This window comes from Platalea leucorodia, assembly GCF_965183815.1.
Source record: "Platalea leucorodia genome assembly, chromosome: 5".
Taxonomy (NCBI): Eukaryota; Metazoa; Chordata; class Aves; order Pelecaniformes; family Threskiornithidae; genus Platalea; species Platalea leucorodia.
This window is the reverse complement of record NC_138827.1, coordinates 16337767-16914482: the sequence shown is the minus strand read 5'-3', so window position 1 is coordinate 16914482 and position 576716 is coordinate 16337767. Positions and strand designations below refer to the sequence as shown.

At 45.6% G+C, this 576716-nt stretch overlaps 4 protein-coding genes across 4 annotated transcripts; 2 read left to right on the top strand and 2 right to left on the bottom strand.

Annotated features, from left to right (window-relative positions):
* Window positions 1-91948: 91948 nt before the first annotated feature.
* Window positions 91949-93061, top strand: SSTR5 (somatostatin receptor 5; the record flags this gene model as incomplete). Its single annotated transcript, XM_082311759.1, has 1 exon — window positions 91949-93061. The coding sequence occupies one exon, from the start codon at window positions 91949-91951 to the stop codon at window positions 93059-93061; it is 1113 nt and encodes a 370-aa protein (XP_082167885.1).
* Window positions 93062-123144: 30083 nt separating this feature from the next.
* On the bottom strand, window positions 123145-124685 carry C1QTNF8 (C1q and TNF related 8; the record flags this gene model as incomplete). The annotated part of the gene is made up of 2 exons (XM_082311912.1): window positions 123145-123692; window positions 124460-124685. The coding sequence occupies 2 exons, from the start codon at window positions 124683-124685 to the stop codon at window positions 123145-123147; spliced, it is 774 nt and encodes a 257-aa protein (XP_082168038.1).
* A 47604-nt stretch (window positions 124686-172289) lies between these two features.
* Window positions 172290-185580, bottom strand: TEKT4 (tektin 4; the record flags this gene model as incomplete). Its single annotated transcript, XM_082314171.1, has 6 exons — window positions 172290-172506; window positions 173976-174130; window positions 175125-175347; window positions 176227-176370; window positions 177875-177945; window positions 185047-185580. 6 exons carry the CDS (start codon window positions 185578-185580, stop codon window positions 172290-172292), a joined length of 1344 nt encoding a protein of 447 aa, XP_082170297.1.
* Window positions 185581-319044: 133464 nt separating this feature from the next.
* Window positions 319045-575806, top strand: CACNA1H (calcium voltage-gated channel subunit alpha1 H). The gene is made up of 36 exons (XM_082314504.1): window positions 319045-319168; window positions 319446-319732; window positions 447938-448049; window positions 451078-451211; window positions 455967-456064; window positions 461265-461424; window positions 470768-471083; window positions 483907-483999; window positions 485941-486730; window positions 490908-491320; window positions 518039-518190; window positions 519220-519405; window positions 520077-520194; window positions 521851-522006; window positions 526672-526762; window positions 530152-530360; window positions 531868-532302; window positions 533004-533104; window positions 533515-533638; window positions 533780-533848; window positions 533958-534142; window positions 536344-536470; window positions 537089-537214; window positions 537937-538026; window positions 538823-539036; window positions 546767-546918; window positions 548892-549001; window positions 550145-550278; window positions 550859-550929; window positions 559788-559866; window positions 562152-562273; window positions 562782-563120; window positions 564850-565002; window positions 568769-568952; window positions 572073-572251; window positions 572868-575806. Exons 2-36 carry the CDS (start codon window positions 319461-319463, stop codon window positions 574047-574049), a joined length of 7476 nt encoding a protein of 2491 aa, XP_082170630.1. The 5' UTR covers window positions 319045-319168; window positions 319446-319460; the 3' UTR covers window positions 574050-575806.
* Window positions 575807-576716: the final 910 nt, after the last annotated feature.

Sequence of the window (576716 nt, the reverse complement as noted above, 5' to 3'; positions counted from 1 at the left end):
CTGTCCTTAAGAGGCTGGTGCATCCCTTAGAGGGATTCCCAGAGGTCTTCCCAGCTGAAGTGAAGTCACAGGGAGATGCGCAGGTTTGGCAGACGGGGTCTGGGTGGATCAAGTTGAAAGTTGGCGACAAATTCAGCAGCCATTTTTGCCAGCATGACCAGAAGCAACTCCCTGAAGCTCAGTCGGTGCCTCAGCAACAGGTTTGGCCTCAAGTCCCTGAAACCCCTCTCCAACAAACCTTGATGTTGTCCTTTTTCTGCATACAGGATCGAACTCCAGCTAAAGCTTCCCACCTGTGCAGTGTTGTATTTGGAGTCCATCAGTCTTGCTCCCACTGACTCATCCCAGGACATGGAAGCAACTACAGGATTAAATTCAGCTCCCTGCAAAAGACTGGCATTAATGTATGATGCAGGCAACAGTAGCCTTTAGGGTCTGCATGGGTCAGACAAGACCATAGCCCTGGAGGGGCCAGAAATAGTGTTTGTAAGAGGTCTTTTCTCCTTCCTACGTGAGACACGGCTCTGACCTCATCCTGCCTGACCTCGGTACCATACCGGTTTGTTCAGCCAGCAGATAAACTGATGGTCTGCAGAGATTCCCTCTCCTAGAAAAACACACTCCTTATTTCTTCTGGGGTCCTGGGGAAGCTCTAGTCTTATTTCGTATTCTGATAAGTAAAAACAAAGAGCCAAAGTGAAGCAAAACCAGATGCATTAATTAAACAAACACAAACTCTACGGTCCCTGCACGTCCCCAATGCGAAGTTGGCTCTGATTTATCAAGACACATTTGGCTTGCAAAGAATGAGGCCAAATGTCTCAACATCTACAGCTCTCTTGCTCACAGGACCCCACAACACTTGACTTTTCTGTGCTGGCTCGTGGGCAGGCAGAAAGCTGCCCTGACATGCTACTGGCCCGCGGGAAGCCGGCTGCCCACGGAACAACCCCTCCTTGTCCTCACTGGTATGCGAGCCCACGGCCAGCGACCCGAGTGGGACACACACATGGCACCACCACCCAGCAGAAACCAGCTTCTTTGCAAAGAATAACGCCTCTGTAGCGTTTGTTTTCTGTAGCTCTAAAAATAAAGCAACAAACAAATGGGAAGGGACACGTGAACTGAGGACCGCAGTGTGAGGAGCAGGAGCTGGGAGGGTGAAGAGGAGGCAGTGCCTGGAGATCTGGCTCTGGGATTCACAGTCTGTTTCTTAAAATTTGAAAATATATCCCTGGGGGACACTTGAAGGGGATGAGTACTAAGGAAAGGATGAATCGCAGGCCAATGATAATAGTCATTATTAAGCCAATCTCCTGCTGAGGCCAAACAAGAGTTAACTCTTTTGTATTATTAAGTCTTCCAGTATATAAGAGATTGCTGCAATGGGGAACAACCCTCCTCTCCATGCCCACTGGGCAGAGGTCCAGAAGCGATGGGTTACACTGCAGCAAAGGAGTTTTAAGCTAGAAAAATCATTCTAACTGGAAGGAGTTAAGCACTGGGAGAAACTGCCTGGGGTCTAAGCGGAGTCATCGTCCTGGAAGCTTGCTCAGATCAAGTTTGACCCACAGCTGCCAGGCACCACTTGAGAGCTGCTGCTCCATCCCAGGGCAGGAGGATGGATGGGATGACCTCTACAGGTCCCTCCCAGCCTTGTTTTCCATCATTCAATGGCAATAGCATACAATTTGTCGAGTGATGCTGGTTGCAGAGCTTTTTCATCCAGCAGATGTATCTGTCTGTTGTTACCAGTACTGGAGTGCCATCAGTGGCCTCTGGCATGTGGTTTCCTCCCCCAGAGTTAACTCTTGTTTAAATTGTACGTCACAGCAGAGCAGACGTGCTCTGCTACAGTCCAGAAACCGCTCAGCCGCTGCAGCGCCTTCGTCTAGAGGCCTAAATTGTGCCTTATTTGTAAGCCAATAATGCAATGTTCAGGGGCTGCCATCTAAGTCTGGGATTTGTCACACAAGTACTAAAATGTGCAGTAGAGCATTTGGCTAAGACCAAAATACCACAACAAGCTGGAAGCCACTTTCTCCATTGGCAGTGCCCAAGGTGGCGGGGGTTTCTTTCTATGACTGATAGGGATAAATCCATGGGATAAATTAGGCTGTGGCTGTTTCTGGCTCAGATTGCCCCTGCCACTGCTGGCTGGAGAAACTTAGAGACTACTTGGGCAGTAGAAAGATTGACTACCACCTCCAAATCTTGCTGCATGAAATTGGTGGTTGTTTTTGCTCAGAACTGAGCTTCCTGCAGTGTTGGCTTTTTTCCTAACACAGCTGCTATCGAACCTATTGTTAAGGTGATGATAGTTCATATTTAAATACATACTGGTAATTGGGAAGGTTCAGATGATTGCATACATTTTGCATTTGAACTTCAGTGATTTCTGAGCCTACTTACTCTCTCAAGCATGCCATATTTGTGGTTTATTCACAGGCAGAGCTAATAATTGCAGTTTCATATGGAAGGGAAGGCATCAGAATTCAGTAATGAGTATTTGATGGAAGGAGAATACCAGTAAGACAGAGGTCATAAAAATACCATACACTAACCCAGCTGTTTATCCATTTCCTCCATTGCTCATCATTGCAAAGTCTGCTGGCTGAATTATTTCCTTTCTGTTTAAAGGAAGAGAAATGACCAGGCAACCAAAAAGAAACAAAGCGCTAAAATGAATGCGAAAGGTTCCCAACTGAAAGAGCATTTTTTCTTGCAAGTGCAGCCCTGAGTTGAGTTATGCTGGCAGACGGTGCAGAGAAGCCAGCATTTGAGACAGCGTAAAAATATAGGCCATGTCTAATTGCAACTATTTTGCCGGCTCGGGCTTACAGCAAATTGAGATGTTTTCAAGCAAAAGATTCTGTTACCCTGATAAGGTAAGTCGTAATTAGGTGGGGTCTTCTTCAATTAGCTCCAAACTGAACTTGACCTCTAGGTGGTTAATTAACCACCTGTTAATTAAGGGGCTGTCAGCCCAGTAAGGTTCCTGTAAAGTTGTTTTTAGCTGTACCTGAGATGGCTGTGAACCTCGAGCCCGGTCTGCTTGGTGCGGAGGCAGTTTGGGAACGTGCTGCTGCTCCCTGCAAATGGTGCTCGCGCTGGAGCTGCATTTCTCACGCCGCTGGCTGCAGTGGCCGCAGGGATGCTGCAGATGCAGCCCCGAGGCCCCGGCTGGGATATGGGCATGGTCCTGGGCTCAGGGTAAAGGAAGATGGCCCAGTCCCAAGGTGAGACGAGTATATGACCTTCCCTTCTGGCTCTATTCCGATAGTCTTTTTTACCTCTACCTAACGTGGAGGGCCCAGAGGAAGGACTGAACGTGCTGTCCATCCCTTCTTCCCCCTTGTCCTGCTCTGTGGCCAGGAATTTCCACGCTGCTCCTTAGGCAAGGGGTTATTTGGAGTCCCCTGAACAATCGTCAGGAAGGAAGACAATAACAATTTTAAATGAAAATAGTTACAAGCGGGGAGTCACCATGCTGAGACATAATTCATTTCAGACTGCCTGTCTTGCAGCTATTTGCCAATTCCTTCAGCATGTAATCTTCCCATTTCCTACAGGCAAACTCTTTTTTGCACACTTATAATTAGGTGTGTTTTTTTTCTCCTCTCTCTCACTAACCTCAGGCTCCAGGCTTGCAGCTTCCGAAAGTAGCTCACGTCCCATTAATTAATTTTTTTTTTTTTATTACCCTGTTCTGCAGGAGAGAGGGGGGTTGGGAAGGACATTATGCAGAGAGTTGGAGGGAAATGTTTTGGCCACAGCGTCCTGGAGCAGTTTGGGAAGGAGATGGGAGCCAAGAGAGTGGTTGCAAAGGGTCGGGGGCCAATTGGGCTGAGATGTGTCCAGTGGCACCGGGGAGGAGTGGGTGGCTGGAGGGTGGGAGAGAGCTTTGCCATGGGAACGGCGGTGTCTTGGGGAGGCTTTTCACTGCACAGCTGACTGCTTGACTTCACCGAGCAAAAACCTCGAGCAGAGGCGGTTTCCCCTTTATTGCTTTGGGAATTTGACATGATTACATACATTAACTTGTGGCTTTTCTCTTGTAATTGCTGGTTACTTCCTATAAATGTGTATGCGTGGATATACACACTCACATGCATATATATATATACACACATGCATATATGGATGTGTCTGTATAGAGGTATACATGATATTATCGGGCTTATCACACCTTAAAGCAGGTCCCATCGAACACCAGCTACAGAGACTCTGAAAATATGCCCTGGGTGGTCTGGGAAATGGAACTATATTTATCTGCCTATTTCTTATCTATTTGTTTTAGCATCTGAGCTGCACATTTGCAGGGCCCTGGGTAATGGATAAAGTCACGACCATTGCCTCGTGGGTGCCTGGGAGGAGAGAAGGGATGAAAGCTCAAACAATCCTCGTTTCCTGAGTGGAGGCAGCAGGATCTGGTGCCCAAGCTTCCCCTGGTTTGTATATGAGGTGGTGTGGGATGCATGCCAGGTTGCAAAGAATCAGGATTTTCAAGATTTGAAGGTAATTGCCTCTGGTTTGTATCCAGAGAGCATTTCTTTAGTTTCATAAAATACATATTGTAGGAGGTGTGACAGAAATTATGAGTTGGTCTGTTATGGAGGAAGAGGACCATGTTTAGGTGATGCTCGTTGTATATCTAACCTGAAAGGGGAAATCAAAACGTGTGTACGGCTGGGCTGGAGTCAGAAGATACCTGCTTGGCTTGGTGGAGGTAACAAGACACATGGCCCTATTTACTCATGAAGGAAAGCGAACAGTTAAGCTCTGTTCTCTTTGCCCTAAATGTTATGCAAATCAGAAGTTTATTTTGTATGAAGACAAAGTCTGAGAATATGGTTATCTTCTGATTTAATAAAATCCCGTTGTCTGATGTATCCTGAAGATGGAGAGGAGATGTGAAAGGAGAATTATCAGCTGCTTGTTCAAATTTTTTTGCACTGTTTTTGTATTATATTAATCCCATTTTTCAGGGGTTCTGCAGTTCATGCACAGGGGCAAGGAAGGATTTATTTCTGACCCTTTTAGAATGATTTAGCTTCTGGTTTTGAGATTTTTTTTCTTTTTTTTATTTCCTCTGAAACAGTGGAAATTGGCCACAGCGAGAAACAGGATGCAAAGCACTTATGCTCCTAGGGGTATTAAAATCTCTTGGATGCCTGGTGGATAGATCATGCCTCCATGCTCTGGGTTAAGCAAACTGTCTGATTTAGGGTTCAGAGATGCCTTCTCTCAGGTCAGAAGGATGAGGACTTTGGAGCATGCAGAGAATCACTGTGGATTTCCCCCAGCAAATTCCCTGCTATTGCAGGGAACTTGACATTAGTGATGCTCTTGCACATTACAATGGTGTTTTTGTGTGTTACAAGGTGCTGGGAGGTTTCTGTGATAGCAATGAATGGGAATGTGGGCAGTGGGTGCCCTGTGAACCTCCCTGGACTAAATGCATCTTGTTTTCCTGAAAAGTCAAGGAACTGGTGTGGACGTTGAGTGTGGTCCATTGGAGTCCTGTGCTCCCAGAGCCTTTCTTCCCAAGTGACCCTGTCGTCTTTACTCTAGCATGACAAAGAAGGGTTTTCTGAATGTCTCTTTCCTGATTTTCCCTAAATCCTGGACCTGATGGTGCCTCCTGCTCCACTGGTGCTCTGCCCAGCTCACCGTTCTGCACTGAGCTCCATTTCCCCCAGCAAACCTCAGTGATGTTACGCAGCAGACTGCAGTAAAACCTAAATTTGAACTGTTCAGGTCCATAGGGTGATTTAATTACTGCTAACTAAGAGTATTGTACCTGGCATTGGTGCAGAGATAACTCATCAGACAAAATATTAACCTGGCTGAAGCCAGAGCCTTTGCCATTTGACTTATGATAAAGAAACTTATCAGCTAATTACAGCTGGGCTTGGAGCCTTTCAAAGAACTTGCAGGGTTTTTCCCCCCCTACTCTTAAGAAAAAGTAGTAAAAAGGACAATTCAGGCTACAGTTGAATGAAAACCCACAGATCTCCTGATTTAATCTGTGTCACAGGATCTCTTGTTCCCTGTGCAGCAACAGACCCTTTGGGGACCAGCTGAGGCTCGTACCACGGCACAGCTTGGCTCCGGCGAGGTTTTGACAGGCTCCAAGGATTAGCCAGCAAAGTTTGCCTTGGGGAGCTATTGCCACAGAGCACAGTGCAGCAGCTCCTTCTGCTCATCGTCTTTTTGCAAGAAAAACAGCACTGGCTGATTGTGGCCCCCGTGCCATGGTATGGCTTGAAAGGGAACAGCTTCACAGCTGGAACGAGCCATGATCTGACGACCTGTAAAATGAAACCCCTTGCAATGCAAGGCAATGCATTTCTGGAGGGAGTTCTGCATGTGATTATGGTCACAGTGGCTTTGGTCACCCAGAAAAAATGCCTGGCTGCCACTACAGAGAGCCCAACGCTAATGGCTGCTCTGTGTCCTCCCAGAGCTAAGAGAAATATGAAATGCTGGGATATAGCAAGTAGTGAGGTAGAGGATTACAAAACTGCCAAAACTTTTTGGTATTCAAAAGCCATTAAAACTTACTAAAGTGAATGCAGATTTCACAGTTGTCTCTGCTAAATGACTTACAAGATGCAAGCTTTCATTTGGGTGGTCTTTTCCTCTGGTATCTCATCTTGCCCTGTCACTCTGCTTCACCCCATTGAGCTTCAACAGAAACCTGGGACTTTGCAGATTGCTTCTTTGATACAGAGTGTGGGGGCTGGTTTGGTATAGTTTGTTTTTTTTTTTTAAATTTATCTTATTGATACCAGTCTTGGAAGAGGGACAATCCCATCTTCCAGGAATCTCAGCTCAAAATCACAGCCTGTTTCCCAAGCAGTTTCTCCACCCTGGGAACTAAGGCTAATCACAGCCTTTGCAACCCACCCGCTTCTCACCACAGTCCTGCCCGATAATCTCTGTTCAGCTGCACAGGACCCCGCACAGGCAGCAGGACTGGCCGTTTCCTTCTCCTAAGACCAGTATTGACACCTGATAGCCCAACAATCTAACAACACCTAAAGAAAACATGACCAAAGGTATTTTAATGTCATTCCACAGAATGAACTATGCTTAAATAACTGCATTACATTTCAGTTGCAGTGTCTCTAGCAGGACAGAAGGCCTTTCAATACTTAAAGGGGGCTTATAAGAGAGAGGGGGACAGACTTTTTAGCAGGGCCTGTAGCGATAGAACAAGGGGTAATGGTTTCAAACTAAAAGAAGGTAGCTTCAGACTAGATATAAGGAAGAAATTTTTTACGATGAGGGTGGTAAACCACTGGAACAGGTTGCCCAGAGAGGTGGTAGATGCGCCATCCCTGGAAGCATTCAAGATCAGGTTGGATGGGGCTCTGAGCAACCTGGTCTAATTGAAGATGTCCCTGCTCATTGCAGGGGGTTTGGACTAGATGACCTTTAAAGGTCTCTTCCAACCCTAACCATTCTATGATTTTGGAAGGGGCCAGCAATGGGCAACGAAAAGGGTTGAAGATGTGAAAAAGCTTAAAATGAGGTTGTGTAGTTTGGAGAGGAGAAAAGTAAAAGGTGTTTTGAAGTGTGTGTACAAAGCATGGAAAGAAAAGGCTTCTTCCATGGTCTTGCAGACTTCCTATATTTGATGGGGAGCTGCATGCATGTAAGGAGCTCCAGTGCCAGAGAGCAAAATGCAGCCTGGTGGGCAGCTTCCCCCACAGCCCAGCATATGCTTAAACTCCTGAACCATGAGGAATTTTCATGGCGTGGTGTGATCTATCTACCCCAGTCTTGCTAGGATGACAAGGAGAGACAGAATAATTTTCTCCAGTTCAGGAAAACAGCAAAGTGCTGCTTACAGTAACACTTTCGTGCTTAAATCCCTTCATTCCTACAGAATGAAATGGATACTGATGATTATTAATGGACAATAAACTTGCAGACTGGAAAGACAAAATTCATCTGACCATGGACAGACTAGTATTTACAAGTATGTCAGCCCAGTGGAAAAAATCTGCTGAAATCATATTACTTACTGGTATTTTGTTGAGTAAATGTTCTTGAATATTGTTTTAAGGAATTTTGGTTTAGGGAAAAGCCTGATCTGCTTACGTCAGGGAAGTTAAATTGTTCTGGGTATCAAAGGGTCAACAGAAGTTGGTTTTGGTTGCTGCTTCTTTATGGCACTTGAAATATACTGACTGAAACAATGTTCTAAGAAGACTTGGGAATTCACTGAAATAGCAATTTTCAAGTAAAAATGGTGATTTTTCCAACTTTCCATATTTTTTTGGTAATAAATAAAACTTTTGATTTTTTTTTTTTTTACTTTAAAATCAGTAGGTTTTCTTGTAATGTTTCTAAACACATCCATTTAGAAGTTTCTGTATGATTTATTTAGTAGTTCCAACTTTGACCTTTTTTTAAATTTATTTTGGGGTTAAAAAACCCCACTTTGAAATACTGGAATTTCCAGTAAATTGAAATTCTATTTTTGAGTCACTTTGGCTGATAACTGCACATGTAACAAGCCTACGATGGGGCACAATTATCATACTCTGCTCATGGTCTTGTCCCTTTAGGTTTTGTGGGGTCTGGTCTGGAGTTTGGCCCCTAGGAGCTAATTCCCATGCTGTGCAAGCCACTCAGTCCAGTTGTTCCAGTAATGGATGGAAGAGTGTTCACAGCAGTGACAGATAGGTGGCCTTTGGGTAGGAATGTTTAGGGATTGTTCAAGCAAATTAGAGGCCATCAGCAAATGGCTTGGTCATTGTTTTCATGATTGCATGACTTTGTTCCAAGATTTCTGATCTCTACCACTGCAGATATTTCAAGGTCAGGTAATTGCTTGAGTTCTATTTAATTTCTGAACTGCTTTCTTTGCAGCTGACACATTTGAGGCCACCACGGTGCACCAGGGATGTGCCCTCACCAGCTGTTAGGGAATTGAGAAGGACATTTACCATGGCCTGGGCTTGCTGTCCTCCTAGAAAGGAAAAAGAATTTTTTGGATGGATGCCAGTGAGGTGGTCTCCTGCAGTTCTCTGCTCAAGGATGGCTGATGACCAAGCCTGACCCATTCTGCACTTAGCTGACAGGTAGTTATGGACAGCAAAAAAGGCAGATGGCTAAGAAGGGAAAACCTTTTACAGCATGGGATTAGTGTCCTCTGGCCAGCTGGCTATTTGTGCATACTTTATTCAGACAACTTTGAAACATAGGATAGTTTATGTGTTCAATGGACCAGAACCGACTCTGGGAGCCTTAAGGGTCTTCCATCACCCTAAGAATGAAATAGCTGTTGCAGACATTAGAATTGACTATTTGTCCAGAAACCTCTGCTGCCTTTTCACACTGCATCTGAAAATCTTGGATAAATTTAACACCACTTAGATCCTACCTTCTTCCCCATTCCTGACACATCTGTCAAAGCCCGCTGCACAGTTCTGCTTATCTGGACTTGGACCAGTTGAAAAAACTAGCTGTATCATTCCTAGGAGAGCTGTTCTTCTGTTTCTCTTGCTTGCTTCCAAAAGACAAACCAGCTCTGAATTTTCCTAAGAAAACCTACTCTTCTGAGATACCCAGCTGACTTCTTTAGGATCTGGATGGCTGAAAGGAGAGCCAGAGAGGTGGACAGACACTTGGGTGCTCCTGCAAATCAACCTCCATCCAAATGGTGAGCCAACCTGGTGAAAGTTTTCACTTCTGTAGTGTATTTTTTAAAAAAGATGTGATTTTCTTGCATTGCAGCAGTACCTCAGAGGAACCCCCCAAGCCCCAGGGAACTCTTACACTAAGCACTTAAAATTCAGCTCCAACATAAGGCTAGACATGAAGAGCTCAGCCCACGTAGGAGCCAGAGCAACCTCCTGGGGTGTGTGTTACAAGAGCCTTCCATCTTTGCCAATCCACAGAGGTCACGAGTTGTCACAGCCAGCAGCTGCAGAGCCTGTGCTCTTTGGTTCAAGCTGTTACAGCTTTTAACTGAGGAGTGGATTTACCAGGGATGAGAAAAATGAGCTTTAGCTCTCCCATTAACTATATCCTCTTGCTCCCTTGGCAGCTTGCACAGTCAGCTGCTGCCCACCGGCTCCACTGGTGAGAAGCCACAGTGCCAGGACTATGATTTTTCTGTAATTCTGTAGCACTTACGAGCCCCACCACACTGGATCCTGTGTCTGAAGGGGCTGGCTGTGTGCTGATATCACACTAAGAGCAACAGCTTTCTGCAGAGCTGAGCTTTTCCCACCAGCCTCAGCATCACACAGTCCTGGCAGTGAAGCGGGCTCCCCATGGGCAGAGTTTAGCTCATGAAGGTGGTACCTGCATCCTGCTGATCCCATCCTGCCCTCTGAGGAGCAGATATGTCAGGTACTCCTTGCATTCCTCCTAAATCTGCTTGCAAAGGAGCTATGTTATGATGAGAAGGTGGCTGCAGGTCTTCTGCAAGAAAAAGCTGGGTCCTGCTGGGCATCTCCCTCCTGGACAGGCAGGGTGCTGGTTGTTTTGGCACTAGATAGTGCCTCAGTCACAGCCTTATTTCTTCTTCATACCCTAGAGTTTCTGAAAATGGAGAAGAAATAGCGCATGTAAAAGGTGGGTCCATGGTCCTGGCTGCAGGGGTCTGAGACTGAGCTGACCTAAGGTAAGGACTGTGGGAAGACCCTTTTTACATGAATCAGCAGTAGCTTGTAATGCAAGCACTGGGACCAGTCCAGTTCCCATCACTCTCAATGGCAAAGGTTTGTTGGCTTCGGCAGGCTACAATCGTGCAGGCTTTGATGCATATGGCTTTTTTTTGATACCATGTGTTTTGAATCTCAGCTTTTGCATTCAAGCCTCTTCTCTCGGCTTCAACCTCCACCCCACAAACATTCAAGAAAGATAAAATAAAAATAGCAAGAACAGTCTAAGTCAATCCCTTTGGCTATGCAGTACTAGCATCTTAGCAAACAGTTGATGCCTGCGTACTTCTATCATTCCTTCATTAAGTCAGGTTATCGATCAGCTTCCTTTAGGAAAGCAGCCTGGAAGAGAGATACAAGCTGGTGCAGAGGGAAAACCAGGATAAGAGCAATGATGTGGGACTCCTAGGGCCTTTCCACAAGGCCAGAGCTAAATGCCTCTGGTCTTTGCGCATGAATAGATTCCCCTGCAGGAGCTTCCTGTCAGGCAGTTGTTATCGAGGTAAAGGGATGGGATGAAAACAAAATTCCATTTGTCCCTGTTGTGTTCTCCTCCTTCTGTGTCTTCCTCATATGGCTATAACCCGACCAACCCCCAAATAACTGGCCTGGAAACAGCATTTTCCAAGCAGATGGGTTATCTGCACCTGATCTGTCCACCTGCAGGCTGCTCTGCTATGGCCACTTTTGGTGATGGATGAATCCTGTCTCCCCAGCTGGCAGCTCTGTGCTGACTTTCCATGTCCTGGCTGCGGCTCAGCTCTTCCATTTGCATCCAGTTCCATTTCTCTGCAGTGCTGGAGCGGATGCTGCTGCAGGGATGCCCCCACTTTGGGGATTTACTTCCTTGCTTTGCAGAACCAGATGGTCTCTGGTCTTTGTTTTATGCCCTTGACTCCCTGACCCCACCAGCCTCCTCTGCTACAGCCTTTCTGGGTGCTCCTTGAGTCCCTTCTAGCCCCTGAAATTTTTCAGACTGCTCCTCTCTTTGGCTTGCTCTTGTGTCCTCTGAGCCCTCCTTAGCTCTTCCCTTGCAGTGGTTCCCACCACACTTCCCAATGCCCTGCTCCTTTGGATGTGCTCTGGGCAGAGGCATCTCCAGCCCTTCTGATTTCAGGATGAAGCAGAGGTAGCTGCCACCAGCTGGCATCTCAAGTGTTAATCCAGCCCAGAAAAAGGGGATGACTTTTTTTGAGGATCTTTTGGCCTTTTTTTTTTTCTTGTTTTGGTTTTTTTTTGAGCTGTTAGCTGACATCTGAATGGGAGATATGAATATAGAAATTATTCTTTGCTGAAAGCTGCAGAAAAGCCACAACCCTCAGATCAAACAAGTTTTTGTGCCACAGCAAAATTAAATCCTTGTGATTTCCATATTCTTCAGTCAACAGGCTGGCGCCCAAATCGTTGCCATAGCTACTTAAGTACAGGCTGTCAGGAGCAGGGGAGGGAGCGGGAGACATGCTGTCCGAGGGTTAAGTAGCTGTTTAATTATTCAACCCAATATCTGGCAAGCACTCCAGATTGACAAAGGGGGGTCTCCTGTGATCTCTGGCTGGATAGATCACTTTAACCCATTCTCCTCCCTCCCTGTGCACTGCCTGCCACGTTCCCTGATGAAAGGAAGAGAAAAATGGGTTTACTTTGCTTTGCTTTTCTTTCCCCCATCCCCTGTTACTTATTTTCCTCTGTCAAACTTGCTGGAGACTCCGTGTGAGGCAATGAGTGTGCTAGCTCAGTGATTTATGAAATGGGATAACACATTCCTTTCCACACCTGTGCCCATGCCCAGGCTATGCCTCAGTTTCCCCAGTTCCAAGAGCTGCAGGGGGTGGTGCATGGCAGGAGCCTTTTGCTGCAGAGACCCTGACACCGGGATGCATTGGCTTTTCCTAGGCTGCCCTGTTTGGAACATGCTGTGGTGTGGACATGACCTTGGGGCATTAATCCTCCTAAGGCACTTGGGGAGCTTGGCACAAGGGCTGCTAAAGAAGTGCAAAGTACAGCTGCAAAGTACAGTTGCACAATGCTGGCTGAGCAGGAGAGGATGATGTTAGTTGCCTCAAGAACCTCCCTGTGATGGTTTTTCTCAACTTTGCATGTACGGCGTATTGGGAAGATAGGCTGCTTTTTTCTAATGGAGCAAAACAATGAAAATACTTGGAAAAAAACCAACTATACTCGTCAAGACTCCCTCATTAAGGAGAGTTGTGTTTTCAAATGCCTTCCTCTCTTTTCAGCTCTCCCTTACTATTTAACTCTAGAGAAACCTGGGCTCTGTCTCATACAAACTCAAGAGCCTTTTCTTTCTGGAAATCATATTAAAAGCATTGCCTGGCCAAGCTCCTTGCCAAGCTGATTATTGTGTTGTCCTGTGATCTGAAAACATTGGGGGTAAGGTAAGGTAACAGTGCAAAATCCACCACTTAGTCATTGCTGGACATGAAAAACTGCTTTGGTTATCAAAGAAATATGTTGAAAGTGGACGCTGATAGCCCCTGGGGGTCCAGCTACCTGGCTGGTGCCAACAAAAAGAGACAGATTAATGAGGTCTATGGCCAGTTGCTTCTGTACTCTTTTCTTAACCTTTATTTTCCAGAGACTTCCAGACAGATAAAGGACAGCGCCTGGTTAATCATTTATCCATCTGCATATCCAGCCTCTCTTTTCATATTCTTCTCTGGCCTCAGAGGAAAAATTAACATATTTATTTTCTGGTTTCTCCCCCACAATCCTACGGAAGCAATTTTGGTCGCAATAGGAAGTCATGTCCAATCCAATTCAGTTTAAAAAAAAAAAAAAGAAAAAAGAAAAAGGAAGCACGCTAGAGTGATTGGAAAGGTCTGCCGGGGAGAAGGTGCTCCAGCCGGCCCTGGCCTGCCTTGAAATGTTTTCTACTCCAGCGTATTTTTAGCTACTGTCACAGAGTGATTTCCTTGCTGATCTGCTCAAGGTTCATGTTGCATTGCTGAAAAGCTCACTTGCTCCAGTGCAGACCTCCAAGCTAGAGAGCTTCTGACCACAGATTTTCATCTGGATGGTTTTCTATTGTCATGGGCCAAATAGTGAAGCCTTTTCTCAGCCTTTTTGCAGACCAAAGTCCCATTGGATCGGTGGCCTGACTCATCTCTAAGCACTTTCTCCCAAGTCCCTTGCTCTGTCAGACACTCACCACCATCCCTGCTTTGCCATGGGATGCTCTGACTTCCCAGCAATGGGCTGTCTCCAAACTTGCCTGCAGCCTCCAACTTTCACCCTTTGGTCACTTCTGTCACAGCCACATGTTGTGTAGGACCCATGTGGGGAGGACAGAGATGGACAGTCAGCTCTTTGGAGAAGAGTAGCTGCTTGGACCACAGTGTGGTATCTGCATCTCTCCTGCTCACCTACATGAGCCCATGCCTCAGTTTCCCCATCTTTACACTGCAGTGGTTTTTTATTTCCTTTCTTTTGTTTGTTCTTGAAATTATATTTTGTAAATAATATATGTCACAAAGCTGTGTGGCATTGCAACATTCCCTGTATAATATATCCTTCCTCTCTGTGTTTTCCTGAAAACCCATGTCCCAGAATGATCATGAAACGTTCCAAGAAGAAATGCCAAGAATTTCCTAGTAAATGTCTTGGCTCTTAATGTCTTGGTTTTTTGTTTTTCTATAAGTAATGAAAATGAAGCATCATTTAAAGTCTTTATTGAGTCTAGTAAGCTGGGTTGGATTTCACTGCCTTCTGGTTTCTTGGGAAGGCTGAGCAAGCTCTCTCTAATTTCAGTCCACAAGCCACCTTGGCCTTCTCTGTTGGGAAGGGAAAGATACTGGATATTCACGCAGTAAAATCTCATTGACTTGATGATCTCGGTGAACATCAGAAATACAGTATCCAGGGGAAGGAGCAGCAGACTGATCTCCTGGGCCATACTGGGATATTTGTGCAGTAACGGGGTACTTCTTCGATTACAGCATGGTTAAATGGCAGGGATGGTACAGCTGAGTGTGGATAACGCCTATGCGTCATCTCCAAGGGTTTTCTGATACCCACTTGTGCACTCTGTCACTTGTTTTTTTGTTGGTAGCTTCTCTTTGGTTGAAACCCAGAAGTTAGTAATAGTAGAAGTCTTTTTCAGGGTGATTTATTGCACTTCAGCTGAGCTACGGCAGCTCTGCATTTACCTGTTTCATTTGGCCTCATTTAAGGCTTAAATAAAATGACATTTTCATTCTGGATCTTAGTGGCAGGAGGGGTGATGGAGTTGTGGTGAATGTTCACAGCTGGCAGGTCCATGTTCTTCCTGTACATCAGCAAAGGCTTAGCTGCAGCGCTGGCACCAGGCAGTCACTTGATCCTGTGTTTTCCATTGACAAAAATTGCTTTGGCTTTTGGGTGCTTTGATTTACTGCAGCTTGTACTCGGAGCCATGAGAAGCCTCAGTTGCCGAGGTTGGGCAAAACTGCTAGCTGCCAGGAATTGGGCCCATTATGGTGTTTTCTTGAGCACTGAATTTGCTGATAGCATTGGTCCGTGCACTCGCTCCAATCCCAGCCCCAATGCCCACAGTTTTCTACACCAGAAGCCTGACCTGCTATTTGGCAGCATTTAAAGCCTTCCCAAGGTGAATGGGAGTTTCCTGGCTGCGTAACAACAGCCTGGAAGGTAACAAACACCACAACTACTTCTTCTGCTGCCCCTAGTCAGCCGATGGGACCTCTGAGAAGGACAAGATCTCACCTCTGCTTCGCTGTCATTGTGTCTTTTGTCAGCTCCTTGCCTAGAAGGGCAGGTTTTTCCTAGGGCAGATCAAGCTGTGAAGGCACTTCAACCAACTCTGCTCAAAACTTTTGGGTTGGAAAAACCAGAATCACTTAAATCAACAAGGGGGGGCAAAAAGCCCTTCTCTTTTCACATAGAAAGCCAGACTAGCAGGCCTGTGAGCACGACAGCATGTGGCTGTGTTGAGATTAATTTGCTTAATTGTTGCATGCTGTTAGCAACAGTTACCATGTTTACCGGTTGAGTCAGTAAAGCTTGTTAAAACTCTAATTCAAAGGACCTCAAGTAATAAAAAACAGCCTTGGAATGGTCTTCCACATTAGCTACTGTTGCTTTGCTACAGCAAACATAACACTGCCTTCTCCACCGAGCCCTCTCCTGTTTCGGGGCAATATCGAGCCTTTATGGACAAGGCCTGTGGCATTTGACATTTTAAAAAATGTGACTTTTTTCCCACTCAAACTGTTATTTCTGGATGTAGTGCACACAGGCAATAGGAAATTGTACCCCCGCCCATTGCCATGGCAATGCAGTCCCAGGGCTTCCATTGCCCACTCTGCCTGGTGGAAGGGCCCGACACACCTCTGGGTTATCTCTGCAGCAGTCTTTGCAAAACCAGTGGGGGGATTTCTCTGGCTCCAGAGGAATGTACGTTGTGCCTTAATATCTTCTTGGCTCTACCTTGCTCTCTGGATGGATCTCACTGTCATTTGATGAACATGTATGGGGAGAGCCCTTTCTTGTGTACATGTTCAAAATGCATGTAGAGAACCTAACTGCTTTGTGGCATCTATACATTTATCCCCGCCATCTCTCTTCCTGTGGATGGGGTCAATGAAGAGGGACCAATGCTGCTGGTCTGCCACAACACACCAGCAAGGATGCTGATGGCAGCTGAGGACGGGAGTGTGGGTGCTCTTTCTGTTCTGAATCTGATTTGGTGAGCTCTTCCCCCTTTGCCATCTTGGTATGTAGGTGGGAAAGAGGCACAAGTCATTAAGTAAGCAACAAGTAACCAATCCAGTTTGAGTCTAATCGCCTGATAGCCAATGGCTGTAAAATTCAAGCGAGGAATGGCTGTATCTATGTATAATGAGACCTCCAGTACACAGGGTTTGTGATGCCAGTATTTCTGCACAAATGCCTATTTCTTACTTGTTGGCACATGTCCCCTTAATTGCCTGTTATCACTGCATCTGTATCACTGACATACCGTCTTGCTCTTTCCTTGACATCACCTTGCTCTGTCTCACAGAGTTAAGACAGAAACTTGGTCTGATCTGGTATGGGAAGATGCATGGGCTATTACGACACTATCATCTGTGAGTCCAAGGCGGACATAGGCATGTATGTCAAAAAGTTACTCAAACCACTGTGTCTATAGAGCTGTGTGGCTCTGACTCCCTAAATAGCTATGGGAGACAGGGGCTGCAACCACCCTCCTCTTTTCTACATGTGCTAGTTTAGTTGTCACACCTACGTCTTTAACCTCCTTTAACCACAGAGGAAGCCAGAGTCTTTCAGCCTTAAACACCATGGCAGGTGCTTAAATCCATTATTCACAGCAGAATAGCCAGGGTTTATACAGCATAGAGGCAGGTATCCATCAAACAGGAATAAGAACGGTAGGGGAGGGTAAAGCAGAAGAGGAGAACTTGAAACAAGGAGATATGCTTAGGAATTTCCCTGATGAGTAATGGCTCAGAGGAAAGGCAATGCCCCTGGAAGCTGTAGCATACCTCCAGTGCTCAGGTGCACATATTTTTGTGTCTGAATGACACTTGTTTCTGTGGGGCCAGCTGGGATCTGAGGGTTGGTTTTCAGCTGGGAAAGCCACTTCTTGTACTGGATTGTCAGGGAGTCAGGAACTACATTAATAACCCCCCACAGACCTCATAAAACCAGAGGGATGCTGCCAAAGGAAAAGGACTGAATGAAGTTTACAGTCACAAGAAGAGCTGAGGAGAAATCAAAGCTTATGACGCAATTTCATGTGAATAAGGTCAGAACATTTTGTTTTGGCTGCATAAGTGGGACTTTCACAATGGGACACAATGTTGAAATATTTTGACTATTTTTTTGGTAAAGGAGGTAAATCCCAGAATCCAACTGCTCCATGATTCCCAGCTGAGCTAAGGTCTGAATGAAACGATATAGTCCCACGAGGTGTGGGTGCAGTCAAACCATCGTTCCCAGTTCCGCCTGGGTAGAAGAAATATTGATCCTGAATCTACTCTGCTCTCACAGCAGATTGGGTGTGCTGTCCTTGAAGGTCACTCCATTGTCCTTTTATTAGAAATGATGGAGGTGTATATTCATGTGCAGCCTCCTGATGCATCTGAAAGTCTTGCTCTGCCTTCAGCAAGGAATAGACTCCCACAACCCCACTGAGGAAGCTAAAGAAGTACCTGAAATGCAGGACAGACAAATCCCAAACACAGAGTTGCTCAGTGCTGAAGGGAACAGCTTCACTCACCCTTGTACCATGGCAGGGAACTAATGGAAGAAGTGAATCCACCTCCTTACTCAGCAGTATGACGTAATTTCAGGAGGGAAAAATGAGCTTATGAGGACTGCCAGTTTCCCTTTCACCTTCCCTCTCACTGCTCATGGACATGGGAATGGGTTAGACTCATGCTGAAAGTGTTGGCCAGCTGAGCCAGGGAGGAGAGGCAAGAAATCTGCAACAGACCTTGTCTAGCAGCTGCCAGCTTTCTCCTTGGCGGGCGGGTGAGCAAAGAAGGAGCTGCACGCCCATCCCCACAGCTCCTTCCCCCTGTGCCCAGCTTGGTCCAGCTCCATCCTACCCTTCATCTGAGGGGAGAGGAGAAGTGACACCCTGACACCTTGTTATTACTCCTCGCAGTGGTTATTTCTCATGTAGTGATTTAACATTGCACTTTCCACTAAGTGCTCTGTTGAACGTGCTCTAATTCCTGCAGTGCCTCTTGCAGCTTGAGTTTGAAGTGGTGGGATGACAGGGAGCTTGAGACTTCACAGGAGGAAATTTGGGTCAGAGCCTCAGCCAGTCCAAGTCCTCCTGGCTGCACGGATTTCAACATCCCATTTCACGACCAAAGTTGGCAAGGGTCTTTCGAAGTGCAGATGTCTCGGAAAAGCAATGATACACAGAATTCTGTTTAAATGATAGTAATAAAAGGAAAACAACTTTAGGAAATATAAGTAAACCATCCCTAATCACAACCAGGAAATCAACTTTGCTAGCGAGGGGCTAGGCATGTCTCTAATCTGGGCTTAGGGTAGGAACAGAAGAAACGTAGAAGGAATCAATTTTTACCATGTTATGCTGAGCCTCCCACTGACAGACATGAGCCAGCTGCCAGTGTCAACGCTCAAGGCATGACCTGACCAAACTGCTCTGCACTTTGGGGCCAAGATCCGTCAGTGGGACACCCGCAGCTCCAGGGAGCTCCATCCTCCTGGAGATGAGAAGCAAACGCAAGGGGCATTAGTGGCATGGTCCGTGTAGGCAAAGGATGTCCTGGATGTGATTGTGCTTGTGGATGGGGCCACTGAGAAATCTGCCAGAGGAACCTATTCGTTCCTCTCCCCTCATTTGGTGACAATGTCGAATTATGACTTCTGGCTCTGGACCTCCCAGCTTCCAGCTCCCCAGCCTGACAGCACTGCTGTTGTGCTTCTGCATCCTCTTATGCAAAAGGAACCCCAAGTGAATGCAGGCAGTTTGACTCATTGACTCTCTTCCCCTATTAATTCTTCCTCCTTATAGGCCTTTCCGATCTCCAGAAAGAGCAGAAGGCAAGGAGAGCCCATCCAAGGTGGCTACTTCAGCTAATCAAACCTCCAGAAAATGCCCAGAGGACTGCATTTCTGAGACACCGCTGTGATACTTTAAAGACATGCCAATAACATGGCAAAGTACCCAAAACAGGAAACCTGAAGCATTCAAGCAGATACCATGGTTCAAAAAAACAATCTGGTCAAAAAGTTTTCAAAATACTGTGCAGTGTCGGAGCAACAGCAACAGCAACAAGCTTGTTCTGAAAACAGGGATCTAGTTCAAATATATTCTATATGGCTATATGCACTCACGCATATATAAACGTTGAGATCAGCACCGGATGGTGTTTTTTATTTAGTTTCACGCTTTGTTAACTTCTCTAAATTACGTGGAACGCTCTTTTTTTTTTTAATACCCAAACTTCTGCCTGTTCCCAATTACCAAAATGAAAAAAAAAAAGGAAAAAGAAAGAAAGAGTCAAGTCTGTGGAGCAAGCTGGCACCACAACGAAGCAATCGTCAACTACACAATGCATCCTTCTTGCATGAAACCTCAGAGGCAAGTTGGAGGCTGGAGAGATGGAGGAGTTAAGGCATGTGGTTGTAGGCAGCAGAGGAAGACACTTGACAAAGATAGAAAGAGGTCTTGAGTATTTCAAAAACCCTGAAGGAAATGTCAGAGATATTTTGATGATAATCATCCCTGCCTTCTGGTTTGGGTACTTGGAGGATTTATGTTGCTTTGGAAAAACAAAAAAGCAAAATCTGGAGTGCTTTTTTTTTGAGTAGTTTGCTAAATCTTAATAGATACAAACCAAAGCTCAGGACTCTGTTGGAGACTTACCTTTAACAGGAAAACTGTAGCTAACCAGAACCTTGAATGGCTCAGGACATGTGGTTTGTTCTGCTTTTGTGTCTTTATCCAGCGTTCAAGGTTGCTTTTAAATACGACAATTGAAGATGGTTTTTATTCAATTATTGCATTAGTGGGAGTCTGAAGCAGGCTCATGATCGCCAGGGTTATTGCTGTATGAGTTAATGTTCACACCCCTTTTGGGTGTCCCAGAGGAGTGCTGCAGGCTTACGGCCAGATTTTATTTTGACTTGGATCCCAGTGTGCAAGCCAACTGTTTCTGCATTTCATTTCTGTCATATCCTGTACATTAAAATACCATTAATTCAAACCTTTTGTTTCTAAGAACAACTGCTGTAAAACAGCAATAAAAAGTTGCCAAAGTTCTCTTAAACCAGTGTAATATCATGTTCATTCACGCAAACTGGGACGTACAAATTAAAAAAAACAAATATATTTTTGTCAAAAAAACACTACAAATAATATTTCTTTCCTCCCCAGCTTTGCAAGGGGATGAGGGGGGAGGAGTCCAAGAGCAGGTTTCTACCCACAACCGTGGGATTACACAGCACCTTCCCCCCTCATTTTAACTATTAAATAAAGAACAATCTGCTAAAAGATTTTCATGTGCTGTTGTGAAATGCATTAACCTCAGACTTGTGATGTAAGTTGCTCTGTACTACTTGCATTGGCTTTTCACTGGTAACATGAGAGCCCACTTCAGCTTTATTCTTACCTAATTGTTCAGTGATTCAGTGAGGTCTCACAGCAGAGAGGAGGGCTGGACCAGCCATGCTCCCAGCATATGCTTGCCGCATGGCGAGCACCAAGGAGACACCTTCAGAGGCATGTTCCCTGGGCTGACCACAGCTAGGAGCCAGGAATCAGAAATACAGTCATGAGTCCAACAGCTTCCTCATCTCCACATGGATCCTGTTACTTTTATCTGATGCTGTGCTTGTTGCAGGGTTTAATTAGCTCGTGCCTGAGAGGCGGAAAAGGCAGCAAAGAGTGTTTTCTGAAAACCCGCGAGCTGAGCGGGGATTTGTACCAGACTTACTCCAAGCATCCCCTTTTTCCTAAAAATGCCCCAGGACCTGGCCTCACGCAGCACCTGCCTCTCCCCCCGGGCACGGGGCCGCATGTGCAGCCAGGTCCAGGAGGGAAACAAAGACTGCCCAGACCTGGGCGCTGGGTGGGCACAGCCATGTCCCTGTCCCAAACACGGTAGCTGAGAAGAGCAGTGCATGAAGCCAGCTGTGTCCCTTGTCACAGAGGTGGTGTTGCCAGCCTGGCACATGGCATTCATCCTTCTCCAAAACAGCATCCCCAGCCACCGTGCCCTGTGTCTTGCACCCTCTTCCCGACTTTGTCCTGCAGAGGTCTCAGCTTTTAATTTGTGGTCAAACTAGCAGGGAGTTTCAAACAGTATGATATGCCTTCCTACTTCACCCCAGTGGGATCTGCTTCCTTGGCTTCCTGAGCCTCTGAATGAGCTGAATTCATAACTGTTTTCCTCTCTTCACAGTGAATTTGGGATTATGATGATGATTATTATGGCCAAGTGTCAGGACACAGGCACCCTTAGGCATGCAGCAGGGTTCCTTGCTCCCACGTGCCGGGTTGGGCTCCTAAACCAGAGCGGCTGAGCAATGTGCTGTCTCACAGGAGTCCCCCATGCCTTGAGCAATATCCCATCACAGGTAAAACAGTCCTGGAGCTTTTCAGGTGCAGCGATGGCTGCCATCATCTTTGATATATGGGCAAGTGTTTCTTGCACGTCCCTTATTTCTCCAGAGCTGGGGCCTTTCGGCAGTCTGAATTGAACGTTTGTGAAACAAGGAGAAGTTAGAAACTGGAAGGAGGAATTAGGAAGCAAAGTCCTGCAACTGTGCTGGGAGGGTGTTTCTGGCGCCAGACACCCAGGAGCCGCGGAGGCCACAGAAAGACCCTCTCTCCAGGCTGGTTTTAGAGGTGCCTTCAAGTAAGTTTAGACCCTCTAACAAAAAAGTAGACATCAAAACATCAAGACTGCATGACTCAGTTCGTGCCCCTGGATCAACCTGCTGTTACCAAAGAGGAGCTGGAATGCCCTTGCAAACAGGTTGGGCTCCTTCATCACACACTCTCCGTCTTTCATTTCGGGGCCGATCAGGGAATATTTTCAGTGGAACTTAAAACACTGTAAATCCAAGCCCCATGTAGCTCAAAGTCAGGTCAGAAAGAAAGAAAGGAAAAAAAAATAAATCCAATACCACCAGGAGAGAGGGAAAGATCTTTTCCCAGGCCACAAATTCTAAAGATACCAGACGAATTTATGAACTGGTGGTTAAACCAATGTTCACAGAGTCCAAGATACACCATGAAACAAACTTAAATGTATAAATGAACTATATTTTGGGTAGGATATTTTGCCCCCATTTGCTGTAGCATTGTCTCTAAGATTTCCCAAATCACATCCTGATCATTCTCTCTCCGCTCCCTGGCTTAAAAGCCTTGTTTTGGCCCTTGCTGCAAGGAATAATATAACGGAGAAGGGGAGGGAAAAAGAATCTCCGTCAGCTGCTAAACATATAAACCTGCAGATTTATTTAGTAGTAATAATCCCTGAAGGAGAAACTTATTCAATATTTCATCATCTGAGAAACTGCCCACATCTGTTCGGAGACAGCAACAGGCGGCCGGGAGCATGTGCCAGCAGCAGCTCGGAGGCAACCTGTTGCTGCTGCCCTCCCTCCCACAGCCCCCATCCCGCTTCTGAACCCTCTCAACTCGCCTGTACCCTCAGAAATGTTTCTAGATATTTCCCTTCTTCGTGGAAAGGCCCTCTGCTTTAGTGCAAGCTCTCCTTGGCCACTAAAGTCCTGACAGGGAAGTATCATGGGACAGCCCAGAATGGCGAGGAGCTCTCGAAGAAACCCTTGGACTGCTGAGCATCCTCTCTGGGGACCTGCCGGCCAACGCCATGTGTTTCGGGCTCATTGCAGGGTTGATTGCAGCTCACTGGGCTGTTGGCCGTGTTTATTAAAAAAGTCATCTGTCACCGCTTGCACTTGGCCAGCGACGTGGGAGTGTCGGGGAGGCAGGAGCACTTGGCTCCTCTAGTTTAGGGGGGGAAGTGACCTTTTCTTGGGCATGAGCCACTTCTAAATTTCAAATAGGGATGTGAACACAGCCGGATGATCGCCTGCTGCACATGAAGGGGATGGGCTGTGGACAGGGCTGCTGGGAGCAGGATGGGGGCTAGTAGCCAGGGCAGTTCCTCTGGGGTCAGCATTAATGAGAGCCCAGGAGAAATTAAGGAGGGACCAGACAGTTAGCCAAGTGCATGGCTTGCAGAGTGGGAGGTTCATCTCTTGTCTCCATCTCTGGGAGCTGCAGAAGGAGTCATGGGTCCTGAAGACAGCATCCTGGGATGCACTGCCCTGCATGCTGCCCTCCTGGACTCTGCCCTTCCCGGTTCCCTGTCCCACGTCCATGAGCTGAAACAAACCATCTCTGGGGCTCAGGAGCTGCTGCTTCAACTCTGCTGCTTGTGTGGCCGAAGACAAGCAAGTGCTGCTTGTTGGCTCCTGAGCAGCTGGATCCGGAGCCATGGAAGCAGCTGGTTTCTACTTTGGTTTCCAAAACTTTAGTTGCCACATGCCCTTTATGCTCCTGCGACGTTATCAACAACTAGGGCCATGTTCAAATGATATGTGTTACCCTGCAGAGCTGAGTTAGACTATTTCCAATGAGTCATTCACGGTGATTTTGTTCCCTCTAAACTTTTAATTTCTTCATTAACACATGCACAGAAATAGTTTTAAATTGCTCACAGCCCAATTGCATTCAAGCTGAGCTCCTTTTGGCTTGCAAACTAATTTTGTTTTCATTGGAAAAAAGGTTCCTGTTTATTTAATTTTCCTCACACAAAACAAAATATGTGGGTGGCGGAAATGGGACAGATTGGAAAATACTTTGACTGATAAAAACCAATCATTTCAACATTATAAGCTTTTATATCTGCAACAGAAGCCATAAGAAAGTAATTACTAAATAGTTACTGCAGATATTTGCAACTCCAAGCATAGGTGGAAAGGCTGATACATCACTGATATTCTGTGCTACTTGATGGAAGATGGAGGCTATATATTATACGAACTGGATTTTAATAGACACCAGGAGATATTAAACAGGGAAACTTCAGGTTGATTAAACGAACATGTTGATATGCACTCTGCAGCTGGTAGGAATACATGCTTCACCCAACTGCAGAAAGCGTCACCAAAAACCCCTGATCCTGATATATTTCCTGAAAAATACACATCAGAAAAAAATGAATTTTCATCTTCAGATTTTTTAAAACAATACTTTTTTCAGTAAAAAAAAAAAGAATCAAGGGAATTTTTATTTTTATAAAAACATCCTGAGTTTTTAATGGAAGTGAAAAAGAGAAAAGTTAGGTTTAGTCATAAGCATTATTTTCTTCTAAAAAAATCTGCCTGGAAGAATGTCAATCTGCTCTTTCTATACAGACTCATGCAGTCATAAATGTTGTAAGTCGGACAATAATACTTTGAGGAGAGTATTGCTGGATAAAACATTGCCCTTTTTATGTAGAGAAGATGCTGGCATGTGCTGTGGGTGCTGCAGAACTTGCAGGAGCATTTGGGCCAGCATACGAGGGAGGACATACGAGAAGTTAGGAGCTCAGAGTCCCCAGGTTGCTGCTGGTGGGAGAGGAACTGTCAGCTCTAGGTGTCATCACATCATGTCCAGGCTGATGTCCTGCCACAGAGCACGAAGATGGCCTCAGATCTGATCCTTTGCTATGAGATGTGTTCCACAGGCTACATCTTACAGAGGGTCCCTGCTTTAAGCCCGGGGCTCCGCCACGGCATCTGAGAGCATCTCCCAGCCAGCAGAGCCTTGTGTGGGGTGGGATCTGCTCTGTGATGCCAGCATGAATCCACCGGTAAGGGCCTTGTTGGGAAAGGCTTTGTGAGCTTCAACTTGGGAAGAGATCCCGGCTCCTCACCTCCGAGCTGGGATGAGTTCATTCTTCCTAACGACTTACCCACATCTCAGGTTCAGGGAATTCTTGTGTGAGTCATAGTCTGCTGAAGCGTTTTTTCTCTCTCCCCAGATACTAATATTTTGAACAAGTCTCACTCTTTATTATCATGGAGATATAAGGGAAATATCCCACAAGGACAGGGGTAGGTCTGAACTGCATGTCAGAAAGTTTGCTGTTAAGATTACATGTGATGTGTGACCAGACTGTTTGGATCTGTGGTCGGGCCCCAGAAGATGTGTGTGGTGACTGACCACATCCTCTCCGGAAGAGGAATGTTTGAGTTCATTGTGTTGGTGAAGTGCCGTGGTTTGATCGTGGGGCGGCTTCACTGGAGGTGGGAGAGGGGAAAGGGGCTACCGGGGCCGAGCTCCACCCCACACACCCGGCCACGGAGAGCAGCTCATTTGTCCTGGACGCACCAGACTCGCCGTATGGTGGATGCATCATATTTCTGTCTGCGATTTCCTGCATGGAAAAATGAGAGCCAAGAGCAACTGCTCCCACATCCCCTGGGGTGGTCCTAGCTGGGGCCGAGGCTACAGATGTGCATGCGCCTCCCCATCACCGTCCTCTCCCAGATGGCAGAGCATGTTTGGACGCTGTTGAGCCATGTATCTGCTTTCTTTGGGCATGCATCACAAGCAGTTTCTGATTCATTTTTTATCATTAGTTCATCAGATATTTCTCTGGTGGCTCTTCACTCGGCTGCCAGGGTAGATGTTGGTAGCTGCAGAGAGTGCTCACACCATCCAAGTCAGGTTATGTCAGGAATGTGACTGAGGCTTCAGTCTCATCTCTCTGTCTGTTGGCTGGATGGGTCCTCTCATGCACTAAATTGCATCAAACTAGACATCTAAATAGTCTAAAGATAGCAAGAGGCACTGCATCTCCTGGCAGGAAGCCTATGGTGTGGTTCGTGGAAGATTTCTGGAAGACTTTGCAAACACTTGGTTTGGTGACCAGACACTGTTGTGGCAGTTCCTTGGAAAATTGCAAACTCTGGCAGCAATGCTGAAGCCTTTATCTGTGGTGTATATGTGGTAATGGCTTTTTGTTCATTTTCTACAGCCTTCTCTAGCTGCCTGACCTGAACATGCACCGTGGATGGTGTGAGCTGGTTGCAATTACAATGCACGCCCTATTCCACAATCTGAGCAACCTGCTCCAAGCTTTCACCACACTTTACAAACTAATTATGGTTTGATAGCGGGACACATCTAGCATTCTTCTGCAGAAATTTGCTTCTCCCTGCTTTATCCATCGGGTCTTTATACTGCATATTCTTGAGGCAGTATTGGCTTATGTTGCATAAGGTATGTTTGCACAGGAATTAGTGCGCTGCTGCTGTTAATGATAGTGGTAATAACTGTGTTTGCTCCAGCAGCAGCAGCTGTTCAGCTGTGATAGTAGGTAAGCAGAGTCAGGCAGATGCCAGAGTAACACAGCTGTCCTTATTTCTGTCCTCAGGTTAGCTGGGTTACAGCAAAACTGAGCGTTGCTGCATGCCACCGAAACCGTGCCACACAGACACGCTCTCAGACCTAACTTTGAAGGTACTGCCAAATATCCTCCTTGTCTAATTGTAATGCCATGTTTCAATTACTGCACACACTGCATTGTTTTGCATTCAGCCATGTAAAATCCTCCCAAGTTTCAGTTTTCTATAGATTTATGAGGTTGCTCACATTTTGCTGCTGGCTTGCTTTTTCTCCCCACTGGTGCAGTGGAAGCAACTTAAAACTTGAACCGAAACATCAAATACATGTGGAAGGTTAACTTCCGCAATATATATTGCTGTGTGTGGAGGTGAGGGTGTCTGATCTTAACAATAAATCATACGTTTTTAAGAAAAAATTGCGATACTTTGACTGTATTTTAATATTGCCGATATGACTGCCTGCCTAAGAGGCCACTTGGTAAAGCAAGGATGACTCTTCATGAAAACTTGAAATCTCGTAAGATTTGAGGGTTTTTTTCTGAAGATAACTGCCAAAGCCAGTCAGCAGATCTCCTACTGGTGGTTAAGCCTTGCATGGACTTAAACTATCTGGTGTCAGTGACCTAATTTCTCTCCTTTCCCCACTCTCTCTTCTTCTATGGTCACAGGTAATTAGCATTCTACTGGAAAGCTGTTATGCTGAGTGCTGCACAAACCTACAGAGAAAGACGGGGTTTTGAGCAATAAAAACCTCTCTGCTCCTCTCTGCTCCTTTCATCTGTCCAGGACTGGGTGAGAGCCTTTCCCTTTGAGTTATCGCTCTCTGCCTCACCCCTCCTCTTGCTTGTAAGTGCAGGTGCTCCTTCTCCCATTCCTCTTCCTTCCTCCTGCTCAGGAGTTTTTACTTCACCTTAGTCTTGCCAGTGGTACTGTACAACCTGAAGTTGTTGCAGGGCTGCAATTTATAAGGAAATAGTGAATGCCTAAAAACCTGAGCTGGTGCTGGGGAGCCGGTTGGTGACTCGAGGAGCCAGATCCCTTCCTGGCTGTGCCACTGACTTGCCAAAAGTCACTTGGGCAAAATCACTTTGATTTGCTTTAAATCCCCACAGTTTGTCCTTTTGTTTGAGATTAAGAGCTCTGTCCGAGGGATGCTGCTGTTGGGTGGGCAGGGTCTCATGCACCTCAGACTCAGTAGTACAAACACTGGGGTATGCTGGAAACTGCCAAGAAAGGCAATGTGCAGGTCACTTTAACCTGCAATTCTGTACAATAAGCACCAGTGAAAATAATTTCTCCTGTTACCTGGCTTCAGCTCTGGAGGTGATGGTGCACAGTGCCGTGCCACTTCACTTGGGAAGCACAGCCCACAGCACCCTAATTTTGGCATTTAAATAGGATTTCAGCTCTTTGGAAACCCTGAAATAATGAATAACCCAGCCCCTGGGTCTCCCGTGTTGTTACAGTACATGACCGTGATCCTCCCAGCTGCGTCATGAGCATTGCAGGACAAAATTCACCCTGCACACAGAGCACTTTCCAATTCTCAGACAGCAAAGAGGCATTGAAAAGCAAAGTAAAAACAGCCCAGAAGTGATTTTGGTGGCTGAGAGCCCTCAGTAGAGAAACGTATTGAGGAATGGATATAGCCAGGCACTGTTCAGCTCTCCGGGGGTTACAGGATTTCCAGGCTCTCCCCAGTTTGCCATCGGGGAAGGAAAGCTGGGGCTGTAACTGTGGTCCGGCTTTCAAAGGGCAATTGTACGGGGCTGAGGTCTGCCGCACTGCAGGGTGGAAAGGGGTTGCCCATGGAACAGCCTCCCTACGGTTCCCCTGCGAGAGCCACGCGGCTCCGTTGACTTTTCACACCTAATTAAAGAGGAAAATTCACCAGGCTCATGGCTGACTTTCATGGGATCGTGGTACCAATCAGCAAACAGCATTTTTGTGTTCAGGCTGTCGTTACTTTCGGGGCTCAGGGTCAGATGGAAAAAACTGCTTGATGAAACTGTCTGTCTCGAGAAATATCCTCCCTGAAGAATTTCATTGTCCAAGTTAATGGTCCAATAAAATCCCCAAGTCTGGGCCTTTGGCTTTCCAGTGGGTTGTTACAGTGCATTATGATCCTCCTCGGATTGATGTGAAAGTGCAGCGCGTGGGATGCAGTTTGGCACCGCGCGTGTTGGCGTGCGGTGAGTGAGCTTGCAATGCCCGCAGTACAGAGGGTGGCTGTGCTCTTCTGGGGACAGTCCCCTTTGCCGGACATGGGAGCGTGCATGCAAGTGTGTGTCGGATTTGGGGTTTCTGGGTCTCTGCCTGCATAAAGGGTGTCTCCTGTGGACCTATCTATCTGCAGCGTGTTGTCAACTGCAATGTGCCCAGATCAGAGCAAATATTGGGGTGGGCATGAACAAGTGGATGTACACGTGAGGGCACACGTGTGACCGTGCAAGATCAAGAGCTGGGCATGCCAGCCCATATCTTGAAGAAGCAATTAAAGCCCTCCCTGAAGACTCATTTAGGTGTCCAACTTTGCACTGACTTTGCTCTCTAGACCATTGCAGGATCTCTGCTCTCTGGATTATTCATAGTATGATTTTGAAAGGCTGAACTAAATAATAAAGGCACCACTGCAGAGTCTGACTCACTCTACTTTCCCGTTCAATTTGGCCTGTGACATGAACCAAATAAATGCCATAGAGGGTACCAAAAAAAAAAAAAAAAAGATCATTTGTGCGAATGTGTTCTAGCTGCATAGAATGGACAGTTTTTCATTTGGCTACTTACTACTTACTGAAGTGGGAGAACTGCAAAATGCAAAAGAAAACACACAGCGCTCACCCCAGGAAGCTTTGATTCTCGGTCAAAAGCCACAGTTTATGTCACAAAACCCTTGGGAATGATAGCTGACGCTCAGAGCGGAACAGATACCTTGGAAATCATGATAGAAAGGATTTCTACTTAGAGTTGAGGAAATCAATTTTTTAAATGGGAAGCAATTTTTTAAAAGGTTTGGATCCAATAGGAGAGACACAGATTCCTGGGGGAGAGGATGGAAACTACTTTTTTTTTTTGTGGGATCACATTACTGGCGGAAAAAATGACCTGCAGAGACTGATTTCCTTCTTTCTGTCACTGACCATCTGCCAAGACCTGATTCTTTCTGGATATTAAGACAAGGGCTGAAAACAGAAACACTGCAACCCTACCTTCAAAAACTGAGCATTCTGCACTGCCCCATCTCCTACATGCCCCAGGTCTGTGCATCCTAAAATATCAACCTCATCTGTGATAGAAGTGGCTACATTTTTGAGAACAACATTACCACATCCTTCAGACAATCATCTTTCAAGACAACACACTCCGCACCTTCACACCTTCTTTATCATCTTGTAAGGCACCAAGGCTCAAACCACTCTGTTCTCTTGACTACCCTAATAGCTTCTGCAGTCCAGGCAAATCTCAGCAGTGTTTCTTCTGTCTTGTCATATGATACTTGCAACATCATTTCACAGTGTCTCAAGCCATGTTAAAGGTCGTGAGATGCCTGGAGTTCTTGCTTTGCATTTAAATAGCTCTGGCTCGGAGCATGTTGGTAGTGCAGACACCAAGTCAGGTCTTGTCTGCTTTTCTCTGTTCTGCTTTCTGCCCCTCTCAGGATGGGATTTGCTCTTTCTGGGAGGAGGTGGATGTCAGCTGAGGTTTCTTCTTGTCACAGTTTGATTAAAATGAACTTGGAGGAGAATTCTTCTCAGCAACCGCCTGGAATGTGTGGAGGAGGCTGGATTTCAGGTTTGTTTTTTTACAAAGTCTTAGCTGGGTTTTGGTTTGGAAACCCCAAATTCAAATGAAAGATTGGTGACTGAGATAAAATAGATCTGAGATCCAAGTCAACCTGGTTTTGCTTTTGCAAACCCCAAAACATCTTGGTTTGCTCTTCATAGAAATGAGGGAGGAAACCCCCCAAACTTTTATCTGACCCCTCCTCGAAATTCTTTTGATGCCCAAGATAAAATGGAACCGAGATTCACATGAAGTCCTGGGGGAAGAAGGGGCCTTGAAATAAGAGGTTCTGGCCTTGTTAACCGCCCTGGATGGACGTGACCCAGCACAGCTTGGCAACCCAAATTCTTAAGTCATTGATCCTGTGAAAAGCAATAAATCACATTTGACAGCTTAAGAAAAAACGGTCTGACCTTGTGCCTGTTTTTGATCCCACTGATGCAGCTGGAGACCTCAACAAACATGAAAATGGCAGCTCTGAGCCAGTAGCCAACCAGAAAATATGTGGGAAAAAGTCCTTCATACACTACTGATATGTGGAATATTAAAATGTTTCTCCAGGACAGTGGCCACACCTTCGAGATGAATCGTTAACTGAAGTTATTAAAAAGGTCTAAGACCAAACACAGAGAAACAGGGGCAATGGGCACAGAGCAGATGAAACCATGAACCAGGACAAAGACATTTCATAAAGAAAACGGTGGCTATGGCCATTATTGCTTTGCAGTTGGGAAGAAAAGCATTCCTATATGCATGGGCTACAAAAACACAAGATACAGGTGTTGGTGTAGATTAATAGAGCCATGGCAGTGAATTCATGCTGTGAAATCAGCTGAGCATCCAACCAATGAATGAAATGTTTTCTAGCTGGGTCATCTCCCAGGCTGCAGTAAAGCCAAACCCTCAGATACAAAGTCTCTGCTTTCTGTGGGCAGGCAGAAGCTGGGAAAAGAGATTTATTTGTCCCCTGTCAGAAACCCACACAGTGTCCAACTGGTTCCACTGGGATGGAAAACGTAACATCTCCCAACAAGAAATGTTTACTTCTTACTCCCACTACCTTGTGCATTTAACATCATCAGCCAGTTCAGATTTTGGAAGTTCTCAGAAGCTCTGGAAGCTGCGCACAGTGTAGAAATGAACCTCGTCAGGCAAAAAGCTTGCAGCCCTCTAGGTCAAGCCCTTTTAAGAACTCTTTTATTGCGACTTTACCAAATCCATTAAAAAAAAAAAATCCTCCTGAAGATTACACCTTTGAAACGATAGCTACCTACAAAGTTTTAACACAGTAGTTCAAAGTGTTGGAAAAGACACTTTTACATTTTGCAGAGAACAGCAGGTTTTAATCTATTGTGATTTTTTTTTTCTCCTCAGCATGTTTTGAGTCTGTTACATGAGTGTTATCTGTCCAGTTTCCAGGTTTTTATAATCCACTGGGGCCTGTGTAAATCTCAGGATTTCCTCTGCAGACTCGGCTCATGTTCCACAGCTGTGCTTGAGCACATGTGTGAGGAAATTAGAAATGAAATCAGCTGATCCAGTGTGGATTAGGGCAAGAAGAGCAACCCAAGCCTTGCAGGCTAGCTGTCCTGTCCACCAACATCAATGCCACCCTCTGGAGCTTGTCCACAGTTAGTGCAAGGTCCCAACACAAGAAGAGTGACTTCTGCATCCCCCTCAATCCTGCCCCACAGTGAACACTTAAGATACTTTTCTCATCTCTTGCTCATCTGGCTGCATTAAATTTGCATTATCGCTTAGTCGAGCACAAGCACATATGGGAGAAGTGCCATGAGGTGTCAGCTCAGAGGAGGCCAAGTGCGGTTAAGTGAGGTCAGGGCTGCAGCTGGGTGACAGTGGCAGCCCCTTTTCCACCAGCTTTTCCTTAAACTCTTTTAACTGGATTCACTTTGTTCGGCTACCCCTGCTGCGCTTGGTTTCTGCAAATATCCTGTCAAATCATCCTGCTGGCAGCAGCACCCACTGCACCAGCAGCAGCGAGTGGACCTTGCAGGATGCTTGGCAAAGGCAGGGTGATGCTCTGTCCCAAAATTTGCCCATGGCTCTTGGAAAAACATTTGCCCAGCGAGGATGGAGGAGTGTGCTATGTGGGCTCCGGTGCCAGCAACACCGGCAGAGGTGGGCAGGGTTGAGCACTGCAGGCTTGAGGGCTTTCATTTGATGCCCTCGTGTGCTGTTTGAGGGGTGCGAGGCTGTATCAAAGCCAAGCAGCAGTGTGGGCACGGCACTCAGGGTGCCAGGCGGGGGTTAAGCGAGCCCCGAGGGCTCTGGCAGTTCGGGGCTGGCCCTCTGCCCAGCAGCAAATCCCACTTCAGAAAGATTCACCCCACACAGCAAACTTTTCGCCTGAGAGATGGGTTTGCCATGAAATCCCCATGCCACGTGATTTCTATCTGCTTGAAGTCTTGCTCCAAGTGCTCTGCTGCCAGGAGGGCGACTGGAGAGGGTCACTCCCTCGTCTCTGCAGGGGCTGGGAGCACCCACAGGCATATGCTGTTGTTTTTCTCAAGCCAAAGCATTTTTTTTTCATTTTTTAGGCTACCTGCTCCCCCTGACAAGGTCTGTGGCATCACAAGGAGCAGAGCCCAGATCCCCAGTCACTGGACCATTTTCTGCTCCTTTTAGTTATGGTTTACTCCTGTCAAAACTTTCCAGGTTTCCCAAAGATGGGAACATAGGGAAAGGGAGCAGTAACAATGTTTAATATAAATCAAGTTAATTGCAGTGTTGAGCACAGTAAAAGTGGCACTGTAAGAAAGTGTGGACAGACATGGGTGAACCCTGTAGTGCAATTACCCAGGGCAAACCGGTAAATTTAATAAGCTGCTTACCTGAATGGTGGTTCTTTCCTTCGCCAGCGCCTGGATGATTACAAACATCCATTTATCTTAAGATTGTCTCATGTGGAATTGGCAGCTGGGGTTGCTTAAAACGTCTGTGCAAAGTTTAAATTCTTTAAAGATTTTTCAAGGGGTAAGCGTTGCATACCACGGTCTGGCAACCGTCTGCTCTGTTCCTGGAACTGGAGACAAAAGGTAATGAGGCTTGGAGAGCAAGTTCCCCACGATGCTGCATTAACGAGATGCATGAATGTGACATGCATGTGGCTGGAAAACCCCACTCCTTTTCCTTTTAAAGTAGTTGAAGGAGTAAGAGAACGGGAATCTAGCCCAGGTTTCCTGCACATTCAAGCAGCGTTTCTCCCTCTAGGCCATAGGCTTATGCATAGGGAAGCAGAACAAAGGTAAAACACAACTGTTATGAACTGAGATGAACTTCCAGCCAAAATCGGGAGAAGGGACTCCAACTGTCAGGAGCTGCACGGTGCAGTGGCCACAAGTCTGGACACTTCGCATCGTGGGTACCTAGCCAGTGCAGCCTCTGCATGCACTTGTAGTTAATAAATACCTGCTCTAAGAGTGGGGTCTGATGCCAGTTTTGAAGAGGGTGGTGGATTTGCTGTTATGGTCCTGTGGCTGACTTAAGAAATACAGATATGTCTCTTGGGTCTGGAAACTGGCTGGCAAAAGGTTAGTCATCTGCACAGTGTCACCTGGGATTGAAGGCAAAAGATGCCTCAAAACAGGGAACATTTTGTTTCTTGCAGAGGAAACACAGCAACTCAATGCAAACCGTGTAACGGCTTTGCAGATAGTAAAATTTTGGAGGAAACAGAGCTGGACTTAATCCTGTAACCAGTGCTCTTCCTAGTGTGGAGAAGGACACCCCAAGGGTATTTTCTATGAACTCGGTAAGAAACAACCCTGAGCACCAGAACTAGTAAAACTTGGTTTCGTATGCTGATTTCTTGCTCTTCTGAGGCTTTGATGTCTAAGAAGGTGCAAGCTCTGACTTAATTTTACCTCCCTGATGAAGCAACTGCAGAGGCAGTTGCTAATTGCATTTTCTGGTGTCTGATGTTACAGGACATTTTTCACAAAAACTACATTGTGATACTGCTCTGGGAAGTCAGGCAGTAGCTCTGAAGTAGGGAAAGCTCAACAGAAATAGACTGTGAATCGGCTAAATGCGGCACTGCTTGGCATAGGTGTTCAATAAATGACTGTGATCGAGACACTAGACAGAGGGTCATGCTATCTTGTGTGGAGCTTCACCTTCACCTGCTGCTGAAAGCCAGAGATAGGGTCTGGAAAACTCCCAAAATTGGGGTCCTCAGGTGCTTTGCTGGAGGGTCCTATCACCTGCAAGGCTCTGGGCGTAGCTGTGGCTGGCAGTGGGATGCGGGCTCAGCAGACCCACCTCTGCATGGGAAAAAAAAACCCTCTTGGAGCTTCAGAAGCCTCCAGCAGCTTAGCCGAGCCAGAACTGCCAGCCTCAGGGAAGATTTGGAGAGATTTAATAGCTTTCCTCCACCTGTTACATTGCTGTTTGGCTCTTTGGCCCTGGTGCATTTGTAGGCTGTGGAGTCTCTGTGCGCACCTTTGGATTTATGGGATTTTGGTGGTTCACATGCAGCTCTGATCTGCCACAGACCCCGGACACCAGAGCAGGGTTCGGAGTGCATAACCCCCTAACGCGGTTATTCCTCCCACCTCTGCACCGTGGGAGGCCCAGTCCATCTCCGCAACCGCCCTGCAGCCCTGTGCCTGTAGCGAACACAGGGCGTCTCGTGTTCTGCATCCCGAAGACCCAGGTTCACTCTCTTTGGTGACTCAGTGGACATTGTTTCTTGCAAACCACCCAGCCTGCGTCCAGATGTCCTCCCTCAGATCCAGCTGTTTCGGGGGAGGTAATTGCAACTGCCAGCTGCTTGTCACTGCTCCCCTGCCAGCAGAGCCGCTGGGGTCAGTGCTCCCTCATCCATCTCTGTCCGGAGAAGCCCCGTTAGCAGAGACCTGCTGCTCACTCCCTTTCTGAGTTCAACTCATTTTTGTCTGAAGGAGGTTGGTCAGAAAGGAACCAATCAACCAACCTCTGCCTTGGCAAAACTCATTCCTTCCAGCCGAGCATCAGCATCAGCTCTGCCTGCGAGACAGGACATCTGAAACACCACTGAGTTCTCTGAGCCCATCCTTTTGGTGCAAAACATACCCCTGTGCTGCTCATCATGGTGCATATTTCCTGCACATCTTGCCCTCCCCTCCCTTTCTCTCCTCTTTCACTCACACACAAATGCATTTCCATCCCGGGGGATGCCCGGGCCAGTGGACGGAGCCCCAGTCCCGGGCTGTGAGCCAGCAGCTCCTTAGCACTAATCCCATCTCTGCCATTGACGTGTTGTGTGGCCTTGGGCAAGGCATATATCACCCCTGTTTTGGTTTTGCCCCAGTTTGTAAAATGAGGATAATGATGCTGACTTTTACCTACCTCACTGAGCTGCCTTGAGGATTATTAGATAATGCTCACGCAGTGCTTTGAAAACACTCAGGGTGTGAAAGTCCAATTAGTATAAAATCAAAACATTTTCAGCCCTCCTTGTGAGTGGGAACAGAGCAAATGTGTTTCCCAACAAAGCAGCAGCCACTAAAATGTTATAAAAGAGAGCAAATGCTGTGTGTGTGAGTGTGTGTGTGTACATATGTGTACAGAACAGCAGTCTGGACTCAGCTTGAATTGATTCATGTGGTTTTTGACTTAGATTATCCAAGCTTACAAGGAACAAGGCTCGTATTTCTGCTTCTGATTCCTAAGCCTGGATATTTTTTTTTCCCCTTCTCTTTCTCTCTCCCGCTTTTTCTTCCTCAAATGAACTCTTCTGGATCCCTCCTCATTAGGTTATTGGAAGGGCTGGGTGTGCTGGTTTTCATCCTCTGGCCCCAAAATGGTGGCCTACCTCACTTCATTTAAAACTGAAGGCCAAGTGGAGGGGAAAATTGCCCTTTTTTTTTTTTTTTTGACATGCACAATGCATTCCCCCTGCAGAAAAACAGCAACACATCTGGATAGTGTTTTGCTAGGGCTGCTCAAGGAATTATCAGAACAGTGTCCTTAGCTTCATATTATTATGTGCCGCACATTAAAAATGACGGAGGGGGGGAACCCGCAAGAACTATTAAAAAAAAAGAGTGAATTTAAAAAAAAAATCCAACCCTCTGCTACAAAGAAGAATTTCCATTTGGTCAGAATGCGAAACAGCTTTGCCAAAAGTGATACTGTTTAGGAGTTAGCAGTTGCAGAACCTGCTATTTATTTAATCCCGCTTTTCCCATCAGGAGGATACGAACAGCTCATGAGGATCCATGGCGGTGGGGTGTCCTTGGGGAGGGGGGGTCCCACGTTTGGGAACAAGGGGGACCCGTGTAACAGGGCAGGATCCTGGGGAAAAGTGGAGCAGGGACTTGCAGCGTTTGGATTTTTTTTTTAACCTGGTTGGTGAAAGGAGCCCTGTGTGGCTGCCGTGAATGCGCCCGTCTGTCTGCCTCTCCTGCAATAATTCAGTCAACTTCAGCCCCCTTTGACAGAGACGCCAAGGCTGGCAAGATACCGAGCTCTTACAGGTCTTCTGAGAATAGATCTTTGGAAGATCTTGGTGATTTCAGAGGCCATTAAACCTCTAAAATTTCTGGGAAATATGTATAAGGGCCTTTGACAGTCCCCAGTCTAGAACTGCAGTTTATTGAGCCCCGCTCTTGCAATCATCGTGGAAGGGACCGCAGGGCTCATTTTCTGGATGCACGTGGGCAGCGTGTACGGGGAGGCACCGGTATCCTTCATTTGGTGATGCTGGACTTGTCTATCCCTGTGTTGATCACTAGAAGCATAAAGGTGCTGTTTCATAAGGAAAAAAAGTTCTTGAAGAGACCAAGCAAGAAATAAACTCAAAATACAGGGTTAGTAAATAAGTTGTGACAAAAAATCTGTTGCTTCCTGCCTTTCCTTTCCATGCATCTCTTGATGAGCTGCATTTGGCAGGTTAAAAAGCACCTGAAATCCTTTATTGGCTTGTTCTAAGGGGATATAAACCATTTCTGGGAACCAATAGAAAGCAGGTTACTAAAAGCCATGGTGACAGCTGCATACCAAAAGCAGACTAATAGCAGAGAGACAAAGGAATGGTAGAATAATCTGTAGTGAAATAAAGATTTTAATAGCAAAACCAAGTCTTCAGAGAGTGAATATGATCCAAAGCAAACCATACCTTTATATATGGGGATCTGGGAGAGAGAGAAAAAAAATCATCTCATTTTTTCCCCCCTAAAACAAATTACTCCTCATGGAGCAGTTTCATATCTGCTGCTAAATTATTAAACTCCTTCTCTGGGGAAAAGAGATAAAATAAACATCCACCATTTCATTTTTTTCATAACTGAAAGAGGCTTGGGTGAGTGGAAAAGCAGGCTGGCCATGAATAACCAGGCAATCGAAATAAAATCATCAGATGTTTGGTGATGCTGGGAAGATGTGGAGCCTTAAATAAATCAACAGCTTAAAACTGCTTAAAACAACAACAAAAAATAATTTTATATGCAGTGGGCTCTTGGTGTCAAGTTTTCCCCAGTCAGTGTCTGGAGGAAGTGGGTCACAATGCATTTGATGTAGGAGGTGAAGAATTTGTGTCTGAACCAGGCTAGAAGGGACAAAACGAAGGAAATAAGCAGTAACTGATACAGGATTATGTCATGCAGCACAGGGTATGGATCAGAGCATGTTTGGTTGCACACGTGAGCAGTAATTGCCAAGAAGGTCTGAGGGGTGTCCAACATGAATGGGATCACCCAGACCAGCTGTGACAGAGACCCACGTCATGCAGAGGCAGGGGTGGCTGGTCTCCTTTTGCCTGGCAGCAAAACCTCAAGAGCTGGAGGAAAACCCTAAGGGCATGCGAGGAATGAGAGTTATTCCATGCAGTAAGGCCAGGGTCCTCTGACCTTTCCCAAGCTGACTCAGCTCTTCCATCTTTCTTCCATGCCTGGAGTTTGCCAACTAATCTTGAAGGTCAGGAAGGAGATCCAGAAGTGCTGCAGTAGGTGGCTAACTGGGAGGAGCAATCTACACAGATGAGCTTGCTGCTCCTGGCCAGATGGGAACTAGGAGAGGTGAGGGAGGCAACAGATGCTTCAGGGCTGTTTTGTCCCCTTGTCACCCAGAGCAGCCACCTCCTTCCACACCTTGACCTTGCCTTCAGCTGCAGGAGCCAGCCATGCAGCCTGGGGCTGTGCTATCCAGGACAGGGACGGGTAGCAGCTGTTTTTCCACCTCTTTCTGTATCCTAAGTCATCATTGACTTCACCTGGAGTTGGCTCTGGGTCTCCCCACACAATACCAGAGCAGGCACATGAGAGGTTTGAGATTTCAGGCCACAGCAGAGGGCTGTGATAAGCTCTTACTGTAGCTGGGAAGATGCCTGCACCTGCCCCGGTTCTGCAAAGCATCACTGTGCACCAGAGGTCAAACAGAAAAGGACGAGTCCTTCCCTTAAGCCATCACTTCTCTGCTGTATGCAGGTGTTGCAGCACCAAAGAGACCTCCGGAGTCCAAGCTTGTCCAGGTTGTACTCTGGATTTGGAAGGTTTGGAGCTATTGGGCACACCCTGGTTTTCCCAATGACTTTGGAGTGTGTGAGTGTGCAGAGCCATGCAGAATTATTGCTTCTGTGGTCAGAGTGTCTCAAAAAAAAAAAGGTCTTGGCAGTTTTTCTTTATCAGAAATCATCATGAAGCACTAAGATTCCCTGGGGAAGGCACCTGAATTCACCATCACGAGATTTCCTTCCTGATGGCTTAATCAGATTTGTGCAAGTCCGTATGAACATTTAGCTTTCTGGATGCTTATCTGCAGGAAAATGAAATCCCACATCATTTGAAATTCACTTTTTCAACAGAGGTTTTAATGTTCAGCTTCATTTCCATCAGCAACATGATCAACATGGTTTCCATGGGAAATTGTTAATGTGATCTTGATAGAATGTACCCCCAAAATAATGTAGTTCATTAAATGTGGCAAGGATGTGGTAATTTCAGGTAGTGAATTCAAACAGTCTCTAAAGAGGAAATCTCATCTCTACTACTGGTCCAGGGTATTCATCGAGCCACAGCTTCTTAGTATTTCAGCCTGCAAGAAGAGCCCTTTGCAAGCACTCCACATTTAAGGCTTTATCGTTTCCATCTTTTACTATTGGGTGATGCATTGTTAGCACCAGCACCTTGCAAATTTTGAATAAAGTTGCCACCAAATGCACTTTGTCATTTGTTTTCCACAACTGAAGCTGGGAATTCTCTTTTCATGAGTGTGCAAATGGTAGGACACAGAAAAAGGAAATACAAAGAGAAAATACATTGCACCAGAATGAATATTTGAGTTTGAGCAATATCTTTTGACTCCACAAGTATTGTACTAAAAAAAAGCCAAGGCAACTTGATGGAAAAGGAAATTTTACACAGCTCTTAGTCTGAGTTTAACAGATTGTGTGAAAGGTAAGTGGTACTGGGATAAAGCAACATTTTTCGATCTGGAATCAATACCGTCAGGAAGTAGAAACATTTGCCATGAAGTGAGAAACAACACATGGTTATTTCATTATATTTACCTAATAAAGTACCTTTCTTTCATGTAGTATTAAAAAAAGGTCTCATGTGGCATTTAATAAAAGAAGGATGCTTGAAAATGCCTTGGCAGTTAAAGAGATATAGAGGAGCAGTTTTTCCTTCAATTTTCTTGGTGTGATACAGTCTGTATTTTAGCATGTAGGAAATTATCCTTCCCATGATGCCTTTATTGAAAAGATAAACAAATATTCTTGATTTTGCCTTATGATACTTTGCTAGGGAGAAATATTTCTCCTGCATCCATGTTGCAGATTTGAAAACAGTATGTGGTAAGTGATACCACTCAATCTGCCATTCCCATCATAGGTGCAAGCCCCTGGACACCTCAGAGCAATGCAGAGGAGGGCATGGAGAGCTGTAAATCCCCTGGTGCTCTCCCCCTGCCATGTTCCCCCACGGGCGAGAAAGTGGTGAGAAATGCTCGGAAAGTCAGGCTGGCTTCCTAGCTTTGATTGCCACATGTGTGGGATCTCACAGGAGGAGCGTGGGCAGGAAAGCAATGGAAAGAGCATTTCCACCTCCACAAGGCATTTAACGAGAAATCAGGCCCTCCTTCGAAGGCAAAGGACCCGCTGTCAAGGCTTGGTGTTGTGTAACTGCGGTGGCACCCACGGGTGCCTGCACCGAGGGCAGGGCTGAGATTGCAATGCGGGGGGGCTGCGGGGATGCAGGATGCTCTCGACCCCTGCTCCCGCACAGGGCTATGGGTTGGGATCCTGACATCTCTGATGATGAGGGGTAATAGCATCCCGGCCAGCTAGATTATAAGATCTGGTTACATTACAGCAGTGCAAGCAGAAGGGTTGTCAGACTATGGCTGCTGTTGCTGTTATATTGTGCAGGTAGGGTTTCAGTACATACCTAAAGATTTATCTTCATTAACATGCCTTTAATAGCACACACATGTTGCTCAAGGTCTGACAAAGCCTTTCCTTCCCTTCAGCGAGTGCTGGCTCACGCGGGCAGGTGATGAGCTCGTACCTGTGCCAGTTGTCCTTTGTATTTCTCAGATTTGTCAATGGTTGAAAGCTCTGCGTGGTCCTACACACCCGGAGGGCATTTCCCAGGGATGGGGACAGGGGAATGAAGGGTGTGTGCGTGACCGATGGCATGGCCATGGGACTGTCAGGGTTACCACCATCTCTCTCACACACCAGTTGGATGGTTCAGTATCAGCAGGAAGAAAGGCAGGGGCTGTCCAGTGAAGTCCGCCTCTAATGGTTTTCCAGGGAAGCAATGCCTATTCCTTAATTCTTGCTGCTCAGAGCTGGTTTTGACAGAAATATTTCAAACACTGGACCTGGAGGACCTTCTTCCCCCAGTGCTCACTTCTCATCACACTCCTTCAGCATCTGATGTGAATTATTACAACCCACAGCAGCTCATACCTTCTCAGGGTCCCGAGCATTTCCCAACCAGGTAAATCAGGCTCATACAGAACCACCTTTGGGGATGCAGCACTCTGAAAATGGACAGGAGAAAATGCAAGACCTGACCCATATAAAGAAGACACTTGTGCATATTTTTTATGATTTCTAACCTTAGCCTATTACTAGAAAACCCCATCAGGGTGTGCTGGGAAGGATAAGACAACTGCTGAACAGGAAAAAACAACTTTCATTTTCTCTGTGAGGCTGCAGCTGTCAGCTGAACTGATGCATGCCCTCTCCATAACAACAGCTGGAGCAGCCAAAAATGGCATGCCGACAGCGGGCTGCTGGTAATGAACTGCGCAACTCCTGAACGTATCGGTTACAGCCAGCACCTCACAGATGCCACTTCCGTTAAAAAATACAAAATGGGGAGAAAAAAAACCACAGATGGAAAAATTATTTGCCTGACATTGGAAATTCTTTTTGTTACATGAACCCTGACATGTGTTACACTATAAAAGGCAGGCGGGTGAGACAGGGGGAAAAAGAAAAGGGAAACTGGAGGAAGAAAAAATTCTCCGTGAACTTGCTTTTCACCTGTTGTCTCAGGACAGGGCGTCTGGGGAAGGAGGTGGGATGTCTGCGCCGACGGTGACAAGACAGGGCCATCGGTTCAACTCCAACGACTCTTCTCCCCAAACATGTTTACAAGAAGGATGGAGGTTTCTCACAAGCAAGCGGCTTTTTGTTTGCTGGCTTATGCTGTAATGAAATTGTATGTTCTTCTCTAGAAAATCTAGTTTCAGCTCAACTTGGCATGAAAGAAAATTTGATAATGGGCTCTGATCTGTGTGCATTGCTCATGCTAACCCAGGGAAATTGTCTGCTGGCTGGAGAATGGGGTGGGAGGAAGGTGATGGAGCTGGAAGAGACATAGCAGAAATCGTGGCTCCAGCTGATGTCCGTGCCGATGTGCCTTGCAGCCATCCTGCCTGCACTCTGCCTGCAATCCCATGCAGGTTTGGGTGTGGTGGAGGCACACTGAGGGCTGAAGGCATGGCAGGTGCCCAAACCCTAATGGACACGGAGGCACAAAGCCATGGGCCAGGGAATGGGTGACATCCTGCAGCCCATGACAAGGACGTGGTGTGCCTACATGAAGAAAACATCATTAAAACATCCCTTCCACCAAAGGAGTCATCGGCCCCTTTCCCTGTTGTGAAGATATCAGTATGATTTGTCAACATCGTATAGGAAATGTTCACAGTGAACAGTTCTCAGCAGATGCTTTCCAGGTCCAAAGTGCTTGCAAACACTGATTAGTTACAGTACTGCAGCTTATTAATCACTGCCGTTTCTCATTGCTATAGCTCATGTCAACATTTCAGTGCTTTGTCTGGTGCTTATTTCCAGCCTAATCCACTTAATCAAAGCTGTTCCCTTCCAGCACACAGCTCATCCCTAGAGCCTCCGACGGTGGCTCATCTGGCATATTCACATTTGAACTAGAGCCACAGCCAGCGCCTTTCACAACCTCTGCTATTTCAGAGCAGAAGTAGCCAAGAAGAAGCGTGGGACAAATTGCCACTGTGCAGAGACGGTGCCTATGCTGGCAGAGGGGGGACTGCTGGTGGCCGAGAGCTGGTGGGGAGAGGGTTAGGGGGGGCTTCTAGGAGAGATGGAGCCGGACCCTTCCCAAGCAGGAGGCAATGGGCATAGCTTGCAGCTAGATATGAAGTAGATGCAAGAGAAAAATGGTCCCAGTGAGAAGGGTTAAGTCCCGGCACAGGGGCAGAGGAAAGCTGTGGAGCCTCCATCCTCGGAGCTATTCGACACTCATCCCGGCAAAGCAATGTCGTCTCATCCTGAGGTTATACTTGTTTTGAACGGGGGGCTGGATTAGAGACCTGTGGGATCTCTTCAAACCTCTATTATTGTGTACTTGTGTGACATTGGTCTTTTCTTCCATCTTCCACAATATTCCAAAAATCTTCTGAAAGCTAGTAAACATGTATCCAAGCTCATCAGCCTTCAGGATCGGGATGACAGCCCTATAACAAGGTAGACTTTGCTTATCTCCTCTTTGTCCTCTCCCTACATCATTAGCACCTCTACAGGAGCATGATATTAATTTCCCTCAAATTTAGCAGTCTGTGGATTTAAGCTTTTGCATTACAGACCCCAGCTTAGCCCTGAGCCTGCTTGCCAGAGTCTGATGCTGCCCATCCATCCCACCTCCCTCGACTCCACTCCTTTATTTGAGCGCGGGAAGCTGCACAGCCCCCTCGCTCCAAAGGGCCTCCCATCAGCTGCCAGACGCGGGTGGATAGCAGGAGCCTGCGGCTGCTTTCTGTTCAGCAGGGGTGCGAAAAGGCAGTAAGTGCGAAGGAGTAGGTGCAGAGGTAAGTTTTGCTTCGAACTACAGCCTCCCCATTAGAGCGAGCTGGAAACATTTGCTGGTGGGAGAATGTTACTGGTGACAGGTCCTAAAATAATTGTGGAGGTGACATGAGTGAGCGACACTGATAATGAACATGAGTTGGTGGAGCTGGCATAATTTCCTGCAGAGCTCTGTGGTCCCTAAGGATGCTTTTACGCCCCCGCTGGGCCTAATTTAAGAGAAAGTTTGGGAGTTTGACTTCACCCTGAATCTAGCCGGCTTGCTCGAACTTTTCCCATTACTCTGGTAAAGGATAAACATTAACTCTTGGCTGATTTATGATGAGATTTCGTGTCCAACTATTTTTCAGTCCTCTGGGGAAACATAATTCCACAGTGACTCACTTTTAGTGTCCCAAATAAACATGTCCAGCATGGTCGGGGAAGAGACGTGTCGTGCCCTCACCCGTCAGGGTGATCCCCAGGGAGGTCACCCCTTTTTGGCAGAAGGGCAGGGACCATTTTCAACAAGGTGGAAGGAACAAATGTCACTGCTGATGGGTCATTTTGCTCATTGCTTTTTGGCAATTGTGACACAAATGTTGGGGAGGGAATTCAGTCTCAAAAAAGTTAATCATGGCCAAAAAGTTAGTCAAAGCTCTCTGGCTTTGGGGATGAGGTAGACACTTTTTCTGAATAAATGGAGAAGGCTTTGGTGTGCAACTGTGCAATTTAGGGATGACAGCAGACATTGGACTGAGATGGACCGTACCTTATCTAGTCTAGGAATCTCCTAGTTTTTTGGGTTGTGAGCCATTAAAGATTTGGGATGTAGGTCCAAACTCCAACCTGGGCATGAGGGGCTGCCACACTGGAGCTGTTTGGGGAGCTCATGATTCAAAGTAGCAATCTGCTGCTTTATCACACACCAAATAGAGATAACTTCAGATTCAAGTTCCTCTTGTATAGTAGACATAAACCAAGTCCAGCAGTAGGCTGTACCTGTTCTTGCTTTTAGGTCTTTCAGTTAGCTTCCAGTCCTGCAGCTGTGCCACCAGGAACAGAGGTTTCCCATGACACAGAGCAGGAAAGAAGTTTACATTTTGCTAAAGAAATCAGCTAGACCATAAGTGAGTATCCCTTTGGGAGTTTGCATAACTTTTATGTCCAGACAGGCACGTAAACTTCCCTTTTGTGCTAATGCAGCAAGGACACACAGCCTCCTCCCTCCTGAACACAATGTTACATTTTGCAGTAAGCTAAAGTAAGCGAGAAATCCATGTTTCTTCTGAGACCAGTGCCTCAACCCAGCATGGAGACTGTATGTGTGCGAGAGAGGTTTTACACGTGCGCACGTGTCACCTTCACACCTTCCCTTTGTGCTGGCCGAAATAACCTTCCCTTTGCGCTGGCTGAAATAACAGAGGCATCACTGTCAAGCTCTGATAGCAGCTGGGGTGGAAGGTAGGAAAGCCCCTGGAGGAGGGATACCAGCCAAGTCCTGTTGCAGGACTCGGGGGAGAATACCTCTCCCGAGCTTTCCTCCACATGCAGCCGGGGCAGGAGAGGTCTCCTGACAGCCTCGAGGACCGAGTCTCTTCTGTCTGATGCGACACGCTCCTCTGCCGCATGGTCAACTTCTAATGGACCATAAGAGAAATCAATGGCAGTTGTCCCCTCTTCATGTCCAAAGTGTTTCCATCACACTAATCAAATCACTGCCAAATTCAAATTTCTACTGTGATTTTGCATATTACAAGCCCTCTTGGTGCATTAAAGCTTTCCAACATTATTTTTTCAGATAATTTACAGTTTTTCTCTAAACTAATTAAGTCACTAACTAATTTTCTGACCCTTTCCTTTTCATCTAGGAACTAATTTTATGGAGAGAATTACAAGCTACCCCTACTTTTCTTTTATCTATGTTTCCTCTAAAAGCATCATAATTAGAGATCTTCAGCTTTAACGCCTCCAGATTATTGCAAATGAATGATGCGTCCATAATGAATAACCTAATAATCACATTATCGACCTTTGTTATTTCTAGACAAACTGCAAAGAAATGACCGAGTACTTCATTTATGAAGCTCTCAATGTAAAGTATGAATGGTTTGGAACTAATTTCTTTAGTTTTTACACATGTACCTCCCATGTACATCACAAACACCCAATTTAGAGATAATGTTATCAGAAAAAGTATTGCCAAAAGCAATATTGTTTGCTTGATTTTTCACCTGGGGTAGCTGTCAGTGCTTAGTAAAATGCACAGATCCTCAGAAACAATTGCTTTTGCTCTTCTTTGCTTGTGATAAATGCAATTAATAAAATTGATTGGTTTTTTTCTTGTGGGAGACAAGGAGAAACATTTGCATGGTGCTGGCACAGAAGTATCTCCAGGCGGGTACCATAGCCCCCAGATTGCAGGAAGCTTTTCAGCTCATTGCAAATCTAGGAGATACTATAGATCTTTGTTCCCCTCTAGTGGCATATCTACAAAAGACATCTCAGAGTCCAAACTACTTCTTCCTTGGGGGTCAGACTTTTTTTGCTGCATGGGCAATGCTCATGCTTTGCTTCTGCAGGCTCTGAGTTCAAATATCGAGGTGACATACCTACACACTGCCTTGGGCATAGGAGGCATTTCCAGCTGCCAGTTCAGCCAGGATGAGTGTGGGCATCACAATACGCTCTCTTGGAGGAGGTTTACCTGTCACTCACTGTAGCATGAAATCAGAAGTCATTTGGAGTCAGTGAAGACCAGTGATTAATAGGGAAGAGAAGCAGCTTACCAGAATCAGCGCTACCTGCCTTAAAGCAGTGCTGGGAGAGCAACTGGGTATGACATGGTGAGACCCCTGCTCCCTTGCATGGGAAAATGGGCTTGAGGGGCTCCTGGAGAGCAATTTGCTGGAGGGAAACTATTCTGAGATTGACGTGACTTTTTATCCTGCAAGAGAAGGCAGCTGAGCCCACCTAATTCCTTATTGCCCCTTCACAGGCCTGGTGATGCATCACCCCCTCTCTCTGCTTTTGGGTGCGGGGCTGGAAACCCTCCTGTGACATCTGGCTCGGCCAACTCTGCTGGTTTTGCCCTCTAAAGCAACCAGAGCAAAAGAGGGAGGTGTTGAAATCCAGCAGGGATGGGAGACAGGGAATAATATTGGGGAAAAAAATCCTGACATCTATAAAATGTAAAATATTTCTCTTTTTTTAAGGTTTTGTGGCAATTCTGGTTAAGCTGACTCCAGAGTTCCCTAAATACCAGCTTTGGCTTTGACTCCACCAGCAAAACTAAAGCAGAGCAAAGCCCATGGCACCTTTTTTCCTGGACTTGCAGGCAGCCTTCACTCTCACCTGTGCTCCTGTGCGCGCCAGTGTCACCACGTGCCGGTGTCTCCAGCTGGCTTTTCATTGGGAAAATGTGAGCGCTCACACATGTGCAACTGTGGATGTGCCCTCTGCCACTTCCATTCGTCTCAGCCCTTGGTCCTTGGTGATAACCAGGAGCAACTCAACACTGGCTCTTCGGGACATTTGGATTTTTATTGAACATTCAAACCAACAAAATTCATTTAACCCTCCTTGCAAATCCTCCAGCTGATTATGCAGACTCTGTCTTTAGAGCTGAAGGGAAGAAACACAAACAAAGAAAATCCCTTTTCTTGGCTCCATGGTCTGCACCTACTGAACACTTCATTAACAACAAATTAATAAGCGATGACTAACAGCAGTATTTCGCTCTGAAGCGTTTTGCTAAATTACAACAGTGGCCTCTAGTGGTGTCGTCTGCTGAGTGGTCCTTCCCACGGGCCCTGCTGCAGTTAAACGGGAACCATTCCTAAAGCAAGCGCCCAGCCTTACCAGTGAGTAATAAAGCATAATTAGAAGACAATTTAAGAACTTGAAGAACTCTTCCGTGAATACAGCCCTCTCATACCTCTTTGCCCAACAGCTTTTCTGCTCCTTACCAGTCCTGAGCTTTCCAAGCTAACGTTACACTAAAAATCAGGGAAATTATAAGTAGGTATTGTTTGGAGTGTTTGATGCTGTTAATAGACACTTGCCAGCTATTATAACAATGGGAGATGAAGTTAATTCTAAATATCTTTTTTTTTTTTTTAACAAATTAAGCCTTGGAACAAAATTTTATTAAAAAAAATCTAGTTATGATTTCTCCTGCTACTCCATCATTTCTCATATTCCACCAGGCAATCAGACAGTCACCCCTGCTTTCTCCTGGTCCCACTGGAGACCCTTTCCTGCTACTAATGTGAAAGAAAAACTACACTCATGTGGCAAAGGGGAAAAAAGCCCTGATATGGATAAGAGTAGATCAGAGTATTTGGGAAAAACTTTACCCAAACCCTAGCTAGCAATTATCATCCTGTTTTGAGTTTATTGCACTTTATTTCTAGGAGCCTAGTTGGGAAGGGGAACAGATTAATCTGCCACGAAGCAGTAGTATGGGCAGAGCCGCCCAGGAAGCTGTGCACTCGTGCACTTTAAAAGCAACCCCTTTTCCCAGCTGTGAGCATCCGTTTCTAATATCTAAGCAGTGAAGGGTAGGTAGCAAATGCCACGTGCCTGGTTTGGTCCCGTCTCCAGGGGCCAGGTGAAGAGTTGTCATCTCAGCACTTTACAGAGGCCGCTGTAAAGTCAGTGTATTGCAGAATAAATCTTCACACCATACCGCTGCCTGTCACCTTTGCCTCACAAGAAGGAGGAACACTCTAAAACATCTGATCTGGACTCTCATTCATCCAAGAGCAGGATTTGATTTCCACCTGATAAGACAAACTCCAGCTGCCTGATTAAGTTGTCTTAAAGCATTGAGAAACAAGCTTTGGGGATGGTGATCGGTGCGAGCTCTCTCAAAAGCTGTGCTAATCACTCCAGGTGATTATTTTTGATTATTCCTGCTTTATTTCCCTTTCTTTGCTGCCAACTTTACCCCCCTGCTTTGTGCAATTGCCTGGTAATTCACTATGGTGCTCTCTTTCTCCAGTTCAGCAAGAATTGAAATGATGATAAATAATGATGCCAAAGAAGACAATGACAAGAGCTGCTCTGGAGATTTGAGCAATGCAGTAAATCACACATATTCTCTTTCAAAAATGAAAGAGAAAGGCTGTGCGATGCTGGGTGTTTCCTGGTGGGCTGGCAAGAGCTTATCAGAAATAGACATCTCACAAAAAGCAGCACTTATTTCTAGTGCGAGTCCTTCAATCAAAGGAAAAAAAAGTGGAAAGAGAAGTTGCATAGCAATCTTCCCCCAGGTTCCTGGATTTATAGAAATGTTTAGATCTGGCTTTGGTGGCTGAAAATTGGCACTTTTTACCCTGACAATGAATCTGTGTGAAGCGTGCCCCAGTGCCCATGTTGTGTCGCAAAACCAACCCAGCCCTCTCTGAGAGCATCCCATGAATGATGGCAAAAACCCTACGACCTTAACAGGTGGGGCTGTGGGAGGAACAGTGGGCTTTTATGTCCAAGCTCTTTTCTGGACCAGGCTAGAGGAGGAATTTTCCCTAAGAAAGCACAACAGGCCCATTTTAGGAGGTCTGGGGCTTGGGGAAGAAGAGTTGATGGCTGCAGGAGAAAGGTCACCTTCTCTCTCTGCAGACAGCAATGAACAGAAGTGTGGGAGGAAAGCACTAAAGCTCTGCCTGCTCTCCACCACTCACTCGTAGCAGGGAAAGCTGTCCCCAGACTTTGCTTCACCACACATGACCCACCTCCATTTTCCTCAGGTGCACAACGATCTTCCCCTGACCTTCTGGCACACAAGCTGTTCCCACAAAAGAGGAGCTCTAGCTATTCCACAAAGTCACTTTTGCACTGAGCATTGCAGGTGGTCTAGGAAACTTGCCCAGAAAAATCTTCTTCATGAACTCTGGAGTAACGCAGACTGAGTCCGCAGGGTCTTTCTCAGTCCTCTCAGGGAATTAAAAATATCAAAAAATAAAATACAGGACCTGAGGATCTTTTGGTTTGTCAATTAAAGTGAACACGATTTGTGCTGCAATAGCCTGTCCCATTTCACACCCTCATCTCTTTGTCAGAGATGGTGAGGTCATGTAAAATTCAATCACAATATATGACCGAAGATACAAGAGGCTGGAAGTGAATGTAGCTCACTGGGGAATAAAATACATCACGATGCATTTGTAGCTGTGTCTCATTTGGTCCTGCCCTCCAGTGTGTCTGTCTGGAGGCACATTAAAGGAGGGGACATGATGCAAATGGGGAGCTGTGAAACCTGCAGTTATTAGACCAGGGCACATCCTGTTCTGCTGTCTGGCACTGGGTTTCTAATTAAATAATTGCAAGCGTTGTTTCCCCATCTGAAATAGTGTTCTCTTAATAAATGCAGGAATTAATTCTGATTCAAGGCTCTCGCAAGGATAAATATAGTCAGCCTTCATTATTGCATGGTATTTTTCGGGGGGGGGTGGGGGGAGAAAGAGCTGGGCTTTACATATTAAGCATGTTGTGTTTTTTCTACCTGTATGGAGGTGGTAAGCACAAGGTAAGTACCAGTCAGGGAGAGCGAGAACACGAAAATGGTTTGTGCCACGTACCACTGCTGCCGTGGGGTGGTAGGAGGGGCATGGGGAGAGCGTCAATGCACTTTGTCTTCCACATTCAGGGATGTGGTTTGACTCAGAACACCACAAAGGCACAGACACCTGAGCACACTTCAGACTTTTCCAGACCCAGGTGTGTGCTTTCCCTGAAGTGTATGTGTAGCCAAGGACTTCGCTTTTTTCTCTCTGTCCTTGGTTATACCCAGTTTTCCATCACATCCTTGCCATTTTAGGCAGATTCCTGTAAGCTAGAAGCTTTCCTGTTTGGTGCAAATCTGAAGCACAATTGAATGTTCCCAAGACTCAGGATAAGGCTCAGATCAGATGATAACTGACGTGGACTGAATAAAACATTACAAGAAACAACAGCAAACCCTGTGCTACCCATCTGTCTGTTGTAGCCATCTGCTTCCTGTTGTTACAAACTTAGACTGCAACCTTTTTGGGAGAAGACCCTGTCTTGGTTATACCTAGGCTTTGTGTTTACCAGCTTGGACGCTACCTGCTACAAAGTACAGAAAATAATGAGAGAGGAGATGGGCAGGTTTCATAGCTTGGGCACGGAGCTGGAAGGCAGAAGATCAAAGTTCAGTTCCCTGTTGGATGTCAAGCAAATAATATAATCTGTCTCCAAAATAATGATAATTCTATTCCCGTAACTCACAGGATAAAGGATAAGTTCATTAATATACATGATACGTGCCAGAGATAATGAAGACACTTGGAAGACAAGGACGAAAACATCAGACAAGCTGAGTAAGGTCTCCTCAACCTGATCCGTACCTACAAAGTCCTTCCTGCCGAGGTCATTAGGGTGCAGGTCACCCACATCAGGACTGCTCCAAGGAAGTCAGAGCATCTCTACAGATGCACACAGCAATGTCCCTTGGTTAAGAGCTGAAAGAGCAGAGCAACTCCTTGCCATTTTTTCCAGTCCAACCCCTTATGCTTGTGCATGATACACTGCACCATCAATAATGTCCTTTAGACCTGTCCTCACTCCCTTTACAGGCCTGGCCTGCTGCACCACCTTTTACGTGCAGGCAGTGTGGGAAAGGAAAAATTCCAGGAAATATAGCATTTTAAACCTCAACCTGGCAAGAAAGTCAAAAGAGTGAATACCAGGGTCTCCATGCCTTGGTTTTACAAGCAACTGCTGCCACCAGTGGACAATTTACTACTAATTCTTTTTTGATTTCATGATGGGAAGAAAAATACAGGCAATCCTGGATGGTGAAGCAAAGGACCGACCAATTTAATAACAACTGCATTGACTGAATTGACTGAAACACAGAGCCGGTGTCAGCAGAGCTCATTCCATGTCAGGTGCATCCTGATTTTTAAATATGCAGTTGAACTTTTAGCATCAGAGCAGAGAAGCAAAGAGGGCTTTCAGATGAATAAAATGAAACTATCTGCGTCCTGCCACGTGCTCCTGCGAGTTGGGAAGAGAAAGATCACAGGCTCCTACACCCTTGGCCACTGACGATAACAAAAATCATGGTGAGGATTACGGAGCCTCCTTCTTGCTACAGCTGAGCCTTCTCCTTCCTGTCATCCCATGCTGTAGGTTGAGCCTATCTGTTCTGCGCAGAACTTTGCTGCCCTCCCCATAGCCAGTCTCCAGCATGATTAATACGGGCAAGCTGTGAGAGATCCTAATGTCAGTCAATGCAGGTCTCAGGGCTCCAGTAGCTCAGACCTAGTGGACACTAATAAGAGGGGAAGCCTCACCACATGCTATCCTGACACATAAAAATGGGAAAACTAATAGTGCGGAGCTGTATTTTGAGGATATTGGGCTAAAGATACTGCCAGAAACACCAAGCATTAGTAACGGAGATGGATGGAGCAGGTGCTGATCTTTGAAGCTGAGTTAGTTGTAATCAGTAATTGGGGGAAATGGGACATAAATTATAGTGCGTGACATTTTAACACCACTCCACTGAAATCAAATGCTGTCTTTAAAATGGGTTTTTAGCCACAAACCAAATGTTTAGTCTCACCATTTGAGGACGAGAGTGTTACTGTGGTGCTGCAGAAATCCTCTTTGTTCAGCGCAGAGCCCAGGGAGTTCCTTCTAAAGCACAAGAACAGCTGGGAAAAGGTAAATGATAGCATTTTAATAGCACTCACAGTGTGTATCACAGGCTAGACTGGCACGTAGGACACCTGGCTACAAAACATACATGCCAAAATGGTTTTTCTGATGCAGTATGCTGTTTGTCTTAGGTACTTAAACGGTCCTTTTTGCTATAAACACTTCACACCGTCAGTAAAACCCCTTTTGGCAGGGTAGGAGAGAATGATCCTCCCTGATACTCAAAGGGAAAAGGAAGCCACAGAAAGGCTATGAAAATTGGCTACACACAATGTCACCAAAGTGAGAGAAAAGCAATCTTGTGATGCACACAAGCATTTGCAGATGGAACATCAGTAACAGGCACAGCTGCAGTGCAAACACCTGGGTTGCCCATCCATTTTCACCTCTTGGGGAAAGACAAATGGCCCAGGTTTGCCAGTCTCTGTGTGCTTTTGAAGAGCTCTGTCCCATTACACTGATTACATGGAGCAGCCTGGGAATGCTGCCATTTGGACCACTCTAAAATAAGGTTGGCAAGCATTAGCAAATAACTGGATGAAGCCTTACTCCAACGGGAAAGTCCTAACAGGTCCACCACATCTACACTTTGCATGTACAAAAAAAAAAAAAAAAAAAAAATTCTTTTGTGATCTCCTGTTTCTATGGTGAATGAGTATAGCATAAATCTTTGGGTTTTTAAGTCTTGTTTATCCTCACATTGCCTCTGTGAAGTTGGGCAGCGCTGCCATGTACAGATGAAGTGAAGCACAGGGAGATGAAGGAGTTTCCCCAGGGTACACAAGAGTGTACCCGCAGACTGTGTGTTCCACAGGGCTACAAGTGGGAGCCCAATCCAGCACACCATCGCCCTCTTTTATAAACCAGAAAACAAGTGCATGACATGGGGAATCCTACCTGCACACAAGCCTCTGTGCAGCTGTATTAGTGCCTAGCTGACTGGAGAGCTGACCTCTACAGAAGCAATTTAATTGTTTATTTGGGGGATTTCCAAGCTTTAAAAGGCCACTAGAGATGTGGTTTTCCTCTTCTGTCTGTCTGCTGAGTCCTCCCATGCTGAACTAAACCAGAAGTGGGTGAAGTGAACTTATTCAACAGAAGTGCAGGAGAGGGAAACTCGGCACAGCGCGTTGCTCCACGGGAGTGACAGCATCCCAGTCACACGTGGGTATTAAGGATCTAATCTGTGGCATGTGCCAGCTTGCTAGAAACCTGTCATTTTGTAAACATAGCTGGCTCAGCTGATGCTCATTGCGACCTCTTCACATTTCTTGATGCAGACATCTTATTACCACCTACAGCCCTGTTTAACAAGAAAGTAAGTGCTCAGGTCCAGCAAACTGGGTGTCATTTACACATCTCTGTCTCAGAGCCAACTCCTTGCAGAAGCAAGATCCGTATATCTTTCCATCCTTTTACAGGACTGGCTGTTCTGCTTGGGCAGTGTGCTACGCTCTCTGCATCGCAAACAATTTGGCCTTAAGCACCAAGGGCAAGCGCCTCCCTGAGAGAGCAAGCGCTTCAGGCAGATTCCTGTTGACTCCTTGTTACTGTATGTCTGCCTTGTTCTCACTTAGAGGAGCAAAATGTCAAGACAAGTTTAAATGTCAGGCCTCACGTGAGGCTTGTCAGTCCTGGAGAGAGCATCCTCCATCAAGCAAGGATCAGCCGCTACAGGACCAGATGTTGGAGAAACATGTTGCCCTTTCCTGTGCACGCAGTATGCAAGAGCTTTGTGAGCCCCAGGGACCACTGTGCACCCTCCTCATCCTGACAGATCAGAGATGTCAGGATTTTACTGAACTGCCCAGTAAACTCCTACCCTGCTGCTTCTGGCTGTGATCTGCCAGGTTTCCAGGTGACAACAACATGGATTGAAGAATGCTCAGAAATCCTAGGTGAATAAAACTTGTCCTCAGCAGCACCTGCAAGATGGGGCTCAAATGCAGCTCTGATGCCATGGGCTGACTGCAGAGCCACAGCAGAAATGATCTGTACATGTGTGGGGGCTTCAAGGGGGGACAGTTTGGATGAGCTGCTTCTAAACCTGCCTGCTTTAGCTCATGTGGGAAATCAAAGAGGCTGTTTGGCTACTTTAAACCATGAGGAAGGGTGTCCAAATCTGGGCATCAATGATTAAAAAGGCTAGGTTTAATGTGTCGTTTTGAATCAGTTTGCTTCTAAGCAAGAATGAAGCTTGAACATCTTGGAAAAATTGTCCCTAGAGATGAAGCTTGTGTACTGCTCAGGAACAGTACAAACGTGACAAACCTGGCTTTATGTTCTTTCTTGCTAGCAAGCTGTCTCCCCTCACCTAATCCAAAGTGGCATCTCGGAGCAAAGCAAAATCAGCAGCCGAAATCAGAGATTAAGCGGTTTTATCAAAGTGATAAAGCGAGGCAGTGGCTGTGTTCTGTAATGGACAGTTAAATAGCAGGAGCAGTGGGATGGGGAGGTCTGCAAGGGAGGGAAGACAAGGCAGAGGAGGAGGGGAAAGGAGGAAGGAGAAGCAGGGCATGGCTCTACAAAGCTTCTTGGTGAACCTCTGGTTTGCTCCGGACTTGCAGACACACACACAATGCTCGAGGAGGGCTGCAAAATCCTTGGGGAAGGTGGTGCAGGTTTTACTCAGCTCCATGCTGCAGTGAGGGGTACCTTCCCAAGGGGAGGGAGATGGGCCAGAGGATGCAGCCATGATCCCCATGGGCCTTGCAATAACCAGGCCAGGAATGCAGCCATCGCACCAAGTCATTCATTCAGGATGTGTGGCTTCCTCGGAAGCAGTTAGATGCATAAACACACATGGTAGAGCTGGGGTGCAAGGGTGTTTAATCTCTTCCAGTTCAGTTTTTGTATCAAGTCTCAGCCACGTACAGTGCTGCTACCTTTCCTTTACCTCCTTCCTAGCTGAACAAAAAAAGCCCAGCTTCTTTCAGGCTTGCTTGCGTAAAGGTCTCTTACTACATGTCATACTACGTGAATACAAAAAGGGAAAGTTAAATAAGGTGAAACCTGAGCAAACTAAACCCAAGCTTTTCCTTTGAATGGTGACATGTGAGGTAGCAGATATCCTTGCTGCGGCTGTATTATCAGGTTTCAGTGAACATCTGCTGCTGAGAGGTAACGGGACGGTGATATTCCACATGTGGAAGAAGGAGAGAATTAAATAAACACAATTGGCTGGGAATAAATGAAACCTAATCTGGGATGATATGGGCTACATTTATCTAACACAGTATGAATAAAAATTTAATGGCAAAAATCTGCAAAGGTGGTAAACACATTGTTCCCTGTTATATCTCTTGTCTTTAGAAGACTTGGTAATTTTTGCTGAAGGGAAAAAAAAAGTAATGCTGTTAAATGCAAGGTACAAAGACGGTTGTTTGCACTGGAGCCTAAGGGATTCTGATCGCTTGATCCCTTAATTCCTGTGGAAATCCCAGCTAATGTAGCTAGCTTACCATGCTTCCTTATCTTGGAGATGGATTTTCTGAACCATCTGAAACATTTTCTGAAACAAACAGGCTCTGGCAGAGGAGCCCAGCGGCCGCAGTGAGGGACGGTTCCCAAACCTTCCAGTGGAGTTGTGGTGGGCCTTCCCTTGGCTTTGGAAGTGCCTCTGGCTCCTCTGTTGGGTGACTGGCACCCTGGGTGTTGCAGCTCAGCACAAGGCATGTTCTGCATGCTCTGCATGCTCTACATGTTCTGCAAGCTCCATGCGCTCTGCATGCTCACTCTGTGTGCTCTGCGTGCTCAGTATCTCCACCTGGGCTTCCCACAACCAAGCCTGGCTCCAGGTCCTGCCTTTGGGAAGGTCACAGAGCATTAAAGGCTGAAGACATAACTTCTCCAGAAGGAAATGATGAATTTAAAGCACAAAATAAATGCTGATACCTCAAGACAGAAGGAAACAAGCAGCAAAACCTGGCAAAGCAAAGGACTTGCTAACCAGTCAGTCAGGGAATGTTTTCTTGTCCTCACATCCTCTGGAATATAGACTCATTTTAACAAGGTATTCTTGACTGTATTTTACTGCAAGACTGATATACATATCTATAAATGGCTTTCCAAAGGAACACAGTTATTAAAGATATATGTGTTATGACCAAGACTCAACAAGTTATTCAAAGATGTCTCTGAATGTAATCAAGCCCCTAGATCTTATATTCATGCTTAAACTCAGGTTGTATAATCTAATTCTCATCCAAATTTACTTTTGTTTCGATGCTGTTCTCAGTCCAACCTGTGGTTAGCTGCATTTGACCTCTCTTCTGGGCACGTTCCTTTTCTTTTTGATAATTTAGTCCTGCTATGCAGATTTCTTGCAGTCCAATCACAGAAAATGTTTATTGCTTTCCCTTTGGCACATACTGAGTTTTGCAGAGACATAGAGGCTAATTATTCTGGTTTTTATTGCTTAGTCCTTAGAACTGACACACTGTTTATGGAATTGTTTCTTGGACTTCACTGGCATAGCTCTCCTTCATAGATCTGAGATTCATTCATAAATTACAGTGATTTTTTCCTGGTTTATTTCTTTCCTATGAACCAATTTCCTATTGAAACTATTCCCATGGCTCAGCTCTGGACTGCTTCCTCATGGCACTCTCTAAGCCACATTTGGTTAATCACTGATTTAAATGAAGGGTCAGTTTATAGAAACTGTTGCTTGGAATTAGATTTCAACTCTCAGTGATTCGATCCCAATGCCAACTCGATCAGGCCCTTAAATAGCCAACAGAAGTGCTGTGCAAGCAGAGTTCTTGTCTACTTCATCAAATAAATTTTGCCAAAAGGCTTTAATCCTGATTCCCAGCACGTGAGGGAGTCAGATCAGCAGGATGGAGAGTGGACAGGTCCACTTCTTGCTTGACTCTCCAAGTGGCATCAGATGCTACTTTTGCGAGTTAATCTCCATTAACAAGAGAAAGAATTGCAGATATGCCCTTTACTGTCCCCTTAATGAATTAATGGATTTTTATTTATGCCTCTCCTCCATGAATATTATTACAATGGGACAGTCATTTGCCAAGCAGTGGGGCTGTTGTGGAACAGTCCAATTACACTTTTCATTATAACGCTTGACTCAAATACCAGAACATCCCATTAGGTGACAAGCAGGTCTCCATTGTCTTTGATGAGGGACAGAAGTGGGAACCTCTGAAGCTCTGAGAAGGAGACAGCTCAGTGCATCCGTACAACACTCTACAAATAACTACCGCTCTCAGTACTTGGTGGCAGTGACGCTGATGCGTGTTATACTCCAGGAAATGATTTTTAATAAACCCGCGTGGTGCTTCCTTGAATGTTGCCTGACAGCTGAAGCAGAGAATGCTAATCCAAGGATTCACACATTCCTGTGAGGTAGCCAAGATCGCAGAGATTTACACGCTGGATGTTGGCGAGTTCCCTCTGCCTCCTCATGCCAATCAACTGCTGAGACTGCTTTTATCCCTTTTTGCTAAGGCTGATGTGTGCTGAGATTCTGGTTTAGACAAGGTGACCTGAATGAAATGCTGTTTGCATTTGTCCAGGACCATATTCTGGGTGTCAGTTTAATTGCAGTTTAATTACTCTGCTTTAAAGAGCAGAGTAATTAGCCTGCTATGAATGTTGTAGCATTGGCAAAGGGGAAAGCTACAAAGAATTTAAAATTCTGTTTCTTGACCAAGAAAAGAGGTAAATACTGACATTCTGAGCCAGCTGAGAACTCTTTAACCTGCCTGAAATCGGAGTTGAAGCCAGAGCTTTAAGACAGCCCCATGCTTCCTTCACAGTTTTACTGCCTATAAGGAGGAAAACAAATCCAGCATAAGTGGAGATCAAACTTCTAATGATGGCAATTAGACATTTGCAATGATGTATGCTGCATTACTAATGTACATAATAGCTCCTTGGACTACTGAAACAAGCCAGGATATTTTTTAAGGACATTAGAAAGATGCTTCCTAAACCACATTTTCCCTTTCTGAAGTGTCTGTTCAGCAATAAGGTGACCAAAAATTTGTGCAATAGCTCTTTAGGTGTAGAGTGGCACATATCAGTGCTGTCCTGCATGGGGGTGGCAAGTGGATCTGATTACAATAACTCTTGGACCTGTTGTTTAATTCGCATCACACCTAGCCAAAAGAGAGAGGACCCACATCAATTCAGTCCCTTATTTTCAAGAAACTTGCAGAGAACAGATGCAAGAAAGAATGGAAGAAGGGTTAGAAGGTTTAACTTTTGTTAGATATCAGAAAAAACACAGCGGGGGAAAGATGTCATAAAATGAGCTTAAATTTTCCTGCTCCTCACAGGCCAACTTGTCTAAATACATTTACATATATGCATACACAATTAGATATAATGATATGCATGTATACACACAAACATATATCCCTATACATTTTATGTATATGAGTTCTGTAAGGCTAAAACCACTCAGTGTAATAAATAGAGATAGCTTTAAAAACAGTAGATATGGAAAACTGGCATATAGCAATCCACTTCCAAAAACACAAGCACTTTCAAATTTAGGTCTCCAATCTGCTTAGGAGAATGACTGAACAGAGGCTACATCTGGTATTCAATTCAAGCATTGTGCTGCTGTCAAAGGAAACCATGCTGGCAAGCTGAATTTCAGCCTGCCAAGATCCTTTTGTAAAAACACAATTCATAGCTTAAGAGTAGGGAGGAGGGGAAAAAAATCCAGAAAATAAAGACATAATAGCACAATCTCTGTGGGCAGATAAAGCACAGAAATACAGAGTTCTCCTGGATTCAGTTATCTTCCTATTTCCCTCTGCTGTGATTGAGGGCCTGAGACACTTACACACCCCAGGCTGGGGTAAGGTGCAGATCTCTCCATTCACCTCCATTTCATGCTGTCTGAGAAGCCTTTGGTATCTAATAGCATTAATCCCTACCCGTGCTTACTCAGACTGGGGGTTATGACCGGCAAGTGGGTAAGTTTAAATAAATGTGTAAAACTATTACATGTAATCCTCAATGAGAGTATTACTGGAGTAAAATCTGAGCATAGGGACCTCATGATCTAACTCTAAATAGCTGGTTTCCTTCAGTGTGAAGAATGACTCAGTACTATGATTCAGGCTTAATATATTGCAGATCTGGTTCGCTCTGGCTAGACTTTATGTTCTTGCACTCTTGGGGCCCTCAAATTTTCTCTTCTGTCAGGGAGAATTTATTTTTCCATGAGCTCAAACTCTTTCAATGACATTTACTTTGCAAGGCTGGAATCCCCTCCAAGGAGGGCAGGGGGAATTTTAAAGCTCTTTTTAGGTCCTTAATTAATGAGATTTCATTAATTTTGGCAGTGATTCTCAGTTTTTAACCTGTTAAGGTTTTAAACGACTGTTCTGAATCAGCCACTAATTTTCCAATCAAACACAAGACTAGACAATGAGCTATTCCAATAAGACTAGACTGAATTTTATTGCAGAAGGGACCATGACATTTTCAAAGACTGGTATCAAGAAAAGAGTTGTTAAATAGATTTGTTTATTGCTCAGCTTTACTTTTCCAAACAGACCTTTAAATTTTTTTTGAATGGAATTGCATCATCACATCTTCTATTTTACTTTTCATATTCATATTAACTACAAAGCCTTCACATCTACCTGCACAAATTTTAATAAAATTAGAAAACCATTAGAGGATGATTTCATGTAGTTGAGGTCACCAGACCATCCCAGAATGAATTAGGGCTGAAAACAGGAGAAGAGGATTAAAATAACAATTTTATGAAGATCTATTTCAGATTATCTGTGTACAACAACAGCACATATGGACTAGCTTGGTGCTAAAATAGATTCCACCAAAATCTGAGATATTGTCAGCTTTGCTATTTTCATTGTAGATTAGCTTAGAACAACAATGATGGAGAAAGTTCAATTTGTTGGTTATGTTAATTCCTTCCTATAAATGTCAGAAGAAAATTCAGCCAAAACCTTACACTGAAGCCCTATTCTGAGCAATAAAGTATTGAATTGTGTTATGAAGCAACAAGAGGCATTAGTATGAATACCAGGGCCGTATTTCCTCAAAGTCTATGCACGCACATGCAGTCACTTTTGTTCTGTTTGAAATTCACCTTGTGTAGACAACTGGTAAGATGTAAAACACAGTGAATCTCTATGGATCAAAGTTATTTTTGTGCAAAGGTCTACAGGACAATCCACAGATCATTTAAATTCCTCAGTCCTGTTTTGACAGCATAATGGCCTTGAATGACTGTATTGGTAGAATAGTCCTTTTGCATGACACTAAATTTCACCCTATTATTCAGGTCAAACTCTTCTTGATTACGGTAAAGATGTTGCTAAGAAGGTCTTCATGTTTAGCATACAAGTGATGAGATGCATCTTGCCTTTTAGAGACAACGCAGAATGAATTCTCAAAGTAATTTTTTTCCTTTGAAAATAATGATGAGTAATAGCAGCAAATTTCAGACTAACTCATATTCAGAGAGACCTCTGTGCTATGCTGTCATGAAGAGGGACCATGTGCATAACTATTTATCTGATTTATCAGCCATAGTGTGACATTACTTCTTCCTTTAAAACCAAGGGTGAGGTCCATCCTGACTCCCAAGGTGTTGGGAAGTTTAACATGTTTTGATACAATACTTATGTCTGATTATTGACCTATCTGGATCTAGTCCCTATGTGTCCTTTCTTTTATTCAGAAGTTCTGCACCAAAAATATTTTTCCTTTTACCACCTGAATACACACCAATGAATATCAGGAATATCATGTTTTGACGAGGTTCCCAGGATATAAGAAAGAATGGGAGATTTGTATACATTGAAGCCTCTCATTTAAAACATCCCTAAGCCTATGACACCAAAAATAAACATTCCCACGGATTTGCATGTCTCACGTCCCCTCTGCACAGGCTAATATGTTTGACTGTGGCTTTGTGTCAACTCCCAGGGCAAGCACAGATACTCTCAGGAACTTGTATTCAGTATGTGACTCTCGTATTGCAAAATGCAAGTGGATGAGGCATCCTGATTAAACTCAGCTTGATGGAAGACACTAAGTATTTCCCAGTGTAAAAAGATCTTGCTTCAGAACAGGTTGATTTCCCCTGTGCTAGTCAATTGCTCATTTTGGATCATCCTTAATTTTATGTACATTTTTATGATTGTGAGTTAATATCAATGCCTCAGCACTGCCTGTATTCATCTCTGTTATCATCAGAGACAAAAAGAAAGAAAGCATCAAATGGAAGTCCCATAATAATACATCTGCTAAGTGACCACAATCTTGTTGCTCCACAGAGTAGTTAATTTACAACTGCCCCTTGGGCACTGCACAAATGGTAACAAACTTGAGACAAAAAGTGCTCCATCATTTGCTGTTCTTATCACAAGCCAGAAAATCTAAACTGCCTCAGGCCAACAAATTAATTAAAAATTCCAGTGAGGAAAAACATTTATCACAGAGTGTTTTCATAGACTCCTGTTGTTCTCTCTCAAAGATGCCCACACACTTGTTTTCAATAATCTGAGTGACTATACTAGCTCAAAATAGCACTAGGTTTTCTATCTGAGGCTGAGAGATTTGAATTTAGCAAACTTCTCAAGCAAGAACTTAAAATAGTTACCAATGCCTGGGTTTATTTCTTCCTTAGTGAAGCAAACACAGACCTGGGTGTTCAAGTGCTCTGAGAGCCTTTGTAAACCTCAATGTGACATGCACCTGGATTTTAAGCAGGGACAGATGCCATATTAGTACAGCTTGTAGGCATATTCAACTATAATTCCTGATGAAGTGAGTGATGCTGAAATGCGAAGTGCAAGCATTTCCCAGAACCTGAGAGGGTCACCCAGAAGACCTCTTAAACATATTTCAGAAGGTTTCTGCTGCTGTGATTTTAAGAAGTAGACTATTGAATCTCTAAGTGGGCTCCTGAAGAAACCCTCAGGACATCAGGTCTATCAACTTCCACTCTGGTAAATCTACTTAAATTATTTATTGCTTTTGATAATCAGGCCACAATTACACCCTACCACAGTATGCAATAAGTAGGTCCACATGACCAAATGGTCAGCATCTACATGTGCATAACCCCACCAAAGTCATAGTACAGTTCTTGTATGACTGAGTATATAATTGAATAGTGGCTTTATTTCAAAGATTTACTTAGTGATTTAAGGTCTTTAGTAAGAAAGGTTTAAAGCAGAACTATAGATTAAGGTGAAGAAAAAGACACTGCCCTGTTCTTCCCAAGCTGACTCAAGCAGTAGAAATGGTGGGTGGAAACAGGGTCTATCCACAGAATCATATGCAGAAAGAAGTGCCCAGACCCCAGCTTCCATACAGAAAGGAATTAATCTATTTCTTTTAAAGGAGGAGTTTTATCCATCACCAAATGAGTCACAAGTAGTAAGTTTGCCGATTTAAAATTGTAACTGTATGCAAAAAAAAACCTCCTTGTGAAAATTCACTGCAATGTTTTTAGCTGTTTTAGCTGTGAAACTTAATTGAATTATCTTGAATTTCATTGAAAAGTACTAATCCTCCAATTAAAGCTTCATTCCAAACTTGAAGCTGTTCAATAGTAGATAGTCTTATGAGGGTATGGTATTGCAGGTATTAAATGATTGGATTTGAATGCAAATAGTCATTATTTAAAATACACTGGTCAATGCAGAGGGAAAAAAAATGAACATTATATGTTAAGAGTATAAGTGCAATTGATTTTTTTTCAGTCTCTGACACAGTAACAGATATGTTTCCAAAAGTGTCACCATGTTTCTGAGGCACTGAAAAGAAGATACTCTGAAAATGATGGGTTTTTAAATGAGTCTCAGTTTTGCTGTGTTTGGAAGTACTATCTGTGAGACACTGAATATCAGCTATTTTCAGGTACAAATAGCTTTATTCAGATTCTGTGTGAACAAAAGTTCAATGTCGGTGGTAGGCACCTCAGCCACAAAACACATTTTTTAAAGAAAAATTCCATCTAGGAATTCACCTTTATTTGCTGGCAGCATATTTTAAGTTTAAAAGTAATATACGGTTTGATGAGCTTTAAAGCTGGTATGGTGTGCGAATAGAGCAGGAATAACGTACTGCTGTGCTTTAAGCTCATCTTGTCCTGCAAAGTGCTGGTAATAGGAAAACATGGATTTCAGACTGGATATAAAACTACCGCTGGTTGCTGGAGCTGGTGTGCAAATGAGGCCAGAAGAGGCCTCTTTGGGCAAAAGGCAGAGCCGCTGCAGCACCATGGAGAGCGGCCGAGCTGCCGCCGGGCCCGTGCTCCTCCTCTTTCCTACTTAAAACAAACCCCCACCCCCACCCCCCCCCCCAACCTCCCAATGAATTACCTGGGTCTTGAATCACCGCTAGGGTTAGTTGAGGAAAATATAGGAATCGATTTATGAACATTTAACCCATCAACTGGCAAACAGACAAGATTATGGCTTTAAAATTCCTATTATTAAGACACCCTGAGATCAACAAATACTCTTTATGAAAGTCATCTCACTGTGTCTGTGCTGGGAAACAACCCCGTGGGGTTTCACTCTGTCCTACCTTGCAGGGAAGGGAATAAATTCAGATGCTCACAATGACAATATTAGAGTTTTAAATGACTCATATGCTTTATGCTAGTTTTTCTTCATAGGGTCAGTTATAGTCTCTAATATCTAAATTAAACTAATACCATATTTTTAATGTTTATTATCCAGCAGACCGGTTGAATTATTACTAAATTACACTGGAGATGGAAGTGACAATAAATGATAAAAACAAGGCCTATGAAGGGATTGATCTTCAGTAGGCATAGCAGTAGGGGTTTTTTGTTTGCCTTTGGCAAAGAACAGCTTGTTATTTTGCTATTCAAATTTTGGCTTGAGCTTAGCTTCTTTTCAGTGAAAAATCATTTTTCTTCTGAAGTTTATTTGACCCTAAAGCATATATTTATAAAATACTTAGATCACCATGTTTCTAAAATCTGAAATAATATTGTTAGAAGAGTCAAAATTTTATTAATTTTCTCCTTCAAACTACAACACTTACATAGATAAAGGTAGTGACATTTAATTATGGTGTTGAATAAGATGTTAAAGCTCACGCCTTCCATGAACATTTGCTTTCATGTTCTACAATGTAATAATATTTTTAGCTTGGAGCATAAACACACCAAACACATCCTTGTAGGTGGAGACTGATGTGAAAAGAAATGCAACAAAAGTAATCCTGAAGCCAGTTCTGACAACTCAATGATTTGCCTTCCTGTAACTAGATGAGAACATAAGGAAAAATGACAAGTCCTGCTTCCAAGTACTCAAGAGAGTGTAGATGAGATGTGTGGTGGACAATAGATAGACCATAGCTTCACCTCCTTCCATGTTGGTCAAAAGGAAGTAGAATAGGTCATTCTTGATGCCTCCGGAGCAAGCTTTTGGACATGATTCCCTACGGACACATTTAGGTGACTGAGCTCCCTTTGTGCCTTTACATTAAAAATGATTTGCAGTGAGGTTTTCTGACATCTGTACATCACTGTTCATGATGACTGAACAGAGTGGCTCTATTTCCACAAGAAGTGGTCTGGAATGTCAGTACAAGCTTGCTGTCACCCTGCTAGAGAAGGGGTGGCCGTCACAGACTGAAGACTGTCTGGAGGGGAGGTCAGCCCAGATCAGTGGGGGATCATCTAAACAAGACTGTGACCCCCTCTCAATAGCCTTGTGGTCCTTAAATGGTGAAGTCACCAACTGGTTTAAGCTGGGTGGCTTCAGTCACCACGCACTGACCTGTTGCCCCTAATTCTCATGGCTGTCAGCATCAAGAATATCTTCACCTTTCAGCAGCTGCTGCAGGGGAAAGTTTGCTTGGTAATACCAGTTTGTGGGTTCCCATGCTTTATTCAGGGGAAAACTCCTCTTTGAATAATACTAAAGAAAGACTATTAACATTTGAAAGTGAAATGGTCTCGCAGAATGATTTCCCTTCCACAGAGCATGGCTGCAAATGACTTCTCTATTCTTGCTTTTATCTTCAGCAGTAGCAAATGCTGCTTGTTGGGGATATCTTAAATTTGCAGAGCCACTTGCAATGTATCTGTTAAATGTTTCTGCCTTGCAAAGAAAACAATACCCTGGCTCTTATCAATATCACTCGAGCACTCATTTATGCAAGCAAGAAAAGATGTATGTATATATCCAAGGGCATAAGAACCCAAAGCACTCAGATTTTGAATTATAAGGCTATCAGTATACACTGGCCTTTTCCTAACTAACCTCTGTGAGCTCCTGTGTGACTTTTCTCAGAACAACAAGATTACATCTCAAATGTACTTGGGAAAGACAGATGTGCTGGAAGAAATAAAAACAGAAGCAAAAAGGTCATCTGCTTCTTTAGGGAGAATGAGTCCCAAGAGCACAATAAAGAATATTGTTAATATTTTGAAAACACTGATAAGACTGTGACCACTTCTCCCATTCCTGTAAAAAGTGAATTTCTGGGAGGCATTCATTCAGCTATTCTTGAAGTCTGTTTTAGAGGAGAAGGTGGAAAATAAGTAAGGATGGAATTCTTCAACCAAATCTACACCTATATACTAAAAATAGTGCTTTGATGCTTTTTTTACCCCAGAAAGAGTTCTTCGCCCTACATTTTGTGGCTATTGGTGAGATCAAGATATAGAAATATAAAAATAGAACAAGTGTTGCAGCATTTTTCCTAACCAAGTGCAAAAGCACAGTTCAGTCTGTGGAATCTTGCTGAGTTTGCTATGCTTATCTGGTAGATCCAAGAATTTCCCCTTGTGTGAATGAGTTTTGGCTGAGTGTGAGAACTTTTTGCATAGCTTAGGAAAAAAAGTCTGTGCTCATGTCTGAATTTGATGGAGTACGTCTCATCCTTACTTCAGTTGTGGCAGCAGAATGAGACATATGGTTCTTGAGTCAGCTGCCATGCACTCAAGCAACATTACTCAATCACAATGTTTCTTGACATCACTAGCTCTTACCAAGAAACGTCCTGAACAGTCTGATGCAAGTGTATTAGAAGAAACAGATGGGATAGGTACAGTCCTTTCACTGCTTCTTTTTTAAAATAAAACTTTCAGAAACTTTCATATGACTCACTGGACAAACTATTGTCCTTACTCAAGGAGCTCAGATGGTCTGAAAACATGTAGCATGGAGAAAAAAAAAGAAAAATGATTATTTATTTTATACAGCACTGTTGAAGGACTTTCTGTATTTAGTTGGTCATCTTGCACTTATTTTGAGAAATGTTTTCCAAAAAAGGAATGGATTTGTGAAAGAGCTCTCTGCATTATCTAATGTAGCTCAATTTGTGTTAGTCAGGTGGAGTCATAGGATAACATTTCTTTAAGACATTCTCCAGATCTGCATTTGACCATATTGTTAAAATCAGTCCAAGGCTTCTTAATGATGTTGGAAAAAGTGCATACTGGGGGCCAAGGTAGGACTTTATCATCCTTGTGAGGTTTTGTTGGTGGGATTGATTTCTTTCTTCTCTTTCTTCCAAAAGACTACTTTTGACCAGCCACCTCATATACAATTCAGAGACTACTCTGATGCCTTCTCTCAGTCATTTATTTTTATACTAATTCTAGATATTCTTTGCTGGTCCTGTTTGTGCACCTCCCATCTGTCTTTCTCTTGGATTCTCACCAATCAGTTTGCATCTTTCTTGAAATGTAATACTCAAACCATGCTCACTATTCCAGATAAGGCTTTCCTTCCTATGCTTTACAGGCTGTATTCTCCCTTCATAATTTCATATGTAAACATTATATAATACTTGCACACTGAGATAGGGTTTCCTTTTTTCATAACAACTTAGCACTGCTGACTCGTATGTTGGGATTTTTTTTTTTCTGCAGGAAATCTCCCCAGTTAAATACTTTCAAAATCATAGTATTTTCTGGGAGAATATAACTCAGTTTTTGTCCATTTGCCAGTGAGGACTAAACTAAGTTGATTTCAAATTGAAGAGAGTGCCCACAAATAGCTCAGCTGACATGCAGCAATCTATCTGATTTATGCCTCTCTGATTCAAGGTTAGAGCCTAAGAAAGTCTTTTCTGAAAATACCTGAAGTGGATACTACCGAAAGTTTTGCGCCAGAGGAAATAGACTGCAGCTGAGGAACTGGGTCTGAAATTTTCTGAAGTCCTACTGAACTCAAAAGTAAAATCTATTGATTATTTTTTTTTCTATTTCTTATCCATTCTGAATTGCACAGTGTTTATCAAATATGCAGTACTACACTGTGGACATTTACTGCAGGGGCTGACTACAGAAGGTCAAGTGCATGACAGAGTCAGAGAGGCTTTTTGCTGGGAATGGACATCCTGTCATTTTCCAAATTGGGCACTGACAAACCCGACGACAGAGATATTTTCAGGCAGAGGCTTCCTGACAAGCTCATTCCATCACCATTATTATCATCTTCCTCTTTCCCCAGGTTTTGTGATGGACTTGAGACAAGGAAGCTTCTATTTGAATACAATTAGCATTTGCCATGGATCAGTTCATCTGTCCAGAATCACTCACTCATATTAGAACAAGATCGATGTTCAGAATGATGGACATCAAAGTCCTACAACCCTCCAAGCAGGGCTTACCCAGGGCTGCCTCCTGCCTGAACAATTAAGAGCAGCATTACAGCAAAGAACACAAGAGCAAGTCAAGCTTCTCCTGGGAGGATCACCACTCTCTTTTCCCCTAGAAGAAGGTTTTCTGTTGCTGTCTAATACCTGTTATATTCCTGAGGGTTGACAGAGAGGGTAGCACAGGTTGTTGCACACAAGCAGAAAAGATTAGGATATTTTGGGTTTGGAGCTTATTTTTTCAACATGCATAATTTATGGAAGACAAACTGGCTGGCAGTGTAGCAGTCCCAGAATGGGAGTTGTGCTGTTGACCACCATCAAAGGTCTGGTCCACTGGGTGTTGATCATCTGCATTTTGTTCCTTTTCCTATTTGGAGCTGGTGTATTTAGTTCATAACTTGTCTAAATTGCCTCCCAGACCAGCACTGGCAATGACAGGTGCAACCTTTAGTCACCTGGAGAGTGTCCTTCTTTTTATATCATCCCTCATTCAGCCAAAGGGAGGCAAAGCATGGAGGAAGAAGCGACATCTTTTATCAGACCAACTGACGTGGCTGGCAGGGGGAGCGGAAAAACGTTCAGACGTGGAGATCTCCTGCAGAGTAAAACTGCTCAGGGCTCTGCCCATGTTTCCTGACAAATCAGCTCCCCTCAGTGCAACTGAGCTTGTCCATATAATCTCCAATTTATTTAGGATGGAAAGTTTTGTCTGCCTGGTTTGGTATGCACACAGTAACTGTCTTGGTTGTGGGTCTGCAGCCTCTATTCCTTTTAAAACATATTTTATTATGACAGCTGCAGTGGCTGAAACTGGAGGAACATGCAATGTATTTCATCTTCCTTTTCAACACTATCAGCAAGACAGATAAAAGGAGCAGTGAGTGGTGCCTCATATTGGATATTCTTCCCTTACCCATTTGAAGCTTTGCATGTAGACACAGAGTAATTAGTAGTACTGTAACTGATTATATCATAGTGCTACCTGGTGTGACATTTTATTGGTAGAGCAGGAGGAGCACGTGGACCTTGCATAAACAGCCCACTTTCCATACCTTTACATTGCTTCTGAGCTGTAACATTCAGATAGTGTAATTCTTCTGTTAGCACAAGGCTGTCATCTGAGCAACTGTATTAATTACAAAGATCATGAAGAGGTGCAGATGACCATGTTTATGTGGACTCCAAAGTACATTGGTAGAAATATGCAAGGATCTAAGATGATGTGTATAAATACATGCATTGTCCACATGATTCTCATTTATATTGCACTGAAATTGTAGCTTTCCATCTTTAGTATGGGCTTTAAATTTACTATTGAATATTAGGAAATAGTCTCTAACCTGTGCTGTATATCTTTTCTGAACCCTTCGAGACTCTGGAAGCAGGGGAGTAAATGTGATGTTCCCTTCCAGTCTCACAGGACTTGTGTTCCTATCTAGATGCAAAGAGCTAATATGTATGGAGGTGTGATCCAGACTTCATTTATCTTCTGCCTCTGCCCCCTCAACACTAACCATGAAGCATCTCTGCACCCTGAATACAGTAGAGCTTTAAAAGCAGATGAGCCATGGTGCAGGACAGCTTTTTTAACTTTTGGCAGAGAAATACTGACAGTAAAACTCTTTGCATTCAAGCATAGTTTCCTATAGTTAACCAAGATTGTACAAATCTGGTTAAAATCTTTGTAGCCAAAATCCTTTCAAAAAGCAGAAGTCCTATCCCAAAAAGGAATTAAACACTTGGTGTTGGGTTTACATTTCCAGTGTGTCTCTGTGAGAATATACAGAAAAATTGAGTTGAATTTAGCTGGAGACAAGAGTTACAGAGTTAGAGAATTACAGTCAAGAGTTTGCCCCTTCTTCCCTCCCCACTGGTGCAGATGTTGTGCTTTTAAATAAGAACATCCATCCTGGGTTTAATGGGCTTTAACTAAAGTCTCTTAAATACCTACCTCGATGCTAAGTGTCCCTTGCAGACATACCCATATTAAGGCCTTCAAGCCAAAACTATAAATCACGTAATAAGGTATGTTGTGGTGCATTAGTCTCAGTATAAACTGATTTCACATCTAAGGTATTGAGAGCTGGCTGCTAGCCACAAAATTGAGACAGCATCCTTCATTAGTGCTTGATAAATCTTACAGATGTGTATGGGCAGTGTTTGAAAAAGCAGAGTTAAGGGCTCTTCATGTTCATAAGAGGGTGCTTTTGTTGGGCTTTGTTTTGGAAATGAGAGTGGTGTTTCACACTCAGAACACAGACATGACTTGGAGTTTCAAGAAATTCATTTAGGAAGAAAGCTTAACAGAGACAATTAAAGCACAGCTTGACTAAGCTTGATAAAAAGGAGCCTAATGGTCTACAAATTTCTTAAAGCTGAAATGCTTCAGCATTTACTCATACTGAGGAGCATTTACTCATACTTGTCAAGCTCTTGAAGTCTGTATTATTAATCATTGAGGTCAGCCTCCAAGAGAAAGATGTACGACTGAAATCTAGCACATTTGCAGGTAAATGCTTTTCATAGTGAATGAATGATGCAAAAAATGACCCAACTGAGAAAGAACTGAGATGAAATAATGTAATAGGATAACGCTAGGGGTAATGAGATGGAAGCATCGGAAAATATTGAGCACTTGGGATTTTTAAATTTAGATTGGACAAAATGCTTATAATAACGGCCAAAGGGATATTCTTATGCTACTGACTACATTGGATGAATTAAATATTAACCATCATAACCAGAATATCTATAGGATATCACAGTCTGCTTTTTGCAGTGTGGGGATAGCTTCTGATTGTCAAAGATTTCATTCATCCCAGTACAATGAAGATCATACTCAGATGTTTGTTGGATGCTGGAGAAGGTCACGTTCAGGCTAGGAACAAGGCACAGGTTTCTGTAATGGTGATCCCTGTCTGCTGAAACCACCTGCCAAAGGGTAGGGAGGGTTCTTCAGCACTAGACAGCTTTAAATTGAGACTGGATGACTGGACTTGCCTGGGGAAACTCCTTGCTTTGTGTTGCTGCAGTCCAGATAATCACACTGGCCTTTTGTACCTTGAAACATCTGATGCTCCCTAGATCAGAATCCTTTCGTTCAAACTTTCCTTCTGCTTCACTGTCGTCTCAGCTCTGAACTGTTACAGCTGTGAGAGCAGCAAAGGTCAGCAAGCTGGACAGGAACTCGGATGATCAAATGGATTTCTACTGGTGGCTCAGGCTTGGCTCCCTGCCCCTCTCCAAATCCAATCCAGCTTGTCAATACACTAAATAAAAGCTAGAAAGGAAAATGAGACAGATAATAATTGTGGCTGTCAAACATCTGTTGTTACTGGAGGTGGAGAGAGAGTGAACGCAGGCCTGTTTCTATCAGCTGGTATTTGCCTGCCAGTCCTCCAGTAAGCTGGAAATTTAGGATGAATTTCCGTCTGTTTATCTGCAACCTGACATGAAGCAAATTGAGTTAATGTTAGAATAGATTGTGTTGCCAGCTTAGTGGGTGCAATGCAGAAACTCTCCCAATGCAGACTACAATTAAAATGGTGAAGGAGGAAGATAAATCTGAGATGGAATAAGAGGAAGAAAGCCAATTAAGTGTCAAGTAAGAACTCCACTCACTGCCCCAACATAGTATGAAGGACTCCAGGTGGAACATCGACATCATTTGATCTTGGGTGTAGTCTTATTTTATCTGTGTAGAGGAAGAATTCCCAAATAGAAAGTGTGACCCCTAAAGCAAAGGACAGAGATGGAGCAGGTAAGACAAGTGGTAACTTGGAGACACTACAATTGTTCTTGAACTGGAAAGAGTTCAAAATGTTGAAAAATATTTTCAGAGCTCTTTTTCTTTCTATATTTGAAAAAAAAAAAAAAACTTAGGAAAAAATAATTGGTAAGGAGGGTTTTTTTGTTGTAAAACTTAACTTACCTTCAAACACACCAGCTCTGATGTGGCATCTGAGGATCATTTATATTCCCTCTTGATTTTTACTCCTTTTGGATTTTTTTCAGCCACTTTCCTATTCTTTCATTTTAGTGTGTCTTGAACCAGACAAAATGTTGGCTCTGAAGAGACCTGATGCTTGAGAGGGAGACCCCAGCACTGACAGCTCGTGATGTCAGTGGAAGGTGGTGGGATCACCAGCCGGTGGTTGCTACTGTGCAGCATGTGCCTGCATGGCCCTGGCTGGCAATTAGCTGTCCTGGGAAGAGCAGGTTGTGCCTCTCTGAGAATAAATCCCATCCTTTGGACAGCAGAGCCAAAATAGCAGAGGAGAAGCTCTGACATCCTCGGATAGTATAAAGTTCCTGCTGCTTGGTGAGCACAGAAGAGCAATACGAAGTTCTGGAGCACATCGATGTTGCCTGGCATGGGAACACTGACACCCTTCCTCCTCGTAGGAGGATCCTTAGAGCAACCTGCCATCAGGATCCCACCACTCCCTTGAAGGGTAGTGGGGGGTGTTTGCAAAGTGACAGATATGAGGTGCACTCAAGCCAAGTGAGCTAAAAACTGCTCTGAAGATCTTCCCCTGAAATGCTTTTCCCCTGCAACATGTTTTCTTTGGCAGCTTGAGATGTGAATTTTGATCTTGCAAGCATGCGTTAGTGGCTTCCCAAGCCTCCACCCCTTGCAGTTACCTCCTTCCACACATGTCTCTTGCCCACTCTCTGTCCAGTGCACTTTGCAGATAAGCTGCCCGGTAGTGTGGCCTCAGCATAAACAAAATAAATGCCTGTGCTGGACTACAATTTTAGCCAAAGATAAATACTCCCTTCCTTGAGGAGCAAGATGTGAAGTCAGTTTCTCCAAACCAGCCCCTGGAGAACTTCTGCATCTCCACTGGCTGAGGAGGAGACTGGGGAGGTTGGCCAGATAACCCACCTCCTTCTATTAGGCTGCACGGGTAGTCCTAGGATCCACTAAAGATCCCAAGGTACCAAAATAACTGCCAGGAGCAGCTGGCAGTACAATTGCTCCTACCCTTCCTCTTTGCTCAACGACACGACTTGATGCTGAAAGCAAGAAATGACGTTGGCAGCTTCCCTCCACCTCTGTGCCCCAAGAGGCTACATCCTTCCCTCCTGGCTCGTGGTGGAGGCTCCAAAGCCAAAGTACCTCTGTGGTGAAGTGCAAACCACTCCGGGATCTGACCTTCCCTTTCTCGCTGGCTGTGCTTCAGTTCCTATGAAAGCAGAGGTGTCTCTCCTGCTATTTGAAAACCAGATGAGCAAAAAATTGGAAGGGAAATGTCAAAAGAGTGGTAAAGTAGAAATTACTCCAAAATACCTTTATATTTAAAACATTTTGGTAAAAAAAAAAAACCAACAACTTTTTCCTATCTCAACATCTTACTTCCTGTAATATCTTTGGATTTAAAATAATTCCAGAATTCTCAGTTCTGTTTTACTTTGCATTTCATCTGCATATATGAACAGCAATAACAGGGAATTTTCTCCCTAATTTCTAATGAAGAAGGACACGAAAGCAGTGATAAGTCACAAAAATCTTGTGTGACTTTGGGGAGATCAATTAATTTACCCTGTGCTTTGTTTCCCCATCTGTCAAAGAGGAGAACACTTTGGCAAGCCCGAAGAGTTGCATGTAAATAACATCAGTGGCTGCAAGATGCTCAAATCCTGACATACTGAGAGCCATAAAAGCTTCTAGATAGTTCGTGTCTTCAACTTCAGAAAATAAAGAAGGGTAAGGACTGGCCAGGTGTAAACTCTGGGAAAAGAGATAGAAATTAATACCCTGCTCATTCACATCCTGACTTCCAAAAAGCGACAGAAAATGGTTGTTCACAGAAGTTGCAGCACTCAGTAAGTTTATTATGATTACATGTTCTTGAGAAACCACAGAGATTATCAACGCAAAGTAGGAATGTTGTCTAAAATGGGTAAGAAAAATTACTATAATAAATCCTCTGTCATCTGACGAAATGCTCTGCTGAAGGTTGCAAACACCGAAGTATTTAAAGAAAACACTATTTTACAAGAAATTGTTGCCTTGACTGCGTGTGAATCTCATTGGGAAATCTGTCATCTTGTTTCTGACATTTGTTCTGCAGAGAGAAGAAAAAAAATCTGTTAAAAACTGCACAAAGATAAGCAGTGGTAAAATTACCAGCCCAGGATTCTTCAATAAAACGCTATAACAAGAAGGAAACAAGGGCAGAGGAGAAGACAAACTTCTTATGTAAGTTATGAATCTCCATGCTCTTATGTAGGATGCTACAGCCACAAATTAAACATATTTGACAAGAAGTCCTACTTGTCAAGACCAATTTATTTTCTATTAAAGGGAAAAACTACTTTGCTTCTCAAGCATAGCAGCCAGGGGGAAGTTTAACTAGTATGAAGTTGAAGAAGAGAAAGAGTAAAATAAAGCTGACGAGCCTTAAAAAAGGTTGTAGGCAAGATACGCCCTTCTCCAGAGGCTCACATCGATCACAAAGTCAATTTAATGCTTGTTTAAGGCTCTACCTTGAGCACTAAAGCAGTGCTGCCCATCATATAAATGGATGAAATATCTACTGTATCATAGAGTGTTATATCTGCATCCAGACCGGAGTTAAGCTTCACCTGGACCTCAGCAAGGACACAGCACCTGATGGGAAGAGATTAGTGGTGGAGGAAGAAGCCTAGTTATTAAAATTTTTATTGCTGAGGCTCTGATGGAGACATCATCTCAGCTTCAAGTGTCTGCCCTGGTGCAGGATCATCTCCAGTGGAGATGGTCACCCCTATGGGCTATCCTGGTTTCTCCCAGCAGCAAGGAGCTGGAGAGGTGCACCCTCACTGCTGGCTGCCCAAGGGCAGTGCTGAATAATCCAGGTGAGCAAAAGCTCCTGTTGCCAGCAGCTGCAGTGCTCTCTGATGGAAAACTGAGAGCAAACCTTCTCAGGAGGGGAAAGTGCAAATGAAAGAGGTTTTAAGCATAAAACCTTCACGTTTCCATGTGTACCACAGGTTGCATCCCTCTCTTCCTTCCTTTCACCCCAGCCTAAGTCCTGAAGGGCAAGTGGCTCACTTTCAAAGGACTCCTTAGCGGGTGACTACATAAGTCAGCCTGAATTACACATGGCTTAAACTTCAAGCATATTCCTGAGACATCACAGTGAGCAAATACAGATTAAAAATCCATTTAATTACCCAGGGAAGAGCCAGGATGAGTCGCAGTCTCATAGCTGCTTGTTCATTCATTGTCAGGGACATAATAAGTGTTACATTCACATCCAGGCTCGGATGAAGGCTGAGAGATGTCTCTGCCTGAACTTCTTTATTACTGCACCCTGGATAATTTGGATTAAGGCCATGGCTCTTCATGTTTTCATTAAGACTGTCTCCTGTGTGAGTGACCTTAATAATCGTGATATTTGGCATGTATACAGCATTTCCACTATACAGAAATCAAAGCCTTGTAAGGCTTGTACGGCAAAGGAAGGCAGGCCAAGAAGCACATGTGGACTGTCTTAAAATGAAGGGATGTTAAGTTGTTCATGGCAAATATTGTCCGATGAATCTGTCATGATCAAATCCCAATTCCAACTATTCATTTCCATGAGCTGTGTTCCCAGCTCCCAACCTGTCCAGCTGCCAGATGGGCCCGGCGAGTTTAAGTGACAAACTCCAAGTTGTTTCCATTTTGGTACAGGAGAAATGACATAGTCATGTCCTTCTGCTTCTGATGAGACCAGGCACCTCAGCCAAAGCTCACTAACTAAACAATTTTTAGTAATCACTTCAATCTTGGTTAGTCAGTGGAGTGATTACTAAACACTGTCAGGGTGTATGCTTCACTCTGGGCACAATCCTGGCAAAATAAGTGTATTGCACCTCCCTGTCTGTTGCTTTTCAGGGGAAATTATGACCAGCCAGTTGAAGATCAGTCCTTCACCTACCATCAAACTTTTCGTTGTGTGTATGTCCTGTTTTCTATGTCTGAATTTGTTTTTTCTTTCCCTCAGTTGGTTTTCCAAATGCTGGAAACCACCTGCAAAGGCAAGCTATCAACATGGGAGGACAGAAAATGTGTTTTCAGGCTGCTGAAATATAAATCAGAAATATTTTGAAAAGCAGGATTAAGCCCTGCTCTCTTGTACATTAATAGCAGTTGTAATCTCAGCTAACGCATTGTCATGTGTTTTTAGAAGTAGGAGTTTTGGATACTTTAGGGGGTATATTGTTCCAAAGAAATTTCATTCAAAGTTGACTAGTCTGAGTCATGGTTTGAAATGTGGCATTAGAAACACAAATATATCCATCTCCACCAAGTTTTACCTCCCAGTCTCTCTGATGAGAGCATTTTCGATTCCCTGAAGCAGAAAATAAAAAGGTGAAACTAGAGCTGTGGGAATGAGGTTTTGTTTCAAGGATCAAAACAAAACCTCAGCAGAAATCAATATGACTTTCCAATTTAGGAAGCATTTTGACTGTAAAGAAGTAAATAAAAAGTAAATAAATGTTTTCTATATGTTGATCTCAAAAATCATGGTCTCATAAAAACTACAAAAATTGAAGTGAAACTTGTTGGTCACTGTAATAGGGCTTTTTTTGGTAAACAGCTGGATTTTGTTATGTAGTGTGAGGAAAGATATCAGTGCTTCTTTTTCAGCATTGTTATCAACTCACAGTTGAGGCTTCACAGAACACAGCGTGCCAGCAAAATGGGCATAATACTCCCCAGGGACAGAAATTAAATAAGTATTGATAGAGCGTTTCAAAAGAGTGAATTGAAATATTTTAAGTATAAGACATTATAGCTGATTAAAAAAAAAACCTGTGTAATGTTTGTTCTTCATACAGCAAGACATGTAAAGTGCTAGGAAGAATCCAAGAAAACATATTCTACCCATTAACCAAACACTTACTAGCAGTAGCAAGCCTGCTAATGAGACAGGCTCACTTCAGCACCAAAGCAAATTTGACTGTTGAATTTAATAATGAGGCTATTATGTTCCACGAATTGGCACATGCGCATAGAGATTGTTTTTAATATTTCATTTTTTTACATCTGCTTCTCATTAAAAGCAAAGCAATAAATTGAAGTGAATTTGTCTGCAGACTTAATTTCCTAACAGGACCAAAGGCTGCAAGTTATTTCCATTAAAAGATAGATAAAATGCTAGCAGAAAAAGAATACATGCAGAAAACACAACCTCAATCATATTATACCGCAGATATTACAGGCATGGGAAGGACTGCTTCCAGCTTGTCTGAGCAGGAGATACAAATGCAAGGGACATAGGCAGGCCTCTGTGGTCCGAGATCCCCAAGGACTATTCAAAATTGAGGTTCAAACTTGACATTAGGAAGCATTTCTTTACAGAGAGAGTGGTGAAACACTGGAACAGGCTTCCTAGAGAGGTGGCTGATGCCCCAAGCCTGTCAGTGTTAAAGAGGCATTTGGACAATGCCCTTAATAACTTTTGGTCAGCCCTAAAGCGGTCCGGCAGTGGCACTAGATGACTGTTGTGGGTCTCTTCTGAAATATTTTATTCTATTCTGTTCTTTCTATTCTAAAATGCTGCTTTAGGACAGGAATAAGATCTAAATGGGTGTCTACATGGTCCTCATGCTTTATGTCCCCTCTATGTGAACCTGCAGGTGGGTACAAGTACCTGCAAGCAGTACTGTAGGGAATGTACCAGCTCACACCATTAATGCCCCAGAGCTGATGTGGTCAAGGTTACATTCCTTCACCTCACCTCTCCTGGGAAGGATTGAACTTGTTTCAAAGATGAGAGAAAAGTTGAAAATACCAGCTGATCCTCACAGGCACTATTTGTCCCTAAGGCAGGAGACCAGTTCTGCCAGCGCACAGTCACCTCTTTATCGACACGCTGGACAAAGTGGATAGTGATCAGCATTGACAAACCTGGTTTGTTTTCCTCACTTGTTCTCTGTGAGATGACTCACATTAAGGTCTTCATGTGGTGGAAGTGCATACAGTGCATCACTGCAGATGTGAGTTATTTGACATACCTTTGATGTAACCCTAGCACAAAAGATGCAGGATTCTTCTCAGGTTTTGTAATACCTCCAACTTCTCTTACTTCCCAACTTATTTTCATTCTCTTGAAAAGCTTTTATTGTTGCTTCTATTTGGTAGTGACAACAGATTAAGCACTAAAAAAACCTCTTGACTTGGGTTTTGTTCTAAGCAGCTTATAGAAGCAGCTTATTCCCCTGAGAATGATGCCCTAAACAAGAGATTGCACCATAGGGCTGGTTGAAGCATGGATTTGTCTGTCACAGGTAGTACAGGGTGTGTGAAAACCTTCCTGGCCTGCACTGAACTTAACTCAAATCTTGCAAGCCTTTCTGACTCAACAATTTCTAAAATATTGTTTGGCTCACCAGAAATATTATCATTCAGCTTTGAGTGTTTCTAAGATAACATGAAGGAAACACTTGTTTACAGTTCTATCAGATGCCAGGGAATGCACTTGTACACTCCATGTCTTTTCGCTGGAGAGTAGTTGTAAGTCAAAGATCATTTTCCTACCCTTCTCCTTGGAGAGAGCAGCAAGTTCTGGATTTGAATCCTAAAAGATGCAGTATTTTACCAAATACTTTATTTTTACCAAGTTACTGCTATTATCCCTTCCAATCCTGCAACAAGTCCCCAGGCTTGTAAATATTTGTCATTAGAGCTCAGGAGCTTTCTATTTAATAAAGCTTCTCTCCTTATTTAATAAAGGCTGTTCTATTAAATGATTTGCCTGTGTTTACATGTGCATAATGAGGAAACTGGCAGAAAACCAAACAAGTTTGCAGGCTTGAGATGCTGGCTGCTGCTTACATTAATAACTACAAAATGAGTAATGAATCGTTAAGTAACTCACCTCATCACTTTGCTTCCCGGTCACAACAGTACAACAAAAAGCCACCCACAGAGGTCACAAGAGACCTGTTGACTTCACCAGCTCCAATCCTCAGCCCACAGAGCACATTTCTGAAAGTGCCAGCACCCGTGCAATATCCATTGCAGCTTTTGAGCACCTCAACAGCATCAACATGCTTACAGGACATTTATGTAGGACACGTATTTTGCACAGCTGAACTCTGAAGAATTATGGTGAACTTTTTTAGAGGATACCTGGAAAGGTTTACATGCTTCCTACTAACTAATAATGATAGTCTGCCCATTGCACTGGTAGAAGACAAGAAATTCTCATGGAAAAACAGTCTTTTCCTGCCAGATCTGGACTCCCTGTGTGTTGTGTGTGGTCCTATCACTTGTTTAGGATGGCCATGTAATGCAGAGTAATAGAACCTTTTACAGAAATGCTGCCTAAGGATCAGGTGCACAATGCAGAAAATTATGAGAATTCAGAGAAATATCTTCATCTGAGCTACAGGTCTGCAAATCACCTGGTTTTCAAAATGCAGCATCTCGTATTTCTCCTAACAGCTGTAGGCACAAGTTTAACAGATGAAAGTCACATTCTGAAGAAAATATGCTGCTTGGACATCATCTCATTGAAAACAAAGCACCTTAATTAAATGAAAATGCATCTAATTATGTTTTATTACAGCCTATCAGAAAAAATCTATGCAAACAATTCCAAGCACAATACAGAGAAGTACACTGCTTTAAAACAAGAAAAAATGTGCACATACAAATATCTTCCTACAAATATTCTGCAGTTAACCATTTGTCACCTCAAATGTTTTTCCTGTTTCATCCCTTTGATGAAACCCAGCAATTCTTTGGAAAGGTTTTGCTGTGCAGCTGGAACCCTGCCATTTCCCTCTTCATTTCAATACGATGGCAAAATTCTCTTCAAATGTTACTTGAGTCTGTCTGAGAGACTCTTACAGGATGCCAGTTAAAGACTATAGAGAAAAGCAGGATGTGGGCAAAATTATTTTAATAAATTATTCATCTTTAAAAACCATGGTCCCCAAAAATCTTATGGAATCAGTGCTCCAGGATCATTCCTGTCTGCTTAGTACCACTTTTGCTGCTGGAAAGTGATGCATTGAGGACAGGAGAAGGAGGAGGGACAGGGGTGTTGGGAAATGATGGCACGTGACATCGACATGTCTCTCCAACCAAGCGCTGAAACGTCACAGAACCCTTCATCATCAATGAACTGAGCGAAAGCAGTTCAATTACCTGCCACTGAGGCACGTCCCAATAGCAGGAAGGGGGTCACTGATCTTAATAGTTGGTTAAAAAAAAGAATCCTATCCAATGAAGTCCTCCTGATGGAAAATGAGCTTCTCATTGAAAAACTAAAATGCTAGAAAAATTGGCTGAAAACCACAAGATGCTGCTGGTACAAACAAAGTGGTGTATGTGAACTTTTGCCAGTTAAAGATGAAGACTAGTGACTCTTGTTCAGTGCTGGGAAAAACATACTTCAATGTCTGTAGAGAGTAGTAGACGGCTTTATTCAGAGGGGAGTAAGCTCTGTGTAAAGATACATATTTCTATCAAAAGGACTGGGCAAAAATCAAGGCTTTAATAACAGTATGTCTACCAAATCTAGGGCTAAAGGAACAATGAGTTTGCTCCATGGTTATTGAGAACAGCTGGTTTGAAAGTCATGGAAAGAAGAGTGGTTTTCTTTCCCAACCAAGTTGCATATAACTGAGCAATGTTCATTCAAGGTAGTGATGAGCAAACCCAGCCCCTTGGCCTGTGCTTTCTCCTCCAAGAGGGCTCCCAAGAGGCAGAGCAATCTGTTGGTGCATCACCATGTTGGGAGTAACCCAGGGTTGCTCAGTAATGACCAACTGGGAAGATCTTCACACATCTCTGCTGCAGGCAATTCAACAATTTGACAACAGATGGGCCTGTAATTACAGCCCATTTGAGAGATTATTAATGGACTGATTTGAAAGGCATTGATTTTTCTTCCTCGCAAGGAGAATAACAAAGAGAAGCGAAAACACCTCAACCTTGCTGTGATTCCCGCTGCCTGGCTTTTCACAGCATATTCTGCAGGCAAAGTGAAAACATTCAGCTTCAGCCAGCCAAACTGTGAATGTAATTGAATAGAGTAACTGTCTTCCAGTTAGAAGCTGAGCTGAAGCATGTTTTCTGTGAGCTTCAAAAATGTTTGAGCTGAATGCAAGCCAATACTTGAAAAAAAAAAAAAAAAAAAAAAAAAAAGAATAGTCCCTGCTGCATGTGGAGTTCCCTGGAGAAGCAAAGATTGGAAACCCAACCCCATGGCCATGGCCAGGGCTCTTGAGGTGGAGGGGTGATAGATATCTGTAGCCAGTGTAGTCTGAAGCTTTGAACAGTGAACAGCAGAAAATAGATCCATTTATTTCTACGGTAACATGAATAACTCAGGATTACACTATAGCCCAAATCTCAGCTGGATTTGAAAACTCCAAGTGATGAGCACCACTCTCATCCAGCAAGTCCGAAGATTTTCTTTCAAGGTAACATACTAGAGCTCTTACCCCACATGTTTCCTTTTTCTCAAAACTGGTAAAGTTAAAAAAAATGTGTTTAAAATCCTGAGAGGAGAACATACTGTAACCTTCAGGCAGAGGCTGGAATTGAGTCTTGGAAGCCCCAGCTTCACTTGCCATGACGCCCAGTGTTGTAGCTTGCTGGGGCGGGCATCTTCACAACATGACCATCCTGCACTTTGGGTAGTCTTGTGGGGATGAGGAATGTATGTGTCTCTCAGCCCCAACTGGTTATTTAACCAAGAACATACTTCCCTCTTTGCCAGGGCCTCTGACTCCCATTTGTTTTAAATAAAGATGCTCCTTCACCATTTGGGAAGATTTTGAAGCACCAAGGAGTCTACTTCCAGCCTGGCAAAGTAATGCAGATTTGCCTGCTTTTCAATACTGATTTCATTGCTTTTGACCTTAGTCCTCTTGTGGTTATGAAAAGTCTGGGTCTAATCCTTAGCACACAATCAATTTTTAGAGCAATGGCTCCAGAAACAAACTAGGAGCAAACCATACATCTTCTGCTCCTTCTCAGTTTCTCTGTTCATCTGAGTTTGAAAAGTAGCTCTGTTGCACTACTTCAGTCCTTCTAATCAGAGGCAATCCAACCCCAGGGTCTCAGTTTCAACACCTCCGTCTAGTTCAAGCCAGGCCTGGACCCAAGCCTATCACTGAGATGGTTTACACACTAATAATTCCTCCCTCGCCAGCAATCAGTCTCTGTTCCTTGCTGCCAGGTTCAACAGGAGAGGCTACTGACATAAGTTACCCAGGAGTTCTTCCTTCTAAAAATATTGATCACAACTCATCCTTTCTACTTCAGCTGAATTTTGACAAGGCAATTTCAAAAGCACAGGAGGAGTTTCCCATGCAACCTGTCTTTACAGCTCCCTTGGAGCTGTCACATCCCCCATGTTACACATATGCACCATTTTAAAATGTATTACTACCACGACATTTGTCAGCAGTTTCATCATCATTCAACATTACAGTAGGAAATGCACTGTTCAGGGATCATGTTATGACACTGAATTCCTCTATGTGACAAGGAATGGCAAAATAAATAGACTTGTATCCAAGTTATGGCTATTTGAGAGGTGTTTTTACACCAAGAGTACAACAAAATGAAATAATGCAGTTTGAGGTTTTTAGCTCAATATTAGATCTCTTTCCTCTCTAAAACCCCAACATAAAAATGTTAAAGATATATAGATTATACAGGTATAAAATATCACATGCAGCAAAAAGGACAGACCCAGTAGAATTAAAGAAAAGACTATGTCCCATCAACTTTGTGTGCTTTGTCCTCCACACATTTCATCTGCCTCACACATTGACCCTCACCACAACAAATCTGGGCCATCACCCTTCCCACGCACCTCTGAAGGTCTGTGTGCCCAGTCTGTGCCGCCAGGTATCTGCGCCCACATTTGTGTGGCAGGAGTTATTTTTCCTCCCATGTTTATTCTATGGTTGGTGCAACTGATCTTTGGTCTCTGACCAGGGGCATTAGCCATTAAAAGCATGATAACAAGGTAGCAGTCTCAGATAGCCTTTGTGTTCGGTTCATTCAACCCTGAAACAGAGTGTCGCTGTTGACTTGAATGGGTAAAGAATTCGACAAGCCTTGAGAGCTTTTGAAAATCCTGCCTCTGTCATAGCACAGATCCTGGTGAAAATACTTCTGGCAAGGTGTTTAATTAGAAGAAGTGTGGCATTTTCGTCAGGGAAACTTAGAGACTACCATGTTTTCTCAGCAACTTTTTTTATATCACAAATGATAATAAAATGCTAGTAAAATATATGAGGGAAGTTCATTAAATTAGCCCTATTTTGATTCAAGCTGATATTCACAGTGGGGCTATTGTATCACATTTTGCTTGGCATGTTTTCAAAGAAGGTAATCAAAATCTCCTCTTCTTTTCTGTTTATCATCCCAACTCTGTTTTTAACAGATGACTCTCCCCATTGTCATGGCAAGAGCAGACTGGAGTCTTGGTTCAATTTAGCAATACATGACCATAAATACATCAGCAGATTGAATTAGAAAGTGACATGCCAAAAGCAGCTTTTTCTTCTCTTTTTTGCTTTCACACATCTGACTCAATCACAGATCTCTAATTGAAAAGCCTCGGCAGTGGATTAAGATCATATACATTATTACGAAGCATGGTGCTTCATGCATGCTGATGAAAACAGGAGTGCCTGGCAGGGGCTGGGGAGCCCTGCGCTCGGCTAACCACACAGCCGCCACTCGGGTCACTCCCTACTATGTACACGGGGGCAAGCAGTGGAGCAAAGGGGCTTAGGTGACATTGGTATGGGTGTTTATATATGTATTAGCAGTAGAAGGGTGCAGGGCAGAGGGGGGAGCTATGTGTGGCTTTTATTCACTTCTTGCATTCAAAGGACAAAATACTTCAGCCCCTTCCTGCCCAGCAGAACCCCAGTGAGGTCAATGGGAGTTTAGGAGGGAGTAAACCAAACACCAATATCCAGCCTGACAGCCTGGGTATTAAGCCCTGTGTATTTCCACTAGCTAGTAATTTTAGGGCCTGATTCGTAGCCAGCTGGAGTAAAACATCCCCACATGAGATTTTAGCTCCCACTCCCACGGAGAGGCGGGATGCTGAGTGCAACCCTGTTACTCAGTCTTCCCTTATGCTCAGTGCCCAGGGACAGGAGCGTAAAATAAACGTGATGAAGATGAGAGTCCCTTCTCCTTGCCCCCGAAAGAGCCTGCACGCTCAGGTGCTGCGCTTTCGGAGGAGCAGCAGTGAGTCCCCTGCGCTCGGGGAGGGGGCTCGCTCCAAACGAGCCTGCGGGAGTCTTTAAAAGGACTTCTCGGAGCTGGAAGGGAGCTAGACCAGGGGAGGAAATGCAGGTCTCCTGTGATACCCCTTTCTCTTCTCCGCGGGCACGGAGTGGGCGCTCCCAGCCCCTCCCAGGAGCCGCCGCTCTCCTCGCAAGGCGCAGACCCCGCACCCGTGGCAGGGGGCTGCCGCCTCCTCGGGGTGCAGGGGGCCGGGGCAGAGCAGCGGGACCGGCAGCACAGCGGGGCGACAGAGCCAGGTAAGGGCGTCCCTGAGCTTGGGGAGGGGGGCACAGGCATGCCGGGGGCTGGGGCGGGGGGGTGCAGAGCATCCCGGCGGAAGGCACCGACGGCTCCCTACCTGCAGCCCAACTTTCTGCAGAGTGGGTGGCCCCAGGCTGTCCCCTCCCGGGCTGTGGCACCCTGCTCCGTCCCCCGTTCCACCCCCCCCCCGCGCCGGAGGCAGCCCCGGCTGGGAGCCCCGTCCCTCCTCCCCCGGGGAGCGGCCGCGGTCCCCGCCCGCCGCCGGAGGGAAGCGGCGGAGCGCGGGGTGCGCTCCCGGCTCGGGGAGCGGCCCGGGGGGGGGGCTGCAGCCGGAGCAGCGCGGCAGCCTGGGGGGCAGCGGGGCGGTTCAAGCCTCCACCCGGCGGAGAGGAGTCCCTGGAACTGCAGGTAATCATTGCCGGGGGAGAAGGGAAGAGCGAGCGGGGTTGGGGGAGTCTAAAGGGATGGGTGGAGAGGCAGGAGGGATGGAGACGGGGCAGGCTGGGGCTTTGCAAAGCGCACCCCGCTTTTGAGGGCTCTCTGGGATGAATGAGGCACCGGAGCGCTCGGTCCCGTTTGCGGCTCCCCCGAAGCAAGCGGTCACCCCGAGTTTGCCCTTCTTACGGGGCTTTTGCTGCTGGAGAGCGAAGTGACCCCATCCTGGCTGGAGGGATGGCGGGGAGAGGACCCGCTGGCCGAGCGGAGGATGCGGTGCTTAAAGCAGGACAAGCCTTAGCGTTGCTTCAAAGCGGCCGCTTGAAAGGGAGGAGAAAGGCACCTGCGGGAGGGATGCGCAGGCACAGCCACAGCCCGGCACGCCACCCGCTCGGCGCTGCTTGAGCCCCACCGTGACCCGAAAAGGTGGCAGAGCCCTGAATGCTGCCCAGCCTGGCGGGACGGGGGCACAGACAGCCACGGGGGGCTAGAGCTGAGCACACCATGCTCCTTTCTGATAAAACACGGGAGGGAAGTGCAGGGGGTCGGATGTGCTCCAGGGTGGTCAGCAAAAAGTGGATGGTCAAGGTCAAAGCGGAGTCCTGCGAGTCACCACTGGTCTGGGCTGGGAGTAGCATTGTGTGTCTGAGTGCCCCGCTGGCTTACAGCTCCCAGCACTCGCAGAACCGGGCACAACTTGTTCCCTCTGCTCAGACCTTTGCACTGAAGAGCAGGGAAAGAACAACCCGGCTCTGGTGTTTTGAACTTGCAGGCTTGCGTTGGGGTAAACTAGAGACTTTTTATAGTTCTGTGGAGGAGGAGACACGCAGGTTACACCAGGCAGCCAATACTTAGGGTGCTGGGATCAGTCTGTTAGTGCTTGTGTTGGGAATCCCAGCTCCTGGGGGACCCTGTCACCAGTGCTTACTGGCTGGAGTGGATCTACACTGCTGGTGTGGGGTGTGCCCAAGCCAGAGACCTCACACCTTGAGAGGTCCCCATCGAGGCTCCTGGAGCTGCTCCACTTTTTGCAGCAAGAGAAGCTGTTACTGAGCTCCTTCCAGCCTGGGGCTCTCTCCTGGAAGGGATCCCTGAGCCAAAGGGGTCTGTGGGTCTTTTAGCTCTCCCTCAGCCTGGCAGCAGGCACAGCCCATAGTTAATTGCTCCTCAATCGAACTGTCTTTGAATCTGTCATGTCCCTGAAATCAGTTGATGTCAACAGATTGCAGAGGAGAGAGGGGCAGAAGAGAAACATCTTGGTAAAAACCCCTGGTTACAGTGGTACGCCAGTGCAGTCGTTGGAGTTTAGTGCCAGCCACACCTGCCCGGGTGTGAGCACAGAGATGTCGGGCTCCACACTTTCCTCTGGCTGAAGCTGCTTAAATCAACTGATCTGGGAGCAAAACCAGAAGCATGTGATTTACACAACTGTTTATGTGACAGGACCAGCTCAGCAAAAGTGAGTAAGCTCTGAGCATAACAGAGCCTGAAATGTGTTTGGGGAAAAAAAGTATTTAGCAAATATTTGGCGAAAGCAAAAGTGTTTTATGGACTGTTTATTTGCAAACTAAAAATAGAACCAAGTTATCAGGTAAGATCTCTGCAGAGTGCTCTAGGAAACACTGGGCTGGTCTGAGCAGGGTGGTAACAAAGTGTTGCCAACTTGAAAATATAGTTCTTAAAGATATTGATAATGCTAAAAGTGGCAAGACATTATTCAACTTTGACTTCAGTTGATCAGTGTTTAGTACCAATACAGCTAGTCAAAACAGAAAACCAATTAGTGCAAGAAAGTTGTTTCATTATGTCTTCTGTAGAGAAAAATCAATCACTCCAGTTTTTTGGAGTGAGAAACACACCCTGAGAAATGTCAAATGGCAGATTTTAACAAGGAGAAAGTTCCCACCTGACCTGAATCCTTTTGCTTTTTTACCCCAGGTGGTAGACTAGGGTAGGGAGTGGGGAAAACCTAGAATTCTGTATATGAAATGATGAGATTTCTATGCTCTCAGGGAGCTACTGGTTTAGTACAAGAACATTATTATAACTGTAAGAAGTTGAAGCAGGTCTTGGCATAATGCTGCATTTCCCTCCTCCTCATGCAGAGCCCTGCCTGGGTGTTTGTGTTATTTCAGAGCTGCTCTGCCAGGTCACACCAACTTTCACACCACCACCTCCCTCCCTTCCCCTTCCACGAGCAGCTCACTCTCCCTCCTGCAGCAGCAACTCCTGGCTCTGCCTGCTTGATCCATGCAAATGCAAACCATGAGGCCCCACAGGTTGTATCTGAAGAAGCAGGTGATGAACATTCATCCCCAAAAGGGCAAATTTACTACAGGACCAGGAGAGTGTTTCTTCGCTTCATTGCAGCAAATTGCTCCGCTAACACATCGTGGCCAACTCCATAGGAGAGGCAGGAAAAACCATGAGGTTCTGCTGCTGTTAGATACTTCTTGGATACTTATCCAGGTGCTTTTCTTCCTATTACTACCAAGGCCATCTGTTTTAAAAGCATACCTGTCTGGATTACCATTTTGTCTGTTCCTGCTAGTTATTCTGCACCTGGAAGCAGTAATCTGCTGTTCTGTTGCCGTAATTCTCTTTGCAGCAATTACGTTCAATGCTGCACAAGAGAGAGTTGTGATTCCAGTGATAAACAGGCAGTGAGATCAAATCTTGACTCATAAAATTAGGTTTCTTTATGTAATTCCTTCTTGATCCCAGGTATACCCAGCTTTGACTCTGATGCAATGTACTTTATAGAGTTATTTTTGCTTTGCTATTGTAACCACAGCCAGGAAGAATTTCAACCTTGATCTGCCTGGACAGTTTTAAGGTTTGTTCTTCCTTATATTGTGGTGATGCTTCAGTCACTAATGGGCTGTTGTGTGCTGTTAGATAGGCTCTTGTGCCCAGCAAAAGCATGTTTGTTTAGGACACCTGCTAGAGAAGTTTTCACAAAGGCTAAATACCTTCTTCTGAGCAGAATGGTCTGTACCATAATATCTTTGCTATTTCTTCTCTCAGTTTTCTTGGGCAGGGACACAGGCAGTCAGATATGTTCAGCTGAAGTGGATGCCTATTTTTTTTGTCAGGGTACTGCTCTGTAAAAGGAGAACTTGGAATTATATTAGTGATTATTCTGGACCTATGTTCTTAGCTCCATTGTCCTTTTTGGTTCATGTGTTTTGAGCAGAAAGCACATATTATCAAGTATACCACTATGGTGTCTTGGAGATCAAACACCAAAGGGAAAAATATCTGGATGAGAGAAAGTCCCCTAGAGGTGTTTTTTTATTAATCCATTAATTAAGAACACCAAAACAAGTGTATAAGGTATCAGTCAGCATGCCTTAATTATATTTAGTCATCCTTTGTTGAGGTTCATGGTCATTAACTGCTGTAGCGGCAATATAAGTTCAGGCAAAATTGTGCTGGTGAGGGGCAAGCTATCAGCTAGACAGAGGGAAAAATCATCTATGCTCATCAGGCAGCCAGCAAAACATGCTTTTGCAGCTGTTCAGGTTTTTTTGTTATTGCCATGCCATAATGAATCCCAAAATACCAGTGCCTACAAGGCAAAGGCAATGAGGTTTCAGTGGCTTAGTGGATAAAGCACTGAATGGGGGCTCTGGAGATCCGGGCTCAGTTTTCAGATCTGGATGACTCTAAGCACATCACATCCCCAGCCAGTGTATGGGAAACGTCCAGATGACGGCAGCTCCTTGCTGATGCTGCCAACCTGCAGGCTGTCACCAAATGAAGAGATTAAAGACTTCATGAGCGCCTTAGCAAATGCATTTCCTTCTGAATCCACCCGCTATTGAAGCAAAAGGTGCAAAATTCATCAAATGGAACAAAAAACTGAGAGTAAAGATTAACGTTCACAGAAAACAAAGAGAAGAGCCCCAAAATACTAAAAGAACAGACTGACAAACTGCTGAGGTATCACTGACTCCTGGGAACAGCACAGCAGCAGGAGGAGACCATTACAGCTGCTGTTGAAGAAGGCTGGAAGAGCTGTCCCCCTCCATGGAAGACACGCAAAGGTCCCTCAAGAAAAACCTTTGGGTTCATCAGGAATGCCAGGAATGGATGGCTCAAAGAACCTGAGGCTCTTGGCAAGCAGGGATTTTGTGCAGTACGTTACCCACATAAAGGAACTCCTCTTCCTCAGTGCTTCTCCCAAGGCTTGAACTCTAAATGTGGTGGAAGGAGGAACAGGCTTGAAGAACTTACTGTGTTATTTCACAGTCAACAATTTCAAGGATATGTACTGTGGGGAAAAAGGAGGTAACTTTAGAAGAAAGATGTCCATCCTCGTTTTTTATAGCACTAGGGTGAGAGCCACACATGACTACTGTCCTCCTATTTTTGCAGTCCCAGAACAAAAATTTTGCTTTTTGGCCCAGACTGCATGTTGCTGAGCTAGTCTGGGGAGAAGTGCCTTCCCAGTGTCAGCACCATACTCGATCCCAAAGATGCAGTTCCATGAATATGAGTTTATATACACCAACTGCCCCATCCCACCACCCATTTCCTTTATATTCTTCCCTTCAAAGATACTGGCTAACCAAGTGGGTCACACAGCATCTGGATTGCAAGAAAATGCAATCTTCCAAAGATCAAAACTCTCACAGCCCAAGAGGAACATGGTGCTGCTTTGGCTTCTCCCTGATTTCCCCCCCCAAAATAATCTGAGTTTTAATACTTTATAATTTAAAATTAGTGTCAGAACAGAATTTAAAAGTCCATTCTTTGGCCAGAACTGGAGTTTGCCTTTTCTTATGTAAGCAGTAAGTTTAGTCCTATTTAATTCACAAAGAGCATGGTCTCAGCTGACCTCTCCCTGCAGCATGCTGTCAGGGACTGCAATGACACTTGCAGGGAGCCCATGGCTGCAATACCTAAGCCCCAAACACCACGATAGCATATTCAGAACCTTCAGATCTGCCTTGTACCTTTCTCATCTCCATCTTCAAGCCAGCATTTGTTTGAGCTTTGGCAGCTCTCTCAGCTTTACCATCCCAGCCACCCTGGATTTCTGATTTCTCTGGTACATCTCCTCCTAGCCACGGAGTTACATGTGAGACACCTACTTCCCATCTGTACATTTCCAAATCAGAACAGCATATTTATGATTACTGCTGGTAGCTGCAGGGACTTCTACTCTCACCCACTGCAGTTTTTCTCACCCAAAGAGAAAGCACAGTAACCAGCCCGTGGAGGTGTTTGCATTCCTCTTGGAGACAAGAAGTCTCTCCCATGCTTACATCATACTGAATTTTGCTTTTGCTTGAAAGGCATGGGTGCAATGTGGGCTGGGTGTTTTTGAATCCAAATTCATGCCCCCAGATTATTATGGAAACCCAGCCATCAGATGATGGGAACAAAAGTTGCTGGACACATCCTCCTTGAGCACCTTCACCACTGTCTGCTGGCCAGACTTTGGAGAGATCTTGGGACAGACTGGTGTTTTGAATCTCCACTCTTTTATAGCAGATGCTTTAACTTTTTTATAGTGGAAAGCCTTATAAACACCTACTTAGACCATGTTCAGACAAAGAATGAAAAAATATTCATGTAAATCAAGCATTCCACAGAAACAGAGCGTTGGAAATTTTCAGCCCTTTTCAGATTGTCTAATAAAACATATTCTGTCACCAAATCTGTTCAGGTGTCTGTCCTGAAGCTGCCCACTGCAGTTTGGATTTCTTGCAGAAGAAAGGTGTTAGACAAAAAGCACACTTCAGGGTGAGAGGAGAGGGATTCAGAAACACTAACAGAATAGTCTTGAGAGATATAAAAGAAACAGCTTGTTCCTTTCCATTGCAGTCCTCATATCTGCGTGCACATGGCCTGACCCAACTGAAAAGTGTTCTCAGGCATGGTCCTTTCCATCTCGGAGTTCATTGATTTTTTTTCTAGGGTTTTGTTGGTTGTTATGGAAGGTTTTGTTTCCCCACCTACACAGCTGCCGATGTTCCCTGGGGGTTCTCAATTGGTTCTGCCAGGCAGTAAGTGGCATTTGAATATATCAAACTGCGACTGTTTCTATGTAAACAGGGAGACCTGTGAAACATAGCAGTGGAGCTTCAGATAAGAAGAGCCGGGAACTATCTTTGGTTCTGGATTCTGAAAGCACCCAGAGCTTGTACGGGAGTGAGGTGGGGCTGAGTCAGTCCCTGAGCCTCTCCAGGCACCCTCCGCTAAGTGACAGCAGAATTGTCCTAAATTGGACTTTAAAGTTTTCGGCACTAATGCCAGGGCTCTGCTTTCAGTCTAATTTGGATGTGCTGTTCGGTCAGAGTCTTTCAAAATTATCTTCTAACATTTTCTATATCAGTTTTTAGACAGAAAACTAGGAGGAAAGGTGGGTTCTGGATTTGCGTATTTTTGTGCAAGTTGGAAAGTAAAGAGTATTATCCCCCTTGCTCCTTGGTTTCACAAAAGAGGAAAGATGCATGTACGACAGGTTATGTAGGGTGAGACAGTCAGACAGTAAAGTTTGCTTGCCAAGTGGCACAGAGGCATGCAAGAATTAACATTTCTCATCAGCAGAGGAAGGACTGGCCTTAGTTACCAGTAGGTTTTGGACCCGAACGGCCCACATGCCGGGGCATTCGGACTCCTTTGCTGCAGGAAAGCTTCTGCCTCTGACTGTGAAGTGTGATGGCCATCACCCTCTCTTCTCTCGCTTGCTGTCCCCGGCGGGATGCATGCTGTATTACTGCCATGCAGCCTCCCATCTTCACAGTTGCATCCAGCCCTGACCCCACTGCATGGAGGTTGTGAAAATAAAGCAGATACCACCATCTACTGGGATGAGCACTTGGGCTCTCTCATTATGCAGTTCCTTTGCCCAGGTATTGATCTCATCACATGTGCTAACTGCATAATTCAAACACAAATTCTGACTATAGATAGAAAATTAAATGCTGTGTAAAACTTAGTCTACTTTGGATTCACTCTTTCTTTCTCTCTTTTTCTTCCCTTTTTTTTTTTCTTTCTAGGAACAAGATGCCCATGAAGTTTAATCTCTCTTAGCCTTAAAAGAAAATCTGAGGAGTAAAAGCTATGGATCCTTTATACTTTCCCAACGTATTTAGCACAGAAGCTAGTTCCAGCGATGTGAATTCCTCACTGCTGACAAACGTGACAGAGAATGGGACGCTCTCAGAGCAGCCTGCATTCAAATATATCCACAAAGTCCTGATTCCCATCTGTTACCTCCTTGTATGTGCAGTTGGACTCAGTGGCAACACATTGGTCATTTACGTGGTTTTGCGCTATGCCAAGATGAAAACTGTCACCAACATATACATCTTGAATTTAGCTGTTGCTGATGTACTCTTCATGCTGGGCCTGCCCTTCCTGGCCACCCAGAACGCCATCTCCTATTGGCCTTTTGGCTCCTTTTTGTGCAGGCTGGTTATGACTGCAGATGGTATTAACCAATTCACTAGTATTTTTTGTTTGACTGTGATGAGCATGGACCGCTACCTGGCAGTAGTTCATCCCATTAAATCAACCAAGTGGAGACGTCCCAGGGTGGCCAAGCTCATCAGTGTGACTGTCTGGACATTCTCCTTCTTGGTGGTGCTTCCAGTCATCATCTTTTCGGATGTGCAGGAAGACTTTCACACCTGCAACATGAACTGGCCAGAGCCTGTCAACATCTGGTCAGCAGCATTCATCATTTACACATCTGTCCTTGGTTTTTTTGGTCCTTTGTTGGTGATCTGTCTCTGCTACTTACTGATCGTGATTAAAGTCAAATCTTCGGGGATCCGAGTTGGATCTACGAGGCGCAGGAGATCAGAGAGGAAGGTGACCAGGATGGTGGTGATCATTGTGGTGGTCTTTGTGTTTTGCTGGCTCCCATTTTACATGATGAACATTGTCAATTTGATACTTATACTGCCAGAAGACCCTGTGTTGGTAGGGGTGTACTTGTTTGTGGTGGTCCTGTCCTATGCAAACAGCTGTGCCAACCCCATTCTGTATGGATTTCTTTCTGACAACTTCAAGCAGAGTTTTCAGAAAGTCCTTCACCTCCGAAAGGGCAATGGTGTAGAGGATGGTGACCCCACTGAACACAGGCAAGAGAACAGCAGCCGCTTGCAGGAATCAATGTTAACCCAGAGAAATATTGAATTCAATGGACATATGCAGACTAGCAAGGTCTAAGGGCATGGTTTGGTACTGCAAAGCACTTGTAGAGCTGGAGAACTTGGGGACTTCTTAAAGGAGAGATGAATTCATAGCAAAGCTAAAATCAGGAGACCCACAAGCTCAAATAAATGTACATAGACTTCTCTTCACTCTCTCCCTTTCCCAGCTAAAAGTGCTATGGCCTATACTGGGCTGTGTGAAGCTGTTATGGTGTTTTAGCTAAGTCAGACATGTGTTATCATTTTCTGTACTCTATACAGAACTGATTTACTGGCACACACTGACGGCTTTGTACGGCTCTAGTGATGCAAAACAACGCTAAACCTGTTTTAACTAACTTGTTAAGCTGAGTTTATGGCTGCTTTGCACTGTTGGGATCAGCTCAAAGCAGAAAACAGTTCAGATGATAATATCTTTGGAAGTCTTCAAGGGGATCTCTTAAAAGAAAAACACTATTTCTTAAGAGGACGTTTCATACAAAAAAAGGCCACAGCACTGATCTTGAAATTGTGTATGAGCCATGGTTATAGACTGCTGTGTACTCCATTTACATTGTTTTACTGTCATTAATCCATATATGAGATTCATAGTATTTGGAAATCTTTCAAAGACCATATGAAAGAGTAAAAACAAGACTAGGAAAATGTTGTTGAAAGGATTCAATGTATTCATAATACTTTCACATTCTAAACCAAACTGCATACAAAATGTAATGATGTAACCACTTTATCATTATGTAAGTGACGATGATTGTGAAGTCCTGGAAAGCTGTTGTGTATATTTATTGGTTCTGAATGTAAGTATGGACATGAATATAAACTGTATTTTCAGAAATTAAAACAAGTTCAATCCCCTTCTGACTATCCATTTCATGGCTTTGCCAAGGACTGTCAGGCACTGCATAAAAAAGATACAGCTGAGTCTTTGATGCTTAAATCATTGTAGATGCAATATAGTTTAGCATGGTAGGACCAAGGATGGGGACCTGTGGGGCTCTGTCCTGCTCAGACACAAAAAGGAAAGTCACTGTGCCTCATGGTGCTTGGGAGCTCAGGAGACAAATAGAGATCAAATGACTAATGTGAGACCATATAGCAGGATGGGGGAAGCAAGGAACAGCATCCAAACCTGATTCCTGCCTCGTATCTGATCCAAGCTACTTGCATGGTAAAGTGAGGACTCTTCATACACAAAAAGGAAGAAAGCAAGTTAGATATTTGTCTTAATCCAAGCAGAAACTATTTATTCTCTTTAGAAATTGCTTTCCATCACCACTGCCACCCACACAGGTCAAACAGTCCTTCTGTAAGGAAATTTTTTTGTATATAATAGCAAGCAGGGCAGGGGATACAAAAGGAGAGGGCATCTCAGCCATCCTTCCAACCTTTGGTGACCTTCTATAGCATCTCTAAGGGACATGGCTGAGCCCCGGCACCAGCAGTAAATACCAGCCTGGCATTTGTACAAGCAAGGCAGATTTTTCAAATAACTCTAAACAGAGCATGATGCTGACATAGCTCCCCCCTTCGAGTGCAACCCAGAGAAGGGTGGACAAGAGTGATTAGAGTGAGAGGCCCCGTGTTGAAATTACTAAAGATTTTGGGGTTTGCAGCCTTCCAAAATGAGATCCAGGTTGCAGTCCTCTCCCTCTTATAGCTTTGCAAAGGCTCGGCAAGTTCAGCAGAGGAGCATGAAGATGTTGTTTCAAAGCCAAGTTACTGTTATCAGCTAGTCCACAGCAGCTTGTTTTCATGAGTCTTTTTGACCGAGGCCTTCAGGACTGCCTAGGAGCGGAGACCTGTTGCTTCTCTTAACTGTCCTTCTGAGGAGTTTGGAGTTCCCACATCCTGACATGCACCGTTCAAAATCTACTCACATGTTGGGTCACCTGTGCCATAAGGTGCTAAAAGCAGGTATAATTTGTTAAACCATGTGCCACTATGGTACACAAATACTTCTCCTTAAAATGCTCTGCAGGGGGAGAAGTTAAATCCCTGTCCAGAGACCTAGTCACTGGGCTTCTTAATAGGCTAAAACTGACTCTGCATGTACCAATATTACCATAAGCCCTAGCAGGCAAGTTCCTTTTTGGATTTGTCTTCATAGCTAAGATATTTCTGACGTCTGTCTTAGTTGGGAAAAGCACGTGTTTCTCTTCAGTGATATATATTCTGGCCTACCATGGGTCGGTCTCAGCCACTCCATACATCTATCTTCACTTCAACAACCACAGTGGAGGAATGAAAACAAGCTCCGAGGGGGGCGAAAACAGAGTAAAACCTGTCCATCCTCCCAGGCTGGTCCAGGAAAACATTGTGTATCTGCAAATACAATCAGCAAAATTGTGTTATGTCCAAAAAATCAGCCTGGGGTGAGAGGTAGGCGTTACTACAGGGAGGTCCCATGATGGGCCGTAGCGCTGCAATGGTCTGTGTATGAAGAATGGAGAAATAGCAGGACAATAGCCAGAGCAAAATGTGTTTTGTCCTGTAGGCTGACTCCAGCCAGGAGGACTGTAGCTCAGAGTGGACAGAGCCTTCGCTCCCACCCAAGGGTGTCCCCTTTCAGTGCAGGTGGAAAACAGACCTGCCTGCATGACCATCAGCCCTGAGGACCAAGCACACCAGGCAGGGCGATAGCCTGAGCTAAAACCCCTCAGGACTTAAAACTACTTACTCCTGATGCAACTATTTAGCGTGAACTCATAGGATGGACCGATTCCTAAGTTCTTGCTCCTGCCCACTGTTGTGTGTGTATGCACCATTTTCCTTCTTTATGCCATCATATATGGCCATACTCACATTCCCCAAGCACAAGAGCACAAGAATTCACCAGATGATAGATACAATAACAGACAATTGCAGGATGTATCGAGAGCCGGGTCCCTGGCTTGGGACATTAGTAGGTACATTTAGATTTCTTGCAGTAGCAGGCTGCAGCCCACCTTCCACACACCTGTGCTATACCACAGCCGTTAATTCAAAATCAGAGCACAATCAGGTTTACATTGATTAATTAAGCCATGCAATATCTATTATTTCCAGAATTATCAGGCTGTTCCAGGCATAAATCAACTCTCTTATTAGTTCTTGAGACACGTGGAATAATTAGTGCAGGCCTTTATGTCATCTCTGCCAACTCCATCTGCCTCCAGTTGATTAGCCAGAAGTTCTTCTCCAGTGACAGAATTAGAAAAAAACATTTTAGTTCACAGATCATTTTGCAAGCAGCAGTAATAATTAATGCTCTCACAGAGGGAGGGTGCCCTGTGTGTGCACCATTGGTAGCTTGCTTTGCAGCAGTGCAGGGATGCAGAATTCAAGTCAAAGTGTGTTGCTGCATCTATGCCATCACCAATCACCAGCCTGATCCTCTGGAGCAGCTGATCTCTTAAGCACAGGGAAAATTAGCAGAATGAAGAAACCAGAGGGGTTTTCACAATAGCAGCAAAGCTGAGCAAGGCTGGTTGCTCTCACCAGCTGTGTGCTATATTAGTATTTGCTATGGAAGTAGCAAGACATGGCTATGAACAGGGAATAGCTGAAATGCCAGGGAGAGATTTAGGAATTCTCCCCTGAGGCTGTGAGACTCCTCCTAAGTCACTTCACCCCTTGTACATCAGTTTATGTATCTGTAAAACTGGGAGGACCGGTACTGACCTCCGTCAATACAGCATTCAGGGCTGAAAGTCAGCACTGAAAAAAAACCCCTTGTAATTCACTGTCTCGTACCAATGTGCTTGGAGCTCCACAAAAATCAGAGCTGGCAGTCCTGGAGATAGGCAATGCATCGGGAACCAGGGGGAAAGGGTGTCATTGCTGCCTGTCCTCACTAGTATTTTCCTAAGGCTGCCTGAGAGAAGGGCTGCTTGGGTATCTCAGTCTTCATTTGTAAGAGAAATCATTTCACTTGGAGATTATGAAGGATTCATTATAAACTTGAAGCAAGTGCACCCAACAGCCTCAAAACCAGCAGTCCAACAGAAACCATTGATATGCTTGGGACTGGCAGCACCACCAACAGAATTAAAATGTGCAAGGAACAACAGTCTCATACTTAGCCTTTGATACCTTAAAATAAATTTATAGGTGGGGCAGAGACCCATGTATGATGTAGAGAGGTTGTGAGGTGGATACTGGTTTGCCAGAAGGCTGCTCAGAATAGAGACGGAGGAATTTGGAGTCAGACAAAACCGTCTGCAGACTCAGAGGGGTGGTTTGAGGACAGAGGGTAGATAGAAAGCCCAAAATGTCCCTCCAGACATTTCATCCCAGGACTGGACACCCCTTTTAGACATCTTTCAGGCTGAGGTGTTTCAGACCCACAGGGACTGTGTGAATGTTACTTTAACACAAAAATAAAACCACATTGCTAGAATAAATCACACACCTAGAGATTAAGCAATATAAGGAGAAGCAGATGGAAGAATAAACTCCAAAACCAAAGAAAATAAAAAACCTCCTCAGTGGATTAGGTAAGAACACAGAAGAACTGAAGAATACTCACAGGACCAACACTTGAGTAAAAATTGGCAGAGTTGAAATATCGATAGTTTCTGGGTAACTTCTTATTTTCTCTTCAGGGAAAAAGCTAATATTAATTTCAAACCTCTCTGAGCATGGGAGAGAGCTAAAGAGGTGTGATAAATGAAGATCCAGAGTTTTATTGCTCTGTCACGTTAATCTGGTGCAGTATCAGGAGACACCAGTGTAACAATAATCTGGTGCATTAGGGATACTCTGTTTTTCTTTACATGATGATTTTATAACACGCTGGAAAGAAAAGCCAACAGCATTTCATGCCAAGACGCTTTATAAACTTTAATATTGTGCTAACAAAAGCATCATCTTTTACCACAGAGGAAGAGTTTTAGTGCAAACTATAAGCTCTTTGAATACCGAGCAAAATTTCTCTGTTCTTTTCTCTGACTCAAAGTCAGGTCAGTATGTATTGTGTAGAGTTACCATGCACTAATCACCTACCATGGTCTTCAGGCTTACACTGCAGAGATTGTCTTCACTTTCCTCTGATAAAACATTCTGGACAAAGTATTGAATTTATGCATCAAATGAACCAAACCCAAAAATTGTTTGCATATTTTCTGGGTCTTAAAAAGTCTTTTTTTCAAGTAATCTGGCTGTTGCTATGATGGTAACTCTTAGGTCTCTCACCTGCTGGAAAAGCCTGCCCAAGGCCACCTCGCCGGGCTGTTATTTCAGGCCCCAGCTCATCTCTTGTGTGGAAGAACTGTCGCCTTGGGGACACAGAGCCTTTAGACCCTGGGGACATCGGGGCTGCTCCGCTGGCATGTCCAAGCTAGCCCTGGAGCTTACTCCTACATCAAGATTGAACAGAAGTGGTGCAAATCAGTGCCGATTTCAGTGTGAAATCAAATTTGCAGTCCATGATGAAGGGTTATACCTTGCTAATCACCCATTTTTTTCAATGGCCCATTTGATGCTTTGACCACAAGTGATGATCAGAAAGACAGAAAGGATGCTGAAAAGCATGATCTATCTGCTGATCAAGCCAGATATCCTCTTTCCCTTGATTTCATAGGAAACTGTTCTTCATAAAGCACTGAAGATATTAACTCCTTGCAAGAAAGAATGGCACCAGAATGCGGAGAAACTCAGAAGTGTCTGAATCTCTTTCTGATTCCTCTCTTGACTTACAGCAGGGGAGCAGGAGTTGGCTTCTATTAATTTGCCATAAAAAACCCAAAGAAAACATTTTAGAAATATGTGCAGCATGTACCCATGAGATTGAAAAATGCTTTCCATTAGGCTAATGACTGATTTGTTGTCTAATTTAAAAAGAATCAAAACTAATTTTATTTACTAAGCAGACAGTAATGGTCACGCTCCAGTGAATGAATAAATGTGCATTTCAGAAGGAATTCTTGTTTTGCAAACACATTTAATTTAATGCAATATATTCCCATAAAAACAGGGGAACTAATGAGGAAGAGATTACTCTGTCCTATCATGCACTCTCTGTGAAGAAATGATGGGCTTGTGCTTACGGCGTCAACTTAGGACTCCACAGATCTTGGTTCAGTTCCTAATTTTAACCTTACAACTTTGGTGTGAGGCAGGATGTGATTCCCAAAGTTTTCCACCTGTAAAACTAACCCAGTGCTTCCTTTCTCACACCTGTCCTACCTGGCAGAGACATTTGAAAGTCCCATCACAAAATTCATGTTTGGTGCCAGCACCATGGAGTTTACATCAGTTTCGTTTAAGTCTTGCAGGAATAGTCATTTTTTATGAAAAGGATAAGTTCTGATGCATTGATTTTGTGTCTCTCTGACATAAGTCCCCTTTCCCTTATTCAGGTGGGGGTTTTGCTGGTAAATGCTGTGCTAGATGGACAATCAGGTGGCTCTCGTCGACAATGCATCTCCAGAAAATTTGCAGCTTGCTCTGGGCGCTGCGTGCCTGCTTGTCCTTACCCTCTCCAAGAGGGACCACTTCGAAAGAAAATTGGGTTTCAGTGTGGCTCTCTTGGGGCAAAGAGGATTGAATAGATCACAGAAACCGGGCCATCCTACACATTAACACACCATCCATCAGTGGCACGGCCAGGATGATGATGCTAAACCATGCCAAGCAATACCCCCATGAAACCTGGGTAAGAGTACTCAGAGTCACAGATCCCAGCCATGTGCAATACTCGACAGCCACAATAGCGATTAGGCAAATGGTATATGAGTCAGATAACTTTTGCCAGCGCTTAGGGGTTATATATGTGTGTGTGGTATAGGCTAGAAATAATATTCCCACTTTATGGAGAAAATGCAGGTAATTTGTACACAGTGACAGAAGAGGAGGAATGAAATCTGGGTAAAGCCTTGGGAAATCACATCTCTGAAGCACATGAAGGAGCATTTCAACATATAGCATGAAGTAGGGTCTTTGATGGCCTGAGTGCTGAAATAGGAATGAAATCCAGGCTGCCGGAGCCTGTCTTAGTCCTTCTGTAGTCAGACTTGCCCTTGATATACGCTCCGTCTTATCTGTCGTGGTCCACGTTCGATCGCACTCAGCCTCGTCCGCAATTTCCCTCCCTATCTCTGAGCCACGGGCATATTTCCTGCCCTCCAAGCAGACCTACGTGAGCAGGGTGCTGCTGTGCTTCGCCTGTTGAGGCATTTCATTCAGACCTCCTCAAAACCTGTACACTTGTCTGAGTTAAAATTAAAAAGAAAAATGAATCTTTCCATTCCTCCTCCCTGCAAATCACCAGTATAGCCAGGCTCTTTTGGCTTTTATAAGAGGTTTGGCATCCAACATCAATGCAGGCTTTACGCTTCAGCAGCCTGTTTGGAGATTTGCTACCATCCTGTCTGTCGGAGCAAGATAACTCTCACCACCAGGGCCATAGTACCAGAGACCTTCAGTGGGTGAGTTATCAACCTGCATCTGCCAGGTTGTACTGATGACTAATTTCAAAGTACAGCCAGTGGAAGGATTCTGCCAGCGCTTTATAACCAACCATGCCTTATCTAAATAGTATTGACTGATTTTATTCTCTGCCGGTTGCTAATGACTGGCAAATAAATGACTGACTGTGCTGCAAAAATACAGAAAGGATTACAAAGCTGCAGCATGATCTATAAGAAATATGTCATTTCTGTTGCTAAAATAACATAAAAAAGGCAGGGAACTGTTTTTGCCAATTTCCCTTTATATAAATTAAAAAATTAGGCATGGTCCTAATTTGGATTAGAGCAGAGTCTCTGGTTAAATTGATTGAGCAGAGGACACAGCAGGTTTTCAGCCTGACTGACTCATCTCAACCCAGGCATGCCCGAAAAATATAGGGCTGCTCCTTATCACAGGAAGACAAAGCAACCGAGTCAAACTGTGCTTTCTCCTGCCCTTGAGACAATCCAGAGTCACTCTGCTCAAGACAGCAGTCCTTGGGGTGCCACGGAAGCAAAGTGTGATCAGCCTTAACAAACATCATCAGCTCTCCTGGTCTACAGCAAACATCATCCCTCCTGCTGTTAGTGTGGTTTGCTGTGGTACCGCAGCTGGAAAAGACGGTGTGTCATTTCTCTGGATGCAACCCAATCGTCTGCTTTGGACAAGTCCTCATGTGCAAGAAGAGTGTCCACACCATCTTGTTTGGTGTAACATGACTGTTGCTATTGGGCCAACTCGGGAATTGCCGGTGCTATAAGCCCAAATTTTTGTGGAGTGAGCTGGAGGAGATGCAATACTGGAAAACAAGATACATGATGGTTTGTACTCCTACATCCAGAGTTTTGCTGGCTGCCTGATGCACTTTCTTTTCTTAAGGATGTAAAACACAGGGAGGAAAGAAGAGTATAAGCTGAAAGAGTTGTGTCTTGCTCTGGCTAGACCTCAAGGCAGGGCTCATAGCAACTGCACTGGCAGCTGCAAACAGCAGGAGTTGCTGGCATGCGCTCACTGAGGAGCAAGGTCAGTCTTGCACTGCAGCCCAGACACAGGAAGATGATGTTTCCTCTATGTGGCACAGTCCCTCTTACCTTCAAGGGATCAGGAGTGTGCTGAGAAGGAAGAGAAGCAGGGATCAGCTTGGCCTCAGCCTTGCTTTGGTGTCTTTCAGTGAGTTACAACAGCTACAAATCGTCCCCAGTTGTGGCACTGGTGTGGCACTCAGGAAAATAGAAGCTGACAGCAGATAATGACTCTAGACGTCAAAAAGCTGCAAGTATCAAACAACTTACATGGCAAAGCTGAAGTCTTTTAACTAATGCCAGGGACTTCATAGGTATCTGGTTTCTGGGGCAGGCTGCTGGGGAGAAAGGGCTGCAATGCCTCCTCCGTGCAGAACTTTCCCTGCCACTGTGACCTCTTTGTCTTTCAGGTATTTTGGTGAAGGCGAAAGGTACCGGACATGATCAATGACTCTCTTTTCATTTGGCAGAGGGGTGACAGTGAATAAATGCTACCTGCAATTAGGCCATCCCTTTAATGGCTTAAAGCATTAAGGAAACAATTAAGACAGGGAAGCTTGGTTTGAGGGGTGCGAGACAACTGAGACCTGGAGGTCCATCTCTGGCTGGGTGACTTCTGCCAGCTCATGCTTCTAATCAAAGCAATTATGCGTAATTTGATGAGGAACAAAAGGGCTTGCAAAATTAAAGGGATGGCAGCAACAAGCAGGGCCATGTCTGCAATGATGGATTAAGGGGGAAGGGTGTTCTGGGATAAAGGGAGGGTTCTTGCAGATATTTTTAACTGTTGAAACCAAGGAAGAAGTGCTTTCAGATCCATCTGCAATCCAGTTCAATACTGGGAAGAGACTTGGCTTTACACCTTTCCCTTTTCCCCCATGATCTAGTTTCCAGCCAGATGAAAACTAAAGAGGACTTTGACCCAATCTAGCCATTTCCTGAAGTGGATGATGGGGGGGTCAGGACCCCTCCTATAAGCTCAGGCATGAGAGAGGACTGTAAAAGTTCAAGCCTGGGGCAGTCAGGCAAGCTAAGAGCTGGGCTTCAGGGCTACCTGCTAAAGCAGGCTTCCAAAGGCTGCCTAATTAGGAACAGAAATAGATTATTAATTTTTCTTCTCCCCTACAATGACAGAACAAAAGAGAACATATTTCTTTTCCTTGGCCACCATTAACTGTTCCAAGCTGAGCCACAGCACTGAAATGCCCCTGTCCGGCCCAAAAGCATTTATATGCAGCTGTTGTTCTCTTCAGCCTTTCACTCCACTGCAAGCAAGATTTATGCTCTGAAGGATGACGAGAAGGGGCATATTATTAATCATGAAATACATCATCTATCCCAAGAACCTGATGGAAGAGGTCCCACAGAGATGCTAACACTGTATTTGCCAACTCCTGAGATTGCTCCCAGGAGCCTGGCTGATTTGCCTTTGCCAGTTGGCAAAGCGTGGGCATATGAAGTGTCTGCCTTGTACTGAACACACCTGCAGAAGGACAGGGCTGTCCTGCTGGGACCGCAGCCCCACAGCCACTTGGGCCACCTACAGCTGCCAAGGACTTGGCCTCGGTCCCACCTCACCTGCCCACCTCTGGTTGGCAGCGGGGTGATGCAGCTCCCTGCTGCTGTAGTGGCTCAGGTGAGCCCTCCCTAACCCATTTCAGTTCAAATCAGACAAGTTAGCAAAGACTTGTTACTGAAACACTCACCTGAGCTAAAACAGGCTTGCGGGTTTTTGTGTTTTGGCTTGCACAGATTTTTTGTGTGTGTTACTCTCCATGTTTAGTAATTGATAAATCAGTGCTATCACAGCTCTTGCGTTACACAGTAATGGTGATGGATAGCCACTCTTTCCCCCACCCTTGTTTTGTTTTGTTTTGTTGGGTTTTTTTGTTTGTTTGGTTTTCTTTCAGCCCATTTCTGAATATTTTCTTGTTTTCTCTCCCTTTTGATCATGCACTAGAGTTTGGCTGAATGATCAAAGGTGGTGTAGTATGTGCATGGTGAATTAAGCTCTGTCCTCGGGTTATGGCCATGCAAATCAAGAGGAAAACTATCTTAGACTTTCAAGAAAGGAGAATTTGGCCCTGAGGTCAGTGAAGGGGAGGTGATCACAGGAATTTTAGCAAAGTTTTTTGGTTTTGCAACTTGGAAGACTCATGGTCTGACACTAACTTGGGTGCCAAATCCATCCAAACAGGTAGGGTAAACACAGATGGGGCCATCCCATAAGAGTTCAGCCCACAGAGACAACATGATTGCACATCATGTGTGGTGTAACAGGAGGACAGAGGTGTAACAGGAAAGGACAGAGGTGCAAACTGGTCTGGTATCATCGTACCACCCTATCTAAAGCCTAAATTAGCCCTCACACAAGTACAGCCATGTAAATCCAGCTTGGCTGCCCCATGACGACAGTCTTACATTTCTGGTTAATATTGGTATAACTACTGATTTACAGTACTATTTTTAACTAATATTAGTGAAAAGCCAGCTAGTACTGAGCATGCTCATTTCTGTAGAGCCTGTGCACCAAGAGTAGTTCTCCTTTGTGCTAGGAGCTGCACAAATGCAGAGTGGGGCCCCTAAGCAGCAGTTGATGGAAGAAGCAGGGCACCCCAGGAGAGCAGACCCAGTGCTGCTGTATTTGTGCACTTAGCCAACATAAAAAAGCATTTGGTCTTTACCTGAAAAAGATGTAAATGAGAGAGCATGGGATGAGGGATGGGGGATAGCAGTGAGACAGGCAGTTCTGAGGACCCCTGCGGCTTGTACGCATTTCAGGTTTTCATCTCTTTCTTCTCTGTCTCCACACAGCTTGTGATTAACATCAGTAACCTTCCGTCAGCTCATTCTGTATGTGCATAGTTTATGATGAGGCATGTCTTGAGATTCTAGGTAACAAAACAAAAATGACTGAAGCCCTCTGCCTCACAACTCAACAGCAAGGGGGCTATTTTCAATAGAGATTTGTGAGAGTTGGGGCGGTGGTGTGGGAGCCATTTTAACAATTCCCACCTCCTTATGAGGACATTCGCAGACTTCATGATTTGACCCATGGGGTGCAACTCAGTTGTCATTTTGGGATGTGTCCCCCCTTACTCCAGCATCCCCCTTGGTGTATGCCTGCCTTTGCCCATCCACTCCTCCCGCAGTGCTTCCCTGCACCCTGGCCCTTCTTTCTCCCTCCCATGCTCTGCCTCGTGAGCCTGGATTTTGCTGCTCTATAGGGAGAATAGGTGCCCATGTTGAAATTTTGTCCCAGTCCCTGCTGCTGTCTCCTGCCTTGTCCCAAGTTGTACCATCCTACACCTCATCTGCACTGGTCTTTACTAGGAATCCCCCAAACAGCCTGCCCCTACTGTTTTCACTGATGCCTTTCTCTGACCTCTGGAAAGACAGGGGATTTGCAGCATCTGGACACAGATTGGGGCAGGGAAGGCAATCCTTCCCCGCTGGTGTTGCCAGAGTGAGCACTTTGCTGTTGAAGGTGGTGTTAACATGGTTCTAGATGTTCACAAGTGGGAACTGAATCAGCAGACTCCTGAGTTTTGGTATAGTTTTTGGTGTATGTACCCAGCAGTGAAACCACAGACAGTTCAGCATCCATGGGAGTCATCTGGAGAGTGCAGTGTCTGGCTGGCCAGATGATGCCTGAAAACCCAGCTTGGAGAGAGCGACAGGCCTGTTTCACTGACATTGGTGTGTAACTGCTTGTGGATTTTACCACCCGCTTATCCTGGCTTGATTTATGGGTTCAGCCAGGAATACCTTCTGCCTCAGAAAGTAAAAGGACTTTAATAAATGAAGATGTATGGGAAACAATTAAAACCTAGCATTGCATTAGCAGAGCAAAGATTATTTCTCTCCTTCCTCCATAGGATTTGATCATATTTTGAATTAACCAAGAAAAGTTTTATCTGAAGGGAATAGTGAGACACCTGAAAATAGGCTGATAAAACTGAGATCAAAGCAGGGAATGCAGAAGTCATGTTGCCCTGTGCCCTTGTGTGTGCACACATGCTGGCTCGGTCTGTCCGACCCTTGTGTGGGGCTGCCCCCCTGTAAGCTGTTGTCTGAGGCAGGGGTGAGACCTGCCTGGCAAAACAGGCAGTAGTTGTGCTTGTGTGCCAGGGTTCCTAATTTTGCCATTCTTCCTACCGGCAATCACAGCCTTGGGGAAGCATCAGAAATCAATTGGCCAAAGAGCTGTCTCCCCGTCAAGCCAAAGTGTGAGCTTTATTCCAAACCTGCTATTGCCTGAGCTTTGAGTGTGCAAAGCTGTTGTGAAAACAGCTGCCTGTGCAAGGGCTGAAAGCATGTTTTGGGGAACAAGAGGAAGAAAGCCACTTTTTACCCCTTTTAATGTTTGCCTTCTAACAGAATAGGGAAACATAAGCAGAGTTCCCTCCGGCATAGCAATGCACCTGATACCATCCGCTATTGCAGGGAGGAAACTCATTCTTGCATTATCCTAATGGTGGAAACTGTCTGCCCCGCTTTGATTCACTTTCAGCCCTGTTTCCTCTGGTCCCAAGTCAACATTAATCTTAATTATGTCTCAGCTAACAAGCCTCTAAGAGTTTATTAAACAGGCTTTTGTGTTCCCTAATTGAAAATCTCAGTGCAAAGCGTTTCAGCGCTGCTTCTGACTCTCACACTGCTTTGACAAATTGCTACGAGAGGCTGGCAGAGGGGAGAGGGGACGGGGGCACCGTTCATAACACCGCCGTTTCGCTCACCAGCTGCTGCTGCGTCCAGGAGGGGAGCTGATGCAGAGAGCTGGGAAGCCAGTCTCAAACACAATGGTCCTCTTGGGAGGACAGTGGTATCTGAAATGCCAGTCGTGAAAATGCCTGATGTACACACACAGCTGCATGCAACTGCTAAATGACTCTAAAAAAGAAGGGCAGGACTGCCAGGGACCATGTGTGGGTTGGAGGGCTGTTCATATCATGAAACGTGCCCCAGTCCCCGTAGTTCCTGGCAGGAGCAGTAATGTCCTGCAGGGTGCTGAGGTCTTCCTTCTAGGGAAGGAGATTTCTTCCCGATTGCACTTGTGTTGCCTTTCCTTCAGGTCAGACCCAGTCCTAGAGACACCCACAGGCATTCCCACACCTTCCCCCAGCTCCATCATCTCTCCTGTGACTTTGACATTTTGTTCTTCTATTCTTCTCATCCTTGGATCTATGTACTACAAGAATTTGCAAAGAAGGTTGGTCTGAAAAGGTATCATTTTGGGTCCTAGTTTTGAAGAGGGGCCAGACCTACTCTGCCTCTGCTCCCACTACCCCTGGGTCAGGATTGCGACCATGGTTGCCAGAAAATAGATGTTCCAGCAAGAAGCCTGCCTGCCAACATTTTTGTTGATAATGTTGCAATGCATCATATTTAATGAGCAAATTTCGGAAAGCTTTCAATGCATCAATTTTCAGATAAGACAGCCAAATGACCTTTCCAACAAACAACTGTCTGGGGAATTTGGTTTCGTAACGAATGCCTGTCCCCAGCTGGGGTTAGAGGAGGAAGCACAGTGGAGCTGCAGCCAAGAGCACAAGTAGGGTCTGCTTCCCACCCCCAGGGAGAATCCAGTCCCTGGGTCAGCCCTGTTGGGTTCTGAGGCATCATCTCCCCAGCATGGCCCAGATAAAGCAGTTCAGTGTAAATTTGGCATTTCTTTTCCTGGCCCGGGGCTTTTTTTCTGGGAACGGCTGTGCTCCTCGCAGGTATCCTCCACACCTCCTGCAGACCATCTGCCCCGGTGCCATGCAGCCGTCACCCCACGGAATCCCCTCCTCATCCCAAGAAGACTTTTCTCAGGCTTGAGTTGTGCTTTCAAAAGCTCCACTCACTCTTTCTCCAAAGCCTGTACCCTGCTCTTGGGGAGACACGGGTTTCCCCAGTAGCTTGGCGGTGGATTTCTGAGGAGCCAGGCAAGCTGACAGCATCTCTGAACACATTTCATCAAAACATGTCATGCTTTGACAAAGACTGACAAATTCAGATGAAAATCTGTCCTCCCAGCCAGCCATTCCCAGAAAGCAAGAGACAGAAGTGACACTCCCCAATGCAGTTATTTTTTTTACACATTTCAAATCCAGTCACTAAGCCTGAGGGACTGACTGACATTTTTAATACCTCGACAGACAATTCTTCAAATTAAAACTTCCTGTTCAGCTTTAAATACTCTTTTCTTAGCCAACCCTTTGATTCATTAAAGTATTACAAATGTTAACTCTCCTGCTGCACTACTGAAAACAAACACACACCTGCACATGAAGGTCAAGGAAACCCTTGCCCTGTGCCCATCTGACCTTCACAAGGTTAAAAAATGTATTTGCTTATTGCCATTTCTGTTTAAGCCCCCAGTTACAAATATTCATTGAGATTCATGCGGACCTCTCAATAAACAGATTTTCAACTGCTGGATACCAAAGTGCTTTGCTGAAGTACGTGTGCAAATATAAAACAAGCAATAGCTGGGATAAAGGAGCACCTGTCTTAAGTGTACCACCTTTTATTCCAACAAAAATGGGTATAAGTGAGGGGAAAAGTCACATATTCAGTTTATACAAGTGGCATTTGCAGAACGCAGCAATTCCAAACGGCATCTTCCAGGTGGATATCTCAGAGGGGTCAGGAGTTACCTGGGATTAATGTGCTTCTCCAGTGACTTCTGGCCTCCTGGGCTTCAGTAGGGTCACCATTGACTCCACTGGCATCAGGAGCTCTCTCTGGTTGCTCTCTAAGGGAGTTGATACCCAGGCACGTATCCAATTGTGGCCTGAGGCAGGAGTATATTGAGAGACTGATGGATTTACATCGGAGTAGGAGCAGAGACTTATTTTTACTCCTTCCCTCTTCGAGTTGCAGCTAAACGTAGTCTAACTTCCAAAATCAATATTGCTTATGTGTGCCTTAATGCAAACCTCCCTGGGACTACCACAAGCCTAAGAGACCATGTGTTAAAACCAGATTTCCGTTCCCTGAGGCTTTGTGTGCTGGTGGCCCCAAGGACTGGGTTATCACTGGGATCTAAATGTTTCCTGCAATGCATGGAACAGCCTTGATACCTGCAGCAGCATCCTTAAAAATTGCAGGGCCATGTTGCTAGCATGTGTTAAATGGTGCCTTTCCCCTGGTCCTCCTAACTGCCCATTACCGTCTTCAACCAGAAGGCAAATGTTGCTCATTTTATACTACTGTGGTTTGTTCCCAGAACAGCTTATCCAGCTCCACCAACTTGATTACCTGAAATGTCTTAGTTGGTCACCTCAACATGCACTTTGTTTCCATGTCACATTTATTCCTGCACATTTTTGTATTGTTTGAATAACTCCATCTAAATCCAGCCTTGTTGCTATGAGATGGATGATGCTCTGGGGTTTCTGTGTTCTCTCGCTCTTTCCTGCTGTAATCTTATAACACTTAATCCTCTGTATCTCTTCATCTTCCCCTGAAAAGTCACTAAAGGTTAATGCTTTCTCTGTTTGCTCTCTTACCATCTATATCTTAAGCCTTTAAGCTCTCGATCCATGTTTCTGACCTCGAGCACTGAGTCGTCCCAAACATCAGATGTGTCCTGTTCCCTTAGCCTACTCTCCATTTCCTGGGATGAACCTTCAGACTTGCTGTAGTGTTTTGGTTTTTTCCAACATGGGTAATGGAAAGGCAATATCCCTTAAAAGAAGTGGGTGCTACAGGGGATGTACAGTCCTGTCCTCTGGTGATGTGAGGTTAGGTGATATGAGGTTAGGTGTTGTAAGGCCAACAGATAAGTTTGCATCTGAATTTGACTCGACAGCCCCCGTGCCGCAAATGTACACACAGCACAGCCCTGAACCTGCAGCACAGCAATGGTCTGGGAATTACCATCAGGGACAGGTGTTTCACTATACCTTTTCATATAGTTAGGCTGTCCCTCTGTCAGGCAGTCTAAGATGCAAAATGTGGATCTGGGTTTTATAGTCCTTGTGCAAGTGAAGAGTGTTTGGATGGGAGGTCCGGGTGTGCAACCATCACTGGTCCAGAGCATCTGCCATTGGCTTCCCCGCCTCAAAACTTCAGAGAAAGATTTTGGGCTTCCCCTCCCAGTGCTGCAGGGGCAAGTCCCACCATGTCTTTCTGTGGAGAGTCTGGAGAAAAATATTTTTTCCCTCCCAAGGTCTCAATTAACTTATGCCTCTCCTGGCTTTTCCCAATATAACATTCTCTTGCCTTCTTGAAATTTAAAATAAAAGTGTGTTGCGTTCCTGGCCTGGGAGTTAACTGCATGCCCAGAGAGCACAAACAAAACCAGGGTGAAGATGAAGGGCTCTTAGCAGCACCACGTAGAAGGTCCAAGGCTTCAGGAGTTCAGGTCCATCATCTGAGTTCACCATCCCTCCAGCAGACAGCACCTTTCAGTCTGGGTTTGGCTGTCATGGGTATCTAGCCCCTGAACCTATAGCCACCACAAAATAACAATGAGTGGATCAACAGAAACACATTTACTCCAGTTAATAACATGACACATTGCGCGGGCTCTTCCTACCAGTCTCAGATTGACGCATATGAGTCATGGCCATCACTAACACTTTGGGGCTGCAGCAGCTCCACACAACAGGAGAGATCGTGCATGTCGCACCCTGACTTCTCTGCAAAACTGCTGCTTCAAACAAGCAGAACAAAGACAGGCAGCACACGCCAGAGCAGTGTCATGTCACGAGAAGAAATGCCGTCTCTGAAGAGATGTGATGACAGTAGCTCCCATGGGCAGGGGGAGTTAATTGTGTGGCTTCCAGAATTAATGCGATCATTCTGCTTTCCTGTTTGCACTGCTATTAAGCCTCACACCACAGGCTGCGTTCGCTTTCTGTAGCCACATGTGTGAATCCAGTCCCATATGCCAGGTGATAGACAGAGGTCTGATGGGCCTCACATCTCAGCCTTGCAAATATTTTATTTTCTGGCATGCATGTGCCTGACTACTCCAGACAGGAATCAGTGCAGCAAAGTGTAATTTACATAGAATAAATTCATGTCACCAAATTGTATTTGGGTTTCTCCAACACCTGTAAAATCTTATGTAGGGAAAATGCAATTGCATCGCATATCTGACCTGATGTAGCCGTGACATAAATGAGGAGTTGAGCTGGAATTTACAGACCAAGCCAAGAAATGTGAACAGGGGGGTACTGCATCCCTGAAGAGGACAGGTTTATTGGCAGGGTAACATCAGCCCTGCCTCCTTGACCAGGTTCTGCAATGCCAGTGGCCAGCATGATAGATACCAGCTAAAACCAGCATGGATTTAGTCTCAAATCACTTCATGCAGTTCATTTAGGTGAAATTCACTGCTGTGCAAGAGGCCAGAGTGAAGTTTATTAACCACTTATGTCTCACAATGATGGACCTGGTGCTGGCTGGCTGCACGGGGGTGGATTTCATCCTTTGTGAATCCCTCAAGAAATTTTCCAATAGGATATTAAAACACCTCCGTATTGTTCAGTGAGCAGGAGCCAGCATTGTTAGAGATGCACTTAGCAAAAAGCATTTGCAATTTCCAGAAAGCACGAAAAAAAAGTGTGGAAAATGGAATTGTATGAAAAGCCAATACATGAAGGTGTTTCTCTTCCTTTTTTTCCCCCTTTTCCAACCATCCTCCTTCCCCAGCCCTTAAAAGGTGCAACTTGAAAGCTGAGGCTGATCCTAATATCTAATAAAAATGCTGAAAAATTTCAAAGCACAGCATATCCTGCACGTCAAGATGAAAAAAGTACAATATTCTCAAGATTTTTGATCATGCATCACCAACTCTCCGATTCACTCTGGGACTGGGGAGATCTTAGTTTGAGGAAAATCATGATAAATCATAAAAAGTAACTGAGATGTGTCTGACACATAGCTGAAATGTTTAAATTCAGTCTGGCTGAGACAGAACAGAAGGTGCAGTTGACTGTGGCCAGTGCCTTGGGGTACATATGTGTCACCCAGGCCATGCTGGGCACTGGATGCTGTGGCAGCTCAGCTGGCCCAGCCTGGAGGGTGCTGCTGGTCCAGGGATGGGCTTTAGGTGAGCAGAAAGCCCATATCTCATGGGACACCTCTTAACAGGTACAAGTTATTTTATTTTTAATGTGACAAAACCAGAAAGGAAAGATGCAGGTTCTGCAAAATTTAGTTAAGAATTGCTGTGAATTGATTTCCTGATGTCGCACCGGTTAACCAGGCTTGGGACAGCTCAGCACAGACGCGCACGGCTCACTTGGGCTTAAATCAGCATCAGGAAGAACCTGCTCTGTGGTCAACTGGGCTTAGCCAAATGTGGAGCAGGGGCATGAATTACACTGTGAATGTTCCAGTTTGAACACTATTTTTTGGTCTTTTTGCCAATAAATCAGTGTAGCCTCTTTTGTGTCAAATACATCATTTTAGCTGAGATATTTTGTCCTGTTTGGCTGCACCACAGGTCTGTGTCTTAATAGTGATAAAGAATAAAACTCACTGTTATTGCTAAGTTCTCGTGAGCGTAAGCATCAAGGTGAGGAGTACAGTAGGAGCTCGCAATATACACGCTTTCACTGATACATTTCCAGTCAAACTGAATTTCAGAGGGAAATGAAAGCACAAATTTGTGGCACTTGACAATTTAGCAAGTGTCATTTCCAGTGAGTAACAATCACAGCAAGCTCAAGCAACCTGAAAGAAACTCTTCCCACAGCCCAAGGCTGGGAAAGTACTGCTTTGCTCTGCAGCTTGTGACGTGCTATCACACCTGAAATTCTCTAAGGGCTTTTTTCAAGTAGTTCTTTGCATCAGGACTTACTGTGCACAAGCCACTTTGCACAAAAAGTGGTGCTATATTTAATTTGGTTACAGATGCGAACACAAACAAACTCCTTTTACTCAGCAACTGGCTGAGGCTGCAGCCCCGTAGCTGGGAATAAGAGATTACAGGACACTTCCTGAGGATCCAAAACAGATGCCAGGCAGGGAGAGATGAATTCTGCAATTAACTTCAATAATAGCAGGATTCTATTTAACTCATAAATCACTTTGGAACAATATTTTATCTAGTGCCACAGGGTATTGTTCAGTGTGAAACTAAAAGCATTTGGGGAATTCTATATTGAGTGCCATGGCTCTTTTTGCATTTTAAAGACCTAATACTTGACTTGCAAAGCCATTCTGCCTCTGACAAATGCCACCTAATAATAAAAGCTTTTGGTATTTTCCTTTTCACCAGTTTAGCAAAGAGACAGGCTATGAGTCAGTGCCGTAATTCAGAGGCTGTTGCACCACTGCAGGTTCAGCCTGCAGCACCGCCACAGCTTTTTCAACTTCACACGAGAGAGTCAGTCCCAAAGCACGGTGAGACAACGGCTCCTGCCGCAGGTGAACAAGCCACAGCAAAGCAGGAGGGATGCCTGTGCTGCTGCTGATTTTGGGGGCAGATCACCTAGTTATTATTTACCCTGCCCATCACAGGGTAGTCCTGAGATGCTGTGAATTGACTTTCAGCTATCCAGTTCTCAATGAAGGTAGGGCGTGCTGAGAGGCTAAATTGCTTTGCACAGGAAGAGCAGCGTTGCAGACCATATGAAGTGGGTGAACTGCTTTACCCAGAGCATCAGTAGGGAAGGAGCTTTTTGGATTGGCGGAGTATGTGGTATCTGTCAGCTCTGAACACCCACTGCTTTCTTCCTCAAAGCCCCTAACAAATGACATCGTCAGTAATTAAGCAAATGCAGTTAGCGGTTTTACGGCTGATAAATTGTAACTGCTATTCTTAATGATCAGAGAGACTCAATTAGATTAGGTTAATATACCAAATAAATGCTATTTGCTCCACTTCAGAATCATCCAAGGTGAAACACCCCAGCACGGGGAGTTACTGAGCACAAAATACAGAGACACTGGTAATCGAACATTTGCTAACATGCAAACCATTAGGAGACCTGTCACTAAAAACCTGAAATCCCCAGGACACAATAAATTGAATCATCTCCAATAACAGGCCAGGTCTGATCAGTACAGGCAGTGCTGGCTTTACAACCCAGGCTCCACGAACTTGCTAAATTCAGGCCAGATTCCTACTATCTGCTTGATTTTACTTCATTCTGGTTTCAGGGGTATAGCTAGGGGAACATCTGGGGATTATATTGGGTTGAGTTACAACTTCAAGTATCTTAGCTGTGTAACCTGCACCAGCCATTCCTTCAGCCTTCACAAATGGGAGCAGGTCTGGGGAGGAATCCTTGCCAAAATCCTGAGTGCACCAATACCCTTTCTTAGCCCTGATCTACTTTTCACTTTGGGTCTTCAGAGAACTAATCTTTTCTGTTTCTTAATGAGAGAATTTAATACATTAGCTGCTCAGGTCTATTTTAAGTGTCCCAGCATGGTAGAGAACTAAAGCCACGTCCACTGTTAGAGCTAAGGTTGTGCAAGGAACCTCTATGACTCAACATGGTTGTTGTAGCATCCCACATTAAATGTGCCTGGTAGGTTTTTTCACATTTCCTGCATTACATACTCCTCCCAGCCCTGTATTTCCATTCCCAGGAGAGCAGCAAGGCTCACTCTCTCTCTGCAATGAGAGTCAAGACATGCAGCACCACTGCCAAATGGGCACAGAAAGCATGGCAGGAGAGAGCAAGGAGCTGGCATCCACATGGCCTATTCCAGCAGTTCCTTTTGTATTTTGTTAGATCTTAAAAATAGCAGATGACAAGTCTCGCACACAGCAAGCACCACTGCAGCAGTGTTATGCTGCTGTCAGCTCATTTCTCCACCCTGGGGAGCAACTGCCATTACTGTGTGGTCTGAGGGAGCATTTCCTATGGAGAGGAGCAGATTTCAGGGCCAGAACCTGTGTTTGTTCACAGTTGTGTATTTTCAAAGCTTCTTAGTGAAGTTTGAAAGTCTTGGCATTTTCCTTCCGTCTAGAGCACTTTGAGCTTTTCCCTCCTTGATTTTACCCAGGACTGAAAGCAAAAATGATGGGGGCTCCTGCCCAAGCCACTTCAGAGAAATTCTTATCAATGGGATCCAGGCACCGCAAATAAGAGTGGCAGACCCCCCAAAAGCAGGCAGACACTTTTTAATTCCCTGGACACTAATGCTTGTCTGGACCTGCCATCCAAAATCTACGCAGCAGCATGTGATTTACACTTCTCTGTACAGGTGCCTTTTCAATCAACAGGAGAGTCAGAATTCTGCCTTAAAAGGGATGAAAAGCACAGACAGAAACAGAGGGAAGAATGACCTTGTCAAGTAATTGATTTGCATTCTTCCTTGCTTGGAAACAGGGCAATACGATTCCCTGGGTATGCACAGGCAGCCATGCAGTGCTGGCATTTTGCATTAGCGCAAAACCAAACCCCGTGGCAATTCCTGTTTCCTGCAACAGAAGTTTTGCTCCTTCAATGCTCTTTTGGTGGCAAAGACAGGAGGAGATCCACCACTTGCTCACATTGCAGCATTCAGGTCCCTGAGCCAGCAAAAACGTATGTTCCCTCCACAGCCAAGGGAGGAAGGAATTTCTTTGTAAATTGACTTTAATGCAATTTTCCCTGGAAGAAAGGAGTTGCAAATAGCATTAGGTTGTCATGCCTAATGTATGGCAGCAATTGTTGGGGTGCCCAGATCCTCTGCAGCAGCTTTTGGCTGGAACATGACATGCAGCTGCTGTCAAGAAAACTTCCCCTGATCTGGGAGAGGGAAAGCAAAGCCCCCATCACCACAGCACCCCAGGGGCTCCACCAGCTCATCCTGCCTGTTTGCCAGTCCCTGAGCTGCAGCCAGTGCTGGCAGAGGGGATAAAGCTCTGCCCACAATTTTTCTGTGGCCAAATCCAGCACTGCAAGGACACAAATAACCAGCTCTGAGCTTTCCCTACAAGAAGATAGGTCCTGCCCCATTATAGTCACACAGTGTGTGAACTGTTTTACCAGGCGACTTCTGACTGAAGACCTGGTTAGGCAGAAAGCATATAAAAATATCACAAAATTAGGCAAAGAAAAGGTGCTGAGGAGCCAGGTAGCATGAAACAGCAGATAGAGCACACAGGTTTGCAGTTTCCAGACGCTGTTGCTCGGAACCTTGCCATGAAAGCCAAAACTGCCATGGAACACGAGGGCGCAGGAGGAGAAAAAGGCATCACCAGGCTTTGGCAGGGACAGCCATCGTGCACACCATGGAGCAAGAACAGGGAACCCTGTCTGCCGTGCCCCTGAACTCATGGCGGGGAGGATGGGGGCACCCCGGCCTGTCCTGGGGCACCCTTGGCTGCTCTGTCTGCAGGCACAGCCCAATGGTTTGGGAAATATCGTTCCCAACCTCCTACCCAAGCAGACTAAAGGGCAAGGGCGGGGAAGCAGCCGATGTCTGCGTAGCATGTGCAGGCCAAAGTCTCCGGTCTTTTAGCTATGTATTGCTCCCTGGCTTGTAAGTGGTTTCTGTTTGTTTTAACACTTTCCTGTTCTATCTCCTGCATTTTATCTGCTACTTTAAATCTTTCTTAGTGAATAGGTTCTTAATAGAATCATTAAGTTCCATTCAACTCAGCCAAACGCAACCCATTAGCCCTATTTGTTGCCTGGTTTCCTTATCTGCATTGATGTTATCTGCCTGTTCCTGTTGTAAAATAAAAGTTTCCTTATTGAGAGGAAGAAAGTAGTTTGCCGAAGGCAGAGGTTCCTCTTGTTCTTACCCTGACCGACAGACAGGTGTCTTTCCAGAAAGCAAGGAAGGATGAAACCTCACCAGAAACAGCCTCCTTACCCAAAAAAAGGCTGCAAGATGGGAATGCAGTGTCTGTTGGATACCCCTGCTGCAACAGATTGTAGCATCCCCCTGATAGAGGGAGGTGAGCACCGTAAGCAGAGCAGGCAGGAGGCAGGCAGGCACTGCATGGCAATGCATGTTCGCAATATTAGCGAATCCACTGAGCAGCTGACATGTAAGCACCGAGTGTCAGAGGTGCTGCACACCCACACCGTAGATGTTCTCACACATCCCCAAACATGCTCAGGATGAATTTTACAGGTTTTAGTTTTGTGTGATCATTGCTTTTAAGACTTGGTTACCTGAAGAGAGGTTTCATAAAGGGATGAGGAGGGTAATTAGACTTCCAAAAGTGTCCAGCACATCCTCAAAGCAAACTGCTTAGCGCCTAAACAGGCTTATAGCACAGCCCACCTGAACACAGCATGCCCGACATGGGATCAAAGGAGCAACACTAAACTGCTGCTAGGGAGAAGCATGTTTGCTGTCAGGTCCCATTCTGAATATTTACAGGCAGAAAAAAACATGCAAAGAGCTAGATCTTAGAGGAACTGAACATTTTGAGTGAAAGTTGGCAGAATAGGGATTTTACTAGTCTCACTTGGCTGGGAAAAGCCTGATTCATGCTAACTCACAGCCCTTAAGCTTATGATCAGCCAGAAGAGAACTGTGATTACAGCAGTTACTAAGGGATGGCTTATTACTGTAGGCTGAAATCAAATCAAGGAATCAAGCTATCTTTGAAGAGCACAGTTGAAATACTGAATACAGAGGAAGATTGCAGGTTTAGCAACCCTAGACCTGGCTCAGAGAGCTGCTGTAAAACAGAGAGCAGCAGCAGGACAAGCACATCCTCATTTCAGGACAGCACAAGGACATGGTGAGCAGGAGAAAGCACAGGAGCCAGATTGCTTTAGTGGTTAGCTCAGGGGACAGTGTCAGTCCTCCCAGGTCCTCCTCTCACCTGGCTTTGACTCCTCATTACCACCATAGGGGTGCAAACAAGGCAATTAACTGTGCTTCAGCTTCACTGATAAACCTACAGCAAGATGAAGACCTAATCTTCACCTGCTGCTCTATTTATTGAGCATTAGAAAGTGCTATAAGGGCTCTCTTAAAGAAAATTACTTTTACTTTGAAGCTTACTAGAACAGTCTTAGAGAGTCAATGAACTAGTTGAGAAGTTTAATCAACTTAGATGAGGCTGACAGTACAGAGCAGCAGCATTTGATAAAGCAAGCATACAGGAACAGGATAATTAGAAGAGAAAACAGGGAGCACACAGAGGTTTTAGTTTCCTTGATGCCATTTGGCATCAAAAGCACTAAGCACCAGCCCAGTCACCAGCTCTGCCAGGTATAACAAGCTCTAATAGTACTGAAAGAGCTATTAACCTGAACACTGGTTGTTTGTCACAGCCAGGATTATAAACCCTTTAACAGCTCTTTCAAAAGAGTATTTCTGAGTAGTTATAGCATTATTTAAAGGCAGCAAAAAAAAGGTACTAAAATTCTTTAAGAGCAAAGCTATCTTCTAGGCCAGTGAAGAAATTGCAGGACCAGCAATAGGGTCAGCAAAGGTCCCTGCAACAACACCCTCACACTCTGCACTACTGCAGTTTATCACAGGTAACAGAAACAAAGAAAACACCAATATATTCAGAGTATTGTGAAAAACAAAAAGCTCTTATCTATAATGTTTTTCCCAGCACCTCACTTATTAAACCTATATGAAGCTCACCTCCCCCAGCAAATCCAAAATGGGCTAGTCTTTCCTGCTGCCTTATATAGCCCCTCGGCTTGTTAAGGCAGCCTCAGGTGGGCTCCATGTAATTTACTGTTTCTCCATATAAAGAGGAGTTCAAGCACCACCCCTAAATTCTACTTCAGGAAAGAGGAAGGGAAAGAAGAAGAAGAAGAAAAGTCTATACTGTTTTTAAGCTTCTGAAGAAAAGAGGGTTAGATCTTGTTAGGTATTTCTGTGTTTAAACTCAGAGAAGTGGTGTTTTTAGGCTAAGTCTGTAAGTGCAAGGATTTTTTCCTGTCTTACATATGCAAGGTAAGAACTGAGAAAATGAGCAAAAGTAAGTTATAAAGCAATTATGTAGCTAAGTAAGGACTCTGCAGAAATCCTACAAGTCATAATGTAATGCTTCATTTAGTGCAATCATGTGAGGAAGAGTAGTGAATGAGCACATTTGGAAGTCATAAGATAGATTTAAGCACAGGACTTAATGGGGCAGATAGATCCCCAGTAATTACTGAGCTGTGCTGCCGGATTTCTTATGTGTGGGATTGTGATATTGGAAATTGCAGCTGAAGCATATTTAAAGCAATGTGAAAGCAGGCCTGTCTTGGCTTCTTCATATGGGGATTTTTAGTGGGAACTATTTCTTGTGGCTTTTTCAGGCTTTTCTCAATTAAAAAAACCATGAAACTTGAATGTACAGGAAAAGAAGGTTAAAGGGGTGTTGTGCAGCTATGTGGTGCATTCCTCTGCTCTAAGCTAGAGCTGCCCTTATGGTCCCTGGCAGATCCTAGGATACCATTGAAGGCTTCCTGGGGTGGAGAGCTTGCCTTTCATGCTGCTGCCACTTGTGGAGTCTGATTCTCCTTCTACTGGAAGTGTTTTTTCCTTACATTGAATATAAATCTTGCCCCTCTCCCAGTGGATGTGGGCAGGTCACTTGCTTGCTCTCTTCCATTCATCATCTTTTTTTGGTACAAGGACAGATGCTGTCCCAGCACACTCTCTCATTGTGAGGTGCTTTTCTGGGGCTCTGATGCCAAGGAAATGAAGGAGAGGATGTTAGATGAATTTATCTCCTCCTTATTGCCAAACTTTAGTCTAGTAAATGTAAATCTCATATAGATTTGCAGTCAGAAAACAAAGGGTATGTTGTCTTAAAGTGTTTTAATCTTCCTATGCCAGCCAAAAGAGATTTTTGTGGGGTAGATGCTTCTCATCTGATGTTTTCCATAATCTTTCTGTTGTTATAGAAGGCCCCCGTTATCCATTTACAGCTCCTTGTATATGATCTCAACAGGTTCCTCTGCTTCCCCTATTTCTGGCCCTGCCCCAAGGACAGGGAAGGTTATTTTGGCAAATTGGTTTATTGGTGCCTGGTACCATGGGGGCTTCATCTCCCACAAGGACTCTGGGGTGAGAGGGACATACAGGAGAACTAATGTTCTTAATAAAATGCACCTGCGATTTATGGCAGTTGAGGCAGTTTTGTCATTTCTGTGTAATATTGTTCACTGAAGGATTTGGGAAAAAGATTCTGACAGATCCCTGATGATATTTCAAAGCATGAAATATTAAGTGCCAATTTAGAGAAATAATTGGAAAAATAAATACAAATTAAGTTTTTTTCTTTTTTATTTAGATTTCTGCACTTAAACCCCCCCCACTTTTTTCTCTTCAAAAGATAACTTTAAAAGTTTTATTCAAAGTTTGGTTTCCAAGCCACATGTTGCTGGGAAAAAAGGGATTTAAATTCTGTTCCTATAAGAGAGACCCTGGCAGGCTGCCTGTATGTTGATGAGCAGATCTCAAATATTTGTGCCTTGGATTTAGCTCATTAAACTTCTCTAAACAGGGATGCTTGTTCCAGCCCTTGAAGTTGGAAAAGAAAAAACTGATGGATACGTTCAAAAGGCTGCAGTAGGAATGTCAATTCAACTTGGCAGGTTGAGACTTCAAGTTCTTTGATGCAATAAATGACTAATTTGAATAATGTATGCAACCCAATAAGCTTTTTCATTATTTGAAAGGTTATTCTGCACCTGAAACCAATGTGGCTTTAATGATTTACCTGCTTATGCCACTGGCATATCAGTCATGAGCATTTTGAATGTGTCCTGTTGCTTCAATAACCAGAGTCTCTCTGTGTGTCTAGGTGTTAAGGAGATATGCATATATAGTGATATAGATGGATGGATTTTTGCTTGCTTCCTGGTGGAAAGTAACTTTTCCAAAGTCAGTGTGGATTGAATATGAACATGTTCTGGATGTGTTTTTTTCCAGTGCTGGATTAAGCACTGTCAATAACTCCAGCTAGGCATGACATTTTAAGAGGGCTGGATCATTTTTTTCTTTTTAATTATAGTCAATGCAGCAAACTGCAGATGGGGGTGAGCTGAAGTTGTGGTGATACTGCTCAATATGTGAGGAACGTTAGACAGCTCTGTGACCACATCAGCCCCAGCAAATAATTCCTGCTCTACCACAGGCATCTCATGAGGTCCTCTGCCAGCAGTATCCTGCACCCAGAGTATGACTTTCTGTAGCTACAAAATCTAGGTCTGGGTGGGGAATGATTCAGAAGTAGGGACAGAGGAGAGGGGGAGGGAAAGATTTTGAGCTCTCAAATGTGGTACATGGCTGGGAAAAACAGCCTGGAAATACCTTCACTGAGTCCAGTGCAGTGGAAAGGTTTCTGCTTGTGCATGTGTTTGCGCAGGGCTGGCATCTCCCCATTAGTGCTCTCAGCACTAAGTGGTGTGCTGCAAATAAGCAATGCAGCCATTAGGGCTTTTACCATCATCCTAATGGAAACAGCTGATTAGGAAACTTTTTTAGAAGGAGGGTGGGGAGGAAATGCTTTGCAATGGCCTGGCCTAAGCAGTTGGAATAGCTGACAGCAGATCAGTGGAGGATCTCTATAAAATGCCTTTGGGAGTGCTTTTTAAAGTTTTGCAAGTTTCCCACTTTTCAGGGTTGCAGGCTGTGATGGAAGCAAGAGCAGACAGGATGTTTCAAGGCTTGTAGACCCATTTTCATGGTGCGTTTACTTAGCTGATAGGCTACTTAAAAGTTCCTGTCTTCATGAAGATTGTGAGATCTGAGATGTAGTACTTACTTTACAGCAAGGGGTCATTAACTTTTCTGTCTCCCCATCCTGATACTTGATGATGGCTGTTTACTGGCCTGCAAGGAAAGGAGTTGGTGTCATAGAATCATAGAATGGTTTGAGTTGGAAAGTACTTTAAAGATCATCTGGTTCCAACACTCCTGCTATGGGCAGAGACACCTTTCACTAGACCAGGTTGCTCAAAGCCCCATCCAACCTGGCCATCCAACATTTCCAGGGAGGGGACATCCACAACTTCTGTGGGTGACCTGTTCCAGTGCCTCACCACCCTCATAGTAAAGAACTTCTTCCTTATATCTAATCTAAATCTACTCTCTTTCCATTTGTAGCCATTACCCCTTGTCCTATCACTATGCTCCCTTGTAAAAAGTCCATCTCCAGCTTTCTTGTAGGCCCCCTTCAGGTACTGGAAGACTGCTATAAGGTCTCCCCAGAGCCTTTTCTTCTCCAGGCTGAACAACCCCAACTCTCTCAGCCTGTCCTCGTAGGAGAGGTGTTCCAGCCCACTGATCATCTTTGTGGCCCTCCTCTGGACTTGCTCCAACAGGTCCATGTCCTTATGTTGGGGGCCCCAGAGCTGAACGCAGTACTCCAGGTGAGGCCTCACAAGAGTGAAGTAGAGGGGGAGAATCACCTCCCTCGACATGCTGGTCATGCTTCTTTTGATGGAGCCCAGGATATGGTCAGTCTAGTTTCTGGAGTCCTTTGGTGTTAAAGTAACCAAAATTGCCACCTGAGATGATTATGTGGGTCTGTATGTTCAGTCTAGTGCTTTTAGCCCTATACTGTGAAAAAGTGTATGGAGATAAGATAAACAAAACCAGGATACTCAAGCAAGTGTACTCAAAGCAATATCTTTATTTCAGCTGCTTTTCCAAACAGCTGTGGATAGGTGAGGTACAGCAGTGAAGCAGTTTGCCTAGCAAGAACTTTTCATATATCCTTCATACAAATGGCTTGGGATACAAACAAGAGACTGGGGGAATGGGCAAGGAGGAACTGGGAAAAAACAATGTTTCTTGCTGCTGCATGTACCATTCCGCTGTTATGTCAATGAAGTTTTAGGAAAAAAGAAACCAAATCCCCTAAAATATCCCTGCTTGCAGTAAAACACCTTTTTTTTTCTTCCCCAGTTTCTTCTCCACTTTCCCAAAATGAGGGTGCTACAGGATGGTAGTTTTCAGACATGAGCATGGCCTCAAATTCCGGCTTGGGAATGAACACTCTGAAAGTGGATCCTAAGGCAGGGCCCACCATTTTCCTTAAAATGGGAAATACACATGTTCCCAGCCATGCTGGATGTTCTTGTGTGAGAAGTATTGCTAGCAGTACAGAAGACTAGCAAAGTTATAGCATGTGGTTACAGCTATACTTAAAACTATGTGCCTCTGAAAGTTTTGCCAGATCAATATCCTGTTATTTATCGAATTCTAGCATTATGCTCTCAGAATGTAATATTACATGAAATGGAACAAAAACATATTTTAGGGTAAGTGTACTGTGCAAAATATTGTTCTTAACACTGGCATTTTTGCAGACCTGGTGTAGGTGGTGAGTGTGGGCTCTTATTAGCAATACTGCCCACTGCAAAGATACCCAAGTATTGTTGTAGGAGTAATGACATTCCTTAACTAGCACCGAGATAACCGGTATCTGAAGATGACCCTTGGATATAATTAAAATGTCTTCTCTAAAGCAGAGCAAAGAGGTTAAATTTTTGCTGACAACTTGGCAAACTCTTCGGGGATATTACTGGGGATCTATACAGGGCTGCAGAACTGGGGCCTTCTGTGTACTTCTCCGAGGCACATAAGGGCTGAAGCCTTCTCGGTACTTGTGTAGCTTGCATTGCCTTGAAGTACGGTCACCTCCATCCACACAGGTGTTCTTGGCATGGACATACAACCCTGTCAGCAGGCCAGGAGGCCTGTAATCCTTCCAAGTGGAACTAGACATATGCATTTCTAAGAGAGAAGACAAAGCTTTGAGCCTAAAGCTGATGCATGGCTACTCTACAGCTGGCTTGATTAAATGGCCATTGAAGATGATGTAAACATCAGACTCCTCACTATAGATGGCATTTTCTCGCTCCCGCTTGAACATCCTCACCCAGACCTCCTCTCCTTCCTGCAGGTCCAGCATCAGGCTCTGGCTCTGCATGATGCTCCGATCGCTGGGCTGGGCGTAGAGGATGGCCACCTCTTTCTCATTCTTCATCAAGTGCAGGTAGGTCTCCTTGAAGTTCCAGGTGTGGACATTGAGGCTGAAGTAGTAGATTCCTGCCACATAGCAGAAGAACTTCCCCGAGAACATGTTGAAGTGCTTATAGAGGTTCACAAACTCGGTGTCAAAAGTGACGTGCTGGAAGTAGTCTGAGCTATGAAGGGGTTTTCTCCGACCCACCGAGAAAGCAGCATAGAGCTGCTTGCAGGAATGGCCTTGTGGGCCAGGCTGGCCTTTCTGTCCCTTCCGTCCATTAAAGCCACGTAGCCCTCTTTCTCCTTCCTTCCCAACTGCTCCAGGGTAACCTTTCTCTCCCATTTCACCCTTCTCACCTGCAAGCATAAAGGAAAACCTTGTCAAACACAAGCGTGCAAAGCCCAAGCTGCAGACACATCCTGCTGGAGATGACCAGCAAAGCAGCTGTGCTAAAACACTGTTTTCCCAGCACAGATATCTAGAAGCATTGGTCAGACACCAGCACCCTCCTAATTCTCAGAAGGATGAAAATGCCAGGTGAAAGCTTGGCTCTGCTGAGCTTGTGGTGCCAATGTCCAATAGTGGAACTCCGTGGCCTGACTAGACTGGTTACATGAATCCAGTATTCATGAACCCAGCCCCTTTGTGCAGAGGTTTGGGCAAGAAAAGTTACTGATTTTGCTGAGGTCTGATTTGGGCCTGGGAGAGGTGGTTGGGTTTGTCTGGTCTCCATATCCCCACTCACAGGACTCCTTGGCATGTCTCCTGTATTACATGCTTAATTTTTTTTGCCTGCCTTACTGAGACAAAAAATGTGTAAATGAAAAAGTGAGTGTCTTTCCTAGTTTCTAACTCTACTGTTTAGTAATTCCGTGATAACATTTGCATCTGGTTTTTAGTGTGACCTGACTTGAGCTTCCAGTGATTCTGGTTTTTGATGGATTAGAGCCTTTGCCAACTCCTCTCACTTGCACATGTTTACAGCCTGTACCATGTCACCCCTTGACCTTCTTTTGGGTAAATAAAGTGGATGAGTTTCTTAGTGTAGGGAGGAGCACAGCTTGCAAAATGAGGGTGAGCAAGTAAGACGAAGGATGTTATCACAGTAGTCAGCTTTACCCACCTTTGAGGATGGTGATATCTATAGTGGGCTGGACTTTGGGTACAGAATAGGCAGGGTCACTGCTCATCCTTGTGTATCGCGAGGAGATGATGGAGACGGGCTGCTCTGAAGGCCCGCAGCATCGCACGCATGAGAGGCGCCGTGGTTCCCGTCTCGGCAGACCCTTTTCCAGCATGGCACCGATGTTTGCAGTGGACACTAAGAGCAGGAGAAACACAGCACTCATCTTCAGTGGAGCCAGCTGGACCAAGCAAAGGAACAGAAATGATTAACACGGTGATTCAAATCAGAGCTTCTGATGGGCCATCTGTTAATGTTACCACAAGGTGCATTTCTTCTATTAATTATTAGCTTATCTTGTAGTGGCACCAGGAGACTCCAGGTAGGAAGGGTGCCCCACTGCATACTGTTTACAAGCAATAGAAAAGGTAATCCCTGTCTCTCATTACCTACAGTTGAAATATCTGACAAGAGACACCAGCGAAACAAAAGAAGAAAGAAAGAAAAAAAGAAAAAAAAAAAACCACCCAAAAAACCCCCTTGCTGAGATCAGAAGCTAAGGCTGAGATGCTTAAAGCAGTCATAGCAAGCTCTGCTCAAGGCACACTTGCTGCCTGGATGCTGTTGGAACAGGCCTAGCAAAAGGTGCTGAGTAAAAGACTCAGTGTTGCTCTGTTGGTTACTGTTTATTGCATTGCCATTTTGAAAAAATCAAAATCAGATGCAGAAAATGAGACTTTATTTAAATATAGATCCTAAACCTGTTTTTTTTGTTTTATTTTTTTTTAGGAAAAACCTAAAGGAAAATGAAACTAAAAAAATCAAAAGCATTTCTCTTTAGATAGTCTCTCTTAGCCTCTTGCTGGTAACCTCTTTCCAAGGTGACCTAGCCAAGCAGTTTGTGGCTTTGACCACATCCATACGCTGTTCCTAGCAGAATTTCTGTGTACGCTTTCAATTTTTATTTTCCAGTGTGCAGAATGGAAAGCCAAATAGCTGCAACAAACAGACTGAACTGGGATTTGCTCTCCACAAACACTAGGGGGTTTTTTTTGAGATCATCTATTATGTTTTTACCTGCTACTGGCAAGCTCCAAAGGCCCTGAATACTGGGTGAAATGAACAGAGAGAAAATGTTTCAGGTGGTGCAAAGGAGGAGAGTTTTCTCTAGCTCCCCATTGGCTTCCTTCCTAGGGAGGGACTGGAGCTGGAGACAGGCAACTGCCTCCTCATACCATGTACAATTAGTGTCATTCTGCTGATTGCAGTGGTGTTTCATACAAGACAGATTTTGGACCAATGCCTTTTTGGACCTTATCCAAAGTCCAATTAGTTGGATGGACTCTTGTTGACCTCAGGCTGGGAACAGCTTTTACAGCTCTTCTACCAGCTTTAATTCCTGGAATAGTTGTGGAAGGTAGTAGCTAGATGCCCTGGCTTTCAGAAATAGTTCAATGAACACACAGATTCCAGCTGCAGAGTGAGGGAGGGGATCTTGCCTTGGAGCTCTACAAAGGCTTCACTGGGCACAAAATGGACCAGTTAAGAAAATATGAAAAAAAAAAAAGTGTCAGTCTGGGGCAAGGTACTTGGATTGTACCGACATTCTTGGGAGATGTTTTCTTCTAGTTCTTACCTGCCCCAAAACAACTGTCATTCACACCTTTTATTACTTGATGTAATCCAGCTTCCTGGAAACCTGATGAATACTTATTAGCAGCAACATAATAACTTTTCTTCTGACAGCAGTGAAAGTTCTTTCATCAAATCTGTCATAACTTGAAATGATCTTTCTATTCATAATTGCACCTCATTCTTGGTACAAGTCTGAGGGGGGATTAATACTCCTTTTATATCAGTGTTCAGAGCCTGAATTTCATTTTCATTAAGTCTTTTTTAATTTTCATTCACTTCTTAAGCCATCTTTGTGCTGCTGAACAGGAACAGAAATGCAATGCAAGTCTAAATGGGCAGCAGGTCATAAATAACCAGCCCATACATGACCAGAACAGAAAGTTTGCACTGCAGAGAGCATTTGGGGTCCATATAATATTTCTGGGGTCTCCTCTGCAGTGATTAAAGTTTGTGCATATACATAATGGTCTAAAGAAGACCCCATGTTCACTCAGAGTCCCAGGCAATCAGGGCCAGTATAGCCTCTTTGGGATTAAAAGCTATTTAGCCCTTCTCAGGAGTGTGGGTAGTCAATAACCTGGGGATAAAGTATAGGGCATTTGATTGCATTATCAGAACATTAAAACTGGAGGACATAATTGCTTATAATACCTTCATGAAGGAGAAAGAGCATTCATTAAGAGGGGTATTCATAATGGGTAGAAGGGAAAGGATTCATAAATATGAAGAAATTACTTTACATTTTTATAGGCCATTATTCTCCCTAAGATGAATGACTTTCCTGTATTTAGAAGTGACTTAAGGAGGAAAAAAAAAAAGTCTGGGTGAAAAATTAGTGTTCAGGTTGTGCACATTTTACATTACTGTAATCTGAGCATCCATTGAAGAAATTGTGGCCACTTGCATGATTCATGAAGACTGATTACTCAAGTTATTGGCTAGAAATTGCATTTGGGAAAAAAAAAAAATTGAAGCAAACGATGCAACAATCCAGCCAATTCAGGGCATCCTAGAGTTGACACCCCCACACCACATTTTCCTTCAAAAAGTTAGTGAAGTTAGTTCACTAAAGTGGCAGAAACATGTATTTGGTTGCAATATCTGTGGTTAGGTGAAACCTTAATGAAGTATGTGAATAAACAGAGTTTCAGATTTGTAGTTTGCTCATAACATACAAGAAAAGGACAGGAGAAGAAGTAAAATAAGAAAGAGATGGAGAGAAAGGAGTCTGAGATGACTGCAAAGAAAGGACAATGAATTCAGCAGTTTGGGATTATATTTGCAACATATCCAGCACAAAACCAGAGATCAGGTGAAGGAAAACTCCCAAACCAGAGAAATCAAATGTGCAACAGGGAACGAAACAAACCTGGTAAGGATTTTCTTATAATAAGATCATGTCAATCTGGAGAAAAGAATGATTTGAGCCAAATTTCAGAGGAGAAGCAAATACAACTCTTGTGGTGGTGGGGAAGTCAAATCTGACACCTTAACAAAAAAAAAAAAATACAAAAAGGATGAAGCTCAGTTTAAGACCTGTGAAGCAAAATGAGAGGTGGTTTTTACCCATTTGTTTTTTCCCTTAAAGATAATAATTATTGTGACCTTATTTTGTCAAATGTGGCGATGATGGATTTGACTTCAGCTGCACAGGTTTATCTTCTTGAGAAGACAGCAAACAACAAACTTGGCTTTGCTCTGCTATGGCCATGACTCACTAGAGCACAGGCTCCCTCTCCCACACATCATTCAGATCCCCGCACGGGAGGGACATACGTCCTCCTATCCACTGCGATCCAACATGCTCATTAGTGCCTGAAGTGATGCATTAGTACCACACCAAATCCCCCAAGGCTGCAAAACTGACTATGTTCCTCCTTGTCATCCTTCATGACACCACTCTAGAGATGGACAGAAGCACGCTGAAAGCAACAGATTAAAACTGGAAGACTAAATTATTGTCTTTGTCTTCTGTACAGGGAGCCTGCAAATCACAACCTGGTTCGATTCAGAAATCTTGTTTTTCCTGTCAGGTAGAAAAACCCACAGATGATGACAGACACACAGACGTCCTAATGGCTGGGAGGAAAACTGGTCTCATGTCTTTGGAAGCTTTGAAGTCCATAAATGTTTCACCTGAGGACAAGAAGATGATCTCAGTCCTCCCTCTCTCAAACCCATTTTTTTAGTTCAGCTTCTTTGGCTCTGCTTTTAGCTTGGGTTCATTTTGAAACAGTTGGTTGACAACTGATGAGTTTGAAACGTTTCAGTTGAAAAGCTTGTGGCGATGTGTAGAAAAATGTAAGTTGTTTTTGATGCTTCTGACTCTTCTTGCAAAATGCTCGCGAAGCAGAAAGCTCACCAGAAGGCTGAGCGCAAGACCTGTTTTGTTGCAATAGCTAATTTCAAAACAAATGACTTGTTCTTCCCACAAGACTTTCAAGCCTCCCCACTCCAAAGCCATGAAACACAGCATAGGCCCCAGCCTCTGCAAGTGGAACCGGGATGAAACCCAACAACCAAGTGTGAATTTAATCTGATGCTAAGGAAGAAATTCTGTTTGTGCTAAATGGACAGATCTATCTTTTGGGCAATATTTTGGCAAAAAAAGTGAAAATTTATGAATGATGAAATGAGACATCTGAACTTGATGAAAAGGCAGTTAATTTCAGTGAATTTTGGTGATGCGGATGGCTGGTGGTTGTTTGCGTTTGTTACATTAGAATATATGTTATTGTTGGAGAGCTGTTTAAATTTAATGAAAGGTTTCCTTGACTGAAACTACCCTTTAGCTAAGGTTTGAAAAGACTCTTTTTCTGTCCCTTTTCTTCCTCCCTGAACTTCTGAGTAGAAAGACAATATTTAAATATTACCAAAAGGGATTGTTTGTTCAGGTATTTCTGCCTGGCCCAAAACAAGAAGAAAAAACAAGTGAAAATGTCAGTCTCCTTGCATTAAATTCAAGCAGTCCCGTTGTTCAAATGCTTTTGAAAGGGTGTGTCTGTCTTTCTAACCAGATACGAACCCTTTAATGGGTGCTGCACTGGCAGAGCCCAGGCACAGTGCTGGTGAGGATGCTATGCCCAGACCAGGGACACTGTTGTCTACCATGCTCAATCCAAGGCAGAACAAATGATTAAATAATGTATTTTTGCTCTGCACTGACCTTGGAAGTACCCTGACTTAAAATATAATCCATCAAGCTTTTTATTTACACATTTTTTACCTGCTATGAACAGCCTGCATCAAAAGTGCTGGTTTTCCAGTGACACCTGGCATTCCCAGTGTCTGCCAGCAAAAAAAGCCAAATTTCTCCATGCAAGGCTTTAGAGATGCCACAGACTTTGCTGGGGAAGGGCAGAAACCATTAGTTCCAGTTCAGGGAGTTAAATGATGTGATTCTTTCTTCTTGTGTGCAACTTCTTATTTAAATATATTTTCTTGACACTATTACAGCTGGAGAGAGCACCTTGATTGATTTTTTTGGTTCATGATTGAGTTTAATCTTATAGCTCAAGGTAGACAGCTTATGTATGAGGCGCATTTGCTCATGCAAAGCTTTTTAATGATTCTGTGTACCTGAAGAATTTTAACACTTTGATGTAAAGTAACACATCTGGGTAATAGAAATGTTAAGAAATTCCCACAATATCTGCAAAAATAGCTTACTTGCTCTGCACACAGAGAAAATAAGGCAAGGATGCAAAGCAAGTCAGCCTGGAGGCTGGACCAAAAAGGTTTCCCTGTGGTTAGCAACATAAAGTTTGCAACCTGAACTGTAATCTTGGCCAAACCTTGTCTGGTCCATTGGCACTGCAAGTGGCCCCTGTGGGATGTATAGGTCATGTCAAAGGTACAGCTCTACATTAATCTACCCCAGCCCGTGTTTTTAGTAGGTACAGTGGAAGTATGTCCTTACCTTGCAGGGATGCTCAAAGAATAAATCCCACTAATAACTGTGTTGAGCTCACACGCTGCGATATTGAGAGTTCACAAGGCAGAAATTGCTCTTGGATCCTTGAGCTGTGATTTAAATTTCTGCTAACATTTTCCTTCCTGTTATTCCTAGGGCTTCACTCAGAAAAGTAATCTATGACTATCTTTGCTTTAAATTCACGGCGCACAGGACAACGCCAGCCACTGCCCATTTTAATTAGTGACAAATCTTGACTGAAAACCCAAGAGGGCAGTTAAGACTAAAACATTTCTTGCACCACAGAGATGGAAAACACATGGATGTGTCAGTCTCGAACCTCGGCATCGTTCCAGAGATGGAAAATATTCCGGTTCTGCTTTTTTACCTTTTGTCTTGTTTCAAGGGTCAACCTCCTCACTGCTCCAGACCTCCTTGCATTGCCAGCAGCAGGAAACGAAGCATCGTTAGGGCTGGGTTTGTCTGGACACTGGACTTCCTCTTGGAAATTATTTGTTTGGGATTTTTTTTATTTTCTTCCCCAGGAGGATCTAAAATTTCTTTATGAGTAACTTATTGTAGAAAAGCCCAAAACACTGAAGGATCTTGTGCGTTTTCCAAGGCAAAGCTGCGACAGCCCAGTGGTTCCTCTGGCCGCGATGCCAGAGCTGAGCATGGGGCAGCTCCTCTCTGACACGATGCTGCAGAGATGCTTCGCTCGACCTGAGCATCAGGAGCCCGTCTGCAGCCATGAAGTGACTTGAAGGCTCACAGACAAGAATATTTGGATCCCAAAAAGCAACATGGTTTAAAAATTTCCGCTGTCTGCAGTGTTTTGCAGATGACTGATGTTAACGCCCTCTTGTCCGCAGTGTTTATACAACGCCCTGGGGTGAAGCAGAAGAGGGGTTGGGAGAGCTGCTAGAGACAACCAGGTCAGCTTGAACCCTGTGAGTTGTGAGCAAGGTGGGAACAGAGGCAAAGCCAGGATCCAGCCATGGAGAGGTCCAGGGATGTTACCTGCATCCATATTTGTAATGGCCTGGGTGAACGTTTGGTCAGTGAGTTTGTAGCTCAGTTTTTAATTATCATCTGGCTTGTTTTTTATTTTCTGGTGCTTTTTTAGTGTGTGCCTATTTCCAATGTGGACAAATTGCCCTAATTCATCTGTCCCGGGAGGACCTGTGAAACACCTTCACCCCCACTAGTATGTGCCCCTGAGCAGCAGCAGCTTGTGCGGTCACCACGTGCTCTCTCCAGCTGTGATTTCACCTATCAGGCATGTGAAGAGATGAGGATCCCAAGCAAATATCCCTTCCTATTACCTGCACACACTTAGACCTGGGGGATTGTATGGATTTAACACAGTCCCCTGCAGGTACTATGGGAGGAGAGGCTGTGCCTGTAAGGAAATGGTCTCCTGCACCTGGGCACCTGCATCTTCGCATGGTACTCCCTTTCCTGGTCTGTGGCAGGGGCTGTTATCACACTTAGCGCAGACAGGGAGCAAAAGGATGTTTGCTGGTTCCTAAAGAAACAACTTTTCCCTTGCTCCTTCTCTTCTTCCCTGCCTGCACCTCCGACACCAGGAACATGCCTGCAATATCCTGCAAATGGCCCTGTTCCGGGCTAGGCGGCTCCTTGAAAGCGCTTCCATCTCCATAGCAAGCCCAGACAGTGATTCAGCCTGGTGCTGCCGAGGCACAGGGCAAGTTACAGTAAGTCATTCCCAGGGCAGCTTCTCCGATAGAGCAAATCACCCTGATGAGTGGACGGCACCCAACTCTCCTTCACCCTTCCCAGCAGAAAGGCAGCTTTGCTGTGGCTTGCCACCACTGAGTCAGCCTCTCCGGGAACTCAGCTTTCTGTGTGCCAAAATAAAGCGGGCAGACATGTCCCTGCAGCAGGTCCGATGTGGTGTGCTGGGTGGGTGGGAGCACCAGGGCACAGGTGCTGACAGCAGCAGGACTGTCCTGGCAGGGCACCGCTGCAAAGCCCTGCTTGTGGTTCAGGAGCAAGCAGCACATTTCAAACAGCTGCAGTTCCCCGGCGAGGCTGGAGAAGCAGAGTCACCTGAAAGTTTCTGCATCTGCGGAGGATGCCAGAAAACGGCTCTTTCCTGCCGTGGGCTCCCGTGGTGGTGGGGGAGCCTGCATCAGATTGGGCACCGTCCCCATCCCACAGCTCAGGCACAGCTAAAAGCAAAATCAGACTATAGGGAAGCGTCATTCTGGAGTGCTAAGGGTGGTTAATGAAACAAGGAGTGTTAGTAGAAACAAATTAAAGCCAGCTCAGCAATAACCTGGCCTTGCACTTATTTTGCTTGCTGTAGTGAAGCAGAAAAAGCGAGACGGAGCAGCGCAGGCAGAGACCACTTCTTTTTATGACTCGCCCAAGCAACCTGCTTCTGCAGGGTGGGAACACTTTGTTCCCTATAGCAATAGCATTTTTTTTCCCCAACTTATTCAGATCCATTTAACTTACCTGGTGACTCAGAACCCTCTGTCTTTTACTTTCCTTGCTGTTGCTTAGCAGGATGCATAATATGAAAACTGCTGTTCATTCAGGTTTTTCAGTTCTCGGTGGCTGCTGCAGCTTCCTAGCTGGAGTCCAAATGAAACACTGAAAGTTAGTCTGGTTCCTTATGAAACCCAGCAGCTAGGTTGTTTGCAAAAGCAGGGTGTTTTCTTGTTTCTTTGCTTGCATCAACTCGTGCTCGGTTCCTGTGCTTTTGTCCTGCTATAGTTTCCTTAGGACTCGCAGCCAGTCTGTCGAGTTGCACAGTGCCTCTCACAATGATGGAAATGAAGACCAAAAAATTTGTGAATATAAAAAAAAAAAAAATCAAAAAACCACAGACCCAAAACCACAACCAGTGTTCCAGCCAAGAGAGAAAGTGCTGGGATCACATGGAAATAATTTTTCTTTGGGAGATTTCAGCATCTTTTTAGGCAGGAGAAAGGAGGGGAAAAAAAAAAAAACAAACCCACAGTAAAATCTCTGGCTTTTGTGCATGAGCTGCACCAGTAGCAAAAGCCTCTTGAAGGGGTGCAGCAATGGAAACTGCCCCTGCAATGATGCTGAGGGAAGGTGCAGGTGTGTGTCCGGGTGCCTGGGGACAGGCCAGCACCAAGGGAAGATGTCACCCCCCACTGTCCCATGCACCTCCGTGCTGAAAAACAAACTGGTGGCTCTTTGCTTCTGTGTGAGCACATTTGGGGCCAGTCTCAGGAAGGTGATGTGCAGCAGCAGTATGCTGTTTTCCCTCCTTGCTTCAGAGGTTTAGGGGATAACACCTCATGCCAAACCATGACAGAATGTGGTGAGTGTTAGCATCCTATGAATGGGAAAGGAAGGGGAGGACAAACACAAGCACAGGGGTGAAACTTCCTCAGCGTGTGTTTGCAGTCTTGTCCCATCACTACCTATTTGCTGGTGTTGTGTTTTGCACTAACTTTTCCATGACACGTAGAAATGGCTGGACAGCAAACTGCCACTATTTCCCATAATTGGGACTGAATTACAGACTCCTCTGGCTGACTGCAGCAATTACAGCCAGGGTGCCACAAGGGCCTGTGTGGGACGGGAGGCATAGAGACTGTCTCTGAAGGAGGCTGAGCAGAGGGCATCTTCACAGAAGCCGTCGAGCCCTGTCCTGCCCAGGCTGGCCCATCTGCGGAGGAGTGCATGGTGGTCCTGGCCAAGTCTGAGTCCCTCGGGAAGGCTGGTGGCTGCCACAGTCCCTGTGCTCATGGCAGCAACAAGGCTGCAGAACTGAGCACAGCATGGCACACTGCTGCGTGCTGGCAGGTTCACCCCTTAGCCAGGAGACAATGTGGGATGTAGCACAGATTGCTCTTGTCCAAGGGACTGCTGAGACAAAGTCCCTCGGGACAGCAAGAGCGGACATGGGGGTTTCAGAGCGCGCTGAACATCGCACGCCTCCCTGGCTCCGCGGCAGAGCAGCACTCCACCAGTGCTGTTTGATTTTAGCGCCCACACTTTCTTAGCTGAAATTGCAAACTTGGTCATTTCCAGCCCTTGGAAAAAAGCACATTGGTAGTTTTATTTAAAACCAGGTTTGGGCTCTACATTTGTTTTTTTTGGTTTGTTTTTTTTTTTTCCTTTCTTTTTTCTTTTTGTGTTTTGCAACCGCCTCCCATTAATCATAAAAGAGGAAGTTAAAAGAGATGGGTATCCTATATAGTGCAAGCTCCAGCATCATTCCTGCACTAAGACTGAAAAAGAAAAGCAATGCTTTTGGTTGTTCTGAGAACATCAGGAGGGGAAAGGTGTTTTCTCCTCTCGCAGTGCCCTTCCCTACTTCAGTCTCTGCCTTATGTAAGGGAGGATGAGATGTGAGAGCACCTTGGGAACCTCTCTGCTTTTTCGAAACCCCTTCAAAGCCTCTCCATCCCTCCCTGACCCAGCCAGGCAGGGGACATCTCAGCCAAGGTCCTTAGAGATGTCCCCCATCTCTGCTCCAGGTGCTGATGTGCCCCAGCTCCTAAATGCTCTGCACTGCTGTACCCACCGCCTGTCCCCCATAGCTCAGAGCCCTGGATCAGAGGCAGGAGACAGCTGTCACGATGGAAAAGGGGTTTTGCACAACTTTGCAGAATTAAATAAGAAACAAAACAACCTTGAAAGCTGTAGGTGGACCTGGGTTATATAAAGGAGAACTCAGATTTGTAGATGACTTATGTTGGGAATGTTTTTATATTGGTGGTGTTAAATAAAACTAGCAGGTGATTAAAACAGACTGCAACCAGAGTGATGAGGAGAGGGAACAGGGGCTATTGGGGAGTGAGGGCAGGCCCCATATCAAGGGGGAGGGAAGATTTACACATGCTGCCAGTGCTGTACTGGAAGGCTCTGTTAGCAAGGACCAGTGAGGAGAAATGTAGAGGTTTACTGCTGTCCCGGCACGAACCCAAGCAGTGTCCAGCTCTCCATGAGTCACCCTCCGGTGCAGGGCTTCTCCAGCCCAGCCTTCCTGGACCCCTCCCGTCCCCAACCCCTCCCGTTGCAGCAGTGGTCCCCGTCCCGGCCCTGCATGGATGGGCAGGAGCAGACTGCACCAGCCAGAAGCCACCTGGAAACAGGCACATGGAGCCCCATGCAGCAAGGGGGGAAATGCGGCTGCAGCCTGTCCAAAGCTGCCAGGAAAAGAAAAACCTTACTCATGCTCTTTTTGGAAGGACCTCAAACAGTCTCTAAGAAAAGAAATGACTTTGCCTCAGAAATGCCAACCAAAAGCCTTTCCTGTCATCTTCTCTGTTCTGGATTAAACATCAAATTTGTGTAATCTTTTCTCATCCATCATGTTTGCCAGGTATCCTGCTCTCTCCTCTTGGTGCTGGTCAGCACCTTTCGTAGAAGGCAGAGGTTCCTCCATGTGTCCTGCACTGGTGCCTCCAAAGCCAACCCGCTAGAGTTGCTGCATTCATTTACTTGGTCCCACAAATCATCTGAACTCCAGAAGCAAATATTCTGCATTAATGCGTTTGTCACTGTCAGTAGAGGCACCATATAGGTGACATCAATGCCTTTTCAGGATTTGGGTCTATCTGCCTCCCAGAAGCAGATCAGCAGCGTGTCCTGAGCACCCTGTGCACGCTTCAGAGAGTTTCTTTCCTTCCTTTGTCATCTGTCAAATATTTATAATTAGAACACAATTAATAAATAACATCTATGAGCCCTGCTGAGACACGGGAGCTGCTTTGCATCAAGTACGTCCTTGCAACAAGAACCAATGCAAACAAAAGTGCGAAGGCAAATGCCAAAGCACTTAAAGCAGAGTGAACGGCGCCCTGGAGATTGGAGTTTCGTTCCTGGCTCTGCTGCCAACAGCGTGGGGTTTTGGGAAAGTTCCCCTCTGCCCTCCTGGAGATGGCATGTCTCTTCTCCCATTCTTTGTGGCCTATTTTTAGACTAAGTTCTTCAGGGCAAAAAAAAACATTATCGGAGTGCAACTGGGCAGAGCTCTGGTTTCACAGGGGGGTGTGAGGCTGCCACTGAGAGCTTACTTGCATGGATATAAAAATAATTTATAGATGTAACTCAATCAAAAGAGTGTTTGGGGCTCTGAAAATTATCTTAGCTGGTGAAAAACTGTCCAAAACCAGTCTATATGAGAGATTTTTGTTTTTACTCTGAAACTTAGGACAGAAGGAAAATGTTATGGTAACTGGCGCCTGGCATGAGAGCTGGCGTCTCCAGATTAAACAGGTTTTCTGCCTCTTAAAACGACAGCCTCCTTTTTTGAAATAATAATCACATTCAAGGAAGAAGGATATTTCTGTTTACACAGTTGATTTCTAAAGTTTGGCTTTTGTCCATGCAGGGAGCAAGGGGGAAAAAAAAAAAAAATCAGTTCTGCACACTCTTGAAGGCTTGCAGCAAATTAATAAGAAACTGTGCGATAGAGTAGCGAGTTCAGGGCATGCTGAGCCTGTCTGCCTCCTCTCTGCTAGAGAGCGGGGGCAGTTATTGCAATGAATGCAATAAGAAATTAAGCAATACTCAGGTAGACAATGAACACACCCATGGTAAATTTAAGGGACATAATAGGTCAGCTGGCAAAGCCATGCTTTTCTTTGCAGCCTTGGTGTGCTGAAATTGGTCTGGTCTACAGGGAAGTGAATGCTTCTTTCTAATCAGTTAATTGATAAAGTGCCTACATTTTAGGAGGGTGCTGGCTTTGTGCTGCAGGAAGAGGAGCTTTGCCTATTTGGGAACATGTGCTCAAGGACAAGCATTTATGTCTTGGAAAGGACACCCAGAGACAGGCACATACATGAGCTCTTGTTCCAGGTAGCCACTATCGGTGACCCTCTGCTGAACCGGGGATGTGGGTCAGCTGCGGCGTGCCGGGATGCTGGAGCCTCTGTGCTCTGCAAACGCATTTCCCTGCGTGGTCAAGCCACAGTCACAGCTCTGCTTGCGTAAAAAGGCGTTGGAAATGTCTCAGCCAGTGTCCACAGGCACGCTCATCCTTTCTCCTTCTTTTAAGTGAAGGCATATCTTTTATTTTTTCAAACAGACTATATATAATGGCTGAGGTTATTTATTTGAGTTGTAACCAGCTATTTAAATGAAAAGGCATGTTTTATATGGATTTTTCCACTGCACTGAACTCAGTAAGAGTGATGTGTGTTTGCTCTTCCCCCCCCGCTCAAGGCTGGGGCTCTGTGCCATGACAACGCCTGCACCACGTGGCAGAGACACACACAGATGATTCCTATGGAAACATTAAATATTAAACTAAGTTTCCTCCTGGCTTTCTGCTGGGGTGTCATTTGGGATCACAACAGCCCCCTGGCAGTCACAAAACGCAGCCAAACCTCTGTGGTGTTTAACTAACAGCCCAGACGATGCATGGGGAGCTGGGAGGGTGTGTGCAGAGATATGATGAATGCAGTGGCTGTGCAAAACTCCAAAGCAAAGTGGAAAAAGTGAAGAGCAACTCTCTATGCTCTGCCATGTCAGCCAGGCAGCTCAGGAAGAGTTTTTCAAAGCCTCTGATATACTAATCCCCAACCAATAATATAATTTAATGCGATAAAATGTATACATATATGTGCATGTGTAAGTGTGTCGTGCTTTCAAGTGGCCAATTGCACAGAGCCAAAAATAATTATGAGCTAATTGGAATTTAAACAGCAGCATGTGAATGATAATTGGGAACTGCTTAAGAATAATTTACTAAATAGCATGAAAGCTGTGATTTCACAACAGAGTGAGAAAACATTTATGGCTAAAGCCTGGTTCTAAGGGAGACTGAAAGCTTTCTGGATGAGAAGAAATGCTGCATATAATAGGTAACAAGGAGAAGTGGGTGGCTTTCTCCAGGCTGCCGGAGCCTTCCAGGGGTGCTCATGCTGAGCAATATTTGCAAAGAGGAAACGAAACAACCTGGATAAATATAGGTTAATCAGCCTTACGGTGAACCTGTCAAAGTAACAGAATCGCTGATGATCTCTAATGAAGAGGTAATGGAAGGTAACGGGGCCAATGCCAATCAGTCAGAACTGGTGGGAAACAGATCTCGTAGACCTAATTTCTATTATATAATCCAAGTTTATTTGATGCAGGTATGCAGACTTTGGCAAAACACTGGTCAAAACCTTTTAATTAAAAAATGAAAGTGATACTAATTCAGGCTGGCACAAAGATAAGGGCGAGCATGTTTGCAGCAGCGCACTGCGGAAGGATGATCTCTCCTGCCGTCCGGGCTAACGAGGCACGATGCCACGAGGCCTGATCACGATGAACCGGGTCAGCTTTGCCGGGAACCTGCTGAATAACCAAGTGGTACTCTTAAAATTGACTATAACTGCACTAAGCTGCAACATCAATTCATCACTAAACCTCATCTACAAGCTGTCAAGCTTTAGACATTTAAGGCCCTCTTCTGAAATCTAAATTTGGAAATCCTGAAAGATTTGAATCTTGGTTTTGAGTTAAGCCTTTGTTAAATGGAAATGGGAGTTCACAGGGGTCATAAATAGCATATCCATCTCCCCTTGTATCCACCTTCCCTTTGCATAATAAGCAGCTTTGTTTTGCTGAATAACTTCTTAGGCAGGACTTAGAGCATAAATTCAGTTTAAACCCTAGGTTTAGTGTGATTAACACTAGCTAATCTTACAGGGCTTTAGGCATGTGTTGAGAATGCTGCCTAAGCCCTTTCTGTGCATCACCTTTTGGGGAGAGGTTTGTAGCCATTCTCATACCTTCTGTCTGATGGTGGGAAGAGTGTTTGCTTAGCTCTGTGGCACACATCATGGAAATTTCACACCATACATGACATAAAAGGTGGCTTGACTTATTCTGTGCATTTTCTCAAAAAACCCCGTTACTTAGAGTAATATTAGGCAGTGGGCACTGTTCCTGCCTTTAGACTCTCCAACTCTCTTACTTTGCTCCAGTATCTCATAGAAAGTCCAGGGCATCTAGCTAGCTGGTAACCTGTTTCCCATAAAATGGGAAGAGGCAGATTAAACCAGGTACACAGATTCACCTAATAGCATTTCATGCCCATGAAGCTCAGATCCCATTCCCCAGCTGTTTGGGACAGACTCTGATACAGGGATACATGAGTGGCTGGACACTTCTCTTTAACTGACAGGGTGTTTTTGCAGTTGCTAGCGATTAGGTGACAGCATGGCCAATATCAGATGGTTTGCTTGTTCCATCCAGGATCTAGTGCCTGCATGGGCTCCCTTGCTGTGAGAGCTTCTGCACCTTCTGATCCGATCAACCCATTATCCCCATTTCATATGCAATTGTGGAAACTGGATGAGCAAATTAAGTATGCAGTTTAGAGACGTGTTATTTAAAAATCCAATCCGGTGACAGACCCAAATCAAAATAGCTAAACCCAGGAAGAAGTCCTTGGCACAGCACCAGCATTCAGTGTTCAGATAGGTTTATTACACTGACTGTATTTGTACAGAAACCAAAATGAGCTGAGAAGGAAAATATTTCTCTTTGTTGTTTTGTTTCCAGGACAAAAGAGAGTTTTGATTTTTCACTTTCATTTCCTTTCCAGTTTTTAGATTACTTGTAATTATATGGTGCTGAGCAAAGAGATGGTGCTCTACCTTTTTGTAAATGACTTGGAAGTTTTCTTTAATCCCTTGGTAGGGCTCACCTGGTATGTCATTCATCACGCCGCTGCTCTGCATTCCAGCAACTGGGCTCATTTAATTTGCTAGGCTGAATGAAATAGCTTTACCATGCCTGCTTATACAGAAGTAATGATGGGTAGAACCCCGTAGCACATAATAATTGCTATTTTCCACAGAGAGATGCATGCATGTTCTCAGAATAATCTTAAAAAAGTTAAAACTCGTGAGAGTGAGACGGGCTGTGGACAACAGAGTAAAAATGATGGAGGGTGGTTTTCTTCCCAGGTTCTTTTTTTAAATCTCTAGTTTTCAGCTTCAAAAGGGTATTTTCTGGTTGAATCACTGGGCTGTGAGACACCACGCTCCCCTTCCCCATGCTTGGCAAGACCATCTGCAGGTCCTGTGGGCAAAATGTCCCCACATCTACATCCCCAGGAACTGTTTCAGCATGTTCTAGGTTTGAGCCTCTAACACACTCATCCCCTCATAAAAATGTCAGTCTGAAACCCACCTTTTGCCTAAAACTTTTCTGTTGGAAAAGGAAACTGAAAATAGATTGCAATAATTTTTCACGGGGGAGATAAATGCAAGGGATGGGTCCAGACAAGCCCTTTTGTCTGAGGATGCGTTGCCTGGCCAGCTCAGCTCAACCCCACTGATTCTGGCTGCGCATTGACATGTGTCGGTCACCCCAGCGCAATCAATACACTGACATTTCAGGTCGTCCTCGCAGACCTTTCCCCAGCACAAAGGAGCTCAGGCTGCCTTTGCCCGGCGGGTTTCGCACTGCAGCCCACCTCTCCCTCCCCTCTGCTCCCCTGCCTGAGCCCGGGCAGCTCAGGCTGCTGAGCTCTGGCAGCGTTTCTGCTCTTGGATGGCTCGTGGCTCCTCCTGTAATCTCCTATTAAACACTCCCCGGCTATCGCTGCTCAGGCTTCACACTTATTTCCTGTGTCGTGGCAGACAGGGCTGAAGCTACCAGTGAATTTTGATTCCCTGGTGACAGTTGCAGAAGCAATGTGGAAGAGTTGGCTGAGATATCAACAAACTAAATCTGTCCCCTCCATTCCTCTGAGAATTATTCTTCATTTCTTAAATTGAGGCTATTTTAAGAAGCCATAGATTTTTGCTCTTAACCTTTAAAGAATACCCAGCCAGAGAGTTTTCCAAGGGCAAGGACCTGTGGTTTAGAAGTGGGAGCAAAAATCACTCATCTGTGTGAGGGAATCAGAGATAAGGCAGTTTGATAATTAAATAAAAAATTACAGAATGTGCTTTATAAACAGATTCAATGCCAAAACTTTTGCTGCCCTCATGTTACTCCTGAGTTGCCACAAACCCCAAGAAGAACGTCTTTGCTTTTAAGAACTTGTAATTGAAGGAAACAGAGAGAAAAATCTTCAGGCAAATCAGGGGCAGAGACGGGCACAGAAAGCTTAGGACAGCCTGGGCAAAGCGTGAGCTGTCTCCTGCAGGAGCTGTGCTCAGATACAAGGCTGCTTTACCACCATGAGATGTGCATGCTCTTGGCTCACAACAACCACTGAGCAAAGTACACAGACTTGAATCTCTCTCCCTGGGATTTAGTTTAATGCTTTCAATGTTTCTTACCTGCCAAGGTATGAGCACTCACACAGACAACTCATATGGCCCCGGTGCCACATCATCCATCGAGCCATGAATGCATCAGACAGGAATCCACATGCCCGTGGCAGCAGGGAGTGGTGATTTCATCTGGTCTGGTATAACTTTGGAGAGCATTTTTTTTTCATATTGATTTGGGTCTCATTTTTAAGCAGATGCAACATTGTCGGTCGTGTAAGACCTGGATAAGAAGAAGTCTCTGGCCATTCAGCTGGAGCAGTCTGCTCGGGTGGACCCAGCACCAGGAACAACCACACAGATCTTTTTTCCATGCTGGCTGCCAGACTGAGGATCTCAGCTCGGCACCCAGTACCCGCAGCTAGCAGTGGCCAAAAGCATCATTTTTCTTCTTGCATCTGGAGAAAAAGAAGAGGAAGGGCAGCATGTAACATTGATCTGCAGGAGTGCTTGACGTTGACATATACCATAAGTATTTTTAGCATCCAAGCACACTTTTTCTTGGCCACATCATGACACCTGAGACCACTCCTACAACATCAGTATAAGGGTAATCATTTTATGATGGGAGAGGGGAGGCACAGAAAGGTTAAATGATTTCTCTCCATCTGCACAGCAGCAGATCTGGGAATAAATCTCAGGCTCTCCCTGCACCTCCCCACCGCAGCCTCGGAGGCTGTCAGCAGACCAGCGATGGTTCAAGGGCTAGCTGCCACTTCTGTCACGCTTTAGCAGGTCTAATGGACAAACCTTTGTAAGGAAGGCAGGCAATGCATCACCTCCATGACAGGGGCATTCCCAGTGCCCTTCCCAGCTTGGCCAGCACAGCTCCTGTCCATCATCAAATGTATTTCAGCAATATACTTCCAAAAGACATTGTAGTACAATAGCTTCTAGGCACATTAGCAGTAATTTCAGAGCAGTCCTAGGCTGGAGGTGACAGAGAGCACCAAGAACACTCCCACAGGGCAGGCAACTGCTACAGAGAGGTCTAATAAACTTGCAAAATCAGTTGAGTTTTTGGCAGAGAAGGGCACTGAGCTGGAGGTCTCCTGTTGTCACTGGCCTCTGAGAGAGGCTATTAATAGCTGGAGAACTGATAAGAAGCAAAGCAGAGAGTTTTATTCAGACATCCTGATATGGATAAATTGGGCTTTGATGGGAATTCAGTCCTGTGAAATGCTTCTGGGAGTGGCAATGATCTCCATTCAGGATCTCTCAGGTTAATTACTTCCAGGCTGGTTCGAATTGGGTCAATGTGACAATCGGGGGTTGATTTTTCTTTTCTCCTTGGCAATAGCATAAAACCAAAGCTGCTGGCAACGCTTATCGATGTTATTGCAACTGAAGGCCTCCTATGGACTGCCCATGCATTTTAAAATCCTATTCTTGCACAACCACCACAGATCAAATGAGCAATTACAGTGAGATGCTTCCGTGCTGACCCTACCTCTTCCTTGTTAAATAAAAATCACATCTCTCTGCTTTGACATTTCACTGTTGGCCATGGATCAAATGCATAGGATGAAGACAAAGCTGTCCATTTGCGTGACCAGGAAGCAAAGTCTACGACTGATATTAGTGACACTCATCATTAGGCTGGGTTCCTGTCTCAGGGTGGCCAGCGCTGATACGGAAGCGCAAAGAGGAGAAAGTATCTGCCAGGGGCATAATGTGGAGCACAGACTGAGCCAGAGCAGATCTGCCTGACCACGAACAGCAATTGCCAACAGACAGATGTTTGTCTGGTCTTAAATTACATTGCCTGCACGCCTGGAAAAGATACTGTCTTATAAATAGCAGTGCTTCGATCCCCTGCGGCTTTGCATATTCAGGTCCCACTGTAAGGCATACGGGTGTTAGACAAAACTAGCTGGAAATGGGCTGTGGGTAGAAAGTGTCTAGGGGTGTCTGGCAGTGGGGTCTTGAGATTCTTCACGGGAAGTTTATGGTGAAGACAGGGGCAGTGATTCATCCTTTCTGCTCTGCACTGCACAGAAGGAGAAACCCTGAGAAAGCACCATGTTTCTGGCTGGAAAAAAAGGTTTTAAGGTTTTTGGTATTGAAGTGTTTCAACAAGAGTCCAAATTCTCCATGAAAAGCAGACATTTACCATGAATATACAGAAGATCCAGGCTATAAAGCAGCATCTCCCCCACTCCAGCGCTGTCTTCATTTCCTGGGCAAGGTCTCGGAGACCTTCAGCTGAGTAACAGCCCCAAAGAGACGCCAAGGACTGAGTGCTCATTGCGGACTAAAACCCAAATAGAGCCAGATCCCCAGCTCTGAGTGGTGCTGCCAGCGGGCTGTCCCCTGGGACAGGGTGTGGATGATCCCGCGCAGTGCTGCATCTCATCAACTCCCACTCAATTCATGGAGCAGGGCTCATGACTTGCAGGGTTAGCCTCTATCTCTATGAGATTCACCTACTATCACTGTCAAACCACTGATGAGCATGGACCAAAACTTCATCTGCGTTTTTAGCAGGCAGATGATGGAGCTGTGCTGATGCAGCCGACTTGCACAAATGCCTGGAGAAGCAGGACTGCTTTCTTCTTCCCCAACCTGCCCCAAGCTTTCTCCTCACCAGGCAGCAGGGCTCAGGTCTCCTCCCATGCGTGCTGGCCCCAGCGATGCTGTAGCTAGGCTCAGCACTAACAGGGGCCATTTGCCACGTACAACAGCCTCGTTATGAGCTGCTCGCTGTTTTGGACCTCAAAGCATCTTGTCCGCGCTGCTTTCTGTGAGCAGCCATTTCTTCATATTGTACAGGCAGAAGAACAAATGTCATCTAACATTTTGGGGAGAAGGAGGGGGACAGCCAGTGTGACTCACCCATGGACTAACCTGAAACATTCTGCATTACAATTTAATGTGATGGAAAGCTACAATTAGCTCTAATTAAGGCAGCCTCATTGCCTCACCAAGAGCAGAGCTGCTGTCAGTTCCATTTTCTTACCTTTCCACAACACCGACACGCTGCAATTCAGCAGATTAATACTCCCGGCACGAAGTACTCCCCATGTAACACTGATGAATGGGTGCTGAGGATTTATTACTAATACAATGTGGTGGGGCCCCAAGGCACCCCCAGCAATGGGTTCCCTCGGATAGGGAGTGTGTTTATTCAGGGTAAAAAGTCAGAGCATAGAGAGTGCAGATGCAGGATGTGCCTGGGGTGACACAGTCCCTTGGCCAGGCTGGGATAAATCCACCTTTCTCTGTGTTACAGGTAGTGATGGACCCATTAGAGCACAGAGCCAGTTGCCTCCAGGCATTGCAAACTGAGTATCATTTGCTGCTGTATGTCCTGAACAGTCTCAGTGACATTTCTGAGCTTCATCTCAGAACACCACTAATAAAAGGATAAAACCCAGAAGTTATTATAAAGCCTATATCTCATAAATTTTTGTCTCAGTCAATGAGCATCACTGGGCTTCCTGGAAAGAGATTTAAGACCCCTTTCACATCCTTTCTTACACTGATCTCTTTGCAAACTATTTCATGTGCAGATAAGGCATGTAACCTGCACCTCTGCCTTAGGATGAGTGAGCATTTCTCTCCTCCGTTGTGCGATAACAGCTGGGGCTGCTCTGCTCTGTATTCGGTGCAGTTGTGAGCAAAGTGAATCATTCTAATCTGCGATGCACCGTATTCAATGAGCAGAGATGGTCTATTCTTGCAATTAAATGTAATTTCTCTGTTGCCCTAGAGTATATGGAACCTTACCTCATTAGTGCAGCCAGTCTTTTACTGAGGCCAGGACAGGATTCTATTATAGCTGTGTTGCACATGATACTGAGTCAAGACTTATGCCATTTTGGGTCATGTTATTAACTGAAAAAAATCTCTGTTACAATGGATGGATTCACATCAGCAGGTATCTTGATTCTTCTCCTGAAATCAATCATCTTCAGGGATTAATACAGCTCTTGTTATGAGAGTGTCGAAGCCTCTGACAACCACACAGTATCTGTCTACACACTCTTGGGCTTGGCCAGGAGCTGAATTCCCCCATGCAGGAAATTCCACCCCATTTTACTTCTTATTTTGAAGCAGTAAGGAATTAAACATAAAGAAATGTTGTGATTCAAATGCAATGCTTTATGTGAATTTCAAACTTCATAAAATGACAGAATAATAGAATCATAGAATCATGGGTTTGGGTTGGAAGCGACCTTTAAAGATCATCTAGTCCAACCGCCCTGCAATGAGCAGGGATGTCTTCAACTAGATCAGGTTGCTCAGAGCCCCGTCCAACCTGACCTTGAATGTTTCCAGGGATAAATATTGATGCATAGAAGGAAACCGTTTTGTTTCAAAATAAGAAATGCATACATTCCCTCCTGGGAGGGTCGGAAGAAGACATTTTGACATGGGGTGGCTTTCTCATCTCCTTCACAGAGCAACGCCAAGACTTGGCGAAAGGGTCCCAGCTGCTGGGCAGCACAAGGAGCTCAGTGGTGACCAAGACATTCGGCTCCATACAGGTAAAGCATCCACCTCCCATCTGCAGGGAGATGTGAACAGCAGAGGGATAACTAGCTGACACCCAGCAATTGCATGTCATTGTGGTTAATGGCTTATTGATGGGATTACAGCTTTTCTTTCCATCATTAAGATGCGAGACCTGGTTTTAGGTTTTTACTAATTTGTTTGTTCATAACTGTTCAATAGATCTTTTCTGCAAACATGCTTCAATCTCTGAGTTGTTCACAAACATGTTTGCTCAATGTATTCCTGTTCGCTAAATGAATTCCAGCTGCTCATTAGTATACCTATCATGTGATATTACTTCTGTTTCCTGAATGGATGCAATGAAACAGATACATTAAATAAAAAGTAAATTAAACAAAAAATGAAGGGTGGAGGGAAAAAAGTTTCATCGATATTTTCAGGAAGAAGAAGTGAAAAAAACATAGACTTTACATTGAAGAGGGCAATCTTTGCCCTGTGGAGGCAGAGCAGTGGAGCAGTGGCGAAGCAGTAGCAGACGTATACTGCATCAGCCATGGTCCAAAGCCATAACCCTGAGTCATGATGAGTCAAAAACATGGGAAAACAACAAAGTTGCAGTGTTCACACCTCTAGTAAAACCTAAACCTGCTCTGTATAGCCTATTTCACCCTGCACTGCCATCCTCACCATATAAACCTCAACCACAGTATAAAGCTTGTATCTCAAGCAGAGCAGAATGGAAAGCAGATTTCCTATTTCCCCAAGGAGCCTTCAGGATTTCCAAGTGGTTTTCCACCCTGAACCTGAGAGAGGATGGAAAATCTCAATTTTTTGTCAACTGGAATCAATGAACTTTCTAATTTTGGCTTGGCTGGCAAGCTGTATTAATTTTCATTTTATTTTTTTTTGCCTAGAAAATTACTTCTGTTTCACAGTGGAAATGAATTCGGTTAGAGAAAAAAAATGACCCAATGTGCCTCCTTTCCCAGGCACCATTCTGGCTACTTTGACAGGTCGGTCACATTTTCTCCCTTGGGAATTTTTCAAAATGGGATATTTGTGGACACAGATTCTGAATCCTATCATGCAATCTATGTTGGCAAATTTAATTTTGTAATAAAGATTTTTTTTTTTATTAAATAAATCTATTCAAATACCAAAGGATACCAGGCAGATGTGGGACTCATCCCACCTCAGTGGAGCCATATCCCAGCCACCCATATCCCAGTTGGGCTAATCAGGGCTGCAGACTGGGGAGTACTTCAGCAGGAGCTGTCGCGTTTTGGCACTGTCACACAAATGTTTTTGGAATATATTTTCAGTTCCTCAGTGCACCTTGTAATTGAATCAGATAAACACGTGGAAGGTACAGCAATATTCAGGCGACACTAAGTGCTAGTTGTATGATTACAACAAATCTTTCAGCTCCTCTGAGCTCGCTGACAGTGACTTATTTCTGTATTTGTAAGTGCTGCTGTTTATGATGGAGGAGCTTGCAGGGCAATAAACAGGATAAAAAGCCAGGCTGAAGAATTTGATTACTGTAAAATCTATTTATTTGAAGTATACCAGTTATTTCTATTATGGGACATTTTAGAAATAATTCTGTGTCTTGAAGTAGTTTAAAGAAGATTAGTCTTCCAGGGAAAAAAGCCTTTCTCAAATCCATTTTATCTGCTTCTCGGACAAAGCGTGAAAGTAGGAGCTTATCCTAAAATCTCTGAAATCAAAGGCAGGTCTTTCCCTTGACTTTAGAGGGTTATAAATCAAATTGGATGTGAATAGCTGAGCAGTACCATTGTAAAGGATAGCTGGTGCACGGAGGAGTGATGAGACTGGAGATGTGCAGTACCAGTAAACATATGGGTGTCATCTGACAAAGGACAAGGTTTCGCTGGGCTGGGTGGCAGAGATGCCACCTGAGAACTTCAGACTTCACCCAAGATATTTCTGGATCAAGATTATTTTTCCAAACCTGGTCTCTTGTCTTACTTTCTGCCTAGCTAAATGATGGTAAACCTTGAAAAATGGGATAAAAGAGGACAAAATGGACAAAGGCTCTTCTTTTACTCTGAAAAAGGAAAATATGAGGGCAAACCCCATATTCTGGGAGGTGACAGTAGCATCTTCCAATGCTCCACCTGGATCCAAAAGACACCAGTTGTCCCCACCCCTAGAAAAATCCAAGAAACTAATTTTCAGGCTTCCTTACAGTTTCTAGCTGGTTGCAGGAGGCTGATGCTGAGACCACTTGGGCTGTACTCCTACAGGCAGGTTTCCCATGGGCTCTTCCCAGGGTTACTGTACAGCCCATACCTCAGCTGGCTGCTGTCCAGTCCCAGGGAGGGCTGGAAGATGCTGAATATATGCACCAGGAAAAAAGCTCTTGGGCTTTTCCATCCCTGTTTTTGCATCATGATCCCTGCTGAGGACACCTCTCGGGTTTCCCACAGATCTTGGGACTGTTCTCCTGTGTCTGCTGCCAGGAAGTAATATAGACTGTATCTGAGGGGGTTGAGCCCAAAATCAACAACAGCTCAGCTGTAAGACTGATCCGTTGGGGTCCTATTGCTCACAAGGATTACTGATGCTTCCCAACAAAAATTTTTGCATTTCAGTTCATCCTTCCTTTCCAAATACTCTTGCTAGTTTCTGTTGAATTTATGAGGGGCTTTTGTCTGAATTCCCAATGTTAGTCCTGAAAAGTGTTGATGTTTTATCAGAAACTGCACATGGACTAAAACTTCCCTGGATTTCTGATTCTTTTTGATTCTCTGCTCTATTGTTCTTTATATTAGAATGACCCTTTTGCCCAGTCTATTCAGTGCACTTGTTTTTCAGCAGCTGCCTGGAAATATTCACAAAGAAACCACAAAAAAACCTCAATGCATCAAAGAACACTTCTATGGACTATTTGAGAAAGAAATTAGAAGTAAAATAATCAAGAGGCAGCAATTAATAAATCATAAACATGATCTTCCTGCTAAATGGTTTTCAGTTACATTTTAGAAAGCAAAAAACATGGTGGCCTTTGCTCTAGTAATTTTTCTGATGGAATGGATTATTTTGTGTATAGATTGAGATCGCTGTTGTTGCTGCTGCAGCCGAGTTAATTCTAGCTGCCTGTCAAGGAAAAAGGCTACAATTACTTTCCTACTGCTGCAAGTGTCCTGTTCTGTATGTGTAAGAGATGGTCCTATTTAAGCAGGTCATAATAATTACTATTGCCTGGAAGGGCTGTCCGGGCTAGGTCCATAACAATGCTGGTGTTTCAGATCCTCTTGCAGATCTAAGGGGTTGGTAAAAATAATTTCCTGGGGCAGCAGCAATCCACGATACTGACTCTGCCACCCCAGTCCCTTTGGGTTTTCCCACATTGTCACTGCTGATGTACCACAAGCCCCCAGGCGTGCACTAGTACAGACACAGGCAGCTCTGTCTGTGTTTGGGGTCTGTGGTCCCCATACAGTGTGAAGCTCCTGTTGTATCTCACCTTCAAAATTAACCTACTGTGCAAAAGACTTTATTTCTGTTAAAATTAACGGAGATGCAGGGTTTGATCCCAGCCTGAGGGAATCTTGCCCCTTTGGAGTCGGTTTATAGTATTGGTCCTCAACAGCTGAGATTTGTCTTGTGATGGTCTGACTTCAGATTACCAGGGATGCATCTTCTGAGTGTGCTATGGAAGGTATTGCCTCCCATATCAGTGCATATTAATTATATCCTCCAGCTGAACAACCCACCTTCAATAAACCCTAGTTTTGAAATACATCCCTGTGAGGCTCAGCTTGATACAAAAGGATGAGTGCTTATGGGTAAAGATCAGAGGGAAGGCTAATAAGGCAGATATCCTGGTGGGAGTCTGTTATAGACCACCCAACCAGGATGAGAAAAGAGATGAAGTATTCTACAAGCAGTTGGCTGAAGTCTCACAATCTCTAGCCCTTTTTCTCGTGGGAGACTTCCAACTTACCAGATATCTGCTGGAAATACAACTCAGCAGAGAGGAAGCAGTCTTGGAGGTTCCTGGAGTGTGTGGGAGATAACTGCCTGACGCAGCTGGTCAGCGAGCCGACCAGGGGAGGTGCCCCGCTGGACCTGCTGTTTACGAACAGAGAGGGCCTGGTGGGCGATGTGGTGGTCGGAGGCTGTCTTGGCCTCAGTGACCATGAAATGACACAGTTTTCAGTTCTTGGAGAAGTAAGGAAGGGAGTCAGCAAAACCGCTACCCTGAACTTTAGAAGGGCAGACTTTGGATTGTTTAGGAGTCTGGTTAACAGAGTCTCTTGGGAAGCAGTCCTGAAGGGCAAAGGAGTCCAGGAAGGCTGGATATTATTCAAGGAGCAAGTCTCAAAGGCACAGGAGCAGGCTGTCCCCATGTGCCGTAAGTTGAGCAGGCGGGGGAGAAGATCAGCCTGGCTGAACAGAGCTTTGGCTGGAACTCAGGGAAAAAAAGGAGAGCTTACTACCTTTGGAAGAAGGGGCAGGTGACTCAGGAGGACTACAAGGATGTTGTGAGGTTATGCAGGGAGAAGATTAGAAAGGCAAAGGCCCAGCTAGAACTTAAACTGGCCACCACTGTTAAAGATAACAAAAAATGTTTTTACAAATATATCATTGACAAAAGAAGGGCCAGGGAGAATCTCCCTCCTTTGTTGGATGCGGAGGGAAACATTGCCACGAAGGATGAGGAGAAGGCTGAGGTACTTAATGCCTTCTTTGCCTCAGTCTTTAATAGCCAGACTGGTCATCCTCAGGGTTTTCAGGCCCCTGAGCTGGGAGATGGAGATAGGATGCAGAATGAAGCCCCAGTTGTCGAAGAGGTGGCAGTCACTGACCTGCTCCTCCACCTGGATGCCCACAAGTCCATGGGGCCAGACGGGATCCACCCAAGGATACTGAGGGAGCTGGCAGAGGAGCTTGCCAAGCCACTCTCCATCATTTGTCAGCAGTCCTGGTCAACCGGGGAGGTCCCAGATGACTGGAAACTAGCAAACGTGACTCCCCTTTACAAGAAGGGTCGGAAGGAGGATCCGGGGAACTACAGGCCTGTCAGCCTGACCTCGGTGCCGGGAGAGGTCATGGAGCAGATCATCTTGAGTGCCATTACATGGCATGTATGGGACAACCAGGGGATCGGGCTCAGCCAGCACGGGTTTATGAAAGGGAGATCCTGCTTCACTAGCCTGGTCTCCTTCTATGACAAGGTGACCCGCTTAGTGGATGAGGGGAAGGCTGTGGATGTTGTCTACTTGGGCTTTAGTAAGGCTTTTGGCACTGTCTCCCACAGCATTCTCCTGGAGAAGCTGGCTGCTCACAGCTTGGATAAGTGCACTCTGCGCTGGGTTAAAAACTGGCTGGATGGCTGAGCCCAGAGAGTGGTGGTGAATGGAGTCGAATCCAGTTGGTGGCCAGTCACGAGTGGTGTTCCCCAGGGCTCAGTGTTGGGACTGGTCCTGTTCAACATCTTCATTGATGATCTGGATGAGGGGATTGAGTGCACCCTCAGTAAGATTGCAGATGACACCAAGTTGGGTGGAAGTGTCGATCTGCTGGAGGGCAGGAAGGCCCTGCAGAGGGACCTGGACAGGCTGGATCGATGGGCCGGGGCCAACTGTATGAGATTCAACAAGGCTGAGTGCCAGGTCCTGCACTTGGGTCACAACAACCCCATGCAACGCTACAGGCTGGGGGAGGAGTGGCTGCAGAGCTGCCTGGCGGAAAAGGACCTGGGGGTGTTGGTTGACAGCCGCCGGAACATGAGCCAGCAGTGTGCTCAGGTGTCCATGAGGGCCAATGGCATCCTGGCTTGTATCAGGAATAGTGTGGCCAGCAGGACCAGGGAGGTGATAGAGCGCATGTACTCGGCACTGGTGAGGCCGCACCTCAAGTACTGTGTTCAGTTTTGGGCCCCTCACTACAAGAAGGACATCGAGGTGCTGGAGCGTGTCCAGAGAAGGGCAACGAAGCTGGTGAAGGGTCTAAAGCACAAGTCTTACGAGGAGCGGCTGAGGGAGCTGGGGTTGTTTAGCCTGGAGAAGAGGAGGCTGAGGGGAGACCTTATTGCTCTCTACAACTACCTGAAAGGAGGTTGTAGCCAGGTGGGGGTCGGTCTCTTCTCCCAAGTAACAAGCGATAGGACGAGAGGAAATGGCCTCAAGCTGCGCCAGGGGAGGTTTAGGTAGGATATTAGGAAAAACTTCTTCACCGATAGGGTAGTCAGGCCCTGGAGCAGGCTGCCCAGGGAAGTGGTTGAGTCTCCATCCCTGGAGGTATTTAAAAGATGGGTAGACATGGTGCTTGAGGACATGGTTTAGTGGTGGACTTGGCAGTGCTAGGTTAATGGTTGGACTCGATGATCTTAAGGGTCTTTTCCAACCTTAACGATTCTATGATTCTGTGATTCTATGATGGGATACCAAAAGAGGAGGGAGCGTCTCATTTCGAGGACATGCTCACATAGGAACGCACTGGGGAAACTGAGGTGGATAAATGCCACAGTTAAACTTGTTCTGAGCTGTTTTCTTAATGAGTCCTACCATCTCCCTTTCTTGATCCAGTGGTTTAGTTTAGCTTCTGAGTTTAACCGATCAAAGGACAAAGTGAAGCTGAGTAGGATCACATTTACTGGTGGAAGGAACAATCTATTAAAGTTGATAGATTTAGAGATAAAATGACTGCTTTTTTCCCAAAGAAAACACAGTTATTCATTTATTATGTTTAATCTATTAATGCATGTTCTCTTTCCTCGGAAGCTCTAAAATTCCTTCTCAAGAGCAGCCTTCAGTGCTATATTGTACCTTCCCCTCTGCTTTTTTCCAGTTTGTGTATCTTCCTGTGTACTTCGAATCTGTGCCCTGAAATACTGATATGCAAAACTGCCCTATCAGCAGACCCTGTGTAACGAGTTCTGCACAACGAAGCGCAGACCTTGGCTACGAAATCTGGATTAAGGCACCTCACTAAAAACATTTTGGTTTTCATTATTAGGAAGAAGAACAACGTTTGGATTAGTGTTCAGGCTTGGTGTGAGGGTAGGGAGAATAATTGCAGATAGTTACTTTATTCAAACTTAATTCCGATTCCTAGTTACTCCCAAATAATATTATCGATATAAATCTCCTTTGAAGAAGCATAGGAGATACTATTTCCAATGGTCTGACAAAGAGGAAGAGCTTGTAACAAAGTACAAGTCTGCTGGTTCTGGCTAAAAACTAGGGGAAGCCAAACTAGCCCTGAGAGCTAGGAAGGTGCCGGTTCTTCCTCCAGCCTTCACCTTGCCCCAGGCACCAGCCGTGAGCTCTGCCCTCCTGGTGAACACGAACCTTGTGCAACGGAAAAGCACATATGTGATGGGAAAATTCATTCTCCTGGCTCCCACGCTGGAAGGAAATCCCTTTATTTCCCTTCTTTGGGACGGTGTGTTTTAAGGTTGGATGGGGGCTTACCTGTCAGGTGGGAGCCATTCTCCAGGGCACATTCACATGTTGCTCCAGTGGCTCCCATCTCCAGCAAAGCAGGTTGCAAGTCCTGCCCTTGCCACCTGGCAGGACTTTTCCTGCCCAATACTTCTCTGCTCCTGCCTGCCCCATCTGCCTGTGCAGGCAGGTTGCTGATCCTACTAAATCCCTGCAGCTTGCACAGGCAGCTAAACCCCAGGACCCCGCCTGGCAGCTTCCCAGCTCCATCACAAGCCTGGGAGGACAACACTGCTGTCACCTCAGGGCCTGTCCTCAGGATGCTCTCAACTCTTCATCAACAACATGGCAGTTTCTTGCAGGTTGAAGTGTCATTGCTCAAACTCCTGACATTTACTTACCAAAATGCAGGTCCAGCCACACCATGCAACATGTTCTGGTGGTGGTGAGCACCCACGGACTTCACTGAGTCAACATTGGGGTGGCCTCAGCAAAGGGTCAGGGATTAGATGGATAAGCCTCCAAGCACACACTTCAGACTTAAGCCAGCTAGTACCATGGTAATTAAAAGCAACTTAGTTAAATGCTTTCCCTCTGAGTGCCTGTTTTTGCTGTATTTGGAAACCAGAGGCCAAATGAGGGGCTCAAGCACCACTCTGATGCATGGGAAAGGGTTCCTGCTGTCTTTGCAGCCTCTGCTGCAAACAGTTCATGCTCTAAATGAAAGGAAAGCAGGAAGGGAAAGCAACCAGATGGCAAGATTTGCCTGTGGCTTCAAAAGTGGTGATTAGCAGAACTAGGAGGAGAGCCCTGGTCCCTTAACCCTCATCCCAAAGCTGCTCACCCCTAAGGTTCTCCAGGGTTCTCCAGTGCATGGCCAGTTTGTCATTACTTTTCCTGCTTGACTTTTTTATTATGCCAGCTGAAAGCTTCTCCCTCTTGCTGATCAAGTCTAAAATAATTATTATAATCTGAAAAATTGTGTCTGTCTTCCTGGGAATTAAATATTTAAACTCTTAGACAAATAGGCCTTGCTTATTTCTGTTAAAGGTTCATGCTCTCAAATGTCACAGTAAGTTAAATGTACCTTGTAAAATAATCACGTTTCTGGTTACTTTACTTTTCATTCCATTTTACCTCCAAATAAATTACCCACACTAATTCAATCAGAGGGTTTGACACTGCAGCTCCCTGGGTGGACAGCTGGGAAAACAACTGTCACTTCTGATAGGGAAAAAAATGAAAATGGTTTGGTGAGAAAAGCCGAAGGGGGTGAGCACCTCCTTTTGGGTCACACACTGACCTCGCGATGCTTCTCAGGCTTCCTTACATCATTGCTATTTTGTTATGAGCATCTTCTCTGCTGGGGAGTTAACCTCTTGCCGCCGATGGAATTGCAGAAATGTCAGCACATTACAGTGTTCCAGAAGACAGAATAGTTAGGAATATGCTCTTTGGGTTTCGCTTTTGTAATTTAATGAGGAAAATTGAAGGTCACGTGTTGTAAAGGCAGTTAGGCTGTGCCCACTGCAGCAGCTCTGCAGGTTTTCACAGTTGCACAATCTCAAGGGCTGGCTGGAAGCTGCCAAACCCCAGCCATGAGCTTGCTAACCAGCAGCTCAGGGCTGGGAGAAACCTCCAAATGAGAAAGTCACTGCAATCACTGTCACAAGGTATGACTTCATGGCCCTGAAGGGGCTAAAGAGGTACTGGCACAGCCCGAAAGCCTGTGCTAGGTTTGACTTCTGAATCATTTCATAAAGCACAGCTGGAAAGTCTCTAGTTCAGTGAAAATTGGCACATGGCTGGAATGGAAAGGAATGGAATGGAATTTAGACTAGACTAGACTAGACTAGACTAGACTAGACTAGACTAGAATAGAATAGAATAGAATAGAATAGAATAGAATAGAATAGAATAGAATAGAATAGAATAGAATAGAATATTTCAGCTGGAAGGGACCTACAACAATCACCTAGTCTAACTGCCTGACCACTCCAGGGCTGATCAAAAGTTAGAGCATAGTATTAAGGGTATTGTCCAAATGCCTCTTAAACGCTGACAGGCTTGGGGCATCGACCAGCTCTCTAGGAAGCCTGTTGCAGGGTTTGACCGCCCTCTCGGTAAAGAAATGCTTCCTACTGTCAAGTCTAAAACATAGACTCTGATACTTTGGATACTCTGAACACTCTGAACACAGCTGTCTTGAAGCAGAAGATGTGCTCCTGTGGCCTGCTATGTACATTTAGTGTATCTCAGTGTACAAAGTCTTGTTACCAATGGTGTCTGTTGGATCTGGCTATTTATTTTGTTTACAGAAGGAAGGATGCTGCCATTCAGCCATGTCTCCTGGAAGCTACCATGGCCAGATTCAGTGAGGCAGGATTTGATCCATCAGTCTCTGGCACTGCCGCCTGCAAGAGGCATCCAGGCTGGTGGCCCATAGCACATTAGACATCATGATTGATTTGGACATACTTTGCTGGCAAAGAACCCCTGGGAAATGCTTTTGTTGTGCTGCCACACGATGCTTGAAGTTTGCTGATAACAGATGTGTCATTGCTTTGATTCTTCAGCTGGTGATGTGCTCTGTTTCAGCTCGAAACACTGAAAACGGCAAGAGAAGCTCAGTTTTTAGTGACAGGAAATGATCTTCAACCAAAGTCACTAAAAAAGCAGAGGAATCCTTAAAAAGAGGGTTTTGCAATCCTTACTCCAGCAGACCTGCCAGATCCAGAGTCCTCTGCAGGTTTTTCCCTTCTGGCAGTGCACAGCTCAGCACCTTCAACCTGCCAGTCCTACAGCATGGCAGCAGTGGGTAAAACTGATCCCTCCTGCTACCAAGAATAGGCACAATGACAAATTACCCATTGCCACATCGCCTGCTGCTGCTGCTGCGGCGGGTGCTGGGCTTGGAAGCTGCTTTCCCAGCCCAGCATGAAGCGAGGAGCTGCAGCTAATTTTAGTCTCACCTTCCCTCAACTGCCTGGGGAAAGGGCAAAGCAGACAAAAGTTCATTTCTGTGGGATGAGAAATGGGGTTGCAGGTGGCTTCCCAGCTCGGGGGACCTTGGGGATGTGTTTTAAACAATGATCATGTTGGGTCCCTGCACAGAAGCCTCTGGGTGCTCTACCTGGCACTTCTCTCCGGCCATGTGGCCGGATTGATGCCAGAGGTAGGAGTGCTCCTAAAAAAAGTCTTCAGAGAAACCCTGTTCTCAGCATCTGCTTGTGTGTGAACAGGAATGAAAGAGGAAAGAAACTCCCGGGGGGAGTTTGCAGACAGAAAACCTCATAAGAACCCAAACTTAAGAAAAAAACCATCCATGATTAAAAGAGATTTTGAAAGTGGTAACACTGCGCTATTTCAATCAATTCATTTGACACCCACTCATTCGAAGTAATTTATCACAATTAAGATAGGCATTGTAACACAGCGTTGAAAAGTCTGGCAAATTACATACCATTATGCCATTCAGTGATGTTTGCAAGCCTACTTTTTTTTCCCCTTTTTTTAATAAAAGCACCACATTTACATAAATCATTATTTTTAAGTGCTCAGAGCCAGATCTCATCTTCAGTCAGGGATGTGGGCTCCGGGAAGGGGACAAAGCCCTTCGGCTGCTGCTGGTCCTTCCTGGGGTGTAAAACTGGGATCTGAGGTCAGCAACAGGGCAGTGGGTAGCCATGTCCCCACTCTCATCTTCACCCATAATAACTTCGTGGCTGCTAAATGCCGCTGAAAGCCCAAACCCAAGCCCTGAGGTCCCAGTCCGGCACTGGAGGATGTGCTCAAACCAATTCCCATCAAGGTCCGGTGACTGACATAATTTGATCCATGCCAGGGCTACTGCTAGACATAGAAAAACCAGAGGGAAAAAAACCTGATGCATCCCCCAGTGCTATTCCTCTGCTAATATGCCCAGGAGTCTTTCTTTTTAACCAGTGATAAGAAAATCCACTTGTTTCTTGAATGAAATTATATTCTGGGGGGACCAAGATGGGGAAGTTTAATAATTTCTGCTAAATTAAACAAAGCTGCAGTTCCCCTGGCAGCCAGAGTTATCTGTGAGTGAGTGATTGCAGAGAAAAATTGAAAGAAGTCAGGACATTTCATTCTGGCTTTTTCCAGAGGAAATATTTCCATCTTGAAAATTACCAAGTATTATTTTTTAAGTAGTGGGGGTCAAAAAGGGTCAGGATCAGTAAACAAACCAAGCTGTTTCAGAGCAGGTCACGCAATGTGTTTCACTTGACTTGTAAAACAATACTTCCCGCCCTAACTTTCATTTCACTAAGGCAAACACGCTGTCAAAAAAAAAATCTCATATCAGCAGAGGATGACAAATATGTTTTGATGTTTGTTTTTTTTTCCCCAGACCATTTTTCCATCTTCCTTTACACATTATTAATTAAAGGCAGTGGTTTACGGCTCTGTGGCCCCACCTTTCATGCCCTGATGGCTGGAAGCATGGGTAGAACCGACACTTCACTGATTGCAACCATGGGAGAGATGGGGCAAATTTTTCTGCAATGTTTTCCCTGTCCTATCCATAAAAGCTTGGAAAATCCTTGTTGAAAAAAAAAAAGTGAATGTGTCCTGGAGTTTTTTCAAACTGTGAATTTGCTCCTTTCTTTAAGTATAAAAAGTGATCAGGACAGAAAAACATAGCTGGACTTGCAAGTTGTTGCAGTTCTTGGTTTGTTTGGTTTTTCTTTAATTTAATGCCTCTTCATCCACTAGGACTGTAAGCAATGAGAGCAGATAAACCAGGACAACAGGATCTCGGTTGCTCCATTTCTCTTAAGTGCTCCTCAGCTCAGCACTCAGTTCGTGATGAGCTGTCAAGGAGAAAAATGTAACTCTTGTTCAGCATCATAACCAGACAAACAATTTGTAAAAAATAATCTTTCTGACAGATCATATTCCTTTTCCTGCATGAAAACAGCTTGTGGGCTTTTCGTTCCCCTTCATCAATTTTTTTTTCCCAAACGCTGTAGATGAGTCGAGTGGATTTCAGTGCAGCGATTCAGAGATTAAAGTAGAAAACTGGAGCTGTTTCGACAGGACATGTTGACGGGTGCTGGGTTCTCTGTTCCCAACCACATCAGTGCCTGGCCATTGCTAAACACGGTGCCAGTCAGACCTGAATGCAAACCTCCACTTCCCCAAATACCATCCAGTGTTGGCCCAGCCCTGCCCCGTTGCTGTGAATGCACCATCGAGACAGAGTACTTAAGGAAAGCTGATACAGGAGCAGTTTTGGCCTGGGCAGGCTGAACGTGCTGCATGCCGTGAGCACTTGCATTGCACCTGGAGATGGGATGGCACACAGTGGTGGCCCTTCTGCATCCCTTGGGGATGGACAGAGGGACCAGAGGGCCAAGACAACACCAGGGTTTGACTGTGCACGGTGCAGGTTGTAGGCTTGTGCTTTATATGTAGTGTTTTGCCTGGGGAGGCTTCGAGAGAGCTTTCTTTGAGGCTGAATGGAGCAAAGAGCCTCCTTCGTGCTAGTTGTTGTCCATGCAGGGCTGGGGAGCGGGGCTGAGTGCACGGGGTGCATCCCCCCTTGCTGGATCCAGCCCTGCAAGGAAAAGCTGGTGAGGCTGAAGGTAGAGAGATGCCTCTGATCCTGGTAATAAAAGATGAGTGGAGTTGAAAGGAAGAGGCTGAGACTACTCTGGCTTTAAAGAGAATAGCTAATAAGTGGTTTCGGCACATCTCCAGCTGCCTCTGGAACAGCGGGTTAGAAAGCAGTGGGAAAGGGTTTGCACACCGAGAGTTTGCTCATTAATAACTCAGAAATGGGCATGTTGGTCAAGCTAGGCTCTCCCTAATGCTGTGCAAAGCTTCAGCCCTCCAACAAAGCCCAGGGAAAACTGCCATGACTCGCTCTGCTGACTGCCTCTCTGTGAAGTTGAGAAAAGCAGAGCTCAGGGTCTGTCCCTGATGCGCCAGGGAGCAGGTGAGGTTCCCGCCAGGGCTGGGGGCAAGCATTCGCTGCGGTGAGCTAAAAACCAGGCTCATGCAACAGATGTCTTGCTCCCAGAGGAATATTTTTAGGCCAATTTCAGCACAGGAGTGGGAATAAGAGAGAGATTTTTGTGATCTTTCGTTTCCCTCTTGTCTGCACAGAAGTGTCAGCTGGGGTTGACGGTGCCCAAAGGTCCCAGAGCAGACCCAGGCGGCCTCAAACCTCAGAAATATGCTCAAAAATCTTCCTCCAGAGACTACAAGTACAGAGCAGCATCCTGTGGTACCTATGTGCTGAAAGGTGTTCAATGGGAAGGCGAAGTGACAGGGAAAAGGCCACATCTCTGCTACTGTTGGAGGATGGCAGGGACAACGCAGGGTGCCCTCACCCAGGGCCAGGTGCCTCGGGGGAGCTGCCACTCTCCCTGATTTAAGAAAGCATCTATTTCAGGTAAAAGTGGAGCTGAGCATTCTTCATTATGAAAAATAATAGCTGAATCAATCATTTGAGTCAGCCTCTAGGCCGCAGGGTAATGAGCCAGGGTCAAACACTTAGGGAAGAGTTGTGTCCATTTTAGAGTAATGCTGCTTAAACTTCTCAGACCCATAGGAATTATTTGGTTCAAACTCAGGGCAAAACTCCAGCTCCATCTTTCTTTGTTTCCCTTGAAGCCATTTGCCAAAGAAAAATACTGTGTATCTAAAACCCACTTTCATTTGCAAGATGATTTTTAGCTTTTTGCACTTACCATGTCAGTCTATGAAAAGCGTTAGCAGCAATTTTGATTTAAAGAAATATTTCTTTTTCCTGCCAAATGGAATGTTTTGAACCTGGAAGAAAAAGATGGCTATGAGCACTCTGAATTCTCCCTCCCCTACCGTAAAACCCAACTGGCAGTGCACAGAGACGGAAAGATAGCTGGTAAGTCAGTATGGGTAACTAATGAGCATTTGAAGACAGTCTCTACAAAGATCCTATTCTGGACAATCCCAAAGCTGACATTTATTTACATAAAACATATAATTGAAATGTCAGAAGAGAACAATTAAAAGCATGAACTGACATGAATGTCAATGGAAGCAGTACCGTGACTCTGCTTTCTGTGGAAAAGGAAAGATGGGTCTGGGGTGATTTTCCCTTTTCATTCATTTCCTTAATCTCTTTTCAGTGCACCAAACGTTGTGATTTATCAAATACAATGTGTGGCAGAAGAAAAAGGTTTTAGCCTCCAACACCTCAACAGATCTTCCTCCAGCAGTGTACCTATTAGGTAGTGATGGATTTTTTAGAGTGTAGATGACATTTTCCCACGTGTTCACAAAGGACAGGAGGCATCAGGGTGATGGTCCACGGGATGCCCCATCCCCTGCAGCCCCATGGAGGGCAATGCACAGTGGCAGCAGTTAACCATTTGTTAAAAAAAACATTTGCAAAGTGTTAATGCCAGAGCTGGCTCCCTCCAGGAGGGATTTCTGCAGCCCGAGGCTGAAGCTGGTGCAAGGGCAGCTCCAGCCCAGCCTGGGGCTGCACACCCAGAGAAGGTTCAAGCGGTGGAAGACAAGCAGAAAGGACCACAAGTAGGAAGTCTGCACATTCACTGCAGGATTTTAACCCAGCAGAGTTGTTTTCAGGTTTCTTCTTGATTTTTGTGGTTCCCCCTCAGCTTATTCCCTCCTCCGTAGCTGGAAGATCCTCAGCTGGCCTTGCAGCAGCTGGTCAGACAAGGTCACGTAAAATAATTGCAGCCTGTACTCAGTCCCTGGTCTCCAGCCCGTTTCTTTGCTGTAGAACATCCTTTTATTGTACCTGAGCTTCAGGAGGCAGTTGCAATTCTATGGCAATGATAGCAGTATTCAAGAGATGATCCTTTTGGCATTTCTGGTTGATTTTCCACACATATCAGGAAAAAAAAGAAGCCATTCTTACAACCAGCATCATGTGTTCCCAAAGAGACACCTAATGAGAGCGTTAGCGTGAGTGGTCTGTTCATTTGCTCTGTCACATAACTCCACACCAGAGCCTTCCTACCGTTATTCTGGTTTCCCTTATTGTCACAAGGAGATTTGCACCAGGCCGATCATCAGAGGGCAGTAAATAGGGCCGAAGGCGGATGTTTCCCACAAAACTCTTTGTTCATCGCAGCGTGCGACGAATGGCGAGGAGAACATGACAGTAATCAGAGCTGGCAGCAAGCAGTGGAAAATGTATTTATAAGAGCTCTGATTAAACTGTCAGCTGGAATTTTGGAGCAGATGCAAAGCATTTAAACATAGGCTGTTTAGTGGTGGGAGGCCTAATTCTTTTAATTTAAATGTTGGTTTAGGGGAAAAGCTATAGAATGTATTTACCTCTCAGTGCATACACACATCTTGTGCTGTGACACAAACTGAGAATTAGGAGGCTGTGTGTATAATCACAGAGGCTTGATGCTCGTGTTTCTGAAGGATGCTCTCTTGCACGCATTGAAAAGTTTCCCTTTCTTCAGCACCAGAGTACAGCCACGGGGAAGCATTAGGGTAACAGGAGGAGGTGACATTTGTGACAACCCCAGGTGGTGGCTCAGCCTGGGCTTGCCCCCAGCCTATGGACAAGCCTGGTTAAAGGTTGGAGCAAGGTGTGAACTAAGCTCTGGAAAAACTTGCACCAAGCAATTAGGAAGGTAATTAGAAATCATAAATGATTTTACAAGGGTTTAGCCAGGTGTTGTCCCAAGGAAAGGCCAAAATTAGAGATGATGCTTCCAAACAGTGCTTGTAGTCGGTGCTTGCAGCAGGAGTGTGGCTCGTGTCTCTGCAGGGTGGTCCCTGGGCTGCAAGTGGCCAGTGTGGCTCAGTATCCCCAGGGCCAGTTGTCTTTTTGGACCCCAAAAAACTGGGTGGGATGCCAATTTAAAGGGTTATATTGATGGTAATGAACAATAATGATTACCAACATATTGGCACATAAGGCTGTAAATAAGTGTCCTGTTTTGAGCACCCTTCGAACAAAAATCCTCACCCCCTCTGCCTTCACAGATGTGGCCTATGCATCCCGGGCTGGGCAGGTTAGATCATTTAGTCTGGTCACTTCTTTATAAATAAAAAGGTAAATGGGAAATGCAATCTCCCTGCTAAACAAAGTTACTTCCAAATTTTTCTGCTTTCTCAGTGTATGTGGATTTTTGCTGTGGTTTTCACCTTGCAGGGAAATCATTAGAAGAAAGACACTGAAATAATCCCACATTGCTGCAGCACTTCACGGGAGGTGCTGTGCCACTGCCAAGCCTCCTGCTCTCCTCCCTTGGCTGAGCACCTCAGCTGGGCTGTACTGCCCGTCCCTCCCGCTGGATGGGATATTCAAAATTCAGGAAAGCACTTAATTCCCAGTGATTTTGGTGGGACTTCAGTGCATGGTAAGAACTAAGCCCATGTTAAAGGACACTCCAGATAAGGCCACATAATGCAGTAAATTTACTTACATTAGAAGGGGATGCTGATGCAGACAGGAGAGGTCTGCTGGGTGCCTGGCCTGGCCCGAGGTGGGAAGGGGAGGGAGCGGCACGACGCACACGGGAGATCAGGATATGGCACTGGCAGAGTCAATTTGAGCTGCGTTTGCCGGGTGCCTGCCTGCTCTGTCACAGGCTTCAGCTTGGAAAGGCTTCAGATTTGCCTACCTTTAATTCTTTATTTTATTGAAGGAGACAGCTGGATATAGTTTTGCATCATCAGCTCCAGAGACACAAAGACCTTGTAAAAACCATTCTTGCCTGCAAAGCAAGCTGAGCGTGTAATAACTACAGTGCCCAAATAGTCTTGTTGCAGCCAGGAGGAGGACAGAGTAAGGGGTGCAGGAGGAGGGTGAGGTTTGATCCTTCCCAGCACAGGTTTCAGGGCAGGGAGCACAGACCCTGGAGCAGTTTGTGTTTTAGACCCACGAGTCCCAAGAGGTAGGAAGCAATAACCTGAAATTAATTACAGATAAGAGCTTGCTTGCTCAGCTTTACCATCTCCCAGCATAAGCTGAGCTGCACAGGCAAAGCTCTGCCCTCCCCTGGAAGCCGGTGGAGGCTTAACACAAGTTTTTATAGCTGCTCCCTTGTTTTTATATGAAGCTTTCCACATTTGTTTGGCCAGGGGGGTTGAACGAGGCTGGTCTCCTGGGAGGACAAGCCCTGTTTCTGTTATGTGAGGGATGACGGAGTTTGCTCACTCTCCTGCACACAACCTCCAGCCCGTTCCCAAGCAAAGCTGCCACTGAGCCGCTCGGTAGCGATGGCTCATGGAAGGCAAAATTGCCCCTCCTGTGCTTTGGGCAGCTCTCGTTAAGTTGCTCTGAGGATATCCTCAGCCTTGGTGCCTCAGTCCATCTTCTGCTGTGAAGCCTCCACAGCTCTGCAGACTCTGCTGCAACTCTACACTGTTCCCTGTGCCAGAAACAGCATGAGGATGCTGTCCTGCGAACAAGGAATCCTCTGCTGAAAGTGTAAAAAAGCTGTTTGCTGTGTTTGTCAGTCATGTAGATGCTACAGCAAACCTGCCAGCTCTCTGATTTTTGGCAATAGGCTTTGGCCAGCTTTTAACGCTAACCTACTGCCAGGTTTCCAGACAAGTGACCACTGTGCATGGGCAGAGAAAGTCTTCCAGACTTTCACAGAAAGCACAGAGCAGTTTTGCAACCAAACTGGCCTTCACAAAAATAAATTGGAATTTGCAGACTGAGATAGATGCATGCAGCCCCACATTAATCTCTTGCATGCTTGAACCCATTCGGATTTTAAAAGCCTCTCCTATGAAGAGCTCATACACTGCAGCAATCATAAAAATGATCTTCTATTTACAAGGCCTGAAGGCAATCCTTAATCATGAGCCCACATCTGAACAAGGCACTCCATCATTATGGGATAAGTGTATGAAATGGAAATGCAGCCAAGGACTTTGGTGGATTTCAATTTATTCAATGTGCAGTCCTGCTCTGCAGTTCTCAGTGCAGGGGATGCTTTAACATCTGCACACCAAAAGCTGCAACAGGCAGCTTAGTGCATTGCCCACAGCCCAGACCAGACATGCCAGCACCTGGGATGGGCTGTCCCCAGGACACTGGGCACACAGGGCAGCTCAGGGACCACTGCTGAGTTCTCCCCCTCCACCAGATGTGCCCCACTGAGGACCAAGGACACCCAGTCACTTTTAAGTGGGTGAAAAAGGACTTTAAGCTGCTTTGGTGGGCTCATGTTGCAGCAGGTAATTTCACTGCCTGGCAGAAGAAACAGTCTGAAAATTAACAGATCCCTCCATATTCCTGTATCCCTGATGTCTCTGACCAGCATTCTCCTCTGGGAAGAGGAGCTACAGATTAAATTTGTGACCTCTCCCCTTTGCTCTCCGCATCCCACCTCCCCTGAGCTGCTGCGTAGCCTTGACTCAGTTCTGGCTGATTTAATTCCCTCCAGTAATGATTCACTCAGTTAATAGGTTCTCAAAAGGAGCTGGTTAAGGAAGGAGAAACTGCAAACATTTCCAAATAAAGAAAAGCTCTTACATTTAATCTCGGTGATTTTGTCACTTTCTTCTGCCATTCCATGTCTGAGACAAACTCCCGTATTTTTGCTCAATCTGTGAATGCATTTCAAATGAGCTGTGTGATATTTGGAAAAAAACCCATCCTGTTGTCCCCCTTTCCATTTTCTTTCCCAAACAGACACAAAATTAAAAACTTGGGTGGTAATTCATGGTCTAGACACTGTGTTGCCACAACATGCGGCTAATGCTAAGCTCCACAAGAGTCCTGCTGACTCGAAGCTGTTTCCTCTGTGACTCCTAACAGGTTTTGGAAAATGACTACACAGCGAGGAGAGCTCCAGCTAAGTGCAGCTACAGCTAAGTAACAGCTGATTACAGCCCCACAATTGTCAGGGACCATATCTTTTTTCCTGGGATGCCAGTAACCCCTTCATCCTGGCAGCACGGATGGGCAGGAGTGGCCACAGTCCTGCTTGGAGGAAAGCTCCTGCCTTGGGGCTTCTTTCACATTCCCTGAAAACTCAAAAAGAAAGATGGGAAGTTCATTAACCCTGCAGGAGGAGAAAGCCCAGCATCGAGCCAGGCTTCCACCTGGTATACAAGGGGCAACGGAGAAGTTTGAAAGGAAGGTTGGGAGAGAGACCAAGAGGCAGCAAACCTGGCTCCTTGCAGCCCTGTTTTGCCTCACACCATCCAGGAGGCAAATTCTGCACCTCACACGTACAGCAGCCAGGGAGTGCCTGCAGGTGTCCCACCTGGGAAGGACATGTTGGCCAAGTCCTGCCCAGAGTCCCTTGGGTGCCAAGGGTCACGGTGGTGGTTCCCCACCTCCTCATCCCAAACTGAGCACAATACTCTGCCTCTGCCTTCACCCACTCTGCCAGCCTGTCCTCTCCCCAATAGCAACCGGTAGATCAGGACTTTTCAACATGTGCGTTGATGCCTTTCATCCCTCTGGAGGGGGCTTGGCTTTGATCCAGAAAGCTTTAGGGTAACAATTTTACAGCTTTTGGCTGTTCACTGCTCCATCCACCTCTGCCTGTCCTTTGGCGGTGAAGCCAAAAACACGTGCAACTTGCAGGTTGGGTTTGATTTGCTGGTACGATGTGTTTTGTTTACAGCTCTTGAAATATGTATAGAGAGACCTAAGAGCTCTTTCATGATTGCAGCCAGTGACTGATTCATATGGATGGGAGTTACAAGGCTTTATGATCCCTCCTTCAGTTTTACAGATTTGAATTTATCCTTGGACAAAAGCTGGTGTCATAAAATGCCAGCAATCTTGGCTCAGGAGAGCCCACGTCCTGTACCCTCTCATCCTGCAATTACTGGGCAGATAGTGTTCTCAGCCGGGGAACGTCCATGGGAGCACGACGTGGCTTGACTAAATGCCAGCAGAGCTGATGTAATCGTTGACATGCTGGGGCTGTACTAGTAAAATGTGCTGCAGTCTTGTGCACGTCGTATCTATATAATCCCAAACCAAGGAGCAGGAGGGAGAGCTGGGGGAATGACAGCTGACAGGCTCACTGACATTCTCCTGGAGTCTAGTGACCCATCTCCTGGCTCTCTGTTTCTCCACATACGTAGGCTGGCGGAAAAAGTGTGAAATATTGAAAAGATGAGGGTGAAAGGATTGTTAAAGCTTGTGGAGAGGAAAGCTTCCCTTGCTGGGAAGGACAGTGGCATTAACACTGATTTCAGTGTGCAAAACCCAGACATTTTCTGCCTGTGGGGCGCTCGGAAGTGCTGGTCTTGTTCCACTTTGTGTTGTTGGCATGAGGCAGGCTGAGCAGGGAAGGGGATGGATTCCCAGAGCCCTGGCTTCTCGGTGCCTCAGGTCTGAATCAGAGCTGTTCGCTGCTGTCTGTGGACCTCTGGCTGTCCATAAGGCAACAGAAATAACTACCAGCTCCTGTCAGTGCTTGCAAGAAAGACAGGAGGAATTAGCAGAAACGAGGAATATTTCATAATAATTAGTAAAACTGCAGTTGTTCTTTTTCCAGTAGCAATTATTGTTCCCTTCCAGGTTAGCTGTGTTTCGGCCTTTGCTATTCTGCAGTTTCCTCTTTCCCTGACCATGGAGCAACAGAGACAGGGTGTTTTCTGGACATATCTCAGATGGGTTGGTGCTGCTTTGGTTTAAAGAAATTAAAAGCCATTGATTTGAAAGACATCTCTGCCCCTTAGCCTGGAAGGTCACTGGCAACATTATGAATTTTTAAAAGATGAAACAATCAATATTTTAAAGAAATAAGTGAAATTTCCCCCCATCTTCAGAGTTATTTCCTTTCTGGAGGAATGTTTTTTAAATCTCCAAAATTACCCTATGATGGACATTTCGGTCGTCTTGATTGACTGTGCAGGACTATGTGAAAAGGTCATTCAATATTTCTTCCCTGTCATTATGTTTATATAAATCCTCTAAGAATCAGCAATAAAATACTTCATATTCCTATTTCTTTTAAAAATAAATCTTTTTTTTTTACCCTCTATGGCTCTTTCCCTGAGGATTTCATCCTCCCCTGCTGCTGTTTTACTTTCAGAGTGGCTGGGCTTGTTGAAACTGTGGTCATGCTTGAAGCAGATCTGGGTGCAGCATTGAGAGGAGAACAGATGTTCTTCCACGGAGACTTGACTTACAGTCTGGCTTCTTTTATTCATTCTCCAAGTAGATAATAAAAGGTATTTAAAGAGAAAAGATGAAGTTTCTTTCAATATATGAAGAAGCATCACAAGCAGATATGACTGAATTGCAAGACATAAGGGAAAAGGAGCAAATGGGGGAACAATTCTCCATCAAATTGTTGCACTTCTGCATTTCCGAACAACAGGCTACATGCAAACAGGCTAACTCCTGCAACTGTGTCCAAAACAAGGTGTCTCCTAGTGTGGTCTGCACGTCAGGGAAACTGAGGCACACTTCCATAACCCCAGTTTGGAGCTGTTACCGTTGTAAGTGTTTGGGGTAAAATCCGTCTCTGCAGGAGAGGGTATTACTGCAGCAGCTGACTTTCCTCACAACACAACAGTACTACGGATGATGCAAAAGTATAATTTTCCTAATTCCTATCAAAACCCATGGGACTGAAATATTGTCTTAGGCCAGGTGTCTAAAAACACTTGTCACCATGGGCTTGCTTCAAACAGGAATTTTCTTACTGTCTAGTCCTCTTAAATACTCAACTTGCATACTCTTCCCATCCTCCTTTATTTTTTCTTCTAAGGAAAGCTTAAGAGGAACTTGTAGGACTAAAGTGCATGTGCCTGGCACATGTAACAAGTCATAGTAACCAGAATATCCCCCCATACACATGATTTTTCGAAATAAGGATGCGGTAGTGAGGTTGTCATAGAAACAACAGCATTTGTCACCCACAGAATGGTAAGAACAGACCCGCTGTTCAGAGAGGAATGCAGCTGGGATGTGATCCTGACGGGCCTGTCACTCCTCCTGAGACAACAGGCAGTAGTGGGAATTAAAGGCACTCAGCATCTCAAAGGATGCGCTCTGATTCCAGTGCATCGTGAGTGTTTCAGTCTCGATGAAGACATTACAAGGTTTGATGCCTGTTCCTCTGAGGAGACTAAATGTAGGAGTCCCCCTGAAGCCTTTCTTCAGGCAAACTTTCTTTGCAGGAACTGGATGCAAAACTTTTGATGAGATAAACTAGTTCTCATCCATTTGGTGATGAGCATGTTCCCAGACAAGGGAGAGTGCAAAGCCTCTAGTAACAGAGTAAAAGGAGCCTGGAGTGAGCAGGTGCTGTAAGGTTGGGTGCTGAAGGCAACCTTCCTTGCAGGCTTTCATAACCCCTCTGGTTAATTGTGGGCTTAAGCGTTGGTTTAACAGCTTGAACGACAATGGATCAGTAAAAAGTACAGTTTGCTCACAATATGGATTGGTCAAAGTCTGCTTGGGTACCTGGGAACATAAAATACTTTATAGCTGTTAACTTCATGTATACAAACTCTGAACAGGAGGACAAATGACAAATAGTGGATGGCTATTTTCCAAACAAATTTTGAGAAACTTTCAAGATTAATATGTTCACCAAATGCTTCTTAGTTACTAAAAAATATCCAGTGATGTTATTAATAGCAAGTCCAGCTCAGGTTGTTTGTTCATGGATGTATTGGCCACACTGATCTTTCCCTATTCAGCCAGTTCTCCTTGTTCCTGTTTAGCTGGGATTTGTTTCTCAATGCTATGAAGACCGTCCTGCCACTCTGGACATGGAAAAGGGGGTCTAATATATGGAAACAAGCCTTGCAAACAACCCTCCAATGATCCTGCAAATAACCTTTGTGTGAGGCATTTTTGGATCTGTTTTAAAGGTTCTTCATTGCTCCTGTTCTCAGTCCACCATGGACGCAGTGTGTGACCTAGCTATCAGATACATCCTAGGAATAAAATAGGCCACTAATGAGCACTGTACATGGCCATAAAGTTGTTACTGCTATTTTTATTACGGCTAAGACTGGTGTTGGGATGCAATTTACTTAGAGGGGCCAGCAGAACTAAGAGACTATGCAGAAATTACTTAGAAACATTGCTCAGAAAAAGATTTTAAAATAATTTCCACTTCTCTGCAGGTTATTTTGTAATTACACTGCAAATTACCTCAAACAGAATCCTGAAGAACAACAGAAAAAACTTCCCGTGTTCAGATCTCTTCTTTAAGACACAGCTGGTGTTACTGGCTGTCCTCGTGGCTCTTTACCAGGGGTCCAAAAGCAGAGACAGGTCTTCTGAAAAATCTCACCTGGGCATCATGGTCCTGGTGTCTGCCACTTTGGTACTAAATTTTTTGGTGACCTGTGACACAGTGCAAGGCTGAAATTACGAGACAGTTTTTCTAAGCTTCAGTCTTAGAGAAAATGAATTATTCATGATAAAAATACTATACAAATATTATCTCCCATCTCTCTACAACCTTCTTTGCTCCCCTTGCAGAATGTCATCTGCTCTTAAGTAACAAACAAGTTTTTAATGGGTCTTCACTCCTGGTTTTTCCCGAAGACCCCATACTAGACATTATGAAGGTATCATTTATTACACTGTTAATTTCTTCCTCTACCTGTAGGCAGATGAGAAAACTCTCAGGCTTTCCAGAAATTAAACCTTGTCTTCTCAACCAGAAATCTTTCAGGATAATAAACAAAAAAATCCTAATGAAGTAAAAAAAAATCCACACTTTTCATACAGATTAGCACGTAGAGCTCAAGACAATTGGAAGGTATAGCTCACCTAGGACCCTAGCTCACATGACAGCCAGCTGAAACATCTTTTTAAATATTTCCTGTTAAATCCTCAGTTTAAAAATTAATTATGAAAAAATAATATAAAAACATATTTACATGCTAGAGCAGTGGCTTTAATTATTATTTTTTTAATCAGTAATGAAAGAAAAAATAATTTCTGAAACCTGAAGCTATTCCATCTGATTCTCACTCTTACAACTTGCTCATATTCATCTATTACCGTGTGAATAGGGCAGTGATTACACTCCTGCCAATATATTAGGTTTACCAGAGCAGGATTTTCCTTGATTGGCCTGAAGCAAGGGCAGACTAATTTAGTTCACAAAGGTAAATTAAACTGATAGGCTTTAATTAGGGAAAGCTCCATTTACAACTCAATACGGGGCATAAGGTTATTTGTACTCAGCACAGTCTCAGAGAAGATGACAGCACTTTTCTTTTGCTCTCTCTAATGCAAAACTCTTGAATCAAAATAATAGTTCTGGGTCCTGGACTGCATATTCTCCTCAACCCATCTGCCATAATCATAACCCAAATTCCACTTTGATTCCACTTTTTTTTTCTTTAGTGGGTGAGTAAGGTCAGTTTGAACATGTTGCTCCTTTCTGTACTATCTGAAAGGTTTCTGTGAATATTCCCATTAGTCTAAAGCCTGGTTCACTGTCTTAATTTTCCTTCTATTTTATGTGTACACCTAGAGATGTACATGCCACCAAACAAGCAACACTGGCTAGAGGCTGGGGCTAAGTGACCAAAACTCTTTTAACACCACAGCTCTGAATAGTGGAGCACCCTGTAAAGTGTTTTATTCTTCTAGTGCAGCTAAAGTCAGTTTTATACACAACTGTGCAGCGATGTAGCTGCATACAAGGTGTGTGATCCACCGATTAGGCTGTAAGATTTGAGCATGATGAACAAGCTAGAATATGCTGCCAAGAAGAAAGGTGCTGAAGGTGTTTTAAGAAAGGCAGAATGAAGAAGAATGTTTTCAGTCTGCAAAAATAATCTTTAGTAACGGTTTAAAGTTCTCTGCACAGAAAAACATAATAGAGCCACTTTTTTTTTTTTTTTTAATCTACATGCCATTTCTCTCTAATAAGGATTCAACATCTGGACTATAAAAATACAATCATGAAGAGGAAATCTATTAAAAAAGCAAAACAAAACTCTTGAACACAAAACCTGTAAAGCAGAAGCTCGAGTCAAAAGCCCTCACTGACGCAGCTGGTTTTCAAAGAATCGGTAGTAGCTTTTAGCAGGAGGGCAATTGCTGAATAGTGCTCTGCACATCCTGCGTTGAGATAATACAAATAGCTGTCTGTGAGAAAAACAGATAGGCTAATGGCCTCTCCTGCTCTGGTTGACAGAGCGGGCTATTCAGAAAGGTACACTGGCTAGGGATTTTTTTTTTCCGTGTTTTGCTTTTTGCCTTTTTTTTTTCCTCTTTGATCAGCTGCTTTTTAAAAGTAAAAAACTGTAACACAGGAAACCATAATGGAATTCTGTTCCATGTCATCTTTTCCCCTTTTTTGACACACGTCACCTATTTAACCAAGTGGCCTACTAAGCTAATGGATGAATGACATTTGTTACATTGCTTTACTGGAGTAGATGAATCTGATGTGTTCTCCATTATGGGTAATAGTTCAAACACATGCCTTGCTTCCAGGGAATGGTTGGAACAGATCAAGAGCTCAATTTAACATCCAAGTGCTTAAGTTGAAAGTCACGATTGCTATTCACAAGCTGTTTAAGTTTTTTTTTCTTAAAAAAACCTAAATTTAATGACTTGAAGGTTAAACATCCTTGGACTCATTTTCAGATTACATAAGCAGGTGTCATGGACTGGGAGTGGTTTTGCCAATAGTCAGATTGTCATCTAACCTGTGCAAACTTTTTTTTTAACTAATAATGTTTGATCAGCTTAAAAGCCTATCATCTGTTTCCTTGCTGATCATGTGATCTTCTGTCAGGCAAGCAGTTTTATTGCTCTCATTTCAGGCTGCCTGAAAATGCTAGAAAGCTATAAATGTTCTATCTACATCTGTGTATATTATTATTATTATTATTATTATTATTATTATTATTATTATTCACAATAAATATCCACTCAACATATTCACCTCTTAGGGTGAAAACCGCAAATACTGTGCAAATCCTGCATGTATGATATAGATAAATTCTAGATGTAATGAATTACCTTTAAACTGTGTTTTAAACTCACTATAAATATCTGTACTCAGACTGAACACTTAAAGGCAAGACTCAAAGCCCACCATACTAATGCATTTTACCCCAAATAGAGGAAACAGAGGAAAACAACAGTGAATACAGTACTTCTGTGTATGACATTATCCGCGTATTTTATTTGAAAGATTCTAGACTACATTTTTCTTCCAGGCTTTGCATAGTTAGTAAAGAGATTACTAGTGGTAACCTGCTAATTTAAGAACAACAGGGTAGCGTGTGCGATGGGCCATGCACTTTTGCCTATCAATAAAAATACTGTTTGTTTTCACAGCTATTTCTTTTTCTAAATTCATCCGTGTGTCTTCCAGGTTCCTCAGAAACTGTTCAGATTCCAGCAGTTTTTTCTTCAGGGATGCAATGGACTCCGTTAGTTCTTCAGCTTCACTGATCAACCTGAACAGAATTACATTAAGTAATAAAAAAAGAGCAGAAGCCAATTGGTGTTCAAAAAGACATATGAACTGTAATGCGAATAAAGATCAACAGTTATAGAATCATAATACTCAACAACAATAGACCTCAGAGAGGTTCTACATACTTGGTCAAAAGCAGAGTTCACGTTCACATCTTCTGTACAGAAGTCTCCTATGATTTAGATAGTACCAAGAATGTCTTTTGCCACTAAGCACAGTCGAAATATTCACCCTGACCTTCTTCCACTCTGTAGGACACTTGTACTAAGAACTATAGGAAATTCTTAGGTAAGTCAAGTCACCCAGTTTGACTGGATCAGCATTTTGTTAAGCATGTTTCTTGATATCTGTTCACTGGTATAAAACTCAAGTATTAAAGACGATAGAAAACAGAGATCAGAAAACAGTTTTTACTTTAAAAGCATATAAGTTTTTAAACAAGCAGCAGCACACAATTTTAAAAAAAGCAGCAGCCCATTTTTAAAGAAGCACATAATTTCAACTGAAAGTCAGTGAGGGTTAGGTGCTTTACTGCAATCTGCCTGCAGAGAAGGCACATATTTACTCCCTGGGAAAACAAGATCCCTGTGTGTTATGCAAACTGAGTAACTACAAACAGTATAAGCCTGGCAATTAAACACATGGCCATTCAGCAAAGGACTTGCATGTGTCCTTAAATCCCATTAAAGGCAATGTACATACTGAAAAGCTTGCACATGGATGGTTTGCTGAATCAGGACCTTACATGAGTGTGCCTGAGATGGTATACAGCATTTGGATTAACTATAACTTCTTCCTCACTGTATAAAGAACAGCATATTGGCTTTGAATGGTAGGCACCTTTGCTACAAGGATATTGTAAGCCTGCAAAAGCTGATTCCCCACTTTTCCTAAGGGTAGGAAAATGTGAAGGAGGAGAATCAATTACAAAGCTTATAATGAGATCAAAACTGACAAATGTGACACTCAGACCTTTAAATTGAAAGGATTTGTTGGCCTCCAGTTTTAAAACGGATTATTACTGAAAATCAAATGCCACCAGCCTAATGCTTTGTAGTACTGAGGACTTGTCTCAGACTATGAATATGTGCAGCCCATTTACATTCTCAGCACTTGAAGCATAAGTCATTCGGCACATAGTCCACCTTGTGGTGAACTTTTGCTAACAGCGAAAGGGTTGCAAATGATCCACATGCCGTCAGATTTTTTTGGATCATCTAAATCAAAAAGAAACCACACAGTTCAGAGAAGAAAGCGTAGATACAAAAGGCAGAGTTAAGTGATTCCTCACAGTGATTTCAGTCAATTGAATTATTTCTGACTTATATCAGAATCAAACCTAGTAATAAAAGCTAAAGGCTATGTGTTGCCAATAAAAAGTGCAAAAACTGTCTAACATCGCTTCTGGACAGAATGGACACCTTGGTGGACTTGTTTAATAGTGTTTACCTGAATTGTGCTTCATCTCTGCAGAGCTCTACATTGGGCCTAAAAGACCTGTCATACAGCCTTGTTTGAGCAACTTTCATTGGGGCTTCTTTGTCTTTGATAGCTTGTTTGAGAGCAGCAATGTTAGCTTCTTGATCTCCAATCTCCTTAAGGATCTAAAGAGGATATCCAAGAAAAAGAACTTTTTATAAAAAGATACACATTGTCTCTGTGCTTGCTATGCATCTGCTCATGGTCCTAGTGAATCAGTTATAGTTTTGACCTTCTATTTGGCCAGAATATAGAAGAAATAGGAGTACAAAGGTGGTTTTGACCTCTTTATTTCTACTACTACACTGAGAACCTGTTCTTCAGTCTAAAAAGAAGCAGAAAATATTCTGCAGCCTGTTCAAAAACTCTTCCATGTCTCCAGACAACACATCCCACCTCCATGAATTGTTTCTAATTGTAAATTTTTAACTGTAAATTATCCAAGAAAAACTCAAGTTATTTTGAATGAGATTGAGAACTGCTGATCAGCTGGGAAATGCATGGATTTCTGGCATTAGTGAAGAAAATGGAGACAGGAAATTCTGAATCCCTTCTCCCTCATAACCACTGACACACATGCAAAAAATAAAATCTACCCATCTGTCATCACCCAACAGGTGCTAAAGAATGACTGTTTTTTCCATACTTGCCAATGGCCTAACACAGAAGTAGGAGCTGCTCCACATTAGAGAAGGGGCAGAGGCTGAAGACACCTCTTGTCACTTGCTAGGAACTGCTGCTGCTGCTACTACTGCAGCACAGCATGGCATTCATTCCATAAAAGTGATAACCGGGCTAGCCTGGGAATCCTGGCCCAAAGATCAGCTCCTTGATCACACAGTTTTAGTTTTTAGTTCAGCAAGACATAGAAGAAAGTGTTTAATTTTCTTCATATTTAAGTCCATCTCTTGTTTAGAGAAGCATAACAAACAACAGAAAAAGCTGAATTGGAGCCACAATCTAGCTCTGAAGACGCTTATCAGATACTAAGCTGACACCAGTGCTAGTGTTCGATACCTGGCATGGACTAAGACATTTTTTTCTAGAGGATCAATCTACTGTGCGCTTCTCAAAAGAGACTGTCACGCCTGTAGCCAGCATTCAAAAAGTAACACTTACTTTTTTCAAATGATGCTCTAGTTTGTGTTTTGTATCATCCAGCTCCTCACAGTGTTTGGCAAAAGCCTCGTTAACAGCAGCACATTGCATCCTCAGGTCCTCAGATACGTCATGAAGAATATTGTCAATCAAGGCACGAAGATTGATGGAAGCCAGTTTTTCTCGTTCTGCCCTGTAGATGTTGTCATGACTGAACTTGGCCCATGTCTCCGGTGTTGAGGCACTGGAAGAAGAGGTGAATGATATACAAATAGGAACCTTGCTCGTTTGTTCAAGGTGCAGTTAAGAAAACTATCTGAAGCTGGTTCTCCCCCTGTGAAAGTGTTGTAACCTCTATTTGATTTTGCTGTTGCATGCAGTCTAGACTTACCATGAAGGAAGACTAATCCTTTACAAAATTAATAAACTCTCGTTCATCTTGTGGCTTCTGAGGTAAGTAATACATGACACAAAATCATCCAAAGTTCTTCCATCTTTAGCTAATACTACTAAGGCAAAAAAAGTATACACATACTTTTTTGTGCAAGCACAAGCAGTTAAGTCACCAGCAAATAAACACAAGTATATTCAAGCTTTACAGTCTGTGTCTACTTTCAAACAAAGAGAAACAAGACCTCCGGTTATACTTTGCCATGTTAAACAGCAGAAGGAACTACATCGCACTTGGGACACTGCATCATATGAACACTGCCTGAAAGGGGAGGGGGAAGCAGCAAGATTTATTGTAATAGTAATCCTCTCTGTGTACAGGAAGAAGCACTTGCCTTTCCCAAAAGAATGGCATGCTGCTGATGTCAAATGGTAGGTCTCAATAGGATTTAGATCAGCCTTTAAAAGTATAAAGCCAATTATTTCCAAGAAAAACTTCTACAAGCTCAGTTTGCATGTAGTGAACCAGCTTTGCCAGCAGTGGTATGCCATGCTGAGATGGTAGCACTACCTTTACTATCCATGTAGCTATTTTAAAGCTATGACATTGTATACCCAAGGAAGCAGCAATCGCACCTTTAATTCAGAGCAGCATCACAGCTTTCACTGATGCAAAGGATGTATTGTATCTTACCAGGGTTATTTGTGGAGGATAATGACAGTAACCACTCACCTCTCTTCAAACTTCACTGAACTAGGATGGAACTGGATGTTGGTGCTCTGGTTACTGTATCTTCCACATTTATCATCAATGTTGTACGTTTCAACTTTGTCTGACCAGTCCATTTCACAAATCTCTTTGTGATCTCGATTTAATCTGAAAAGTCATTATTATCACACATTGTTAGTGGAAAACAATACAATTAACAAAACTAGCGCAGACATTTGTGAAGCTAGGCTCTGAGCATCTGTCTTTCAAAGAACAATGAGAACATAAACTTCCCTTTTTGTCTTGAAAATCCTAACCAAACTCTCTCTCCCACAACTATCTGCTAGAAGGACAGCAAGCCAGATGTGTTAACCACTACCCTAGACCTTCAGTACTGTTCTGTGACTACTGAAGGCTTAGAGATCTTATAGCCTGAGACAAAGGAGTTGTTGGACTTTGGGTTTTATATAATAATCCTAAAACAGAGGATTTTTTCAATAGTGGTGACACCTGCAGTTATTATGAAGAGAATAGGTAGGGGCTTTGCCCAACAGAACACTCTTCCCATGATAAGACATCAGGTGGTGCTAGTAGAAGACCCATCCTCCTCTTTCGCTAGTATATTAAGTGTGAGTCAAATTTAAGACCCTATATCATCCTCGAGCCCTCCTATCTAGCCTTTCAAAGACTGTAGCATGCGGAGAGTGTATTTTGTCCTTGGAAGATACAAGTACAATTATATTCAGAGTTAAAACTGCTACTTTGTTGTCAATTAAATTAGTCACACGTCACCCAATTAATTAGAATGACTTCAGACTACAAAAGACAGTGGGTCGTTATCAACTGTTAACACTAGATGTCACTCTCACCTAAGGAATTAAAAAAACTCTGCTGCCAATGATACTAAACGATGGTACTAAATGGTACTAAAACGTTCTTAAAACAATTCTAAAAAGCAAAGCCTAAACTCAGTAGACTCCTCTCATACTCTAATTGATGTAACAGAACTACTTTACATTATTTTCCATTTATAGACATTCTTTCTAAAAACAATATTTCATTTTATCTGGTAGAATAGAACAAATTGGAACAGAGTAAAACATTTTAAAAACTAAAATATCAGTGTTTCATATTGATGTACCTTAGGACTCAGGTAACATCTTTCCAAAGGGCTTGTTGTAAATTAAAAGCAAAGCAATGAACATCCATACTGATACAGAAGGTAGAGTGAAATTTCATATTTTAAGTTCATACTGACATCTGGCGGCAAAAAACTCATCTTGAAAAGGTCCTTTGATCAGATAAATTATTTTAAAAGAGCCTAAACTACAAATACATCACAAGGTGCAACAAAGTAGAGTGATATCCAGATAATACATTTATTGCACTTAAGTTTAGCATTGGAAAATTAGAGAACTGAATACACATACTGGAAACCAGGACTGAAAATCTAAGGCATGGCTTTAGGGCATGGATCTTCTCTTACCTCACCCTACTTGAAAATCCTGAAGTTTCATCACTGAGTACCTCTTTTCAAGTTTAGATGGAATTCACATGGCTCATATAAGTCTGGCATTGGAAAGATCATTATCCACTGGGCATTGTACCCCTATATGTCAGGAATTATTTGGCTATATAAATTAGCTACTAAGGTATCATGAAAATGTCTTACCGCATCTGGTTACCAGCTTGCATCAAAGTTCTCTTCAAAAGCTCCTGGATATTTCTGATAAGTTCAGCTTCCTAGATAAAAACATTGAGACTTCTGTGATATCCAGAGCAGTACATACTATTCTGCAGAGCAATTTTATTTCAGTGGTTGTGGATAAATACTTAAATCTTCCGCTCATTACCTACTCTTACCCCATTATTGCAAGACATGATTTTCCGAGGAGTTAGCAGATATTGAGGTAACTCAGCTATAAGTCTAAGGCAGCAGCATTACTTGGAATGCGTCTAAAGCCTGGGAATTCATTATTTTCATATTGCATGTGTACTTTATGAAAAAGTCTATGTTCTATCAGATTAAAAAGAATATCTGAATTACTTGCACAGCCTTGAAGTAGGGAAAAATAAGGCAACAGCATCATGCTCAGCAGGAGACCAGAGTCACTGCCTTGCACAAACTCAAGGTGCCACTTTAAAACTGAGCAGGACACTGTCTGCCCTGCAAGCCCAAACTCAGATGTCAGAGGCTGCTGCCTTGCACAGGCATGTGACACAGCAGATCAGCTTCTCTGGCAAGACACTGGCTTCCAGAACCTGCTGAGTCCTTGCAGATACCTTCAGAGCCCGCTGCCTTGCTCTGTAGTAAGAGTTTTATCTGTATGCGAGGCAGAGGCTTCCCATCAGATTCCTGCAGATCTCCAAAAATAAAGTTTGTCTGACGTATGGTGATAAGGTGCTATTTAACATAAACGAGTGGCAGTATCATAATCTTCTGTTGGCCTGCCTCCTTTGAATGCTTTGTATTAAATAAAAATAGAAGTTACTACTCTATGATTTAAACAGCTATTGTCTGCTTCAGCAGGTATAGGAACGCTGTCATAATATAAACCCAATGACACTTACAGCTTTCATTTTTTTATTAGATCTATTTATTCCAGAACTAATTTTGCCTCTGGTGATGGACAGTATCGAGGACTGCAGAATTATCTCAAATATGCAATGTTGTTTGAGGGGTTAATTTCCTCTGAGTTGCAAGACAGTGACTGCTCAAAGTCACAAAGCTTTGCCTCACCTTGATAATGATCTGATGTCTGAAGTTTCAGCTCAAGCTGGTTTTAGCAGGAATGTTCATTTCAACACAAACGTGATCAAACCAAAAAAGACCATACTTTCTAATAATCTCTTGTTGAACAAAAGTTACCTGGTGCTCATTTTTGACTGCAATAATGCTGCTTTAGGGATTAACTATCAATGCTCTATGAAGTGACTTTCCTGACCTGGTGATTACATATTATTACATAAAAGCCATTCCAGCAAGCATTTTCTGTTTTATTATTTAAAGGAATTTAATATCTGAGGCTCGGATATTAAAAAGAGCTTTTGTATATGAAAAACTCCTAATTAATTTTGCTGGTTTACATCAATGACAGTCATCCAATGACAGCTAAGGGAGTATATACTTACTAATGAACTTTATTCCCAGAACACTGCTGGCACTCGTTGATCCTTGTACTGTTTTTGACAAATAAATGAGTGCATATGTCCCTGCAGTGTCAGGTTCTCCTTCATAAGAAACCAACAGGGACCGCAAAAAAGATCATTTTATTCTAAATGGAAAAGGGCAATCATGATTGGAAAGCAAATATTATTTTTAAGGCTTGAAAAGAGCACAATTAAAATAAATACATAGCTGAAGGTATCATTTTACAAACTGTGAGAATACTAAAACTCACTTTCTGCAGGGAGGAAGTACTACAATGGCTGACTTGTCAAAGTAAAAATTCAAAAGGATTTTAAAGGGTTAGAAAGATTCAGCGCTCGAAATTACATTTATAGTAATTGATATTATTTTGTGTTGGGTAGTCAGTCTCCATGTAAATAAAGAGACAACCAGTTTCCTGTGAGTAATGTGCACAATTTTGAATGAGAAAAGCCTTCCTTTAGCAATTAAGGTGTCGCACATGGAAAGATTGAAAAAATGCAAAAATCAAGAATTCCTTTATTGAATGACCTAAAATAAAATTTAAGAATGGATTCCCTGTTGAGGAGGTATGTATTCAAATATGACATTTAAAACTGAAGATAGAATTCCCATAATTAATGGCAGTCTAAGACTAGTTAGAGTGAATAAGCAGGTGTAAATTTTCAACACTTACCTACTAAATGATTTTTCTTAACTTTTAAAACAGTTAAAAAGTCAGATCATATGGCTGGGAGGAGCTGTGGCACTAGGTTGAAGATGAAGATCCTTTGATCTAGGTCCCTCAGTCCCGGCTGTACTGTTAGACATCGCAGTACAATCCAGCCTGCTGCCCACCCATAGCTGTGGCTGGCTCGTGGGATCGACGTGGGAGAAGGTCCACACTGCATGAACGCCTGCCAGGTAGCACTACCTGCAGAGGAGCAGGAGCTGGGAATTTCATACACCATGTGGAGGACTCATGAAATGCCATGTCTGCTCCTTCGCATTTTCTTTGCAGAGTAAATTCCATCAACAACCACGGCAGAGAGAGCTGCAGCCAGGAGCACAGCTCTCCCGGACTTTGTGATTTCAGCCATAAAAATGTGGGTGATTCCACATTAAAATCCTGGGGGCAGATCTGGGTTTTAGCAAGTGGCAGAATAGATGACCTTTATGTAGTGTGTGCACAGAATTGTGTTGGTAATTCATTTGAAGGCCCAGTCTGCATTAAGAGAGGAAAAGAATGTGAAAGAGTTTTAATAGCTAACAGCATCTCTGGTTCAGAGGACAACATTAACTGAGATTTGCACTTCTTCAATTCATAAGAGGACTTGGTGGATGAAATGTCTTTTTTTTCCTCCTTATTTTTCCCATATATCTCTTCATATGCTGTCTATTAAAATGAAATACTGTCAAATCTGAAGTGATCTTGGCCTCTTTTCAGCTGTCTTCTCCACAGTTAATACTAATAATAAACCTCTGTTATTATAAATGGTTGTCAATTAACAGGGAGAGAACATTTTATAGTTTAGCATGCCATTTATTTTATTACAGTATTTAATGTTTATGATGCAAAAGTTGGATTTCCCTCAAATCTAGTGATAAAACCAGCCCAGTTCATGACTTTGTAAGTGTATAATCAATGGTGCAAAGAAAACGCTTAAGACCAGATGTTTGTGCCTTCCATGAATTTACAAATTCAGTCTTTTTGCAGCCTGTCTTTTTACATCAGTGACTTGCAGATGTCAGCAATGTCTAAATACAGCACCTAGGGCCAGAACGACACAGTGAGAGAGCAGCTAAGAGGAACTGGTAGAACCCCACAAGAGAGGCTGTGCAGTTGCCCTTGATTACAAATCCAGTTGCATCCATCCATCAGTAACAACATGACACCAGATGTGCCACACATCAGCACAGTAAATAAAAGCAAGCTAGCTTACAGATCTCACTAGATTTAGACCCCCAAACAGCATGTAACAGGAAGACTGTTATTCATTACAGCTGGGAGTGAAAGCAGGTAAGTCTTCAAAATCTCAGCTCTGTGACTGGCCTTTTTCCTGCTGATCTCTGAGAGTCATTTCAAAATCCACGATCTGCAGATGTTGAAAATAAGCACTGCACTCTTAACTGAGTTGTCTATGTACAGGACTGTCTATTGCACACTGGTTCACTTGCCAAAAGAGATCACAGTGTTTGGAAATGGTATTCTGTTGTTTTCCTTGCCCCATTATTGCAGTTAGCAGGAATACATACATATGTATCCTCTCTCCACTTTTTTAAACTGGAATTTTACACAGTTGACAGGATCTTGGCTAATGCCTCTGTCTTCAGCATCAGGGAATAGCTGGGGCTGACTTCATTGTTGAAGCAAATACGCAACAAATCAACACTCTTGAGTCTAGGGTGAAAAAATGGCATAAATGTAAGTACACCCACTTATTCCACAGTCATATCTGGCACTCAGTTAATGAGTCTGGACACTGGACATGTGGAAATAACCTTGAAATGCAGTATATACACAGCTGAATCATGATTTATTGACAGTATACCACCACGTGGCAAGTCCTTTGCTAGGGCTTACATTTTCAATATTAAATGCGTGCACATAAACATACTAAACTGTCCTTAAACTGATGCAAAGGGGATTCAGAGGAGACATCATATAGGTTATGAAAGTCAAAAACCTCATACAAAACAGATGCATATATTGCTTTTTCTGAATTCAGCTATTTCCAATGCAGCAGCACAAAGAAAGAAAGTTATTCTACTTGAGAGATTTTATCTTCTTTTTAGTCACCAAAAATCCTTCTTTATTGGAAAAACAATTGTGTCCTTCAGCTTCTTTTTCTTAACCAGAACTGCATTAATAAAAGATTAATATGTTGTTAAGTGGAGTCAATGAACTTCTGAGTAACAGCTGATTTTACTATGCATGTGAGGAGCTTTCACTTAAATACCCTCATCCCTCATTCCAGCAGTGGCTATTTAGTGGTGGCATGTATCACAATAAGTGATCTAAATACGACTCCATGCTGCAAAGCAAATAGGACAAATGAGTTGGAACCAAAATTCCTTAAAAGAAATACATGGTTTGCCAAAAAATAGGAAAACCCCAAATGTTATCTGGACGCATAAAACCTTCATCAGAGATACTTCTGTTTTCTTTGTGAGTCATCTGAAATGATTCCTACTGAACAGATAATGAAAGTGCAATTACATGCAGAGATTGAAAACTGCTTTTACATGTGTATTTGATGCTGTCTTTTTAAATGTCATCTGCCAAGGGGCTGCTGAAAGGTGGTTATCTTGGCAGGATGCTCTGGGAACTGGGAAATGTTCTTCATTGCTGCAGAAAGCTGAAAGCGGGAACAAAACCTATGCCCTATGGAAAGCTTTTCCATGACTATGTGAAAGGTAGTCCCTTGTCCCTTTTCCCCCAGTTGCAGATTCCCCCGTGCACCTGTCCATGGGAGCTGGCAGGAACACGGCAAAGATACCAGAGAACGATGCCAGCACAAGCCTGGGCTGCTAGTAGGAGAGGAAGAATTTCAAAGGAAGGAAAATGCCCTAGAATATCAATCAACTGTGTAATTAAAACTGCAAGGAAAAGAATGTCTGTTTCCTAACACAGCTGACTTCTGGAAACTATTTCTTCTTTTTCTCAGTTTTTGCATGGAAAGAGAATAAATTACTCCTGATCTCCCTTGCATTACCATTTCTTACGAGAGTTAAGATTAGAAAGTGACTGGACAAGTAAGCAACATTCAGAAAAAGTATGTCAGTACTTTAGCGATAAAATTTGCATAACTCTTCCAAATAAGCAAACGTTGTAACACAGAGCTAGCAGTGAACTGGGCCATTAACTTGGAAATCTGTGCAGTGAACAGTCAGAATTCATGCAAGAGCAGCTCTAAGCATCAAGAATTATTAGTCAGTTTTGGAGAGAGTAAGAAATACAAGGTACCATCTGATTTCTTGCAGTGAAAGAAGTATAGAGTATAGCTGCAGCTTAAAGGGCTGGCAAAGCCACAGAGGGCACATTTTAACATCGATTTGCAAACATTTGTGCCATAAAATCTATTCCTCTGTGAAAATGGGAAGGATTTCCTCTGCTATTATATACTCCTCTTCCTTCTGCACTGCAAAGGTCATTGGCATGGCAACAAAATCTTCATTTCTCAAGAGTCCATCTGCTGCTGGTATACACGCCTCATCTGAACTCACATCATTCTTTTTTGATGACATCCTACTTGGCTGTTGACGGTCTGTCGTCACAAGCACACAATCACAATTTCAGGTGAAGAATTAGCAGCAGCAGCAGCAGATGAACTTCTGAGCAATGAACAAACTGTTCTCTGACATCAGGAGGAAAGAAATACAGGAAAGAAATGCTGCCAGAAAATGATTTTTTTTTTTTTGGTAAATCTTACATTTCACAATTTCTCTAAAACATCAGCAACTGATGAAAATAATTTCTTTTCTGTAATCTGAATTTTGTAACAATTCACACACTGAAATATCCTATACACTAGCTCTCACATTTATATTTTTGACTGGAACAACCTCTTAAATATTGATTACAATTCAGCAATTGTACACAATTCCTATTCAAAATATTGCTTAATACTATCATGCTAAATACTATCATGCCATCAACTATGTAAAAGTCTCCTCAGTATTTTTTTAACTACAAATATTAATCATCTGGTTTAATCAGTAACTCATCATGAATCAACTTTCACAGTGTACTGGAGGCTGCAGGCAAATAATCATTAATTTATTTGTGGGACACTAGAATATGTATCATTCCAGAATGAAAAATGACCCAGAATCTCTTCTCTGTAACATATGCCGCCACAATAATTGCATCAGCTTTGAAGACAATCTACATGCAGTGCTGGGTCTCAGTGACAGATAACAAAGTGTCAGCTGGAGTAGAGAGTCCTCTATGGGAGGAAAAGGATCAAGCAAATTTCAGGAGAGTCTCAGGTTTGCTGAAGTCACACTGTCAGAAATACCATCTGTCTGTGCCCCCCCCACTTGCCTGGAGCTGTTATCTCATGCAGGTGTCACACGACTACATTGTACTGTTCATTGTGCTGTCCTGCAGGACATTTAAAATGGTGGTTTGTGTTGAGACACTGCAGTACAGTGTTGGATCACCACCTTGTCATGAACCTTGGCAAGACTGCAGCATCAGACTCAGTAGTAAAAAGTAATGGCAGAGACTGCCAGATTTGGACAGCTTGAGCATGGAAACAGGAAAGGAGCATTTCACCGGTCCTGAATAGTCTGTTTATTGGGTACTGCATTCTTAAAGTGTAAACTGCAGGGATGAGGAGACTTTAAGCCAAGCAGAGGCTGGAAGAAGTTTAATGCCAGAATAGGATGCCCATCTTGGTTCAGGAAACCTCTGTTTTGATTTTGTTTGGATCTGGTCTGAGAGGGGGGATCTGGTCTCCTTTAGTCATACTCATGTGATTTTAAATACTTTTTAAAAAGAGGAAAGATTTTAAACAATCCTTCTTAAACCTAGGAGTGACAGACAGAGTCCAGGCCGCCAGGAAGGGGCACTAGGCCTCTGCACATTGCCAGAAGATACCTTCATGAGCTGTGGCTATCACCTATCGACCAAGCTGTTCACCATTTTAGATACCAGAGCAGCACTAAGAGAGGGCTGCCAACAACCCTTAACATCCTAACGTCCTGCTCACCTTCAGCAACTCTCTCTCCACCTCATCACTGACCAGGTCCGGGGGTTGCCTCCTCTCCCGACACTGCAGGTTATCGGTGGCAATGGAATAGGGCACCTCGGTGGCATCGAGCGCCCTTTCCAGCCGCAGCTTCTGGGCTGCCAGCAGGCCGGTCTCGGCATCGAGGTCCTCAATCTCCTTCTGGAGCTCGGTCTTCCAGAAGTGTATGTCCTGCAGGCGCTGGCCCAGGGTGGCCGTGGACTCCTGCTGGGTGCGCTGGGCGGTGGCAGCGGCATGTTCGGCCAGCTCCTTGGCCTCGGCCCGGCCACGCTCAGCCTGCTCGCAGCCAGCAAAGGCCTTGTGGTACAGATCAGCGTTGCTCTGGTGCCACTCGGGGAGCAGGTACTTGGCGGTGCGGAAGCCAGCCGTGGCCAGGCCGCTGGAAGAGTCGGGCCCCGTGTTCAGCGCCACCTCGCACACCTTCATGGGCAGGTCGGAGGCGGGAATCGTCTGCGGCGCCGGCTCCTTGGTCAGCAGGACCCTGGGCTGCGCCATGGCGGCGGGGCCTCCCTCAGGGCAAGCCTGGCTCCCCGCTAGGCCGCGCCGCGTCCTCCCGTCGCCGGGGCAACGGCAGCAGCCAATGAGGAGGCGGGTCCCCCCACCGCGAAGGGAAACCCGAGGCCGTAGCGGGGGAACAGCCCGCCCCTCGTTACCTCACAACGATAGCCACCAATCAGAGCGCGGATACGCCCCGAGGGCGCGCTGGATAGGGGAACGCCGGCTGCCCGTACCCGCCTCCAAGCTGCTTGTTGCTATGGCGACGGGGACACCCAATTGGGAAGGAGTAAGGCTTGCCGGCGGCGCTGGCGGTGTCATGGCGGCGCCGGGCGGCCTCGGGGCACGAGCTGTTCCCGCCCCCGGGGCTTGGGGCGGGAGGATTTCCTGACGCAGGCCTTGGTGCGTGTTGTAACGCTTGTAATTCGCATGTGCGACTGTGTTGGTGGGAACAAAGATACGCTGAAGCCTCTACATTGCTTTCCGGCTCCCCTTTGTGCTGAGGAACTTCTCTTTTCCAGCCGCCGTGTGTGCGCAATAACGCTTTTGCCTGCTTGTTTTGGAAATACAAGAGAATCATGACAGGACTTCAGCCCGGTTCCTGCCCAGCAAGCAGTGCAGGCGAGGGGGAGGCCCAGAGAGCCCCTCGGCCGGCGGGCAAGGCCCTGTGGAGGCCCCGGGGCCCTGTGCGGGGCCCGCGGCATCCGCTGGTTTTAAGCCATTCAATTTAATACTTTTTTGCACCTTGCTCCATTCTTATACCCAAATGTTCCTTCTTAAAATAATTTGTGTGACTCTGGCCTTGTCACAGATCAGGTGCTTGTGAAATCCAGCTGCTGCGGCATCCCCAGTTTAATTTTCACTTGGAGAGATAAAGACAACTTATGCTTGAACTACGTTGAATTTTGTGGGGTTGCCATCACTGTGCAACAAGGAAAAGCAATGAAAGGAGAGGCTGCGAGGCGAGAGGCGTCTCTTCAGAGCACGTGGAGGAAGGAGGGAAGGTGCTGGAGAGCACGGTGACAATAGAGGGCACTCTCGTCCTGGCACTGCGACAGATCCTCTGTCTTCGATGTCATTTTGATTTAGAAAATGAAAAGGAAGAAAAAGCCATGTGCACTGCAGCCCGCCCCGTGTCATTCAGGCTAATCGGCTCCTTGGGTGTCGAGGAGAGCGATGCCTGAACTGCATCGAGGTGAGCACGGCAGATAACACACACACACACGTGCACCGTGGGCGTGGAGTAATGACTCCCCGGCTGCCGAGAGGTGCCGTTTGCACCGCACAAACTTCTGCAGAAGATGCTTTGCTTTATGAGAGTTTGCTCTAAATCCACAAAAAGTCAATGGTCATTTTTCCTACGGGGTCTTGCACTCTTTAGAAAGATCAAGTGGTTGTCCCTGATAGAGAGCCTGCATTTGAAAGATGCATCGTGCATTGGCTGCAAGCTGCTGCTCGCCAGCCCTGTGCCGCAGCTGGCAGCACATGCCCAGTAAAGGTTCCCTTCCACAGAGACAGTGTTAAAATAAGGACATTCAATCCCAGGAGAGATAAGAAATCCTTCATCTTCCCTTTTGCAAATATTATAATTGACGCTCCAGTTAAACACCAGCAGTAGATGATCGCTTTGCACTGCTGAAGTCACTGGAATGACACCGTTTGCTTTCCCTTTGCACTTCATTTCTGTTTCTCTCCTTTTTCATGCATCTTTCCTCTAACTGTCCTATCTGTTCCTTTCCTTACGTTACCCCCAGCCTGTACCTTTCTTTCTCTTTCCTCTTCTTATGGCCTTCTCTGCATGATGATCTATGCAAATTTTGCAGTTTTAAAGTACAATAAGTCTACAGGAAAAGCCCTGCTGAGCTATTCAGAGTGAAAGTCCTTGGTATGGAAAAGACATTTTTTTAACATAAGGGCAGCAACAATTTGCTATTAAGTAGCATTTTTCTCTGAAGGTTTCAAAAGAGCTTTTATTAGTGGCATCTTATCACAGCCCATTCAGTGTCACCCAGGCAGTTTTGATGGTGGGTCAGCTGGGGCCATGATGGGATGTGGCTGAGGTTGCAAACTTAGCAGCAGGACGGGCTGAGTCCCAGGCCCTACATGTGACTAGTAGATTATAATCTTCTCCAACAGGGAAAGACTGCACACACACACATCAAAAAAAAAAAAAAAAAAAAAAAAAGTAAATTCTTCCTGATCCAGTGCAAGGATTGATTACTTCAACGAGCAATTTTATGGTTGTTATCCCAACTGGTCAATGTTTCCAAGGTCCAGACAGATTTTGGAGAGTATTTTCATCAGGCTGGTTTTTTTGTCAGTCTAAGCCTGCTTTCAAGTGTTCACAGGTGCATCATGTCCTAACAGGCTGCATATCACACTGTTGCAAGAAATAAAAGCAAAACCTATTGGCACCTGGAAGATTCAGGAGTTCCCTTCATTATCCAGGGCAGACCCAGGGACCCTGTGTTTCAAAGCCATTCTGACAGCCAAATGATTTAATATGCCACTGTAAGATATAAATTATTAACAGCTGTTCAAGATGTTCCCAGAGCACAAGATGACAAAATATACTGGAATAAAAGAACAGAAATATTTTCCAGCTCAAATCTTTCGACATGCAATAGATTAAGATGTCTCTTGGCTAGAATCCTTTTTACAGGAAACTGGTTCTCCTTCCCACAGCAAATGCTCCTGTTTATGTCAGGTGCCCTGTGAGCTTTTTTACTTGCTGCTGCTGCTTTTTTTGCCTTCTTTCTTTCTTTTGTTTGATTTTTTAAATCAGCATGAGTGGCCAAGGCAATGTTGTCACCTGGATTCAGCCTTCACGTTTGCACCTAATTCCTTCCATGCTGCCGTCTGTAGGACCGACTGCAAACTGCTTGGTGGAGTAGTATGGGTCTTGTGCATGGAGAAGGGAAAGGTTTCCTCTCACACCCCAGCAGCCTGGAAGTTCTTGTCTTCTCCACAGCACAGAAGTACTGGAAACACTTTCTCCAAAGAAGGTCTGGGTCCTTGAACGTATTCCTTCTCCTTGTAAAGAATCAAAAGCTTGAAAATGTGACCTACTTCTGTCCAAATATCCCTCCAAGCAGAGGCCAACACATGATATAGTATTCTGAATATTTGCTTTTCAAGCTATGTTGATGCTTTGGGGGCTGCCCATGGGGAGCTGCTGAAGGGAGGAACCCAACTTTGTTGTTCTAAACTTAAAATTTTAGCCCAGAGCAGCTATATCATGTCCGCTTTCTTGGAATTAAGCATAATTACTAATTAAATGCTGTCCCATCAGCAGAGAAATCAGAAACAAGACTGCCTGCCATGTATTTTCTTGGAAGAAGGAGCTTTGTTCTCATGTTTAATATAGGGAAAGCTTGCTAAGAAGGGAGAGCACATCATAAACATTCTATAGTTGGCCAGGTAGATCTCTTTATAGAGATCTGCTGCAAACAGCCTACAGACTGATCACCTGGCATAAATGTAATTTACTGCCCTTTCCCTCCCAGTTCTGTCCCAATTTCCACAGAGAAAATATCTGGATGTTCTGGCTGGCAGGGAGACATGGTGTCTCTGCATCAAAAGCAGTACAGTCACTTTTCATATCTCTGTTGTGAAGTGCCAAAAGATTTTTCCTCTCTCTCAACTAACGTAGTGGGGTGGGCAAGGAGAGCTGAACCACTTTGCTGGGCGGCTGGACTGGCTGCTAGGCTTTGAAGTGCTCACTGCTAACAAATAACCAGCCATGCACAAAGGCAAGCAATCAGTCACACAGTCAGGAAATACCATCTAGCATTTAGCTGTAATTCAGCATTTTGCAATGAGGAGAAAAAAACATAGCTGAAATGGAGTGGTAGTACATTAAAGTTTATATGGTACATTAGAGGGGCATTGGCCTGAGCTGCCCATTCTCAGGACAGACTTGCTTAAAAAATTGATCTCCTTTTTTTTGTTCACAATGGACATTGTCATGATGAATTGTCTGCGAAGCAGCCAGGGGTTGCTTTCACTGCATTTCAGATCCCAGATCCCAGTCCTGCACTTTGGACTACTCCCATCACATAAAAATTCACACCAACCACCCTAACTGGTGCACCATTTTACATCCAAGAAACACTGCATCTGAGGATCCTGATTTGCTTTCTTACCTCTATGAATCAGGCAGATATTCACAAAACCTGTTCAATTTCTGTAGTTTTGCCATATTTGCTGCTGTTAGAATGATCCAGTTTCTTGAGTCATTCAACAGCCCTTGAAGCTCTGGGTCTGCCTCTCTGAAAATGCAGCCTCTAACCCAGACTCTGACCAAGGAGAGCTTGCTGGCAAATGCTGGCCAGGTCCAAGCCATTAAAGGCACAGAAGCTAGATGCCAGACTCTTAAATCTCACGACTTTCGTGTCCTCTCTTGGCTCACCTGAGTGCAGCACCTGATTCTCCATGTCCGCACTGACCAGGACGAGAAATCTTGGGCTCAGACTGGGTGTCGATGAGGAGGGCTGCGTGAACACCAACGAGGAGGGCTGGGGCAGAGGGAGGACAAGAGATAGGACCCTGGCTTTCCCAGGCCATATGGCATTGCAAGGAAAGACCTATGAATATCATGGGCTGGGAGCACTGCTTCAGAAAAGCCCTCTGCTTGAAACAGAGGGCCAAATTCTCCTCATGGCAACCCACTTGTTAGAATTTGGCTCAGTTTTACTATAAGTGGAACATCAATTTTCTTTATTTAATATAGTAGTATTATCCTTTTTATCTGCTGGCTGCATACCCCCAGCGATGAGTACCTTAGCAGGGTGATAGATAGAAAACACAGTGCATTCATCTAGATGATAGATAGGGAGAAAATGTGGTGAATTAGTTCAGCGGAGAGAAAATACAGTCAATTATTTTACATAAGGCAGCGTCTGGTACTCACAATCCCTGCCTGAGAGCGACAGAACACATGCATAAAAAGATTAAAGAGTTCGGAAGTGAAATTTTTGTTTTAGTATCAACATATGGGCAAAATGTTACATTTCAGCTTAAGAAATAAACATACGCTAGCCTCAGGAGCACTGATGTTCAGCAAAAGACTGAGACCAAAGGTTATCTAAGAACATAGGCATTGTTTTTATATTGTCTCATATCATTGAGATTAGAAATTTCTCTGCTGTTTTGAATCTAATCACCCCCTCCTAGAATTTGATAGATTCAGAGAACATTAATTATTTGTAGCAGTATTAGCATTTATTTTTAAAAAGCAGTTATTTCACAAACAAAACAAAGCATAAATTGAGCCATTCCAGCATGGATGAAAACACCATTTAAAGCTTCATTTCCCAGCCTTATATCTCGGAGGCAGACTGTGTTTGATTAGATCCTTCCAGCGGGTGAGGTCAGTTTGAGTGACAGCTATCTATGCCAGATCGACGCTCTGTATATTTGCATTTTCCACCAGCTCTGGGAGTTTGCACTTTCTCCTTCCTGAAATCCATCTTGATGGGGCAGCATTAGACAAATCATTTTAATTATAGTGCAGGGACTGAAGGCTTTTGAGAAGGTCAGGGTCTCCATGCCGACAGGTTTGATTAAAACCAGACACGAGTTAGACAGAGAGCTGCGAGTCTGGGCCAAAAGGGAGGGGGACGGCAAGCAGGGATTGTCTCACCTCCGTGACCCCCTGACGTGTCCATCTTCTAGGCAGTGGCGAGCCAGGCAATGAGAAAAGTGAGGATGTTTCTGCTTACACCACAGCAGGGATGTCAAACTGACAATGTGCATCGTAGGGACACTTGGAGGTTGAGGATAATTAGCTAAAATCCCTGCCTTCTCTCCCTCCCCAGTCAGAGCTGCCATATCCTCTACAGCAGTAGGTAGCTGATTTGCAACAGCTGGGGTTTTGCTGCCCTCCCGTTACGCCAGGCCGGTCAATGAGGAAATTCAGTGGCAGTGTTGGTTCAAAGCTGCACCGTGGAAGGACTTGTTTTGGCAAGGAGCTGTCTGCCGCGTGCTGCCAGGCAGAAGGACTGGAAGCAGAAGCTGGTGAGTGCCTGGTTGGGGTCTGTCTTGGCAATGTGGGCACCGAGCTGCTGAAACAAAACTGATACTGTCCTTACCCAGTACTGGCAGGCCCCTTCCTGCTGCTGGCAGCTCTTCGTACAGGCATGGGCGGATATAGCTCTTGCATTATTTAAAAAGAGAAAGCAGTGTGGTTGTTCAGACCTTCACTGAAATAAACTGTTTTAGTTCCAGTAGGTAAATGAAATTACACTGATGTTTACCAGCGGAAAATCTGATCTCGGTCTCATGCTCATAGCAAGACAAGATATTCTCTCTTTAAAAACTTCTCAGCTTTTGACTTTCAAATTCCACTTAGCTATTTTGTTTTGATATACTTTTGTCTTATTAGATTCCCTTATGCTCATCCGAACGTCATCTTGATGTCTATTTTTGGAGCATGTCTTCCTTCCAAATCAAACACCTGGCACATGAGCATGGGTCCCATTGGTAAGTGTGTGGGTGTGGGAGCACAGAACTGAATCATGATTAAGTCTTTTGAGTCTGTTGAGTCTCCTTCACCAAATTGCCTTCCCACATGAAGGATATGGTGCTCTGTCCCCTAGACCTGTGCGAACGATGAGTCACACACGTTTATTTTTGCTTTCCAACAATTGCTATCAGTCAGGGAAGTGTGGCCTGTGATTCTTCAAAATTGAAATCCATGTGCGGTTGCACCAAGCTCTTCTGCAGAAAGCAAGTCTTGGGCTGTCTTTTCGGTGGGTTTTTTTTCTCTTTTCCTAATTTATTCTGCTTAAAGGAGCCATGTGGTGATAATCAGACAGTGTACTGCTGACCTTACGGAGTTCAGCAGCCATCTGTTAAAAACGGAGATATAAAGAATTTCCAGAGAAGACTTTTATTATTCTCTTGGTTCAAGCGAATAACAGGAGGAGTCCTCAGCATGGACAGCAGTTTTACAGCACTAACAAATTCCACAGCTAACAGGAAAACAATCAATTTATCACCCAAGGCCGCTGCTTTCTCTGCGTGGAGCCCGGAGGTTTGCTGCGGTTTGGAACGATACGCCATCAGTTTTAGTTAGCTTCATTTTCCCAGCTTTTTCCAACTTTGTAGTTGAAAACAAAGTCTCCCCTTCAGCTTCATTCTCTTTCTGCAGCCAAAATGTACATCTGCAGGCAGAGCAGAAAGCAGGGGTTTTGTTTGAACAAGCTCAGGCCTGTTTAGGGTTTTGTCTGGTACAAACTAGGGCCTTGATCCTGCACTGAGACGTCCTGGGAGGATCCTTGTTCTGGCACGGCGCCCCATCAGAACCATCCGCCCTCCTTATGGGCTCCGTGCAGCCAGCCAGTGACTGAGATTTATGATAGATGGCTAGAGTCTATCAACATCATGGGATACATTAGCATAAATTCTGCATAAATAGTTGCATAAATTAGCAGAGGACTTTGGTTTTTTCGCTAAATAATTTCCCTCTTGGTCCTTTCTGTATTTCCTTCAGAGCCCCCTCAAAGGTGAGCATGGTCATCTCCTCGACTACTCCGTGATCTGAGCGTGGCAGGCTCCAATATTAAAACTATGCCAGGTAAAATGGTCAGGGAGATGACACTAAAGGTCTAATTGTTTTTCTCAGCATGTCTAAACCTGGTATTAATCATTTTTTAGTAAATAAGGAGTGCTCCTCATCCACTGCATTAGTACTGAAGAGAAATTCACTGAAGCCCCAGTGATGGTGTTAAGTTTTCCCCCATAAAGGGGGGATATTTAAAAAGTGAAGCTGCTGCTTTTTTTTGGCAAGATATAAAATGTGCAGATATGTAAAACACATAAAAGCCTGAGCCTGAAAGTCTTTGCAAATGGAAGTAGAAAAATGTTTAATTTCCATTTTAAACTTGAGCTGAGGTTGCGCTCCGTGCTGTTCACATCATTGTCTTCAAACTGGGGAATGAAGAACAAAAATCTTTAAAAGCAGTGACTTGGATAGGTGGGAATTTCAGCAAATGATAGTTTTGGAAAGTCTTTTCCATTGCAGACCTGGAGCATTTCTCCTGAAAAGCACTTCTAAAGCAGTCCGTGCTCCCACTGGGGCAAACGAGTACATGTCCTGGGCAGAACCACTCTTGCTGCAGGTAGTTTCTATGGGTTTGTGTCTTTGTGATCTGCTGCCAGAGTCCGGACATGTTGCTGCGTTCCGTATCTCTGGCAGCGCTAATCAAAAGCACAATATGGTCTGAGAATTTCACTTCATACCAGGGAATTAGTCAGCAGGAGAGAAAGCTGATAATCTGCACCATCCAAGTTCTCACCTCCTGCAGCACCTTGCAGTGAGTCACTTGGAAATGGCTTTTGCTGAGCTGCCACGCTTTGCTGAGATGTTATTTCCTATCAGAAATGTTCAGTGCTTGAAGCCTGTGTGAACGGGCAGCTTTGAGCGGAGGGAAGCTGAGCGAGGTGACAGCAAGCGAGCACTCGAGGTCACATGAGAACGTGACTCAGGCCATGGTGGTAAAGATGTGGTGGGGAAAATGGCACTAAATATTTGCACAAATAATCTCAATTTCAGGTTATGGTCAGTGCTTTTTCCAGAATTCAAGATCCAGACTGTCTAACCAAAACATCAACCCTGCACAGTTCTACCCTTCTAGCTCTTTACTTTTATTCTCCTTTTCTGAAAAAAAAAAATGAAGTCCCATAAAATTTCCAAGCATGGAGGATGAATCCCTCAAATGTTCTCAGGAAAACCAGGCCCAGGCAGAGAGATGAGTGATGGGGAATTAGAAATTAAAAGCCTGAGTGTGAATATGAAGAGGGATCTGAAAGTAATTTTCTTAAATACATAGAAAAATCCACAAACTAGGTTTCTTTTTAGGAAGGTGAGAATTACCGATCTATTATTACTTCAGTGTGCATTTCACTTGCTAGGAGGTATTTAATATGAGAATTCACAGGGATACGGCAGGACTTTCATAGTCACTAAGTGAAAGAGCTTTAATGAAAATGACATTTATATCAGGTTTTTGACTGATCAGTGCTAAAAGCACTTTTTTTTTCCCGTCTTTTGTGGGTGGCTGATTATATTTGGGTGGCCAGGCTCCAGCTCCATCAAAGCATTGTCTGGGAGGTGAAAAGAGATGGGGTTCAATATGCAGTTAAAATTGACATATGTTTTGAGTTCAATGACAACTTAACATTTCTGGAGTGTATTTCTCTTCTAAGATTCTTCTGATCTCAGCCATTGAGTTTATCTTCATAAACTGCAAGGAAAATGGAAAAGTAATGTCCTTGTCTTAGGGAGGAACTTATTCAAATTTGTAATTTGAGTATTATTCATAATATATATTACTCTATTCTTATTATTAGCAAATCTGACATTAACAGAACTTCTGCAAAGCTATTAGTCGTTGATAAATATTTACTTAGCAGCATCAAGACATTTCAGCTTATTTCTTTTCTAATTAATCATTTGTTCATAAGATCTTTCTATTATTATTCTTGATGCCTGAAGTGCCAACACTGTCTCTGCTCCCTGTTTCCTGGCTGACACCAGCAGCTGACTTTCTGGCACATTGTTTTGGGTGATAAAACTTTGGTTCAAGAAGCCCTGAATGCTGGAGATGGTGAACATTTTCCATAACTTCCAGATACTTATGACAAAATATTAATAATATAATGTTCCCTTAGGAAAGAGCAAACAAAAAGTGGTGTGTCTCCAGATCAGCTTATTCTCTCAGACACTCTAAAGCAGGGGCAATAAGAAGTGAAGTTATTCAACAAATGCCTCAACCAAACTAACTATAATTCTTTGGAGAAATGTGGGTGTATCTCTGCTGGGAAAGTGAAAATTAAAGATGAGTACACTGGGTTCAGCAAAGCTCAAGGTCTCTTTTCAAACAACAAGTCATGTGTATATGAGCTAACCCAGAATGATGCTATTTGCCTCTCTGTCCGCTAACGACACCCAGCCAGCTCTGTCTTGAGTTGGCTCAGCAGCTTGGAAAGCTGCTGTAGATGGCAGAGGAAAAGGACCCGAGTTTTGGATGCTCCTGGGAGGCCAGTGTGCTCCATCAGGATTTACAAAGCCATCTGGACGACACTGGGCTGTGTTCCCAGTGGGAACGGTGAGAGGCAAGACAGCCCTGATACCAAGCCTGCCTCTGTAATTCACTGGCCCTACATATTCCCCAGAATATATCTTATTTATCATACCTGGCTTGATTCCTAGGACTGAGTCCAAAACTGCTTCTGATCTTGACTGCTGGAGTATCAGTGTAAATACAGCATGCTGTATGCCCTCAAAGAGCAGTCCCCAGCGAGTTTACTGTGGTTATCCCAGACAACAGCCTGATATTAAGATCCCCCATTATCAATAGTTTGACTTTTAGAAAGCTGTCTACATAAACAAAGCCTATTTAGCTTGTGATTGTGCCCTGGAGAGTGTCCTACAATCACTTTCATTTCCCCTTTTGCCTTCAAGCGAAGAGTCTGTCCTAGCAATGAGAGCAGAGACCAAGAGCCACGGCTTGGATCCACTCCCGCCTGAGTTACTGCGTTGCTGTGTGGCCCTGGCCATGGTGGGGAGTTTTTGTTTTTCAGTCCGTTCAACTAAATAATGAATATTCTGTCTGGAAATGGTTGAGAGAGATTCTTGTCCCTACAGAAAACTGCACAAGAACAACTTGATAAATGGTAATACAAGGGAAATTAAAATTTAATGTAAATTAATTGAAAACAAAACAAAACCCAAACTTAAATTCTTAAGAAAATATTGTACATGATTTTGAGATCTTCACTTATTGATAATGGGCACTGATGGTTTTTGCTAACCATCCATGAGATAGATTCTCCTTTTTTTCTCTTTGTTCTCCTGTGAAAATTACATTTGGCCAGCACTTTCCATGCAAATTTTTGCTTCTGCAACAGCAGAGTTTTGCATGAAAAAACATTCTGATAGAAAAGTTTTCTCTCTTCTTGTTTACATCATTCTTTCCCATCCTCGACAAAGGATCGGTGCCTTTTACAGTATGCAGGTGATATCTTAAGATGTTTGTATCCTTTGCTTATTTACTGAAGACACTAAAGGCTCTTTCTCTTCATGACATGTGCTGGTGAAGAGCATCCTCTGCCCTGCTGGGTCCATGTCGCAGAGTCCGCTCACCCCCTGTTCTGACCGGCAGCAGTTCTCCAGGTGCTGTCTCTCTTCTAGCAGAGATGAGCTTCTCTAAGCGATGCCCATGACTGCTAGTCAGAATTTCATCGTAAGATTTTTTCAAATGAGTGGACATATGCCAAATTAACACTTTTCCTGGGGCCATGACTATATGTGGGGACCCATTCTGTAGTGAGAGGCTTTGGCAGTTTTTTCCCCTCGTTAGCACTGATAGTTAATTTGCTGTTCCCCTTTAGTCACTGCTGTTGTCAGATTTGTTTCATCTTCCTGATATTGCTCCTGTAATGGGCTGAGCCCTACGGGGTATGTGCTGTCTCACATGTGCCCCCTCCATTTTCCAACCTGGGACATGATGCTGCCCACCTCCCAGGCTGTCACCAGTGCCTCTGTCCTCACACTTGTGTCTCTTCAGAAAACCCTAGTTATTTGTACAGTCCATCTATTTATCTCTGAAGGCAAGAGAAGGATTTCAGAGCTGTAAGTTTGTTCTTAGGGCTCCCACAGAGGAAGGGGATTTTCTGCTTCACTCCTTGTACACATCTTCTTTGGATCGTGCAGTTATCATCTCCAGGCAGTGCCGCTTTCCTATGCCTGCTCTAACACTTGTTTTTTCCGGCACCTGAAGTTGCAGGAAGGTGTCTGCATGACAGACCTGCCAACCTTGCACTGTTCTTGGCTTTGAGCTGCTCTGAAGTGGGTGAAGTAAAAGTGAGAGTCTGGCCATGCCATCGAGAGAGTAGGCAGCGCCTTTTGACATTCCCCGCTCCTCAGGCATACCCCATTCTGTAAAAGACAATATGTGGGACACAGCCTCCCAGATCTGCAGATTTCAAAGCTGAGAATATCACGGTCGTAACTGAACTAGGGTTTGTTTCTTCTTTTTAATTTTTTTTTAATTTAGGACTTGTTTACTTTGGAAAATTAACCTGGACTAACTGAAGGCTGGAATTTAAAGTGGATTCATTCAGCCACATTCACTTCTACGTGGACAGAATTACAGAGATCTTTGGTTTGTTGTGATTTGTCTCCAAAATGCATTAAGATAAACTAAATTAAGTCCATTTTTGTTCCAAAGAAATATTTTATATATGCTCATTCATTTTAAAAATTCTTAGATTAATTTTGCAGAAAATGTCCCTGTGTAGACACATCAGCATTCCTATTAATCTTTGGCTGAAATGCAAGATAATAGCAAAGTCTGGGCTCAAATAAAAGGGGTGAATCATCTCTAAATCACGTTACGATATAATAGGATAAAGGACAATTGTTTTGCTGGAGAGAAGCTGCTATGCCCAGCCCAGCTATAGGGTCATTTCAGCCTCTGAGACAAGAGCAGGGTGATTCTGAGGATTGTCCTCTGTGCATCTAGGGAGGGTAACACAGCCTGATTTCCAGAGCACGCATCAGCCACAGCTCTCACCACCACCCTGGGTGCTCACCTGCAAATGCAACAGTGGCAGCATTTGATTCATCAGGATTTGTCTCCTGGGACCCCCAAAATGAGCACAGGATTGAATCAAACCTCATCCAGGGCTACGTGAGGGTGAAGGTGTCCTGTCCCCCACCAGAATGTAAGGTATCCAAGTCCTGCTGCCAGGTCGCAGTTTGTGTCCAGCATCCTTTAGGCCATCGTAAGAGCCAGAGTCACACAGTTATCCCATGTACACAGCTTTAAAACTGCAGGCACTCTATGGAAGCCAAAAAACGTTACTTCGTATTTGCATTAGTATATCCCGGAATAGGAGGTGACTCCCTCTGCCAGCAAAAAAATTAAAGACAGAAATGCCTACCCATTACTTAAGCACACATGGACCCATTTTCATAGCCTACATCTCCTATGCCCCTGGAAAAACTGTTCCTTGGAAATTACAGTAATTGTTTTATTCTCTTTGATCTCCACTAATAAAGCTGTGGACTATCACTCAGCAGGAACTGTTTCTCTTAGTTAGGATCTTTCCAGCGGTACTTACATTAGGAAGGCTCTGGGGAAATTTCAGTAAATGCACTTGAAAAGAGCTCTGCAAAACTGCTTAGACTTTCTGTAAAAAATATTTCCCCCGCATTTGCTCAGCACACTTCTCAGCTTGTTTGTTTTTCTGTTTACTGTAGTTGTTGTTGGACTGAGGTGAAACCTAGAGAAAAGTGTTGTGACTCCTTGTCAAGAGATCTTACAGCAGCTGGAGAACAGAGTGAAAGATTTCTGAATCCCAGACAAGTCACTGTAGAAACCACACTTGAGAATAACAGTGTCTTGCTGTTCATATTTTACTTTCCAACTGTAGTAAGGAAGATGGACGGGTGATGGATATCCATGGGTCCTCCAGCAGGGCATGTCCAAAGCGTGACATCCGTTCATGTGCGAAGTGTGATGTAAGGGCTCCCAGCATCCCCAGTTATAAGAAATATAATTTCATTCCCAGGAAGGGCAGCATGGATCAGACTTAAAAGTAGCTAGGTACCTCACTCTCACGGAGATCAGTGTAAATTGGGCCTGCTACATTTAAAAAACCTATTGCCCAGTTTCATGTATGCAGATGACAGGAGCTGTTGCCCTTTGGAGTGGTAGCCATGTCATTGCCAAGTACTGGGAGACCTGGTGGGTCAGTCTGTTCAGAACTGGTTCTGCAGAAGGGCAGCAGCCTCTCAGTTCTCCAGCCCCTTGGACAGCAGGTGGCTTGTTTAGGAATTTGGGAAGTTGTTAGATTTAGTTTTTAGTCCTCAGGCTTTAAACACCACAGCCAGACCTGAAGATCAGCTTGGCAGATCAGGTCAGCAAGCCAAATATCGGTGCACCTCTGGCACACACAGCAGTGACACTCATGTTGTGCATGGGCAAGTTCTCACGCGTGGCTCTGGGTGAGCTAAAACACACTGCAGTCACCTTCTGTAGAGCTGACACATATGGATGGTTGTAAGAAGATGCAAAGAGAAAGCCAAATGTCAGAGCCGCTGAGCACTGATGGAAGAAATCTGACCCTTTAAAAGCAATTCTGCATTTCAAATGAAGCAACCAATGAGTTCCCCAACCTATGACATCTTTTGGCCCCTTCTTGCTGGTTTAAGAAGAAGGTGGTAGTGGCTTTCACACCAAATAGGAAGGGTCTAAAGCATATCCATGTACCTGCCTGTTGCATAACTGGCAATTGAAAACAAGAGTAATTGCACCAGCTGGTCTCTTTTTTTCTTTTTCCCCTCCAGCTAGAAACTGTAAAAGCTCAAAAGACCAACTGCACAACCTTAAAGTCATATTTACTGTGTTTGGCATCCTGCCACAGGCGATGGGAATACAGTTCTGTAGATGTTGCTAGCTGACTGCTGCTTTATACTTAATGATCTCATGGATGTGCAAAGTGAAGAAATATAATCCCCAGTGAAGACAGGGGGCAGGGTTAGTAAGGAATAAAAAGCCTCTTCCTCTAAACTGGTTTTGATCTTTCTATGGGCTGGAAATGAAGAACAGTAATTAAAGCTTAACTGGAAGAGATCAGAAAGCTTTTAAAATTAATAAAACTTGTAACAGGCATCAAGGATCATCAAAGACTATGCAGGCTGCCGTGTCAGTCAGCTCTCAGAATGAGCTTATGGTCTCTCTGTACAGGTGTGCCAGCCCTGGGAGTGCCGGCATGCACACGGCAGCAGGAGCCACGTTCCCAGCCACGCTGCGGACGGCACCTTCCTCATCTCCTGCTGGATTTTCCCTGCTGTAATTCCTTGGATGACACCAGGATTATTCCAGATTTACTCTGGTTTGTCTGGCCTTACCTACAGAGATGCCAGCAGGTAATGCATGGGAACCTTCTTCCCAACTCAGTCACTCACCTGGAACTTGTGTTTTATTTTTCACCACTCAGTTATTTTTTAATCACGAGACCATCACCACATGACATGCTTCCAGCAGCTGATGCTTTATGTGAAGAACCTCAAGCTGCATGACAACACTGAAAAAAATAAAATAAAGACATATAATTCTCTCCTGATCTTTTAAAGGCAAGGACATCCTGTGTATTATTTGTAAAGATAATAGCTTAATTGTTTGGCCTGGCACTTTAATTTAGCCATTGTCCTTTTAAACACAAATGTGCTTTATATCGGGAAAGAGGCAGACAGACTGAGCACTGCCTCAGAGACTTTGAAAGCAGTCATTTTACAACAGTTTTCCTCCATGCTGGTAATATTTTCCCACAGGAGATAAATGTTCTTGGTCTGGTCCTGGGGAGGATGCAACGCTCACACCAGAAGAGATGTACTCCCCCACCGCAGGAGCAACAGCTCAGAGCAGGGGACAGAGACCATCACAGCTATAAGTATCCCAAAGGTCTGCGCCAAATGTAAACATCTGTATTCTACATTTTCTTTATCCCACTGTTTGAAGGACCGTGAAACACATAAACGGCTGATACATGTGGGCACCAAGACTGAGTCTCCTGAAGGAAGTGAGCAAAAGGTTCACCACGGACATCAGAGAACTTACCCAGGAAGAAAACATCTTTCTACAATGCTCCAACATCTACTTGCACTGCCATGTGTATAGCAAAGCTTTAAGTTGGCAGTGCTCTGGCAAAGGCATTTTTTTCCATTTAAAGAAGTTCCAGACAGAATTAATGCACTTCTCTTAGCTCCAGAGCTGACCATTGCGAGAATGAAGAGAGGGAGATGTTCCACCTCCTCCCTTTTACCACCTGGATGCCAATGTGAGCTTAAACTTTATCTGGATGAAAGTGATGTGCAAGGAAAGGACAGAGAGCAGCCGCTACCTCTGGCTATGCTTCATTGAGAGAGGAGGATGGGAAAGGGGAGGATGTTTCAGCCCTTGACTGCCATTTATTCCAGCACTAAAAGAAAATGAATTTTTAAATCCTAATGCTGAAACACCTATTAAAAAGAGTACTAAACTATGGCAGAAGAGTGTCTGGGAGTTAGGGCTTTTTGGATTAAACCAGCTGATTTTTTTTAATTTATTTTTTACTGCAAATGAACTCTTACTGGCTTTCTTTAAAGGTCACCTTTTTTTTAAACTGCTGTGCTGGGAAAATGCTTTTAAGTTTCATCTGCTTTGTGTGTGTGCATTTTCTAAGCCCTGGGTTTATTTCTTATTGGAAAATGGTCTTGGATCATCTCTGAGTTGGAAATGTTATTTTATTTATCAGGTGCATGTGAGAAAGAGGTTTTTTAACTCTTTAGACTTTTTTATTGGATGCTCAGCATCATGTCTTTGCACCTCAAACTGAACCAAATCCTACCTGCTGCAACTTTTATTCCTGCTGCAACTTTTATTCCCTCTACCACCCATCCTCTGCCAGCATCTCATCAGGGGCCCTGAAGCTCCCTGTCTCATCTCTTTGTGTCTCTGTCTTGATGCACAGAAGGGGTTAAATGGGCTCACTCAATTCTGCTTGATTGCTGAGTTTTTTTTCCCTTCTCCTGGCACTGTCACTACCAACAGCTCCAGAAGGAGAGGCTGTTTGTCCTGCAACACCCTCCATGGTTGGTGGAGAGGTCTGGAGGTGTCCGAGAGATGCAGACATTTTCACGTGTTGTGCTCCGGGATATAATCAGTCCATAGGCTATGGATGTTCATGGGCAAAGTAGAGCTTTCAAAAATTTGATCAGAAATCCAAAATGTTATTATATCCTTCTACGCTTCAGTATCTCTCTCAAGAAAAAGCTCTGTGCTGACAAATAACACCGAGAGGGGAACAGTCATGTAGGGATGTACCAACTCAGTTTGCAGCCTTAAATCCTTATTAGGGATTAGCTCTCTGGCCAAAACCTGCTGCCTGAGGATTACTCATAGGCAAATAGATTTTCAAAGGGTGTCCAAGTCAGCTCATATTATTCAGACTTTGTCCATACTCCGCCAAACCCTGAAACACTAATTCTCATGAGATGTCTCAGTTTTAGGTGGCTCAGGAAGAAGCATGGCAGGACAAAAGCCCACATGAAATACCTCAGTTACTCGTTCTCCCAGGAGATCACCAGTTGCCCCAAATCCATTCGCTTGATGCCCCAAACCCATTTGCTTTGCCAGAGCCCTAGCCTAGGCCAAGCACTGCTCCCCTCTGCGGGATGTTTCTTATTCTCTTGTGCAGAATTCCCTTAAAAAAACCCGTAACAAGTGGCTTCCCTGAACATATTATACAAATTATGTTTTTATGGATTACAAAGCAGCACTGGCTCGAAAGGACACTCCCATGACGCTCCATATGCAAGTATGTCACATAACTCTTTTATATTTATCAACTTCTGTCTTCAAGCTAGTTAGATTTTTGCTTCATTAATCACATTAAAAGGCTGTTCCTGAACCTCACGCCTCTGATGGTTAGAATTACACTTCTGATTTCCATCTTAATTTATTTATAGCCAGTTGATTCACGTTGCCACATAAGTAATACTAAAAATATAAAAATAAAAGATGATATTTAGCAATCTGTCTAGACTGAGGACAGAGAACAAATCAAAAATCCCTATTTTTATTGTTAACTAAGCATATGATGGTATATTTTACTAACAGGAATTTGCATTTCAAGAGCAGATGAGCAGACAATACAGACATAAATTTACTGAAGCCAAAACACTTCTCAGTCAGTAAGGTTATGTACAATTTGTAGCCCAATGGAAATAGAAAATGTTGCAGTTAAACCCTGCTCTTGCAAAAGGCCTGGCTCTCCTTTGAAGGCTTGGCTTGCTGTGCGAGCTGGTGGGCGCTTGGCCTCTGGGACTGCCTGTCTGAGCTGAGCCAACCATCTTGCCACCTCTGCCTCTGTGGACACTCACATCTCCAGGGCATCAAATTTCCATCATATCACTATTCTTCATAGCATGAGTAGAAATCAGAAAGCCACTGATTTTATCCAAAGGTATCTGAACCTTTACCTGCTGAGTGTTTTGCCTTCAAGAGGCCAGAATTTGCCATTGGTGGGGCTTCTTTATTCATATGCTTATAAGAATAGATCAGCTGTTATGCTCTGGATTGTACAGCAATTAAATCCATCTTCCTTGCAGGATAAAGCTCATGTTAAAGTCAAATTCCAGATGCACAGAAACTCCTTCTATTGTCTCCAGGGTATATTGTCCATCCCAGAAACTTGAAAGCCAATAGGCTACATCTGAAACTATTTCATCTTCAAAAAAAATCTGCCTTCCACAAGAATATGCCTATTTGCAGCTATGAGAAGATATTTATTTATTAGTGTTTCCTAGCAATGTCATAAGTATTGTAATCTAGAAATGTTGAAGAATTTTATTCCACAAAGACACATTTCAGAGCATATATTATCCCTTTCCTCTAGAGGAGGAAATGCAGTGTAAAACTGCATGGTTTTCTTGCTTTGCCAGCACTAATAAGTTGTAATCAAGCTATCATCATCCCCGTGATTCAAAGGATTTCTTGTTATTTGAACTTCAGAGGGAATGGTTTATTCCTCGCACTGCTCTGCCATATCTTGGTCCCACCTGCAGCAGGAGGAGGTGGCTGTGCCCCCTCCACATGCCTCTGCTTATCGGTCAGCCGCAAAGCAGCACAGCTCCGGGCAGCTCCTTAAACCAGGGCTGGACCCGGCGCAGCTCATTGTGCTGGAGCAGGTTAAAAGTTGGTGATGCCCAGCAAGGGGTGGTGATGGCCAGGCACCGGTTCATCTGGATGTGGAAGAAAACATCACCACATTCATGTTCCCTTTGTTGAGATGATGTACCAGCATGATGTTCCTCTGTGCGTAATTTCTGAGGCGTATGATCTTTGCAGGGAAATGCTGGCCCTTTGCGCTCCTGGGAGTAACTGTCTTTGCTGCTTGGCTGTATCTCCTTGCAGAGCTCGGTCAGGTGGCTCAGCTGCAGCTTGGGACACACTTGTGCTCATGAGCCGTTTCAGAGTCCTGGGGAGCACACAAGGGCTGAAGGCGGCTTCTGTGCTGCATGGCCATGCTGCAGGTTGCAGGGGCTTAGGAAACACAATTTTTTCCAAGCCAGGACAGCCAGGCTTGTCCTTCCACTTGGATTGCCTTAGAACCATCACTGTTGCTTGAAACCTTTAATGCTTTTCCCCCTGTGCCTAGCCAGCTGGCTTCCTACCTACCCAATGTGCCGTTGTCGTGTTTATCGTGTTCATGGGCTCTGCACCTCCCTTTTGGCTTGTCATTGTTGCACAGGAGGAGGCAGGGAACAGCTGCCAGGGCCAAGTGTGCAGCCAGCACCCAGGCAGGTGTCAGGACTGCCACCTGCCTCCCCCTGGGCCCTTGGGTGGGAGCTCTGCCTCGCAGGGTGTCACACACGGCCAAGGGCTTATCTCTGTCGCTGGCAATACCATGGTCACCTGGCCCGTGGGCATGAGTATCAAAGCTGGCACCCTGCTGCTGGAAAGGCTGGAGCATCTCACACACACTGCATTTTTTCCCTTGTCATGTGTACATATCTATAATACGGCATATGTTTCATTTTCATTTGATAACAAGAGACATCAAAAGATGTGTATTGATTTATTGCCTACAGAAATGCACGCTGTAATATGGCTGCAAGATCCCAATGAATCTGCTAAGTCAATAGCTCCAGCCCCTTTGCAATGAGCAAATGGAGAAGTCTGTGAATTAATAACTTCCCTGACCTCCAGCCTCTGTGAGGCCGAACAGCCAATGGAGGAGTTAATCCAGTAATCCATTTCAGCATCTGGAAGGTAGCACACTCCCTGCCTGAGCCTGGACCTACAAAAAAAAGTGAAGAGAATGAAAAGCAAACAAATCTTAGGACTGGGGAGGGGAGGACTGAAATAGAAACAGAAGGGGAGGAGAGGGAAGGATTGCAACCCAACAAAGAAAGCAGCAGGCTCATTTGCAGTCCCTGGCTGCATGATGCCTTCATCTTGCAAAAGAGGTTTGGGGCTTTATTTGTTCCACCAGGATCAGCTGGGCTTTGTGAGCGCTCACTGCTGGTTTTTTGCATTGCTCAGTGCTCAGGGGAAACTAAAGCTTCTTGCAGTGACCTCAGCCTGAATTGCTTCTCGCCTCCGCAGCAAAGTCCCTGACCTTTTCCTGCCAGCTCAGCCAAGGGCACTGTGAAGCTCCCGCCTGTCCTGGGAGCTTGGAGCACTTCAGCAGAAGCCGCTGATTTGGGAATTCTGCTTTCATACGCTATTCTCAGTCACTTTATTACTTTACCAGACTCTAACTAATCAGCTTGAAATTTCCTCTGTAACATTTAAATTAAAAAAAAAAAAAAAGAGGAAAGAAACTGGCTGAAATATTCCAGCTGCTCAAAAAAGAGAAGAGGTTAAGAAATATAATGTATTCCTCATTTTAAAAGCAAGGCAATGGTTTGCTTTTCTGTAAACACTAGCAGTCCACCTTTCAAATCCCAGTGTGAGGCTCAGAGGGGGTCAAGGATTTGCTATTCTTCTCCTGTGAAATCTGCCTGCGTTGGGACAGAGCATGAGCTGCTGGCAGTCAACTCCGCACCAGGCTGGAGCACTCCCGACGGGCAGCAGTTATTTTACTCTTTTAAGTTGCACCTTTCAGACAAGCCATTGCTGGGACGTGAATAGGCACTGCTCCCACTGCTCTGCACATTAAAGCGCTTGGGAGGGGGAAACCACCTTTCTGGGGTGACTTCCAATGGGATGCTTGGAAATCGTGGAATAGCTGCTATCACCTCTTCATAAAGCCATCTGCTGAGCATAAACAAATGTGAGCTGGTGAATTCAATATCATAGATTTTATTAAAAATGCAGTCAGTATATGGAATTGGACAGAAGCTGTTAACAGCATGAATGGGCTTTCAGTAGCAGACAGAGCCCAGCTGCCTTAAGGAAGACCCACTCCATGTGCTGGGCATCAACTTGTATTATTTTGATTTTGGATTACGGTACTCTTTAATTAAAGGTCCTGACTTTATAATCCAATCAATCTAGATAAATAACAACTCTCTTTTGCAGATAAAGTTGTAGGCTTATCACTGCCCAACAGCCATATTTTAAAGACGATCCATAAAATTACACGGCAAATCAGCTTACATAGCATCTGGCCGCCGCAGCTGCGTGCAGGCAGAGCTCTGCACTTGTGCTGACAACTGCATTTCAGCAACACCGTGCCATCCTGGGCATATGTCCTACCCAGCCCTTCTCCTGTTACCACCATAACAAAGTTACTGCTTCCTCAGCAGTATTATACTCTCTACTACTCGTCCCATTCATCCCACGAAACCTCTAGCTCAGATTTATTGTAATTATAAGGGGGAGGTTACAGTGCTGGAGGATGAAATGTAATGCAATTGGTAGATTATTTTACCCATTTTCACCTTTTCCTGCCAAATAACTTTGTTCTAATGAAGGGTATCAAACAACCATTTCATTGTGATTTAATTGAGCATTTACTTGTGCTACACAGACATCAATGAACGGTGATGGCAATGCTTTTCAGGGACCAGTGGAAAATGCAGCATACTGGATTAGCATACATATCTGTAGGGGATGAATCGTGCCAGTCCTACCTTTAATGCGTGCTTGTTTGCATGAGCCTTGCTAGACTCAGCCTCTCTCCAGTCTATGTAAAAGTCTAGAGCCCACTACAAAAGCAGCACAGGGGGATGTGACACCCTTTCCTTGGGCTAGTTGGGGTTGATGGGTGCAGAGGAGTGGTCAGTATAGGAGCCATGGTGCTGAGGGAGACTCTGAAGCAATTTGCCCAACATAATGCAAAGAGCTTAGGATTGATCCCAGACCTTGCTTCCACTCCTGCACGTGAGCAACCCTTTTCCCACACCTTGCGAAACTGCATTTTCTCAATACAGCTTTGCAATGGATTTGGCAGAGATGAAAGCAAGGGCAAGTCGGGCAGCCACAGCAGGGCTGAGTATGAAACTCCAGAGGGTATCCGTAGAGCTGAGACAAAAAGCCTGTGCAGACCTATCCGAGCTAAACTTGCCCCCAGATAGCACCGCTGTCTCATTTCCTGGAATATATTACCTAGACATAGCTGACAAAAACAAACACAGGAAAAAAGACCATTCTGTAATGCAATCAAACCTCAATTGCCCATTTGTTTTTGTCCTTTAAAAGAGCTAATAACATGGTAATTGGTGGAGATATCTCCAGGGCTCCATAAGTGAAAGCAAGAGAGAGATTTTCCCACCATGAAATAGAGAGGCATATTTTTCTAAAGAAGAGAGGGAGGTATTACCCAAATTAAAGGAATCCGTATAGATTTCTGCCTGATGTCCAAACCAGTGAAACCTTGTTCCTTTGAGTGTTGGCTTTTAATGGCTCAGAGATTTTTGGTGTGATTGTGGTAGGAAAGAATCCCTGGAATTTGCTTCTTGGCAAGGAAGGAGCCAAGCCCACTGGAGTGTATCGAGGGTCAAAAATACATGTAAAAAATGTATGGCACTATGGCTATTTTTGCTTACATGATATCTAGCTTTGCCCCATGACACACCAAAGTGGCAAGCACTGCTTTTATGTCCCAAACCCTGTAAAGTGAAGAGCCAACCAAGTGGAGAATATTCAGCTAAAGCACATTTTGTCTTTTAAAATAATGCCCCTGAGCTCCTTGTCTCCTTACTCCTGTTGTCAAATTTGCATTCAAATTCACCTGTTTTAATAACCAGCCATTGTTACCCAAAAGGCACACAAAATTTTGGGCCAGAAACAGCAAAATTCCTTTCATCTTTCACAAAATGCCCAAAAGCAGATTCTGATTTTTTGAAATATCTGTTCATTTACTGAGCCTTATTTTATTTTTTTAATTGTCACATCTCTAGCTGGGGTCCAAAAAATATAGAAACATCCTGAAAACAGGTCCTAAAGTTCAGTTCTTGCATTGGTTGGAATCTGACTTGGAGCTTCTTTTGGCTCTTCCAGACTGAAGGACTCCAAGGGGAGAGAGGACACATTGCAGATGCGCGGGGCGGCAATCCTGAGAGTCGAAGGTAGGTGCCCGAATTCCAGCAAGTATCTCTGAATCTTAATCTTAAAAGCATTTCACAAAATCACAGCCTAAAATTGCGGAGGGCTTGAATAATCCCACCCTCCCCCAATGTGCCTGTGAAGCACTTCTGGTTCTCACTTTGCCCCATGGTGGGTGTCCTTGCTCGGCTCTGTGGGGACTTCCAGTGAGCAGTGCTGGACCAGCTCATCGGGAGCACCTGTGGGCTCGCACCTCTGAGCAGTGGCCTCCACAGCACCCATGTCCATGCTGCAGAGTCCAAGAGGATGGTCTGATCTTCCAAGGAGAGAAGTGGGAGTGCAAAGCACCAAACCCCCAGGCTCTGCCTGAGCCCCCCTCCACTTTATTGTCTTGCAGTGCCAGTGCCAGGAAGACCCCGAGGTACATAAACTTTTAGTCCTCCATTATCTTGCACGTTAATTAATATTATTTAGAGCCTGATCTATGCTGCTTTTATCCTTTGCAAAGTGCTTATGGTTTCTTCAGGATCCAGGAGCTATAGAACAGTAAATTATCATTTTATTGAAGTGATTGGCTTTATCCTAAACCAGGTTCTTAAAGAACAGGCTTTAAAGGTTAAACTCTGTACCAGGGTAATATGTATATCACATTCCCGGGTGCCTTTTGTGTTTAAAAATCGACAGTTTCCATCTGTGAAAAGAGGAATTTAGACATGCTGATACTCTGACATTTGAATGTGAGCAGTAGAAGATAAACACAATCTGACATAAAGTAAATGGGGTGATATTAGGGAAAGTTAAATTTCAAATATTCATGCTCCTGCTTCTACCTGCTGGGGTACTGTGTACCAGAAGGAGCATTACCATGCATTAACACTGTCATGTCTCTGGAGTTCGTTACAGCAGGTCGGTACAATACACCCGTGAACATGATCTTTTCAAAGCAAAGGCCGTAAGCTTGTTCAAAACCTTTTCTGGTTAGTGATGAGTCTTACATCCCTACTTTGCAGCTAGCAAAGCTAGGCTCAGAAGAGATTTAGGATCCAGGTCTCTGCCATGATCTCAGCTGCAAATAATTTTACAGCAGTTCTGGATATGCAAGGAGCGACAAGCGCAACTTTTAGCACTAAGCTTCCCTGCTCCAGCCTGCGCCTGTACCTGCAACCCAAGCAGGTCGCTGTCTAGACATGGACACCCACTGTGCCATTCTCCAACCAAGTGAAAGCGTGGGTCTGAGTGGCGATGAATACCTTAGTGGGCTGTGGGCATAAGCAAAGTCTGTAGGGAGACGTAGTATCTTTTCTCCTTAAAAAAGAGGGCATTCCTTCACTTGCTGTAGCAGTTTCTGTAGTAAATAGTATTATTAAAAGTGAAATGCAAGCACAGAAAGATGTAAAATGTGCTAAAAAAGGTAAGCTAGTGAAAGGAAACGGTAAAGTGGTAAGGGGATAGCTAGATATAATATCCCTTTGAAATAGTCCCAGTCTGGTCTGATGTTGGTGTTAACACTGTCTTGTACCCAGGCAACCTTGAACTAACCCAGGAAAACTTGCATTTGTGAATATTTTTTAAATCTCTGGCCCCTTAAGTAACCTGATCCTACACACAACTGTGTGTGACAAAACAGCTCTTTGGGATCTTGTCTGACTTTCTCTCTTTGGAGCCCCAAGGGTGCGTAAGCAGGTTAAATAATGCAAAAGCAGCTGTAATTACGCCCTGCAGTTTCTCTGGAAACATTTGAAAAATATTAGCACATTGTTCTTTTTTTGTTCTTTTTTTTTTTCCTGGCCTCTTTTTAAGGGGTCTAGAACAAATCTAATGGTTTAATGAGATATATGACAACATACGACATGAAGGAGATTTTTAGTGACTTTCATTACCCAAACTCAATTAGAGCATAGCAATCAGCAAATCTCCTGCCGTGAGAAGTGCAGAATGAAACCTTGGCAAGATGGGACAGATGCAAGAAGAGAGACTCATTGCAAAACAACCACCGAGATACTCACTCTACCCCCCAAAGCACCCAATGAATGCCGAAACATATAGATTGCAGCATTAGCAACTTATCTCTGCTGTTTTCTTCCTCTAAGCTGGATAATTAAACATGAATAGTCCCTCAATCTATTCTTTTAAAAACTACTAATTTAATGTCAGATAGAGGCCTTTGTTTGCTTTTTTCTTGGGAGGGGGAGGAAGTCTTGTTCAGCTTTTGTCTTCTTTCTTTTGGTCCCACTGTAAGATATTCTTGGATTTTGCTGTATGTTGTTATATCAGCGCCTGGGACTAATGTAGTGCTGTTTGATGCTTGGCACAGGAATTTCATGAAATCTATGAAATCTATGTCTGCCGTGGCTGGTTCACACACATAGTGCTGGTCCCAGGCTTAATGCTTGGAGGAGAGGCAGCACATCTGGTTGTTACATACTCCTCCATTTCTGATCTTGCCAGTGTTATCCACTGCAAGCTGCTGAAACCGAAACACATGTTCATTTGTCCAACTGAGGCCCACAGCCCCCATGTTGCAGTAAATGAGGACACAGAAAAACCCTGCAGATTTGCAGAAGGTGGTATCACAAGCATTTCTATGGAAGGTCTAGGAACTCACAGCTCAAGAGTGAGCAAAGGTAGCTTTAAACCATGTCTGCTTCTCTTCCTCCTCTCTTCAAGTCTTTTGTGCCTATTCATATAACACATGCTGAATAATAACAGGTGGGTAAACCATGTATCTAAGCTCAGATGATCTCAAAGACAACCATTTCCAGCAATTCTGTGGCTCCAGCTGGCTGGCCAGTCGTGTGCACCCACGCTGACCCTCCAGTGTCTCTTCTCAAGGGGCTTCTCACATCTAATCCCTTGCAATGGGCTATTGGCAGCTGGTTTCCACCCTCCTTCCTCTCCTCTTCTCCATGGCTGTGCCCAGCCTGTGGGACGATGCTCTCCTGGCCTGTTGCTCAGATGCATCGCTTCTTTTGACTCTTCTCCATTAGGCAAGGCAGGGATGGAGGGTCTGTGCTCCCCTCTTTCCAGTCCAAACCCCATTGGTGTGAGTGAGCTGCCTGCCAGCTCCTGTGCTCCAGTTTCATCTCTGCTCTCACAGATGTACCGCAGCCTCTTGGACAGTGCTCGTTTTGCCATTGCTTTGTTTGGCTATTTGGTGTCTGGAGCTGTGCCTGCTCAGCTGCGCGCTGGCCTCAGATCCAAGGCTCTGTCATAGCAGGCAGCCTGCCTGGCCTGGCCTGGCCTGTTTTAGCTATTGTTAAATCATGTCCTCTCCATCTTTCCTCTGCTGGATTTTAGCAGACAACCCCCACTGGAGAAGCAGCCAGCACCCGCCTTTCCTGCCCATCAATCCTTCTAGCAGGCTCCTGTCTTGTGCTATGAAGGATGCATTGCAACGATCTCATGGTAGAAGGATTCCCCATCAGTCGCCCGTCTTTACATCTGACTCAGCCGTATCAGTTCCTTGTGAGCCCCTGGGGAAGGCATCAAACCCCCACCTCCCCCAGACCCATTTCAGTGCTGCTGCAGCCCATTGCCTGCAATGGAGTACACTTCCAAAAAGAGGGCTGTCCAGAGTTCCTAGGGCTCTGGGAATGCCGACATTGGGCTGTATGACAGAGGTAGGACTGAGGGTTGTTAGAGGGGTTGTGCCAGTGCACTGGGTCACACAATAGCCAGAGCCTCCTGCACGTCTTCCCTCCTGGCAGGCAAGAGCCCACATTACCAGGCTGCCAGATCTTTGCTTTCTCTCAGCGGTCCTCCCAGGCAGCCCCTCGTCCTGCAGGTCTCTGCTCCACCGGGCACCGAGAGAGCTGTGCAAGAGCAAGGGAGAGGCACCGCGACAGGGAATGGTACTGGGGGACATCCCCTCCTCTGCCTGTGAAACTGGAGAGCTCAGTTTTGGTAGGCTGTTTCCATTCATTAGACACTCTGAACTATTTTGCTGTCTGATGATGGCTGAACACTGATGCCTGGCCAGATAGCACAGTCTCCAATTTGTCTCTGGCACACCTCTGATAAATCTAATTCTCCTTGCAAATGAAGAGCAATACACTACTGCTAACAGAGGTAACCAGGTGAAGTACTTTGAAGAGGCACATGACGAGTGAATTCCCCCGAATGGCTCAGTCAGTGACGGCTATACACACTGGCCCACACTCAGATACACTACAATTTTACTCATGTTCAAGGATAATCTCCCTTAGCAAAATGCATTCATGTCTATGGCATAAATTCTTTTAGTGGGAACATGTCAGTCCGCAGTCAGACAGATTTGCTGGCTTCTGCAGGATTGGCTCAAGCACTTTCCCAAATGGGAGTGAACAGAGATCAATTTAGACATGTCCTTGCATTATTGCAGGAGGGCAATAACACAACATCATGTTGTTCACTACCACTTCCAGGGAGCAGAGTGTAATCCCTACTACAAATCACTGCTTGTCACTGGGGTGGGGGAGAAAGAACTGTCAGCTGCTGGGAAATAAATGGCTATTACTTTCTGATCCATTTACATCTGGAGATTCCTTAAATGGTGCAGATTTACTTCTGCCCAAATGAGGAAAGCACATGCAGGTTACAGGAGAGACACATAACTATTCGCTTAAAATTCCAGGCAAGACTTTTCCTTTTATTACCCTCTTTATATTTTAAAGACATAACCAACAGCATATGCAAATTAACACCTTAGATTATTAGCAGGAAAAACCCTACTGCATATATAAGTGCACAAATGCGACTTGGCAGCGAGCACACTAAGGATATTGCACATGGTCACTGACATCCATTTAAAGGCTTGTAGATCACTGAATTAGTTTCATGGGGCTGACTGTAACTGGAGTTTGGCTGAGTTGTACTGTAAAAGTGATCTCAAAGCTCACTGTTGTTGAAAGGGGCAATCCTGCTGCCCCCGCTGTCCCCATTCTCTTCCCCCATTGCTGCCTACAGGCTTCTGCCTCCGCTACAGATCAGACCCTTCATTGGAAAAGCCAGTGAAGTTTTCTGCTGGTTTAGTGAGCTGAACCAGCTCAGTGAAAGGTCTCAGGAGCACCAGGGCAGGCATGGGATGAAGATGTTAGAACTTCCCTTGGCAGCAATGAGATATTAGACCAGCTCAGTCGTGATATCAAATGAAGTTGTTCTGTCTCAGTTCCAGGGTTTAATCACCTGTGCAAACATACAGCCTTTCTGTATCTCTAGCCTGCACCTTGCAATGCCCCTGCCCACAGGGCATGTGGACTTGTAAGAAAGTGCAAACTGAAAGCACAGAGACACACACACAAGGAATTTTAGCCCTGCAGAAGTGCATTACAAAGCATCCTGCATTCCCTAAGAAGTGACTTCAACTTTATCCCGTAATGTTCCCTGACAAGATAATTTAGTCATCTTCGTGAGCATGACATCCATCCCACCACTCACCCAGCATCCTGGGTTCATCTGACACAGCAGTCTTCCTTCAGGATGTCTAATTCAATACGTAACAACACAAAAGAGTGGATGCTACAGAAGAAGATGGTATACTCAGCAATGCTAACCGATACAGCAAGACAAAGGGGAGTCTTTTGATGGAAAAGCTGAATATCAGCTGTGCTATGCAGGTTTTTCAGCAAAGAAAAATTATTATTATTATTCCAAATTTTTACTATAGAACAAATAATACTAGAGCAATCTATTTCCATTACATTCAGTAATAGTCTCACTGGCTTTTGGACTTTGGAAAATTGTTCTAGTGGAATTAATGCACAAAGAACAATGTACAGCAATAATAGGCAGGATATTCCTCAATAAGTATCATATCTTTAAAGCATTGTGATAGAAAGGCCTGCACAACATTGTGGCTGAGGTGCCAAAGGTTAAAAGCTGCAAATGCTGCTCCCAAGTATGGGATGTTGGGTAAGCTATCTTGGGACAGAAAGGAAATGAATTGGGTACTTAGGTCTTTTGCTCGCATGTGAGGTGGTTTTTGGACCATATAAATAGAGTGTATTCCTGTGACATCTAGCATTCATCTATCTAAAGGAAATACTGGGGTAAAACTGATGAAATAAAAATCTCTCTGCAAGGTATCATTCCAGCACAGTGAATTTCATTAGTTTTCCTGGAATTAACCAGAGAGCAGCTCCTAAGACGCTGTCCCTGCAGACCTAGCATGGGCTGTGCAGGTTGACTACAAGGCAGGCTGCTCCCACAGAGAGCCTAAGGCAGGGATAGCCCCTGCGCGGCAGAATATTAGCAGATAAAATACATAGTGAATGTCCTTCAGCTCAGCTCTGAGCAAGTGCTGCTCATGAAGGCACTGCTCACGAAGCTGGTGGTTTAGTAGCACACCCGGCATCTGCTCACTGGCACTGATTGCTGCACAGAGATGTCTATCTTGAGAGGTGACAGGAAATTTATCTCCCAGCACCTCATCAAATCAAGTGTAATTCCTGACCATTTGCCAAATGGGAGCGATAACTGTGCTAAGTGCCTTGCAGGAGAGTCTTCTCTGAATCATGTGTGCGGATCATGAGCTCTTGTTGGCTGCAGTTATATATGACTTGATTAAGCCCTTGCATAGAGGAGCTCTGCTGACCTGCTGAGAAAGGTCAGAGCTGTCTCAATTACACTATGGACATTTTCTGCACATGGCACATTAACTTCCTGGGTATTAAGTAGCTGTATCACACCTTCAGGTTGCCAAACACAGGGCACTTGGTTCCTGTTAGCTCATTTCCCCTGGGCTTTGTGATCTAGAAGAACTTGGTACTTTTCCTTTTTTAGCCACTCAGAAACATCCCTCTCCTATTGTGCAGGGCTTTACACAGAAGTCTTAAGGTGGGGGAAGCTCAATAATAAAATCTTTCAGATACTCCTAAGGCCAATCTGTAAGTTCTCTGCTCCTCATCCTTTATCCCTGAAAGGGCCCAAAGACAGTCGGTCCATCTCAGCCTTTGCATTCAGGGACTGCAAAGGACTTTGCAGGGCCACTCTGGATAATGAGGGAGGGAAAAAACTTCATCTACCAAGACAGCTGTGCTTTAGCTGTGAAACACCTACTTTAAAAATGCTCATCTGCCCATGTAGTTTGCCCACTGCTTTGTGATTAATTGCAGGACTTCAAGCCAAAGTGATTATTTACAATACAGTATAATATGGCTGACTCTTTGCAGAGCCAGCATGCAATGTTTGGACATGTTCCAAAAGAGGTGAATCCTTTTAAAATGAATGCTGTATATCTATAGGGGGGCATGTAAAATACTCATAAATATATACACTTACAAAAGCTAGTTAGTGCATTGCCCTGAGCTCAGCTTTCCATTGGTGCCCTTAAGCTCTTGTCAGAGACTTACTAAATAGCACTAAATTTGTATTTGACATTCTCTAGCTATTCCCTTTAGCAATTAAAGAGATGTAAAGACAGTATTGCAAGGTAATCCCAACTAGTTGGTTAATGCATACCTGGCAGGATCTCAAAGCTAGTCAAGATATAATGAACAAGTGGAAAACATTGGCAGACTATTGTATATTTTCTTCTTCTGCAGGAATACAATGGCAGCATTATACTTGCGAGGTCTGGTACAATTCCCTTCCACATGCCCAGGAATCCTTCCCGTGATTGCAATAGGAGCTGGAATGTAGCCTTTGTAGCAAACCCAAAGGAATAAACACGAGCCCTCATCTTGGGCTTTGTGGGATGGTGGAGCATATGGGGTCCCATTAAGAATGACATATTCTGGCTTCAGTGTTGCCAAGAAATCCAGGTGATATTTGCACCTTGGCTTTTGGCTTTTGGATAGGAAGAGCAAATCCAGTCCTTTGAAAACAGTTGGCATTTTTATCGCTCACTTCTACAAGCAGATCTAGCATTTAGCAAAAATACGTAACAAAATACTTATCACAAATGTCAGGTAAAGTAAGCTTTTCCTTGTCTGTGTGGATGGAGACATACATATCTAAGGGAATGGAGGAACTGTGTTTTTAAGGGGCAAGGTTATCTTGAATGTGGTTTTGTTTCTGGTTCTACTAATTCACTGTCCCTCTGGGACATGTTTTCTATGTTTCCTTCTTTATCCTTTCTATTTAGACCATGAAATCTTCCAGGACAGGATTGCTTTGCTTTGTATGTACTCAATACACTCAGCACTCACCTGAACCTCTTTGTGATTACTGTGGATCAAATATGCAGTATTGTGTCTGCAACAAACTGCTAGGGGTTGTACAGCACTGAGCACAAGGGTCCTGCTGCTTGATGAGGTACCCAGGAACCATAATCATGCAAGAAATAAGACTATTTTAAATCTGGATTTTAAGAGGTCTGGATTTGACAATGCTTTGCTGTATATCCACAGTCATGAAACAACAAAAACTAGTCAAATATTTCAGAGTCCTTGTTTGCATAAAATTAGATGCTTCCTCTTCCCTCCCTGTCAAAACTTCAGTGAAGAGGGAAATCTCTGTGCCCTAGGAAGCTTAGCTGTGAATGCTTTGAGCTATTCCAGCCCTTGTGTTATAGCTTGGTGCCTACAGTCACAATTAATTAATATGTGTATGCTTTATCTCCTACCAGGCTGGCTGGAAAAACACTTTCTAGCTTGGTATGTATTTCTGCTTCATTTGCAGTGGCTTCCAACCTCACACTCCTTCTCTAAATATTATATACACTGATCTAATTTATTTACAGTTAGTTCATATGCCAAACTGATGGAAGACAATGGTGTGGCCTGGTAAAACAAGTGGAGAAGCTAGTCCTCCTAGCATGCTAGTCCTCCTAGTATTACTTATCCATGCCAGATCAACATTGAAAAGTGGATATCAATTTTATAGAGATGTGGCATTTGGACCTTAAAATAATAGTTGCCTTTATAAAGGCAGTGAATTAAGTCAGGTGATTGACTGTATCAGACTGATAAATGATAGATGATGGTACACAGATTTGGCAGAGCATCCTTGATTTCTCTTTCACGGCTCTAAGTGTCACTGTAAATTGTTTTTAACACAATTTTGAACCTCTAAATGTGGCAATGGGTAATAAATCAGCTTGAATCCATCAGGAACTGGCCTTATGTGTGCATTCTGGCACTCTTTTGTGCCCCCCTGGTTTGAATATAGCTACCATTCTGTGAAATCCAGAAGGAAATTCAGACATGATAGAGAAGGGGAAGCACTTAAGTGACTCAAATACAAATATGACAAAAAATCATGTAAGTAGCAAGAAATAGGCATTAAAGGCTGCCAGGAAGATACAGACCACAACAATACATTAGTATATTTTTGATTTATAAAGAGCAAAGTTTGGAAACTGTTTTGATTCCAAGTTTTTGGCCCCTCCTCTTGCCCACATTTTTTTCCTTATCCTGTGCCTGCAGGCTCCAACTCCTAAGTAGTAAAGGCAGGTGCTGTACAGTGTGAACTTGCAAATCCCTCGCTCCCAGCCCCACACTTCTACCACATCTTAGAATCAGAAGCAAGGCACACGCCTCTGAATATCAGCCGTGTCATACTGGAAACCACCTTCACTGGCTTCCTGCTATGGAAAAGCATCCTCCGGCGCAGGTGGAAAGTCATGTCCCAGGAGGTAGCATCTGTGTTCACTAGGACTTGTCTAGCAGAGCCATGATACCCTGGATGGGTTCATCTCACCAGCTGTAGGTGCCTAGTTAAAGCCTATCCACAAGGCTCCTTCCAGAGTGTTTGCAGAGAGAAGTAGGTCCATGGAGTAATTGATTTGGCCCTAGCAGGTGTCCAAGACTGGTGGGCTGGGTCTCCTTCAGGAGATGTTGATCTTTATTAGCTTCTGTGGAAGCCTCTAGCTAGCTGGCTTAGATGAAATGCTTGAGTTACAGATGGCAGAAGTTAGGCAAGAAACAGGCAAGTGTCATTAAGGTAGGTATGTGGGCAGGATTTCTGAACTACACAGGCACTGACAGATTCAGATACTCAGTGTGAATATTTAAAAGCACCTCCTCATCCAGCACCCATTCCTGAGATTTAGTCTTGCCTGGCAGAGATTGCTTTGGAGGTTTACTCGTGCTTTTGAAAAACCATAGATCATACAAAAAAAAGCATCCTTAGGTCTGCAGAGATAATTGTTGCTCAGACTCATACTTGCTATCTGTCCAAGCATGTTCCAGTGCCTCTAAGTTTTAGGGTAATGCCACAGAAAGGATTACAGATATCCCTTCTCATTACAACAGTGCTAGTGGAATTTCAGTCATCAATCATGCTTGCTTCAGAGTCTCTTTATGCTCTGAAGCTGATTAGCTGTTGAAATAATCCAGCTTTGATGGCAAGCAATGCTTTATTAATACTGCAACTGACTGCTTTTCTCCCATCATTTGCTTTTAATGGATCCCGTGTTCATTCTTCTGCCTGTGGAGCCCTCAGAAATGTTTGGTGACTAACCATATGCTTGGATGCATGTTCTTTGCATCAAAACAAAGCCTAAAATGCAAATGCTGCTGGTTGTGTTCTGGTTTTAGGATCTCTTCCAAGTGTAAACATGATCTGACACTCTTTCTTCTGCAACTAGGCACTACACAGGGGTTTACTGTACTCATCTGTGTAGGGATGTGCTGGGTCCTAGGCAGACTGTAATTCCTTCACACGGTTTCCATCTGTTCCATCTTGCATGAAGAAGGTCTGTCCCTGGAGCTGGTAGTCCTCTCTCATGTGGACCTAGGGAGGTTCTGTGCCCATGACCCATGATCTCAAGAAGAGAGAAGAGGATCAGCAATATCCCTACTTCAACTAGAGGAGATTGATTTGAGCAATAGTAATGAGCACACCAGAGAGCCAGAGGGACACAGCTAATAAAGATGCACCAAACAATTAGCAGCACTATCACGTAGCCCCTCACCAAGCCTTTTCCCTGCCTGCACCCCTAGCAACAAGCAACAGGTAAATGAGAGGGATAACATGAAAGAATTAGAGCTGCAGCCATTAAAAAAATCTTTTGTCCTACATAAGTTCTTTCATCCTATGTAAGTTGCCTCAAAGATTTCCTTTAGATGTAGCAAAATTGGCTTTTTTTCCTATGTTAGTTAAGTAGCATCTAAACAGCAAAGTTTGTTACTGAACACTAAGCAATTGATGTTAAATGACTTTATATTAGCCTAAACCGTTACTGGAGCTGACAAACTTGCCCTTTCCTAGACCTACCAGTTGCTGGACACGATGTGTTGCAGACCGCAGGTTTCATCTGATGTGGGCAGAACTGGGCCCGGGGATAGGTTCCCCTTGAGGCTTCACAGGAGCCTGCAATAGTTTTGCCTTCCATTTGTGAGACTCAACAGCACTTCTGTACAGATTACTGGATCCCAGAGGAGACTCTGCTGTCACCATCTTATATTTGGAGAAGCTGTGGAGAAAGGCAACTGCTGCTTTCTCAGGCAGGCCAGTAGCCACAGTGGGAATTTCCTGGGCTTTAGCTTTGCAGTGCTGCCTGCCCTCAAAGCACTCACCATATCTTTAAATCAGTTCCTTCTTAAACAGAATGACGAATTACGTGTTTAGTGAAAATATTTAATTTAAGAGCCTCAAAACTTTGTCAACATACTTGACAATGTTTTGGAGAAATAAAACTACCCAGTGATATGATGTCTCATTTATATGTAAATTTTGAAGAAATTAGGGAAAGCAGAGGACTGCCATTACAAACATTACATAGATAACAAATATTTTGCGTATTTGCTTCCCTAAAAACTTTTTGCTGTGTTTCAGCTGGGTTTATAAAAATAAACAAGTGGTTTGGGTGTGTAGCTTGCTGGCCTGATTCTCAGAGCTCAGTGTGGCTTCAAAATCGGGTTCCTTTCATGTGCCTCAAAGCTGGGCAGCAAGAATCATCAGTCTTTTTTTTTTAAATATAAGCCTTTGATATTAAATATGTATTCAAACCTCCTACTGATACCAAGAAGACCTACATGCACATATTCCAAGGTAAAAGAAAGCTCTCATCTACAGCATGCCCAGTTGTTCTGGTTCTGAAATGAGATATTTTTGCAATGTTAAAAAAAGGGGATGGGGATTGAGAGATCAAAACAGATCAACACTTCATCTTTGGTGGAACTGGAAGGTGCATTCACAGAGGTGAGAGGGTGGTGTGTTCTGCCCCAGAAAGACAACCTTCAAGCACGAGTTGTGAGGCTCAGAATAGCTCCTGACGGAGACCAGTGAAATCTGTAGGACACAGATAACATGTGAAAGCACTACCTGAGGGGAATAATACCAGAGAAAAAATGGCCATGGAAAACATGTTGGGTTTGTCAACTGTCACCATCAGTAGCTTCCCAGGGTTGTCTGTCTGAGCAAAACAAACATTTCCAGATTGCAGGAGTTGAAAACTTGTAATAGATTCAGGTTATTGTGCAGGGTGATGCCAGGCTGGGCTATTTTCATTTTAATCTTCAGATGAAATAGAGTAGAGAACAAGTCTCTGCCAATTTAACTTCATCATAATCCCATTCAGTTACTCCTAGTACATCTGGGAGGTTGAAGATCACAGCCGTCAGTGGGGTGATCTGTTGCCAAGAGCAATTGTCTCTTCATATCTGGTTCCAAAGGCCAGAAAGGCTAGCAAGGCCGTTAAACGATCACTGCAGCATGATGGCTCTGAAGTTAATTTCAGAGATTATAATCACACTAGGCAAACACTCAAAAACTGGGCATGCCTGTAACCTCACTGTGCTGTTCTGGCATTGCCTCAAAATGTGGCTTGTTATGGTAGGAGTTTGGTACAGAGCGCACAGATGAGCTGTCCTGCCCTGGGTATACAAAAGAACCCATTATCTCTTAAAAAAAAGACAAACAGCCCAAGCTTGAATTGATCGGCTGAGTGACTACCGTCTCACCAATTAACTGTGTGCTGGTACGAATCAACCTTTGGCAGAAAGCTGCCAATTCATTTCAAGTGTTGCTAACACAGAGGGCCATTTTAGAAAGGTGGTGACACAAATGCACGATCAGAAGTCACTGATTTTTCTTGCAACTGGAATGTGAAACAAGAAAGGCAATGTGCATCCTTAGTTCTGTTCTGAAGAGAGCGGGAGCAAGAGGAAACACATACCAGGACCTTTTTATAAACTGTTAATAGATGGAAAGAGATGTTTTAATAATGGTAAATAAATGGTATAAATTAAAAAACAACATATTCCTACTCAATCCTGGAGATCACAAACCATCTTGTAAAGATGCAGTAAACACAAGAAAGGTGAAAAGCAATAGAGACAGTGCTGTAACTTTATAAATGTACACAGATAGCCATCACTGATTAACTATTTATTAAAACATCTCTTCATCTCTGATTAACATATTATAAACTATTTATAAGCACTTTTGCAAACACTGGTGCAAACCATGATGATTTGCAATTATTAATCCATTTGTTATAAGAGTTGTCATCGTTTTTAACCCTGCATGTGCTATCCGTAGATGCAATGTTAACAAAGCAGCTGGCCAAAACAAAAATAAAGGTTAAAGATTGTAAGAGCGAGTAACGAACATACTATAGGTGAAGGACAGAGGGAAAGAAGAGATTTACAGCTCGTCTGGGCAAAATTACCAGATGCAAGTAATGCAGTTACAGATGGACAGGTGATGCAAAGCCCCATAAAGGAGTTATGGATTCAAATCCAACCCAAGTCACCCTTGGTTGTGATGGTGGCTGCAGGACAGACCCAAGACAAGGTGCCAGGGATCTCTCTCTGTGTGAGGAGGAAGATTTCTCACAGATTTGTTACCAGAAACAACAGTCTCATTGAGTGCATCACAACCTGTATGAAATAAACCTTCCCCATCCAAACAGTAGTCCTTTCATGATGGAGAAAAACATAAAGGATCTAGTATTTGCCTGGGGAATGAAAATACTGCACTCATGTGACCTTGGCCACTGGCTTTCTGCATAAGTGAGTCTCAGTTTCCCCTGAATGTCAGTAAGGATATTGGTTTCCTTACGAAACATTGCCTTCAATTTTTGGGTTTGGGTTTTTTTTGTTTTGTTTTTTTTTTAAATTCAGATGTATGCTGTGTGTTCTGAAAATCAAAAGTCTGTTACTACCTGCTTTTGCCCTATACTCTGGGATTGCATAGATACTGTTAATGACCCCAATTACCTTTGGAAAGGCAACAGATATTTAACAATCCTACACAGGTTATGTGAATAACATTTTTCTATTGAAGGGTAGTGTTTTCATTAAGAGGACTTATATTTAAAAAAAAAAAATAGAAGACTGTTTTATTGTGATGTTCTTCAGCACAATAAAATTCTCTGTAACACAGAGGATTTATTAATTATGTAATGTGATCTGGAAAAGTATTAAAGTACTAAATTAAGAATCAGGTGAAGACTATCCCCACTGAGATGCTGAGATAATGTCTAAGCATATTAATACTGGATATCTTACTTTTCCCCTCCAATATCTTGAGAGGATCCTATTTCACATTTACATGGCGATGTAAAGAGTAAAGGAAGTAACAAAGACTGAAGCATTATCAACAGGATTCAATTGATCCAACTGACATGATGAAGAGGCTCTTGTCAAGCCAATGCAGGAGAAATCTTTCTGAACTATTAGAGAATAAAATCCAAATCAATTGGTGACCCATAGTTTCAGGTCTCTGAGAGCAGGTAGGTGATCAAGACAAGTCTGACTCTTGCAGTGTGCGAAACTAAGCAGTTCTCAAGAGGCCTGAGATTTGTCTTGGTATTTTTGTTATGTCTTTGCAACCATTGAAGTGTTGAAGCATGAGACAGGTCCTGACCATGTGAACGCACAAGTCACTGTGGTCATTGGCCATCCTTGGCCTGCTTTGGAGCAAAAGTCATGCACGTTCTGGTCACAGCAAGCTAACCCTGTCCAGACGATGAGCAGTGACCCAAGTGCGGTCTTCCATAAGCAGCAGTTAAATCCCTCTGAAGACAACGAGGCAGTTATTCGTGTTTCTCAACATAATGAGAATCCCACTTAGGTATCATTTTATCTCAAGTGTTTAAGGGTTTTAAGTGAGTCTTTAATAACAGTCAGTCTTTAAATGGGTCTCATAGGGAAGACTCAATTGCATTTCCCAGTACAGACAGCAAATCCAAAGATCACTATATTGTTTAAAGCATTTGTAAAGCCCGAACACAAGAGTTTGAATGATGCTCAGGTGATGGAGAGGGCTTTGGACAGAGCTTGAATTTCATCCCCAGGTAATTGTAGCATTGACTCTCCCGCGGTGAGGTCTGCCCCCGAGGCGAGCAGCAGCGTGAATGAGGCTGGAGCCCCGCTGTACGAGGGTGCACTGACATGCCTACCTCCCTGCCTGCCTCTTGCTGCTTTCATGGGATGTTTTTTTCTCTTCACACTTTTTTTTTTCTTCATTTAATTATATGTATTTTAAGGAAAACAAAACACTGGAGTGAATCTAATTACCAGGAGTTTATTGACTTGAACCTCATTCACAGCAGACTCCTAACCCTTGTCATCTTTCTGACGAGCCAGACAAGGCTGAGAACTGTTTCTCCCCGTTCTGAGACACTCTGACCCTGATTTGATTTAATTGGTCTCTTGCAATAATCAAGTACTTGCCAAGAGCCAACTTAAAGGTGCTGCCGTCTGATTTTTTTCCCCAACAGAAGGATTAACCCGATTAGCAATAAACTCTGTGCTGCACATCCATAACCTTACAAAGGAACATAATCTTGTCTCACTCCACTAGCTCATTTTTTCTTCTGCAGGAAATACAAATCGTTAAGAATCTCCCCATCCTTCTTCACAGTTTAGACCCGTTTTTTCCCTGGGTGGTCAGAAGCAGGCGGTGATCCCAAACAGGGATGGGCCAGGATTTGAACTGCTGGAAACACTTGCCAATTCATTCTGGTTTCTCTTTTTAAAATGGCACAGATATTAGTTCATTGCTCCTGGCTTCAGGTTGTAGGTTGACACTCAGCTCTGAGAAGGCCTGAGAGGCAGCAGAGCGGCCATTTTGCAGGGACACTGCAAGACGTGGCTTTCGGTCACGGTTTGGGTTATTTCCTCTCCCCCTGGATTACTGCCTCTTCCTCCCCAGCCTGCCTATGGGATGGCAGAAAAAAAGCACATTTTCCCTTCAAAGTCTCTCAGAAATTGGCTTTGCATGTTTTAAGAAAGCAGGGGGTTTTAGTGCAAAGGCTCCTTGCGAGCCCCAGTGCGGCCTGGGAATCCTTATGTCTCCCTAATGGAAAGTGAGGGAGCTCGTGCTCCCTGGGCCGGGCAGGGTGACAGGGTGGTTGGGGTGTGGAGAAGCTCTTCGCTCTGCTCCTGTCAGACCAACCTGAAAAACATCCCGAGCTCCGTATGTCAGCCTGACCCTCCCTCTGTCCTCGTCAGCAACTGTCCTCAGTGGTAATCACTTCAGAGCGTGCCCAGGGGACACCTGCGTGCAGCCGGGATTTGCTTAGGCAGCTGTTTTCCTGCAGCTTAAAAATAAATATTGAGATTTCAGTTGACAATGGGCTGCAGGTTGTTCTCAAGCTGGGCTGCAGCCGGTCTCACTGCTTAGCATCGCGGTGCCAGTGAAGCCGGAGGGCCGCATAGAAAGCAGGAGGGAGGGGGCTGTACGGGACGCCTGGCTGTGGTTTTTACTGAGCAAGTTTTTAAACATCTAAGTTGTTTTTTAAAAGCTATAAGAAATAATGAGTAATTAGGAGAGATGGAGATACTCCAATTTACTAATGAAATTATATTCTTTGTAGATAAGAGCAGAGACACATAAGGATGTCACACTGTATAAAGAACAGAAGGTAGATGTCTCCAGCAGGCTAATTTTATACACTATAATGCCTTCCTTATCATTAATAACACCATCCTACATTTAAAAAGTGCTTCTCTTCCCAAAGGACCCCAGACTGCATTATAACTGGCCTAGTCCTGAGGGCAGATACATTGATAACAATTTTAATATGAAATTTGTCAGATTCAAGCCAGCAGAGGGTGATGCCTTCTCCTAAGGCTGAAACGCAGCCTCTGCTAGGGTGGGGGAAAGCAGCAGCTCAGTCCTAACATCTCACAGCCGGTTAGTGGAAGCTGGCTTAGAAACAGGCTGATGGAAAGGAAAAGCCTTCTGCAAAAGGAGCATGCAGGACTTGCTGTGGGGCTCCTGGGATGGAGGCAGGGCCCTGCGTTTTGCTGGCTCTCAGCTCGTAGGATAAATTAGCAGTTTGGTTGCTCTGAGCTTGCCTATGCTGAGGAAAGGAAGGTGTTGTTTACAAATATTATCTAACAGCAACCTAGTACCAATGAGGATCACACCTGTTATCTGACAGAGAGGGATGTTAGTGGAGGGGTAGCGCATGGGAGGTGACACATTAACATGCACCCGCTCTCTGTGGTGCAAAGTGCCGGAATCCCAGGCTGCGGGCAGCTTGGGAGGAGCAGGAGGGGCACATTTGCTAGAAATGTGAAGATTTCGTTCTTGAATCCCAAGAATGCCCACTCAGTAAACTTACTCTAACATTAGAGTAACCTGTCACTTCTTGCTTGCCAGGGGAGGGCGTGGGGTCATGGAATGTGGTTATAATGCCACCAGGATCTTATATGGGATTCTGCTGCTTTCAGTACACCGAAGCTGAGCAGCTACTCTGAGTATGAAAGTCTGCCAGGGGCGAACTGAAACCTTGCTTCTGTTAAACTTGAGGATTTTTGCCATTGGTTTCAGTGAGGCCACAGTTTTCACTTCTGGCCCTTTCAGTTGCAGTAAAACACAGTAGAATACCCCAACTACTGCTGCGTGGAAAGAAAAAAATCATGTATTGGTTTTGGCTTCAAAGTTCCAACATTCACTTGTGAATTTAAAATAGAAAATCTATTTGCCATATGTTCGATTTCAGAAGAACTATGTCTCTGGAGAACCTGCTTCCTTGGGTTGCTTTGGATGGAGAGGGACTGCTTACAAATTTCTATGCTTTTCCCTCTTCTGTTTTACTTCTCACATCTACCATTAAACTAGCATTGACATTTCTGTGCCATCTGGCTTTTTTTGTTGTTTTGTGGTTTTTTTTTTTTTTTTAAGGGGCTGGGGGAAGAAAGATTCAGGATAAAACAAGAGTTTGTGTTGCTAGACCAGCAGTCAAGAAAGTGAACAGGGGGAGCCCACACTGAAACACTTTGCCAAGGGAGTCCGGGTTTTAAGGAGAGGTTTTAAGTCTTGCAAAAAGGAGAGGAAATCTCCACACGTCTGAAAGGTGGGTTGGTTCTGGCACAGCTAGACATACTCTCCACAACGGCTGCTACAGCAAAGAGGCACAGTAGTAGGCAGCCCAGGACTTGCTGACATGCAGGTTACTGTTTTATTCATCTCTCTAGAGGCCAAGAAATATTCAGACAAATGAGGTTGTCCATTTTAAGGACTAGAAGGAAGTTTGAAGTCCCTCTGGACCCACAACATCACAGGTTTTAAGGTAGAGGTTGCTATGTTTGAATGAGGCTACTGTGAAGGGAGAGAATTGGACTTGCTGGCTAGGAGATTTCCCCCCACTCCTGTTGGATTCATCAGTTCTCATTAGGGTTTAGACAAGCCTGGGAGAGGCTATTTCCAATTAGGAGGAGTTCTCAGCCTGAAAAACAATAAAATAGGATTTCTTGCGAACACTTCATGCAAACAGTTTGTGGCATTCATAATCTTATCACACAGTTTCTTGCAACGTCTCACATTTCCCAGACAATTGGTTTTTTTCCTAACTTACACCAAACAGTTTAAAAATTCAGTCTGCCCTTGCTGACCTTGTACAGCTGAGGAAAGAGGTCATGGCTGACATTGTCAGCTGCAGTGATTTCAGACACAGTGTCTGAGTGTAGTGTAAGCAGAAATTTATACTTTTTAATTTGGTTAGAAGAGTATGTTAAATGCCCAGAGAAAAAGCCTAGATTGGAGCCTGGCCAGTTGGTACACATTCAAAGTGTCTTCAGCAATGGCAGAAGTGGGGCTGACATCAGCCTGGCCAAACAAGACCACGCATGCATTGACACACAGATCACCCCCTGCTTCACTTCTAGGGTGACAGGAGAAGAAGGCATATGAGCTATGAACAAGATCGTGTATTGATCCATCACAGCATGTAATTTATGTAAAAAGCACTTAATGTATCTAGATAGAACTGACATTTTCTCCTGGACTGTTTATCTCCAAAGTGTCTCGCAGAATGATCAAATTATGACTCTGCATAGCAAGAACATTCCTTCTCTCAAACCAACACGCCAGATATTTGTTTGTTGTCAGCACAGGCAATTTAGGTACTAATTCCCAGGGTTAATATACAATATCAGGCCATTACACTGCATTGTATTGCACTTACTGAATAACATTACATGTGGTTTATATTTAATTTCAGCTCCATTTCTAATTTTGCTGTGGTGGAGTTACATGACCGAACAGGGCTGTGGATGTTATCTGCTGTGTTTGTATTGCACTGAGTGGTTTTTAGTTCATCCTCTGCTTCTCTGTTTCTCCCCAACTCCACTACTCCTCTTGTGTCCACACAACTATATCCAGGTAAATATTTGGTAATCAGTGTTCTTTGTCTATTGCAGGCCAAAATGAGACTTCTTATTCAACTGTTTCTCAACTAATTAAACCACATAACAACAACGAGGGGTTTTAATCTTTTTCTACATATTATTCTTTGGTTGCTGTGTGATGCTTCCTAAAGAGATATTAGTGGGCTGAGGCTTAACCTGGTGTTAAGAAAAAGAGCTGGAGACCTACATGGGGCATGGCACTAACCAAGCTCTTTAGGATCTAAAGGACTACACAGAGATTTAGAGGGCCTGAAATAATGTCTAGCTATACTACAGGCTTTTCTTCATAGCCTTGGTCAAGTTACTCAAATGATAAAGTCCTGCAGCAATTTGGGAGTACTTTCAAAAGTGATGTCAACACTTAAGAGTTCACTGGAAGTCAGTGGGATTCATTACCCTAAGCCCTAATCCTTCATAGACTGAGACATCTGAATTTCATCCAGATTTCTGTCTTGATCTCTGGACATAGGGTTCTCACTGTCCAAGTTACATGGGGGCTCACAGAGCAAGGCTAACAGCAGTTCTGCACTTCACAAATGTGCTGGGAGTGGGCAGGGAAGGGTGGCTGCGAGATGTTCATCCAGCATCTTCTGCCCACCGTTGGCCAGAACAAGACAAATCTTCCCTGGCAGCACTGAAAAGCCAAACCCTCTCCTGCAGTTCTGGTGCATGAAATCCAGCGAGTGAAATGAAGCAAGTTTTTTTCTCCTATGAAAATTAAACCTAAAATATGTAACAAAGCACAATAAATAGGGAAAAGTAGGGTAAGAGTAAAGTTCTGCAAGCTCAGCACTGCAGGGTCAGGGGTGGAGGGGGTGTCTGCACTCAGATTAGGCAGTTCTGGGTCTTCAGCCTTTTAAGAGTTCTTTCAGGCTTCACAGTCTTTATGAAACCACTTATTTTCCTCTTATCTGGGTCCCTTTTAATTCATGTTGTTTCCAGTCCTCCATGCTAAGGAGAGTGTTTGTGCTGGACTGGGCGGGAGCAGGGCAATTGCTGAAAAGGCTCCTGTAAGTATTAACAATAATAATGTGCACTTTATAACCATGGTTAGTATTAAAAGACATTTGACAAACACTGGACTTGGAATGAAAGGCTTTTAAAGCCCCAGCCAAGCTATTTGCAATTAGAACAGAGTAATGTACATTCATTTTGTATGTAAGTTGAGCTCACAAAAATCTCCTTTTTTGTCCATTAACAAAACCACAGCATCCCCATGAACAAGTCCCCTTAATCTTCACAGTACATAGTCTGTGATCTTATCCTTAGAAAAGCTGTGCAATGTCATGCAGCTCCAAGAGAAACAAAAGCAAAGTCCAAAGCAAAATGGACTCTCTCCCAGAATAAATAGCACTGATTTGGGGACGCACCGATATTTGAGGTTTGTTGCAGCTTGAATGAAGTGTATGATGTATTTAGATCCCAGAAAAGTGCAGAGAGCACAAATTCCTCCTGCTCCTGTATAAAAATGAACAGAAGTCAGAAATAAAGGCGTTGAGCATGAGCACAGCAGTGACTCCATTTCCTCTCCCTGTCTTGAGTGTCTGTTCATGTAGGCTCAAAAACAGAGAGCAAGAGGCAGAGTGTGCAGAGAATAAATGTATCTGGCAAGGCTTTCTGCCTTCCCGCTTTGCCTTTGTTTCACTATCCTTATTACAGGATTTATAATTTTTTCTGATCTCAGAAGTGTGTGTGAAAGATGCAGGAGTCAATCTCTACTCCCCAAGCAGATCACCACAGCGGGACAGGGGGCTGTGTTTAGACAGTCTCCTTGGGCTCCCTCCCACCAGCGCAGGGCATGCAAGCAATAAGACCAAAGGAGTCCTCCTGGGTTGTGGTGACCAACCCCAGCTGTTGCAAGCAGCCGTGTTACATGAACCTGTCCGTAAATGCATCTGACATCCTGCCCTCATTATTGCTGTGAAGAGACTCTCCAAAAATCCACTCTTCTGATGGTTAAAAACTTTCTAATTTCCAGACCAAGTCTATACTCATTGGATCTTACGTCCTTGAACTCTTCCTACACAAGGTTCACCATGCACCCATCATGGTACTGGGAACAGTTATACTCTGCCTAGCCTTTCCCTTTTGACATTTCCAGTGTTTTTCTTCTTCTCTTGAAAAACAGGCTGTCCATACTCCCTGGTCATGCAGTAGCAGCTTTGCAGAACTGGAAGCAAATGTTCCAGTCTGAATGACTTTCCTGAATGGAGCTTTATTTCATTTTCTGGTGGCTGGGCCTCTCTGAAGGCTTAGAGCCAGCCAAAATGAAGCACCAGGCAATAGAAATCAGGCAAGCTTTCAGCTGTTTAAATACAGTTCATCCTTCTCTTTTTGTATAAGCTGTGTTGACTCCTTTTCATAAACTAATATGCCTGGATCTAACCAAGTGAAGAGTTGCCCAGATAGCCTTTGGTCACAGTCATTGTATCCTCAACCTCCGGCTGACCTCCGAGTCTATGCTTGCAGAGATTGTTACTTCTGTAATAAGTAGCCAAGGACAGATTGCAAAGAAGGCAGAGAAGAACCTGACTCATTCTCATCCTTAAGCAAAACATCTGTCTTCCTGTTGTCAGATGAAATCAAGTATTTACTTCTGCACATTAAGAAATTTAAAGAAAAAGTCCTTGTGGGGAGGGCTGTCAGCTCCCCGAGGAAGTTATTAGGTTGGACTTGAAGGATTTATGGGAAAAAATGTTTTAGCTGCCCCCAGAGCATCATACTAGCCCTCGTGTTGTTCCAGTTATTTTATCTGACTGTCTTTACAGGTATTTCGGGTAATTTACCTGCACAGCCAGCCTCAGAATTGCTCTTTTGAACGCAATTGCTGTTATTTGTGAAAGCACCACTCTCAAAAGCAATATTTCATCATTACTGTAAAACATCATCCCTGCAATTATCGGAGAGAGTGTCTGTAGGAATCTTATGGGAAACATGGTGATGCCTGAAGCAAGCCCCAGACCCTAAACTCAGTCTCATTAGTGCCTGGCGGTGACATGACACCGTCTTACCCCAGCACGAGAGGAATGAGAATTGGGCCTTTACACTGTCATGTGTGTGGGCACTGGATTAGCCCAGATGAGTCTGGCTTCTTAAAAGCACATTGCTTTTGGAGGAAGAATACTGCTTTATTTCCAGCATAACTCCAAACAAAGAGTAAAACATGATGAGGAATTTCCCCTGCCTTGGAGCTAGCTCTTACACTGCCCTCCCTCCAGCCCTTTTCCAGTTGGCCACCAGTTCCAGCACTCTGCAGAAGGTTTTCCAGACTCACTGGCAATTTAGGCTTATGTCTCAGATGATCACCATACAACCCACCTGGCAACTAAAGGGTGGCACCTTTAAAGACATCATAAGGGAAAAATGAGGAAAGGTGATCTTCAGTCGTCCATGTGTAATCTCATCAAACGTTCATTTGTTCAGCAGATCTCTCTGTCACAGTAAAGTTGTCAAAGCTGGTAACAATTTACAGGTAAAAGAGGTTGGGGGGGATCTAAACCACAAAGATATGTCTTCCTTTTGTAAACTGTAAGTTAAAAAAAAAAGATTAATTTGTTTTTAGTCACCTCTTCCCCTTGTCCTCTGGAAAGAGTGAAGAGAGAAAAAACAGGAATGGGGACAGGCAATATCTAAAGAAGAAATCAGAAAATGAGAAAACATCCATCAGAATGGAAACACCTGACTTCATGAGGAAAAAAAAAATAACATTTAAAATTGGAAAATCACCTTGACAAATTTCAACCTTTTGTAGACACTGCCTGAGAAAGGAGTTTGCAGGAAATCCTTTGCTCACTGTTAGGTACATGCACGGAGATGTAAAATCAGTTAAAGACTGTTACCCTTATCTGTTTACTACCCAGAAGTGTTAGCTGAAGAAGGGATCCATCTGCTTAGACTCAGAGCTGACCTTCTGTAAAGAAAAGGCTTTTAGATACGGAGATTTTCTTTCCAGATTTCTTCTCATTTAATTTTACAGAATGACTTTACCAAATGGGAAGTGCGTATGATGGTTTGACCAAATGAGAAATCCAGGTAGTGACAGCTGTTCTGGTGTCCTGTATTATATAGTGCAGGCACACACAAAGCGGGGGAAAGAAGGTTATCGGTGTTATCAAGACATCACTGACGAGTACAGCAATCACAGCAAAGCCTGACTGACATTTTCAGCAGCTCCTGTACTTAAATGAGCACAGATGTAGATATGGTAAAAGCACAGAAGCAAAGGTAGCTCCAGCTCAAATCTCAGCAGTGTTGCAGACAGGATGACTGACTATGCCCAGTCATCTTCAGGCAGGTGGCTTACTTGCTAATTGTATGCAAAACTGTAAAAATTAAAGCCATCTGAACTTACTAAGAGCAGGATGAAATGTAAAGCTTCCTGTGACATTTATTTAGAGGAGGATATTGTTTTCTGGGGCTCCTTGGTTCATGTATCTCATTTTTGAACGAGCTGCGCTTCGCCGTGTCACCTGCTGAGTTAACAATTTGTGACAATTACAGTAATTATTCTGCTACAGTTGCACTGCCATTGCCCAAATACGTTTGAGGAAAGGCTTTACTTAAATGAACAAGAATACCACAAACTTGCAAAAACACTTGTGGATTGAATAATTTAATTTTCTGATTCTGTTAATTCACAGCATTGAAATACGGATAACGCTGTTCATTAAAGGAGCGATAGAAAAGTAGGAGACAATTGATACTGTGCTAATGAAACAAAAGCTTTGCAGTCACTTTGGGAGAACTCAGTTGCACGATATGTGAATGTATGTCTTCTCTGCAATCTGGAAATTGCCCAAGGTTAAGAGCCAAATGCAAAGGCAGCTCTAAGGCTGGGTTTAGCATAGAGCCAAGAGTAGGACACCGTCATCCTTGCATCAGCAGAGTGAGCCTGCACAGTCACACTTTGCTTTGGGCAGGCTTCCATCCCAACGCCTGGGTTTGTGTCCTGCTGGAGAAGAGCCTGGGTGGAGGCTGCCCACAACTGCCCACCAGATTGTGTGCACACCTCCGGGTCCAACTCCTGTATTTCTTATGTCTGCGAAAGACTGAATAAGCTGTTCCTTCAAAGGAGGCAGTTGGAAAGTGCTTCTCTTAATAACCAAATTATTATATGTGCCACTTTTTGTTTTGTAGCACTCTTCCAGCCTTATCACAGCACTTTTCCATCTCTGAGCACAGTCTGTATGACTCCTCAATTGATGGATGTTTGTTCTTGAGGTCATGATCTTTCAGCCAGGATTTTACACAGAGCCTTTTTCTTCCATTCCACCTTTGTATTTTAACAAGAAGTTGTGGCATGAAAAGGAGAGAACGATACTGAATACTCCGCTTAATAAATGGAAACTCAGCAAGGGCACTGGAGGACGTGACTACTTCATAACTTTCAAATTATGCTCGATGTGAAGCAGGGAGATTATTCTGGATGGATCCACTTGATTTCTTGCCAAGGTCAAGACTGTGGCATTCTTGATGAGGAAGTTGTTGCTTGAGTTGCTTCATCAACTATTTACTTCAGGTTTAATGACATCTCAGTGTTATTTTTCCTCTATTCTTGAGGCGTTTGCTGTTTGTCACTCCATTTGCAGTTGCTGAGGTCACCCATGTAATCCTATGAAAGGCAACATATATCCAGACTTCTGTCAAGGTTGCACTATGTTTTGCCTCTTCATCTTAGTTAGCATTACTTTGCAGTTTTAAAGTAATTATTTCTCACTCTCAGTGGTGTCTGCTTTCTGATTCCTAACAGACTGGGTCCCTTCTGGTCCTGAGCCACAAAGAAAAATAATTCTGTCAAGAATAGAGGTTCTGTGAGGAGTCTGTCCTTTACAAGATCCTATTTTTTTTTATGTCTCCATTTCTCTCCTCCACAAAATATTAAACAGTTATACTGTGGGTCCCACCTCCATTCTTACACCAGATTTTAGGTCCTATCTGGCATAGACTGCTTTCATGATAGTGATTTTTGTGAAGTTAGTCATGTCATAATTTCATTTTTTTTCCTTAAAAATCCAACCCTTTTTCAATAGGGAGCAACAAAATGTGGATTCCTGGATCTCTGCTGGCTGCTGGATTTTCCCCAGACCAACAGTGACATTTGTGGAAGACAGAAAAAAATGCCGGAGGCACCACAGAAGTTGTGTGTTGTGGATGCGGAACAGGCTGTGGAAGAGTTAGAGCAGCACAGTGACAATGCATTGAAATGTCTACAGTGCATATCTTACCACCCACGAGCTCTCCCTGCCCTTAATCACCAGGCTGTCTGATATTGGCTGAAAGTGTCTTGTGCTCCCTCCTGGAGTCCTTCTGTGGACTGAACAGCCAAATGAGAAACATTATAGCCCTGTTTATAGCAGAGACCTTTTAGAGACATAGAGAAAAGGGGCTGGGAGGGACCCTGAGACATCTCTAGGTTAACCTACCCCGTGCCCCAGGGCAGGATCAGCCATCCCTAAGGATGTGAGCAGCCTGATAAAAAGAGCCCTGGAGACAGATCCTACAGTGCCCTGGGCAGATCCTGTCACACCTCACCTTCCCCCTTGACAGCCATCATTCCTACATTTTTGCCTAAGTTCTCTATGCACAAGATTCATTAGTTCTTGACCTGTGCCCAGGCAACAAGCAGAGCAGCTTAATCCCTTCCTCTCCTCACCCATAGTTTTTCCTGAGGAGTCTCTCAAGGACCAGCCCTATATAGGCTGCTATTGACTTCACCTGTTTGCCCTGATAACAAAACAATGACATCTTGTCTTAGCTTGCAGTTTTCCTCTGTGACAGCAAACACAAGTTTGTTTTTCCTAAGTTAAATAATTTTTTTCATTTCTTTGTCAGGAATGGAATCATTTCTGCAGAGTATTTAAAATGCAAAGCCCAGAGCTGTGCAGGCAGAGTGTTGTAAAAGATGCTTTCCTCTCTGGGCTCCCTGGGAGAGGACTGAGCAGCTAGGCTGAGCAGTGCCCTTCCCTGACCCAGAGCTATCTCCTGCGATGCTCTGTGTGCCATGGGGCCAGTCAGACGTTAGAAGTCATGGCCTTGGAATATTATTTGTTCTCCACACAACGGACAAAACATAAATGGGGCAAGCAATGGGGCTGGATGCAGAACAACAATTTTGTTGCTGAAGAATTCAGGGCTTTCAAATTGGTTTCATTCTGCTTGGAATGAAAATGAGAGCACAGGAATTTCTGGAGAAAAAGAAACCATTCAAGACCACCTCTGCCTCTGACCCTAGCTGCTAACCCACCTGACAGATGTCTGAATCTGCCCTGTGAACCGCATCCTCTGCAGAGCTCATCCAGCAGTGTGTCCTTGCTATGTAGCTTCTTAACTCATCTGTCCTCTTTCCCATCCTCACCACAGCTGGACCCAGCTCTGCTGAGTGTTATTGCCCTTGTTGTGCAGATGGGGAGACAGAGGCACACTGAACTTGGCCAAAAGAGTCTTCCTCCAGATCCCTGTGATGTTTACATTTATTTGCCTAGTCTTTTCACTGTTTTTTGTGAAAGCTGTGGCCAGGTCACTCGAATCTTCATTCTTGTGCCCCAAGGTAATTCAAGATCCCCAGATCAAGAACTGGTCACTGGTCACGATTTTTTTTATTATTTTTGTGAAATGTTAGTTGTTGCGGTTTCTTTCTCTTTAGGAAAGTATAATTTATCAAAGCCAAAATTGTTGATGGGAGCTGATTTGACAAATTTCTCAGTTCAAAACCATTTCCTTCAGGGGGAAGCATTGAAACTGTTGAAACTAGCATGTCTGTATTTTTTAAACAAAAAATGTTTTGATTTGGGGTTCAAAATAAGTTGAAAATATGTAGGACAAAGGAAAGAGTCAATTTTAGCTTAAAAAAAGAAATGACAAAAACATCTAAATCAAAATGAACCCGATTTTCATATCACTTACATACAATGGTTTTATAGCCCTAAATTATTTATTTAATATTTATTTTTGTTCTCAGGCCATGAAAAATCTCTAGTTTCGGTACTTGTCTTAATTGGAACGGGATATTTTTTTAGCGCAGTTTGGAAAGCTCCTCAGGTCACTAAAGCTGTTTCTTCCCTTCTGGCATTCAGAGCTTCTCAGTTTCCAGACTCAGCTCTTCCCATCTGAAATGGGAGAAATCCTCTGTGAACATGGAGACAAAAGCCTTGGTGGGTGAGACTGCCTGCAGGAGAGGACATGATGCAAGCACCCAGCGTCAGTTCTCCCTCCTGCCCTGCGGCTGTACGTACTTTGCAAGGGTACCTGAACTACAGTTTCAGCCCATGAGATTTTGCCCATCCATACAAAACAACCACATTTTTGCAGCAGTTTGGACCATGCCGCTGTCACATCTCCAGAACAGCAACCCAACACATGAGACCCACTGGCTCCTCCATGTCCATGAAGAGGAAGGAGGATGGGATGCCTTGGAGAAGGCCATGGTACCCCGAAGCGGCTGTGTTTGAGTCTGGGAAGGACAGTGAAAAGCCACTCTTGATTTCCCTTTTCAGGGAACGGAAGACAAGCAGGCAGTGGTCCTGAGTATGGGGAGTAACAAAATAAAGCCGGGCCACCTGTGGAGAGTTCAGTGCCTGCCATCCCACCGGTCACAGGAGGATACTGGGAGGTGATCTGACTAGATCCAGGAAAGGGTGATTTGGAAGTAGGCCAGGAATGAGGCAGGGTCAGGGCTCTGACTCCAGAACTGTTTGTGCTACAGAAGAGGATGGCATTTGTGCTTGATCCTTGGAGGAGTGGGACAGCCTTTGCTTTTGCCTTCTGTTTCCCAGTGAGCTCTCCTCAAAGGTGTCTCTGATTTCCTCTGACTTGCCTTTTTCTTTCAGCATAGCTTGGTATCCACTCCAGGTGATATCCAGGACCGCTGACTGATTAAAGTGAACCAGATGAGAAGATTTTTCTGGTACTGAAGCGACTTTGGAACAGGCACCATCAACTTATGCCTTAATAATACTAGCCCATATCAAGTGCCCAATCCAAGACCTAATAGGAACAGTCCCACTTATTTGGTGACTTCAGTGAGATTTGAATAAGGCTTGTAAGCCTTGATGAAAAATGTTCCTTTCCACCGAAATATGGCGTGTTCTGTGTTGGACCATGACAATAAATCTGCCCCCAAATTACCTGCATCACTCAGGCTTTCTTTAGATGAAAGATGAGCCTATCTACTTCTTCACTTGTCTTACCTCGTTTCAAAAGCCCTGACAGTCCCTGAGAAGGGGAGCAGAGGATGGTGATGCTGAGCAGGTGGCAAGGGAAGTAAAAAAGCTAATTTGGTGTCATAGTTCAGGAGCCAAGACTGTATTAAGAAACTGTGAACAAATTTTGCTTCTAAATATTACTTTAAATGTAGCTTTACTTGAATTCAATAAGGATGGTGTATTGACCTTCTCAAGGTTAATGGCTCAATAATTTACTAAGAAAAAGCATATGCAAGGCCAAATTGATTCTTGTGTTAATTATTTCTCTGGACAATATAAAATGTATTTTGATACATTTTGCATGATACCTGGAAAGATATTTCTGCTTATCAGGTTATAGATGTTCCAGGCAATGACAAGGATGCTGGGAGTGTGCTGATTGCTTAAACTATATTCCTTATACATGAGCATTTCTTCCATTCCAAAAACCCACTAAAAGAAGTAAATTTCCCATGAAATTAGATGAGGTCTGTTTGCTTCTGCCTTGCCTTACCTCCAGTGCAAAATCTTGGCAGTTGAGCAAAAACTCAACACGATCCAATTTACGGAATCAATTATGACAACTCACATGAGTCTGAGTTTTACCTCCCCTGAAATCCTTGGCAAAACATCTGCCGCTCCTTGTTAGCATATGCAAATAGATCTCTGGATATAATCACTGATACAGAGGCAGCACTAAGTGAGGGTGAGCCCAGTGCTGGCCTTCAGGGATGGCTTCTCATCCCAGTGCCTTGTCAATACTTGTATCAATGATCTGGAGGAAAATCTGGGATCATTACTAATAAAGAATGCAGATGACTCAGATTGGGAGAGCGGTAAATAACGACAACGAGCCATGGATGTGAGAGAGCTCGATCACTCAACAAATCAGATGCAATCAAAGTACGTCTTTTTTAATACAGCTAAATATATAGACATGGGTACCTAGATGAACATATGCATATGCTCATGAGAAATCAGTGTGGGTTGTAAATGCTCCATATGGGTGAATTATGCATTTCACAAGCGTAAATACTTTATTGCTGCCAGACTGGTAGGTTAGTATAGCTTGAAGGAGAATTATCCTGATGCGTTACCAACGTATAAAGACATTGAACTGCCTGTGCAGTGCTCTCTTACACCATCTCGTGCTGCAGCCCAGTGAGGCTTGAGCATTCTGACACAGTGAGGATGATTTTGAGTACAGGTTACATGAAATTGTTACCACTACCTTGACATAGGTGGGCACTAAGATTCCAGTTTTCCATGTTTTCCCTGTAGGAATTCAACACTTGGGACAGTAGGATGAGTGGCAACTGGGGATCAAATCTTCATGCATGTGCAGGGCAGCTTATCAGCTCCATCCAGTGCAACTGTCCTTTTCTAATAATCTCTTTGCTCGTTACAGAATGAAGCCAGCCCCTAACTTTCACCAGAACGAGGGAGTTATCGTGTTTGCAGAGTCCCTTGCAGATGCCTTTCCTGTCTGTGGCTCTTTCTTCCCCAGGGCTGTTATTCCCCTCTGTAACAGAAGAGAGTCTCCGGAGTAGTTGTTCTCGGTGCTGACAGCTTTCTGATTAATGGCAGTGACAGCTCAGTCTCCCTGTGTGCTGCAGAAAGCTGCACAGGGCTTTCCTCTCCCTCCTCTTGGCTCAGCCTTTACCTCTGTGGAAATCCATCCATCACAGCAACCACCTGGCAGGTAAATTTGAAACACGCAAACTCCTGCCATCCAAGCAAAAAAAAAATTAGCAACATCAGCACGGCAGAAACGGTATTGTTGGAGGTATGAGGATAAAATGCAGCAAGGTTTGTAAGGAGAGGCAGCATCATTTATTAGACCATATACATACTTGCAGGGGGGAAGTGGGACAAGCTTTTGGACACCCAAAGATTTCTTTAGTCTAAAATCAAAGCAACCATCTCCCAAGCTGAGCAGAGGTTGAGACTAACTGCTCTGAGGTTACATTATGTTCATCTGTTAGACAGTGTGGGAGAAAAGGGGGTTGGTACCTGGAGATCATCTGAGAAGGGCAGGAATAAAGTCACAAAGCTTCTTTGAACAGAGACAACCAGCTAGTTTTCACTGCCCTGCTGATGGATTAACCAGGGATGGAAAAATTTACAATACATCATAACACTAGCAACTCTGCTAGTCCTTGATTTTTAGCAGCCAGCAGAGTTATGAATTTTAATTGGAAGGTTTAAATGCAGGAAATATCTACCAAGGTCTTGTTGTGCTCTTTGACTCTGGGAAAAAGCATGGAAATCATAGCTCTGAGAGCTCTGACAACTTGACACAGGACGGGAGCTGCATGCAGTGGACAGAGGGGAGGGGGCTCCCAGCCCTGCCTCTGCTGCTAGCTTGGCTGATGAGCTGAAAGGATGAACAGGCAGAGACTTGGAATTAATATTCCCTCCTAACACAATAAAAAAGTTAAACTTTACAAGCAGAATCCCAGTTTTACCAAGTAGGAACATGGAACAGGGGGAGAGAGCAGGAACATCAGTGACAGTGAGCCAGGCAGACAAGACTGAAATCCAAGATCCTGAACTCAGCCTGAGCCTGCCCACCAAGCATCCAGAGCTCTCCCTGTCTGCATCTAAGGCTAAAAAATGGGGCTGTTCAGAGCTTCCTGCATTTAGAAGCTGACATTCAGTGAACTTGTGTCAAGCCACAGCAAACCGAAGGGCTGACTTTGCACTGGAGCTCCAGGAGCACAGCTGGAAATAAACTTTTTGGCCATAATGGCTAAACAACAGAAGCCACCGCTACTGCAAAAGAACACGCAGCAGGGATAAACCTTATAGTGATTTATTCTTTATTGCAAAGACCAGGGCCCAGGAAGGAGAGAGCAGGGCAGGAGCGGGGCTGTGAAGTTTGAGGCAGACCATCCTAATCCCCTCTTAGGCAGAAAGTATGAGCACAGCCTTGGAGAGAATTTGTTGGACTCAGTGGGGTGTGTTGGGCGAGCAAAGTGTTCGGCAGAGCTGCTGCTCGCTGCACAGGCCAGTAGTGCCCTGATCCTTTGCCATCTCGTAAATAGAGGGAAGGGAAATCAGTTTAATCCAAGCTCAGTGTGTATTGGAATATAACCTAAATAAAACAGCCTGAAAGCCCGAGAATAAATCAGCAAGGAAAGAAACCTCCTCGTGCTGTATGCCGTCTGCTGAAACTTCCCACTTAGGAGCTGGAAAAACCCTTTTTGTCTCTCGCTTTGGATCTGTTTCTTCATTTCCTTTTACACACGCAACCGAACTGTGCTGTCTGCTGCCCTCACGTCCCAGCAGCCTTCCCCCATAAACATCAAAGCTGGGGCCGGTGTGAAAGGGAGCACATGGCAGATCAGGAAGAACCCTTGATTGAAAGATTTTTTGAAAGGTGGTTAAAAAATTAATTGCAGCTGTGTGATCTCTGTCTGCAGATGCTTCCTAGAGCCTCTGAGGCAGTGCCAGGAGGGTAACAAAGAGGAATTCTTCGGGAAGGCTCTAATTTTCAAACTGTAGGGGCCTAAGGCAATTTTGGTATTTATCAAAGAACTCAGACATCCAGTGGAGTTAGAGATTGAAAACCTGGCTTTTCAATTGATATTTCGAGAGGCAGACCCTGGCTCGTACACTGCATCAGATCCCCCCCCACATGACTCCCAGCGTGGCTCTCTCACTAGCTCTGTCCCTCTTATGTATATTTTATGCACATGGTCCCTGTATAAAAACTTTACACTCTTCATTTTCTTTTACACAATGTTGACAGGGCAACTGGTCTCTCTTGTGCAGTTGTGTCATTTTGTGTGTGCTCTCTGATGTCTACAGCGGGGTTAAGCTCTCACTGGTTTAGGCTCTTTCTCAGCGGGCACACAAATGCCATGGTTTTACTCTCAGTGCAGTCTTTTTGCATGAAAATAATATCTATAGAAGATGCTATCTCTAACCTTGCTGCCTAATTTGGGTGCAACTGCCCAACAGATTTAAAAGTTATTAAAAGGAGACTAATTCTCTTTCTCTCTCACGCACAAACACAGGATAATCACGTAAGCCTTGTTTCCTTGGGAAACCAACTGAAAAAATAGCACTAGCACAGAAACATACTGTAAGATGTGAAAACAGACCAACAGCCGTTCCAGTTGGGGGACGTGAGAAAAGCCACCGGCGAAGTCCCCTGAGCTAGCAAGGTCAGCGCAAGTAGGCTGCAGCTTAGAAAGGGGAGCAGGCAGCCACCTTTCCGCAGGCTGCAAAAGCAGCATATGAATGTGTGAATGCTTCACTAGCTGCTCTCTTTGAGCTCAAATTAAGGCAAAATTGCTGTTAATTAATGCTTCACATAGCAGTATAAATCAGAGTCTGCCATGGCAAAGAGAGGTTCACAAATGGCCAATTATGCGTGAAAGTAAACTGTGGGTAACAGCAAGTGCCCTCCTCAGCGAGGGGCTGAGAAGCGGCTGCCTGAGCAGATGACCCGTGTGAGCTCCCCGTGTTTGTGTAGCTGCCGCTGCTCCTGTGTACACGTCACCTGGGAAATTCCCATGGGACACCCCAGAGTAAATATGTCCCAGTGCATTTAGACTTCTGGGAGAACAGCACTGGAAAAGATTGCAGGATTGGCAGAGCCACTCTCCTGCAAGTGTTTCATACCTATGACACAGTGTAAGCAAAGAGGAGAAAACCTCCATCTGCAACTCAGCTCCAGTCACAGTACTCATGTTGTCTACATAAAAGACATGAGACAGTGAGCACCAGGCCGGATACCTCTGCTGGGATGCAGCACAGAGTGATGCTCACGGGGAGTACCCAAGATGTGAGACTCCTTGGGGGGAGCGTGCCCATTACTGTCGTGTTAGTCTTGCTGTAAGGTGCTGAACATGCTGTATAACACATGCTGATTTTCAGCTGGGTTGTGTTGACCTGGACAAGTCATGCTAAAGCTAAAAGTTTTGACATCACACTCCTTGAATTCCGCCTGCCATGTAATTAATCCCACTGAGAAAAAAAATAAAATTACTAGCTGCCTGCCAAACAGTGAGGTGAAGCTGCCTCAAAGGGAATCCTTCAAACACCATGCTCTGGCCTCTTTATTTTCCTTTCATCATTTATTTGGCTATCTCAGCGCTACACGCGCACACACACATCACATCCTGTTTAAACACACACTGCATCTTCCTCAGAAAAGGGTGATAGAAATAACTATCCAAGATCAAAGCAAAGGACAGCTTATAAACAAGCTGAGATAAAAAAAAGGCAAAAGTGTTCCTCAAATGTTTCATCTGCGATGTTGCTTCATTGTACAAGGGAGTGGGAGGACCTTCACTGGAGATTGTGTGCAGTCCTGGGATCTGGCTTGCAAGGGGAATTTCAGGCTGAAGCAACACACAGAAGGTCAGCCAGGGCCAGACCTGCCTGACTGCCGGGAGTTGATAAAGAGACATATTTCCTACCAAAGTGAGCACTGAGGAGGCATGATTGCTCATAATAGAAGACATTGGGACTAAGTGCCAAGAAGGGAGAAGAACTTAGTAAAGAACAATGACGTGGGAGAAACTGGTCTTGTAATTCAGGCTGGACATTAAATGAACGTTTAAAACCATGGGAAGAGCAAGACTCTGGGACGGCCTTCACATGGAAATAAGGAGACCAAGATGCCAATCTAGTTGTATAATGGAGCTTGGTACATTTATGACCCGGTATCTGTGAACTGTGTTTGTGCAAGATCGGTGATCCAAAGCAATTATGTCCAACAGTTGGAATATTTTGCTCATTGTGTTTCAGTAATACAAAGCTTTCATCTTTGGTCATGTGAGAGGTGGGAGGAAGTTATCAAGGCTTCAAAAGTACCATGTAAGTGAGAAGAACTCTGGAAAATAACTCTTGCAAGGAAGAGGGAAAGACCTGGGAAGATCTGCACAGGGGTAAATAAAGCACTGTGGACCCTGCATTCCCTACGATATTGATTTAATTGGCTCACAAATGTCCTTCTGGATGGCAGTCATTTCCAAACTCAGGTCTGGATGCAGTCATGACGGTGCTGAAAAGAAGAGGAAACCTGCATCAAACCAGATGTTGCGAAGGGGAAAGAGGAGAGAGGTTACCTCCTCCTGAAGTCCTCAGATGCTACCAGCCTAGAAAGAGGTGAGCAACTGGAGAGGTGGCAGGGCAGTGAAGAAAACCAAAAGCAGAAGAGGTGTCCTAAAAGGCTAAACAGGACTTCTTGGTGATTAATAACTCCTTGAACTGAGTGGAATAAAAACTAGATGAAAAGTGTCTGTGGCAGACCAGGATAAAGGCCAGGAGGAACTGCAGATGCATCTCTCTCTGATCTCCTGAAGACACCCAGCGCCTCTAAGGGAGCATAAGGGCACCAAGCAGGTGAAGAATCACCTGGCCACCAAAACGACCTTGTACCCAAGTAGAGGAAATCTAGATAAGAGAGTGGGGTTGGAACCCCACCCTTCACGTTTCCTTCCCACCAGCTGCCTGAGGACAGCGGCACTGCCTGTCTGCCTCGAGGAGCTGTGCAGAGTCCCGCATGACGGGCGAGGAGGCACTCCAGCACTCAAACTGTGATGCCTTAAATACACTCACGTAGGGTTACAAGATTAGACCCCGGGAGGATAAAGTGAATAAATTTTGCCAAGAGAACTTGATTGCTTTTATGTGATATAATTACAGAGTGAACTGAAGGAAGGGAAGAGAGCAGCTGTACTTGGGTATATGCTGAGATATAAGTAAAGGCACTTGGTACCGAGCCTCATAAAAAAATGGCACGTTCAAATTTTCCAGCTAAATGACAGCTAATTTTGTAAGATGGTGATTTTGTTCCTGTAAGAAGCCCACCAGAGGCAGAAGGAAAAGGCCAGTCCACGTAGGAGAAATCTATTGCTCTCCAAGAGAAGCACCACCTAATATCTCACTTCCACCGAGCTCTTAGTGGTGGGTAGAACCCTTAACACCATATGTTGGAGTTAAAACCTGACTGCCGTTTTCACACTGACTGAAATTAAAGGCCTCTTAAGGGAAAAAGTGGGTCAGCTGCTACAAATCAACAAGACTCCATGGAAGTCCATGGGTTCCTGCTGATTTTCCCCAGATGGATCATCCAGCCGGTTCTGATTTGCACTCGCTTTGCCACTTACATTTTCATTCGTAGCCCTTCCAGGATAGTTTATGTAATCTATTAGGATCTCCAAATAGTTTTCAAAAGCCAAAGGTGCAGTTTGTGTTTTGAGATTGATATCTTGCTGGCAGCGTGATTCAGGTTTCCGACAGCAGGTATGAGGTTTAACTGCAGGAAATGAGCTTATTTTTAGCCGAAGCATTCGCTGGAGGTTTGTGTAAATGGATTTTTGCTGGGTGTCCTGTTTCTTAGGCAATTGAGTATAAAATTTTAACTCTTGCTTTTAATATAGAACCTAGTCTGAGGAATAGTTACTGAGTGGATCCAGAAAAGTTCATACCCAGGTAAATACCTAACACTGGGAGGGATGCATGAACTGATAGTCCTGGAGACTGGCAAATTAACATGTCCATGAGATTTCCAAGCAGCAAATGAGTGTTGGTCTAAAGAGAAAAACAGTGGTTTTGATTCAGTTTTAACTTGACCCTGTGGAAATTTTCTTCTTTTGATTTTTCTGATGGGACCTTGAAAAACTTAGGCAAAAGGCTAAATATTCTTATGGAAGTTTTGTGTTCTGCAGAGGCTGAATTTCCAGCTCGAAAATCAAAACAAAATCAAGATGACAGAAAAACACCAATCAGCCCGAAGCAACTATCCACTTGTCTCCAGAAATCTGGGCCTATGATTGATTTATGTATGTGTAGAAATGAACAGCCGGGGGGTTCAGCCTTTCTTTGTCTTCTGTGGGACCAAGTATCCATTTTTTCAGTGGGTTAAAGCTGTCCGTCTCCTCCTGTCCCTGTTATGATAAATTCGGCATTATTAGAGTGCCAACACCTCCTCTCTGAGTTCCTCGGTGGATGCTCATTCCCACTCTATGCTTGTGACAGGAAGGTCTGAGACCTGCCCAGCTCATTTCACATGGTACAGAGCTAATCTCTCCAGCCTGCCCAGGGGAAGAGCAGATTAGCACCGAGAAGAAGCTTTTATGGGGGAGTGAAGCGGCAAGAAACAACACGTAGCTTATATTGGATGCAGATTTCCATGAGTCCATAATTTGCTCCCAGCCTGCTTGCCTGGTATCACCAGTGCTCAAGCATTCAGAAAGCTTTTCACTGCTGCTCCTTTTAGGGTGCTTTTGTGCAGGGGGAGGATAGAAGACTGGCAGCACATTGGTAGAGATCTGGGAGGGGGGGACAAGGGTTAAAGCTTGAAGGCTATCAAGTTCGTTCCTCTGACAGCTCAAGGAAAGGGAAGAGACAACCCACTCCTCTTCTGCACAGCTATTCCAGCGTGCAAAAGCCTAATAAAGAGGATAATGGATTGATTTAACCTTTTAGGGAGGAGAGTGTGGCTGTGCATCGGCTGCTGTGTGTGTGCGGCCCCCAGCTCGGCGTGAGCGCGTCTGGCACACACACATGCACGCACACACCCCACAGTGCTCCCAGCACATGCGTCGATCCATGTGAGAGTAGATCTGACACGGTGCAGGAGACATTCGCCCACGCAGACCTCATTAGTTGTCTCGAACAGGGAAGGAAATGAACACGACTGGAGAAGTCCTAACCCTCCTTTCTGTCCCTCTTACACACCCATGCAGAGGGAAGGGAGGGGAGGGAAGGGAGAGAGGGGGCAGAGACAAGAAAGGCTTTTGGGGGGATTAATGAGCATGGCTGTGTTATAGTGATGAATTTTTCATCTGGCCTGAAGTGTAATTGTAACGCAGGGATTAGTGCTCTGGGGAGTTGTTTGGCTGTTGCTGTCAGGTGTTTTTTAGCTATTGATGCACAGGGGGTAAAGGCAAAAGTTGGTTTTGCTGCACTTTGGGGGAAAGCCGGCAAAGCAAAGGTGTCTGGAGTGGGCTTTGGGGCAGGAGCAGGAGTATTTTGAACATCCCAGGTGTCAGGTTCGCTGCCGCTGACTATGATCCCGGTGCCATGCTGTCTCTGATTCTTTTGGTGGGGACAGCTCTGCCTCAGGACACTGCTGCGCCCCGTGGCTCTGGGGGTGCCAGGGCTCTGAGAGGGGAAAAAGGCCACGCTGCCCTCCTCCCTGCCCTGACCATGTCTTTTGTCACAGCAGGTGCTGGATAGCAATAGGAAGTCCCCAGGGAGTGTGGTACAGTAGGATGGTGTTTTGGTGCATGTCTGTGCCTTTCTCAAGTGCACAGGCTCTGAGGGTCCCGCAGGGCTGGCTTTATCCAGGACATCGTGGCTGCTCCCACCCCAAAAATCCAACCCTGCCATGCAGTTCTGGCCTGTTGTGTTGGCCCCGGGCTTAGTGAAGAGGCCACATTTGTTGAAAGCTCTTGAAGCTGTAAGTCTGCCTGTATGGTGTTACTGAAGCAGCAGAAGGGGGGTACATCCAACAGGAGTCCAGACCAAGGTGAACAGCAGCTGGGGATGGAAACCCTGGGGAGATCTAATGGGGATGAGGATGGAGGGAAAAATTCACCCCTTACTAGCACTTAGTTATTATTCATAATCAGTAAAGAGGAGATGCTACAAGCATGAAGAGGCTTGCTAAGATGACGTTTCTTCATAATCTGTGCATATGTATATCAGTGGAAAGTGTTTTGCAGTCAGGTGCAATGCCTTCTCCTCCACTGGCAGCTCTTCAGCCTTGCTCAGAGAGCTGTGCTGTAAACTTACAGGAGTTTACAGGGATTCAGTGTGCATTCACAGATCAAACCATTTCTCTGCTTTGCAACCTCACAGCTTCCAAATCTCCTCCCTAACATGAAAGCACACTGTACTGGGCAAGTTCCCATAGCTGAAAGGGAAAATCTGGGTGGCTTTTTTTATTTTATTTAATCCACATTATAGCCAACCCATGGGAAATCCTGTTAAAAGATCAGTGAGGATTTTCTGAGTCAAGGGAAATGTTACATCTCAGTCAGAGAGTCCTTTGGATCGGCTGGGCTTCAGGAGGACAGGACCGCTGCAAAAATCCCCGAACAAAAGACAGGGGGGGATCACATGCTGATCAATTCGTTGGCCCAGTTCCTTCTTTTCTTAGTACTTTTCAAAGAAAAAAGGAAAAAAAAAAAATCCTTTTTGACGCACTGAGAACATTGTGTGCTTCTTGCAATTGCTGATTTTATGTTGTTCGTTTCCTTGGTGCCATGTTGCTGAGGAGGGAAGCACCTGCCCTGGCAAAGGGACAAAAATCAGGTGCGACAGGACTGCCGCCAACTCCGTGGGATCCCCAGGGCTGGGATTTCGTATGCTGAAATATGAGAGAGAACAAATGAAGGTAAAACGTCTGAGAAGCCTGAAAGGTGATGGATTAAGCAGAGCACAATGAGAAGGTGAAGCCCAGTCCATTGAACTGAAATACACTCTCAGCCATGCAAGCAGGGATGAAGCAGGATTTCCTATCAAGTGGTGCGCAGCCCCGCGTGGCTGACCAGGTGTCTCGCCCTGGTGCTTCAGGCAGTTGCTCGGTGCATAGCATCCTCCCTCCCTTGGGATACAGAACAAAACGTAGGCAGGATCATGCAGGTGTCAGCCTGGGGAAAAGCCAGGCAGATTGGGAGAGAGAGTGGTGGTGATCTCCCAGAGACGTTCTCCTTTCTGCTATCAGAGAGAGCACAAGAGTGAGCAGGGCTGTGCCAGCCCAAGGGCTTATTCCAGCCATGCCCTCAAATGAGTGGGGAACAGAGCAGGGAGAGGGAATAGGAGGTCCCAAGATGCACAGTATGGGATACTGGGACCCACCACTACTGGTCTATACTTTTCCCCAGACTCCTACTGCTGGGCAGGGTTCGACTGGACCATTGGTTCAACTCCTTGCATCCTTCTGGGAAGATGGAGAAGCTTGTCTGAGCTTCCAGTGGGGAAATGGAGATCCACGCAGTCTCCTCCAGCCTTGTAGTTCAGGTGCAGCCAGGGCTCGGTGGGGACCCTGGGTCTGCTCCCCTCCCCAGAGCCTGTTGGCAGCTATGTATGGAGAAGAGGCTTTTTCAAGCCACGTGCAGGAGTCCCCACGTGCTCCCCCAGCCTAGCCTTGGCCTTGAAGCTGCTGCTGAATGCTGAGACATTGGGGAACATGTCGAAATACAAATTTATAGCCAGTTCTTTGTGCTGGATGTTTATAAGCCCCTTCTATTCCTTTCATTAGCAGTGGGCAGGTCAGGGAAAGAGCTGCCCGAGCTCCTCGGTGCTCTTGCCCATCCAGCCATGCTCAGTATCTTGCGTTCCCATGTACATTTTAATTCCTCAGTAGCTGCTTCCTCTGTCTCTTCTTTGCCCGTCTTGGGTGCATGGGGTGGGATGGCACAGGGGTGATTTATGTGCATGGGAGAGATAGGGAGGCCCAGTGGATGAGCTGGGAACTGGAGGACACAAACGGAGGGCACTGTGTTGTCCCCACATGCCAGGGATGGCTCCTGCCATGTGCCCAGCCCTGTCCTTAGTCGCGTGATATGTGGGGCCACCCCACATACACAGGACGGCACATTTATCAGGTTGTTGCACAGACCCCTTTTCCAGTGACAGCCAGCCCTCCTATCAGATGGGAGCCAAAATGCTTTTCCCAGTCATCCAGGGAACATCCCTTGCTTTCCACGCAGGGCCCCATAAGGCTAAAATTAGCAGTGTTTCCCTCTACAAAGCAAGTAATTAGTTCAGAAGAGGGCACAAGGAGAAGCGTGAAGAGAAAGGGAGCTCCCCTTATAAAATATTTACCTCCTCAGCCTCAGCAAGTGCCTCCTGAGGAATTTTGGAGAACGGTCTAATTAGGCTCAGAGCTCTGCTTCTGTTTCCTGCGTCTTCTGCCCTCCTCTTCGCTCATCCTTTATTAATGGGGCCTTTGCATGACATAACGGGATGTTTGTTTCCTAAGGGGCTTTTTATCCCTTTGTTCTTGCACAAGAAGGGAAAATACTGTTAAATCTAACAGAAGGGAGTTTTCTTAAAAGATGAGCAAAAAAGTGGTTTTAGATATTTAGATGTATATTTGTATATGTATGCATATATATATATATTTATATACACCCACACACACATTCCTGAAACACAAATGAGTCTTTCTTGTGTGGACCTACAGTTCCCTGTAAGTCCTTTTCCTGATATTTACCCTAGACCTACCTTACTCTTTTTAACTTAAGGAATTCCTTTCTAGTGACACCATAGCTCAATGACAGAGGATCCATTTCAAAATGAAACACGTGGGGTCTGAAAAAGTATCCAGCGACATCTTATTTGACTTAGACTCTTTCTAATGTCGGAATCCGGTAATTGTTTTATAAAACTTGAATTTGCTAGAAGGGCTTAATGCATTTTTTAGTAAGACTGAGTAATAAAGTAATTGTAGATTTATTGCTCTTCTTAACACTAGGGGAAAGATACACCGTTCCACTTGGGACCACTTAAGCACATAGTGTTTTAAAGGATACAATTGGGCAGCACAGATTTATTAATATTTAGAGAAGTGTTGATTCACCTCCCTTTTTCTTTTTTTCATGTGTACGTTGGGGAAGAAGTGGAAGTGTGGCTATGCAATGCCTTACCCACAGCCTTTAGGGTCAGACATCTGGCTTGGCTCTCCCTGATTGCCCAGAGCCTTCATGGCAACCCCAAGCAAATGACCTACTCCCATCACAGCCCCTTGGCACTGGGACACATGTTTTTATCTCCAGTGTAAAGAGAAGCAAAAGACTGCTCTGAATTTCTTCATATAGTGAGTAAGCTGCTGAAATAATATTGCCTGGCAAACCATTATGTATTTTTTATTACTAAGATAGTAAAATATTGAAATGACTTCCGACAGAAAGAGAAGAGCAAAGGAAAACACCCAGGAGAAATGATTTTATCTCAGAGGCTTTAATTGAATGGTGTAAAACATTTTATGCTGAAAGAAAGATGATTTATTTTGCTTTTATGATCATCTATACTGTAAAAGAATGTCTCCTTCGAAAAGATTTCACACTCCCACATTTACCTGCCATTGTGTATTTGGGGGTTTCTGCTGCATAGATTATTCTTGAGGATAGTTTTATTTTTTCCTCTCCACCTTTTTTTTTCTTACCACTGCCAAAAATCTTGTTTGTTTATGTGATTGACTCTGCAATAGTTTTGCATCCCCCCCTAGAGAGCAAAGGAAGGTGGCAGTGAGCCTGGCACGCTCATTAGCAAACCTGAGCCTGATCTTTTCCAGTGACTGAGCTGGAGCCCTGTGCAGATCGTGGGACCATGCCAGGGCTGAGGATGGCAGAAGCAGCTCCTGCTGTCCCCAGGAGCCAGCCCCCTCCTTTGCTCCATTGCAGAGATGAGACCTCTAAGAAAGCCATTCATTCAGGGTTGATTTTTGTAACGTTCAGCAAACTCCCTGGTGAATGGGATTTGCCGTCTGGCGACAGTTCGTTACACAATTTGATTATTTCCTGGAGAATCCTAGAGATACTGTAATTTAGCAAATGATTCTTGCAAAAGAGCCAATTAGCCCTGTTTTTATTCCCTCTGAGTGGCCCGTGGTTGGAAAGCAGATTTCATTTTCAAGTTCAGACTAGACAGTCCTTTCCAGCCCCTCGTGTGCGCTGTGCCCAGGGAGGGGACCGTGGTGCCACACGAAGGCTGTGACACCAACTGTGCGCTCGGGGGAGCAGCTGGAGCAAGAAGGTCCCATTTGCTGACGCCCATTTGTTGGAGAGCCTAGGGTGGGAGCTGTGTCAGGTCATGGGAAGGGAAAAAGTTTGCTGAAAAGAGGCAGAAAACAGCAGAAAACAGCAATGCCCTGAGAGACTTTGAGGTCTTTATTTTATCTATGGTTGCCAGAGGGAGAGGTTCCCTCCTCCAGCTCTCAGTGAAGGTGCAGGGTATCATGGCATGGGTTTGTGGGGATTACCCAGGAGCAATTCAAAATTCAACAAATGCTGCTGACATGCCCTATACCACGAGGATTCAACCACCAAGATGGATCAGGGTAGACACATGCACAAGCCCCCTTGTTTCGAGGGGCTGGATGGGAGTGTGTTGCGTTTGATAATGATGATGGTGGCTGGTCCCATCTCCTCTCCCTGTCTGGTGAGCAGCAATTTGGGGCTGCAACTTTTCCCTGCTGGCCCAGAACTGATAGGGAGAAAAGGGGCAGGCAGGTGGCACTTAGTCCCATGCAGAGCCACCCAGCTCCTGCCAGGGACCCCAAGGGGACACACGGACAGGCCATTGGGTGCCCCTTGCCCAGTGCCCATCTCTGGGAGCCATGCCAAGCTCTGCCTCTGCTCCGGGGTTCTGGCAGCACTCACTTCGCTGACACTTCTAAAGAGGGCAGCTGTTCTCCTTTTGCTGAAACAGCCTCTTATTGCTAAGGCAAGATGATTGCATTTCATACCTTCCCAGCTCTAATTTGCACTTCTTTGGGGAAGATGATAGGACAAGTTACATCAGAGCAGCTGCTGTCTCACTGGGGTTTAAAAGAAAACAAAAGAAAACCCTCTGTATTTCTTTTAAATCATTTTAGTGCTTGTGAAGTGTGCCTGGCTGACCTCTTGGAAGGTTGAACATCTGTGTCGACAGAAATGGGGATGTTATAAGCCATCGAGGGGCAGGTTTTTGGGCTCCTCCTTCCTGTTGTTCTGGTACATGCCCCCAGATGGGGGACGGCAATAGCATTGCCTGTTGGGTTAGTTCCTACCTGGTACCCCACCGTACCTGGTCCTGCCTCCTGAAACAGCACAGCTTGTCCTGGGTAGGAGCCAGTGGATTGAAGGACTATTTTTTTTTTTCTGACCAGGCTCCCTGCAGAGGTGACTGTTCCTCCCTAACTGAGGGCACAACCTGGCCCCCATGACTGGGTCAAGGTTGGCCCATCTGCTCAGAAGTCTTTATCTTAAAAGCTGTTTCAATCTTATCATCTTGCCTGAAGTGCAAACACAGATGCCACAGTTGGTTTTCTTAGCAGCCTGGTAAGGGTGAGTACCTCCAGGACTGAAAAAAAAAGAATCCTGTGGGAAATTGTACAGAAAACAAAATGTGCTGCCTTTTTAAGAACATGTACACTACAGAGCAAGTGAAACCACAGACATTGTTTTGAGTAATTTCTGAAGATTTTTTTATTATTATTATTTTCTATAATTTTTTATTTTCCAGTGCACTGAAGCACACTGCTGACACACTGGAAGGAAACCGTGGGGTGCATATGTGATAAGGATTCCCTCACTGTATTTCTATTGGGTTTTTTTATTAAACATTGACATTAAAACTTGTCCATTTAATGTGTTAAATGCTGTCTCAGTGTTTCTATAGAAACCAGCCGGCTGTTTGTTACAGCATGAGGATTCCCAGGCTGACCTCATCAGAGTCTCCCTCGGTGCCGTCTCTCCCACTCCTGTTATCTCTGTCACGCTGTTATCTCTGTCTCCAGATCCAACTTCCCCTTGTGTCGCTGCTCACCTGTAATTCCCTCTTCCATCCCCTGCCACCCAATTCCCCCCATCACCCCAAGTATCTGAGGATGGAAAAGGCTTCCCAACACAAAGGAGCCATATAAGACCATATAAGGCTGGTGTTTGCAGAAAAGTACCATTGCCATGGCAGGAATGATTTATATTTCCTTTCTTCCTCTGATGGTTCTTTGCCATTTACTTGATGCTGAAGGAAAATTACTCTCTTAAAATGCTCCAGGAAGGATTACCATTTAAATATTCCACGTGAGGATTCACATACACGCATTATATGCCCAATAAAAAGAGAATCCCCTTGACTACATTTGACTTCCAAGTGTAAAATCTGCACATTTTGCAAGCACGCTGCCTCTTAATTGGCAGGAAGCATCTGCATAAATCATAACACGCCTGTTCCTGCCGTGGCTCCGCACGTGGATCGGGAACGGCTTCCATGGGCCCCCCCGAACTGACAGCTGCCGTCACAGCATCCCACACTTCTCCAGGCAGTGTTCTCGCTTGTCTTTCCCCCATGTTACTTTGATACAGCATGCTGTTTCCCTGCTTTTGGCAATGTTTTTGCCCCAGTGAGCAAAAGGCCCACTCCTACCAGCCTTTGTGCACTGCAAACTGTTTCCTCCTCCCCATCTCTTGCTATAAAGGAGGCCAGACTCAAAGCTGAAGCAGGGCATGGAGCAGGTCATGCATCCAGCACCTCTGCAGCCTGTCCCCAGAGGGGCAGGGACACAGGCTTTGTATCTGTGCATTATGCAGCGTCCCTCCATCCCTCCTTGCTGCATCTGCAAAGCAAAAGCCCTAAGGCACTGCTGGGACAGTGACTGGGGGTGCAGTCCTGGTGCTTCACCCCATCAGAAAGTCCTTGCTTGCTCGACCTGGGCACTGGAGATTCAGAGGATCTGAACGTGCTCTGGTTACACACCCAAAACGTGGGATATTTTAGCTGGATGGAGGAAAACCCATCACCCTTAGGTCAGCTGGGAGACCTGCTGCCTGCTACCTCTATTTGTCCTTGGCACAAAGGGCATGGCCAAACCTGCAGCTCAGAGGCCAGCACTTTCCAGGGCAGGTGTCACTCATTGTCATTGCCTTTCCCCTCTTCATGGCTTTCACCTACTTCTTTCAGACCATCTTATTTTGCCAAAGATTATTGCAGAGGGCAAAGTAAAGGGCAACATCCACCTTTTAAACTTATTGATAGGATTATTGTCATTTTAGCCCAAGCACTTGGCAAGTCCTTGGGGCCTGGCTGGTTTTTTTTTTCCCTAATCTGGAGAAGCGGATGAAACAAATCAGATACACTTAGAGATGCAATGTGGGATATTTCTCTAGAACATTCTTATGTCCCTGTTTCCTCAAAAAGCAGGTGAGAACTCTCTCAGTCCATTTCCAGGGTCATCTTGAAGCATCTACTGAGCTGTTAAGTCACATTCTTGAACTAATTTTCCCAATTAACCAACCCCCGACTCTCCCATATTTTCTCCAACCAACTCACGTGTAACCAGACCCAGAACACACCTGCCTACTTCTGTCTTCACCAGGTGCCCACGGTTAGTAGCTTTGAGTGTCCCCAGGTGCCTCTCCTATAAAAAGAGAGGCTTAATTGTTCTCTTTCTAGCCTGCAAGAATGGTAATTAGTACTTTTTTCACCTCTACCTTGGTATGTGCTTGATGGAGCTATCAGCACCCTAGGCTGCAGCAGGGCGATCTGGGGTGTGCTCTCTGCTCCAGGCAGGTTGTGTTGGGAGGGAGAGGACTGGCAGCAAGGAGGCAATGTCTAAGGAGAAAGGTAAGAGGGGATCCTGGTGGATTTCTAAAAAGCTTGGGTTAACTTGTTTTCTGCTGTTGAGTTGCCTGGAGGTAGGTTAATATTTGGCAATTGTTTGGGTTGGTTTTCCTCCCCCCCACCCCCAGCTCAGTGCAAGGGGCAAATAAAGCTTGTGTGTGTGTCTGGAGCCATCTAATTCAAGCAGTATTATCCTGAGCTGTTAGTCCAGGACAGATCTGTTAGATCCTTACTGCAGGCAGGTTACTAGGCAGCAAAAGACAGGAGATGCTGAAGGAGACCCCGTGAGGGCAGAGCTGCTGCTTTGTATAGGTGGACAGTGTGTTCTTCTATGTATGTCTGTCTGTCCCCCAGCCTTTCTTAGGGTTATTCCCAGTAATGAAAGCATGAGAATTCTCTTTAGCTATTGAATAACCATTTGTTGCTGCATCTATCTAGTCCTGGAGTCTGGGAGAATGAATGAAAAGGGGTTTAACAGTAAAGCAAAGAAGAACATAAACACCTGAAGAAGAGAATGGCACTTTGGAAACCTTTGAAGAATTAGCACCTTTTCCAGTTTCCCTATTCTGTTTAAAGAAACAATACTGAAAGCTGGTTGTTGCTTTTCAATGCTATGTATTAAAATAAAGCTAGCAGAAAGCATTGGACAGGCACACAAATGCAGAATGATGCTGAGATCGATATTCAGCTGAGTAATTGCAAGGAGATATTCAAATGACCTTCCAGAATAAGGAGCACTTTGTATGATGAAGCCAACCAGAAAGGACAGTTAATATGGATTGGTTGGTACACTAGACTTAGTTGTCGTAATTGTGGTGAGAGTTATTACTGCTGTGAGATAACAGAATAGTGAAAATAAAAATAATGTATGGGTAGCCTAGGTATATGGATGGGAAGAAAAATGAAATGCAAGAGGTGAAGGGAAATTTTTACAGGGAGATGACTCATCCTGTGGGGTAAATATATAACTAGGCAATATATATTTTGGGGAATCATCTTGACTATGAACAGCAATGGTGTTTCAAAGAACCTGAAAGAAGATTTAAGAGGGCCTAAAAAGAGTTGGCCTCACAAGAAGGGACAGAAATAGGGTTGAAACTGTAGACTTTAAATACCTTAGCTATGAGATGAAAAATAAACAAATTGGGAAAGCAGCTCTTAATAACTGAGTGGTGAACTGGAAATAAAGCTGCTTCCTCTGCTGTGATTTAAGGTTGCCTTATCATTCCCTGCTGTAGTAGGGGTTTGCATGTGCCTGGTGTAATAAAGTGAAACTCCTCCCCCCCCCCCCCCCCAGGTTGCACAGGGAGGAATGCGTGCTGTGCGGCTCTGTGGAAACCAGCACATTTAAATGGAGAAAAGCTGAGTTCATAACAACTAATCCATAAATAAAAGGCTTTCTATACAGGAGTCCTTTTATCAAGGAAGAGAAATGCAGAGCATCTACTTTATCTTGGCTTCTGGCTGTCCTGCAACTTCTGATGACGCCCTCAGAGCTGAGAGCCACTGTGACCTGCAGAGGAGCAAAGCCAGGGTCCCCTGAATCACCTTTCAAAGGGGGTTTGTTGGGAGCACATCACTGAGCATCTGAGTCCAACCTGCTGCCTTCCTGCTCAGCTGCTGCAGAGCTCAACCTGAACTGTGTCACTTGAAAGTCCCTTGACTTTTCAAAAAGAGATTCAGTTTCCTTTTTGCTCCTCCGTGCAGCAAACCCAGCTGTGGAAATCCTGAAAAACTAACATCTTATCACATCTGCACACACAAAAGCTCTTGGAAATGCTCTCATCAGCATGCCACGAGCCAGCCGTGAGCATTAATAGGCAGAAAGAGCCAAATACATTTTGCCTGTATTCCACCAACTGTGCTGTATCAAAATATGCCAGCCTAGTGCCAGTTTTCTCTTGCATTTCAGATCTGCTGGAATCTCAGTGCAGAAGAGCAACAAGCAGAATATGGTAGATAGGATTTTTTTTTTCATTGTTTGTATAAATAGTCCATTAGGTTGCATCATACCAGCCAGCATTTTTGCTTTTGCAAAAATCCCTGGGTAGTGGGAAACTGCTCTCTAGCTGAGTTTCTATAACTGTGACTGCAGTTATGCAGGCTCTCAACACCCATCCTGATGCCCCTGTACCTTACATCATCTCTGACCAAGCTAATAACATCACCTGCTGAGTCCTGACAGCTGGATTGCATGCCTGAGAGCTGGAGGAACTGGGGGAACCAATTTCTCTAGCCTGAAGCTGTGGTTTGTAAGGTGATGGCTTCATGGCACGCATAACTTCAATTCTTACCTGGGTTTTAGCCTGGATCTACTCCTGTCCCCTCAACAGAGTCTCCTGACCTAAATCTGGGTGTGATTTAGGTCTGCTTACAACAAGAGATGTGTCAGAGCCCTGGCTCCAGCTACCTGCTTGCATACAGCCACGTGGGCAAAATGATTCACAGGTTAGCTGTCCTTCTGTAGCTTCCTGCAGCTTTTCCCTCTTTCACAAAGGACAGGCAGGTTGTAACATCCTCCCATTCCTCTCTGCCCAGACCGGTGTGCATTTCATCACCTTTTTAATGTATTGGTCCCTCAGCATTGAGTCTCACAGGTTATTTAAACACAATATATTTTCTTCCCCCTTTAAGCAACTGCCATCTAATTTGTGTAACCAAACTGATCTTCTACCTTTTACCCTTTTGGCTGAGAAGAAGAGACGGACAAGAGATGCTCTCGGACTAGGAACTGGAGAGATCCAGAGCTCCCAGTGCTGGAGGCTCCTGGGCTGGGACCAAAACGCATCCTCAGGCTGACAAGGGGGAGAAGATCTAGCACAACCTGAATGGGAGAAGAAACCAGGACTTACCAGGCACAAGTTGCTCAACATCATCATATTTCAATATTTATAGAATGCTGACACCTCTCAAATGTAAAATTGTGCTGTTATCTCCGTATGTGCAGATTTTCTACAAATGCAGATACACTTGCTTTGTATGAGAACTCTTTCAGTCCCTTCCATTATTTCCTTCATAATCAAAGCAAAGTCTTTAAGAGCTTGTCTTTGTTTTCCTTCTCACGTAATAAGGTTGGATTTTTCTCTCCAGTACACAAAATCCCAGGCAATGTGCACCAAAAGCACTGCATTTTGGGGGTACTGTTTCCTGGGTTTATGAGGAGTTGAGCTCCCCAGAAACATCACCATCTCTTATAACCTGGGAGGTTCACATCTTTACTAATTTGCAAGGTCTAATGACCCGTCTCTTTCTTGACAGGTCTACCACAGATTAATGAGAATTTTCACCTGAAAAGCTAAGTTTCTGAAAATTACAGTTTCTAAAACTGGGACTACAGGGGGAAGTAAGTTTGGCAGGAAAAAAATGTTACCTTATTGTGCTCTAATCATCATTTCTGCAACTGCTGTCTTCAGGGATGCCTTTAAAAGATGAAAAGGGCCCTATTTCTCCCCCCAGGTAACCTTGCTAAAACCAGAAAAGCTTCACCACTGGAAAAGCATTGCAAGTTTGAAATGAAATGGGCACCGCCCACCCCAAATCCACTTACCTGCCTGCTGATAAGGAACCTGATGTTTTCCCCCACTGCCCCAGCCAAGGATTTTTGTCATTTTTATGCAAAATTATGCGGATCTGCCCTCTGCATTTTGTGGTGTGAAAGATGTATCTCAGCTTAATTATTTACCCTGTGAAAACACATTTCACTCCAGGCAGATGGCTGCTGGCTGGGACAATTTCTCGTTTTCTGGCAACTTCAAGACCTATAGGGACCATATGTTGTACCATATAGCTTATGCTATGTCTGTGCAACCCCAATCAATCTTTCCTTGCAGGAACAGATCTGATTTTTAATAGCATCCCTGTCCTTGTTTTATCAGGGGCTGTCAACAGGATAAAGAAATGCCTTAATAAATAGTGATACATAAATACTGAAACCCTGTATTTACCACATTCAGAGTGCTTGCCGAGCTGTTCATCATCTAATGTTACTGGTGTTGCATGGCAACCAGTGTTTAAAGGTTTGCTGACTCAAAGAGCCTCTGTACTTTAAAAGATTTGGTGTATTTATTTGACAACCTCTAGCTTCAATGGGTCCTTTTTCATCTTTATGTGTAGCTGACGTTTATAATGATTATGAAAACAATTTAATTTTGGTTTCCATAAAGCTGGACATTTAGTATTTTTGTATTGTTATTATTACTACCGCAGAAAAAAGATGTGGGATGGTCAACAAAGAGGACCCATCATGTTTGTTACTTTCCAGGTGTATTTTTATATCACCCACCATTGCATCAAGTCAGTCAATGGGACCTTTGATGGAGGCATCAGCCCTGTTTGCTGAGCTGCTGTCTCACCCAGGTGTAATTTTGGTGATGCTCGGTAGGTGCCCCACTGCTGCCCGGTGGCCAGACCAGCACGGGACAGTGTGGCTGGCAATGCTGTGTACCCTCAGGCAGCCCAATGTGTTGCCTGCAGCCTGTCTCCTTGCTTGTGGAGCTGGGCCTGGTGCTATCAGGGACACTTTCCCCTTTGTAGCCAGGTTGGAGAAAATCCAGGTGGCAGCCAGACCTCTGCTCCTGTTTGGTTGTATGCCCCAAATGGAAACAGTTTTCAGTTTTATTTGGAACAGAGCAAAAACCTCACCCCAGGGTCTGTCGGCATAAAACCGGAATTGGTTGTTAAACACAAACCCAGGCAGGTTTTAGGGGGGTTGAGGTTTCATAGCACAGATTTTTACTATAGTGAAAACACCACTGCATAGCATATGGAATTACAACTTTCCAACCAGAAGGTACCAAAATTCTGTGTTAATAACACAGCATTTTCCAGAAAGTCCTCTGGAGGCCTCTGGCATTCCTGGTGTGTGCGGTGCTGTAGGTACGATGCTCAGATGTGTTATAGGGCTTGGCAGCTGTTTGGTTTCAGTATGTTGCATTATATTATTAAATCCCAATGCTGTGGCTAGCAACACATTTATTTATATCTATTAATGGAATGAATATTTGATTGATATTAATTTCTAAAGTTTGTCCTTCACTTCTGCGTGTATCTGCAGAAAGGTATTAGCAGCTTCCCATCTGTATAGTAAGATATTATGAGAAGGCCAGACCTCAGTGAATGTTTGTTTATTCAGCCTCCTGTTTTGAGTTCCAGTTTTCAGCATTGAGGGAGTTTTCCATTGGTTTCAGCCAATTGTAGCTAAAGCCTTTGGAGAGAGACGATAAACTCTGATTTTTATGCAAGTGGGGCTTCGGGGGGTATCCTCTCTAAGATGGGAGATGAGTGCGTTGCTCTGGGGACATGGGGAGTTGGAGGAGAAGGAATAATTTCTTTCTTTCCTGGAAAGCCACAGGGATGAAAGGTGTTTTCTCAGTGGGAAAGCAGTAGCAGAGTGATGCACAGCTGGGACGCACAGCCTGCCATGTGGGTCTGCTGGGAAGGGCTGGGCAGTTCAGGTTGCTGGGGCATGGGGTTGCTCATGGAAAACAACCTTTAGGGAATATCATGAGTGAAGCTTCAGCTGAGAATGCTGCAAAAGTGAGTTAATGCTCTTGTGTGTCTGCCACAGCGGTGCTGCTACATCTCCCCGGGAGGCTGAAGCCACTCTCTTCCCTCCCGCATGCTTGGCAAAGGCAAGTCTTTGTCAGGCAGTTATCAGCTCATGCCCATGCTGCTCCTCCAACCCACTGAACCCATGCTAGATGAAACAAGGGCTAATCAGTCACCAATGTCTTGTTCATGCTGCTAGAAAATTCACAGGTTGTTTTGGGGGCATTTCTTTTTCTTATGTTTGTTTTGTAAATGACATCACAGCAGAACTTCAAAAAAGGAAGGAAAAAAAAAAAAAAGATGCTGGAAGTTGTGGCAACCGGGAATCTGGGTTTGCATTTGGCCTTTTCAGGTGTTGTCGAGGTGTATTTTGCCTCCTGCTGCCAGCTTGATGCATTGTTAAAGGATGCCATGTCTAATTAATACTATGTGCAAAGGCTGCTGGAGAGAACACTGAGTTTTGCTTATTAAAAGAAGATTAGTTTTTGAAAGCAGGTATATTTTAATTAAAGGAAAAGTTACTCTTATGTTCCCCACAGGCAGGGGAAAGCAGTATCATGTGGACTTCTTCCACAGATGCTTCATTTGTGTGGATTTCACCACATCTGTATGCTGTGGAGTTTTTTTGCCAATAGTGTTTTTTCTCCAGATTCACCCTTCAGTGCCCTTGTTTCACTTATAATCTGAAGGGACACCACATAAACACCTTCCACTCTGAAGTCTTGGCTAACACCATGTTCAATGTCATGGTTCCTGCAAAGCAACCATGCAATGCAGGGCTTTGCCTGAGCCCCTTTCCCTTACCTGGGTGCTTGGTGGTGATTTTAGCACCACCAGCAGTAGAACAGAGATGAAGTCTCTCAGACATTCTCTTGCCTGCGTCATTACAAGAAGTGTGTTGAGCCAGAAGAGCACCCCCCATACGTGGTTCCCTGCCATGCAAGCCAAATGCTCCAGCATGAAGGTGTGCCTTAGCAAGCTGGACTGTGCCCAGAAAGCTGGAGAAGCCTCTGGTCCCCATCCCACAGCCAGCTACTGCCCAGTCCTTTGGTGGTGAATGGCCCAAAAAACCTGGGCACCTCCTTAGCTCCACATAGGAAAGAGCTCTTGACCTTTATTTTTTGTTCAAGCTGATGGGGTGGGTTGATCAACATCAATATTTAGGAGTGGAGCACACTTTCAGGGAGCTGATCATAGTTATAATACTCTGCAGGTTATTTTCTAGCATTTCTGTTCAAGAGGGTTTTGAAATCGCCTCTCTTTCAGACTAATCAGTTGTACGTCATCTGGTACTGAAGAGCCCTTTGTTAAGGCACTGACATAAATTACGGAAAAAGAAGAGGAGCCTGGAGGTCAAGACTCCACCAAGCCTCATCATCATTATTTTCTTCTACAGATGCAATATTAGTAGCCATTTTTGAAAGAAGAAATTACTTTTAATTATGCTGCATTGTAACACACAGCGCTTTTGCATCCTACATAGACCTCGACAATACTTCATCGTTGACCCACATAAAAGCACTCAAGCAAAAGAAAAGGTTGCCACAGGTGCTCTCCTTTTGACATTGCAACATTAATTACAGGACTCGGAGTGGATTAGGGATTCCCCACCTGTTAACTAACCACATCAACAAGGAGGCAACAGCAGTTAAAATTAAGGAACTGAGTTGAACTTTGTCTTAAAATGGCAGTTAAAAAATCACAAGTTTTAGCTAGTGCAAATCATAAAGGACTTTAATTGTGTGAAAAGAACAAGAATTGTTTTTCTAGAATGCAGTGGAATGAGTAGAAACAGTAATTGAACACATGTATTCCAATAGAGGCATAATTGATACTTGAAAACTTAAATAATAGTCTTCTAATCTACATTACTTGCGATAACTTATAGGAAGGAATTATTAACAATACTTTCTAACAGGTAGTCTTGGTCAGGTTCTCATCCCTCCAAACAAATCTCTTGCTTCAGAAAAAATAAATTTTATCTTAGAAACTAATGAGTTCTTCCATTTGAGTTTCACCAAATTCTGACAAATCTATAAAGCATACTTATATTCTCTTTATTGGATTCTGGCAAAAGATGACATTTATGTCATGGATATGCTTTATGCCGTCCCTGGGAAAATCATCTCATATTTTACCAAGTTATAATCTTCAGGAAAAATTGCTGTTTTCATCTGCTCGGTAAAGACTCACTGGAATGTTGCAGAGAAATCCCTGAAGATCATCTATGTAATGAGCCTTGCTGGAAGTCTGCAGGCGGACAAGAAATTGCAAGCCTGGATTGTAAGATGAGCCCAGGCAGTAGAACTGAAAGCACCAAGACTTGCCTCTGCCGGCAGCACTCCTCCTGCCAACGTCCTGAAAGCAAAGGGAAGGAGGAAGGTGATGGATTCACTTCAAGAGGGACAAGAGCTGAATTTGGTGAAGGCATGGGGGAACTGTACAACAACTGGCAACTGGCACAAGGAGCCTTTGGAGATCTTCAGAAATGGCAGTTTGGCTATTTTTTGGCCAGCAGTTAAGTTAGCAGTCAGTTCAAGGTGGTGGAGAAGCATGTGCTTTCAGATGATTATTGCTTTCTGACATACAGCCCCTGACCACTTGAGTCCTGGACGAGAGCACAAATCAAAAACTCTGCTTGTACCCCCAGAGTATTTGCTGTTGAAGATATACTTGCATGATTTCCAGGGATTTCTTTTCCCATCTATTTGCAAAATTGGCTTTACACACCTCAGAAGAGCAGGACAAACCACCTGCCTGGACTTGCTGCAAGGCTGCTGAAATCAATCTCTGCTTGGGCAAATTTTTTATTTTTAAAAATGTGTCCATGGGCAGCTGGAAGCACAGCACTCGTGTATCTCTTGAGAAGATATTGAACTCTTTCCTTTTGAATGCACCCCTATAGCTGCCGCCAACAAAAAGGACAAAATTCATTATAAGCCAAATTTCTAGAAGGTTTTATAAGCTACTAACTAAACCCACACTTGCTCTACTTTTTCCCCCTTTGTCTTTCTAATTAAAATTTAAAATTAATCTTACTGGATTTAAAACTGGGAATTTTTTTTTTTTTTTGCCTTGCCTGGGATCCTTCTGGAATAAGGACACTTACATTCCTCTTATTTGTATTATGCTAATTGCTAAATCAGCTTATTAGCTGCCCCTAGCTTTAATTAGAAGACTTTCAAATGGGTGGAGAGGGCAGTTCTGTGTGATGCTGAGGAGGTCAGCAGCAGTGGGTATCTGCAAACCAGGTGCACGGCATGTGCTATTTGTGCTCCTCCTGTCATCCCTGTAATGAATGTTTTGATGTACAAGAAGGTGTCTAATGAACACCCCAGCTGTGTATCTGAGCAGAGAATATACACTGATGTGAGCATATGCTTTTATAATGGCTATTACCTGGATGTAGCCACACAAGTATCAGTGCCTTTTGTCCCGCTACTGCCATTGCACAAAGCATTTCTGATACGACAGATAAGCTTTCATGGGGCAGAAACTGTCTGGTGCCTGGTCAGCCCTTTCCATGGCTGGGCAGTGAGACCTTCCCCCTCCTTGGTGCAGGCACAGACCCTGTCTTGGACTGATTTTAGCAGCCACCTTCTGGCCCTGGTCCTCCAGCCCAAGGCTCTGATGCTCAGCCGGAGGAAGAGCAGAGCCACAGTGCAACTACCCCAGCTGCAAAGCACGTTTCAAGCCCAGCATCACAGATGTGGCCTAAACTAAGTTTCATTTTAAGTCAGGAACATTGAAAAAGAATGAAAATTGATTTACTCAAAAAGTTTTTAAAATCTTGTTTTTATTATAAGGTTCTTGGGCTTTCTGCCAGGAGAATACCACTGATTATTGTTTACACCTTTGCCCATACTGAGGCTTTCAGCTTCAGCAGCCTTTGAGAGATACTGAACCTGCCCAAAAATCATCCTAATAGACTGTAGCTTTCATTACTAGATAAGAACAACTATATATTAAAAAAATCAGATCAAAGTCACAGTGAAGTATGTTTGGGCAGAGAGTTTTACTGGAATGAATGAAAAAATCAAACTCAAACACAGATCTTTTTCTAATGTAATTATTTTTATGGGGTCAAATTGTGAAAGCCTTTCCTTGGTAATCAGCTGTTAGCACAGGTAAGCTTATGTAAGGTGTTTGAAGAGTGGAATAAGGCTTGTTTCAGAATAAGTATGGGTATGAGCCAGGATGCAGGTCCATCCCTTATGGGCTCAACTTGGTCACTTTCTCTCGTTAGCCACAATAATTATCTCATGGGATTTCATGGAGAATATTTGCAAACCAAGGTGCTGTGACGGGAATAGTAGGGTGGAAGAATCTGGCTCTTTTTTCCCCCAATTTTTTCTCAATTCTGTATCATGAAAAACCTCCAAAGAATGAGAAATTTATATTTCTGGCTGATTTTTTTTGGTGAGGATGAGAAGAAAGGAGAGGATTGTGTGACCAGCCAAAGCAAATAGGTTTGAGAAAGGGAAACATTTTCAAAATGTCATCAGCAAAACAGAGGAAACAAGCAAAAAAAAAAACCAAAACAAACAAACAAAAAAAAAACCCCAAAAAACAACACCAACAACACTGTCCACAGGAAAAAATGAAGGGTTTCAGTCAAAAAATCTCAGCATGAATGAGAGAGAAGTGGATAACGTACAACTTTCCATTTTTCACCGTTCTCAGGAAAAATGTTGCTAGAAAAAAACTAGAAGGGCAGTGAGCTCACGTGTGCCTTGCTTCACAGGCAGCACCTAGAAATGCCCAATTTTCGCTTATCTTTGCTTGCTTTGGCAGGGCATCCCTGGGCACATGCTTCCAGGGTGGATCCATCCTGCTCGGCTGTGCAGAGCTCATCTTAATCATCTGCTGCCACATTTCACAGGGATGTGCTAATGAAGGACTGAGAAAAACCCCATCCTGGTAAAATCCATGTAATGAAATATGACTGAGCTAATGGGTACTGCCACCAATTTCCCAACTTAACGCCTGTGAGCAGCCTCACACAACACATCAGTTGGCAGCGCTGTATTAAGTGTTACTTCTTCAAATCATGCAGCAAAGGGACTTGTCACTTCCATTTCCTTCACGGGTGCAATATTTGCTTTATAATCACATCAAATAAGGGTGGCAATTTTTACTTTATTCTGTTTAACTCCTGGGCTGGTTACCCAGGGCTTCCACCACCTTTAGGACTTAGTGGAAGCACAAGGGCTGAGGCGGGTGCAGCAGTTTCCCTGCTCACGCATATGGCACTGACACCGTCAGCGCTTTAAGCAGCTACTGCAAGCATGACATCATGATGTATAGTACTTATTGTGTGAAGCTCCCTGCCCACCTCATCGCAGGAGAAGGAGAGGTAGAAACGGCTTAGACAAGCCAGTTATGTATCTGCAATGAGCCCAGCTTTGAAAAAAATTGCCTTAATTAAAGCCTGGGGAATGTTTTCCTCTCTGTGATTGCTGGCAAAGAGCCTGGGCACAGGCTGGTCCTCAACATGCTGCTCTGAAGCCAGATTCACCCTCTGCAATGGCTGGAAGCCTCCAACTGGTATTGAGTTGGCTTTGCATGGTGGTTTCTTGATCTGCCTTCTTCACAACTTTGCCACCAAGAATGAAATCTATTGCATTGCTGGAAGAAAACCCGTAACTTCATTGCAAGTGGATCTGCAGAGTTGCAGTGCTTCTCCAGGGGCAGTGGTCTGTTAGGAGGCAGAGCAGCTCACAAGTTCTTGGTGCTGGCCATCTGAGACTCAACAGGGAGCTCCAGGGTGCAGGGCTTAGGCTCAGTGAGGGTGCCCCAGGGTGCACAGCTCAGTACAAGTGCTGATGGCATCACGTGCCAAAGCAAAGGGAGCACTCCCTCCTTCCATGATGTGTCCCAGCCCATGGCACTGAGCAAACTCTTTCCCTCCCAGTGCGTGGGCAGGTGTGTTTCCCCGTGCTGAGCTGCGTGCGCTTGGTGCTGCAGTCATGTTCTGATGTCTACACGTTTCTCCGACAAAGAGAAAATGCAAGTGCTTTTACTTCCCCTGATTGACACACTATTGCATGAAACAGCAATGATAGAAGCACGGCTTAGCTCCAGCAACCGACTGAGTAAACAAATCCATGTCCAGGATGTGTTGTCCATCAAAACCAGCCTCTAAAACCAATTTCCTGGTTTTTCCTTGTGCCAAGGCTATTGCAGTAAGAAAGCTGTCGTAACAAACCTTTCCTGACCTGCCAAAAAGTGTAGATATTGCAAAGGTTATTATTTAAAAGGAAAAGTAAAAGGAACCCTGCTGGGCAAAAGGCTGGATGTTGGGGTTGTGCAGGAAGGACTTCATGGGCATGAGGAGGGCTGAAGCTGTAATCCTTGTGCCACGGCTAAATTATAACATCTCCGTTTTTTTCTGGTTTGGTTGCTGTTCAATGCAGAAAACAATACTCCCTCAGTTGTTAACATTTCCTGCTAATGAATTCATATTTCTCCTGTGGAAGGTGGTAGGTGTTATGTGTGCAAGTACTGTTTGATTAATATGAACATTCAGACAAGACTTGAGCCCAACCTTGGAGGAGGGAGTTTGGAAACCTGGAGCTTAATAGGAGCTCTCGCGCAGCTCTATCTATAAATGCCTCTTCTGCTTTCATTCTGTTCACTGGTGGGGCCTGGAAGTGTCAAAATGCCCAAGGAAAAGTTGTTTTTATGACCTTTACAACGTGGCCAGATGTACCAAGCAGGAGGAACTCACCAGAAAAGCTGTTTGCATTAAATTTTCAGCCCAGTTTTGCAAATTCACATGGCAGAACCACGATTCAAAGAGCAGCCTGGCAGCTTCAGGTGCTCAACTCTCACCAAGAGAGAGGGGGGACAGCCCAAAATGTCTGATGTGTTGCAAGAGCGTTCAGAGACCAAAACACCCAGCAGGCCCCTGTGCTGGCAGCAGTGCAGACAGGGAGGTCCCCGTTCATACCTGGACTGGGGAGAGGTGTAGACATACAGCAGAGGGGAGCCTATTTGCCCCCCCCTCCCCTTTTGCAGATGAGATGGGGCTGCAGCAGCCTTTAGGGCTGCTCCAACCTGCCCCTGCAGGGGACACCAAGGGACCCCATGTGCAACACTTATCACACCTCCCTTTCGTGGTTTACGGTATAAATGCCTTTGTCTGTGCTAGTCCCCATGAATGGAGAGAAGTAGGCACCTAAGAGGGTGATTCATCTTGTCCTTATGGAGCTGTCTAAAATAGGTCAATGAATCATGCTCTAAAAATGCCTTTTTCTCCTACAGACTAGCAAGGAAGATTCAAGGATGAGCTCAGATGTAGATGCTGTGGACATCTAAGGATGCATTTGCCATCCTACCTCTCTATTTCTTATTTTTGTGTGGGCTGGCCCAGGGAAGGCTTTTCAGAACCTTGCCAGGAAGGAGCAGCTTTGCTACAGAGAAAGCTTGCAGGCTTGATGAAGGGTCCTGGTATCTCCTGTCAGCTGGGTGCATCCATACAGCCTCATGGACAGTGACGCCCTTCTATGAGGGCACCGTGGCTCGGTGATTCATCTTCAGACTTTCTCCAGCAGCACACCAAAGTCTCCCCCAGGTACAGACGGTGCCCTGGACTTGCAGACAGTGGGTAGCAGCACCCAGAGGACTTAGGTTCTGTACCACTCTCCCAAATGCTGTTAGCTGGAATAGCATGGCCTGAGGGAAGTGGGCAGACCATTGAATAACATTCTGCATGCACATGCATGCACATATGGAATTACAGCTTTTATTCTGACCAAGCCTGGCCCTCACCAAGCTGGTGAAAGGCTTATTCCTTGGTCAGCAGTTTTCTTCCAGCCAGTCCAACATCTCTTTGCCCTGACAATGGGGCTCAGGATCCTGACAGCTGCTCCTCAGCTCCCTTGCAGACTCCATTTGGTTCCTGACACCAATCCTGGCCACACTTCTGGTGCTGTACCTGGCTGATCAAACCACACTCATCAGTATCACTCCCGATCTCTCTCATCGGTCTGTCACAATCACCACTTATCTCAGCATGCAAATGTGCCATGCAGATTGCTCTGAGCTTGATGAGCTCCCTCTGATGAATTGCTCAGGAAGGGTGGAGATGGGTCAGCCCTTTCCACAAACAAGAGCGGCCAAGGGCGTCATAGACAAGCAAGAATAATCTACTTACAGCCCTGTAAGCTCTGACATTTCTGGAAAGCTGTCACTTTGGCCCTTCTGATTTTGCCACCTCATAGCTCAGACTCTGCAGCCTCAGGCATGTGAGTCAGGTCTTCAGCTGGGAGATGTCAGCTGCAGGCAGGTATCTACCTGGTGCTGTATTTCAGGGAACACTTTGTATGTCGGGGTTCAGACGACATCCATACCTAGACAATCCCAACGTGATCAGACCCTGTTAACAGCTGGTGTAGTAACGAAGAGAAGAAAGTCATTTCAGGGGGTCTCTTGGGCAGACCGGCAAGTGAACAGCAGACACTTGGAAATATAATCAATGTGTTCCTCAGCTCTTGAAAAAGCTCTAACTGATGTAAATTATTGTACCTGCGCTGGCTTCAGTGGAGTGTCAGAGCTGAAACCTTATTACAATGTTTATTCATTTATTTTCGGGGTTTAGTCAACCCAGACATCTGTCTTTAACACAGCATATTAACGATACTGCCAATAGGTTTGAATTTAATTTTATGCGTACATGAAAAACATAACTTCAGTCGTGCCACACACTCCTGATTTACAGACAAAATGAATAGCAGCTCTACCAATTTACAACCGCCTGATTGATGCTGTGATGTCTGTAACGTAAAATTAAATTGAATGGCATTACCTCCGGGAGGACTGCGAGGCAGGCTGGAAGTGCCTTCCTCTGCCACCGGCGGTGGGAAGCGGAGTGGGCGTCCAGCTGTGGCAGCTCTCCTGCCCGAGCAGTGTCTTCTTTCACGGCTGCTTTATCTTTTCCTCTGCGCATCTTGGATCATTCAAGCGTTTGTTTTTAAGTGCTTCAGAACACAATTATGATTAACAGCCCCATTTGCTTGCTCAGCCAGTGTATCTGCTTATCGGGAGAGTCATCTTCTGCAGATGATTATGGGATTACCTCCCATCACTGCTCTCTGCACCTTACCTGCAATGAGCACGCTGTGGAAGTTTAGAGTCAATCGTGCTCTGCAAAGCTTCCTGAGCTTCCCCGGGGCCACTTCGCAGTGGGGGACACCAACCCAGCCCCTCCAGCCACCCAAGGCTGTTTCTTTTCCACCTCAGTGCACAGAATAACATGATAATGGGAACCTCAGGGCAGTCAGGCAGGGTTCAACCATGGGAATGTGAAAGCATCACTACCTTTAATTTTTAATTGTGCCTTATCAGCTGGCATTGGGGAGGATGAAGTTTCCTGAAATTTTAATTGGCAAACTCATTGACCCATTTCCGTCTGCATCCCTGGGTGGCAGGACAGAATACATGTTGGGCTGGCAGGAGGATGTGCTTCATGCCAGGCCTGGGGGTCTGGGGCTGAGAAAAACCCCAAATCCTTTTCCAGGAGGATATCTGCTGACTAGCAAGCATGGATATTGCAAGAGCCAATTGCACTCGGTGGGTCTCTTCAGTCTCAGAGACACTGACGTAGAGCTGGAGACATTGCACTGACACTGAGGGACCTCCTCTTGTCCTTGCAGAAATCTCCCAAGAACAGTTTTCCCTGATGGGTCTGGTCCTCCCTGTCAGCTGGAGATTTTTCACAAAGTGATGGCACCCCTGTTCCACCCAGCAACTGGAAAATAAATGAAAAATGGGGGAAATCGGAGAGAAAGGTGTTTTCAAACCAACAAACCAAAACTTTCCAGAAAGGGTCAGTTTGGGTGAAATTGTTGGGTGAGAAGTCACAAAGATCATCTAAGTCGCCTTTATTCCACCCAAAGCATGTTGTGGCAGCTGAGGATCTGCCCTGGACCACTAAATATTTTACAGAAAGCTCCAAGCAGCAGGTCTCAGCTCTCCGGGAAGATGGCAGAACCAGAAATCCTTTTTAGAGGAGGGAAGCCAGGAGGAAATCCTGCCAGATGAGATTCCTGACATTGCTGTGCAGACTTAGGATGCTCCAATGTTTTGGATAATCACAGGAATTTGGAGCTGGGCGCGGAGTTCGTGCCAAATGTGGTGTGCAGGACTGGGGAACGGAGTCCAGGGCTTTCCCTGGGGATCTTTTCTCCCAGACCAGAGAGTCCTGGTACGTACCTCATACAACACACGTCCTCGACGAGACTCGGTAAACTGTGTCAGCTTGACATCTTTTGATCCTTCGTTTTCATAGAATATACAGCATTGTTTAACAGTGAGGAAAATTCTCCTAGAAAGAAAAAAGGGCTCGAAATCCTTTTATATATGAATATGAATTCAGAGTCATATATAAAATAACATCCTTGTCAATCAGGAGCCATGTTATAGACACAAACCTGACGTCAAATCCAAGCATAACAAGGAAGCTGACTGAATGACAGATTGTGTGGAAGACTTCCAGAAGTGGGCTTTAAAATGCAGTTGGCCAGACACCGGATTCAACAGCATTCAGAGATGAACTCACCATTTAAAGTTTCAAGTTTCATTTTTAAGCAAAACAATGTGCTCCGTTACCCAGATGGAGGTTTTCTTTGAAAGGATGTCATTAACTTTTAAATCGCCTGATGTCATCCATCATTGATACATACACACACCTACGTAGGGGGAGCAGACAAAGAAGCTCACAGAAATCCACTTCAAGGTGACACATAATGCCTTCACAAAAAAAAACCCCAAACACCAAAACCCAGAGAACCCCAACAAGCTGACTGGATATATAAATGCGGTTGTTAATCTACATACAAAATTCAGTGATAACACAGCATTTCCTAGGGGAGAGCAAACACAGGAAACAGGAGAAATATATCCAGTGCAATCCTCAAATTAGGACTTCCTACAATAAAATCAGATAAAATCCTTACTGTGTGGGGCAGCTGGGAAAACATTCATAATTCAAAAAGGCAGATGCTGCCTTGAGCTGCACGGAGGTACAACCAGGGGAGAGAAGAGCAAAGTGTTGCATACAATCGATATAGCAATAGAGCGAGACTCCAGCTTGGCTACCTCCCTGCCGGCGAGCGAAACCGCAGCACGCTCGGCCAAGCAGCGGCGCCGCTATTAATAAGGGTTGCGTTAAGCAGCTTTTCCAGGAAGCAGCAATGTGTGTTGCCCTCTAGATGACAGCAACGCCACCTAACAGTATATTCTCTATAGAGATGCTTGCCGGTCTCATCCCACCTCCGGCACTAATGCTTTGCACGCTTAGCCCTTGCTGCTTTGGAAATTAAGATTTAATAGGGATTCATAAGGTAGGTTCTTTATGCCAGTTTAATGTTAATTAATTATTCAGGGTATAGTTGAGAGCAAATCTGGAAAAAATCAGCTGGCATTTCAGTATTATGCAATAAAGACTACTATTATTTGCAAATAGATCTGTCTCCTTAGATTTAAAATGACAGTTCATTCCTTTATGTTAAACACCAGTTGAGATTATTAAAAACATCTATTGAGGCTTTAGCATCTCTGTAGTAAAATATTCATCAGTTCCAGCTTGTTAGGGCTCGAAAGAGCAGATATATTTTTAATAATCAATTGCCATTTAAAATACCATAACATTCCAATTAAACAGAAATTAAACTTAAATGTCCCAAATAAATTAACTTTGCATTTAAAGTGTTAATTGAATAAAAATGTTTATGGCTTTGAAATACTGTTCCTTCAATTCTTGTTTGAATAAAGGTGTGTCACACTACATGAAATGTGAGTTTAAATGCTCATTCTTCCCGGTCGGGCTGTGCATGTGCTCCTCCACAGACTGTTTTCACAGCAAATGAAATTGCCACACACCAAGAAATCAGGCCTGTTAACTAAATACCTAATCAAAGTCTTGACACTACAATTTGCCGGTTGGTCTTGGTTGGTGACTTCAAATTCTCAGCACCTTGCGAAGGTATCACACAGCTGCAAGGTCACACGCTGACAGGCATGGAGAAGAGTGTGCTGGGGCTCCGGGCATTCCCATGGGATCAGTGCAGTCCATAGGGGAATCCTCTCCACCCACTGCACTAATTCATACCCCTGTGAGCAGCCTCAGCGAAGGGGGATAGAAAACGGACTGTGGAAGTGCGGTAGCCCTCTTAGAGCTGGAGCCAGCCTCCCCAAGTCAGTTTTCATCCACATTACTGGAAAGGGACCTCAGTTTTCCTCTGCCAGGAGGTTTACACACTTGCAGTAGGGAAAGAGAAAGTGTTGAAGTCTCCTTTCACTACAAGAGTTTTCCACAACACTAGATTTTAACCTAAGAAGCCCTTCAACTACATATGCCCGCTCTGTGTTTTGGTAGTGCGTGTAGAAAGGAGCCTTCTCTGGTGCTGAATTCTCAACGCCTGTTCGTTCTGCAACTCATCTCCAGCCAACTTTTACCTCCCTCCCTTGTAAATATGGATTAACATCCCTCACTGCATCTTCTCATCATCAAAATAAGCTCTCCTGCCTAGCTAGAAGGCAGGCAGATAATAACAATTCTCTTTGTACAGCAGAAGTGCTCAGCTTCGTGTTTGAGTCTACTCAACCTAAGTGGACTGAACATTTAAAAGATTAGGAAAAACTGACACGTACAGAGTAGCTTCATGATGCTTGAAGGAGGCAAGTCAGAGGCCAAGCTTAAAATAAGGTCTTGGTGCTCACCTATGAATAGGTAATGGTTGCAGAATCTCCACCTCCATTATTCCTCCTCAGTCCCTCAGGACTTGTCCAGGTCTGAAGGAGCCAGAGATAAAAATTGCACCCTCTGGAATTCGCTGCGGAAAAGGTGACAGTTTCCCCATGCGGGATTGTTTATTCACCATCACAGTTAGCAGAAAGGAGCTGAAAACACAACAGCCCACTTGAAGCAATACACCAAAAGCCAGGGGCTTGACTGCCTCTTTTGTTTGTCTGGGATTATCCTTATTGTTATTTTATAATCCTCTGAGTGCATCTTCTTGCAGAGAGAGGCACTTTCAAAATGCCAACACAGAGCCATCAGCAATGATCTATCTGGAGAGCGGGATTAGAGGTCGCATCATTTGAACTAAAGAAATCAATTGAGATTCATTGGATGCCTTGCTGCTCTGCATTCTTTTTATTGTTATTTTTATCATTGTCACACTTTTTTAAAGCTTCCTGGAAATTAGAGATAGAAAATGATAGATGCCTATTAAGACATCCAGCCTCTCTCACCAGAGGCAGATCAGGAATGATTGTAGTTTGTCTGGTTTGACATGTGCCAACCAGCAAAGCTCCCACCAGTTCTTCAGTGCTGTCCTGAGCACGGGGGCCGTTACCCATCACAGCATCTCCTTTATTCCACCTGCACACGTGTGTGCCTGTAAGGTTTGGGAAGCGAGCAACCTCGACACAGGATCAACTCCTTGAACCCCTTGAGTAAGCAGAGATCTTGCTGGAGAGCAACATGAGGGCATGGGATTTTGCAGGGGAAGAAGAAATATTTGGGGATTGTATTTTTTGAAGGAGCTGGCTTTCAGCAGAAATCTGTGTCTGGCTGAACATTTTCCACCAAAACTGGCTTTGAGGTACATGTACTATTCACAATGGAAAAAGAATTTGTTGCCAGCTATGTTGGAAGTTCATGGTCCCTCCAAAGCACATCAAGCTCTTATTGCTTTACTCCTCTCTGGGTCTGAGTGAGAAATAAGGCATCAAGGAGCACTCATTTTTTTTAATGCACTTTATTTGGCAGCCAAGCAGTTAACAAAGCATAAAATGCTGTAAAAGAGGGTAATACCCTGCTTGCAAAACACTGCCATGTGCAAGGCATCCCCTTGCTGCTAAGGCTGCAGATACACTTTGGCAGACCTGCTCAGTCTTTGTCGGGTAAAACCTGTAAGGTTGTTTTAAATGAGATTTTTTTGCATTTTATCTTTTTGCATTTAACGGCGTGTGGGTCCAGCTCAGTTGCTAAGCAACATCCCCACCGGGCCCTGGGTTTCCTTCCTCCTACAAATGGGAAACAACAACAACAAAAATCCCTCCGTGTTCACCGAGATGAGGTAAAGTCGTATGATTTAGTGATCTTAATTGCATCCTCCCCTCGCAGGCTTGGTCCTGCTGAGAAGGGAATAAGATACGTAACTCCCATCAAGATGAACAGGGCTTCAAGCGGCGAAAGGAGAATACACCTCTGATGGGGAAAGCACCGTAAAGGTACACAGAAATAGCACAAACAGCCCTGCCACAAGTAGAAATCAGCGTGGACACCCACACGCACCTGCCCAGCGAGAACCAGACTGTTACAATTAGCGCATAACAGCGTGGTAGACTTGGCTTGGATTGAACAGACTTTTATAACCTCTCTCACATGCTGCAGGGCACCACGGAGGCTTTCTGGGGTGCTTGAAAGCTGCATTTTCACACCTTGGCATTGAAGGAGGGATTCTGTGTTATACTCACCACTCTGTTTCTTGGAGACATGTTTAGTTTTGCAAAATCCCTGCACTGTATTTCAGCTGTTTGTTGCTCATACAATCTTCACACCTTTCCAACAGAGTTTGCTTGCTTAGGATTTTTCTTTTTAAGTAAAAATTATAGCCGTGAGCAAAAAACTCCAAGTATTTGTGTTATCATATAATGTTTCTAGTGATAAAGATAGCAGAGTTGCAGAAGCTCAGGACGATCTTCCCACGCCTTTAGCTGTTGGATGCATTTCTAAAGGGGCTCTTTGCTTTGAGGAGCCCCCGTTCCACTGCAGTCATCTCCAAAGGCTTTTGAAGTGCTGGAGATCTGCAGCTCCCGTTGTCTTCAAGCAAAGGAGTGACTTTTCCCCCTTCTACAGCTCCAGGGCAGACCTCTCCAGGCAGACAAGCAACCTTCAAGCATGCAAAATTGGAAGCTGGAGGGTCTAGATGCCTTTATTACCTTGCATCTAACTGTGCAAATGTTAGAAGAGAAAAACACTGTTGTAGAAATATCAGATATATCTGTATTACTTTGGAAAGCTTCCTGGTTAATTAGCAGGACTCAAGGCCAATTAGGCTGAGATGAATGAAGGGCTCCTAGATCTTTCCTTTCCGTGTGGATGGAGCACGCTGGTTGGCACTGCCACCCTGCTTTGCGTTAGACTTTTTGCCTTTTTTTCCCTAAAGCAGCAGCTCTGTGAAGCAGACAGCAGCTTGAGGAGCTTGCAGGGAGTTGATGGTGATGCGCGGGGCAGGTCGCACATCCCGCTGCCCAGCAGTGCCACGCGAATGCAGTTTGCACTCCCTCATCACACCAGCCCTGCAGGTGCAAGGCGAGCAGGAGAGAGAAGGGAAGAAGCACGCTTTTAACTTGGCAATTTCAAAATAAAGCGATTTGCATGCCTGATCACAGCCTTGTCACGGTCCTGCTCGGCGGTAAACGCATATACGCACGCTGTGATCTCGCTGCATTGCTGCCAAGAAAACAGCCCTGCAAAAAAAGGAGTGAAGGTGAAAAGCGGGGAGCGATGATTTGTTTGTGCTATCCTGCATACGGCCGGCAGAAGATAAAACCTTTCAGGAGTGCCTTTGATGAAGCTGTTTTCTCAGGAAAACATGATGAATTACAAACTCAGCTGAGAATATTAACTTGTCGCAGGTAGCAACACTGGGACTACAGCCCTGAGCCTGCTCCAACAGCCAGGGGTGGTTTGCAGGCAGCCGGCTGGCTCAATGCTCTCCCAGGGAAGCCGCCTGCATCCCATGAGTGGGACTGCTGCCCCCGGACTGTCCACAGGGAAGCAGGAAAGGCTCCTGTGCCACTCCTAGGCCCCCTAAATAATCCCAGTCAGGGAAGTTTGAAGGCACGTGCTGATGTCCATCCAGCCGGAGACAGCACCTGCACTGTTCTCAGCTTGCAAAATGAGCTTAAGTGATGTTAAATTTTATGTTTCCCTGAACTGGGCCATTTAACACCCCAATTAGTTACCACAAGCATTATTGTTATTAAGATTATAATCCATTATTATTCATATTGCAGCCAGGCAGCCTGTCGCGTGAGGTGCTGTACTGAGCCCAAGCAGGTAGCACTCTTCTTCCCACAGTTTTCACATGCATTAATTATTTCTTTGGTTTTTATAACACACTTGTAGGGTTAGGCTAATAGATGGAAAACAATTCCAGATTGTCTAAAAGTTGCAGATATCATTAGGTAATGAATAGTCATAATTTCTTTTAATGATTTGAATTAATTTTACTTAGCAGCATTTTCAATAACCGTGCCACGTACACACTCACCGTTCCTCCCCATCGCTTGGGATTTTTGCCAGTGGCTTCATTACTTTCAGGTTCCTTTCAGCCTGCCTGTCTCAGGAGTGACGACGTTATCAAAATAAGGACATTGAGCTGCCATCTGTATGGCAGGAAGCTGTTAGCAGCTCGTCATTTAATAACATACATGGTCTGCAGACGCAGAGCCAAGGTTGGCAGGTTCCCCCACATTCCAGGAATGCAAGCAGGGCAAATTCAGCCACGTTTAGGTTCTTGTAAAACAAGCTTTTACAGAACTTCAGAAAAATAAATGTTATCATAAAATGTAAGCACAATAGAAAAAAAGAAGTGGTGTTGTTTTTTTTTTTCCTAAGCAAACATTTTTCTGCCTGTCTTGCAGCTGAGATATTGCAATTTTATGCTAGTGCATGTGGCCAGAGAAAGATGCTGAATAGGAACAGATGGGCAATGTATGCAAATCACTCCAATGAAATGGAGACTAACAAGTTCGTGGTGACCCAGGAATCCCACCACGGGAAGGCGCGGGGGTGGCAGGGCACACAGCGAAGCTTTCCACACTGCCGCGTGCTGCCTTGCTAATGGATGGATGTGGGAAAAAAAGACTCCTCAGGAGGCTTTGCACGTAACTCATTGGTACCCCAACGTCAATGCGCGGCTCCAGATGCAGTGAGGACCCTCTTGGATGAAAACCAAAATGAAATGTTAGTGTTTCTTTGGCTTGTGGAGACTCTGTCACCACTCCCAGCACATGCCAACCACAGACTTCTAAAGCAGAGCACCCTGCAAGTGCGCTCAGAAGCATCAGGATTTAACACTTCATAATATTTGTATTAAGAAAAGTCCCATCTTGACAAGCCAAGGGTCAGCATCACCTTTTGAAGTGCTTCATGTGCTTCTCCCAGTGCCTAGCTGGGACATCTTGTCCTTGTTCCTCATCTCTGTTGGCAGCCAGTCCCCACCCATCCTGCCCCAGCCATTTACATGATAGGGCATCTGCCTTTAAAGGAAACAATCCCAGGGCCAAAGCTCATTCTCAAGTAGTTTGTTCCCCGTACCAGTAAGATGGCAATGGCACTGCTAACTTCCATCTAACCCCATGAGCCAGCTTCTGCTGAAGACGACAGCAATTCACCCCCTAATTACAAAGGGAATTTGAGAAGGTCCTTTGCTTGCAAAGAGCTGATAACCTAGAGAAATCCGTAAAGGCTGTCTTATCAGATGGCGAATCTCCATTGAAATCAGTCCGACTGTGCCAATTTGCATCAGCTGAGGATCTGACCTCCACGTTCATGACACCAGTGTCAGCACTGAACTGTACAAAGTGAAGATCATCCCTACCTGTTCTGAACAATGTTTCTTCTTCTCAATGAAAAGCATTGTTTTTCAGAAAGCTGTCCATTGATTTAGCCATAAAACAGAACAAATTTTTAAACTGCGTATGAATTGGGACTTTATTATTCCTTATCTACTTTGTGATATGGTTGGTAAATTTGTTTGAGCCAAAATGTTATAAAAATGCACTTTAAAGGCCTAATAAAACTGGAGTTAACATTATGCACAGCTTGAAACCTTGGGAATTGACTATAAGGCAAAGGAAACCTGCTCCAACTCTCCCTCTAAAAGACTGCTAGAATTAAACATACCCTTCAACTTGTCTGCAAGGCAACCTTGAGCACACAAAGAGCCCACTGGCCATGCTGCAGAGAAGAGCAGGTCCTGGCACGCACAACTGGCACCATTGCCGAGCAAAGGGGAGGCTGTGCACGTCCCCATCACCAAAAATGCTGTTCCCAGGAGCACGGAGCTGCCTCCAGCACAGCTAACTTTCTGCTGAAAGAGTGTGGGATGGATGCTGGGCTGAAGCATGGGGAAGAGAAGGAGACACAAAGCAGACAAAAGCAAGAATCACTAAGTGCCCTTGTAATATGGGAATGGGAGTGGAAGGAGCCTCCTGGGCCTTGAAAGGTAGCTCCTTGTTGCTGTGTCCGACAGTCCCCGTCGCATCCTGTGTTAACCCCCATTATCAGTCTGGTTCGTTTGTTTTTCCTTATCCCCACCACTGAATGGCTGGTCTAGAAATTCCCTTCTGTGGAGAACGAAAATATCCTTTTAGCCTCTAGATAGTTTATACTTATTTGTTCTCATGCCAAAATTGTCCATTAGCTTAAATAGCACTACTCTCTCTCTAATGGTTACCTCCCCAATGTATTCATAGTGAACAATCATCTCTCTGCCTTTGCTGCATCTGAACATGTCTTTTTTTATGTCTGATACCACAGCAAATGCTTAATGTTCCACTGTTGTCTTTACTGCTATAATTTCTCTGCAGGTTTGAAATGCACACACTCATCATTCAAACCTCTGGATGAATATCCATCATTATCATCGTTTCTGATCTTGTCTCTTATGACACAGCTTGCCAGAAAATCTGGCAGCCCTTCCATGACGAACTGTATGACCTTGCGGGTGCTTGTAGGACAGGACGTTGGACATCTGGGGCTTCTACTCCCAATTTCACATGAATCTTGGGTCAGCATTGAGCATTGAGTCATGAATGTTTGACCTTTAAAGCAGTTTCCGATTTCAACTAGCGTTTCAGTTGCTGGTGTCCTAATACCAGATTAAAACATCTACCATGAGAAATAAAAGGTCACTAAATCTGAACCTTTCATCTTTATGCCCAGAGGACTAGAAACAACATGTTGAGTGACACAGTTGCTAAGATGCTTTTAAATGTCTTTTAGCCCCAAGGAAGCTTTTGGGACCTCCAATATGCCTAAACGACAGAGTTTTATGGGTAAAAAGGTTTCTGTCAGCATTTCTCACTGTGTACACAACCTTTGCCAGCTCCATGCAAAGGTGCAGCCCCAGCTAAAGAAGGACTCCGTGTGCCATCAACAACTGTAGGGATAAAATCCTGAGCAGGCTCAGTTGGAGGAGAAGGGGAACATGTGAAACCAAACTGTGGAGCTGCCAAAGGGCTGACCATGCCTATTTGGACATTAGTGGAATAGCAGTGAGGAGCCCAAGGAAGCAACCAAAGAGGATGCAGAAGTTGCACCACCATCGTGGGCCAGTTGGACCTTGCAGAGGTTGGAGACAGAGACCATCAACAACTGCAGGGGTAAGAGGGTTCACACAGATTCAGCATTGATTTTTTTTTTTTTAATGTGTGTGTTTAATAACTTTCTTCAGAGCCCTGAGATCCCCCACATACTGTGGGGCTCAGTGTCTCCCTCTCCAATGGGGCTGCAAGCACTTGTGGGCAGGGAACAGAGCCTTGGCTGAAATGCAAATACAAAGGCCAGGAACGAGTGAAAATACCTCTGGCAACCAAAGGAGCCGTTCCCAAGTGCCTGCTTGTGGTGAGGAGATAAAGTTTCTCACAATTTAACAACAATGCAAGTATCAAATTGCGCAGAGAAAAAGAAATATCCCAGCCCAAACCCAAGCCTGCAAATGAAAATACAGTGAAAATTTAAAATAGTCTTTGCAAGGCGTCCAAACCAGAGCCACTGGGAATGCAGGCTGCTGAGGAAGCAGCACAGTGCAAACATTGCGGCCAATGCTTTGCTTTCCCAGTCTGACTTTGAGTGCAAAGCAATGTATCCACGTGCTGGGCCCAGAAGCAAAGCGGTGTGAGGACGTGGAAGGATATTCAGCTGCCTTGGGGAGCTTCAGGCAAGAGTACAACCTCTCCCATCCTTGTAGCATTTGGACATGTCACTTCTGTTTTGCAGATTTTATCAGATAGCCAAACTGGGGTTTTTTGACAGGTGCCCACAAAGTCCTTGAAAGTGCTGCTCTCCTTCCCAGTCCTTCCCATGCATTTTTTTCATTAACTTTAAGAAGAGGCCCAAGTAACCTTGAGATACCTCCAGCACTGCCTTCCAGTACATCCCCCATGGTTTCATGCTGGTGTGAAGCCCTTGAACATCAGGTCTTCACATGAACTGGAATATCCTGGCATTCACATCCCACTTGGGAAGACTCTGCAGAAGGACATCTCTGAGTAAAATATATTTGTGACATAAATGGCCCCTCACAGATACTTTTAGGCCTGTCTTAAATGTGAAGAGTTACATGCTCCAATAGCTACAAAAATGAGAGGAAGAAGAGAAGATGATCCGCAGCTGTGTTCCCATCAGAAGATGAGGCTGAGAGGTCACCACGTGCAAACCCCCAGACAGCGAGCGCCATACAAAGGCAGCACATCGCACAGCTGATTCACACCGGCTGAGGGCATTTGGCCTAAACTAAGACTCAGGGAAGAAAAGGCTCATTTGCAGATACTGTAATAAGTATAAAAATGGCAGGCTAATGAATCTTGTGACTCCCATGAAAGAGTTTGCACTGTTGGCAAGATGAAGCACCTTTCATTCGCTCTCAGCTCTTTAGCACAGAAGAGGTTTTTGCTGAAACCTGCCACGGCCAGGAATTTCATGCACCTCTTCTTGAGGAGAGCACTGTACCTCTGTTGTGATGTGGGAGGACTGCATTTAAAATTAATAAATAATCCTTTAGAGGCAGATTTTCCATAGCCTCTTTTTGTAACCTGATGACTTGTATAGCCATTTACACCTACACAGAGCAAGAGAAAGCAGTGGAGGTAAAACACTGATAGAGAGGATGGTTTTGCAACAGCTTTATGTGACTTTAATGCTGACACAAGACGCTTGGTGATGCTGAACTGGCCCTTTAGTATTCACAGCCTTTGCTGCTTGTGGGTTCTTGGCTCCAGGCTAATGCAAGTACAGTATTTTGGCAGCCTGGGGAGACTAATGACTGTCCCTCTGCCTGAGAACCACCCAGTCCCTACGCATTGCCCTTACTTTGCTTGCCAATAACCATTTCAATCGCAAAGTTTCAGGCTGTCAGGATTCCAGGCTCCCATTGCCCGCTCTGACCTTGGGCAGCCCTCCGTTCCTCAGTTTCCCCACCAGTAAAACAGAAATGGTGCTTCCATCCTCTCTGGAGCCCTCTGAGACATGCAGTGGAAAAGCACTGCTTAAGTGCACTTACGATGACAATGGATTATTTATTATTCCCCCAGGAAGTTGTTCCTCAGCCTGATACATCTCATTGTTAAAAAGCTATTCTTGATATTCAGTATGATTTCTTTCCTTCCTCAATTCCATCCCATTACTCATAGTAATATCCCTTCTCTGGTTTCCTTTCCCAAGGGGAAAGAAGAGGGTTGCATTTTTAAGAAGTGACATTTTGTGGCTTGTTTTTATACCCAATAAACCTTTCCTGAACACAACTGCTGAGCACCTCCAGTGGCTTTGAAACTGACAGTGAAACCCATTCTGTGAAAGCCACTCTGGCCACAAAAGTAATTAACTGGAGGGATTAGAAAAGAACACAATGCACAAAAATTCATTTGCTTCTTTCTTCGTTTTGTTTGAATACAAAAATGATCTACAGCTAAGGTCCTCTAGCGTTATTACACATCCTCCTCCGTCTGCTAAAAAGAGGCAAGGACTTTGGATGAATTGTACTGCTACTTTTTTAATAAAAATAATATTAAGAGTAAACGTTAATGTATTAATTAAATAAACCCTCAACTGCTTCCCTTTCTGTTATCTTTTTTTAGCACACTTTGCATTCACATCCTTGTGGCTGAGTTTCAAGTGCTCACCCTGTAAAACTCAGTCAGGATCAGAAAACTGAACAGACATTTTTCTTCTGGGAAAACTCAGTGAAACAGGGAACACATATAAACCTGGCCATGGCGAGAGCGGAATTATACAGTTGTGGAGACTACAGGAGATTTGCTGAAAACACTCATGCTGGGAGTACTTTTCAGAGAACCAAAGACCATCTGCGGGTTTCTGATCTAGATCTGGTCAATATTTCAATTCTGAAGTCCCACAACCAAATTAGCATGAGCCAATGATCCTTTCAGGCCTTCTAGTCAAATGCCCTCAGAAGTCAGAGAAACCCAATGCCTTCTTTTTCTTTTTTTTTTTTTTTTTAACATGAAATGGCTGTCAAGGAATACTGCATTACTATATTTATTTTGGGTTACTACAGTAGCACCTAAAATCCTGCCCAGAGTAGTACCTACAGCACCTCAGGCATGAGACTCTGTAGAGTGTCAAGTGCTTTGAAAACACAACTCCTGCCCGGACCATCTTATGACAAAATTGTTAGGACAGGCAGCAGACGTTCTTTCAGTTACTCGCAAGAAAATCGAGGGGAAGTTCTCTGCAGTCAATGAGGTTTTCCAGAGTCGCAGCCATATTGCTGACCACCACACATGCTCGCAACCTCGGGTACCATACGGCACCAGGCGCTCAGGTCCGTTGTCCTTATTCCTCCCACGTGTCCCATCCAAATACTACCATTTGATGGGTTTACAACAGAAGAAAGCAACATATATGGACTTTGGAAAAGTCTGAAATCCAGATGTTAATTGTGTCTGGGCTAAGAGCAACACAGCAGTTCATTCATGGTTTTTCTCTCCTTTTCTACATACAGTTGGATAGTGGCAGCCTGTGATTATTTTAACTAATGTGCCTGGAAATCCTTTTCTTATAGTGAAAAACCATGTATAAGCAAATGAGTTTGGAAAAACACAGAGACATGTGTGTACCATTCCTGCACCCTTCAAACAATGCAGAGGGGGAAGGGAGATGGGGAGGAGAAGCCAGGAGGGGACATTAAGGAAGGATTAGTGCTACTCTGAAACAGCAAACAAAATTAAAATGGAAATAGAAAGGGAGGTTGAAAAGTCAGCTGCTAAATACTCTGCAAGTAAATGTTGTTAAATATTTAAATTTCACAATCAAGCACATTTTTGTTTATTAAAAAAAAAGATAGAGAAAGAAAGAAAAATGCCCAGGAGGACTCTGTGGTTGAGTCATTAAGCAGGGTAATGACATTTCCACCTCCCTCCTCCCTTCTACAAATAATTATAAGTGAATTATGTACAATGGAGGAATTTCAATTGCTCATCTGGAGTCATGTAGGTACGTGATGGACTGATCTCCCTCTCGCAGCTCCAGCCAGGCACCATTTCATCCCCCCAGCAGTAGCAGCTCAAACCCAGGGCACCAAGCTGAGGCCTTGTAAAATGATGGAGCTTCACGGGGACAAGAAAAAGCTGCTTGTCTCTGCTCAGATTTGCAAGGATTCATTTTAAGATGCACGTTCAGTATGATCCTGTTAATCCTTGTAGCTTATTCCAATTTATTTATTTAAGAGATGAACTAAAATAAGTCATTCTGCAAGAAAGTGCATCCATTTGGGGTGAGGTCATGATTTAATGTATGCAGGTGTATTTTAGGAAATTGAACATATCTACACCCAATCACAAGCAGGTGGATTCATGCATCTTCCCATCCTGTGGAAGAAACTGCTGTGTGTACTTATTGTCTGCCACAAACACAGAATAAACCAGGTATATTTTAATCACCAGGAAGGGGCTTTCACCTCCATGAGCACTTCTAAGGAGCTACCAAGGCCTGAATTGTTGGCACTGTCTGGTTGTTGGGAGCTGATGGAGGAAGCACCTTCCAGGAGGGACTTCTGCTCTTTCAACAGTTGTTGTTCATCTCAGCTGAGAATGAAGTTACAAATACATATAAAAATGAGTAATGAACAAGGCTGAAACATCTTGTTTCAATATTTTCAATTAAAACAAAACGCCTGGGGCTGACCTGAAATTTGTTTTTTCTTTTTATTTTCTTGCCATTTCCCAGTGGAGATTTCAGTGGAGCTGATAGGATCGGATAGACCAGCATCGTCGGGGATTTTTTTTTTTTTTTGCACAGCTTGATTGTTAATTTGAAATGTTTATTCTGAGGTGCTATAAAGGGCTCCTAATTTTTAGTATTCAGAAGTTTCCACATACACCAAGCCACTCTCAAGTCTTTCAAAGCAGATGCTCAACCCTGAAGAATTCATATTAAGCAGATCTCCACCACCACCCCGGCCTTCACCCACCACGGCTGTTAAAAAGAGTTGTGCCTTCTCTGAATTCCAACAAAAGCAATAGCAACACTGATATAAGCAAACACTAAAATGAAATTGCTCATAAACAGTGAATTCCTCAACCCAGACTCCATTCAAATGATCATTTAAATACAAATTTCCAAACCTATCTCCTGCCAAAAAATAAATGCATTTAAACAGTCCTAAGACGTATGTACAATAATGCATTTTTCACCCACTCTAATGAGCCTGAAAAGGAGATAAAACTCTCAGAAAACATTCCAAATTTTTCTTCCATGCTGATATTAACAAAGATCTGAATTGTAGGAGGGAGAAAGAGTGGAAAAGTGATTTCTGCTTTCAAGCTTTTAACACTTAGGGCTAGATCAGATAAAGGGCTTGAGCAGGAGGGATAGACTTTCATGTCTCCATCCTACCTAAGTGTTGCTTGAACCCTAGAAGTGCCTGAGATCTGAATCATGCTGTTTGAAATTAAAGTATTTTAAGCGTGGATTTATGGTGGAAATGTTGGCTCTAGCCTCTCTGCTAGCCTTCAGCTACAGACTTAAGTACTCAGGTGCTCACCATGCAGGGTGGCAGTGCAAAATCACTCTTTTGCCCAGATCATGGCTATGGTCCTTCCTACCCACACAGGGACAAACTCCCCATGAATGCTCTCCTCTGGTGAAGGCCAAAACAGCTTCAGCCTGAGCACAGACTCAAGAGCATATCTTTGGGGGCCATTCCTGCTACCATCCCTCTCGATCTGCCTCTTCTGCCGCAGACAGCTGCTTGGGGTGAGCTGACTTGCAAAGGCTCTGAATGGAGGGGTTTGCATCCCAAGCTCCCACTGAACTGGGTCCAGGAATTTGTAGCTGCTTTTGAAGATCCTGCTCTGTTCCTTTTTAGTAACAAAGCTCTTCTTAAAGCAGGCTTGTACCATGAGACATGCAGTGGGAGATTGGCTAGCATTCAGGAAGGGCTCAGGTGCCCTTGGACATCCCTGGGATTGCTGAGATTACCCAGGGAGCAGGATGAACAAAGGTCTGGAGACCCCACACAATGGGTGGGCTCTGCACAACCAGCTCATTCAGCAAACCCACTTCTCTGTCCCTCCAGTTTCCTCATGTTCCCTAGGGAAATAATTTGTTGGGAACTTGGTAAGCAAAACTGCAAAGAGCATCCTGATGTCCTGGAGGGAGAACAGCTGGCCGGACTGTGCATGCATCTCCTATCATCCCTCGTACAGTAGGAAACGCTCCCTTTCCCTCTGACTACACTTCAGGATGGTTTTGTGCATTAACATTATTATTTGTGCGTGATGCAGAAAATGTAATCTACAAAATAACTGGCTGTATTTAATAACATTTTCCAAGCTACACTGGTAACATTATTTTGTTCTGAATGACAGTTTAGTAGTAGAGAGGGAACACTTGGTTCCTCCGCTCACCAACACAGAATAAAACCAGGGCATTTTGCAGCAATCTGGTGGTGCATGAATGAATTTGTTCCAACCTCTTGAGCATGTCTCCCATGGGCAATATTTTATTTTCCACACAGAAGCAACTTTTATCTTTGTAGATGAGCAGGCCACCGATGTAACAGAGCTATCCTGCTTACGACAAGAGAGAACTGCCTGGAGGGGCTGCACGCCATCAATAAAGTAATCAATACAGGAGTGACTCCATCCCATGGATGGCTGAGTGCATGTAGGGATGGATGTGGAACCAATGTTAACACTTGAGGACAGAGGAGGGCTTCTTTGGGGGGAGTTTGTCGCTGAACAGGTATATTCTTGTTCAACTAAAATGTTTCCCCTTTTTGGTGTAATTTCACCTCTGTTTGCTGTCTCAAGGTGGAATCATTCATTTAGATCAAGTGGGAGAGATGAGTGCAAAGGTTGCTGGTACAAAATTTTTGAGGCACTGTGGGACACGAAGCATTTGCTGTCCTTTGGCAAGTCCTCCCATCAGTGTTTCCTATTTAACTCTTCTTAAATATGCCCATTTTCTCCAACCAGGCTGAAGCTGGCCCTATGCATCTCGTGGGAAGAAGCCATCCCATTTGCTGTAGCTGGTGGGCTCAGAGCCAGGGTAGTGACTGTGATTTCAGCACTCATCAGTGTTATAACAATGCCTCCTTTGTTAGCGTTTTCTTAGGGAAAAGCTGCTAAAAGAACTCTAATATTGCATGCCATAGGGGAAAGTTTAGAAACACAGCATAATTAGGAATAGAAAAAGCTTTCTGGCTTTCCTTACATTAGGGATTTGCCACAGTTAGTTTCTCCTGAACCACAGAAATTTACTTCCTGGAACTGAGTGAATGGTAGAAACAATTTTCCACAATGAGGCACACACTTGACACCCCAGGGCTCATAAACAACAATTCTTATACGATAAACCTATTTCCAGGGTCTGCAAACTCCTCCCTCCAGCTGGCAGAGCCCTGATTTTCCATTTTGTGATTGAGATCTTCAGTAAGCTCCTTGGTGCATTTTATGTGTTAAAGACCCTTCAGTGAAAATACAGGAATATGGAGGGTAGGAATAGGGGACCTCTGCAAAATAATCACAAATCTGCCTGGAAAGGGGTGCTTGGGTTAGCTGGACCTGGTCCCCGAGCCCTGGTCTAAGCCCTGCACTGAACCCTTTCCCTTTGAGACCAGGCATCAGGATTGCAAACCTTAATGGTCAGGCACTGTGGGAGCTGTAGTTTCCCAGGAGCAGGGACCAGTGAGCTGCTGGGAGAGGTAGGTGGGTATATAAAGGGATGCAAGTGGAGCAGGAGGATGTTTGCAGGTGTTGTGTTGTATCTGAGGTGGCTTTGTGATGGGTTGGCTTGCTGCAGGGAGCTGAGGGATTTCATGCTGATGGCCTTGGAGAAGCAGTGCCTGTTCTTGTTTGGTGTCTTCATGTTAATGGGAAGAAACATTGCTTTGCCTCTTAAATTGGGAGGAGACCACAAGGAGGATGAAAAGTCCCTGAGGGGAAACCTAGGTTGGTGTGGCACCTTCATGGCCACAGGAGAGAGTGCAACAGTGGGTAGTGAAGAAATATTTGTAAAACCTCCCCAGGTGTGGGGAGGAAGGGGATTACAGCCCCAGGTGGGTCTGATCTGGGGCTGGGTGAGGCTGCTTCCCTCCTTCAGCAATAAGGAAAGGTTTGATGAAATGCTGGGGCGGGGGGGGCTGTCTTCAAGCAAGGGATACTAATGGTGTGTGCACAGGCTCAGAAGTGAGGGCTTTCTGCTTACCTAGGGTCCCCAAACCTATACCAAGAAATCTGAGAAGTACTCTATGTCTGGGATGCTCCAGATCTTGCCTTCTGGTAATGGAATTTAGGTGTCTTTGTGGCAGCAGGCTTCCCATGCAAAATGGGTCACTGTAAATCCCTTATTTATCCCCATCCAAATTATTCCAGCATGAGCATCTTGAGAGAGGGCAGAGTTTGGCCGTTCCTAGACCTGCCTCTGGTGCTTCCTGCTGCAGAGCTGCCACTGGGCTGGAGCAGGCACTGCGGACACCCTTAGTTGTGGTGGCTGGGGGAGGATGACCCACACGTGGTTCAGCTTTCGGCTATGGTATCTCAGCAAGTCTGAGAAACTCAGGGCTTCCACAAGTCCAGGCAAATCCTGCCTGTCAGGCAGCTGTACCCAAATGCTGCTGTGCATACAGCATCGATCTGTGGGCTGGGATTCTTCATAAAACACTCCTGTGTTCACATTTGCCTCAGGTTTCCTGTGTGTTACCATAAAAATGAATATTTCTGGTAACCTTTGTGAAATGGGGGTGGGCTGCAGTGTCTGGCTGCTCTGTGCTGTGTGTCTGGGGAGGCTGTAGGTTGTGGCTGGGAGGAAGGTGGCCAAACAAGGAATAGTAGGAGCTCATCTTGCTTACAGTGTGTAAGTATGTTACATGTCTCTCCAGGGCATGTTTCTATCTCGGTGCCTTTGAAAACTGAGTGCCTTTACAAATGGACCCTGCTTGCCACAATCCGAGTGTGTTTTCCTGACTTACAGACTTCACAAATGCAAGAAGCTTTAATTTTTAAGCATTTGCAACCAGTTTTCTTCCCATCTGCCAGCTAAGTTGGAGCCAGATGTAACTGGGCTCAAAGAGATTGGAGTGTATTTTCCTGTTCAGTATTTGAAAAATGGTTTTGTTCAGGTCACTGATGGCTCTTTGAACAGAGTAAATATTTGATGATGGCTAGTGCTGTGAAAACACATGCTGTGTTTTAGTTGTGAAAAACAATTTTATTAAAAGTGTGCAAACTGTTAATGTATGAACTGCTTGCTGGAGATGTATTTTGGTAATGGTTGAAAAAGTTGATGGCAGAAGTAGGAAAACAGGAGTCTCCAGAGACTTGAGCTGCCTGGCAAGAGTGATGAACCTTCTATTTGAAATGCTGAAGACCAGCTCCAGTTGCCTGCATATGAGGACTTTGGTTAGCTAGCTCCAGCAGCTCCTCGTTCACCACCACCTGCAGACACCCATCCACAGAGGACCTGGTGCTCTCTGCCCAATGGGTACCACAGCTGGGGCACAGCTCCAGATCACACTGGATGGCGCACATCCAAGAAGCAGGTTTCCATTGTGAGGCTCTTCTCTTGACAGTGGTTTGCTGAGCTCCAAAACTTCCCAAGGATGCTCTTCTGGGACTGTGCTGATGGGGCTTGGGGCAGCAGAGGAGTTCAGTGGTCCTGCTAATGGAGTTCATGCACCTCTAATGCGTTTCCCAGCCCCTCATGCAACCCCATCCATCTTGAGGCAGCTGTGCCAAAATCCTCCCAGTCTGAGAGCAGGTTTTGACCACTCCTGTCCACAAATGGCAGAGCAAGCTGCAGTCCTGGTGCGCTCTCTCTTACCATGCTGGCTTGGGAAAGCCCCTCTGGCTATTGCACAAAGACTCATCAGAGGTTGCAAATAAGATGATGTTTCTTCCTTTAACTGTGGAACTTGTCTTATGAGAAGGTATCCAGCTACAGTCTGAGTGCCTCTTCCATAGTATGTTAGGCAGGCTGTCCTTATCTCATCTTTTGACTCTTTAAAGCTGTTCTAGATGCCTGTATCTTTGTGATGCTCCCTAGTTTGGGAACTGTATCCCCTAAGTAAAGATTTTTGAGCTGAGGATCTCGGACATCCTTCAGTTTTCCGTTACTAAAACACAGTCTAGAAAACAATGAGCAATTAGTCATTTCTCCTTACTGAACCATCTTGCTGGCGCAGGAGTCTTTCTCCTTTACAACTTCAGAACCAATTTTCTGCAGCTGGCGCTTAATGCTGCATTAAATGAGGTTTAAAGGTAGAGAAAATGCTAAATGAAGTCTAATCCTTTCTTAGCATATATAAATATTTTTAAGTAGCTGAGTATTTGTAGTAAATTGCTTCCCTGGAGACTTTCTCCTGGACCACAAGCACATATACACTTCAAAGGCTTCTAATATCAACTGAACACAAGAAGAAGAGGCTGTGAGGTGGGGAATACCATGACACTTAAACTTAACCCACTGCTCCAGAGCCCAAACCTGCATGGATGCTGCCTGCTTGAACCTTGCTAGCCATTGATTCTGATGCATATTGCAAAGAGGTTGTTAACCAAGGAGAAATCAGTGGTGTAATATCAGAGAAGAAAGATGCTCAGTGTAGCTCGCTACAGCACACAGTGACACTAGCATCTAACTGTTGCTTCAGCTAGCTGGAGTGAGTGAAATGTAACCACTGGGATTGCTCTTGACCAAACTAGCATGATGGATTGCCTAAGACTGAGATCACTTCCAAAAACTTTTTGGTACCTTTGTAAAATATTCTGCTGCATCTCTAATGGTTACAGCAGCCTCTTGCATTTGTCTCTTCACATGAAATGGGGACACTATGCTGTTTAGCCCAGGAGCAGGCTTGCTCCTCAACAGAGAGAACTTTGTTAAACTCTGGTAAACTCTCTCTCTAAAGCTATTCTGCTGCAGAATCCAGAAGGACTGTTTTGCAGTTGTAAAAGGGGCAGTAACAGATGTGGGCAGACAGCAGACCTGGGCTGCTGCAGAAGAGCAAGCTGCTTCCCAAGGTGCAGGGAGAAGAGCCATGTGTCCCCAGAGCTCTGGGGAGAACAGTGTGGTGACAGAGACCCTGATGATGAGTAACAGTGCAGCAGAAGAGCAAATGATGCTTTCAGACATTGGTGCACACTGAACTGAGGTTGAACCTGAAGAATTGCTCTCAGGAAGGCTTTTTCTGAAAAGCGACAGCAGTTGGAGTTGTATGCAGTTTGCAGCCCTACTCCAGGAATGAAGATCCAGTACAACTGTTACAGGGCTGTGAAAAGCTTACCGCAGCTGGCTGTGGTTTCTTTTCTTTTGGGACTGTCTCTGATTCTTACTGTCACGATGCGTGAGAGGGTTTTCACGCACAAGAGGTGTGCAGAGGTCTACACCAGGAGGGCCAAGATCCTTCTGTTGTGTAAGTAGCGAGATGGTGGGTTGCTTTCCAGGGAAGAAAACAGCATTGTGAGGATGTGTGGAGGGGAGACATGCCTCTTCACACTCACCGTGGTAAATGCTCTCTACAAACAACTTCAAAAAAGGCTTTTTGAAGCAATTCCACATAAGCTACAGAGAACGTCATTACAAAAATATTTGTTTGCACTGAGGTAACTGGTAGCTCAGGTGTTATTTTTGCTTGCAACTTCTGGGAACAGTTCTCAGCTTGTAGAAATGAGTGTGGCCTTCATGGGAGCCATGTGCATCTTTTTAATTAATGAGCTGTGTGTAACAGCAGTGTGCAGAGAACCTTGAGAAAGAAAATGACAGCCCTAGACCAATATGGACCAGTATGGACACGTTTTTCCTGCCCATCTTGCTGGGATGTCCTAGTTGGTCCAGCCTGCTCATGGAGGATGGCTGGGTATTGCAGTCTTCAGCTGACTCTGCTCCTGGGGACCTCCTCCATCAGCCCTGGGGGAAGAGCCGTGGCTGGAAGCACCAGTTTAGTTTCTGACTCCTTTCTCCGGCTGACCACTGACACGAGGAAGGATGCAAGGATTGCTGTCCAAGGCCAATGACTCTGTTACCAAGTCTCATAGCTATCTGATCTGGAAAAGGCTTGCTTTGTAGAGAGGTGTGGCGTGGTTACAAGCTGGTCTAACCACTAGCCTTGATAGCTATTAATCTGTTAGACTGATACATGGGGTTTTTATTCTTTCCATTTTAGAGTCCCTCAGACTACAAAGGAATCTGGAACGATTTGATAGCTGAGGCTTTTCTTGTCGCAAGAACAAAGGGTAAGTAGCTATCTCTTTCAGCAGCCTCCAGAGGCTTCTAGCCAAGACTGAGAGATTAAGAGAAGCTACCTGGCAGGCAAGTTGGCTTTTAAAGGGAAAAACAGGCTTTTAAGCTATCGAGACAAGGGAGAGCTGAACTGAACACACAGGAAGCAGTGCGCAAAGCAGAGGTGTTTAATATGCTTTCCCGGTTGCAAGGGTAATGGAGTAGGAAAGAATTAGCAATACCCCTTTGTTTTGCTTTTTGGACTCTTTTAGCATAACAAGTAAATGTTATGTAGTACAGGCATATTCTAATTGCTCTTGATCGTTTCTGGCTTGCTTGGTGTCTCAGCTATTTTGGTTGCAGTGAGGAGTTTACCTCTGTAAGTGACCTCAAAGGCTCCTCTGGCTCCACCTTTATCGGCACATAAATATTTTAGGCAGAAGTGAGCACAAAGGCCATGCACCTTACAGCTGCAGGGATGGATATACGCTTAGAAGTGCCTGAGTAACTTTTCCATAAGCCTCGTTTGCTTTCAGCTGGCTTTGTGCTGCAAAGTCACTTGGATGCTCTTGGGACCTCAGCGCCCAGCTCAGTAGTGTCCTGCACACAAGGTCAGAGGCTCCCTGGGGAAAGCTGGCTCTGGAGTGAAAAATGCAGGTGGTTCAGCATTGTTGTAGTGAAATACTTTTTCTTCTGTGAGGTCTGATCTTCTGATGAGCCATGACTTTGTTCCTGCATGGATTGCAGATTCCTTTTTCAAATACATGATTGCTAAGGGAGTTCCCTGACTTTGCAGCACTGTCAGTCTGCAGCCTCTTGAGAGCTGGCAGCTGGCTTGGCTGGCCAAGCGAGAAGGCTGGCCTTGCTCAAGAAATCCCCTTGCCCTCTCTCACCGTGCTTGCTTGGTTTCACGTGACCCTGAGCAACCAGGATTAGCTGCTGTATGGGGTTAAAGCACTCCCACTCCGGCTGATTTCCATCTTGTAAGAGAGTGCAAGAAGACCGCAGCAGTTGAAATCCAGTCACCTGTGTCCTCCTGCTGTTCAGTCACCTTCCAGGATGCTTTTCCTTCTGCCTCCGCTGTCCTGGCTGCGTTCCCACTAGAGCACAGAGTGGAGAAATGCTGCTGTGCATTCCCTACCTGCTGTCTCTTGATTTTGGGGTCCTTCTGCTGTGGCCAGGGAAAGGACCCAGCAGAGGAGTGCCTATGTTGCAAGTGTTGTGCTGTGGTTGGGGCAATACTCGGGGATTTTGTGCAGAGATGAACAGATCTAACCAGGGATGGAGTGGGATCTCCCCCAACAATAACCCATGGTTTGATTAGGCCTCTGAGAGGTGGTGTAGCAATTGCAACTCTGCCTCCAAAGAGCATAGCCTGACTGCTGTAATGTTGAAAGCCTGTTGAGAGCAGTGCTTTGAGCAGAAATGCAGGTCTCCCTAAGCTGACATGAGCATAAACTCAGTGCTGCACCCAGCGTCTGCCTGATCTTATCAGAGCCCAGCTTGAGATCTGTCCTGAGGTTACTCAACCTCATACTGGGGGGGTGGGGATGGGGAGGGAATGTATCTCATCTCTGTTCTGTGCTGCCCCTGAGACTTTTGCTGCTATTAATCCAAGTGGCACTCTGAATGCTGCAGACCACCCTTTGGCTTTTCTCGGACAGCCTTGATTTGTAACAAAACAATAATTTGCTGTCCATTGGTGCCTCAGAAAACAAGCTGTGCCAAGACTGTGGGTACCAATAACCTTCAATCAGGCTGTAATTGCTTGTTGCAGCTCTAAAGAACATAGGTTTGAACTTTTTATTTAAGGAGTTATCACCTCAGGAAAGCAGAATCCCCCCATCCTCCTGTGCCTTCGGGACAGGAGAGGAGAAGGCTTCCAACCCAAACTCCTCAGCAGTGAGCTAAGCCCACATAAGGTATCACAAACTGCCAGGTAAGACCTGAAGGAAGCTGTTGCATCAATTTACATCAAAACACAGCTCTCCTCCCTTCCTCTTCTGGAGAAACCAGGAGTCCTGCTAGACCTGGGGATTTGGGTGGGACCTACAACAGCCCATGCCCAAAGAGAAGGAGCCCTTCTTGCTGTTTCTGTGAAACTGCTTTGTTCCTCAGTGTGCTGGCCCTGACAAGGACCATTGCAAAGCTCTGGTTTGTGCTACCTCCTCTGCTGAGCTGACCAAGGGATTTGGTGGAGCTATCTGGGCAGCTGTTGTGTCTTGGTAAACTCCTGGTTTCTCCCCTGCTTCATTCAAAGAGAAGGGAATAAATCTTCTAGGTAGCTAACTCTGGGGTTCACAAATGGTGAAATGAAGTCTGTAAGCTGCTCCCTGGTGGATATTGAGGAAATATAGAAATTGGCTCTTGCTATTACGTGAGAATCTTTTGGGGTTTGTGCAATCAGGTCTCCCTTGGCAGTGAGTGCTGCACAGGCTTCTTGCTCTCATGGCCACCTAATTAGACTACTCTACAAATTGTGTTTTCTTCAGAATCATTTACATTATGTCCAACACAGCTAGTCAGTTTGGGGAACACTTATTAGGATTTAAAACAATGAGCTACTAATTATCTCTTGCTCTGGGGCTGAGCGGGGAATGAAACCTTTTGTCTCTCCTCCTAAATGAGGAAGCCGAGGAGCCGTGCAGGGAGCTGTGCTCTGCTGCCTGCGAAACCACCTCACGCTCTCCTGGGACATCCTTTATTTATGTTTTGCTGCTCTCCCTCCTATGCTGAGCAAGTGGTGGCTCTAATGCCTCTTCCGCTGCAGAAATGCTTGTTCAAGAGGAGTCCTGTGCCTCTGAGCAAGAGGAACGAGCGCAGCAGCCATCCTAACCCAGGAGTCCAACCTGCCTTGTTAGACATGTCCACTTTGGACTCGGTACAGCAGGCTGACTACCCTTTGGTCAATAAGAAGTCCCCTTGTGTCATGCACTGTAGCTTCCAGTCTGCTGGCTGCTTCTTAGGTGACTCTAATATGTTTTAAATAATGGTTCTCTGAGAGTTCAACCCACCTGGTCATGACTATTTTCTTCCAGCTGTGAAATGAAACATGGCAGCATGAGGGGCTCTTCACAGGTAGGATGAAACCCACCTGTCCTCTGGGCAACCAAAGATCTTTTGGGGAACATCATCTGGGCTCTGTGGGTCCTCCGTGCTCCTCTCGGTGCTTTGTTCTCCTATGAAAGTTGACCTCTGAGATACCTCAACCTTGCCTTCAATATCCAAATTCAGCTTCTACTGAGACAGAGGCCGAGTCAGCCAGCTCATGGGTTCCAGCACATCCCTTGGGTAGCTGTTCAGCGTTGTTTAAGGTACCTTATCACAAGGCTGTTGGACTTTCTGGCTCATATACCATTAGTTGAGGGCAGCAGAGAAGTGTGGCTGAATCTCTGAAATGAGAAGGGTCTCTGGAATCAAGCCCTGCAGAGCTGGCCTGTGTCCCTACCGGTGTTGCTTGTGACCTTCAGTTAATGTGTCTTTTGGTGAGCAGCAGGCTGTAAGTGCTGTGGTCTAAAAAGCCTGGGCTCTGCAGTAAAACTACGAATCGCGAGTGGTTTAGTGTTCTTGCTTCTCCGACTGGGGTCCTCACAGTTCACTAGGTGAAAAAAGCACTGAAATTTTGAATGCACTTAAGTTGTGGACATGGATGGAGGCTCCAGTGACCGATCTGGAGGAAAGCAGGAATCACTGGAGTGCATCTCACTCATGAAGAAATCAAAGCTCAGAGGCCAGCAGGCATGTCACGAGCACCATCCTGCCAGCAATTTTAGTGACCTGTCCTGGGTGTTTTACTCTTTAGGGTAAACAGGATCTTTTGGAGCAATCTTCAAAGCCACAATGAGCTGGTAGCAAACCTTGGCAACACTGCTAAAGGTACACCATGCCTTATGGGCCTGAGCATGTGAACTGACTTGCTAATTGGGCTTGTTCCAAAATTAGAGTTCGTTTAATATTAAACCTATTCAAATACTGAGGTATCTTCCATTGAAACAGATTTACATATCTCATTTTGTTCTGCCAGTCCAGAATCCCCCAGGATGCTCTTGCTGTAGTCATGTTCCCCCTCTGCTGCAGCCTTTCCGGTTGCAAATGGCAACCCTAAATCAACGCGGATCTGCTGGCGGGGCTCAGGCAGTGCTGCTGTGGTCCTGTGCTGTCACACCTGAGAGCATCAAGTGGTGACCTCATATAGGATGAGATCAGCATTGTACAAACACCGTGGTCCTGCGAGATGTGGTGCAGCAGTTAGACTGCAGTTGGCAGAGGCGACTCCTGGCCTGTATCAAGGATGCCTATTGGCATCTAATAAAAACAACAGGCTTTTTTTGCATGAAAAGATGATGGAAATAGGTAAAGAAGGCGGTGCTTCTGTTTTATCTTACAATGAGGTATGGGTTTACTATGAGCTCAGGAAGATGCTGTTATTTTGAAAGGAGCAGCAGAAAAGTCACTTTTTTCCTCATTCTGTTCATTCTCTTCAGCCAAACTGATTTTTCATGTTGCTGAGAGCCAAAGAGAGCAGAGAGTCTTTGAGTATCTCCTTGCTGTTGCTTCCTTTTCTTGGTAAAGCTGTAGCTTAGGTGCTTACTACCTGGTGCCTGTGAGTTAATGGTGCATTGTGGCCTGCAGGTGTTGAGCACAGGAACCACTCTGGTAACTGAGCTTTGTGCTGGCGGAGTTCAGGTACAGGTAGAGAATGGCAGTGGTGGAGAGGTGCAGACAGATGTGACTTGGCACCAGGTTCATGGGGCTGCTGTGCCACCTTACAGCTTGTGACGGACACAAGCTCTTGCCTCGTGGGCAACTCTGCCCAGCTCAGGGCTGTGACTGCCCTGATGCAGAAGCAAAGTCTTGCCCCTTGCTGGTTTTAGGAGGAATTGGATGCTTCTCTTGCTGCCTGTACAGAAAGCCCCAAATTCACCATAAGGACCATCTTGTCCATGAGATGCTTCAGCCAGAGTCAAGATCTGAGCATTACTCATCATTAGCCCTATGAAACAGGAGTAGCTGGGGAAACTTCAGCCAGATTGATGTCTTTATTTATGCTGAGTGGTACTTTATACAAGCCTGCTGAAGCAAATCACCATGATGAAATGTCAGAAGCTGGTTTCTTGTAACCTTTGGTAGGAAAACTTTCCTGTCTAGAGGAGTGTTTCAAGGATGAAATACTCTCCAGTGCAGTGTGTGCGTTTAAACCCTCTTGAAATAAAATACTCTCAGAATAGGCTTTAAATACAAGTTAGGTGACATGCAGACAAGTACGTGTCTCCTGTCTGAGAAAAACTTCATCTCAGATGGGTAACTAAGCTTATTTCATGCTGAAAATCCTTCCTCCACCCCCAAATGGCATAGCTAGAAATTTTTCTGATAATGATCCTCAAAAAAAAAAAAAAAAAAAGGCAACTTTGTGGTGCTTTCTTGGTTGTCCTTGATGTCCAGAGCAGATGCCTGGTTCTACTGGCTTCATCCTGCCCTGGCTCACCAGTCAGCAGCTCAGAGCTGCGGAGGCTGCTGTAAATGCAAGAAGTTTCCTTGTGGTTGCGGTGGAGTAATTACAGGGATAAAGCCCTGTCTGCACTGCTGTGTGGATGCAGATCTTAATATCAAAGGTGCTTACTCACACTGGGCTGCGTGACTCTTTGAAGCAGCTGGTGGACCATTCATGATGCCTGGGTCACAGTTTGGGACCCCTGTCTGCAGTGCCACAGGGCTTTGTTGGGAGTGATGAGATCATGCTGCCATTAGGAGTTGTTGTAAAGTGTAATCAATGAAAAGTGTCCTTGCCTGTCAACCCCATCATCCCAGCCCCTGCTGAACCACTTAAGAAATGGCTGATTTGTGAGCTATTGCTTTGGGTTGTAATCGCTCTTCTCTGCCTTGTTTTTAACCTTAGACATTAGAGATGTTAGCTTTATCACATCCAACCTGGTGAGTCTGTTCTTACACGTACCACTTCCCTAACATTGTACAAATGTTCTCTAAGTCAGCCAAAATCTCCTTTGCCATTTAACTTTGTGATTCACTGCTAATCGGTTACAATTCCTTGGTAACTGGAAATCATAAATCTACCATCTCTTGTCCTTTCTGTAGTCTTCCAGGAATCAAAAGCTATATCCTCAGGTACCGTAAATCTGCACACCTCCGTCAGCTCCAGGTTGGAAAAGCAAACAGCTAAGTAACAAAAAAGACTCAAAGACTGTCTTTACTTTGCTGGTCACACTTAAAACATAGCTTTTCTAGTCTCTCCAGTAGATTAATACTGAGGAGAGAGGCACAAAAGCATTGCCACCTTCTAACAAATTACAAAGACATGACAGAAATTGTCTAACGGGGACATCTTATTCATAGGATTAATGACACATCTGAAGCAAGTTGTCTTATCAGGAAAGATTTGTCTGTCTTAACAGAGGATTCAGTGTGTGGCTTCAAAAGCCCCCTCAAATCTGTCATGGTTAAGTTACAGGCAATATTTGCTTTAGATAGCTTGTTTCCCATTTTTGACCTATTGGTGATGGCGATCAATATTTAAAGATCATTGCTTGAGAACAAGTGTAGATCAGATAGTGCCAGGCTGTTTTCAGAAGCGAGAATTGAATAGAGAAGAAAAGACAGTGGAAAAGCAGTGATAAAATGTCATGGGGAACATGTACATCAGAGGACGTGCTACCTGTCAGTGTGTCTTCAGGCACGTGTATGTGCAAACCTGCCTCGACCTCCCTCCTTTCCCAGAAAATGATGCTGCAGTGTCCATTCCCAGGGCACTGCAGGGCCAGGGTGTTCCCATGACGCATCTCGTCATGCCAGCTGCCGACTGCTTTCCTGCCAAGCTCAGACGTGAAAATCCAGGGGGACCTCCTCATCAGTTGGTGAAGGTTTAACTCATTCAGCTGAGTGACCTCTGTTAGTCTGCAGGATTAATCAGTGAATTTAACCAGAAGCAAAACAAGCCAGGAAGACAATTAAGCTATTGATTTCAAGATGCTGTTGCTGTTGGGAAGAAACCTGCAGTCAGGCTATGCTAATAAAGCTACATGGATTTATCAATCACTGTCAGTAATTTTGGTTTAGGCAGGAGTTTGATGTTTTCTATTATTCAAGTCAACTTGGTTTTGGAGTGTTTCCTCATGAGACGCGGGGAAGTTTGTTATCAGTTTGTTGGCCCTGGAGTTTTGTGTGGATATCGGGAATCACAGCTGTGTCTGTCAAGAGGGGTCTGTGTATGTACAAGTAGCTGCTAAAATATTGGTATCGCAGCATGAATCCAGCATCATACAATCATTTGCCACTTATGATTCTGGTCCTCCCACCGTCTCCCCATTTCCAGGTGGCTCTGCTTGGACAACTGCAGTGTCTGACGAGCTGTAAATCTTGCGTGACTGTCAAAGTGAGGGCTTGTCAGGTTGTCACTGAAGAGTAGCTGGAGAGGCAGCAGGTGTCTACAGCCTTGATGTGGAGTCTGAGTGGCACTGCCGCAGAAGGCAGCAAAGAGAAGAGCACAGACCCTGGCTGAGGAGGAAGGGTAGGTGCAAGCTGTGTTGAGATCCTGGGGGTTCCTCAGTTATAACTGCTCCTAAATCTACCTGCACTTAATTCCTTGGGGCTGGAGGATAGGAACAAAGCTGTTTGGGTGTGCGGTCCCTGGGCCATGTTGAGACCCTCTTGAATTAATAATAACCAGTCCTGCAGACAAAGGATGGCCTAATTCCCATCAAAAGAGCTTGAGGGATGCAGGATTTCTCTTTTGGGGCAAAAGGGTCTTATTGTCTGTTCTGTCACTCATCCAGCTTTTTTTGTTGAGCAAGTCATTGAATCTCCTGGAACCTCAGTTTTTTTAATAACTTTAAAGAATGGTCACCCTCCCCTCCTAGAGGGCTGCAGCGTGTGCTGACTGCTGAAACTCTCATGGGGCATAGCTTTTCCCCTTCTGAGCTGGTGCTTTTGTTTGCATGAAAACGCATTATAAAAACACCCTGATTTATACTGAAATGCAACTTTTCAACAGCTGAGCTCTCCGTTTGGACTTTATAAGGTCTTCTCATACATGTTCTGATAGCTATAAGAGCTAGCACATCTGTTACTGAATTGAGACTTTTGATGGGAACCCTTAGTGTGGGGCTTTGTTCCAAATAGGGCTAAAGGGGATTTCTTTTAACAGTAACCTGGGTTTCCTCTAGAGTGGAAACTCTGATGTTTGAGTGCTGATGAATAAGTTGTTGGAAGTTCAGCACAGTGGGTCGCATTTTTTTCAGTGTTCACATGGGTGTAATACATAGTATTGTAAAGTAAATCCCTTGACTGCTCAAACTAATGTGCTCCAATCTCATTGGCATTTGGCCTACTATTTCAGAAAGGAAAATGTCACTGCTGACCTAAATAAGATTTGCTTCTAAGAGGCTCTGGGGTGAAAACCTGCCTCCATCAAAATCTAGAGGCAGTCCTTGCATGGATTAGAGTGGAGATAGCTCCATGTTTTCAGTGCAGCTCTGTGCCAATTACAGATAATAGGCTTCCAGGAGAGTGCAGTCAGTAACGAAGGGTGAGCCTCCAAGTTTCAGAAGGTCTGTTTTTAATGAGCCCCTCGAAACGTGGATGTGTCGTGGAACACCTTGTGTCTGGGCTGGGACTGTGATGGGAACAGGTTTTATTCTGGATTTTCCTATCTGAGCCAGAAAAATCGTGGGAGCAGATGCTGCCTTTCAGTTTTTCCAGCTGAAGGCAGAACCCCAAACTGTGAAAGGTGGAGAAAAAGATGTGGGATTGATCAGAAAATTAAACATGGGGAGAAGCAAGGATGAATTTCTCTAATCCTTCTGAGCAAGCATGGGAAATAAATATAAATAAATGAGCATCACTCATTTATCTTTGCATAATATAAATATGCCTTTTTCTAGAAGACCTGGTTAGGACAAATTATTTCATTTCATGCCTTTGCTATGGGGCTTTGTTTCAAAAACTAGTTGGCCCTTTTGAGCATAGACATGGGAACCAGGATACCAGGTTCAGCCTTTGCCAGGCTGAGCAGAGGACTCAAATATCCCTGGACATCTCTGGTCCTGTAACAGTGGGGCAAGAAAATCTGCTCCAGAGTAGTAAGCAAAAGAACTTCTAAGTCCAGGACAGTTTTTGAAATGTGACTTTTGGGGCAAGAAAGTTTTGGGAGTATTTGATGCCTGTTCTTTCTTATTAGTCTAAGGCTGTGAAGTTGCATTTTGGTGGGGAAAAATATCCTCCTCTGCCTGAAAGCCACCTCTTCAGGTCTGGGCGCAAAGTCAGGTGGCAAAGAACTGAGAAGACAAGGGCTTTTGGTGACTTAAAGAAAAAAACAAACAAATCACTTTTCAGGCACAATTAAAAGAAAGAAATGGGGAGGGAAAGGTGCAAATATGGAGCAGACCTTCATTTACCAGAAATGTTTGAGACTTCCAATTTGCATCTGCTGTTGTCTTAAAGCTGGTGGTACTGGTGCCCCTCCAGTGCTCAGGGGAATGAAATCCCAAAACTCCCAGAGCAAACTGCTTTACAGAGTGGCAGGGGCGTGAAATATGGAAATGAAGTAAAAATGAGGCTGGCTTGGGAGGGAAAGTGTGATGGCTCCACTCCAGATGTGACAGAAAGGGGCCAGGCACACACCACTGCACTTAACCCCTTTCATTGGCCAGAACAACAAGTATTTCTCCTAAATGTGCTGCATTTCCTTTTTTTTAACCTACCTTATGAATGCCACTTTGACCATTTTAAAAGCTGACATACTAATAAAAGACTATTAAATCCTGTCACTTCCTCTGTAGAGCAGGAATAAGTCAAAATAGGCATGACTGTGGAGAGGAAAAGAAGGCGCCAAATGTTATGGTTTATTAAGCATTTCACCCTCAATATGTTTAATATGTATGAGGCTTCTGTCACTGTCCTACTAACACTCCCTGAGACCACAGTGGCAATAGAAAGGAGCCTTAAAGCAGAGCGAAACCCATCCCCGGCAATGCCACCTGCGTGGGAGGCTTCTCTGGCTGTTGCAATGACAGAAAAAAGGATGGGGAGGAGCCCAGACAACCTCAAACCCACGGCCCGCGGCATCAAGAGTTCCATCTGGTCCAGGGCAATGCCTTGTCTCGCTGCAGGTGGGTCTGATGCTGCATCTCCTCCTTTCTGTCCTGTTGTTACCTGAAACAAAAGGATGCTTTGGCCAAGAACCAGAGCTCTTCCACATGCATGCACCACGTAGTGCATAGCAGGAAGGGGTACAGCCTTGCAGGTCTCTCACCCTATTTCTTAGGGTCATGAAACAATTTTGTCTCATTTGACCCACTCTTGCTCCTACTGTTCAGAGAGCCAGATAGGCACCTCTCTACACTTATCTGTGGAACAGATTTTTTTTTCTTGCTGCCAGCATAATGCTTTGCAGATATTTCCTGGTAGCCCTGAGGAAATGATAATGCAGGCCAGTAGAGGAGGCAGACGAATTTGCTGCATAACAAAGATAAATTTAAATTAAATTATGCTCAACTGGCCATCCTGCCACAACAACAAGAATTCTTCCCTGAACTCAGCCTTGCAGGTTATCTGGAATAAACATGAAGTTGCCTAGGGCTGGTAACCCAGCTAAAAAGGTTTTGTGACCCCATTTCAGGTTGAAAACCCTAGCTTGAGAAATGCTGAGCTTTCTGGAAAAATAACAACCTTGCTTATAGTGGTCTGAAGTGGAGCTCTGCTTAGGAAGATGGAGGCACAGAGCTTCCTCTAAGATTAAATAACTGCAAAGTTTGGATGAGTGAAGGCAACTGCCTCCATCACCTGCACCATATTGCAGGTGTACTGCAAGGGAGAGGGAAATATTTTACTTTTGGTTGCCGTGATGAGTTTCCAGCGGTCCTGGGGATTCAGATGTGCTCTGGCTTTTTCCTGCTTGCAAAAGTGCTTCAGTGGAAGATGTTGAGGCAGTATTTATTTATTCCAGCGGTGCCAGATCTTTACTGTCTCTGTGGGTCCTGCTCTGTTATCCCTTGGAAAGCTACCCAAACATCCTAAGAAGGTGCCTGCGGGGAGCTGGAAGGAAGGAGGCCATTCAGTCGCAGGGTCCCCTTAAGTTTTTTATGATTGTAAAAGAAATAGTGGGGAGGAAAGTGGTAGAGAATACGTTTGCTTTTGAAATGCGTCCTTCCTCCCTCCATGGTGCAAGAAGAACCTGAAGAGAGACTACAGGGAGTTAAACTCAGGTGGGGGCTGCTCCCTCCGCATGTGAAGGGGTTAGGGCAAAGCACCACAGACCTTGCAGGAGGAGGACGGGGTAACTCTCAACTGAAGCAGCCAAAAAACTTATGTCCACCGTAGAAAGAAGCATACTGGGGAGCTGTTACAGATGGCAGGAGGTCCTTTTGCTCTTATGTCCTGGATTTAGCTCTCTGTTGCCTCTTTCTTCATCTCTTTTGAACTTCTGGGTCCAGCTGGTGCAGTTTAGGAGATCACAGGTGTGGGAAGAGGGAGAGACCTCTGGGGTGGCTCGCTCTCCCCTTTACCTCCAGGTGATGTCTTCAATGTGTTTTTTATTCAGCTGAAGTTTTTAAATAGACATGGCTGAATTATTCATAGTGCATAAATTAGCTGATGGGCACTGTCTTTTTGTGACTGTTCATCACAGAGGTTTGTTTGGTTTTTTTTTTTCCAGGTGGGATGTTCACTGCTTAGAAATTCCAGCCAAATTTGATGGCAGTTTCCAGCAATTTGCTCAGACCATTTGTTTAAGGTAGGGGTTGGCCTTGGTGGTCTGGTTGGGATGTTTTCTCTCTCCCAGGGGGTGACATGCTCTTGACTGGATAACAGCATATGGCAAGTGCTCTTCCTGCAGGTTTCAAGCAAAAATAGCTATTGTGGACCAAAGGATTTCTTGTCTTATCCTTATGAGAAAAAAATAGTCATACAAGTGGCAAATGGCCAGGGCGTAGTCTTGGGGAGAAGTAAGTGCATGTGGCCCTGTGCAGGACCTTGTCAGTGTTTTTGGGGCCTCTACTACATCACCCTTTTGTATGTGCAAAAAGGAAATGTGTAGTTATTTCCATAGCCCTTCATTTACTAAATTTAAACAGTTAGTAGAGAAGATGTAAAAAGTTATCACACGCACATGTCTTGCTCTTGGCTTTTTCTGATATTCAAAGTTCTCTTAAAAACTTATTTCCCTGAAAACATCACCATTGCTCCCCTCCATCCCTTCAAGTTGCCTTCAAATTCTCTCTCCCCTGGTTTTCCCACATTTGATGACCTGGGGACAATAACCACGCCCGTCACGAGCCTGCAGTCCTTTCCAATGTCCAGTCTTTCTATACCCTGGTAGCTCTAAGGTGTCCCATACAAAAGCTCCCATCAAAATGCAGTTCTCTGAGCTGTGTGAAGATATAACTGTTAATGCTTGCTGTAAGCGTGCTTTAGTTTTTGGGTTTTGCTAAGTAATATCCCAAATTCCCTGTTCCTGAGAGCTACTGGGCACCTGCTGCTCTCAGTGGGGACTGAGGACATATGGCACTTTGCAGGGCTCGGTCCTCAACGTGCTGGAAGTCAGCACAGAGGTGCTTTCAGCCCCAGCTGCTCCCCTCCTCCCTCTGCCACCAAGCTCTCGGGTTAATTTTTCTGTCTCCCTTTGATTTTTTCCCATCAAATTATCTTGTTGTTGCACTGCCCATACTTGTTAAATGTCACAAAATAAATACTGTGCCACTGCCTTGTGTATCAAAGCTGCTTTCTACATTAGCTTTCCATGTGTTTTCAGACCATAAAAACTATCTTCTTGCTCTTTGCTTTTGTGATCAAAGCATCATTCATAAGTAATATCTCATGCAGAATGTGCTTTATCTCTCCCAGCAACTATTGCCTCCTCCTGTGATGCTGCTCTTCGAGGATGTTTCTTTTTCTCCAAATGCTTTTCCCCTTCTCCCTCCACTCTGGCTCTGGTTGTGCAGTGCTCCAACGGACCAGCTGGGGAGGGAAATAGTTAAGTTTTTTTATAAGAGGGAGGGAAAAATGGTAAAACGGACCTTATTTGTTCTGTAATGGGGCTCCTGGTACCACCTTAAGCAGTTACTGACTGTTTGTCAGTAAGCCTAGCAAATAGAAAATTGTCTTATAAACTGTTTTTAAAGGCTGAAAGGTCATAAAAAGGATTTAGCACTATTGCAGGAGACAACTTTGTTTAAACAGTGTCATTAGTCTCTCTGTAGGCCTTTTTATAGTGCTTTCTACCTTGCTTATTGCTTTCTTTTCTTGTTTTTTGGGGTTTTTTTCCTTATTCACTATTGAAGTAGTTACAATCTGAAAGCCACCTCGAGCAGAGATGGGCTGGGTGGGTAAGCCCAGGGCGGGGCTTTGCTGTGCAGCTGCTGGGAAATGGGGTCTTTAAGCAAAATGGAAAAGAAAAGCCAGGTTCATAAGGAACAGAAGGTGCCATGGTTGGGGCAAGGATGCCCCTTGTCATTTTTGGACCATGTTTCTCAGAGTCAGCAATCCCAAAAGCTTTGTGAAAGGAAGCAACATGTCAGAGACCCTTGTGGTGCTCATGTGAAGTTGGACAACCAAAAACATTTAGATTCACCCTGTTTTCAATAGCAAACAGTGCTACAAAGGGCAGGAAGCACAGAGGATTCAACTATATAAAAATAATTCAAGTTAGAAGCAGACCTTGGTGTATTGCTGGCCTGGAAATGGGGGAATCTCTGCAGAGGGATCCTGAAGTGGCTAAAGCTGGGGGAAAAAAAAAATACTAAAAGAAGTCTGTTGGCAAAGTATTTGCACAGATGTGTCATTCAGGAGTGGTTCATATAACTGAAGAATGGCAAACAGAGTACTCCATATGAAAGGAGGAGGAAAAGCAATCCCGGCAGCGACTGGCCTTTCACAGTCTGCAAAGCTTTAGACAAATTGTGAAGGAAAGAATAATGGGATGAAAATAGGACCGAGTCCAATCCAGTCTTACAAAGGCACATTGAACCTGCTTGTCTTGATATTTTTTTGTTGGTAGGGGAACTGGTTTCCTCCACAAAAGAAAAACGCATTTCTTCTTCAGCTGGCTTTTGGTTAAGTAACGTTTCGGGGATATTTCAGTGGATGAAGAGAAATGAATCATCTGTGCTAAAAGACAATGCTGGTGCATGAAGAAGTAAGTATTAATAGGTGATAAAAAAAATTCAGCCTGGAGAACAGGTCCTTAGCAGTCAGAAGGGAGGTTTTTTGCTGGGGCTGAAGACCCTGTTGGTGATCAGTTTGAGGAGAGCTGAGGGGTGCAGCGGTCACAGCGAGGGCTGGAGCAGCAGCGTGGGTCTGTGTGCCGCAGGAGGTCCCTCTGTGCCCCAGGTACCACTAGTGCAATGTCAGAGCTGAAAGAGACAGTGAGGGAGGATTAGCAGGATCAAGCAAAGCAAACCTTGCTGGGATTGCACAGGTTTTCAAGCAAATCTAAGTGCCCAAATATTTGTAGTGCAACGCTGAGGTTGTGAACATGGCTGAAATGCCCGTGGTGAAGACCAGGACTGCTCGCTGCAGGTGTCGTGTACTCCTCCGCCAGCTCCGTCTATACACAGCCATGGGTATTTTCATCCGATCTATGCTTTGCATCAACAAATCTGTGATACTTGCTGTGACACTGCTGAACTTGGGCATCACCTGATAGGTTAGAGGGATAAATCATTTAAATATCCCCTTTGCCCTCGTTTGTTTCAGGGATATGGTTATATTAGAAGAGTGCTCCTTGGAAGCAAAGTCTGCCAAGCATTCGGTCCATGAGAGCTGCCACAGCACTGCTGGGATGCAGAGGCTCCTGCAGGCACCAGCCTAGTCCAAGGAGCATCAGAAAAGGCATAATCTCATTACCTCCTACTATGCAATGTGCATGAAGGAAATTCCCTTTTCTGTTGCTACTGATGTAGTTTTATGGCTTGTATTATATCTAATTGTTTTCCTACATTTGAAGGAAAGACCCAAGTCCCACCTGCCCTTCTCTGCGGGATTTTCCTGTGCTCCTGGAAAATGAGGCTGCCAGCAGAGGGCACACAATATATGAATATGCAGATCCTATACATGTCCTGATAGTAACTGCCTCCTATGCTTGTCAGCACATCCCGAGCTCCTTTTCTGAAAGGAGAAACTGAGGCAGGTAGAGAAGTGACTTGCCCAAGGTTGGAGAGCATCGGGAGCAGAAGGCATGTCCTGCATAGCAAAAGTGAAATACTCACTTAACCTGCCACAAGCAGGCTTTGATTTGGTTCTGTTTCCTCCCCTCAGGCTCTATTTTTGGTGTTTGGGGCTGCTTTTTGGGTTTCTCCTTTTGCCTGACTGAAGGGGACCAAGGACCCATGCTGAGGCCTTTAAAGTCTAAATTTTCAATGGCCAGTAAGGGTTTTTTTGGGTGCTCCCCTTATTGCTGCAGAGCTGCCAGGGTGGAGAGCTGGAGGCAGACGTGACCTTGCTGCAGCCTTCCTCCTCCTGGTTGTGTCCCTATCATGGGGTGCATGAGTGCGAGTGTGGAGGGTCAAACAGGAGGATCTGCTGACCTCCTTCATCCTCTGCCAGGATCTGGGGGCCCCTGGCCAGGAGCTAGGATGTGGTGCTTACTCTGGTATGCAAAATATGGGTGCTTAACCCTTCTGCAGCTTGGATGCCTTCGTGCCTTCCGTTAGCATACAGACCAAACAAATACCTTTTTGCCCTTAGCGGCGAAGGTGTCCCTGAACCACGCGTGTTTGTCAACTCTTACCTCCTTTCTAGACAGCTCCGATCAAAAGGAGTTCAGTGCACTTCAACCTTCGTGAATGGAAATATCCCCCATCTCCTTCCAGGTCCTTAGGGTTTCCAAATGTCACGTTGTCAACTGCAATGCTATTTGAAAATGCTTAGCAAGTTTTAGTCTGTTGGCATCAGTCAGTCACCAAAGAACCAGCTTGTTTTCTTGCTCTTCTCTTTAATATTCCCTCCCAGCAAAGCTCTGGAGACGTCATTAGGAGCAGTGAGCTCTTTAGAGCCGGGCTAACAGCTGCTGAGTAGGTCATTCCTGAGTAAATAATTTGCTTCTCAGTTTCTCTCTGTGCCATGAGCTGAGGGCGGTGAGTCCTACCTCAGCATCAGCGGCTCGGCAGTGGAGAAGGTGCCGGCTCTGAGCATGTGGAAACGGTGCTGCTCCTTTTGCACCAGCAGTTTCTGGAGAGGGAGCAGAAAGCGAGTGGACATGGCAGCAACCCCAAAAAGTCTTGCACCGTACTCCAGGGCTGGATATGCCAAAATAGCGGTGAGAGGAGAGGGAGGGAATAATGATACTTGCAACTCTACCAGATATGGAGCCTCAAAGTTAACACAAATGAAGCTGTGATGGGCTCTGAGTCCTGTTCTCCCTCTCCGTGGTCAATATGGGAAGTCATGCGCAATGAAGTGACCATGCTGAGCCAGAAATTGGTTGTGTGGCAACTTTCAGTGCAATAATCAGGCTCTGTTATTAATGTCCTTTTGTTTATTTATCCACCCAGACTTTCTCAGCAGGGTCTGGGTTTCCTTCTCTTCCCACCACAACCCCTCTCCCAAGTCCTCTGCATTATTAAAGAACCACCCCATTTAAGTAATTTCAGAAAATAACCCTGAAAATTGTACCTCAGCCTTAAAATGAAGGGCTGAAAATGTCCCTGGGAAGTCCTTATACTTGTCACCTGAAAATAATAATTCTAATTAGCTTCCATGCTTGCCCTTGGGTCCAGTCTAATAAATCCTAATGAACAGTAGCTGATTGAAATATATTATTGTGAGTTATTTAAAACAATAAGTGTGCTCCACTCCAAGGGAACAATTAACGATGTTGACGGGTCACCAGTGGATGCCCTTGCAATGAAAGAGGAGGGAGGTTGGAAGAGCAGAGGTCTGATGTTTTCCATGGAGCCCCGGGGGATGTGAAATGCTGACTTGTAGACCGGCAAGGAAGCCTTAACTAATAGAAATGTCTCTGTCTGCAGATCTTCAAGGCTTTTGGTGGTTGGTTACTGAGTGATTTGACTCTGCTTAAAATAGCAGTAAGGATGAAGTAACTTGGGTTTGAATGCATGTTAGCAGTACAGTTTAAGACTGGATGGAGCCATGAGGTGGCCACTTCTCTCCCCCCGCGGACACAGGCCGAGGGAGAATAAAACTTAACTTGCATGACGGGAATGAAAAAGAAGTTATCAATTAAACCAGGATAAGAGGTGGCCTTATTCTTGTGAATTACCCAGATAGCGGCAAACGCGAAAGCAAATTGTTACATGTTCCAGCTGCTTTGCAAATGACCTTTTTCCCCCCTCACAAAATATATGTTGTACTTCTTGTCCTATAAATCAAACCTTTTGAATTTTCAGTTTTTCAGTAAACTGGATTTCCCTTAACAGGAGAGATTTTTTTGGTAAAAATATCTGCTCTTGTTACAGCTGTTTCTCTTTCCGTGCCTCATCCTATGAAAGCTGAAGTAGCTTCAGGTGACACCACCAGTGAGGTAGACTGAAAGGTGACCATGGGGTCCAGAAGACCCTGCTTGCACCCAGGGATAGAGCTGCCCAGAGAGACCCACCTGCAGCAAACGCTTCTCAAACAGCTCACAGGCTGGGATGCACTTGCTAAAATGGCACCCCCGCCTTTAAACACACAAATCGGCCTCTTCCTCTCACTGCTGCTGTGCATCAGGACTGTATTACTCAGAAATGTGTTTTTTCCTGTGCATCCTGTTGTCTGTTTAGCTGCTTCCACCAAGCTGTTCTTTGTCCTGCAGATATGTTTAACCTATTGCTTCTAGGTTGTTTGCACCTTTATTTATTTGCCTGACTCCATAGGTCTATAAATAAGAACATTTTCACATACAGAGGTAATGAAAGGGCAAAGGTGAGCTGGAATTGGACTTTTAACACTCATTTATCTTTGGTTTGCAGAAGACTTGTGCTTCTGCTAAATTTTTGATACAGATTAAGCTGCATGGCTCCCATTCGAGCTAGCCAGAGCCTTGCTTCTATAAGCATCTGCTGTTTTTTTAAGCTTCATACCCAGTTCTGTGTCTGTCCCCCACATCTCTTGGAGCCCTGCGACATGCAGAAAATGGGTGATGCCACTGGTCTGTACATGGCCATCACAGGGTTGCCCCATAAGTGAGACCCTGGAGCTTTTTCCCCAATCCATTTCTAAATTACCCAGCAAGAGCAGTTTACATCCTCCTTCCCTTTCAGGTTTATCCTAAATAATTCCTATTTACTTAAGTATCAAGAGTAGCAAAGCAAAGAGACGGCTGCACAGATTTCAGCTGACAACCCCTACATACTTGGGTGCATGGAAGGTTTTCTCTCCAGTTGCTAAAACCTGCCAATGCCTTTTCCAGCAGGTCGTCTTTGATGCGGGCAGCACAGGTCCCTGGAAGAAGCGCGGCTGTTTAAACACATGCTCTGTGTGCACCTTTGCCTGGCTGTGTGGGTGTATCTGTGTTCCTGCTTATCTAAAGCTTGTTGCTGTGAACAGCTTGTGACACTGATGGAAACGCTGGTTGACAGCAGACATGGGGAGATCTTTCACAGCCATGTTTTTCGTCCGCAGGCTTCTTTATGGTAAAACTATGTCATCCCTAAGGCTATAGCAATTCTGGATTTTCTCAGGAGCTTTATCTGGACATGACTTTAAAGCTCTGGGGTTTGGAGCTGCACCTCCAGCAGGGCTGCCAGCCGTGCCCATTGCACAGGTGTAAATCAGCTCTGGAGTTCGTGGCAGCAGTGTGTTGTGGCCAGGTAAGATTCCCATCCAACCTTGTACCCACATTCACTCGCATCTGCCTGGGAAACCCTGGGGTTCAGGGAGCAGAAATAACTTTGACTCTGCCTTGCACGTTTGTCCCCCACAGCTGTTGCTTAGATCTTCTGGGTCTTGCAAGTCTTGGAGATGATGATGTAGAGTGGGTGCCCTTTATCCTTCACTAGGACACTGGAGCTCTGCACCCCTCTGTGGAGTTGGACGTCTGTCCCAGCATAGCCCGTACAGTGCCATGGTACAGCACGGGAGGAGACGGCCAGGTGTTTTAGGCAAGGTTTGCAAACAGGGACGTGACTGCGCCTGGCCTGGGCCCGGCACGTGCAGCTGTTCAGTGTCTCCTGCCTGGGATTAAAATAGCCAACATGCTCCTCGTGTCCCACCGCTCTCCAGTTTGCATGTGCAAAGCAGAGCACTACAGCAACGCCCTGGGGTGCAGCCCCTCGGGGGGGCTCGGTGCGGGACAAGCCCTGGCCAAGGGCACCACGGTGGCTCTGTCATCCAGACAAGCCTGGTCGGGCAAGCAGTTGGACAGGCACCTACAGAACTCTGCGGTACAACTGGTGGTACAGTCCGTTTTATTTTGGGGGGAGTTAACAGAGTTTCATGGGAACAGTTTATACTTTTGCTGTGCATTTGGTCTGACTCTTTCTAAACCAATTACTCATTTAACTTGGTTTGTGTAAAGTGATTTTGATAGACTGAAATTTTGGTCTTACAGCAATAAAATCTTTTTAAATACTACCCAAGCTGAAATATTTATTTTTGGCTTTGTTAGCTGTCTGAAGTGATGAAAGGATTCTTTTGGGCAGCTGTTCCTTATGTCTTGTATTGTCAGCTACCCCACAGAAAGGGAGGAAAAGATGCTCTCCTGACTTCCAGATGCTCTCCATGGGTTTGCAGTAGTCCAATGCCTACTTTTGCTCACCTGCTCAGAGCTGGAGATCAGTCAGATGTCACCAGCATCAACTGTCTTCTTACAACGTACCCTAATGTCCAAGGAGGGAGAGTCTAATTTTGTAATTAAGTCTTGGGGGAGTCTGGATTTGCTCTTGGTTCTGCCACAGGCTTCCTGTGTGACCCCCAGGTAAATTTTTGGGGGTAAAATGTTGTTGTCTCTCTGAGGGTGTTCGTGCTTTTTCTTTCCTGATCTCTGCCTCACCAGGCTGTCAGCTTTTTGAGGAGCACTCTGTGCCAGGGACCGTATGGACAGCTGCGAGACCATGATCTCACCCAAGATCTGTAGGAGCCACCACGGAACAGTAAGGCAAAGGATAATAGGGGCGGGCAGATGAGCAAGTGGGCTTACTGTCCCCCCCTCAAAACAATGGGGAGATGAAATCCCAGGGCTGTGCGGTGTGGTCCTCAGTGCATTGGCCTGGCAGCACTGGACCTCGGTGGGCTGCAAAAGGAGGAGGGGAGTGGAGCAGTGCTGAGCCCCTGTGCGTGTCTGTGTGGTGCTCTGGGCTCAGTCCACAGCACGTGGGCTTGCAGGACACTGAGCATCATGCAGGGACTTTGGGTATGGCAACCCTCAGCCACAGGCTGCAAACTACAGGTGTTTGGGCTTTGATTAAAGACCATAAAGCCACGGCTGTTGCCTTGCCATGCAGGATGGCAATGCAATAAATCGAGATAAAATCAGCGGAGTGTTAAACAAGCCATGAGTGATTTACAATAAATTGTGTAAAGAATATTATATGACTTTCATAGCATGAGGAAATTACTGCTGGAGACGGATGCAGCACTGCTTAGTTTTGTTTCCTGTAGCATTTAAAGTTAGCTTTCGCTCGTCTCCGCACCATCCTGCATGCCACCAAGCTCAGAGCAGGGCAGGCTCGTGCATCGCTCAGGCTATCTGCATGTGTCCTGGGTGAATGGTTTCCTACTTGATAGCCAAATCGCTACAGCAATGCAATACAGAGCAATATTTTGCCTCTTTGGATACACTCCCTTACCTTGCATTTGCTGTACAACAGTTGTCTTTGAGGGTTGGAAGAGAAATGTCAAAAAATTTAGCATGTAGAAGAGGTAGCTGCTTGCTTCCCCTCTATGGACATGTAACAGCAGAAGTCTGTGGGTCTCAAATTAAGTTATTTCTCATGCAAAGCATCCTCTAATATATTCAGCCCATACATATTCTGTATATATCCTGTACTATGTTAAGTCCTCTAATACATTCAGCTCTTCAACATCATCTTCTTGGGTAATTCATTTAACTATTAGCAGCAGTTTAAAAGACTTTTGTCCCGTAAGATTTGGTTCTTCGTGCAACAAAGGTCATTTTGTCCAGTAAATCAGCTAATCTGCACCATCAACAGTTTGCCTCAGTGATTTCAAATACTCTGTCACACGATAAATGCATTTACCAACAATATAATCAATTAGAATAATTTTACCTCTGAAGGGGCCTGACCTACAGTGAAGTCCTTTAAATGAACAAATTCATTTTAATTCATTTTAAAACTGCTCTGGTGCCTCTTTGGTTAAATTGTCTTTTATTTGTCTTTAATTTTCTGTTGTCTTCTCAGCAAGAAATCAGATTTGTGCAGCCTTTGTGATTTTAGATCTCCACCAAAAGCAGTTTTGATACTGGCAACAAACTGAAAATTCATTATTTTTGTCTTGTCTTGCCCATCTAATAAACAAGTGGGAATGGACCAGGCAGCTGTAAAAGTAAAACTTGTCTCATTCTCACTGAATAACACTACAGAGCAATCAATGAAATTAAAGGACAGCTCCATGAAAGGGGAAATCATGGCCACAGTGGTTTCTTGCCACAAGCAGTGTTATTCAGAGTGTTATTCAAAACGCAGTCAGGAAATCTGGCTCCCCAGGACCTGCACGATTGTTAGCAAAGGTGTTGGGAAAGTGCTGGTAAACGGTGCACAGGGCTCAAGTCGACCTCTGAGCTTTAGAGATGAGCTTATTTGCAAACATAAGTGTGGACCAATGCTAACGTCCCAGGGACTTCAAGGGGGCAACAACCCACATTTAAGGGTCTTCTTGAAGAGAGATGCTTCAGTCTGCAGGTCCATGAGTGAAAGAGGAGAGGTGCCAGTAGGTTTTGTGAAGGCTTGAGCATAAAGGCAGAGAAATATCAAGCCACAAGCTGACATGACTTTGATTGTCAGAAAACAGATCTGTGACTCTTGGGCTCCTTGACATTGCTTCCTTCTCGCTGAGCAGGTGTTCGCATCGAGGAAATGAGGAGGAAATAAGGCAAAGAGGGAATGTGGAGACCAAACTTATCTTCCCCACTCAAGGTGGTCTCTTCCAGTAAGTTTGGGGAAAATTTTCAGCAACGCATTGAATTTTGCTGCCAACCTGGTAGCTCCTCTTCCGTCTTTCTGGGGTTGTTGGCTTAGAACTAACTTCACGTGGAAATTATTTTTATCAAATATTTATTATGGAAATATTCTATTTACAACATGTGCTAAAACCATAAAACATGAGAAGGCAGATCTGAGCAATGTTTTTTTTTTTTTCTCAAGGACTTGGAGAATATTTTGCACGGTTATTTTGAACAGTTTTTATATTTAGCAAGTCTAACCATGATATGAGAAGTAAATAAATCAAAGTGGCAAACACAACAGAAGAAAGACAGAAGTCACAATGCAGTTTTTGAGCCTGTCCAAAATGTGTGGGTTTGAAATACACTCACTCAGTGATGTAGTTGGAAACGCTGCACATTCAGCCGTGAGACTGGAAACACAGTGCAAGGTGGGTGAAGGGTTTTGAAGATGGATAGCCTTGTGCTTCTTTAACACAATGCTAGAAGTTGTTAGGGGACCCTTTCTCCTGAAAAATGATGGTTTTCTGGAGGATAAAACATGAGTGGTAGACTTGATCTCAAAAGCATCATGTTGGTTGAGGCATCATCCCAGTTTTGCTCAGGATTTAGGTGGGACTTAAAGTCTTTGTACTCCTTGTGTGGACCTCTTGGTGGATTTCTCCAGGCTTGGCTACAGAGAACCTAAACACTGCTCCATAGTGGCATTAAGACCTCGTATGAGACTTTATGGGGAGGGAATACTCAATAAATTGCTGAAGGCGAGGAAAGAAAATCCATGTCTGCTGCTGCCACTGGAATGCAAATAGAGAGCTGTTGTAAGGGCTTTGAGACACCAAAAATGCATCAGGACAATCCGGTATGTTTGTAGGGGCTCCCTGTGGAGCTGTTACCGGGATAGAAGACACCTTGCAAAGTCACTCCTAAATAAAGGGCCAAGGAGCCGAGGGGGGGATATGAGACCAAGGAATAGGATGGGGGACTGCATATGGCATAATCAGTGGAGAAGGAAGGGAAAGGATTGAGATGGGAGGAAGGAAAAATGGAAGGAGAAGAAGAAAGGATGCAGGAGCAAAATACTGGGGGTTTTGTCAGAAAAAGGTGTAGATTCCAGGTGGGAAGGGAGTAAGCACTGTGATTTGCCCAGGGGGCATGTGCAGTTTGGCATTCTGTAGTCAGTGGCTGATGAAGGTATGTTGAGTGCAATGGAGGAACTAGCCCTGGAGTAGATAAGTGTTTTCTTGTACTGAGGAACTGACAAATTACGGGTGAATTTGAAAGTCATAAAAGTAAAAATATAATTTTGGCTGGGGACCTATTTATCTATCTATTTTAAAATGCGTTTTAACATCCATGTATTTTAATTAAAAATACATTTTAGCACCAACACAGCCAAACTGCCATGGTGCCAATCTCCTTTTTTGGAAATTTCTCCTTAACATTTTGAATTTATTATAAATTCATTGTTTCTAATACAATTTTTCCCTTCTCTCGTCAATTTATTATCTGTTTTTCATTTCCCTTCTCTTTTGTTAATCTTTCTAAATAACTTTAAAGTGGTCCTCCATCTATTTAGCTAAATGAATTCACTCCACAGATACTCATTATTTTGAGGATGATTTATGCAGGCACTATTAGCTAGATTGTTCCTTGTTTGAAGGTTTTTCCTGCAATCAGAAAAACCCAGATTTGAGTCAGCTAGAATTAGATCCAGTAAAAAAAAAAAATTACATAAAGTATTCAGCACCTCTGTCAGACTTCATATATAAGAGGTCAGCTTAATAGGCATAAATACACAAAGAAGCTTTAAACTATGGGGCTGACCTACTGATCTCATCTTAGCCTGGGAAACGCTGTAGCATCAAACCCCGAAAGTCAAATCGGATTTTTATTTTTTTTTCCCAGCTGATCCTCGCAACTCTATGGGAAGAGGCTGTGCATCACATACGTACAATCACAGACTGGGGCATTAAGCTCTGCTACGCAGCTTGATTTACTGCCTGGGTTTCATCTGACAGTACACTACGATGGCACACCCACCACATTTTATAGATGTTGGCAAAGGCTCTTCTTCAAGCCTCGCTAGCGAGCAGGGCGTGAGTCGTGCAGGGATGCCTGGTCCTGCTCTCACCATGCCCGTGACCTTGAGAAATTGATTTTTAATCCTCGTGTTGGGTGTCACCTTGGCAGTGGGTCTCCTTCAGGTTGCTCCTGATTCAAGGCGTAGCAGCCAGGGGGAGCATCCTGCTGTCCTCCACGGAGCTGGGCAGGCTGCAGGGCTGGAGACTCAGCAGGGTCGCTGGAAGGCTTACAGCCTTTGAGAGGTTGTAGGCAAGTTTGGAGGAGGAATATTAAATAGAACTGGCTGCTTTATGAAAAATACCTGAGACAACTGGGAATTTTCTTGTAAAGTCCTATCGTGTCTTTCTGTGACAGTTTGCAAATGGCTGCTACATGCTAAATAACATCAAATGGGGAAGATCAGGGAGAAGGTGAGGTAAGGTGTCCTCCGCCTGCAGGCTGGCTGTCATGGTCAGAGCGGATCTGGTTTCTGAGCTGTTGAAATCATTGTGGCTCTGGTAACTTTAGGAGCCCTGTGAATTTGCCCTGCTGAGCTCCCACCCCAGCGAGCACCTGGGATGGGTGATGGGACCCAGCACCGCTGCCTTCCCAGTACTCACGCACCCCACTTGTGAGCCCGGGACAGGGACCCCAGCTCTCCTCTCCAGTCTGTACAATTTGGGGGCAGATGTGTGCATCTCCAGCCTGTCCACCTTGCATGCGGACTGGAATACACCCCGGTGCGTGCCAGCGGGGGACAATTTATTAGGGCCAGCTAAGAGCATTACACATCCCATTATGTCAGCTGTGATTTTGCAAGCCAAGTGCCCATTCAGGGTATACTGTATATTCTCAGATTGGTATTGATCTTAACATTTCTGGTGGTTTATTAATGACAGAAATGCTGTTGCCAGATCCTTCTGACTCGTTTAAACCCGAAGAAGTGTAACTGCTGTCAGTGGAGTCAGCTGGAGACAAATCTGGAGTAAATGGAGCAGAATCTGGCCTACTCCTTCCAACCACTATATGTGGGTTAAGCGGGAAACACGGGAGGAAGCAAATACTTTTGCCAACAAAATGTTGTCTCTTTTCAGTAATGACTACCTTTGGAATTAATCCTGATCCTTGGCAGAATGAGCCAAAAATCCCCCGGGGGGGGGGGGGGGGTTAGGATTGGGCCTGTTCTTTGCCAGGCTTCTTCAAAACCCCCGTTTTACAATAAAAGTCCTTCTCAGCTGCCATCGTTGCATGGAGTTTATTAATAAGGCTTTTGGCTTTAAATACTCTCCATCAGGCAACAGGTTAAGACCTTGAAAATGTCAGGCTCCCCATGCTGTGTCTGGCTATGGAAAGGATGTCTGCAGCTCACGATGAGCTTCCACCCAGCCTCTGCCTGGGGAAGGACAGGAGCCGGTGCTCGTGGACAGCTGGTGGGGGAAGAGCTTTGAAGATGGATTTGTTAGTCATGGGAGCAGCATCCTGCTCTCCTGACACTGAGCTGGAGGGGAGGCACAGAGGAAAGTTTATTCCCTGGGCAGCTTCTGCCTTTGGGAGAGGGTCAAAAGGCGTCGCTTGCTCTCGAGGCTTGGTCTCTCCTTCTGCCCATTCCCATTTTAGTAAACCTCCTTTTCTTCCTCTAAAGGTCATTTTCCTGAGCAAGATAATTCATGAGTGGAAGACGGTTTGCTCAAGGAGAACTCCACCAACTCACATACAAATCTTCTCTTCCCACAGTAATTTATGATTTGCCCTAATTAGCTCGTATAAACGTGTGGAAACTCCAAGTGCAATCTCTTCTTTGCACAGTTCACGTTCACTTTGCAGGCTGCTTGTCAGAGGCATTGTTTGTTCAATAATAAAATTGCCACATACTGTTAATCACAACCTGCAAACATCTAATAAAACAACTATTGAAAGTGTGTATGTAAAACCATCTCTTCACTAGCCCCATTAGGCTGGGCGCTTTCTGCTTTGAAAGCTGCATGACCTCCCTTTTCAATCAATTCCCAGTTATTAACCATGAAAAATAGCATTGGGAACTGCATTTGCAAATTGAATGCGGTGGTATATAATGAACTCACTCTTTAAAACATTCCAGTTGAGGGGAATGTATATAGCTAACATTTTTTAATCTCTCTTTTCCCCCCCACCTCCACCTGCACTACATTCACATATAATTCGCAGAATTTGAAATAACTCAAAAGAATAAAACTTCCTAAGCAGACTTTAAGGGGACGGTGCCTGTAACGACTTTCTATTATCTGTTTATTCTGATCCCTCCAAGCTAAGCCCTTGAGAAGATTAGCTACTCAGCTAAAAATCACTGCAGTTTAAAAGCCGATCTTTATTTATTAAAATGCTCCGACCTCTAACTTGGGCTTATACATTTACTTATTAAAACTAATGAATTAATGCCCTGGGGGCAAGCGGGGTTTCCAGGGGGCTGTGGCAGCCTCGCAGCCCCCCCGTGGGAGCGGCACCGAGCGCCTTCCCACGCACCAGCCCGGCGGGTGGGGGGGGGCAGCCGGCCCCTCCCGCCCCCTCACCCCCCGGCTGGAGCCCGGGGGGGGCTGCATCTCCCCCTTTGGGGGTGCACGGCCGCGGGGAGCCCGGCGGAGGTGGAGCCGCGCAGCCCCCGCGGCGGGGAGCGAGGGGACAAACCCCGTCTCCCCTCCACCGGCTTCGCAAAGTCCTTTCCGCCTGCCCTGAGGGGGGGTCCACCTCCTTCCCCCCCGCCCAACGTCCTCTACTCGTGAGGGTGACTCCCCGAGAGGGCCTGGGCGACCTGCCCTTCGCCACCCATCGCCCGGAGCCTGAACAAAGGCAGGGGGAGGACAGCGTGGCCGGGGGTGGGGGCCGTGCGGGCGGCCCCCCCGCCCCCGACCCCCGGGGCTGCCCTGGCTCCTCCCGGCTGCCCGCCCCCGCCCTGCCCCGCCGGGCTCCCAGCCCCCTCCGCCTCCGCCTCTCTCCTCCCCTCTCCTCTCCCTCCTCCCCCGGTAAATCCGAAGTTTCCTGTTAAGCACGGGCGAAGCGTTACAAAGCGGTTGCGGAGCTGCCTGCTTGCTCCTTGGGATTACCGTCGGGAGAGGCTCCGCTCGGCTCGGCACGGCTCGGGAAGGGCCCCCGCCCCCGCCGCCACCTCTCCTCCTCCTCCTCCTCCTCCTCCTACTCCTCCCCAGCCCTCCTCCATCCTCCATCCCCGCGGGCGGGCGGGCGGACGCCGCACGCCGAGCCCCAGCCCCCCCACCCGGCTGGATTTACGGGGTGGCGGCGGTGGCGGCGGTGTGTGTGTGTGTGGGGGAGAGACCCGCCGCCTCCCGGCGCCCCGATTGCTGCCTGGTCCCATGTGAACTGGAAGGCACGGCTATGCTCCTGGGGACACCGCGCTCCGCCAAACTAAGGTAGGACAGCCCCCACCCACCCCCCCCCGCCCCCCATCAATTTTCCATCCCCGAAAATAAATAAACGAAAAAGCCGGTGGGTGGGGGCGTCCCGGGGAGGGGGAAGAGGGGGAGACCCAGCTTCCCCGGGGGCGGGAGCGGCTGCGCCCGGGAGGCGGCTCGACCCCCGTCGCCCGTCTTTGTTGTGGCTGGAGCGCCGGGGCCAGGTGGGAGCCGCGCCGGGGTGCGCCCGCCGCCGGGGGTCCGCCGCCCCTGACCCCCTGCCCTTGCCCCGCAGGTCCTGGCCGCTACCATGACTGATGGCGAGAGCCGAGAGCCGCTGCCGCGCCCGGCCGGCGGCGAGGTGCGGGTGCCCATCGCCGCGCCGCCCCGCCGCCCCGCCGAGCAGCCGCCGGAGGATGCCGGCTCCGGCCCCGGCAGCTCCCCGGGCCGCGACCCGCCGCCCGACCTGGCCTCCGAGGAGGAGGAGCAGGTGCCTTACCCGGCGCTGGCACCCACCGCCTTCTTCTGCCTCAAGCAAACCACCCGCCCGCGCAGCTGGTGCCTCAGGCTGGTCTGTAACCCATATCCTTTCCCCGAGGGACACCGCACCCCCCGGCCAACTGGGACACCCCTCCCCGGGACCCCTCCCCGTGCCCGGAGCACCCCGTCGGGGCTCTGCGTCCCGGGGGCTCACGGCTCCCTCCGGCGCACGGGAATGCCACGAAGCCCCCGGGGTCCCCAGAGTCCCTCCTCCCTGTGTGCTGCCCCGATCCCCACCTCGGGGAGGGGGATGTGGGGCTTTGCAGGAGAGGGACAGGCGGGGAGCGCGTCCTCCCCGTGCTCATCCCGCTGGCCTCAGTCGCGGGGACACACACACCGAGGTCCCCTCGGCTCCACCAGCATCATCTGACGGTCCGGTGCGGGAGTGAGAGGGACGGGGTGACAGGACAAGGTGCCCGGCCTTGGCATCATGGGGCGGTGGAGGATGCTGAGCCGCAGCCCCCCCCGGACCCACAGAGGGGAGAAACCCCTCAACTTCACTCCTTCCTGCCCCACCGAGGGATAAGCGAAGTTTCAAGACAACCTCGTATTCATTTTAGACACGGTGGGGAATTTCAGATAGGTGCTGACCCTCCTGCTGTTTATATAAGAGAGCTTGGAGTGCATGTGCGTTTCTTGTCGCAGAAAAATGGAGCGGGTTGGAGTTGGTTCGGGGAAGGCACATGCCTCGCTTGCCTCTGGTCCTGAAAACTCTCCTTTGCTTTTGTTCTTTTGCAACTTGCAGGCAGGGAAGGAAGAGGACAGTCAAGCCTCTAAATCTGCCCCCCTCCCCTATGTCCTTTACCCCATTTATTAATGTTAAATGAAAAAGAGCACTGTGTTCCTCTCAGTTCTGACATCCAGAAAATTGAATTTTACCCAAAATGCTTGTGTGCAAGCAGAGAGTTGTCAGTCTTTCTTGATAATATTCAGAAAGTGAGCTTTTAGCTTTGCTCTGCACGTCAGCTCAAAAGCATTGACGTTGTGCAGGTAATTAATGCTTTTACCTTATCCCTGATACCTGCCTGCAGTTTGCTGCTTATATCCTGCTGCTGCTATTAAAAGCATTACTTATTAATATGGTTATTATTGATCTTGCTTCAGTTAACCAAAGAAACCGGTGTGCATCTGAGATCACTGTTTTCCTCAGCAACACCACCAAGTTGAGTGTTGTCGTTAGGAGGAATTTCACAATCCTCCCCAGAATGCTGCCTTGGTCTGTTATTAGGATAAATACTTGGAGGGAAAACCCACAGTTTTTATGGCCTTGGGTCTCCTCTTGTTTGAACTAGGTTTACGTGAACTATCGACTTTTGCAGAGGTATTTCTGCCTCACACCGTTGCGAGGGGGAAACCGAGCTCCTATACGCGTGTGGATGGAAGGGAGAAGTAAACAAGTAGTTGATCTTCACAGCGATGCTTTAGCTGTGTAAATATTAAATGTAGGTGATGGTTCAATCACAAAAAAGTGATACACCTGGTCCTGGAGGAGCTTGGGGAGGGCACTGCGTTCCTGTTACAGCTGAGAGTGACTCAAGACGATCTCTTCCCTTCAAGCAGGTTATCGCGTTTCAAAACTTTGGGGGCAGGCGGGAGGGAGAAGCCTTCTCCTTCGGCTTTGGTGGGGTCTCACTCTCCCACGCGGCACTCGGGGGTTGGCATCCCTGAAGCCAGTACTGCTGTCAAATTAACCCGCAGCTGGAGGAAAACAAAGCAGCGTTGGCACCGAGCAAGGGAGGTTTGTGTAGAAGAGGGTTCAGGTGTGCTGGTGCCGCTGTGCTTTTATTTTGCCTTTCGGCATCTCTCCTAAGAATTCACAGAAGAGCAAGTTCTTTTATAAAACTTATCTGTCTGACATAATACTAGATGGAAATTGTGATGGTTGGTTAATAGTGAAGCAGAAATTTAATAAGACTACATAACCCTTGTGTTGTAGCATTATTGCTGTCAGAGCCAGTATGTTTTGGTTGTAGCAGAACAAAGCTCACGACGTAGCGCAGCAAGAGGGATGAGCTCCTTGCTGGGATTTTTTCCCCTTCTCCCAGTCGCCAGCAGTCCCACACATCGCAGTGAGAATAATCCTTCGGTGTCGACTCTTAAGTTTCTTGGCGAGAGCGCTCACGTTGCTGGTCGTTGTGATTTCTGAAGCTGCTTAACGAAGCTGTGTTGAGCAACCTCAAAGCGAGGAGATGTGCGTCTTTCTCAGGAGCTGGTGCTGTGCCCGGGCGGTGCTGGGGGTGTGTTGGACCGCGGGCAGCCGGAGGTCAGGCAGCTTGGGGATGAGTGCCACTGCTGCGCGGCTGGGACACTTGGAAAGCAGCAAGATGGGGAGACTGCTTGAGGAGGAGCGCGGGTGGATCAGTGTGATAAGGGCTGAGATTCCCTGAGTGCCTGTCCCAGGAGAAGAGTAACTTGAAAGAGAAGATGGTAATAAAAAGGCATTTTCTGGCTGGTTTTGTAGTTGTGGTGACTCTTCCTGCCCACCCAGAAGCATAGATCCTTAAACCATGATAGTAAGTTTTACGTTTGCGTTAAAATCTCCCTCTGTTACAGAAGGAAGGGACGTGACTGTGAAATCTCCTAAAATCTGAGTCTATAGAGCTTCACTGAGGTGCTTGCTCACCTGTGAAGCACTAACCCCTTCTGAAAAGCAGCTTCTCGCCCTCAATGGTGCTTTGCTGGGGGAGTTGTCCTTTGCTCTCTTTGGGGTTTATTTGGGGGGGAGGAGGAGGAGAAAGTCTTGCTCCGTGCTCCCTGGTGCCCGTGTACCTCCTCTCCCCATGCTCACCAAGTGTTTCCCAGTGCGGGAGTGCATCTCCCTGTCTCTCCCCTGTGGTGTTTCAGCTCCAGAACTTGTGCACGCTTCCCCCTGAGGCCAAGCAGAAAGACTTTACCCCTGTGTCCTCTGGCTGCGAACAGAGTTGTCTGTCTGTCCAACATGCCTTGAAAAGCAAAGGTGTCCCATCCTGCACATATGGGGTCCGGTTCCCGGCAGGTCCCTGTTGGCTCTTGGGGGTGGTCCCATGGGATGCTCCTGGCAGAGGTGGGGAGCTGCATCCCGCTGAACCACAGGGTTTGCACCGCAGACCTGGGTGCATCAGCATCCAAAAACCCAAATGCCAGTGCCGTTCAGGGAGTGCCGTCGAGTGCATCTTGCGTCGGGCTCCCAGCAAACCCCTGTCAACCCAGATCGCTTGAACTGTGAAAGCCGCCCAGCCACTCCAAATATTTGTCGGTAGCAGAGATAGCCCAGACCTGTGGCCTGGAGCAGGTGGAAATCCTCTGCGGCTGGGCCAAAAGCATGGTTTGCCTCTGTGGCTTAAGCAGAAGGGGTTACTGCCAGGCTTAGAAATAGCTAAAAAAAGCTGTTGCCTGGTTCTCGGGGGGACAGGTGGGGCGGGGATCAGCTTACGGGGCCGGGAGCCTGCCTAGCTGGAGGCACGCGTCCGCCCGAAGGGCTGCGCATCGGAGGGAAAACAGGGGAGTGGGTAGATGTAGGAGATGCACGTTTGTGTTTTTAATAGCTGTGCTGCATTTGGGAATGTTAAGAACAACCTGGAAAAAATCCTGCCCCACCCCCCCCATTGGCATGGTTTTGTATTAATAAAACCAACAAACTTCTGAATCCTCAAACAACAGAAAGCAAAAGATCTACAAAGAGCTGATTTTCAGGTGTGGAAGCAATAATCAGAGTTGTGTCCATTGAACTTTAATCAAAGGAGCAGAAAGCGTTCGGACTGGCTGTGGGTCTGATTTTCATGGTTGACTTTTGTCCAGCTGTTTGCTGTGTAGTGTCATTCTTCAGCTTTCCTAAGTGATGGCTCCAGCACAGAAGTCTCCTTCCGAGCTTCAGGGTTATCTCCAAACCCAAATTCAACCAGAAAGCCACTTGTATGTGACAGTTTAGAGCATATAAACAGCCTGAATATAGTTCTTGTGATACAGGCAATGGTTGAAGTTGAATTTTTGCTGTCAGGTTGTATTGTGTTTTCCCTCTGATATTACTGATTTACTTTTAATTTGCCTTTTTTTAAAAAGATATATAATTGGAAGCAAACTTACTTATTTCTTCAGTCCTGGATCTCCTACATGGGTTTATTTATAGAGGTCTGTGGGTGGGACTTTGTGTACTCAGTGTGCACGTTGGGTGGTATAGAGCAGGATTTTGGCTTTTGCGATCCTACAGGGTCCTTTCCTGGCTCTTCCCAAGCGCCGCTGTTAACTGACGGCTCTATAGAAACACAGAGCTATGCCTGTATCCAGACGGGTGTTTTCTTTAATTATATTATTTTGCTGTTGCTAACATTTTGATCAACGAAGTGTTGAGTCACTTTTTGTTAATCCCTAGATGTCCTTGCACCCCTGGGGGGGAATTTGGATGCAGCTCCTGGCCCTTGTTGGTTAATGCACGTGTAACACAGCGATGGGCTGGCGATGGCAGTTGGCAGCCGGCGCCGTCCACGTGCCTGAGGTGGAGCAGTTGGGAGGAATGCTGACTTTCTGTCCGTTGCCAGTACGTTGCATTGCTGCAAGGGGTTTTACTGTACGACTGGCTGGAGAAACGGGCTGTAACCCGCGATGTAACGCGCAGCAGCGATTAAACCTGCTTTCCATCACGGTGCTGAGTGTCGGCTTTGCAGCATGGCTTTGATGGCTCAAGCAACTTTGCTGGTTATTTAGTGATTCATAAAAACATGCAGTGATTCATTATAGGTTGAATTCTGTGTGCCTTAGTCAGAAAAAACCCTCTCCTGATTTATTTTCTCAAGTGGCTACAGAGCTTGTCAGTGCCAGCTGATTTCTGTGGGACTTGGCTCTGTTCTCCTGTTTGGGTAGAGTTTCTGCTTGCATCAAATCTGGGTTTTATTTTTTATTTTTTTTTTCTGAAGTGCCTTTTCTTGCAGCACTTGCTAGTTGCACTTACAAACACTTTGGGGCAGACCTAATGTCCACAATAACATCCTGCATGTTATTTCCAAGCATTCCTCAGTATAGGTGTCTATATGCTTGGATGGTGAAAAAAAAAATGTATATTTCATGCAAAATGGTGTATCTGTTCTGTTTGTAACGCTTTGGTCTTCACTCAGTCTTCCCATTCTTCATACTGGGCTAAGCTGTTTGCTCAGCAGCGTTATAAATTGTTCTCTGACACGAGGCTTGCAGTTCTCTTCATTCCTTATTGCACAATTGATGTGTTTTGTCTCCCGCGTCTGTGTGAGCATTGCAATCTGATTTGGGGGGTTATACTGAAGCAGACAGAGGTGTGGGTATAAGTGACTGGGTCTGGGCTCCCATGAGTTTGACAAACTTCATTTGATTGCTCTATAATAAGCATGTATCAGATTTGAGGAGCTTTATCAGAAAGCCTTTGCTTTTAATCTGTTCTTATTCAGGCTGTATCCTGACAAGTGCAATGGGAGGGTTTGACCGAATCATAATTTGTCATCTCTGAATATAAATATTGCAGTTAAAATATTTAGCGTACTGTGGAAAAACCCGTTAGCGAATAAATGTATTTCTGGCCTCATCCTGGGAGCTGCTGAGCATCCAGGACGCCCACTGAATCTGGTGAGAGGCGCAGGTGCTGCGCACCCAGCAGCATCTCTCGCTGAATGACAAGCAATTAGGAAACATAAGGAAGAAAAGTCTTGCAAATTGTAACTTGTCTAAAAATATGTTGTCCACATGTGTTTTAGCTCCTTTCGTTTCAGCGTTCTGTGTTGGCTCAATATATCTAATCAACAGTTTAGCCCTGAGTTTCTTCTTTAATGCCAACAGAAACTACCTTAGTTGGCTTGTCGCGGTCCCTGCATCCCTGGCACTGCCAAAAACCATCATCTCTGACCCCTGTATTGCACCCTGAATCCCTTAAGTGCTGCTCATAGCTTGTACCCCTGTGAAATGCCTTTTATTCCTGTCTTCTAGCCAAACTCGGGAGTATGGATCAGTGTTGGAAATCCCTGTCCTATGGCAAAGCTGCTGGAGTCTCTGATATTTAGGAAAAATGTCAGTGTAAGCGGCAGCGTGGGCGGGGGGGGCTGGTTGCTCAGAGCAAGGTGTTAAGCTCTCTGCAAACTCAAGCAGGCATTAGTTGGTGCTTGGCTCCTGTTTTCAAAATGACTTTTGCAACAAAAAAAAGGTTAGAAAGCTAATTACAAAAATACTTCAAAGCAGATGAGGTTTTGCCGTAGCTCTTTGCAGCAAGGACTGATAGTGTATGGTAATACCTGTATGTGTTCAGAAGTGTGAGTGAAGGGAAACAAACAAAAAAAAAAAAAGATACAATGCTGGTGCCCAAGAATGGAAATGTGAAATTGTCTGATGAAAAGAAGTTGACTCATAACAAAAAAAAAAGTCCATCTGAGCAAAGTGTACAAAGTAAATCAGAAGTATAAGTAATGAAAATAAAATTAGATCTTTGACTTTAATGAAATATAATACTCAGTAAATAGAATCATATTTAGCCCCTCCTCGCCCCCAGGTCTGATCTTTCCCTTACGCCGGTGAGACCGACTGTGTAGGCTGGCCATGGTTGGAGCCCCTGACACCCCGTTCATCGCTGTCCCTGTTGCATTTGTGTTTGAATTCCAAGCTGAGTGTGCAGCTCGTCAGAGTTTTAGGGATTTATCTCAGTATTGTCCTAAGTCAGGATTGCAGTGGGTATCTCTGAACAGGTTTAATTAGCAAATGCACTTAGAAAAATTTTGCCCACCTGGTTCTTCCTCACCCTTTAACCTAGTTAGTGCTTTCATTGCTACAAAAGCCAATGGATTCAAAAGTTAACTCTCTGCTTCCACATATCCAAATTTACTATACGTATAGTTTCACTGAAGATAGTAATTAAATTATTTTAGGATGTCTTTGTGTGTGCTTTTCCTTTTCTACTAATTTTTTTTTAAGTTGTTCTGTACTGGATATTCTGCTCCAGTGAGAAACTGAAAGATGCTAACTTGTTGCATCAGATTTTGCTAAAGATTACTTGTAATCTCTGTGAAATATCTACAATTTACTTGTTATTTTCAGTCTGTAATTTATAACCCTTCAGACCAATTAATTTGCTACTTTTCAAGCCATTTACAAGATGCATCCCAGACTCCACTTTGTAAAGTTTTTCCAGTTGCCTTCAGTTTTCTCATCTCTCAAATCTGGTGGGAACCAATAAATGCAGTTTCAATTTGGAGTTTGGTTGCAAGTTTGGTTTATGTATTGAGTCCATATGTATTTTTTTCCAGCGCGTCTAGATGGCGAATCCCTTAGAAACGGAAAACAACGTATCACACGAGTTGAACTGTGCTGACTAATGGGAGCAGATCAGAGCCTATAGCTAATCTCTTCTTTATGTTACAGTTGGATTTTATGCAGTGTAGCCCCAAGCTGGAGATAGATATTTTCTGAATATCTGAATAGCTTACAGCTGTCTCTAAGATGCTTTACTGTATTTTAGTGAGGTTTTTAAAACAGAAAAGTAGTTTTAGATTGATTCTAATTGAGTTTAAGTGTACCCTTGTTTACCTTTTCCTTGGCTTTTGTTACTCGGCATTTTGGGGCTTAGGCTGGCTCCCATGGGGCTGGTCGGCAGCATCCACCCAGGCTTAACTTGGAAGCAAAACCTCAGCTTTATCTGCCATGCTCTGTCTAAATGACATGTTTGGAGTAACTCCATTAGAGCAACCGGGATCACATTAGTTTACAGTGAATGAACTCTTTATTTTTTTCTATGTATGTTTGTGTGTTGTTGTTTCTTGTTTGTTTTTATTTTTTTAAATTGCTTCTGTGGACAAGAAGCATTGAGCTGCCTACTTACAGAGCTCTGATTAGTTTTCCGCTGGATTATGCACGTAGCTTGTGGTCTGCCATTTCCTTATGCTTACATATTCCTTATGTAAATCAGGAGGAGTCCCAGGGGTAGAGCCTTGGCTCTGTGGACCGCATACCCAGAGACACACAGGTGTGTTTTACTTTTATCACACATCACACTGTGAATTCAACCTTGTTGGGCATCCGACCTGTGCAGCAGCAACCTTTGCGACCAGCGTTAAAACTCATGCAAGAAATATGTTACCTCTATTTACACAGATGTTTTAAGAGAACTTGAGTTCATATTTTGCCCTTAAGAATTAAGATAGCATCTGGCGTTTGTGTCCAATCCGTTAATCCAGCCGCCGAAGCAGCCTTGTAATTTTAAGTAAGATACACTTTTAACTGAATGTTTAGCTGCCTGGGATAGGAGGAGAGTTATTACATGATCTCCCCTAATAGTTAATTCTAAGATAACTTGGACCAACTTAAAATCATCAGGGTATGCACTGTATTTCTGAACCAGCAATTAGGAGTCGTCAGCCTCTAATCAGAATTAGGGCCTCTAATCAGAATTAGAGGCTGATGAGCTCTGTACAGGGCTTCCAGGGCTGTTCCCAGCCTCCTGCCGCAGGGAAATATCAGAGCGGTCACTCTGGAGCTGGCCAGCCAGGCTGGGGGCGGAGAAGGGGAGCTTTGACAAGATGCAGCTGTAAAAGACAATTTTCCTCTTTCTTTCCCTTAATAAAAATCTGTTCTGAGCACTGTACCAGGCAGACTAGTTTGGCAATGGATTAAATGCGCAGCTTCGAGATCTAATTTTGCCCGTTTCAATTGACAGATGGAAATTGTGTACTTTCACAATGCTACTAGTATCTTGCAGTTTTTCTCAGAAGCGGTGCCTCTGAAAGCCATCCGGAGAAATGAGATGACTTTGTATGTGTGTACAGCTATTTGTGATCATGGTCCCTTCAGAGGGTGAATTCAAGCTGCATGACTGCTTCTGGCCCCTTTCCTCCATCCTTGTGGTGCAAAGTAAGGAGAGGATTTGCCTGAATATCTAATATTCTGGTAGATCTCACTGCAGAAAGTAAACCACAAGTTACGGTACCCGGTGTTTGGGACATCTGTCATGTTCCAGAAGGCTGGAGAGTCACATTAGCTGAGGTGTTGGATGAATGTTACAAACAGGGATGTTTTGGGGGTAGCATCCCTCAGGACCCTTGCAAAGCTTGGCGTACCCAAACTCTTCGATCCCCATCGCCCTCCTCTCCACCCATGCATTTGTTTTGATTTTCCTTTTGTTTGATTAAACCCTCTGAGATTTGCAATGGGTACGCAGGTATTTGCATAGAGATCCGTTCCTGTCTCGAAGGAGCTGCAGTCCAGGCTGCTTCTTGACGTGGTTAAGGAGAGAAAACATGAACTGACGCCTCCTTCATTGGGGATGACAGAGAGAGGAAAGGATGAAGAGCTCACTGGGAGACAAAACAAACCATAGTTTTTGGTACCACAAATAGAAGTTCTTTGGGCTTAGGTTTTGGGCACAGCTGATGGGAAAGCAGAGGAACGCAGAAATGCAATAGTTGTGTGTACATACTTAATACATGTATGTTTTTATATATATTTGTGTGTGCCCATGCTGTTGTTTCTAGCAGAATGGACTTCACTTTGTTTGCAAAGGAATGAAAACCTTTCTCGTGGAGGTTGATAGCAAGCAAGTTTATTCCTTGGTTGGGTTTGTCTGTAAGGATGCTGTTGGACTTGCAGGTGCTGATTGAAGTCCTGGGGTGAAATAATGAATCCATGAGATCTTTCTTTGCCATTGCCTTTGGGTTTCCACCTGTGGAGGAGTGTAGGGAAGCATCAGTTTGGGTTTGGAAAAGAAACAGAGACCCTATTCTTCAGCCACATGTTCCAGGTCAGGTAACTTCAATGCCAGCAAAGCTGATGGGTCCAGGAGCAGTATTTAGCCCTAAACACATTGTATATCCCCAAACTTTTATTACCAGGCCCTCTTGTGTGTTTGTGCAGAGCCTGTAATGGTATAATGTACACCGTAATTTTGTTCTTAAATCTGAGCTACTTTGGCATGGTGGGGACTAGGCGGCTTGTAGCAATGGGAACGTTACGACTTATTGAATTTCATAGCCTGGAGGATTGAACTGTACAGCGCAACTGTTCAGGAAGTGAAAAAAATAAAATGTCACCTATTTCTTCTGAATCTTCTTTTTCTAGGCCGATAATTTGACATACTTGGGCTTCTGGGCATGGGCAGCCGGGTCGGAGAGATGCCAGTGGTGGGAAGCAAACCCTAGGAAGGTTGCTGTCCTGTTAAATAGGTTCCCAAGGAAAGAGATTTGGATCCATTCCCAAGGGCGCTGGTAAATGCCCCATCTGTAAATATGCTGGGATTTCCTTCACCTCGCTTCCTGCTAAAGATTTTAATTTCATCTCTATCAACACTGGTAATGGAAAAGCAGAAGTCAGAAGGGCATTCTGCTTCAGATGTGGTTGTGGTGTTTTCCGTTTATTGGTGATCCTGAATATTGTTTCTGCAATTTCAAACATACACCAGTGCTGTAAACACTTTTATTACAGTCACAACCGCTGGCGCGGGGCTCCCAGCTGCTCCAGCACAAACCTCAACCTTGCAGGGGTTTACAAGGCAACAGTAAAAATTCACTTGACGCTGACTCATGTGTCTTTTACATGGAGAGGCTCGTGAAGGGCTTGATTGACCACTACGGTCTCTTAAATCTCTTATCAAGGCACAAAGCGAGTGCAGGGTAAGTTCTTGCACGTCATTTCGCAGCTGGCTCCTGAGGGCACGGCTCTGCTGGCAAAAGTTGGTTTAGTTTCTGCGTGTTGTTGTCCTTTGCTTTTCTGATGAGGATCAGTAAAATGTTCACTTTTGAGTGCCTGTTTTTAGTGTCCATGTGATCTGGAACCTACCTGCTCTGGACAGAAAAAATGCTACATTTCATATAGGCTTTGAAGAAATTTTTTCATTTTCACCATTAAGTAGGAACCTGTTCTTGAACTGATAATTTGGTATTTAAAAGGGGAGCTCTGGACCTGCTGAAGTTGGGGGTAACTGTTGTTGAGGCCAGGGTGAGGGATAAAGATGGATTTCACAGTTGGGGTCTTGGCCAGGTGCTTTTCTCCCATGTCATAGGCTAACCCCATTTTTCTGACCCTGTCTCGGTGTTTGTCACATGTACGTGTCCTGCTCCGATGGCTCCATCTCCAACCTACAGCTTGATGCCCCCTTAAGATGAACTGAAATCTTACCCCATTGCTAGAGCAGGGTGTGCCATGACTGGAAAAAAAATCAGTACTCAGCCATAGCAAAATGGAGGGTTTTCTTCAGGCCATATCTATGCTATTTTCACATTTATTTTTTTTTTTTTTTAAAAACATGTGTCTTGTTGAAATTTCTCAGGCCCTGCTGAGTCATGGCTGGTTTCTTTGTAGCTCTGTTGAGTTTTTGACAAGTACCTACCAGGCTTTCCCATGTGTGTTCACCAAGGGATGGAGCTTGCAGAGCTGCTTCTCGTGTGTATGGGCAATCAGTTATGGAGCCCATTTGCATTATTAGCATTTGCATCAGGGCAGCATTGAGGCTGAGCCCAGAGCCACTGCAAGTGCTGCAGAGCTCAAAGTAAGAGGCAATCTGGGGCTGAGATTGCTTTGAAGAGGGTGAGCTGGCTTCTTGCAGAAAGTGAGAAGGGAACTATGCCAAGGAGCAACGAGATGACTTGCAAGGGGTCATGCAGACAACGAGCAGTGGAGGTGGGGGACTTGGGCACCTGCAATTCCTCCTGTGAAGCATCTTCAAAATAGCTCCTATCTGCATGAGCAGAGCAGAACGTCATCTAAGAAACGGGTACCGGAGATTAGTCCTAATTTATAAAGCCATGCAATGTGTGTGGTGGGTGTTCTCCAGATGCTCCAGAAGAACCTCTGTCGGCTTGAGGCGGGACAGGCAGAGCTTATGGATGAGGGGAAGGGAATAACTTCAGATAAATGGTGTAAAGCTTTGGATGCTACATGGACATCAGCAGTCCCATCTTGCTGTGAGCTTATCTGGTACTTTACTGTTGCTGCTTATCTGAGACTGGTTTTTGCACGTGGGCTCCGTGGGCACAGAGTGTTCACCACGGAAAGGTGGCTGTTCCCTATTGCGCTTGTGCGTTCACATGGTCCCATTGCAGCCCAGTAGGACTGTTCATTTCGGTAAGGGCTGTGGAGTTTGCCCTTAAGCAAGACAGGAGGGATCAGTTAGGCAAAATCAATCCACTGCCTGCTCCGTATCGCTTTGTCCTGATAAGCTGTCAGTTTAGCTCTAAATGCCGTGTTTGAAAGCCCATCTCTGCTCTCCAGGATGGGTCAATGTCAGCAGCAGTATTGGTTGAAGGATGTATTTAAGCCACCAGCTCATCACAAGAAAGGGAAGCTACATCTGAGGCATCATTTCTTGGCAGCCTGTGATCTTTCATAGGTTGGAGAGAAATTCGGTAGGATAAAATATCCACGGCTACCTCTGAGTCAGCCCTGCAGTTTAATGTCAGTCCTAATACTGGGTTGTAGCAGTGAGGAGCTGGAGGTGGAGATGCAGTTGGGTGGGATGAAGCTGTTTGCTCGCCAGCCAGGTGCGGTCTGACGTGCGTCCCAATGCTCCAGCAGCGCGAGGAAAGGGGGGAGGGTCATGAAGGGGATCCCCGAGTCCTTCTGCAACCTCCCCTCAGGGAAGAGCCAAGGGCAAACAAGGCACAAGTCATCCCCTCGAGGCAGTGGTGCTGCTGGAGTCACAAGTGAGTAATGTCAGGGGGTCATTTAAGGACCAAGTTCAAGCTGGCCTTAACCCTGCATTTCCTGGCTTTGCCTGATGGAAGCCAGACCCGTTGCCTTGTTTGAACACTGGCTTTGCGGCAGGGGTGATGGATTGCAGTGTGAGCTTTACCACCCTTCATCTCTGCTTCCTCTGCTCTTTTGGCCCATTGTGTTCAGTTCAGTCAGAGTTTATTATAAATAACTTCAGATAGCAAGCTGAAATATCCTGGGCTTGCGGTTTTTTTTCCCCTTGGCAGTTGCAGAGCATGAATCGGCTTCAAGGCAATGGAGGTATTTTAACGTAGCATTTACAGCCCATATCTATACAAAATGTGACTTGTGTTTATAGAAGTGTGCCTTTAACAGTCTCTTATCAAAACATATGGGACTCTACAGTTGGATGCTGGGGTTCCTCTGAAGCATTCCCTAGACAATACAGTTCCACGTTAGATTGTCTTATGATGTCTGTAGACTTAACCGAGTCCGTTGTTCCACACACACAGTTGCGCGTCTTCCTTGTCTGGCCTGTGGCGCTCACTTTGCCTCCTCCGAGCTCCTTCTGAGAGCCCTTTGAAACTCCCTTATCTCCGAGTCCTCCCTTCACCCGTGTGTGTCCTTGGCAGGCAAGGCAATGTCATGATGCAGAAGAGCACATCGTGCAAAACAGGATAAGGTATCAGCAAAATGGAGCGACGGGCTGGCAGAGTGGTATGTTTGGTAGCAGGCAGTGGTGAACAAGTCCTGAGAAGTGAGGCTTGAATTTTTCCCTGCTGCGGATCTCGTGGAGGTCTCATTCCAGAGCAATCGCTCCTGTTTGCATGACGCGTCCTAGCCAGAGGCTGGGGTCATGCTGGGCTCCCCATCGTCAAACCATGGAAACGGGGAGACCTGTCATCCCCTAAAGATGTTAGTGCATCAAGGAATGCATTTGGCCCCAGCAGCATGTCCTGATCCAATCTCACGTTGGATGCTGTCCAGGTTTTCTGCAACTTCAAATGGCTCTTGGTGCAATCCATTACCAAACAACCATTATAGCAAGGGAACCAGACGTCCACTGGATGCTCTCTGCCTTACAACGCCTGGACCAGCATCCTTAAAAAGGCACACAGGACTGTTGTGTTTAATAGGGCTGCCAAGAAGAACAAGATCTATATGGCTCTGTGCTGTTGTTGCACCCCGTGGTGTTGCTTTCTCTGGTATGCTGCGATGCGCTGCCCTTTTTGGAGGGCTGGGGAGCTGAGAGCCTTCCAAAAGCTTCAGTTTCTCATTCAGAGCCCGTCCCAGCTTCCATCCCGAGCTGCTTTAGTCTGTAAATTGCAAAGAAAGTTTGAGCAAAAATTGGCCTTCCCGTGGAAGTTCTTGTCCTCTTCAGCCCATAAATTTTAATGGGAATTGGGCACACTGAATCTCTAGGCAGCTGTGCAGCTCTCAGCCTCTTCTGAAATGAATCACACTTACTGTGGCCTGAAGAAAGCTCCTCATTTATCCGGGTATCTGGGATGGCCCTTAATGCTTGGGTTTATATCCTGTGCCTATGTGATAAAAATACGATTGATCCATCTATTTCAAGATGTTGTTTGCAGAGGGCTGTGGGGAGTTCAGGAGGATAATGCTGTGTCTGAGCAGTATTGACTAAATTAACTAATAAAGTCATCTGGCTGTGGGCAGGGTCTGGTTTGCCTTTCTGGTGGGTGTAAGTGCTTTGGCTTATCCAAGGTGACAAGCTGATGGCCCGGGTCACGCTGCAGCTCCCAGGACAGACCCAGCAGCTCCTGCCAGCTTTTGGAAGGGCTGATAACAGGTGACTCTCCTGAGCTGCCACTTTTGGACCCAAATCCCTTGGGTCTGATGGGACTACACAGCCCCTTGGGTGCCCCAGTTTCCTAGAAGTGCTTCTTGGGCATCAGGGAGACAGTGGCTTGCTCACAGCACTTAAAAAAGAGAGATGTAGGGCTCATGTGTTTGCTTGGTGTCCGAGCATCTCGCACCTTGATCTTGTATCTCCTGCCAGTGCTGAGCCTGGATAACCTCTCCCACCAGCCTGTCCTGATGTTTCTAGTTCTGCTGCTGCTTGGCCTCTTTTGGCTGGAGAAACACCCTGGTTGTTGTGTGTTTTTTCCATGGGTGCCTGGTGAACCCCTGCTTCTTGGGTCCTTTCCTGCTGGGAGCATGGCTTTGCACTGATGTCTCTTGGCTGCACAGTGACAGCTTCTCGGGACCCATCTGTCCACTAGATGTCAAGCCTCTGCTGCAGAAGGGGTGCTCCAGCTCACAGGGAAGGTTGCAACCACAGATGACGTGTAGGGCGCAAAATGGGATTTGAAGTCTGACATGGGCGGACATCCACCGATTACCTCACTGCCCATCTGGGGAAAGTGGGGGATTTCGGCTGGCTTTCCCTGTGGACATATTTCAAATTAAAGCAGGGTGGGAAAGGAATGCATTTTTTTTCCTTTTTTTTTCCTGGAAGTGTATGAATTATTTCAAGTGAAATATTTCGAGGGTTCAGTTGTCCTCCAGCTGAAGGCTTCAGACATGCTGCCAAAGGGATTTCCAGATTTAGAAGTAAACTTATGGGCACCTGATTCTGATCTCATGATCTTACTTTTACACCAGTTTTTATGGGAAGCACCTGCTTTAACATGAATAGCTACTGATCATCATGAGCGTAATTTGAAGCAGAACCTCCCCCTTGAGATACTGCTGGACATCGGTGGGGTTGGAGTACAGTCAGGACCTCTGTTCTTGTACAGATTGGATGTCTCCGGTGCCATTGCTTGGTACAATGATATTAACAACTTATAGCAGGAATCTGGTGGTACTTTTGTAAAGTCAGGAAGTTTCATTCTGTTTTATTTATTTTATCGACCTTTGGATCAAGAGATGCCACTGGTTGCTGAATACAGGGAAGGGTATCACTTTACTTTCCCTTGTTTTTATATTCTTTTTCTCTGTGTATTTGCACTGCCAAGGACGGGAGGTGGATAAACCTTTGGGCTGACCCAGTTGCATTCCTTTGGTGGACCCAATCATGAAGATATGGACATAGTTTAGGGTGTTAAATCTGTTCCCCTGCGTGTGTCTGTCTCCTAAAAGCTTGGCTGGGCTCCCACGCTTGGGTGCCCCAAAGGAAGAAAATTTTAAGTAGTCCAAAGTCTGCTGTGATCCCACCAGGCCAGGAGCTGAAAGCATCCATCCAGTCCTTAGCACATGCTGGTCAACTTGCATCTCAAAATTCCCATGAAGTTGGGGTCTCCTTTTGTCTTAATTAAGAAAAAATATATATATACTTGTATTTTCCTTAGTTCAAGCATGAAGAGAAGATTCCTGTTTGGGATTATTTTTAGTCTCTGAAATTATTCATGAGGCTGCTTTCCCTGATTTATGACATTACCCAGCACATCGCCATGTAAATGACTTTTAAATGGAATGTTTCAGCAGTTTTATAAGAATTCCTCATGTGAGGGAAAATAAACAGTTTGTCATTTACCAGACTGTATTTGATTATTAGATTTGTTACTATAAACATCAGGCTATGCTTCCTTCAGCTGAGGCTGCCAGAGACATATGACTTCAGAGAGACATACCATTAAATAAAAACTAACCTGACGTGAGAAATCAGCATGGGCTTGATCAAGCTTGTTCCCCGCTGGCCAGATAGATGCTTTTTGGCCAAAACCAAATATCTGATGTTGAGATTAACGTGACTCTGGTTTTTCAGATCTCATTCAAAGAGCAGACAGGCTATGAAAAGTGAAGCACATGGGTTTGGCATCCTGGGGTCCTGGTGGAGCACCAGGCTATGCCGTAAGGCTGTGGTGCTCCATCAGTGTGCTCGTTACTGGCCTTGTCTGGTATTTGAGGAAGTCAATGCAAAGTGGTGAGTGAGAAAGTAAATGTACAGTGGTACGGTGAAACCTTGCAGTTCTGGTGAGGGGACTGGATGGGCAGAGCATCACTGATGTGCACCAATGCCTTTTATATGCAGGCACCAGAATGGAAGGACTGTCACGTGAGTGGAAGTATAGCCATAGAAATTCATCAATCCATTGCTAAAAGGGTGTAAAATACCTATCAGGCCCTTGGGGATCAGGTCTAGAGAGTAAAACCTTAACCCAATAACTGCATGACAGCTTAGGAGCTTCTTAGAGGACTCATCCTTTTCCCTTGAACTGAAATGCATCCTGCGTGGAAAGGAGTTTTACATAGACCAGTGATTTGGAGGAACATCTTGTCTGTAAGGACCATGAATAGCATTTTGGAAGTGGCTGGACTTTGGTGTTGGGCTGGCTGCGGTTCCAGGGCACGGTGCACTGAATGGCAAGTTGTGAAGTGCAGCATCAGGTGCCTTCAGACCCCGGTGCCTGCAGTTACTGATCTCATGTGCTGACAGAGATTCTGCACTGGCTCTGCAGATACCATCCCCATGCACACATGGCACTGGAATGTCTCTGCTACACTTGGAAGGAAATTACTCCTGCACTGCGATGCATACAACCAGTGACATGTGTCCCATCACAAGGCTCCAGGCAGCTCTTCGAACCCCTGAATGTCCCTGCTGCAAGGCACCCTCTCACCAGGGAGCAGGGAAGCGTGGGGGGCATGAGAGTTACAGGCAGAAATGAGCAGAGAGGAAAATCAACCATGAAATTGGTAATTTTAGGAGCTCTACGAGGGAAGAAAATGCTTGTTGTTAGACACCATGTAATTGCACCGCAGTGCCCTGGATTACAGGTGGCAGACGGTGTTGATTTGCTGAGGAATGGTCCTTACGCCTTCTGACTCCAGTGTGCAAGGACCTGGGAAGAGCAGAGCTGATGAGAAGAGTGAGGTGTCACCATGGTGTGGACCAAGGCTGCACGTTTGGGTCCCAGGGTGGGCAGGGCTTATGCTCACGAAGGCAGTAAGTCCCCTGGTTGTCTTGCTGTGTGTTATACAGAGGAGGAGGAGATGCACCCTCATCCCGCAGCGCGATGCCCACGTTCACCATGGCTGGGTGAGCAATTCTTACTGAGCCTCCACTTCTCTCCTGCCCGTCGATGCAGGACTCGCTTAAGGTGGATGATTTTGGGTGCTCCCCTGGGCTGGCTTGGGATAATTCAAGGACCTGATGAGATTTTTATGATCACAGCCTCCTTGTTTTGCAGAAGTTAAGTTTTCATTCAACCCCTCTCTTCCCCCAAAGTCTTCCACAGTGTGAACCAAAGATAAAGCATAGCAATACGGATTAAAAAAAACTTTTTCTTGTAGTGGGACAAACTGCCTTTCTTCATTGCAAGGGATGGCTCATGGGCCTCGATGCTCCCCCTTCTGAGGCACTACAGCTGTAATGGCATTTTCACAGGGTGTGTTTCTAGGTGTCTCTGTGATGGTGATGAGATGAATATCCACAGTGCTGATGCTGTTGCTGCCAGGCACATGAACAGGGTGAGATGTGAGGGATGTATAAAAGGGTAAATGGTCTGAAAAGTCACGGTGGCAGACAACTGGATGAGATTAGGGGGGGCCTGGAGGCATGTGTCGCTTTCCCCACTGCAGCAGGTTTGGCTGTGATTCCCCAGATCCCAAACTCATCCTCCGTCCCCATTCCTCAGCAGTGCTCGGGTTGGCAAAGGCAAGAGCCAGGGAGGGTGCAGGCAGGAGCTTGTGCTTCATCTGTCACGGGAATTAAACCGGAATTAGCAGCAGAGCCGAGCGTTGTGGGATCGGTAATAAATCCTCTCGGGAATATGGTGTTTGTCTGGGCTTCACCGGCTGAGCTGTCATGGGGACGGGCCCCTCGGAGGGGATGATGAGATGCAGGACAGCCTGGCCGCAGAGCGAGAGCTGCATGGGGAGGAGGTGCTGTCCTCCAAAACCACATCTATGGCTGTGCTTTGGCCATCCCCAAGGGACGTGGCTGGGGCACCTGCAGCCAGGGGTCATGGAAAGCAGGAGGAGCAGGGGCTTTGTGCTACCACCGCACCTCAACTGGGACTTCTTTCATCACTTCTGATCACTTCTGTCAGTGCTAGTTCCCCAGCTTAGGCACTGTCTGTCACTGGGGATGGTGCCATCCTCGCTGCTCCGAGGTCCCACATGCATTTCAGTCTCTTGCAGAGTACCTGGTCCCTGGCACCACTCTGCGCCGGGGGATATAAATTGTGATTTTACATGTGTAGGTTGTTTTGCTGATACTTTTTCTTTTTATTCCTCTGTGAAAAGCTAACACTGTGTTGTAAAAACAAATCTCTGGCCTTTTGCTTTCCGAATAGCAAAGGGCCAACGTGTTAATAGGAGGGAGGGATGGGGTGGCGGGCTGCCAGTGGGATGTGCTTCTTCCCTGGGGCTGCACTTGCCAAGATGCCATCAGCCCGGCTCCGGGAAGGCTTTCCTGCAGCCACGCGCTCTCTCTGGGCAGAATTTCGTTGTCTCCAGCCTGATGCAAGTTAGTCACATGCAGCCACCCGGGAGCAGGGGGCTTTATGAGAAAGGAGATGTTTGCTTGGTGTAGGGGGGTCCTGGCAGTGCCCACTCCCATGGATCACCCCTGGGTGCATGCCCTCACCCTGCCCTCCTTGCACACCCTGTCACTGCTCTTCTCACCAAGGGGAACTGTTTAATTATTATTTCTGGATGCAGAAAAGGCCTTTTTCTCCCCTTGTGCTGCAAATGAGTATTTTCATGGACATCTCTTGGTGCATTTCTCGTCTTTTTTTCAGCAAAAGAGAAGTTGAGACATTTTCTTCCCCTTACTTTTGACAAGGAAAAAGGCACATCTCTGTGCCATTATCCTTTTTACAACTTTGGATCTTTAGAGCTGTGCTGAAACCGATTCCAGGTTTGGGAGTGTGTTTCCATGCATGGTTTGGGTTTGGCTCCTGCTGGCATCAGGGCAGCAGGACGTGAGATGTGGCTGTCCCATGAATTTAGAGCCCTTCACATTCATCTGTAGCAACTCATCGCAGGGGGATTATTCTATATTGGTTTAAGATGAGCAACAAAAGCATTATAATCCCAATAATGCCCTCTTTAAGCTTAGCTCATTTCGATGTGCTTGTGGCAGCAGCCCGTGCATGGCTGCAAAGCAAGCAAGCCGCTGCGGCGAGCTCAGGTTCACTCTTCCCGAAGGCTGTTTCCTCGCAGCAGCCGTTTCTGCTGGCGTTTATTCACCTCCCGGGAGGCTGCAACGGGCTGAGGCCTCTTTTTAAGAAAGTGCTGCTGAAACTTGTTTATCCTCATCTCTCCTTAAGATTAACATTTCTGTGTGATGCACTCAGGAGCAGTTGTCCCCTCATACGGGTCTGGTGGAGCTTCACTGTACTGAAGGACCATACCAGGCTTGGTAGGGGCTATGGGGAAAACCCACATATTGACACTAAGAACAAAGAAGCAGGTTGAAAAATGAAACCTATTCAATGCCTAATGACCATCTATTATTTCCCTTTCCCATACTGTTTTAAAAACAACGTATGAAACTTCTAACGCTCAAAGGATCACTTTCTGGTATGCAGCTGTGCCGTACATAATATGCAGTGCACGTTCATGCTCAGAAACCCAATAAAACTGGTAATTAGCCCCTGAAACAAATTAGAACAGAAGATACAATTTTATTTTGCATAGTGCCTTTTCTGCAAACTGTGTCTCAAAACACGTTGGAGAGTTAAGTAATGCAGAGCTTAAATAATAAGCGCACTGGGAGAGCAAGTTAATAGAAAAGGATGTATATTGCTGCAAAGTGGGGAAAATCGAGGTTGGGAAGAGCTGAAGTCACTTCCGTGGGTACCACGTGAAGCTTGGGTCAAGCCTCGGCTCTCCTTGAGTGTTTGCCCCTCTGTGGTTTGTCTCTCGGGGTGTTCAGGAGGGGATGTGTCTGTCTGCGTGGGGCAGGGAGGATAGAGGGCTCCGGGAATGCAGTGCGGGCTGAGCAAGCTGAGCTGCGAGATGGATGAGGTATGTACAGCCAGCTATAAAATTAAGGAGGGCAATTTTGAGCCAATTTGTTCATCTTTCCCTTTCATGGCTGAAGACAGAGTAGCTATTGCACTGTGGCTCTCCCTTCCACTCCCTCTCTGCCTCATTGACTCAGCAGCTCGCTTTAAATCTCAGCTGAAAACATAACTTTTTCTCCTTCCCTATAACTCCTGCACTCCTTCTCCGTGCTATTATTTTTAATGCTAACTTTGTCACTGTATTTAATGCTGGGCACTGCCGTGGGGATGTAGGGTGTGAAATACAGCCGGACTGCAGCATGCTGCAACACCGTGGGCAGGAGAGGCAAGGACTGTTGACCCTTTTCTCCTTATTCTCCATCCTTAGAGATAGGGCTGCTGATAAATCCTCCAGCTTTCACTTAACGCTCTGGGGAAACTTGAAGAGCATGTGAAAAAAGTTTGCAAAGTATCTGCAGGTCTAATGGACCTAATCTTGGACACATTGAAATCAATGACAGTTTTAGCTATAGGGGTTTTGTCTGTGCCTTGCCTTATTAGAACGGAGCTCAGATTTGGGCCAGGCTGTCTTAGCATCACAAGGAGAAAGAGGTAAAATTGGCAGAAACCAGAAAAAAGGAGTTTCTAAATCAGGGGTGAGCACCAGAGCTTAGAGAAATCCCGCACACCTAGAGTCCATCAAGAGTCTTTTTGGTGGGTGTCCCCGCAAGAGCAGCAGAACGCACCATTGGTTTTCCTTGGAGTTATGCAGTTTCAGAAGTGGACATCGGCCAACCCACAGGACCTTCACTAAATCTCCAAGCCTGTGCAGTTCTGTTTATTTTTTTTTAACTTGCTGTTGCATCTACAGTTTCTCAGTCTGTATTTTTTTTAGCACATTGATCTGAATAATTGTTTGCTTTCAGAAAGCCAAGCTGGTTTATTGAATGGAAATGCAGATGCAGGTGTCGTGGTCCAAGGATAGAAGCAAGGCAACGTTGGGGGAAACTCTCTCTTTCTTTAGGCCAAGTGATACATCAGTGGGGAAAAACACATATCCAGCTTTTGGGTTCAGAGTCACGTCTTGAGCAAAACGTGCAACTTATGACACAAAAGCTGATGATTTTTGTCCCAGTGCATGGGAGGAGATGTTAGCTCCTGCATGTAAATTCCCTAGGCAGATCCCAAGAACGCCTCTGCACCTGAGTTATGGCAGGGGTTGCAGTAGAAGGAAGCTACTGCGTGGCTGTTCCCTTTGCTGTGCCAAACTCAGCCACTGAAGTCTGTGGTGACTCCAGTAACTCCAGTATCGGTATTAAAGTAGTAGCTTGAGGAAGAAACAGTATTTTTCAGGAAGGAAGAAGCAGGTTTTATTGTGGGGTTTACGCCTGACTCAGGATGAGACATGACATGCTGCTGTAGGGAGGACGTGGTGGTGACCTTGCAGGAGGCTGGGTTTGTGCCAGTTTTGCAGACTTAAGGCTTTTGAAAGCTGTAAGTGAATGACAAACATTACAGCCAGAAGTTTTAATAGAAGTGAATGTTTTTTAGGTGCTTATTTCAGCCAGCCAGGGCTAATTGGCCTCTGGTTTAGTCGAGGGCCGTTGAGCACCCTGATGTCTGCAGAAGTTGTTGACTTACAGAAGCTCAGGGCTGCTGAAAATTGGGTACAGAGAGGCTTGAGCTAAAAACCTTGGAGTCTCCAACTGGAGAATTTTTGGCTCATAATGTCATTATCCCTGTTGTTGTAGACAGATTGTTTCAAGAGATCCATAACCCTTTTCTGAATGATCTCTGGTTTGGGTTGGCTTCCCTGTGCCAGCCAGATGCTGAGCTGAGGCTGTTGGCATACATTTATGGCTTTACTTAAAGAGAAATGGGAATACTTGGACTTCTTCACATTTAAAGCAATCTTAAAGGTAATAATACAGTTTGGTGAACTGTCCTTCCCTGGAGCAGTCTTTGCACATAGAGAAGGAATCGTCTTCCCTCATCTCCGCACACTTATTTCCCGTCGTTCTGGTGTTCTGGAAAATCTTCCCTGTACAGATCATTAATGAAGTCAGATATGTGAGAGCTCAGGAGGGACGTGGCTTTCCCTATGTTTTTAGGCCATTTATATACCGAGAGAGGCCTGCAGGGCTTTTATATGCTGAAAGATGAAAACATCTCCTGAAGCCACACTGTAGAGATTCAGAGTGATTTTTGGGAACCTGGAGCAGTTTTTGCAGAGCTTTTAACTCTTGCTTTAGTCTGATGGGATTTCTTCATCTCATTATGCAGCAGATAAAATACTGTCCTTGAGGAAAGGAATTACTGTTTTATACAAAGACTTAAAATACCTTGATTTTTCTTTTCTCTAGAAGCCTGCTTATTTAAAGTGAATTTTGGCTGTGGTGATAGGTGCCACAGTGATGGCCTTGAAATGGAAGTCTTTATCTTATAGGAAAAAGCACAGCTTGGGCAGAAATGGTGCAAGGTGTCTTATCAATTTGCCAAAGTGTCTCAAATTCTACCTTTGAGGGAGCATCTGAAGAGGACAGGTCCTCCATGATTTGAAGTCTGTGCAAGTAGAGGTAATTGCAGCATAGGTATCCTAGAAAGCTTAGCTTTTCAAGGCCACGGTAGCATTACAATACCACAATGTCTAAAGACCTACATTAACCCAACAGCAGTATTTAATAGGACATAACAAGTAGCGTTTAAAATCCTCAGTCTAATCCTACCCAGGGTAAGTTGTTTTTAATTCCACTTGTTATGCCAATTAAACACTGGTATTAGAGTAATACTTTAAGTTAAATCTATAGACATTTCTAAAACTATCTTACAATTCTACACCTCAGTTTTTCCTGAAGGACATGTTCTGGTAGGTGTTGTTTATTGTGTGCCTCAACAGCACATGCACATCGGAGCTGAGAGAGATGTGGTGACTTGATTGACAGCAGTATTTCACCTTTCTCTGCTATCTTCTAAAGTGCAAACTCCGTGTCCTTGAGGCCTGAGGGGTCATTGCTGCCTGTCATTGGATGTGTGACAGGAGAGGGAGGGACAGTCATCTCCCTTGTCTCCAGGACTTATAGCAGTAGGGTGTTTCATGTTTGCATGGTTTCCCTGTAAGTGATCAGGGCTTCCTAACAAGGATGTTGCAAGTTCAGTCCCACTGGGTGCCAGGGGCTTCTTCATCGCACAGCATCCCTTGCCATGTTGGGTGGCCCTGAGTACCCACAGCCTGTGCGTCTTGCCCCAGTCCTGCCTTCATACAGCACAGCTGGACTGTCCGCAGCAGCGAGCCAAGCAACTCCCCCTTGAGTACTATTAATATCTTTCTTCTACAAGTCTCACAGTCTTATTATGGTGAATAATGAAAGCATATTCCCTGACCTTTGCTCCTTCTATCCAAATTGCATTCTAACAAGTATATGTATTTTTGACCCATCACATGATGGGAAAAAGACTCTGTCCTGTTCAGACAGAATTAAAAGAAAGTCAGATTTGAGAACATATCGAGATGAAGGCTTTCCTGTTGGCAGCTTGGTAATTTGCTGACTGCTGCCTCTCTCTTTTCACCCCCTGTGTTGTGATGAACTTTAGCAGCATCCCAAGCAGTTGCAATAAAGAGAGGCTCTAAAGTAGCTTCTTGCCTTTGTCATTTAATTGCTACAAGGAAAAACAGTTATGATGCTAAGTTTTATGATATCTGGGGCTAGATTTATTAAAATTGAAATAACAAGTAATTTTAGATTGGGAGCTCTTTGGGGAAGGGCTGTCTTTCTAGTTTGTTTGTGCAACACCTAGCATGATGAGATCCCATTCTGTCTTGGGCTTGGGGGTACTTCTGCATTATGAATATATCATTATTCAGTTAATTTGTTTATGGTTGTTGCTGTTCATAGAATTTTAAAATGCCAGAGGATTTTATTTGAAACTTAGAAACCTTGTAACAGATCCGTGTTAGATGTACATCCACTGCTACAACATGGGGAGTCCCAAAAGGGATCTCCTTGTCCAGAGGAGAGGCTGCAGATAGATAGAAAAGTTTGGAAGCATTGCCCTAGCATTAACAAGTAGAGAGAAACAACTGTAGACCTGAGTAATTTCTGATTTTATCAGATTTCTGTCTTACATAGCAGTCTCGAGCGGTGAACACATTTTGCTATTTATGTAAACAAAAGAACTCATATATGTGTGTGTGTGTTTGTGTGTGTATATATAGATAGATATCTCCCAAATGTGTTAATCTGCACTATCTGACAGTTTCTCTGATGTAGGAGGCTCTTTCAGCCAAAATGTCAGTTTTACTATTTGGCATCTAACTGAGAGATTAGGCTGGAGGTATAGGAAATAAACCCTCTCCTGGAAGTTTGACAGCAGTAGGCTGGGATCTTGTATTTGCATGTGAAGTGTATTTGGTTAATATTGCCTGAGACTTTTATTGTAACTGCAGAGGATAAAAACCATGGAGATGGTTTGATTTGTTTGATACTCGTATTGGTTTATCATAAGAGATTATATCTCATTTATGTAAAGCAAGCAAACATGAAAAAATAGAAGCCCTACATTCTCCCTCCAGGCTTGTTCAGTTATTATACTATTATTACAGTTAATTCAATATTATTTGGCTTTGAGAGGAATAGCTATTGTTGTAGAAGTGCTCCAGAACACTTAATACTACAAACACTACCTAATTGTCCTGTGAGCAGTCTCATTGAAATCCATAGGAAAAATCATAGGAACAGGTTTGATACTAGCTCTGTTTTGAACTATGGATTTGGGAGGTTTTGAAATACAAGAGCTCTCATTTTGAGAAGACACATGCAGAATCTCAGCAAAAGAAAGCAAGGCAAATGGTTTTCAACCCCCTTTTTTCAGCTGGGTGGTGAGTTCAGCACAAGCTCCATGTGTTGAAGTCTGCCTGGGGTTTTGGGGACTGAAAGAGGCACTAAGGCGTAAAAGGGGACATCTCCCAGGAATATTTATACTTTAGTGATCAAGTATTGCTACCCCTTAAACTTTTGTTGCTCCACACGAGAGAACAACAGATGTAAATGAAGGAAACCTCAGCTCAGCTGGAAAAGGAATGTTTATTAAAAGAAAACAAGGGTTCTTCTATGCTGCCTGACCTCATAGCGTGTATTCTGCAGGTGCTCATAGGGGATGCTCTTTCTGGTCCAGAAAATTTACTATTTCCCTTTTGCAGCTCCCAGCAGCATTACGCTACAGGTGTTTCCTTGTTAGCAGTAAATTTGCTGTTACAGCAGAGAACGTAGTGGTTTTCTGCGTTTTTATCTAAGCCCTCTTAATGTTTGCATCTCCTTTCCTATCCTCTCCCAAGTGAGACTCATGCTGACTTGTCTCACTGACACCTGAACTGCGAGGTGCATAATACAGCAAGATTTCCTGGAAGTCCTGTAAAAACTCAAAGCTGGGGTGTCCCCTGCCCAGACAGGTAATCTTTCAGGAGCAAGGGAGCACATTGTGTTTCCTGGGAAAGCCAGGAGGGAGGGAGGAGCACTGGAGTTTGGGTCTTGTTCTCCCTGCTCTGACTTTGCCTGTATTTTCCACCTTCTGCTCCTCTCTCGCACATAGTAACACTTTTTGCAGCCTAGCTGCATTTTTAGGACAAGAAGAGAATTGCGGTCTTGAATCCGGGGCGAACAAATTTAGCAAGTAGAAAGTGGGTCTCAATGGCAGGAGATGAATAGAGGGGACATGGGGGACATGACAGCACCCATTGGGGTGGGCAGGAGGGAGAAAGCAGCCAGACTGGAGCCACATCGCACCTGCTTTTTACTCTTTCTTAGTTTTAATGGAGAAATCTCCTTATTTTTACCCTTTACAGCAGCTCTCAGGCCACAGCATATCCCTTAGCATGATGCTGCCCTGCAAATGGGGTGCGTCCACCCTAACGGCTTGCTTTTGTTTTGTATCATGGGTTAAAAAGACAAGTTCTGGAGGTGGGCGATGGGGAGGTGGGGGGACAGCACTGTGCTGCTCCTCGCGCGCGCGTGCATCTTCCCCTCCCTTCGATCAGCCTTCCTGGAGGATTTTCACACCCACGCTCAGAAATAAGTTTGGGGGGGGGGGGGGGGGAGGGGGGCGGAAGGGAAGGGAGAATTATTAATGAGTTTGGAGCAGTTGCCATGGGAACCTGTTGCTAATGAATCTCTGGGGTTTCCTCTCCACCTTGAGCCACGTTTCCTGGTAATAGCGTTCCCATGGCAACGAATGTCACTGGTACCCTGGCTGGCTCCTGGGCTACTGCCTCGGATGGGCAGATAAAGCTCCTTATTATGTCAGCCAGGAGGATTTATATCGTATACGTAGGCTATCAAACCTGCAGTCCCTTCTCCTATACCTCCTGCAAGTTTGGAGACTTTTTTTTTTCCAAAACAGTTTTATCATTTCCCCCAAATTCCAAACCTGATCCCTTTCTCTCTACTAGTTTTTTCACCTAAAGCCCAGCATTGCTGCAACCTTTGCCTCCCACGTTGGTGCTTGCTATCTCCTGGCTGCTGCTTCTTCCTTGCCGTCTCCCCTGCACTGACTCACTGTCTGGCTCTGCGCTGGAGCAAGCTGGTGCTGAGCATTTCAGGAGGAAAGCCTGCGAAATGTGGGAATTTCTCCCTAGCTCTTTGTGGTGGGCTCAGTTGCAGCGTGTGGGATAATTAGCCACAAGGTAATTAGTTTGCAGCCCTGTGTTTTTTCGAAGAGTGGCGTGGTCCCTTTGAGCTGGCTATGTGCTTAGCTGGGTGGCTTGGGCTCTCTGTGGGTCTTTGAACAGTTACACACGTGTAGCTGATGGAGAATGAAAAGTTAAAATGTGCTTTGCCTGCCTCTAGCCCTTGCAAACGGGATGGGAGCTCCCAGGGCAGGGAGACAGAGTCAGTGCCTGGCATAGAAGTGGTGGGACGGCAGGAGAGAGCATGAGCTGAATGAGTTGCACTAGGGAATTACCTGTTGTTGGGTTTTGGGCTTTGTTGGGGTTTTTTTTGTTGGTGGTTGTTTTTTTTTTTTTTTTTTTCTTTCCCCTTAAAACAAGTTTTTAGGTTTTTTGTTGGTGTTTTTTTTCTTTTTCCTGTGGTCCAGAGCAGGAAGATGCTGCAATGCTACCCCAAACCATGCAATGCCTGAGCTGAAATCTCTGGCTGGAACCAGGAGGGTTTAGAGGCATTATGGAGCGAGGGCCATGCTCAGCTCCCCATCGCCTGTCCCACAAAAGTTGCTCAGCTTCAGATCCTAACTTATTTTTCTGATGGCATAAAGTGGATTGATTCAGGAGCTTTGATCCAGGCTTGTTCTGTGCATGTCTGCAGGCGTGTAGCCCTGTTCCCCAGGAGGTGTTGGGGACAGGGACAGTCCCCATTTTCACAATATGGGCAGCTGCGCCCAAGCCAGTGAGGGCTGACACTGCATTTCTTTATTTTTTTGAGGCTCAGTTTTGAAGCATTTCAGTCTTCATTGCCTGGCTCCCACAGCAGCTCTCACAAGCAGATACCAATGCTGCGAGAGTCGGGAGAAGCCTCTCTCCATCCTTGCTTTAGACAGCTAAAAGCAAAGGAGGAAAATAAAGTGGGGACCAAACAGTACCTCTCCCTGCTCTGCTGGCACCAAGAGTGCTACTGATTTCTAGATGGACAACATCTCCGAGTGCAGCCAAAAGCAGGGCTTAAACCTCCTCATGGAGAGATTTTTGGAAGAGTTCAGCGTTCAGATTCCCAGGATTTTCCTGGCACTCTTTGCAGAGGGATTTTTGAGTCGCATGTGTATCCAGCATGCTGGGCACCTGGAAAACTCTTCTCATCTCCTAAAGGGGATTTTCAGCTCTGAAAATCAGATAGGCCTGGTGCTGCTGTTTTAGCTGATAGGCTAATTGTGGTGATGAGAACCACTGGCACAAGGAGCTGGCTTCTCTGGGAGGGACAACAGGGGACAAATGAGGGTGCCTGAGTGACACCTCGAATGGAGAGCCGGATCCCACTGGGTGGCTGGCATGCTGGACTGACACTGAATTTGTGTGTGTGTCTACTTGATTGCGGTTCTCTGCAAAAAAGTATGTCTTTGGTTTACTGTAAGATTAATTATCCGTGCTAGGACTGATGTTCAGGCAGCACCATCCCCATACAAACTGTGTATGTGAGAATGGCAGTTAGAGGCAAGAAGAAACACGTTTGCATTCCTGTTTAATCCTAACTTTCTGGTACCAGTGGTAAATGAGGTGCATTTCATTAATGGAGAATGCGCCTCTGTGTAATTGCCTGGTAGCCGCTGTCCTCCAGAGCGTCCAGCAAAGCCTGGCGCCATCAGCTCATTATGTAATGCAAATTCATTAGGAGAGACCACAGCTCTAATGGCAATCCTTGACAGAGGTTTGCCTCCGAGTCATGTACGTGGCATAGCTCGGAGTGGTAAGTCTGGTCAACAGTTTTCCAGCCATCTAAAAGCTGGTTTTCAGCAGGAAAATTGGGTGTTTGAACAAAAATGGAGCAATTGAGAGGATCCAGTAATGTACAGTAACAAAAAAAAAGGTGTTTTTTCTTTAATTTATGGAATGAATGCAACAGGACAAAAATCTCCTCTGTATCAGCAATGTCTCATTGGCAAGCAATGAAAAAGAGTATAATAGATGATTAGTATCTTAAAGGCCTGGCAGTTTATCTACTCATGCCAGCCTTCTTCCAGCCACTAGCCCTGGTTGTAAATTGTCGATGAAGGGAGCAGCAGTCTGCATAAGCACTTAAGTGCTTTTGCTATTCAAGGCAGAGCAGACACTGAAATCCATCAGAAGGTCTATTTTTCACCAGGCAGTATTGACTAATCTGTTAAAGCCAAGTCACCTCTCATCATGGGCTTTGGGCATGATGATATTTTTCCGTCTCATAGCACCTTTCATACAGGAATTTTTTTTTTTTTTGGTAGCACTTTGTAGATGTTAATAAATCAAACCTCGGGAATTGAGGTGGAAGAACTGAGGCACAAGAGGGCTAGAGTACTACGGGAGAGCAAGAACAGGACTAGTAGTGCTGAGAAATCCCAAATCCTTATTCCATGATCAGACTTTGGCTCCTTAATAAATAATAACTGTATGAGGTTCAACAAGGCTCAGTGCTGGGTCCAGCACTTGGGTCACAACAACCCCATGCAACGCTACAGGCTGGGGGAGGAGTGGCTGCAGAGCTGCCAGGCGGAAAAGGACCCGGGGGTGTTGGTTGACAGCCGCCTGAACATGAGCCAGCAGTGTGCTCAGGTGGCCATGAGGGCCAATGGCATCCTGGCTTGTATCAGGAATAGTGTGGCCAGCAGCACCAGGGAGGTGATAGTGCCCCTGTACTGGGCACTGGTGAGGCCGCACCTCGAGTGCTGTGTTCAGTTTTGGGCCCCTCCCTACAAGAAGGACATCGAGGTGCTGGAGCGTGTCCAGAGGAGGGCAACGAAGCTGGTGAAGGGTCTAGAGCACAAGTCTTATGAGGAGCGGCTAAGGGAGCTGGGGTTGCTTAGCCTGGAGAAGAGGAGGCTGAGGGGAGACCTTATTGCTCTCTACAACTACCTGAAAGGAGGTTGTAGCGAGGTGGGCGTGGGTGGGCGGTCTCTTCTCCCAAGTAACAAGGGATAGGATGAGAGGAAACAGCCTCAAGCTGCGCCAGGGGAGGTTTAGGTAGGATATTAGGAAAAACTTCTTCACTGAAAGGGTAGTCAGGCCCTGGAGCAGGCTGCCCAGGGAAGTGGTTGAGTCTCCATCCCTGGAGGTATTTAAAAGACGGGCAGACGTGGTGTTTAGGGACATGGTTTAGTGGTGGACTTGGCAGTGCTAGGTTAATGGTTGGACTCGATGATCTTAAGGGTCTCTTCCAACCTTAACGATTCTATGATTCTATGATTCAGGATAGCAGAGGGCATTTATCCCAGAATTGCTATCACCGAGATGAAAGCTATCGAGCATTAACGGTGATCATCTAAAGCTTTCCGTATGTGTGTGTATTCCCAGGTATGAAAGAGCATGGCTAATGATACCTTGTAAAACGATGAATAATTTATCTAGTGATTGATGGTAGCTCTGAAGTAGATAGGAGATCCTGTACCCATCTCACAGATGAGTAAACTGAAGCTAATTGAGTCTTTGAGAGATCATAAATAAATTGAACGTGTTTTTAAAAATAACTAAATCCCAATCTGAAGTGTATGTTGCAAAAATCTTCAAGTTGCAGAATGGAACAAATATTGATAATTACAAGAACCAAGGTTAAATTTGTGTTCAGGCTGTATTGGGAAAAATACATACCTGATGGCCCTATCAGAACAATGCCATACATCCTTTTTTCGTATTTCAGGAGATATTTTCAAAAAAGATTTTGTCAGTTGAGTTGACATCCTGTATAAATACACTGAACATTTGCCGAGATAAACATATGCAACATTATTAGCCACAGAGTTTGGGCCACCATTGCTCTGTAATGGTATTTTCAATGGTTTAGAAACAGTTAAAAATGCATTTTCAGAAAATGATAAATGGATCCATACATAGATTCTGTGGACCACAGAATTTAGGTTGACTATACCATGTACTCATAATACACCTACCACATGCATCTTTACTTATTTCACAGCCATCTTGTTAAAAAAAGTCCAGAAAGGATCAGTAAAGTAAAAGCACTGGGCTCATACCTTCTCAAGTAATACGGGATGTTGCTGTTGATATTGTTTATTTGAAAGAGAAGGTAGGCTCTTGGCAGTGTGAAATTACCATGGTGCAGGGAAAGGAAAATTAAGTAAATGCAACCCAGCAAGTGATTGGCAGGTGGAGTGGCATTCAGCAGAGCGAGTCGGTCTTTGTTCGAGTCTGTCCAGATTCCCAATAGTTAGATAAGAGTTGTTGTACCATAGTTGCATGCAATGACATATGATTTGAGGATGGACAGACACACAGACAAAAATACCTCATGGGAAAGACATGCTCTGTCTCAGTGCTGTTCATTGTCTTATTTCAGCTCAGTAAATGGGTGGTGCAAATATAATGCATTTATACACAAGCAGTGCTTGTTTATTTTTCTTGTATCATGGTACACAAGCCACCACAGGACTTCATGGACAATGGCTGTCTCCAGGTGGTGGGTGGCTGTCACCCTTGTCCCATGTGTCCTGGTGGTGCTCAGAGCTTTGGAAGATCTGCCTCTGAGAAGGGAAGATGCAGAAGGAGGTTGGTGTCCTGCTGACGTCCCTAGGAATTGAAATCTCTCCAGTTCAGGTCATCAGTTTTAGGGTGGAGGAGGAGGCCATAGTGGAAAGCCCACAGTCATCTTTGATACACCTCTGTGTAAAAAAGCCTCTTTCTCCACCAGCTATTTCAGAAGAGTATCAGCTCTGAGAGCCCCTGGGAGGGAAAAGGTTTATGGAGCTTGGAGGAGGACTTCGTGGCCAGACTGACTATTGCTACGTGCCTTTCCTGTGTTCCACAAAGGGAGTGGGACCTGACAGCTGATCAGCAGCCTGTCTGAATTCAGCTGCACACCAGTGCTACCAGATGTGATTATATCTCTTGAATGCTTTTGTCTGCAGTCTGAAAAATGTTGTTTGCATCTGCGGCACCTCAGAAGAGGATCTGTAGGCAAAAATACTTCCCCTTCATTTCTCCTGGAGGCTGTTCATTGCCTCCCGACCTGGTGTGCACCAGGCAGTTCTCTCCATCCCACGCACTCATCTCTCCTGGCAACTACTGCTCTGCACAGAGTTCCTCCAATATTAAAAAAATCTCATCTCATCATTAGGCAGCTGTTGGGCTGTTGCTGGAGTCCTCTCATCTGCTCTGATGTTTCTACCAAACACAATGGGTGGAAGAGAGATGATCTCCCCACTCGCTCCCTTTGCAGGGTCTCCTGGCTGTGGCAAGCACCATGCAGGTGATGTCCTTCCCACCGCTCCTGGATATTTGCTGCTGATCTTTCCACACACTGCCATAGAAAATGGCAGCAGTACAGCAGTAATGAGAAGGGGCTGGTCCCTGCTGGTGAGGTCTCTGTCTGCCTCCCTATCCACTCCCGTTATTTGTTACGCCTAGATAGGTTTTTGTTGTTCCCAGTGTTCTTCCTCAGAACTGCACATTACAAAGAAGCCTTGTTAAAAATATACTTCCCTTGTTGTTGTTGTTGTTTTTTCATTGGTTTTGAATGATAAATATTTCATCAAATGTCTGCCTTCTAGCCTATGCTCTTCAGTGCTTTCCAGTTCAGTATGTGCGGTGATCTAAATAGATTTATTTAGATGAGAAGCACTCAAAAGAGCTGTCTGCTTTTCCAAAGAAAGTTGAGTTTTGGAGTAAACCGGTCATTTTGTGTTTAAATCTATGGAAGGCCACTTGGAGTCACTGTAAAATGTTTTGATGTCCTGTGGCCATCTCTGGTAGACGCCTTGCTTTCCAAGGGCTTCTCCGAAATGGATGGCTTTGCTAGGGAGCCTGGAATGTTTTGCTGCTTAATTTAGACTGTTTATCTCAAGAGGTCCTGGAGTTCAAAGACTAAGAGATGTGCTGAAGTTGTTCTCTCTCTGCCAAGCAGCTGCTTTTTCATGGCACCCATCCACGCTGCAGGTTGAACCATCTTGGAATGCCTGTGCAGACCGGAGCATGCTAACCCATCCGCAGTAGGAATTCTACTTCTTAATAGTTTGATAACCCAACCTGACTGATGCTTCTTGGTCTTCTTTTTTTCTGGGACTCCAAAATTTTCATTGAAAACCACACCAGCCAACACAATGTTGCCATTCCCCTGTTGTTTGCAGCTCCCACTAAGCCGTTACTGGCTTCCAAGCAGTGCCCAGAGAACACAGGTTGGCTTTGAGGAAGATTTATTAAATCTGGCAGCCTTTCTCGAAGGCTGTCGTTCCAGTTCTGCCATCCTTGACCTTGGATGAGAGGCTGATGGGCAGGACTGCAGGTTGCCAGTTGGCTCATTGGCATAAAGTCCCCAGCCTGTCAAGCTTGGTAGAAATGCTGATGTTTTCAGTGAGGTTCAGATTTCAATTTAGTGGGTGTGATTTCATCTCACCTGAAGTGTTGTAAATCTGGGGTAATTACAGTGGAATTATATCATTGCGTGTGAGAGGCTGTTCACAGCCGGTTCTTCTTAATCTGAGGGACTGATTTAAGCTTTGTTCACAATTCCTATTATTATTGTTTAAAGTTTAAGAAAAAAAAAAAGAAAAAAGTCCTCTGTTCAATTAAAAGAGGATGCAAGTATTGCATTTAGATCAAAGCCAGACCATTATTAAATCCTTCAGTTGCAAGTAAATAACCATTTCTACAACAAAATGTTAAGTGGTCACCCTCTGATAAATGCCACCTTTTATGAATTTAATTAGAAAAAATTTATTTCATCCAATAATCTTGGAGTGCTGGAAAGGTATGCCAGTTGCTAGGACAACCCATTTTTCTCTCTCTTTTTTTTAATCTTTATTTTTCCTCCCCCCTTAATTTCTCTTATGTCACTTTTGATCACATCATCTTGAAAGAAGATTTTATTATTTAGATATTCAGCCTATCTTGATTGAAAGGCAGATTTTTTTTTTTTTTAAAGCTAATGTAGTTTGTGGAGTTCTTGCAGAGTCCCTCTGCGTTTGTGCCCGTCCTCTACAGAAAGTCACAGCAAGATGGGCAGAGCAGCGGGAATGACAGGGAACACTGCAAAATCAGAGCAGAGGCAAACAAGCGGCATGTCTCCTCTCTTCCCCCAAATGCCTCCTCTTTCCTGCAGATCTCAGCTGTGCAAGTCCTTGAGCTGTCTGCCCGAGTTAGTTTTGTGACATGGGACACGGCGTGAGATTCGTGAGTGTATGCGGCAGCAAAACTCCTGGGGTAAAATGAAGGTGGCTCAGAAAGTTTGTCTGATTCTGGCCAGGTTCCTGGAAAACCTCTTTTCTCTCTCCTGTCCTTCCCTCCACCCTATAATACTCTGAATTTCAGGTTGGGATTTATTTTTAATAGCTTAAGAAGCGAATAAACCCAAAAGAAGTCATACACACAAAGCTTTGCTTTCCTGACCAAGGCTGATTAAGCCCAACTAGTCTTGCAGCAACTAGATCACCTGCAGCCCTTGCTCAAGCCCTGTGGAAGAGTTATTTGTGGTAGGTCCATCCATGTGCCCTGGGAGCAGGTCAGTCGCTGGGGCTGGGGAAAGGAGCCCCAGGAAAATACCAAAAAATCTGAATTCTTCAGTGCAGCCATCCTAGACTGGGTGAAACCCTGGAAAGCTGCGTTCAGTCCTTACTAGGGCAACCCTTGGATCAATGCCACAGATTTTCTACGTGATTTACAGAAGAGGGTTATCCATCACTCCGCTTGTAGGATGCAGCCGTCGTTGGGGTGAAGCTCTGAGCATTTTGCAGAGGACAGGTTGACAGATTGATTTAAGCCAGCAGAGGAAGAATGATCTCTCTGGTCCACAGGTTCAGAGGCTGCGGATCGCCAGGGTGAGTTATGCAGGGATTCAGGCAAGGCGCATGGGGGAAACACCTTTATATAGAAAAAACCAAAGAAAATTTAATTCACAGTTACGGCAATTTGACTTTGCAGTCATGAGAAGATGAAGTGTGTTAGTGTCTAGTGCAATGCCAGGCCTTTTATACCTCCCAAATTCCTCTTGACTTTAGGATGGCAGACTGCAACCCCTCAAGCAGTAACTGTGACTTAACCCCTCTCAAGGTCAGGTCCCGGCTCTCCCCAAGGAGCTCCGGCTCGGGCTGTCACCCTTTCCCCGCCGAGCCTGTGAAAGGCACAGCATCAGAAAAATTCCTTGCTTGCTGCAGATGGTGGGAGATGCTCCGTAAGTATTCATGGGGTGTGGTGTCAATGCTAATCTTTTCTTTTTTTTTTTTTTTTTTTTTTTAATGTGAATTGCATGCACACACAATTTTGGAAGGAAATGTTCCAAGTGTATTATTTACATATAAAAATGCAACGGTGGGGTGTGGAAAGATTCAGGTTGGTCTCTACTGATGTGGGGGTTTTCTGTCCCCCCAGTGTAACTGCAGCTTTGGATTACAAAGATATTTGTTTCTTATTCAACCTAGATAGCCAAGAAAAATGGAAAAAGCTACAGAATACATGAAAGAATTGTAACTGGACTGCAGTGATTTACAGGGAGATAATTTTGTTGATTAGTTTTGGTGCTGTTCCCACGTTACACAATGTCACACAAATCCCAGCGCACAACCAGCCCAGATGTTTGATTTTTATTGCTTTTACATAAGATTGGGAATCGAGAATGGGTTCTAATCGCGTTTCCTTTTTCGTGAAGTATTTGGGAAGCCCAAATGGTCTCCTGCCAGATGATGTATTACCTCTCTGCTTGGATTATATTGCTTTGCGTCAGGCCTTATAGAAACACGCAATGGAACTGGTGGACTTCTCTCTCCTTTCTTTCCTAATTTAAAGTAATTATGATCTCTGTGTCTTCTTCAATAATGATACAATATGGTTGTGCCTAACAAAACACTGTTAACTCAAAAATTCAACCAAAATTCATATTTGCTTTTATTGCTAGTAGAGCTGTGAGGGGAAAACGGGTAGAAATGTTTAAAGCAAAGATACAGGGTTGGCAATGCTGGAGTAGGCTGCGACTTGAGCTTGGTGCTTCTGAGTCGTTCGCATGGGGAAAAGCAGAAGATAATCAGATTCTCAATTCAAACATCTCAGAATGGAACTGTATGGTTTCTTTTCTTTGCATCTACTTTGTGTTTTTAAATTTCCATCAACCTTGTTTTACAGTAGAGCTTTTTTTCTATTAAAAAAAAAAAAATTGAAATTAAGCCCTGAGCTGGTAACAGTTTATTTTGCCCTTCAATAACTGGAGGAGGATAAAAGGACGTGGATTACAAAAAATATCCCAAGATTCAGTGCTGGAAATAATGGACTGGCGAGTGTCAAAAGACTTTAATTTTGAGTCCTGCCTTTGTGCAGGCTTGCCATATGGTCTTGGAGAAATCACTAACTCTTCCTGGATTTGAGACCCTCTATAAGAGTCTAAAATAACTTGGAGATACTCTGATAAAAAGCTATATGTGTCTCCAAAGCTGTATTGATTGCACTGACAAGTCCACTCCAGATGGGCAATGCTGTGTTGTCTCCACGTCCTCTACAAAATCTGGTTGCTTCAGAGGTGACACCTGGACGTGGCACTTGGGGAAGGTATTTGAGAGCTCAGAGCTCTCCTGAAGCAGATGTAACTTGTTGGTGAGGGAGAAGTCTGGCTCTGGGCGGTAAAAGCAAGAACAGGAGAAAACGAGTGACGCTTAGAGCTCAGAGTGTGGCCCAAAGGGCTGGTAAATACAGCTGAGAAAAGCTGAAACGCAAACCACCATGTCGTGATAGAGCGCAGGAGCATCCTGAGGGATGATGCTGGGCAAGGATGAGAGGCAGCGGCCAAGCAGAGAGGGTGGCTGGGAAGGACAGACAGACAATGGGCATGCGGGGTCCTGATCATGGGCTTTTGTGGAACAAACCACAGCTGAGCCTTAGGAGGGCTGAGATCCTCCACAGGGATCTCAACTCACATGTGTTGGTCTGGCCCCTAATCAATGGGGATTTTCAGTTCCTTATCCTGGAAGAACGAACCTCCTACAGATAAGCCCAATTCAATTTGTGGCTCAATGGCATTACTAAGGATGATTTTGATTGGCATGATCCAGATTTTACAAGTTTTTCACTTCAACTTCTGTCAAAACATATGAATGAGTTGGAACGCAAAACCTGTCTCCAAATTGCGGAAAATAGAATTAAAAAGGGACTTTGCATGTATTTCAGAGAACATTTAAATGCTGAGGGCGTTTCAGTCTTTCATTTCAAATTTAATAGTGCTGAACGGGTGAGATGAAGGATGTGGAGTTTTTTGTTCCTTGATGGGGGCAAACCTGTTAATGGACTTCATAAATTGATTTTTGTGTTGTACTTTCTCTAATCAAACAAAACTAACTAGAAAATCCTTTAACAAATTTCTGTGCAACCAGTGTTTGAATTAGCAGCACATCCTCATGTGTTACAGAACCAGCCTTTGTTGTTTAATGAGAGAAACCATAAAACCAAATGTTAATAGAAATATTTTCATGAACTATTAATTTTATGCAGACCTTCGCCCCAACTAAACTAATGAATATGGCTTTTTGTTTGGCTTTTGGGGGCAGCCCAGATGTTGCAGCAGGATGCCCGGGCATGGGGACCAGCCACTAAACGTGGTAGGGACCAAGGCTGGTTGAGCCATCTGCTTTTATTACTCACAATCAGTAGAAAGAGAAAAGGAAAATGTAAAATTACTAAATGTTATGCTGAGTTTAAAGCTTTCCCTTTTTAAGAGACTTGTAAATGTTTCATGTATTTCTTCCATGACCAAAATCATGAAGCCGGCTTCAAAATGATAACCTAAAAAAACCCCAAAACTCAACCTCTCCCACCTCCCAAAAGCTAACCCCATAAAAACCTCCTAACCTCGAGCCATTAATATGTTAAGACATTCCTTTTCATCTTTGGCTTTCTGGCTTAGCCTGGCCTGCAACGCACTTTTGGGTGAATAAGACTATGTGGACTGGAGCTTTTTGAAAAAGGAAAGAAAGACGATTTCTAGACAGACACCTGACTTCAGAAGTTATGCTGACAAAGAAAAGCCTCAAAAAAGGTTATTCCCATAAAATTATGATAATTGGCTGGGATCCTTTGAAATCCCAGTGCCTGCCAGGCTCCTGCTGGTCCTGTGGCGTATGTGCTGCTGGAGGTAGCTGTGCACTCCTGAAGTTGTCTGGTGCTTGATGCACTCCTTAGGTTGTCCCAGGGATTTCAGAAAGATGGTGGCTTTCCAGTCCTCTGCCTTAGAGGGACGGCACATAAATAAGCCAAACAATTAAGCCAGCAGCTTCTGCTGCCCCAGTTGCACGGGCTGTTGGGAACGATGCTGCACAGGGTGGCGAATCCAGCTCTGCAAGAGCGCTGTGAAAGCAGAAGCCTGCTTGTGACAGCAGCTTTTTTTTTTGTCATCGTCATTTTTTAGCTTAACTCTTCCGCTTAACTCTTCTGCATGCTCTTGACCTACTGTGGTCTTTTGCCCTGAGGCCAGCTGTTGACCTTTGATGTCTCTAAGCACTGTTTGTCCTGTCCTGATTCCCAGGAGACCCATGATGTTTTCCCACTGCACTGGCTGCTCCACAGTGCTTGTGGCTGGCCACTGCCTCTTTCCCTGGCCTCTGTGTCCTGAAGAGACATCTCCCTGAGTCAAGGGAGAAAAATATTCTCTCTTCCTTAATTTTTGACAGCAAGCTGTTACCCAATTTGATTGTGCAGGGTTGGCCAGTGGAAGAGAGAGGAAGCCATCGATGTACTCAGAAGCAACACAAAAAAGGTGGTAATGTTTTATAGCTTGCTTCAAAATGAGATTAGCAGTTCCTGCTGCCTCTTTGTCCTGCTGGTTTCCCTTATAATTTAATCAATAGCATTGATTGGTCAGTAATGGCATGTGCAATGCTTGGGAGCTTTATTTTTGGCCAGAAAGGCTGTGGTGGGGATGACAGGCTTGTTCCTGTTTGGTGTGTGCAGGGGGACGGGGAAGCCCCACTGGAGGAAAGCCACCAGCCTGCTCTTGGAGGTGATGGAGGAGAATGTGTCCGCTGTCACTAAAACCTCTTGGGCTTTATAACTCCACAGTTGCACCCTAGGGGTTCACCATGGACCCCAGCGAGCAAATGGGATAAGGGTGATGGGACAGAGGATGAGCCCCTGAGCTCTGCAGTGGTTTAGTGGTGAGGTCCTCTCCAGGAGGGGCATCGACATGTCTTCGCTGTGTGGGGTAGCTCAGTTTGTGTCACCTCCTGGCACTGCTTTGCATGGTGTCTTATGTTGAGTTCTGGGTTGGACACAGCTGGGGCAAAGTAGACCCTGGATGGCTGGTTGGGCTTGGTGCAGTAACATTCACATGGCATGAACGAAGGTAGGAGAAGCACCCATCACCTGGGAAGTGAAGCCCTCTCCCTGGCAGGATTATCTTCCTCCAGGGTTACTTGTCCTCTTGGGTACCAGTGACTCTTAGCTCTCTTTGGAAAGTTTTTCTGAGGTCTAAGAGCTCGCAGGACCCAGATCTCTTCTTGCTGTTGCTACTTACTTGGATTGTGTTCCACCCAGGGAAACATTGGCCATAGGATGCCTTTGAGGCCACAAATTTATTACGGCTTTGTCTCTCAGGGATCCACCTTAAAAACAGATTGACATAAATAGGGATCAAGTGGTTTATTCTGAAGCAAATATATCTAGATACAGGAGTTGTTCAGGAATAGTGAGCTTCACGTTAACTCTTTAAAAATCAAAATCAAACCCTTGAATTCAAAGGAGAGTTATGGATCCTTTATGGATGTGGGGAGGAAGAAACCCTCAGATAGAACCCTGGATTTTTGGAAGAGAGGATGGGCTCAGTACAGCCAAGCACCAGCTGCTCCCAAAAGGGACTAGGACCATAATTTGATACATAGAGAGAGAGTTTATTTCCTATCTCTCCACTGAGGCACCAATCTCAGCAGGATGGTGTGCAGGGTGCATTGTAGCTTCAGTACAGTTGGTAATTCCTCTGTGGCTCCCTGTGCCTTTGGTGCTAATCTCCCGTAAGTCCTGCCTCGTGGCAAGCAGAGGCTGGCTGTGGTTTCTTAGCAGGCTGTTACCTGCGGTGTAGCCATGCTGCTTTTTCAATAAAACCCTACAGAGGGTGTCTGTTGGGTTTGCAGGGATCGCTCCTCAGCCTTTCCTGCTGCTGATGGCAGCCACAAAATCTGGAGGACTTGGAGCACAGCAGGTGACTGAGACATGTTCTGGGTACATCTGTGCCTCTCATGTCTTTTAAACCCCGTGTAGGTGAGAATGTGAAGCACATCTCCGGGTTGGCACCTGCAAGGGACAACGTCCTGCCCAGGGCTTTATCAGTGCTTAAGCAAAGGCCACATTAAGCTAAGCTCTAGGCTGAGGAGCTAATGGGAAGGAAAGGCAAGAGAAACTGTACAGCTGCTGTTTAATTGATAGCAACATTGATTTTTCTAATTGACATTCCAAGAGCAGATATGACAGGCTCTCTGCAGAGCCCGTCCCCCACTGTCACTTCTCTCTGCTCACCCAGTTTGTTTGCTTTCTGCAAGAGAGGATTTTGTAAACCTCTGCCCACCGGCCACGTGGTCTCACTGTTGGAATACCGCAGAGGTTTCCCTAATGACAAATACTTGATTCAGGAAGGTTCAGACTGAAAAATCAAAGTCCGTTGTATATCCGTGCAGCAATTGGGTGTTGCTATGTTTTGCATCTGTACCTTGATGTAGGTGTTTCTCTGACATGTGAAGTGCAGGCCACCTTCCTGCTGAGGGTTTCCTCTGGCTCTTGGCCGTGTGTCACCCGGGCGTGCTCATCAGCACTGCAAAGCCAGCGTTGCGCCATGCCAAAGTTTTCCCCATGTTTTCAACCAGCAGCAGCTTTGAGAAGTGGCTTCATGAGAAGAGCCATTACCTCAACTTTGACAGGGCTGGGACTGACCCAACTTTGGGGGAGAAGATAGTGGTGTTTGTTTCCAGGGGTCCTGCCACCTTTTCATTTCAATTCTTTGCCCTTTCATCTCGGTCCTGGCACGTGCTGGGTTTGGAAGCACATTGTGCAGATTTTCTTGGGGATTTTTCTGGTCTGCATCAAGTTCTCAGGCAAAGACTTGTTTTCCTGAGATGTCTTGCCCAAGCTGGAGACCTCAGATGCCTCGGAAGGTCCCAGGGGTACGGTGAGGGCTTGGCTGAACGGCAAAGAGCTGATGCTCCCCCTGCTCTTCATGCCAAGTTGGGGCTTTTAGCCCATTCTTTGCCTTTTTCAGGAATTTCTGCAGTGAAATTGAGGTGAAGTAACCCTCATCTTGGGATGTCGGGGGACACGCCAAGGTTTGAGACCTTGCTGCAATTAAGAAATGAGATTTCCTAGCAAGGAGCAGGCAGGAACCTCTCGTATGGCCCAGCCAATAGAAAAGGGCAAAGGTTCCCACTGGATTAAGATGGATTATAGAGGGATTAACCAGTTTGGGGTTTCCTGCTGTGTGTGGGCCCTAAATGCTAATTATTGAGGCTCCAGCCTTCTCCAACGCTGCGTCTTGTAGAGCTTATTGGTGCTGAGGGTATAAATTTATTTATTCCAGCCCCGTCTCTGATTCATTATTTATTGCTCAACATTTACTTTGTAAAACATCTTGCTGTAGTCGGTGCAGCGTTGGCTGCCAGAACCAAACAGACCTTTTGATCCCCAATTTGGGTTTTGTCTCTTTAACTCGGTCTCAGGGGGCAGCAAAGGGGGGTTCGAGGGGAGGCTGGGAGGGGGAGATGTTACACGGAGCAGCTGATCTCCGCTTCATTTTTTTGCTGCCGTCAGTGGTTCCAGTTTTGTAGACGATATCCTCCCAGTGAGTGAGATCAAAGCAAGAAGGAAAATAAATATATGCTGAGACACACGGCACTGGTGTGGAACTGCCACTTGTTGCGCTCTCCCCTTTGAGACGTCTAAATTGCAGCTTTGCCGTTCCACATACTAATTAGCCATTGTTCGATTTTTGCATTTAATTAGGAAAATAAACCAATTTTTTTTATTAAAAAAAAAAGTTTAAAAAAAAAAAAGTGGTCTTAAAACTTTCTCACAGTATATTGTGCTATTTTGTGGGCTGGGCTTTGCCTGGGGTGGTTTGGAGAGTTGATCCATCCCGTCCCAAGGATGCTCCTGGGTTTGCAGGAGGGAGCTGCGTAGGGACCATGGCCCCATATATCTGTGCCCCCCTCCCCTCCCGCGAGCGTCGGTGCTGGATCTGCCAGGCATTTGGGAGCCTCATTGCATTGATCTTGCTCTAAGGTAATAGGATGATTTATTTTCCATTTGCAAAAGTATAAAATAATCCATATCCATGTACTTCTAGGCTCTAATCCCTCTTCTTTTTCCCCAGGGTGATTGCATTCAGTGTGGGGGGTTTTTTTAAACCTTTTTCCCAGAGTTGCCTGATTCTGAATTAAAAATAAGAGTGGCTCAAAAACTGGTCTGTAAATACAAAATGAACATATGCTGAATATTTTTAGTAGATTTGTCCTTTCCCCATGACTTCATTTTAATTTTTTTTAATCTTGAAATTGCTCCCCCCCGCCCCCCATCATTCTCCCAACTTCCCTACACAAGGATCAAAAATTACAAATCCTTAAAAAAACAGAGGACTCGCCGTAGCTTCCTGGCTCACCACCTGGCACAGTCGCCTCCCATCACAGGCATCGCATCCTATATAAACTCTTCCATAAACTTAATGGACTGCAAAGGATTCAGATTTCCCTCTCCTGCTAATTTGGGAGCGAGCAAACTGTCCAGGCTCGCATGGGACATGGTGCGTCATGGAAAAGGCTGCTTTTACCCCCTGAACGGAGGCAAAAAAAAAAAAAAAAAAAAAAAAAAAAAAAAAAAAAAAGAATAAATCAGAGGAATGCAGCCACTGCCACTAACAGGCACAATATTTCCAGCAGCCCCTGATCATCGGAGAGTGCAGCTCTCCATTTGCGGTGCAGTGGTGGCATGTGACCGTGCCGGCAGTGTGTAATCTGTTGCAGCATCATTGATTCCCGTCAATAAATTAAAAGTGGTTGAGATCACTTGAATTGTTCTGTGTGCCAAAGCGAACGCTGCTCGCCCTTACGCATAGGTACCAACTCAGAACGTCTTGGGTAGCCTTCATTCCTCTGTAGGTGTTGATTTTGACTATCAAAAGGCTTTTGTATTGGTTGTATTTTGAGACAGAATCACTGCATTAATTTAATTGACAGATCTGGTTTGGTTGGGTTTTTTTTTTGGTTCATGAATTTTTATGATTGGAAGATACATTCTGCTGTGTAGCAAGCATGAAAGATTTATGTTGGAATAAATGGATCAGCTTGGCATACGTACAGTGGCCACACAAATTACTCTTTTTAAGCTCCATGGAGATAATTAAAAGTAGCTGCGTGGGTGTGAGAGAAACAACAGACCAAATTCTGTCCCGGTTGCACCAGGTCACCCCTCTCCCTTCTGCCCAGCTGATACTGGTGATCAGGAGCAGATCAGTGTGTTCTGCTATCTCCTGTTTCATATTAATTAATTAAATTTTGCACTCATGAAAACACTTATGGATTTTAATGGAAAAATTAAAACTGATCTACGGAGCCTCAGTGAGTGACTGAGATTGAGGCATGTTGTCATGAGGGAATTTATGCTGAACCTTTGAGAGAAATACAGTGACAACGAAGGATGTAAATGGGATTAATGGAAGAGAAATTGCTCAGAGGAGATAGTGAGAGGAACACAGCATGAGCTGCCCATAGTCTACCAAACAGATGAGGGAAAAGCTAATTTCTGGAAACATTTTGAACCAGACAGGGTCATGGACAGGTCGCAAGACAAGATGGGATCGAGGGAGGTGGTGGCTTTGCCAAATGCACCAACCTGATCACATCTGATTGTGTGATTGTATTTCTGATGGCTAAGAAATACACAGCAAAGAACAGGTTTGTGATGGCCTTGAGTAAGCAAGAAAGGCTCAAATGTTGCTTTCTTTGTTTTTTCTTATTCTGTCAAATGCTGTTACAGACTGTGTATGGCTGAAACGAGTTTTTTAAATTTTTTTTTTTTTTAACCTTCTTTAGCTCGAAATCCAGATTTGATCCGGTGGTAAAGTAGGCAGCTAAATCCCAGTTTCCCTTTTTTAATTAAAAGTAATAAGAGTTGTGCAGCTCTGCGCAGCAGCGAGCAAAGCGATCCCTGCGGTCCCCTCCCAGCTGACAAAGCGTCACCTCTGAAAATCCAACCAGCTTTTCTGAGACGTGGGAAAACCCCACCACAGTAAAACAGTGCAGTAATTTGTTTTTTAATATTGCTTTGTTGCTACACTGGCTACAAGTGTTCTTCCTGGGCTCTGCTGACAACAGTTTTAGGTGCGGGGAAGTCCATTTTTTTAGTAATAATTCAGGACTTGAGCCTAAAATTCCATTTTTTCTGCTTTTGTATGAATTTGGGGATTTTTGACCTAAGAATAGTTAAGAACAAGCAATCGTCTGGATGGAGGAGGTCAGAGTGTTCCTCCTTCTGCCTTCCTCTTGCATGAGGTTATCAGTAACTTGCTGCTGGTCTGGGATCTTCTGCTCTATAGATATAGAGCCTGGTCTATATCTCCTGCTGTATATATAAAAGAGCTCTAAAAGTTGTGTTATCTGTCCATAATTTTGGACTAAAAGTTGCATAATTGAAATCCGAGTTGTGTTTTCTTCTGTATCTTGACTATGGTGGCTATTTTGGCTGATATATGGGGGCTGGTTGTACCTGTTTCAGACCTAAAAGCATGAGCTGCTGTGGTTGAAGGGATGGGGATGCCTGGGATATCCTTCATCCTCCAGAACTGGTCCTGTGCCGGGCGAAGGGAGCCCGAAATGGCTGCCACATGTTGTAGTGGCCATAGATGGGTCTGTCTAGGCCAGTTCCTGAGTATTTCCACTCTGCTGGAGAAAACACTTTGAATGCTCTGGAGATTTGGTGGAGCAATTCATTCGTTTGCCCTTACTGTCCTCCTGCAGCCAGGGTTGGAACTGGTCCTCTCGCTGCTGCCAGGATTTGGCATGGATGATTTGATTGATCTGCATGACCCAAGTTACCTGCTCTATTCTAAGCACAGGTGAGCTAGAGGAGATGTTCAACCCAAACCTTTGCTCTGACAAGCTTTTTGTGGGCTCCCCCTTTCCCCTGCAAAATCCCTGTAAAATGATCTAACCTGATTTATATCCACAGACTGTGGGAAGCAGCAGGTCACCATGCTGTTTCTGGTGGGACAGGGGTTAGATTATATGAAATATCTGGAGAACAAGGTATTTATTTGATGTGAAATATCAAAAGAACCCAGACTTCTTTCTTCCTCTACTCTGTCCCTGAACTAGCTGAATCCTGCTTCATGGTTTGCAATTTCAGTTGGTCAGCTGCTGCGTGCATTGAGCTGGATGGTGTCCGGGAGGTTTCCCCAGCACATGGTTCCGTGGTCCATGCCTGTTGCTGCTCCACTGAAGCTCCAACCAGTCTTGGTGTGCTGTGCCTGAAATAAATAGTGGGATGGAGGCAAATAGGCTTGGAAAGAGCAATGCAAGGCATTTAAACCCTCTTCCTTTTGTTTTAGAAGCAGGGCTGAACTTTGTGCATCTCTTCTATGAACATCTTTCCTTGAAGTCCTTTGAGCTGGCTTTCCCAATGTGTCATTTTAGTTCCCTGCACTTAATGGTTTCTAAAGACAGTGTTTATTTTTTTTTCTTTCCCTCTCAGCAAGTCTAGTGGCAGAATAGCTCTGTTGGGTTCCTCCAACAGCAATGGAGCACGATTCACCCGCTAAATAAAAATAATGTGACATTTGCAATATTTGCGCTGGCACCGTATGCGCCAGACACTTAGGGCAGCAATTAACACCTGATCCGAAACGTGAATTGGCTGGTTGAGTGCCTTATAAAAATTAAACCACTTTTTATCTGCTCCCTTCCTGCTATTGTCTTCCACTATGTGGTGGCAGACAAGTATTCAGCGCTGAGAAGAGAATGGTCTGGGCACAAGGCTGTCGTTCAGGGCTGCATCTGGTTTTGATTGCTGCATCCAGATAATATCCTGCAAGTGCATGGCACTGGCAGTGCGGCTTGGGAATTGATGGGCGCTGCCAGTAGCCTGCAGTTGCCGTCTGAGTGGGTCCCTGTGGGACCCTGCAGCATCCTTGGTCTCCCCAAAACTTTGAGCATGCACAGAAATATGCTAGGTGTCTTGGCAGAGATTTTTATAAAAATGTATAAAAAATAATAAAATATCTCATTGGGCAGAGATTTTAATATATATAAAATATAAATACATACATTATATACACACATATTCTATGCATACGTAAATTTATATAATATACAAATACTCTATTGGAGCTAATCTTTAAAATTAATTGCGTAAGTTCGCTGCACCATGGTATTAAAAAAAAAATCACAGCCTGGGTTACAGGTATGAGATTTCTGGGTTTTTAATTCTGGAGACTTGATTCCTGTCCATAATCTTTTCATATTGATCAGATACGAGATGAGGCACAGACGTCTGGATGCTTGAATGCAGATTGGTACCTGTGCTTATGCTCATGTGTAGAGAAATGTACAGCAAGTGCTGATGTATAGGCAAAGAAAGAGTGTGTGTGTACTTTCGGTGATGCCATTTACCCCCTCCAACCAAGAGAGGTGGCTTTGACGTATGTGAGGAACAGAGACTGCAATTTAAAGCCCAGAAAGTCCTTTAAAATAAATGCATTCAGCTCCCACTGTGTCAGTAACAACATGCACCGACTACAGTTATTCTGTGTTTAAGGTCAAGTTCGGAGCAAAAAAGAGCCCGAGAGCTATTTATATAATCCCCACTGACACCATATTTTACAGTTTTTAATGTATTTATCTTCACAGCACCCTGGGGAGGGGGAGTCCTACTGTCCTTTCTTGGCAGGTTGGAGACTTGAGAGAGTTAGTAATTTATCTGAGGTCGAAAGTAGTGGTGCAGGGAGCGGAGCTGCACTCTGCAGTCCCAGGCACAGGCGTTAATCACCAGCCCGTGATTTTCCCTCTGTAAGTGAAGGTTACCCAACCTATAGATGGAGTCTGGAGAGCTTCAAGGTGTCACAGCAGCAGGAGCAATAATAAACTCTGCTGCTAATAAACTCCACCAGAAATCCGGGTGTTTTTTTTCTTTGCTGAGAAAGATGCATGAATGGGTGCTCTTGTTCGTGGTTGTGTATTTTTGGAAGAGGGAGGGATGTTGAAACAGGATCTGTAGATGTGCTTGCAAGCAACCTGGGCCCCACTGGTGGCTGGCAGGGTACCCACCTGGCTATGGGGGCTGGGGACACCAAAAGCCACTGCAGTTGAGTCACATCACCTAGCACGGCTTTGCTGGTTAGTGCTTGCTGTTAAGTAACTTTGCAAGAAAATCATAATCCCGCGGATTCACAGCACTGCCCACCTGCAAGTGTAGGGAGTGCTGGGAATAAAGGGGCAGCATTAACGGCTTGTAGAGACCGAAAAAGGGTTTAATAGTGAGTCCTGCACGGGGAAAGCTTCTGTTAGATGCCCAAATACCTCTGCTTAAAGCTGGCTCTTAGCTACGACAGCAGGAGGGAGAAAGCTTTCAAAGTAAAAAGAACTCAATGAAAGTTTTGGTTTTTTCCCCCCTTCAGTAAAATTCCTCCAAAATCTGATAAATCTCTAATCAAGCCACATGCCTGTGCACAAACCTTGTCGTTTCCCTCTGTGCAAGGTAATGAGCTATAGGAGATGTTGTTTGGGGGAAGAGCAGGACTGGCTATGGCAAGAGTTTGTAAAGAGCATGGAGATGTCCGGGCTTTCTCCTGTGGAAGGTGAAAAACGCACCGAACCCTTCTGTGTGCCTGAGGTTTGTCAGGAAATCTTTTCTAATGACTTCACTCCACGTCTCTGCTCTTAGCTTCAAGTTTAGACAGTGTTTAGAGGGGAGGACATCTGTAAAGATGAATAACAATGATAATTTAACAAGGAGTCCGGCCAATTTTACTTTTAAATCAAATTTCAACAAGGCAGGCTGTACCACTATAAATGCCAGAGCTATTTATAGTTCAAGTGGAGAGCAGGGATAAAGGGAAGATTTAGAAAACTTTGGTATTTCAGCAGCTTGTAATCAGAACGCAATTCGTAATGAGGCAGAAGCCATTAATACTGACGCAGACCATGATGTGACTTGTCTGGAGGGAGGTGTTGTGTTTTAAAAGCCCCATGCTTTGAGTAGGCTGTGGGGCAAAGCCTCTTGGCTGGTGCTTCGGTTTCTTTTCCAAGGAACCAAGAAAACCAAAGGAGGCATCAGCAAGAGCTGCCCATGCAAGACCTCCTGCCCATGCGCCCTTCACAGTTTGACTGCATTCAAGGACAGGGGACCTTTGGGGTGGTTTTTGGTGACTTGGCCCTGATGTCATTTAGGATGAGCAGATGTATCCTTGTTTCTCCTACTCTACTGCCTCAGAAGGGCGATTACAGAGGTCTTACTTGGTGAAAATCCCTGCATTTTTGCTGAGAATGGGCCTTGCCTTGCATTGTTTGGGCTTTTCTTGTTTTCCTCTGGTGGGCTGAGGAACCACCATGAGCCCAAGTACTCGAAAGCATTTGACCTAATCAGTCAATTTAATGTTGAGTCTGTTTTTGGCAGGAATGCGAAACAGCCTCGGTCTTAGGGCGAGTTGGGTAATAGATATTAAACAATGTTCTGCCAAAGCAAATAAGGTCGGGCAGTAAGGGGGATGTCTGGTTGGGCTGAGGATCTGCAGGCTTCACAAAGTGGGTCTTTCCATAGTGATGGAGATGTGCTATGGATTTGCAGTGCAGGATTTGGCCCTGGGCTGCCTGAACTCATGGACCATGTAAGCAGGGGAGTTTATCCACTCCAGTTTGAGCTCCTTTCAAATGAATGACACATTAAAAAGGACAATTTCTGTTTGTACATGGAAGGGTTGCTTTAAAAACCGGAGTGGCAAATGTTGACTTCTCCTTTCAAAGATCTGACCCAGAGCAATACAGAAGAACAGAGACGTGATCAACCACTTAATGGTCAAGGGAATTGCATGTCCCAAGTCTTGACTTTTAGGAACAAACTCAGTGTTTGGGAATCAGGCGCCAGGTTTCTATCAGAGGGAACAGCGTTTCCTTGCATCGGGCAGAGTAAAAGTGGCGAGAAAAGGAGATTTAGGTAATGGCATCCAACTTCTGGTACGATCTTTGCATATTTTATTGTGCTGAACTGTTAAGTAATAAAATGATGAGGTGGGAAGAGAGGAAGGACATCTTTTCAACCCCACGTGAACCCTCTTAACTCTTCCCAGTAGCACTTATTAGGTTGCTCCCAGATCCGTCTTCCTCTGCTGCCAGATGTCACTTTTGACTCAGAGGTCAGTCAGGACACCGAGACATCACAGGAGAGATTTGCTAGAGAAGAGCAGAGAATTGCCCTAATTTCTCTCCTGCTTCTTCCTCAGCAGTTGTCCCCCATGCCCCATTCCAGCAAGCTGAACCTTGCAGGCCCTCCTCCGCTCCCAGCTCAGGGAGCCCACCCGGGATACCCACGGGCAGCAAACCCCAGCAGCGATGACACGGATGCTTGTGGCTGCCGAGTCCAAAATACTGCTCCCTTCTTGCTTTTGTTCTCTTTGTGAAATCCATATATGGGGTGTTTCCAGGAGAAACCTCCCAGTAGGGCTCTAATCTAAACAGTGGCAGCATCCCAGTACTTCTGCATAAATGTGCAACTACAACCTCCCGCTCGCAACAGCAGGGAACAGACTTGAACTAAAATTAAGAGATTATTAGGAATACTGAGCAGTACTTGTTTCATATAAAAACCCCACCTGGAAGTTGGCTTTTAAGTAGTTGTGACATTAGAAATCTGAAAGGAAGAAATCTCTGTCTACTTGAAATGCAGGAGCTGGTGGGATTTGAGCTAATACATTGCATGTTCTTTTTTAAGGGTTTTCTCTTTTTTTTTTTCTTTGCTGTACAAAGCTCTGCTCCCATCTCTGGTAAATGAAGCTAACTATCCGTATCTAGTTTTATGGAATGCAACCAGCATCATGTATCTGCAGAGATTACATTTTAGCTTTTATGCTGTTAGATTCATAACAAGACCATGCTGCATTCAGAATTCACTGAATTTCTCTGCTCGGACCACACAGTAAGCATGGGCGGGGAGGGGGAGAGGAATATCCCCTGTCCCCCATGCTTGCGCACCCGTGTGTTGGCAGGAATGGCTGTATCTGTGCTAACTCCCTGAAATGGCATTGCTGAATAAAGGATGAAAGAAGTTTCTGAAAATCACGGCTTTGTTGGCGTAGTGCGGATGCAAATATTTTCCTGCTGAAACTCAGGTCTGTGGTAGCCTGGGTATTGCATTTTGCAGGTTTCCGTCTGCAGCTGGCTGGAAGGAGAGGCAGAGGAGAGCTTCCGCATGGACTGATGGTCCTGTAATGCAAATAAGTAATGAAACTGTGTTTGGAGGTGGATGGTGGTTTCACCGTGGGCTGAATTCAGAGCTCCGGTTCATATCCATCAAAGGAAATGTAGAACCAGATTTTATTACTGCAAAGTCTTCTGACTTCATCAAAATTGGTTTTTATCCTTTTGTTTTGGTTTGGGGGTTGTGCTTTGAGGGTGAAGCAGCAAGCTGTGGAGAAAAGCAGGCCCTTCGCGTCAACGCTTTCATTTAGCAACCCCCACCATCCAAATACTCAAAGGGAAATCTGTGATCAGCCCTAAAATTTTGTCATTCGAAAAACAGCAGCACCCTCCGCCCTGTTCTGGAGCCACTGACAGTTTTGTGGATCTGTGAGAACTCCGGGATTTTTTATATGTTCACAGCGTATGTGTATCATGAATGAATTAATTTGTCTGGGCATGAGTCGATGGCAGCAATTAAATTGGCTCTGTAGCTGCCAATGTGTCTCTAACTGGCATGAGCCTTGCAGAGCACTGGGACAAAAACTTTAAAGCTTATAGAGAAGAAAGGGGTAGGCATCACTGTCATCTGTTGTTCGTGTACCAAGGATGTCCTTGGGGACAGTATGTTTCATGTTAAAGCACTTGGAAGGGCTTGAATAAGGTCCTTATTGCCATAATCGATACCAAACTAACTGCACAGGGCAGGGCAAGGTTTTCGCAGCCGTGTGTGCCTCCACGTCCCATCATGTTGTTAATACTGCACAAGTTTTTTAGGGTTTTCAAGGGCTTTTCCAGCCTGTGCCCAAATATTCTCACCCCTGTTTTGGGGGCGAGGTAGGGGGATATGTCTGCATGTATATATGTTTGTGTGTGATTATGAGGCTGGAAAATGCCTGCTGGGAGGTGTGAGCCTGCAGAGCCCCTGGGACAGCGGGGATGCCCCAGTGCCATGGGGGGACATATCCTCCCAGGACCTTGGGAACCTTCCCTGCTCCGATCTGCTCTCACAGGTCCCACACGCAGCATCTTTAAAAAATAATGCTGGGGTGATGCTGTTAATATTACATGCTGCTGGTTTTCTCCTCGGTAGTTTGCGGGGTGACGGGGCTGTGGGTATGTCAGGTTTGTCACCATAGAAAGTGGAATGTGGGGGGGGAGAAACAGAACAAAAAACAAGTCCCCTCTAGGTGAGTTGTGGAGGGGACTGAGCTTTTCAGGGCTAACTGGATCACTGGATTTTTTTTCTTATCTGCAGTAGCTGGGGACTCTGGGACCACTTTGCTCTCCCCATCTCTCTCAAGAACGTGGCTCCCAAGGGACAGCGAGAGATTAGGGAGGCAGATTTTCAGCCCACAAAGCACAAAAAATGGGGGAAATAATCCAGTGAGGGAACAATAATGTTGGTTCTGTTCCCTTGTCTTCCTGCTGTTGGGTGTTAATTAATGTAACAGATAAGAATGACTGGGAATCGTTGAAATTGTGGCTTTTTCATAGGCTTAAACTTAGCTGGTGATGCCATAATCTTGAATTTGTGACATCAGAGTTCACGTCCTGACAGCAGAGAAGGTTCATGGTGTCGTGCCAGAGGCTTTGGGTTTGGATGCGGAGGAGCAGGGAGGCACTTATAAATAGCTATAAATAGCCCTTTTACCTAATAAGGGCTAGTGGAAAAAAAAAATCCCACCTGATTTTGGCTTTTCTTTCCCCTTGCAGCCAGCCAGCTTGAAATTCCCCATTCATAATATATTTTTAAAATATTTCTTTAAGATTTTTTTTTCTTCTCTGCATTAAAAAATGTTAAACATAAACTGCTTTTGCCCCAGTCGACTTGACATCTGATGTGAACAGAGAAGATACTAAAATGCCTGATGCTGCAGCAGTGCTACAGCTTTCCAGCTCACTGTGATCTGGGGCTGGGACCGGGAGCTCCCAAGCTCCTGTGTGGCATCTTTACCTCTGTGGTCCAGATCAGCTCATTTATTCTCCTGTTATATCATTGTTATAAGATCAGACTATTTTGAAAAAGTATGGTCTGATGCCAAACCATAGGAGTTAATGAGATTTTTTCAGTCTCTTTGTGAGACTTTGGGTTGACCCATTAAGTGACTAAGCACTAAGAGCAGGCATCGAGAGAAAGAGGTGGTTTGCCATGAAAATGCACTGAGTAGTGGTTGATTAGAGCAGGTTTGAAGGTGATGCCCAGACTTGGAGCAGTCAGCTGCCTCTTTGGCAAGAGCTGGGTTTTGGGTGGAAGTAGCCTTTAACCAATAGCACATATGAAAACAAGGATGCTAAGGCTGAATACTTTTTTTTTTAACGACAGTGTTTTTTTTAGCTGGCAACTCTCCCTGTGAGTGGAGCAAAGAGCTGTCACCTTTATTACTTGCAGGAGTAAGGAGGAGGGGAAAAATGCAGCAACTTAGTGCAAATATTGCCAGGCAGCAGAGGTGAGCCAGATGAATTTGTTGTTTATTGAGCTGGGTTGCCTGACAGATATGAAATTTCTTTGCGTGAACTGTGTCAGGATTTCTCTGGAGAGCAGCCGTTCCCTTTTTTTTTCCCCCTTTCTCTCTTTCTTTCTGTAGTCACTAAGCAATTTAGGAGGACCTGGGATGGGGGGGCTAGAGGGGACATACTGTAAATAAAAAAAAAAAAAAAACAGATTTGTGTGGCTGGGAAAAAAAATGCAAAATAATAGCTGCAAAGCCTGGATAAATGAGTTTGTGTTTTGTTTTGTTTGGTTGGTTGTTTTTTTTTTTTAATAAGTGCTTTCCTGCAGCCAACTGCTTTGCAAAGTGAATGGACGTTCTCTAGCTACCAGTAATAATGCGGTATTCCTTTTGTCTGTTTATTTTAGTTGTGCTGTGTTTTCAACTGAAGTAAACAATTTTTACAATATCTGGCGCTGCAAAATGTAAAGAGCAGCATGCATTAGGAAAAATAAATGCCTAAATAAATGCAGTAAAGTGGGGTGAAACATGATTTTGAGCATGAGGGTAAGGGCTGATCCACCTGGAGAAATGCTCCTCTTGTCTTCAGCTTCAACAGGAGATTACATTGTTAACATGAGTTAGGAACTTGGAAATGAACAGCATCCTCTGGGCCCAGCTCAGGAGGGACTGGAGTCAGCAGCAAGATGCAGGCTGACTTGCATAAGATTTGGATTCTCTCCTATTTCAAAGAAATAACGTTCCTGGGAGCAAAGGGCAAGTCGAACATTTGTAGTACCGTAAAAATGCTTAATAAAAAGAGCAGAGATGCTGGCAAAGTACCCCCGCTCACACATCACTTTGCATCCAGCTGCGTCCCTCCCCAAGGAGCTCAAAGCCCCCCCAGGGTGGGTATGTCCCCATTTATATCCCCATTTTCCTCTGCTGTGTTAAGAAGTTGTGTCCCTTCTTGCACATTTAGCGAAGAGCTCGGCAAGACCCAGCAGCAGCCCCTGTGTTGCTGTAAGCTCCAACACCCACCGCTTTTAGATGATGCTTTTTGACGTCAAGCAAAGAACAGCAATTTTAAATGACCTTTAAGGTTCTTGAAACTCAATAGATTGATTCCGCAGTGTGTTTGCAGAGCTCCATGCTCTGGGGTGGTGCTGAGGGTGAGGAGGACCAGGGGGTTGAAGGCAGTATAGATAATCATGCTGCATTGTTGGTGTTGCTGTGCAGGGACGATGGAGGCTCTCCAAAGGTTTGTTCCTCTCCACTGTCCTTCATGTCCACAAAAGTTTTAGCTATCTTGTTGTCTTTGCCTCCAGAACAGATAGCAAAGGTGGTTGGGCATTGGTTGTTCTCTAGTCAGTTGATAAATTAATGGAAATTATACTGTGCATATATTCAGGAATTTTTTGTTTGAGTTTGGGGAAGTCTGCGGCTATTTTGTTTTTGCTTTTGCAGATTACTCCAACTTCACCTGAGAATTAATTTCTGGCTGGTTTTTGCTTACCACAAGCAATTGTGTAGATTATAATTTCCTGGGACAGACTCCTTAACTGATGGTTATTTCCTCTTCACCCTCGTCAGTGCCAGGGGACTATCAGCAACAGTAATTTCCTTTTTGCTGATTTTATTAAAATGTGCTGCAGTGAATTGCATCAACACATGCAAGCCCACCAAATTGGTTTAGATATTTTAGACCATGCATGTGTTTCCCAGGCTCACGTGGCTCAGCTGCCATATGGACAGCAGTCTCGCTCATACTAAGAGCATTGTCACCATGGACCAAAAGAGGTAGATAGCAAAAGCAGACTGTCTAGTTTTGTGGCATGGACACTAGCGTGCTCTGACCTGGACTTTGCATGGTCAAGAGTTGTTATCTTCAGGTAGTTAAGAGCAGTTGAGCAAAAAACCAGAGGAGGTGCCCAAATCTGTTGGTATCTGCCATGTCTTTCCATGGGAGGAGGCAAAATCCACAAGCACTCCATCCACACCATGTTTAATGGCTCTCAGAGTATGTTTTTACTCTCAGGGCACAAAACAATATTTGATGCTGCCCAAAAGCTTTCACAGTGTGGAGCATCATGGTCCTGGATAGTTCCTGAACCAGTGGCATGGTGGTGGGCAGCCATTTGGTGGGCTTGATAGGAGCTGGGCAGTTTGAAAGCCAACGCATGTCATTCCCAGAGCTGTGACTTCAGCAAGCTTTGAATGTCTCAGCCAGGGTCTCTCCTGTCATATGAAAATTTCTTGTGGCTGTCCCCTTATCCCAAATCACTCTGGTTGAGAGATTAAACCATTGCATCTTTTAACAGTAGTTCAACATGGAGTGAATCCAAGAAAGATCTTGCATCTAAAAGATTCTCTGCTCAAAACTCTGTTTCCAGAGGGGACAAGCAGAAACTCCTCAAATTGTTGTAGTTTGAGTGTGAGGGAGAGGCCGGCAGTGTGCCCAGCTCAAGCTGCAGCATTAGTTAGCAGAGATCAGTGGCACCCTGTGAAGCTTCCCAATTGAAATGAAATTATCTCCTGGGTTGTGCAGGGCTCATGTGATGGGCTGGTACCAGGCAGATTTATGACAGCTAGAACAGGATACGATACTGGATGGGACGGTGCTTATATCTCTTAACATCCGCTCCTGACGTCCTAAGGAAGAAGATGAAAAGCTGGAAGAGAAGTGTCAAAACAAGTGATTTTATATTCTTCTTCCTTTCTGTGTCTTCATAGGTTGGTAATATCCTACCTAAACCCATAAATCCAGTTCCTGGCTATCTGTGGTGGAGAGTTCTCTCCACCCTGTGAAATGTAATTTCAGGCATTATGTGCCATGCATAACCTGGCAACCCACCTACACGCAGCAGCCGAATAGAGGCAAAGTTATCTAATAACAATTGAATATTTGACTGGAAGCAACTTACTTTGCAGCCTTGATCTATTGACTTGCCATGGTAGTTGAGAATTAAAAATACAGGCAAGAAAAAGCAAATTGGCATCTTAAAAGGTGACTCTGACGTGAGCAATCTATTCTGCTGTAATGAGGTTTTCTTTTCTATTTCCTATGGTAGCAAAGACAAAGCCACCTGCCTTAAGTCGGGCTAATAACCATCACTGATGTGGACATTGTATTTGGTATTATCTGGCACTGGAGAAGCCCTGGCCAGGTCCCCTGGCTTCACGTGCAGGACTCCTGCTCTCCAGAAACCTCAAATCACTTCCCAAAGCCTTCAGAGATGCTGGTGACTGAAGTGCAGCTGACTCTGGGGTGGAGTGTGTTGGCTGCTTCATAATACCCAGATACACAATATAATGTTCAGCAAGGAGTAGGCACTGAAAGTAGTATTCGCTTAAACCCATCTGGGAATTTAACCCCAAGTTAAATTCTAGTTAAACCCCAGTTCTCAGGAGTTGTCTAATGACTGGTTTTGAAAAGGAAAAGCAACAAGAAAACATCTGAACAAGCAAATGGCACAACTCTGGCTGAGCTTGTGCCTCTTTTTCGGAAGGAAAATTCTTGTGCTATTAGGGATGTTTACACATTGGGATACAGGGAGCGTACCGGAGTAATGCAATTCTCCATGTAGTTAGTCACTAAATTAATTCCTGCGTTTCTTTGTCAGAAAGTTGGCAACACATTCTGTCATTGTGAGCAGCGGGGTTAATGAGCACGTTCTTTAATATTAATCTTATAATCAAATTCTATTGACTCATCATCTTGTACACATCCTACAAAAGTCTTACTTCGTGAAAAGCTAGAGAGTTGTGCTGGCGGGAGGGAATGGTTTGGTTTCGGGGGCAGGAGCAGGCGCTGGCTTTGGGCTCTGCAGTTCGTGCCAGGGTGGGTCCCATCTCTCGTGGGATAGGTGTGCTGTGGGTGCATCATCAGTACTGATGGTTTACAGAATATTTTGGTTATGACAGGATAGACATCCACACGCCAGAATGCACGGTGCTGTTTGCAGCTTTGGTTTTGGACCTTCCCACTGACAGCGGTTTCTGTTGGAGGTAACTCGCTCTTGGGAAGCCAAAATAAAAGGGTTAGGTTGATATATGGCAGTGAGCAGACTTTAGCCATTTAGATGCTGGGTTTGGATGATTCCTCCTACAAAGGTGATATTTACCCCTGAAGATAAGCCCAGGCGCTGTGGGTGGGTGTGGGCTTGCTTTTTGCTTTTCTGTGGTACTTTTCCTGATCTGTGTCCACTGGGCCCCAGGCAAACTCTCATCACTGAACAACCATGGCACTTTCACACAGTTTTTCCTTTCCTCCTCTTATTCTTTCATCCCCTCTCCTGTCTTTCACCCTGCTCCACTTTTCGCAGACCCTCTGAGTTCAAACCCTAGTTGCAATCAAGTTTGAATAGGACTGAAACGAGGCTAGACAAACCCATTCTGTCCCCATTAGAAGAGGAGGAACATTTTTGATGTTGAAAAATACATTTACAGTGTCACTTTGTGTTAGACATGAAGCCAAAGCCAGTACACCCTCTTGGTCGGGTCTGAGACATCGCTCGATAGCTGTGTTTATTGTAGAAGTACATCTTTTTGCATTTTCAAAGACAAATCAGGTACTCAGCAGTCAAAAATGTCTTGTTTGGTGCCTTTACATATTATTTATCGTGTCAGTGAGTAATGCAGGGGCCCCTCTGTGTTGATGTGAATATGGATGCTGAAATGAGCGTTTAGAATGATGGTGCATGCTGCAACTCAAGGGCTTGGCATTCAGAGGCTACAATCACCAGCAGATCTAAATCCTGCTTTCTGCCTAATGGTTGTTGGAAATAGTCCAAGCTCCCAAGGGAATTTAAAACTAAGGAGAGTGAATGGAGAGGGCTAAAGAGTGTAGCAGGGTTTGGGTGCAGCTTTGGGACCTGCTTTGATTGGTTGAGACCAAAGGTTGGTGCCAGCAGTCACTGCATAGCCTGGGCATTGGTCATGGGTCATCATGTCCCCCAAGAGTCCCCAAAGCCCTGAGCAGCCCCACAGCAGCCCTCTCATGGGTCAGAGCCTAAGGAGATGCAGTTCTGCCAAGTTATTTTGCCGGGGTGCTGCATCTTCTAGCATTTCCCAGTGAATCTCGGTTCAGAAGTGACAGAACTGCCAGCCCTGCTGACCCAATCTGGGTTTGCAGCAGAACGGGATTTTCCTCTGTATGCGGTACTGCCAAGAGCTGTGTTCGTGCCAGAGCTGACAGCCCTCCGTCCCCCAGCAAGCCCCTCTGCCCGGCATCAAACCATTCTATTGCTAATCTGCCACCGCCTGCATGACTAAAGGGGTTGGAAAACAGCAGAAAGACTCGTTTTGTCCCCAAAGCCAGGTCTGGACACCAAACACCCCCAGGGACACGCATCTTTAGGAGGAAGCAGCAGTTTTAGAGCTGTTTCTCAGAGCAGCATCGGGATGGGTCCGGCTGCAGCATCTCTGCTGCTGCCATGGCCCAGGATTGCTTTGGGCATGATTTGGCAAGAATTAATCCCCAGTCCGTGCACTTCCAGACCCCCCCAGCAGTTCAAACTGGGTCTGGATCTGGTGTGCACACAAGGGGAACTTTCTATCCAACGGACCAGAGCCGTAAATACAGAGTTTGTGTCAGCTTTATACTTATGCGTTGGCATCTTGCAGACCATAGAGGACCGAAAATGCCTGATCCAGCATTTATGTGATAGAAAAAGCCCTAAAGCCAGCGTTATTGTATGACAGAAGAGCCTTGGTTTCCAAGGCTGTCATTTTGATGTCTTCTGTCTTTCCTTTCCAAATGGAAAGGAGTGAGTGCGCCCTGGAAAGCTGGGAGGTACTGGAAAAATGCCGTAGAAAAGCCTTCTCCTACCACCCTCCTGGAGAATTTTTTAAAAAATAATTTATGAGAATTTTAATAATTGTGCTTGAGGGTTTCTTTGAGGCTGTGAGGGGTGTACATGCCCTTGCTTTGCACCGTGGCTATTGGGGTGCACTGGGGCATGGTGGGGGGCCCTGGGAGTTGGAGCAAGCAGCATGTCCCTACTTTTGCCTCCTACACAGTTTAAAAGTGGTTAATGGAGGAGTTGGGGGAAAGGGAGAAAAATCCAGTCGAGAGTATGTGTGTTCGCTGCCGAGCTATAAACTTCTTGAAAATACGGACTTATAAGGCAACACTTAAGAGAATCTCATTTTGAGCCTTGTTGCATTAATGGGTAGTGGGTCTATTTTTAAATAAATTTACAAGAGGAGAAAACTTCCATTTTGTGAAACGGAGCAAAAAGAAAAGTATTTTGAGCACAATGGTTTTAAATGGAGCATCCTCGCCTTAGCAGCCCAGCAGCTAGTTATCAAAAGCCGCTGGTTTTCTTTCATTTCCCATCTCTGCCGGTAAAATAAAGGGTCGGGAAGGAAGTGACAGGCGTGAAACAAGCAATGACACGGAGGGCAATCGCACAGGGTGGGCACTGAGCCTGGGATAAACCTCCGACAACCCAGGCATTAGCAGCGCCTGCTCCCACCGTAGCTGCCGTCTTTGCCCTGTCTCTTAACAGTTGCTTTCAGTTGTAAATGTCAAATTTGGCTTCAAAGGGGGGTTTTGAAGGGGAGAGAGGAGTGGAAGGCTCGTGCCTCCATGTTCATCTCTGAAGATCTCAGGGATGCACGTGTGTTTTATTGATGAGTTTGTGTTAGTTGTACTGCATCGGCTGAGCAAGAAGGAACTTAAGCATGTGCCTGAGTTTAAGTACAGGTATGACTTCCACCTCCAGTAGTCACCTGTGGTAATTAATTGGTATTAACGAGCAATTGGCAGCAAAAGCTCTGCAGGCAGATGGGTCAGAGGAGCTCACCAGGCTCTCCGAGGCAGCCTCGTGGGAAGGCTGGGCTGGAAAGGCACTTTCCTCACCCTGATTTGGGCTTGATTTGAGCCATCCCCGAATCATTCTGCTTCAGCTCAGCAAAACAGCAGGTGCGCGGCTGTGTAGGAAGCAGAGAGTCCGTTTCTGTATCATCTCACCCGCTGCTCCCTTGCAGGTAAAGATTGGAGAACTGGCTGTTATGATTTATGGTATATCCTTTGGGTCTTACTTTTTCCCAAAAGACGACTTGCAGAGGGGAAAGCAGGCTTGGATCTTAGAATTTCAAAATATCTACAATGTCTTTTTTTGTTTCAACTTCTCAAATTGCTCTTCCAGGGGCACAAAAAGTCTCATGCAAGAGGGTTTTGCAGCAGCTCTCCTGCTGCGGTGTGATGTGCCAGGGTGGCTGGAGGAAGGCACAGAGAAGGGAGCATTACAGGAAGGAAAAGCTGTGTCCCCAGCACATTTTTTTGGCCACTGTGAAACTGCAGGTGATGACACCATCACCCCTAATGCCAAAGCTCGCTCAAAGGTGAGTCTGAGCTGCCTTTGCAGTCAGAGCAGCCCTAGTTTGCTCCCTTTCACAACGGCCACGGCACATCAGCTGCCTGCAGCGGCTGTGGGTTCAACCTCAGCAGCTGCAGGGCCGCAGCAGGAGACAATGAGGTGTCAGCCAGCAGCAAAGCCTGCACTAGAACGGAGCTTCTTGGATATAATTCCCAGGTGTTTATAGGCAGTAGTTTGTATTCCTGCAGCCTTGTCGCAGGGAAGCCTCTCTCCTGTCCCATCCTGCTCTCTGCAGGGAAAGGCTCTCTCTAACCCTTCAAAGGACCTGGACTCAGGCAGCCCGTGCAGCGCGGCCAGGGGATGGTTGCTGCATGCGTGGGGCTGAGCTCAGTTAACCAACAGTCCCCCGAAAGCTGCCGTGCGGCTGCCAACCCAAAGTGCTTTCTTGGCAGGGTGCTGGGCTGGCCAGAAGGCAGCACCCTTCAACAGGGGAGTGGTAGCAAGGCTCCACTGGCATCCTGGTCCGGAGAGATTTTTCTCCTCATTGCCACTGACATCTGCACAGACATCCTACACCCTTGCGCAGCTTGAGCTCAAGACACTGGAGCTCTCCCAGGCAGAGGAACCCGATAGGACAGTTTAATCCTTGGCTGCGACAGTGAAAATATCAAGGTCAAATGTGCACTGTCATGAAGGTTTTGTTTTTCCCCCACGCTCCTCTAACCTTTCCTTTTTTACAAGATAGATATGTCAGCATGACTCCTCTCCAGCTGACGGGGCTCAGCTGACGTTTCTGTCCCCATTGCATATGTGACGGTCGGGTGGTGTGAAGGCTCCTCTCCTCCATCCCCCTAGCTGGGCATTGCTTCTCCCCACGGTAGTCCCCAAAGGCATGTGTTTGGGGGGGGATGCAGCAGCCCTGGCCAGCAGCATTGGGGCACCCAGGTCCCCCTTTGCATGGCCAAGAAACTCTTCAAGAGGCTGGAGCACAGGGGACTCCTGTGTGCTGGGATCTCCAGCTGCATCCCATCACAGCCAGAAATAATGGAGCAATCCCAAAGTGTCTGCGTAGCCCGTGCCAAGCATGAATGCTCAGCAGTGGAGAAGGGCTGTGCTGCATCAGCAGAGCCTTGCTCTTCTTAGGAGTATTACAAGCCGCCCTGTCCCTTGTGTGCGTGCTTCAAGCTGTGGCTTTGCAGGGGGGAAGGTATCTCACTCAGGGACAGCTGCGCCATGGGAGGTTTGGCACGTCGCTGTCGGTCCCGGCAGGAGGAATGCATCCTCCTCCTCGGAATGCTGGGTGGGCCGCCCTTCCCGCTTCCACCCCAGCAGGACCCCTGTCACCCGCACCCCGAGCGTGGGACTGGGGGCAGGTGGGTCCGGCAGCAGCAATATGCAGCCCCCCCCTCGCCGCGCATGGGGCGAGATCACAAAACGCTGCTTGGGTGGGAAGTCCTGCACGGGAAAGAGCAAACGCAGCAGGACGAGCCCTGCACCAAAGAGGGTTGGCTGTCGGCCGTGTGTGGAGGTGGATTTGAAGTCACTGAGGTCCTGCCAAACTCCTCTGGGGCTTCTCCAAGCCCCTTATGTGGGATCTCAGTTAGGAAAGCCCACAGCCACCTCTGAAAGCCATTGTGGCTGCCTGTTTGGATGCCGTTGCCTGTGCTGACACTTTTTCTGCCTGAGGCTGAAGGCAGAGGTTTTACACAAGGTGGTGTTTTCACTCTTGGTCTGTGGTCAGAAGGAGGAGCAGGAGCTGGAGGGGGTTTGGCCTTTGGAGTTTTTCTGCATTTTTAGGTAATCGGTTGATGCATGAAACCATCTGCTTCCTCAAGCAAACCAGTAGCTCACGCTGCTCTTTTGCTGCTGCAAAACCTGGTGCCAGCATGATCTGCTCCCATCTAGGTGTGCCTGGACACGGGGAGATGGGACACTTGGCTCCATGTCACCCTGGTGCTGCCCCTATGCTCACCCCCTCCTTAGTGCGGCAGCCCCCAGCGTTTCCACTTAATGAACAAACCAGATATATTTGTAACTTAATAGGATTTAGGAAGACAGTGGAGATCGTGTGTGCCCGGTGTGTGGGAAATCTATTGATACTAAACTGGAGGAGATTCTGTTTCACCAAACTTTGTCCCAGGGCTTGCAAGGCAATGAATCAGCCGCAGCACAGCAGGAACGTCAGAAGGGGGTGCGGGATGCAAGGCTCATGTTTGCAACTGAAATAGGAGCAGCTTGGATGGGAAATACTTATCCTGGGTATGCCACCCCCCAAAACCCCATGTCCTCTGTAAGGGCAGCGCCTTGGGGTCTCTGCTCTGTTCCCCAGGGCTGTTAGGTGCTGCGGGGTCCCCTGAAACCACCAGGCCGCCATGACAGCTGAGCATTGTGGTACGCTCACCCTAAAGTTTAGCTTTTCTTTATGTATTTACCAACAGTTGAAATAGCAGTTCATCACATGAACAGCTCATTTAGCATCACCCTGTGGTCGCACGTATAGTCCAGGTACGTTAACCACGCTGCACTGCCGCGTAATTATTCTCCATCAGGTAGTGAACTTCCTGGTTAAATGAATTAGGAGTAATTATAGGTATCACAGCGTAATTGCAACGTGACTGCTGTTTGCAGGATGACTAATTGCCGTATCCTGTGAAGCAGCTCTGCCGTGTGTACACACACACCGGGGTCGAGGAGCTTGCGTTTTGCTTTACCTCTTGCACTTTGAAGCTGTGCGGTTCAGCTGGCTGTTCTGGTGTCAGGAAGCAGTGGAGCCACTTGTCTTGATGGTGGAAATACAGACTTTTTCCAAGAGCTGCCTTCCTCCCCTATCTTCTGCCTCCTTTTGGGCTTTGGTCTGGTTCGAATGCCCAGGGACCGGCTGGGCTGGGGGAGGCTCACTGCTGCTTCCTTGCCCCCATGGGCATCTCCACCTCTGCCCACCTGCGAAAAAGCAGGGAATCCATGCAGGAATGGCACAGTCCTTGCTTTAACCTCAGCCCAGAGTATCCCCCTGATGTTTACACACTGCAACGTGCTCACGCTGTATTTGTGCACATTAGGTGATGCACAGGAAGAGCATTTTGGAACTGAGGGGTTTCTCCCAACAGAGAAGAAGATTGCAGACCTATTTCCTTCAGTGAATTAATGTTTTGCTGTGTGTTGTTCTGTCCCTTCTCCCCACGCCCTGACCCGCTCCCCCCCACCAGCCAGGATGTGTGTCCCATTAGAAGTGATGCTGAGTCTGTAGTTGTGATTTGCTACCTGCCATAATTATCCTACCTCAGTTTTCCGTGACTTGGAGCCAAAAGTTTGCTGCTGAGCTTGGCTCGCTGGGAGCCTTGTGTTGGTGGGATATGAATGACGTGAGCTCAGGTCACGAGTCCTGGTGCAGAAAAGCGGTGGCTGCAGACTGGGCTGCAGCTCAGGAGACAGCTGTTTAAGTGATGCACAACATCTGGCCTGGTTAGACAAAGCAAATAATCACATTGTAATCAGCCAACCTGTGAAATACCTGCTTCTGTTGGGAGAATACTCTTTACGGAAAGGAAAAATGTTGCTGGGGTTATTTTTGTGCCTGTGTGCACTGTGCTTTGCGGCACTCTCAGTTCTGTTTCCTTGGACTGCTGGTGACATCCAGTAGCCAGCAAGCTTAATCACAAGAAGATATTTTCTATAGATCTTTCAGAATATCTACTTCAGCCTGAATTTCAAATAAACATTGCCATGTTTGGAAATCTCCCTGGTGCACCCCCCCCATCCTCTCTGCATGAACTTTTGCTAAAGGGTGACTCATCATAATCCCTTCCCTAACAACAGAAATACCCGGCTGAGCTGCCTTTTGGGATCTGGAGGGTCTGCACTCAGGTTTTGGATACAACAGAAGACAAGCCACTTGCACGCTCTTGGTCACCAGATGGATTTTCCTCCTTTTTTCCCTCTCTTTTCCCCATTTTTTCCCCCTTTCCCCCCCATTTTCTGATTTTACTGCACAGTTTGAGCTCCTTTGCAAGCGGCAGGAACGATGCCCTGGGATGGACGTGCCATGCTGATGCGGTGTGCTCCTGGGTGCTTCCCAAGCAGGGGGCACCTTTTCCCCGGGAGCTCATTAAACAGAGCCCAAGGCATGACCAGGATGTATTTATTGCCCCCTCCCTGCCCTCTCTCCTCTGTGCAATGGATTTAAATGTAAATGTTAACTTAGGGCTTTAATCCTCCTGGGCAGTGGGCCTGGGAGGTGGATGAGCATAAAAATTAGTGGAGGCTATTCCGCTGGTCACCCAGGGTCTTTAATTAACGTGCTGCAAAATTGCACTTTGATGAGGGATGACGTTAAAGGTGTAATTATAGTGGTGCAACAATTAGCTAGGCTGGTGTGGATGTGAGTATTTCCAGTTCACAGCCAACAAAAAGCTCACTCTTCGGCAATCGGTAGGTACAAATCTATGAACTCTGGTGCATCAAACGGGACTGAATCAGTCAAATACATCCCAACCCCCCCTTATTTGTTTCTAAAAAAAAAAAGGCGAAATGAAATGATGATGACCCACCAGTGATGAAGGCATGTCTCCTTCGGCAGTGGACTTCTTAATTAAGTTACTCACATGTTAAGCGTTAGAAAAATCCAACATTCAGGACTGCAGGGAGCATTTCCAGGGGAGTGCTGTTGGTTTAGTTAAACCTTAACAGCAGTGCTCTGGATGAAACCTATCCCAGCAAAGCACAGGTGGTGGGGAGACTTCCCAAGGCTTATTTACTTTTTGATAAAAGTCAGTAAAAATTCCCCCAAAGCCCAGAACAAAAGCACAAATTTGTTACACACACAATACACAGTTTTATCCAAGTTAAATCGCTTCCCTCCTATCCCCTGTCTCCATCCCCATCCCTGGTTCATATTCTAAGGATGTTTCATTAGAAAACTGGCAATTTCAAGCTCAAAACCTCCTTTTTAGGGTTTGCACAGCGCAAGCCAGCAGCAGTCCCCAATGATTCATAATCATAACCTGCCCTGGGCTGCAGTTTGTTTTCCGGCTCAGTTGGCCTCTTCCCGTTGATCCCCCAGTGAAGGGCTGGCACATTGGTCCCCGCCACCAGGGTGGGTGCTTGCAGGGCAGATAGAAAATCAAATGTCTCCTGCTTTTCTTTTGGGGTGTTTTGCATAAACATACATATAGATGTTGAGAGTCCTGGCCCAGAGAGCGGCTTTAATGCTTCTCTGCTCACTGGAAAATAATACCCAGTAAGGAGAAAAAAGTGCGGAAGTGAAGAAAGAAAGAAAGAAAAGCTGTGCTGCCTTTACCATAGCTTATATTTCTTAATTTATTTTGCAAAATACAATATCCAAAGGTTCCAGCTGCCAACTTTTTCTCTTTGATGACCTCATAAATCCTTTAAATTAAAATTCAGCATTTTCCCCTAAATTGAAGTTAAAATCTATTGATTTAGTAGAGAGGATGAAGCTAAATGTGTATTTGTATGTATGTCTGAACACTCTACTTAAAAACATTTGGGGAAAGGCCTTTAAATGAAATAGTTTTGCATTCATCCTTCCTGTTTCTTGGTAATTCTCTGCTCAGTGGCAACACTGAGCTCTCCAGGTAGAAAACGCGAACGCTGCCTGGAAAATCATAGCTTGAAATATAGGCAATAGCAGAGATATACATAAAATAAATAGCTTTGCAAGAAGCGCGTGAGACTACCTCCATTTCTGATGGACAATAGCACAAGTCCTTTTATCAAAATTCAGATTTGTATTTAGTCTTGTGAGGTTAAATTTATCTTTGGGTGGAAAATCCCTTCCCACGAGACCTACAAAATACTGAATAAGAGAGCATGGCTGAGAACTGCACGGGGAATCTAGGAATGGTCCCAAAATTGAGACTGAAAGGGGTTCACCAAAGACATCATTAATGCGATGGGCTCATGCGCCGGGTGCTTGCTGGGTTCAAACACCCTTGTGCACAGCGCAAATATTTTGCAGGCAGCTGGGAGGAATCGTAATGAATTCTTCGTTCGGCGATCGAGCAAGTGGCCAGCCTGGTGAGTGCGGGGATAGATGATGCTTCAATCGAATTGCTGTCAAAACCACTGCTGCCGAAGGTGCTGCTGTCATGGGAGGGGATTTTCCACATGTACATTTATTTCCCTGGGCTTTTCCAGCTGCAGAGAGCTGCTGGGCTGTTGCAGAAGGACTTGCACAGTGCTGGCAGGGAGCTGTACGTGGTCACCGAGCACCAAAAAATAGGTGGGCTCAGTGCTAAAGTACCGGGCTTGTAACCGCTGCCTGTCTTTAGGTTCGTCTCAGTTTTGGGCGGGGGAGGGGGGTGATTTCTGGCTGTCACCCCGTCCCCGAGCATTCCCTAATTGCTTGCCTGGCTCCGTGCAATTATTTTAAGGATATCTCCTCTGTTAAAAACTGACACGCTGGAAAAGCATTCGTTGCTTTAGTTCCTTTCTTAATTTCTCTGGGCTGGTTTCAGCCAGGCAGTCATCTGCTGGTCGGATCCGGGACTGGAAGAGAAACAAGAATTCACATCTCCCAGGGCGTCGGGCAGGAGAGAGGGAGCTCCCAGCTGAGCCCCGAGTCTCCCATGTCCCCGCCTGTACCCCGTCCTCGCCTCCACCAAAGGGCAGGCTTCTTCCTCTGCCTACAGCCAGTTTTTCATCAAAATAATAATAATAAAAAAGTTAATTTCAATTGATCTGCATTTTCCAATGGGAATCGTAGTGGCACAAGCAAAGCAAATCCCAATTTGTTTTAATCTGAGCCAGCCCTAGCAATCCCCATCCTGTTGAGATTAATTCATGTTTACATTTACGCCCATAAATAGTCCTGCTGAATTCATGGGGACCAAACTTATGTGCTAGTGAAGTATAGAAGGGGGCTGTGAAGGATCAGGGCTGTGGTTTTGCAGTAATAGCAAACCAGGGCATTAACATATGACTCACATAAATCGTGTGAAACTCCCTCTCTGATTTCGATGAGTTGTTACCTTTCCTTGCCTTGATTTGTAGTGAAGGGGATGGTGGTGTTGTAACTAAAAAAAAATAAAAAATGCACTGATGTTTCATTTTTAGATCTTTTCTCCCACTTTTCCACTCACTTCCTCAGTATTTAAGGACTATAGTCTATATATATATACATATGGAAGTATATACATACGCAGATACATGCGTACACATATGTATGTGCGTATATGCACATGATGGGTGTGTATCTGCCCCCACCCCTGAGCTAGGTCAAAGCTGTATTGTCCTCTGAGTTCAAAATGCCATGCCTTTTTTCCCAGTGGATTTGGCATTCCTCTCGGAGCCAGTAGGATGTTTTAGGCAGGGAGCCACAAATAATACAAAAAGCAAAGCCAGGACTGTGACTTTGTTTTTGAGCTTTGCTTGTAGATCATTGCCATGGAGCAGACTTCAACACAGAGATGCAGCGGTTTCGGGGGAATCGAGGGGTAGCAGGGGTGGCATTTCGGAGCCGGGCTCTTAATTTAATTTTTCCAATGCTCCAGCGACTGCACTTCACCTGCCTGTGCTGCCAGGTGGAGAGCAAGTCTGTACCTCCCTTCCAGAGTGATTAGAAACCAGCTTCCCTGGAAACCTTCTGGGAACAGATTTAATTGGGCTCTAAACAATAAAATGGGAACTCCATAGATTGTTATGCATATGTGACTTTTTTTTTTTTTTTTTTTGCTTTTATACCTTGTCAGCAGCTTGCAACTATGGTAACAACACAAAGATGAAACAGAAACTTGATTAAATCAATACATCAGACAAGTACAAGTACCTAACATATACTCTGCTTCTTCACCCCCCAAACAGAAAAACTGCTGAAGAGCAAGATTGAGCTAGACTGTAGGGTGGTTTTTTTCCCCCTGGCAAATCATTTGGGATTGCTATATTTATTTTTTCAACTCTTGCTTTTTCATTTTTCCCCCTTTTTAGCAAAATTAGGCCTGTCATTTAGATTGCAATGTTTTGCATACTTTCAAAGTCACAAGGCATAGAAGAAAAATGAAATACAAGGGGTTTGGTTTTGTTTTGTTTTGTTTTTTTGTTTTTTAACTTGAGAAGCTAGATGGTGGTCCTAAAAGCAATTTAAACACAGTGTTTTCACAAAGCTCCACCTGTGCGAGAAGAAGGATGCAGGACTTGGTCCCAGTCTTTCTGCAGGGACTTACATGTTGCGAAGCAACTGGGAAGCCGCATCCACTCTTTATATTGTATTTTCCTAGCGCATTTGCACAAGGGTCGCAAAGTGCTTTGAAAATACTCATTTGGCCCCATAATAAATGTGTCAGGGAGGGTGATAGTAATTTTGGAGGTGGAGCCCCATTCCTCCAGCCTGCAGTGAATAGATGCTGTCCCTCCAGCCGCAGCTCCCGGATGCTCCGGGGGTGGTGTTGTTCCAGCTTCACCCAGTGACTCAGCCGTTGAAGCGGGAATTGCATTCAGCCCTCTGGTTCCCATCCCGATGGCATGCGTAAACAATTACTGTCATCTTAAACCTCCCTTTTAATTTGTAAAAGCCTACTTTTAGTGGGCTTGAGTTTCCCAGGCTGACAGGCGGATAAACGCTGTGGAGAGACAGCGGGGATGTGCACGGCGAGGACGGTGCGACGTTCCTCGCGTGCTGGGAGGAAAGGGATAAATTCAGCCAGCAAATATCACTCCATACTTAGCCTATGCGCTGGAACAGAAGGAATGCAGGATGCGGCCTGCAGGACTGACGAACAAAGCGAGGCACCAGAGTTTGTGAACCCTTAAAATAAACACATGGTGGGTTTGGTTTTTTTGGGTTTTTTTTTTCAGTATGCAAACTAATTTTTACTCGGTTTAATTATTTTCGCGGAGAAATTTGAACTGACAAGGGTATGCAACTCCAAGGAGCCTTAGCAACCCAAGTAATAAAGAATCTTGGATGAATGTAATTCCTGCTCTGTTTCTACCGGGAGACTAAATAAGAAATGCTGAGAACCAGACTTCTCACTTGCTAGAAGCAGACAGGATTGGGGCCCCAAATTGAAAGCACATTCTTAAATCATGTTAATGGCCCTGGGATGCAGTTCCTCCTTCAAGCTCCATTGTCAGCCATGGGAAGGCTCCTTCTCCGGGTTGGGCTGGAGACAGTTTGTTCCTGTTTGGTAGAACCAGCTGGTAAAATCACAGCCAGTTCCCAAAATTGCCTATTTAAAAAATTGCCATCAGCAAGTTTCACTCCTGGCCTCTCCTGCGCCGCCCCCCAGGAGCAAACTCAGCTGGCATCTCCGCTTGGGCTTTTCCTGCCTGTTCAGCCTGAGATGGGGAAATCCTCATCCCTTACGGGGGTGGATGGAGAGGAACCCCTTGCCGACCCCATTGCTAGTCCCACTGTGTTGGCCTGCAGCTCTCGGGGCGAGGTGGCCGGGGAGCCTCTGTTTCTGTAGGGTGGTGGTACTCATGCAAAACCTCACCGGGGTTGTTGAGATTTTGTATTGCTCTAAACAAGTCTGCAGCTTCTATCGTAGCGGATCGGGGTCTTCCCTCTGCCTTACGCTGCAGTCAGCTCCTAAAATGTGAATGCTCCCATGCCCGCTAACAGGCTGAGATAAGTGTCTTGTTTGCTTGTGCCTCTTCTCTTCAGACACTTCCACAAAATTTGGGGGTACTTTGAATCACAGGCTGTTATAGAATCAGAGAGTTGTAGGCTGGTTTGTGTTGAAAGGGACCTTCAAAGATCATCTAGTCCAAACCCCCGCCATGGGCAGGGACATTTTCCATTAGATCAGGTTGCTCAAAGCCCTGACCAGCCTGATCTTGAACACTTCCAGGGATGGGGCATCCACAAGTTCTCTGGGCAACCCGGTCCAGTGTCTCACCACCCTCATCGTAAAGAATTTCTTTCTTATATCTGATCTAAATTTAGCCTTTTTGAGTTTAAAACCATTACCCCTTGTCCTATCACTACAGACCCTGGTAAAAAGTCTCTCCATCATCCATTACGGTTATGTAGTCATGATTTTGGAAGTGCTGTTCCTGTGGTATCTATGAGCAAAACTGCCTCAGATGATGTGATCTCCTTGGCAGTGGCTGGCATAAGGTTAAATCTCGTTATCTTTTATACATTTGTATTCTTGTGAAACATGGTTTTTAAAGTCTCAGTAAATGCATTCGGGCAGTTTCTTTAAATAACCAGGAAACGTTATTGGTGGAAAGGCCATCTGTTCCCCTTGCATTGTCAGAGGAGTGGAAGTGCAACTTCTCTCTGTGCATCCCTTCCTCCACCAAGCCTTCCCGGGGTCTCCAGCTCAGGCACTGGTGGCTGTCATACCCATTTTCAAACCTCTTCTTCCAATGTGCTTTTTCCAGCTATTTCTGTGCCCAAAATCCAGATGTCCTTGGAGGAAAGGTTGCGCTCTCTGTAGCTGGCTGATATACCGGGAGCTCTTCATCCCTTTGAATTTCTCTATCGTTTGATACCGCTCATGTGTGTGTGTTTGGGCCAGACCAGGGGGACCAGTTAACCTTAATCAAGGAAGGCAAATGAAAGGCTGGGAAATAATCTTGTTGAAGTGTTTAGATTTTAAAGATCTGACATTAGAGAGAGTAAATGTCAAATTGAGTTTAAACAACAGAATAACACTTGAAGGGCCAAATTTTTCTCTGGTGTATATGGCTGCAAATCCACTTACTTCCCACAAAGAATTTGGCTGTATTTCTAAGCAAGCCTTGCATTCCTGTTCGGAATTGCAGGGCTGCTGAAGTTCACAGCAGCCACCCACTAACTAACCTGCGGTGCACCAGCTCCTCCGGCCACAGGGGCTCTCCGCAGCCCACCGCAGGTGCCAGCAGGAGCTGCTGCCTCTCATGTCTCCTACATGCTGTCAGACCAGTGAGAGGCTTTTTTTGCTCTTCCTTATCCTATAATCTTCCTTTTATTTGGATAGCCCTTGTATTTTTCCTGCTGTTTCCACCATACCTTGCTTTCTGTGTTGACTGGGTCCCTGTCCAGTGCATTTTCCATTAACCTCACCAGCCAGGATCCCCCCAAGCACTCTGGGATCTCCAGTATTGTTTTCCACCTGCACTCGCTCTTTGAGGACGAGCAGGGATGAGCTGCAAATTGGAAACCCCCATTTTGAATCTATTCATGTTTCTCCTGAAGGGCTTTTCATTCCCATGCAGATGCTATGCTCAGGAAATGATGTTTAATCATCCCTTGATTGAACAGAAAAGCAGCAAATATGCTCACATTCGGATTTTTCTCAGAAGCTGTTAGACAATTGATCAAATGATGAGAAACCTCATTTGGCTCAGTGGGAGCATGGTCTTCAGTTGGGGACTTATTTATGAGGTCCTATAATGAAGATAGATGATGCTTATGGTACCTGGAATAGAAAACAGAGCTTGTAATTGAGAATGCAGGAAGGTTGTATTGTTAAGTACAAGCCCCAAGAAGCACCTGAAAAAATACCAGGACCCTGATGCTGCCTTCAGGTGCTCGTGCTTGAGATTGCTTCCAAACGCTTTCAACCAAAATTATTCCATGTAGCTGTACCCACCAGGAGTCTGTCGAAGGCAGTGGTCGTTGCAGCTCTACAGAGGGTGAGTGGCAGGAGCAGCATGGAAGGAACATTAATTAAAGAGCGCTTATGAAGTAATTGGCATTAAACATCACTGGTGCCGCCTTCCTGAAGAGTTGTAATTATTGCAGAACATGGTTGCTGGAGGCTATACACAAAATAGGTTGTCAGAGAGCGCAGGCACAGCCCAGAGAAATAGCACGTGGATGAGTTGTCCGGTGGGATGGAGAGCAGGTGAGATAACACCCGGTGTGCTCCTGGGGCGGCTGTTGCTGCTTCTCAGCTCGCTGGGCTGCTCCCGAGGCCACCAAAGCGTGCCGTGCTCCTCTGCCGCACGAGCAAAGTAACATCATTACATCTCCCTAATGAACAAGTTCTCGTGGGCAGAGGTTGGGAGCAGAGAGCCGGTGCTGCTCACGGGGCTTTGCTTTGGGAGTTACTGAATCTGTGCCAGGGCTTGCTGTGGCCAACAGATGTTGATGAATGGGAGAAAATTCATGAGACCTTGTTAAGCAGACAGTAGGGAAGGCTCAGGAGGGTTTGGTTATGAGACCTTGGCAAAGTGGTGGCAGGGAATATATGAAAGGTGCAGACATGTTGGAAAAATATTAGTATTGCTGGTGAAGAGGGGAGTTGTGTGTGTAGGTCACAAGGATGAGCTTAACTGGATGAACTAAAGATGCAGTAGGATGGTGCATGACTATCAGATAAAATAATAACCTTGTCTGAAAGGTGGGGCTGGACATGGTCCAAACTACAACTGATTTTCAGGTCTGTTTGTGCATTTGCTTTTGGGAGGCAGAAGGTTTGTTTTTCCAAGGGTTATGTTTTGTGTTGGGATTCCCTGAAGAATTTAGGGGTGGCTTAAATTTTGCACACCCCTCCCACCCCAATAAATCCATATTGGATTCTCCATCATCTGAAGTCAAGCACCCAGCTGGACGGGCAGCTCTGGCTAACGTCTGTAGCCTTGCGGTAGGTCTCTTCTGCAGGATGCTGAGGGAGATGGTTCTTCTATGACTGTATTTAGCACAGAATAAAAAATTTGGTTTGCATAAAGAGAAGACCACCATCATAACAGCAGGCTGGTTCTGGTTAGCTCGCTGGTGGCTTTGCAGCACCCTGCTCCCCAGCACTTCATTTCTCCATGGCCACTTTCAGAATAATGTGTTATTAGAGAATAACAACGCACGACTCGGTGCGAGTCAGGCCATTGACATTCGTGAATTAGATTCTGCAAGCTTATAATTTGGGGTGATATAACAGCTATCCTCTGGGAGCAGCGCTCACATTACATGCGCCGGATTCCCACTCCCATATTATCTTTCAGGGCTTTCCCCTGCCGCGGCTCCCTGTCCTCCATCCCTTCTCCAGGCAATTACTCAGCTGTTTCTCAGCTGTTCCTTGTAGTGTGTTGCTGTCAAGGATGAGAAGGCAGTACTGCTGCTCTGTGGGTAGAGGTATTACTTCTATTTTTTTTCCCTTTTTTTATGGCTGGGATAAGCTGCCCCTGAGCTGCTGGAACAGCTGTGGGTCAGGGACAGCCAAGTGCCGGGCGTAGCAGTGCCTGGGTTCAGAGGGAGCAGTGAATTGAACAGCTTGAGATGGTTATTTATGTTTCGTGAGCCTGGCATTGCTCATGTTCATAGGAGACTGATTCCCAAGCTTTACAAAATGAGGCTCTTCAGAGGTGTGTAATTAGGGAAGGGCCAGTAAAATAAAACTGATCTCCTTAGGCTCAAGTCCTAACAAATCCTCTTTGTCCCTGAGCGGTTGCTGATTTTCACGCCGTGTTCAGCCCGAGGCTGATGAATGAGGACCTGCTTCCCTTCCTCACCCCTTTAATCTACTGGGAAGCCCATTTGCAGTTACTGTTACATTTGTTTTTAACCTGCTTTTCTTTTTTTCCATGTCAGAGAGCATCCCGCTCTCGGCCACACATGCTAACAGCCTGTTATTATTGCTGCTTATCAGACCGTGCCCCTGCGGCTCTGTGAGTTGCTGCTTTTCTTTTCCTGATGGAGACACAAACTTGGCTTTCTCTGAGAGGATTCTTTATATTGACCACAAGGTTTTCCAAAACGTGCAACCTCCTTATCCTCTGCGAGGGGGAACGGGTATGAAGCCATGGCACAAGAGGGATGCTCTGCTGGGCTCTACCTTGGGAAGGAGATTGTGTCACTTTGGCACATTTCTGAAATGCATGCCTTGCAGATTGGTCTTAGTTTGATTTTGAGGCAGTAAAGGCTTATTTAACTAGAGAATGAAAAGCAGCAGCAATAATCATTGTCATCTGGCTCTGTGTGAGTTTTTAATTAAATACCCATCATTGTTCCTATTAGTTGCTTTTACAAACCTGGCACCTTTCATGCTGCTGAGCGGCTTTCACGTGCTGTCAGGAAGAAAAGCCTGATCAGGTCAGACCCACTTGTTCTCCCCCGGCTTCTCTTGTTAGCTCATTTGTCTTCAAAGGCTGTTGTCAGTGCTTCTCCTCAGAGGTACCGAAGGTGCTTGCCCGTGTTTCTAGAGCTTGCAGGAGATTCAAGCAAAGGCACAAGCTTCTCTGTCCCCTTTGCGTCTTCTAAGCCCTATATCCCAGTGCAAAGCCCTCTGCTTCTCCTGCTTTGCAGCTTTGTGCATCATTTTATGGGTGCCTCCCTGGGACCTCTGCCTGGTGATGCTCAGCTGGCCGGGACACGGGCAGGGTGGTGGTGGTGGAGACCTGGCAGCACAGAGGAGCTGCTGGGCAGGGTCCGCCCTGGGTCTTCATCCATCTCTTCATGTTTTGAGGTTGTCTTTTTGCTCCAGTGCCCTTTGGGAAAAGAGGTCCTGATATCTTCAAGGTATAAACCGCTCCATTCTCCCTTAGTCCTTTCACATCCCCTCTCCTGAATGCCACTGAGATGTGAACCCTCAGAAGCACAACTCTGCAGCTTTGTGCCCTTGTGTCCATATCGAGGCAAGGGATTGGGGATTAATACCCAAAATCTGAGCCCAAACAATGTATCCATAGTCATCTAATACCTTAAACAGTTGTGCCACCTAAGGGAACAACTGGAAAGTAATGTGTTAATAGTTTTGTGCTGTTTCCTGATCTTGCTTGCTGGATCCTTTTCAGTGTTTCTCCTGACCTCAGAGTTATGCTCGTTCGTTCATTGTGTGGTGTGGCCGATCGCAGCTCCCTGCCGCAGCCTGCATTTCTCCCAGGCTTGGTGGGAGACATTTTGGCACTGAATTGTTTCCCAATGCGCCCATTGAGTTTCTCTTAAGGGAAAAGTGATGCTGGAGGGGTCCTGAAAAAATTCCTAATTTTAAAATAACAAATCCGTTTGGGGAAGGTGGATTGTATTTGTTCATGTTTCCAAACCTGAGCTGTGCAGAGGGAACCGCTCGACTTGGCTTCGCCTGTTTTGTGTGTTCGTGGGAAATAAAAGCGTGTGTGTGTGTGTAAGGAAACGAACCCAACCTAATGCCTCCGAAGTGCCAGTTGCTTTTCACAGATCTAGCCGTCTGTTGATTATCACAAGAGTGAGTTGTTATCTCACTGTTACATGTTGAGTTTGGAGAGCAAATGGAGCGTACGTTGTGCGGTGCCTTGTAACGCTCCCACCCTCGGCAGTGGCAGAGCTGAGAACGTGGAGGGAGCTGCTCACACACCGTGTCGCAGCGTTCGCTGCCATTTTGTCTTGTCACGGCTTAGGGTGAGAGACGTGCTCTTTTCTTGGCGGGGTGGGACACCAGGGTTTTCCTGGGGATGGCATGGTGGGTTTTCCTTTGGTGGGGCATCTTCATGACCCAAGAGATCACTCTTTGTCCAATCATCCCCGCTATGCTCCCGCCACAGTGCTGGGGGAGAGCTGAAGCATCTGAACCCCCTGGGGAGATGGCTGGTGGAGCTCAATAAAGCTGCACCTGCCCCTGGGGCCAGCTCACTGCCGTCACTTAGAGGCACAGCCCGTGTAATCCACACTGTCCCCTGAACTCCAGTTTCTTTCCCACATCTGCAGCTGCTGCAAGAGTTGTGCTTGCTCGAGGCTTTTCCAGCACACTATGATTTTACACAATGTTCAGTTTTTCCGAGTTGCTTCAGCCTGATTTTTTTCTTTATTTGCATAAAAAGTGAGTGTCAGCTCCTTGACTTACCCTGCGCCTCGGAGGGCTCTTGGTCACCCTTGTTGCAGATGCCCCAGATAGGGCAGAGTTGGTCATGGTGGTTTTCTTCTTGCAGAAATTTGTAGCTCAAAGCAGAGAAGTCGATGGAGTGAATATTTCATGTTTTCAGGAAAAAAAAGGTTGACTGTAAGAAACCTGAGACCCCAAACATCACACAAAACCAACTGAAAATGGCTTAACCTTTTTAAAGGGGAAATGAGTCTCCTCTCTGAAGAGGGAACTCTTCAGGGATGTTTTTGTTTCATTCACAAGCCCACTGCTCCCTCAGAAACTTTATGACCTTTGCTATGGTGCGAGCTGAGCTACTGAAGGACAAGCTCCTCATAACAGGGAAAGAGGGGAAATGAGGAGGCAAATAATGAAACGTGTCAGTTATTTCATAAATTTAGGACAGCCAGAAGAAGTCCATCCTGAAGACTGAGGTATACATGTGGGCTATATATATAATTGAGGTTTATGGCCCACAGGAGCAAGTGTAACCAAAATGCAGAAGAATCCTTGCCCTGCCCTGTACCAGGTTCTCCTGGGCTGACATTTTGAAGGGAGAAGGATGGTGAAATAATTTCTCCATCACTGCTGCTGCTTTTCTGCCACCGAGCACATTCACATTCCCAGTGTCACACAAGGAGATAACTGAAAAGCTGTTCTGGGCTTGTTTAGCAAAATGAAATTGTATCTCCTTCAGCCTTTAAGGAAAAGTCATGTCACTAGTCAAGTATAAAGAATTGCTGACCCTTGTTGCTGAGATAAGGGTATAATATCAGGCTTTTTTCTTCCCTTTTCTCCCTGCTCAATAGAAGTTAGGAGTGTGCCTGCCTAAAGACACAAATCAAAGCCCATCGCTTTTACCTTGAGTGAGATAATGCCATCAAGAACAGAAAGACCCAGAAAAGTGGCTGGTTCGCTGAAGCTGGTGGGACCCCATCCCCACGTCTCCAGCACGGGTACCCCCGTGCATGGCAGGAACTATCCCACCGGTGCTGCTGCCCATGCCTTCAGCATGAAGCCCAGTACTCGGGCAGAGGGTGGCTAAATCCTGGCACCTGCGGTTTTCCGCCTGCTGGGTCCCACTGCCATTCCAGTGGGTGGAAAGAATGCCCCAAGCCCAGCAGGGGCTGCTTTTATCTGCGCAGATACCGGGGCCCCTTTTGGAAAGTCTGCTGGGGAGAGGAAGATAATATAATAAGAATGTGACAGTGAGAAGGAAAGGTAAAGCAATGAGAAAAGACAACGCCTGACAGGCCGGGATGGAAAGAGATACTTACAGGAGGAGATAATTCCTATCTTTATGCCCAGGGAGGTTTCTGTCCATTAGTCACTTTAACATTAATAAGAGTTGTGTGGCCAAGTCCGAAAGAGTGGCTTATTATGAAGAGTGCAGCCCACTATAAAACATGTCATCCAGAGTGATAGACTTGCCTTGCAGCTCCGTTATCCCAGAAATGTGATGATAGAGAGAAATGAGGGCTGCAGCCTGCTGCAGCTGCTCTCCGGGAAGAAGCATTCGGCTCGCGCTCGGCTGCCAGTGGCACGCCACTGCCCTGCGCTCCCTGCTCGCGCCCCCGGCCACCTTGTGACGTCAGCCCCGCTGCTGGCTATGTTTTGGAAGAAGCTACGGAGCCCTCCAGCATGACTGGAGAAGTGGGAATGTTGAATTCTTCATCCCAGTGTGCCTGGAGGACTTGGATACCCGAAGGGCGGTTGATGGAGTAGGATGAAGACCTCTGCGCTGTTGGGCTCACTTGCTCAAGCTTGTTATCTCTGGTAGCATCCAGCCTTCACCCTCCAACAGCCCATTGATGTGTTGTGAGCTGGTGGCCTCCCTCCAAGTCCCGCAGACAACCTGCTGCACACATCCATGGGGCTCGTTAGTTCTCTTAGAGCAGACAGGAGAAGTCAAAAGACAGGTTGTGCTGTAGGTGCTAGACTTCACTTTCCATGTGTGCACAGTCAAGTGAGACACAAGGGTATTTGGTGCATCTCTGCTTGGGATTACTGCCTTTACCAGGACCAGCAACTCAACATCTACTATCACTGAAATGCTTCTTGGAGAGAAACGTGACTGCTGCGCATGCAGCCTTTGGCTCGGAGGAAACTGCCGTCGAGTGCATAAGGCAAGGTCTGAGCTCCGCTGGCAAGCTGGCTTCCAGCGCCGTTGGTGACGGTGACGTTCCTGAATTAATAAGAGTGTTCCAAGTCCACGGTCTGTGTGGTTGCCAGCCTTGGAAGTTTTGCCAGCTCTGTTTTAATAACGAAGCCGGGCCAGCAGATTGCAAAATTATTCCGAGAAGAATGCTGTGCAAGGAGGGGATGCGATGGAGCCATTTTGCGTTGCAGCAGCGGCAGGGAAGGCCTGCCGCATGGTGAGCTTGGGTAGGGAATGGCGGGGGAATAGGAGCTTCTAACAGCAGTAGCAGGTTTTATGCAGCCCTTTCAGCTTCAGGTCTCCCAGTGCTTCATGAAGGAAATAAGCATCATTGCTTTCATTTTTCCCGGTGGATAGAATAGAGCAGGAGACTTTAATTGAATGATTTGAGGGTATGGGTATGTGTCTGCTGCTTTTGAATGGACTCACCAATAGGGCGAAGTGGAGGAGAACAGAATTTGGGGGATGGGAGACAGCGGGTGAGTTGAGTTGACATTTAAGAAATAGAACAAGGGGCTGCCTGTGAGTGCAAGAAGGATGATCCCTGATTATCTGGACTTGTTCTCAGTGCTCAGTGCTTTGGAGTCAACAGCTCATTCCTTGCCACGCGAGGGTGGAGCAAGACAGCCGTGTGTTTAGTTTAACAACCAGAAAAGAGAAGCCAAGAGGGAGAGTCCAGGGCTGACCACTTTCCAGGGCTGACGACCACCTCCTCCAGCAGTTTATGGGACAATTTAATGGTGCAAAGAGCCACCAGCTAAGATTCATGCAAGGCTCACCTGAAGGATGTTCAGGTACCAGCCGGTGGCTCTCGTCCGCACACCTTTGGGGCAGACCCTCAACGGCAGCAGCCACCTCGTCTCGCCCACGTACGCAGGTTGCCCTTTCCAATTTGGCAGCTGCCAGGTACTTTTTAAATGCTTCAGCAGTGTTCCCTTGGTAACACTTTCAGATGTGGATCGCAACACGTGTAGGAGAAATATTGAACTCTACATCCAGCCACTTAATTACACGGTGAGCACTGTCCCGTTAGCGCATTAAATGCATGTCTATTCCTATTTCTCAAATGCAGATGTTATTTTTAGCTCTGACACGTTGCAAGTATCAAGTAACTGGCAGGATTGGGTGCTATCGACGCGGTGCCGGGGAATTCGCATGGGGGAACCCTTGGGATTTACTGTGTAAGTTAAGACTGGCCCCGGCTGCCAAGGACGAGGCTGGATTTCCCCAGCCATCCCGACCGGCTGCCGCTGCATGCCCGGTGGGTTTGAATTTGCTCCGGTGTTGGGCTGGACCGGTCCTGGTGTTTGCTGCAGCTCTGTCTGGTGTTTGGGGCATCCAGCCCAGCATTGCTTGCTGTGAACTTGGTGCCAGCTCCAGCGAGTGCTCGTGGGCACAACAAGCCTCCTCTCCTGCTGCTCCATGCAGCATTCCCCATCCGGAGGAATGACCGACACAGTGTGCAAAATTACTTATGCCAAAGGTTTTAAAGCAAAGGGGAAAAAAAATGAACTTTGTCTTCGATCCATGGCAATCTGGGTTCATTATAGCTCCCTGCCAGCTCTGGTCTCCTTCTACCAGCCGCTCATTTTATTAATTTGTCCATCTGCTTTGAGGGAAAGTGAGTGAAGTGGTACTGGGGGTTTTCTCTTTCCTTTTTCAGTCCAGGAAACTGGAGAAAAAAAATCAGCTGGGAAATCTAGGCCATCCCATTGTGGCTCGATCTGGGTCTTGAAACCATCAAGCTGGGCTTATTTGAAAGTGGTCATTTCTTTCCTGGTCTCACTCTTTTGATTTTATTTTTATTTTATTTTATTCAGTCACCTGGAACAAGCAGGCGCAGAGGGGAGATGAAAGCAGAGAATGCTGATAATAGTTCTTCGGCAGCAAGTTGGGCATAAAATAGCTTTATCTGTGGGTTTTGTCCTTTTTTTGCTCCCATTTGCAGCAGTTGAAAGGCATTCTCAGAGGGGCCAGGGCAGGCGGGCGTGGGCACCATAGGAAGGCTGGTTATCCCCGGGCTTTGCAAAGATGATGTGCTGGCAGGGGTTGTGCCGTGTGAGCATAGCGGCCCACCCCGATAGTTGATATTTTGCTGGAAATCTCTGTCCTTGCTGCACATCGTGCATCGTGGGGAGGCCGTTGGCAATTGCTCCCATGTCCCTTCCTCCGACCTCAGCTGCAGGGGAGCGGTGCCTGCATCCACCCTGCCCCTGTGCCCACCACTGCCCCAATAGCATCCCTAGTCTTAGGATAAACACATCAGTAAGTTGAAGGCTTGCATGTTCAGACTGTGGGGTTTTTTGGCCCACGTATCCCAGCTGACATCCACACTGACTTGGCTTTTTACCCCCAGAGGATTTCCGTTGGGTTTTGCTGCCTGCAAACCCAAAGCTTGCCGCTTTGATGCAAACTCCTTCCCTGAGGTCTCTGAATCTGGCACTTGCAACGTCTTGCTAGTTCATTTTCATCATGTCATTAGCCCAAAACTTCGCAGTTCCCTGCTCTTGTGGCAGGATGCTCAGAGGTGTGCACTGCAGCTGGCGTGGGATGCCTGCTTATGGTTTCCCATGGGAGGGAGAGACACGGCTCCCCTGTGCTCTGTGTGTTGCTCTGTGCCCTTTCCTACATTAGTTCATCCTCTTCTATCTGAACCTTTCTTTAAACCTATAATGTGGATTTTTCCTCCTCCCCCCAGCTTGTCTGTTATCCCTGCAAGGTCTCACAAGGTGGCAGTGTTATTGCTAGTCCACCAGTGGGTTGCTTGGTATTTGTTCAGCACAGTAAATATATGTGTTTAAAGTCAGCTTTGATATTGGTTATGATGCTGCAGAATGTGTTTTATAATATAGGAGGAAATATTGGGCGCAGGTGGCTGAGAGCAGCCCGTCCCCATGCCCTCCAGAGGGCTTGCATGGTTTGTCCCCCAGCATCCACTGGAGCACGTGGGACACGGGACATTGCCAGTGCCTCCATCTCCTGGGGACTGGGAGTCACTTGCAAGAGCAGACGTTAAAGCAGCTAGAAATGTTTTCTCCAACTGGGAAGCAAAACCTCATTTGTGCCATCATAGCAAGGTCGCCAACCATTAATGAAGGCAATCTTTGTCGCTGTTGTCTGGTTTCTATGTTGTTTTGTTTCCCTGGTTCTCCAAAGGGGCTGGTGAGCAGCAACCACAGCAGCAGAAGTGCAGATGACCTGTTTGTTCAGAGTGTGTTGCCTGGGGCTGCTGCTACCTCCTCCAAGGGGAGAAATGGGTTTGGGGAAGCAAGATGAAGATGGGGATGGGATGCGCGGGGCTGGGACGGTGCCGCTCTTTGCATTAGCATCGCAGCTCAGCAGCTTGGCAGAGGTGCAAGTTGGCCCCGTGCATGGGGTGCAAAGGGCACCCCGGCACCAGGGTGCAGGCAGAGAGCTGCCCCAGCTCTGCCACACTCCAGCCCCAGGGTCTGCCTCGTGGCTTCCCGCATGCACCACAGTATTTCAATACCAGCATGGAAATCCATTATTAACAGGCAAAACCAGAGACAAATATCAGCCCAGGCTCTGGGAGGCTGGGAGCTAAGAGAAAGCCCAAACTCTGCCCTCGTTTTCCATAAACTGTCCCTGTCCCTCTGCTGCTCCCCAGTGTTTTGAAGCAAAGCCTTGGGCTAGATGACGGACACAAGAGCATTTTCCTCGGCAGTATTTCCTGCATTTATCTGCTGCTGCTCTGCCTCCCACATTGCTGTCTCATGAATGCTTCAATTTCCTACTGCGTGGGCGCACGGCGTTCGGGGCTCTCAGAGCCAAAGCCCCCAGGAATACCAGGGGGGTTTAGTGGCTGACATGGGATGTCGGGGCGGAAGGGAGCCAGGGTGGGTCAAACATGGAGGCTGCATTGCTGCCGGACACACAGATGCTGTCCCAGTGCTGCCGCATGGCCGGGCAAGTCCTCCTACTCCTCCTGCGCCATTGGAGACCCCTGTAAAATCCCAAGTGGGAGAGCAGTAAATCCCAGGTGGTGCAGGGCTGCATGCTTCACCAGGGTGGTGGGGTGTCCTCTCTGCCACCCCAAATGTGGACCAACAGGCGAGACAGTGCATCACGCAACGGAGAGCCTTGCTCCAGCACCCGGCACTGCTGCTGACTGAATCAGAGCCAAAGCTGCTCTGGTGGGTCCCCCTCTTGCTCCCCCCCCCCCAAAGACACACATCAGCCAGCATCAGGTGTTGGGGTGCTGGCGGTGGGGAGCTGAGGCGTGCACCCTCAGCTGCCTGCACGCTGCCGCTTCCTGGCGATAACGAACTTTATGGCTCACAAATGCAATTTCCCATCTTTGCAGCTCCATCTGCATCGCTTATTGATGGAGCAGAGATGAGCTAGCTGGGCACCACCATTGTTTACTTTATTGAAAAGCTTCTGTGTGTCTCTGTTGCTATAGTATGGCAGGATTATGGTTTCAGAAAGCACTTAGCTTATGATTTGCCCAGCCCGACAGATTTTAGCCTAAAATGCTTAACATCCCACACGTGCTTAAGTGCTTGGCTGAACCCACAGGAGTGTGCAAGCACCGAAATGTTTTAGGTAGAAATCATGACAAACACCAAGCTGATCTCTGAATTCTTGCTGTTGCTGAATATCGGTGAGAGCAAATGTCATTCTGAATGGCTGAGCCTGTGCTGATGTGTGGTTAGAGGTCCATTGGAAGAGGTGGAGAGGGGTTTATCAACTGTACATGCTCTGTCAGGCAGCAGAGGCAGAAGAGATGGGGGCTGTGGGACTCCCCTGTGAACCCATGTTAAAACAAGCAGCCCCGGAGCTCGGTGGTGGCAGTGATGATCTGCTTGGCGACCGCAGGCACGCACACATCTGTCGGCCAGAGCTCTTGGCTCTTCACAGGGTTTCTCATTTCTTTGGTGTGAAAGCAGATTTTGAAACTCAGAGGACTCCTCGTGAGCAGAGGGGTGACCGGCATCTCTGAACAACAAATGCTAGAGAGCTTTTCTGAAGTGCAAGCTGTAAGCTTTGTAGTTTACACCCTATCCGCCCATCTCCCCATGGGCAAGGGGGGACAAATTTAGAGCAGCACCACGCAACACTCCTGCCAGAGCAACAGCCATGCGAGGCGTAGGCAGATAAAGCATTAGACCCAAAGCATTAGACTCCTTGCAAGGAGCAGGGAGTTGGACTCCTTAATAGGACAAGGGGTAATAGTTTTAAACTAAAAGAGGGTAGATTCAGACTAGATATAAGGAAGAAATTTTTTATGATGAGGGTGGTGAAACACTGGCACAGGTTGCCCAGAGGGGTGGTAGATGCGCCATCCCTGGAAACATTCAAGGTCAGGTTGGATGGGGCTCTGAGCAACCTGGTCTAATTGAAGATGTCCCTGCTCATTGCAGGGGGGTTGGACTAGATGACCTTTAAAGGTCTCTTCCAACCCTAACCATTCTATGATTCTATGATCCTTATGGGTCCCTTCCAACTTGAGATACTCTATGATTCTATGTTTTACAAGAAGGAATTTAATACCTTCTCCTTTTATACTGAAGAATTAAAAAATTCTCCCTCTGTGGGTTCCCATTGTTTAGCAGCATCCAGAGGAGCAGGTCTTGCCTTCAGCATCGTGCTGCGATGCTGTGGTCATTGGGGTGAGCCTTCGGGGAAGAGCCTGATGCCACTGCCTGGCTGCAGTGAGAACCAGAGCGGTTCAGTCCTACCCATCATGTAAATGACTGGGGACTCTGAGGGCTGGATTAAATTGTGATGGAGTTGAGCTTTCTCCAAACCTCAGCTTTAGGCTTATATCCCAGCCATATGGCCAAGGACACCGCTAACTTCTCTCCAGCCTCCCTGCAGAAGGCATCTTGCAATGCTTCGCGTGTGTCGCCATAGGGCTTTCAGCATCGTTACGCTCGTTGCCGATAAGAGGAATATATAATATTGATGTAGATCATCTGGCAGTCTTAAAGTGCTTTTAAATTGATGATCTGAGCATCAGAACAAGTGTTGGTTGTAAAATCAAACCGCTGCCGTTCTGCGGTATTGCAGGCACAGGCTGAGCCAATATTTTGAAGTAAAAGGCAATTTCGGGGACTGCAGGACGAGCAAGAGTTTTTTCATCAAACTCTTTTGAATAAAATTGGTTTGTTTGCTCTCAATTAATATATATGCTTTTACAAAATGTGTCAATTAAAAAAAAATCCTGAAGGGGATTAATGAAATAAACACTTTTTCTTGTCTGAATTTGGGTTCGTTGGGTATTTCAGAGCTTTCCTTTAAGAATTCGAAGCTTTTTGTTGGGAATTTTCTGCAGAGGGTTTTTTCTATGTGTTTTCTTCGTGCCGTTTCGTAGCACGCCGGAAGTGGCAGAGCCCAGAGTCCGGCTGTTATATTATTGCACAAAGATGAGACATTGCTCCATAATGTTTCAGTCTGTCCCTGGTAGCATCTGCGCATAATGACTTTAAAAAAGTAAATAAAAAGAAATGCTTCAGTTAATGCATCAGCCGCACATGTCAGTACTGAATAGTTCCATACTGCTAGTAGTACTGACCAGGGAACTACAGAAACCTCGTCAAAATAACCTACAAAACCACAAGGAAAAAAGAATTTCTAACTTCTTGTCTTTTCTTTTACTCCACCGTGTTTTATTCAGAAATGCTCTGGTGGTGTTAATTTGGGGTGCTAGTAGTATTTCTGTTGGGGTGGGAAGGGCATATGCCTGCACTGCAATGTGCTGAGCAGCTCGCTGAGCAATTTCGTCCTGGAGAAATGCTCAGTACGGTGTTTCCCCATATGCCTGTTTGGAGCAGGGCATGGGAAAGGAGGCAAGCAAGTGAAAATCCAAGCCTGACCAAAATTTTCAGTTTTGGTGGAGGAGGCAAGAGTTCAGGTTTGCAAACTCAGCCCGTAGCAAGAAAATAAGAAATTCCTAATTACTGATCTGGAAACGTATCACTAAAAGATGTGACACAATGACCCCAGCTTTGTGGCAAGGAAAATCTGTGATTTAAATTTTAATTCCAAAGGCACTGGGTAAAAACCAGGAAATCTGGAAATGTAGGAGGGCACGGGGAGGCCTGAGGAACACAGGGCACAAAATGTCTTCAGGAAGATTAAAACCAATATTGCTGCTTTAGCTTTCAGATGATTCTGCAAGAGAATTGTTATGAAAATATGGAGCTAATATTTCTATTATCCTTTAATATTAAATGCAAACAAAAGCCTATTATGTTTTTGTATCTGAAATAACTTTTGTATATGTGCTGTGAAGTATGGTGCAAGTGGGATCCTGTTGCAAATTCGTCATCTCTTGAGGTGGCTTTGTTAGAACTGGAGAAGTTTTCTCTGTCGGGCTTGCTCACCCAAGTAAGGGACAGGACCAGTGACGTGAGGACAGGCTGGGTGTCACCTGTAGTGGCCTGGGAACATCGGGTGCATGGCTGGCCCCAGCCTTGCCCCGGCAATGCCCCAGGTTTTTTGTGAAGTTACTGTTCTTGTCTGGGACATCACAGGCTGCTCCCAGCCCCACTCATGCAGGAGGGCTTTTTGTGGGACATTAAGTGTCCCGTTGTCCTCATCAGCCCACGCACAGGGGAAACGTCACATGACTTGTACATCTTTGTGCAGACAAGGGGAAAATTGTGGCTAGTCACAGGTCTGGCTTTCCAGGGGGTATTTCTGCAAAGTACAACTCAATAATTAGGAATATAAGCTCAGCTGCATCAAGCATGAGCAGAGGGAGACAGCAAATATGGCTTTGTCCTTTGCTCTGCCTTGCAACAGCAAGAAAACCTCCCTGTGGGTTGTCTTTGGCTCCTTCTCAGCATCTCCCTGTAGCATGGACATCCCCCATCTCGTTAAACTGGCCAGGAGCTCAGCTTTCCCAAAGCTGCAAGAGGTGGCTGAAGGAGGCCCCTCAGCTTTCCCTGCACACATGGTCATGGCAGGACACATCCCTCCAGTGCCTGAGAGCCCACTCGGGTTTCTGGAGCAACTCTCTGAGCTTCGAAGTGTGGCATGGAGGCACCCGGGCCACCTGCGTGTAGCAGAAGAGCCAGCTCCTGGCGCCAGGCACAAAACCATATGGAAGAAGAAGCGTTTATCTCCCACGCTTCTCCCCAAGAGGGCCTTCTGAGAGATGACATTTTTTCTTTAACCCCCTGATTTTTTTCCAGGGTCTGAATTAACATGTGAAGCCCACAAATGAGGATGCTTTTTTTTTTTTCCTCCCTTCTTTTTCTTTTTTTTTTTTTCCTTTCACTAAAGGCTCCAGCGTGGGGATGTGATTCTAGGAATGGGCTGCTCTGAGTATTTTAGTCATCTGAGTATCCAGAAAAAGCCAACCTAACGGCATCTCTGTGTGGGGTAGGCTCACTCAAGACAGGCCTCATTAAGTGGATCTCTAGGAAAAGACGAGAGCTGAGGGGAGATAATTCCGACACTTCATCCCAGCCTCACAGGCGTGGGTTGCAAGCACGTACGTCATCTCCAGCAAGGCTTGGCTTCCTAAATCCCCTGGCAGTTTGAAAATGTCACCCTTCATCTTAACCCTATTCATCAAGTTTCACTTTACAAGGGAATGGCCCCAAAAGGGACAAAGGGTGCCATATTACAAGACTTCCCAGGGTGTAGTATTGTATGGAGAACGAATGTCCCTGGAAGTATATAAACTTCTGCTGCTTTATCCCTTGCCTGCTAAGTCCCTAAGCTTGTTAAATCCAAAGGTTAGTTGCAATGGTTTAATGTCTTAAGCATTGACCCAAATTACCTGCTATCTGTCCTATAAGTGATTAGAAATGCTGCGGCTTGGGGAGAGATCATCTCCTCCACAAGCCTTCCCATGGCCCGACAGTTCTGCATTTGGAAGTTTTATTGGTTTAGAGTGCATTTGATAGCAACAATTTGACTTCTACTTATTGTAATGCTTTTTCTGTAAGCAGATTGGTTTCGTTTGAGTTTGTTTTTAAAAGCCTTATTCATCTTTAATCCAGAATAATACTATCTCCATGGCTTTTAACATGATTAAATAAGGACTGCCTATGACGACACTGGGCAATTCAGTTTCCCAAAGTATATTGGATTTAGCACCGAGTGAGGCTGCTGGGCCATAAAAGGAAGAATTTTGGTGGGCTGGTTCGGGCAGTCCTTAGTTCAACCCCCATGTTCTCCCTGAAGGTCACTGTAGTACAAGCGCTCCATAATTAAAGGGTGGAGAAGGAGAGCCTTTTTCAATCTGTTTTAGCCCCATCTCTGGATCTATTACGCTAAGCTGCACCGTATTCCCTGCCCATGTTGCAGGAGCTCTTAATGTCACAGGATTTCCTTGCTTAAAAGCTCGTTGGTGACCAGTGATGGGAGGAGTGGGGTGACCTGTGCATTGCCATGGCCGTGGACTTGTCCACCATTAAGTAACCATTCTGCAAAGCTCTTGAGATCACACAGCCAGCACCATCGCATCTCCCATCCTCCTTTCATCACCCTCATGCACATGCTCTGCTCTGGAAGGGAGATGCTGAAGCACCCAGGCAGGAGCCAGGAGTGATTAGTTCCCTGTGTGATCTTGTGCCAGTCACTCAGCCTCATTATGTCCTGCTTCCTTTGTGCTTAACCAGCGGATCATCTCTGGCAAAGTAACATGCTATAGGATAAACCCATTGGCAGCTCTGAGGTGCTCGATGGTGCTGTGCTGCAGGGGTGCACCAGCAGCTGAGCCCACGGCATGGATGGGTGAAGAATCCACTGAGCATGGCAGAAACCTGTAAATACAGCAGAGAAAAGAAGTTACTAGGGAAAATAAAGTGCCTGCTTATTATTATTGCCACTCCTCATAACAGCAGAGTGCTGTAAAAGTTGCAATTCACAGACAAGGGAAAGCCACGGGCCAAAATCCTCCACTGCTGGAGAGTAATCTAGGGATTGGGCTTATTATGTCTGCTTGCATAAACTCGCACGTCTCTCTTGATATACTCTTAAAGCTCTTCAAATCCAAATTCCTCATGTATCTGTAAAAATGTGCAATTATTCGTGTCTTTTTTTCCCCAATCCTGCCAATCCCTAAAAAAGATGGTGCTTGTCTTCAGCTCTGAGGGATCGGGCGAGGGTGCATGTGTCTTCCAGGCTTGGGAGCAGGACTCTCAACCTGCATCCTCAAAGCTCACTGTCAGTTTGGAAAGGGAGACACGACTCCCATCAAACCGTGTCTCATTGCCATGTCTGCCACCAGGTCACGAAACCAAAGTGGAATATTGTGGCATGTCCTCAGCTTCCTATTTTCCTGTCTCCCTGGAAGATGGTTCGTAATTATGGGACAGTTTCTCTATGTCCACGGTGTCATTAGTAGCTGTCAGAGATAATGGAAGGTGATGCTGGTGGGATGAAAGCAAAGCCACTTCTTCTGCTTCTCTGAGTGTAGTTGCCCTTTAGGTAAATGATAGTCACTTCCACAGCAATTAGTGCTTTCTGAAGTGTGTTTGATTAAATTAGATATCCCTCTGCCAAAAGTAGGAATAATTAATCTATCAGTGACTTGAGTCCTGGCAACTTTGTCGCTTTGCTGTCAACTTTCAAAGACATCTCCAAGTAGCTGGGGAAGGGAGAAATTATTTTCAAGTCCTTATTTCTATGAATTCTGAGGCTACCCATTGGGGCCTTTTCTCTTAAACATATGTTTAATTTCTGAAGCCTTGACTTAGCATGCAGTCAGGTGGATGGCACATAAAGCACTGGAGTGAGGCATATGTCTTGTATTTTGTTGAATCAAGACCACATCTTGTGGGTGATAGGTCTGGACACTAGATTCTCTTTTCTTAGCAGAAACAGAGGTGCTGCAGGGAAGCATGAAAAGCAAGTCTTCCCGGGGAGCAAAGTACAGGACAGGTTCATCTCCTGGTGTTTCTGAGCGAGGAAACGCCAGCAGCTGCCAACGGTGAGAGGATGCTGGCCGCAGTCCAGTGGCTTGTTTCAGAGCTTTGTCACTGCTGTGGCTGCAGAAGCCGCTCCTGGCACCGAAATGGTGCGATGGGCTGCTGGGACCCTGCCGGCAGGGCAGCCTCTGTGGCCTTGGCCAAGGCTACGTGGAGGTGGCCACCATGCATGCCAACCTCCGCGTGTTCCAGGGATGTGCCAGCTCACGTCAGCGCTGCTTTGCATGCCTCTGTGCCAGGCTCCATTAGCAGACATGGCTTTACTGTCCTCCCTTCCTAGCAGGAATTTTGCCGGCAAGGTCAGCTTATGGCACACTGCTCTGCTGACAACGAGGGAAGTAGGCATGAAGTATAATTAAATTGAAAGCATATTTAAACTGTTTTCTGAGCACTACTTATGAAGGAGCACAGATATTCAGAGCATATTAAACTGTCAAATTTAATAAATCTTAAGCAGCATGGCTGTGGGCCAACACCAATGGATATTTTTTGCAGCACCATTTAATTAAGAGTGAGTATTGTTCTTTAAGCTTATTCATTGTTCATCTGAAACAGAGTGCACAGTAAGAGCAGTGGAAATGAGTTGGTTCAATAAATTAGACCTGGCTGCCACTTTTTTGTTCAGTAGCATTGTATCTTAACCCAGAAAAAGGAAACACTATGGAAAAGATAAGGGCGTTACAGGGAGAAAATAGCTACAGTGATGCGATGAAGGAACCGGTGCTGGCTGCTTGCTCCATCCAAAAGCAGTCTGATCACAAGGGATGCGTTTAATGCATCCATTGAGATGAGTTAAAATGGCAACAGGTCAGGGCTGGAGCAGGTCTTAAAATTGGTCATTGCTTTTATCCCTATGACACAGGCGGCTGGTCGCGTGCTCTGCCGCTCCTCTAGCCAGGAGAACTGTGCTGAGCAGGAATGCAGCTATTATAACTTAAGTATTATCTTGATGAAGATAGCTTTTCTTTTTTCTTTTCTTCCATTACAGTCTTGTTCCTCTACAGCCTTTGGAAGCAGGTTGAGCAGACCAGGTCATGAGAAGCCACCCTCTACAGAAACTGCTCAAATGTGGTCTCTGGCATTAAAAATGATGGCACGGTCATGGGAGCTGTTGAAAAAGAAAATGATAAGAGGGGCAAAGGACCCTTCCTTTCTCCCCAGGGTCATGCATGTTGTGAAATCGTCTCCAGACCTTCTGAGCAGCTTTGCAAGAGTGGGATGCTTTGCACGAAGGCATTTGCATGATTGCATGTGTGCACCCGTCCATATGGGGTGAATAGCTTTTTCCCACGTCTTAACTTTCTGAATCAAGTGATGGCCAAAGGGCCTTGTTTCTGTTGCAATTTTCTGAGCAGAGACTGCAACCAAAAATACCAACAATTTTAGAGAGAAAAGAAAAAGAAGGTGATGGAGAGGATGGAGGTGCTCTGGGCCATGCAGAAGTTTTCTGCCTTGTGTTGCTGCTTCGTCCAGCTCTGGGCTGGGGTCAACTGCCCCCGGTTTGGCAGCGCTAGGCTGGGTTAAGAAATTGCTGGCAAAGAGGATGTGTTTTGTATATCTCAAAATTTCACAGATACTGATAAAGTCTGGGGAAACCAGTTACTGTTCTATGGATGTGACAGGAGAGCTAGAAAACTCACTCCACAGAAATGTGTGAAAATTATCCCAATTTTTTATGATTGCTTCAGGACTTCTCTTCCAACCACCCTCAAATGCAGAGTTGGAAAGGGTTGCTGGGTGATACAAAGTCTATTCTGTGAAAACTCAGGTCCAAGGCTTGAAACTGCTGCCCTGCTTTGCAGAAACTTCTTGAGCACACCTCCTTGCACATACTCCTTCACCTTCTATATTATTTTTTTTATTGCTTTTACTCAGTTAAAAATTCCCATTAAACAAGGCGAAACATCACCCAGCGATGGGTGAGGGGCAGAGCAAGTGTGTAATGGTGTAACCCTGGGTACCAGCCCTGCCTCTGGTACTCAGCAGCTCCTGGGCTGCTGGAGCCAGATCTGTCCTTGTGCATCTCATAAACCTCTGCGGATTTTTCTCTTCCATCAGTATTGCTGGTCCCGTTTGCCCGTGGTAATGGATTTTGGTAAAGCAGTTAAGTCATATCAGCAACATGAGCATTTCGGTGCATACAGCAAGCTCAAATCTCGTTGAGTCCCAGCAAAGTCTTTTACTGGGTTGGGGTGAGGAGCAGAGGGGAGGGATACCTGACAAGGGCACAGCATGGGAGATGCAAAAACTCCGTCACTGGGCTTGCCATTTTGTGGCTTCATTTGGAAGTTAATGAGTTGTCTGCTGAAGTTACATTTGTATGTACTGATCTATTTGGCCCCAACCAGTACACCTGGTTGGCCCTAAGTGATTGCGATGTGGTTGCAGAAACTAGGTGTTTCTTTTTTTAAAAGTTGATTAGATTTAAAGATGCATATGGTGATTATTTTTTATATATGGGCTTATAGCAAAACAAGGGGCTGTGTGCTGTAAGACCCAGCATGAGTGATGGGGGGCTTGAGCTCTGCAGTGATTCTGCACCTGATGAAGTTAGTTTGAGAAATGCATACAGCTAACGATACACCATGGTGACAGTTGTCTAACAGTGCCACAATCCACTGATCCTCTTCCAAAATGACAGGCAGGCAGGTTGCTCGGTAAAGCTTTGAGTCCTACCTGAAAGCCACGGGACCTCGGGTCAGCCCGAAGGGGCAAGACATGGGGCGAAGGTCCCTGGGCAGCCACTGCCTTTGCAAGGGGTTGGGAATACGGGGCGAGCTGTGGCTGCGGGAGAGCTCTGACCCTCCTGCAAGCCTAACATGTAAATTTACTCTGATTTTGCTGGAACTGCTTGAAGATTTTAATGAATTTTGAAGCCCTGCAGTTTGAGGAACCTGGCACAGAAAATCCATCCATGTAATTAAACATCACGACCGGAGCAGGCACAGTGCTGATAAGCAGCTGAGGCCAAGGACTGCGGTCACAGCCCTGGTTCCTACGGCTAATGCCAAACCTTGCTCTCTGGCCCCTTGCTGAGCATGCATCCGTGCGTGGAGCGAGAGCCGGGCAGGGAGGCGGCGGCTCAGTCGGGGCAGAGCAGGAGCGTTCCTTAATTTTTCTAACGCACTTTGAGCTCTAGTAAGCTGAAGACTGAAGCCCAAAACTCCTATAAATGGCATTTGAACTGTGCTCTACAAGGCTGCTGATAGCAGATTTCAGGAGACAAGGATGGCTTTTGCTATTTAGGTCTGTCAGTGAGGCTCTTTACTACCCATTTGCATTCTTCAGAGGTACCTAAAAATTAGAGTGATTGTTGTAACACTCCAGATGTTGCTCTTCGGGAAAAAAAAAAGTGAAGTCAGAATAATTTACTAAGGAACTTCAAATGCAAACGAGGGAAGCTTTCCCAAGATCAGGCAAAATAAAACATTAAAATTCACACCCACCGCTTCTGTCACACTTTCTTAGGCTCTGACAACGAGGAGGCCAACATTTGGCAATTCCTCATTTGGAGCTGTCAGTCTGTAACCTTCAATTTAGATAAAATGCCAGAGAAATCAAAGTCCCCTTCTCCGTGTCTCCTTCTCTCCTTCTCCCCACTTGGGTCCATAACGAAAGCCCAACTGCTCCTGCCCATTTTTCCTTCCCAAATCTTAGGACTGATGAGACCAACAGTGTTGCTGTTTCCCCTCCTGGGTGTTGCATTGAGACCCTCATCCCACAATTACAAAGAAATCCAAAACAGTGAGTGCCAGGCTGTAATAATCTTTGCAAATTCAGAGCTGAGATACCCTTCTGCAGAGTCGGAGCATGGTGCATACCCTCCTGCCTGTGGGGCTTCAGCTCCCCCTTGCTTCACGTTGTCTTTTTGCAAACTTTTTTGCAAACTTATTTGCAAAAGCTCGTTGTGCCCTTGTAGTTTGTAACCAGATCAGGGGGACGCTGCAGAAGAGATGCTAAACTTGGTGCAAAGCTACAAACCATGTTTGAGGGGTTTTCTCAGTGGAAGTACTTTCCACCTATATGAAAATTGGCTGCTTTTAATGACATATAGGGAATAGCAAGAACACAGGATCACTCCTTGGATGCCCACCTAAGCTGTGCTCAGCAGATCAGGGAACAAAGACCCTTTGCTGGATCTGACTCTGTCTTTATCTATGCGGGTGTTAATTTTTACAGGCGAGCAGCTGAGCCTTAATAGAGTTGGTGATGCACTATGGGGGGGGGGCCACACACCAAAAAGGAAAGACAAAATTGTCGCTTAAAGATGACAAGTGATTAGGTAGTGATGGGTAGATTGTCAGAAGCAATTAAGCAGAAGATTGACGGTGCAAGCGCGCAGGGATGTGGGGTGTTGCGTGCGGTGGGACGCGGGGCACGGTGCAGGCAGGGGAAGACGACGCATTGATAAAACCAAATGAGGTGACGGGGGAAATCCTCCTCTTGCAGTTAGTCACTTTTAATTGCCAAGACGTTTCCAGAATTACGTGTTCTATTGCCAATAACCTCCCCAGAAGTTTGCAAAACGCTATTTTAAAGCACGTTCTCCACCCCCAGCCTCCCAGCCCAGCTTTTGGAGAAGACCTTGAAACGGAGCATAGCATATGCTTCCCTCGTTACACTGCGGACGGGGTGTATTTCTGGCACCATTCAATGTCAAAACACTCCTAGTATTTTTAGTAAAATTGCTCAGTAGGCACGAGCTTCTTGCAAACCAAGGAAAAACAGAGCTCCCTTGCAAATATTCTTGGGATTCCTTGAAAGGGTACCAGGTTCTTGCTTTCCTCTCACTGCGATGGCACAATCCCACTTTAATTCAAGAAATGATTAGGGTAGAAATGCACAGAGAGGAGCAGATGGGATTGCATTACCCAGGCCCACGGGCTTGCAGGGTTTATACACATTTTTCTTTGTGCACCATTCGTGAGGCACCCAGCACCGCAGACAAGGGGCTTTGAGGGGTTTCTTTGAGTTTTCCTGCAACCAATCAGATCTTAAAGGCAAAGATTTTCCATGTCTTAGGAGGAAGGAGTCTGGAGGCCTTTGCAATGACTCTGAACTGGAATGCAAATATTTTTCAGTTCAACCTCTGTCTCCAGCTGGAGAGACAGAGCAAACAAACAAGCAAACAGATTAAAGCAATGCTAAGGGCAGATAAGAGCTGCAGAGAGGGAGAGACCAAAGTCATTCCCTTCTGATGACGATGCTGATAAAACATCTGAAGGAGGACAACGTGACGACTCGGTGGGATCAGCTTCAGTGAGCTGCAGCCACTGTGCGTACTGCTCGTTTCGCAGGCTGCTTTTCCCTGTGGTTCAGCCAGATCTGCTGTCTTTCGGTGCAGGGGGGGATTATCTTGCTGATTAGTTTTTAAATGAAAGGTGTATGCTGGTTTTTTGAACCAGTAATGTGGTGCCCAAGGAGATCTGAGCGTGTAGCCCATGTTTTCTGGAGCCTGGAAAGAGGGAGACGGACTTTGAATTGCTGATCTAGCTCAGGCACAGCAGACGCCTAATCCACACCGAGTGTCTTATAGTGCTTTAGTCTGAGTCTGTTCTTACTGTTTCGAGCTATTTCTTCAAATCAGAGGAAAACAACAAAAAAACATTCTTCCCTGGCCACCCCCGTGCCCCAAAACAACCACATCTGCTTGGGCACGTACTTTCTGCAGCTTCAAAATGTTCATCTCCACTGTGGCCTTCATCTCAAATTGAATATGCTGAGTTCGGTTGGTGGGGAAAACCTCAGATTTTTCCCTTAGTTTTAGTCCTTCAAGGGACTGTTTAGTCATGATTCAAAGTGGACTTGTATTTCTGTGGTTTGTGAAAGATGCAACTTTGTCATTGCAAAACAACTGTATGGAGAATGTGAAAACAGAATAAATCATGAGATGGATAAAGGAAGGGGTGGGATGCTTTTATCTATTTACTTAGATGTTGTCCCTAAGTATTAACATTTTATGCCACTCACATTCACTTTTACATCTGCGAGACAAGGAAGTTGCATTGAAGGGGATGAGATGAGATAATGCAGTGGAACATAGTTAATTATTAATAGAAATATTAGAATTTATGGTGGCTGTGGAGGGCTCTGTCCCACGTGTTTATCTCAGCAGTGTTTTATGCTTCGAACCTGCAAACTGCAGGGTGCAAAACTCAAGTTTTGCTGTGCACGGCTCCGCATTTAGTCTCGTGCTAAATGCATGTTGGCAAATTGAACTTGAAGCTTTTAATGAGAGCGACAGAGAACTTGAGTTGGTCACTGAGGTTTCAGGCACGTGTATGCAGGGCAACGGATTCCTGGGCAAAAGCTCCCAAGCCAAGATTTGTCTTCCCTCATGCAGCCACATCTTCTTAGCAGCCCCTTACCAGGGTTTCTGGATTGATGACTTTCCTGATGGAAACCAGCACTGTCCTGGTGAGGATAATGGGGCAACATGACCTTCAGGGCCAGGACCATAGCTCTTGTGAGATCCAGGATTTGAGGCGTTTGTCCTTCTTCTGTCCTCTTTGCAGTCTCTAGGGTTTCAAGAAGCATAGGCACATATTTAGGTTTAATTGACAATGGGTATCTCCTAAGCTCCCCTGAACAAGCCATCACTGTGTCCTTATAAAAGATGGAAAAGCAAGATATATTGTTACCGCTGAGCTCCTGGAGCCTTCAGTAAATTTATCTCCAAACTGCTCTAGCGAGGCATGGGAGATGAGAAAAGGATACATATGCACATGCCCTTGCTGTCACTGCCACGCTGTAAATGCAATTTCATCAAATCCTAATTTCATTCATTTTCTGACACTTTGATTGAGCTGTACGCCAGTACTGTCCAGGGCTGCCACATTAGCGTGGGTTAATATAGACTTGGAGGCAGTTCTGTGTTTGCCGCTCCCCAGGATTGATGGGCTCTGCCGTGAATGGAGGTGAAACGGATGCTCCTCTATCAGCCTTCCCCAGGCATCGCTTTCCAGCCTCCCACTGTGTTGTGTTTCAGAAAGCTGGTAAATCTGATTCACGCTTACGCCAGCTTGCTGGCATTGCACAGGGGCAAACACGTGGCTCTCAGTCAGCAGGGTCGGGTTGTGTGCTTGGATGGAAACCCCCAAATGTGAATGTTTGTCAAAGCCATCCATCCGTGAGTCTACAAAGCTGGGCTGGAAACATGGGGGCCAGGAGGTGCCATTCTGCAAACCTTTGCTCTTCACTTGGTTCATGACTTAACCTCAATCAGATTATATAAATACAGAAAATTAAGTGCACATAGGATTTCTGGGTCTAGGTTTTTGTTTGATTTTAATATCAGAGTCTTTTGATGCCTTCAGGCATCCCCAGCCCTCAGACTTGACACCACCTTTTAGCAAAGTGCCTGCAGTGCAAGTTGGACATAATGTGCAAAAGCAGCTTCTTTTGTCCGGGTAAATTGGGACTGTCCATCACAGCCACCCCTCAGCCCGTCTGGTCACCCAGGCAAGAAAAGCAGGGACATTTCCAGCACATGCTGACAGTCGGGAGACTCCCACCCAGGGAGCCAATTCTTGACTGCAGAAAAGCTCTGGCAGGAAATTTCTTTTACTGCATCCTCCCATTTTGGGCCGTACAAATATCAGATCAGTCTGCTGATGCTCGATACTTTCCTAACCAATTACCAGAGTGCTAATTGGTGAAGGCAGCACTGCTGCTGAAACTAAAAGCTCTCTGATGCTGGGCATTATCGGCAGTGCCTCCTGCGCAGATCGGTGCCACCCCAGTGTGCCATTAAAGCCCTGGCTCAAACATGCTCTTTGCTGCTACCCTGTTTGCTGGAACAACTGTCTCGGGGAGACCTATTTCTGAGGCAATAACACTAGACTTTTAGTTCCCAGATGAAGCAGGGCAAGTTTTGTGCTGTAATACTTGATAGAGCATTTTTTAAGTCCCAGAGGGACCATATGATGCTTCAGTGCTGTGCAGGTCCTGTGCTGGGCTTCGACCGATTGCTGGTTAATGATTTCGCCATTAACATCTGGCTTTTTTATGACCTTTCCTTGTCTGTAAGTCCCAGTCGGCCGCGCTCGCTGATGCTGGTGTCTCCATGCACACAGAGGACTGGCTTACTTATTCCTAAACAGCAAATGACAGCAGAGATCAAGAGCTGCTCTTCTCAGCTGTAAAAGGTGTTTCCGTAATTTTAATGCCTTTTCCTTCCCTGGATTGATTTCCCCGTGTAGAAACCCTTCCTGCAAAGAAAAGCAAACGGCAACAGAAACGGTTGGGGCTCTCTAGAAGTGATGAGGCTGCGTTCTCCATCAGGTGGGCTCAGCGATCAGGGCCAAATTACAGGTGCTGCTTCAGTTCTTTTCATTTGGGGAACGAAAGGTATCATCAAAATGCAATTTGGCATCCGGGCTCAGACACGGTCCGCTCCTCCCTGCAAGGCAAAATTCCCTCTTCAGAGAAATGTCGGAGGGAAAGTAGTTTTGCAACATGAAAGCGGCTCTGATGAGCCACCTGCCCTGCGTTTCCCTTTGCTTTGCTGAACCCTCTCTCCGTCTCTCAGTGAAAATTACTTGGAGCCAATTGCTACAGTCTGCAGGTATTTATCGTTTCTATTTCACATCGAAGGCAGCCATCAGCATTTCAGCCAGCTCCTCTTCTCTTTCTTACAAATTGTTTGTTTGTTTTCAGAGGAGCTTGCAATAGAGACTCATAAAAACTAGCGTTACAAAATAGCTAGAAATTTGGCTTGATCCTCTCTCGCCTCGGCCAAATGAAGGTGCTGCTATTCTCCCGATAATTTAATTGAAAATGACCCGAGTGCTGGGGCTTTCCTGGGTGACCCTGGCATGGATGCGATGCCTGTGCTCTGCCTCACCCTCCCTTCGCTCTGGCCCCATCTCCTCAGAGGAGCTGCAAAAATTGGTGTTGTCCTCTTGAAACACCCAGCGAACAGTTACAGAGGCAGCCTGGAGATTGGAGGGTCCTTGGAGACAAACGCCAGGAGCTTTTTTTTTTAAAAGCTCTAAACTGTTACAGGTATAATCTTACAGTTCTCTGCAATTTAAAAGGCTTTGCTCCCGAGTAGTGGTTGAGATAAACAGAAACCAGCCCGGTGCGGGATGCAGGTGGCCCCAAGGTTTGTCCCTTCTGTACGAGTGGACTTTGTAGACAAATTTTCCAGAGAGGGAAAAAGAGCCACAAATCAGCAGAATGAGACCCATGATGAAATGGTTTGGATTTGAAGGAAAATCCCCACCAAAGCATCTCACGATTCCCAGTCACCAACTGATGAAAATCTTTTTAATTTCATCTTCCTTTTTTGCAACCCAGATTTTGTTATTGTTACCAAAACAGCCATCTTCTGTGGAAACTTTTTTTGCCAAATAAGAAACCGGGAAAAGGAGAAAAGTTCAAGCGGGGAAATGTCAGTGGACTCTGCTGCTTGTTCTCACTGTGTTTGCAGATTGCTCTCAGCAAACAGGGACCACGGGATGCACCAGCCATTAATTTCAAGAATTGAAACCCAATTGTGATTTCCCAGAAGGAGATAAAAATCTCAAGGTAGGACCAGGTTCACCATGCACGCATGCCCAGCGGCACAGGCAGCACCTGTGGGCAGAGGCACCCGTTGCTCAGCTCAGTTGAGATGCGATGCAGCAGCAGCGTTTTGGATGTCCCTGAGAGACAGGCACAGCAGATCTTTTAAGTTAAATGAAGTGATTTCTTTCCTCAGGCTTGCTAAAAATAATAAAATGATCGAATAGAATGATTTATTGTCATCAGTAAAGCAAGGAGGGGATGAACGGAGGAGCTGTGTATGGCGACTGCCTGGGTGGCTCCTGGGAGCTCGGCTGGGGGGTACTTTGCACAGGGGCGAGCAGAGCCCCTGTTTGCACCCTAGTGTTTTTAGGCATATCCCAGATTTGCATTTGGGAAGAAGGCAAAGTCTGTTGCTCATGCAGGATTCATTCACAGGCTAGGGGCATTCATGGGAGTAAAATGCTTGAAAAGACCAGGGCTATCTGCAACCAGTATGTGCACTGAGAAGTGCCTTTGCTCATGTTTTGGTTTTAAGGTGACATGGGAGCCTGTTCTCCCCTGCTACGTCCAGGAGGCTCAGCGCCTGCCCTGGGAGGGCTGCAGATCCGTCGGGATGTGGGGATGGTTGGTGACTCTTTCCCTCTGCCCAAAACATGACCGTCATTGCCCGCTGTCCAAGCCGCAGGACTCGGATGTGCCAGGTTCCTTGTGCAGAAAAAAACCCAGAAACTTTGGAGTTTCACCTGCTAAAAACCTGCCTGGAAGCAAGTTTCTTGTGTGAGCAGTGGCTCAGCCTGGTGCTTGGCCTTCCCTGCACCACCTCTCCTTTCCCAGCACTTGAGTTGCCACAGGTTTCCCTCACTGCCCACATTTTAGTGTCTGTTGGGTTTTCTTGCTCCTGCATGACCTGGGGTCCTGTGGCATTGAGCACCCATGAACAGGAGCAGCTCCCCTTGCTCCCAGCTCCCCGTGGGGTGCAGCCTTGTCTAAGTGTTTGCAGGCTGAAGGTGTCAAACAAACTTAAATTAGTTCCTTAAAGCTGCACGTAGTTATGCTTAGCAGCATTACAAGCTCTGATATGTGTTTTTATTGCAGCTTATTAAAGCATCACTGGTTGAGAGTTTATTTTTGATGTATTTTATTGCATGATGATTTACAATAAGCTCTTAAAGAATGCGCTGTCATTGCTTCTAATAATCATTTAATACATATTCATAAAGCATTTCTAAATTGTACCTTCATTCAGTATATTTTATTGGAAGCGACACACTTCTGAGCTGCACGAGACCGACACAAGGTCTGATAAAGAGAAAGAATTTTTTGCTCATCTCACGGTGCAGTGCTGTAAACCTCCAGGTAACCTTTAACTTCTTCGGAGATGCAGTTCTTCAGGCAAAAAAAAAAAAAAAAAGAAAGAAGAAAAAAGCTGTGTTTAAGTGTCTCAGGGGTCCGGCAGCTTCAGCCGGTGCTTTGCATTGAAACCTGGCGCAGCTGATCTGTGGGGAGGGAAAACGCATTGGCTGGATTCCCCAAAGAGTTAAAATAACTTCAGGCAGAGTTAAAATAACTTGGGTTTGGTTTGTTTAAGTGTTTCTTGACTGTTGAGTGTGCAAGTGTTAGTGATGGCAATAGGATGACCAAGTATGGCACAAATGTTTCTGTCAGAAAACTAAATCTCTAATTACAGAGAGAATCCCCAAGACTTTATAACAGGAGAAACCCTTGGAGAAAGCCATTATAATACAGACAGGTTGCCTTGCTACCCAAGTGTCAGGAGAGGGGATCACACTGTGTTTGAAACCCTGATGTAACCCCAAACAAGGTTTTTCGTTGTAGCAGCACGTGGTCCTGGTGGTCATCATGGTTTGTTGTAATGGGATTTTATCGTATGTTTGGACAAATCCAGGGAGAAGAGATGGGCTAAATGACTTGGATGGTCTGGTCCCAGACTGATAAATTTAGGTGGGGACACGGGGGAAGGTCAGAACTTGTGGGGGTAAATCACTGAAGTTTAAGCAATGATGATATCTAGGCTTTCTTACTTTTTCTTATCAATCAAGCTCAAAGCACTTTGAAAAAAGAGATTGCTTGCTTCCTTCTGGTTGTAGAGATGGGGAAACTGAGACACAAAATTGCAAAGTGTTTTTCCCAAACACCACTCTAAAGCAGAGCCCCGCCAGCTGCGTCCTGTGCTGGCCCTGTGCCCGTCAACTCTAATTCTCCATACAGAGAAAAGCGGCAGTGCTGAGCGGAGGAAAATGCACTCCAGACAGAGTTACGTGGGTAGGTGCTCGGTCTGGTAAACACTAAGTTGGCAGAAATCAGGTTTCTTTATGAAATGAATGAAAAGACGAGGAGAAATTCACAGCAAAATAATCGGGGTTCAGTACTTTGCTCACCTCGACCAGAGATCCTGTGTTTTCTTCTTTGAATCTGATCATGGTGCTGTGTCAGGGTGCTTAACTAATGTGTGCTGGACAGATAGTTTCATTAGCTTTGTTTAATTTCAGTGTCTGATCTGAATGTGTGCAGCCATCGCCAGTCTCCAGATATAGGAGACTTTCTTTGCTTCAGGTATCCTGCTCTTCCTGATGTGGTAATAATGAGTAATGAAACCTTTAATTGGGTGCTGGGGAAAGATTTGTGCTTGGACCTCTTACTTCTCTCCATAGAGAGGGTTTTGTCCCTTTTGCTGGTGTTCATTTGCAGGGAAAGGGTGGATTGCCTTCGATTTGGGCCCAGGCTGGAAGGACCTCCCAGGGCGGCTGCAGGATTCAGCATCCCTCCCGCAGCCCCCAGCTCCTGGTGCCAGCTCAGACCTGGATCCTGGGAAGCTGCATTGGGCATTTTGTCCCAGCTTTGTCACCCTGCACGGAAACCCTCAGGGGCTGAGCAGCTGAGCTTCTTGCCTTTATCTGCAAAGAGCCGCCGGCTCCTTTCCTCGAGCAGGGAGCCCCAAGCGCAGCAGTTTGCTCCTTCCCACAATACACCAACACTTCCACTAGCGAGAGCGATGTGTGTTCACACATACAAAAGCAAAGCTAGTATGCAAATACTGCTGGCAGTTGTGTAGTATGGAGTCATTAACATTTAGGAAGCTGTGATTATGTAAGAAAACAAGAAAATAAATCAGCAGATACTTTGTCTTCCTGTTTAAATGTCCATCGTGGGATCCAGTGAAATGATTTCACTTAAAAGGAGCATCAGGTGCTGTTTTGAGCAGGGGCTGCTCTTGGATGGTTAATCACAAAGGCAGTAATTGACTGTCATACCGCGTTCTTTCTCATTTTTATTCTCATTATTCATCACCCGCAGAGAAAAAAAAAGAGACAACAGCCAGAAAGAATAAGAGCAAGTGCTGCTGTAGGGCTCCCCGGGAGCCAGCGTGGGTGTCACCTCCTCCACATGGCTTAGTGCCACTGAGGGGGACGCAGCCACCAGGGAGCCATGCGTCGGCAGCGTGGCTGCATGCGGGTGCACGGTGTCAGTGTGCCTCTCCATGATGGGCATTAGAGACTTTCCCCATCAATTCTTTGGTTAAATATTTTCCAACAGTTTGTTGGGCAATGAAGCACAATACTCAAATTTAAGTCTGTTGCAATCAATGAATTTTAGTCCACAAGGCAATGTTGTTTTTTTTTTCTTCTTGTATTTTTTTTTAAAGTCAAATATATTTCTCCACGTGCCTTAGAGCTAGAGCATCTTCTGAATTTTCAGCCTTGCCCTTTCCAAAGCAGATTGTACTGCTCTGCACCCCACTTCTGCTCCAGTCCCCGCCACCTGCACTGTGGCCCAGAGCTTTCCATTCCTCTGCCTTTACAAGCTCTTTCTCTCCCTTTTTTCCCCAAAACCCTTTTTCCCTTCCCCCGCCCGCTGGACGGACCGCCCCGTTGTCCTCATCCTGGCTGCCCTCCCGCAGGGACCAGCCCCAGCACGGTGCCCTGTGGTACCAGGCGACTGGCGGGGACTGAGCCGCTTTCTTAGAGATAATTTGAGGCAAGAAAGGCACAATTAGATGCACATTTCAGCCCTTCATGATGTTCAACTAATTGAGAGGGGAATTGAGAGTTATTTTTACTCAATGCAGAATCTGGAGACGGCAAAATATTTTTCTTTCTGGAAAAGTTGTTTGACTGTTCAGCACGGTCGAGTGAATTTCTCTGTCACCGCAGCCCTGCGACAGCCGCAGCAAAGCGCCGATTATCCAACACAGTCAGGAGAAGAACAATACTAAAAATTACAGCTCTCAGCACCAAATCACGCCGTCCTGCCCCAGGGAGAGGGATCATTTCCATCAGTCGGGAAACATCAGGTCATGGCAGGGACCAAAGGCTACAGTGAGTCTGTGGTGCCGAGTCTGGTGTTACATACAGTGCAACATCTTGGGTGGAGAAAAGTGGATTATGGGATCTAACTCATGCATAGAAGAAGCGGTGGCAAGTTCCCTTGAGAGGCTGAGAAGTTCCTGCTGCTTACAGCCAGATACAAGCAATTTTTTTAAATAATTCTTGTTTTCTTGTTGGGGATGGCACTATTATTGTACGGTTTGGTTTTTGCTTGCAAACAGACTGGGAACTTTCTAATGGCTTCATGGTGAAAAATGGGTTTAGCAAGAGCATCAGCTCATTAGCAATGATGTCCTGTGTGTGGTAGGAAGCTGTAGGAGAACTGGACACCATCGGGCTGTGGATTGAAGCCACCGAGAGGCAGACATGCACAGGAGATGTTGAGGTCCTGGTCCCCAAACTGGTATTTACAAGGAGAAACACGGAGACCTCTGGTCTTGGTGTTAAAACCAGAAGACAAGGCTGTCGCCATTCTCACCTTGTTCAGTGTGTGGAGAAGGGTACAGAAGTCTTCTAGGGGACAGGTTTGCTGCAATAGCTGCGGTTGAATTCAAGGAAACACTGTAGAAGGTCAGTGGAGTAAGTCTCCCAGATGATTTTGAGAATCTGTGCCATCCTCAAGATTTTACAGATGTGGGTAACGTCGTAACTGGGGAACTCTGTCTTTGCCATCAACAGAAATAGCAGATCCTTTCCGGTGCAGACGCTGAGCCGCTGGCATGATGGGAGGTGGGAGTAGGTAGAAATGCATTACCTATGGGCAGGGTGAGGGATGCGATGCACTGTGCCTGTCTCATTTACCGCTCATGAGAATGGCTGCCATGGACCAGCGGGAGAGAGAGGAGATTGCCTTGTAGCATCACAGATGTGGGTTGTTCTTTGCTCAGCCCCACCGTCCTGCCTCCACAACATGCCAACTTCTCGTTGCCGCGGAATTGCCCAATTAAAGCTGAAAGCCCTGGGTTCATTCGCTATTGGAAAATAAACCCAAGGTAGTACTTTTTAGAAGAAGAAAATTGAGATGAAGAAAACTGCACTGGCAGAACTTGAGAAATTCAGGTTAATCATCTGTGTGCCACCAATTACCATCATTATATGCTTCCTTGGTCTCGACTTGCCTCTGAAATATGTGTAAACAATACCACCGGTGATCTCCTGGGAATTCCCCTCCTGTCCCATCACTCCCTGCTAACTTCATCCTCTGCCTGCCATCAGGCAACATTGCATCCTCTCCTCCTGATGCACCAGGCTCACCCTCCATTTACTGCCCTGCCTGCTCTTTAAGCCTGGGTGAAATCTGCAGGAGAAGGCACCTTTAAGTGCTTTGCTGGATTAGGGCCAGAGCTGATCAAGTTTACAGACATGCTTGACCAAGTACTAAACCCTAAATGCCGTCGATCACTGTTGCAGCTTAACGTTAAAATGTCCATCAGTGCTCTGAGCAAAAAGCCTCTTTCTTGCAGCACCCTCCGGAGGCAAACACAAAAAGGAGCTGGTTCAAATCCAGACAATTTCTATCAAAATTTAAAGCCCAGTTCACAGAGGCTCTCGTCAGCCTTCACCTCGCTCTGGCTGGTAGCTGTCGCTCTCCATTGCAAACATCCATTGAATTTTATAACCATTTAGCCTGGGTGAAAAGCAGCTAGGAGCCAAAAAAACCTCCACGAGCTCATTTCAGCATCCAGGTCGCTATTTGTTCTCCTTTGGCTCGCTGCAATCCTGCTGAGGTCAGGAGGAGTCTCTCCACAGACAGCAGCAGGCTGGGGGTTAGACCCCAAACTTCACAGGCAGCCGTCGTTCCCCTGGGGAGCCCGTGCCGGGACCCTGACACCCCCATGGTGCTTCACATATACTCTCTGCTTTGAATGCGAGTCTGACGTCCGAGATCCTCTCCCAGCCCTGCTTTCCCAATCAGCTCTTCTGCTCCGCTGGCAGTAACACTTGCTAAGAGCCCAGGTCGGGCACCTGTGCTCCCAGCAAAATGCGCTTTGGATTTCCTACATGGTGGGGGCAGATGCAGTAAGTTGGAGCATCCCTGATGCTGAGCCCATCCCGGTGCCTGTGTGCCCACCGCAGGCATTGTGGGTCTTGTTTGTGTCTGTGCACACTGAAAAAAATCCGAGAGGTTGGGTTTTATGCGTTCTCTCCAAAGCTTTGCTAACGTCCGTGTGCATCCCAGGGCTGTGATCGTTTTTCTTGGTGATTTGCTGACACACTCTTTTGAAAGCTGTAAGTGGTGCTGAGGAGGGGCCTCATTAATACCAAAGTGTGTTTATTAGATGGGGAAACCAGATGAGTAATTATCTCTCAAGGAAAGACCATAGTTTGCTTCAATCTTTCGAAATAGCTTTAACTGATCTTTTTTCTTCTATTAGCAAGACATGGCTAAATAAATATCCTCTTGGAGACCTGATGCATCAGGAAATAAGCTGGTGGGCTGCAGCTCTGCTTCCCTTGGCCCAAACTCCACTGGTCCCTGCAGGCATATCCCTCCATGGGGGCTTGCATGGGTCAGCACTGGGGACACAACCGCTGCCCAACTCAGGTCAGACCTACCTCTGATGAGCCATTGGCTATAATTGCATCCTCTGGTCCTGTAAGTCTTCTTCATGCCAGTGAAATCCAGCATGGAGAGTGGCATCGTGCCCTTCCCCATTGCATCATGGCTACCAGCAGTACCTTAACTTGCCCATGGGCAGCTCTCAGAAACGTCCTGCCTTTGCCAATGTCACCAGTTTACTCCAGATAACTAGAGAGGGAGGTAATGAATTTCAGCTGTTTACCTCTTTAAAAAACTCATTTCTGTTTAGATATAATTATCTAGCCACTTCTAAGAAAGGCACCATTGATTGCAGAGCTGAATTAGCATTTTGTTGCATTGGCTCTGACAACCGCCTGCACCGATACAAGAGCACTTCATGAACATTAACTCATTTAAAGTGTAAATTGCAACTCCTTTTTCATTTTCCAGCATGGGACCCGGCTAGGCAAAGCTTTGCTTGTGGCTTCTCCAAGCATCTCCTGTGCCTGTACAACACCAGAGAGCTGGAGCTGCCGACAGGTGAAAGGGAGGGAGTGAGGCTTCCCTCTTTTGGGAGGAATTTTGGGTGCTCCCACCTCTGCGCAGTGATGCTGCGGGGTGAGGATTGCAAGGATGGGTTAGAAATGTGGCTGTGGTGGCAGTGAGACCGCCTTGGGGCAGAATTGGGTCAGTAAAGACACTGAAATTCAGAGGCCCCGCTGCCTGTGCCAGGCCATACAGGTAATTTTGCTCTTGCAGAGCTGCCCTGCTGCAGGCAGCCCAGGGCAAGGTGGAATCGTTGCCCTTGGCATCAGCGGGAACCGACTTCGGCAAAATGGCTGGAGGAGCATCTCTGCCTGGGCCAGGAGCCGGCTGCGGGACGGGGAGGCAGGTCCCTTCACCCCGCCCTCATTCTGCGCTCACCTAAGCCGCTGCACCCAAGTTGTTTTCCACTAGTTACAAAATACGGCTGATAATCTTTCCCTCCTTTGCAAAACATATTAAAGCCCAAGGACGTAAAGGTTTATACAGCAGCAGAGTAATATTATTAGTTTAATCTCCAATTTTATGAAAAACAAGCCTGGTTTTAATAAAACCCCAGCCCTTTCCAGCTAGCCCCTGGTGCCAGCATCAACCCAAGGTCAATTAAGAGAACCTGGGCTGGCTGAGGTTAATGCCAGCTGCAGTTATCTCCTCGAGAGTTGCATTTCCCAAGCTGCGACCCGCACTGCCGGTCCAGACCTGGGGCAGAGCTGGACCAATGTGCTTCCACCTCTGTCGCTGCATCGGGATCTGCTGCACCATCAAGGCACAATCCCGCAGCTCTCAAGTTGCTCATGAAGCCAGTTAGTTAGTCTTCTCTAGCAGGTTTAATCCCAAATGGCATATCATCCGTGCATCATTGCAGTGATCGGTGCCCCAGTTTGCAATGGTGGAGAGGGCGCAGAGGGCTCCCCGAGCTCAAGCGCCCCATGAAATTCATCACTGCTTTGCCCCTTTGTTTATCTTCATTTACTGAGGAGTTGGGGGTAGCTGCAAGCAGTCTCCAACATGCACAAAACAGAGCCCAAGTGTGTTGTCTGAGTCGCTTTATTCAGCCAGAAAGCCTCATGATAAATACGCTGCTCTCTCCTCTTTGCAAAAGCTCTTGCCCATTGCCCTGCGTGCTGTGGCAGATTTTCCGTTTAACCTTGCAGGGATGGGGGGGTTAGTGCATTGGGAAGGACTTCACAGTGGAAAGCAGCATTGCATGCGTTCATCACGGGGCACCTCTGATGTTCATTTTAGTGCAGTTCAGGAAAAATAAGAAAATACAATAATAATTTGGCCACCCTAGCACACTTGGCTTGAAGTTTTCCCATTCCCGCAGTTGGAAAGCGAGGCGTTGCAATGTGCAGATCCTCTCAAAACAAAGGATCCGTGCAGCCCACCTTGCAGCAGACTGGTTTAAGTTTCCTATATTTTTTCAGGGTTTTCCCTTATTTTGTCCCTCAGCAGGTTGTGTGGCTCTGGAAGGAGCTGATATTACTTTGTCCCTTGCTCAGGCTTGAAACATGTACGTTTTACTGTGATGGAGCATGGAGTGGTGCCTGCACTGGCCACTGTTGGCCCATGGGGCGGCTTTGCTGCAAAACGCTGACTTTCCAGGTGAAATGCAATAGAGTTTTGGGGGTATTTTTGCAATACCAAGATGGGCTTTTTAGGGCTTACACCCAAGCAGGTATTCGGGTGTCTGCCCATTCCCAAAGCATCTGGGGCTCGTTTGGGGTCAGGATTTGGGAATGGCTTTGCTGGTCCGTCTTAGGGCAGCCCCAGGCTGCTGCTGCTCGGCTTCGATCGCGCCCCAGCTGCCCCCCAGCAGTGGAGGAGCCGCCATGCAGCTCACATGGTGAGATCCCATGTCCCTGCCATCACCACCGTTTTCCTCTCATTCCCTTCCTATCCATCCCACATTCCCAAGAGCCACATCCTAAATAATGTTGTTCCTAACTCCTCCGAGCCTTCCTTTGTGGGAGCGGAGCTGCTACGTGCAGCCTGTCTGTGCTGACCGTGACAGTGTGAGCCCTGTGCAATCTCATAGTTTGGGGGTTTTTTCCCCAATTTGAGACAACAGGCCCAGCTTGCCAGCATCCCCCGAGCATCGCCCTGGCAGCACCGAGGAAACACCTACCCAGCTCCTCAGCTGGTCCTCTCTGCCAGCTGCAGCTCTCAGTACCCACCACTAACGATCAGGGGCTTAACGAAGCGTGAGGCAGCTGGCTGCTCTCCAACCTGGCCTGCTCAGGAAGGAGAGAGAGTAACTGCACCGATGTTTCACATGGTTGCAAGCCCAAATTTCTTTGCTCATCCCTGCCCCGGGCTCTGCTTCTCTGGAGCTGGGTTTGCAGGCAGCACTGGGAACCCCGCAAGGAACAAGGGGTCCCTGCACCCGTCTGCTGCCTGTGAATGGGAGCATCCTCCCGGGGAGCCCTGCTGATGCCGGGGGGTCTCCAGGCTGTAAGAGCACTTGGGTCTGCTGAGCTGAGGTAGGAGAGCTTGGGGATGAGGATGAAAAGGGGGGCGGGGGGGTGAGGGGAGTAAGGCTTTTCGTCACCTGTCCCGGAGCTGCCCTCTGCACGCCTTCTCTGCAGCTCCCACTCTCCACTCCTTGTCGGGCTTGTTTCTCCTGTGTCAGAATAATGCTGTTTTGTTTGGGTTGCAAACACTGCAGGGGGAATTTTTAAAAAGCTTTCTTTTATAGCTGTGTGGAAAAAAAAAAGGCAGCCCAATAACTTTTCTATTAATATCAAGCTTTGTAAGTCTTTTGTTTGGTTGGTTTGTTTACAAAATCTCTCATTTTGGATCTAAACTACTTGACAGTGTCCCTTTGAATATGTGTTAAAATAGATCTCGGTTTCATTCCATGCATTTTGGGGAGGATATGAAGCAATTTCACTTGTCAGCCGTGAGCGGGAGATGGATGGGGCCATTCCCCGATGGGTCGCCATCCAAGGAAGGGGAGCGGAGCAGCGCTCGGGAGGAGCTGTGCCGCCACTTGGCTTCGCTCCCCTCCTCTCGGTGCTTGATGGTGCCTAGTGGGAAGGATCTGACTGGGATGATAGGTTTTAAATGAAAAAATAATGCAGAAAGAAGAGTCTTGTTAGCGACCCAGATGATTTATGCACTGACTGAACTCCTTGCATGCCACACTGCCTGCGTCTGTCTGAAGGGCTCTCCAGCCAGCACAGATATTTGGGGATTGCAATGCAGGGCTGTATAAAGATGGAAAGGAACGCCCATCTCCAGCAGCATCCTTACCACAGGCTCCCCAGTGTGTCCTGCTCGAGCCCAGCTGGACCATGCCAATGGGAGGGAAGGATCAGGCCCTCAGTGGGACATGCACCCATGGGGGGAAATGTGAGCATCACCCTTTGCTCGCTGCTTTCAGCTGGGCTTTTTTGGAGCTGCTTTCCAGATGCAGACCTGACCCCCCAAAACTGTGAGCCCCCCATGGTGCCATCACAGTCCTGGTGCTTGGCGCTTCCTCCCTACCCGTAGCTCTGAGATAGGTGGAAGATAGACTTGGCTTGTTCGGCATCTGCTGTCACCCGACCAGCTGTCCTAGCTGGCCGTGCCAGCACGGCCCAGCTTTTGCAAGCCAGAAAAAAAATAACTGAGATAAAGCAGCAATGCATCTCCCTTCCTTCAGGATGCAGCTGGAGCTTCAGGCTGACTCGATTCTCTGGATTTCCCTCGCCCCGTCCTGTACCATTCCCTCAGGGTCTGCTTCTCCTTTCTCCTCCTTTCACCTCTGTCCCTCTTGACTCTGTTGCTTCCTTAGCAGTGCAGGTGTTAATCAGCATTACAGTAATGAGGAGCCTGGGTAAAGAGTACACTCAGCAGTGGTGCCAGTGTTGGGATGCAGAGGACTCATGGTCCCCAAACCGGGTGCACCACGCCCCTCCCTGCGGCACTGAGCAGCACAGAGCATCATTAGCAAATGCAATACCAGGCTCTGGTCATCAATGCAGAGGGTTTTAAAAAAAAAAAAAAAGAAGCCCCAAAAAACAAATCCACAAAACTGAAACTATTTTGCACCAAAATTTAAAAAAAAAAAAAAAGTAAAAATTTGAGGCTGCGGAAAAATCTAGCTCTCCATCAAATCTCGGCTAGGCAAATGGGTGGTGGAGGTCTGGGTTAGAGACTGCATGTCTGAACCTTGTGTGGCCTGAAAATCTGCTGAGAGTTGGCTCATGTTCCCTCAGTTCAAAAGAGATGGCCAGCACTCGTTCTTTTTTCCTGTCAGCTGCATCTTGAGATCCACTGTTTGTTTATTTTGATAATATTCCAGTTGGAGGAAGAAGCAAGAGATAGCAGAGGCAAGCGGAGAGAAAAATTAAGGCTGTTAAGGGCTTTTCCTGGCTTGCAAGAGCCTGGCTGCGCTGGCATGGCCAGCTAGGACAGTTGTTAGGATCACAGCTGGCTGCAGACGGCTGCAAAAGTCAATTCCAGGGACCTTTGCCCCTTCCCATTGCAGCATCCTTATCCCAGAGCCACTGGGCATCCCCTTACCGTGGCTCTGTGATCCCTACTGTGGGATTTCAGTCTGTGGCTGGGCGGCAGCGAGCACCTGGAGGACTGCACAAGGAGATTGGTTGAGGCTCCAAGGATTTGGCTTGTTGGATTTTGCACTTGAGCACAACTACCATTTTCAACATTTTTCTAGCACGGGCCAGTTGTCAGGCACAGAGCAGTAAGTCCTGCTCTCACCAGGATGCTGGCGCAGCACCCAGTCTCCGTCCCTAGCAAAGGTGGGGTTCAGACACTGCATTACTTTTATTATGCTGGAGACTGGCTTGTCTTCAGGGCAGACAGAACGTTTGCAGAGGTGCCTGAAAATCCGCTTCTAACCTAGAGGTTCACTCGCATGGCCAGACTCTTCCTGCAAGGAAAAAAGGAGTTGATATTTTACCCAGCTGCACTGGTTGGGTTGGAAATGTGTTTTCTGGCTCCCCAGTTTTTCCGTCAGTCAGAGCAATAGTGCGATCCAAGCCAGAGTCAGCACGACCTGGTGAAAGGCAGCCACTTGTTTCTGCATCATCTGCTGTTTTTAGGCACCCCTCATGGGAGCATCGAATAGGTCTGACCCCAGCTGGAGCCAGCCCTGAGGCCTTGCAGTGGGTCCCACGTAGAGGGATCTGGGCACCACCACCACAAACCAGGCGCTTGCACGTTGGTTTTGTCACAGATAATGCAATGCATACATCACCATGTACCAGAATAACTAGATTTCTTTCCATCCCCCTTTTCCATCCCCTTTGTGACAGCTGGTTAGGAGAGAGGCACTGAAGAGGGTATTTCCCATTGAGCTTGGAGATGACCAGCGAGCTTTGCCAAAATGCTGGTAGAGAAATGTTTTCAGCAGAGCAGACTGTAAAGCAGAGGAATGGGGGAATCGATAGACATTTCATGTTGACGTAGTTACTAAATGCAGGCGTGATCGATGAGCGCTGCATGACTGGAGGATCCAGATCTGGAGGTGGATGCTCTGTATCCCATAACCTCAAGAAGTTTCTTATAAAATCATCACACTCCTCAGCTTTACTATATTAACATACTGCTCATCCATTCAAAACCTGCTGAAGCTGTGGGTTCAGCTCCAACAAGCTGTGCTGAAATACAGGGATCTGCAATGGCTAAAGCAGATGTGGCTGTGCCACTGCTGCCTGTAATGTGTGGCTTTGTCCCCCCAATTTCTGTAGCCAGTCCCTGTGGGGCAGCCCACGGGCTCCGAGGAGGAGAGTCAGGGCCATTTCCCCATTTTTTGCTTTAGGTTCATCTGGGTTTGGTTGTTATCTCAGAAGTGCTGCATCCAAAATGTGTCTCATTTCCTTTGGCATTAAGGGCTGCATTTGTCATCCCAGCACAGACTACAGCTCAGATAAAAGGGAATAAAACTGGAGAGTTGTGCCAAGGAGGAAAAGCACATAGAGAGGATGAAAGAGCATTTTGGGTGAGATGCATGTAAATGCATTACTCATGCAAAAAAGCCATTAAAGATCATGAGGCTCTCAGATACCACAACAGCGAGGCTGGTGAGTCCCTGGATAGAAAAGCCACAAGGAACATCTTTGTGAAAGCAGGGGAATGTATTTATATTAGTATTATAACTGTTAAACCACAGGGAGAGCAGATGACGTGTCACAGCTCTCAGATGAATTCAGCCATCCAGAAACGCGTGTCCCCCTGTGTCATCCCAAAGGAAGGGGTAAGGACCGATGCAGCCCTGAGAGTCACCGGGAAATGTTTGTCCAGGCATCCAAACCTACATCAGGGACAAACATGGCTTGTTTACCAGGAACGAGCCCTCAGGAGGGATTTCCAGTTGGTTTTGCTCCCAGGCCAGCAGCTCCCTAGCAAAGTCCTTTTCTCGGTGACGTTGTGGTGTTTCTGGCCGAAGGTTTGTAGGGCTCTGTGCAAAGGGGACTGCGTGGCATCCCCAGCAAGCAGCGGTTCAGGTTCAGCTCCCGTTTGGGGCAGAGGTTCAGGTTTCAGGTGCTCTGTTTTTTCCCCAGGGTTCATTCAAGCTTGGTTAGGTGGCAGTGGGAGGTGTCCAGACCCCACCATTTGTCAGCTAATCCAGGACAGCAAACCAGAGAGAAAGCACTGAAGCATCCAGCCAAACCCGAGTTTGTCAGAGGAAACCTAACCATACAACGTAAATGCTCCTATAGCAATATGAGGGTTTTGGGGAGCGTGAGAGAATTCAGAGAGGAAGGTTAACTCCACAGTCCCTCAAACCACACTGTGACGCTTCCATGGCCGGCAGCACCCTGCACTGGGATGCTGCGATGTGTCTCCTGGCACCATCGTGTACCCAACTCCACAGGGACCCTGCACTGCTGCATGGCGTCCCCATCACCTGCCTAAGCCCAGAGCACTTCCCGTGACAAAGCAGGTCACTCAGTCATTAAGGTCCTTTGCCTCCTGAGAGTATTGTAATTTGGGGAGTTATTACGTTGCAAACATGGGACACAGAGTTATTTAAAGCAGTAAGTAGAAAATCAGTAGCTGATAATACAGCTCAGTTTAAATTTGAGCTCATTTAAATGTCAGTATAAACTGCCCCTTGAATCAAAGCTGCTGAAATTATTCTGAAGAATAATTGCCTCTATTCATCAGAAGAATGTGCCATGGATCCAAGTATAACATGAAGTCTTTGATTGGGGATTTTATTTATTTTATTCCCCCTGCTTTTTTTTCAATATTACAGTCAGGGGAAAAAAAAAAAAAACAACCCTCTTTGCTCTCCCAGTAATACTCTCTTTTAACAGAGCAGGTCAATCCATCAAATTGCAGTACTGAGATAGGTAACTTTTATCTGTCCATGATGAATGTTGCTGCTTATGCAAATCTATCACGAGACCCTGGCTGCAGTAGCACTCGGCTCTTTGGGAATAGGATTTCAGTTTCCTGCAGCTGAATTAAAATATGCAGCTGTCCTGACTGAGAAGGGTAAGCGTGGAGGTTGTCTTGGGGCAGAACTTGGGGGCTTCCAGTGTCTGCACCGTCATTCCTAAAACTCAGTGTTGTAGCAGATACATCTCTTGGGTACCGAGGATGAGCAGGCAGTGATGGAACATACCAAAATGCTTATAATGGTTGCAATTATTATTGTCTTTTATTTTTGCCACTTGCGGCCTCAGTTGGCTCCGTGCACGCCCAGGTCCATGGACAGCCCAGCTCAGGATCTGCCGGGAGCTCAGCAAGCCCCGAGGGCTCAGCTGCGGCTCCTCTCTGGGGCCGGGATGAGGACCCGTCTGGCAGAGCTGCTGCTGCATTGAGGCTGCTCACATCCCAGAGACAGGGAAGACCCAGGTAAACCCAGTATCATGGGGTTGGCTGAACCACTGCAAACGCCCGGCTGTGCTCTTTTACTCACTCAAAATTGGACTGAACCTCTTTCATTTTGGATGCATTGAGGCTTTTGGCAGACTGAAAGCCTTCCCGAGGCCAGTTACAGCTGTCCAGAGCCTGCGCAAAGATGAATCAAGCTGAGATAACTTTGCTTGCTGAGCTCAAGCATGAGTTGAGAATTACAGTGAAAACATCTGAACATCATCAGTTAGGTTAAGAGAGTATTTCTTGCAGGATCAGCCACACTTCTTGGACCTATTCGTCTTCTCCAGTGCAGCACGTGGCGGGAGCAGATGTTATAGATAATAAGTCAGAAGCATTTTGCTGTTTTGAAACCACCTTCCAAGCCCTGAGCTGGCGATGCTGCCGGTTACCCTTTCCTCAGCCCCCGTGCACTAAACGCAGTGCCAGACAGTGGCTGCATTTCCTTTTCACTCAATTGCAGTTGCAAAATTTTTTCTCCCCTCTACTTCCCAAGTAACCCCAGGAAGGATCGTTAGAAGTGTCGTGGCATAAATCCATCCAGGACCCACATGCGTGCCAGGAGCCAGCCCTTGAATGGCTCCGCTGGGCTGGCAGGGCAGGCAGTGGGTGCCCGTGCCCTGCGCCTTTCCCTTCCCCGAGAGCAGCTGGAAACCGTGCGTGGGAAGCACAGGGGTGGCAGGCGCTGGTCGGGGCGGATTTTGTGCCCAGGTAAAGTGCAAATGCAGAGAGAGCACACGGGCAGCCCCTGCCCACGGCAGCAGAGCAGAAGAGCAGGAGCCGCAGTGGCAGCAGGACCGAATCCAGAATCTGTCAGAGCTCTGGAGTACAGTGAAATTAGTTTCTTCCTCTAAACAAACTTCATGCCCCGTGCGCGTCCCTGATTTTTACCTTTGTATTAGCGTTTCCCAATTACTCAATGCTTTACAGCTGGATGACATTTGGTATTGCTGTTTATTGACCCTGGGGACCACAGCGTTGACATTATTGCTACCAAGTGACATTTACATGGACACCAACGTCATATTGATATCAATAATGACAGCTAAGTTTATGACACAGCATTAACTATGTGAAGCAAGAAGGGCAGCTTCTGTTATTGATGCTGATACTGTTTAAGAAGAGAACAGCCCGTCTTAACTTCAATTGACCAAATTTCTGGCAAACCTGTTGCCAGGACATGAGAGCTGGTCTTGCCAAGCAGCCAGGGCTCAGGGACCTGCAGGGTGGCGATCTTGGCTGCAAACACAGGGGAGCCAGCCCAACCGTGCTTGCTGCCTTCATTCGTATCAGATCCTCCTGCCTGATGTTGACAGAATTGATTTTTGCTGTGCATGAGTGGAGGACCAGGTTTGTTCTGGTGTGCCGGAGCCATTTGCTGCTCGTTCATGGCGTTTGCTCAGTGACTCATCCCGCTCTGCTCCGGTCGTGGGCAGCCCAACTCTGCTGCGGTGGTGAGCCCTCGGCTCAATCCTGGGGCTGCGTCGTGGTTCCTCCCCACGCCATACCACGCTTGTCCTTTGCTCATCCTATCCCATAGACCGTTTGCCTCACCATTATTTTTATTATTATTATTTCTCCCTCTATGCAAAGAATGTTTTGGCTTTATCCAAAATCCCATGAAGTTCAGCCCGAAGCAGCTCAGCAGCCGGTGGCTGGATCCCCTCAGAGGATGAGGATGCAACCATGCACTGAAAATGTTGGGTCATCAAGCAGCTGGTGTTTGGGTAGGTTTTGAGGTCGTCACTGGTTAAATCACCTGTGGGGTGAGAGCCGGGCAAGGAAGGGCAGGGCAGGAGTCAGAGCAATGTTGTTAAAGCACAACATCCTCCTCGGCTGTTAAATACTTCATACCCGGCTGGGGGGGAGCCCCAGCGCGTGTATAATTCATGCTCCGAGTTTCTGCCTTGTTTGCCGTTGGAGCAGTCATGCTTTTAATGGTGGCTGGTTCTCCTGCCCAGCACAGACACCGGCCGGGCAGGGAACTGCCACAAGCATGGCTGGAAACAGGCAGAGATGGGGCAAATTCAAGCCAAGAAATCCCCCACCGAGTCGTTACCTTCTCCTCAGGGCTGATCTCGTTTGACTGCAAATATTTAGAATCCCAGATAAGGGCTATGGGGCACATATTGAATTTAAAAAGACAACAAAATTTTAATGCGAGTGACCCAATTTTAACATGAAACACTCAAGTGGAAGGAGATAAGATCAGGCTGATGGAAACATCCCTCTTTCTGGGTGAAATTTGGCTCATTAAACCAGTGATCAATGCTGATAATAAATTAAATATTTAAGACTTTTGAAACCACCCCCAGCTACTCTTGTTGCTGTGATGAGATCGATTGTGGCTGTGGGCTGCCAGGGGGAGATTACCCACTGGTTGGGTGTCACCACATCTCAGCCAGGCAAAACCCACAGGGTCTGGGGCTGGTTTACAGAGGGAGACGTCGCTAAAATGCAGCAGGTCAGTTTTGGTTTTTTTTTTTTGAAGTTGAGCCTTTTTTTTAAAAAAGCTTGACCTAATACCGCTGAATTGTCATAGAAACAAGAAAAAAAGTTCCATGGCCGCTCTCTAAGCCCTTGCAAGCACCAACCCTGAATGCCATGATGGGATACTAACGGTGTGTAAAACACCTGAAGCATCTAAGGTAGGAAAGAAAAACACAGTTTTTCTCTTTCCTGAGAATCAGGTTAAAAATTCTTCCTGGAATTATTGCAGCATGGGGCATCTCAGCACAAAGTGAGTATTGAGGAGCCTACACTGGGGAAACACAGGAGCTTTCCTGGCGTGGGCACGGTGGTGTTGGGGTCTCTGGTCCCTCGGGAGGTTTTTCTTGTCCTCTTACCATCTAAAGGCCAGTTCACGCAATCCCCAGGGTTACTGGGGCACATTGCATCTTTAGTCCCACGCAGTTCTGTCTGTAGCTGAAATGAAGGACAGAGGAAAGAAAAAGTACAGCTATTTCTCTTCCAGCATCTTTTATCTTTTGGCCTTTCATTTGCCCTTGGAAACCTGGAGGAGCGTTTGGGTTTGGATGAGGTCGGAGCGAGGTGTCTGCCCCTCACGCGACATCTGCCTGTGCAGCTGCGCGGAGGTTTGTGATTCCCGTTTGAAGGGGATCTGCAGTGGGTACAAGAGTCCTATACCTGCTGCGAGAGTGTTACTCGGAGTGGTTGATCCAATAATCCCTAGACTGAGATCCACATCCTCACAAGTGATATTTTCATGGGAAATACTAGCTGTCATCCTGCTAATGCAAACACAGCCCGAGGTCCTGCTCTCCCTGCTTGGATGATGGTGGTTATTCTGGCCTGGGAGGTGGCTCAGGGGGCTCACGATGGGGGGAAAATTCTGCCTGACATTCACTCCAATTTGGGCAACTCACACGGGGCTGTATTTTGTCTTCCTTTGGCTTGTACCACACCCTGTGGGTGCAAATTGGGCTTGCGAGCAGGAGCACTGGCCCTCACAAACCATCCCTCCAACCTCTTTCTCTGCTGGTATTTCCCATCTGTAAAAGGGGATTTTTCTTACCCACCACACGGCGCTTCTGCAAAGTTGAATTTATTTGCTTGCTTTTTCTTGTAAAGTGCTTTTTCCCTGACTGGATAGATGAGGCAGAGAAGACAAAGTCATCCTCTTCTCTTTATTTTCAGGATTCCAGCTGAGTTTGGCTTCCCAAGGGTTGCACTTTTGAGGCAGTGAGCTGGTGGAGCAATTTAGCCAAGTGCAGGCTGGGAATGGCATGCATTTTGCTAGGGGCACATGTAGGGAGAAGGCAAATGGGATGCAAAGGTGATGTATTTCCAGGGGAATTGCAGCCCTGGAACAGCTTCATCTTTGCACTGACCTTCCTCAGAAGGGGATGCTGCGATGTTTGTCACCTGTGTGGTCCTCTGCAGGTGACAGCTCCTACTCCTCAGCACCTAGGGCATGGGGGAAGGCTGCTTCCCCTCCTCAGCTCGCCTAATTCATCAGGATACTGGTGGGAGAAGCCATGCTTGGTCTAGACCTGCCGACGCACTGGCTGCATGAGGCTGGTGGTATTTGCTCTGAACTCACCTGTGTGTCTCCCTGCAGGAAAAGCACATTTGCATTTACCCACAGACAGAAAGCAAAAACCAGAAAGCAAAATAAACCCCAGAAGCGCTTCCCCATCACTTCGTACGATGCATGAGCCGAGCCAGTGAGGGCAGGACCGGTGGCAGGTGGATGGTGAGCCCCATCTCCCCCATCCTTTCCCGGCAGCCCCCTCCAGCATCGCCCACCACCGAGCAAAGGTGGCACAGGAGATATTTAGGGCTCAACCTCCCACCCGGGGTTTACCCCCAGCAGCATCATTTCGGGAAGCCAAGCTGTGCTGCAGCCCCGAGTTGCCATGACACTGAGCCGCCCCCGAGGATGCGGCTGCGGCTCTCTGCCCTCCGTGACCCGTTTCCCCGAGTATTTGGCGTCTCACCCACGCACCTGTCTCTCTCAAGCAATTACCTGCTCTGATTGCTCACCCTCGCATATCACCGCTTAGATAGGTGCTTATATGTATTTTAATCAAGTGAGTCACGCAGGCGGAGGGGACTAGGCAAAACACTGTTTCTGTCCTTGTCTCCTTGCTGGGTAAATGATGGCTGGGAATTTACTGAGCATGAAACGCTCTTGTTTGGGTGGATTTAGTGGATTTGGCGGCTGAACAGATTGTGGGTTCATTTGGGTTTATTTTGGGCCTGAGGTCTCCATGCACCATCAGTCAGGAATAGCACCTTTGAATTACTGAGGCTTTGAATTACTGAGGGTTGTTATCACGATATGTGGAAACGGCAGGAACAGAGGCTTTCCTGGATGGTCTGAAGCTGCCACTCAAGGGCTTCAGAGCAGTCGTCACAGGCAGGAAAACCACGCTAACCCCAACTCATCTGGTACAGTCTGGCCATGGGGTTCCAGCTGCAGAACTCTAAAACACGTAAGATGGTATTTTCCATCATATAGTAGAAATGAAAATTCAGAGGGCAGCTCCTGAGCCAGCCTGGTGAAGCGCAGCTGTGCCAAAGTCCGTTTATGTCACTTAAATTGATACAACCTTGTTTCCTCTCAGGGCATCTCGTAGCAGTTAAGGATGCCTTAACGACACACTAAATCCATTTGCTATCATCACTCTGGGCATTAACAGGCGCTAATTTAACACAGGCAGGGGAGGTGATGTTTCCAGGGTGATGCATGCTGGCGGGCTGACGTGGGGAGGTTTTCCTGTGGGTTTGGGCATAGCAATGGTTTGCTTTGTCTTGATTTCCCTGCTGAGCTTGTTTGGGAGGTATGAGATCCACCGGGACAGGTTTGTGCTGGGGAGGCACGTGGCTGGGAAGAGCAGCAGTAGCGATTGGGTTTTACGGATCCTGGTTTTATGGTTGGAAAGCCCCAAGAACAGGGGGGATTAGTGTTGCATCAACTGAGCCGCATCAGGAGGCAGCACGAGCATGTGCACCCCTCGAGGTGCTTTTATGCCTGTATCATCCTTTTAGTTTGAAGTTTTATCCCCAGTGGCTGCAACTTGCTGCATTGCCTGTCTCGTAACAGCCTTACAGAGCTGTGACAACAGGCAGGGAAAATGAAGCTGTCTGACAAATGACACTGGGACTTGCTTTTAAATTCATTATGGCTCCAAAAGATTGGCTTGAGCAAGGTGAATGATTTAAGGTGCATAATGAGATGGATTTAGCCTCCTTTTACTGCCGTTGAATGATCTGTGAACAAGCTTTGATCTCTGCATTACAGTCGTTACCAAGATTTGTCAGTAAGGGGGGCTTATTTGAGGACCACTGGCCATTTTGCAGCAGTGGCTCAGTTGCACACTAGCAACTTTTCCCTGGCAGGACAAATGCCAACTTCTCCGTTCTTTCCGAGCAAACACCTTTGGTGCTGCCCAGAGTGCCAAAACCAAAGAGGAGGCCTTGCAATGCCTGATGATGAACATCACAACAGGGAAGTCTTCCAGGTTTGGGATGTCCTGGCCGTAGCACATATGGCACATCTGGGAGGCCCAGGGCTGCAAACTGCCATGCTTCAGCCAAAAATCATCTAGCGAGGCCAGATCCAGGAGCTGTGTCCCAAAATCAACTCCCTGATCTCTGGCTGTACAAGGCAAAGGGAATTATTTACATTTTGGGGGAGAAAGGCATATCCTGCAGCAGACCAGCAGAACGGCCTGTTGCTCAAAGTTCATTTGGGGCTGGTACCGGGTTGGAGTCCCGTTATGGTTATTTTATAGCAAACTAGTGGGATGCAGTTATTCCAGTAATTCAGGCTAATCCTTTCTCAAACAAGAATTCTCTGCAGTCAACCCCATCTCCAAAGACATGTGCCAACTTGGTGTCTTTCAGGCTGAAATATTGCTTCTGGTCTGCGTGTTTGTGGTGCTGTTGGGGAGGTATATATTTCTGAAGTGTAGCTGCCTCATTTTGTTTTACAATTCGTAAGCAAACGAACCCGAATGATCCAGTGCAGTATGGGCACTAAAAATAGCTTTAATCAATCAACTTTTTAAAAATAAGAATGTTCCTTAAAATTATGCCAGCACCAGCCAGCGCTGCCTCTTGGGAATTTTATTCTGACTCATTTTTCTTCCAGTTCTGTTCTTTCTTTTTCTTTCTTTTTATTTTTTTCCTGCTCCTATTTACCAAATATCATTGAGTTTGGACTGTTTTCTGTTACTCAGCATACAGGATGAGGTGGATATTGCAGACTTTTAAAGCTATTTTTGTCACTGGTGGCATGAAGGGATGGGAAGCGTTATTACTGTAATTTGCCATTATTTGGGCAGCACCCCTGAATACTGGTAAAACGGGCACTAGGTACTTTTGATTCAATATTTCTACACTGGAGCAGCTTCCCACCCATACCCAAACCTTTCAGGGTGGCCCATCCATCAGTCAGAGGACATGAACACACAGATGCAGTGGCAGTGCCGTGGGGCTTGGTGGGGCAAGGCAGCAGCTGTGCCCACCCCATCCCCTGCTCTCCCCCCATCCCCATCACCTTTTCCCCCGAGTGCTTCGATGCTCCACAGCTTTGCAGAAGCCCCATTGCCATCTCATGCAGCGGCTGCTTTGTGGTCTGACCAAGCACGTGGGCATCCTCGTGGCTTCGGGGTCTGCTGGACCACTCGGGTGGAGGACCGAGCCCCTCTCCTGCCTCCCCAAGCTCTTCTCCTGCAGCCAGTTGCACTCTTGCCGCTGCCGGGGGACAGACGGCGGGTTGGGCAGTTTACAAGCAGGTCCTCAGGTTTCCGACTGGCCTCGTATCTAAAGGCAAATAAGGCTGTGATTTTGCAAAGGAGGAATTACACACCCAAGTCCTGCAGCTCTCCGATGAGCCGTACATACCCAGCTCACCAAGAGCGCCCTGAAAATCCCAGTCTCTCAGATGTGTGTGTGTATATATATGTGTGTGTGTGTATATTTAGTGCATTAGTCACATCTTAGACTATAAAAACTGAAACTTCAGTTGGCTGCTTCTTCTGTAAACATATGTTCTCCTTGTAACTATAACTTGGCTTTTATTGCTTTGTGTTATTCCTCAGCATCGTGTGCAGTACGTACAGATACGATAACAGTAATAATCACAATACTGCCAAATCCGAGCATTTAAAATAATGGGTTAAGTCTCCAAAATCCCCTGACTGGCTTAAAAATAATAAGATTATGTGAAAATAGTAAGTGCCAGGATCTTGTCTTGCTGCTTTTCAGTTGCTGGGTGTTTAGGCTTTTGGCTCCTGCCTCTCTCCAACATGGACATTTAGAAATGAGGGTTGGGGTTGAGGAGGGGAACTCTTAAATGAAGCTGAGACTGATCCCTCTGAAGGACCTGGGAATTTGAAGCAGCATGTCCCTCATCACGAGGCATGGGATGAAAGCAAGGGAGTTTGCGACACAGCAGTAATACGGTCCTGGCATTTTTGACTGTGTTTATTGTAGAAATATTTTTAGAATTAGAGTGACGGATGGTAGAGATTATCTCCCTGAAAACGGGGCGGCACAGACTGGCTGAACTGCCTAGTGAAGGAGAGCGGTTGCGTTATGGTACATCTGAGCCTGACCTACGCCCACGTCACTGGAGGTTCCCATGCTCGTTATTTGGAGTGGGGAAATGACCGACGCAAAGTGAACGCAACACAAACCAGGGCTGCAGACATGGCAGTCTACTCTGTACCTATGCAATTTTAATATAGATATTGAAAACCTAGCTTTCTAACAAGATAAGCAGTTTCTTTTTAAGTCTTTCATTTTTATTTTTAAGAAGGCCTTCACATTTTTAAAGAAAATATTAGACTTTGACCTGCAAGCCAAGAAATCCCCTTATAGCATTGCACAAATGTGTAAGAATCTGAAAGTCTTCTAAAAACAGGAACTCTCCACATTGTTTTGCTGGCTAAAACATGTGAAACAGACATCCAAGTTGCATCATTGCAGTTAATTTTACATTTCTCTTTGGGCCAAGAATCAGAGGTTTATGGCAGGAAGGAGCCGGGGGATGCTGGCTTTGGGTTTGGCGTTTTTCAGTTCAGCAGAGTCATTCTTTTCTTCTGCCTGCAACCGTCCATGTCATGGTGTAGAAACCATCTCCGGAGGAGATGGAGCCATCAGGCATGGCTGGGGCTGGTGTTCCAGTTTAATTAGATCTGTGCCTAAACCAGTTGAACTAAACGGATGCAAAACACAGCGTGAGCGCTGTGAGCTCGGTAAGGACACAGCTTAATTCTGCTTTTGCTTAGGTTTGTTCAGTTGCCATAAGCTCAATGGAATTGAGTCTCTTTTAAAGTTAAATGTGAGGGTCTGGAGGACAGGGTGTTAAAGTTTTCCCTCTGGGTTTCATCCTTGCAACCCGTGGGCAGGTCTGCGTGCCACCAGCGGAGGTGCGGCAGTGACACCAGTCTGCCCTGTTCCTCTGCTCCTCGGTTTGGGGCCCGAGGTCAGCAATGCAAAAAGTCACAAGTGTACTGCTTTAAAAAGGGAGAAAGGAAAAGAACAAGTTAAATCAGAGGCCAAATGCAAACTTGTCTTCAGGAAACACTTGCTGCACTAAGAAAAATGGTTGATGCACTGCTATGAAATGCCATACCACTGCAGGCATCCTCGGTCAGCTCTCACCCTAAGATGCAAAGCGACTCTCATGTCCTGGTCTGCTCTGGATCCACCAGGTTTAAAGACAATTTTTTTTTTCTGTGTTTGTTAGCTGGATTCCTTAATTAATCGGTAATGTCCTTAGAAGATGAGAGTCTTGCTGTGTTGCTGCCTCGGTGATGGAGGAGCCCTTTCTAACCCCGCTGCCAGTGGCAGAGGGCAGGGGCTGCTGACAGAGGCAGGAGGTTCTGGGAGGTCTCCCTCTGGGCAGGACACATGCACAGCTCCTACCCAGTTTTATTTTGGGTTGCCTGCTCCTCAAACACATCCACTGGCACTGATATCAGTAGCAAGGTGATGTGGAGCCAACAAGTGGCCACTCAACCCCAACTCTCTGTGTTGGGCTCGTGCCATTCGGTTTTACTGCTGGAAACACTTGTGCCATCTTGAACAACAGCTTCAACACACCCTTGAATTCCCATCTCTCTTCTTAATCAAGTCAAGGCCTTACCAGCTAAACTGGCATAGCAGAGGTCAGCAGGAAAAGAGGGTCTTGCCCATGCTGAGGCATCTTCTGGCAGCCAGAGCTCTTCATCCTCAAGCCACTGGGCTTTCCTTGGAGGTGATTTCTGTAAAACTGTATGAAAAGCTGCTGGAGAGCATCAGCATCAGGAGAGCATCAGCATCAGCCATTGCACTCACAGCAGGCGAGGCCAACAACATTTTGGAGCAGGGCCTGGTTTCTGTGTTGCCACTTCTAAACTCAGGGCTAGATTTCAGCATAAGAGACTGTGTCGATCCTGCAGTGCGGTGCTGCGTGGCCGGGAAGAGCCCCCCGAGGCGGGCAGGGCTCCATCGCTCCCCAGCTCCTGCCCGAAGGGCGTCCGGGGCATTTGAGCTTGGCCCAGATATGCTGGAGATGTCATTACCCTGGAATTTGTGGCAGAGGAAGAAATATTAAGCAAATCTTTTGAAATTATCTTTGGCTCCAGAGGTTAGTCTAGATCTCCCCTTTGCATCTTTTTCTTTTCAAATCTCCTAGTCGAGAAGTTGGCTGCTTTTAAACTGGGTGGTGCTTCGGTGGCCTCGAGAGCAGCAGTTTCCATGGTAACTCAGAAGTACCCGTTTTTGCACAGTCACGGTTTTAGCAGGTCTCCACCACAATGGCTGCTGGAGGACCAGGAGGATCCCGAGCCAGTCCCGTCCCAGCTTCAGCAGCGCAAGAGATGGTGCCACTCGGGGTGCGAGCAGGGGCCCCGTATGGCTGAGTTTGGTGTTACCATCCCTCACCTTCCTTGACCTCCTGGTTGCACAAAAGCCGGGCAGGGTGTGCGGCAGTGCTGCAGGGTCACTCATGAGGCCATTCTGTTCCATGGGGCTTCTGTCTCCAGCCACATCCTTGCTATTTGTGCTGGCACAAGCTTCCCATCAGATTGCTGTGGACTTCTTTCACCTTTTCCTCTCTCTTTTTCTCTTCTGAGTGTTTTCCCATCATTATCAGAATGGGACTTTTCTTTCTTGCTGGGCATTTTGAATTGCCCAGGCTCTATGGGGAGGATGCTGTGAAAAGATGCCCTCTATAATCCCAACCTGCAAAGCAGCGTCACCTCCCGCTGCCTGAGGGGTTGCTTTGGAGCATCTCCAGGTGGCTGCTGAAGGCCGGATGGCTTTGGGGGGCTCTGGAAAAACAGCCGGCCAGGGATTAAATCACGGCTTTTGGGGCTCCTCCAAAGCCAGGAGCAAGAAAGAGAGGAGTGAACTGAAATTCCCTTGTGCACCAGAGGGAGGATTAGTCCCATTAGGGCAGAGCACTTGGGGTAATCCCGCTTTCGAATTAGGGATTTCACTGTCATTAATCTGATGTGAAAATAAATAGGGCAGGAGCTTAATGCCTTTGAGGGAGCTGCAGGCACAAGAGGAGAAGGTGGGCTGGAGGGGCTTAGCAGGGACAGGAGCATTCAGCTCAGACTCCTCCAGCCACATCCCCTCAGGAAAGGTCCTGGGACAAGGGAGGAGAGGAGCATCCCCGGGAAACGTCCGAGCTGACTGGGGGCTTCCTCCTCCCTCCTCCAGTCCATTGCCCAGCCAAAGCAAAACTGTTCCCTACAGTGGATTTTCCTCCACCTTTTCAGACTTTTCTTCAAAAGCAGCACAAGCTTCTTTTGTCTCTTTTCTTTCTATGTGCAGCAGCATTGCTGTTTTCCATCCCGCGGCTGTGGCTGACCCTTGCTGACTATGCTGACACCCTCTAAACATCTGGGACTACAAAGCTATGGGAGAGCCTTTCTTTTTCTCTTAGAAAATGAAAACAGCTCTTCTGGCATCCTGAAAGACACCAAATTCGGCTTTGGTGTTAGATGGACAGGGGACAGTGGTGGCTCTGCCTGTCTTTAAGGAATCAGGGCACTCATTTCGACTCCAGTGACAATTCTTCTCATGCAGCTGATTATTTAACTGTAAAAACCACAATTAGCTCACTTAGAAGAAAGAAATAAAGAAGTTTTTTAGAGATCTGATGAGCAGAGCACTTGAAGAAAGTTCAGGGTAGCTCAGCAGAACAGGGGCTTTACCACGCAAACATCTTCACCTTAGGCTTCAGTCACTTCACTGAAATAAAAAATCAGGGGCAGATGCCAGATCCAGAGGGCAGGCAGGTTTTCTGCTGAGAAGATTTTCTTCTTGAGATGTTTGTGATTTTGTATCATGATAAGAGTGATCTGAGCAGCAAAAGGCACCAGCCCAGAAGCCAGAAGAGCCCAGGGTGTGGGAGACCCCGGCATCCATCAGGGTTTCCCATACTCCTGAGGTCTCCCTTCAGCAAAGGGCTGTGCCTCTGCCTTGCTGGGAACACTCTTCCATGTTTTGTGCAAAAAAGTCTGTCTTAATTGAATGTTGCCATCAAAACTAGTCCACACCGATGATTCACTTTTTACAAATCAGTTTTCTAATGGAAAACAAAATCTAATTCTTGATAGGTTCTGCTAGAAACAAGGGCTCAGGCAGTGGAGAATAGGATGGAGAACAGTAATGCAACCAGTAACCCTTGGTGGATGCTGGATTCAAAAGCCTTGCCACTCCTGTGGCAGGGAGAAGCCTAGGTTGTATGTGTCCGCATTGCTGGAGCAGCAGGGGATGGAGCCGGCACGAGCCCAGGGTCAGTGTCCCAGGGCAGGATGGAGGAGCAAGGTTGGAGCAACCAGGTACAGGGCCAGTGTGCTCCCATCCTCCGGGGGAAGCAGGAGACCTAATTCATAAGCACAGTTATATTTTTTTTTTAACAGTTCAAAATCCACATGCTTTTATTTTTTTACTTTAAAGGAAAAAAAAAATCTCCAAGTATAATAAGTGAAATGAATGCAACTGCAGGCACCCTGGGAATAGCGCAGGAGCCATGTTTACAGGGAGTTCCACATGAATCCCATCAAGCAATGCAAATATTGTAAGCAAGCACGATGTGGCCACGGGTTGGGCTTTGTTTGGGCCTGATGCGGGCTGTTTTCTCTATGGAGCAGGATTACCACTCTGCTTCTAATTAGGCAAAAGGGAAGGGGATCCAAAGAGCCCCTAAAGATGTCAGAAATCAGAAAGAAGTCATTGAAGGGAGGGAGAAATTAAAATAAAGCAACGTTGGTGTTTCAGCGATGCATAAGTCCTCTGGGGCTGTGGCCAAGAGCTTCGCCTGCTCCAGCTCCTTCTGCATCACTGATGGGGTGACCTGGATTTTTATTTCATTTGTTTATTTGATTTCATACATTTCCATTTGAGACAAGTGGGTTTCCCAGTCTGACATGTTTGGTCCCCAGCATGGGCTCCAAGGTGTTCCTAGCTCTGAATTTTCAAATTAAAGCCCTCTCTAAAACAAGAAGTGGTTTGGGTTCAGGTTTTAGGGAAGCTGTAGGACCTGACCCTGCTGATTTATCTTTTTTTCTTTTAATCTGGATAAATGAGAACATGTGTGCAGAAGTAGTTTGAGGCTGCAGCCCTGCATTTGCCTAATCTTATGCTGCGATAAATCTTACACTGAACTGCTAAAAAGCCAGATAAAATACTTCTAAAAGCAGCAGGGATAAATATGGTAGGTATTTTTGTTCAGGTTTCCAGAGCAGGAGAATTGTTGTTATCAGAAATAAGACAATGTCTATGTGCTTCTTTCTGCATGATCCCTTGCTCACATACTCTTGTGTGTTTGAAAGCGTAAAGGTTTATTCATACACAGATGTTTCCAGTTTTCCTAAGAACAGTTCTCTCATTCATGCTTAATTTGTGAAACTCCTGTTTAGTTCCCCCACATCTTTTTTTATTATTTTTAATAGTCATACCAGCAGCAGTCATCATAAGCTCTGGGCCTATTTTGCTCTGATGCAAATCACCACTTGCTATTTTGAAACTATTAATGTTAGTGCAGTTGAGCACTGGTGGGTCCTGTAAGAGAACATGGTCTTTTTTTTGGTGACTGGAGCCAAGCTTGAGCCCTTTCCATCCCTTTCGAAGCCCGTGCTGTGCACCCTGGGTCCTGGTTTACATCCCGTATCCCAACATGCCACCATCCTTGGTCCTACCAACTTGTGCCGCTGGCTTGGCTTTGTTTTGCCTTCATCCTTGGTCATGATGTAGAGCTCAAAATGGACTCTGTAGCTCCTTGAGACTTAGAAACTGGGTAGGACGAAGATAGCCTGCGTTCAGCAGCCATTCCATGACTCGAAATGGAAACAAGGAGAGTAACCTCACTGGCTGGAGCAAGGAACTGGGCGCAAGCCAGGTTTCTGGTGGTGCCTGAATTAATTCATCTTTCTTTGTCTTGCTTTCTTTAGCTTGGTAATGAAAGAGTTAATGCTAGTGGACATGAGGGGTGATTCACTGGTAAAGCCCTTTGAGATCTGGAGATGAAAGTTGCTGTGGGAGGAGGACAGAGGGTTGTGCTCTCAGCTGCCCCTGGGCATGCATGAAGTACAGAAGAGGATGGCGATGTGGACTTGAGATGGAAAGCGTAGCCATGGGCCTGGTTGTGCTTCTCTGATTTGCTGCTGTGTAGGAAATGAAAGGCATCCTTTGTCCCTTCATCTCAACAGGTGTACACTTTCTAAGACCCTCTCCTCAGTTGCCAAAAACCTCAAACCTTAGCAAATCTGGGATGTTTGGCAGTGTTTTCTTTGTGCTTGCGGGAGGAGTGAAGGCTTTTTGACGTGTAAATAGCGTGGTGCATCAGCTTCCCCCCTCCCGACGGCCGCTGAAGCGTGTGCGCTCCTTAACGCCCTCCTCTCACCTGGTTCGAGCACGTCAGCATGCTGGTCATCCTCCTGAATTGCGTCACCCTGGGCATGTTCCAGCCCTGCGAGGACGTGGAGTGCCAGTCGGAGCGGTGCACCATCCTGGAGGTAAGGATCCCATGCTGCCTCGCTTGCCTGGGACATGGGGGTTACAGGGGGGTGCCCATCCTGGGAGCTGGGACACCCATCTTGTCCCTTTTCCCCAGGATCCAGCCACGAACACCCTTCCCATAGGGATGGTTTTTCCAATAAGCCACACTTCGGCATGCTAAGTCTGTCCTCCGAGGAGACCTCCTGCCATGGCCCTAGGTGAGACCCAAAGGCTGACTGATTTGGACTTACCCCAGCAAGATCCTTTCTCTACACGATTAGTAAGAGTAGGGGGGCTCAAAACTGGGCATCCAGCTCCCACTGGAGGGGTTGAACACTTTTTAATTACAGGATGGCCAGTGCTGCAGGGAACCATTTGCTCGCAGTCCGTCGGTTCCACCCCAGCCAGGTCACTGCCGGCATCTCTTGGATTGCTGCAGTCTGGTCTGTGCAATAAGGCACCAATGACTTTGCCATTTCATTCCCTTCTTCATAAACAAAAAAACATGGGACAGGCCCCTGCCTGCTCTCCTCCGCAGTGGAGCCCACCAGCTGAAGTGCAGCATTGCCAGGTGCCAGGATAACTGACCTTTGGGAAATGCATACATGCACAAAGCTCACAAAACCTTGTTTGTTGGCCACTCCAAGCTTAGTGGGGCATCATGCTTATCACTTCATCCCTTGCTGTGTTCTGGCAATCCCCTCACTGCCATATGCCCACAGGATTCATTTTGGAAGCACATCCTGGCAGCATCTGGTGTGTGGGCTGCACCTTGGCACTGGGCTTCCTGCAGCAACTCAGTTCTCAGGCTTGAAACCAACTTTTGTTGTTTCTAATGAATTACATCAACCTAGGCAGGGCCTACCGACATGTGGTAGTGTAACGGGCTTGGTTCATTTGAATCCTGCACAGATCTGCTGCTTTAATTCCCTTTGGGTGTTTCAGCCATACAGGAAGGCCAGTGGGATCCTTCCAACCAGCCTCTCCTGCCTCTTTCAAAGATTGGTCCAGAACTGCCTGCAGATGCCAGGAATAGCAGAGTTTATCATCAAACCCTCTTTCAACCTTAAAAGAGGATCTGTTAAATGCAGAGCCAAGTAAACCAGATGGATTGAGAAGCCAGTAGCGGTTTGTTATGGAATGAGATTAATTTTGGAGAAACTGTTGCCACCAGAGGCATGTAGCATAGGGATCATCTCAGAGGGTCAGGCTCAGGGTTGGTGTGAAGCGGCATTCAGAGGTGGCACCAGAAAATGTCACTCTGCAGGCAGCTGTGGGCTAAGCTGCCCCCAGAGAGCCCATCAGAAAGTGTCCAGTCTCTCCTGAAAGGCTACCCTCCACCTGCCTGCCGTGCTTCTGCATGTATTCACCCACATGGGACTTTGTTTAGAGGATGCCCATCCCTGCCAAAATGTCCAGGCAGACAAAGGGAATCCTGCCTGGACGAGGAGGTGACATTATTGAATGCTCCTTATTTGCTTCCTTTTTTTCATAATTTAATCAGGTTGCAAACACATCGGTTGCATGGTCTGTTCTCCTCAGAATAGACACTCATATGTCTGCGAGGAGCCCAGGCACTGAATTGGTTTCTAATACTGGCTTAATGATTACAACACATATTTGCGAAACCCCAAGTGTTTGTGGGCAGAAAAGGGCTGCAAGTAAAGCCATCGTTATCCCTCACCTTGTCACAGCTTGCAGGAGGGAGTGGAAGCCAGAACATGCAGTAGAAGAGCCTGAACTCCTTTATGGAGGCATTTGGATGCCAGTTATTAAATGAACTGAAATAATGGAGCAAAACTTCAGTGTAGTTTATCAAGGGAAAGGTTGGTTGATAAAGCCAACAGCCAGAGAAGATGGTGCTCACACGCAGGCACACAGAGATACATGGATGCACAGTGGGAACTTGGCTGCCATGTGGATGCTCTGTTAATTTTACTGTTAATCCACTCACCTCAAATTGAAAGTGCCAGAGACACAATACCAAACAGTATGGTCATTAAGAGAGTGGTTTGGACAGCAGCAGTCATGTCTGTAGATCAAGAAGTTCCTGTGCTTTATCAAGTCCGTTATTCAAAACAACAAAGCCTCTGCATGTGATTTAAAAGCAATCTGTATCTCCTGATGTTCCACTTTACAGGCAACATGTAGAAGAGTATTTACAACAGAGTCCATTTCATGGTATTTTCAAGTATATGTACATTTCATGCATGTACATGTAGTCTTCAGGAAGGCTGGAGAAATCACAGCTGTCCAAGTCCCCACTACCCTACAGAAGTCATTCTTTAAGTAAAGGCTGAGCCATGTTCTATAGGGCAGCGCTGGATTAATTTGCGCATCTTTATTTTCTCGTTTTCACAGTAATCTAAACCCCAAAATTTTGACCTTCATCAAGAGGCTCCTGCACTTGGGCACGCAGGCTTGCCAGCAGGATGCCCTGAACCTCTGCACCACGAGGAACTGCTCCAGTCATTCCTCACATGCAGCAGAACTGCCCTTGTAGTTACTGCTTCAGCCTCTGCTTCACGTGCACATTCACTGCCAGCTGTGTCTGGGTCTGAGAGTAGGAGTCCGTGAAGGCATCAGAGGTGAAGCACATCGCCCTGTGTTAGATGGGACAAATTCTTTCTAGGAGGTATGAGCTGCCCAGTCTGGAAATGCAGCTTCCACTGCAAGTTGAGACCTCCTGTACCCAACCACAAGCTGCTGTTGAATCCATAGGCTTTAAATGCCAAGAAATGTATCCAGCCTGTACAGCAACAATGTCCTTGTATCTTTGTCAGTAGATTAATAGAAGCTGCTAATGCTTCCCAGGCAGTGGTCTGACCCAGGAGCTGTGCTCAGAGGTTGCCATCACCCATCAGGTATTGCAGGTTTTATTTCTGAGTTCGGTAGGTGGCACTTTGGTACCAGTGCTTTGCCTTGCAGTGTCTGTGAGGGTATACAGAGTGCCTCTGCGGTGGGAGTGCTCATGTCTCTGCTTTCCCTTTCCCTGATAAGAAAGCACAGCAGAACTGACTGTAATAATCTTTTACTGGTCTCCAGGCATTTGACGACTTCATTTTCGCTTTCTTTGCGGTGGAGATGGTCATCAAGATGGTGGCTCTGGGGATCTTCGGGCAGAAGTGTTACCTTGGAGATACATGGAATCGCCTGGACTTCTTCATCGTGATGGCGGGGTCAGTAACAAAACCTCATAAATTTGCTCTTCACGGCGAAAGCAAGAAAACCCCAGAGAGCCAAATCTGTAGGTTGTCCTGGCTGTTTTTCATAATGTCTTGTGAAATCTGCCAGGTTCAAGCCAAGGCAAAGTCTCATAGGTCTCATTTGGTTTCACCTCTGGCAACCACACCGGATTATGGGGTGGGGTATGAATGTCAGGGCAAAAGCCATCGGGTTTTCAGTAGCAACCCTTTCACCAGCATCATCTCTGTCAAATCAAGTGCACGCTGATCTAGTCCTTGCGATGGCCAGTATGACCCAGTGCTCGCGGTTAAGACTGCTGTCTCCAGAATGGGTGGAAAAAGCACATAGCAGCTCAGCCCCACTCCTGCTATGTGACACCATTAGAGTGAGGCAGAGAGGCAGAAATTGGCCAAACAAGGAGAATCTAGCCCAAAAATCTTGTTCAGAAGGTTGAAATCCCAGTGGAAGAAGCTGGCCCGAAGTTGACCCAAATTACAAGTGCATGCAAATGCCTCCTGTAAACTTCTTTTGGTTTACATTTTAGTGCTGTCTCCCACAGCTGCTTATTTGTGTAGGATGTGTTAATAAACAGATATAAGGAAGATCTGGGTGCTTTTGACACCAGTTCCCCCACACCCGTAGAGAAGAACTGAGTGGACTGAAAGCTTGGCAAGTCTAAAACTTTTTTCTATAAATAAATGGATTTTAGAAACCCCAGGCTCTCTTACCTGCTTAGTATACCCTAGAAAGGGATAGACTGCTTTAATTACAGAGCTCTGCCTTATTTCTGAATTCCTGGGTTTATAATGACCAGCCTGGGGTTAATTAGAACATTCCTGTAATATGTTGGGGCATTTTTACCCTTACATTAGTGATGTACAATCTTTACTGCACTAATGGAGTTTTGTTTTGCTCCATGTTATTTGTCTGGAATACAATTAGGAATGGCCTTACTGGTTTGAATAAAACATGAGCTCTCCTGCGCAGAGCTTCCTTTGAACCCGTGTGCAGTTACAGCCCACGAAAGAACAGCAGGGACAACAAAAGAAGCAGTTAATTATTTTTTCTTTCCAAAGCTGGTGCAGCATTTAAGCCAGAAGTAGTAGGGGAAGAGCAAGGCTGTGGTTGCAGGGGGAACTCGGGATCAGAAATCTGCCATCCATAACCAATGTGCCAACAGTGTTTCCCCACGCTGAACCTGCAGGATGAGCTTTCCTGATGGGTGAGCAGAGGTTCCCCACATCATCAAACAGATCATCTCAGTGAAGCGCGAGAATAAAATAGCACATGCAGGCAGAAGGGCTGAGCCCTCTGCTCATACCTCAGAGCCAGATTTGGCACCAGGATCTTTGTTCACGTAGCACCTGGGATGAGGGGAAGGTGGCCAGTGAGTCAATTTGGTAGTTTTCCAGGGCATTTCCCCACCCTCCATGGCTTCTCCATTTGAGAAGAATGAAAACAGCAGAAGCACCAGGAGACCCCGACGGGAAGCCCTGCTGCCAGTCTGGCGTTACTCAGGCTGAAGATGGGAAAAGGAACAGCCCCTTCTCTGGGCCATCTCCAGATGGTTTTGGTGTATTTGAGCCATACCTGTGACATTATTTCCCATCTCTCAGAAGAGGGGCTGGTCTGGAAGCAGGGCTGGCCGGTAACGCTGGTGGAGGGCAAGGAGAAGCTGTGTGGTGGGCTGGGGTTCTTCACCTCTCCCACCACCACCGTTCGACCCAGTGTCTGCTCCTAACACTGGAGGTGGTTTTAGCAGGGAGCACGCTACTGGAATAACAAGAGTTGCTTTTTCCAGCAAGTGGATGAATGCGATGAAGTTATTGTGAGGCTTTTTCTGATAAGAAGGGAAACAAGTGATAGGCAGTGCTGCCTGCTTTGTTTGTCCCGTTCCGTCTCCTCAAATAAGCTGATTTGGCTTACTAGCAAGTATACCAAAGACAGCAGAGGGTAAGCAGGGAAACTACAAAATAAACATATCTTCTGCCGCTAGCAACAGATTGTGTCTGAAGTTTGTTCCAGCACTGGAAGCCCTTTCATGTTTTGCTCGCCTGAGAAATGTACCCTGGAAAGTTTCAGACCGAATGGAGCTTACAGCCTTTCAGTCTGTCCAGCAGCCAAGTTGAAAGCATTTCCCAAGCATCAGAAATGTTGTCCACAAGAGCTGAAACCAGAGAGGTTTCTTGTACATCCAGTCCCTGGAGACGTTGCAGGCTCATATGATATGCTTGGGACATCTTTAACTTGACAGCTGAAGGACTGGAAACTGTTCATGATAGAAGACATCGCAAAGGCTTGTGCCTCCTCTTTTTCAGTAGCCAGAGGCTGTAGGGAATCGCCTACCCAGTGCCTGCCCACCCAGACCTCCGGTCCCTGCATACCCAAAATCTCCAGCTCCAGCAGGTTTCTGTCAGGCACTTGCAGGGTATTCTTGGTTTACAAGTTTGATATGAGAACAGGACCCCAAGCTTGGCCTTGACAAAGAAACCTTTGACTTTTTCATTAAGGTTTCAAATGTTTTCCCTGCTTGTAGAAGGTCCAGCCTGGAATCCATCAAGTGTTTCAAGTTGGCTTCAGTGGGCAATGTAGATCCACCAGAGACTTAGTTTCAAATCCTAAATGGAGTATCATGGAAGTCTAAAGTATCAGGGTCAGAAAGTCTGTTTCCTAGGCCAAACCCTGGATTATTCATCTTTTATCAGCCCTATTGAAACTCTAAGGGCCAAGTAAAAACGAGGCCCCAGGAGCTGGCCCTTTAACACGCTGATAGTTCCATGTGCTCTCTGGAGTACCAAACCAACTCCCACTGGAGCATTTCATACTCCTTTTACATGCTATTAGTAGTTCAAAAACTGTATCAGTTACACTAAAATCCGCTTACTCAGCCATCCGATAAATTGTGAGTGTGCTGTATTGGGACCACGCCAGCGAACAGATTCAGGCTTTGGCACTATTCACTTCAGGGACTTTAAACAATGCTTTGTCTATTCCTGCAAGGTCTGTTTAGAGCAGACACCTGGTGCTGGCTCCAGGCCCCTCGATGCAGGTGTGAACGGGCATTTCCGATGGCTTTCCCACTGTGTGGTCCTTCATGCGGCTCCGGGCTGCTTCCCACTGCTCTGCTCCGGCTGCTTAATGATCATACATTAGATTTAAAACCTGTTTTCGTGCCGTGCTGAGTTTTAAAGCTATTCATCATGTTCGGCTCAGTTCCTACATACAAGCTTTAAGGTGGTTTTGATTTATAAAGACTCACTAACTACTTCAGAAAAAAGAAATCTCTGGAAGGTTATCACTAAAAACAGCTCAAGATCACCAGGGCCTCTGCACAGCAAATTAACACTAACCAGCCAAAGTTACCTCAGTGCAATGCCAGTGATATCACGGGGTTATGCCAAACAGCTTCAGGACAAAGACAAAAGAGAAGCAAACATCAGAACATCTAGATATTCCCAATTAAACTTTGTAGAGCAGGGCAAGGCATCAAATACAAAGTGCAAGGCTCCGGCAGAGCAGAGCACAGGCACATGGGCAATGATGCACCTGAGTAAGGCTGGCCCGAAACCAAACCTCCCTCTGCTGTTGCCTGAAATCCATTCAGCTGTTGCTTCAGTTCATTTGGCTGTTGCTTCTTGATGGTAGCGATTTTGGTCCGTCCTGGCTGCAGGATGCTTCAGTTGAAAATCTCTCTTTCCACTGAAGCTTCTGAAGCGCCTGGTTGCAGCAGTTCAGCTCATATTTGCCTTCCTCCTTCCATATCTGTTTGTTTATTTAAAAAAAAACAACAAAACAAAAGCTCTTTCTCCATGGGATCCAACAGCCTACTCACAGGGTTGCTTTTGATGCTGTTATGTTATTTGAACAGGCATGGTGAGAGATTTGTGACATATTTACAAGTGCTTCCCTGTAGTCAAACTCATAAATTGTAATTACAGCCATGCTAACTAGCCATAACCCCATTAAAAAAACAACACTACACACATTTGCCACTCATTGCTATAAAAGAGCAAGAAAACTGACTTGACTTAACGTCCTTCCCAGGCTGGGAGAGAAATGTTTATGTGAAATGGAGACGGAGCACGAAAAAGAAAATGTTGCCTATTCTTAATAATAAAATGGAAACCAAACTACTTTAACGTCGTTTGTCGGTTTGGTTATTCACATTTTTGTCATGGGGGGAGAGATAAACTGGTGTGAAAATACGCTGGGATGCTAGTAGGGGGTATAATATCAGAAACATCTTACTGACTTTGAGCTGTATGGAGTTGTGCAGTAATCTCCCGGAGAAGGCTGCGGATGCACCGCCAGCCGGAGCACAATAAGCTAATGGAAAGGGAGAGCAGCATGGCTGCAGAAGCTGAGCAGATAGTTGGGGGCTCCCCCTCTGCCCCAATTTCTGTGGCCCCAACTTTGCAGCTCCTACTCATGCCAAGTCCTGCTTTCCGATGTGTTATCTGTGTCTGCAGCCCATTAGCCTGGGAGCACATCTGCCTGCCGACCCCTGCACCATCGCTACTCATGTGGGTATTTTCAGTCTCTTAGAGGCTGCAATATCCCTTATATCCCCCATTGACAGCATGATGCACATTATGAGCTGCAAACACAGAGTGGGTGGTTTTGCAAGCCTGGGCTATGGCTCCCAGAGTGCGCAGGCAGCGACAGCCCCAACCCCGGGCAGCCCCAGCACGCTCTTGCCCAGAGACTGAGCATCGCACATCCTGACGCCTTTTCTCTTTCCCCCGCAGCATGATGGAGTATTCTCTGGACGGACACAACGTGAGCTTGTCTGCAATCCGCACTGTGCGGGTACTTCGGCCGCTACGAGCCATTAACAGGGTCCCGAGTAAGTAACGCCTTCGTCTGCACCGCAGCCGTGCTGCCGGGCTGGCTGGCTGCAGCTCGGGCTCTGCCTGCCTCACCCCCCTGGGAAAACCAGGGGGTTAAAGCCACCCCAGCTGGCTCTGGCGTGCTAAGCCTTGCAGTAGTAGTCTACTCTCCTGCTGCTGAGAGCAAGTTCATTTATTTTAATTTTTAATGGCAAGTTAGAGATCACTTGTTATGATTATCAGTGTTAGTAAAGGGCACAAGAGTAGATTTTATACCTGGGGGTCCAAATATTCGTGGCTGTTTTCCAGTGTTTTTGTGAACTCTCTGAGGCAAGTAACTCTCTGCTCCTAGTGCAAAGTAAATAACAAAGTTCTATAAGGAGAGGGGAAAGGTCAGCTCTAAGAAGGATCTTCTTGCCCTGGATGGGTTCATTTTCCCTTCTCAGCTATTTAAGGTCTTTCCATTTCTTTGTGTTCAGGATTAGAAGCACAGCAGCCTCTGTTGCTGGTAAAATACCACAGAGGGTTTGCTGTCATGTAGAACAAAATTGGGTTCATCCACGATAGAAAGTTCAAGTGGCCCCTAAATCCATTTTCAAGTGGCTTCAGCTGCTTGTCTTCTAAATCCAATTTGAAAGACGAACCAACAAGTTGAAATAATTTCCTGCCGGAATCAGCCGTCTGCTGAGCAATGCTTTGCAAGGTACTAATTTCATAGCGCTTTCATCATTTTTTAACCAAAATCCACTCAATTCAAAATGCAACAGCATTGTATGGTAATCATAGAGGTTCCTGTTCTTTTTAAAAGCGTGTTTGAATGACACAGCCCCGCCGGTCCTCGCTGAACATCCTGCCTAGATTAATTGCCCATCATGTCGGCACATCTAGGGAGAGCAAAACAAACTCCCCCAGAAGGGTTTTGGTTCCAGTATCTCAGATGAACATGCAAGGGAACAGATGGATGTTTATGCACAGGAGTTTCTCTCAAGTTTTTCTCAAGTTTCTCTCTGAGCTCAAATTCTTCAGGATTTTTCTTTAAAAAAAAAAAAAAATCTGTAAATTCGACAGTGACATCATTAGAAGTTAAAAACAAGACAAAAAGAAACCAGAGGCTAAAAGGGACTATGAAACCCTCTGGAGCTTTGTTTTCCTAATGAGGTTTTGTTACCAGGGTTTTGGGGCAGCTCGAAAGCACAACACAAAGCTTTCCTCTGGGGTTTTGAGCATGGTGGCTCTGTGGCCTTGCTGGGATGGGGAGGAGTGGAGGGATGCTGGCACGTGCTCGGCTCAGAGCCCTGCCGAGGTTTCAGGCTGGGGCGAGGATCAGGCTTGCTCTGAAGTTATTTAAATCCACAAAGTCCTTCGTAGCTCTCCCTTGAAATAGTGGGAGTCTCAAGCTGGGATTCAGCTGGGCTGAGAGCAGAAGCCAGGGGAATTTGAGGATTTACCTGCCTATTAAACCAAGGCGCAGGGATCCAAACACCTCCAAGTCTCGGTGAAATTTTGATCTGGGTCCAGCTTGTGTTTTTCTTCCTTAGGAGTTTGATATTGAAGCTTTAAAGTAAGCCTTTTACACTGTCTTCTGCTACACTTGCCCCTTTGATATTTTTTTTTCCCAAAAGACAGGCAATAGAAAATATTCAATTTTTTGTTAATAGTATGTCAGATTAAATCCAAAGAACTCAATCCATGTTTGGAGTTGAGTTGCCCGGCTTGATGAGCAGCTAGGCTGGTCTTACAACACTACCAATGTCTTGAACAAGTGCCAGAGCAGGATTAGTATTCTTAGAAATATCTCAGTTCCTGGAGGGCAGATAATCACAGACTTTACTTGTTCATGAGACACTAACTCCATCCACTTTTAACATCGGTACTTTTACTGTTTCAGACTGATATAATCCAGGGTCTGCGGAGAATGGATAGTGACAACCCTCTATTTTGTTGTATTTTTGCAGTTTCTGGTAATAACAGTTACATTTCTAGTCTTTCATCCATGGGGATGCTACAGCTTAGCCGGGGGATTACCTCAGATGTCCACCGCATCCCAGCCAGCAGGTCCCGCTCAGCCCCATCCGGGCCATCCCAGCGCTGGGACAGCGACGCTCCCCCGGCCACTGGACCGCTGGCGGGAGCGGGGTTTTCAGCTCAGTGGCAGTTGCAAAAGGACGTCGAGCGGATACGAATTACGGCTGGGTCAGAAGAGATGAGCCTGGCGTTCAGTTGCAGGCCCAGGGGAAGCAGGGACCCATGAGAAACAGCCTGGTGATTTATCCCTGTGATGCCTGGGCACTTTCCTGGGTTCCAGCCAGTGCTATTAGCTCTTCGCTTCCAGGCACGATAAATTCACCCGCAAGATCATGTCATTTTTATTGTATTTGTTAAGAAAAGAAAGGAGAACCCCGGCCAATAAAAACATCATCTCTATTAGAAAGTATTCCTTGAAAATGACTGGAAAAATATAATTCCTGCAATTTATATGTTTGGCAGGGGCTGTAGTTAGGGGTGTTTTTTAGTAGTGGTCACTGTTTTTTCAAATCCATTTCACTGCTTTATTTTTATTTTTCTACTATGTGGTTTAAACCAGGAATCACATGGAATGCAATGAAAAGAAATCCTGATCCTCGTTTCATCCTAACCGATGCTTGTGCTCTTTTCCCATGGCACACTTGACATTCTGCTGAAAGCCCAGAGCACCCTTAGTGGATAGTGAACAGATGGATTCAATCTCAAGAATGGTGCCACTAAACAACCCAAAATACCAAAAGTAGCTGAGCAGAAAAAAGTTGTCTGGCACAGGGAGATAAATTTTAACCATTTTTGGAAAAAAAAAGAACAAGGATTTGGGGGAGGGGGGAGGGGGAGCAGGGGGAGAAAGAAGAAAAGCCCAGCATCATCTTTCCAGTGGGAATTGAGTCTTTTCTGCTTTTCCAAAGATAGATTTGCAAGGAAAGTCTGAAGGGGCAGTGCTGTGGGATGTCCTCCTGGGGGGCTTACAATGACAGCATGTGTTGGGAACAAGCATTGTGAAATCAAACCCTCATTTGCCTCCAGCTCTGGGTTTCCCCCTGCGCATGGAGCGGAGGCCACTGCTGTCCCCGTGGCTGGCACTGGTGTTGCGGTTACAGGGGATGGCAGAGATGCTGGCCGGCATCCCGCACCACCCCTGGCGCTTGCCGACGCAGCCTGGCTGCCAGCGCCGTGTCCCTTCCCCGCAGGGTAGCATTGGCGCCGGGGCAGCATAGGGACAGGGTTTGGAGGGCAGCCGGCAGGGCTGGCATGGGGCTGGGTGCCAGGATCGTGGCTCCTCCGGAAAGGCATCCGCTGCCGGCGCCAGCAGCGAGGAGCCATGCCGGAGCCAAGACACAGCTGGGCATGGAGACCTTGAAAGGCTCTTGCCCTGGGATGCAGAGGTTATTACTCACACCTAATTATTTATTAGCACAGACTTCTTGACCGGGGCGGTTTATCCACTCATGCTGTGCTGACGAGGTAATGTCGGCTCCGGCCCGGCTTGGCTCGGTTGCATTTCCGCTGGCAGAGCAACGCAAGGAGGCGGGTAAAGCGGCGTGACGGGGCTCCGGCTCCTGCTAGCGCTGCCTGCCATGGCCTGGGAGGTGTCGAGCTGGACAGGCACTGCTCTCCTGGAGACTCTGCTCCTCCCAACACCCATCCCTGGGGTCTACGGATGCCAGGCTGCAGCCCAGCATTGTCATTGAATTAGCAGGAGAGGCATCAGGCATGACTTGGGAGCTGGCTGAGGGAAGAAGCCAATGTGGAAATTGGTGGGGGAAGAGAGACTGCATCAGTGTAAATGCCGCTCTCTGTTCAAATGGGATGACTAATGGAGAGCAGCATCCTGCTAGGGGAAATGGAGGGAGAAAAAACTCCACGCAGGCAGGCAAGAAAAGGTGTTCACAGAGCAGCGTTTTAGTGGGATAAAATGCCTCCAAAGGCGGCAGTGTCACCTTACCCAGCAGCCTCATTGATTTCCACCATGTCATAAACTTGAGCCCTGCTCTCTGCTGAGCACCGGGATCCCAAGGCTTGATCTCTGGTTTTATTCTTTTCTATAATTTAACATTTGCCTTTGTCTCTTCCTCTTTTCATTAGTTCTCCTCTCATCAATTATCGGCTGTTGAAATGATGGCTGGTCGGTGTCTCAGAGGTTCATTTAACCTCTATTGAACTGCTGAGCTGCAAGTCATTATTCCCTTTTTATTCCTGTTTCATCCTTGGATTTGAAGGTGCCCTGATGTGTGAGACAGGGCAGCTCCCAGGCGCCAGCCCAGTCCCTGCCTCTTTGCCCAGTCTCCCCTGGGCAGCGATGCTGGGAGCATGCCGGACAGAGATGCGAGGGTTAGCTGAGACTCTGCAAGGTTGACTCATTCCTCAGTCTTCTTATTTAGGATGGAAGATCTTGCACAGAAATCAGCATTTCCCTGGCAGCAAAGGTGCTGAGGGAGCCCCTGCTCTGCACACAGATTCATAGGGAGCCTTGCAGAGAGGTGCAGGACCGGCTGGGAAGGTCTCTCGGCAGCCTGCACAGGAGGATGGGAAGGGAGCAGAGCTGAGAGCTTTGCTTAGAGGAAGAAACATTTGCATCCTGCTTCCCCCACTCAAAAAAGTAAAAATTTCTCCTGCCTCCCCTGCTTGGCAGTCCTGCAAGCTTTGGAGCATGAATGTCTCTCAGCTGCTGGTGGTGGCCAGCAAGGAGAGGAGTCCTCCGTGGAAGAGTTGTTGTCCATGGAGGAGGCCCAGAGAGCAGCCGCAGCTATCATCCTACACAAGGCTCTGTATTGTTTAGGGGAACAATTTGTGTGATTCATGAGAGATGTTCAATATGTTTATAAATATATATTTTGACAATTTCTCGGGAGGCTGATGGTTTGCGGGGGCGTTTCTCCAGGAAAGACTGTCTTGCAGCTTTGCCCATGTTTGTGTGTTGTTGAGTGCTGTGTTACTGAAAACATCGGAAAATCACACTTGTAAGTCCACCCTTGGAAGATACGCTGTTTGTTCCCATGTGCTGCTAAGCCTTTTGCACTCTTTACCTTCCTTTTCAGCCTTAAGGTTTAGGGGAAAACATAAACATCCCAGTTCCTGTGCCCAGGATCCACTGGCTGCATGACCAAGCCTGAGAGCAGCTGGGATTGGTGTGGCATTTGTGCTCTCCCTGTCAGAGGGCTCCTCTAACCTGTTTTCTCCTTCTCCCCACAGGTATGCGAATACTCGTCACCCTGCTGTTAGATACTCTGCCTATGTTAGGCAACGTCCTCCTCTTGTGCTTCTTTGTCTTCTTCATCTTTGGGATAGTTGGTGTGCAGCTGTGGGCAGGGCTGCTGAGAAACAGGTGTTTCCTAGACAGGAATTTTGCAATGTAAGTACAGCAAAAAATTCTCCACCTTTTCTTCCTTTCTCCCTCTCCCCTGCTGGAGAAACGCCAGCGGTCGGCAGGGTTAGTGTCCAGCCGGGCTGCAGCCAGGGCCACATCCAGCAGCACGTGGATGAGAGTGTGATGTGGCCATGCCACACAGCTGCAATGGCAGCTCTTAACAGGGCTGTCATCTTGATTCACGAGGTTGTTGGCTTCAGGACTCCGAGTCTGGCTAGGTACTTTTTTTATGAAAAACCCTGATTGTCAGCAAGTTACTGAGGGTTTGGAGTGGCTTTCTTATGTTTTCCCTCTGCACCTAAAGGACAAGGATGTTAGTGCTTTGGATTATCTCTGTCCAAGGAAGCTGAGATCTCTGACTCCAGGAATTTGAGGATTTAAAGCAAACAAAAGCATTAGAGCTCTCCTAAAATTGCTACTTCCCAAAACTGTACAGGTCTGGGAGGTCACCTAGCACACCACACCACCTGGCAGTGGGTTGATGAGATGTTCCGCATGCTGGTACAGACAGCACCATGGAGATGCTGCTGAAACACACAAATAAATCTTTGTAGCTGTATTAAGATAAGAAGCTTGATGTGAAAGGCATTAAAGACATTTGTACACCACTCTCAGTCTGGCACAGGCATCGGGGATGGGCAGCACATTTGATCACTTGCTCTTTTTGATGCAAACTTTAGCTTTGGTTCTTCCAAGCTAGGCAGTTGCATGGACCAGCATCCCTGCCAGGTGCTGAGGGTGCTAATAGGCCTTAATTACCCTGATGAGCCTCACCTAGGACCCCCACCCGCTCCCTGGCCATGGCCCAGGAGCTCTATTTAAGCTCAACCTGTGGCTTTCAGTCTTGGTTTGAGCTGTGCTGTTGGTGTACCTGTCTCCAGTTCTTTGTTCCTGGTTTCATTGGCTCCTGCTCGAGTTCCCTGGATGGGTCCTGGATCTGGTTCATCACTTGCTATGTCTGGGGCTTTGAATGGGCCCTGCTGCCAGCCCTGGGCTCTGCCTGCTGTGTTCAGACTCTGTCTGTGCAGGTGCTGCTGGCACTGGGATGGCCCTTGGCTCCTGGCTCATCCCCTGCCATGGGACAGTCCTGCTCTTGCTGCTTCCCAGCAATCCCTCAGCATGATACTGAGCTTTGGCTCTTCTGCACTCACTGTTCAGAGGTGCAATGTAAGGATACACCTTAAAACCCATCAGTGCAACAGATCAAAACCAAGTGCCGCCTTCAGGCTCCTGCAGAAAAGGGAGGTCTGCCTGGGAAAATCCTTCCGAAGGGCTCCTGTCAGAGACTGCTGGAGATGTCAGAGGTGAGGAAATGCCCGAGACCAGTTAATCAGGGCAACTCTAGCTCTGTAGGAGAAGATAGAGCCTGTAATTATATCTGTTTGTAATCATCTGCTGCCTACAACTTGTATTGTGTCTGGAAGACAAGCAGAGATTATCCCCCAGCTCTACCTCAGGTTCTGTTCCTGCCTTTCACTGATTAGTCCTGTGGCTTTCAGCTCTCTGAGCAGTTCTCTGTGCTGCAGACCATCTCTGATGGCACTTACTCATCCCATCAGCGATGCTGAAAGGCAGAAAATCAATGAGTCTGCTATGTGTGTATGCTTCTGCTCCTGCATCTTGATGCTCCAGCCTCGCGAGCTCTCTCCTGCACCCAAGGCAGGTATTTGCTGGTCACCAAGACCCCCCATCACTCAGAGTAACCCCTGAACTGTCATTTCAAAGCCCAAAGAGTGGTGTTAAAGCTGTGCTCAGGTGGCCCCATTGCATGGGGCAGGCGCCCTGTGCGGGCAGTGCTTTGAGCACAAGGAGCACAGAACTGTAATTAGCTTTGGCAAGTCCTCTCATCTTTTTGACCAGGTTTCTAAAATGCTGTGTGATTTCTTGCAAAGTGGAGCTTTTAAAATTAACCACAGGGGGAACGTTTGCTAAGTAAAGATATTAAGCAGCCCTGGGAAAGCAGACTCTTATGTAATGGCCATTAGCAGCATCAAAGGCGTCGCAGGATTTTCTTATCAGGGTCTTGGTCCCGGTCACTGAAGGCAAAATCAGGCTCCCTGTGCTAAGCCTCAGGACCTGTGTTTGAAGAGGCAGGAGATTTGTGGGAGTTCTCCTTCCTGCTTCACTACAGCTCTGCACTGGTTCCTGGGTCCTCCCCAGCAGCAGGTAGTGGTGAATTTGGGTGGCATAGGCTATCCATTGCCTGTGCCCAAGTCCTGTTGCTTGATCCTGTGAACAAAGTCATAGCATTCCAGAGAAATTTGGAGAAATGAAGCTTCTGGCATGCCCATGGGTCAACTCTGTTGCAGGACAGGGCTACTCCAGCTCTGCTGGTGCCAGTATCAGTGTAACAAATGTGGGTTGCTCTGGTACCATCACCCCGACTGAAGCTAGTGTCTTGGTCTGTGTTTTGCTGGGTTAGTTTTAGACCTGAGAAACCTGACTGCAATGAATCAGTCCCTCCATTTCCAGCTAGAAGCTGTCCCGGGTTGATTGGAGCTTGGTGTAAAAGTTTTTGGGAATCCAGATAAAACTGTTCCCATCTTTTCTGTTATTCCTGATTCATTTTCCCGAATCCATAGTCCCAGGCATTGGGATATGGTTCACCCCTGCAGTGGTCTTTAACACCCCAACAGCAAGTTGTATAGGGGGAAAGGGTATGGAGTGACTTCGGTGTGGCAGTAACAGGGAAAGCACTTTAGGGTGACACTGTTCTGCTATTGTAAAGAAGGGCTAAAATATACAGCGCTGGGCCCAAACTAGCAGGTCCTGCTGACCAGCAGCAAGATGCCATCTGTCTGCAAGACAGCGTGGAGATATAGGCAAAGTCAAGCCCAGGGTTGGACTGGAGAGGGTCCATCATTCTGTGTCCTCATGCTCCATCCCTGCACAGAGCTACCGTGCTCAGCATCGGTGCTGGAGAGCCCTGACCATCTGTCCCCTTCGAGGGAGAGCTGCCAAAGAGAACAAAAACAACAACAAAACCTTCACGCAGGGGATGCAGGATTAAAGTTAAGCTCTGGCTTTGGTTAGAAGTAAACAGAATAGAGCTCTGTGGGGAATGAGATTCTGGTCGTTTAGTTTTGTCTGCCAAGTCCCACTACATCCCAGTGGTGTTGTCCTCAGCCTAAAATAATGTTTACCAGGAGGCTGTGAAGGGCTGGAGGATGGACAGGCATGGCGTGCACTGGGGTTGGGGCTGAACAGGTGATGGTCCTGGTTCAGATTTTCCTTACAGCCCCGTACGGGGGAAGACCTGAGTTATTGGCAGGACTCACCTTGGTGGTAGTGTCAAACCCTCCCAGATGAAAACAGAACTGCTTTAAAGTGAGGGTGAGCATCTGAACGCGATCCAGGGTGCCAGGTAAGGAAGGGTCATAGCCCCAAAGGTTTTCTGGAGTAAAGCAAGTGTAAGCAAGCTGAGACCTGTGCTTCAAATACCGTTTCTTATCTTCTTTGCACACTCACTGCTAGCAGCTTTCTGGGGCATTCAACTTTACAGCAGGCATCAGTTGGAAGAAATTACTTTGATTTTGCCATCATTCTTCCTGTGGAAACCTTTTCTTTTAAATCCCCCTTGAAAGTTGGCCGCTTCAAGTAAAAAACCTATTTTTAAATATAGTACATTCTGATAAAAATTTGGGGACTTCTTTGAGGTGCGCTGGAAATACCTGCTTTCTCTCTCTCTGAAAATTGCACTGTTGCAATGCAAAATCATGCTGGAAGCAGGTTCTTTTATTAAGGACTTATTTTTAGCAGTGACTTTGAAGGAATTACAGGTAGTTACTGGGCTGTTGCAATAGCGATTGGCAAGCAATAAACTGGAGTGGGTCACTGCTTTTCAGGACATGTGAGAAGCTGTCACTGCCTGGCCAACCCTGGAGACCAGAGTGGTGCTTCAGAGGTCTCTGGTGGCTCAGACACCTCTTCAGCCCCCTGGGGAGCTCGCTGGCTGGACTGTGCTTCCCCTGGCATTGCATGGCAATGGGGAAGAGCAGTGCCAGGATGGTCTCCACTGCTATATGAGCAAGTGCAGGCAATCCCTGACAGTGGGAGCCGGAGGGGGAATTTCACAAGGGCTTTTTGGTTGGTCTGGTCTGAGAGAGGAAGGCTGAGTATGCATGCATGGGAAGGGCAAGTGAAGCTAGCAGTTTATCTGTAAGATCTCCAGGATGTGTGTCTCCCCCCTGTAGCCCCACTGACTCCCTCCTGCCATCATGAGCTGCTATCACTGTAAATAAAGGAATTGGGTCATCCCCAGCTTGTCTGGGTTGTTGCTGCTGGGGTTGCTCCTTGCTTGTGTGTTGTTATGCAGGGAAGTGTTTTCCCCTTCATGGAGCCTTTCAAAGAACTCGGTGAGTTGGAAGCAGGAGAGGAGAGAGAGCTGTGAAGTGCTTTGTATTTATCTAATGCTGCAGGACAGTTATAATGTGAACACTTCAGTCTTAATTAACTCCGTACCTGCTTGGCATTGTACCGCCTTTGGCTCCTTGGCTTTTGTAGAGCTGCGAGAAGCCACAGACGGCCAAGGCAGACAGCTCTGAGTTTGTCTGAAAGGTATGTTTGAGTTCTGCTTAATTGCTTCTCCTGACATCGCTCTGTGCTGCAACATTGGGTTGTCAGCAGGATTTCCTCCAGAAAGCAGCTTCCTCTTGGAGGGAACGGATTCTGCTTGGTGCTGAGTTTCCTCCACCTTTTCCCTTTCCTACTCTGCTCCTTGGAAAGCTGAAGCAGGATTGTGCTCAGCACACACACACCATACTACAGAGGTTGTGGATAATGTCCTGCATGTGATGGTTGGGCTGGGAGGACTGAGCTTGGGGGAAGATGGAGCAGCGAATAATTGTTCAGCCTCCTTTGACATGGGAGAGAGTGGACTGTCCTGCCCCACTGTTGTCCTTTCTGTGCATGAACGTGCCCAGGGACAGAGAAAGGAAAATACATTGCAAAGCTGCTGCAAGCCCAGAGAAGGATGTGCACTGGGCAGCTCGCTGAGAAAGGGGTGTTAATCCTTTGTAATGTGATAACAAGATCCACTGTGGGGCTTAGTTTCTCATGTCTTTTCCCCAGAGCACAAGGGTCTCGTGATTAGTGGATTCATAACCATTAATAAGTTATTTGGACTATGCCTGTTGGCAAGTAACAAGGAAGTCAGATTGACCTTTCCTGCATGTGGAGGTAGATGGTCTTGGCAGAGTTAATTAGTTTATTTTGTGGATATTGGGGATTCCCTCATTCTGTGACACTGTTGTTTCTCATTCTTGCTATCCTTCCTTCTTTCCCCTTTTTGGTTTTGCCAGCAGGGTCATCAAGCATAGGAACTAGTAAAAGGTCTTAAATTCGCAGCGCTTGCTGTCAGTTGCTGTGTCCCTTCCCCGCTGTGCTCAGTGACAGCAGAGCATCATGCAGGTGCAGGTCCCTCCGAGTCGGATGGATGCTCATGGTGTCTCTGTGCCCAGGGCAGACATGGAGAGGGAAGGGCTTGAAAAGGGCTGGGCAGAAAGTGGCACCCATGTGATTGATTTTTGGCCTGTCATAGAGAGGACTTTTAGTTTGTAAATGATTTTGCAAAAGTGAGGAAGGCAGAGAAAAGGGAGGATAAAATCAGTCAGACAGCAGCAGAACCAAATCAAGTTTCATCCACCTTTCACAGACAAGCTGTGCTTTGTTTTCCTGGTTTTATTTTCCTCCCACAGCCACCAAAGTGTGTCGTTCTTTTGGTTCTCCAGAGGGTTTGTGCCCAGATCTTTTCTACGCAGCTTATTAGATCACAGCCCAGGGCGCTGTGTCTGCAGGCAGTATTTCTCCTTCAGCCCAAGGCTTCCTAAACGGTGACTCTTGGGAAACATGCAGCCTCTCAAATCTGTGTATGTGGCTCATCAAGGGCCTTTCCAGTTACAATGTGTAGTGAATAGAGAAGCATTGCATGGGAAGGGAATTGGTCATGTAGGTCCCCAGCCTGGCTGCATCTGCTCCTTCCAACAAAACTGGGTACATGGGCTCCAGCAGCATTGACTGGCACACTGCTCTCTGGCTGGCTGTGTCTCTGTCCAGCCTGTCCAGCTGGGGTGGGCATATCGGAAGATCAGAGATCAGCTCTGGGGACTGAAATAAAGATGATTAATCTGGGACAATGAACATGTGTCAGAGTCCTGCAGCTGGGAGGGCAGACAGCTGCAGAGTCGAGTGTGGCACTGCATGTTGTGTGTATTGTGCTGTGGTGGGAGAGGCAGCTCGCAGGGGAGCTTGAGTGTGAGGTCGGAGCGGAGCATCGCACTGATGCATCAGCCCTTCTGTCTGAGCGCTTCTTCCACGGTCAGCGTTCTTGGCACGGGCATGTGTGTGTCTGCATCTAAACATGAAACTGCTCCCAGGAAAGGAGCTTGTGCAGCCATAGCTGCTAATTACACAATCATCCCTCCAGATGGTCCATCTCCCTCTGCAAGTCCAGCTTTGCTCTGGGTAGAATCCTAATTACACTGGCCCACGAGCCATGGTGTGCTGAGCCTTCCCATCCTGCCTGCTGCCAAAAGGTGTTTGTGATCAGGAAACTCCTGCTGCTGGTGTTGTGGTGGGGTGTTGCTTCCAGGGCAGTGAAGGAAATAATTTTCTGCTGAGTTTCACTGCTCCACCTGGCTCTGGAGCAAGTTTTCCTGGATGATCAGTTGTAGTTTGGAAGAGTATGTCACTGGAGTGCAGCTTTGGTCAGCATTGTTTGAAGGGAAATGAGAAAGAGTAAGGGATGTTCCCAAGATCACACAGGGTTGTTGCAGGGCTGGGAGTTCAAAGTGTAGTTTTAGGGTTGCAGGTTACTTACTGTCTGAGACTCGCTCTGTGGCTGTCTCTGATGCACCAGGTTTGGGCTTTGTGCTGCCCAGACAGACTGTTTAGAGTTTGCATGACTTGTCACATCAGGGGTTTGAGAACTGCAGAGGTCTGTTGAGCCTGAGCTGGAGGTCCAGGTGCTTTGATGAGAAGGTACCAAATGAGACCTCTCCTGCCATCATCTTAGGGACTTAGAGTAGCTCTTTGCCTGTAACCACAAAGTCCTGGTTTCAAGAGTGGTGAAGGATGAAGTCAGCCCCAGGGAAGCTGGTCATACCCCAGACTCCTGTGGCCATGCTGTTTTGGTGTATCAGGCAAGGCACAGCATAGTCCAGGCTTGGCCTTGGCTCTGAGGGTGTTAGACCCCTGTCATCACCACAGGGTGTGGAAAGCCCTTATGCCAGTGTCCCATTTGAAAGACTTCAGAGCTACTGAGTACCTGTTATGGAGTTCCCTGGGAGGAGGCTAATGAGACATGCACCCATGAGCTCTCAAACCTGGAGGTTTTAGAAGAAAATGTCCTTCCTGAGGCTAGTGGGGCTGGGATGGCTCTGCCCTGGGCTGTGTCATGTCTCATGCAGAGCCCTCCCAGCACGTTCCTGGGTGAGCAGGCTCAGGCAGGCACTGTTGCTATAAGCAAAGATGTCCCAGGTGTGTGGGGTCCCCAGCCACATTTATTTGAGGGTGCAGGAGCCCTTTGCATCTGAACTGAGCCCCTCTCAGTGTACCCACTAAGGCCAAAATAGAGCTGCTGGGGCTCTGCCTGCCACCTGTGAGTTAGGAGAAGTCACTTTTCAGGTGTCTCTTCTCCTCCTCCCTCTGTTTTTTCTCTCAAGTTCCCCAGCTGTCTTTGCCCACAGTCTGTAGCACTCCCAGTCACATCCCTGTTCCTCAGTGCATTTTAATCCTTTGCAAGCCTCCGCAATACCCCCCACTGTGTGACAAACTCTGCGGGTTGTAGTATCTGATCTTCTAGCAAACACCACGCTAGTGTAGCGCTCAGCCTTTTCTTCAGCTTGTTTTATATGGAAATTTCCTCCAAGTGAAACCAATTTGTGGGAGGGGAAGGAGAAGGCTTTTAAGCAGTCCTGGAGGAAAAACATTTTTCAAGTTTCTTCCTTGTCTCTTGAATCTAAGGCATAGAAACTGGGAGGAGGATACTACAGTTTTGTCTAGAGGTGTGTGAACACTGTGCAATGGCAGGGGAATAGCTGGTGAATACGTTTTGTTTCCAGCAAACAATGCCCAATTCCTCTGATGTGCTACTCTTGCCTATTCCTGAAGCTGGATGAACCCTCAACACCCGTCTCAAGTAATTCATTGATGGAGGAGAACCAAATTCCCCAGGAAAGTTGTTCAGGGTTAATTTCCCCTCAGCTCTGCCCTGCAGCAATTGCTCTCTCCTTAAAGTGCAGTTGCTGAGTGACTCCTGCTTAACTCAAGGGTTTTGGGGAGCAATTTCAAGCAATTGTATGGAATAACACTAGTTTGGCACGCATTAGAGCCAAATTTATTCAATAGTTAGGTGCATTCAGAAACACATAAAAATACAGCTGTCCTGTCTTGAAGAATTACCTGCTTATCTTCTACCCACATATCACTTGATCGTATAATTTGTGTATTGCCTTTTCCCTTATCTCCTGACTGATTATATAGCATCATGGATCCCTGCAGCTCTGAACACAGCAGATAAAGTCAGCTCTAGGGCTTTGCACCTTCTCATTTTGAGCCATGCTTCAGCCGTGTGAGTGCCGGTGGGTCTCACTAATGCTAATCAAACAGCATGAAAAGTCCTGGGCTCTGGTTGCTCACTGGCCTGCCCCAGAGCATGGCTTGCTTAGGAAAAGGCACATCCCTGCCATGCTGCAATTAGAGCACTTGCTTATCTTGGCTGTAACAGAGCCATAAACTTTATCCAGGCCAATTAAATCAGATATGCAGTAAGCGTACAGTTCCCATTAATGTGGGCTCTTTCTTTGCTTATGTAAGTACAGAAGGAATTTGAGATGGCCTGTGGCTGGGTATCTCCTTGTTAAAGTTCAGCTCACTCATCCCCAAGAGGTGCTGAGGGACAAATTTATTGTAAAACTGCTTTGCCCTCAGCTTCTCTGAAGCATGTTCTGAGCATCAGAAGAGCTATCTTAAAATCCTTAGATGAAAACAAACAGTTCCCTAGATTTTTGGGAGGCACCTGGCCTGCTGGGATTTTTCTCTCTATACCCTCTCATTTCAATTTTCAACTGCCCTGTTCACTTGGGAAAGCTCAGGCTGATTTTTAACTGAAAGATCGCTGGTGCCTTACAGGACACTGTGAGGAAAAAGCTTTGTAGATGAAGATAGGGGCTGATATCTCAACTGTGGCTTGCCGTCCCCAGTCTGATGGGGTTGAAGGGCAAAGGAGAAATAACACACCCAAACCAGGGACAGGAACCAGCACCTTTTGCTGCTGATGAAACAAGGCATGCATCGTTTGTTCTCATCCTTCTCTTTCTTCCCCCTCCAGGACATACAACCTTACCTTCCTGCATCCGTACTACCGGACAGACGAAGCAGAGGAGAATCCATTCATCTGCTCATCACATCGTGAAAACGGCATGCAGAAATGCTCCAACATCCCAAACAGGAAGGAGTACAAGGTGGAGTGCACCTTGAGCATGGACTCCTACACCCCAAGTTTATACAACCCTGACTTCAGCAGCAGGAATGCCTGCATAAACTGGAACCAGTATTACAACGTATGCATGGCAGGGGACGTAAACCCACACAATGGAGCTATCAATTTTGATAATATTGGATATGCCTGGATAGCTATTTTTCAGGTAGGATTCTCCTCAAGATTTTTCTGTTTCTTTTTGTTTTGTCATCTTTTCCTTGGAAAGATTTTGATAGATGTACCAGAGGAGAAAAGAATTTGCTTGCACCTGCATGAAACTGCAAATACAGACACTTCAAGTAAATGAATCAGACAATAACCTGCGCAAATGTTGCACGAGAGCATTTGGAGAGAACAGCCATTCTTTCAGTGCATTCTAGAAGAGAGGGAAAAATACTTCTTGAGGCAGACAAAAGTATGGCGAGTTCTAGTGCTGCAAATCAGACCTGGATAAATCCCAGGGATTTTTGAGAGTTAGGGTCTTTATTGTTGTAGTATCAGGAAATGGAGAGTGTTGTCCAGGTCCTTAAGCAAGAGTTAATATAATTCTGAAGTGTAGGAACTAGCTTGATGGCACGGTTTGGCTTGATTCTAGCACTGCAGGGTTATACTGGTTAGCATGGTATGCTGGGAGGAAGAAATAATCCTAATGATTTATTCTGGCTGGAATACCTGTGAAAGAGATACCACTCACGTGGAATTTGAGTCTCTCTTGATCCACACCTATACAGCTCTTCACAGAGACCAAAATGCTTCTAGCTCAGACTGGGGGAGCCTTTACAAGTGACAGAGACACTCCAGCAGCTGAAGCATTTTCAAAGCATTTGTAGCTCTGCAACATTGGATAGCTCATCTACACAGTCCAGAGGCTATGGTCTCTTAGGGCTAGCCTATTTTAAATGATCCATGTACTGTTTTCCCTTTTTAATTTGCACTTTCTGTTTTTAATACAAGTTTCTTTATGCTTTTGGCTAGATGCCGTGTTTTATTTAGTCCTCCTGAAGTATATGTGACATCTATTCCTAAAAGAGAAAAAGTTCTTCTTTTGATTTTGTTAATGATGAATAATTACTCATTCAGAGCTCTAAATTTCATTTATGAATTTCCTTCTAGTTTCATATTATAACGTGAACTTAATAACTTTCAATTTTCATCTGGGAGTTGTAAAGGGGCGATTACTTGCTCTGAGCATCTTGTTTGCTCTCATGCTGTCACAGTAGCACACCTTGAATCACACTGCTGCTGGTGTCAGAGGCTCAAAACCAAATCCAGAAGGGTTCAGACAGGTCCCAAGTCTCTACTAGGCTACGTTTTTAAAAATGGTTTGGTTCTCTCTTGGAATTAGTATGTCAAGACAGGAGCCGCCATAGTAATTTTGAATATTCCTGACTGGTAGTGAGTGGTGCATAAAGGAAAGAGGGAAATCAAAGTGAGAATAGTAGATAGGTCTCTGGCTGCACTTGCATTCTCCTTTTTCTGCTCTTCCACGGTTCTTTGACAGAACTTGATGGATGTGCCCAGGAGGTCCCATCTGGCTCCCACCGCGGGGCAGCAATGTTCTTGCCAGAGAAAGGGCAGAGGGCAATGCGTTGCAGAGTGCCTGTGCTGGTGCATTGAAAATGAGCAGGTGATTCTCAAGGGCTCCTGCTTCCTTTGTACTTCCTGAGCCTTTTTGCAGGCTGCAAGTTTTCATTTCGTGTTGGTATTTCATTTCCTCAGCCTGAAAATGTACAGTTTTAAGCCAGGAGGAGCACACCAGCCACAGCAGAGGTTTCAACTGATTCCTTTGGGCAGAGCAGATTGTCTGGCAAAGTTGGATATTGTATCCATAGATCATTTTGGCAGCTGCCAGGAGGTTTATGATTGGTTTTAGTGCTGCATAGGCTATCCAAATGCTGAAGAGTATTTCCGGCCAAAACCTCTTCTTACATCTTTATTCCTTTTAGAAGTTAAGGACTCACTTTTAGAAGCTGAAAACAATAAAACTCCAGGTAAAGAAGCAGCTGTTGGGAGTAAGGTGCTTGCTTAACTTTGATATGGAAAGAGCAAATCATTACTACTGTTGGATGCTAAATCAAAACAATTGCTGTAAGCAGAGAACATTTAACAAATAAAGCTATTGAGCTGTGCTCTCATTACATTTAATAGTTGAAGCTGGGTAGCACCAGGTCAGCAGTTAGATGAGGCCTCAAAGTAAGTAGTGCAGAAAGTAGAACTGATCGTTTTAGTAGCTCAGGAGCTTCCCTGTGAATTGGTATTGAATTACTGGGCAGAAAGCACTCTGCTGTGTTCTGGATGAGACTGGTCCAATTGTCCTGATCCCTTCTGGGGAATAATGAATACGTGGTACTTTGCAAGAGTTATAATAGTGGACTGAACCTCAAGGTCTGGCAAGCCTCCAGTTTGCACAATAGCAATCTTTGGGCTCAGCTGGATAGAGCATCCCTCATGATTTATCCCAAATGAGTTGGAAATCTAGAATGGTTTAAGAGCTGTCAGAAGGGAGGTTGGTGAAACGAGCGCCACAGGTGAGATTCGGAAGGAAGCTTCCAAGGAAGGAAGCTTCCAAGTGCAGTGACTGCAAGTCATGCCCAAGAGTTTCCAAGGGCGCAGTTTGATACTGTGCAGACTGCAAACAAACAAAACCAAAAGCAGACTTTGACAGGGAAATCTGAAGATCTCTACTCCAAAACGTCCTTGTGAATGGTGTGCCAAGGCAGGAGGCCAGCAGTATGGCCAAGCTCTTTCAGCTGCCAGAATTTGGATTTAAGCATCCAAGCTGAAAGACGCTTAACTTTCATGGTAGTGATCCTGAACTCACAAGTAACCTGGCACGTGATAGCGGGGCGTACCAAAGAGTGAAATGCATGGTTGACCTTGCAAGCAGAAGAGTGAGTCAGAGGCATCAGACATGAGAACCAACCTAGTGCAAATAATAAAATCTTAAAGCAATAAAGACAATGGCTGCATCCATGGGTGTTTGAAAGGATAATAATTCCTTATGTAACCCTGCAAATGATTCATGTTTTGATTCCCCTCATTTGTTGTGTAATAGGCTAATTCATGTATATATTTGTTACAAAGGCACGTTCAATGGCAAATTATGTGAACTAATTAGCTTATTACAGAGTAAATGAAAGGAGATGGAACCTAAATTAACTGTGAGGTTTGGCATGATATTAAGATCCCTTTATTGCACATGAATTTCAGCCACAACAATAAGAGCAGTAATTACAGGTATTGTTGTCACACTGCAAATGATGAATTACCCACCTAACCAAAGTCCAATTTAATTTGAATTACTGACAATCTTAGTGGAGCAACCAAAACACTGCCACCTTCCTAACCATCAGTCTTGGTGTGGCCAGGCCTGAATGCAGAAACCCCATTAAAACAAAGGGGGGGTTAGATGGCTGGTAAGATACATAGTTTGGGAAGAAGAGATGATTTAGGCTACCTTGCAAACCACAGAACCATTGCTTGGATGGTTTCATGTCTGACTTCCAGAAAAGTAAGACTATAATAGCACTTTATGTCAGGAGGCAAGGCTTTTGGTAAAACTAGCGAGGCATAGTTGAAGGAGCAATAACATTCAGCTAGGCAGAACCAAGATGAGACCAAGGGAACAAGCTGTTCCTCTGTGCCTCTTTTCAGGATGTAGTTGGAAGGACTGAACTTTGAGAGCAAATGTACAGGAAAAAATTACATGGACATTTCGGGAAATAGAGGAGAGCTTTGGCAGTTCAGAGGGGCTCTGACATTGCTGATGCTGGCTGAGTTACCTTTTCTATGGCCTCTTCTTCACATGTTGTATTTCAGAAGTAGCTACCTTCTCTAAGGGGCTTCCTTAATGAAGACCCTCTTGAAATTAGTTCTTGGATGCAGCTCTCAGATTCATGATTCTGTTTCTGGCTTATGTTATTCTGAGTGCATATTGCTTCTACGAGGTTTTGCTTAAGGAGACATCTCGGTTAACAAGTTAATCAAGTCATACAAGTAACACATCTCTGGCCCATCATCAGAAGGCCCTAGCGAGGGAATTCTCAGAGGGGACTGTTTTGCATTCAGCAGCCCCCTTGCTGCTGTCAGGAAAAAAAAAAAGCCTGGTTGTGTTCATGAGAGCTGAAGACAGCCCAGCAGGCACAAGACATGATAAGAATGCCCAAGAAAGGAAAAGCTGAATCACCTTCTGAAGAAAGATGTCTGGTAGTAGAGCAGCATTAAAGGAACTGTCAGCAGCAGCAAGAGTTCAAGGTGTTATCTTGATGCTGTGCTTACACTGAGAACTTCTGTTTGCACCTGGTCTCACCACAGCTAGGAGTATGTTACAGCCACGAAAGTGTGGGTGACCAGCTCAGGAGAGAGAACAAGTTTGGGGTGGGAAAGTGGCGGAATTGATGCCACCCACGTCTTCCTTCATTTGTCCTTCTGCGGAGACTTTACTCCCAGAGCGATGGCAGGCTGCCTGAGCAGGTACGACAGCTGGCAGTGACAGCCGTATGCTGCAGGCCACCTGCCGAAATAGCCCTTTTGTTTCCATGTGAAGTTACCTCTTCTGTGCTCTAGCTTGTCAAAAAAGCCCCTGGGAGCTTGTGTAAGCTGTCTCAATCTAATCAAGGATTTATTAATTTTGACCCTGTGCTATGTGCTGATGAGGAGCTTCGTTTTGTCTCAGTGTTGCTGACTCTGCTTGTGCCAGGATCTCCACCCCGGTGAGCTGTGCCTGTAGATGGGCCAGCTGAGAAGGTACAGGCCTTGGGGGGAGACTTCAGGTTTGGAAAGAGAAAGGTTCATTTGTCTCATTTTACCATTGTTTAGTGCCCTGATCTGTTCCACAGCCGTTGCCCACTTCACATTGTTTCAGTCTCTGTTCAGCATGATTGAAATCCTTCCCTGAAGATTTCTCCCTTGCCTGGAAATCTTTCAGCTAAATCTGTAACGGGAATCATATCTTCCATTCAAATTAAAGGAAAAATGGCATGCACTTCAATGCACTTCTGCTGTGGCCAAACACAAGAACGATCTTGAAGTTGCTCTTGACTGTCACTCAGTCAAGAAGAGGTCTTGTCCGAGGAGACAAGACCTGAAGCTCTAACATTGCTTTCCCTCAGAGTAAACCTCCACCCTGGAACCTGCTGGCAGGACAGAATTGTCAGGGTCATTCCTCTTGGTTCCTACTCACACATCTTCCTCTTAGCTGGGCTGTCACTCAGATGGATATTAATAGGGACCTTTTGGGGGCCTGTTTCTCTTGCTTTGTTGCTGGGACCTCAGGATACCTCAACCAAGTTCCTTATAAAATGACAGCTCAGAAATGGTTACCTCAGTGTCTCAAAAGTATTGTATGCAAGATGCTACTAATATGCTTGCCTGTCTGCTGCAACCTCTGTTCTTCTACTTTCAGTAGTCTTAAATAGTTGGGGGAACAGCCAAAAGGCACACTGAAGCAGAAGGAAGTAAAAGAGCCTGAGGCTTCCGACTGCAATTGTATTTGTGGGTGCAACATGTAGCTTTGTGGGCCATGTTTTTCAGAAGCAGCGGTCACACTGGGTGCCTCTGTTTTCAGAGTTCATTGAGTAGATAATTTTTTGGCCAAAAGGACGTTTTGTCAAATGGTTCATTCTTTAAACTGGTTTTATGTGTCAACAATGCTTATCTGTGCTGAATTTGGCAAGAAGTTTTGGCTGGGGAGAAAAAAGGGAAAAGAGTTCTAAGCTTTTCATTTCCACTTCTTCAAGATGATGCTTTGTCACTAGATTTGAATTTGTTTTGGATCACTAAAAATATTTCACTCTAAATGATGGGGGTTGAGCTTTGTTGGTGTTGCTTTTTTTAATTTGGTCAGCCAAATAAACATAATTTTCTGCATTTGAAGAGCTTTCATGCTGAACACCCAATCTAAAAATATCCAGCCCCTTTAAAGCATCTCAGAGTGTGCTTCCAAGAGGATTAGTTGCTTTTGAAAAATCTCCTTTATTTTGAAGGCTAGAAGGAATTGTGCCTTATAGCACAAGTCAAAGAGGCCATCCTGAGTCCAGGTCTGGGACTGCTAACCTATGGGAGGTATTGGAGGGACCCAGGGTGGCACAGAAACCTGCTGCAAACTGTGTAGCTTTGGGAGAGTTTCATCCTACCTCAATCGTAATTCTTTTATACTGAGCAGAAAGAGGAATGCCTGCAGCAAGCCATGGCCTAATCTGGAGTCCAGTTAGGTGATGAAAAAGCTACTGGTCTTGAGGTGCATCAACAGTTCTTACAGGGAAATCTTACTTTGGTTTGATTGCCCTAAACCTGCTCCATGATCGGTTGCTGCTGTTGCACCTTGCACTGTGAGTTTTGCATAGCCTAGGGGAGACTTGTATGCTAGGCCAAAGGTTCAGCTCCTTTACCCTGATGTCCCTACGCAACTGTCTCCAGACTGTGTTGAGTTGGCAGATCCATCCAGGAGAACAAGACACTCCCCCCGCCCCCCCCCCCCCCCCCCCGATTAGCATGAATAGATAAAGCTTAGACACTTGGACACCTGAAATGTGTTTTTTCAGTCGTACAGAGGGCTAGTTGTGCTTGAAGCTGTGCACCCTTTGTCCATAATAGTGTCTAATATAATTTAAACAAGGTGTAACAATACAATTAACAAAAATCCTTGCTTTTTGCATTTGGACCAGTACCCCAACCTGCTGCTGTGTTCCAGACAGTGATGTCTGAGGAAGCGCTGTCATTCATATAATTGCTATATGGTACACTCATCTGTGAGCAAGGAGCTCAGTCTGGCTTCGGTTCTCTTCTCATTGCAGACTCTTCATCTTTCAGCTTTGGTCTGCTATGAAACTGATTTATGGCTCCCTCTATGATAATGGACTCATTATTGCTGAAGCTAAACAGTTAAATACATTGCCTGTGCATAAGATACTTTACACAAACAATGAAGACAGGATAATTATCACAGTAAATCAAACCTCATGAATATGGACTGAGATGTGGTTTGTTATAAGCAGCAGTCACCTGAAATCAGTGATGTTTTTGCTATCAGATGAGGATCTTGCATTATTTAGTGTGAAATGGAGAGATGGCAACTAATCTTCCTTTTGTAGCAAAAGTTGTTAAGTTTTTATGCCATTTTTAAGCTTGTAGCTTCACTTTCATGAGGTTCTGGGCCACCAATAACAGCATCAGCGATATGTCCAACTTCATTGTGCGCTGGCTGCACTCTGCTTTTCAACATCCACTGTGAACTGGTAATGCTGACCAGAGGTCACATTTATGTGGAACAAATTTGAGAGGTCACAAATCACAAACAAATGCAAGGTTGCACAGTTTCCTTTTATTTTTCTGTTTTGCAGGGCCACTTTTCAGAGCAGATGCATGCTTTGCAAGACTCTAAATTTATAAAGAATTGGCTAAAGCCTCTTTAGATGTAAGCAGGCCCTCAAAGTGAAAGGAAAAGCATCTGTTCAAAGGACATTACTCAGAATATAATAAAACCTGTTTTTCTGACCACAGAGGTTACTTAACAACATGTGCCACAAGGAAATAATTAAAATTGTGAAGTTGACTTCAAAAATAGTGATTTGGTTAGCTGCCAAGCACTCTGCATATGGAAAAGGAATATTCCATTATTCATTGGTCAGTGCTTGCTAGCCAAATCAATATTCCCAGGAGGGCAGAATATATAGATAAGAGGATTTCAGAAATAAATACTGAAGACCTTATAGAACTTACTGAGACCATCATAGTAATTAATAGCTCTCGCAATTTATTATATCATTGGATCTTGTCTTGATGAGGTTTATAAAAATAAGAAATAAAAAAACCTTGCAGCAGGACCAGGGAAATGATGAGATAAAAACTAAACAAAAGCAAATAATCATGGCAGTCCTCAGAGTTACTGTTCAGTTCAGCATAATTGATTTTGATGCAGATAATGCCCATCTTGTCCCCAAAGGACCCAATTTAGGCCAAAGAAAAAGAGGCTGAGTGCAAATTATAGATGTCAATTAAGATGAACGCTTCAAATGGTTTGGAAACACTTGGGTTTCTCTGTATCATCCCCTGCTTCGACTAGGCACTGAGTTGAGCAAGCACCTGCAATTCTGAAATCAACCACCAAGGCAATTTCTGTTTGCCAGAGCTATGCTTTTTAGGGGTTTTGATCAAAGTGTGAGAAGTCTGTTCAAGTAATCCAGAAGTGAAATCTTGCCATGAGAAAGATCAGGCCTCGGGGCTGGGCTGGAGTTTTGTATGCTATGCGTTCAGTTCTTATAATCTTTTCAGCTTCACTTCACACAGTAATTTTCCAAACTTTCCTCGATTGATTAGTGGCACCTCAAGGTTGATTTCTATCTGCAGCAGTCCATCTGGCACTAGCCATTAGTGCTTTCTAATACACAGAAAGTAATTCAGTATTTGACTTCACTAATTAAAGTAGCTTGGGTTGGAGTTTGTGTGTTGTTTTTTTCCCCCGGATGATTCTTTTTTCTTAACTGACACTAAAGCAAAAAATAACCTGCTCTTGAATTGATTATAGCCAAGAACTTGCAAAAATTTTGGCAGAGCTCAAAGATGGGGATTTTTATGATTAAAACTTCTTGACATAATAAAACAAATTGTTCTGTGGAGACCTTTGAAGTGACCCCAGAAAAAACAAAGTGAACCTCCTGTCTCCCTGGGAACAGTGAGGAGATCTGAGTTAATTGCCAGTGTCTTTAATCTACATCTCCCTTGTGATTTTCACTCTGGAGTTTTAGATTGATTCTGATTAACTTGACTAGAAGACCTGATTCTGTCCCCAGTCATGCTACTATAAATCAGGCGAGCATCTTTGTTACAGCGGATGAAATTATTGTGGCATGAGCAAACCAAGAGGATCAGAATCACAGAACAGAAGACAAAAAAAAAAAAAAAAAATTCTGATTGTCCACTCTCATCCTGCTCATATTAGTATGGTGGTCAGGGAGTACCTGACTGGGGACTGCGTGAATAGTGTCCAAGCCAAAGATCAATGAAGTCAAAATCTGTCTTGACATTCCCCTGAGTGAGCTTTCTGGTAAATCCTTGCAGTGATGGGAGAGAGGATCAGACACAAGGCTCAGGGCTTTAGTACTCAGCCTCGTAGGTGTTAATGGGAGACAAATGATTTATCCCATCCCTGCCCATGCTGTGTAAGAGGTAAGGAACTGAATGAGCAGGCAAGGAGAATCACACTGAGCATCATACAGGATCTCCAATAGGTTAGAGGACAGCTCTGTTCTCTGCCCAGTGTCTCAGTCCTTTGAAAGCAAAAATCATTTCCCCATGCTAAGGGGGCAGCATGTCCTTTTCCATGGGTCTGCAGCAAGTGATTACAGTTGGCAGCACCCTCCAGGACAACCTTGCCAATCATCTTAATTGAATCTTTCAGCTATTTCCCTGCAGATGTGCCACATATCTTGCACATCTTTTTCATCAGAGCAGAATTAGGAAACGTGTTTCTTGCTGACTTATCTCTGTTGATAAATAATTGTATGTTGCATTTATTGGAAGCTTTGAACTGGTACATTTGGAGACACTTTAATATGTCTGTCTGTGAACAACCATGGCTTGAACAGAATTTAATTACTGAGAATGAATTGCTGAGATTGGAAAGCACAAGAAAGGTGCTCCAGGTCCTTGGAAGACATCTATAAAGGGCTTGGAGGGCCAAATGCTGGAGCTGCAGTCAACTGGATTAATCAGATTGGAAAGTGAAGAGAGGAGGAAGTCATTTTTGCTTAGTGAAGTAGGTGATACTGCATTCAGGGTGCCCCAAGGGAGGAACAGTAGGCAAACCAACGCTGAAAAAATATATCCATGTTCTTGAGAGAATAGCAAGAGTTGCTAGCTTTCCCTCTGAGTTCATCTGGTCTGAGAATAAGTGCGTAGGATCAAACTGTGTATTGCAGCAGTGAACCTTGCACCAGCACAGATGCCTTTGACTTGGTTCCAAAAACAGTTAAAGAGTTTATTTCGTGGTGTATAGACCAGCTGTTGGCAAATTCAAATGGTCTGGTTCCCATTTACACCAAGGCCTTGCTGGGGATATGCAATGAGAGCTTGGAGTAGGTAAAAATGTACTCCTAAGTCATTCAGAGCACTTTAAAGGAGAGCAGGAAAGAAGTCCACAGCATGGCAAGAATCAGGCTGTAAAAATCATAGACACTGTTTCAGTCCAGACAGGTTGCTATGCATGTGTGTTGTCCTGCATTTCTCCAGAGCTATTTGATTAAAAAAAGAAGACAGATGTCTGTGAGCACGCTCTCTTACAGGATTGCTAGTACTCTCTAATCCTCGGCAGCTCAGGAATCCTTCCCCTAGGTACTGCTGCATTTATACTGGGTGATGAGTCCAAGAAAGAATCCACAAAGATGTCAAACAGGAGAACAAAAGCCCAGCGGTCTGTTTATCCCTCCTGTATCCCTTTGGTTTACAAGTGAGTAGTAAATAATGCAAATTCTAATTACATCTTAAATATTCTGAGAGCCGGATGAGCATTTTCAGCCCTCCAGAGGAGAAGTGTGGTGTGTTGATTGATTCTTGCTGAAAATGCTGTCTAGCATGCAAGAAAAATACCTTTATAACTGTTGGTTGGCCCTCACTCTTGTCTCAGCAGCTGTTTCCCAGGTGGGAAGCTGGCAGTGCCTGCAGAAGCCCAACAGCAGCCCTCAGGTAACTCCTTTTGTAGAGAGGGCTCTGTGTTTAATCGTTTTAATATATTCGATTTGAGGATTGCCAGCCAAATACAAATTTGGTGAAGAGGTGTATCCAATATGTTTGGAGTCCCTGGGCTCATTTTTCATCCCCAAGTGTAAATGGATGGAGTGCCAGCTGTGGCAACCTGACTCTGGAATGCCCATCCAAATAGAGGGGAAGGAAGGGAGAGGACTTTGAAGAGCACAAAGGAGACTATTCCTCACGTAGTTGGCAGTGATTTGGTTTAGCCTTGTGTCACCTCCCAGCTTGATCCCTCCAGTTTCCCCATGAACGTACACAGGCATCAAGTGCAAGAGATGATCGGCTGCTGCGCACAGCCCACACAGACAAGGAACGCGGCCAAAAAGAACTTTGCTCTCTATAAATGTTTCAACAGTGTTAAAGGAAAGGCAGAAAAGGGCAGTTTGAGTTTGATTGCTTGTCCATTTCACACCGCTGAAGGGACTGATTACTGCCTGTGTCTGCCCAGACAGCTTAACCCCTTCTCAGACTCCAGAGTGAATAACAGCACTTTCATCCACACAAAAAAAATGTGTCTGTTGCTGAAAACTTTCTACCACAGATTGACCTCTGGGGTTCATGTTGACCAAAAGCATTCTTTTTGGTTTTGTTAAACCCATGCCACTGGAAGCATAGCATTGCTGTCTGATACCTGTACATCACTAACCAGCAGCGAGGATGTGATATGAAAGAATATCTAATGCATGTAATGAGGAACAAGAGGGCTGGGTGCAGTTTGTGTAAATGCAGCCAGCATGTCATCAGACCTGATTGCTCAAAGTCTTTAGCAATGCTGACAGAGTAAAACATCTGCACAGACAATTTTTACCTGCTCCTTGGCAGATCATGTTTATTGGTTTTAGCATGGAGCTGTATTTGCTGGCTTCTTCTCACTCAGCTGCATGGTGGGTGTTAAGTTACATGTGCTTCAATATGCGAAGTGGGTTTAAAAACTTGCTGGTAAGACATCACCACATTTGACTTTAGGGTGAGAGGAATCAAGAGTAGGTAGTGTTTCTCTTCCAGCACCCATGAACTGATGCAAGGTGCTCCTACAGTCTCAGGGAAACCGTGAGTACTGATGGTTGTGTGTACAGCAATGCTCTCCTCCTTGCAGATGTGGTCATATACCAAAGATCCATATCTAGGAGCTTCTTCCAGCTCCTTGAGTAAAAAAAAAAAAAAAAAAAAAAAAACAGGAGAAAAGTGGCAAGGGTTCATGTCTGACTTCCCTGCAAGTGTTTTGCCCTGATGCTCCAGGTGTGACAGAAACATTGTTTTATTCACTGCCTCAACAGCAAGTGCTTCATGGATCAGCTTTTCTGTATACACCATACAGAAAGTCCTCTACACCGATGAAGCTTGGTCCTTTTCTTGTTCACAGCAAGCTAATTCACAGTTCTTTCACTGCAAACATGGTTTAAATTAGGAATGATGCCACTGAAATTGGAGGCAGGTGGCAATTCTGGGTTTATGCTAGGACCACCAAGGCTCACATTAGGCGTAGCGAATAGGGTACGTCAGTGCAAGTCAATTCAGACAGGAGCTTCGATTTTGGTGGAAATTGTGTTGGAATTTCAGCTCTAGGACTAGTAGCAAGATAGCACTAGAAGTCTGGTATGTTTTATCTAAATAAAAAGTGTAAATTACATGGCAGAATTCGCTTTGCTCTGCACACAGCCTGTGTGGTGTTAATTAAATCCTCAGCTTCTTTTTTAGTAGAAGGAAGACTGAGAAAATGAGTATGAAATCAGTTCGATAGTTAATTAAAGTAACTCTCTTCCATTCAGATGCTTTCCCACTATGATATTGGTGATGCAGTTGTGACAGTGAGCCAGTAGGAATCACAAAGAAATTGGTTTTACAGAAACAAAATTGACTTAAAAACTTACTAATTTTATGGGTAGCATTACAAAACCAGGAGCCTAAGGTAAAAGCCCAGATCTCTGCACAGAGAGGCTTTTGTTTTGTTTATAATTCCTCCTTGGAATTTCTTTGGACTGGCTCAGAACCAGTGTTTCAGATGTTTTATTGTAATATTTTATCATTTCAATTGTACCAGATTCCTGTAGAAACCTCAGGCCAGTCCTTTGGTCACACATTGCTGCTATCCTAAGCCAACTGGGAAAAGAAGTGCAGCAGGTCTGGATGGATCCTGAGAGATGCTGTGGAGTGATGAGTACCAGGCACTGTCAGAAGATTGATGTTTACTAACTTTTTGGTTGACTTTTGTTCTTACACTTTCTTTCTCTGTCTTCCTGTAGGTTATAACCCTGGAAGGATGGGTTGACATCATGTATTATGTGATGGATGCACATTCTTTTTACAATTTTATATATTTTATATTGCTTATAATAGTAAGTATGAACTGTGAGATGGTCCCATTCCTTGTCGGGTAAAGTTTTTCTCTGGGCTTTTCACAGAGAAGAGCCAGCTAGGATTCAGAGTGGGAGACCTTCCTCCCGCCATAAAGCGTAATCATGCAGGTTGTGATTAGTGCTGTGGGAACAGATTATTGGCTACGATAGTCCTTTTTCGTGTCACATGTGATGCATAGTCACAGCTTGTCAAGCCATATGGTCTTCCCTCCCTCTTACTCTCCCAGTCTTGGTCTTGTCACCTTGATGCATCCTAACTATTGTGCCTTGGCCAAGCAACTGCTAATCAGAACAAAAAGCAGACAGGCTGTAGCTTTTCTTCCTTTAGCTGCCTCAATGTGCCAGAGGACACCTCATTTCAATGAAGGGCCCTCAAACTATTGAACTTCACCTGAGCCCTTTAAATAACAGTAGTAATAGCAGTGCACCTTTCTGAGGTCTTATGGTGCTGTCATTCCTAAAAAAAAAAGTATTACTCACTGGAGGTGCTGAAGATTGCCTTCAAAAGCTGCTATTTCATGTTAGTAAGGTCCTTTTTTACAGTGGGCACAACTTTTTCCAGGGGTCTACATCTGTGGAAAAGTTAAGCATTTAAGTCAGGAGGAGAGCAAAGAGAAAAGTACCATGTAGATGTCAGGCAGGACTTAGGATGGAGGCACTTCAAAGTGCTTTTGTGGCTGGATATTCTTTATATATAATCCCATCCTCGTCAGTGTGGTTTTGAAGGCCTTGGGAAGTCAAACAACCACAGCTCCACCACCAGTGGGAAAGACATGGATCAGAGCAGTGTGAGAGTTGCCCAGTAATGGATAACATTCTGAAGCCAGTGATTTTTGAGCCTTTAGCAATGGGCCATGCATAGTAGAGATTTACGCTCTACTCTTTTGAGCCCTTCTCTACATATGGATTCTTGCAGAAAAGCCAGAAGGTGACTAATCTCCAAGTCACTTGCAGCTGGGAATGGCACCCTTGCTGCTTCTCCAACAGTATCCAGGCCGATATTACAAACTGGAGAATAGCACTGCAAACCATCTCCCAATGGCTTCCCCTGAGGATTCACCAGACAATGGTCCAGATTAAATCCATACGTTTCCTACTGAGCACAGCACAGAGGTTTGGCCATGTAGACAGTGGCACTTTCTTGACGTCAGTCCCTTTCACGCCTAAGGGCACTGATTCTCCGATGGGAATATTTGACATTTTCCTTAGGCTGATTTATGTACCCAAGGAGTAAAAAACCAGTTTGTGGACTCAACAGCTGAGGGAAGGACGTAGCCTGAGGTCACTTCACATTCTTGTCCTTGGGACTTCATTTTGAAAACCTGGTATCACCCAGAACTCATCAACTCAACCAGACAATAAATCAGGCCTTTCTAGGAGCACTAAATCTCCTGGAAATACATTTCTCTGTGTCAGAGAGATACAAGAGTACAAGGTCACAGATGCATGGACCCTGACTGTCCTCCTCAAAATGAGGACACACTATGCCAGTGTGATGTGATAGAGGAAGAGAAGAGGCAGTTTCAGTAGAGCACAAATTGGACTTCAGAACGTCTTTCCTTGCAGGTTGGCCGAGTGTTTCCTAGTGATCTGTTTTGTGGTGGTAACTGATTGCGTTGTGTTTCATACACCCTGCGTTAGCAGCAAATGTCATCGCTGTTGAGGGGAGGAAAGTGGTGAAGGCTATTGTTAACAGCCTTCTTTGCCATTGCCAAAATAATTTAACATGGCTTAGGAGCAAATTTAGCAGCTCAGGCACATGTTAACATAACATTTGGTGAGCAGACCCTGAGATTTGGCACGTTTGGAAATCTCGGGATTTCTAAGAACCACACTTCAAGTCCAGACAGCATGTGGTGGTGAAGAGTGTGTCTTGCGTTGTAAAGTCCCTGCTAATTCCTTTCCCTGTGTTTTCTCCAGGTTGGTTCCTTCTTCATGATTAATTTGTGCCTGGTTGTGATAGCAACACAGTTTTCTGAAACAAAGCAGCGGGAGAACCAGCTGATGCAGGAGCAGCGGGCCCGTTATCTCTCCAACGACAGCACAATTGCCAGCTTCTCGGAGCCAGGTAGCTGCTATGAGGAGCTGCTCAAGTACATCTGCCACATCTTCAGGAAGGTGAAACGGCGGACAATACGCCTGTACAATAACTGGCAGAGTAAGCGCCGGAAAAAAGTTAACCCAAACAGCACCACAAATGGGCAAAGCCACCGAGGCAAAAAGCACATCACCTCCATACACCACCTCATCCACCATCACCATCACCACCACCACCATCACTATCATATCAGCAATGGAAGCCCTCGGGGGCCACGCTCCAACCCTGAGATCTGTGACCTGGAACTCAAGGTCATGAAACCTGGAGGCCAATTGATGCTTCCTTCTCCATCACCCAAGTTGCAGAGCCCTGCTCCTCCTCCAGATTCGGAGTCTGTGCACAGCATTTACCATGCAGACTGCCATGTCGAAGGACCACAAGTGAACTGTAAGTCTTCCAATGCCCCTGCAAGCATTAAATTGACTGCTGGACTCTCCAACCATGGCAACATGAACTATCCTACCATCCTGCCTTCTCCAACTAGCAAACCCAGTTCTGTTCCGGTTCCCAAAGGAAAGAAGAATGGCAATTCACCTGTGGCTGTGGTTAATAGCCCTGTAAATTTGGGCACGGATTCTTATGGGAAGCTGCAGCAACTGGTAGGAGAACATGGTAAGGACAAACAAGCTGGTTTTTTTTTTGCTTAGAAAAACTGGGCAAAGGGCAAATTGCTCAAGAGTTAAGGTGTTAATGATAGCCATATAGGGTGCTGAAGATGGAGGCTGTTTTGTGAATGCTATATGAACTGAACGCTGAAGCCAGAGGTAGGACAGGTTGAGGGACTGAGAGCTCTGTTCCTTCTACCATTGTATTTGCAGTCATTGGGTAAAGCAAGATACAGGATGGTCCGGGCAGTGAGTTCAGGCCACTGCTGGAGGCTTCTTTCCCGTGGTTACAAAGCATGTGTTTTTGAACTCTGCTCATGTGCTTCATGATATCCTGGAGGTTCTCCCTCTGTTCCCACCCAAGAACAGCTCTATGCAGCCCCTGGAATTGCATCTCTGATGAATGACGGACCTGGCGGCTGCAGCCCTGCAGCAGAGGAGCCCCAGCTGCTGGGAGATGGTACCTTGAAAGGGAAGAGCAGGTGGAAGCTGGTGGAGAAGCATAAGGTATAGGAAACGTAAGAAGTTTAAAACAGGGAGGCACTGAAAAAACTCAGAACAGACACTTCTAGAAATCCCTAGTTCTGCTCTGACAGGCCCCTGAGCCTCCGAATTTGTTTTTGGCAAGAAGAAGAAGAAGGTTTGGAGGAAGGCCCATGGCCACTGCAGGGTCTTGCTCTGTGGTAGTCCTCAGAGGATGCATGTGAGGGCAGGAGTGTAGCAGAGCTGCAGGTCTCAGGCTTTCCCTCTTGTCTTTCCCCATGTGCAGAAGAAATGTAGGACTGAGTGTTACTGCAGATTTGAAGCTCCATTCAATCTGAATGAATGAGGAACATCTTGGGGACTCTCTTGTACCTCTGTCCCATCGCTATCTGTACAGACCGCAGCCACGCCAGCATTGCTGGTTAGTGTAGTTTTATCTCCATGTATAAATCACCCACTGCTGGAGTAGTGATTACATGCAACACTTAGGTTTCTATTTTGCAAAATGTTTCTGTTTGGAGCTCCATTAGGCTGGAGCTAAAGGCTGAAAAAGAGAGTCTTAAGCCCTCAAACAGTAAAAAGTCAAAAAGATATAGCTTCTATTTTTTAATCTCTTTAAGCCATATTAGTCATCTGTTTTTTTCAATGCCTGTGTTTTCCAAAACTGTTTATCTGTGTGTGCATGGACACAAATATTTATCCTAGTGATGTATTTACTGAAAAAATACCAAGCCTAGCTTGGGGGGGTCACAGTAAAGGTTGTTTGCCAAATAGATTGGGTGGCTTGCCTTTGTTAATATTTTTTTTTTTAAGTGACCATACAAAAGGGTAAAGTGGATTGTTTATAGAAATTGCCTTCGGCGGACATTTCTGTACACTTGGGAGCTTAGCAGGAGGGCAGAAGGGAGCAAGGTTAGTTGCAACGTTCTTCCGTTGTTAAGCAGGGGCTTTATATGAATCACTGGCTCATCTTTAACTATGCAAGTTAATGAAGGTTATTATGAGAATGTGTATTTACCTTGAGATAAAAGCCCAGGCTCTGCAGAAGTCTGTAACTGGGAAAGCAAGGATGAGCTGGAGAGCTGTTGCTTGGAAGGCAGTGCTCAGGTCAGGGGTTTGGTTCTTCGTGCTTGCAAGGGGATCTGCTGCTGGGGTCCTCTTCAGGAAAGAAGGCCCCAGATCTCAGTCCCAACTGTGACATCCCAGAGCCACTTCAGTGACTCAGGAGATTTTCACGTAGCCTGTGGTGGTTCTTTGAAAGCAGGAGGTTAGATGAAGTTGCTATTAATAATGCAATTATAGTATCTTCTTTTTACAGAGGCATTTCAGCCCAGAGGATGCCAAAATGCTTTAAACAAATCTCCTGAAATTGTTTTGTCTCTTTCAGAAGTGTGGTTCTGTCTAGGGGAAAGGGTGGATACCGCAGGTCTTGGCTGGTGAGCAGCAGCTTATCTGGCACCCTGAGGAGCACAGGGGCTGGGAAGGGAAGCAAGTCAGCCGGGTCCATCTGGAGACCCTGTCACACAATGTGTCAGTGCCCAGCTCTTCCCCTCCATGGCTCTGGCTCTTTCCAGGCCCTCCTTCCCACTGCTGCTGCAGCCCCTCCTACCACACCAATAGGGCTGAGTCGGATTCACTTCTGCACCGCAACCATCTTCGTACAGCAGGGGTGATGGATGTGTCTTCCAGGCTTCAGGAGGATCTTTAAGTGCCAAATAAGCTAGCTCCTGAGGGTGTAGCTCTGTCAGGCACAGCTCCCAACTCATGTTTCTCCATCCCAGTCTAAATTTAGCAAAGTAGCCATGTTAAGTCCCTTCCCTGTGCTCAGCAGGGAAGGTGAGGTGGGCTCACCAGCTCACCCAACCCTCCTGGCCTCAGCCTCTTTAGGCAAACAAAGAGCTATTTCACTTAATTCTCCCTCCACTCTTGCAAGTCAACAAGCAGAGTCTGCTCACTGCAAGACTTGTGCAAGTAGAGCACACAAGTGATAATTGAGAGCGTTAAGGAGGCATTAGCAGCCAGGCCACTCACAGCCCCAGCTGGAAACAAGGTTAGTGTCTGCTGGGAAAGATGCAATTGTGGGAGAGAGTATTCTCTTCCCTTCTTTTGTTGTGGAATTGAACAGCATAAAGTACAGCCTGTTCCTCCGTGTTCTCGTGCCCTGCAATGCTGTGAGGTTATTTTAGCAAGCAGCCAAGGAGACTCTGGTATTTTGAAGACATCTGCGGCGCCAGTATTTTTCATATAATTTTTAACACTTTGATAGCATTAAAAGACGTCTGGCAAGCCCACTACCTCTGCTATCCGTGCTACTGTGGCTGCACTGCAGTCTTTCCTCGTCAGACCGGTCCCAATCAGAAACGCCGTGCTAATGTGCAGTGCTGCACCGGTGCCGCTTGCGGGTTGAGTAAGGGGGCAAATATTTCTGATCCTCCTGGTGTCTTTGATGTAACGACCAGGAGGAGGACAGTCCTCTCCTGAAAGGCTGTTTTGAAGGCCAGTGATGTCTGAGTGACATTCAGGCAAGTAAAATGTATTTTGATTTGTCACAACCCAGTTTTCAAGCTAATGGGGTGCTTTATTTCGTTTGGTGCTGCCTTCTCTTTAAAGACGTCCTCAAATGTCAGCCAGAATTAGCTGAAATCAGCAGCATTACTGCTGGATGAGCCCCAAGCTCCTGGGCCCAAAGCCAGGAGCATCCACTGCCTTTTGCTTGGTCTCCCCAAAACCTATCCAAGTGTCTCCATCCAGCCTCCGGTCAGGGCCATGTTACAGGGGAAAACTGTCCCTTCACCTTGTTTCCCTGAACCTCAACGAAAGTTTTCATTGATGCTTGAATGGCATTTTATAGGAAGGATCCCACGCTCACAGTATTGCATTCCTGTTGTTTTTTTTCTGCCCTTAATATCTGGTTCCTAAATATGAGGAAACTAGGAATTTAGTTTCTAAGTAAGAGGAACTAAAATCTGGTTCCTGTTCCACCCAAATCATCCTTGTTACACTTGTCCATATCATCTCTGTACCTTGGCTCTGTGAGGGCAGCCAGCATTTCTCGTCACACCACAGAACATGTGGCAATGTGTTTGATTTTAAAACACCCTGAACACTCAGTCCTGTGCCTCAAGCAAAGAATTCACCTGAGCTTTATTAAAGGCTGAAGGAGGGATGAAGGAGACTGAAGGGACTCCGTGACTCTCCGAGCTGTGATCCATGGTCTGTAGCCACCTTTGGTCCATTTCTCCCTCTCCCTCCTCATTATTAGCTAAATGGAAGTGCTATCTAAATTGGGTGTAGCAGCTTGATAGTGCTCAGATCACCGCTAATGATGTTAGCCTGGTCAGATATAATCAAAAATAATTGGAAGCGAGAGGTGTGCCAGTCAGTCTTCCCCCAGCAGCAGAACACAAAATGGCTGCCCCGCTGTGCGGAGAGAGGCCCCTCAGCCCTGTGCGTCCACAGAGGGGGCTAGAGGGTGGGTGTCAGCGCTTGGGAAGAGGGGAACAGAGGGAAAAATGAGGCAAAGCGAGAGCCGCTTGGTAAGATGGATGGCTAGAAGGCTGTATTAGGGTATTACATTTATTTGAGGATGCGGCAGAAGCTGCTCTGCCCTGGACAGGCCCAGCACTGCCCGAGAGGGGACACAGGGCTGTCCGCCATGTTGAGGGTGCGAGGTAGCTCACAGTGTACGTCTCCCCTTGCAGGTCTGCGGCGGACGCCCAGCCGGCTGTCGGGGCTGAGCGCAGCCTGCCCGCTGCCCAGCCCGCCGGGCGGCACGCTGACCTGCGAGCTGCAGGACTGTCCCTTCTGCGCCAGCCTCCTGGAGGACCCCGAGTTCGCCTTCAGCGAGTCCGACAGCTGCGACTCCGACAGCAATGGTGTCTACGAGTTCACCCAGGACCTGCGGCACGGCGACCACAGAGACCAGCTCCAGCAGCAGCGGGGCAGGAGGAGGAGGAAGAAGAAAAAACCCAAGGAGAGGAACAAGGTCACCCGCCTGTGGAAAGCTTTCGGCAGCAAGCTGAAGAGGATTGTGGAGAGCAAGTACTTCAACCGGGGGATTATGATAGCCATTCTTATCAACACACTGAGCATGGGCATTGAGTACCACGAGCAGGTGAGTGCGGGACTGGCCTGAAGAGCCCCGAGGGTCTGTGGTTTCAGGTGCTTGCAGCATGGCAGCTTGCATGGTGGCTTGGGGTGACTCTGTTGAAGCTATGCCAGTGGAGAAGAAAGCGGTTTTCATGCAAGTTGGAAACACCAAATGGAGCCAAGGGCCTCATCCTGCAGACGTATGATGAGCAGGAGCACCCTTCTGTGTGTAAAAAGCCTGGAAGGTGGCTGGCAGCATGACTGAGGTGTGGAGAGTTTAAATGTGTGTGTTAGGACGTGGCAGCTCAGAGCCTGACTGCTTAAGTTGTTTCATGTGAAATATTCATAAAAGCATGAACTGTTCTGTTCTACCCCTTTGGTCTGATGGTGGTGGTGCACAGTGGACCTTGTAGTGCAAATAACCCATGCAGAAGTTTCTTCTTTGATCCTGGACCTTTAAATAAAGACTTAAACTGTCAGGCAATGCTAAAAGCAACAAAGAAAAACAAAAAGTTAGTTTATTCTTGAAGGCTCCAAAACCTTTAATTTGATCTCATAGGGTACAAGTAGGTCTTTCTTTTAAGTGTTTGGAGGGAGGAAAGAGAAATCATGCTGTTCCCAGTATTAGTCTGAACATGGTGATGGCAGAAAGCAGTGCTGGCAGCTGAGGACAGCTTGTCCTTGTTGTTGGCTGATGGGAGCTTGAGGGGCTGTGCAATGGGAGAGGGAGGTGAGTCGTCTGAGTATTTCCAGTTGGTCACTCTGGGGAAAGCTATGCTGTTCTGGGCTTTTCTTTCTCGGAAAAACTGGTTACTTTCAACTGTTTTCTCAAGACATGCTCTGGAATTTCTCGTGCCACCTCTGTATCAGGTGAAGAAAATGCATCCCAGTGAGGCCAGGTGATCCTCATACTGATCTTCTGTGAGGTGCATAGTCAAAGGTTCATCCAGTGCTCCCCCAAAATCTTCACTGCAGGATCAGGACCAGGTCAAGGTTGTTTATAAAGCTATTTCTCCTCTCTGCCTTGGTCTCTTCGCTCAGGAGTGAGGAGAAAAGGCAGACAGAGTAGCATAGTACATCTAAAGGCAGGACAAGAGGCTCTGCTTTTTATTCTCCATCATTTCCCAGGATTAAGTCCTGCTTGGGGCCATGGCAAACAATCCTCCAGAGTGCTGCTACTTTATTTTCTCTCCACTTGTGTGCTTTAAACCCCCATATTCTGTGCTGAGACATATTTTCTTTCAGAAAAGCAAGTACTCAGCTAAAACACATGAATCTCAGCCGTGCAACAATAAATTAGTTCACACTTAGAGCAGAGAGCGTCCAAACCCAACAAAGAAATAGCTGTCACTGTCAGTTTTCGGTCTGGTTAGTTGTTCCACAACAAGTTTTAAAATTAGGAAATACACCTCGTCAGTAGCCTTTGAACAGACCATTCATTCCTCACAGCGGCTGCATTTCTGCATGGATACTCTTTTGTCAGGCGGATACAGCTTTGTCAGTCCTTGAATATTGCCACAATGAGTGCTGGGGGAAAACCTTAAGCAGGCTGCAGTGAGAAAGCCCAGGGATCGCATGGAGTCTGTCCACAATCACTCGTATAAAGGTAGATTGTGATAATTACATCCTTGCTGCTAACAAAGGAAAACTGTACCCGGCAGGTTTATATTGGATTTTGCCTTGTAAAAGATTTGCTTTAAACCATCTCAAAGCCAATGGCAATACAGATTCTGAAGCTTTTGGCTACGGAGCATCAGACTCCCGCTCACAGGCACTGCCCAGCGTGGGCCCAATAAAAAGGGAGGAATTTTAAAGTGAAACCTGTAAAAGTTCCTGCACGTGCCTGACTGCAAAGTGTCTCTGGTACGCAGCGGGGATAACGAGCTGTGGAGCTGTCAGAGCCCAGCTTTGAAACACCTCACCCAGGCACTCCCCTATCAACAGTGACCTCCAGGGCATCACCAGAGGCTGAGACACTATCCAAAAGCAATAGAAAATGGCTTTAGGCTCCCAGACTGCTTGGCATGAAAGTCCGGGGCTTCTGTGAGCAAAATGGGGTGATTTCAGAACCCACAGCCCTCCTCGTGTGAGAATTGGCTGCAAGACTCAGGGTGGGGGGCTGGCTTTGTGTCGAGATAAGGAGGAGATGCCTGTGTGAAGCTGTCATGAACCCAAAGCGTGGTGTTGGGACGGAGGAGAGGTGAGAGTGGCTCGTTTTGGGTATGCCATGGTCCTTGCCAGGAAAAACAGTTTAATCACAGCTTTCTGATTACTGAGTGACGGATGCTGCCCAGTCACTCTGCACCTCTGCTCAGAGCAGGTATCACAAGGCAAGAAGGTGTGAGCCTTTTTCCAGGGCTGTTAACCAGGCATGGGTGTTGCCATTGTCATCTCCTCCATCCTCCCAAGGGCAAACCTGGGGGCCATTCCCCAAGTCATAAGGATTTAGGAGCTGCCTACAAGGATAGCTACTCTGTAGCTCTCTGCTTTCCTTGGTCCCCCCAAGCTGTTCAGTGTTACCCAGAGAGCAGGGTTCAGGGGCTCCCATTGGGGAGGCCTCCTGCGCTCTGTGCCTGCATGGGCAGGGGACTCCTGGGACCTGAAACCCTGCAAAACATCACCTACTGTGGAGACATTTGCTCTGGGTAGAACAGCTTAAGCAAGTTCCCTGATCTTAACTCTGGCTGCTTGTTTTCAGCCATGGACTGGTTTTATCAAACTGGGCTTCCATCGGTGCAGCAGCCACAGGGAAGCCCTCCCCAAACCTCACTGTCTGTAAGGAAATGCCCAATCCCTTTTATAAGAAATTATTAATGGCTGCTTGCTTTTCTTTTCTGGCTTCTCAGACTTCATAGTCATCAGTGGCTTTGCAAATAGATGGACACACCATATACATTTTTATTTCAGAGTGCTATTCAAAGCCAAGGCATCAATCCTCTGGCGGGGTGGAGGGGTGGGGGGTACTGAACAACATATGGCATGGAAGATAGAGCAGTACTAGTCCTTGGTGCGTTATCATCCCGGGACGTAGCAGCGCTCTGCGAAGAAGTCTCACGGAGCCCTCTTGAGGTAACAGAGCATTATTGTCCATATCTTTGGGATGAGGAAATCAAGGTTGCAAGGTGCCAGGCTGGAGGCAAAACCCAGTGGGCTTCACTGCTGGCCCTTATCATAGCTGCAGGGCAAGGAGGCATGTGTGCTGTAGCAGCACTTTGGTAGCACCCTTTGACAAGACAGGAAGGTGATCTGTGTCTGCACTGCCACAGTCCTGGATGCTACCTCCAGATGAATGAGAGAGACCTGTCCATATTCACATCCCCTCAAGGCTTTAGTACGTGTTTTTATGGGAATTTGAAGCTCACAACAGTCTGCTCACATGGTTACTCTGGCTGCTCTTGGCTAAGACAGCTGGCACCATCCCATTTAATGCACATAGCCCACATAATACCCTTTTAGGCAAGGATCCTGTCCTGTGGCTAAGGGCATGACCACTGTAGCAGCTAGCTGACTCGTGGGAAAGATGAGGAGATGCTAGAACTGCTTTGCACAGAGCTGTCCTTTAGCAGTCCTGCTCTTCTCAGAGGCAGATTGAAGATTTCATGGCAGTACAGCTGGTTTGTGGCAGGAGATCTGGGTAGCAGGAGGCAGCTGATGATGGGAAGCGAGTTTCTTTGGGACTTCAGTCATTAGCGGCAATCGGATCCTCCCGCACAGCGCATCCGTGGGGTTAACAGCCAGCTCTGTCTCCAACTGCCATGTTGCACATGGCTGGTAATTAGGAGGTTACAGGATGCTGTTAGTTAGCAGTAGCACAACTTGTATTTCAAAGATTAATTGGCTGGTTTGGAGTTCCTTTTTTTTTTTTTTCCCTCCTCTCCTGCTTTATTTATTTATTTGTCTATCTCCAGCACCAATAAGCACTCCCGCAGATGAGGAAAGCCAAGTACAAAGAAGGCGACAATCCTTGCATTAATCTTCCAGGCAGTTTCAATACATTGGATGATTTTGTTATGCATTCATTGCAGCTGACAATTCTCCAGAGTATGTGAGAACGTGCCATGGCACTGCAGCAACCAAGCAGGAACAGTGCACTCCAAAAGCATGACCGCTGCCATGCCTTTGGGGTAGTGGCGAGAGATGCCTGACACAGGCAGGTCCTGTTCCAGGAGCTGTGTTTCCAGGTGCCTCTCTGCCACTGAAAGCTGATACCTTTTTGTCCCAGAGTCAGCTCCTGTGTGTGCTTCATTGACTGGTGTGAAGAAGTAATTGCTACTTCCTCGGTCTGCCTCAATTCCCAGCTCCCCAGTTATCCAGTAGAAGGACAGAGTCCTGTTTGTTTGTCCAAGAGAGATGCTGGCATTATCGCTGCAGAAGGGTGAGCTCTGAATTCATCCCTGAGGACCTCTGGTTTAAGTCATGAGGAGAGACCCCCGCTTGGCTTCCCAGAGGAATTTGCAGAAGTAGCTGTTGATACTTGTAATGATTCCACATAAAAGGCTCAATTTACATCAAATGGCACTAGAAATGCTATTTTATATTCACTTCTCAAAAGAGAAGTACAAATTAGTATTTGTTCCAAGCTATTGCTGTTCAAAGAGCTTTTAATTGCTTTTCTGATCCCTCATCCATGGCATGTTTCTTTCAGAGCAGCTGTCTTTAGAGTAGGTTGGAGCTGACCTTGGTGGGCACCCAGTGGTCCATTGCTTATCAGTGTAAGAGAAGCATTGGTTTTGAGTAGCACATTTTATTATTCTGGTGTAAAAGTAATTCTGTGTGATTTAAGGTAGCAACTAGCTTCTCGAGTGACATTCTATTTTAACATTTGTCAATTTTGGCTTGAAAAATTGGTTTGGCCTGGAAAGCTCAGCACTTACACAGAAAGCAGAGGAGAATCTTTCAGCGGTGTTTGAAGCAAATTGCTTAAATTCCTTTTGAGTTGTGAGTCAATAAAATATTATCCTGATCTGAAATTCTCACTTTCTAGCAAAACTTGTTCACTCTTCCAACTTTTTGCATGATCCAATTTTAAGAACTCATACACTGGCTGGACTTGAAGTAAACAGATTCCCCCAGGAATGGGGGGGGCCGAGGATGTGAAAATTCAGCCCAATGCGTTTGTGCTTATTGAATAAATGATGTGAGACTCATTCTGCCCTTAGTAGTCCTTTGTTCTATGTGTTTGGGCTTTGTCAGCTGCTTACCAAGCCGTCCCTCCCTGCTCCCCCTCCGAGGTCCCAGCAGTAAGCATGGGGTGGACAGCTTTCCCCATGTGCTGGTTTGGTAGGGCAGCTGTGTCAGTTGAGAGCACGTTCTGGGTCTCCTGAGCAAAGTGACAGAAATTTGGCTCATTCAACAAACACCTTGTGATAATCTGAATTCTGTTTCCACCTCTTTGGAGGGAAGAGAAAGGCTTTGTCTGGAGACCTTGGGGAAGAGACGTGTTTCCCATCCTCTTTTGTGCCCCAAGATCATATCACCTTTTTAGTACTCTGCAGACCACCTTTATCCATGCCCCCTTTTCTGCAGACAGCCACCCTGTCAGGACATTAACAAACCTGGTAACAGTTTGGGGATCCCCTCCGCACAGTTCAGGCTGCAAAGCTTCTGATGAGAGTCAGCAGCAGCTTATACATGGAGCATTTACACCTGGCAAGGTGTCATTCCTATGTTAGAGAGAATCAAGGGTCAGAGGCAAGATAGCATGAACTGATGGCAAATGTTCACAGTTAAAAGCCAGGTGTCCTGGCTCAGAGCTAGATCCCTGTCTGCTGGACCTTCGCAGCTTTCATGGCAAAGGGTGTAAATCATGTCCTTCCATGGGGAGCCTGCAGCGAGCGGTGGTGTTCATGGAGCCTTCTCTCTGTCTTACGCTCTTCTGTAATTTAACTGACTCCACTGCTCTGTTTGCCTTCTGTTGGACTGTATGTTCTTGGTATATTTTTTTTTACTATATAAGGGAAAGCATACTAGAGATCCATCCATTCCTCTGCCTCCCACCAGACGGGAACAGCACCTCTCCAATGCAGAAACTGACTGTAATAATTCATTCGAGTGCTGACATACTGAGCAGTCAGGGGAGAGTCAGGAGAACAACAGAGCTAGTCATTGTGAGGGGGGTTTGCACTCTGATCTGGTTCCTATAGATGTGCTCATTAGTCTAGGGAGTAATATCAGGATATTCCCTGTGGAACTGTAGGCACGTTTTACCACCACCAATGGTTCAGTTCCTTCCCCTCACTTACGCCATTAGTTGTTCTCTGTGGTGAGGGATTGGCCATATAAATCACATCTGCTCTCTGCCAAGATGACAGACTTCTTAAGCAGGTGATGGTAACATGCTTCCCAGCATAAGCTGTTGCATGGAGGCTGGAGATCCACACAGCGTCAGTAACAGACCCACATCATGTAGCCACAGTGTGCGGGACCCACCAGATGTCTTTCTTCCATCTGATCATGCAGAAAATCAGCTGAGACAGTTGCGGTGCCCTCCAAGGCTTCTGAGACTGAATCCATGAAACCCCCATGCTTCATAAACATATATGATGGCAACGGGTGGTTATATATAGAATGTAGACAGATTGTTTGCATTTCAACTGGCAGGTAAAATAAACCAAGTGTAATATGGCCCCAAGAATGAAAGCAGAGTGCACTTGCCAGCTGCATTTCATCACAAAAATGTGCATAAATCACAGCCATGGGCGGCCAGCTTCAAATGTTATGCTGACAATGTCTCTAATGTGCTCCAAGGCAGGGAGGCTTGACACAGCTGGACAGCGGGGTGTTCGCTTTCTGCAAAGGGAAGCTGTGATGAGAGAGGGCCTGTAATGAAGAAGGTGGCTTTCACAAACAAAGAGTGCGGTGTTGCATTGAGCCTGTGCCTTCCTGCTGGCTGTCAGCTGAATGCTTTTCATCTGGGAGTGGGTTTGGTGAGAGGGAGGTTGGCTTTGATCAGGTAAGCAGGCCTCGGGGTGAGCACACTCCATGCTCCAAAGCAGGCATACCTGGTAGTCCCTTTCCTGAGCAATGACAAGATACAAGTTTGAGGAAGAGCTCAAGTGTCTGGTTCGTGGCAGCTCTGATCAGCAGCTCCAGAGAGATCATGGTGCCTGCAGGCAACACGCAGAGCCTCAGTCAGGTCCCTCTGAGCAGCCCACGTGGCTTTGGTACTGCACATGGAAGCAGCTTGCCATCCTTCCAGCTGCCTCCATGAAAGGCATTTGGGCTGCAGGGACAAGAGCAGGGTTAGCAGAGGAGGAAATGCAAAAGACTGAGACAGCCAAACCAGCCGATTGGGGCAGGAAAACGTGCTTAGGCATCGTTGGCAAGGCTTGGAGAGGAACGTGCCCTGGATCGGGCGGAAGCAAGGAATGGCTTGGATTGTCTCAGGAGCTCTGGGGAGGATGCAGCTGCTGGTCTACCAGGAACACCACCTCCCGTATTAGCTGAGGCTGTCTCTTTGTTTCCTTACACTTCCCCAGTCTGTCTGCATCCATTGTTTGTCTTCTTGGATTTTTTGTTCCACAAGACAAGGATTGCATTTTGTTCTGTGTACATCACCCTGCCATGTGGGGCTCCCGGGCAGGGCCTGCTAGATGTTATTACAAGTAATAGTAGCAGTGGGAATGAGAACAGAGCACTGCACCTCTCCCGGCACCAGTTTTTATGCCTGGAGGTTGCAGGTGGACTCTGTGAAACTGAGTTTACAGCCCAAATTCAAACCAAATGCAGCAGGAGTGTAACACAAGGGGATATGCAGGTAAGAGGATGGGGAGGGGAGTACATGATGGTGCTGTGCCATAGACTAATGGTGCCTATAGATGGGTTGTTCCCAACTGTTAGGAGGCAAAGGAAATAGTCATGTTTAATTTAATACTTTTGTGCATTTCCAGCCACTCCCAGTGCATGATTGCTTTCTCTGTAGACCTGGAAAATACAGAAAGACTTAAAAATAGATTTAACTGAGAAAATGTTAGGAAGGTGTAGAAAAGACACTCGTGCCACACCTGAGAGCAAAATGGGGTTAGTATTTGGCAGTATATACGAAATGATGTCAACTTAGTCTGAAAGCTCTGTGTGGAGATTCAGTGGTATTGCTAAGGTGTCCTGTACACTGCCCTTCTTTGGGTGCCTCAGAGCTGAGAGGCAGAGCCAGCTGTCCCCTTCGGCAGGCAGAGGATTAAAGATGCTCAGGGTAGCAATCTAGCTCCTTACACCAGAAGAGAAGAACCACTGCAAGGAAATAAACAGGTATGTTTACTGCTGCTGTCAACCCGAGTCATGAATTTTCCTCAGGTTTTAACCAGGGTTCTCCAGCTGGGACAGTGAGATTTTCCAGAATTATGAATGAAGCTTTAAACATCTCCTTGAAACCTCCTTCTGGGTCTTTTGTTAGAAGATCAGGATGCTTTTTTATAAATGGTTTTGAGAGGTGGGGGGGAGAAAGTTGCATCTGAAAGGAGTGAGACTCTTACTTGAAAATGAGGGAGATTTGGCATGCCTGCGTGCATTCTTTTAAAGCTCTATTTTTGTTTGCTCTGTCTGGTTTACAGCCTTAAAGGCAGCCTGACTCCCAATTTGGGAAAAACACTCTGTGCACAGGCCTTGTAGCATCAGTGGTAAAGCTTGCTAGAGCAGGGAGTCTGCCACCAAGGACGACGGGGCAGGAAGACCATTGGCTTCTTTTCCCAGTGAACACATTTCTCAGGAGTTTTCTCTCCTGCCTGATGTCTGTACAAATTAATACCTCCTCTCTCCCTGTCCTGTCCTTGTCCCATGCATGGACAAATCCAAAACTTTTTACCGTAGTGCCCCTGGAGAAAGCAGCAGAGAGTCTTTATTTTATATACTCCAAAGGGAATTGACTCTGCTGCAGACAGACAGGTCCTATAGTTCTCTGACTCTCAGCATGACTATACATAGACTTGTCTGTGCTTTAAAGTTAGTTTGGATTGAGGTGGTTTATGAAGCCAGAGTGTGCTGACTGCTCCTAGGAGCTGTACCTGGAGCTTGGTGATGGGACCAGGGGAACAAAGTCCTGGCTCTGTGTTCCCCAGGTACGCCTTGCTCTCAGAGCTATCCAGAGTCTAGGCAGAAACTTCACAGCTCCAATCAAGTAAGAGGAAATAAATTGAATCTCAGGGAGCTGCTCAATATGGGAGAGAATAAGAGTTTTCCTTTTGTTCGTGAAGAGTTCAGAGGCAAAACATCAACCGTGTCAGCCTTGTTCGTCTCAGGTCACTGCTGCCTGGGAGTGCAAACAGTTTAAAGTCATTTGTGTAAATTAGTTTCAGCCAGAGAGTCTGAAAGCAGCGTGGGTTGCCGGGCAATTATCTCCTTGCAAATGGCCTGTGTTATGCAGCCATATTGCAGAAGATCTCTCACTTGTGCTAAGGTCTCTTGAAGCTGCTAAAAGAAGAGATCAGCATCTTAAATGTCTTTAAAGCAGAACTACTAATATGATATGTTGGAGTGCTGGCAGGTATCAGCTGATAAGTGTGCCAAAGTACAAGGGACTGAACTACAGAGCATGGAAGTGCAGGGGAATTAAATGCCAGAAATCTCAGTTTATGCTGAGGACTATTAGGAACTGCAAATGCCTGTGAAGGCCCCTAGAGCCAGAGGTGAGTGGGGGGACAGCTCCCCACTTCCTCTGAGGACAACATAACCCACCAAAACACTTTTCAAAGATACCCAAAAGAGCATTCCCCTGCCTCTTCTTGTTCCTCGCTCTTCTTTCCGTAGCTGTGTCCCCTCTTTAGGGTGCCACTGGGATCTTCAAAAGTTCAGGCTGGAATTATGTTCTTTACATCCCTTCCTTCCTGCTGCCAGAGTACCAGCACATACAGATACCCTGCAAAGTAGCAGTAGTGTGGGGAGTTGATGGCTGAGGATGTGCCTCTGCTCCTTCCTTTCTCATGCACAGATTCTCCCTGTTCCTGAGACTAAGTTTAACCTGTGAGTGAATGAGTGATGGACAGGCAGGCTGAGACCAACAGATGGATACTGACCTGGCAGCCAACAGTGGAATGGATGTTTCCCACCTGAGCTTGTAGAAGTCCTTTTGTATTTCAGAAATTATTTAATGCTGTGGGTTTCCTCCCACTCCTTTTTCCCCCCCTTGCTAGTCAGTGTGTAATAGCAGAGAGTTTCATACATATTTGATTTTTTAACTATAGCATGAAATCTGAATGCTGTATTTATGGCTGCAGCTGTCACTCCTCTGAAAACATGCAGTGAAATGAAGGTTAACAAGTTTGGGCTCTTGGGAAAGCATGTAAAACAGCACTGCAGAAGGCTTTGTGTCATCACGCCGGAGTGAAGAACAGATATTTTCTGAGGTTCTCCAGTCCAGGGTTATTTATCATCATCTGAAGCAAATACTTTTCTAATTGTATATCCTTGTTTGAAATTCTCAAAACCCCAAATCAAATTCTTTTATGTTGTACAATATACACAGAAAGTACAGGATACACAGCCTGAGGGGATGGTTTAGTAGTTTAAGAATCAGGTTGGCACTAGCCAGACTTGATGCAGCCATATGTTCAAATCCCAGGGGTGACCACTCACCAGGAGGTAGACAGTGCTCCATACCATTTATTGTGCGTTCACTTAAAAACAGATGTCCTGATTACCATGGCTGGAGGAAGAGATATTCTGCCTCTCTTCCAAAGAGCAAGGGCATGCCGTGCTGTTCAGTCGTCCCCTGCCACATTTGCACTGTTTCTGTATGCTGCTTTGCTCCTGTGTGTGCACAGTCTGAAGTTTGAAGCCCTGGCTGCTTGATTTTAATGGAGATTTGCTTAAATAAGACAAAATAGCTTTTGGCCTTTGTTTAAACAGAACCTTGGTCTGAAAAGTATCAAATATACTTGGGAAGAGTATATGTGGTATAGAAGGTCTTGTTAGAGCTTGATGGCTCGTGGCTGTCTCTCTCTAGGGTCATTGCACTCAGGTTTGGGCTCTGTGTGGCTCGCGGTAGTTGTGTCAACACAAGATGTGACGTTTCAGCTGTGCCTGCAGGCCTTTCTGTGTCCGACTCGGCGCCTGGGAAAAGCAGAGCGGAGCCAAGCTGGGACCTACCATGAGTGTTGAGGGAGTTTGGCACTGGTGCAGACCAGAGCTCTGATCCAGCAGGACTGTACAGATGGGATGGGATGTAAAACCTCTGTCTTATCGATGCAAATGGTGAAGCCATCAAGACTGATGGGGCTGGGGTGTGGGAGAGTTCAGACATATTTCTAGTAATCGCATCCTTCCTGTTGTGTGTTGGTTTTGTTTCGAAGACTAAAATAGACTGTGTAGGAAGTTGCAAGATTTGGAGTCCTCTGCCCAGTTTTGCAAATTAAGGAGATAGAGCTGCTCTGAGAGGCAGCCAAACGCAGCTCCAGTCCTCTTCTGAGAAACCTCTTAACGCAGGAGGATCGCTTCAGCCTTGCAAATGCTCACGTCCTTCCCTCTCCCTATCACGTTCACACTGTAAGGAAATCGGGCAGGCTGTCCTCTCCTGTATTAATGCCCCATTGCCTGCAGTTAATTAAACTCTGCATGATACTTAATGCAGTGTGTCAGTTTGGTTAACGCCTGTCAGCCAAAGCGGTAACTTACCCCCATTATCTGTGTCTCTGAGTAAGCAGTCGTATTCTGGATCTCTAATTCACTCCTCACACTCTTCTTGCCCAGCGTTTGCTGCTCACCCAAGTTTTTCCCGTGCCGAATTCGGCACCCAGAAGGTGCCGTTCCATTTTTTTTAGCATCTCCATAGAAACCACTTTGGAGTTGCAGAGTGCAGGCTTTCTGCAAATTTAAAAAGAAACTAATATAATGGTTCAGTTCGATCAGGTTTCAGACTGCCAGTCGTTTGGAAGGAGTGTATGTTTCAACAATAAAGTTGGGGGGAAAAGCAGCAGAAGTTCTCAAAGGCAGAGATGCAACAATATTCTGCTATATGAGCCCAGGGTAAAGCTTTTATGATAGCACAAAGTTTATCTGAAGATCGTTTGGAGGGAGACACAGACACATTTTTTACTCTTCCACAGAAATCTAGGTAAATTTCTTGCTTAGGAGGATACCTGTTTATGTGCAAAGCTGCTTTTTTATGTGCAAGCTCACTTCTTCACCTTGTTAACACAACTGCCTCTCAGTTTGACCTCTCTTAAAAGGTTTAAATGCATATAGATTAACGTACTTTTGATGTCTGGGCTAATGAAGTCCTGTGCCTCCTCTGCTTAATTTTCTAGTTTATAGATAGAGGCTCAGCACTGCTCAGGAGTAGCCAGGATTGGACCTAGGGTTGGTTTGCACCTGACTGATAGAAAAGTTACATCTGGGTTGGGTAGCAGAGAGGCAGGTGTGAACAGTGGATGCTTCTCTGTAGTAATTCGTGCTTCGTGCTTCTCTGTCTCTATCACAGCCACCTAAGGCAACTTTTAGACGGGGATGAACTCAGAAATAAAAAATCCGTCATTAGACAGCAAAGGAGGAGACTCCTTGCTGTGCTCAGATGTCCAAAGGTCACCGTGGTTTAGCAGCACCAGTCTAGGTCCACAGTCACCAAGGCAATAGCTCATTGCCATGGAAACACTCACCACCTTCTCAAGCAAGAGCATTTGAGCAAGTCCTGATGTTTAGCAAATAATTGCTTGAGATCCACTGTGTATCCCACCCCTCGACACATTTGGGGACTAAGAAATGAAATAATTTGGCAGCTTTGTGATCTGTCCGTTTTGGAAACCCATGAGGAGGATTTCCATCAGGGCAGAAACATTTGCGAGCTCAGTTGCTTTCTCAAGGGCTCACTGTTTGCACATGGTTGTTTTAGCTTTACTAGTTTATTAAAGCCACTACGCTGGAGATTGCATCTAAATTCTCTTTCACTCCTGCTTGTGTTGCCCGTTTCATGAGAACTGACATAGCTGTTTGGAGGATATGGATCAGTTTGGCTTATTCCTGGGCTTGCCTCTTCAGCAGGGGGTGGCTGGCCCGGCTCCCAGGGCAGGGAGCTGGATCAAAGCCCTGGTGCAGCTGGCGTAGCTGTGAGGTCTGGTTAGACCAGAGGGTTGGAGCAGCCCCTCCTGTGCGCCTGTTCCTCGTGGCTCTTGCTGCGGGAGAAGCATCATTTCTGCTAGTCAGAGCCATGGCAGCGATGTGAAGAGCTGCCAGGAAGAAAACTTGAATGTGGCATGGAGGAAGGTTGCAAATGAAATCCTTTGGTTTTTTTTGTTTGTCTGAGCTGTCACTGTCTGACAGATATTCCCCCGGTGAATGTATGATGTGGGCAGCGGATTGGCAGAGCCATGCAATTCAGTAGGGCTGCGGAGTGTTCGGGTGCTGCCCCAGTGCTGTCATGGGGGAGCAGGCAGTGCAGCGAGCCAGAGCTCATCTCCTCTGCCTGGAGGGTTTCTCCTGACCTGGTTCCTGCACACGGCATGGGATCAGGATGGGGGCATCCTGGCAAGGCAGCACAGAGGATAGCACGGCCTGCGCAGAGCACGAGGGCCAGGCACAGCCTGGTGTCGTGTGGGAGGAGGAAGGGCTACCTGGCCCTTCACTAGAGCCAGGTATCTTCTGTAGAGAAATTGCTGCAAGATGATAAATAAGGAGGAGTGTGCTGCCTCTTTTACCTTTGCTTTCCTCTGCCTCACAGCGCCCCTTGAAATGACAGCAGCGCATAATTGCATCGCTTTGGCGTTCACGGCATCAGTGCTGATGATTTGAGAGGTGTTATTATTGTTGCCATTAACAGTGTAATTAGTGTTAGCATAACAGTTCCCTTTGCCCAACGCACCAAGGCTGAACTAACAACCTCCAAAGCCAAATACATCCACTCCACCAGCTTGGGGAGAGAGTCTCTACTCTCAGGTGTTCAGCAGTCTTACATCTTCTGCAGCTTGGCACTGCAGCCTCGTAGTAGTAGCGAATTACAATAATTTTAATTAGTACTACTGTTATTAGGGCTAATATAATTGAATTTCATTATTTTAGCAGTGATTTTATTTCATTATATAAAATCAGAATGACTAAACTTTTTTTTTCTGAATCATTTTGTTCCCATAACAATAGAATCATACTGCAAATCCAGGGCATGCTTGGGGATGAGGCATATTTCATACAAAAGGAATGAAAAAAATGCAATGGAAAGTCACTTCCTCATTTTTAAGTCCTGTTTTCCAGATTTTTGTGTTCTTCCCCCAGTATTAGAAATACATATTGCAAGAGAAACATATTGCAAAGCCAGCACAGTTATTTTCTGTGAATTTTGTTCCTTGGTCATCTCTGAATATTGGTGGTGGTTTAATATAATTTCATTTCATTGGGCTTTTTTGTCAAGAAGGTGAAAATGTGGAAGCACTGGGCCATCTCCAAACTCAGTGGTGGTTCTACTGAGATCGAGGAATTCTGCCAGGTGAAAAGCCAATAGTTGTCTGTAAGATACAAACAGCTGATGTGAGGAGGAACAAGAGCTGCTGAGCTCTCCTGCTGGTTTGTGCTCACATTCAGTAATTCTAAGCTTTCACTTCGTGCAATGTCCAAATGATGCAACTATGCTGAAGGGCAGCTCTGTCTTGTAGTTCCTTTCTGACCTCTTTTGTCCTTTCTTGCCTTAGCAAAACAAATTGCTGTTGTCTCAGGGAGCAAGAAGGATAATGGTGATATGGTGATCATAGCTGTTATTTTTAAATTTCTGAGATTGAATGCCTGTATTGCGCACACTCAAATGCTAAAATGGGGCAGTGATAAGATGTAGCTACCCACCCTAGCAGTGGCTTGGATCCTAAGAACCCAAGGGATCTTTTCAGTCCAGTGTCACAAAAATCACAGTAGATAGAGCTCAACTCACCTAGTCCATCTTCTTGCTCTAAGGCAGGATCAACTCTTCCTATATCAGGGTCCTAAGTGGTTTCATATCTTTTAAGGTAATGCCAGAAGGTGAACATCCTTGGTTAATGAACGTCTCTGTACATCCCAAAGGCAAGCTCATAAAGAACTGCCTGTGCCCAAATGTCTGATACATGTTTAGGACCACATGAGAGACTAGACACTAGTGTAGGAGTTAGGAAAAGAGCTTGGGAGTCCTGACATTTGGCATCTCATTGTAGACACTGAGCCTTCCCTTGGTGACCCAAGAATGAAGGCTCAAGTAGGCAACACCCTGCTGTTCTGTAAGATACACCATCAAATATTCTCCTCATGTCCACCCAACATTTTTGTTTTCTTCTTCTACCTCAAGATCCTTGAACCTCAGAAAAGCTCTCCTAATCTTCTTCCATCTTTCCTTCTTCCACTTAGCACTCAGAGGTCAATTACAGCACATTGCTCAAATTTTTCTGAAGAATTACCCTCTCCTTGAACATATTTCCCCATCAGGCCACTTCAGCTTCCTCTGCTTGGGCTTAAAAGATGACTAAGTCAAGATCTTCGTCAGATATAGACTAAACATATTCCCCATCTTGTTCTTCCCATCAGCAGTCTTCTATCATGTTTTCTTGATGTGCCTCATCTCCCAATACCAGTACACGACCTGCAAATCACGAATGCACATTTTTCAAAGGGACTCTCCATAAAGGTCTATTAGCAAGGGATGAGTAATGGTTTGACAAAATAGATTTAAGTGGCCCCTTCTGAATCATCTTGGCAGTAATAGAGAGAGTGTGTCCATTTTTTGATTAAATATTTCCAGTGCCATTAGCTTAGGTGAAGTAAACAACTTCTATTGAGTTTGCCTGCTAATGACAACACAAAGGCCTTTGATCTCTCTGTTATCTGAGAGCAAGCCTGTTGCTTGGATGTGGATAAAGATCATATAATCATTGCTAAAGGTGCCTCTTGCAGTACTATCAAAGAGTTTGGAAACGGTTCTTTATTCTCTCGTTGTTCATGCTCCTGCCAACTTTAATGGACATTTTCAGGGCCGCCTGTGATGGGCATCCTGTAACCTCTGCGCACAGTCAGAAATATGCAATTGTAGTTTGGCTGCAAGATTTTAGCAAAGAAATAAAACAATTAACCTTGACTTATCGTGCAGACTCCTTGAGGCAGGGCCTCTGTGTTCATTTTTGTCTGAAAGGGGCTGTAGCATATTTCCATGTTCTTTGTGTCTGTCCTTCTATAGCATCTCACAGTATTGTATGCTTTTTCTTAAATTCTCCAGATCTTGAAATCTTGTGACTGGGTTTACATCTTTGTGACTGGGTTTACATCTAAAAGGAAAAGATGGACCCTAGCTCTTCTTTCTAGTTAATGGTATGGAATACAAGATATTTTCAGCCTAAATCTAAAAAAAGAAAGAAAAAAAGAAAGAAAAATTAAATCAGTATGAATGATGCATTATTTTTTTAGAAATGCACGCTTTGTGATTAGCCAGCAAAGCTGATTTCAGGCATTTGGCTGATGATTTTTCACCATTTGTTGTTGACTTCAGCACTGTTAGTGGTCAAGGAAAAAAAAAGGTTTGCAATGGGCAAGAATTGTGTGACTATAATTCCTTGCGTGAGTGTTATTTTTTTGCGGTGAGGGATAAGCCAAATATATTGGATGAGAGTCAACACAGGCCTTGCTAAGAGATGTCACGCCTCACAGATCTGCTGGTTCTTTGAAGGACTCCACCAGCATATGGATAGGAATGATTCAGTCTGTATAATTTCCTTGGATTTTTGCCAGAGGCTCTTAAAGGAGCTAAGCCAATGTGGGCTGGGATGGCAGTCTGCTCGTAGAGAGAAGCCTGCTCATATTTAGCAGCTGCTTAAGAGAAGAGGGAAGGGGTACAAATAAGAGATCCATTAAGAGATCCATTTCTGAAACTTTGGGAAGTTGCCAGAGGCATCTCCTGATGCGCTGTGGGACACGTGCTGCCCTGCATACTCCTGAACGATGTTCCAGTCACAGCATTGCTGAGAGTGAAGGGACAAGCTCAGTTGGCTCCCCTTGGCACCAAGCTCAGTCTGAAGAGGCGCTTCCTTGCTTGCACCCAGCACTAGAGGAGTGATTAGTCATTCACTGTCCTCAGTTTAGGCATATTTCCGGTTTTCTTCTTTTTCAATGAAACTAATCAGTGTATTAGTACTGACAGAGATGACCAGTTTGCAGAGTCCTCACTCGAGCATCTCTCCCCAGGTGAGCTATTACAGTGTTCTTGGTGTATTGCTGGAGGCATTCATCCTTGGTTGTTATCTGGAGAGTTGGTTCCTTCCTCCTGTGACTCATGTTTCATAACTAAACCTGAGCACTTATGGCCTTGTTTGTGGCGGGTATTTTATAGGGTTTGATTTTTTTTTTTTTCATTTTAAGGCTTATTTTTTCAGCCATCTGTCAGACCAAGTGATCCTCCATCAAGATATAATCCGTCTGATTGGCCTACTTTTCAAGAATAGTAGCTTTAGTTTTGTATGCTACTGCTGATAGCATTTCAGATTACCCGGGTCCTTTCCTCCTGAGGGTGGAGAAGACAGCAATTGATCTAATCCAGCTTGGCATTTATACCACTTGAAATGAAATTGCATTTTGCTGAATGAAACTGAGAAATGGGAAAGTAATACTGCAAATACGTTGTGCCATGTGGGACCTTCTGCCTGGGAAGCTTCCTAAGGAAGCTAGAGCAGAGTTGCTTATCCCAGAGAACGAACTCTCTGATCTGTAGCTCTTGTTGCAGGAGACAGAATTGTGGCAGCCAAGGTTTATTCTGTAGAAAACACTCCCAGCCAGGAGTCAATACCAACTGAACTTGAAGGATTCACACAAAAATCCTAGAGACTATGAGACTTTGGTATGTGGTCATTGCTGGATAACATTAACTCTAATGGCAGGGGATTTTCAATGCCAGCGTACATCACACTTGTATGCAGCTTGCTCCATTCCTCCACTGATGCCCTATTTGCAGCTCCAGAAAGGAGCAGCACGTTTTGTATTTGGCTGGCCATATGCAGTTGGGTAAGTAATTATTAGCAGTGACTTTCATGCCACAGAGTAGAGAGGTAAAAGCAATTCCATAGAGCATTAGGAGATCAAGTAGGTCAATTGAAAGGAGGAAAAATTACCATCGGCTATCTTCAATTAAACTGTTATCGCTCCACATGAAGGATCCCATTTAGAGGAAGGCATAAAATCTGAGAGTAGAGGTGACTGAGAGAATAAATTCTCCATTTTTCATTCCAAAGCCAGAGAGTGAATGTTCATCAGTAGGCATGAGGAGATCTCTCTTTCCTTTTGTTTCCAGACTACTTTTAAGTAGAGCCCATTTGGAAATCTCTCAGCTAAACATTTTTTTCAGCAGAAATCACAAACTCATTGAAGTCACAGCTTTTAGTAGAAACACTGATGACAGCTAAACCCTTTCTGAAAAGGGTTTTTGGTTCTGAGAGGTTGTGGTGTCTGCCTGTCAAACACAGGGCAGAAGGCATCTCAGAATAGCAAACATCTTGGTGACCAGGGCAGTCTTCTAGGAGCTGGGGCTTCCTGGTTCAAGTCCCTGGTCCCTTTCCAAGGCCAGAGAGCATAAATAACTTTCAGCTGCGCTCATGTGCATGGGAAAGCACCATCCAAACCATTTTTTCTAGTAAGAGAAGTTATATCATACGAAGGCAAGGCAATTTCCATGGTTTGAACCATAGTTGACTGACTAAACTGGTTTAAAGTTGATTTTAAGACAGTAAGAGTCCTATGTTGTAACAAACTACATCAAAATGGTTTACAAAGGAAGTATTTTCAAATGCAGAAATTGAAAGGCCCAGTTGCATTATTCATATTTTTTTAAGGGCAGGAAATGCAGAGGAGGAAAGACGTCAGGTCTTCAATTGCTTGGGGTTTTTTTGGTTGCTTGGTTTGGTTGTTTTTTTCCTTACCTTAGAAATATTAGAATTATTCTGTTTGGTTTTTGACAAGCAAAAAAAAAAGGGGGGAAAATAAAGGTCAAAATGGAGCCTTCACATTTGCTAGCAGCCTTCTGAGATGTCACTTACATTCCTTGACAGCTCTCTGCTTCAGCTGCGAGCTTCTGGCTCTTTAAACTCCCTCGTAGAGGACCTTTTCCCAAACTGCTTCAGAGGCATTAGAACAAAATAGCTATAAATAAAAACAAGCATACAGCTTGCAGAGTGTAGGGCAACCTTGTCTCTTCAGCATATAATTGCTGCAGTATTGAGTCCCTGCTTGTGAGGTGTCACAGCTTCCCTCCTTCATCTGTTTCTGGGCCAGGGGATGTTCATGCTTATTATTACAGTTAAGCCACACTAAGCACTTGCGTTTCATTACTAATGTGTGAAACGTGTTTCCCGTCCCATTCCAGCCAGGGCTGCCTTTTGACAGAGCCTGCAGACACTCCCGAAGCACATGGGCCTAAACATTCTTGCTCTTATTCAGGTGTGAAATTCACTGCCTGCCTGTAGTGCCTTGAGCTGCTTATTTGCTGGGGTTTCAGGCATGCGCCGTTATTTTCAGTAAGGTGGTCACAGTGCTCGGCCTCCGCACAGGCTGGGCGAAAGCTTGGGGAGGGACACACAGGCCCCGCCAACTGCATCGTTTCTGCATCCCAGTGTAAATCTGCAGTGATGCTCGGGCTGTTCGTGTCCCAGACATGTAGAGTGGGGGGTGTCTGAAGGAGGCAGGACAGAGTTCCTCTGCCTGGGTGATAAATACCTGCTGTGACTGAGGCAAGAGACCAGCCCCAAGATGCTGGCATGTAGAGCATCTGCTCTCATGCTGAATGGCTGATTACAGTTTTGGACAGGATAAATAATTACTAGCCTCAGGGGTGCTCGAGGTGACAGATTCTCCTATACGCTCCATTAAGCATTTAGAAACTTCAGCTTGGGCCTGTCCCATGCCATATCTGGTTGCTGAGCTGACTTCAGAGGGGTATGAGCTTGTGCCCAGGAGGGCAAGTGCTGCCGATATCTTCGTGCGCTTTGGCCAAAATTTGCTCTGTAGCAAAATGCCTGTGATGTGACTGTTAATTATAGCTCCCGATATATATAAGCAGAGCCTACCTGAGGAGGCTAAGGCTCCTCTTTAGTTGAATTTGCCATAGGAAAAGGATGCAAGCAAGAAATTGGTGTTTGATATAAGTTTTCAAAGGAGTTAGTATTATACACACATTCCATACATGTTCCGTACATGTTCTAGTTTTTTAGAAAAAGTTAGAGGAATATTTTGTAATTTTGAGCTCTCTTTAGCAATTTCATTGATTTGCTCCCCTCCTGTGGTGCCAGTGCTTCAAACTCATTTAAGCTATTTTCCACAATTTTTGAACAATATTTCTTAATAAAAAAGTCTAATCCCTCCCAAACCATCGCTTTAATCTGTCCTGGAAAACTGGCTTTCATCTCACGATTGCTTTCACAGTGCCATGTAAACTCTACAAATGTAATATGGAGCCCAGTAATCCATCAGTTAACCAGATTAGTTATGTAGGAGGCTGTATGGCTCAGTAAGTAAAGCAAGTAGGCTTTACTCTCCCTCCGTAGAGGAAAAGTGGGCTCAAGTATAGCTCCGTGCTCTGCAGTCGATGTGCACTGGAGGTGCAAAGGGCTTCCTTCTGCCTTGCAGATCTTGTGGCAGGGATAGGCCCTGGAGGGTGGCTGGTTGTGGTGACTTGGTTCTCCTCTTGGATGAGTGAGCATACATGTCTGTCATGAGATGAAAAGATGAAACCCAAGGCTGAGCTGCCAAGAGGCACCATCTCCCCGCTCCACCATGAGAGGAGGAGAATTGCACTGCAGTTGGTATCCCTTTGCATGTTTTTTTGGGACTGTCGCTTTTTTGCAGCTGGTGACATCATGACCGAGGCTGCAGGTGTCGTGGTATCACCTGTGTATCTGTGCAGCATGCAGACACCACTTGTAAAAGCCTTCAGTGGAAAAGTAGAAATTCTTGAGTTCCCATCCTGACCCTGCCTATGGCTCACTGTGTGAAGTGGATCTTAAAATCCCCATAATTAGGTTTCCTCTCAGTAGGGTGGAGCAGAGCCTTCACACCCCGTTACCATAGATCAGGCAGAGCCACAGCAGACACCACTGCCTGGCCTGTGGAAGGAGGAGCAGGCTGTGCACAAGTGCCGGAGGGAGAGCAAGTCCTTGAAGCTAGACCTGTTCCTTCTGGGTGTTGCTCTGTGCATCGCTGTTACTGGATCTCTGCTAGGAAGTTATCAGGAGCAGTCCCTCCTTTAGTCCTTGGGCACAGCTTGCAAATGCCTTTGCAACCTATGAAGATACTAAAAAGTAAAGTTGCTTAGTGCTGGGTGGGTTATCCAGTATTGCACTAATTGCTATGGCTTGGGTTTATTAGTCTAAAAAGTTGTGGTTTGGATTTTCCCTCTCTCTTCCACCTCATTTTAATTAGACTGAATGCCTTCTCCCCTGCTCCCTCCCTCTCTCATGCATTCCCTTTGGTTTTTAATTCAGTGAAATGGGGATGATGCCAGAGACTGAAGACAGGTGAAATCTGTTGCAATGAAATAACTGGTAATTGGACAATGACAGCCTCTGAAAAATGGGGTGAAGAGAGAAAATATGGAGTGTCTGGAAGCAAAGTGCAAATTGACAGTTTATTACATCTCCTCTTCCTGGTCAGAATCTCTGCAGACCAAACTTAAAAATAAAGCATAAAAGCCAACATAAACAAGTACTCAAAACCCCATTGACAGCTTTAGGCCCAGGACTAGAGAAAAAACAACATAAGTGCAGGGATGTTTATGAAACTAAATGTTCTGGATTTGTTTACCACTCCTCTGCGTCTCTGCCAGCCTCAGCTCTCCGTGTTCAGGAGGAGTCGAACGGCTGCTTTGGGCTTGGGGGGGGTTTCTGAAGCAAAGCACATCTTTCACTCTGGAAACTTCCTTCCCTGTTCGTTCAGCCAAAGGCACCAGGTGTCTAACAGCCCTTTTCTCCAGTGTGATGCAGGTATGATTATTTCTACTCAGTATCAGAGCAAAAAGGTGCCCCAGCCAAGGCAATGCTGCCATCCTGCTGGTGATTGAACATAAGCTATGTAAAATAGGTGGTTGTGGATGCAGCAATCAAAAGAGACAAGGTAGACGACGGGCAAGAGGAAAAAGAGAGGCACAAAGAGAGAGTGACTTCCTTGAAGAACTGCAGTAACTCAGTTGCACAAAGAGAATCTAAGGCTGCAAAGTCCTTCTCCTGTTCTTCATCCTCTGCTTGTAGGAGCCATCAGTAATTTGACCATTATGGGTTTCTCTTTCATTGAATTCCAGGAAGGCTCTGGGGTTGTGCTACATCTTGCTAAAACCAGAAGTATCAGATTCTCAGAAAGAAACTAGTCTTCCAAGGTTTTCAGACCCAAACTATTTAGAAAAGGAATTTTTGTCTGTTTATCTGAACTCAGAATGAACTGCTGAAACGTTTGAGGTTTGTCCCTAATAAAAACGTGGTTTTGATTCACTGAAATATTCTGCAGCATAAATATGGTCTTCAAAGTGAGCAGAGGTGGTTGTGCTTTCATGGGACATGTTTTGCCTGGAGTCAAGGCTAACTGTTACTTTAAACTTATATTCAAGGATGCTGAAACCTTACAAATCAATCCCATACAGTTTCTGCCCTTCTCTTGAATGGTGGGAAACTTACTCCTGCAGCCAAAGTTTGAGGATTCATCTGAATCTGAAATCTATAAAATTTGTACTCAGATCTGAACCTTTTTTGAACATTGCCTGGGACCTGACAGTGGGAATTGTGGGTTAAACCACTCTTTGTGCTCGTTTTTGCTGTCTCCAGCATGGCAGTTCCCATTCCGGCCTCCACATCTGGCACTGTGGACCCTCTTACCAGCATGACAGCATTGCCCACCATCTCCCGCATTGCATCCGTTGTGGGGATTCCTGAGCGTTCTGTAGCCTCATGCAATGCCACCTCGTTGCCATTTGGCCTGTCCTGTCTCTGAAAACCTGAACCAATGTAAAGGTGAATCATCGCAGCAGCAAAAGATGTGGAAATATCCAAAGCTGATGAGGGGTCATGCTCTCTCCCTGAAAAAGGAAGTTTTCACTGATGCAGTTCAGAGCCTATGGTGGGCAAGTAGTTTCCCCTGCCAAAGTTGTTAAGGTTTACAATAATAAAAAAAAAGGTTTACAATAATAAAAATGAGGTTTACAATAATAAAAAATACCACTTTAGAACTACTCTCTTGGAAGTGCATCATTTTGATGTCAACCTTTGTTTGTTAACCATTCCTCGCCAGAAAGGAAGTTGCATTTCGTGACAACCACGTCTCAAGCAAAAAGCCTGAAATTTCCTTTTCTGAGAAGGTCAAAAGAAGACATTGCAGCAATTTTTAAGCTTTGTTGCAACTTCATTTTCTTCCAGCCAGGAAGTCTGACAAAAATAATCCTTGCCATGAAAAGTTTTGTTTTCAGCAAATCAACATTTTGTGTTTCCCAGAGAAAAAGGCTCCTGGAAAAATTCCTGCTCTGGGGCTGGCTTAAATTTGAACAAAACAACAGTGTCTCCTAGTGGCTGACTCCAGGGGAATGGCCAAATCCATCCTGGTGTTCAAGTGTCTCTTCCTTGACTCTCCTCCTAGATCTTTGCTCATCAGGGAGTGAGAGAAGTGGGAAACGAATTGTGCTCTAAGCAACAAACCATTTCATAAGCCATAAAAATATCCATGGCAGGCTGTTTTCTAGGCTCCACTTGGTGTTGAAAGAAGGTAATTATGTTTGAAGGCTGTATCACTGGATGCTTGGCTCATCTGCTGTTCGGCTTCCACTCTAATAATACAAAAGCTCACATCAGCATCTTAGCCAGCATGCAGGGCTATCCATCCTTGTCTTTGCCCAGTGGGTCCTGCCTCCATGTCACTGCAGGATTGCGCTCCAAACGTCTCGCGTTACAGCAGTCCTTGTCATCGAGTTAGTTCTGCCTCACACCAAATGTGATCGCTAAAGAATAATGAAGATCTCTGAAGCACGACTGGCTTTGCAGTGTCAGCCTGCTGTCCATCAGCCTTGCCCAGGCGACCCCCCATCATCTTGATCTGCTGGATCAGCTCCTCATCACAGCTATTGATGATCGCATCTGGGCCACCTCCTTGTCCTCTCCTTTCCCTCTTCCTCGTGCCCTCTCTCTCCTCCCCTGAGAGATGGCTGCAGCTTTTCTCCTGCACTCTCTGAACTGGTATATGAAGCAAAAGTTTGCGGTGCTGGAGAGTAAGCAATAAGGATGCCCAATTGTTGAAGGAAACTGGCAAATCAATTCAAGCAATATCAGCAGATTAACTGGTTGCAATGCCATGCGTTCAACAGGCCACAGAAAAATCTTCGGGTTGGCTTAGAAAACATAGGATTTTAGAGAATAGCAACTTACAAATTCTTTTTATTTGCTTGAGGGTGTTTTTAAGTTTGTTCAGCTTAGGCTTTTCAGGCTGGACACTGACTTTTTTGGTAATGACTCCTGAGATTGTCTTGTCATATTCGCATAACTCCAGGATTAGGGATTTTGAAATGATCACCAGCTATCTCAGTTTTCATGATAAAATTGTGACTCTTGGCAGCACATCTGGCAGCAGCAAGGTGAAGTTTGAGAACTCTGAATTAAGTTTTACTTTAGCAGATGAGACTGCTGCTGTATTGCAGACTACAAGGTACTGTAGCTCGCAATGGGCAGGTTCTCTATGTTTCCCAGCAGAAAGGCCTACAGAACAACTCTGTCCTTTCAGAGCTTCCCAAGCTGCAGCTTCCTTGCTGATGATTGTGTCATTAATTTCCCAGCCTCAACACGCTAATGAGCCATCCTCGGCCTGCCATGAACACCCTGTCCCAAGGAGCCCTCAGTCTGCTGTCCGGAGGGACACAAGAATTTAGCAAGTTATTTTGCTTCTTGTTAAGAATGCCCTTGTACAACCCCAGCTGAGGAGAGACCAAACATGCCAGCCACACGCTGCTCATGACAAATAGCTGGAGGAAACTGTGAGCATGGTATCCCGTCACCGCTGTGGCTTACAGCGGGACAGGCGCCTGGGAGCCCACAGGGCTATTTCAGGCTCAGTCTCTGTTGGGGAGCTGGTTAGATGCCATCCTAGAGCAGCCTTTTTCTTCAGCTGTGTTTTCATTGCAAGAGGAAGACCTCTGCCCAGGTTGTTTTGGCATCGTCAGGGAAGGGAATAGCACAGACGAGCACTGATTGGTGTTAGGCAGGGAATCGCTATTCCTGCAGCACGAGAGGTGTGAGGAGGGCAGCTCGGTGATCGTGCTGTTCAGCTGCACTGTGCAGCCGTCTAGGCCACCCCTTGCTAGAGACTAAAGAACTGAAAATTGCACAGTTCTTCCCCTGGTGTCCCTTAGTAATTAGTGTATATGGATTATAATCATGAGGACTGAGGCTGTTAGAGCTCTTCCTCCTGGATAAATGGCTGAGCAAAAGACAGTCTCTTGCATAAAGTAATTTAGCCTGTGAATGATGGTTCATTAGCAGCCCACAGGCTGTCGATGCCTATAGTAGTGTGGGCTCTTCCTGCATTTGAGTTAACTCTTTCACCTTCTCCTTCCATTGCCAAGGATTCAGTTTGCAGAGTGTGGAGTTAAATGTGGCTGTGCCACAGTATTACAATGGTCTTCTCCCTTCGGAGCCTCAAATAATGCAACAACATCCCCAAGAAACTGCCAACTTTTAACATAGGGTCTAATGACGGATGGGGAATAAAGGAAGCTATTATCAGTCAGGAGATGAGTCAGATATGAAAATAACACCTTTTTCTAGACAATATTATTACACTGAGGAAATGAAAAAGGCTCATTTTCTTTTGCAAAGAAACAGGCCTTGAGCATTAGAAATGCGCATTGCACAGCCTGGTGCTGTTTGAGGGAGTAACTCCAGTAAGTGAGCAAACCCCATCCCACCTTTTGCATCTGTCCCTGCTGCGCCACGTTTTGGAGCCTGGGTGCTGGGCAGACATTGCTGCGCTTCCCAGGAAAGGAACATCTAAGGCTCTGGCTGAAAAGCAAGATTGTAGCCCAAGGTAATTTGGTGCTGGTGATAGAGGAGGGGAATAGAAAAATCAGTTCTTAGATTTAAGCTGCATGCAGTCTTCTACACTCAGAGAAACCCACACTGATCCTGGAGGGAATCCTGAGACTCAGGGGCATACTGCTGTCATTTTAACAAAATCTGCTGTACGTTACTAATCAAGACTTCAGAAGGAAAAATCATCTTGGGGTTTTTTGGGGACAATTTCCAAAGGGAAATAAAACTATTGATCCTACTGACTTTCACTGGTATTTGTTTTCCTAATTCTCTTAAGAGATGTCTGCAAGAAAAGTGCTTTGTTTCTATATGATTAGAGCTATGCTGTATTGACAGTGGTCCTGCTTTGGATATAGCAGTATCCATAAAGCTCTGCTGGGGTTAGTGCAGTAAAAGCAGGCTGACCAATGCAAGTCCAAATAGAAGCCTTAGAAGTCATACTAGCCATTCACCTGGATAACTATATCTTGCAACAGTGAACAAGCCCTCTCCTGTGCATACCTTTAGTATTTTGGGCCCATGTATTGGGCACAGTCATTCTGCAACTGCTCCAGAAATGGGCTGGGACTCTGTGTTTCCAGTAAGACTCACAGGGACTGTCCATGAGGCTTGTCTGCTATTCCCCTCAGACACTTACCTACCTCCATGGCTCTCCAGAAGGAACACGGGAAGATGTAGTATTTGTGCATCATTAGCACAAATCACAGAGCAGGAGGAGAATACCAGCCTTTAGGCATTTCCTCTGTGCATCTGTTTGACCATGTTGCTTTTTTGTCCCATAGCCAGATGAGTTGACCAACGCCTTGGAGATCAGTAACATCGTCTTCACAAGCATGTTTGCCCTGGAGATGCTCCTGAAACTCCTTGCCTTTGGGCTCTTCGGCTACATCAAGAACCCGTACAACATCTTTGACGGGATCATAGTTGTCATCAGGTCACTGCCAATTCTTTCTCCACAGTGGCTTTTCTGCTGAGGGCTCAGACCAGTTGGGGAGTGGGATGGGGGACAGGAATGACATGGCATGTGTTAATCCAGGGCTTGCTGGCTGTGATGTGCTGTAATTATGCTGGCCTTTTAGATTCCTGTCATTAGAAGGGCTGTCCAAAGTAAATGGACCTGGCAGATGGAGAACAAAGTCTATTTACGCCACACATCTGGCACTGTGGTCAATTTTCCACTGAAGTGCAGAATGGCTGGTCCTGGGAAAGGAGTACTGTGAGCGTCCATATCCCAGCAACATGCCCTTCCTCTCCCAAATTAACACATAACTCAGGACGGAATAGGGCAAGCAGGAGGGTAAGAGAGGGCACTGTTCTGCTGTCCTCTCCCAAGGGAATGCTATCCCAGCCTAATCTGGGGATGTCACAGCATGTGGGTGAGAAGCTTCTGCAGCACCTCTCTGTGCTGGGATTCTTTCTAGCAGTGCTATTCACCCCTCGATCAGTAATTTGGGGCAGAGAAGTCAAGGAGCGCACAGAAGGTGTAAACCAGGATAGTGCTCTTGGCTTCAGTTGGCCTGTCCGTTTGATTCAGAGAAGTGAGGAGCAATAGAGGCCCACAACAAAGGCCAGTCTGTGGGCAGATCAAACCAACCCACCCCAACAAATGTAAATCCCTCTGGATATTAGCTGGGTAAAAAATTGTGATCCACATTTTGTGGCTAGGCTTGTGACTGATTGTAGTGATGCAGATTAGCAGGAGACATGCTGTGTTGTGAAGAGCCACAGAAAGCAAGGGAATTAAAGAATCAAGAAACCAGCTATAAAGGATATAGGTTGTGCATAAGCATGTGTGTCTGCACAATTGGGAAGTGAAGGTGTTTTTCAGAAGCAAGAAAGTAGCAGGCAAATAAACTACCCCTTTAGGGCTTGAACGGTGTGATATCCTGTAAGAAACCAGCCTGCTCAAGGCTTTCACAGTACAGTACTGGTGTTTATAGTTCTTCTTCTGGTGTTCCTGCAGCGTCTGGGAGATCATTGGCCAGTCGGACGGAGGCCTCTCTGTGCTACGAACTTTTCGGCTGCTCCGGGTGCTGAAACTGGTGCGTTTCATGCCTGCCCTCCGTCGCCAGCTGGTGGTCCTGATGAAGACAATGGACAACGTAGCCACCTTCTGCATGTTGCTCATGCTCTTCATCTTTATCTTCAGGTACCAGAGGCTGCACCTCTTCTTCGATTAATTGTTCAGCTTGCTTAAGTAATATGTAGATTAGAATAACGATACACTGCATTTGCTAGGCTGCCTACATGATAGAAGTGCTCACAATAGACTGATAAGCAGACACTCAACAGACTATTTACCTCTTTTCGGTCTCAGTTTTTCATGCAGTACTGTAATTCTGTAGATGAATGAAGTACACAAACAGGCAACAATTGCTCTGGAGTTCCTGGGAGGCTCGTTTAGCTGTGTCTCAGGAAGCTGTCAGTAACTGGACTCTACCAGTGTTATATTTGAGATGAAGGCTGTAGAAACTCCAAGACTTCTGTCTGTTTGACCTTATAATGCTCCTCAGGATCCTGCTCTTGGAAACCAGTTGGATTAGGGAGCTGGCAATATGGTTTGTCATTTTCTAGACAAAGGAGATCCCTGATTTCACTTCAGTGTAAACAATTGTAATGAAATGTGACACAGAAGAACTAAATGACAGGGTTTGATCAGTGATCATGTCAGTGGTGGAGCAGAGACCTTCTTCTTGGGAGATACCACTGGCACACAAAACACTGAGGGGAGAAAAGTGTCCAAAAATCACTGCAATCTTCCCTGCAACCATATTTCACACAATAATGTGTTTCTTCCATCTCCCTTTTTTCCCACTCTAGCATTCTCGGCATGCATCTTTTTGGATGCAAGTTCAGCCTGAAAACTGATACGGGAGACACAGTTCCAGACAGAAAGAATTTTGATTCCTTACTTTGGGCCATTGTGACTGTATTTCAGGTAAGCTCTGGATCCTCTGGGAAGTTTTAATATAGACCACCTGGACAAGTTATTTCACTTAAAAAAAATACTATTCTAGTAGGTGTCAAATTTGGACTGAAACGGCACTGTAGAGTTATTAGGGCAAAGTGATTCTGTTTCTGAGTTATCTGGTCTCTATAAGCCCTGATAGAGAAGCAATCTACTCAGAATCATCACTGTGCTATCTGTCGTCAGTAAAAGTAAAGTGGAAGAAGGCCTGGAAATCCACCCTTATTTTCCTTTCGTATAGTCGGTAAGATCAAGACCCACAGTCTACTGTCCATTCTGCTCCTATTCTGTAGATCTCTGTCTCCTTACTTGCCTTCACTGCCCCAAAAATGCACTTTGCAAACAATTTCGTTTAACTGGGAGTGATAAATCCTGTCACAAATCAGAGTTGGAGTTGCTGGCTTTATATGCTGGGAAAGTCTTTATATAAAAAGTTGTTTCCTCTGCAGACAAGATCTGTTATGTGCTTGAAATTACTGGCATATTCCACAATGGAGCAGTAAGCTGCTATTTCCAGGACATTCTAAATATAAAGATTAGTCTTTTCTGTTTAAAAGCTCAGTCTTCAGAGCCCAAGTGCAGCAAGTGGAGCACAATGTAAACAATGTTAAGCTAAGTTTCTAAATGCAGAGTAGGTGTTCACCACAGTATCGTTCAAGGTAGAAACCAGTCCAGGGTCTGCACTGTGAAGAATATAACTTCTTGCAAAGTTTTCCTTCTTACAAAGGAGCAAGGACAAATCAGCATTAGTCTCACTGGTTCACATTTTTCTTTTACCAACATAAATACAGATTTCTGCGTCTATTCTAACAGTCCCTTGGGAAATAGAGTTGGCACAGAGCACAAGGGCTCAGTCCTACATCCCATGAAGGTTCATGAGTGGCATGACTCACTGCAGCTGAATGCGTTCCTATCCCCAAAGCTACCTTGTTTTTAGGAGGGTTAGGGGCCGTTTTCATTGTAAGCATGAATTAATGTGGAGCATGAATCTGTCATCCATTTTTCTTAGGCCCCAGGATTTTTGAGCCCCAAGAGAGCTAGGAGAGTGGAAATCTCTGGGGAAGGTCCCTTGGAACAAAGCTCTACGAAGATGTGTATTTTTTTGCCCAGCTTGTCAGTGTTTTTACCTAATGGAAATCACTTTGCTTCCCTGAGTTTCTTGAGCCACCTAATCTCATTTATCTCGTCAAATATCATGTCCCCTACCCTTTCCTTCAGCTCCAGATGCTTTATAAAGAGCAGCCCGAAAGGAGACAACAGCTCTGGCCTCAGGTCTGTTATCTTCTGATGGTTATCAAAGGAGGCAATACTGCCACCAAATAATGGCACTCATACCAGCGCATCCTTCGTGTTACCCTATTTAGGATCTGAACTAGTCATCTCTATGGGCAGCGGAGTGCTAGATCTTTCTGCAGAGAGGGGAGGTTTGGCCAGGAGAGAGCTCTCACATGCAAAGATCTAAATAAAGGAATGTTTTGCTGTCTCATCTCATGAGACCTGCTAATGATTATGTTCAGAAAAGGTCAAAAGGAGAGGAAGAAATAGATGAGTCAGTTATTTGAATGCAGCTCCTGTGCATGAGAGGAGTGGAGTAATTAGAGAGTCTACCCCTTCGCCTCTCTGCAGATCCTCACTCAAGAGGACTGGAACGTGGTCCTGTACAATGGGATGGCATCTACATCCTCATGGGCAGCACTCTACTTTGTGGCCCTGATGACCTTCGGCAACTATGTGCTCTTCAACCTTCTTGTTGCCATTCTGGTAGAAGGCTTCCAGGCAGAGGTAAGAGATCTCAGCAGAGGGAGGGAGAAAACTGAGAAGCACGTGTAGGCAAGAGTGTAGGGATGAATCCATGTCAGTGCAAACATCTAGCCATGCAAGCAGCCCTAAATTTAAACTTAAGGGGTGTAGATGAGCTGGGTTGGGCATGTGAAACTCTTGTGAATCTATCTTTGCAAATAAGGCCCACTGAACTTGGCACGGGACTTGGGAGACCAGCACTTTGGTTGGATCTGCTACAAGGTCTGTTGTGTGACCTAGAGGAAATAATTTAGGATGAATTTAACTCACAAAATCTCCCATATGTCCTGTGTTTTGTGTTTCTTTGTGGTGGGCCTCAGGCCTTCAATGTATCTAGCCAGTGCTCGTCATGGGGACCAGGTAGGATGTGAACTGGCTCTCAATCCAGGCCTTTCCTTGTGACTCTGTCCCTTATGTGTTATCTGAGGCTAGTAGCACGGCTGTTCAAAAGCTGTGTTGCAAGGTTACAAACATCAAATTTTGAGATATTTAGGATGATGTAGGATGTAGAAATGCTAAAGAGATTTTTACCTACACCTGAAAATAATGTCTGTATCAGGTCAATGAGCAGCGAATTTATGATGAACTGCAGACATCTCATCTCATCTCACATGGAAAGGGTTAGAGAAATTATTTTATTTCTCAGTCAAAAGTGATATGTCATGTCCTGATCAAGGCAGGAACCTTAGCAGCTGTGCAGGCAATCCTGTGCCACATGATCCAGAGCAGCAGGCCACACTGGTGTGAGTGGTATAAGTGGTATAGTACTGGTGTGGGGGGGGGAGCTGTGCGGCCTCTTTAAGTTTTCCTCCCCACTGGCAAGTCCACACCAGATCTGCTTTCAGCATCCTGAGAGAGTGAAACCAGCCATCCTCCACCCTATCCTGCTCTTCTCCATCTTCCTTTCAGATCACAGCAAGTCCATTTGGGGGAGATTTTAAGTGAGGATGATTTGTTTGGTTGTAAATACAATGATGTATGTGCACGTATATATTATCCAGGAAAAAATTACTTTTTTCAAAGTCCTAGTGCAAATGGAAATGATTTTGAGACTTAGCAAAAATCATCCAGTCCCAGTTAAAGCTAAGAATAGTGGCATCGAAAGGGCTTACGTCGCGCTTTGGGATTTTTTAATTATTACTTTTTTATTTCTGCAACCATCAAGAAGGGAAAGTTTGCTTAGTGCTGGATTGGCTTCAGAGACACACAGACTCGGAAAGAAAATGAGAAAATGGCTTCAGTTTTCACCGCCTTAGTTCCCAAGGGAAAGAGGAGAAAGAAATTATTTTTATAAGATTGTTTTTCACTTTTCATTTTTTCCCCAGAAATGGTATTGTGCTTTCATTTGCCGTGTTTAGATCACACTTAGATGAACCTTTGCTGACCATGGAATATAATTGAAATATTCATGGACCAAAAATTCCCTTCTCTCAAGCCAGCACAGCCATGTTTATGTCTTTCAAGGATGTCTGTGTAGATTCATTATTAAAACATCCCTCCTAGCTTCCTCACAGAACTAGCAGAGGAAAATTAATCGAAACAACAGGACCCAAGCCCCAGTTTGGAAAAAACAACCCTGATCAATGTTGCTCAGGGCTGTTTCATGGATGCTGAGGGTGGTGAGTGCCATCTGCACACACAGAGAAGACACAAGTAGTCCAGCTCATTGCTTTCAAAATGAAGAGCTCTGCACCACATTAGTGGGCATTTTGACATCTTGTGCAATGTGGTCCATGCTCTGAAGATCCAGCACAGCTGACCAAGAAGAGCAAGAAGATCTTTTTCCAAGAACAAGCCTATACTCCATGTGTCAGTGACTAGAGCTTGTGCTGACACTGTTTATTTCCAAATATCCTATAGTTTTCTCAGTGTCACCGATCTCAGTATCTCCTCGCTTTGCTCTGGAGACTGTAACACCTTTGCCATATTCCTGTTCTAGTGCAACCTGTTGCAGATGGAGGTGGACATTTTAGCCACTAATCTAATAAGACCAAAGCAAAGGAATTGCCAGTATTTCTACAGGTTCTGCAGTAGCTGCTGTCTTCCAACCCAGAAGGGATTTTCCTCTAGGAGAGTTGTAGCTATATTCAGAGTGGTTGTGTGGACCTCAGTTCTGATAGAAGATGACACAGGCCATAGCAGACTAAAGTCTGTGCTGAAGTAACAGATTTTCCTGAACTAAATGCCAAAGCGACCAATACAGTTGGCCATACGGTAGCTCAGAGTGTTCAGTGGCCAGACGTGTCAGATATCCTCAGATTCCACCAACCAGCAAATCTGGGTGGAAAATGAGGACACGCCAGGGAAACCCAGATGGACAACAACCAGCATGTGTGGCCCAACTGACTGGAAACTGCTCCTGCTCAAGCAATCTCGCATTTAGGCAGAGAGCGCCCTTGTACAGCAGTTTGCATCCTTTGTTCCTGATTGCTTTAAGGCAGAGGAAAGTTTTCTCTGCTCGGCAACCTGGCAGCTTGCAGGTATCTTTGTACGGTACAGATCCCATTCCTTACCTGCCCTCTTGGAGGCTGAATCACCTGCTAATGTGAAGCCAGAAATGGGCAGACTCATGCAATACTCTGAGTGCACGATTACAGACCTAGCTGAATGGCTGTCGTTTTCTCGCTCAGGCTTAATGGCTCCTTTCGGAGCTGTTACGGACCATGATTTAAATGTGTGTAAAGAGTAGTTTTCAAAGCTTTTATTATTCACTCAGTGCTGCCTCAGAAAAGGCCAGCAACCACAGGCATGACATTTGCAGGGCACATTTTGCTCTCCACTTCCATTTATTATAAATCCTGACATGAAGCCTATGGGCTTGTCATTTGTCTCATAGTGAGGTATTAGCTGTGTTACAGAAAACCCTTCTCAGGGCTGTATTTCAGCTACCAGGGCTCGATTCAAGTCTTGCACTTATAAATGCATAACTTAGCTCTGGTTGTAAACCAAAGATGTTTACAGTCTCCTTGGACAACTCCCAGGAAGAAGTATCAGCGGAGCTGGGTTTTCTTTTGTCATCCCTGGTTCGTTGGTATGTTGGGAATATGGCAGAAGTTCTTGTTTTGACCTCTTTGACTTTGCCCTCTTACAGGGTGATGCTCTTAGCAGTTACGCAAGACACTGAGGTGCACTTCTCTTCCCTTTGCTCAGGTGTTTCTTGTACTTAGACAGAGAGTGACTCCTGGGAGACTTGTGCAGCTAAGAGGGTGCACATTAGAGCTGCTTTAAGCTCTGAACCATCAGCAGTGTTTCAACAAGGACGCTAAAAATTGTACTGTGAATCACAGTACCCAGTCTCAGGTTGATCTCAGGTTGTGATTTGCCTGTGGAGCAAGTTTGGCAGGAGTATCCTTGGAAGAGAATAGGCTTAAATGGCCACAAAACCATTTTTAGTACATTTGTGCTTAGGACAACAAGCAGCCAGACTTCAAACAGGACCATAATTGCATATTTGTGCTTACATTGTTCCCATGTCATTTTGAAATCTACCCCAGAGCTGCTCTGGAAAAGCAGACAAACCTTCCAAAATTATGCAAATCTTTCATCTACTCTGCACTAGTGCTTCTGCTCCAAAACAGGGAAGATGAATAAGGGCGCTTAAGCCTTTCAGTCATCCTGTCTGTTTGGCTGCACCAGTTAGCAATACATCACAGATGAAATTAAGTTCACTGCCACTTCAGCACCATGTCTCTAGAAACCATGGTGATTTGTTCAGGCATCAGTTAAGGAACTGCCCTCCTTTTTCTGGGATCAGCTGCTTTAATCCAACCATTTGCTATCAATTTGCACAGCTTTTCTGCAGTCTTGATGGATCAAGCCAGAGTCATGCCGGCAGCCTGCTGGAATCTCTCCTCTCTGCAGACCTCCCCCAGCAGAGGAGAACCTGACAATAGCTCTTCTGTCCCAGGCTTGTACATTATTTAGGCTGATCATTTCTGGTAGCAGAAGCAGATATGTATGACAGGGAAATATAACTGGACTTCCAGGAGGAAAGCCAGTCTGAAGGTGGTTGGCTGTTCTCTGTGCTGAGATGATGCTGTGCTGCCAGGCAAGCTGGCCTCATTCCCTTCTGCCTCAGCTTCAATGTTGCCAAGAGGTTTCCCAATACAATCTCGATTACCGGCCAGCGTGAAGAAAGCAAATCAGGGCTGGGTTTTCAGATCTAAGTCAAATTTACAGTGCTGTCAAATAACGAAGAAAAACACTTTGACATCCTTTGACATTGAAACCTAAGTGCTTTCAGCTGGGATCATGGAGAGTGCAAATATGGAACCTCACAACACCATTTTTTCTTAGTCCTCTGATTACAGCTGCACTTTCATGTTCTCGCCTGGGATACACTGTTCAGTGAGGCTGGGCTCAGTGTAGGAAACACAATGACATTGCAGGAACAGTAGTCACAATCACAACATCATCCTTTCCGTCCGAGTACAAAAATTAATCAAAACAAGGAAGAGGGACTTACCTGGGTCATTCCCCAGGGCAGTGTCAGAGGGAATTTGGCATTCTGCCCTCCTAGTTCTTGGGGCTGCACTTAAACTAACCATGGGGAGCTGACATATCTCTGAGCTGCTAAGTAATCCAAATAGCCTTTGTGCTAAAGTTTAAATGAATTGGGTCTGTTAATTATCCTTCTCCTCTCTGCAGGGTGATGCCAATAGGTCAGACACAGATGAGGACAAGACATCTGCAAACTTCGATGATGATTTTGAGAAGCTAAAAGACCTCAGAGCAACAGGTAGGATTTTGTCTCTACATTTTCCTGGCAATCGGAGAGCTACAACTCTGCTTCCACAGTCATCTTTTCATAGAAACTTACGGGAATAAGTGGAAGAATCCATTTTATTTGGCAATTAATTGGATAGCTACGTTAACAGAGCAGCTATGCAAAAAGTGTTGGGAAAGCTAAATGAGCATTGATATTTCCTTTAAACAGATGTTTTTTCTAATTTAAACTATACTAGAATACTTAGATGTGTCTCATCGTTTCTTCTGTATCATTACCACAGAACGGTTTGCTGACAGCAATATTCTCACACTGCTTCTCAGCAGCTTTTCAAATCAATCATGTTCTCATCTGTTCTTTTTGGTTTCTCACACAAATGCATTTAGGTGAGGCTTGATTGATGGAAATGTTGCTGTTCATTTGTGTTACAGGAGGGCCTGGCAATTGATTTGAGGTAAGGCCACATTGTACTAGTGTACTATAAACATGGAATAGTAGTTGACAGCCTTCACTCTGTACAGTTTGCAACCAGAGAGGGGACAGGAAGGGATCACATATTTTAACAGAGTGAATAGCATGATGGTAAACAGGAGCCAGTTTACTTCCCCTGTGTTTTGATTCTCGGCTTGGGCTCTTGTTAGGATTACTTTAAATGCTTCTAAACCAGGATTCGTTTCAGCTAAGGAAATGATATTGAATGTGGTGAGCAGATGGAATTCAGCTCAAGAAGGGGCAGAAGTAATTTGTTGGGGAAGCTGAGACAGAGCTGGATCACAGCAAGGTGATGGAGCTGCTCAGTCTGCAAATGAAGCAACAAATTCCAAACACCAAGTGATCGAATGAAAGTCCATTGCAAATAGTCAGCAAGGAACCCACAGCACCAACTATGCACCAGCTTTGGACCAACTATTTGCCGAGCAACTTCAAATAATAAGAGAGTTTTAGGGGAAAGAAATATTGTCACCTCTTCTCAGATAATACAGGAATAGAAAACAGGGCTGAACTTGCCATCACTCAAAGTCCATGACTACCCACACAATTGTGTGTATTCATAAACCGCATGGGTACCAACCGGTGACTAAACAGCATAAGGACATTAACAATTCTATTACAATGCTGTTGGTCTGTAAACAGATACACTGGCAAGAGGAACGTGTATTGCAGATTAGCAAATTTTGAGCTGGATCTTCCACCCCTCAAAGTGAATTGCAGGATTCCCATGGACTTCTGTGGTGCACATCAGGTATTTGTGCACGAGTCAGCAACTAAACAGATGATACAATAGAAGCACACTGCATTACAAAAGCAGCCAGTGGAAGAAAAATAGCAGGGGTAAATGCACGCGCTTGGATTTCCCACTGCAGACTTGTACTTCTTTCCTGCTGGTCACAGGTTCTCTCATCCTTGCCCCTCCTTAAGACTGATTCTGCAGTTATTAAACCAGAACCCACTAAGCCCAGTAAAACAGGAGCTAGTTCAACTTTAGTTTTGTGTTTAAAATTAGGCTTTTGGTTTTGAGTATTATGGCACTCCATAGGGCTGGAGGTGTCATGTCTGGTTTGTCTTCAATGTGAATATGGTTTTTGCAGTCTGTACTTGCCATACAGCTAAAATAGGTGGTTTCTGCAATTACCACAGAGATATGCCATTAGATTTCTCTGTTACAGGAGGTTTACTCTTCTAGATGGGTGAATGGTCTCCTTCTATGACAAGGTGACCCGCTTAGTGGATGAGGGGAAGGCTGTGGATGTTGTCTACTTGGACTTTAGTAAGGCCTTTGGCACTGTCTCCCACAGCATTCTCCTGGAGAAGCTGGCTGCTCACAGCTTGAATAAGTGCACTCTGCGCTGGGTTAAAAACTGGCTGGATGGCCGAGCCCAGAGAGTGGTGGTGAATGGAGTCGAATCCAGTTGGCGGCCGGTCACGAGTGGTGTTCCCCAGGGCTCAGTGTTGGGGCCGGTCCTGTTCAACATCTTCATTGATGATCTGGATGAGGGGATTGAGTGCACCCTCAGTAAGTTTGCAGATGACACCAAGTTGGGTGGAAGTGTCGATCTGCTGGAGGGTAAGAAGGCCCTACAGAGGGACCTGAACAGGCTGGACCGATGGGCCAGGGCCAACTGTATAAGATTCAACAAGGCTGAGTGCCAGGTCCTGCACTTGAGTCACAACAACCCCATGCAACGCTACAGGCTGGGGGAGGAGTGGCTGCAGAGCTGCCTGGCAGAAAAGGATCTGGGGGTGTTGGTTGACAGCCGCCTGAACATGAGCCAGCAGTGTGCTCAGGTGGCCATGAGGGCCAATGGCATCCTGGCTTGTATCAGGAATAGTGTGGCCAGCAGCACCAGGGAGGTGATAGTGCCCCTGTATGCGGCACTGGTGAGGCCGCACCTCGAGTGCTGTGTTCAGTTTTGGGCCCCTCACTACAAGAAGGACATTGAGGTGCTGGAGCGTGTCCAGAGGAGGGCAACGAAGCTGGTGAAGGGTCTAGAGCACAAGTCTTATGAGGAGCGGCTGAGGGAGCTGGGGTTGTTTAGCCTGGAGAAGAGGAGGCTGAGGGGAGACCTTATTGCTCTCTACAACTACCTGAAAGGAGGTTGTAGCAAGGTGGGGGTCGGTCTCTTCTCCCAAGTAACAAGGGATAGGATGAGAGGAAACAGCCTCAAGCTGCGCCAGGGGAGGTTTAGGTAGGATATTAGGAAAAACTTCTTTACCGATAGGGTAGTCAGGCCCTGGAGCAGGCTGCCCAGGGAAGTGGTTGAGTCTCCATCCCTGGAGGTATTTAAAAGATGGGTAGACGTGGTGCTTGAGGACGTGGTTTAGTGGTGGACTTGGCAGTGCTAGGTTAATGGTTGGACTCGATGATCTTAAGGGTCTTTTCCAGCCTTAACGATTCTATGATTCTATGATGTGTAGAACCACTTCCATTTCTTGTCCCCTGAACAGATGACTGAAGACAATGACTAATGTTTGCTTAGTGCATTCCCCATGAAGGAACTTAGAGCACATCAGAGCTGCATAAAAATCTCTGTGTAAGACTGTATGACAGGGAGAAGAGATTAACTTCCTAGGGTGAATTTAGCCAGTCCTTAATGTCCTTTCCCTGGAAACTCTCTCCTAGTCCCCCAAAACTGTAACTCCACTGTCTAAATCCTAAGAAACAGTGAGCAAAAGAAGCTTGCTTTGGAGTTCCAAGTCCAGGCAGGGCTGAAAGCCTCTTAAAAGGTTGTAACATTTGCCTTATGCCTTTCAGCGTGGTGGGGGTGATCTTATTGCCCACAACATTTCATCTCGATTTGGCAGAGTTCCTAGAGACCCAAGGAGCAATGTCCATTTTGAAGAGTGATTTCTGTAGCTGTAGCTGAGCATTCACCTTGTATTCTCTCTCCCCTTCTCTCCAGAGATGAAGATGTACTCACTTGCCGTCACCCCAAATGGACACCTGGAGGGCAGGGGAAGCATGCCACCTCCTATAATCATGCGCACTGCTGCCACACCAATGCCTACACCGAAGTGTTCCCCACACATGGATTCAGTGCACACTTTTGTGGACTCAAGGAGAGGGAGTAACGCTTCGCTAGACCCCTTGAGCTACGATCAGAAGTCCTTGGTAGGTTCCTATTGCTAACAACTCTCCCTCAAGTGCCTGCAAGCAGCACAGATGATACGTGTGTGTGTGTATGCGTGCGCGTATGTGTGCGCACGCACGCGTTGCTGGAAAATAAAAAGGAGGGTAATAGAGGTGAGAAGTATGTGGAAAGGCAGGAGGAGAACAGAGTCAACAGGGGGAAATGAGTGGGCGTGCTCTGCTGGGGCAGGTCAGTGACAACATAGCAGTCAAGGACAGTGAGTATATGAAGAGGGGAGACAGGGATGTACTGGGATTCAGTGTTTTCCTGCCTAGTATCTGATTGGAAGTCCATGCCCAGCCACCTCCCTGGAGAGACGCAACCTGAGACAAGTTGTAAGTTCATGCTGCTGTTCCAGCAACCCCCTCTGAGAAGGAGCAGGCATCTTTTGCCAACCACTCTGGCCATTTTGTGGTGTCTTGGAGAAGCTGTCAAGTGTTCCTGTGAGGATGAGGCCTGTTTCCCCCCACAGTGTTTTAACATTGCATCTTGACTACACCTTGTGTCAAGGGAAATGCATTTGTCCTTACCAACACAGCAGCTGCACTCCAGTTACAGTACAGCAGCTCCATTGGAAGGGAAACAGAGGAAACAAGGTATGAGCTGACCGATTGCCACCAGGCATAGCTCATGGAGCAGAGATCTGGCTGGAGCTGACTGCTTTGGCAACTGATTGCATTTTGCCTGCAACAGGGGAGCGGGAGGGCAGCTCTATGAAAACAAAGGGAGCAGAGTTAATAGACAAAGTGGATTTCTGCTGCTGCTTATCTATCCTATTCCTCTGCTCTGTAACTGCAATATCATGTTCAAATCAAGGCAGCAGACCGTGAAGGCACTTCACACAGAGACAGAGCCACTATCCCCTTTGGTAAGCTGCTTAGTCAAGGTAATGCTTTTGAAAAGAAAATAGAGATGACTGTTGTTTGCCTTGGGGTTTCATGGGATTGTGAGTTGCTGGAGAAGGTTGTTCATCATTTGAATCCTTTCTGTGAGAGCACATCAGTGCCACCAGCCAAAGGAAGATGAAGCAGTCAGAGGAGAGCTGGCCAACACTGTGAAGGAGGAGGAAGGCAGTTTGCCTCGTTTTGTGCTGAGAGGAAGCCATGGAGGGAAAAGGAGTTTTCCTTCTAGCTTTTCTGCTCTGACCTTAAGTGCTCTCATCCTGGCAACTACCTACCAGCCAAAGTCCACTGACACACTGACCAGTGCCAGAAATTTGCTGTAAGAGAAGCATTCATTGCACCTCCTTATGCAGCAAATTGAAGAGAAAGTGCTACAGGTCTAGTTCAAAGAGTACCTTCATTGTGGGCTTAGCTGGGTGCTTGCCTCCCATCTCAAGGTATTGGCATGATGCAGTCGGAGCAGTGAGGAAAGCTGGAAGGGGAAGACATGACTTGCAACAAGAAGGGTCTTCCAGTCTGGGCAAAATGCCACATCCTTTGGCTTCCTCCTACAAACAAACCCTCAAATGTCTTTCTCCTCTCTCAGTCCAGCCTCCGCAGTTCCCCTTGTGCCAACTGGGGCACCAGTAGCAACTGGGGAAGCCGACGCTCAAGCTGGAATAGCCTGGGCAGAGCCCCGAGCCTCAAGAAGAAGAACCAGTCAGGAGAAAGAGAGTCCTTGCTCTCGGGGGAGGGGAAAGGCAGCACAGATGATGACTCTGATGATGCCAAGTCCAGCACAGTCAGCAGGCCCTCGTTGCACCACCGGGCAGAGTCCCTGGACTACCGCAGCTCCCTGGACCTGCCTGAGCTGCTCCAGTTGCCCACCATGTGCCACTCGCTCAGTATCAGCCCCATGGCCGTTCTGCCAGCCGAGTACCAAGACTGCAATGGCAAGATGGTTCACGTCCCCAGCGAGTTCTTCCTGCGTGTCGATGGCCACAAGGAGGATGCCATGGACTATGAGGATGACATGGAGGATGTGAGTTGAGGGGGAAATTGGGTGCTCAGGCGTTAAGTGGCTTTTCCACTCCAAGAAGGCTGATTAAAAGTCAGGTTTTGAAATGTGCTACTGCCTAATGGCTGGTGTAGACAAAATGAATCCAGATCCGAGGGACAGGCATCCTCTTCCCATAGTTGTTGGGTTTTTTTAGCTAATGGGTTGGGTTGTTACCTTGCAGTGGTCTCTAATGAGGTAAAACTGCAAGGGGTTGTGCATGCATTTGCCTAGTTTTTGGACTGGTTGAGATTGTCCCCCTGGCCCAGGATGCCTCCAAAAATGAGCTGGAGACACAGCAGCTAGCTAATGTCTTTGCTCACAAGATCAGCTTGGAATTTTGAAGGCTTGAAAGCCTAGAAAGGGTGTTCTCTGTTTAACTTTCTGGTTGTTTGAGGCCTTTTTGGTTTTGACACAACTTTGGATCTCAAAATGATACCTGCCTAGAAAGTCTTGCTTTGTTATGTTCATATCTCAGTGTACAGCAGCCCCTTTCTTCCACCCCTTTCCTCCCTGTTTTGTTGGACAAATGTGACAATGCCTGCCACATCTCTGTCCCAAAAGCCATGACTCCCTACAGGCACTATGAAATGCCATGTACTGCCCCCTTTCACAAAAGGACTGCGGAAGTTGAAGAGGCAGGAAAATAAAAGAGGAAGAAAAGGTATTTCTTCTTTTCTATCCAGAGTTACTGTTACCGAATTCGTAAAGTCCTGGAGCCCTACAAACCACAGTGGTGCAAGAGTCATGAAGACTGGTCCCTCTACTTGTTTTCTCCACAGAATCGGTAAGAAATCCCATGAAATGCCAGCCCACCAGGTTTTTGTGGTAATGAAATACTACATTTCTAGCTAGCCTTCCCTTGAGAAAAATCCCTCTCTGATGCAGAAGCACTGAGAGTTTTAGAAATCCAATTTCTGATTTTTAGGTAACTTTTTCTGTTACATGCGGGCAGAGTTGTTGCATGGTTCACTCCATGCCTGTCTAGGTGGTTTAACCAGCATTAATAATAGCTATTAATACATCTTGTTTACTGCATTGATGATAATGACTGAAGCTTGTGGAGAGACTAGCTCACCACCTGGGCTGATGCTGGTGGCACAGCTGCTGAAGACTTTTGAGGATGTGCCATTCAGGTGGGAGTCTCTTGCTGACCCAGACATCTGAAGGATATTTTTCTCCCCACCATTTCTTCAGGTTCCGAGTGATGTGCCAGAAGGTCATTGCCCACAAAATGTTTGATCATGTGGTGCTGGTCTTCATATTTCTCAACTGCATCACTATAGCACTGGAGCGACCAGACATAGACCCACACAGCATGGTGAGTACCTGAGTCATTCTATTCCTTGATGCAGCATCCAGATCTTAGTCTTGTCAGGACAAGACCCTGCAAGATTGAAAGATGGTTGTTTTCTAACATCTTTAAATAACTTGGCTCTTTTTGTTGTTCTATGTTTTACAGGAAAGGATATTCCTAAGTGTTTCTAATTACATCTTCACTGCAATCTTTGTGGCTGAAATGATGGTTAAGGTAATTACATCTTCATCCCATGGCCCACAGTGAGGCCTAGCAAAGACCAGAATATGACATAGTTATGATCTGGGTGAAGATTTAAATGGCTCTCTTCTCCTGGCTGTAGGTGGTAGCTCTTGGCTTTTTCTCTGGGAAGAACACGTATCTGCAGAGCAGCTGGAACGTCCTGGATGGAGTCCTGGTCTTTGTGTCTATCATTGACATTATTGTCTCCATGGCATCGGCAGGCGGAGCTAAGATCCTGGGTGTCCTTCGTGTTTTGAGACTTCTGCGGACCTTGAGACCTCTCCGGTATGTTCACTGATAGGGTGGCTGAGTTTGCTTTGTGTTGATAGATCAAGGAGTTTGAAAAAATGCAGATGATCCATCAAGGTCTTGCTTAATAACACAAAAAGCTGAAACACAGTATGGGTAGAATCATCTTTGGGGAGCTCTTATCTAGTGAAACTGTTTGAAAACAGTGAAATTAGTTATAATTCATCTTCGCCAGCATGGAAAAGAGCAGATGGAGTTTGGAGTGAGAGGTGTTATTGTACTCAGGCAGTTAGTACAGTGAATGCCTCCTCCACGCTGCATTTTTATCACCATTTTACAAATCAGTCTGGCTCCTTGTTAAACTGCACAACCTCACAGTCATTCCCAAGCAAAGAGGTCGTGTTGGCTGGGAGAAAATTTGCAATTGAACAGGTGCTGACAATAATTTGATAAGCTCCAGCATCTATACCTGCTCTCCTGTGCCTGCATATCTAACATTACTGCAAAACAATTTAGCTCTCAGCTAGGAAGAGGAAGGGGAGATGCTTTCAGTATTTGAGGAAAGGAATAAAGAGAATTTGTATTTTGTTTACGATTATGCAATAACAAAGAGTGTTAATGCTTGGGGGATTTTTATCAGCTCATGGCTCCTGTTCTATTTCCATCCTGCTTGGCAGGAAACACAAGCCTTTTTTCATGAAATTTCAGGAGAAATAAGATAGACACCTCCTGAGACCTGTAGGCTTTCTGATGAAAAGCGGCTCGCTTATGAGAGTAACAGGAAGAGGCGATCTTGTTTAGGCCCTTGACTACAAGAACAACAGCTATTTGCCTCCTGCTCTGTATTTCTGTAGTAACAAGTAACTTTGTGAGTGTTTCTGTCTCCTCTTTTGCTCCCATGCTCTGTTCTGCTGGTGGCATCGGGGTCCCCTTGCAGTGCTGGCTCACCAGGAGCCGCTCTGGATCACCCTGAACAAGCCTTGGCCTGGCAGCACATCAGGGCACCTGTCTAAGACACATAACGAGGAACAGAAATCAGGGCATAGGCAATTCATAAGTAAATGTAAGGGGAAAGAAGGAAATTGCTCTTGGAGAATAACTAGGCCAGATCCTATTAATAGAGAGGAATTCATCACCTCTCATGACAGCTTCACTTATCACAGCCTCTTCTAGGATTACTCCAGGGACCATTCCTAACACTTTGTAGGTGCAGTTCAGACTGCCACATTATTTGCTGCAAAACAAGACCCTATTGAAATGCTTTGTCCCTGCAGCATACAGCTCTCCTCTTTTCTCTGTGTTTGGCAGGCATGAAAGCAACATTAGCCATGCAAGCTCAAGCTGCCTGCAAGGACTCATACCCTCTCCCCTCTACAGGCCCCTCCTAAAAAAAAAAGCTTTGATGTTCTTCAGTCAAAACACCCAACTTCCCAGAAAAGCTTGCTTGGGCTAGTTACACTTATGTGTGCAAACACATTTTTCACATGCCCATGGGAGAGCCATTCTCCAGGTGCTCATACAGGAAAGAAAAACACTTGTTCTCCATAATAGCCAAAAGCTGCTTCAGGCCGTGCTTAGAGCATGCCTGGCCTCTCAGGGCCTCACAGCAAGCAAGCAAGCTGCTTTTTAATGGGATAGCCCTTTGGCTGTGCAGCTGTTGATCACAAGTTCCTGTTAGCTAAAAGTCAGTACAGGAACTAATTAGGAAACAAATTGAAATTGCTTTGTTTGAAAAGTTGTCATGGGTCCCAGGCCAGTAGGGCAGGTGAGCACTTACGCCTGTAGAAAGAGGACAAGACATACTCTCTAGTACCACTGTGAAGCTGCTGACATATGTTGTGTTAGGAAGCAGGCTCTTGCCTGGTGTGTGCCTCTCTGCTTGGATCAGAGAGACCTCAGAGGGGATCAGCTTTCTGGACTGAAGTACAAATAGCCCTATAGTGGGAACCTCTGTGACATTCTGCCTGTAGAGAGTATTCCCTCCTCACTGTTAACTAGTAAGCAATTGCCCAACACCCTGCTGACAGGGTGTCTTATACTTTTTTAATTCCATCTGATGTGACTGTGAATGTTCTGGTTGTCCAAATAAGTCACTAATCATCTCTGAATGCTGCCTGCAAGTAGAGGAGGGTTGCATTAGCTTTACTGCAGCCCAAGCAGTAGGGAGGAAAAGCAATGATATAATAACAGGGCATGCATAAAAATTAAAAGCTTTATTGTTTTGCCATTTTTTCCAGAGTCATCAGCAGAGCCCCAGGTCTGAAGCTGGTGGTAGAAACCTTGATCTCCTCCTTGAGGCCTATTGGGAATATTGTTCTCATCTGCTGTGCTTTCTTCATTATCTTTGGGATTTTAGGGGTCCAGGTAGAGTATTTCCCTCACCGTGGCCATCTGTAAGTGACTGCTGCAAAAGAGAAGCTGTTTTTCTCGCCACCTGGGGTTAAGGTGGAAGTAACAAGCCTAAATCTCTCCAAAGAAAGATTTCAGTTAGGTGTTAGAAAAGAAGAGCCATGCCCTAGAAGAAATGCTCTGAGGTGCAGTTGGCATCTGCTTATTGGAAGGTTCTCAGGATTAGAAGAGCAGACCTCCCTGATGAACAACACAGCACTGGCTAAGCCTGCCTAAGGGTAGGGGAAGGAAAAGACAAATTCCAAAGATCCCTCCCAGCTCTGTGTGCTAGGATGTATGTAATATCTCTTCCTCAGAGGGGAGATTGTCGTCCTCCCAACAAGACAGGGCAGGCCTGCAGGATCTCCTTCCTTCTGTGTCTGAGGCAATACACAACAATGTCTCAGGGCCTGAAGTTTCACCAGAGGTGTTTTCCTGACGTGTGTTAAGACAGGTATCCGAGCTGGAAGGAAAGGAAAGGAATTTGAACTTGGCAAGCAACTCTACTAGGGAAAAGAAAGATAAATCAGGGGACAGATTTTTCAAAGCTGCTTCTTTTTTGTTTTTTCTTTTTTTGTTGCTTCTCAAATACAGCTTTTTAAAGGCAAGTTCTACTACTGTGACGGTCATGATGTAAAAAACATCACTACGAAGACTGACTGCACTAACGCACGCTACAAATGGGTTCGGCGGAAGTACAATTTTGACAATTTGGGACAGGTAAAGTCCTCATTGCAGGGATTTTCTGTACCAGTTTTTAATGGATGAGCACTTAAAATGTATTCCTTGAGGAGGGTGTGGAACTTCTATCATAGGAAGTTTCCAAGAATGACGTAGGCATTCATCTATCAGAAGCAACCCTAACTAGGTAAAAATGGATCAGGTCACCTCTTGATCTCTTGCAGCCAGACTTCCTAGGGTTATACAATTCGTGCTTTATAGGAGAGAGTTGTCTTAAAGCCACTGCTTTTGCATGTATAGGCCTCAGCTATCACTTTTAGTTTCTTGACTTCTAGCTGTTATGTCTGCAAATGAATAAAATAAGGTGCTTTATACTGGCTGAAAAGCAAGACAGCCCATAGTAGGACCTGGGATATATTATTGCTTTTTAAAACCTCATGACATTGGGTCAGCCTGACATATTGATTTTTAATTGTACTTTGGTGACCAGAAAGCCTGATGTGTCTGAGCAAAAGTCAGCCTATATGTGAGGGAAAAGGAGTGTTAATGACCATAGTTTGCTCCCTTTTAAGCCAGATATGGAAATAGGTAAAAGCAAGCCACAATGTGTTGCATTTCTCCACCAGCTCCAGGCCAGATGATGTTTTATGAGCTGTGCATTGGTTTTGCTGAGCATTGTCTGTTGTTAGTTTCCTTTCTGGGGACTAAAATGCAAGACCAATCTTTTCTGTTTGTTAGTTTGTTTGTTTGTTTTCTTATAGGCACTCATGTCCTTGTTTGTCCTCTCCTCCAAAGATGGCTGGGTGAACATCATGTATGATGGTTTGGATGCCGTGGGTATTGACCAACAGGTAAATGTACTGCAGAGTCCAGATGTGTTCTCCCAGAAGTCTCATGCCTGGGTGACCCTGGTGTTTTTGAAGTCCCAGGAAGAAGCAGAGCTACAGGACCTTCTTGAGGTCCTTACTGCCCGTTGGACTGCCAAGGTTTTCTGTTCTCCACTGAGTAGCTTTTACAGTGGCTGCGCCCCATGTAGTACAGAAATAAGCACTGATGGGGTTTTTAATTAGAATGATGGTACTTGAGGAGGGCCACACGTGCCATTGCACTGTGGCTTCACAGAAGGCGTGATGAATAAGAGCAAACTTGCACGAGATGGGAAACAACCAGGAAAGTTGTGAAAGAGACATTGTTAAGTTTGTGCGTTATGTGACATTCGCAAAGGAAAGTAGAGTCTTAGATGAGTAGTACCCCATCGTAGCTACAGTAACACTTCATACTTATTTTTCCCCTGCTTCTGAAGATCTCATAACAACTGAGAAACATTAACCATGAGCCCACATCTCAAAAAAAAAAAAAAACCTGGAGCCTATCTTTAACTAAAATGATCTTGTGGGTGGGATGATGCACATGCACTGAGATTTATCTTAAGCTGTATGAAATAAATGCCAAAATAATTAAATCCTGTAGGCCAACTTACGGAGGCTAGGACAGGTTTTAAAACAAAAGTAAAATTCTAGTCAGTGAGAAAGTGAATGAGAGGAAACTGGTTTGCTGTCTTGTTCCTACAGAGTGTCCAATATCCTGACTTATACACATCTTGTCTATGCTGCTTCTCTCTTGTTTTTTAATTCCCCACCTCACCAGCCCATCCAGAACCATAACCCTTGGATGCTTCTCTACTTCATCTCCTTCCTGCTCATCGTCAGCTTCTTCGTGCTCAACATGTTTGTGGGGGTGGTGGTGGAGAACTTTCACAAGTGCCGACAGCACCAGGAGGCGGAGGAGGCCCGGCGTCGGGAGGAGAAGCGGCTGAGACGCTTGGAGAAAAAGCGCAGGAGTAAGGAGATATACCTGTCTGGTCGGTAGACTGCATTACAAACCAAAATCTTTCTGAGCCCTGCCTGCTCCCAAAGCAAGACTTTCGTTTTCCTTTGGTTTTGTTTCCATGGGATTCAAGATGCTGTTTTGCTTCATTACCTCTTTGGCGGTACCTTAAGTCTTGGGTTGCCAACACCCTGGAGTTGTCCTCTACAAGCCTGATGTAAAGCATTACCTGTTTACTTGGCTGGGGAGAAAATACTCCTCCAAGCAGAGTCCTCTGTCATGCTCTGCAAGGCAAAGGTGTCCCAAGCACCAAGCGGGAGCTTACGGTGTGACTGAGGGATGCAGTGAGTAAACAGCTGCAATGCTTACTGTGTGGGTGAAGGCCAGTCCCGAGGGTGGCCCTGTGGCTTAATGTGCCGCTTGCATCTGATGATGGTGGTGGTTTGATTTATTAGTTCTTTTCTTAGACAAAATAATTGTGATGCTTTTTAGAGTCCTAGCGCATGGCCCTGCATGCCACAAACATGCTGCATGAGGGCATGAACAAACCGACAGAGAGCCCTGGGGAGAGGAATGGAGCCCCAAGATGGGGCAGTCCAGAAAATTATTCTCTGGAGGATGTCCATTACAAGAGATGCTTGCCCCATCACAGGCTGGGGGAGCCCTTAACTGCTGAGCAATGTGCTGGGACTCAGTTTGTCCTTGCAGTCTACATGGAAATACCGGCCAGATGCAGGGTCATTAGGGTGCAACAGAAGGCCTTTAGCTGAAATCTGCTTCTTAGCGGATCTAGTAGGGACCATCAAACTAGACCAGAAAAACACCTGAGCTTGTGCTCCTTTCGTGACCCAAACCTTCCCAGGGGTTCTCATGTATTCATTCACACCTCCACTGCTCCTTGGCAGGCTCCACCAGGGACAAGCTGCCTATAGCATCTGGTGGGTGTTCCCAGGGAAACTGCCAGGAAACCAGCCACACTAACATCCCAGCCAGTTTTAGTGCACAGGCATAGCCTGCATTAGATGCTGGCAAGCATTTTTTAGAAGTGAGGGAACACGGCTTGGCCACTGTGATCAAAGATGAGCTTAGTCAGGGATAAGGCTTGAGTGCTTCTGGCCCTGCATGCCTCAGCAGTCCTGTGGCTCTTTGCCTAGCACTGTGCTGCCCTGTGTAATCTCCTGTAAGGACCTAATATCTCATTGTGACAAATGGCTAGTTGTCACATCAAACAACAAGCCATAGGTATCCATTTTCAGCTGGGAAAACTGTGGTTAGATCAAATAGTCTTTTGCCTAGCCCTAAGGACATAGCAGTCAGAGACTTTGCTAGTAGAAACCCCAGCTAATTTCCTCCATCCATCCACACTGGAGTCAACACAGGCAGCTATATCCCTTGCAGCTCACTCCTGCTCTTGTGGTCCTCTTTATTAGAGCCATGGGAGACCTCAGCACTAAACGTCTGCACCATGGTCTCCACAGGGCCTTAATGATAAACTGACCTGCCACCACAGTGAAGGCCAAGCCCATTTCATTTTAGCTAGTTGCGAGTTAAGTAGCTGGGTTAAAATGAAATCTAGATCAAACTATCCAGCTGCAAACAGATGCTGAATCTCTTCAGAGATTTAGAAGAGTTCAAATGCAATTTCATTTCCCTATTTCCGTTTTGGTTTTTGAGTTTGAGGTTCCAGCTAGGATTAGAAGTGGAAATCCTGAAGGCAGCATTTCCAGCACAGTAAGAGAAATCAGTTTCAGGCTTTCAAGAGTCTTCCTTCTTTTGCAGTATTTCTACCCCAGTGTGCTGACCCTAGAAGACATTCAGATAAACTCAAAGTTTAGCTTTACAAAGAACATTAAGCATCGTTAGAGAAAATAGACTGGGGCACAGGTAAGGAGGGATAGCTTAACCACAGCCAGTTGCTGTTCCTGATTAGTAAGTAAATCTTATTACAAGCCTGTCTGTGGCTTGCTGCTTAGACACCGAAAAGAGCCAGTCCCTGTCAAATTGATGGACACTGTTACATTGCCCCTCTTTATCCAGCTATCTCGAAGGATAGAGTCAAGGAGATATCTCAGACCGCAGAACCAAGCATTGCACAGATGTGGGTTGTAATATTTCACTGAGAGTGTGCAGGGAGGACAGCTTTCTGGAAGGCAATCAAGTCCAATAGAGTAACTGAGAGGCTAAATGTTTGGCCATGTGCTGGACTTCCAGGAGGTTACCTCAGATCGTCTGGCTCTGAGGTCTCCTACCTGCCTCTGTTCAGCATGGACAGCTTGGCATCCAAATTTGACTTATTAACAAGGTGAAATCAAATATCTGATACACATTTTTGAAGATTACTATTTACATTTTAATGTTTTGGGGTTTTTTTTTAATTTAAATGGGAGGAGTTTTCACCTCCTGGGTAATTTAGAAGATGATGGATTTGGAGAAAAAATGTGGCAGACTCAGAAAGATGTGAGATGTGGTTGGTGCCGTGCATGGCAGAGTCTCTGTGGGGGAGCGTCTATGTGCACGTGCAGCTATGGGATGCTGCACTGTGACGGCAGGCTGGCCAGCTTTCCACGTGCCCCAGCGCTGTGTGTCTCACCCATACAGAGGGTGGGTGAGAGGCCAGTCCCCATGGGGCAGGGTGGGCACAGGAGACCAGTGATTCTGCAGAGGAGCAAGGAGCCTACGTTGGGAAGCCTAGCAGAGAGCCCTGCTTTTACTTCATTTGCCATTTCTAGTATTTGGCCTGAAGAGACCATAAGCGGAGGAAAAATTAGGGCTGTTAACAAGAGTAAAATCCAGCATAGCTAACATGTACTATCTGAGCAACACCCGTCCATCTGGACTCGCCCTGTCTGCCTGGCATTCTTGTCCTGTCTCCTGTCCGTAATGTCTTCTGTGTGTGTTTCTATGTATTGAGGTCTTTGGGCATCTGTAGGTACCTACACACACAGAAATGCACCATTGAGCCATAGTAGGCTTGGGCTCAGGCCTGGAAATGTGTCAAGCCTCAGCTTATCAGTGCCTGGACGGTCCCACCCAGGCAGGCCCTGGGTACGAATCCCAGGCTCTGCAGGCTGGGTCCAGGATTTGGACCCTGTCTGCAGAGCTATGAGCCTGGCAGAGGGATTGCTCCATGGAGGACACAGCCCTGCAGCAGGACACAGCTCCTTCATCAGACCCCATGCAGATGGGATGGGAAATCATCACGTGTCTTTTTTGGCGGTACTTTTCAGGCATTTCAGGAGCCTGGCAGGAAGGTCCCTCTCAGCCCACATCTCTCCTGTCAGATACCACCTCAGACCTTTCCAAAAAGTTTCTTGTTTCCCATCTGAGGGCCACTTTCATGAAGGGATTGGGACAGGGTGACACGCCACATTCCCTGTCAGTGTGCCTTGACTCTCTCTGCTCCTGTGACAAGCATCACTCAAGGCACTGGCAGTGGAGCTCATGGACCCAACACGTCAGCAAGGCACTGCTGCTGTGACAGCACCGTAGAAATGCATTTGATGTGGTTTTAAAGGCAGAAGTACACAGTGTACTTTTTCACGTGAAGGTAAAAATTCAAGATAAACCAGAATATTTTTCTGACAGTCACTACCTCCACCTACTATATATACTATGTAAATAAGTGTAGTGTAATTTAATAATCTTGCAGCTCCTAACCTTTTAATGAGGTTCTCAGAAGACACAGACTGAAACCAGCCTCCGCAGATTAAAGTTTTTGATTAAAACCACATGGATCGGCTTGATCTCCTCTGCATTCAGGATACGGGGCCAAATCCAACCCGCCTGTATCTGCTGTGAAGCCAGCAGCCACTGGCCTGCTGAGCAGCACGCGATGTCAGGTCGAACGCAGGCAGTACCCTGGGCTTCAAAGGCTGCAAGCGGGGTCTGGGTGACACTGTGCTGAAAGCAGTGCAGGCAAAGCTGGGAATTCCTGACACAGCCCAGGGGAGGCCCTAGCTGGGGAGCAGAGAGTGCCTTTCAGTAGTGTCACCGAGTCACTGGTCCCTGGGAAGACCCCAAAAACTGAGATCTGAGAAAAGGCAAATGCTTTTCCCTGATTACCACTCTGTACGAGAGGAGTGTGGCCACAGTTGTGTTTCTCTGAGGCATTTCCCAACACAAAGCTGCATGTCTGGACATTGTAGAAAGAAGAGGCCAGGTTTGTTTTAAGACCCAGCAGAGATGCCTTTCAGAGCGCTGACTGTAAGCCTTTCTCTCTAGGGGTGAGCAATAGTGGGCAGCACACAATGGTATTTAAATTAGTCCATCCTCTCAATGCCACAGCCATCTCTGTATCCAGCAGAAACGTTTGAGCTGTAACTAAAATTTTGGGCACTGCATATCTGAGTGTTCAGTATTTCCAACTAGGGAATTATCAAACCATCTTGCTTATTTTTCCAGGCAGCTGCAGGTATAGAGCTACTCTGTGCCAAGCATGCATATAAACCCATTAGGGCTTTCTAATGTTTCATGCAGAGGAGAATAATGGAGGAGCTGTGGCTAGCAATTGTAATGCCAACCTAAATGCTTTTAAGCTAGGAGACCGGGCTTCATTAATTTTCATGTCAGCAGAATCATAAGCAAAGAAGTTTAAATACTCTTCAGAGAGGTGAGGTTCAAGCATTAGCCAGTATCTAGAAGTGGGGGGCAAGAAAGGAGTGTGGTTTTCCTTTTGCATATGTTTGATGTTTTCTCCTTTCCCTCCTGCATTTCCACCAGTTCAAACTGTTAGCTGCAGGGATACTTGTCTGTGTTTGATATGTCTGCTAGTTGGCTGATTGGAGTCTCATCCCAGAAACCATTTCCCTGGAGAAACCAGGCACAGGTTGCATTTTGCCTGCTGTAATTAATGATGCATTAGATCTTCCCCATTTGCTGTGCCCGTGTCCCCGTGGTCCACTGTTTTCCTCACACGTGTTCTCCTGCAGAGCCCATGTCTCTGGTTGAGCAGGCTGTAGCAGTAGGTGTGTGTGGTGAACACTTACACCCAGACTGGGGAGAATATCATAGTATATTCTCACTAAGAGCTAAAAATGTGTGTCTAACTGAAAGGAGTCCAGAGCCGCTTGCTGTGCTGTTGACTGAAGTAAAACTCCTGTTTCTAAAGGGACTGGGAATGAATAGTGACCCAGCAGAGCTGGGGGCCTTGGAGCTCTGAAACGCAGCCTCCCTCCTGCTCGGAGAGTGTCAGAGCTGCAGTGAAGCTGTGTGGCTAATCTCTCACTGCTTTCACCCTGCTGCAACCCCTCTGCCTTCATGGGATTGTCCTGATGCAACACTAGCATCACCAAGAGCAGAAGCTGGCCTGTCCTTCCTGCACACCCCTGCTCACTACCGTTAGCCTCGCATGAGCAGTATCTCCTCTAATGGACATTGCATGGTTTCCTGCACTGAGCATGACAGTGTTGTTGCATGTGTTTCAAAGCGTTGTCAACTTTATCCCAAACTGTCCTCATATGTGTCCCCCCAGGAGGAGTTTCCTTTTCATCTGTTAACCTTGCTTCAGGGATGTAGTACATCCTAAATGAGTATGGCATTTCCTTGAGCTCCCTCATCCCAGGTCAAGTTAAACCTATTTCAAGTTCTCTGAGGAACCAGTTGACCAGGCACAGCCAGCGCTGAGCACCGGCAGAGTGTGCACACACAGACCTCTGAAACACTTTCATGCAATAAACAGACCCACCTTTATGGCTGGGTGGTTCCTTCTTACTATTTGTATATCCAGCCCATGAAAAGAAAGAGCTGTGTTGCTGACAGGCAGCCTCGAAGGTTTTCTGTTCAGCGGCTTTACAGTGGAAGTTGTCTTCTTGGGATTATGCTTTAGAATGATATAATTAGTTTATAAAATGTAATAAACACCTGATCTTTTACTGAATAGTTAATCAGTGGCTGCATTTGGGCAGGTTAGAGAGTAGTTTCAGTCACCTACAGCCTGTTTTCCGTATGTGCTGTTAGCCAGTGTATTCACACACTGCCTATCACTGCTAATGTTCTTCTGAGATCCATTAATCAACCATTAGTCATTAATAAATAGTCCCTTAATATATCGTTTGACTGTTCGGGATATTCTCAGACCTCCCAACAAGCTGATTTTTTGCATTCCCAAGAAGACAATTCCAAAAATTAAAAGAAAGAAAAAAAAGAAAGAAAAAGTATGTCGTAATCACAGACTTAATCTGCAATGTTTTTATTATTATTTTTTAGACACACCGGAAGATTAGCCAAGCTCAGTAGCAAAGACAGCCATACCAGTCCAAGATGACTGGTAGGACTAAGGCACGTGAAAGCAACAGAAGTTTTTCCACACCCATTAGCAGAAAAAATAAGTCTAGGTGACCCCAGTCAGAATGAAATGTTTTTCAAATGCCTCTACTCCACTTTTAACTACCAGAAAAAATAGTAGTTGAAAGAGAGCAGCAGGTTCAGTTTCCCTTTATCCAATTTATTTTAGGGTTTTGGACTCTAATCTGGCATCAGTTGCACTACCAAAAAAAACCCCACGTTTCAAGAGTCACTCCATCTGAAAGATATTAGCAAGATGAGAGGAGTGGAAAATGTATTTCAAGGGGTCACTGAGCACTTTTGAAACTATTTCCCTCCTTATTTTTAAGGTGAAGCAACTCCTTTTTCCCAGCTCCTCATGCATTTAAAGTTGAATTTGCTGAACCATCTGCCAAAAAAATCCCTCTCCATTAAGAACAATCCTGCTCTGACTTAGTATGACCTAACATGTCTCTTCCACTTGCAAAATCTACAGTAATACTGACTTTGGCCTTAAGTAAACTCTCTGAATATTTACATTTCTTAAGTTTGAAAAGAATTTGACTCCATCTGAGTGCCCACAGCCATCTTGTGGTCACAGTCTAATTTAAGAGAGACACACACAGTAAATATAACTCGGTTGCAGGGCAGTGTCCAAACATTCTCCTTGGAACAGCCCGGGCAACTTGGTCATATGCAGAAATTTCCCCATTTCAAAGAGAAGAAAGGAGGAGTCATGACCAGAGGCAGAGATATAAAATTCATGTAATCATAGCCTGAATGTTTTTTTAGATAAAACCATGTCCTTGTTCTTATATTTCCAGAGGAGCTTGTGCTGACAGTCTTTGTCGAGACAAATGCTGAGCACCCCACTCCATTGCTGTTGATGCTCTCCTGTGTGCCACTAAGCCTCACGCATGTGTCCTCCTTTGCCACAGGCATTGCTTTGTTTTCTTTAGACCTTTAAAATACACCAAAAGCCTTCTGTCACAGAACCTGAGCTCAGGTTATGTTCTTCTCTTACGTGGAGCATGCCTGACATCAGTGGGATTAGGAGAGATGAATATCAGAGTCCAGACCAATGAGACCTGCCCTTAACCCTTCCTCTAAACTGGAGCTGAAGCTTTGCTGGGTTTGAAGCTTTTCTCTTGGCTTTGAGTCTCATTTCCATCCTGCTTCTCACCCTTCCTGGTTTGTGACGAGTCCCATTAAGTGAAGAGGTCGTCCTCTAGCCTGAGACAGAGCAGTAAGAACAGAGCACACTTGGGACCTGGTTGTCAAAGCTGTGGAGGTCCCTTCTGCAGGCACAAGAGGTTTGGCTCAGCCTGATAACCCCACTACAGTTCTTGAAGGCCTCGCTGCTAGGAAGAAGCACTTGGCCGTTTCACATGGCTTGCTTGAATCAGTGTGTAAGACATGACCCGCAGGCCACGTTGTGACGGCTGCCAACTGTGCAGCAGGGCCTGCATTCATTGCATTGCCTTTCTTTGTCTTCTTCTGCAGAAGCCCAACGCAGGCCTTACTACGCTGACTATTCCCCAGCACGGAAGTACATTCACACCCTCTGCACCAGCCACTATCTTGACCTCTTCATCACGTTCATCATTGGGGTCAATGTCATCACTATGTCAATGGAGCACTACAACCAGCCAAAGGTAAGAGCCACCCATCATGTTGGCCATGAAACACAGCAGCACGAGGTAGCAGGGGACCTGAGGACCATACACTGTTTCCTTGGCCAGTGAGGTCTACAGCCAGCCCTGCTTCCCTGGGACTGTTCCCTGTTGTTTGAAAGCCTTGGCAGGCTCCAGGCTCGGCATTGCAATCCTTCTAACTCTAGGTGAGCTCTACCATTCAGGAGTCACTTGCCCTAGCCAAAAGCTTGATTTCCCCACTCTGTCATAAAAAAAACCAGAGAATAAGGCTAATGGAGAGTGAACTAAACTTTTACTAGGAAAAGACCAGTCCAAATATTTCCTCTTCTGATCCCAGACATGACTGACCCTCAGACTGTAAAACAACCCAGAGTTTTAGAATATTCCATTAACAGATATAAACATGAAGTTAATGCATGCAGAGCAACGTTTCGTTTCCTCAATGAATTTAGAATAAACCAGCTCTTAAGTACAACCCTTCTTTATGTATCATAAAATCCTTCTTTCCCAAGAAAACCTTCGGCATAAATCGTATAGCTTGTCCATTTGCTGCATATATTAATCTTCTGTCGCTTTATCATTCATGGAGCTCTAGGCTCAGTGTTTACTTTTCTAGTATTGCATGGTCTGCCAGGTAACCTGCAAATGCCTCCTGGAAGCTAAGCCAGAGGGGCACCAAGCCACAGGGTAACGCGTGTGTGTTTTACGCCAGCTGACTGTGTGCTGTTCTGCCCCCACAATTCTTTTGCATAACAGCCTTTATTTTGCATGTAAATGTTATTTATCCAGACTAGGTCTTATTTATACTTGTTTTATATTCATGTAAAACACAGTGGTGTAAACCTCAATGCAAACCATCACAAATGATACGAGAATTCAGGCTCAGGCAGTGTGCTTCAGATGAAATAGTAAATTATCCTATATTCTCTTAAGTTTCCATTTTATTTTAGGCACTGGAACAAAAACAGGGATAGTAGTGCATTGAGGAATGCCAACATCTGAAAAACTTTCAGCTCTTGTTCCCAAAAAATCAGTGCATGGTCATCCCACATATCAGCAAAGCACAGTTATCACACAAATGTGACGAGGAGAGCTTTCCAGTGGCCTGAGGCTTCTGTCAACAAAGCAGACATTGCTTTGCAGACTCCTCTGTTGCGTTTTACTTCCAATTGTGTCTGGTTTGATGTTTGCTGTTACCATTTTTTTATTGTAAGAGACCTATACTACATTTAACTAAATTCCCCTTCCCTCCCTCCTCTCCCCAAATCCCTACCCAACCAAAGAGCTGTTTCACTCTGCAACTATCTATTTTAAGGCCCCAGCAAGATTCTTTTGCTATTGTTGGCCTACAGTTCCAATGAAATCCATTATAAACACTCATCATCTTAAAGTATAAACACTGCAGATTCCTGACTTCCGAGAGCAGGTCTATAGAGAGCGTGAACATTGCACCAAATATGGACATACTTTGCCCAGCTCTAGAGATGTAACATTTTTCAAGAAGGCAAGATTTAATCCATCTCCAACATTATTTATTCTTCTGAGTGTTTTAAGCAAAGCCATTGTCCTAAGGATTGCCATGCTGGAATAAAGAAATGATCCATCAAGCCTTTTATTCTACGCAAGGCTAGGCAGATCTGAAGAAGTAAACATTATTAGATAGAGAAGGGGTAAATTTTCTCTCTGACCCAGACTGAACAATTTGTGCACTGAAGTTGGAGGACTGATGGCTCTTGACATTTTTAGCACAACTAGTATTAGTGCTTATGAGGTTTTTGTTTGCATCAGTGTCTATTCCTTTTTTTGAGTTTTGCTGTGTGATTTAGTGCAGTTTTGCAACTGAGCTCTGTAAGCTATTATGACTTCACTTCTCACATCTCTGTGCCTATGCCACCCTTGTGCCTGCCAGTCCCTCTGCAGGGGTTCTAGGAAAGGATAGCTTGGGCTGGTCTAACTGGTGTCTCTCTTTTCAGTCCCTGGATGAGGCCCTGAAGTACTGCAACTATGTGTTCACCATAGTTTTTGTGTTCGAGGCAGTTCTGAAGTTGGTGGCATTTGGTTTTCGAAGGTTCTTTAAGGACAGGTAAGAGTATTTAAACTCCTGTGCATTTGGGAAAGAGCTGTATTAACCCAGTTTCAAAGCCAGATGCTGGGTAAATGTAGCGTCACTATGATAGTACTACATGCTGTGTGCAAGGAAGAGCAAAGGGCTCTCTCTCCATGGGTGCAAATTTTATAGTGTAGGAATTAAAAATTCGAAGAACTGCTGGTACTGCTTTGCAGAAGGAATTCAGCAAATCTTACAAAATTCTAGAGACATTCTTTCCCCCAGTATCTGCCTCTCCACCAGGTCTGACCGGCTCAGCTTAGAGGTCAGAAACAACCTGTTGGCATCAATCCAGTGCTCAAAAGAGTAGCTTTGGCAACCTAAGGCCACAAAGTCCCTCAGAACAAGTCTCCTTTGCAGTCCAAACCAGTCCTTTGGTAGGCTGCTGGCTTTGTAAAGCCTTTGGCAAAAACAGACGTAGTTGTGTTCAGCCCCGTTGCCTTCAGATCCCAGCTGCAGAGACTTGTGGATCTTATTCTGCCTCACATTTAGCCAGAAGCAAATGCAGATGAGAGTACGTTGTGGTCTGGTGACTTGCTGGGGAGCAGGGTAAGACTGAACACTTTTCCACAAAATTAGCTTGTTTTCCTCATTTATCCTGACACAGTGGTTGGAAGCTGCTATGAGCAATATTACTTATGAAGGAAATTGCGTAGAAAAGTCACTCAGTTTCTTCACATCTTACTGTCTTTGTAGTGCTGGTGTGGAAGGCCCTCTACAAGTGTTAGGCTATAAATCAATGAAGATATTCAAGTGGAGTCATTCAAGAGACAGGTGACATAACATGGGAGCAGCTGTGTTGCATCCCATCAAAGGCCCCTCTAGCCTAGTATCTTGTCCCTGAGAGTGGCTCCAAGTGGATAGCAGGGGGACAACAGGGACTGGGAAGTAGGCAGGGACACTTCCCAGCCACAGCCTACAGCAGCTTGTGGCTCGGAGGCTGTCTGTGCCAGCTGCAGTGAGTTGATATTGTACCACATAGAAGATCATGGGCCCAGATATGAGAGAGGAGAGGCATTTGGGATTTGCTTGCGATTGTTATTAACAGATAATTCTCTCCTTTTGGGTGTCTGTCCATGTATGATTTTTATTTTTTTTTGTCCTTCCTCTCTTTATTAGGTGGAATCAGCTGGATTTGGCCATAGTTCTCTTATCAATTGTGGGAATCACACTGGAGGAAATTGAGATGAATGCCGCGTTGCCCATCAATCCCACAATAATACGCATCATGCGGGTGCTGAGAATAGCAAGAGGTACGGCCTGCTGTGTAGGTCTTCAGCCATCCCTCCAGACACGTCAAGAAATGGTTTGGCCATTTGTTCTTCTAGTCCTGCTGTTTCAGTTTGACTTGAGAACAGTCAGGCGACGAGGCTGCAAAATGTCAGTTCAGAGACAAGCTAGTTGGCATTTTATGGGTGTTTCCAGTGGCATCTTAGATTGGTCTCTAATTCAAACCTGGGATCACAGGCCTTTTATACTGATACCAGACAAGACCAAGAAGTGGTGGAGAAGGGAGGATCAGAGCTTGAGATGATGCTCTTCACTGATGAAGTGTCTCCCCATCACTCTCCCATTTTCCTGCTAAGGCATGCTGGAGTTCTTCTGGCCTTTGGTCTGTTTTACCGACGTCCTTAACATTAATTGGTGCGGGAAGTAGTCAGGATGCTCAGATGTTCTGTGGGCCCTGCCAGGATGCAGTGAGCTTGCCATCTGTATGAATAGATGTAAGAGAGATGTAAACCCTCCCCACAAGATCTGAACCTAGATTTCCTTTATGGGTTTTGCTTGAAATATTTCCCAGCCCTGCTGACCAGGATTTGATTCTCATTGTAGTGCTGAAACTGCTTAAAATGGCCACTGGGATGCGAGCTCTTCTGGACACAGTGGTACAAGCGCTTCCCCAGGTAAGCCCCCGGACTTCATCCATGCCCAGTTTGTTCACCTTGATGGACTGTGCCATTCGGGCCTGGGGACAGCCCTGTGCCACCATGTTTGGTGGACACTAGAAGCTACCTGCAGAGGATATCAGCTTTCTCTGCTGTCACCAGTGCCTTGGTAGCAGAGTTCTGCATGGCACATCCTGCTCATATAGTATGTGTTAGATGGGAGAACCAGAATGACGGAAAAAGAGTTAACAGAGAGCCAATTGCTGTAGGCAGAGCTCTCACAAAACACAGATTTCACTGGCAAGTTCAGGAAACACAAGGATAGACAGAGAAAGCTGTTGGTGAAAGCATTGGAAGTAGACAGCTTCCAGCTCAACAGTTTTCTTTGTGAGACGGGAGTAGCCATGTTTATTGACACCTATTGACAGAGGAGCTGCAGACTTTAAAAGCCAAAGAGGGGAGACGTTTCTGAGTGTTAAAAGCTTGAAGTGGGGTCTCAAATCACCATATTCTCATGAGCTGCAGGAGGAACAATGATGCTGCCAGTCTTAATGATATTTGATAAGATTCTTCAAGTGTTCAGTTCCTGGGACCACTTTTTTATGGATCCATTTATTTGAAAAAAGAGGGAAAGAAACTTTTTGCTGATTTGCACTCCTCCCTCAAAAAGATCTAAAGCGCATCAGAAGAATTCCAATGTTTAGGGTTCCTTTGTTTTTAGAATCTTATGCTATTTAAGCTCTTGTTCTGCTAGTTTGTGAGTTTGATGGTCAGAGTCCTAATCTTTCAGTCTTTACAGTCAGCTTAGCTGCCTACACATTCCAATTTCATATATTACCAGGATCCTGTATCCCACCAGACAGTACTGGAAACATTTACTGCCACACTTTACTCAGAAGTCAGTACCAATATGAGGTGCCAGGCCATCACGAATGAGGCAGAGGAACTCTGCAGCCTTCTTCTCTGAGCTGCCAATTCAGAAGCAGCACTTTTAGGATGCACAAGCACGGTCAGACAAGTCCTTAGTTTTCAACCCCTCCAAAACATCCCACAGCTGAGTTGCTGGAAGGAGCTTGATGAGTGGGCCTACTCCGTTCTATGTAAAAGGCAGTGTAGTGTGCCCTGGGATGGACTGGGAGGGTCAGGCCTCCCCTTTCCCAGCCCCAGCCCCAGCCCCATAGGCACAGGGAGATGGCAGTGCACCATGGTGGGCAGTCACATCTTGATCAGCTTCAGCTGTCTCCAGAGGGATCACATCTCGAAGGCAGGATGATAGCACTGTGGCTTGGCCAAAAGCAGACACCGTGTAGGCATCTCTTCCAGAATATGAGTGGCCATATGAGAATCAGTAGAACTAGTACATGTAATTACCCAAATATACCCCTATGAGTTAGTTGCTAAGTACAAAGAAGCTCATGATCTGTTCAAAATGAACTGGAAAACAAGGAGAATTTCTTTTTCTTGGAAAGACCCATTTACTTTTCATCACTGCCATAAAGATGTTTCTAATCTGAGACACTTGCCCTTTGGTATTCAGATTTCCTTTTCAGTGAAGGATTTTGGCTGAGACTAAAGCATGGAATTTACCAACCTGACCCCTGTTTTGGCATTTCAAGAAAGCATGTGATTTGTGTCTATTTTTTTTCTTTCGAAAGCATTGTGATTACAGAGTATATTTTCTCTCTCTCCTTGTTGTCTCTCCCCCCCAAACAATAGGGTGGCTGCAGGCCAGGCTTTTAGTTTCCTTGGGGTGTTTCTGCAGTTTACATTCAAACCAAAGTCTGTTTTAAAGGGAAATCCCCAGGGATATTCCAAGCAGATCTTGTACAGATAAAAATGCCATTTTGTCCTCCAGCAAAATTCAGAAAATGACAAGGGAAGTTTGGGAAGACCTCTCTGACAACAATCACTCTTCATAAAGCTACAGCTTTCATTTCAAAGGCAGGGGAAGAGCTCCTACCCCAATTAATTTAGCAGCCTAAAACCACAGCTGGAAAGTCCTCATTGAATGTGTCTGCTAAGTGACAAGAAAAATGAATTTGATGTTTCTTCATTAAGATTTTGGGGGAAATTCTTTGTCTGGTGTATGTAGAATAACCATTTATGGGCTTACCATGACAAAGTATTGCCATTGCAGTACGCTTTTTTCTTTCTCTTTTGGGTGATTTTCATCAGCTTCCTACTTGTTTTTATTCAGCAACAGATATAGCTTGAGTAACACTTAGAGAACCAACTATCCCCGGACTTGGGGGAGTGTTAGCATTTTGATCCAAGATTGAAGCTGTCATAGTACAGGCTTAATCTCCTCTTCTGGAACTTCAGACTGACCTTGAGCTGCTGTTTTCAATGCAGGAAGACTTCCTACTCTACTCCATCCTCCTTGTCAGGTAACCTCGTGTCTACCAGTTCAGAGATCTTCTCATCCACCATGTCTCTGAAAAAAATGAGATGGGGTAGAGGAGAACAAATGAGGAGAGGCAAGAGAGACAGAAAGAATGGTCAGGGAAAGATTTCAAAATGACACCTTCTTTGCCCACCACCTCCATGCCCATAGTGTGAATTGATCATCACATTCCTGCCATAGGCCATCTGTGCTTGTCCAGTGCTGGCTCTTTTACCCGCTACTGTGCAGTCTTGTGGCAGTATCTTCTTTTCAAACTAGAATCCAGGTTTTCCAGTTTCACAGCTGGTTGACCAAGAGGTTGAACTAGTAGTGGGCCCATGGTCACCTAGAAAGTCACTGCCAGCCTCAGCTCTGACGATGTACCCTCATGGCATACCCTTTCGGAGAACGAATGAAATCTGTCATGGACTTTAAAGTATGAAGCGCTAAAATCAGCTACAGTGGTGTAAACTTGAAATAGATCCACTGCTTTAAACTGAACAGCTAAAAAGAGCTGGGGTAGCGTGACCAGCACTGACTTCATCGCTTAGACATCGGCAGCCCTAATTAAGCCAGTTCAGTGCTGCTATTCACAGACCAAAAACTCCCCTGTGATCGCAGAGGCCTGCTCCCAGCATAACACAAGCCACACAGCTCTGCACTGGACTTCAGCATGTCTTTTAAAAGCCACCCGATCTTGTTTTAAGGATGCAAAGTGTTAGGGATCGGCCATCCCCTACTGATGAAATACGTTCTTCAGTAGGTGTTTACTCTTTCTGCTAAAAAGTCTGGTGTTTTTAGTCTGAATTAGCCAAGTTTGTTTTCTCATTGGATGTAGTTTTGCTTTTTTTCTTCTAGAACCCCTCCTTTTTGGAGGCAACAAGAGATAAAATAATCTCTTGCAGTCTGACAAACAGAAGAACATTGAACTCCTTTAATCTCTCAATATGAAGTAGGTTTTCAAGACCTGTTTCAAGCATTTTCCTCTTCTTTATTAGCTCTGACCCCATTAAGGCTATATAATGAATTACACCACTCTTATGCTTCAGCTGAATATTCCCTCGCTTATACATCCGGTGGCTGCATCAGTTTTGTAAGCAATGTCTGCTCCATAGGACTCCGATGGTAATCCTTTAGTCTTTTTCACATCCCCTGCTTTCCAAAGTACAATTCAGCCTTTCTGTAGCATGGCCTGCACTTTGCGCTCAGATTTGTAACTTTGGTTTTGGCTGGGTTAAAATGCTCATTGTGTAAGTGTATCCACCATACTTAGCAGCCCAGCTGAGTCTGCACAGCACTTCTAGTATCGATTGCCAGTAAGAAAACCTGCAGTCAATGCTAAGCTACTGTTCTTCCTGATGGAGAGGACAAAGTGGAATCCAGTCCAATTGCCATCCTGGCTCTGCAGGGCCAACAATAGTAAGATGTGGAACTTTCCTATCAAAAGATCTGGGTTCTTTTTCCTTCTTCTTTCTCACTTGGTCTGTGGACAGCACATTAATTAAGTGCAGAACTGTACGGTATACCTCCTCTTTGTCTTCAAAGCTTGGAACTTCCCCCAGATGGACTCTGTGCCAAGAAAAAAGTGAAGAACTCCTTGTTCTATCAGTGCCCTGAAGGACAGAGTCTGTAGTTTGCTCCTGTCCAGGAGTTTAACTCTTCGTGGTGCTGTAATTCTTGTGCTTATCTCAAGTTCAGCTCTTGAAGAGGTTTTCTGGCATTGTGTAACAGCAGTTATGGGACATAAACAATAGCCTGCTTTTGCCAGATGCTGAAAACCCACAGTGATTGTGAAGCTCAGAGAGCAAGAATAGAAATGTCTTACCAGCAAGCATTGCAGATGAGACAGATTCTGGAAGATAGCTATGTGTGTGCTATGCTGCAGAAGAGCAGAGATGCCTGTGAGATTTGAGTAGTGAAGCAGAAATGATTAGGTAAAGAAATGTCCATTCTGCTGGCTGGTCTCTGTGGGGCTGAGCGGATACACAGAAAGGGGAGCTCATTCAGTTCAGCTAGTGGCCTTGCGGTTGCACCAATGAGATGACTTTAGCCTCCAAGGTTGTCTGTCTGGCCCTTTCCACTAGTCCTGGAATTCACACAGATGGCCTCCATTTTCCAAGCAGACAAATGTGTCCATTTTCTCTTGGGTCTAGTGCATAAATTAGCCTGTGTTTTCCTGCTGCCAGGCTTATTGCTTTGGCTGGAGAGTGCTGGAAGGAATATGAGGAGGACTCATGTCCTTGGAAAGGATTGGCAGGGGCTTAGTTTTATGAGAAATTGCTCTTGACAGGCATCCCAGGGAGCTGTGTGCATTGCCTGCATGGACAACTGAAATGCCAAGGTGTGGGTCAGTGATGCAGAATGATGTCAGAGCAGAAAGAGGCACAAGAGGAATTGTAGTGTGCTTCAGCCAGCCATTGCAGGAGCAGGGCGGCAGACGACGTATTTCATCAATGCCTCTCCCAGAGCAGGGAGAGTAGAGGCCAGCAGGATCTAAAGGGATTTGAGTAGGATCACATAGCTGACAGTGCAACAGAGAAGTGATAGTGCGCAGGTGGCCGGTGTCCTGTTGTACATGATCCATGCAACACATTTGCGTATCAGGCTAACACAACCTGGCATAGTTGCTTTGCATCCCAGTGCCTGCAGATATGGGCTTTTTACTTAGTGGCATAGGTCAGAGGTTGAACTCTGATGGGACATGCAGTGGTGCTTAGCTACTGCAGTTTCACTTAGGGGGAGTCAAAAAACTAATAGCAGTGATGTCCACAAGAGCTAAAGCAGAGACAGCCTCCCCAGGCCACACAGGAGCAGTGGGAGAATGGTTTTGCTGGGTGTGTGGAGAGGAGGGTCGCTTTCCTTGCTGCTGAACAGGGTTATTCCAGAATTTTTGCAATGGTAGTTCACAGATCCAGCTGGGATGCGCTGTGGTGAAGGATGGTAGCTCCTCACACAGGGCCTCGCTGCTCCTCTGGCTGGGATGGAGGACTCTGCCTCTCTCCCCACAGCATCCCTCTGTCCCAGGCACACAGACACTTTTGCCAGCAGCATATGACAGCCAGGATGCCAGAAAGTGAAGGTCCAGAAGGAATCACAGATACTCACCAGTGTCTCCATCTTCTCTTGTGGCTTCTCTGAGGTACTTTAGGGCACCGAGGACATCTCCAAGATATTCTTCATCTCTGCTTCACTCCCTACAGGCCACAGCCTCCCCTCAACACTGGAGCCACAGCAAATGATGGATAGCCCTTGGCTGCCAGAGAGGGGAGTTATCTGTAATTTTCTCTGCCCAGCCAAAGGCACCAGCCCAAGTCAGGGGGAGTTTGGTGGATAAACAGAGCATGGGCTGAGCTGTTCAGTGCTGCTAGAGCAGAACCACTTCTCAGAGCCTGCCTGGGTGACTGGCTGCCAAAGCTGAGGTTGCTGACCAGAGCTGGATCTCTGTCCCTGATGCAGAGTCCAGCACAGGCATCCCAGCCTTTGGCTTCTGGAGAAAAGTGCCTGGATGTGCTCCTGCCCCGTCCCATTCCTCCCAGCAACATGATTCATGCACGATCTTTTTCTTGTCTGGGCTCAGTAGATCTCAAAGTGTCTCAAAGACATTAATTACCTATCCACAAGGGTATTATAAATGGGTACGTTGAGTTACAGGAGAGGAATGACTCACTCAAGGTCACAGACACACATCCAGTCTGCCTTCTCTGCTACTCAGCAGCTGCTGGCTGACCTCACTGCCTCCACCTCAGCCCTTCTCTGAGAAGATGTCTTGTGTCCTTTTCCATGCTCAGGCCTTGGTGAAGGCCATGGGCTGAAGAGGACCTTCCTTTCCTGAGGGACATGTACCAGAGAGCCATGGGCTAGCACGGACAAAATATTAGTCTGGCACTGACTTGTACTGATTCAGTACAGCCAGAAGCTACACAAATAGACCAAGCAGTTTTGCTGAAGCACCTAAGCAAGAGGTGAGCCATTTTGCTCCGCCACATTCAAGAGCATCAGATGTTTGTGGGCTGCTGAGAAACTCATGCTCTCTCCAACCTCACGAGCCACCAACTGCCTGCACATATACACATGGATGCTACATCTGCAGGGGGTGGTCAGGGCAGCAGGTTGTTCTTGTGCACATGGGGAGCAACCTGCTTCTTAGCTGACACTCCAGAGCAGCTCTGGATGTCTAGGTACAGGTTGGGATGTAAAGGTCGTGCCATCACCCATCCCAGGATCTGTGACTTGCTGCTGTCTCCCACATCTCTTTCATGTAGCCACGTTTCCACATCAGTCAGACATTCAATCACTTCCCAAGAGATCCTGTGCATCAGCTGAGCTTTGGAACTGCCCATGTTGTCTGCTCTCAGCCAAGGGCAAATGCAACCTTAGACACAGCAAACACCACATTAGCAAACATGCTTCTGTTAGCATTTTTAGAGTATGCCTGTGGCTGGGATGCCTTGAGCCTATACAGCAAACCCATGAGTGTAAACTGCTCTTTGAAGGACTAGTTATGAGACACATTGGTTCAGTAATGTAATTAGTTACAATCTTAAATACAGAATCTTTTACAAATTGTTTATGAGCAAATGTCAGCTCATAACATGCTTTGCATGTTGAGAGATAGATAATAATTTTGACTGATAACCTGGTAATAACTTTGATGTTAGTCTAAATTCTTTGGAATTTCATCAATGCCAGAAGTTTGCAGGCTGATTTATTAGGCATTAAAATAGCAGTAAAATATTCAGCTTATAGGCTTCTTTGAAAAAATTCCAAGACCCTCTTCTGCCGCGCTACAACATCAGGCTTTAATTTACACTCAACCTAGAAAACATGTTTATCACTTTTATTTTCCTTCTCTTTAATTATTTGCTCATTTGCCTCCCCGGCAGCGTGTGTGTACATCTGTGTGTGTGCCTGTTTTCCTGTGTTTTCTGATTTGCAGTCATTTTGCAGACTGCCTTCTAATGTCTTAAAAACCACCAGTGGTCCAGCAGACATGAGTTAGGAAACACTATTCTGGAAAACAGTACCTGCAGATGAAATAATCCAGACCAGCCATCCACAACACTGTATTATCTCTGTTATTCCCTGGAGTATGGTAATAATGTTAGTGGAATTGCAAAGCTCTATGTGTAGTAGCAAATTTAGGCTTCATAGCAATTACAGTTTCCACTGGGTGATTAGACTATTCCCATCTCTTTAATGCAAAAAAAACCTACTTCATAAGTGATAGCTGTGTTAATTTTATGATAACAGGTATCTTACTGATAACCTTTCTAATGAAATTAAGCAGCATGGTCAAAATACCCAGCAATTCTGTGGCTGTGCTGCCTCAGAGAAGAAAATGCTCTCAAACTGTAGAGTTCATTGGGAGATAACCTTGGAAATCATGAATCCCTCGGCCTGACTACCTGAATCACCACCCTAGTTCATTTTTATTTATAGATAAAATGATGCTTGTGGCACCATGTCTAATTGGAGAACTTGATCGTTCACTCTCTGTTACAAGGCAATGGACACAAGGCATTTAAAAGTGGCGGGAAAGGTAAATGTGACCAGAGTTAGTTGCAGGTAAAATGCAGGTGGTTAGCTGGTCAGATTACTCTGCCCTTCGTGTTTTCTGCCTGAACCACAAAAAATCTGCTCTTTGAGATGTTTTAAAGGCTTAGACCTCACGTGGTGATTGACTCCAGTGCGGATAACTGCATTGCCATTATTATTAAGAATCTTTGTGTTCTCTTTAGCATCACTGTACTTCGATTACCATCCCCTTCAGCCACCTTGCAGTGCATGTTAATACCTAATAGCAGCACACCACACAGTGTTTGAACTGCAGGGTGCCTGCATTTAAGTGGCGGCATATGGAATAAGGCTTTTCTTTTGAGATGCTAAAAGCTAAAATTCAGGTAGTTGTTGAGAAATATCTGTAAAGTGGCAAGGCTAGGAGAGCTTTATATCTTACTGGAGCATATGTTCCTTTTCTGAAAGCCCTCCCAGGCCAGTGAAACCTTTGAAAACCAGGCAATTCCTCTTGTGGCTTGAGACATGTATTAATGTCACTGTCTTGAAACCCTCAGCCTTCATGCTCAGAGTCTCAAACCTGGCAAACTGAAGGGAAAGGCCCTTAAAACTCAAACCAGAGCACCAAGTCACTTCAACTACCACTGCACTAAAGTGCAGGGCTAAGTGCTGCTGAGGCTACAGCTACGGGTTGGCCAAATTACAGATGAAAGAAGCATTCCGGGTAAGTGAAAGGGCGATGGAGAGGCACCAGCCACAGAGACTGCTTTGCACGTGGGAGCATCTGCTCCTTCCCCAACACAGGAGACTTCTCTGGGACTGTTAAAGCAGAACCGTGAAAGGGGACCAGGGTGTTGGAAGCCAGGGGAGATGATGATTAGCCACCAGTCCCTCTTTTGCTTGTGTTGAAAATGTGATGGAGCAATTTAATTCGTGACCTCAACTTGCCTGACCCTTGTTCTGCTTTCTTCTTGTGTAGGTAGGGAACCTTGGCCTACTTTTTATGCTCCTGTTTTTTATCTATGCTGCCCTGGGAGTGGAATTGTTTGGCAAGCTAGGTGAGTAATGTGCCTGACACAATTTATTTCATCCGGTTGATGTTTATTTGGTATCTAGCTGTTTCCTTTCTTCTCTTTCTCATTCTTGGGCCTTCCTTAGCTTCACAGCTCACAGTCTGAAGATTAAAGTTTTCTCTTGATCTCAGGGTCGCAGATGACATGTGAGGCTGTAATACAGAATGTGTCTAACATGCACACACACATTTAGAGATTTGTCCAACACCATCCTTGGCTGTAGAGGAACTATTTACTGTTTAAATATAATTGTCCCGCATGGTTATGTTCACAAAGATGGAAGTTTGCTATTTAAGACAGAACATGAGTCTGTAAAGCTGGATGGTAGTCAGATTCGTGCTGGAGAGATGCCACCGTAAACATGTCCCTCCTCGGAGCTTCCACCACACTCCTTTAGTTTTCTGCACTTGGCTGACATTGCTCTTCCAGCTGCCCGAGTCTTCTCTGTCCGTTGTTCTTCTCAGCATCACCTTCCCCTTTCTACATAAATCAGGAAGCATCCACTGGTTCCTGATTGTCCAGCATCATTTATTCCTCTGGCTTGAGGATACTGCAGAGCTGATCATGAATGTGTCCACCACTAAAAAGAAAATCAGTTGGAGTCAGACAGAAAACACTATAGCCCTTCCTTGCCCAGCTGAGCCAGGCCAAAGCAGTCACTGCCTTTAAACACGCTGTTCGAAAGAGATGTGTCTGCCTTCTCAGTGTTTGCATCCCAATTAGGGCTTCAAGAGCATCAGAAGGGCCCTTCCTCCGCAGTGATTTTATGGCTGTCATTAATCCCTTTTATGAGTCCAGCCCTCTGCTCAGATTACAAACGCCTGAAAGCAGAATATTTCTTTCAACCAAAGACAAATTATTCTTAAGTCTCCAACAAATCCTGGAAAAAAATTAGTTCTGCGTCCACCCCAAATGAAATACTGTGATTTTTATGTTACATATCTAGATATATAGGTATGTATTTGTTCAGCCACAAAGGTGAAAAATGTCTTATTCATCAAGGCACCTTCTGCTGCTCTGAATCCTTTTTGTGTTTCCACGCACACACCTTGCCAATGCCAGCCCCCAGGTAACCACAACACGTGGTCAGAGACTGGGAAAGCCCTGATCTTGTCTGGGGCAAGCTGCAGGCAGTCAGCACACCACTTCCCATCCTGATTTAACTGGGAAATACTTTCACTTCTTTTTCCCAATGACTGCTAATCCATGTCGGGCACAAGAACCATCAGTGCTCCCTCCCCAAGACTGGTCATTTATGGGTTTTTTTTTCTATTTGCTTTTCTGGTTTTCCTTCCTATTTGCCTCTGAAATAAATACCTAACAGTGAAATGCTCTTGCAAGAGGCATTGCTGCCTGTCCTAGTGGATATTTAATGACCCTCTGTTTTATGGAAAGAGGGACGTGAGTCCATGAGGACATGAGTTGAGTCTTCATCCCTGGAGATATTTAAAAAGACGTGTAGATGTGGTGCTTAGGGACGTGGTTTAGTGGTGGACTTGGCAGTGCTACATTAACGGTTGGACTTGGTGATCTTAAAGGTGCTTTCCAACCTAAACGATTCTATGATTCTATGATATGTCATATGTTCAATTTACATTCATTAGTATATTAATTCTTGGGGGAAAACATATCAAATTGCTCCACTTTTATCTCAATGAAATATCCCTTATGGTAGATGTGCCCTGTAAAAAATAATCAAGACAAGGACGTAATCAAGAGGGTAACAGACAAAGGATACTATAGAGCAGTATTTGTTGAGACACCCCAGCAAGTCTGCTTGTTTCTACTTCCTTTTAGATCTCTTTGTGTTGGGGTAAAGTCAAGAGAATCATAGAAGTGTTGGTGGAAGAGGCCTCTGGAGACCCCCACCCAGCCTTCCACTTGAAGCCCTGTCAGTAGCTCAGAGTAGCTGTAGCTTTGTCCAGCCAAATCTTGAAAACTTCCAACGACAGAGCTCCCCTGCCTCTCTGGTGCCCAGGGCTGTTGGGCCCTCCAGATGGAAACAACTTTCCTAATGTCCAGCCTGGACCTCCTAAGCCACAGTGTGTTGCTGTCCATTATGTCATCTGCCTCTGCTGAGAAGAGTTTGGCTACATGATTACAAGCTGCCCTTCAGTAGTTGCAGGCCACCACGAGATCACCAGTTAGCAGTCCTCCCTGGTGCCATGTAGCAGTGTGACATATCTCAGGGTCTCACTGCCAGGTTTGGGGGGTTGCTGGCACTGGCAAACGTGGTTTCGCTGATGTGCTTCTGCTTCTCTCTCCTGCAGACTGCAGTGAAGAAAATCCTTGTGAAGGTCTGAGCCGGCACGCAACTTTCACCAACTTCGGTATGGCCTTTCTCACCCTCTTTAGGGTGTCAACGGGGGACAACTGGAATGGTATCATGAAGGTGTGTGCAATCTCTGTCTGGGTACTTTCTTCTCTCTGCAGATATATAGATACAGATTTCAAACAAATTTAAGTAACTCTTGTGTGAAAAAAAAAAAAGGTTTCCTTTCCTTTTAAAACATCAAAATTAAACTTTCCCATTTAAAGGCCAAGTGTGTTTTCAAGGGATAATTTGTCCTAAGTCTTGCCCAACGTGACACTTAATTCTTTTTAATGTATATATAATTCTTGAGGAAAATCATGCCAGTTCTTGTGGCTGAGAGGAGTAACCATGTACTCTGTGCCCTGTGCCTTTGGAACATAACACAATCCTCCTCTTTGTAGATGATGTAATTGATGGTGTCTGTATTTTCTTCTATCCGTTTTAGTTGTTCCTACAAGCTGTTGTGTCTAGGATATGTAATTGTGTGCTTTTCAGTCCTCAGCAGTTTATCTTTGATGTTTCTGTATTTGGAGCCTAAGCAGAGCCCCAGCCCTTATGAATCCCTCACCTCTCCCTCTCTGTGCAGGACACTCTCCGGGAATGCACTCGGGAAGACAAGCACTGCCTCAGTTACCTGCCTGTTATCTCCCCTGTCTACTTCGTCACCTTCGTCCTCATTGCACAGTTCGTCCTAGTCAACGTAGTGGTGGCAGTGCTGATGAAGCACTTGGAGGAGAGCAACAAGGAGGCCAAGGAGGATGCTGAGATGGATGCTGAGATCGAGTTGGAGATGTCCAGAGGAGCAACCACCTCAGCCACCAGTGGGAGCAGGGGAGGTGCAGTGGCCCCGGAGAGCAGGGAACCCTACAGAAGTCAGGAGACCATGAAGTCAGAGTCAGCGGTGCAGGTGAAGCACCAAGCCCTGGTAATAGTTCACACAAAGTGTCTGCTCTTCTTGTGCTCAGGGTAGGGAGGGGACAGTTCTCAGCAGTCACTGCTGTCTGATCATCAGGCAGTCAGATCCCGAGTGATACAGAGCCAAAGAAGCAGGAGGAAGGCAGCTTTCCCAGGTACCCCTGTGGCAGAGCTGTCACCGCCACCTCCCCATCTTGAGTCATCTCAGGAGGGCTCCCTGAGGTGGAAGGCTGCTTGAAATGTTTCTCCAGGGTTAACGCTGTCCTGACCATTGTTCTGGGGGAGGGTTGAAAGTCCCTCTCTTGCCATTTCCAGTTCATTCAAAGGTTGTGAATTTTAAGTTCAGAAGCATAATAGCCACAGGTCCTTGTCCTGTTCTCCCAGCCAATGAATCGGTCCTTGTCATTTTAGCATGGGCAGCAGCACCAGGGAGCAATCTCATAAAGCCCTGGGAATGCTGGTACTGTCAGCCCTGACACAGGCAGCAAGGGATGGCATGAATTCCCTTCACACAGACAACAGAAATACTGCTAAGGTTCTTTTTAATCCCAGTTTGGGATTTCCAGAGGAGCCTCAAGCAAATCGTGGTGCGCAGCTCAGGAGGGCATGTCTGGCACTCGTGTAAGATGCAGCTTCCTACTGGCTCATGCTCTGCTTAGGGCATGGCTGACTTGGACCCTGGGAATTGTCAGAGCCCCTCAGCAAGAAGCTGGAGGTTCCTGGGCTGATTTTCCAGACACTGCCTGCTCTCTGATTTCTATTAGTCCTGTAGAAAAATAGGGCAATCGGAAGTCAGGGGGAAAGGAGGGGCATGAGATAATTGTCTCATCCCGTGTCAGCAGCACATGATTAAGAGTGAATACGAATTGCTTTGTCACCGTGATCGCAAATAAATCTACCACAAAATCAATTGGGGATTTGAGATTAAATTACATTAAATTAGATTTTTGTAAAATCTATCAGACTCTATTAAGTCAAGCAAAAAGGTATTTAGTTACACAGCGATGGGGAATTAGCTATTTGAATGTAGTTTCTAATAGACATTTCTGCAAGAATATGCACCATAAACACTCAGGTTGCTTTTCTCACTGAGGGAAGAAAGGGCACATCCTTTCACATAGGCTGTGATTGCAAACTGAGTTCAGTCTCCTTGGATTTTCCTCATCTTCCAATACCTCCCGAGCACATCAGGAGCAATGCAGAGCCTCCTCTTAGCCCTAGAAAACCCGTAGTGAGAGGTGACGCTCCCCAGAGGGAGAACAGCGTGAGCAGGTAGCTGGCCACAGATTTCCCCCTGCAGCTGAGATTGCTCGAATGCAGGTGAGGATTTGCAAGCCAGGGCTCCCCCTCCCCTGTGCGGGAGTGAGGCAGAGGCACCGTGGTGGGGCTGGGTTGTGGCGATGGCTCACATCCCAGACACCCAGGCTGTTCTGGGCAGGCGTGGATGGCTGGCAGCTCGGTGCTGCACTCCCTGCTAGCTGCACTGAAGAGGTTAAATACATAGAGCTCTCTATGACTAATCCTGCCACTGATGGTGGCATAGGCACCCTGGAAGGTGTTGCAAGATTCTCTGTATTTTCTTGCCATTTGTGCCAGTTTTTGCAGCCTACATTTCCTTTTCTCTTCCTTCCTGCTCTGGATGAATGGGGCAACTCGGAAATGCCACAGGGCCAACATGTTCGAGTGTTAAGACGCAGCTTTGCTCTGCTACTGATGCTTTTTATCTCCCCAATTTGAAGGAGGCGCTGAGCTGTGAGAATGTGTCTCTAGCCATCCCAGACTCAGACACGCTGGAGGGGGCAGGGGCTCCCATGATGGAAATCCCGTCCTTCTGCTCTGTTTCCCACCATGTCCTGACACCTTCCCACAAAACCCCAGGCCACGAGGCTGAGGTGAATGACGTCGCACCGTTGCTTCTGCGTTGTGGCATTGTGCTTTGGTGCTGTGCAGCTAGCGGTGGTGTCTGAATTGTCCTAAACCTGTCGCTTCACAGCCACAACAGTTGTTTCCATCCTCTGTCCTTCGTACTGCCTTTGCGTGTACATGAGCTGGGCAAAGAACATGTCCCAGCCAACTGCCAGCAGCCTTGTGTGGGACACAAATTAAATACTCTTTTTAGCTAAAGAAAGTCTTGCATTTGATGTGCAATGTGATGTGTGAGCAGTCTGTCTTCAAATGATATATCGAGAGCTGGAGGCAGGCAGAGACCCCTGTGGAAAAAGCACAGCCTAGTTTGGTTTTCTTACTGTTACTGTAAGAACCTGTTTATGATACAGTATTGAGGAAACAAAGGCATAAGTAGATCAACACATTAGGCTTTCAGCAAGCACTGGAGCTGTGGATTCAGGAGATGCTGTGGGGAGATCACCCAGCAGACCAGAAGGGCTGTAGCCCCCTCCGCTCAGTCCCTCCTAATTGCACCATGAACCGGTGCCCAGGTCACATCACGTAAAGGAATTGCACGGTTTGCCCTGCTGTGGTACAGTGCCCTCCTCAGGGTGAATGAGCTCCAGATGTCCTCCGGTGGGCACAAGAACGTGCGAGCCACAGTCAGTGATGAAGATGCACATGCTGCAGTGGGGAGCACACTTACTGTCATCAGAGAACTTCCAGTGGCCACCCAGAATTAATTTGCTTTAGACTTGGGCCGTTTTGCCCTTTATTACCTGACCTCTATCATGATGATCAAGCCACCTTCTAGTGGCAAGTATCTCACAGCACGTCCAAGCAAATTCTGGGCTCAGATTAAGGTCTTGATGACCAAGTGGTTTCCCCTGTGCAAGATGAGTGATATGAAGGGATAGTCCTCAAGGAAGTTCATGTCCATAGCTCTGCAGGGTGTCCATTACCTTGGCCACCTGGAAGCTGCAGAGGCTCAAAGGGAGATCGCAGTTCCAGGCATCTTTCAGGCATAGGCAAAATTTGGGACTTTGTAAATGCAACTGTAAGGGGTCCTGGGCTTCTGCTGGCAGAGCTGAGAGTTCATTACCTCCACAGGGAATGACAGCACAATACTGGATGCCACCGGAGTTGGCCGTGGAGGGATGCCAGCATTGGCAGGCACAGGCAGGGAGTTACCTCCTGCCCTTGTTGTGCCTCTGCCTTCCCCACCACAGAGGCTGCAGGGAATGGCTAAGCTTGCTTGCAGTGCTGGAGATGCACGCCTTCAGAGAGGAATCAGGAGGAGCCCTTCCTCTGGGAATTTTGCCCACAGCTTGTTTGCAGGCTCTTGGCTCCAGGCCTCTGAGAAGTTAACAGTGTTCCCTCTTCCGGAGTATCCTGCCAGTCACCTTTGCTTACAGAGTATCTTCTGGCCGTTTAATCACCCAGGAAGGGTCATGTCCTGTGGAGGTATTTGCAGGATTATTTCTTCTTTAGCTCCCTCTGCAGCAGAGCAAAATCAGAGCTCCAACAGACTATTGATTCCCAGACACAAGAGGAAGGAGTTGTGCTCACTGATTAAAGATGCTTAACTAAGCCTCTGAACTTCATCACCTTGAGCCTCTATGGTCAATTTAATGCCTTTGTATTTGGCCTGAGAGGGGTCCCACAGCGAGCTGGCTCCCACCTTGCACACCTCTATCAGATGCCTGGGATCCTCCTAAGCAACCAGGGTGCTTGCAGGCAGGATTCACCATAGGCAGTCTCAGCAGCACTGGTCCAGGTTGGGCTTTGATGGGTTTTGAAGGAGCCACATTGATTTCCAGAGCATGGGATCAGGCTCCTGAGTGCATCAGGCGTTTCCCACCAAAGAGGGGGAGCGGCAGCGCCCGTGGTGGTGGTGTCTCCAAACCTTCCTAGCTGTCGAGAGCAGCTCACCAGGTGTGAGCCAACAAGCTTCCTGCCCATGTTTCGTATTTCAGGTACTTATTACAGTGGCTTTGAAGCCATTTGAAATGTGCCCACGTCCCTAAGTCAATTGGGTCTCAGTAGCTGAAACCTTAAAAATTGCAGTTGTTTATGTCAAGAGGGGATTTCTGTTCATTTGTTCCAGCCAGAGAAGACAAATACAAGATCCTGTAAAGATGAACTGAGATTTAATAGACAAATGCTGTGGTCCTTCTGTCAGACTACTGAGAAAGTGGAACGAGACCTTTTGTTCCCTGTGTCGCACCAGGGTGTTAACAATCGCCCGCCTGCGTTCAGCTCAGGTGTTGCGATGCTGGTAGCTTATTAGCTGTAATGGCCAGAGGCCAGCTGGCACAGCCACACTGCTGATGCATTAATATATCAGACGAGAGACCTGGGTTGCACCCGGAGGGCTGCTGGGCAAGGCAGCAGTCAGCGCTGGATGCCAGCTACCTGTAAATAACTGTTGCTGATCCCCCCATCTTCTCAGCCAAGCTCAACAGGGTAAAAGCATTGAGTAATTTGTCTCGGGATGTGTCTCTTTAGGGATCTGAGGAAATAAATTTGTAAGCAGGAAATGTATGGAAAAAAACAGATTTAACCAGATCCTTGGTGACTTCCAAACTATCCAGCAAGGGATCTCAGGCCCAGATTTTGCTAGCAGAGAGGGAAAACAGCCCGGCAGAGCAAAGCAAAATACATTTAATTTAAGACATGCAGCTGGGAAAATGTTTTCAATCAGTCACTGGGAGGCTGACATTAAAGGAAAACCAGAGCGATTAGTCGTACTTTAGATAACGTGGTAAATTGTGAGGGGAATGTGTCTAGGACCAAAACTTCAGGGCCGGGAGCCAGGTTGCAGGTCCTGTTCCAAGGGCTCCCACTCCCCCAGCACTTGGCCAAGTCATGGCACCACCTCTCACAGCTGCTCCATCAGCACTGCAGAGACGTTGTTTGAGTCCCTAAAGCTTCTTAAGACCCCAGGATAAATTTGCTATAAAGTGCCTGAAGTGACAAGAGCCTCAGAGAAGCGGTGAGGGGTCAAGTTTAAGGTTGGTGACGTTCTCTGTCCGGGCACTTCCAACCAGACCCATTTCACAGTGAGAGCAAAGGCAGAGAAGTCCCTTTTCTACCCCTGAACAGGCTCCACACACACATACGTGCTGCCATGATGTCTCCTCCTTCCCTCTGCCTCCTGCCATGTGGCTGTCTTCTTCTGGGGTCAGTTGGTGCCCAAAATTCTCCATGAGAGGAGAGAGGCTGCAGGGTTCGCAGTGGTGTTAACATGTGTGTTTAAATGTCTGCCTGTATGTGTCTTTTGGGGAGATGATACATGATTTTCCAGAAATACTTGGTACCTGCAGTCAGCATGGCTGAGGACTGGCCAATTTTGCCCATCTGTCCCAGAGTAGCTTTGAGCAGAAGGGCGTCACCACCCAGGCCGGGCTGAAAGCATCCCTAGGAAAATTAGAGCAGAACAGTATGAGAAATGCTGGCTTTCTCGTGTGTTTAGAGGGTGGGCCCCATTTTCCTGGACCTTACTTTTTCTCTGTGGTGTCCAAGACTCGGCTTAGTGGTGGGTCCTTGATGCCTCATTTTACTCCAGCCGTAACTTGAGCTCTTCACTCAGCTAGCACAGCGTAGCTTTGGTATCCCATTGCAATCACCAGGGCTGCAGACTCCCTGCAAGATGCCAAGAGGAACATCTGCACGAGTTTTTAAACAAAAAGCAGACGATAAGGAGATATTGCTGTAAATTCACCACCAAGATGTTGAATGACTCCGTCTCCCTGTCTCCTTGCTTTGCAGGGTGGTGCAGCCTCTCTGAGGCCACAGGACTCTCAAAACCTGCTGACGGTCCGCAAGATCTCTGTTTCCCGTATGCACTCCTTGCCCAACGACAGCTACATGTTCCGGCCGGTGATGCCAGCGAAAGCCCCTTTCCCCCTCCATGAGGTGGAGATGGAAACGTATCCCTGCAAATCCCAAAGAGGTACTGCTTGCGGAGTTTTCCCTTCCTCCTCCTAGCTGAAACCATGGGGCAGCAGGTACGCGTGGTGGTTAGACGGGGAATAAGCAACCCACGCTGAATGTGGGCTGAGCCAGGGCTCGCTTGCTTTGATTTGATACCGTCAGCAGGACTTCAGTTTCCCACATGCCGCACAATTCTGTGTTTTCATCACGTCACTGCGTTTTCTCAGGAGAAAGCTGGCATCTTGAGTGTTTGACTGGGGAGAAGTGGGGCTCCCAAGCAATGTCAGAGGCGTAGCGGAAAGGCTGTTAGCTGAGGAAAAGGGTACGAGCTGCACATTTTTTCTGAAGTGATCAGCCCTGACATCATGACCACGAATCAATAAAGTCAACATGAAGAAAAGCTGGAGTGGTATTACTTCCTGACAGAGCTCCTTTACAGCTATTGTTTCAGGCAGTCTTCAGTCTCAGAGCAGTATCTTTTTAGCATGGTACATTGAGTTCAGAGATGCAGGAGTTTCTTTGGGAGCATAAAGATTAGAAACCACTCCCCAGTGCCTCCCCAGCCTGGCCTTATAATGAATTTTGTGGAGAGACCCTGCAGTCAGGGAATCACGAGCTACACAGCCTTTGAGTATACATTTACCCAACTGCATCCAAATACGTTTCCCCTAAAATGCCTTTCTATCATCTCTTTTGTTGTGCGAGTTGGTTTGAAGGGGAAATCAATAAGAAAGAAAATATCTGCCTCCCTAAAAGCACATGTGCTTCTTGAGTGGCTCCCAAGAACTTACCAGCCTGGTTTCCTTTGTGCAATGTTGTTTGAAATGCAAGAACTGCTTAGACAGATGAGTAGTGGCTTTGCAAACCCTAGTGGGGCTGGCAAGATCTGCTCTGATTTCCTTGGGTGAAGTAACTAACTCTATATTTGTTCAAACTCTCTGGATACCAGTTAATGTGCTCTGCTCAGTATTTATTATTATTTCACCTGCAAATTCTTTGCTAAGCAAAGAAAACAGAGGTTGAGTTTCATGGCTGGACTACTGGGGATGGTTTTCATCTCTGTAGTGGGTGTAAATCAGGATTTATACCAGTATAAAACTGTGGTGGTGTTGGCAGGGGTGGGTAGAGCTGAACAAGAATTTTCTCATGTTTCCCAAATTTCTCTCCAAGAGTACTTGAGCGATGGATATGACGGGGCTTACTTTTTGCCTGATCTGGTAGATGCATCCAACCAGCATCACCCAGAGCTGTGCTGCTTCTGAGCTGCCCAAACTCTGATTTAAGTCACAGTCCCTTAAGTTAGGTGCAGGTGAAACTGAGCACATAGAGAGACTCACAGTAGCATTTATGCTTTCAGGGACTTTTTAATGTCAGTTAAGGAATCTGGTCTTCTCTCAGCACTTTGGTGACTACATAGTGAAAATATTGTAAGATGACCAGGTGTTGTGTTATTTTGGTCTTAGATGCAGTTCTCTGATTTCCTAGAAAAACAAGAGAAAAATGCACAAATCCAGATATATTCAGTGGTCCTGAGTATGCAGTTTAGAAGGGGTTTTGGTTTCCTATACGAGAGCTAGATGGAAAGTTTCCAACAGAAGGAAATTCCAACTAAGGACGGGGAGGAGAGCATAGGGTTTTGATTTTATGACCATGTTTGTGACATTTTATGACAAAGTTTTTCTGCACCATAAAAAATGTTTCGTAAAGCCTGGATTAGCACATGAATCGTCCAGACTCACACTGAAACACTGGCTGTAGGAGAGCCCAAAAAAGAAATAGGGAGAAGTGGAGTGGGTTGGGGGGTGGGAAGCTTGCTGGTCTGCTCTTTCTGTGGTGTTCTGGAGAAAAGCTCCAAAAGAATAATGATTCAACACTAACTTTTCTTTCTTCCCAACAACAAATCTCTTTCTGAAATGCAACTGCAATCTGTCTGGATGGCTTTTGTCATAGGTTCAAGTTCCCTGACCTCTGGGCGAGATCTCTTGAAGTGATGGATAGCTGTGTTTTTAACATGGAGCAGCAATGTAGAAACAGACGTTGGGTTTCAAGCTAATGAGGACAATAAATCCTGCAGCCAAAAAAATAAAAAAGCAAAAGATCTTTCAAACAATGCAGAACTGCAGTAAAGCAGCACCACAAAGGGGCTGGGGAGGAGGGATTGCCTTTAGCCTCAGCCAGGGGACTGGGAGCTCTCAGGAAGAGAGTGATTCCTGCCTGATACATGAGCTCAGGAACTGTCAAAGCACATGAAGCTGTCTCCGTGCCGCTGGTCTGACCATGTTCATTCAAGGTCTGCCTCGTGGACAGACGGTGGTGGTGGTGTTTGGGCTGTAGTGAATAGGAGAACTGCCCTGTGCATGCCAGCGGTGTCTCCTCCCAGAGGAGTCAGTGGCAGGGTGCCCGCTGGCTGTATGAGGCTGTAGGTCGGACCTGTAAGTCAAGCTCTGGAGGCTCCGAGGAAGCTGAGCAGTGCTGCTCTTGCCTCCATGTGGCAGAGCAGTGCAAGGTTGCAAGCCCATCCTTGGCAGCACTGCAAAGACAACCCAGGCATCCTGACTCAGAGGAGCTGGCACAGCCACCAGACCTCCCCGATCCATGTTCTCTAAACAGGCAACATCCTTTTACAAATCCACGCAAAGCAATGCTACCAGGAAAGCAGCAATGGCAAGGTTTCAAATGCAACCCCACCTCCTGCCCTTCGTTTGCTGCCATGTGGTCCTGGTGGCCGCCATCCATGCTGAGTGTTGCAGCAGCTGCAAGAGAAGACTCCTCTTGCCTGAAATAGAAAGTAAGAGGCTATGAGCATAAAGTTTGTAACAGGTGATATCCCGGAGCAGGCAGAGCCACATGCAATGCTGCTGAATTGCAGAGGAGACTTCATCTGTAAGCTCCCTGCCATCCCTGATGAGACATGGCCTAGTATTCAAAGCAGGAGACAGGACAAGGGATATTTGGTGTTTAATCCTGGCACTGCCCAAGACTTACGCTGAGGCGTGGGATTTCAGCCAGACTAGACAGGCCTTTCCTTTCCCCTCCCACATTTGCTCCCCTCCTGGAGTCTGTGGGCACCGGTTCTGCCTCAAACCTTCGCAGCCCCCATGCCAGCAGTGGTGGTGACTGCTCGCTGTCCGTTTCCTAGGGTCCATCACCTCCGTCTGCTCCCAGCCCGTGGGAACGTGTTCCTCCCTGAGAGTCCCAACGGAGTCCCTCCAGCTGGCAGTCCGTTCTCCCAATCGCGAAGGCCGCCACCGCTGGAAGATCCTTCCCCCCCACATCACAGCTCGATCTCCTACTCTCAACAAGCTGCTGTGCAGACAGGTGAGAGGCCAAGAGCCTGCAGAGGTAAACTCCTTCGTAGTCACCTGGATGCTCCCCTTCTTTTCCAGTCCCCTCTTGGGTTTCTTTTCTGGGAGCTGAGAGTAGAATTCCCCTTTTTTAGAACAAAATGTTTCTGGTGCCATAAATTTTAATATACTCCAGTCGCAGCAAGTGACACACAGGGGAAGGCCCTTTTTACCTACTTTCATCTTTGTGGATGTACTATTCTATGAAAGAATAGCTAAAGCATAGAGAGAAGATGCCCAATTCAGTTTCACCAGTGCTGTGAGAAGCCTGCAGTCAGCCCTACACTGTGTCACTTTAGACAGGTTGCACTGACAGGATTTGGTGCTAGAGCAAGACCAAGTCTGAGCAGAAAGACCCAGCAGATACAAGCCCTGTACACATAGGCTCTGGGTCTGCTTGCTAGCAAAACTGCATCCTCTTGTACAGCGAGGGTCTGACGGGGGCTGGCACGATGGGGCAGGGATGGCGTGGTGCAGGGTGCGTTAGACCCACCAACCATTCTGCCACGTACCATGTTTCATCACTGGAAGTGCCGCCAGCCCAGCAGACACCCAGGCTCTCGCCTCATCCCTTTCTTCTCACCATCTAGGAGGCCATTCGAACAGATTCCGTGGACGGGCAGACTCCGGACCGCAAGGACAGCCTGCAAGCAGAGCCCGGAGAGATGCTACCATCAGCAAAGCAGCCCCAGAGCACCCTCACCCCCAGCCCACTCCATCCCACGGCTGCCTCCCTCCCAGGCACCCCTCCGTGCTCCTGCCCGTCCTCCCCACATCGGCACCCCAGCACACTCACACGGAAGCACACCTGCGGCCAGCACAGCGTCCCCAGCCGTCCCCCCAGCCCCAGCAGCAGCCCTCCCAACCCTGAGGGCTGCCTCTTCGAGTCCTCCGATCTGGCTGACGAGGAGGTTCGCCACATCAACAGCTCGGCCAAAGACTGGGGAGGGGAGCACTCGGACGCTGGGAGCCGCTCGACTTCACCGTTCATTTCCCCGGCCCCGTCTCCGGTGCCCCTCAAGAACTGCAGCACAACCAGCCTCTCCAGGGGCAGCAGCAAGGAGAAGGACTTGAAGAAGTTTTACAGCATTGATACGAAGGGCTTCCTCAACAAGCCCAGCTGGGCAGATGACCAAAGGCGGCACTCCATCGAGATCTGCCCCTCCATCAGCGATGGGGACTGTAGCTTTGAGGACCCTGCTGAGGAAAAGCAGCGGTCCCCTGCCCACATCCAGACGGAATCCGAGTATATCCACGGAGCCCGGAGGAAGAAGAAGATGAGCCCACCCTGCATTTCTATAGATCCTCCCATGGAGGACGACGGTGGGGCGGCCTCGCGCACCAAACCCTCTGAGAACAGCATGCTGCGGCGAAGGACCCCATCCTGCGAGTTCCCGGCTTACAGAGAGTCCCTGGAGCTCGTGGAGAGCCAGCCCGGGGAGCTGGCCTCCAAAGCGGAACGCCGGGGCCAGCCCGCGTGCCGTGGGGAGCACCTGACCATCCCCAACTTCTCCTTCGAGCAGTCGGACGGCAGCTCCTTGAGCAGCCTCTCGGATCTCCTCCTGGACAGCGGTCAGTCCACGCCGACCTCCGTGGACTCCCGGCCGGACCCCGCCACCTCCGAACTGAAAAAGCCGGATCACTTAAAAACTCAGTGGAGCAACGCCGAGAAAAGCAGAGAGCTCCTGGGCATTGCTAAGAGCCCCCTCCGGAAGCAGGACTTGGTCCCGGTGACTGTTTCGACAGAAGACGACATAGATGACCCAGTATAGCTTTCTGGGAGGGGGGAGCGGGGGGGTCTCAAGGGCTTGACACCAATGTGGGTTTCCAAACCGAGGGGACTGAGCGGCCACAGGTATGTGGGTGGCTGCTCTCTCGGTTTTTTTCCTTTCTCGCAGTCACTTGTTCTTAAGCGCTGTGGAGGTTTGCAAAAAAAAAAAACACAAAAAAAAAACCAAATAGAAAGAAAAAAATTAAAAAGAAAAAGAAACCAAACAAACGGCTGGATGAAACGGTGACGGGTTTCGGGGTGGGGGGAGCGGATTTGCAAAGCGGTTTGGGGGTTTCTTTTCTAAAGGGAAGGTGGAGTCGATTCAGGGGGTTGCTTCATTCCTCCCGCCCCACTCCGTGGCCTCAATCACATTGATTCAGGCTCGTGATGGTGGCGGTTGGGATTTGGGGGATTTTCTTCGGGTTTTGTTGGTTTTGGTTTTTTAAAGATGCTCAACTTTTAACAAGGCACCTTTTAGAGATGTCACGTTACGCGGGAGTGCCCCGGAGCTGGGAGCTGTACATTGTCTGTATATCAGCAGTTATATAAATAGAAATAATGTATTTGTGAGATACAAAACAAGGAAAAAAGACAAAAAAAATATACCCACAAAAACTCTCTCTTCATAATGCACATATTTTTATAGAGAAACGATACTGGTTTTTGCATTACATGTGACTCCACAACTGGGTGGTGTTTCCTTGGGTTTTATGTGGAACTAATTATTACGGCCATTCGTTTTCCAAATGTTTCTCTTCTTTCTTCACTTCCATTATTTTCCTCTCCTTCCCTCCACCATCATCCCGCCAGCTTCTTTTCACAGCTGATGCTTTAGACATCTCTCTCATTTTTCTTTTGTACTTTAGAGGTTGTCCTAACTACAGAAAAAAAACCAAATCACTACTGAATTGTAGCCAGTGCAATAATAAGTTATTCATTCTTCTTGTCTGTACAACTGTCCTGTTGCTTTTTTTTTTTCCCTTTTTTAGCTGAAATTCAGGTTAAATGTCGCAATAATCTGAACTAACATACACAAACACAGTTTCTTGTGTTACACAGAAAAAAAAAGATAAAAAAAGGAAAAAGTTAAATTTACAGAGAGATTAAAAAAAAACAAAACAAATAAATAGTAAATTATTTAAGAAATGTATTTTGTTTACTGCAGTTCAAAGTAAATTATTGATACAGTATGTAAAGGTATAAAGAGCTGTCTTAGGTGATGTTCTTTTGTGAGCATTTAAGCTAATGATTTGTCCTCCTCATAGCAGAATGCCTTCGAAACCTCGGTGGTAGCCGTAACCGTCCCATTTGCACTCCTTCTGTCGGTCTTCCCTCCACACCCCCTGCACCCACACGTGGACGCGTTCGCCTCCCAAGGCACTTCCGTCGCCGGCTCCGACTGAGAAGCCTCTAGAGGAATTCAGGTCACCTGTTAACACCACTTCTCTTTTTTTGCAGTTTTGGGGTTGATTTTTCTTTTTTAGCCTCCGGTCCCTACCCCCTCCCCGCCCCTCATCCAGGCCCTCTCACCGTGGGACAGCTTCGCCATGGAAAGCTGATGATATATAAGAACAGCAACGAGTCCGTCGCGAGGACGCGCCATCAGCCCGAGCGCCGGGCAGCGGCAGCGAAAAGACGACATACAGGGGAAAAAAAAATTAAATCGTTTTTGTTTGGTTCATTCCATGCCGCCTCATATTTATGCATTCACATATATCTTCTGTTATTTATGCATTCATTACTCAAAAGGAAATGTATCTTGTTTCACATGTATTAAACTGTATAAACTGGAAGTGTGGCCTGACTTTGTGCCGCAGGGCAGCGTGTAGCCGGGATGCCGAGCCCCGCTCCAGCACATCGTGTCCAGCCGGCAGGTCCCACTGCCCGCAGCCCAGCCCGAAGGTCTCCATCCCGCTCCTGGAGCTCGGCATCCCCTAAAACCTCCTCCCTAAATGTGGCCGAACTGTCCCCTTCCCCGCTGGCTTTTGGAGCTGGTCCCACCTCCCGCTCAGCTCCAACGGTGCCGCTCGGCGAATCCCTCACCTGACGCGAGAACCTCCATATGTCGAGCACTTCATGCCGGCTGCCGCCGAGCACCTGCGCCGCTGTAATTAAGAGTCATTTAGGATTATTGTAAATAATTATTCTGTCTCGGTGGGATAGCAAGGAATTTCAGAAAAGCACCATAAAAGTAATTATTAATAGCACTTTGGGGACTCCTTCCATTGCAGTTTAAGCAGCAGACTGGAAAGGAGGGGAGGTGAATTCTCCTGCGCTGGGCTGAATCCCGCCTGGAGGCGCATGGGACGCGCATGGGACGCCCCGGTGCGTCCCTCGGCCGAGGGGGAGGCTGCGCCGCGCAGCTGCTCGTGGTGTTACTTACTGCTGTAATTGTTCAGCTTTGCTGGGAAAGGCAGCGTCCCCAGTGCCCAAATCCCCTTCCCAGTGCTCCGGAGCTGCAGGGAAAGCCTCTCGCCGTGGGGTGGTGCGGCTGGTGGCTGATGATGATAACTCCCTGCGTGGTGACGGAGAGGTGGCTGGCGAACAAAAGTCGGAAGGCTTGAGGCCACGGCAGCGCGTCTGGGACGAGTTTGGGGAGTTGCTCCTGTGGCCCCTGCTCCTGGCTCGGCCTGGGGCTCCCACCCGGGCCCCAAGCCACGGGCCAGCA

Coding starts and splice junctions, on each gene's coding strand:
- CACNA1H (XM_082314504.1), top strand. CDS start 319,461: ATGACTGATGGCGAGAGCCGAGAGCCGCTGCCGCGCCCGGCCGGCGGC. Junction 532,303..533,003: donor ATGAGGATGACATGGAGGAT/GTGAGTTGAGGG, acceptor TTTTCTATCCAG/AGTTACTGTTACCGAATTCG. Junction 539,037..546,766: donor TAAGGAGATATACCTGTCTG/GTCGGTAGACTG, acceptor CTTCTTCTGCAG/AAGCCCAACGCAGGCCTTAC.